Source organism: Schistocerca americana, chromosome 4, assembly GCF_021461395.2.
Source record: "Schistocerca americana isolate TAMUIC-IGC-003095 chromosome 4, iqSchAmer2.1, whole genome shotgun sequence".
In the NCBI taxonomy this organism is placed as follows: domain Eukaryota; kingdom Metazoa; phylum Arthropoda; class Insecta; order Orthoptera; family Acrididae; genus Schistocerca; species Schistocerca americana.
Window position 1 is genome coordinate 424,084,630 of NC_060122.1, and position 566,868 is coordinate 424,651,497.

General features: G+C 41.0%; 3 protein-coding genes across 4 annotated transcripts; 2 read left to right on the forward strand and 1 right to left on the reverse strand.

Annotated features, from left to right (window-relative positions):
- The first annotated feature begins 10,552 nt into the window (after positions 1 to 10,552).
- On the forward strand, positions 10,553 to 277,752 carry LOC124613340 (sodium-dependent nutrient amino acid transporter 1-like). 2 transcript variants are annotated; one of them, XM_047142036.1, is made up of 16 exons: positions 10,553 to 10,667; positions 136,718 to 137,107; positions 174,134 to 174,409; positions 225,289 to 225,400; positions 242,762 to 242,893; positions 243,911 to 244,047; positions 246,569 to 246,606; positions 247,710 to 247,802; positions 247,945 to 248,110; positions 248,601 to 248,704; positions 252,342 to 252,582; positions 254,848 to 254,973; positions 255,966 to 256,069; positions 256,164 to 256,257; positions 266,266 to 266,439; positions 276,162 to 277,752. In XM_047142036.1, the coding sequence occupies exons 1-16, from the start codon at positions 10,620 to 10,622 to the stop codon at positions 276,468 to 276,470; spliced, it is 2,544 nt and encodes an 847-aa protein (XP_046997992.1). In that variant the 5' UTR covers positions 10,553 to 10,619; the 3' UTR covers positions 276,471 to 277,752. The 2 variants fall into 2 exon arrangements, with proteins under 2 accessions (XP_046997992.1, XP_046997991.1); XM_047142035.1 differs by having other exon boundaries at positions 255,966 to 256,065; positions 256,160 to 256,257.
- Positions 277,753 to 300,602: 22,850 nt separating this feature from the next.
- LOC124612396 (probable malonyl-CoA-acyl carrier protein transacylase, mitochondrial) lies at positions 300,603 to 344,091 on the reverse strand. Its single transcript, XM_047140577.1, has 6 exons — positions 343,975 to 344,091; positions 343,055 to 343,503; positions 332,591 to 332,853; positions 309,827 to 310,044; positions 302,131 to 302,469; positions 300,603 to 300,897 (listed from the first exon to the last, which is right to left on the reverse strand). Exons 2-6 carry the CDS (start codon positions 343,396 to 343,398, stop codon positions 300,841 to 300,843), a joined length of 1,221 nt encoding a protein of 406 aa, XP_046996533.1. The 5' UTR covers positions 343,399 to 343,503; positions 343,975 to 344,091; the 3' UTR covers positions 300,603 to 300,840.
- Positions 344,092 to 344,113: 22 nt separating this feature from the next.
- Positions 344,114 to 421,603, forward strand: LOC124612395 (ZZ-type zinc finger-containing protein 3). The gene is made up of 8 exons (XM_047140576.1): positions 344,114 to 344,565; positions 383,460 to 383,576; positions 384,306 to 384,476; positions 385,127 to 385,229; positions 385,467 to 385,591; positions 392,772 to 392,972; positions 410,387 to 410,509; positions 418,946 to 421,603. Exons 1-8 carry the CDS (start codon positions 344,389 to 344,391, stop codon positions 419,192 to 419,194), a joined length of 1,266 nt encoding a protein of 421 aa, XP_046996532.1. The 5' UTR covers positions 344,114 to 344,388; the 3' UTR covers positions 419,195 to 421,603.
- The last annotated feature ends 145,265 nt before the right edge of the window (positions 421,604 to 566,868 follow it).

Here is a 566,868-nt window from a genome sequence, read left to right on the forward strand (position 1 = left end):
AGACACCAGTTTCATATTTGTATCTTACTTCTAGCCTGAGTTATCAATTTATGTAATCAGGGAAAGACTTTTCGGACACCCTGTACAATTATTAAAAAGTCCACCATCAGACATTCTACCATTACTGCCCACATCGAAGTATATAACTCTGTAGTCAGGTCCAATCAGTGCCAATAGCACAATATTGTGGTTCCCTTTACAATTAAAGTACACACTGCCTTCTTTCTTGGGAGCCTGTATGACTATATGTTTTCAATCCATAGCGCCAATACAATTTGGAAAATCCCATCTATTCTCAAAACCAGTAGAGATTTGTAACCATTCTTCTTCTGTTGAAGGTACCCAAAGTTATAGAAAACAAAATTATATCTGAAATTTATCCCTTTGAGGATAAATATTACATTACAATGTTTATTTTAGGGATCAGAAAACGCCAGGGAAGATAATGAGTGTGAGACAGATACAGTCCAGGAAAAAGCACAGGAAAGAAGAATTTTGAAAAGAAAAAAATACCGAGGAAAATTCAGACACTATTCTAAACAAGGGAATAGAAGCGACGCACAAACCTGTTGATGAACATCAGGTGTTTGGAGACTATGTGCCATCGGAATTAAGGTTATTAACACAAATGTCAAGTCGAAAAAAAATTAAGGAGTATAATAATAAAGGCAATATTTGGAGTATCTGAGGAAGATGAAACTATAACTAATTTTTGGATGACAGGTGAAAGCAGTTTCATCTGCACACCATCAGAGAAAGTAATTATTATTTCTGATACTGCCCAAGTTCATCATCCACAAGGTAACTGTTTCGTAAATTTTCTGCCTAAGCGAATTATTTGTGTGAGTTATGAAATATCAAAATTCTAACCTTCAAATAATCTCTTTTCAAACATTCATACAGAGCCACACAGCAGTCCGTAACAACTCGAGAGATTGTGCAAAAGGGTACTCAGAAAAGGTACATCAAAGAGTGAAAGCTATCGCCTAAAAATTAAAAATAAGTAATTCAGTGAAATAAATATAGTTGTACGACTATTGACAATAAATGTTTAATTGACATTTACGTGTTTTGTTCTCTTACCTGTGGCTAAAAATCGAAGAGTAATTAAAAGATGATCTCTTGGTGATACAGCTTGCCCATATTTGTATCCTGTTTCCGAATATTTGATTCCACAATTGACAAGAGGTGTTCAAAACTTGCGAAAGACATTCTCAGAAAGTTAGTAATCTGAGCAAAGTCCACTGATTTGGGTTCGTTCAGTAGTGTTTCTTGGAAACTTAAGCATGAGCGCCTCTCTATCCATTTCTTTACTCAAACACTTCTCTTTTTCTTAACTTTTCGTTTTTAATCACGCTTTTTCTTCAACAATAACAATACAACACTGGCGGCTACTCTGGTTTGTGCACACGACATTGTAATCTACAACTTGCGTGTCTCACAACGCAAACTGTAGTGGATACACTTCCGCAAGTTCTTGCAGCAAGTTCATGAAATTAACTTGCCAAAGCGACTTGCAGAAGTCAACTTGCGCAAGTTTTCGTACTTATGTAAACACCTCAGCAGGTACTTGCAGAAGTTACTTGCGGAAGTTACTTGCTAGTGGACACGCGCCTTTAAAAGAAAGACATTCTTCAGGAAATATATTTAGGTTACTGAGGATTGTAAATAAACCATCCAATCTTGTACCGTTTCATACCTCCCAGGTTCCTTGTGAAATTAAAGAAAGACAATGTTGTCTCTCTCTTTTTAGTTAGTGCTGATATTTATGACACTACATACACCCCCTGTTGTTAAAATAATATTGTAAATCAATATAAACTATACTATTCACACCCGTTCAATATGGTATTCAGAATTGTAGCCTTCTGTCCACTTGGAGCGCCATAGTTGGAGTGTGAACAGAAACGAGCAGGAGTGTCGTGATTGTATGTGTTAGAATGTGAGTCAAGGGTACTTCACTGGTATTCTGGAATTATTTAGACCGTCGAGAAACAAGACTATGCAAGTAACGTAATGGTAGCATTCAGACTGAGCCACAGCAACACCACTACTTCAAATGCGTGCGTGTAGCACTGCTAATGCTAATGCTTTGTCCCTTGCCAAGGTGTTTAAAATAACCTTCTCGTCCCTAGTGCAGTAGCTGCTGTAAAGCAGGAGTGGTTGAATTGCGTTGACGTAGACAGTAGTACTGGATACGGGAACACAAGGCCAAACATCAATACAGAAATTTTGCCACTGCGACTGAAAAGTGGCCTGTCATATGGCATATGAAACATGATGCTTACAGCAGTGAGGCCACAAAGAAGAAATAGGGAGATTCTAAACAGATTTCATTGGTATTTCCACTACAGAGAAAACTTAATCGGCAAGAAAAGTAATGTTTATTTTGATTAAATATCAGTAATACAGGAAATATTGTAGTAGCTAAGTATTTTACAAATTCAGTACCTGCTAAGTTGTATTTGATGCGAATATCTCAGCTGCGTGTTAATCCAGACTTAAGATGTTTTGTATATTTAAGTCATTTCCATTTCTCTTCATTCATGAAGTAATCAGCAAATGCTGTTTGCAGTGCCGTTTTATACTTAGGCAAGACTAGGCGGTCGCCTAGAGTAGCAAAATGTTAGGGGCGGCGAAGGGCGGAAAAAATAAATTTCAAATCAAACAGCGAAAAACTTAAGCAAATTACAAGAAAAAGTGATAAAAGGGAAAAATGAAAACACTGAATTGTTTTCAAAATCACATGGAACAGTTACTTAGTAAGACTTTACTTTTTGATGAAAGTAAACACTTTGCCTCTACGTACCTCAAAATTAAGGCAGCCGCTAGCGAGAACGAAACGGAAACAAACTTTTTTTTGTTTGGGTTTAACGAACGCCGTGAGTAACTCAAAGGGCTATAAGCAGTCGCCCGTCCCTAAATTACGGCCACTGATGCCAGGGAGGGGGACACCCTATAAACATACCCATACTACGACAGGAACGTCTCCATTATCTTGAGGCAGAATGCTATAGTTTAGGAGCAACCGCGCATCCGTGTTGCAACCGTTTGGCCACTGGGATCTCTCCAGTTATTTCCGTACGTACTTTAATTCGACAAGTTGTGCCTCTATATAAAGCTGTAATAGCTTGAACATATAAACGAATCTTTTTGTTCTGTGACAGCGCAGTCCACATTTTACAGACGGGAACACGCGTCCGACCATCCTGATTTAGGTTTGCCATGGTTTCCGTAAAGCGTTTCAGGCAAATGCCGGGTTGGTTTCTTTGAGAGGGCACGGCCTATTTCCTTCCCCAATCTTTCCTAATCCAGGCTTGTGCTCCGTCTCTAATGACCTCGTTATCGACGGGACGTTAAACATTAAACTCCTCTGCCTCCCCTCCTCCAGGGAAGGAAAATTACCAGCACCCTTAGACAAACCGAACATCAATGCCTATCCAGTATTCGAACCTAGACCCATCTCGGAAGAATGACCAGAAACGAATCACTTAGACCACTGCACCATCACAGCGGTTAACAAAAGTTGTAGAATTCTTAACAGAAAATGCAAACAATACGTCGTTTATTTATTTAATCGCTATTTCAATGATTCTGGGAAATTTCAAAAACTCAGGACAACAAATAAGAAATTTAGGACACTTGTTGCCCTCAATCAGTTTTAAAGGAATTGAGGACAAAGGTATGAAAACTGAAGACTGACCGCAGAAAATGTGGATTTCTGGTCACTGTAATTTAACAATTAAATGTGTAATACGAAATCTGCTTTGTTGTGCCGTTGGATGTTAGTGGTGGTGAGTGAGGAGAGATATCGGGGGAAACCGATCGTAGCAAAAAAGAGGGAGCACCATTTTTCAATTCTCGCCAAGGGCTGTAGAACACCTATAACGCCGGCCGCGGTGGCCCAGCGGTTCTAGGCGCTTCAGTCCGGAACCGCGCGACTGCTACGGTCGCAGGTTCGAATCCTGCCTCGGGCATGGATGTGTGATGTCCTAAGGGTAGTTAGGTTTAAGTAGTTCTAAGTTCTTGGGGACTGATGACCTCAGATGTTAAGTCTCATAGTGCTCAGAGCCATTTGAACCATTTTGAACACCTATAACGGGCGTGACTGTTTGGACGCATTTAGCAGCGTTTTCAGGTAGAGAGTAACCTATTGGCATTTCATCATGTGGTCCAACAACACGAAATGTGTCTTCAAACTTATACTCACCTATTTCCTTACGAAGCTATGTACGAGTAGAAGGCAGCAAGTTTCTATCGTAATTTATGAAAAATCTTGTTGAAAATTTAATAAAGTATCCTCGACTTATAGACAGTATTTTACACACGATGAGCAGAGCTTGCAGCGCCACTACCGCACTGGGATGCCACGGCAGCTCCACTGGCAGAGATGCCAAACAGAAGCATGGCACGTGACGGAGCCTGCCGCACCCGACATCTTCCTGAGTGTGGCGTCTCTCACATGGAGGTAGAATAAGGGGAGATGACGCTACAGACTTACGCTGTTAAGTTGTTTTGAAGCCAGTGGGCGGGGCCTGCCGCCATCTTGGATCCACCAAAACATTAGCATACGAGTGTTTACAATTGCTTCTTGTTCGTTATTTCTGTCTTGTGCACGCGATATTTATTTTATATAGTAAATGTTACACTGTGTTAGTGAACAACACAGCATAAGGAACGCAACTTCATACGTTTTTCTGGTCTTAAATGCGTACTCGATACAGTAATACGACACGAAAATCTGACGCTTGTGGCCTCAGTACTGTAATTCCTTTTTGCTTATACACTTCGAATAACCGAGATGATAAGTATATTCTATGAAAAGCGTGCTTTCTTAATACATTTCTATTCACTTTCATTGTGTTTGTGTCGATAATTGATAAAGCAGAACTCCAAAAGAAATGATTGATAGTTTAGAGGCACCGATTTGTATTCGTTGCATTTTCAAGTCAAATACAAATTTTAAATGTTCAAGTTTGCAAGAAACTTGCCTTATTTCCTTTGGTGTCCCATAGATGTGTGGAGGGATGATATGACCAAGACAGCTGTTATGCCAACAAACTGAAAGATTCGTTAAATTATGAAGGAAAAGAACAGAATTTAAGATTGTCAGGCCCTTTGTAGTTAACACATCTGCTTTGTTCATAAATTGTACCTACGAAGTGACATTCAGTGTGGCAAATAACAGCAATTTACAGGGTAACACGACAACACAGTGATTAATGTAATGATCTAAATAGCCTGGACATAGGAACTTTGCTTTGACAAATATGTAACCCTTTAAGTGCTTATAATTTAACCACTGTAACAGGTGTTCCACACATTTTACTGAAGATTTAACTAACTACATGTAGTTACATTACTCTTATATTAAATTATCGCATTTTAAAACATTAGTCCCCATTTCCAGGATATTTCTTGCCAGAACTTTTCAGTTACTTGGAAATAACCAAACACTGAAAACCAAGTGTATTGCTCACCTCCAGAGAGCTCTTCGTGTTGGATTGATAGGGAATGTAAAGTCAAATCACAGAAATAAAACCATACTGTAAAACTTTACAGTGCATCAGAATTTCAAGAATATATAAGAGCATAGCGCTTAAATTAGCACACTGAGAGCTCTTCGTGTTGGACTGATAGTAAATCTAAAGTCAAATCACAGAAATAAAACCATACTGTAAAACTTTACAGTGCATCAGAATTTCAAGTATATATAAATCACATTTCATTCGTAAGTAGAATGAAATGTGATTTGTTTAAACTTTAGACTACAATCAGAACGATTAGTACACACGTAAGCGACGCAAGCCGGTATTTTTTATCAAAACACTTCACAACTACACGGAATCAAACCACCAGAAGCGAATGTCTTGGGGTAGCTAACACGGCGGATCTTCACTTGGGTTGGCTTCAAGTTTGTGACGTCATGACAACTCCTCTTATTTTTACCTCCATGGTCTCTCAGCAGAGCGGCCGACGCGAGGTTCTGCGGGCAGGCCTGCCAATGAAACAGCGCTTCCAGGGGAACATACGCCGGCTTACGGCGCCTCCAGCACCAGGACGCCAGCAGAACTGCCAAGTGCTGCCTTCCCCTCACCCGTACTTAGCTTTTTTCACCCATGTAAGCGCTATGGATAGTTTTGACACCGAATCTTTCATCTTCGAGGTTCATATCAGATCAGTTAAAACTAGGGACACTACAAAATGTGAAAAAAAAAAGAACTGTAAGGAATTATGAGCGTCATAAAAGAAGCCCAGTTGGAGGAATAAGCCCCTCCACATTACAGTGACGTTCAAACTACGCACAATAACCGACTTTTCGTCTCTGGCTTGCTGGAGATCTTAAGCCCGTCTCACACGGAGCAAGATTCGCTAAGTTTCCTTGCTGGCTCGCGCGACGGCTACCTTGTGGGCTCCGTCGTCTGCTAGCGGCTACCTTGCTGGGAACCTTGTAAGATTTCCAGGATAGGTCCGGTGCTATTTTTCTTGTAAGTCATGAGACGTTTCGTTTGTGACATCAGACGCGGAAAGCTTGGGCGGGAAGCCTTTGTCGATAGTCGCTTTCCTGCGCTTGTGAGGTGCGGTAGGAAATTGTTATAATTATTAAATAATGGCACCACAGTGGTCCAAGGAAGCGACTGAAGCATTGATATGTACTTATAGGGAAGAACGGTGTCTGTACGTCGTGAAAAGCGCAAACTATTATAATAAACACTTGCGTGCAGAAGCACTCGAAAGAGTTGCAAGTGCCGTGTGTCTTGTTTGACCATATACGACGAGCAAGGAGTGCTATAGCAAAATGTACAATTTACGTACTCAATTTAAAGTGGAGTACGCCAAAGTAAAATCATCGAAAAGCAGTGGCTCTGGGATGAACGACGTAAGTACAAAACTATGAATTTTGTGTTGAGTGTAGAAACCTACTACTTGCAAAGCCATACAAAGCAGTTCTTCAAATACCAATACATCCATTCGCATAAAATTTGTAAAGGGTGTACGATCTTCTATCCTATAAAATAAAGTCGTATATAACAGTCATTATTGGTATATTTATGAAGTCAAACAGCAATGAAATGGTGATACTTTTCAAACAAAAGTAGGTGTTTTGAGAACTAACCTCAACTCTTTATGAAGCATCGAGGACACACCTTTTCCAGCGTTTCTCCTCTTAATCCAGTTTTTCGTCCATTCTTTCTTTCTTCTTCTCTCATTAGCATGCATTTCTGCATCGTTTAGCACCAAAACAGGTAATAACGACAGTTTGCTCTGAACGTCTGTACCTGCAGCAGCCATCTTCGTTCGATACAATATGCAGCCGATCACAACACAACTAGCTGCAGATCTAGCACCGTGGGAGAGCTTCGGCATGGAAGATAGCCGGCTCCTATCCCTGCAAGCCGGCAGGCATGCACGCCATCTCACAAACTTGCGGCGAACCTTGCTCGGTGTGAGACGGGCTTTAGAAACTATCGATCCTTAATTTCCTCAGAGACTGTTCCTGGTGTTCCACTCTAGTCATAAGAACTTTACACCACAGACAAAACACATTTTACTATATGGGATATGGATTTTTTCCTCACAACATACGGTCAGACCGAAATAGCGCAGCTACATCTCTTCCTGCAGCAAGTGATGCTAATGTGCCCGATACATCAGGCACGGTAGAATTATTTTAAGAAGTAAGATTTGTAAACAAATAAGGCAGGTGGCCTACATTTCGTCTAAAACATTTTTAAACTGAATTACAGTTTATAATAACGTAATTTCCAAATAAAAAGTGAAGAAACACTTCAATGTATGCTTAGCAGTTACATCTAAAACTGCAGGCAACAAATAATTAGCTGTCGATTAGACAGGTCATGAAGATCTTTCCTTCTAGCAGAGGTTACTTTACTTCAGTGTCCTTTTTCGTCAGTCAGTTTTGGGGGATATTCACTAATTCGTCAAACTGTACTGACATTCTCACGAAACTGAAAAATTTAGGATTGTAATTTCTTAAATCATTACACAGCGCGTGAAATAACCTGTTTATTCAACGAAAAGTAATGAAGGGATGTACCCAAGACTTCAAATTTGTACACAAAGCTACTAGCTCTTCTACTAAGAGCAGAATGAAAGCATTCCTCTGGCATTTCCTTCTGGAGTCTTGTGCTGACACGCCTGAGCGCCGCCAGCAGACCTGCAGTGGCGTCCCAGCGCAGTAGAGCCCCGAAGCGCATCTGCAGCGCCACTCACCATCGGTAGCAGCGCCGCTAAAACGTCAGCGGAAGCGCTGCTTGCGAACCATGGTGTAGCGCTGCTAAGTGACTCCGTTTTGGAGCCGGCCAAAACTGCCAAACAAACGTATTATATAGCAGCTGCCTAAACCCATAATGTTGTCTCACTGAGACCAGCCGCGTAGAATTACAACTGGTGAAATGCGTGTGTTGATTGTTGTTGTTGTGGTCTTCAGTCCTGAGACTGATTTGATGCAGCTCTCCATGCTACTCTATCCTGTGCAAGCTGCTTCATCTCCCAGTACCTACTGCAACCTACATCCTTCTGAATCTGCTTAGTGTATTCAACTCTTGGTCTCCCTCTACAATTTTTACCCTCCACGCTGCCATCCAATACTAAATTGGTGATCCCTTGATGCCTCAGAACATGTCGTACCAACCGATCCCTTCTTCTAGTCAAGTTGTGCCACAAATTCCTCTTCTCCCCTATTCTATTCAATACTTCATCATTAGTTATGTGATCTACCCATCTAATCTTCAGCACTCTTCTGTAGCACCACATTTCGAAAGCTTCTATTCTCTTCTTGTCCAAACTATTTATCGTCCATGTTTCACTTCCATACATGGCTACACTCCATACAAATACTTTCAGAAACGACTTCCTACAACTTAAATCAATACTGGATGTTAAAAAATTTCTCTTCTTCAGAAACGCTTTCCTTGCCATTGCCAATCTACATTTTATATACTCTCTACTTCGACCATCATCAGTTATTTTGCTCCCCAAGTAGCAAAACTCCTTTACTACTTTAAGTGTCTCATTTCCTAATCTAATTCCCTCAGCACCATCCGAGTTAACTCGACTACATTCCATTATCGTCGTTTTGCTTTTGTTGGTGGTCATCTTATATCCTCCTTTCAAGACACTGTCCAATCCGTTAAATTGCTCTTCCAAGTCCTTTGCTGTCTCTGACAGAATTACAATGTCATCGGCAAACCTTAAAGTTTTTATTTCTTCTCCATGGATTTTAATATCTACTCCGAATTTCTCTTTTGTTTCCTTTACTGCTTGTTCAATATACAGACTGAATAACATCGGGGATACGCTACAACCCTATCTCACTCCCTTCCCGACCACTGCTTCCCTTTCGTGCCCCTCGACTCTTATAACTGCCATCTGGTTTCTGTACAAATTTTATATAGCTTTTCGCTCTCTGTATTTTACCCCTGTCACCTTCAGAATTTGAAAGAGAGTATTCCAGTCAACATTGTCAAAAGCTTTCTCTAAGTTTACAAATGCTAGAAACGTATATTTGCCTTTTCTTAATCTAGTTCCTAAGATAAGTTGTAGGGTCAGTATTGCCTCACGTGTTCCAACATTTCTATGGAATCCAAACTGATCTTCCCCGATGTCGCCTTCTACCAGTGTTTCCATTCGTCTGTAAAGAATTCGTGTTAGTATTTTGCAGCCGTGACTAATTAAACTGATAGTTCGATAATTTTCACATCTGTCAACACCTGCTTTCTTTGGGATTGGAATTATTATATTCTTCTTGAAGTCTGAGGGTATTTCGCCTGTCTCATATATTTTGCTCACCAGATGGTTGAGTTTTGTCAGGACTGGCTCTCCCAAAGGTGTCAGTAATTCTAATGGAATGTTGTCTACTCCCGGGGCCTTGTTTCGACTCAGGTCTTTCAGTGCTCTGTTAAACTCTTCACGCAGTATCATATCTCCCATTTCATCCTCATCTACATCCTCTTCCATTTCCATAATATTGCCCTCAAGTACATTGCCCTTGCATAGACCCTCTATATACTCCTTCCACCTTTCTGCTTTCCCTTCTTTGCTTAAAACTGGGTTTCCATCTGAGCTCTTGATATTCATATTGATTAAATCACAGGAAATCCCTTCTAGAAGAGCTTTGTACTTCAGATGCAAGATTGGGAGGAATGAAAGTGTCCTCTTTTCCCCTCAAATTGGAGTATACTTTCATTAGTTCAGAATTATATTGTGTATCACTTCATGGCCGTTTCTTCTTTCAATGACCAGCATTAATGTAGCTACTAAGCTTTGTGTAAGGAGATGGCCATATTAAACTGCGGATGAATTACTCATTCGCTAGCTGAAACTGTTGTATCCGGTAACGTACGGGCATCGTCCGTTATTTCCTTTTTGTACGCAGAACAGTGCGGATCGCTTCGGCAGGTAAAGTTTTAGTCTGCTCCCTGGTGGCAGAGTCGTCAACTACCTGGCCGCAGTGCTGCCGCGAGCGGTCAAGTACGTAATCCCTTGCGGCGGCTCCACTTTGAACACCTCAGTTTATATCTGGGAAGCAGTGGAGAAGGTACGTTGAGGCGGTGAGTGTGATCCGTGATTCTTCGCGGTACGCGACGCGTCCAAGAATGCGCTGGAAGCCGGGTAGAAGTGCTGAATGGAACTTGGGGCAACCGGTAAGAACAAAAGCATATTTTTTAGTAACAATAACAATCATTTATTGTCGGTCGATGGTATTGTTCCAGTATGTCAACATTCATATGGCGTTTGTTTACAAAACACTAACGTACGTCGACTACATTAAATGTATAAATCACGTGTCCACATTTTAAGTTATAGTGTTCACTATTTTCCTTTCCTTTGCGGTGTTTGATCTAAAATTACTATCTTTCTGTACGTTGTAACGAAAGAGCATAACGGCTTAGCATCTACAGCTATCGCACACAAATAAAAGCAGCAGAGCTAGTTATAAGTAACATGTAATTGAGCATAGCACAGCCTACATATCGAAAGCAGTTTACCTTCTTAAAGATAACTCATATAGAACTAACAGTCCAGAATCCAGACTGTTATCAAAAAGTGCAGTAACATAATGGTTCTCGGTCATAATGAGACAGGTTTAAAAGATTAAAGTTTTTCATATTTTTCTCATGATGAGCCATTGACGTGACTGAGTGTTAGTAAAAGTTTGGTCCGCAAATGAAAATAAAACTGTGTGTGTGTGTGTGTGTGTGTGTGTGTGTGTAAAACGTTCAACCATTTCCTGGAGCCATTGATTAAACTTGTGATTGGTTAATACATAATCGAAGCACTGCCTCAACCTTTGTAATTACTAGAAAGTTAAAAAAAATTGTGCAGTTACTTCCCACGGCCAGAAATAGTTGTTTGGAAACACTGGGTAGAACTTTTTCGCAGTTTTCGACGATATGTTTATCATATTTGATTAACTAACAAACTGTCGGTCAGAAGGGCGATCTAGTGTAATTCAAATGCTACATGTTTCTGGCTAAAGGCGATAATTCGAGTCAGATGGACTTGTCATTCTGTACACCTACAGCTGTCTAAACAATTATTCCGGCTGTTACGCCAAGTGATTTGCATTTTACTCCATTTCATTAAGTTCTTCAAAGTTGAGATAGCGAACGCAATTACATATTTTAGTGTCGGATGTTCTATCTGTACTCTGTCTTAAAGGCGTTATTGTTTGTCATATGCAAAAATTTTTCGATCTTGATCATTCCAGAACTGCAGTATACATGTTACTGAATAAAGTGCGTCACGCTCAACTCAAGATTGGATGAAAATACCGCGCGATCATTTAGTCTTAAAGTAGTATAAAAAAAGACTAATTTTGTTTAACTAACAACTGATGGTTGGGGTTTGAGGAAAATAGCCATTAGTTGTTGCATCATATGGTATTTACTACTTCCTTCCGAGCTCTGTTTTGACTGTTTGAGCCTAAAGTTTGTAGCGGATAAGTTTTAGCACGCTTGAAGATTTCGTTGCAGTTGCAAATATAGCTGGGGTCGTTCTGGCTACATCGATAGCTTGTGTGCGCTTCAGCATACTGCACGCATTGGACAGTGGCGTGACACTCGGTTTTCAGTTCGCACTCTCGTTGGGAGCAATACATCACGATGTAGATCAATGCTTCATGGTTGAGGCAGAGCATAATTTAGGCACGCACTTCTGATAAACATTATATCTTTGCTCACAGTGCTGGAGAAGTGCTTGCAGGCAATCGCAGCGACATCTCAAGGTTTCGTTTTGTTTGATCTTCTGTGAGCATTGTTAAGAGATGTTAGGACAGTTTGCTAATTTGATGTTGAAATGTAATGTATAGTGCTGATCTATATAGAAAAGTCCCAGGGCTGCCAAAATCGAATCGAAAAGGAGGAAGACATACATAAGATCGACCCTTGGTGCAGGATTTCGCTGTTTTTCCTCTACATAAATAAATTTTTAATTACAGATTGTGCAGGGAGAACTATTTCACACAAATAGGCGCAAAGGTTAGTTATTTGTTGTTGCCGAACAGACATTAAATATCTGAGCGTACGCGTACGGAGCGATTGAAAGCGGAACGACCACATTTTTTAAGTTAATCGTAGAAAAGGTAGAGACAGATTCTACGGCAGCATCCTTTGGGAGTGTAGTCCACCTCCGAAGAAGTTGCCCTGCGAAACATTCGGTCGAACGATAATTCATATTGTTGCTCCTCGGTCTGACATCCGTACCAGATAGAACTGATACAGGAAGTAGACAGTGTCCAACGAACAGGAGCGTGTTTCGTCACCGTGTCGGTTAATTAGCACGAAAGCGTCACTGAGATTGACACATATTCAGTACTATCTGCATGGGACTAGGATAGATTATTTTATACCTTTGTCAGATTGAAATGTGTGATATATTCAAAATTTATTTTTATTTAAATAATTATTTTCTGCTCTTCAGCCTTGTGGGTGTGAAATTTTTCAATAGAGTTCAAACATTTTGATGAAATTGCAACAGATACATGTGGTAAATTTCTGAGACAAGCAGTATATTGCTTCCTCCTAATACCACGCCAAGATGTTTAGAGAGATTCGAGCTTGCACGGAGGCTTACAGGCAATTGTTCTTCCCGCCAACCATTCGCGGCTTGGGACAGGGCAGGGGAGAAATGGAAGAGGTGGTACACAAAGTACCTTCCGCCACATACCAGACTGGAAAGCGAGTTTAATATTGCATTGCCTTATATTTATGGGCTGTGTAGAAAGTTTAAAGTCTCATCGGGAAGTTAGTTTAAAATAAAATAACAAAGTTTGTACCAAATAGACTAGAAAGCGACCTAATAAGAACGTGATAAAATACGTATTCTGTCGAATCAGACGGTCTCACTGTCATGCCGGTTACTGGTGAACTGTAAATCGAGCACAAACATCACGTAGCATTCTAAAGGAAATAACGATAAACTCTTAACATACCATGTCCGCCCCCGGTAGCTGAGTGGACGCCGGCGCGGTAGCTCAGCGTGTTCGGTCAGAGAGCAGCTCGCCCTGGATGTCTTGTGGCGTCCGCCAATACCGAACAAAAATGAAAAAAAAAAAAGTGGTCAGCGCGACAGAATGTCAATCCTAAGGGCCGAGGTTCGATTCCCGATCGAGTCGAAGATTTTCTCCGCTCAGGGACTGGGTGTTGTGTTGTCCTTACCATTTAATCTCCATCGACGCGCAAGTCGCCGAAAGTGGCGTCAAATCGTGCCGGCACGGTAGCTCAGCGAGTTCGGTCAGAGGGTTAGCTGCCCTCTGTAATAAAAAAACTAAGTTAATCGATCAACAACGAACTTAAGCGGGTGTCTTACGACGCTCGCCCCGAGCAGACGCAACGAACGAAAGAGAACAAAAATTCGATTAAAAAAAAATAAACACTTGCACCCGGTGAACGATCTACCAGACGAAAGGCCCTAGTCACAAGGCATTCACATTTTAACCTACCATTTCGAACATTTTCTAGTTCCCTTGACATACGAAACAACAAACCAGCATTTGTGATAATAAGTGAACAATTTCTGTTTTACAACTCGCCCACACTTGAACATTCATCTCGAACATCACTCACAGAAACACATCATTACAGATTAGTGCAAACATGCTTGGGAATTTGGAAAATTGATCTACGTTCGCTCTGACTACATGGTGTGAGAACCGTTGAAGTGGAAGAAACAATCTTGTAATTGTTTAGCAGAAACACATCTGCCTCTACGTTAAGTTCCCTGCATAAGATCGTGGGGCGTATGGCAGAGGGTACTTTCCAAACACTTTGATGTGTCACTGCCAAGTAACATAGCTCGATGAAGTTTGCACCATACATAGAAGCAGCTGCTGTAGTGCAGTACAGAAGGCAACTGAAATAAACACACAATGAGACGAACAGACATGAGACTTATCATTTAAAGACTATAGCTTCACGAAATTCACCGCGATTCGGGATTGTTACCTGGACACGAGAAAAGGTGGGACGTGGTTGTAAACAGGGTACCGGTATGTGATCGCGACGGACGGAAATGCGTGATTTACGACGTGCTCCCACGCTGGCCACAAGATTGGTAAAGGCGTTCTTGTGGTAGGGCTTTCCAGTCCTCCACCAGTGCGGTTGGTAACTGCTGGAAACTCTATGCTGCATGTGGATGTGCTGCAATACTTGTCTTCCCCAGTGCATCTTCAACCTGCTCGATGGGATTAGGTTAAAATGGCTCTGAGCACTATGGGACTTAACTTCTGAGGTCATCAGTCGCCTAGAACTTAGAACTAATTAAATCTAACTAACCTAAGGAAATCACACACATCCATGCCCTCGATGGGATTCAAGTCGGAGGAAAGGGCAGGCCAATGCATTCACCAAATAGTCTCACATTCTGTTGTAGAATTTTAGAACATAATTTTTGCTCGCGTATCATGTCATTTGTGGAAACCCAGAATCTGCTCCGAAGGAATCAACGTGGATTCCGGAAACAGCGATCGTGTGAGACCCACCTCGCTTTATTTGAGCATGAAACCCAGAAAACATTAGATACAGGCTCCCAGGTAGATACCATTTTCCTTGACTTCCGGAAGGCGTTCGATACAGTTCCGCACTGTCGCCTGATAAACAAAGTAAGAGCCTACTGAATATCAGACCAGCTGTGTGGCTGGATTGAAGAGTTTTTAGCAAACAGAACACAGCGTGTTGTTCTCAATGGAGAGACATCTACATACATCAGAGTAACCTCTGGCGTGCCACGGGGGAGTGTTATGGGACCATTGCTTTTCACAATACATATAAATGACCTAGTAGATAGTGTCGGAAGTTCCATGCGGCTTTTCGCGGATGATGCTGTAGTATACAGAGAAGTTGCAGCATTAGAAAATTGCAGCGAAATGCAGGAAGATCTGTAGCGGATAGGCACTTGGTGCAGGGAGTGGCAACTGACCCTTAACATCCTTTATTGTATGATTATATGATAGCGGAACAAACACTGGTAGCAGTTACTTCTGTAAAATATCTGGGAGTATGCATGCGGAACGATTTGAAGTGGAATGATCATATAAAATTAATTGTTGGTAAGGCGGGTGCCAGGTTGAGATTCATTGGGAGAGTCCTTAGAAAATGTAGTCCATCAACAAAGGAGGTGGCTTGCAAAACACACGTTCGACCTATACTTGAGTATTGCTCATCAGTGTGGGACCCGTACCAGATCGGGTTGACAGAGGAGATAGAGAGGATCCAAAGAAGAGCGGAGCGTTTCGTCACAGGGTTATTTGGAAGCGTGAATGCGTTACGGAGATGTTTAGCAAACTCAAGTGGCAGACTCTGCAAGAGAGGCGCTCTGCGTCGCGGTCTTTCGAGAGGGTGCGTTTCCGGATGAGGTATCGAATATATTGCTTCCTCCTACTTATACCTCCCGAGGAGGTCACGAATGTGGAATTAGAGAGATTCGAGCGCGCACGGAGGCTTTCCGGCAGTCGTTTTTCCCGCGAACCATACGCGACTGGAACAGGAAAGGGAGGTAATGATAGTGCCACGTAAAGTGGCCTCCGCCACACACCGTTGGGTGGCTTGCGGAGTATAAATGTAGATTCAAAAAGCTCCTCCACCTGCGCTGTTCGATGCGGTCGCGCATTGTCATCCATTAAAATTAAATAAGGACCGAATGCATCCCTGAAAAGGCGCACATGGGAAGGACTACTGAGCCACAATAACGTTGACCCGTGAGTGTGTCGTGTTCAAAGATTTGTCGGTCAGTAAGCCGATGCAACTTTACGCCTCTTCAAACTATACTACTACACCACCAAAAAGGATCATTAAACTCCCTGGAAGATTAAAACTGTGTGCCGAACCGAGACTCGATCTCGGGACCTATGCCTTCTGCGGGTAAATGGGTAGAGTGCATTCCCGCGAAAAGCAAAGGTCCCGAGTTCGAGTCTCGCTCCGGCACACAGTTTTAATCTGCCAGGAAGTTTCATACCAGCGCACACCCCGCTGCAGGGCGAAAATTTCAGTCTGAATAACGATCACGTTCAATAATGTTCCTAAGTTCATCACGTACTCTCTCCTCTTGTCGTATGAGGGTACGTCCAGAGTCGTTACTCTGACCGAATCTGCTCTCATCCGAGAAGAGCACGCGACCGCACAGCTCGTTGATCCAGTCCCAATGCTCTTGGCACTCGCAAACGGTGACGCCGACGTGCGGTTGCCAATGGAATACAACGTACTGGTCTTCGGGAAAAAGAGACCATCCCCGTGCAATCGCCGTGCCACTGTGGAGCTTGAGGCTGCGTGTCCAATTCCTGTTAAATGTAATTGCAATTTTCGCCTCTAACGTGTGTTCGTTCTTGCCTGTTACACAATGTAGCGGTCATCTGTTGCAGTACCTGACAGAGATCGACTACCTCCTTTTCTTCGGGCAGCAGTGTCTATGGTTGTGGAACGTTTCCCATACACGTCGAACAGTGCTGTGAGCACTCATGGGCTACACACGTCACACTTCGTCCTTCTTCCGGTATGCCGATGATTCTTCCCCGTGTGAAGTCATCCAGATGTCTATGGGCCATGCTGTAAATGATCACGCATCACAGCCACTGCTCCCTGATTGACCCACTGTCCTCCCCGTTCCTTCAACTGTCTCCTATTGGGTGCCGGCCGCGGTAGCCGAGCGGTTCTAGGCGCTTCAGTCGGGAACCGCGCGACTGCTAAGGTCGCAGGTTCGAACCCTGCCTCGGTGATGGATGTGTGTGATGTCCTTGGGTTGGTTAGGTTTAAGTTGTTCTAAGTTCTAGGGGACTGATGACCTCAGATATTAAGTCCCATAGTGCTCAGAGCCATTTTGAACCAGCGCCGTTTGCGCTACAGTCGCTGTGACCTCACGTCATACGACTCCCAACGTCCTGTGTACGATTGGAAGACCTCTGGCAACATGCTCCCGCACTTGAAATCCTCTCGGCCGAGTAGTTGATACGCTATGTTACTTTGTCTCGTCCTTTGCAGAGCATTGTATTATGGTTTTCCGCCGTTTCAACAGCGCGAGGAAAGCAGGGAGGACGACCGTTCAAAGGCCTCTGTGCGCTTGTCTTCGCAGTCCCTACGGTGCGACACGTACTGTATAACTGGATTTTTCTCTTAACGCCCGTTCTTGAAACTTTGAAAGTACGCTTGAGGTTACGGCAACTGTGTTAAAGCGTCTGCAAGTTCAGTGTTTTTAACATTTCTGCGACGCTCTTCGTTGGGCCAAACAAACTATTCGTGCTGCCCTTCTTTGTATAAGCTCCTGTCAGACCGCTGGTACACTTCAGTACACCAGAACATTATTTTAGGATGGGTTGCATGAGCGTTTTGTAAACAGTGTCCTTCGTAGATTGACTGCCTTTTCCCAATGAATCAAAGTTTGCCGTTGCTTTACCTACAACTGAGCGTACGCGATCGTTCGATTTCGTATCCCTGTAGGTTGTTGCACCCTGGGTTTTATGAGCTGTCAGATTGCAATTGCGACTCATTGATATTGTAGTCATAGGATAGGGCGTTTTTTTTTTCCTTTTGTAAAGTTCAAAATTTTGCTTTTCCGAATATTTAAAGAAAATTTTCACTATTTACGCCACTGGAAATACTGTAAAGATTTGACTTTATAACTGTAGGTTCTTTGTTATAGATAACTGTCATCTGCAAAGAGTCTGATGTTACTATTAGTACTATCTGCCAGGCCACTAATTTATAACATGAAGAAAGAATCCCAACATACTTTCCTGTGGCACGTCTGAAGTAACTTTTTCCCGCGCCATCCAAGATTACAGCCATACCGAGAAATTTCCAAACCAGTTGCAAATTTCGTTTGATACCTCATGTGATCGCACTTTCGCCTAAAAGCGTTTATTTTGTTTGCTTCTGAGTCATATGCTCTTTGAAAGTTGAGAAATACAGCATCCGTTTTTTTCTCTTTAAGAAAATGTCATTTGAGAGAAGTGTGAGTTGAGTCTAAATAATGGATGCTACAGACAGTCAGTGTGCTGTTTGAAATAGAGATGATCATATCTTTACACAGTCCAAAAAGTTTCGAGGCTGGATTAATGAAAAGCAGAGAGTCAATTAAGATCGTAGTTTTAATGCTTCAGGTGCTCTAGTTAGTTCCCCCCCCCCCCCCCCTCTCCGCCCCTCTTTTCCCCGCTCCACTTGAATACAACGCACTGAAAGTTCATACAATCATGTGGAACTGTGGGGGAACAAAGCCCTTCTATGGGATGCTGTTAAACGCGTGTGCAGCATTCGCGCCTTAATCAGCCACGGCGAACCATCAAATATCCATTCTGCATTTTGTCGTAGTTTCGTATTAACTCCCGTGATGACTTTGTCCAAAAAGAATTGTTCGTCAGGCGTCCACGCATCGTTTTTGTTCGGGAGTCGAGGTGTGCGGAACAAACTTTGCACACATTTTTTTCTTGTACAACACATTCTGAAGAATGCAATGGAAACTTGATTTAAAGGTGTTCACTTCGTTGCTTCATTGCGATTTGTGAAACGACGTTGACACACACTACTTAACATTGCTTGCTGGCATCTGACTGGTCGGAATGCACGGTTGTTGTTTGCGGTTGTTAGTCCAAACTATCATCTTCGTTACGCCGGAAATAAAATAATCTACATTATCTTTGGACCTGTTTCGTTCTGTTAAGATGAGTCATTTTGTTTGAGCTCAGAATATGTTCAAAGATTCTAAAACAGACTAACTTCATTGTATTGGTAAATAGTGACTAGCGCACCAACATATCGTGACTACTGTTTGTCGCTTTAGAATCGACATACCGACTACAGTTCAGTCTACACGCAGCAATTGCGAATAGTTTTCACTTATACATTCAGTTTAGAGGAGCATCTTCGCTTCTGGCACAACACAGCAGCAACATTTTTATCGTACGATTAGCATAAACAATTTATTCGTCTGCAGTCAAATTTTCGTCTGTATTTTGTATCACTAGAGGGAAAATATTGACACCCACGTGGTACATCCCGAAGGAGGTTGTCGGTTAAAGAAAATCTAGCCTCGAGTGTATCTCGCCATGTGTGTGTGAGCGTTAGCTGGCTGACGCGGGCTTGTCCACCGGGCAGCGCAGGCAGGGGTTTCCTCGCGCACCGCCGCCGAGGTCTTTGTTCGGCCGGACAGCCGCGCCTGCGACGCAAGTTTCCATTTGGAGCGCCTCCACTGTCTGGGCGCAGGCGGCTGCGGCAGCGGGCGGACACGACCGGCCCCAGCAGGCCGGCGGTATGAAGGTCGAACCACGCCGGGCATCGCCTCAAAACAACCCAGAAAGCATGGTGTGCGGTCATCTGCCACGCTGGACATTTGCCCACGATTTTACCTGCTTTGAAGGGTTGGGTCCCTTGTCTCTCTCTCTCTCTCTCTCTCTCTCTCTCTCTCTCTCTCTCTCTCTCTCTCTCTCTCTCCCCCCCCCCCCCCCCCTCCTCATCGCTGTCGCGCAGTAAAGGTACTTACTGAGCCTTTCCGCTGGTTTATTTAACATAGGATCAGAATCTCTTTGGATTTTCCGCCACATTTCTGGAGAGACTTTCGTTGTGGAAACTATTAAATGCATGTCGCATTGAAATCCGCACCAAATTTCGAGCCTCTGTAAAACTTCACCAATCTTGGAGATTTTGCGTTCGTCTAAATTATACGTGCCTTTTTCGGTGCTCCTGCAGCAGCTTTCTGTCGTGTTTTGTGTACCATGGGGATCAGTTACGTCTCTTATTAATTTATTTGGTATGAATCTCTCGAGTGCTGTTGATACTATTTCTTTGAACTGAAGCCACATATGGTCTTCACTAACACAGTTTGGAAGGATTGTAGATTGACTCTTAGAAAGACGTAAAGCGAATTTTTAGCTGCTTTTGTAAATAGATATATTTCGCGTTTAGTTCTGGTGAATTTCTTTGTTACGGAATTGAGCCTCACTCGACTGTGTGTTCACTAATACCTGTATCCGTCGTGATGCTCAGGATTATTTGTGGCTAAGAGGTCAAGTGTGTTTTCGTAACCATTTACAATTTGAATGGCCTCGTGAACTAATTGTTCAGAATAATTTAAAAAAAAGCATTTAGAACAATTACGGAAGTTGTTTTCTATCTACAACAGGGTCTGAAAATGTATTTTCTCAACATACGGACGGTAGATTGGAGTCACGGCCAACTGTAATTATAAGAGTAGCGTACCTATTTGTGATGACTCAAGTTTTCTTTGAACTGTTCAGCAGCTGTTTCATCTGAGACCGGGGGTCGGTAATAGGAGCCAGTTATTAATTTATTCCGGTTGTCGAATATAACCTCTGCCCTACTAAGTCACAGGAACTATCTGCTTAAATGACGCTTGATAACTGAAACACACATTACATTATTTTTCCATAAGTTGTGCTTCTTGTTTCTGTTGTAGTGCAGATCATTACAATTACGGCTTTTCCCTCCAAAACCTAGGATGCTTTCTCTGTGACCCTGTAAATACCAGAGCTAAACAATGTAGAACAACAACAACGTACGTTACAAGCATAGCATTCTGTATTACTTCATTTCCTTATTTCTAACATTTTAAAATTGTACGTCGACTTTAGATGATATGCCAATCATAGATGTTCTTATCTCTATTTAGTGAACGTATTTTGTCATGTTTTGAACATTGTCTCGCTACACTTTATTAACTAATGTTTCGCCGCAAGGCATAACGAATTTTCTTCTTTTCAAACATTCACATTCCCACTTCTTCTTTCCTTATTGTCTTTTGAGCATGCAGTTGTAGTAATTAAAGTAGGCACAAATGCAGTGATTAAAAAGAAATGATTAGCCTACATTCGCATTCTCTTTACAACGTTCCTTTCTTGTTGCTCCCCTGCCGATGGACTGATTCTATCGCGACCAGTAAGCGTGAAAGAGGGACCTATATTTATACTTGGCAGAACTAATTACGTACTGACATAATCGTCGGTATAGCTTTCGTTTCCCAAAAGTTATAAATATTTCGATTTCAGAAAAGAAGCTCTTTATTTCGCCAAGATGTCGAAGAAGAAGGTCCCTTACGCACTGGTCGTATTGAGTAAGATGTGGAGACGGCGCTTTCAAAGCGGACAGAAGTACGAAGAAGGGCGTCCCTTACCTGAGGGATCGCTACCTGGCGAAGGGGCAAGTGTGGCAAATGGCCGGCGTGGCAAATGTCCGGCATTTGAAAGCATACCAACCCAACCCGACGGAACTGTATGAATACTGCAAAAGGATAGTTTGAAGTTGATGGGACATTAGCGTCATGCGATTTAGCTGATCTGGCGGAGCTCTGTCGTGTATCAGCGTCGGCAATAAACCGGTTCTCACCACGCGTACTCACTTTGTAGTAAAAGAATCTGAGCTTTCGTGGGATTTTAATGTGTACTTTTAGTTGCTGGATATGCTTTGCATGTTGTATTGCGGAGGTTACGCGGAGACTAGGCGCTTGTATCACGAATGGTCTCTTGCGCAAGAGATCAAATACCAGAAAGCACATCTTTTAGGTTTTACGACAAGTGTACGAAGCAAAAGCTTATATTGCGCGTAAATAACCATAGACGTCCTGGAAAGCTTTATATGATAAGTTCCATAAATTTACATTAATATACATAATTATACATTCTTACAACATTCAGTACGGCAGTGTCGGACATGTTAGATACATTAAAGAAATAATATTCATACATATTATAAAAATGTATGTACGTACGTACGTACGACACCTTCTCCTAAACCAGTGGGCCAATTTCAACCACACTTCGTACATACACCACTTACTGCCTGGAAAGATTCGCTGTGGGGTTAAGAACCACCTGCCTATCAAACGGATGAGGATGAAAAAGAAGTGCAGCGAACGACGCACGAATACCCGAACGTTTCTCATCTAGTATTTGAGAATGAGAGCACTTAGTTACTTGCAACAAACTTAACCTATAATTTCAATCCTTTACGAAACTTTTTCTTGCTAACAACCCCGACAACATGATCAAAGGAAAAGCATTTATAGCGTATTACGTTTTAGTTGTTCATGCAGTAAAACTCCCACATGAAGCATGACGTTTTAATTTCACAATTTTTACTATTTAACATAACCGTGACATATTTTGCGGACCTATCCACAAATTCTGCCGAACGTACCAGCAAAATCGTCATTGTACGACACATCAGTTTTGGGGATACGTTATAAGCACCGAGGCGCGTGAAAAACTGCCGCATCTTGCAAGACTTCTACATTTATTACTTTGTTGCTGCTATATTCACAACATGTTTCAGAGACAGTAGTCACATACAGGGTGTTACAAAAAGGTACGGCCAAACTGTCAGGAAACATTCCTCACACACAAATAAAGAAAAGATGTTATGTGGACATGTGTCCGGAAACGCTTAATTTCCAGGTTAGAGCTCATTTTAGTTTCTTCCACCTACGCTCAATGGTGCACGTTATCATGATTTCATACGGGATACCCTACCTGTGCTGCTAGAACATGTGCCTTTACAAGTACGACACAACATGAGGTTCATGCACGATGGAGCTCCTGCACATTTCAGTCGAAGTGTTCGTACGCTTCTCAACAACACATTCGGTGACCGATGGATTGGTAGAGGCGGACGAATTCCGTGGCCTCCACGCTCTCCTTACCTCAACCCTATTGACTTTCATTTATGGGGGCATTTGAAAGCTCTTGTCTACGCAACCCCAGTACCAAATGTAGACTCTCTTCGTGCCCGTATTGTGGACGGCTGTGATACAATACGCCATTCTCCAGGGCTGCATCAGCTCATCAGGGATCCCATGCCACGGAGGGTGGATGCATGTATCCTCGCTAACGGAGGACATTTTGAATATTTCCTATAACAAAGTGTTTGAAGTCACGCTGGTACGTTCTGTTGCTGTCTGTTTCCATTCCATGATTAATGTGATTTGAAGAGAAGTAATAAAATGAGCTCTAACATGGAAAGTAAGCGTTTCCGGACACATGTCCACGTAACATCTTTTCTTTGTGTGTGTGTGTGTGTGTTTTGACGTTATTTAGCAACTGTAAAGGGAAAAGAAGTAAGAGATAACTCGAAAGAGCTGTGTGTACTGCCTTCTAAACATTGTTGTTCTGTGGGTATATATTTGATCTGTTAAATAAATGTTAATATTTGCAGGCAGTCCTCCTCAGTCGCTACTTGAGTTCTGTTTACCGTATTGATAAGAATATGTAGTATCCTGTCTTTTGCTCATGAATGTTTCTTTGATTTTCAAACAAACATGTTTCACCTATTCGTGTTGGGCACGATCAACGGCCTGTAAAATGAAAGATGACTGTTTCCTGGCAGCACATTTGGGTTATCATACTATTTACAGTTATAAGATTGTGGTTGATCACTTTTCTGTTTTTTTTCCTGTTAGCAATGGGGACACGAATCAATAATACCTTCGAAGAGTGCTGCTGCAACACGGTACACAGGAAAGCTTTGGCGAAGGTTCGAAATTAGGAGCGCGCTACTGAAGCAAGTGAAATTGTGAGGACCAATTAAAACTACTCCTGGCTCAGTTTGTAATAGTCCGTGAAAGGTAAGGTCCTGGGTTTCAGTGACAGTCCGGCACACTGCTTAGCTTCAGGGTCCTTTGTCAGCTGTGAACAAATCCTTCCTCTTGTGTGAGTGATTAACGGTCCTCACTGTGGGCCAATGGCAACAGACAAACGGCTTTCCGAAAGCTTTCACAAGGCGAAGCAGATGTTACACGAGGATCTGTCTGTCTGAAAGAAGTTGTTTTGCTGGAATGTCCCTTTGTCGCCTTTTACAACCAGGGACAGAAAAGGCTTTCCGAGACGAGATTAGCACGACTGGTCTGAGAGTTTACGGCGTTGCAATATATTCCTCGCACAGTAGTGCACGTGTTGGCAGACGTCTACAGCAGGTATAGGTTGCTGGCTAAGGGCCTAGACATGTTCAGTATTTATAGACAGTACTAGTTTGTCAGACCTTAAATCTGTTGAAGCGCCTTCGCATCACTAATAATATTGCCAAAAATTGTCAGTTGGCAACGCTTATTTTACAAGGTTAAGACGTCGAACGCTCAAAAGAAAGCTATTATATTAGCTGTAACGACAGAAAACAACGAAAATGAAGAAAATGGCTGAAAAAGAGAAGTGACTTGTTGCATGTTAATTGACAGACTGAAGTCAGGAACACGTCCCCGAAAGATTTTATAAACTACCGCTTTCTTGTGATCAGTCCTGCATCTTACACGAGAAATTAATAATGTCAGTACGTAATGAAATAGAGAAAAAAGTAAAATGAGGGATCAGTTGGAGTCGACGAGAGAATAGGAGCGATTTAGAGACTTCGGGTGATAGGCATCTGATTCTAATTCGTGAAGTTTAGTTCTGTAATATCAGCAAACAATTAATAAAATTGTGTGAAAAATCAGATTGTACGTGTTTTTCGAAGTGGAAGCGTTTTTTCAAGCTACTACGTGATTCACTAACCTATACTACATACTTAAATTAATAAAGTGAGCAGTGCCAGAGGCTACTCCGTTGGTATAACAATGACATTCTTGCATAGGCCTATTAAATTTGCTTTGTATTAAGACTATTAATGCATAATATGCACAAATGCGAACTGAAAACATATTCATTGGACTCTAACGCCGTGTGGCTGGCCCATGGAGGTATACCAACCAACCAAAACGTCAATACCCATCCTCAGACCGTCTATATATTGACGGTTTGACTATATCATATTGAGGTCGGAAACTTTTACTTTTGTGCGCTGACAGTATTTAGCTCACTCTGAATAACATAAAAGTATCAGTAAACAAGGAAGGCGAGGAAATATAATTTTCCAGGCCACTCACAGGAGGGAGGGGGGGGGGGGGGAGAGAGAGAGAGAGAGAGAGAGAGAGAGAGAGAGAGAGAGAGAGAGAGAGAGAGAGAGAGAGAGAGAGAGAGGGGGGGGGGGGGGGAAGATTACAATCCGCGCTACGAGGTGAACGTGGGCAGTACCGAGTCGTTTACTTTAAATTCACCGAAGAAAAAGCGACACGTATTTGGGTCTTACCTCAACGCCCGGTAGTTTTTGAGGAAACAGATTAAAGCTTTCAGTTTTGCTCACACCTAATGGGCAAGTGACTGGCGAACTTGTCCGATGGTCTAGGCGACGTACTTCAGATTTTGACGAAGCACTTTCGTCGCGTAAAAAATATTTTCCCACAGAGTACTTAGAGTTACTTCATTTCGTAGTTTAATGTAGGAGAAGACGTAAAATTAGCAAAATCCACATAATTATTTCATTTACAGTTAATGTTTTAACGTATAATTACTGTTAAAACACTGTTGCATTTAACCCACATCTATTACTACAGAGTGCCTCTGGTTTTTTCTCTCCATTATTATCGACCTCTCCTTAACTCTTTAGGAAAATCAGTCTGTCAATATTATGTGGCCACAACCTTTTTTCCGTTTGGTGCCCAGCCCAGTACACGCACTGAAAATCTTTATTCTCGCATCACTTTAACATAACTATGCCATATCAATTATTTCTGCAGAATAAAATCAATAATAGAATGGTTTACATCCGTTCTCATACCATTCCCCAATCTTTTTCTTCTTGATATTCATGCTGAATACCTTCAGAAATGGTTCAAATGGCTCTAAGCACTACGGGACTTAACATCTGAGGTCATCAATCCCCTAGATTTAGAACTACTTAAAGCTGATTAACCTAAGGACATCACACACATCCATGCCCGAGGCAGGATTCGAGCCTGCGACCGCAGCAGCAGCGCGGTTCCGGACTGAAGCGCCTAGAACCGCTCGGTCACAACGGCCGACCTTCAGAAGTCCATCCAGTAATTTTGATTTTAATTATGTCAAAGTCCAAACATATGTGTTTCATTCCGTAATCGTGCTTTACAATAAAAATGGGGGTAAACAGTATTTCTGCAGCAGTACTTGCACCGCAACCGCACAATGAACAATACCGTGTCTGTGGGTGAACACATTTTGCAGCACGCTCTATTGTTGTGTAAATCGAAGAACACATGTGTACTGATGCATCATAACAGAACTATCAGTAAAATGGAATATTTTGCAAAAAGTGTGTTTTAGCCAAGGTGCAAGAGACTTCATTAGAACTATTAGGAAGACATGGGTGGACAGAAAAGTTGCATTTCTATATTCTCAAAAACCTACGTAATATCGAGCGAAAGGTCATAACACATGTCAGATGTTCTTCACTGGAAAAAAACATACGTGCGAAATTTCATCAAAATCCGTGATCCACACAACTGCCTGACACTGCTTGTTAATGGGAGGGCAAAGCGACAGATATCGAAATATAAGAAGTGATAGTGGGACAGGAAAGCAACCAAAATCTCTCCACAGACAAATGGCCACCGGACCTGGTGGGATACCAGTTAGATTCTACAAAGGGTGCGAAGAACAACTTGCCACTCTCGTAGAAGCAGTGTACCGTAGGTCGCTGGCTTAGAGCAGCATTCCTAATGATTAGAGAAAACCGCTGGTCGTTCCCGTTTTCAAGGAGGACCGTCGAACTGACCCACAAAACTGTGGGCCGATAACTCTGATGGTCTGTAGAATTTCGGAATATGTTTTATGCTCGCGTATTTCAGGGGAAAGAAAATTTCCTCTGTAACAATTAACATGGGTTCCGAAAACAATGACATTGTGAAACCCAAATTGCTCTGTTCGTCAACGAGCCCCGTAAAGCAATAGATATGGGCGTCCAGATCCGTGTTCGTTGACTTACGCAAGGCGTTCGATGCAGCCCGACACTGCCACCTAATGAACAAGATGCGAGATTACGGATTATCGGACTGTGTGACCGAATTTCTAGCAAACAGAAAACGGCATGTCATTCCGACCGGAGAGAGATCTTCAGTAGTAAAAGTAACTCAAGGCATGGCTCAGAGAAGTATTAGAGGAATTTTCACAATATGCAGAGTGATCAGAAAGTCTGAAAAGCTACCAAGGGTGTTGCAGGATAGGTTGTGCCGAGAAGTAATTGTTAACAAAAAATAAGATACGTTGTGCCATTTCGTAGTTCATTATCATTGAAGTTAATCAGGGCGTTGCGCACGCAGATTCGAGGTCCGTCAGAGATGGTGTTTCCAAACGTGTTCGTTGTTCGATTTGCTAAAACCGAAGAAGAGAGCGATACACAAGCTGGACATCGGACGGTAGTCAAGATCTAACCCGAGCCAAAGGCTGAGCAGTCTCCTGCGCGATCACCTACGCTATGAGAACAACTGACACTGGCTGGCTGTCTCTGGCGGGACGATTGAATTTGCGCGCGCACGACCTGATTGGCTAACCCCAATGATAGGTAACTCGGAAACTGCACAACGTATTATAATTTTTGTTTAACAATTATTTCTCAGCGCACTCCACTTTGCAAAACCCTTAAAAGCTTCTCAGGCTGTTTCTGGCCACTTCGTACGTAAATGACGTAGTGCATAACGTCGGAAGTTCCATGAGGCTTTTCGCGGATGATGCTGTTGTGTACAGAGGTGTTGCAACGCTGGAGAATTGCAGTGAAATACAGCAAGATAATGTGCAAGAATGACTCTTGTTACGAGAAGTAGCGACTGACTCTCAGGATTAATAAACGTAACGTATTGGATGTACATATGATTACACGATTGACAAACAGTCACTGGAAGCAGTTACTGCCATGAAATATCCAGGAATATGCTTATGGAGCTATTTGAAATGGAACGGCCACATAAAATTAATCGCCAGTAAGGCAGATGCAAGGCCGAGATTCGTCAGAAGAATTCAGGAAGTGTACTTCATCAACGAAGGAAATAGTTTACAAAACACTCGTTAGACCTGTGCTTTAATATCGCTCTCTAATCTAGGATCTGTACCAGATAGGACTGATGGAGGAAATAGAGAAGATCCAAAGAAGAGCAGCGGGTTCATTTAGAAAGCCTGACAGCGCCACGAGAATGTTCAACCAACCACCTCCAGTGAGACTCTGCAAGAGAGGCGGCCTGCGCCACGGTGTGGTTTACTATGCAAGTTCCGAGAGTGTACATTCCTAGAAGTGTCAACCAATCATTATATTGCTTTCTGTTACATATATCTCGTGAAGAGACGATGAAGATAACATAAGGGACTCGAAGCCTCAGGGGGCTTACAAGTAATCTTTCTTCCCGCGAACCATTCGCATGTGGAACAGGGAAAGTGGAAGTGAAACTGGTACACAGAGTACTTGCGGAGTATAGATGCAGGTGTGGAGAGGGAGAAGATGCGAGTGGAATAGAAATATTGAGTAATCGTTGTCAGGAAGGTAAACAATAGTTGATTCTGTAAAAAATATCTTAATAAACTTAACACATACAGAATCTTAGTTGTATAAGTGGAGATATTTGTGCTGATGACAGTGTACTGAGCAACATTACATCAGTATTTTCAGTTACAGACTAACAACCATTGCTGTTACTAGTGGTATGTTTGCAGGTTGGTTAGTACCTCCAAGTAGGTATGGCACAAGCAAGTCATTAATGTTAATTTTCCCCTGGGCAGGAGGTGAGATAATGAAGCGAGGTGTAGCGAAATAAATAAAAAATTAAATTTATTGATTTTTTGAAAAAGAAAAAATTATGGATATTGAACTTTACTTTAGAACTTCTGAAAGGCTCTTTTTTTTTCAGACTGTATTGACCGGACCGGCTTGAATGCGGACAAATTCAGTGCTGCGTGTGAAATTTGCCTGTATTATAATTTACAATTCCGATTAATTACATTTTTGAATTCTACGTCATTGTTGATTTAATCAGCGTTTTCACTTTAGACGTAGAATTAGTCGTCCTGCCACAATACTAATTCATTAATCGCCATCGATGTACTTCTCTGTGTTGATCATGTGTATCTTCCTAAGTCGGCATCGGTTTACTTCACGAAGACGGAGTAAACCAAGGAATACAATGCTACGTCGCTTTAAATAATTCTCGTAAAACTTAGATACTTCTCAATATTTTGTATTCACAAGACAATAAGACTTGCTCTGCTCGTCGCACAAACCATAAGTACTGTAAAGATGGCTGCCTTTCCGCACACACCAAAAATTACGTCCATCCCCTACAAGGTAACAATCGAAAGTGTAGCTTAACTCCTTCTTGGAGTATGAATCAAAGAGAATCCAATATGAACATTGTAGAGATTATATTCTACATTCCTCTCAATTTAATCTTTGGCGCAGACTTTAAGGTATTGTATGTCTCTGCGTCGGAATGTGTCATTACAGTGGACACGTGGATGCAAAATGGTATACACTGAACAGCATAGTCCATTTTGCGGTGCAGTTACCACCGTGCAGAAAACATCAGGTAGTAAATTACATGATGTTTTCACGAGAAAACTGTTAGACGCAGAGAAAACACAAGTAGCAAAGTGAATGGCTCCTTGTTAAGTTACCAATTATCACAATATTTGTGTCTATACCTCTAACACACTATATGCCTTCGTAAAAGACAAGACTTGTGTAAAATTAAGTAATAAATGATACTAAGCACATTTGCGTATTTGGTCCATCCTTCATACACCGCAAAACAGGGAATGCACATTTTGAGGAGCAAGTCCTGAACTGCGGTGTTTCGATGGGAAACAGAGCAGGTCCTTAATATGGATTGCCACGTCTGGGAAGCATCGTGGCGCCTTGGCGGCCGCTGGCGCGAAGGCAAGTAGCTGCGACTGTTGAAACCGCTGTTTGTCGGTGGCTGAGCGAACGGGGTCAGTCAGTGCAGACTGACGTACAGCAGCGAATAGCATTTGTACGTCGCCCGTACTGAGAGCCCTATCAGAAAAAAATTGTGTTAGTGACGCGCTCAAAAAGTGCCATCCAGAACGGCTCTCAGAAAAGGGCCGCCTACAGAGTTGTTAAGCTACATTGTATTTTTTTGTCTGCATTGCTACGTAAGGTAGTGGCGATTCTACGTAGCTTCCACAACTGAATCACCAAGTGAAAGTTTTGTCAAGAAATGAATTCACCAACGTACATTAGTTTTGTGATGCCGGCGGAAACCATATACAAAATGAAAATGTTCTACTCTCGTAATTTTGCAGGTCGAAATAACATTAGAACTATTTTTCAATTTAGATGAAACTAATAAAGTATCTGAGAGTGCCGTGCTTATTCCCCACAAGGAAGACTACAGAAGTAGTCGAAATGAAATAAATTCCTTGTGGGGAATAAACGTGACACTGCTTCTGGAATGAGTAGCTACTTCAATGTATTAACAACAATTTTTGTACAAACAATACTAACAAACCATGCAATCTTGCACTCAGTTACCGGTGATTTTTAAGTACTCCTCGAATAAATTAAGTTGCTTTATTATTTCACGTGTAATGAATGACATGAAACAAGAGAGAGAATAAAAAACCTAAGTACAAGATTGGAAATGGTAACTGTTGCAGCACGTGAGACGAAATTACACTATTAATCTGCAGGCCCTTTTATAATGCGCAGTCGACGGCACTATAGAAAAGTAATCGAACTGAAAAGAGCCAATGTGGTGGTACTGAATTACACCCTTGCAGCTCCTTAAAGGGGTCCTCACACATTTCCGTAATATTGTCAAACGTTTAGTATACCGACCATCTGAGGGCGCGTATTGACATATTGTAGGTACTAGAAATACTGACGAGCAGTATTGATGGCCCTGAAAATAGTCGCAGTATTGTCATTTAATACTTAAGTATTGACGGTTTGACAATAAAAAAATGGCTCTGAGCACTATGGGACTTAACATCCTTGGTCATCAGTCCCCTAGAATTTAGAACTACTTAAACCTAACTAACCTAAGGACATCACACACATCCATGACCGAGGCAGGATTCGAACCTGCGACTGCAGCGGTCGCGCGGCTCCGGACTGAGCGCCTAGAACCGCGAGACCACCACGGCCGGCAGGTTTGACAATATTCTCCATTCAGATGTTGGTAGAACTTCATAAACCAGCCGCACAGTGTTAGTGTGCACCTATACTGTTTGTTTTCGTTTTGCCATTCTGTACATCATACTGCAGATGCAGTTTTTAAGTGTTCTTTTAACCGAAAACAATTTTAGTAGGCCTACGCAAAGTTGGTCAGCGGAGGAGTCTGTCACTGCATCCTTTATTAATTCGAGAATATATTATTGGTTAGTGAATTACATAGCAGTTCGGTAAAACTTTGAAAAATACTTCATAAGTCTGTAATACTACCAAGAGGTCTGTGAAATCTGTGTAAATTTTTACCAAATCATCACAAGTCGTAAAAAGCAGATTTCACGTTGATTTTCTTAACATATCCTTGCCAGGCAGGTGCAATTGTTTTATATGTTTCCATGGAATTTCTTATTCTAATATTGCAGAACGTTCGATACGAGTCGTTGGATTCCACTAGTGACATAGGAAATATGCGGCAAAAGCCTTAAACAATATCGCAAGTGTAACGTGATGTTATTGGCGATTTTTTCCAAACGGTCTATGCTAGAGATCAGTCTGTCACCACAACCAGGTTTTTTAGTATCACATTCGTTGGCTTCGCCAACTAACAACAAAACTGTGAAAAAGTGACGTGACAGCAACCATTAACATTACCATTGGCCAAAGCCAACAACTCGTATCGCACATTCCTCTTGACCCGAACAGAGCTTTAGAAAGACCTGCCAGTCGTCAGAAATAAGTTACTCCTAATCTCTCGTTAGCGACTGATTCCTCATTAACGTACATTCTTGTCCATGTTATCATGTTTCGACATTAATAAATTGTCGTCCGATGCAGGACTGATCCGAAAATAGTCTATGTAATCTTTCAGGGACATAATTCTGATTTGTCAATGAATTAAAAAAGTGCGACAAGTCGCTCCTCTTTTTCAGCCATTTTCTTCTTTCATCACTTAACACTTCCAGGCTGAGATGCCGTGGTCCATACATAAAACTCTCCCCTGACGTATGGGCCACGGCATCTCAGCCCGGAAGTGTTAAGTGATGACACCACCTGCCGTGAGAGCCTTCATTCTATGAGTTTCTTCTTTGTTGTTTTCTGTTGCTTGTAAACTCGTTGTTATTGTTTTTCAATCCAAAGACTGGTTTAATGCAGCTCGCCATGCTACCCTATCCTGTGCAACCCGCACCATCTCCGAATAATTACTGCAATCTAAATCGTTCTGAATCTGCTTGCTGTACTTATCTCTTGGTCATCATCTACGATTTTTACTCCCCGCAGTTCTTTGCAACGCTAAATTGGTGATCCCTTGATGTTTCAGAATGTATCCAATAAACTGACAGAATTGCAAAGTTTTTATTTCGTCTCCCGGGAATTTCGTTCCTACTACAAATATTTCTTTGGTTTCCCTTAACGCTTGCTCAGTTCACAGATTGAATAACATAGGCTAAAAACCTGTTTCACTCCCTTCTCAACCACTGCTTCCCTTTCGTGCGCATTCGGGAGGACGACGGTTCAATCCCGTCTCCGGCCATCCTGATTTAGGTTTTCCGTGATTTCCCTAAATCGCTTCAGGCAAATGCCGGGATGGTTCCTTTGAAAGGGCACGGCCGATTTCCTTCCCAATCCTTCCCTCACCCGAGCTTGCGCTCCGTCTCAAATGACCTCGTTGTCGACGGGACGTTCAACACTAATATCCTCCTCCTCCCTTTCATGCCCGTCGACTTATAACTGCCGTCCGGTTTCTGTAAAAATTGTAAACAGTCTTTCATGCTCCTGTATTTTACCCCTGAATTTAATATTCTACTCAACATTGTCAAAAGCATTCTGGAAGCCTACAAATGCTACGCACGTACCTTTGCTTTTATCTTAACCTGTCTTCTAAGAGACGTCGTAGGGTTAGTATTTCCTCGCGTGTTCCTACATTTCTCCAGAATCCAAAGTGATCTTCCCCGACGTCGGCTTCTACCAGTTTCTGCGTTTTTCTGTAAAGAATTCGTGTTAGTATTTTACAATCAAGACGTATTCGGTAACTTTCAAACCTGTCAGCAACTGCTTTTTTTCGAATTGGAATTATTACATTCTTCTTAAACTCTGAGGGTATTTCGCCTGTCACACACATCTTGTACTCCAGATAGAAGAGCTTTGTCATATCTGGCTCTCCCAAGGCTACACGGAATATCGTCTACTCCCCAGGGCCATGTTTCGACTTACGTCTTCCAGAGCTCTGCCAAAATCTTCTCGCAGATAATATCTTCCGTCTTATTCCATGTAGGTCCACTTCCCTTTTTATAATATAACCTTCAAGCTCATCTCCCTTGTATAGAGCCTCTATATAATCCTTCCACCTTTTCAACTTTCGTTTCTCTGCTTCGCTGATGAACTCGTTGTTGAGCGCCCTATACATACCACGACTACCTTCTTTGCTTATAACTGGTTTTCCATCTGAGGCGCTTGATTTTCTTACAAAATGGTTTAAATGGCTCTGAGCACTATGGAACTTAACATCTGAGGTCATCAGTCCCCTAGAACTTATAACTATTTAAACCTAACTAACCTAAGGACATCACACACATTCATGCCCGAGGCAGGATTCGAACCTGCGACCGTACCGGTCGCGCGGTTCCAGACTGAAGCGCCTAGAATCGCTCGACCACACCGGCCGTCCGATTTTCTAACAAACAGTTGCTTCTGTTTTCCCCAAACGTCTCTTATATTTTCGTGTAGGCGGTATCTATCTTTCCCTTAGTGAACTATGCTTTAAATCCTTAAATTTGTCCTTTGGCCATTCCTACTCATTCATTTGTCACTTCCTGCCAATATGATTTTTTTAAACGTTTGTATTCCCTTTCTCCTGCTTAATTTGCTGCATTTTGAGCTGTAGCTGATATAACTGCCACACACGCTTCGTCGTAGAAGTTGGACATCTTAAATGTTATTGCATTGTCAACTGTAGTTTTTGGCAATATTATTGATAGTATGAGGTCGCGTCAGTGTATTCAGTGGTCGGCAAACTACTATTGTCAATGAATAATGAACTTGTGCACACCCCTTAAGGGGGTTAGGACGTCAAATGGGCCGCCTTGGAGCAGGAGAGACACCACAGGACATTTTAATTTCCACTGTCTATACCTTTACGAATAAATTCATAAAACTTTGTCGGGATGACCAGGAAGGATTCAGGATTCACAATCATAGCAGTGGAAGTTCAAAAACATAACAAAATATTTTTTTTACATGTCAAAGTTCATTTTTTCACTTCTATTGGCTGCATTTGTTGCTATAGGTACACGTTTCTTCATAAGTAAGAGAGATTCTTCGATGAAGTTTGCACAGCATACAAACCATACTTACAGGTGTTGTAATATCTCTGTATATTCGATGAATTATTCTGATACAATTCTCCCCTTGAATGAAGTTTGCTAATTTTATATCTTCATACTCGCAGAATCAATACGTAAAGTAGTTTCATACAATAGCTATGCCATGAGCGCATAAGTATTCTATGTAGTACTCTCTCTGGTGGTTGTTAGAAAAAAGCTTCCGAGATTGTCTTCGTGCCGATTAGCCTGAGCATTGTTTGAAGAATTGTAATCGGAATATTGAGATTTATGACAAAAGAAAACTAATACGAAATTGTACGATTCTCTTTCATACAAAAGGTGTGTAACAACTTACATTATTTGACATTTGAGAATTAATGATATTCATAGATATATTGCGTAGTTGTTAATCAGAAGGGAACTTCCGAAAGACTGGATACGAACCTGCATTTAATGATCCAAGAGCTCCATTACTTCTTCGGAAGGTTAAACTCCATCAAAGCAAAATATCCGCTTGGTCTGAGGTTTCCCGACAGATTATACAACGCTCCCAAAGATACGAGGCATTTTATTGTACAGATTAGCAGACTGCCGCAAAGCACGAGCCTGCAGAGAAGAAGAATCATCGCCTGATTTCATTGTAAGAAGTAAAATTTCTGAATCATTTTGAGTGACTGAATCATGACTGTGTTTCCTATTATGAATGATTGATTGCTCGAACGAATTGAGAAGTACATAACTACATAGATAGGAGGAAAAATTGCAGTGTATGAAACTCTAGGAATTATTTAATTTATAAAAAAATGAATGTGCTGTTATATTTTAAACTTCATGCTCAGAAAAAACTCAAATTTTATAGTTTATTATCTCCATTTTTACCACTAGTTTTAATAGATTTGGAAAATTCTAGAGTTTCATACACCTGTAAGTATGGTTTGTATGCTGTGCAAAATTCATCGAAGAATCTCCCTTACTTATGAAGAAAAGTGTACCTATAGCAACAAATGCAGCCAATGGTAAGTGGAAAAAAAGGTGAAATGCAAATGTCAAAAAAATAAATAGTTTTCTTATATTTTTGAACTTCCACGACTATAAGTGTAAATCCTGAATCCTTTCTGGTCATTCTGACAAAGTTTTACGAATTTATTTTTAAAAGTATAGACAGTGGAAATTAAAATGTCCTGTGGTCTCTCTCCTGCTCGAAGTCGTCCCTTTTGACGTCCTACCCCCCTTAAGAGGCAGCCGGAGTGCTTGCCGAGTAGGAGTGTCCGTCACTGGCTGGCCGAACGCTGTCGTGTCGCAGGAATGGTGTCGGAGCTTCCGGCGGCCCACTGAGGCTTGCCGGCCGCCCAGAAACCGCGAAGGGGGAGGGTCCGGAGCAGTGCGAGGCTTCCGGCCGGAAGCCAGCAGGGAACCGGTCCCTGGGGCACCTGCGTGCGCGACGTGCGTGCCACACCGTCGCACTGGCGCCACCTAGCGGCGACAGCTGGCGCCTCACGCACTGCCATTTGCCCCTTTGTCTCGTCCCTCGCGGCACGGACAGGCGTAAAATTGCCCCTCTCGATGACACGTTGCGCTTAATTCTGAATGCTGATGTCAAATGCTGGGGCGGCACAACACTTGAAACGCTATTTACTTGGCCGACCTTTACTCGTTTTGACTCCTCGTGAAGTACTTCGGACTGCGAATCTCTGTCATTACACTTTCGCGCAGCACACCGTCATGAAGACGAAAAGCAGATTTCCGAATTCTATTTTCGCGCGAATCATTGGGCCTGAAACGATCTTGCTAGCCCGATAAAGCTTCTGTTTTGCACAAGCGGGACCTAACCATTTCAGTGACAGCATACCGTATAAAAATAACCGAATGACCAAATCTCATGTACCAGGGTTTTTTGTGATCCAAGGTATTCGAAAAATCCTTTGGGAGAAATTGAAGGTTTATGGTTTTGAAGGCACACAGAAGTGGTTCTCTTCAAATTTGAGAGTAAGCAATGGGTCATGTTAGTGTCCTACACGTCCAACACTACTCTGCAATTCACAGTGAAATGCCTGGCGAAGGTTCATCGAACCACTTTATTTCTCAACCGTTCACGTTCTAACAGCAGTCTGCAGGTCGTGCTGCAGTGGCTAGCATTGCTGCCTCTGGATCATGGCGTTCGTGTTCGATTCCCGGCTGGGTCGGGGATTTTCTGCACCCGGTGACTGGGTGTTTGCGTTGTCCTCATTATTTCATCATCATTCGGGAAAGTGCGACTGGACTGTGTAAGGATGGGGAATTTCTACTGGCGCTGATAACCACGCAGTTGAGCGCCCGACAAACCCAAGTATCATAATCGTCGAACGCGTGAAAAACGAACTCTTAAATATTTCCGTACGAGCTCTGATTTCTTTATTTTTATTACAGTGATCATTTCTCCCTTTTTGGGTGGATGACAACAAAATATTTTCGCATTCGGAGGAGGAATTCGTGATTGAAAATTCGTGCAAAGATCTCGCCATAACGAAAAACGCCTTTGTTTTAATGATTGCACCGCAAGTCGCTTATCATATCCGTAACCCTTTCTCCCCTATTTCACGAATACAAAACGAGCTACCCTTCTTTGAACCTTTCCGATGTCTTCGATCAATCCAATCTCGTGTTCAGGCTGAATATTCTTCTGTGTAATTATACTCCCATCGTATTTTGATAAAGCAGGAATAGTTCATGATTTAAGTGTGAATTGATGCACCAGTGAAGTACTTTTTCGTGCTTAGTACAGAGCTTTCGAGAATTTATTCTCATTGTCACGTGGATACTTTTAAGTGATTATTACGTGTGATGATTGGCTGTGTGTTTCTCCGCTTCTCTTGTACCGTATACCCTCAAAAGGCGACCCCCCCCCCCCACAACCACACACACACCGCACGTAATAATCGTGTGAGTGTTTGCACTTGAAAAATGAGAATAAAATCTCGAAACGCATTGTGCTAAGCGTGGAAAAAAATGCATAACTGGCGCAGCGTTTCATAGTTTAAATCATAAATGACACAGTTGCACTCTTTCCAAAAACATCGATTATGATTAAATGAAATTAAGCAGGAATAGAGCTGATGAAAACGTGAATATCAAGCTCAATGAAAATGCGGGAATGGAAGGCACAAGAAATAAAATATTCGGGAAAACTACAAAGTTATTTTCGTAAATGATCTGTCACTTAGAATAAAAACCTGGTTCAAACAATTCTTTATAATGCAAGATTTTTAACAATTGCAATAAAATGAGAGAAAAGAAAATATGTAAAGTGTAATGTTGAAAATTCCTGTTTCTTCATATTGTATTTCATGTGCAAAAAAATAGCCAATTTGTTAGATTAGCCTGCGGCTTTTTAAGGTTGGCGTGTTTCTATATATCATTCGGATGGACAAACTGGAACATTGCGCCATCGTAAGCGCTTCTTCGTTTTGAGCAGGTTATCGCGAATAGAAATTCATCCAACTGGATGAAGATTTGAGAGCAATCTGCTCCTTCAATTGCAACAGTAAGTAAGTGTGTGAGCTGCGGCTGCTGCTGTGGTGGTGCTGGGTTCAACCCCGGGTAGGAGCGGGCAATTTACCTCGTTCAAGTCCCTCCAGGAGGGCCCATGGTCCAGCCGGCCTGCTGTCAAACTGAGTACTAGCGTCCGGGGTAGTTAGCCCGACACCCTCTCCTTCCTAGTGCCGTGGCGGTCGAAAGGCTGCACTCTACCTGTAGTCAGGCCACAGACTTTACTTCTAGTATGTGAGCTGCTGAATTTAAACATGGCTATACGTAATTACGTAGGCTTTCCCGGCGTAACAAGTCTTGAAAGTCTCTTCGGGTTTGCTGGCGGATCCTAAAATCAACTTGACTGGATATTTCGGCGATCCAACTGGTCGCCATCTTCGCTGACAAGCGGGACTCATCAGCAGAAGCAGTATTTTCCTGAAGGTGGCGACCAGTTGGATCGCCGAAATATCGAGTCAAGTTGATTTTAGGATCCGCCAGCAAATCCGAAGAGACTTTCATGGCCATACGTAAGAAAACCACCCACGCGACTGTGTCCCGCTCCTGAAAAGACAAACATCTAAGTCTAAGAGTACATGACTGTGATTCACCCTAAAGTGCCTGGCGGAGGTTCACCATCACTTTGAAGCTATTTTTCCACCGTTCACTCTCCAATAGCTCGCGAAAAAAAACAAACTTAAATCTTTCCATGAGAGATCTGATTTTCTTTTCTTTTTTCTTTTTTTTTTTTATGATACTTTCTCCCTTTGTAGTTCGAAGTCAACAAAATATTTTCGCATTCGGAGAAGGAAGTTGGTGACTGAAATTTCGTGAATAGATCTTATCACAACGAAGAACGTCCTTGTTTTAATGATTACTATGCTAATTCGCGCACCATGTTCGTGACACTGTCTCCCCTATTTCGCGATACTACAAAAGGTGTCGCCCTTCTTTGAACTTTCTCGGTATCTCCGTGAATCCTATCTGGTACAGATCTCATACCGCGCAGTAGTACTCCAGAAGAGGACGAACAAGCGTAGCGTAGGCAGTCTTTTCAGTGGATTTGTTGCGTTTTTTAAGTGTTCAGCCAATAATACGCAGTCTTCGGTTAGCTTTCCCCAGAATATTATTGTGTGTGTGATCGTTCCAACTTAAGTTGTTCGTAATTGTAATCTATATGTACTTAATTGAATTGACAGTCTTTATATTTATGTGATTTATCGAATAACTGATATTTAGTGCTTTTTTTTAGTACTCATGTGGAAGCCTTCATATTTCCATTAAGCCTTCATACTTTCCATTATTTACGTCAAACTGCCACTTCACGCATCATACAGATATTTTGTCCAAACGTTATGGGACCATTTCGAGATTGGTTTTGATCTCCTGATGGCTTTGTTAGGTGGTAAATGATATGATCTGCGAACGTTGTAAGAGGGCTACTCAGATTGACTCCTAAATCATAAATACAGATTAGGAACAGTAGAGGACCTATAACACTTCCTTTGGAAAGGCCAGATATCGGTTCTGTTTTACTCAATCACTTTCCGTCAGTTACAACGTACTGTGACCTTTCTGACAGGAAATCACGAAGCCAGTCGCAAAGCTGGGACCATGCTGCATAGGCACGCAGTTTAATTACAAGCCGGTTCTGAGGAACTGTAACAAAACCCTTCTGGAAACCAAGAAATATGTAATCAGTTTGAGACACGCTGTTGACAGCACTCTTTACTTCAGGAGAATAAGGAGCTATTCGTGTTGCACAAGAAGCGCATTTTCTGTATTCCATGCTGACTATTTGCCAATAGATCGTTGTCATAGAGGCAAATGATAATGTTCGGACGCAATATATGTTCCAGAATCCTACTACAAATAGACGTCAGTGATATAGTTCTGTAATTCAGCGGATTATTTGTATTTCCTTTCTTAAGTAATGGTATGTCCTGTCCATCTTTCGTATTTGAGTACGGATCTTTCTCCAGCGAGTGGTTGTATATAATTGCCAAGTATGGAGTTACTGTATCAGCATACTTTGAAAGGAATCTGGTATATATTCTGGACCGGAAGTTGGCCTTTATTAAGCGATTTAAGCTACTTCACTGCACCGAGGATGTCTGCTTGCGAAATACGTATACTGGTAGCAGTTCTTAATTCGAATTATCGAATATTTACTTCGTCGTCTTTGGTCAAGGAATTCCGGGAGACCATATTTAGTAACTTCGCTTTAGTGGCACAGTCATCGGTAACATTACCTTCGCTACTGTGCAGCGTACTGCGGAATATGGTATTGCAATGAAACACGGATGAAATACCCGAATTAATTATGAAAACACTTTGCGTACGCTGAGTGCCGGATTTATTGTGTTAACCAAAAAGTAAATGCGAAAGCGAATATTCGGGTCATTCCAAAAAATGCTCCATCTGTCTTTGTGCGCCCGTGCACGAGACATCCCTTAAGCATATCACGAAAGGAATGAAACGATCTTGGTAGGTAGAATCGTGTATGACTCACGTATTGGAAGAGCAAGTGGGTTGTGTTAGTCCTCATTACACTTTCTAGTTAAGAAGCCATTTTCGTCTAAACTGCTGTGTCGTACAGGAGAAACTCATTAGCGCACACTCACATCTCTACATCCTTGTGCATCAGTACTACCACTGTATTTGTTGCAGCGATGCTCCCTTTTTTCCAGCTACCGTCCTGTATGTTTTCGTTTACTCCTTTCATGAGCTCTAAACAGTGTTTCAGGAATAGGCCGTGCGCTATATTGTTTAATAGCCATACACGTTTATGTTACGTTCTCGCAACGTCTTGATGTATGATCCAAGTAAAAGGTAATCCTTTTCATTAACGTAAATTGTCACAGATTATTTTAGCGTGTCTTTCATGTTCTACCTAAGGTCAGATATTTAATTAGTTCTAAAAATTAAAACTAAAAAATATAGAAAAATTTTCAAGTAACCAAACATCTCCCTTGGTAGGTCAAATTCAGTCTCACTAAGATTGAATTTATTTCTTAAATAAACCAAGGTAGTCAAGCAGAATAAAATACGTGCGGCACCCACAGGCATCAAAAACTGAGTAGTCCTGCTCTTTTCTCTGTACCACACACACCGTGTAATGTCACATCAGCCTACTACAAAGGTGCGTTTACAACCATAAAAAAATCTTAAAATATATCTGTGGCCGCATATTAAACTACTGCTTAACTTTAAATGCGGTCTGTGGCTCATATTGTCCTAACATCTTGACACTATCCAACGGCCAGTGTACATTGCTCTTAACATTACGTACTTGCAGATTTAACTGTTGCAGAAGGAAGAAGGGTTCGGCCGTACCTAGTCGGTGGATTATGATGACTCTGCCCTGTTAGTCATTTATGCCGGAAATGACCAGTGTTAAGAAACGAATCAAATAACCAGCGCTCTTAGTTACGCTCTGTCACTACCACTGCGTAATGAAACGACACGGAAGTTTCTCAGTGTGGTAGCTAAGTGCGTCAAACTTTGCATAAAGAAACAAAAGGCAGTGTAGTGAAGAGAGTGAACTGAGAAGCGTTTTAACGCAGGACCGATAAGGCACGTTAGGATATAATTTGATGACTGCCTTCGTAGTGAATTTCAACCCAGGGTACTACTTTATCGTTTCATCATGTGTAAAATAGTAAAATGCTTGTATGAAAATTAAGCTATTTTATAACACCCATCTTAGTCTATCTGACTTGTTTCCTGAAAATTTAGGTGAAAGCCTGACTGTTTCCCAATAGCGGTTCACTGTCGCTTAATGAATGACGAATAATGTACCAAACTCCATAAAGAATTTGAAAGAGACGGGGGGAAACTAATCACTGCCGAAAAGGCACTTTTAATGTAATTGATATTATTATGAAAAAGTGAAATGAATTAAGATGTCTTAGGAACGTCTCCTAGCACATTCCCATAAAATAAATTGCTGTACGTTGGAATTCGGCAAAACAATTCATAGGTAAAATCTGAAAAAATTTGAAGAGCCGTAGCTCTGGAGTTTTCTGATCAGAAACGACATGTAAGGGACTGGACATCCCCAAACACATTTTGATGGAAAAGCACCCGATTCATAAAAAGTAAAAATTTTTAAAATCCAGGATCCGGTTGCGTAACAAACTATATAGGCTATTCCAAATGAATCTACGGGTTTTTAAGACTTTGTAGCATTTATATCACTCAACTTACAATTAAAAATTATACATAAAATTAAAGAAAAAATAAGTTTTTCCTGAAAGTATTCAAAGTGAGCCATTCATCACACATAGTCGATAGGCAAGTACTTCCTAAACCTTGAGCAGTGAGTATGGAGTAATTTTTTCAACAGTGCTGTTTTTGAAGTCGGGTAGACCAACTGGCTGCGAAGGCACATACGCATGATCCTTTATGAAACCTCAAAGACAAAAAATCGGATGGCATCAGATCTTGTGTGAACGTGAGGTCATGCAAAACAAGATCTGTCATCCGACCTCTTGCGACCGTTCGAGCGGTCGGGTACAATTGGCACGTAAGGTACACAGTGCATCAGAGCCTGTTATTTTACCTGCGACTACGCGGCAGTTAGTATGACCTGTAGTTGGTTAAAAACACTTTCCCTTGCGACGACTCAGTAACGGTCGCTCCGAGTAGGCAGGGCCTTACTGCGCAGGCGCGGGAGGTGCAGCGCATGCGCGGTCGCGGAACGGGAAGGTCGTGAGGCGCGGCACAGACGCTACTCCCACGCCCCAAGGACGCCGGCACTCCCACTGAGAGCAGTCTCGATAGCGAAGTTTGAATCGTGCGCGTTGGCCTTCCGGAATTTTTACCAGGTCGTTTCTGCCGGTCCGTAACAGTCATGCTCTAGCGGACGAAAACTTCGAGTGCAAAAGAGGGCAGTCATCACTCATGGTCAGCGATGTACTAGACTTGGAGCGTTCGAAGTATGTGTCTGCACATAGTGTAATATCGCCTGGTTGTGGGTGGAAATTGAAATTATTGAAAACAAATAACGCACAAAATCATCATGAAACAGTCAGATTTCACAAAGAGTAAGGTGTCAACTTTGCTTCTTCTTCTTCTTCTTCTGCTTTTTTAAATTGCGAACATTCCACGCATCTCACAGGTCGGATGAAAGGTTATACGAATGCTACGAACCAGGTACGGGAAATCGAATTTATCAGTTATTTTGCCGTTTAATGATTGTGGAGTAGACCTACGCCCGTATACGAGGACACTGCTTGAGAAGTTATTTTTTCTAGAATCATTAAAAATTTACGAACCGCTGTTAGTAACAAAACTTAGCTAAAGGCTGCCAACAAACACAAGTGGGGTCTACTTGTGTTTCTATGCCTATTTTTGAGATACAGTCAGCATTGGTATGCTCAAGTATACAAAGTTCAAGCAGCATTACATATACATCTGATGTGTGATACCAGGGCGAGTTAAAACATGCATACAAAAACCTATATTTCGTTCGACCCTACTGCGTTTACATTTGCCCGTCAAGTTGCGTTCATTCCCATACCATGACTTACAAACACATCGCCTTTCCGATTTATTTTAACAGCTGTAGGAGTACTCGATTATTCGCTGCCACTAGTGCCAACAATTTTCAGGCTAGTGTTGCAGCGAGCAAGTCACTCAGAACGATTCCAAGACGCGCTATCAGCCTTTTTAAATTTTTAATTTTTTTGTCATCTGAGTTAGGACTGGTTTGATGCTGCGCGTCACGAATTCCCATCGTATGGAACGTATTCATCTCAGAGTAGCACTTGGCTCCAAAGTCCTGTCATTTTTTTGAATATATTCCAATCTCCGTCTTCCCCATCACTTTTTACCCTCTACAAAGTACAGTGGAAATTATTCTTTGACGTCTTAACACATGTCCTACCATGCTGTTCGTTCTTGTCAGCGTTTCCTTCATGTCCTACTCGAAAATTTTCATCCTACCTACTTTTAAACATCCTTATGTCAACTTGCAGTCCTCGAAACATGCACAGCTCTCAATATACAATAAGTTTTGTGAAGTGCCATGATCACTGTACATTTTAAGTTTCTGTGAGGCCATGATTGGTCCTAGTCTTTCTCGTTGCTGTATTGGTGCAAGTATTGTGGTTGGAGATATCCGTGTACACCGGAATATACTACTTCTGCATAGGTGATCAGCAAGTCCCTGTCCAGTGATTGGCACACTGTCCTTTCACACTGTATTGAGCGAGGGGAAAAAGCACTATCTATGTGCGACTCAACGCGTCCTAATGTCTTTATCTTCTCCTCGTTGTGTCTGCAGGAGGCAAAAGATATTGCCAGCATAATGCTCCCACAGTAACCTTAGAGCGCGGGTCTCTAAATTTACGCAAAAGGTTTCCGCGAAAACTGTCGTCTTTCTTCTGAGGATTCCCGTTTGTTTCCAGATCAGTCCTGATACATGTGTGTACGGGCTATATCGTTCTGCGGGGATCCTAGCGGCGCGTCTCTGTTCGTTCGATATTTGGTCATAGCTGCTTAATACGGACTCCTAATTGTGTGTGTTGTCCTTGGTGTAAGTTAGCTTAAGTTCGATTAAGTAGTGTGTAAGCCAAGGGATCGATGACCTCAGCAGTTGTCCCATAGGAACACACCAGAAATTTTCCTGATGTTGGAACAGTACTCTGGAATTGGTCGCACTGTGGTCTTGTACGTGATTAGCTTTACAGATGCTTTTATTTTCTCAGAACCGTACGGAGATATCTCAGACTTACATTCATCTTCTCTAATAATCATTTTACATTACGATCCTATTTCATATCGTTTATAAGTACTACAGCTAAATACTTACGATGTGACCCGTTCAAGATGTACGTCAGTAATCTTGAAATCTGGTAAAATCGGGTTGCCTCTGTTTTGTACATGTATGTAATATCTTGTACGCGGAGTGTTTCATATTGGTTTACAGCTTGTATATACATCACACACACATATTTGTATCTATACATTAAGCAGCACACACGTGCATGACAGGCATGGTAACTGCTGTAGGCCATCTTCGAAGCAAGCCTGTCGCACCTAGCGCAGAACAATTGCTCACAGTTCCTGTAGGAAGAAGCCTCTGTATGGTCGTCATGTCGCAGACGTTCAGGAACTGCAAGTATCTGCCCTGCGGTGGGAGCGATGACTCAAGGAAAGTGGTTCGGAGAGGGCCTATATAAATTGCCACATTGGTCATGCATGTGTATGCACCGTAATGGAGGAGACTGTGCTGAGAAAGTGCTTAAATCTGCCGAGACAGAGGTTCAGAGAGAGTGAGAGTGAGAGTGAGAGTGAGAGAGAGAGAGAGAGAGAGAGAGAGAGAAATTCTGTATGCGTTGCCGCTGCCATTCATTACAAGTGGACTCTTTTGTCCACCTGAATTTTCTTAACACACTTAACACGTCGTGCCCTATATTTAAGCTGGAAATTGCAGATTGTCTGCCGTTTAGGCGCACTACATGTTTGACCAGCATTTAAAGATAGAAAGAAAGGTGACTGCAGATAATTCAGCTCTTTCGTATAACTCTATGGCGACAATGCTGTTCTGTGAACGACCACTTCAACCGCAGGATCTAAGGCTTAATTTAGTTGACCTAAAGGGGCTTTGGAAATAGAAACGTCCTGTCGACGACGAAATGATTAGTGACAGAGTAAACGGGTTTGACGATGAATGGGGGGCATGAAATTGGCCGTGACATTTCGAATGAAACCTTCAGAGCTTCCGTTACGTGATGTGCGGAAACGATAGAAAATGAAATTTTGGATAGCCAGATGGGGTTTGGAGCCTATTCCGCAAAAATGACAGTCTACAGTTTTAAAGGATTTCCTCCCCCCACCTCCACCCCACCCCGCTTCACGCTCGCTCTGTAGCAGACATTTATGACCGTGTGTGGTATTTGTTACGATCATTTGATAAATTAGACTTTTTTTTCCTTAAAAGGACTCGCCGACAAGGATAATTCCATTTATCGTGGGTACGGTTGGCACGTTTCTGTTCAAATGGCTCTGAGCACTATGGAACTTAACATCTGAGGTCATCAGTCCCCTAGAACTGAGGACTACTTAAACCTAACTAACCTAAGGACATCACACACATCCATGCCCGAGGCAGGATCCGAACCTGCGACCGTAGCAGTCGCGTGGTTCCAGACTCACGTTTCTGTACTCGGCCCTATGCTACAGGGGCACAACACGGTTCGCAAGCTGCATGCAGGTCTTCTCAATCTAGTGTGGCTTTTGTCGACTTGGCAATGCTTTACACGCTCACCCTTACCGTCACCTTGGCAGGTAGTGTCGAGTCAACCTCTCTCGGTGTAACATGGTTGTTGTCCTCTGTGCAACATTACGAAGTAAATTTGTGAATAATGCTGTTGACCTGACAGCTACATTATTGTCTAAGAAACGCAAATATTAAGTGGGAAGAGGAATTCGGTTTCACAGAGAAACACTGTAAACCAATGTTTTGTTTCTGTCAAATGATATTGTCACAGACAAAGAATTAGTAATCTGAAGCGCCATCATGACATCAATTAGTGTTTTTGTCCAGACTTGACTGTTGCTTCTCACTTAAGAAAAACTAAATCCAATCAGTCAAAGTTTGGAAAGGAAGCAGATTTAACAGTCGAAGCTGCCTTAGTCTCGGCAAAAGCAAAGAATTCTTACCCAGAGTAATCGGTTATAAAGAAGAATATTGCATAATTAGTTTATAGACCTCTAATAAGTGCAGAAATGATTGACAAAATGTTCGCTGTTAGACGTACAGTTGACGCGAGTTTATCAGCGGCTTTGTAGTAAGTAATATACTAAACGACAATAAGGAATTTCAACGCCGGTAGCAGACATTATAAAGGATTGATAAAAGACTTGATAATAAGGTCATAACTAGGTAGTGGACCTTGATGTAGCAAAATTTGTCAAATAACCATGAGGTCTAAATGCACTGCTGTGGAACTATGGATGCAAAAATGCAGTCAATAAGCGTCCTGAAGAATTTCTGCGGCCGCGTCAGTCATTCGCAACGCAGCAGGAAATTTCGACAAGGTGTGCCGATAATTCCTATGAGGATATCACTTCGTAGCGATGTTGGAGGCAGCGATAGCCACCATTTACTGTTCAAATGGCCCTGAGCATTACGGAACTTAACATGTGAGGTCATCAGTCCCCTAGAACTTAGAACTACTTAAATATAACTAACCTAAGGACATCAAACACATCCTTTCCCGAGACAGGATTCGAACCTGCGACCGTAGCGGTCGCGCGGTTCCAGACTGTAGCGCCTAGAACTGCTCGTCCACTGCGGCCGGCTACCATTTACTGTAATAAATGTTAAGCGAGAAAAAAGTTGAAAAGGTAACTTCCCAGTTTCCTTCTTCGCCATTGTCCTAGTTCATACTTACTGATCTACTGTACTTGTTACTTTAAAATTTAGTCCATGATGTATGAACATACGCAAAAATTAAAAATGGCATCATTAGATTACATCTTTGATGTATGAGCCACTGTGGACTAAGTTTATTTAATCGCTTTCACCTTTCTTCTTTTACACTTTTCTCGATGTTTCTCTTATTTCTTCTGTCAAAGTGGCTCTATTCTCTTTCTTGGGTGTTCGTGGAAAACCTACGGAATCTTACAATTTCTTGCTGAGTGACAGTCGCATCCCAATATCTTCTGGAGTAATTTAGATTTCGGCTGGGTCCCTTCAAATCCTTTGAACCATATGTCGTCCATTGTTAATTTACCGAAATAAGAGAACAGATTTTTTGAGAGTCTGATGGTATTCATACTTCGGATGTGGTCATAGAAAGCCATTAGCCTTTTCGTAATCATGTTTAATTTTTTCAATATGTGCATAAAGTTCACTGTTATGCAGTCTTCACTATGATGTTTGCTCCTTAACTGGTTCCAAAATTTTCCTTAGTGCTTTCCTTTCCTTGATTTCCATCGCTTCTATGATCGTCTCTTTATTTAGAGTCAAACATTCTGCTGCATAAAGAGCTTTTGGGCGAATTACTGTAGAGTAGCGTCTGAGTATAACATTGAGGGATATTGATTTCCTATTGTACATTTTCTTAGTAAAAGATTACGCTGTTTTTTATCTTATTAACTCTTTCTTTAAAGGCTTCATTCTCCGAAATGTCTTGTCCAGTTACTTCTCCTAGGTACTAGAATGTGTTAGTTATCTCTATTTTCATTATTAACATACCATATGACAGTGCCACATATCGGCCGTCTTACTGCTGCGCACTTTCTGCGGTTCAGCTTGTTGTTGTTGTTGTTGTTGTTGTTGTTGTTGTTTTGGTCTTCAGTCCCGAGACTGGTTTGATGCAGCTCTCCATGCTACTCTATCCTGTGCAAGCTTTTTCATCTCCCAGTACCTACTGCAACCTACATCCTTATGAATCTGCTTAGTGTATTCATCTCTTGGTCTCCCTCTACGATTTTTACCCTCCACGCTGCCCTCCAGTAGTAAATTGGTGATCCCTTGATGCCTCAGAACATGTCCTACCAACCGATCCCTTCTTCTGGTCAAGTTGTGCCACAAGCTCCTTTTCTCCCCAATTCTATTCAATACCAAACTATTTATCGTCCATATTCAGCTTATTACCTTAACAAATTAATGGTATTGCCATACTCTCAGCGTAGTTGATTTAATAATCAAGCTGTACTCAGTAAACATCACACAGTTCTCCGTTAACGTAACCAGCAATGGACTAGAAGTTAAAATTTACCTAACTTTAACTATTCCGCTGAAGCTGCTAACTTTAGCAATTTTAATTAGTAACTATGCCCCCTAGAATAACCGTTAGTTCGAATGCACACACTTCAACGTACTCGTTCCTAATCAGCTATCATTTTAGGCCCTAGTCCCAAATACTGGATTACCGACCCATAGTTATTTGGAACATTTTGCTCGATTCGGCGTCTGCTACCTTGCTGTGCCGTTGTCAATTTGTTTCGCTACCTTTTTACAAATCACGTACACAGTGACGTCGACTGCGGAAGATGTACCTGCGGGTGTACGACTAACCGTGTGTATTGACTGGCGAATTTGGAAAAAAGCCTGGTCTTATTGTTGGGTAAATAAGTTATGTGCTAAACGCCCGCTGGCAGGCGATGGGAGAAACAGGCGCCGAGAACAACACGCAAGCTGTTTTGTATCGCTAGCGAGGGAAGTCGCAGATGTTCCTCTTCCCGTCGCCCTGACAGAGAATACAGTCATTGCAAAAGAGTTGCCGCCTTTCCCGACTGTTACGCTAATTAACGGGCTTCAATTAGAATGGACGGCGGCGGATAGAATCCAGACAGGAAGGCCGCCAGCTGGAAACAGGATCAGAACACGGGTGCAAATTCTAGGAAGTCGGTACACAATGTGCGGAGACATTGCGTCAGCGGCCCAGCAGGTTCAAACTATAGACTGACACCGTGTTTATAAAATGTGGAAGTTTCTTCCCTTACTGATGGATGAATCGTGTCGCCTCAGTTAAAATTAGAATATTTCTGACGTGAAGATTTTTGGGGGAAACGGAGAAAAACTACTAGAGAAATGAGGGCTGGCTCACATTTTCTAATGGGCGTTCCCGTTGTAAGAACAAAATTTACTGCCAGTCTTCCCGCCGTAAGCTGCAATCTGAATCACTATTATTGCTACCACATTCAACTTTCTACCGAACACACACACGAAACTTTCTTCACTTACTAAATGTCTAAAACGCCAAGTGGACCATCTAAATCTATATGCGCATGACTACTCTGGAGTTCACACCGAAAAGCCTGCGCCCGAGAAAATGAGGACTTCTGTACGAGCTCAGATTTCTCTTATTTGGCTCAAATGGCTCTGAGCACTATGGGACTTAACTTCTGAGGTCATCAGTCCCTTAGAACTTAGAACTACTTAGTCCTAACTAACCTAAGGACATCACACACATCCATGCCCGAGGCAGGATTCGAACCTGCGACCGTAGCAGCAGCTCGGGTCCGGACTGTAGCGTCTAGAACCGCTTGGCCTCTCCGGCCGGCTTCTCTTATTTTATTATGATGATAATTTCTCCCTTTGTATGTTTGCGACAATAAAATATTTTCACATTCAGAGGAGAAAGTCAGTGCTTAAAATTTCGTGGAAAGATCTCGCTGCAACGGCGAACACTTTTTTTTTTTTTTTTTAAACGACTGCCATCCTAACTCGCTTATCATATCCATTATACTTTCCTTCTATTTCGCGACAGTACAAACGAGCTGCCCTTCTTTGAACGTTTTTGGTTTTGTCCTCCGTCAATACTATCTGGTAAGGATCCCATAGAGCACAACTATTCTCTAGCAGAGGACGAACAAGCGTAGTGTAAGGAGTCTCTTAAATAGATTTGTTGCATCTTCTAAGTGTCCTGTGAAGGAAACCGGGCTTGGTTTCCCTTGCCCACAACATTATCCCAACTTAAGTAATTCATAACTGTAATTTTTGAGACAACTGCCACTTTTCGCACCATTCAGATAGTGTCTAAATCATTTTGCAGTTGCTTTTGCTTCTCTGATGACTTAGACGGTAAATGGCAGTACACAATCTAAGAGGGCCGATCAGATTCTCCTAAATCGTCCTTGTAGATTAGAAACAGCAGAGGCCTATAACATTTCCTTGGTGAACGCTGGATATAATGTTTGTTTTACTCGATGATTTTACGTCGATTACTACGTACTGTAACCTTTCAAAGAGGAAATAACGGATCCAGTCGCACAACTGACGCGATACCCTTTGGGTACTCAATCTGATTAGAAATCTGTTGGACTATGTCTCTTGACAGACTTAGAATCGTCTGAACAGCATTTAAAGACGACGACGATGACCAATTACGTGAATAGCGCTTTCTAATTGAAAACTGAGCTCTTGCCGTGCTTGTACGATTTGATGAAAGAGGAAGTAGCTGACGCATCAACACGTACTACGCATTCCAGCATCTGACGCACTGCGTCACGAGTCAGCCAAATAATCAGCGGACTGCATGGTGTTAAGCATTCTGATCGCTGACGTCATCGCTGAAAATGTTGCTGTGATCTGTAGCTTTATCCCGCACGTTTCTCACGGAGGATCCCGGATGCTGACGGAATTAATGGTTCAGCGCCTCTTGGAAGGCGAACGCAGATTCGCTGATTCACTCGAAAGGCGCACATGTTTTGAATGAACCCGGACGATATCGGATGCCGTCACGAAATCAAGGGACCCGCCGCTATAATTACAGACAAGGATACAAGAGTGACATGCTGAAAGCGTCTATGACGTAGCCATAACTCATTCCAAAATGAGACTCTAAAGTGACCAGAGGGTTAGAATTCCATCGAAGACTGAACAGTGAGAGATAGCAGTTTCTCGTATTCGCAGTGTACATTATTCATACATTTGAATGCTGTCTTGTACGATGACGTGGCTTAAACGCCCGCTTGTGGTAACGCAACATTTACTATTTTTGTAATAAATTATAACCTTGGTTAAGCGGCAAACCCACTGAAATTAATTAATCGTTAACGGTGCTTTCAGTTTACACTGAAGTGCTATAATTTGGAAAGGTTTCGTTAGCACTAAGATTCCTAAACACAAACAGCAGCTGTGAAGTCCCTCGAAAAGCTGGATATGTACGAATAATAAAGCTTGACTGTTTTTATAGTTTTTTTTCCTCCGGTATTCAAACATAAATAGCTAACGACATATGTTTATCAAACACTCTGGCTGAGAACGTTTAAGGAAAAAAAATACATTCCACCAAATAAAACACTAATTCTAAAATTTAATTCTACAAATAAATTGCCGCCTATTGAGCGATATTTTACAGCAGAGACTCGCCAGTTCGCTGATAAGAGGTACTTTTCTTCTACGGAAGTCTGAAACAATCTATATTAAAATCCTAACAAAACAATATTCGGTACAAAAAGTTGCCCATGTTCTTAGAGTGCCGTTTAACCTCACTATCAGAAAAATTACACAAATTATGAGCCCATTAACCATTCACAATTCACCAAAAAAGTCATTTCGCAAAAGAAATATTGCTATTAGTGAAGCAGCCTATAATATACAGTGAGTCTGGAACCGCGCGACCGCTACGGCCGCAGGTTCGAATCCTGCCTCGGGCATGGATGTGTGTGATGTCCTTAGGTCAGTTAGGTTTAAGTAGTTCTAAGTTGTAGGGGACCGATGACCTCAGAAGTTACGTACCATAGTGCTCAGAGCCATTTGATACAGTGAGACAACAAAGTTATAAGGTGCAGAAATTGTTTTATGTATGTGGCCGCTAAAAGCTATAGCCTAAAGTATTGTAATGAAAAAGATGGTCATTTATCGAGTTGTATTGTGAGTTTTCAAACGCACTTTGATGAGAATTATTCCGGATGCTGTGAAAAGATGAGACGAATGTAGTGACGTAATAGGTGAGCAGTTTACAGTCTTCTCAAGTCTGTCAGTTTTTGTTGGAACGTATTTTTGACAGGATTGGAGCTTTCCACCAGCGTTTTTCCGTAACCTTTCCACCAAGGACGGATGTCCCTGAAAGCAAGCTTCCAGAAGTATTTTACATAACCACCGTCACGGAATGGGTTTCCGGCAGATAACTGCTTAACTGCCCTATGAGAACAGAACAAGGCAGTAATTTATCACAGAAGTCCTTGTCACGGAAATTGGCACTTGAGAATTCGCGAAGTTTTCATTCCTGTCATTTTCTGTATCGGTGGTAGTAAATATTTTGAATTTGAAGTGAGCAGCGTAAAGAATATAACATTTTCGAAAAGTTAATTACAATGGTCAAAATAAACGTTTCATATTGCTGAAACTTTAATATTGAACGTTGTGATCCAGAAATACTTTATGATGTACTAATAAATTGGTTTGTTTGTAATATAATGAAATAGCCCATGTTTCTACCGTGAAGGGGCTCAGTATGTGCAATCTATGGGAACCTTGTCGCTTGTAAACGTTGTAGTATTTCCACTGTGTCATTACCAGAGTTGTGTTGTTACTGTAATGGAACAGGGAATGAGACAGGTGGACGTTATTACAAATATCGCTGAGAGTCGGTGATGGCTCTGGAATTAGGAACAAGTTTCTAGCGACATGATCACGTGAGGATCGTCACATAAGTGGCCGCGAAAGAAAAACAACAGGAGTGCAGGATCAATATCTGCGTATAACAGCAACAGAGACCTTAAACACGAAGTTACACCTCTACGGCGGCAGTTCGAAAACAACTACAAGAGTGCAAGTGTCAACACGAACGATACGAAGCAGGCTACATGACCAAAGATTGCCGCCTCCACTAAATCTGGTTCCAAGAGAGGCTTATTTCGTATGGACGCGAAACCACTCTCTGTGGGCTAGGCGACAGTGGGACATCCGCCTGTTTCCTGCTGAGACACTGACAATACTGATATTCGTGTGTGGAAGTAACAATGACAACCTTTATCCTTAGTAGAGCATAGAATCAGTTAAATGGAATGGCCTCCATATTCTCCAGATCTGAGCTGCACTGAGAATGTATGGACCATGCCAAAACGAGCAATTTGCAATCGTCCTATCCCACCAGAGACATTACAGAGCATCATAGGGGCCGCTGTAGAGGAATGGGTCAATACCGCACAGGCTAATATGAACAATTTAGCAAGGAATATGCTTAAGTGCATTAGGAAGTGTCTCCAATTACTAGGACCAATTATTTCATAAACAATGTGTTATGTATGAAGACAGTGAGAACAAACTGTGGAGTTTGCAGTGGAATCTTTTGTAAGAGCGTTTATCTTGAGGAAATGTGTTCATTATCTTTAACTTTGTTTTCTTATCACTGCATCTTTTGTTTTATATCTTGTCCAGTGTTGACAATAAAACAATATGCAACATTTATTTTGACCACTGTATATCCTTAATACATTAGGCATTTCTTCTCTGTCAAATCTTACAGTATCTTCAGACATTCACAGCTGAATTTAGCGCTTTCTTTAAGTCAGTCAGCCACAACTGAGAGGGAGCTGCGGCACTGTTTACCGTCAGTGTCCTCTTTGTATTGCGAGTATTATGAAGCTAAATCCTTTGTAAGTGCAAGGATTCAATAGAACATGGTAACATTAAAGAGAACAGAAGGTAAATAAAGGAAAGAAAATGTTTTCGTGTAAAAGTGGAGAACATTTTGATGTTAACGATAGCGGTGCTCAGTTTCTGCGTAATATCTTGAATATTTGTCTTCGAAAAAAAAAAAAAAAAAAAAATCCTCCCAATTTTCTTAAGTCTCAGAAATTCAAGATGCTAGTCTTCGCTAATGGTTTAGTAATATTGCAGTGAAAATATCATTCTATAAGATGCTTTTTAAGTTAACCGAATTTTTTACTTTGTAGAACTCAGTTTAGATCCCGCCTGATTTTTATGTACACACTGAAACTCGATCAATTTTATACCCCTCCCCCCTCCCGTTTTGTGCAGCTATCGCGTAGATGGTACGAATAAAAAACCGGAAAAATTGCTGCTACCAATGAATCTAGCTGGTTGCCAGTTGGCTGTCGGCAGTTCGTAACCTTTAGTTAATAAAAGCACATCTTAGATGAAACAACGCTTTCCACGGAGTAATTGCGCGTACCGGTAGCTGTCAAACTCTAAAGTGGTTCGTGTTAAGCAAAGGAATGTAGCACACGTCAGACCTGCCGTATCAGCAGATAAGAACAACGCATCTGTGCTCACCGATCGACGCCAGGCGAAATACTTCTCCGCACGGCGTGGGCACTGAAATCGATTTGTGTGAAAGATAAAATAGATTGCACTGGATACACTTTTCCAACCTGTTTACTTCGCTGTGTGGTCAGTCTTTTAACGTCTGGATCATCCAAATGCGTATCAGGGAGCAACGTAAAGTTTCAGTGAACATACGCTTGCTCCACTCTGAACACTGAGCGACTGTGGCGCAACGGCAAAACGCTTGTCCCACTTAATTGAAAACCCCCAGTCATTCCCGGTTGAGTCTGTAGCCCCGCTAAGAAAAAATTGTGTGGTAGCTCACACAAAGCAACCTGCTATAGTCTTCCACTTCCAGGAAGGCTAAATCTGCAGAATGGGCAGACAGTCTATAGAATATTAAGGAATCAACAGCGGAATATAATGTGAAGTGACTGTTTTGATAATGTTGAGGGTTGAATAACACTTAGCCGGTTTTTTGTTCTACTGATTTTTATTTGTATGAACTAGTTTTCGTCTCATTACGCCATATTCAGATAACTACTGGCTATTGTTTACAAGGTGCTTGTGTTCTTACGAAGCAAACATTCTGCACTAAGATACACCGCACGTACATACCATCTTTAGTTGTGGTATTGTCTTGGAATTGTCAAACGGGTCTTTTGACTTTTTGTTCTGTAAAACTCTTCAACATAATAAATCACATTTTATGGTTTGTCAGTAAAATGTATGACAACAATTAGAATTATTTAGAGTACACATTATTACAAAATTACATTGAAATCCCAAAACTATAAAACATCATTTTATGTAAGAGGCTCTACAGCTTATCTCCTATTCAACAGCAAGGACAGAACAGATAAACTAAGCAACAGTGGGGTCTAAAAGTGTCACCATGCGAACTATTCAACGAAACATCATCGATAGGGGCTATCCGCGCCGAAGTCCCACTCCTGTGCCCTAGATGACTTCACGACACAAAGCTTTACGCCTCGTCTGAGCGCGTCAACATTAACATTGGACTGTTGATGACTGGAAACCTGTTGCCTGGTCGGACGAGTCCCGTTTCAAATTGAAGCGAGCGGATGGACGTGTACGTGTATGGAGACAGCCTCAAGAATCCATGGACCCGGCATGTCAGCAGGGGATTGTTCAAGCTGGTGAAGGCTCTGTAATGGTGTGGGGCGTGTGTAATTGGAGTGATACGGGACTCCGGATGCGTCTAGATACGACTGTGACAAGTGACGCGTACGTAAGCATCCTTTCAGATCACCTGCATCCATTCATGTCCATTGTGCATTCCGACGGACTTGGCCGATTCTAGCAGGACAGTGCGACACTCCACACTTTCAGAATTGCTACAGAGTGGCTCCAAGACCACTCTTCTGAGTTTTAACGCTTCCGCTGGCCACCAAACTCCCCACAATGAACATTATTGAGCATATCTGGAATGCCTTGCAACGTGCTGTTCAAAAGAGATTCCACACCCTCTTACTCTTCCGGATTTATGGACAGCCCTGCAGGATTCATGGTGTCAGTTTCCTCCAGACATTGGTCGAGTCCATGCCACGTCGTGTTGCGGGAACACTACACGATTTTAAGTAGGTGTAGCAGTTTCTTCAGATCTTCAGTGTGCGAATCTGGTGCATTCGTAAAGAAAACAGTGCCTTTAAATGTTGGTTCCAGGAATGCTGTAAAACCCCCTACGTATCGCTCGCGTAGCGATCGTGAGGACAAGATTATGTTGATTACAGTACGGACGGAGGCATGTAAACGCTTCATACGTGAATGGAACGGATACAAAGCCCTTCTCCGCGTCAGCTCTCCAGGGCCTCGCTGGAGTATTTGCTACTACCACCAAGATCTGCATCGACTGCGGCTCCAGGCAGGCTCACGCCCAGACCCTTCTGCGCCCACCGCCGCGAGCCTCCTACTCGTCAGGGCTTCGCGGCCGGCCGCAAGGACCGGCCATGACTGCCAGACTGACAGCAGAGTATGGGCACGACGCTTCAGCGCCATCCATTTTCAGGGCTAGTTGCTTCGGCAGGTGAGATGTTACACACTCCTTAGCGCATTCCGACTTCCATGGCCACCGTCCTGCTGTCTTAACATCCTGCTGACTTTACATCGGTTTGTAGATAACATCGGAATAATCCTTACCAAACTGAGGGTTAGTATTGTCTTCCACCGACACTTCCAATTCTAATTAACAAGACAATGTGATCAAGCTCCACAAAGTCGCAGTTCCATTGCGTCTCGTTTTTTCTGTAAATACGTACGCGTTTTGCTGAAGGCTACAGAAGACCCGCTGGAGCAGAGATGTAAGAGTAGCGGACGGAGCGGAAACCAGAGATGCGGGCGACGTGGCGGAACCGGGGCGGGCGGCGCGCCGTGTATCGATAGTGGGAACGGCGCGGCCGTCGCGTCGTCCGGCGCGCAGGGGGTGACGGTGTCGGGTGTCGCGAAAGCCGAGCCGCCGGACACCAGCCGTCCAGCGGCGCCCGTCACCCGCCTCCCGCCGGGCGTCGAACTCGCGACCCCCCTGGACGAGTCACTTCTCACGGACCAATATCGCTGTCAGGCAAGCGCACTCGTGATTATAACTGAGAAGAGAAAATAGTGCGAAGTTACACCTTTAAGAGATGGCGATAAAAGTTTATAATTACTTAAAGAAAGTGAAACGCGTAAGGTTAAAAATTATTGCAAGAACTTAGGTAATTGATAAACGCGGAAGTTTACAGGGCACGCTTGCGCGTGATGCGAGCGCGACCGAGAGTAGGTGGTGGCGGTCGTTTCTGCTCATTTTTATATGTATATATACATGTATATAGATACATATATACGACGTAGTTTTGGTAATTTTGGTAAAAAAGCAAAAAAAAAGTTTGTTTCGAAAAAATTACCGTACTTCTCGACATAGCCTCATTTGAGGAACACACACTTGGTCGAGCTATCCTCCAGGTTTTTCACTTCGTCGGTAGAATAGATTGTGTCAAACTCTGAAAAATACTCGTCTACTGCAACTATCAGTTCCTCATTTGATAAATTTCTCCCCAGCAAGCCAAAGCTCAAAGTTTTGGGTGGGGTGGGGTGGGGTGGGGTGGGGTGGGGTGGGGTGGGGTGGGGTGGGGTGGGGTGGGGTGGGGTGGGTGGTTGGTTGGTTGGTTGGGACCAAACAGCGAGGTCATCGGTCCCATCAGATCTGGGAAGGGTGGGGAAGGAAGTTGACCGTGTCCTTTCAAAGGAACCACCCCGGCATTTGCCTGAAGCGATTTAGGGAAATCACGGAAAACCTGAATCAGGATGGCTGGACGCGGGTTTGAACCGTCGTCCTCCTGAATGCCAGTCCATTGTGCTAACCACTACGCCACCTCGCTCGGTTTAAGTTCGGGAACAAGAAGAAATCACACACATGGCTAAGAGTGATGAAAAGGGGGAAGAGGAACCAATTCAGAGCCCAGTTCATGCACTTTCACCATTCTTATCGCTGATGCGCCGGGTGTTGCTTAACCTGGAGAAAGAACAGCTTTGCGAGCTAATCTTGATCTTTTATCAGCCAATGCAAGTTTCAAACGATCCAACAATGAAGCATAATCTAAGTAATGTTTGAGGATTGCCGTTGAACAGTGCCCATCACACTACAAGCTGACAAAATGGTCTTCTTCGGTGCACTTTCACCATCTTTTCTACATTGTTTTGACAGCCGCTTTGACTCTGGTGTGTAATGATGGGTCCAGATCTCACCAACAGTCGCAACTCGGCGCCAAAAGTTATGCAAATTGCCATTAAACATAGCCAGAAATGTATTGTAATGTTGTGCCGAATGCACTTTTGGTCGCGGCACCCACCTGACGATTCTTCAAAGCCAATTCTACGTGCAGGATATTATGCACTGGCTCAGTTGAGATACCTACAGCCTCACGATGGGAAAGGAAGCCGGCCGTCCTCTTTCAAAGAAGCCATTCCGGCATTTGCCTGAAGCGACTTAGGATAATCACGGAAAACCTAACTCAGGATGGTCGGATGCGAGTTTGAACCGTCGTCCTCTCGAATGCGAGTCCAGTCTCTTAACCATTGCGCCACCTAGCTTCGTGTGAGTGACAGCACAAAGGGATCTAACATTCCTTCGCTACAAGTGGACATGTGGTCACAGTTACGCTTGAAGGTAGGGCAATAACTGTAAATTGCTAAACTGGAACAGGGCTTTCCGAATGCTGCGCAAGCCAAAGGGTGCTGTTGACGGTAGCAATAAGGCGCCAGAATCACGAGTATGTTTGAGGAATCGTGATTATCTTCCGCAGCCACTTTAAAGAAAAGATCATGGTGCATGTGATGGCTCTACTGTGGCACTGGCGGAAACCTGTTTTACCCACAAATCGTTCCTAAACCAATTCTCCCAAACGAACTATATTGCGGTACTTGCACCTCATTTTTGAGAAAACGTACAGGGAAAGGTACTATAAAAATCCACGAATTTGACAAAATAAAGCTGCCTAGGTGTAAGAAAATAGATTTTATCCTATACTGTGAAGGTGAGAGATTTCGAATGATTTGCGAAATTTTCGATGGACCTTCGTGCAGTGACAGTCGGCTTGTGCTAATACAGAAGATGTGAATGAAAGGTCACCTTGTGTCTCTTATAAATATAACAAGTTATTAGAGATTTTTGGATAGATAACAATGTTGTAAAAAGGTACTGGGACTGCTGCATTAATCGTACAACACTGGCCTAGAGTAGGGAAGGAGTGCGGTTGAAATTCCCGGCCGTTCATCCTGATTCACCATTTCCACGGCTTACATAAATATGTTAGGCCGCTGCAGAATTCTCTCTCCTTTCCTTTAGTAGCTAGTATTAAATCTGTTTATATTGCCCCCCTACGTCGAGTAGGAGTAAAACGTACATGTATTCCATCAATTTTTCATCACGTTTAAGGTATGTCTACATTGATCTAATGTACCAGATTAGCTGTACGTATCCTTAGTACAAAGTCAGTTTACATTTTAGTATCGATCTTGACTAAGTAATTTAATAACAAAGAATCTATAATTTTTCAGTTCGTATTCACGAAACGATACTAAAACATTCCACTCCTCTCGTCTAGTTATAGATCTCGGCGCGTTTCTTGAAGTTTCCTAATTGTCACAACAAATATATCCAAGTGTCATTGCAAATTGCTCTGTTCGCGGATTTTCATAAAAGTATGTAGTAACCATGTAACATCGTTCAAAAAATTTACCTGTAGAACAAATGATGAAATAAAGCTCGATAACGAACAACTGCCCGATCCATAAGATTCCCGGCCGCGGTGGCCTAGCGGTTCTAGGCGCTTCAGTCCGGAACAGCGCGACTGCTGCGGTCGTAGGTTCGAATCTTGCCTCGGGCATGGATGTGTGTGATGTCCTTATATTGGTTAGGTTTAAGTAGTTCTAAGTTCTAGGGGACTGATGCCGTCAGATGTTAAATCCCATAGTGCTTAGAGCCATTTTAACAATTTTTGAACCACCCGTAAGATAGCATCTGCGATGCTCTTAGGTATCTGCTTGTCGTCGACAAGCCATAGCAAGCTGCTATAGTGTTAAGATATATATGTATACAAAGCCAATGAAAAGGAGAATCAAAACGTAGGACAGCATATTGTTTGGATATAGCCTTGTCAATACGCCAATGGTATGCCCACGTATGAATGGCCGGAACAACGGCTGAAAACGCCCTACATGTGCAGGTGTGTGTGTGTGTGTGTGTGTGTGTGTGTGTGTGTGTGTGTGTGTGTGTGTGTGTGTGTGAGACGTGCTTGCGCCTTTTTATACGTAATTATGCACCAGCATGTTTGACGAATTTTTTATTGTTATATTAAACTGCCGTGTCTCATAGAAACAACTAAAAAGAATAATTAGTTTCTGCTGACTTGCGCCCATAGTCGTGCAATATTTTAGAAAGGACATTTGCCGCGTGGACTGTTACTGTGTTTATTCCTCACATCACGATTTCGGGTTGTGTCGGTTGTTAATTGTCACACCTTTGGTGGACGTGCAATGGAAACTGAGCACACATGACATGGGTTCTCTAATAATCATTGCATCTGGGGCTACGTTCTTTTCTGTCAACGACAAAGACTCCTGTCCTGTCATAGACATGGGGTGTAAACATAGTTGACAAGAGGACAGCGCCCTTCTGCAAGGAACGATTTGCACTGACGCACTTCATAGAGAACTATCACTTCAGTGAGAATTGCATAATAGTCCGAAATTGTTATCGTTATTACTTTATTCCAGAAGGGTCCAGACGAAAAATATTCTCTCCAAAAAAAGTTGAAATGCATAGGCGCCCGCGGTCAGCGTCAAGCAGCGTAAAAGGCTTTCGGGCATTAGGTTGCGCCATTCTGTAAAACTATAGAACCATATGTTAAATGACGCCATTTTACCTTTATTTGGCTGTAATTAAGAAGTCTACATGTATCACTCAGACGTCTGGTTTCAGCCTTAATGTTAATTTTCAACTGCCGAATACATGCAGTTAAGTCAAAAACACATGAGATGTCAAAAATTATATTTGCATCTGTACGTAAATGTGTCAACTCTCCGCACAGTTTCTGGAACTGTTTTAGCCATAAACAGTTCATTTCCTTACTCACTTAGGGACACAAATGTTAGCAAGATAGCTCCCCTATAACGTTGTTATTAAAAACATTAAACTTCAAAATGAAAGCCGATACTTCGAATTAACTTCCTGTACTGCTCTTCGTCGCCCTAAAGAAGACCGAAGCAAGTCTGTCGAAACGTCGGATTTGCATTGTGCTCCGCATTTAGTTTCAGAGAATGGCATGCTCTACCACCCAGAAGGGTTTATCTCATTTAAAAACTTCCACAATGAAATGCCAAGTGTAGTAAATAAGTTGGGCATACTTGCGTATGAACCAAAACGGTGGTTAGCAAAATTTATGACAATGATTGACGTGGTCAGGGAGTAACCTTAATCTGGTGGAGATATTGGTCACACGGAATACCGTAGAGTAACGGTCCTCGCAGCAAACAGTGACGAAAGTTCTGCAGTGAACGATGTGTACTGTTTTCGCTCGAACGGGTGCGGGGCGAGGCTCACGAAAATAACTTTGGTAAGCCGCACGCAGGGGTAGCGGAGAAAACGGCATACGCCGAGTGCTGCAACTTTGCTCTTCTCCTGTTACCTCATCCCGCAGTACACACAAAACACCGCATAGCTTCGCATACAAATTCTAAGGAGCAGGCTAATAGTTAATATCGTCGACAAAGTATGAGGAAATATTTTGGGAGGTGGTAGTATGGACTAATACGAACAAACTAGCTTTCATTGGTCACAGAGAAACAGTTAGTTATAGAAATGGCTCTGAGCACTATGGGACTTAGCATCTGAGGTCATCAGTCCCTTAGGACTTTGAACTACTTAAACCTAACTAACCTAAGGACATCACACACATCCATGCCCGAGGCAGGATTCGAACCTGCGACCGTAGCAGTCGCGCGGTTCCGGACTGAATCGCGTTAGTTATAGAAGTTTTGGTTTCACATGTTGATACTCCAGTTGCTTCGCGTTTATTTATTATTTGTCATTTTCTTAAGTTCAAGTTGTGAAGTTATGCCTGAGCTTACATTACTGGATTTTTGAACTGTGATTACGACTTGCTGGCCAGTTCTACTGTATCGATTAAGTAATGTCTTACAAGGCTCCGTTATCTAGACTTCCTCGAAAACGAGCTTCCAGCAGCATCGCAGGAGGTACCCTCGGCTATAAGAATGGGTATGTTCCTCCAGCATGACGGGAAACCTTGCAACGCTAGTCGTCATGTGAAACATCTAGATGCAACATTCCCCGGGAGATGGAGCAAGATAAGTTTTTCCATTTTTTGGCCACTAAAGTCCCCGCACTATACCCCATTAGCTTCTTGATTGGGGAGATGGTCCAAAGGCGGTCTCCAAAGAAATAAGCAAGCATGTGAGACCAACTGCTGCCCTGATGAAACGACCAAAGGCAACTCTAAAGAAACTACGGTGGTATTGCCAAGAAAGTTCGGGAGTGTTCTGAAGTCTGAGGTGGAGTGTATGAAAATAAAGTCTGAACCTAATCGTTTGCTCTTGCTTAATATCTTCTGCATTTGTGTGGGTTGCATTCTGAGAACTGTTTCTCTGCAACCAATGAAAATTGTATATGTACTTCATAAGATGTTTTGTTCGAATTACTTCATACTACCACCTCCTAAAATAATATTTTTATTGGAACATCGCGTGTGTTTCGGTTATATAGTTCTAGGTGGGTTAAGTAAGATGCGAGATTACGTCTTAAACTCGCAAGCGCTGTTACATCTAAAGGATAACATGCTGCAGGTACTCCGCTATCTGTAAAAGTGTTGGTAGTTAGCAACTAAAACCAGTCCTTTGCACAACGCTCTCGGGAACGTGTTGTTGGTGCCAATTAGCCCCCCCCCCCCCCCCTCTCTCTCTCTCTCTCTCTCTCTCTCTCTCTCTCTCTCTCTCTCTCTCTCTCTCTCTCTACACACACACACACACACACACACACACACACACACACACACCACTCCCTCAGTCTTTATGAATGGGACAAATGTCTACATGTGAATGGTTCTAACGAGTGCTTAAGTAGAAACGCAAATTACGAAATCACAAAGCACATAACGTGTGTAGGGCCGGCCAACATCGATAGGGTTAACTAAAAACATTCCTGTTCCTTCTTTAGACACTACGACACAGGAATTATATTATGGAGTCAATCCATTTTAGTATACAGATCTGAAATATATCCATTCACATTATAAGAATGCATGTGTTTCTTCCACATCACCTTCTAAACCAGGGGTCCGATTTCAACCAAACTTGATAAACACATTCCTTACAGTCAAGCAGTTATCGCTGTGGGGGTTATAACCACCTATCATTGTTGAGATCTCACGTCATAAACAAAGAGATGCGTGGAAAATGCCACATCATGCATGACGTTGAGATACATTTATTCTTTACCACTAAGACTCTCTTACCTACGAGTCAACTACCCTGACTCCTGGCAGTGCCTTTCACAGCTTTTAACTGCGAAGGGCAAACGGTTCTACGCGAAAACAATATCCATCTATAGAGGACACACTGATTACCGCGCTGGTAATGCTAGTTAATGCATACGTCAACCTACAGCTTCAATCACTGAGATTTCGCCGGTTAAAAAGACGTAAAACACCTGACACTAAACAAGAATGAATCGTGGGTACAGAACACAGAAATCTTGAGTCACACTAATGTGTAAACTGGGAAAATATTTAATAGGGAAGAGGGGAAGCATGTGTTAGTGGGAGGGCAATGAACCTCGCTTCTGAAAGAGTGGAACGGTGTTCGTAAAGTTGGCGTATGAACAGAAGAGTCAAAAGTGCCGAAACTGAAGTGATTTTGATGGTGGGATGACATCCCTGGTGTTGCCAGTGATAGTAGGAAATCAAACGTGCGGCGAGGAAGGAATATGTCACTGGTTGACATCAATAGAGGAGCTGGTTACGGTTATTCTAGTCCACGACGCCCTTCTTGACAGTGTCGCTATCAAAATTTCTGTAAAATATTATTTCCAACGTTGGAGCAAGTGAACAACAGATTAAACTTTTCATAGTCGGAAAACTTAACGTGTACTGAAACTGTTCAACGCTGCCCCTTTTTTAATTATGATCACTGATTACGATCTGATTGAAAAGTGCTCTTCCAAGAAAGTTAGTTCTCTTATTTTACGGTGTGTCTGTCAGAATTAATTGACTGACAAGTGTAGATGGGCGTTCCGCTGCAGTAGTGCCTCTTCTAAGATTAAAAAGCTTTGTTTATTGTTATCAGCACTTACCGCACATCGGTTTCCATTTAATAATCATGTGTTATCAAATGTCAAACACAGCTTGCCACTCGTTTTTGGCATGTTGGTCCCTGTCATTTTCCAACAGTTTTAAGGTGCTTCTGCGTAGCATGTAGGCGTGACAGGTGTGTGGCGCACGCACTTGCGCGCGGCACACACACACACACACACACACACACACACACACACACACACACAAAATAAAAAAATCGTCCTTTAAATTTGCTTCCGAAATACACTGAGCCAAAACATCACGACCACATTCCTAATAGCGTGTTGGCCCACCATTCGAAAGCAATGCAGCGGAGATTCTGCATGGTACGCGTTCGACAAGTCCTTGAGAGGTTTCCATAGGTATACTGAGGTGACAAGTCACGGGATACCTCCGAATATAGTGTCTGGCCTCCTTTTGCTCGGGGTAGTGCAGTAACTCGATGTTACATCGTCTCAACAAGTCGCTGGAAGTCCCATGCAGAAATTTTGGTCTATGCTGCCTCTACAGCCGTCCATAATTGCGAAAGTATTGCAGGTGAGAGATTTTGTGCACGAAATAACCTCTCGATTATGTCCCATAAATGTTAGATGGGATTCGTATCGGGCGATCTAGGTGGCCAAGTCTTCCGTTTGAATTTTCCAGAATGTTCTTTAAACCAATCGCGAACAGTTGTGGCCCGAGGAAATGGCGCATTGTCATCCATATAAATTCCATCGTAGTTTGACTGCAGATGGTCGCCAAGTACCCGAACTATTTCATCAGTGATGGGCTAAGTTGGACCAGAGGAATCAGTCCGTTCCATGTAAACACAGCCCACACCAGTATGAAGCCACCGCCAGCTTGCACACTGCCTTGTTGACAACTTTGGTCCACGGCTTCGTGGTGTCTGCACCACACTGGAACATTGCCATCAGCTCTTCCCAGCTGAAATCGTTCGCGTGGATGACGGCGTATCTTGACATGACCATCGGCCTGGCTAACAAGAAACATAATTCATCCGACCAGTTGACAGGTTTTCATCGACGCACGGTCCGATCTCAATGATGACGGTCCGATCTCAGTTGCGTCAGCGTGATGGGAACGCTTAAGGGTAGTCTGCTGTGAAGTCTCATGTTCAGCAAAGTGCGCTGGATGGCGTGCTACGAAACACTTGTACGTGCGCCAGCATTGGAGCCTTTCAATGGTGAACTTCCGGGTGTACGACATTAATCACGCCGAGAAAACCTGATACATCAGTGTTCTGTCATCAGACCTGCCACAGGCCGTAGCCTGTGCATCTTTACAGAGCGCGCAAGGCTAAGACGTCTACGTTCTGTGATGAGATGTAAACTTTCAACACATTGCTGCCTAATCGTGGTTTCTGCGTCCTTCCATAGATGCTCATGACAGTAGCACATAATCCATCGACTTGCTTTGGCGATTCCGAGCTGTACCACCCAAAATCTTGGGCCGGAACAGTCTATCTTTGTCAAAGTGGCTCATTGGAGAACATCGTCCGTGTTGAGAGCAGACTTGAACATGAAATGATGTAACACGTTTTTCGTACGCAGTCTTCGGAGAGTACTTTAGAGAAAGAGGAAAAAACATACTTCCGCAGCCGACCGGAGTGGCCCTAGAGGTTCTAGGCGCTACAGTCCGGAACCGCGCGACCGCTACGGTCGCAGGTTCGAATCCTGCCTCGGGCATGGATGTGTGTGATGTCCTTAGGTTAGTTAGGTTTAAGTAGGTCTAAGTTCTAGGGGACTGATGACCTCAGATGTTAAGTCCCGTAGTGCTCAGAGCCATTTGAACAATACTTCCGCATACATATGTGATCCTCCTGGCTGTGCTGTGCTATCAACGTGGCTCTCTCTCTCTCTCTCTGTGTGTGTGTGTGTGTGTGTGTGTGTGTGTGTGTGTGTGTGTGTGTGTGTGTGTGTGTGAGAGAGAGAGAGAGAGAGAGAGAGAGAGAGAGAGAGAGAGAGAGAGAGAGAGAGAGAGAGAGAGAGAGTTCCTTTCAGTTTCCTTAGAATCTGATTCACTGCCCACAGTGAGCTTCCTGCATTGTTTTCAGGCACACTTTGCAGATCTGCGGCGTTTTGAGATCACTAGGCGTCTTCAGATACTGTCCTACAGCTGCTTTATATGATGCATCATAATTAATAGCGGAAACTGGTGCAGGTGGAAACATAATGAGCCGTGCTGCGGCTCGCGTTGCTGCTGTTTGTAGGTTTCCGCCCTCTGTTGGAGGCCAGACGGTATCGTTTAGTTGGCAGGGTTGCAGATGTTTGTCTTCTTCTCATTTTGACTGGCACCACTCGGTTTCGCAAGCGTTGCGTTCGCTAGTGGCAGCAGCGGCGGTTATCGATATGTAGTAACTGTTGCCCTATCTTTGGGGTCGACGTGGTTGTTGTGGTCGGGTCGTCTGAGTGGCGAGTTCGGTTGGGGACTCAAGAGGAGCCAGATCTGCGCAGTGCGGCACGCGTGGACTGCCGGATGGAAGGGCTGTGGTCACGAGGCTGCACGACCTCATCGTAAACCGGATCCAGCAAGCTTTAAGATGAGTGCATTTCAATCCAAGTAGAGCGGAGTCAATCTCCCGTGTGGGCCCTGTAGTACGTATGTGGTGATGTGACAGATTATCATCGCGCCGTCATGTGCAGTTTGGTGGATCTGCGTACCATTTGGTACTTGAAGACCCTACTGTGTTAAAAAAAAGCACTTGGCTCCGTGATTAGACGGCGGGGTTACTCAGCTGTGAATTAATAAAGCAGTGAAGAGATTTGTTTCATTCTGCCAACCGTCGTCAGAGTTGTCACAGTGAGTTAGTTCAGTGTGCGTTTGTGTGCCTCATGAATTTGATGTCACTCATTTGGTACTTGGGTTTGGCTCGCCCTGCGATTGTTTCCACAATGACGTGTGGTTGCTGATTCTGGTTGGTTACGTTTCGGTTTGCGACACACGCAAGTAGAGTGAGGTTTCAGTTACCGTTAGTTTGTCTGGTGTTCTGTACTGTGACTGTGACTTGTTTGTTCAGATTTTTGGGTTTGTGAAATCTGGCGGTGATTTCTTTCTCGTTCTGGGCGCTCCAAACTCAGTATTCTCGGGACGTAGTGCAGACCGCCGGTTCCGGCTTTGACGTATTGTTGCATCGTTGCATTTGGTTTATCGGACGTCGGGTAGCTTCAGCAAGATTATCATTAGTCATTCGTTAGACTGCCACTATTCTGAGTTATCATCTTGTGCAGTGAATGCAACTCTTGGCTTCCTATCTCATCGTTCGCGAAAGAGTTCGTTGACGGACCTTCTCACAGGTCGATTCCTGGAGCACCGTCTCAATCAGTTGCTTGTTTTTAATTAACTTTTGATATTGTTTTTGCTGTTTTACAGCAGGTTTCTAAGTTTTTTTAATACAATTGCCGTCCCTGGCGTGTAAGGCCTTCAGCCGTGATCCCAGTGGCTTTTTTTCTTTTAAACATTATCTGTATCTGTATTTTATGGCGATTTGCTAAATTGTAATGCACTGAAAACACTGTTATTTACACAGTTGTTTATTCCTTCATTAATAACGTGTGGTTTGTATTTATTGTTGAGTCTGGAACTACTTTTAAAAAAATGCGTGTAACTGTAAAAGGCAGCCAATAGTAACTGATTACTGCCCCGGCCACAATCGTAACCGAATCCTGCCTGACCTTGACCACCAGGTTTGATATACAGAAACAAAAGCAGAAACATTCTAATTCACATGGGTTCCCAAACGACCTGTCTGTCGTGGAACATTAAGTCCCCATCTCATTCAGCTGAAATTCCACCCTTGTCCTTTGATTCGGGGATGTGTTGCAGTCATCATTGCGCACCGGCACATTTTGCTGCCGGTGCACGGCCGCATCTGACTCGCCAATACGGTCCAAAACTGATAGGTCGAATGTACCTGACCCCAGTCCTCTGAATTTCTCCATATGGAATCCTCTCAAAAGTGAAGTCTACATTCTCGTTGATACGGTTGAAGTAATAATGAAACAGCGAAATCTACAGTCTCATCAACATTGACGAAATGACCCGGGGTGCTGAAAAAATTCGTGACTGACAGCAGAGACGTCTGCAGCTTTGCAGCCAAATGAGAGGGCGCGACGTGGAACACACACTTCAACATGTATACAGCAAATTGTAGCATGTAACGTGCTGAAGCAGTTTTTCATAGTTTCTTAACGTAGGTAGCCCAGTTAGATGGGGACTAATCGAAAAGTTTAACGATTGTACTAAATAACAGTATTTTGAACTGAAGTCGGCGTCGTCTCGTAACCACACATTTGCAGTTATATCGCGAACGGCCCATTCGCGGATTCATATTTACTGGAAAGTTTTTGCTTACTATCGTCAGTTTTCGCTGTTATTTTTATTTATTTATTTATTTATTTAACCTGATCAGATTAGGGCCATCAGGCCCTCTCTTACATCGGACCAGTGTTCCACACATGCAGCATTTCACACATCAGAGTAACATCATGAACATAGTTTAAATGAGAAAATTAGCTTACTCTAGTGACAATATGAATAAAGACTAGTGACTAAGACCTAATAAAGTAAAGGCGGAAGTATTTTTACAACAGTTGCTATACATACAGATTATGATAAAGGCAATAATAATAACAGTAAAACAAAAAATCAAATAATAATGATAAACATGACTAACACCTAATAAAGTAAATGCTGGCAGTATTTTTACATCAGATGCTATACATACAGATTATGGTGAAAGCAATAATAATAACAGTAAAAAAAATCAAATAATAATGACAAACATGAGAAAGATTGGCAATAGTAATGAAGGTTTGTGCAGATGTACACTAATATTTTGGTATGTTAAGTAGATGTTTACTAGTATAGCGAGTTTTGGGTAAGGGAGGTTTAAGGAGGGGGGGAGAGGGAAGTAATGAGGTGAAGTGCACTCATGTACAGAGGAAGGCATTACTGTTGCTTAAGTAGATACGTCATTAACTGTTTTTTGAAGCTGGTCATGTTTTTAAGTTCTCTAACATAACGAGGGAGGTTATTCCAGAGTCGGGTTCCCGCTACTGTACAGGACATGGAGAAGGTGACTGAGCGATGCAGTGGAACGGAGAGGATTTTATTATGATGGGAACGTGTGTTTGTCATGTTGTTCCGACATGAGTGTTAAGGACGAGGAGAGACATGAGGGACAGTGTACATTTATAAGGCAGTAGATGAGACAGAGTGTATGGAAATCTCTGCGTTTGTCTGCACGCAGCCAGGACAATTTTGCATATGCTGGTGAAATGTGATCAAAAAGTCGAACGTCACAGATATATCGGACGCAGGCATTCGTGACCAGTTCTAGACGTCGGGAATTTTCCTGAGAGAGGCCTTGTAGGATAATATCGCTGTAGTCAATGATTGGGAGTATAAGCGTTTGTACTAATTTCTTTTTCAGATCGAAAGGGAAGAGTTTTTTATATTTTTGTAGGACATGAAGGGATGCTGATGCTTTTTTGCATACATTATGTACAGGATTATGATAATGTTATCAAAATCTTGAACGACTGGGCGCATTCTGTGTGGACTTTCCTTCGCCAAGAATTAGTTGTGTTGTATATTCTTGTACCAACACTAAACTCGATGCAAGCTGCCATTTTTATGCATGAGAAGTTAGATTCGGTGTCCACGAGATGTCACCCCAAACAAGGACATCATCCTACCGCTGTCTTCAATGATACGCATCGGCCATGTCGTACCTCTTTCGATCTCCAGTTTTTTATTTTAGAGGAAATCTGTGGAAAAGGCTGAATGTCACTGCTCGTGGGCTCGAATCTCGTCTTTCCAGACAAATCAACGGTCTGTTTAATACGCTGCTGAGTAGCTATTTTTGATAACACAACTCTTCGGCCACAGAGATCGCAGTCACTGTGTACCATATGCAGATCGAACAGCGGCTGTGGCAATGTCTACACGCAGTTGGTATAACGTGCTACAGGTGTTTCAGTACTCTCGCAATGTAGGCATCATCAAAGGAGAATGTTACACGTGTCTGCATGTACATTTCCACAAGTGTTCTGTGTCACCTACTTCACCATTCCACATGTCTAGAGACACCTGACAACGTTGACCTCTGCCCTTTTCCTACTCTTGCAACTGCACGTCGCAACAATTCGTCGACCTATTATAACATCTCAGCAATTTAGACTGCTTCCGCAAACTCTTTATGATACGATGAGAGAACAGAGTTGTACAGCAGTTTTGAGTATAGCGCCGGGGAGACTCTGACAGCCACGAACATAACTGCTGCTTATGGTTTTCATTAGCTGATCGTCAAATATTTTCATCTGTCCACATTATTTCTCGGTTTATTACGGGATATTTAATCGTGTAATCGATGGAACGTCTCGGAATAATTACTTGCGCTCATGCGGCTCTATTTCCAGGCCCGACTGAGTCGACCAAGAAAGACAAAGATTTTGGAAAGAACTTGTAAACGGCAGTGGAATCTCTCTACTCTTAAAACTCTGCAGCTCTCAGACGAGCTAATGTGTAGTACTATTAAATCTTACTTCTCCTGCATTTACGGTGTCCTGGACTGATAAGGACGGCACACTGATAAACTGGGTCCAGTTTCTACGTGACGGAGTATACAGTCATTATCCTGACTCAGTCGAATGTAATACAGGTTTATTTTTTTTAGCAAGAAAAAAAGCCTTCTACGTTCAGGATGTTACATCGCAGTAGATGGTGATAAAATTAATGATACTGGAATGACTCATTTCATCTTGAGATGTACTTCGCGTAGCTCAGCAAATTTCTAAAACTGCGGTTAATGAAATTTGTGTTGTATTTGTTTCAAGTAAAAGCGTCTATAGTCATGTACCGTGACAATCTGGTTGCCATATGCACTGGTACTCTGGTGTACGGGTTTGTAATGTCATGGGAGGCAAATTTGCCGTCCTGAGTAAAGTGGAAATTTATACTTTTTAAATCGATCGACCATGATCCAAGACTTGCGGAATGATCATACAGATTGCATGTATTTAGATGCATCGTGATAGTTTGGGCATCTACGTGCCATGTCGGGTATTCAGAGACAATAACCTGGATGTACTTACACGCTCTCACTGCTTCTATACACATATTGCACTTGAAAGTCGCCTATTAGACCAAAAATGACCAGTTCGTGTATAAGCGTTGAATAAAAGTTTGCTGACATGAATGCAGCTGTGGTGTAAATCATGAATTTGTGTTTTTTACTGTTTTATAACACAAACCGAAGACTATATTGACGTGCCTGTGTTCAGAATTGCGATGTAGTGTTCCTTCGGACATGCATACATATCCAAAGAAACACACTGCGGTGACTACAACCGTTATGAAATACATGAAATGTCTTGCAGTTGTGAATATGGACAACCATTTCTCGCTTATCATGTGCTGTCGAACATCTGGTTGACGACGTATGGAAGTTTGGGTATGGTCGTGGAGCGTGCTCGTATAGCGTAAGGCGAACGGTTTAGAGTCCCGATCCGGCACAAATTTTCATTGTCGTCATTCCATAAGACTGCTGGTGCTTGCCCATATTCACAACTGCGAATGTATTTCATAAATCGAAGAGTTGTTGTTAGTAAGGGATCTTTAGGAGATGAACAAAATCAGCTGAGACTCGGTGGAGTAAGGATATGACTAAGTCCGGGGCTCGATCCCCGTTTGGTTGCCGGATTTTTTCTGGCACTTACCGCTTCGTTCACTTCTGCCAAGGACTTCTTAATCTGAAAATGCCAAGATGAATCGCGAGTCGGAATCCACAATGAAGTATAGGCCCACCGTTCCCCATACACTACATAGTCAAAAGTATCCGGACGCCCCCCCCAAAACATACTTTTTCACATTAGGTGTATTGTGCTGCCACCTACTGCCAGGTACTCCACGTCAGCGACCTCAGTCATTAGACATCGTGAGAGAGCAGAATGGGGCGCTCTGTGGAACTCGTGGACTTCGAACATGGTCAAGTGATGTGGTATCACTTGTCATACGTCTGTACGCGAGATTTCTACACCCCTAAACATCCCATGTCCACTGTTTCTGATGTGATAGTAAGGTGGAAACGTGAAGGGACACGTACTAGCCGACCTCGTCTGTTGACTGACAGAGACCGCCGACAGTTGAAGAGGGTCGTAATGTGTAACAGGCAGACATCTATCCATATCACCACACAGGGATTCCAAACTGCATCAGGACCCACTGTAAGTACTATTACAGTTAGGCGGGACATAAGACAACTTGGATTTTATGGCCGAGCGGCTGCTCATAAGTCAGACATCACGCCGGTAAAAGCCAAACGACGCCTCGCTTGGTGTAAGGAGCATAAACATTGGACGATTGAACAGTGGATAAACGTTGTTTGGAGTGACGAATCACGGTACACAATGTGATGATCCGATGGCAGTGTGTGGATATGGCGAATGCCCGGTGAACGTAAACTGCCAGCGTTTGTAGTGCGAACAGTAAAATTCAGAGCCGATGGTGTGGTAGTGTTTTTCATGAAGGGGGCTTGCACCTCTTGTTGTTTTGCGTGGCACTACTACAGCACAGGCCTGCATTGATGTTTTTAAGCAGTCTCTTGCTTCCCAATTGGGAGATGGCGATTGCATATTTCAACACGATCGGGCACCTGTTCATGATGCACGGCCTGTGCCGGAGTGGTTATACGACAGTCACACCCCTGTAGTGGACTGACGTGCACAGTCCTGACCCGAATCCTATAGAAAACGTTTGGGATGTTACGGAACGCCGACTTCCTGCCAGGTTTCACCGATCCACATCGATAACTCTTTCAGTACAGCATTCCGTGAAGAATGGCTTCCATTCCCCAAGAAACCACATAGCACCTGATTGAACGTATGCCTGCGAGTGGAAGCTGTCATTAGGGCTAATGGTGGGCCAACACCATATTGAATTCCAGCATTACCGATGGAGGGCGCCACGAACTTGTAAGTCATTTTCAGCCAGGTGTCCGGATACTTTTGATCACGTATTGTACATGGCTGGACAAGGCAGCACGAAGGACCGTGCCTAATGAAGCAATGAAGCACTGCGGTGCTTAAACAATCCTTCAGAATGAGGACAGCTTTACCTTCTTCTTTATCTAGAAGACTGAATTTCTTTGAACCCAGAAGTCCAAGAGTTTCTTCTGATCGTGACTGACACAGTGTCCGCGGTATTTCCACTGATCGTCGAGTTGGGCTGCAGATGCGCTTGGGCAACTACCTGACCACGTACGCCTCGCGACTGGTAAGCAGCGGGAGAATCCAGACAGCCGGCGGCTACGCTCCATACGCGCACAATGGTGAATCACGTGGCACGTACCGCCCGCGTTGCTTGCGCCAGCTGGAAGTAACGGTTGCCTCTCAGACTCAGCTGACTGGGGGGCGCAGTATCGCTCGAACAGACGCTTGTACTACACCGAGATAAGGACTCGGGCCGTTCGTATCGGCCGTGTGATAACGGATGCTCCAACAGTTCCAGCTGCGACTGCACAACGTCCAGACACGTACGATATCACCCCGCCCCGCCCCTCTTTCTCTTTCTGTAAGTCTATATGAGTGAGTACCTGTAGAACACTTTTCAACTATGGGGGAGTGTTAAGGAGCATTTAAAGAGTTAGCCCCCCTCTTTCGAAGTAGGAAAAGTAGGAATAATGCTATGTTATCCGCAGTGTCCCAGTTATCGACTCCGAACTTTAATTCATTCTTTGCGCGATAACTGCTACTATCGTTATCGGCGCTAAAGGTATTCTCAATGACTCTTCCCGCGCTTACTTCTTAAGCCCTTACTTTTGTAACTTGTGTTACGGCAGTACTTCGAATACTAGGTGCACCGACGTCGACATTAGTCATTTGTCATGTTAAACGAAGGTTTTCACCTTCATACATCAGGAATTACAGGGCTTGCTGCATGGAATGAACAGTCTAATGAGTCCAGAATGTGGACTGAGAGTAAATCGAAGGAAGACGAAAGTAATAACATATGTTATTAAACAGAAAGCAGAATAGCACTGACAAAAATGGCATTCCTGGACAAGAGAAGTCTACTACGATCAGACATAGGTCTTAATTTGAGAAAGAAATTTGAGACTACGTTTAGAGCACAGCATCGTATGATAGCGAGACATGCACTGTGGCAAAACCGGAACAGAAGTGAATAGGAGTGTTTGAGATGCGGTGCTACAGTAGGATGTTGAAAATCAGGTGGACTGATAAGGTGAGGAATGAGGTGGTTTTCCGCAGAATTGGGAAAGAAAGAAATATATGGAAAACACTGACACGACGGGACAGGACGATAGAACGTATGTTAAGACATCAGGGTATAACTTCTGTGGATAAAAACTGTAGTGGAAGGCAGAGATCGGAATCCATGCAATAGATGATTCAGGACGTCGGTTGCAAGTGCTACCCTTGAGATGAAAAAGTTGGCACGGGAGAGGAATTCGTGGCGGGGTCGTTAAACAAGAAGACTCGTGACCAAAAAAGAGTAAAAAAGAAATACTGAAATCAGCTGTTAAGTTGATTTGATTAGTCTTTTACTCGAGTTGCACCGCGTTTGTGGGTCCATGTTGAGATTGTAGGTCCCTTTAGAAGTGGTTGGGTGACTCGGTTCAAAAGTCGGAGGAAGACAAAGGCATTCCAGGCCAAGTGAAGTGGTACTGAAACCATTCTTCAGTTTCCTGAAAGTTCTACACGTATCTTGAAGCTAATTATGAGTTAACCTAACCATGGTCTTCTGTGGAGTAAGAGGAGTTATCTAACAGAGTTCCTTAGTTAAATCTTAAACACCAGTACATTATCTACGTGGCATTTGATATGTTCACGCAGGTTGTTGAATGATGCGTACCCAACCGTCTGACTCATTTTTGTGCGAACGTTAAACCCTTCTAGCGCAGTACAGTACAGTACAGTGCGGTGCTGGTGTGATAGGTGTTGTCATGAGATACAGCGATAATTATCCTGTGCAGTCGCTGCTGAATGTAAACTGTAACAGTGTACTATCTTAACCTTTTATTCTACGTACCAGTGCTTAAGTCATCTTTTTTATTTGTATGTGTGTCTTTTTATAACGTCTTCCTGTGCATTACTGCGAAAACTGCTTCTCGCTTCTCACTATACTTTCCGAAAAAGTTCTTTTTTCTCCTACGTGCGAAAGCGTCGAGGAGATGCTCGGCCAGCTCTATTGGCAGGCGCCATAAGAGAGGAGTGCTGCGTCATGGTGCGGTTTATTGTTAAAAGTTCCGAGAGAGTACATTCCTAGAAGATCCAATCAATATATCGTTTCCTATTAGGTATATCCGCGAAAAGATCATGTAGATAAAATAGACCTTACACAGAGCCTTACCAACTGTAGTTCTTACTTCGGGCCATTCACGACTGGAACGGGGAACGTGGGGAGTGACAGTGGTACACAAAGTGCCCTCCGCCACACACCGTAAGGTGATTTGCATTGCCTAGATGTAGATCAACTGATCTTGGATCTAAAACACTTCGTTCAGGATAAAGCTATTTAAATGTGTCGGCTTTGTTGTCGTTTTCTTTCTCACCTGGCAGATACTAAATTAGTAAAAATTGTCTGGAGGCCAGTTGAAGAGCGAGCAGAGTTTCGTTGTGACAAAGTGGAGCAGTGTGACGTTACGTGGCAGGCTCGGCGGTGCGTGGGACGCAAACCACCGCGCGGCTCCTTCTGGGAAGACGTTTCCCCCTGCGTTCACCAACGGCCGGTAGCGGGGCACTTTCTCCACGGATCTGGCCGGCAACAGCGGCCACCGACGCACCATACTGTAATCGGCTGACGCAGTCTGCCGCCAATAAGCGCCTGAGACAAAGCGATTCGGAGGTAGTGTCATTCCATCGTCTACAAGCCGCTATGGAAAAGCATTGTCACCCACTATATTTCCTTTTATACTCGCGTATGGAGCGGGATACAGAAACCAAACGGCAGTTTTAACAGGCGCATTGCACGAAAGGGGAGCGGTGGTTAAGGAAGGTTTATGACAGTGTTGTAGTCGGGCGATATTATTAGATCTGTACATTGACCAGGCAGTTAAGTAAACCAATGAAGAATTTGGGAAGGGGGCCGAAGTTGAGGACGAAGTAATAAAATCTTTGATATTTACCGATGACCTTGTAATCGCCTGAGATAAGACAGAGGACTACGGAGGGGAGGCGAACGAAATCGTTAATGGCTAGAACCTCCTCCTGCAGCGCAGACCGCTGCGAGAGGTGCTGGAAGAGAGCCTTAGTTGACGAATCTAGAGCACATATATTACGGCGACGTAACTGATTTTGGCAAGTAACGGGCAGGGACACGCCGTAAGGATCGGAAACTGCTGTTTAACGTCCAGTGTGCGACGAAGCAGACGACTCGCTTTGTGGCGTAGACGCCAGAACCTCATCTCGAGGCTAACTCAAGGTGCTCGTAAGAAAGCGATCGGCGACGCTGTCACGTACGCAGCGCACGCAGATGGTAAAACAGAGGCAGCCAAGGACGAACGAATGCGAGGCAGGGGCTTCACACTGCGTGTATGTGCTTGCTCAAGTTCGGGTGTCTTACGCTATTTCTGTGAGTAGAAACGTGGCTCTATAGACGTGAGGAACACTGATGCAATAAATATCCATCTTCACGGAACAAACACTCCGGATATCACAGTATCATTATCGTATCTAATCAGTCTATCCCGTTTACGCTGCGGAAATAGCCGAATATGGCAACCTTTTCTCTAGTTCTTTCTTTCTGTTTCGTTCCTTGTCATAACGGACAATGACTGTCGTAAAACCCCTGGCCCTGTTACAGTTGCGATGTCATCAAGACTACAGCGTACTGGGATTGGGACTAGAGACTTCGAATAGGAAATATTTGAGAGAAGACAACCAGTTCCGGGGTTCAGCTTAAAACTGTATGCAGTTTATTGGAATTGTAAACTTCGTTTGCGGCTGCAGAATTCTTTTTTTCCTCCTCAATGCCGAATTAATATCGGACTAATATCTCATCTTAACCGATGTACTTGTCAAAAACATGGTATCCAAACGCCCACATATTTACATAAATCAAGCGCTGTAGTTGCCAATTATGTTGGTTTTATTCAAAACATAATTGGCAAGTGGAGAGTTTGATTATAATAAATACGCAGTGAGTATTTGCGGATCAACACCGGAGATACGGCAACAGCGAACTCAGGCCTTCATGAAAAAGCCCGTATGTTCCATTCCTGATACCTGTTCGATCAGTAGCTTACATTGCAATCGGTTCCAGATAATTCGAAGGAAATAATCACTTCAGGTCTGAGGTAAAAGTGGCATCTACGTATATTTCATGTAGATTTGTACGTAAAGACAGCCCATAAGCAGAGTACATCAGTGCTTTGGTCACACCACTGACGTTGGTGTCCTACTTACCTGTATGTCATCTTGCCGTTGCGGAAGATATTTCAGCTTTACATTATCCGGGCACATGTAACAGGATAAACATCAGCCGCTCTAACATTTATCAACTAGATGAACAAAAGCGTCAGGTTGCGAAACTGGGTAATAGTTGACTCTCCACGTCTGCAGAACGAAGGAGGGTATTAAACATGTTGAGTGAAAGAAAGCACAATCGGAAAGGTACTCATGAAGTTTTAATTATTACCTCGGGAAAATCAACCTGTGACAGCATGAGAGTGAAACTTTGTGTGTGGACTGGGACTCGGTCGCCTTAAATGCTTTGGCTATCGTGCACGACTTACGGCCAGATCTAAACTTCCACATGTCGTCGTTTCAGATGTGCCAGTTGTGACGTAGCAATGACATGTCCACATTATGTACACTACTGGCCATTAAAATTGCTACATCAAGAAGAAATGCAGATGATAAACGGGTATTCATTGGACAAATATATTATACTAGAACTGACATGTGATTAAATTTCCACGCAGTTTGGTGCATAGATCCTGCGAAATCAGTACCCAGAACAACCACCTCTGACCGTAATAACGGCCTTGATACACCTGGGCATTGAGTCAAGCAGAGCTTCGATGGCGTGTACAGGTACAGCTGCCGATGCAGCTTCAACACGATACCACAGTTCATTAAGAGTAGCGACTGGCGTATTGTGACGAGCCAGTTGCTCGGCCACCATTGACCAGACGTTTTCAATTGGGGAGAGATCTGGAGAATGTGCTTGCCAGGGCAGCAGTCGAACATTTTCTGTATCCAGAAAGGCCCATACACGACCTACAACATGTGATCGTGCATTATCCTGCTCTAATGTAGGGTTTCGCAGGGATAGAATGAAGGGTAGAGCCACTGGTCGTAACACATCTGAAATGTAACGTCCACTGTTCAAAGTGCCGTCAATGCGAACAAGAAGTGACAAAGACTTGCAACCAATGGCACCCCATACCATCACGCCGGGTGATACGCCAGTATGGCGATGACGAATACACGCTTCCAATGTGCGTTCACCGCGATGTCGTCAAACACGGACCATCATGATGCTGTAAACGGAACCTGGATTCATCCGAAAAAATGACGTTTTGCCATTCGTGCACCCAGGTTCGTCGTTGAGTACACCATCGCAGGCGCTACTGTCCGTGATGCAGCGCCAAGGGTAACCGCAGCCATGGTCTCAGAGCTGATAGTCCATGCTGCTACAAACGTCGTCGAACTGTTCGTGCAGATGGTTGTCGTCTTGCAAACGCCCCCATCTGTTGACTCAGGGATCGAGACGTGGCTGCACGATCCTTTACAGCCATGCGGGTAAGATGCCTGTCATCTCGACTGCTAGTGATACGAGGCCGTTGGGATCCAGCACGGCGTTCCGTATTACCCTTCTGAACCCAACGATTCCATATTCTGCTGACAGTCATTGGATCTCGACCAACGCGAGATGTCGCGATACGATAAACCGCAATCGCGATAGGCTACAATCCGACCTTTATCAAAGTCGGAAAAGGCATCACAACAACGTTTCACCAGGCAACGCCGGTCAACTGCTGTTAGTGTACGAGAAATGGGTTGGAAACTTTCCTCATGTCAGCACGTTGTAGGTGTCGCCACCGACGCCAACTTTGTGTGAATGCTCTGAAAAGCTAATCATTTGCATATCACAGCATCTTCTTCCTGTCGGTTCAATTTCGCATCTGGAGGACGTCATCTTCGTGATGTAGCAATTTTAATGGCCAGTAGTGTATTACCTCTAGTAAAAGAACCTGCGTCGCCCACGATAGTTATCTTTTACGTACGTTGTCATATTGTTATCGTTCTACGTTTGAGACATACCGTTAGATTAGTTTTGTAAAAAAAAAAAAAAAAAAAAAAAAAAAATAAATAAATAAATTCGAAGTTTCTTTCAAAGTTTCGTTTTACAGTTCCGTCACTTTTCTATATTTACTCCTATCTTCACTATCAAGTTTGCAGGCGTACTTCAAAATTGAATCTGTATTCTTGCTAACATAGCTTATCGCAGAACTACCTAAGCCATACTTATCGGTTAACTTAAGACCAGTTTCTCCAAATTTTAATGAATCAATATTTATTTTAAGTGATAACACCATTCACTTGCGGTCTGACATTTTTAAGCACAGACACGACCACGACGCAGCGAGGTAACGATTGCCAGCCGTCTAAATCAAAAATAATGAAACGCGGGCCGTGTAATTCAAACAATAATGAAACACGCTAGGCAGAGATGGCGGGGGCGCCCCCGTGTAGTGGCAGCGCAACACGTAAGTACTCACACTGACTATAATACAAAGATATATTTTGCTTGCGGTTGACGGTCCGGATAATATCGAACCTGTGTAACTGAGGTCCGACTAATCGAGTCTCCACTGTATTGCGAACCACCTGTTGTGGTGTGGAGTGCCGCGCAGTGAAGCAGCAGACAAACTGGCCAGCTTAGGGATTGCATAAGGCGAACAGTCTTGCGGGATGCGTCCTTCCGTAATTGGGTTTCTCCAAGAGAGCGTCATTACATAAGGCAGTGGCGCGTACTTGCGTGGGAGCGCACCAACAGGTCCTCCTGTCCCACGGCGTCGTTCATGTAACACTCGGCAAGGCCGGCTGCGGAGAAAGCGTTCTGCCCACTGTAGCTTAATCTCGCACGCAAGGGGCTCGTGCGTCTTCTGCTGTAGGAGGCATTCCACTTCTGCTGCCACAGTCTCTCTGCTTAAACCGTCCTCACGTGGATCGTGGACGTGGAGCGTGACGATTTTTGTGACGTCTTACCGCGGTGTATCACGTTGCGGAGCATTTCAGAGAACAGTGGAACAAACACCGTCGGATTTTCTGAACAAGCTGTGGAAGTCTAGCTACGTCACAGGACAATAGAAGCTTAGTTGTACGAATTATTGCTTTTTCTGTTAGATCTCGCGCGTCATGACGAAATGCAGTTTCAAAACTCTTGTGCATTAGACCTGTCAAGGAGACATAGTTTTGAACGCGCGACAGCTACGGTCGCAGGTTCGAATCCTGCCTCGGGCATGGATGTGTGTGATGTTCTTAGGTTAGTTACGTTTAAGTAGTTCTAAGTTCTAGGGGACTGATGACCTCAGAAGTTAAGTCCCATAGTGCTCAGAGCCATTTGAACCATAGTTTTGGTAATGCGTATTGTAACAAAATGTAGTGACGCCGCAGTACGTTTACTCCAGCGGAGTAAACAGGTATGTCCGGAAGTTTTACACAACCATTGTCTGTGTTCTTATCTACCGATTACAGAGGGAAATAAGTGAAGAATACAGACTTAAGTCTTTGCTGAATGTAAGACTGTTTCGAGTAGTACGTTGTTACATGGTGTCTAAAACGATGAACTCAATAGTTTACTGTATACGAAGTGCAGAGATTGTGAAAACAACGATTCAAGTTTTTACTTGCACTTAATAAGTAAAAATCATACGGTGAACATAATCGAAAACGCTAAGATAATTCTATATACCGATACGAAAACGTCAAACCGTGAACGTTTTGGAAGAACTGGAAATTCTTGCACACGCAAATAGATATCCGAATGACATCCTAAACTAACAAACGGACCTCAAACATAAAAATTATTTGGAGAACTTTATTTACCTAATACAAAAAGAACAGGGATAAACAGAACACGATAAACGAAAACCAATGGACAATATTAAGATTGCACATCTATATGATGGACAATACGTCCGACAAAAAGGATCTCTGCCTACAAAAGATATATTTTGCCTGTCAACATAAATCGTCATTCGAACGATGTGTCACTTTTCAACTGTCAAAAGTAGCATTACATTTCACTAATATTCTTTTATAGAAAGTAAATAAGGGACCTATGTTATGAACATAGTACACAAAACAACTTAGGTTCCAAGATGATTCATCAACGTCGCTACATCTAGATGTAAGTATAATATGTGATAAAATATCACAGTACTATTACTCGAACGTAGAACAAAAAGATATATATATATAAATGTAATGTCAACAGCAACATTTGATTATGGCACATACGCCGAAGCAAGCTCGCCCTAATCTTATGTAATCAACAAGAAACAATTTGCAGCTGATTTTGTCAAAAGTATTAAGATGATGCCACAAGTTGGTTGTTTATTTGTATCGTTTGTGATTTGCAGTGCAAAACGGCTAAGCCCATTAGCGCTCAAATCGTGATTTGAAATGGGTCGCTTTCTTGGGAAAGCATTCCATGGTAGATTAATGAACACACAGATACCTAAACGGCATAATTTGGAGAAAACTATTGAGTGACAGTGAACTTGAAACGTTCGTTAAAAAGCAACAGAGTGGACGGTCAATTGAAAAATTACGACGACCCTCCTTTAACAGACCATTCTGTAAGTTTCTAGGACAACCGGGGTCCGCAGTCGTTGATTAAATCCCTTCGCCTTGTTGCTACCGGAGTAAGGAGTACTTTGCAAATAGCGCTCTTCATGCATCCATGTGCTGTGTCTGCTAAAACCTCGAGTAGCTCAAGCCACCGTCCGAAGGCAACAACGCCGTTTGGGATCCGTGCAAAGGAGAGTCTCGAGTCAGTACACCTGGAGGGCATTAAGGTCCTCTACCAGGGATGGAGTAGGGGATCTCCCTGGCTACTACAAAGGCCAAGATTACTTCTTGATCTGGCTGCTTACAAGAAGTATTATACCCCGGACCACCTTTTTAAAATTAAATTTACTGAGATTTTAGACCGCCATTCAGATTTTATTACCGTTTACACGGATGGGTCTAAACAGGGGGATTTTGTGGGCTGCTCTGCTGTGTTTCCCGATACTGTCCGTAGGATAGGGCTTCCAGAGCAGTTCTCAGTTTACTATGCAGAACTATTTGCCATTCTGCAAGCATTAGAGCATATGCGACGACGTCATGGCACGAAATTCATCATCTGCTCCGATTCCCGAAGTGCTCTACACGCTCTTGAACAGATGTACCCCGCGGATCGGATGGTGCAAGAAGTGCAGGACGCACTCTTGCTCTTGCAAAAGCAGGGTAAGGATGTAATTTTCTGCTGGGTTCCAGGGCACATAGGGATTCCTGGAAATGAACTTGCAGACGCGGCTGCCAAGGAGGCTTGCTCCATCCCACCTCCTGCTCACTGTTCCGTCCCCCTGCAGGCAAGAACATCATTCGTGACTCGGAAGGTCATGCGTTGGTGGGAGGCTCAGTGGCTGGAAGTGAGGGATAATAAGTTGCGAGCGGTGAATGATTCTGTCCTACCGTGGCTTACCTCCTTCCGACAACGACGAGCTGAGGAAGTCGCCCTTACACGGCTTAGAATAGGACATTGTCCGTTGACGCATGGTTTTGTTACGCCGTGAGGAGCCACCAACGTGTCAGACATGTGGGACACAGCTGTCGATACGACATATTTTAACTGAGTGTGTTTTATATGCGGGTTTGAGGGAAGATTTCAGTTTACCATCAGACCTGCCCTCTATTTTAACTAATAATGAGGCGAGTGTCGCTATAGTTTTACGTTTGTGTGATGTCTGGACTTCTTCCCAAAATATTGGGATTGAGATCTTAATGTACTCTAAAGTGGTTTGGTCACCCATTATTTGTAAGTGATCACTCAACCACCGTTAATTATTTTTACCTGTTTTGTATTGCTATTTTATTTTTAGATTTATCTACCTGTTTTGATGCGCTGTGTCCAATCTTGAAATTTGAACACTTACAATTTTCGCAAAGATCGGCTCTGAATTGATCCTTGTTTAACAGATCCTGGCTGCACTCGTCAACATTTCTTTTGGGAACGGGCGCTGATAACCTCGTTGTTGTGCGCCCTAAAACACTAATCACCATTATCATCATCATCGGGTGGCTCAAATGATACATACGTACACGGGATAAAGAACTGACAGTGGTTTAGAAGGGGCGTCAGTAATTGGATACCGTGAGTGCAGAGTCGCCGCATTGGAGTTAACTATGGCTGAGAAGATTGTGCCCAGTACGCTGTCTACTTAAATTTCTCTCCTCGCGACGAAATGTAAAAGCCGCCCCCCAAGCCTTAGGGGTGGGCTTAATCGCCCTGAGCTTGTTTCCGCGGGGAGCCAACCAGTGTTGGTGCCAGAGTGATGGAAAGTTCCTGCGTGTAAGAACGCTGACATCGTGTGACGGGACAGTACCATCAGGACCAGCAATCCATACAAACGACACATTGGTGCCAACGTCAGCGAGCGACTGAAGGCATTCCTGGATCTGTTGTGCTAAAGAGTGGTACGTGTATATCTAATTGGCTCTTGAGAGCACAGAGTGAATCAGAGCATACAACAAATTGTTCAAAACATAGTTTGCCACATTTCTTCAAATAACAATGAACTGAAAAGAATTGCTGTAGTAACGTTCGGAAACATGTTACCTGTTTATAAGAGATCCAGGAAGTGGTGCCATGGGCATCCAGGATGCGCTGACTTCTTCTGATGACGTTGAAACATCCCCTTGAAAAATTATGAATGACTGTGCTACGTTATTTGATTTTCAAACAGCTGAACAAAACTCAACTTACTCAAACAGTTTTCTCTTTACTTATTCTAAACATCACTAGACTGACACAATATTTTTTGCGCGACGCAATCAGACTTTCAATAATCCCTACAAAAGAATGGCCGTGACTAACAATAACCTATACCCTTCATGAATCACCTCACAAAAATCTTGGCTATTCGAACTACTGCAATACAGCGAGCGCCAATACTGCCAGCTAAATAAAAGATTCTAAACACTGAAGGCACTGACTACTGATAGGAATAATTAGCAAATGAAAGATTTTGATAGAGAACAATGTATTTACCTTAATAATGTTCAAAAGTCATCATATGTATCAATTCATGACAACCATGTTTACAAATTTCCTTTTTGTGGCGGACACAGGTCCAGATATTCGGCTTATAGTAACCTCTCAAAACTCTGGCATCTCTCTACATCCACCACTGCTGGCGGCTCACCTTCAACTGCCCAACGCTACGCGCTGTTCACACCCAACTGCCCAACACTACAATAGCGAATATTCCAACAATGCCAACCAGCCACAGACTGCACACAGCTCAGTCAGTGATTTTCATACAGAGCGCTATGTTGCGTTACCAACATAAATACCTAAACAGCCTACTTATAACGTTACCAGAAACACGATGTAATTTTGCAGACGAGGTGTTAATTTCTCTAGTAATGATTCGTTGAACATCGTCTGTTGTACGAAGATTGTCAGCATACGGCTCGTTGTTTAGTGTGCCCCATAAATAAAAATTACACGCTGTTAAGTCCGGGGCACCTTGGGGGCCAGAGACCTCTATTGACACGTCTGCCTTTAGAGAACATGTTGTTGGTGTGGGCCGTACTTTGGTTGGATGTGTGAGCGGCTGCTCCATCTTGCTGAAATACTGCGTACAGCTTCTTGCATTTAACTGTCCATAGAAAGAGTCAAAGACCTCTAGATGTCTGGCACTGTTCAAGGTCTGATTGAAAAATATGGGGCCAGTAATGTGCAAGTCGGGTAACGCACACCTGACACCTATCTTCTCTGAGTGGAGAAGCTCTTCATGGAGAATATGTGGATTGTCCTACAACCAGTATCTGCAATTCTGGGAGTTTACATAACCTGACAAATGAAACCATGCGTCATCTGACATAAAGTACAGCAAGGGGTCCAAGTAATTATTAGCAGTTCATGTAAACAGCCTGTCACGATAACGAACTCTGTTTTTCCTGGTCGTCAGTTTTCAACTCTTGCACCACATTCCCACGATAGGGTTTTAATTTCACATCTTTCAGTACTCGATGAGATGATGTACGAGATACACCAACGTGCTGCGATAACTTGCGTACCGGCTTCGGGGACTTCTCGTAGTATCCGTGCGAATCCTGTCTATAGTTTCAGGTCCTCACTGCCAGTCGCCTGTTCCTCCGCACATTGTGAACGGATCCTACAACCCTCCACTTCTTGTACAGATCTTGAATACTGCTGGTCTTGGGGAGTTTCCTACCAGGATACTTCGTTGAAACATTTCTTTACATTCCTTGATGGAGCTTGTCTTTATGTAACACTCAACAAGATCAGTTCACTGTTCTAATTCAAGCTGCCCATTTCTTGGATAACTCAACAATACGAGTTTGTGGCAACAACTGACGCACGAACACACGACTGCACTCAGCTTTCCGATCAAATGCAGTGTAGCGAACTTTGGAGATAGTGTTGCCATTTCATAAGCAATTAGAGATGATTAACTAGTACGTGAAACATACCGATTTTATGTGGGACACCATGTATACGAGGGTGGTTCAATAAGTGATGCAACACTTTTTTTTTTTTTTTTTTTTTTTTCGGCCAGTTTCGGTTGAAAAATGTGGAATTTGTTGTGGGTCGTCGCTGAATGTTCCCGCTTCAGTCTCTATAATTGCACGAGGATCAGATATGTGACGGCGCTAAATGTGACCTTGAAAATGTCGTCTGTAGCAGAGAGATGTGATTGAGCTTCTTTTGGCGGAAAACAAGTGCTTCGCAGATATTCATAGGTGCTCGCAGAATGTCTACAGGGACCTGGCAGTGAACAAACGCACGGTGAGTCGTTGGGCGAGGCGTATGTAACCATTGCAAAAGGTTGCACAAACCTGTCAGATCTCATGCATGCCGGCCGCACATACCTGTGATCACTGCAATGATGGAACGTGCGGACGCACTCATTCGAGGTGATTGCTGTGCGGATTTGCTTTTGCGCTACGGGGCTGATCGTGACAGTTTAGTGTCGAACTCGTCACAAAACTTCATTGCAATGTTCTTCCACATCCACCCTACCACCCGGATCTCGCACCTTCCGACTTCCATCAGTTTGTCCCAGTGAAGGATGCACTCGCGGGAAGCAGTTCATGGATGGTGGGAGGTTATAAATGCAGCAAGACGGTTCCGACGTAGACCAGTAGAGTGGTACCATGCGGGCATTCAGGGCCCACCAAGTAAGGTGGCGTAAGGACATCGGAATAATGAACGGATATTATGTTGAAAAAACATGTTGTAGCCAAAAGAGTGAGGAATAATAGGGTGTGTTGGAATCCTGAATGAAACCAACCTGCTTTCAGAAAAAGTGTTGCATTACTTAGTGAAAGGCCCCCGTAAATCGAAGATCACTCGATACCTGTATTGTTTGTCAGTTTCTGCTATCGGGCGAGCATTAGATTGTGACGATGTAAATACAGACAAGTAAAACATCTGTGATACTACATTAGTTTTTCAGAGCATCACTATGCCTTTTACACTGCACAAACTGCCTTACGATGGAACCAAAACAAAGGTGTATACAATATCACTAAACGTGTACCATGATCCCGGCATTTTCCACTTCCAAGTCATCGTGTAACCCCCCCCCCCCTCCCACCACCCCATAATCTGTTGGTTGCATGGCTGCCTTTTTAAGAACATCTTCAGTTGTCAGGAATTTCATATTTTGAAACAGCGAGCGTGTCTCATTATCCGGGATTGCGCGAATAGGAGAAACTGCGCCGGAGGAGTTTCGCTATCCCTGTTGTGTGTATGCGGTATCTAATCTACAGGCGTGACGCACACCAGCAGCCGTCGCATTGTTCCTCACCTAGTCACCTCCGTCACCTGGTCACCTCCATCACCGTCGCATTCCGCATCTGCTGGCTCAGCAGTTGCGTACTGAGCCGATTCATGAAATGTTACAATGTCCCCTCGGCTTTGTGCAAGAAAGATTGAATCACAGGAAAAGAAGCCTGCATGCGTAGGAAGAGAGAATTCGGGAAGGAAGTGGGTGGGAGCTGCGTCTCTACAATAGCGTCGTGGGACATACCACTGGCTATGGTGGGGGAGTGCCACCAGGGAAGTATCATAGGACTGGACTTCGCTATATACACAAACCATGTTACAGGTAGGGTGGGCAGCTGTCTACGACTGTATTCTGATGTCTCTGGCTGTAGTATACGGGAAAGTGTCGTCGTTCTGGGACTGTAGGAAGATACAGATTGATTTAGTCTACTGGTTACCAACCCTTCTGAGAACATTACCCCTGAGTGTAATCAGATACTAGCTAGTAACCACCGCCACCCCCACCACACACGCACACACAGCATCAACATCAGCGCCTAACTAAACTTTTGAACGATTTTTTTAATGACGAAAGATGAAAGACACTTTATTGAACCACAACGTAATGAGTCAATGAGACAGTTGCTACTGCTTGTTTATATTGACATTTCCTGTAGAATGTTAAGGGATTCCCAGTGCATCGCGACTACTATTAACAGCTCCTTTTGAGAAACGAAAACAAAATATCAACGTAGCGAGAATACGCTTGCTACTAAACATGGCTCCTCTCCCTAGCGACACTTGTTTCAACTATAACCTGCACATTCATTTAATACCACTAAAGTTAAGATGTGTGCACTTACTTACTACTACTCTTCTGTAACTCACTTGATTGCTGGATTCCGTATTTTTTAACTGGTAGAAATTCGAAGACTTTAGGCTGCCAGCGCTTTGTGTCTGACCACCGCCAATAATAATAATAATAATAGTAATAATAATAATGTATACGCCCTACAACAGTGTCGTGGCCATTATGACGCATAAAGCAATTTCTGGTCTGGTATGGGAGTACCTACAACTCGGGGAAGGAATTTTGACGAGATATTTAAGCGCATGTGATGTACAGGGTAATTCCATGATGACGATAAAATCTTTCGGGGATGATAGAGAAGGGTTAATGTATTAGCTTGAAATAAGGCACCATGGTCAGGAAACGACCGAGTTGAAAATCATTAGTGTAAATCGTTCTGATACTTCCGGCAGTGGACCTCTTCCACTGCAAGCTCTTTGCTTTCCATATTTTGAAACGAGATAGTATGCACCAAAACCAGAAAAAATGTCCTGTAAACATTCGCTCTAAACTGCATACCTTAAGAGCTGTGAACACTTGTTCATCTTTGTTACTCTGAGAGACAGCTCTTATGTCAAACAAGTTCTCGCAGTCCGTAAGGAACTCACTTTAGAGCCCATGTTACTAGACATTTTTTTTTCTTGTTTAAGTCCATACAACCTTTCCCCAAAATACCAGAAGCAAAGAGTTTCCAGAAGAAGAAATATGCTGTCAGAGATATGAGAACGATTTTAGTTTACAGCATTCGATTCAGTCATTTCCAGCCAGCGTCCCTCACCTCAAACTGAAAGTTTGTAACATCACGGAATCGCCCCGTATATGTTGCTGTTGGACTATCATAGATACATAGTAAAAAGTGTATATGCAGTGGGAGGACAATGCAAGGAAGATAGTCATTTCGGAAGCTAGCTTTGGAAAAGTTGCGATTATTGGAATTTAAATGATCAGTATTCCTGTCTTACAAAGTAGTGATAATACTAATGATCTTTCAATAATAGTTTCGTGACCAAAGTACAATTTATTGAGCTCTTTTTGTTTTACCCCTCAGAAAACATTTTACCCGTCAGTGGTTCCCAGGTTGGGAATCACTGATTTAGACAAAATTTCTAGTTGTGTGATGAATGGCAGTTTGCTCTAAATGTAGGAAAACGTGATCTGATGCAGATGATGGGAAAAACAATCCCGTGATGTTCGAATGCAGCCATTATTAGTGGACACAGTCAGGTCGATTAAATATTTATGCGTAACGCTGCAAAGCGATATGAAGTGGAATGAGAACGTGAGATTGGTAGAAGGGAAGGCACGTTGTGGACATCGGTTGATTGGGAGAATTCTGGGAAAGCGTAGGTCGGCTGTAAGGGAGAACGCGTATAGAGCACTAGTGCGAACCATTCTTTCGTACTGCCCGAGCGTTTGGGATTCACGCCAGGTCCAATTAAACGAAGACCTGGAAGCAATTGGGAGGCGTACTGCTGGATTTGTTAGCGATAGGTTCAATCAACGTGAAAGTATTAGGGAGATGCTTCGGGAACTCAAATGGGAATCGCTGAGGGAATATGACGTTCTTTTAGGGAAACACTAGTGAAAAAAGTTAGAGAACCGGCATTCGTGGCTAGGCGCAGAACGGGTCTACTGCCACCAACGTACATTACGCTTAACCGCAAAGACAACAGGGAAATACGGCTCGAACGGAGGCGTATAGATTATCATTTTTGCATCTCTCCTGTCAGAGTGGAACTGGAAAGGGAGTCACTGGTAGTTTCCGAAGAATCTTCCGCCATGCACCACACGGTGCCTTGCGGAGTATGTATGTGGATGTAGTTGTAGAAAGAAATGCTCGTCACATAGAGCCAGGAAAATTGTAAGCATTATCTAGAAGTAACATGAGTTAAGAGGCTGAGGGGCTTACAGGAAATGTTTCATTTCATATCAACACTTCAGACTGATATCTGTCCGTGTCTTTGTACTGATTTTAATGCGCAATCGGAGAGATGGGTACCTTCTAAAAACAAAACCACCTTACATGAGAGATAATATCTAAAATGCTTAGATCATAGCGCTAAATGGTCCTGAGCACGACCGTACCGTAGATCAAATATTCATCTGTAGCACCGCATTTCATAAGCTTCTACTTTCTCTTTGCCTGAACGTTTAACTATGCTGTGCTGTTTCTCGTTTAGATATGTATCTTACGTGATATTTAATTATTAAATCACTGCTAGGAATTACAAACATGACAATATATAGTACACAATACTGTATATAAATATACAATGAGAAACAATGTATTTGTATGAAGGTGAGTCTAGGGCATTACTAATTTTATAGGGAGAAAGAAGGGAGAGGGGGTGGGGTGTTGGTACAACTCGCATTAATTGCTTGGAAGGTATATGTACGAGGCCTGTTCAGAAAGTAAGCTCCGATTGATTGCCAAATTGAAACCACAGTGAACATCAGAAATGTTTTACTTGCAACAATTAGCTACACCTTTCAGCTACTTCTCTACGTAGTCGCCGTTCTGACTTAGACTTTTGTCATAGCGTTGTACCAACTTTTCAATAGCCTCATCATAGAAGGCAGCCGCCAGTGCTTTCCGCCAATTCTCCACGCTGGCCTACACCTCGTTGCCTGTGTCAAAATGTTGTCTTCAAAGACAGCGGTTCATGTGACCAGAGATGAAACTCAGGGGGAGACAATTGCGGACTGTATTGTGGGTAATCTCACATTTCCATTTGAAAACGATGCAGGAGCATCGTCATTGCCCCTGCAGAATGCGGCTGAGAATTGTCTTGAAGAAGAAACAGCACGACAGTTATGTAATGTTAGCTGCATAGCTTCAGGCGAAATTTCTCACCAGGCCCTCGTACTTGGCGGCAGACACTATTTTCTAGACATCTTTCCGCACTCACTGCGAGCTCAGAAATGAGAAGAGCGACGTGATGCTAACTGGGGTTATACTAGAGACACTACCCAACACATCTGTGCAAAGCTTTATCGGATTTTCATAGTCGTTTCCATTTCGCGACCGATCGGAGCTTACTTTCTGAACGCCCCTCGTATAAAGGAAACCTGAGCATATTTTCTTACAATGTAAAACTCAAAACTATTGACATTTGTGTTTATCACCAAACACTGCGTACCGAGCTAGGTGGCGTAGAGTGGTTAGCGCACTGGACTCGCATACGGGAGGACGACGGTTCAAACACGTGTCCGGTCATCCTGATTTAGGTTTTCTGTGATTTCACTAAATCACTCCAGGCAAATGCCGGGATGGTTCCTTTGAAAGGCCACGGCCGGCTTCCTTCCCCGTCGTTCCCTATTCGGATGGGACCGATGACCTTGCTGTTTGGTCCCCTCCCACAAACAAAGGCCTGCCTACTATAGCGATGTACTTAACAGAGTAAGTGTAGTTCGGATGAGATACGTACATACTTTGCTGTCACGCAGGTAACTTACAGATACATGTGAATAATTTATGTACTTCCACTTGTGATACTAACTGGAAAACGAGGAAAAACATCGCGAACTGAAGGTGCATCTGGTATTTTCAGTCTTAAGGATAAAATCGGAGAACTGTGAAATAGTTTTGAGACTACACATGAACTCTGGATACCCGTGGTACCAATCCATGTCAGTTACATGCTGTGCTTTTCTTCAAAACGCAGTGTTTTGAACTGAGATGCCTAGATCTACTTCATGGCACACTTAATTGAAGAGCTGTGTGTCTTCGCAAGTTCCGTGAGAGATAAAGCCGTCGCCTGTTGCTGTATTTATCTTGAAATAAATGCTCAGTCAGTTCCTAAAGAATGAGGCATCGCCCATATTCCGCGTAACTTAAGCTCGTGTCTTTTCATTATCACTCCTGGATGACGCTCTCTCAACAGGTAATTCCACTGTCGTAAAGAGGTTCTTTAGAAGGTAGTGCTTTGTTTGCGATAAGTGCGTAGCTGCGCAGCAAAATTCATCCTGGTCCTAGGATGGCCATCACCTTGTCACCAATACTGGATTTTTTCGTTACGGACTCCCAATCTCGTACTGCGGAGGCAGGAAGTTTTGACCAGTCGTGAACTTTGGCTTTAGTCTCTGTTTCCTAAACTAGTTTTATGCGAGTGCTGGCCAAGTTTCCTAAAGTAGTGTGCAAAGATTTGCGCTGAGTGTGAGCGCATAGACTTCTGTCTAAAGAGATGTTTCCTCGGTTCTTCTGTGACAATTTTGGTGAGTTATGCAGTAGGTTATCTGGAGGGTAGGCTGCTAATGCCAAAACGCATTGTTTTCGTTATCTCCGTCTTGACTTAAGAATGAATATCTCTCTCTCCAAATCGACGTCCAGCTGTATCACGTACGCCTCGTATCATTGACTTCTCCCTTTTGGCATGCTGCTGAGTACTTGAAGACTCGACAATAGACTGCCTCTATGCGCGCTACAAAACTAGAGAATTTTCTTCTTTTGTAAACCACATATAACAAGTTTAGGAAACAACTTCAAACAGTTCTGTCTTAAATTGTTGATGTTGTACAGCAACCAGCCAAAAATTGATTTCAGGTTACTTTATTCAAAAAGTACAGTTACCGGTTTAGAATTTTTTTTTTTACAATTCAGCATCAGACGGTTTTTTTCATGCTTTCATCAATCAATACATATTATACTTCGATTTCCTGTGAGTTGCCCTGAAATAAACAATAATTTACAAATTGCAAGCCGGCCGTTGTGGCTGAGCGCTTCTAGAAGCTTCAGTCTGGAACCGCGCGACCGCTACGGTCACAGGTTCGAATCCTGCCTCGGGCATGGATGTGTGTGATGTCCTTACGTTAGTTAGGTTTAAGTAGTCTAGGGGACTGATAACCTCAGATGTTGAGTCCCATAGTGCCATTTGAACAGATTGCAAACCTGTAATCAAAATGGTTGCGCTACATATTTGTGTTGTAATGTAACTTACGTGAAAAGTCTATCTGGCGCATTTCTGTGCCCAATGTAAATATTATTTGTACACCAATCGGCAGATTAAGTAATACATCTTACAAAATTGTATGTACCTACAGTAGTCAGTATTATTAATGGTACTAAATACTAATAAATTCTGAGGTATTGTCATTGACGTTCAAATAGTACATAACAATTCACACACTTCTTGCCCACACTTGTATCTCTATCGTTGTATAAAATAGGTTTGTAGTGATGTAAATCACAAAATTCCATGTTTTTATCGTTTCTGTCTGCATTTAATGCCCTAGATTTAATGTAAGCCATTATTTCAGTCTAACATAACAGTAATTTACGTTTCCTTCCCCCTGAAAAAAAAACACGCATCTTTGTACAATTGCACTGCAGCATCTTTGACACTTACGTCTTTGCAAACTGCTGTGTATTTGTTTTCGTATGTTATAAATCAAAATATGTGGTGCACATTGAAAATTCGTTTATGCGACCGAAAGTAAGTGGGTTACAATGCAGTGGAATTATTTGACTGTGAAAATACAAACATCCTTGAGAACGTCTTCCATTGCAAGGAAAGTGCTAATATAAATGCGCCAGATGGACATTTCACTGAAGTGTTGCATTACTACACTAATATACAGCGCAACCAATTTGGTTAGACGTTTGTAATTTGTAAAATGTTATTTATTCTAGGGCTGCTAATAGAAAATCAATGTGTAATATGTATTGATGAAAGCATAAAAAAAACCGTCAGGTGATGAATTGTAAAAATTCGAAACCGGTGACAGTACTTTTTGAATGAAGTAACCTGAAACCAATTCGGGGCTGGTTGCTGTATACCATCAACAGCTTATTTTAAATGAGAGCCACAGTCTCCAACCATGTCTGTATATGACAAAATTGCATTAATTTGTCTCTCCGGTTGACGAGTGTTTTTCAGATACATTCACAGCGATCAGTCACAGGTCAAAGCAGCCTTACGTACCTCGCAGTTCCTCTTTTCCGCGACTTTTTTTATGCAGTGTCACAGCAGGGGGCCGGCGCAACTCCGAGGCGGGGGATCGGCTGCACGGAGGAAACGTGAAGAGCCTCAAGTGTGGGCAAACGCAAGCCGCCGCCAGCGCAGCGTCCCTCCGTCCGATATCAACGCCGCCTCCATTGCCACTCAGTCAACATGCACGTGCAGCAAAACTCCGCGATCAACACGCGTGTCCCTCTTTTCAAACTACATTAAATAAATTTTCTTCAGCAGTCGATGATGATCATCATTTGTCGGTCCTAAATATCCTGAAGTGACACGTTACACTGTACCAGTAGCTTCCTTACTGCGGCATCGTAGGGCAAAAGAAGCTGCATCTGCTAACAGAAGAAATTGTTTCTTTCGTATGATCAGAACTATCTATCTCGTCTTTTGTTTTCTTGTGGAGAACGTTGTTTGTTACTCTTAAGAGAGGAATCGCTACTGATAACACGTGGGCGATTAGTTGAATACTTTAGTACATGTGCTTCTGAAGGATGATTCAGTCTTTCAAACATTACAACACTCTGTAGCGTCTCACACTATCAGTGTACTACAGTGTATGGAATCTATACATATGAGCGTCACTAACATTATCTGTTCCGCTCAGCTTCCGAATGTAAATTCGTAGGAGGTAGAAGAGTGTTCACACGCTTGTGCTTTACTCCATTTTGTTTCTAGGAATATCCTCAGAAATCGAAGGCCGTAGACTTGCATTTCAGAAAAACCTACACACGCGATAGAGAGAGAGAATACATGATTACATAATCTTTGCCTGACACTGGTTTTATTGCCAGACGTAAGATATAAATAAATCAAAATAAAAACTGAATCTACATTTACTCTCTGTAATGCATAAAAACAGTATAAATCATTTACAGTTCCCTTAGTTACTCAACGTACAATTCAGTGTAACAGTTCTAACCAATAAAGAACATGTTGTATTTCACAGAAATTCAGTGTTTGGAAGCGAAGCGCCCATCACTTTCTCACTTCCACATATCGTCGGGCCGTTATGAATAGAACCGTTTTCGTACAGTGAGAATTCCGAATTGTCTTTGTACTCACCACACAGATCTTCACGCGTCATAGTAACATAGCACTAAGTAGACTCCGAAATGCAGCTTCCTGCAGTACTCAGCATATTGTGAAAAAGTCGTGGATGCAAAACTTAACGAGAAGAAAAACTAAGTAAATATTACAAATTGATATAATATTGGCTGTCAGATTTAGCCTTAGAAGGTTTGGCGTCTCAGCGATGTACTCAGAATGACTTAATTTTCGGTAAATTAAGAAAGTCTTATCCTCTAACCAATTAAAATTCATATGACAGTTTTTGCAAAATAGAACAAATCAGTGACACATCGCGTTCCCCAAGGACATGTTATAGGCCCTCCGTTCCTAATCTATGCAGGTGATTTAGGAGGTACTCTGAGGAGCCATCTTAGATTGTTTGCAGATGATTCTGTCATTTACCGCCTGGTAAAGACATCAGAAGATCAAAATTAGTGGGAAGAGAGAACTGTATCGTGCGAAAAGTGACAAGTGACCCTAAGTAATGAAAGGTTGACCACATGAACTCTAAAAGGACTCCGTTGCATTTCGGATGAACGATAAATCGCACATATCTAAAAGCTGCCAAATCAAATAAATACCTAGGAATTACAATTACGAACAACTTAAATTCGATCACATAGATAATGTTGTGGTGAAGACAAGCTGCATTCTGAGTTTTATTGTCAGAAAATCAATAAGGCAATAATCCACAACTCTTGCCCGTCATTTAGTAAAGTATTGCTTTGCGGTTTGGGATCCTCACCGTAAGGGATACACGGAGGACACTGAAAAAGTTGAAAGAAGGGCAGCTGTTTTTGTATTATCGCGAGACTGTCACGCATATGGTACACGAGCTGGCGTGGCAAGGAAGTTTTGGTTGCGGCTAGATCTCAGTTTCTGCTCTCATTATGAATCATTTTAATTGCCGATCTCATAAAATGGCACCTGTTAGTATCAACTTCTATTCCATGCGAAAACTCGGTACGAAGTAATAAAATAAATATTTCTACTCGAGACGTAATTAAGATTCTGAGCATTTATTAACTGTCTTACTTAAGACAAAAAATGTCCCTAGGTTCGCACGTTGAAAATAATTTAAATCAATATTGGTACATCGACCAGATTTACATTAGAACGCAGTTGCAACAGATCACACAAAAGGTCTATTCGTAATTATTCTGCCTAGTTTCGTGAGTAGTGAAAGAAAGTTTGGATCGCTTAAAGCAGTTGTTTGACTTTTTTGCAGTCGTGGCAGAAGCTTCGCCGCAGTGGTAAAGTTCAGTTATTCTGATTGCACACGTTCACGTATGCTGCTTCAGAGATTGATCTAAGATTGTTGCAGAATCAGTTCTGGTATGATGCCAGTTGACGCCCGACCGCGACGGTCATAATCAGTAGATTCGTCCGTTTTTAATTGCTTATGTTAGTCGTAAGTTTGTGTCTGACCTAGAGCGTTGTCTTCGAAAGCTTGCTTCAACATTTGGTGCTTTCTGCAGCGCTTATCCCAAGCTTAAAACAAAACTTCAAGCTAACATGCTGCTCTTTCAGATCAGCCACTGCAAAATCACACACACATGGAAACACGACAACTTGAAATATGCTTGCCAACAACTAACCTAACAACTCGGATAGCAGCCGGCTAGTTGCCAAAGCGAGCCAGGAAGGATGTGTGGGTTGATACTTAATGGTTATTTAGTGCACTAGTAGAAACTTTAGGATGTCACCTCCTGTTATAGTGTGAAAATCGCGATAATGGATTTACATCTATGAAATTACTGAAATACCTCGAGCCTTCGTAGATGCTCTCTTCCCAGCATAAACGTCCGCAGCTCGTGGTCGTGCGGTAGCGTTCTCGCTTCCCGCGCCCGGGTTCCCGGGTACGATTCTCGGCGGGGTCAGGGATTTTCTCTGCGTCGTGATGACTGGGTGCTGTGTGCTGTCCTTAGGTTAGTTAGGTTTAAGTAGTTCTAAGTGACTGATGACCATAGATGGTAAGTCACATAGTGCTCAGAGCCATTTGAACCAGCATAAACCTATTAAAGAAAAGCAAGACAGTCCTGAATCTGGTGACTCCTTAGGATATAGAAATGCTCCTCTCCTACCTAAATTTCTACTTCCCCAACGTGGATTCCGAGAACAAAGGTAATAAATTGATATGTTCGTTGCTAGCTTAATTATCCGTCCCATACACACGAAGGTCAATAGATGGAGCACCCGATGATATTTTTCAAGGATGTGATTGAACTGGACTCCGTTTCGTTGCAGGAAACTGTAAATCGGGTTGACTGTGCGAGGTTTTGAACATTCTGGTTCTCCCGAATGCTAGCACGGTGCCTTTAATCTCTACTCCACCTCACTGCCGAATACAATTTGAATCTAATTTGGGATGTAACCCAACGATTAGTAATAACGAATAAATACTGGGTGTTTTGGTTTCTCCATTACTGACTCCTCGTTTTGTCGTCTGACCCCGACAATTTAATTCCCGCATGACATACTGCAACTCCCCCCCCCCCCCAAAAACACACACACACACACACACACACACACACACAAGTGGGAGAAAAGTTAATGGTATACATTGTGTCTACATTGGAACATACATACAGGACACAATGCGGAATGCAAACAATCGAATATTTAATTAGATGATTCGATATGTATACAATGGGGAAAAGTAATCCGTTTGCTGAGAGAAAAAGAATTAAAATTTCAGCATTTTTCATTGGCTCCTTTCTCTGCTGTAAAGGCACAACTGTTACCAATGCGAAGTTGGCTTTGGACATCTGAGTGCTGTACAAAGCGTGAATCTACTGGAGGCAGTATGCCGTTCTCTTCCTTCGACCTATAGCCCGCATTAACCAGCCAGTTATAGGTGAACCTACAGTTTGACATGGCCTCCGAACCACAACGTAATTCTGCATTTTTCACTGCAATCAACATTGCCAGAGAAGTGATCAGAGACAGATAAATATCCTGGGACTAACCGGTGATCTAATCTGAGACCTCTGGGTCCCTAGTCTGTCACTGACACACAGTCACACTTACCTTGTAGTTAACTAAAAAGATACCACTTTATAATCTTGTGAATTTTCCTCCTGAAAATGTTTGATCATTTCCGTGAATCACATTTCCGTAACGTCATTAAAACATGCAGGGAAGTAGCGTGAAAGTGACATAGCTATACCAAAAGCTGCGCAAGGCTGTTCTCAAGGTCGGCAATTGAGAGACCAGTGTGACGTAGATGCGAAACTGGTGACGCGGTTCACCGGGTATCTGAAGCCACCTGTTGTTGCCGAAGCTAGAGGTCGGAGGCGACAAGCGGCTGGCGGAGCCGCGACCTGATGTTCGCACGTGATTCACAGGTAGAAACTACGCGTCACTGCAATGACGAAATCGTACTGGCTTTCTGGTGACGTCACGGGGGCCTCCGTAAGGGAGCTCGCACTCCCGTTTGTTACAGTCCCTTCGACCAGAAAAGATCTGTGACACCTGGCTATACAAATTTACAGTAGTTCTCCATCTAAGATAAAAATTATTTCATAATTTTCACTTTTTAGAAACATGTGAATTACAACACTCAAAAGATAAAAGGGTGCAAGTAGTACAACCTGTCCTGTAGATTAAGCCAATCAAACAAACCTACTCCTCAATAAGAGCGAACTTACATTTACATAACATCGAATATTATGGTATACCCTTATAATAAACTAATAAAAATTATCAGAACGTATCAAAACGTTGTGGGACGCGAACCACCAACACATCATACATTCGAGCCAACTATGTGACTCTACTTATTGAGCTAAATCGACCACAAATGTATGAGTGATTGTATCTAGCATCTTAGCGTCTCCTGGACGCACTAATCGTTGCTATATTACTAAATGAAATTTAATTATAACAGATTGTACCAAGAACAATACGTTTTTAATGGATCCTCAACATGCCGTTGCCCTGAAATGGCATACTTCCGTAAGACGCAAGTTACTATAATTCTTTTACTACGAATAATTCTTTCCTCGTAACTTTGTTACAACTAATCATACATTTAATGACGGGTTTTCGAGAGATCCTCAATTGGCTGGTTCTCAGAAACGGAATGCTGCTGCAACTGAAAGCCAATATGGCTCTGTACTGAAGGGAGATGGCGTGCACGTGACGTAGGTGACGTTCTGCCTTCTCATTGGTCAAGGTTCAACCGCCTTTCAGAATATCTGACATGATAGGTATTGTTCTTCACGTTCGGGAAGACTGCCCGACGTAATGTTCCACGCTGTGGTGTCAGAAACTCGGCACCCTCGATGCCCAAGGTTCGGAAGCACGGTAAGCTTTGCTACATTCTTTTTGTACCACAGTTGTACAAAATTTCTGAACTGACAAGATTTCCTTCTTCTGCTGTAATTATATCAGGAGAAACTGGCCAGTAATGGAACGTAATGTCATTGTCAAGCATTAGTTGAAGTGCAATTTGTCAAGCTGTCAAATTGTACTCAGGGCTAGTGGTCTAAGTTTTAATTTTGTTCGCCATGTGCTGGTGGCTGGATATCTCAATGATTTGTCCTCATGCACCTCAACTTCTGTCTGAAAAATGGCACGATCGCTGAAGTTAGCCAGTAGTGAGAAATAATAATTACAGTAGAAGGCATTTCAAAGGTATGTTCAGTGTTAAAACTGTCTGTAGTTTTCTGTTTCTTGTGATCTTTCAGGCCACCTTGGCGATATTGGCAATTCCAAATTTTCACCGGAGTTAATTAGCATTTCATGCATTATCGCAACTTACAGCTTCTCTTAGTGTTCAGAATAGAGATGAGATGATATTACAACATGTACTAGAGTAGTCCAATGACACATTTCATCTGATTGACGAAATAAACACTGCAGTAAAATGCAAGAGACGGGAAAATTGGAACTATCTGCTCAGTTTCGGCAGAAGGCGACAAAATGGACTAAATCAGCGATCGTGAAGTTTCTCCTCTTCTTTAAAAAATCGAACTCTCATGTTTAAAATAGCTTCAAACGTCTTGTGTAATTTACGAGTTAATGTTGTTAAACACATGACGTTGAACACGTAAAACTTTTATGGTTAAAGGCGCAAAACCATAATTATGTTTGTAGTTTTAGTTTCGGAGTAAACACAAAAACTAACGTTTTACCGCTTCGACAATGAACAGTTGTAAATGGTAAACAGTTTTCTTTTCATTACTTAGTTGGGCTGTAAGCGAGGAAAAGTTTAGGAAAGATTTGATATTCCGTTTAAAATTTGTCTGGAAGTCGCTAAATGCTCTCTCTCGAATACTGGATTAATGTAGTCTGAGTAATTTGCGGTCCGTGAACTATGCTGCCTCGAGACGTATTCTTACTTTCTATCTTTCTTACTCGACTTTTGTGCTAAACCTTTAACGTATGATCATACCTGTTAAAGGGCAGAATGTGGGGCAAGGCAGTTTGCAGTAATATATGCGAACTCTATAACATGGAAGGCTTGTTTGGACCGAGTGACGGTACCATTCTGGCTACTGAACATTACTCATAAAGTGTGACATTTTGTTATTAATATTAGATTGTAGTTTTAGATTATATTGTGTTTTAGCGTTGTTTGGACTCGGATAAATAAATAAATAAATAAATGAGCATATTATGACAGCATTTTAAATTCGGTCCATAATTATATGAAATACTGAAAATCAAATTTTTGTCGCTCCTGTAAGCCGTTAGATAGGCAACCTCTAATTGAGACTGTGGGACTGCTTTAGCCGTTCAGTAATATAGATAGCTATTACCAGCTCTATACGGGATAGCCTTGCAGCCCCCCTTCAGGACAGTTGAACCAGAGATCTCTGTAGTTAGATGGCTCACCGAGATGTGTTGGAAACATGGCGAATATGTGCTTGTGGATTTAATTAACACTTCTTGGTGAATACAGTCACAGACGTTCTTGAAGTTTGACTGCTAAGGAAGCCGAGCAAATATCCCGTAAAATGATAAAATTAACAAGACTGCTCATTCAGTTATCTGTTGACTAACCGTTTGGTGATTACCCTTTATTAAAGACTAATGGACAAGCGCGATGCCGAAAAAGGTGATCCAGTGATGAAAACAATAGTTAGTAGACTGGAGGTGGTTTCGTATCCCCTTCCGGCAGCCCATATTTTAGTTTGATTCATTCATCTTGAATCACTCAAAGTGAATGCCTGGTTGGTTACTTCAAAAATGTAGACGAATTCCGGCGTCATTAATGGGTAACCTCGATAACCTCATTGTTGAAGGAGGTTAAACACACAACATCGTTACTTCCTTCTGATGAACTTTAGAAATGAGGATTTTATAGTTAATTTTACCGATGTTGTAAAAAGCCTTTCCAATCTTACGTCATCGCCTTGAAGAATGAGTCTTACTGCCACCTCACCTCACGTGATTTCATACTCCCGGCCTAAAGCTCACTGCCGTATGTTTCCCCTACACGGAGACACTTCAGTCACGTCCTATAGATAAAATGACGGCGAAAATTCCACAAAGTCGTTGCAGCGCCCAAGTAGATTGGAACCAACTACGGATCCCGTCTTTTAACGAATATGTACTGCTAAGATGTAGAATAACAAAGTCTGAACATCACGGACGTGTGTCTCCTTTAAAGTACTCGGGTAGTCACATTTATTTCAGACGATGCTGGCACTCAGTGGGCTTTTATACCTGTCGTGAGATATGGGTGACCCAGTACCACCATTGATAAATGAAAAGAAATCAAATAGTCGTTAAGATGTCATTGATTTTCCGACAACTGTAGAATTCTGTGTGCAGTAGTGTTCACATAGATCACACAGATAAGCCTCAATACGAACTCTGACAGTAATTAATGGCTGTGAGAAAGAGTGTACGCAAGATCTGAGCTAAGGAAAGCGGAGTAGGGTCAGTGATGGAGCAGGGGCCAGTGTGTCTTACTTCGCGGCAAGTGCTTCTTGGTACACTTGGAACTACTCTGCGTCGATTATATTATCTGACAGGTCAGGATACGAATTGTGTTCGGAATGAGCAAATTAAAAATTATGGAGGGAGTGGGGGGGGGGGGGGGTGGTGAGAGGCATGTGGTGTCATGTGTCCCTCGTTGATTACACTCTTAGCAGTGGCTACACAGAGCTTACGGGCACGACGACACAACAGGTTTTTTGCCAAGCGGCTGTCCTTTGCTAAAGCGGAAGCGACTGCCTTTTATTAACGGACCAGGTCACTTGGCAAGGCGAAAACGACAAGATTCGCACGTGGAAGCGAGTGAAGTTCCGCAGAGGACGTCACTACTTGTGTAATCTGGACTAACATTACGTCTCGTTTAAAATTTGGCTCGATTCTCCATATCGCTTTTTTCCCAAAAGCATTTCTTACTTACCGTCCTAACCTAGTCCAGCTTAGTTAAGTGTCGCCCGTAAAGACCATCGTAAGCTGAAAAGGCGGTGCTCAAACCACCTCCTAATTTCATTGTTTCCTGAAGGAACGGGAAGAAGAACTTGTATAAAATTGTAGCGAAATGAAGGAAAACCTGCAGAGCATCGACGCTTGGTGCAGCAACAGACAGATGACTCCCAGCATAAAAAAATGTGACTTACCATGCATAAATAGGCAGAAAGACCCATTATTGTATGATTAAACTATTACAGAACAAACAGTGGACGCAGTCACATCCATAAAACATGCTGGAGTATCCGTGCCGAGCGATTTCAAATTAAACGACCACAAAAAACTAACACCAGTTAATGTAAATGCTAGAGTGAGATTCATTGGAAGAATCCTCAAATTTATGCCAACCACAAATGAGGTAGAAAAACTTCGTTCTACCATTACTTGACTACTGCTCGTCAGCCTGGGATACGTATCACATAGGAGTGATAGAGAAGGTACAAAAAAGAGCAGCGCGTTTCGCCACAGGTTCATTTAGTAAGCGCTATAGTGTCACGGAGGTGCTAGGCCAATTCCAGTGGCAGACGCAGCAAGAGAGACGTTCTGCATCACGGTGTGATTTGTTGTACAAGTTTCGAGAGCGTACGTTCCTCGAAAAGTCAACCAGTATGTTACTTCCTCCTGCGTGTATTTCGCGAAAGCATCATAGACACACACATCCGAGCTCAAAAAATGGTTCAAATGGCTATGAGCACTATGGGACTTACATCTGAGGTCATCAGTCCCCTAGAACTTAGAACTACTGAAACCTAATCAACCTAAGGACATCACACACATCCATGCCCGAGGCAGGATTCGAACCTGCGACCGTAGCGGTCGCTCGGTTCCAGACTGAAGCGCCGAGTACCGCTCGGCCACAGCGGCCGGCATCAGAGCTCAGACGGGGGCTTATGACACCGTTCTTTTCGCGTGCCTTTCGTTATTGGAACAGCAAAATGTGGAAGTGACAGTGGGACACAAAGTAACCTCCGCCACACACACCGTAATGTGACTTGCGGAGTATAGATGTAGACGTAGAGAAGAAAATTCAAAGTTTCTTGGTGAAAGTCTCCCGCTGTTCTTCTAAACCATGTCACGTGAATATACTAAAGCTGACCTCAGCAAGGTCACATCTAGTTGCAAAGGACTGGGGACACCTACTGACCGCCTCTCCTCTCACCACGGAAAAAATTACTGTTTTTGCGACCCAGCTGTGATGCCCTCCCCTGCCACGCAAGAGCGCGCGCACACACACACACACACACACACACACACACACACACACACACACACACGTCAATTCAGTGTCACTCTGTGGTAAGCCAGAACATGTAATGGACGCTGATTAGTAGCATGTGTACAAAAGACTATTAATCTGCAATTTGAAAACAGTTCATACGTTAGCCGCTGTTGTCCTTACAACTGAAAACACAAGATACCTTTCGATTCTAAAAGCTTACAGTAACATTGTACCTGCCTCCAATTCACGATGTGTTACTGATTGATCTCAAAAACTACTGAAAATATGAAACAGAAAATATTCACGTGTATTGGAATGTTACCCGCATGACAACAAAATATAAAAAAAACCTCTTCAAACAATACTCTGTTCATGTATTGTAGGTAGCTGGTACCAATTATAGAGCATTACATTTGTGTCTTTGTCAAATACTTCTTGCCAAGTCCAGTTCACATTACGAATGAGACAGATCCGTTCGTAAGTAGGAATTTTGATAAGTACATACGGAAGTGACTAAATTGTTTAGCATCTGTTGGTTGGTAGCGTAATAAACCACATTAAAAAGATTTCACGAAGCTGAAGAATCCATGTGCTTAATTGCTAATTAAAAATTCCTTTCCAGTAGCTGCGAGATTTCGTTATTCCATAAAGAACAGTGGCACAGATGAACGGAAACTAGAGCCCACTATATAATCATAAACCAACGGAGAACCTTGCCATCGTTGAACATTTACCAAATGGTTCAAATGGCTCTGAGCACTATGGGACTTAACAGCTATGGTCATCAGTCCCCTAGAACTTAGAACTACTTAAACGTAACCAACCTAAGGACATCACACAACACCCAGTCGAGGCAGAGAAAATCTGACTCCGCCGGGAATCGAACCCGGGAACCCGGGCGCGGGAAGCGAGAACGCTACCGCACGACCACGAGCTGCGGACGAACATTTACCGCTGCACATGTTAATAGTGACGACGACGCTGAATGGACATAATTCCGCAGTGCATCTGTCGAGTTAATTTCATCATGCACTTACAGCCACTACATCTGTAAGTTCCACTAAGAGGAGGGAGCGTCTGTGATTATTAATCTGATCAAATGGCTCGCGGTTAGCCAGCTGCCGGATCAGGGCTTGGACTTCCTTCGTTATGCAAACAGTTCGCGTCCTCAACTAACGACAGTCGACGCTTCTCCAGTCTTGAACTTCACTATACACTGACGCAGCGATACATTATTTGTTTGACAAAGAGGCGCACACGGGGGCCTAGGCCAGGGGAAGAAAAAGAAAAACATGAGCCGAACTTGTGAAACTCGTTAAAGCAAACTCCTGTTTTGCGTCAGAGATTACCAGTGTAATTGCTTCATTATAACTTCGTATAACATCTTGTTCCCCGGTATCCGAATTTCGCTTCTCCACTGATTTATCCCACCGAAGAATGGTCGAATTTTGCGTATTAATGGACATAAATAACATTAAACTGTAACTGTCTCGAAAAATGGTGGCTAACTAATCAGTTGTGGATTTAGAACCAATATGACAGTTTGAATACTCGTAGAGTCAAATCCGCCTCGTGAAATTACCTATCCAAAGTTAGAGACAAGAGCGGGACTGAGTAACGTAGGTCATACTACATAGTCATGGCTTGGGAAATGTGACGACAGGTTTCAGCACCTGCTGCGACCAGTTCTAGAGCGCTTAATGTTTCGTCCATAAGGGACGGCATTATGAGGGCTGCGACTGTTGTTCAAGTGAAGAATTATATATGGCTGCTGTCGGTGAAGAGTACAGACGTCTTTTCACAGTCGCAGATCAAGGGCAGTGTAGATTATTTTGCGTCTTTTGCTAATGATCAAAATTGTTGATTCAGAAGAGGCACTTTAGAAGTGTTTTTTGTTTATTTGTGCAATACATAGAATTCAGAGACGCCCTGCGAACTGTACGTACTAGTTGTGACACTTCTGTGTACAACTTTTGCAGCAACATACAACATACTCATTGTGATAATTTTACAGTAATGATACTTCTACTGTTTTATATATGTATGTTCTAAACAAAATCGTAGCTCTGAAAACGTCCCATCTGATTCCTGCCTTTTATACGACCGTTTAACATTTCTTACCAGCAGAAGCTTCACACCTCGTATAATCATATGAAAACGTTAAATTGTCAACAGCAGTTACTGCGAGCGAATGGAACAAATTTGTTTCCTATCAAGACACGCACCACATACTGTCGATTGTCGTGCAGATATTTACAGTGAAATATAGATACAAAGATAGATCCACGAGGATAAGAAATCAAACTAATTGAAATTATTCTGTAACTAGTCATTGGGGACGACGGGTTCCTTATTCCAAAACACTTACCTGCGTGACATACATCGGTAACATTTCAACTGTTCTAAATCTGCCCAAGCCTCCTGTTGGTGATGTGACTGTGAAGCGATAACTCGGAGAAATAGTGACACCTAAAGAAAGACCAGGCAGACCTCATATGCTGACGGATAGCAACCGTCAACCATTACGGAGACTGGCTGTAAACAAATGCACGAAACTGGCGGAAGGAACCACTCGCGAGTTCCAAAGTACTACCAACAGTCTAGTTAAGCTCACTGTATGTAGCGAGTTAAAAAGAATGAGGTAGAGTGGTCGAACAGCTCCTCATAAGACATTTCTGTTGTCAGTGCTAAATGTCGATTGAGGTGATGTAAAGAACGACGCCATTGGCAATGGATGACTGGAAAAGAGTCGCCTGGAGTGATTAATCGTGCTATATCCTGGGATAGCTAGGGTTTGGCGAATTGCCTGGAGAATGTTACTTGCCATCGTGTGTAGTGCTACAGCGAAGTACGGGGGTGATGGTTACACGATATGAGGCCTTTTTTTTGTGGGTATGGAGTGTTCCCTGTATTGCGCTTGAGAAGGTCAGAAACACATTTTACAGCATCATGGATTTCGTACGGTAGAGGAACAATTCGGAGACGGTGATGGTTTGTATCAGTATTGACAACCCACCCTGACATAAAGCAGCATCTGTGAGGCAATGGTTGAAGGACGATAACATTCCAGAAATGAACCTAAACCCAAAGAGACGCCTTTGAGATGACTTTGAACGTAGACTTCGCTCCAGACCACAGCGTCCATCATCGGTAACTTCTCTTGTTTTGATTGTTGAGGAAAGGACTGCCATTCCTCCACAGACATTGAGACACATTGAAACTGTCGCGAGCAGAACTGGAGCCGTCGTAAATCTGAAGGGTGGACACACCCCTATTAATGTCCTCTAGCACGTGTCCAGATACTTTTTATCAGATAGTGTATATTATAGCAAGCGTAACATTGTTAACCTGCGATTTGTGAGGTTAAAGTTTTTATCTAAACTATATTTTACATCTCGAAAGGTTTTTTGTAATACTCATACTACATGCTTCTGGAATGTTGTCGGTTCCATCTAATGTACCTATGGGGTTGCTCCTAAAGCTTAAAGAATTGGCTAAAAATGATAAAACAAATCTACGATAATGAACGAAGCAGACGAAATGAATTAAAATTTGTGCAGCAATGTTGACTATCGTACTGCCGTGGTATAATGGTTAGCATTTCTGCCAGCAAGCAACAAGACCCGGGTTCGAGTCCCGGCCGCAGCACAAATTTTAATTCATTTCGTCTGCTTTCTCTATTATCTACTTAAATGTCTCAGGGAAAAATTTAATTATAAGATAAAGCAAATATCTCAAGTCCATCTCGTTTCTGCTATACACTAGGGGGATTAAATATTCCGATCCCAGGGAACGTGGCGGTGCAGTGGTAAAACTGGTTTCACATTCGAAATGGCGGCGGTTTAAATCGCCGTGCAGCCATCCAGACATGGGTTTTTCAGCGATTTTCCTAAATAACTTAAAGCGAATGCTGGGATGTTTCCTTCGAAAAAGTATCTTCCCTATTCGGAACTTGCGTTCAGTGTCTAATGAGCTCGTCGTCAATGGGACCCAAATGTTCCTTCGTCCCTCGCTTTCTTCGTTTTTGATCTAAGCTTTTTCAAAATACCAGAGTACTAAATTGCGCCCAATTGTATCTGTTTGCACCACCCCTATATTGTTAAGGACTATTTGAACGTTGTTCATGCTGTTGCTGTTTTGTAAATCTAATCGTCGGACGGACGTCTGCTGCCGCCTAAAAACTCGTAAACATCTCAACAACAAAATATTAGCTGACTGTCCATACTTTTTCTGTAGCCATCCTCAATTTCCGCGAAAGTGTCTGCGTTCCACATCATCTACGATAGACAATGACTTCATTCTCTTTTTTCTTTTGTGGCTGACCATGGTTAACTGATGAACATTTCGTCAAGGATACCTCATCTCGGATCGCCTTTACGGACATTCTCTACGGTCTCCCACAATAGCAGCCGTAACGTGACGATCTTTCATTCGTGAAGAGAATGACAGCTAGTACATTGATTCGCAGTGTCTGCTTTATACTTCTCACCAAACTAAATCCAGGGATAGTTGCATAACCTTTAAAAATAGGGCGAAGCTGCGCGCCGTCTCCGTGCTTTGAAGCAGTCTTCAATTTTCCTAGACAGTCTTTCACTAGATTTTTTTTGATATGTAGACGGAAATTTTTAAATTACGTCCTCTATCAGTTTAGTGGAACTTGGCCGCCACCCAGACGTGACTCTGCCGCTGAGTTTTAACATATTCTACATATACGTACCCTAAGTCGCCTTACGGTGTGTGGTGCAGGGTACTTCTGCTACCACTGTCTCTCTCTCCCCAACCAACATCCCCATCGCTTTTTCCTCTGTTCAGTTGCGATGCTGCATTTGGAAGAGCCTGCCGATAAACATCCGTGTAAGGTCTAATATCTCTGAATTTCTTTGTACAGTGTGTTTGATATTTTCACAGACGCAAACACAAGTTTCATACTGTTATGGATGTCGGCCACCATTGCACACGATCAGGAAAACTGAGGCAGTTTCAGGTTGGCTAATGGAGGCCGATTACTATGAATAGTAAAATACTATTTGCGTCATTGAAAATATTGATGTACCAACAAAAATCACTTTCTTTTCCAGCAATACGTTATTTTTCCCAGTACCTGGTTTTCAGTGGAACGTACGTGAGAGGAAGCAACACGTTGCACGACTCTTTCTGGAGTACAGTCTCTCGGATTGAGATTATCCATTATGGATTTCTAGACTCCGTGACTGAAATAAAGATGTGACTTCCTTGTGCCCCCATCTGAAGATGAAACTGTAAAGGATCAACATCTAGTTTATGGCGATAAGCAAATATTTAAAAAGCGACAAGATGCCAATTTCTGCATTCATATTACACAGTATGTATGTTCTTGGAATTTCAGCGGTAAATCTCTTTTCTAACGTCTAGGACCTTATTTTGTTTAGTATCCCCATGAGGAAATGTGCCACTCTTCAATGGCTTTTGCTCCTTCTGTTCTGTTAATCCAATTTGAGAAGGGCCTCAGGCTGATGAGCAATACTAAAAAATAAGTGCTACAAAATATTTTGTAATCCGCTTCGTTCGTGGAGGAGATAAATTTCCTTAAGATTCTCCTAATGAATCTCACACCAGCTTTTATTACTCCCGCGACTTTTAAGTGATCATTCCTTTACAGGTCGCTCCGGATGGTTACTACTGGGTATTTTACCGTAACTACTGTTCCCAGTGAACTGTTGCCAATAGTGTAATCGAAGAATGATGGAGCTCTTCACGTATTTATGTACAGTCAGTAAACCTATTCAATTGAGGGGTTGCCATGCTAAAGGGACTAAGTAACAAAATGTACCTTCTAGGTCACTTAGAATAAACAATGTTGAAATAAACGTGAACATAAATATGCACTAACTCCACATTAACATTTGCTCATTGATTTTATCATTTGGCATGGTCCAAAAATAACTAATAAATTTGCACTGAGATGCTAAACCGGCTAATTCCACCAAACAAGTTTCGTAATATTACTATCCCTACTAATCATTTTACTGTCAATCGTGGCAGATTTCACTGTAAAACCATGTGTGCACCTCATTTAGGTATTCAATCATGTGTCTGAGGTTTATTTTCATCTCTGAAGTCAATCCTTTTGCACCATTGATCTCGTTGAAAGTGACCGAAATTTTCACTTCGCCACCCTTTTTTCTATACTGTAATCTTTTTCCATGCCTTGTTTCACTTTTTTTTATCTGAATTACTCCGGGTGATGTGATTTTAATGCATGAGGCAGAACTTAAATTTAGTTGTGTTAATGATCAAATCAGCGATTTGTCGTAAGGCCATAAAATAACTGTCTTTCATGTGAACCTTTAAGTGGTAGCTTATTGCGAGTCGTTGCTATGGTGTTAATTACATCATCAGGAACAAAATGCTTCCTGACCTTTGCTCTTTTTTAGAGTTACCAGTTTTCTGTTACTTATCCTCGATGAATTATTGATATCTTTTTCACCATCCATTGGACAGCTAATGAAGAGACGCACACAAAATACATGCTTCAAAACGGCAGGAGCAAGCAGAAGTATGTAATATCTACGTCTAGTATAGTTAACTTGTTTAACACGTTCTGCACTTACTTCATTTATCATGAACGAGTCGTAAGTTACCTCTCGTGCCATTTAAGAGTACTGGCCTTCGTAACACATACATCAGTCATAATTGAAGATAGCCCTATTAGTATGTAGTAGTCTGTTCACGTACCATCTAATGGAAATAGGAAAAAACAATTTATGCGAAACCGGCATTTAACCTCTTTAGCATGATAATGCTTCAGTTGCTTAAATTGACATCAGTAGAATTCCAGTTACGTAACATGCTCAGAAAATTTTTACTACGCAGTCACTGTGGTTTGGTCAACAAAGGGAGAGACTTGTAAGAGAGAGAGAGCCATTTCAAGACACCATACAGGGCGCCGATATCCCCCTGAGATTCCAGACCTCTCGACAATCCAGTGTTTCACGGAGTGAAGGCATCCGACACCGATGATCCGTCCGTCGAATGGGAACTTAGGATAGCCGTTGACGTCTCAAAATATAAAGTATTAGTGATATCGCAGCCATTCAAATATCTCAAACAAAATCACTTAGCGTAAAACAAAACTATGCACCCCATCTGCGAATTGAAATCACTACGGAATGTAAACGAGTTGCTTACGGCCAATCAGTTTCTCAAAGTACTTATATGTAAGAGGTGTAATGTAGAAAATAAGCCTGTGGCTTAAAAACTTTCGCACTCCTAAAACTGGTATTAAACAAGTACGCGATAAATGACATGTATAACGTGAATAGTTGAGATCTCCTTAATAAAGTGTTCCAACGCGTCCTTTCCCTCCTTCCTTCCATTCTATGCTTATCCCACAAGTATACTCACCAAGCCACCTTACACTGTGGCAAAGAGAATTTTGTATAAGCAGTGTATAGGATGACTCTTCGGTAGGAACGTACAGTCTCGGAATTTTAACAGTAAACCGCGCCGTGGTGCAGAAAGCTTCTCTTGCTGTCTGTCACTGAGGTTGGTTGGTTCATCTCCGTGACGCTGTCGTGCTTACTGTATGAACTTGTAACGAAACGCGCCGCTCTTCTTTGGATATTCTCTATTTCCACCATCAATCCTATCTGCTACGGATCCTAGGCTGACGACCAGCATTGAAGTATTGGCCGGAGGAGGGCTTTGTAAACTACATCCTTTGTGGTTGAACAAAATTTCCTGAGGATTCATCCACTGAATCTGGCTGGCATCTGAGAACCTACAACTTAATTGCGTAAGCATCACAACCATGCAGAAAGACATTTTCGACACTAGATGAACTTATTAAAGTAAGGCATACGCATCCCATCTCGGCTAGATTGAGTTTATCATTGGCCATGTGGCACACTGAGACAAGGCAAAAACTGTTAGTTAATAGGTTTATAGGGTTATTAAGTGAGGTACATGTCTGATACCGTTGCCAGTCGCTTTTCTAAAATGTAGATACTCTTGTTATCGTTGCACTGTCAGTCGTTCACAACTCCTCAGTTGGCTGATGTGTACGTACTGAAAATGGCTCGGCTCTTGCAACCAACAGCACACTTTATCATACAGATAACGATAATTCAAGACAGACGCTCTAAATCCATTACTGCAGGTAGAAAGAAAGCAAGGGGTTTGTAATCGTCGCTAGCACTACTAATGCCAGTAGAAGGAAGCAGTAAAACAGCACAATAGTTTGGGTACAGATGTTACTGCTTTGGCAGTCCGTATATAGAGCACAAGTATTCATTCCCTGCAGTTCTAAGGACTCGATTTGTGAACGGAGGAGGCATAAATATCCGTTATTGAATGAAAGTCCATAATGGCTCTCTGCATCGAAGCATCGGCTGGGCGCTCTGACGGCGTCTTTGCAGGTACCGCTAGGGCGCAGGTAGCAGGCATCAAACAAAACACCTGCTAGGGTCCCCAGGGAGCTTTCAGCTCACAGAACCGCTCTGCCAGGGTTTTCACGGGGACCTTGAGCCAGATTTCGTTCAAATGGTGTGCGGACATTTGCCACGCCGGACATTTGCCACGATTTTACCTGCTCCGAAGGGTTGAGTCCCTTGTCTCCTCCTCCTCCTCCTCCTCCTCCTCCTCCTCATTCGCCGTCCGACCCGCAGTAGAGGTACTTACTGAGCCTTTCCGCTGGTTTTCTTAACATAGGACCAGAATCTCTATGGATTTTTCGCCACTTTTCTAGAGTGTTTCGTAGTGGAAACTATTAAATGCATCTCGCATTGAAATCCGCACCAAATTTCGAGCCACAGTAAAACTTCGCCAATCTTGGAGATTTTGCGCTCGTCTAAATTATACGTGCCTTATGCGGTGCTCCTGCAGCAGTACCCTCCGCCCCACACCGTCAGGTGGCTTGCGGAGTATGGATGTAGATGTAGATTACTAGGTCACACGAACTACCTGCTTCATTGTCGCTTGTGTGCTGGAACACACATTACATTATTTTTCCTTAAGTTGTGTTTCTTGTTTCTGTTGTAGTGGAGATCATTATAATTACGGTTTTTCCCTCCAAAACCTAGGTTGCCTTCTCTGTGACCCTGTTAATACCAGAGCTAAACAATGTAGAACAACAACGTATGTTACAAGCATAGCATTCTGTATTACTTCATTTGCTTCTTTCTAACATTTTAAAATTGTACGGCGACTTTAGATGACATGTCAATCATAGACGTTCTTATCTCTGTTTATGAACGTACTTTCAGTCATGTTTTGATCATTGTCCCGCTAAACTTTACTAACTAATGTTTCGCCGGAAGGGATATCGGATTTTAGAGAGTAAATTAAAATGGAGTATGTCGTTCTTCTTTTCAAACATTCACATACCCGTTTCTTCTTTCCTTGTTGTCTTTTGGGCGTGCAGTTGTAGTAATGAAAGTAGGCACAAATGCAGCGACCAAAAAGAAATGATTAGCCTATATTCGCATTCTCTTTACAGCATTCCTTTCTTGTTGCTTCCATGGCGATGGACTGTTTCTATCGCAATCAGTAAGCGCGAAAGGAACCTACCATAAAGACAGAGGGATCTGTATTTATACTTGGCAGAACTAATTACATACTGACATAATCGTCGGAATTGCTTTCGTTTCCCAAAAGATATAAACATTTCGATTTCGGTAAAGAAGCTGTGTATTTCGCCAAGATGTCGAAGGAGGAGGTCCCTTACGTACTGGTTGTATCGAGTAAAATGTGGAGACGGCGGTTTGAAAGCGGACAGAAGTAGTATGAGGAAGGGCGTCCCTTACCTGAGGGATCGCTACCTGGCGAAGGGGCAAGTGTGGCTAATGCCCGGTATTCGTTCAAATACACTCCTGCCGCAGAAAGCGAGCCCAATTTCTGTTTTGGATCCAGTAGCAATTAAGAATAAGTACCTTGCCAAAAAACATAGTTATCCTGACTGATAACAGCCGATAGTTAGAGTTTTTGTACTTTATTACAGATTCGCATGGGGTTTGCAGAAACTAATCGAAATGGGGCAACTTTCAATAATTACTACGTTCGGTGTAATTGAGTCGGTCCGTCTGAGAGTGTACCTTGCTCTAACGACTAAATTTGACAGGAAATAAAAAGAAAAACCTAGTTGTATGTCAGTCCATACTCCGGGGAGTGCTTGTGGTACCATTGTAAGTTACCCCCTTTTCCTGTTCCATTCACGAATGGAATTACAGTCGTTGAAGTTTCGCATTATATCTAATTTCTGAAATTTTCTCGTCATGATAATTTCGTGAGACTGAATGAGGGAAGAATTAATAGGATGCCCCACTCTTTCCGGTCTCGAAAAGCGCCGCTCTTGGTTGGATCTTTCCTATTTTGTTTATTACCCTACTTGGTAAGTGTCCTCCAAGTGACGAACAGTAGTCAAGAATTGTTCTGGCGGGTGTCCAGCAAACCACTTTCTTCGTGGATAGATTGCACTTCCTGAAGACACGACTCAGTCTGGCATCTGCTTTTCCTACCACCTGTCTTGTGTGGCCGTTCCTTTTTGGGCCGTTCCGGAGGTAGCTCGTAAGTATTTTATCTACTTGCCGCCAGTCGTACAGTCGAACAGTAGTTGATCTCTACGGCTATTAATGTGCAGTACGTTACGCAGGATGTTTCAAAAGTTACGGTACAACTTTAATGTGTTATAGCGTCCAAACTAATATATTTGGCACACTATCTCACAAAGTTTTTATGCCATTCAATCAATTTCAGCAAGTGCTCCTTTGTTGGCACGCACAAGATCAAGCATGTAACCAGGCTCTATCCACACGTTGACTTTCGGGCTATCAAGTACCTCTTCTGTCACAGTATGCCGACAGCTTACATCACAGATGCAAGAATTCTGTTTGTTTACCTTACCACACACGTGGAATGTTGCTTCGTTAGAAAATGCTGGGTGGTTTAGGTAATTTCTATCCTCCTATAAACGGTGAAGGAGGTCCACGGCGAATTGCATACGTTGTGGCTTGTTGTCTGGTTTCAATTCGTTCAACAGTTGCAACCAGTACGAATACATCTGCAAACGTTTCCGAAGGACCCGATGCACAGTCGCCTTAGGGATCCGCAGATCCTATGACGTCCTCCTAACAGGACTTCTGCGGTGAACATTGAAAAGCCAACCGAGACCGTTCTGTATAAGATTCACATGTTCCACGCCGTCCAGTACGATGGTTCACATCAACGGTTCTCGTCTGCATTAAATTCCTGTATCACCGACGTATCAGTGTCAGCGAGGGTGGTCTCTTCCTAAGTCGTGTTTGGAGGTTTCTTAGGACCTGCGTGCCCCATTTGGTCTGAATAGACCACTCCACACACTAAGCCTTTTCTTGAACCGTTGTCATTATCCTTCACTCAAGGCAGCCTGGAACACACACAAAGAAACCTTTGTGAGACTGTCTGTCACATAACACTTCGTGTGCCATAACACAATGAAGATGTAGCTTGCCTTTTGAGACACCCTGTATTTATTTAACAGTAGGGCGAACTGCCAGTCCCTGCACGAATCGTGGATCCTCTGCAGGTCTTCCCCCATTTCGCTGCGGTCTTCTCGCTCTATAACCTTCCTACAGACAACAGCATCGTCTGCGAATAGCCTCACAAAACATCCAACGTTATGCACTAGACCATTTAAGTTAATTTTAATCTGTAGAGGTCCTATCACACGCTCTTTGGCTATTCCCCAATTTACATTTACAACTGTCGATTTTGTGCATTTAAGAATAAGATGTTGAGTTCTGTGTGCAATCACAGATCTGGTGAATGTGGAAAGCCTTGTGAAACCCCCTTAAAATTGACCGCTAGGATAGAGACAGTCTAAGATTGTAACAAGGCGGTCGTTGTTTCCTACAGTTTGCCACATTCTTGCGCAGCCATACTAACGCGTTTCCCGTCGCGTTCGTTAGTGTTAAAACTGCGGTTTAGTAGAATCGTTGGTAGAAATGCATGGGAATTTAGTAAAAAATAAAAAGCCTAAGTCTCCAAATTCTAAGAAGAATCGGGTGCCACACTTAACTCCCTTGCCACCCCCCCCCCCTCCCCACCACATCCTTTGTCCTCTTGTTTTAGGCTAGAAAACACTTCAGAAGCGATTAGCGTGTAGGTAAAGAATATTTTTTACAATAGTGGCTTGTGCAGGTTTCTTCCGTCGTTTATTGTGTGCTAAAACTTACCGTCAGTAGAACGTAAACTGCACTTGTTTTTAGCCAAGGTAAGATGTTGGTCCATATTAGCAGTTGCGTGCTGTTGTAGCTGAAATCTGTATTATTAAAATGAAACAGAAGACGAAGAAGGAGAAGCAGCAGTTAGCTGTAAAAGTAGGTACACCACAATGGTTAACTTCATATTTCGATTGTAAAAGAAAGCAATGGATATAATTATCACACTGCTTGGGATTCATACATTTTGAGGTTTCAGCTCGGTTTCAACAGAATCCGATCCATGTTAATATATTACGGAGTACGTATATCAGTGTTGCTACTTGCATTAGAATTAGTCATGATAGTGGAGAAATTCTGTATCTGAAACAGGAGTGTGATAGATTTATAACACTAACTTGCACTTCGTTCCTGTCAGATATTCATGTAAAAGAAAACTACACGTTTCACTGGCTCAAATTCATGTTGTCCAAGATCTAATTTTGGTACTAGTGATCACGTTTCTTCATGCTTTCAAAATCGGTCACGTAAACTGACAACGGCCGGGAGTGCGTTGGGCTGACCACATACCTCTCCATATCCGCATCTGGTGACACCTATGGGTTGAGGATGACATGGCGGCTGGTCGGTACCATTGAGCCTTCAAAGTCTGTTCGGAAGGAGATTAATTTCTAGTTCACGCTTTTAAAAAGTCTATGTAGCTAGCTGGGCAAAAAAAAACGTCACCATTGAAATAAATACTTAAATTTATTGCTATTGTTACTGCACTCCAGAACTGCTCAAGCGGAAAGACCACGAGCAGCATGTGCCTGGTCCCGTTCACACACACCAAAATGTCACCCACAAAATACGATCAATATGCAGTTTTCACAGATTCTAAGATTAAATACTAGTACAAATGGTGAATTTAGTAACTTTTTAATGAAATAAATGTTCTGATCTACTCGTAGCGGTAAATTCTTCATAATGTCAGAACGTTCGATGGAGACAACTGACAGGCGCAAGTAGTATCTTAATCTTCAGTGCTTCTAGGGTTTCCGTCTACTAGATGATATTTCCAGCAACCTTGAAGGTAGTATTCAGAGCCAAAAACAGGGAAAACAAGGAAGGAATACTACCTGTTAATGGGATTGACCTGATCCACGTTAGTTTTGCTGGTGACGTAGTACCGTTTGCCTCTACTACAAATGAACTGCTTTTTGTGTTCCATTTTTTTGACAGTAGTTACTCCCAGCATTCGGTTTGGGCGGACCTCTTTAACTTGATCCTCGAATATGTCACGCGTTTTTTTTTTTTTTTTTTCTTACAGCTAGCAGCCAGGTCTCTGGCCGAAACTGTCGGGATGATCATGTCAGGTAGCGGTACAAAGCTACTTTAGGAGTTTAAATGCACCAAAAACTCAGCTATGTTCGTAGCGCAATACTAATATTGGAAAGAGTGTTCATAGAGAAGATTGTTTTCCCAAAACAAATGGTACGCGTGCCGCGTTTTTTGGGAAATTTGTTTTTGGGACATTTTTATATGCATGGATATTTTTGAATAATTGTTATTTGTACGTCGCATGATTTGATTTGTGATATGTTACGCGCAGTGTGGTGGCGTAATTCACTGTATCGTCTGATACAAAGCGTGACTTTCTCACGGGAAAATAACGCGCTACAGCCGACACAGTAGGCACCATCTCATGGGTACGGAATCACCAACGAGGAAATCCTTGGCTTGACTGAACAACCTTGAAGTAGGTCGGTAATTACGGCTTCCCGAAAGAAAACGAGAATTTTATCGTGACGAGAATTGCGCACAGGTTTTCCAGGAAAGCGGGGATCTGCCGACCTCGGGACACTGTCTGGTTCACCGAAGGCCTCCTGCCATGCGTTACTTGCCGGCGGGAGGCAGGGCATCTGAGAGGCCCGGCGAGTGGAGCTCCACATCACGTCTTGTCCGTGTCTGCGTTATTCTTAAGAATTCTGATCTTATCACTCCGCACATTTTAGGTATGATCACAACAAAATTCCGAAGGTTTTAGCCACCTCGAAGGAACGGCGGTGACCACTCCGTGCTAGCATTATGCTGAATTCGCGTACGGTAATTTTGGGAATCACAGTATAGTGCTGCTCTGCCACTGAGGCACAAGTCACCAACGTGGAATTATTATGGCTTGTCTTTGTCTGAAGTGGCATTCTGCCCTTGATACTCGTTGTACTACACGATTTTCATCTGAACGTATTGTACCGTCATTTCTTTTCGTCTGATCGTCTTTGTTTAAGCAGAAATTATTTTTTAATATTATACAGCTTCCGTGTCACAGCTTCCATATATGTACCAGCGTGACAAAGCTTTTTCACTGAAAACTCTCTCTGTTAATTTATATTTTATTTAGTGCCTTTCTTTTACTTTAATGGCTGCAAGGGTATTATTATTTTTTATATAAATTCAGATGAGATGCAATGTTGTATTCGTAGAGTTTGGACCTTTTTCTGTCGCGTGCCTTTATTATATATTTTTTCGGATTTTACAGTTCTCGATTTTAATTTTGTCAACGTACACAGCGTGTATATTCTGAAACCCGAGGTACCGTAATGGACTTATCCCCTTGGTATCATGTTTTTTGCATGGGTAACTACAGGTTCTTTCTCGCCCCTGTTTTTGGATTATCACTTCTCATAAGTATATTGAAGTCTTTGGAATTTGTCACTGATAGGTTGACGTTTCGCTAAAACAGCTATATTGCATATCTGTAGTAATAGACAATGCTACATTTAGGTAGAGTAGTGACGATATCACAGACACATACAGAGCACGGAGGAGCAATATCTTCTAGTGTACAATGGACTTCAGTTACCAAGCAACTGCGTTTCTTCGAATATCAGTTTAGATTTGATAGTTTGTTTGTGTGTTACCACACACACTAAGAGAACTGCAGAAACTTTTTCAGAAAGGAAGGAAAAGTAAGTTTACGGTAGCTGATTACAGATGCAGCACTATTTCGGGCAAACCAAACATTTTGGAAAGAGTCCATTTTGTAGGAACTATCCCAGAATTCGTTTTAAGGAAATAGGGAAACCGAAGAATTTTCAGAACACAAGGATTAGAACAGTTAACAGCATTTTCAGACTGAGTCACAAAAATTATACAACGGCATCTGTAGAAAGCAGTTCTACAGGTCATTAGCTACAGTAACTTATGTCGTGTCAGGCTTCTAAATATTTTGCCGCTCTGTTGTATTTTGGCCATTGTATATTTTCCTAGTTAATTTAGTTACATTACAACCAAGGGAGAGAGCACAAGCTGGGAACAGACGGGGATGGGGATCTCAATAGTTCATAACCAATAGATTGTGGTCAGCGTCCACATCTGCTCCTGGAAATGTCTTACAATTTAAAACCTGGTTGCTAAATCTCTGTCTTACCATTATATAATCTATCTGAAACCTTTCAGTATCTCCAGGGTTCTTCCATGTATACAACCTTCTTTCATGATTCTTGAACCATGTGTTAGCTATGATTAAGTTACACTCGGTGCAAAATTCTACCAGACGGCTTCCTCTTTCATTTCTCTCCCCTAATCCATATTCACCCATTATGTTTCCTTCTCTCCCTTTTCCTACTGTCGTATTCCAGTCACTCATGACTATTAAATTTTCGTCTCCCTTCACTACCTGAATAATTTCTTTTATCTCATCATACATTTCGTCAATTTCTTCATCTGCAGAGCTAGTTGGCATATAAACTTGTACTACTGTAGTAGGCGTGGGCTTCATGTCTATCTTGGCCACAATAATACGTTCACTATGCTGTTGGTAGTAGCTTACCCGCACTCCTATTTTTTTATTCATTATTAAACCTACTCCTGCATTACCCCTATTTGATTTTGTATTTATAACCCTGTATTCACCTGACCAAAAGTCTTGTTCCTCCTGCCACCGAACTTCACTAATTCCCAGTATATCTAGCTTTAACCTATCTATTTCCGTTTTTAAATTTTCTAACCTACCTGCCTGATTAAGGGATCTGACATTCCACGCTCCGATCTGTAGAACGCCAATTTTCTTTCTCCTGATAACGGCGTCCTCTTGAGTAGTTCCCGCCAGGAGATCCGAATGGGGGACTATTTTACCTCCGGAATATTTTACCCAAGAGGACGCCATCATTTAACCGTACAGTAAAGCTGCATGCCCTCGGGAAAAAATACGGCTGTAGTTTCCCCTTGCTTTCAGCCGTTCGCAGTACCAACACAGCAATGCAGTTTTGGTTAGTGTTGCAAGGCCAGATCAGTCAATCATCCCGACTGTTGCCCCTGCAACTACTGAAACGGCTGCTTGCATCTTCAGGAACCACACGTTTGTCTGGCCTCTTAACAGATACCCCTCCGTTGTGGTTGCACCTACGGTACGGCCATTTGTATCGCTGAGGCACGCAAGCCTCCCCACCAACGGCAAGGTCCATGGTTTAATATAATCCATTATGGAGTCGAGGTAGCAGTTGTCGTTATACTGGTTATCACTGCTAGCATTCAACCGCGATTCTTATACATATATTTTTTAACAAACGCGTTGTTAAAAAATATATGTATAAGAATCGCGGTTGAATGCTAGCAGTGATAACCAAGGTCCATGGTTCATGGGGGTAGGTCGTCTGTTAAAATGATAAAGTAACCTTTATCACTGTGCTCACTCACATTACGGTAGTGGTTTTCGTTTTTGCGTCTTCTTAATCTTTACCTTATTGTTTGATTTATTTTCGTGTCAAGTTTTGAAGGTTCTACGAGGACTTGGACTTGTTCCCTACGAATGTTCTTGCAGCTGTTAATGCGGGAATGATGTGGATTTCACAATACCCGGGGAAAGAAAAAGCCTATGTAGTACAAAAATAACATAAAATGATGACAATATTTCACTTAACTTCAACAGTAAACTAAGCCAGCTCTGTTGAAGCAGAGCATGTTATTTTTGACGTTGTTGTGTACTTAAGAGAGAAAGAAAACAAAACTCAAAATGTAAGATGAATAGGCTCCTCTGTATTGCCTTCTAAATATTGTTTGATGTCTTTGTTTGTAAATATTTTGTGGGGGAATAAAATGAAGATGCTTTGAAATGTTTAGACGACCGTTTTCCTGCTTTCGATTCCCTACAGTTCAGTAAATTTTCTATACAGCCTTTCTCAAGAACATCCATTTCACTGTGGGGGTTATTTTGGGTTGCGATACCTTCGTTCGAATAACTGTCAGTCATGATCACGCGAATGCGTTCGGTCGAAACATTCTCGGGGTTTCAGGGGTTCGCGACTGGCAGAAAGCTGTTTGTGCCTGCCTATGGAAAAGTATAGAGTATCAACTGGTCACGAGAATTTCTTTGGCTCTTTCGAAGCGTTTAATAATCTTACTCCAAAGAGATGAGCCCTCGCATGCGCATTGGTTTGTGTTCAGTCTTGTAGGCTTCTCGCTGAAGAATACTACTACTAGGTTCCTGCATAAATTTTAAATGGACGGTACAGCTCAATATTCTGAAAATTTAATACAGTCTAGTGTAATTTTATTCCCTTCAGGGATTTTTCAGCGGATATGTGCTGTGTATAAGAATCCTATGGCACGGAAAGCACGTTTGGGTAATTATTGTAGTTTATCAAAATTTGCTGTACACTGCAAGTAATTAATAGCAATCAGCAACAAAATGGTTTGTTACCAGAATTAATGATATAGTTTTATGTTTTTGCCCAATAACTTGATTAGGACATTGCAGGATACTTGCAGTATACATACCATCACACGAGGAACATCTTCTTAAAGATTATTTTACTTACCTCTTTCAAAATGTAGATCATTCTTAGTAATTATATAAACAAATGTGTGTACTAGTACCAGTTTTCAGTCTTAGAACTCTTGCAACAGTTTCTTAAAATTTGTTTGTATGATACATAGAAACTTTAATTTCACAAAAATTTAAATAAATTTGACAGTAATGCACTTTGAAAATGTTACACTGCAGGAGGCTGCGTTAGTGTGTGTGTAAAGTCTACAAGTACTTTCACATTTATATCTGCGATGGCTCAGCAGTATTTGTTTCTTATACATCGAAAAATAATTGCGGGAAATTCAGAAAGATGGTGTTTTTTGTGTTTTTTTAATTTGTCAGAAGCAAGTACCTTAATGCATACTTGCAATATAAAGTCGGGGCAGGACCAGCAACTTCGATAGCAAATTCTTTATGGTAATTCCGTCAGAGTTGCGTTTTATTAAGGCGGCGACTAATTTCAAGCCACGAAGTTCATTTTCAAGCCAGGCCTATTAAAGTTGCACCAACGGTGTTTGGTTAGGCAACGGTCATTTCACACATATATATTACATCGACGATACATAGTCACATGGAAGGTCAGGTCAATTTCGCAATGTAAATGTATATTCATTAAGTGCAGTTAAACTAGACTATCTACTTAAACTGCACTCCATGAATACATCTGCATTGCGAAATTGGCTGACGTTCCATATGGCTATGTATCGTGGGTGTATTACATATGTGTGAATTGACCGTCGCCTAACGAAACACTGTTAGTACAGCTTTTAATAAGCCTGGCTTGAAAATGAGTTTAGTGGTTCGAAACTAGTCGCCAGCTTAATAAAACGCAACTGTGACGGAATTACGGTAAAGAAGGACCTTAATATTGGCCATAAGCATACATTTGGTCTTCCTTGTCTTCATGTAGATGTTTCCGTCTAGTCTGACCCTTCTGGCATGCCCTTTGAGTGGTATCCTTCACTGATAGTTCAGAACTAGCAATAAGCACATCACCAATCTTCATTAGGTTTTCATTGAAGCAACCTGCACCAAGTCCTAGTCTCACAAGGTCCCTGATTCTTCCAGTGTTATCAATATTGAAAATTAGACAAACGTCATATGAAGATTGTTTAACAATAGTAGATGAGATGTCTTTGGGCGTCTCTTCTAAATGAGGTTATTAAAGCTGTCGTAAGGGATTCGCTTTCTACAATGTGTGCATTTCTTTAATAAATCGTAATTAACCGCGTCACTAATGGGCACACAGCTTTTTATGCTCTGCAGATGCCTTATCTGATGGCAGGAAAAATAAAATATCACAAACAAGGACAGAGTAAGAATGAAAGTGAAGCACATACAGACGTGAAACTTCTTGGCAGATTAAAACTGTATCCCGGTCGGAGACCCGAACTCAGGACCTTTGCCTTAGGCGGACAAGTGGTCTACCGACTGAACTACGCAGGCACAACACACGTCTCGTCCTTACAGTTGTACTTCCGCTAGTAGGCTGTGGCTATGTATCTGCAGTGTCCTTTATTCGAGGAGTGCTTATCCTGTAAGTTTCAAATGGCTGTGAGGACAATGGGACTTAACATCTAAGGTCATCAGTCCCCTAGAACTTAGAACTAGTTAAACCTAACTAACCTAAGGACATCACACACATCCATGCCCGAGGCAGGATTCGATCCTGCGACCGTAGTCGTCTCGCGGTTCCGGACTGCAGCGCCTAGAACCGCACGGCCACATCGGCCGGCTCCTGCAAGTTTCTCAGGGAAACTTTTGTGAAGTTTGGAAGGTAGCAGACGAGTTACTAGAGGAAGTAAAACTGTGAGGACGGGTCGTGAATCGTAACTGGGTAGCTTAGTTGGTGGTTCACTTGACAGCGAAAGGGAAAGGTCCCGAGTTCGAGTCTCGGTCCGGCACACAGTTTTAATCTGGCAGAGTCGTTTAGAAAAGGGGACTCTGCACTCCACATTGGTTGAAACAAGATGGCTTTTACATCATTTGTAGCACTAATTAAACTATGAAAATAGGAGGCAATATTTGTAACATGCTGCAGAATTAGTTGGTGGGTGGCAAAAAATTTCAAAGTTTTCGACCAATTTTCATACATTTCCTTTTCAAATTTTTAATTTCCGACCACAAATTTTTGAAGTAGAAAAACGTGAGCAACGCAAGGAGAGTACAGGTGTCATCCAGCGCTGCAAATGGCCCAAAGAATGACGTGCTGAATATGGGTTAGTGCAACGCTGATCAAGAAGGTTCATATGCGCAGAAGAGTGAATCTGGAAACGGTCGTTGTCGCTCATGATACCTTCAATCGGTTAACCTATAGACCAGGGCTGGGCTTGTCAACTGTCCGTGGACACCGTGAGCATTTGTATCGCCGTGCGGGCACGTTGCGCACGCGTCTTTCACCTCTTACTCGTGAACGGCACCGAAGACCGCCCGCAATACGCGATCGACAGCTGTCACGTTAGTGTTAGAAGTACAGTATTCTTTCCATTGTCCTAAATATTATAGTAGAACAATGAAAATATAACATGTGCATAGTATTTCCGGAAGCTTAGCCTCCCTTGTGCTAACAGAAATATGCCATCGAATGAAAATGTAATAACCTTTAGCTTAGATATAACAATTCTATCGGTTGATAGGACATGTTCTGAGGCATCAAGGGATCACCAGTTTCGTATTGGAGGGCAGCGTGGAGGATAAAAATCGTAGAGGGCGACGAAGAGATGAATACACTAAGGAGATTCAGAAGGATGTAGGCTGCAGTAGGTACTGGCACAGGAAGCAGCTTGCACAGAATAGAGTAGCATGGAGAGCTGCATCAAACCAGTCTCAGGACTGAATACCACATCAACGTGAAGAAAAGCAGATGAATTTACGCCAGTGTGCATCCTTTTATGCACCACCTCTTCACATGAGGCTTTACATGTCAGTTATTAGATTGTAAAATAGTCTTGCTATTTTTCTATCTATGTGATTGAACGAAATATTGTTTTGATATCTCTTTCATTTGCAACCAGCTTGCACGTCACGTTTAGTTTTCCTCTGAGCTCGAATGTGCCGTTCTCGCTTCCTTCGAATAACCTAACGTCACGTTCAGATAACACCAACAGACGAAAGAAAAGGTACTGACCGTCTGCACAGCGACAAAGAAGCAAAGAGTAATCTCACTTCTCAATGCTGTAATGAGCACAGCAGCGCCGTAAAGTAATACACTGTATAGACTGATAGCAGGTACAAGCAGTACGATACGTTACAAATTTCGAAATTCAGTCGTTCCGTTCGGCGGAGATCGGGGCAAGGGGAGGGGGAGAGTTGGGGAGAGCGGTTTAGAGATAAAAATGAGAATAAAGTACTGTATCATTCTGGTCGATTTAAGAGGAGGAGGAGGGGGGGGGGGGGGTAGGACGTCCAACGGGCCGACTTGGAGCAGGAGAGGCACCACAGGACATTTTAATTTACACTGTCTATACTTTTACAAGTAAATTCATAAAACTTTGTCAGCATGACCAGGAAGGATTCAGGATTCACACCCGTAGCAGCGGAAGTTCAAAAACATAACAAAATAATTTTTTTTTACATGTGAAATTTCATCATTTTTTCACTTACTATTGGCTGCATATGTTGCTATAGGCACACTTTTCTTCGTAAGTAAGAGAGACTGTTCCATGAATTTTGCAGAGGATACAAACCATACTTACAGGTGTCTGAAACTCTAGAATCTATTTAATTTATGAAAAAATGAATGAGCTGTTACGTTTTAAACTTTGTTTCGAAAGAAATCAAATTTTGTAGTTGATTATCTCAATTTTTACCACAGTTTTTAATAGATTTGGAAAATTCTAGAGTTTCATACACCTGTAAGTATGGTTTGTATGCTGTGCAAAATCCATCAAAGAATCTTTCTTACTTGTGAAGAGAAATGTACCTATAGCAACAAATGCAGCCAACAGTAAGAGAAAAAATGATAAAATTTCATATCTAAAAAAAATTATTTTTTACGTTTTTGCACTTCCACTGCTATGAGTGTGAATCCTGAATCCTTCCTGGTCATGCTAACAAAGTTTTATGAATTTATTTGTAAAAGTATAGACAGTAGAAAATGAAATGTCCTGTGGTGCCTAACCTGCTCCAAGTCGGCCCGTTTGAAGTCCTACCCCCCCCCCCCCCCCCCCCCTTACTTTCCTGGTCAATTACAACATCTAAAGTAATCAGCAAAGAACACACGCTTTTTCTGTAAAGCGCCTGTTAACTTAATACGTAGAATTCTTACTGGGAAGCGTTAAGTTCAGAGCAGGCACGTCTTGCCTCACCCGCACCGATATCAAACGAGCGATGTTAGCTGAGATTTGGAAGGGGAACTGCTGGCTCACGGCACCCGAGAGCAAGCGAGTGCGCCCGCGTCCGAGTTAGCGCTTTTGCTCGAGCCTGCTACAGGCGTCCAGTGTGGCGCGCTCGGCTGGACAGGCGCGGCTGGCGCCCCGTCGCGCCAGTACGTGGAAGCCGCTGTCTGCAGAGGCGGTGCAGCACCTCGGTCCGCGGCCGTCCTTGGCCGCGTCTGAGGCGGCGGCGGCGGCGGCTGCTGCTGCTGCTGCGTGCAGTAAGCAACCGTCCTGTCACGTCACGTCACGTGACGGGCCGCTTGCAGACGGCTCTCGCCGCACGCATCGCAGCCAGACGCGGCTTCCAGGAGACGGACCGAACTGGAATGCGCATGCGCGACGTTCTTGCCGGCCCTACGGACGTGTCCTGTGGCAGAGTGGCCGCGGCTCGAGCGCGTTCATCGAGCACGAGCGGCCGCTAGCCAAAGATACGCTACACACCTAACCATTCCACGGACGTCCCCGGCGCGTTACAGCAAGTGAATAGATGACGAAAAATGTTTATTTAGCCTGACCTCCATTACAACTAACCAGGAACAACATATACAAAAAATAAAAAAATAAATAAATCCAGAATGAGATTTTCACTCTGCAGCAGTGTGTGTACGCTGATACGAAACTTCCTGGCAGATTAAAACTGTGTGCCGGACCGAGACTCGAACTCGGGACCTTTGGCTTTCGCGGGCAAGTGCTCTACCATCTGAGCTAACCAAGCACGACTCACGCACCGTCCTCACAACTTTACTTCTGCCAGTACCTCGTCTCCTACTTCCCAAATTTTACAGAAGCTCTCCTGTGAACTGTGCAGAACTAGCACTCCTGAAAGAAAGGATGTGGCGGAGACATGGCTTAGCCACAGCCTGGTGCTAGTTCTGCATGGTTCGCAGGAGAGCTTCTGTGAAGTTTGGAAAGTAGCAGACGAGGTACTGGCAGAAGTAAAGCTGTGACGAGGGGGTGTGTGTCGTGCTTGGGTAGGTCAGATGGTAGAGAACTTGCCCGCGAAAGGCAAAGGTCCCGAGTTCGAGTCTCGGTCCGGTACTGTTTATTTATTGCTTATTTAGCCTCACCTCCATTACATCTAACCAGGAAAAACGTGTACAAACAATATTACACAATAATCACAATAATAATAATAATAATAATAATAATAATTTTCACTATTAATAAAAACAATTCGCAGTTATAATAATAATTTTTAATTTGAAATCAGTAATCCGACACAGAATGCTAAATGGCAAAAATATAGTTGTTTCTTCCATTGACTTCGAAAAAGCCTTTGACTCGGTGGATAGAGAGACCCTAGATAGGATCATCAGAGAATTTGGCGTCAAAAACAAACTGGCAAACGTTATCACAGAAACCTTAACAAATGGTTCAAATGGCTCTGAGCACTATGGGACTTAACTAAAGTCATTAGTCCCCTAGAACTTAGAACAACTTAAACCTAACTAACATAAGAACATCACACACATCTATGCCCGAGGTAGGATTCGAACCTGCGACCGGAGCGGTCGCGCGGTTACAGACTGTAGCGCCTAGAACCGCTCGGCCACTCCGGCCGGCTTCTCTTTTTCCCTAGCAGCCATTGTCACTTTCATTCAAATCCTCTCATCTTTCATTACCCATTCCATTTCTTTTAATACCAAGAAGGCTTCTAAAGTGTTACATTAACCAATATCGTTCTTGACGCCTCCATTATTTTATCGTCGTCGTCGTCGTCGTCGTCGCCGCCGCCGCCATTATTATTAAAACAAATTAATTTTTGTTAGTAATGCAAATCATTTTTATTGATCACGACACAAAAGAATTAATGACATTCACGTGGTAGTGGACATTGATTTACATTAATAGGGAAAGTGGAAAATTTGAGCCGGTCTGCGATTCGAACCTGGGTCCCCTGCTCACTATGCAGATGCTCTGACCACGAAGCCATCAGGGCACAGTGGTTATCGCAACTGCCCGGAGTACCCTAGCACGCCTTCCGTCAGACCGAAATTCGTAACTTGTCCACTACTACTGATGTAATGCCCCACACGTTATCCTCATTAGTCGCGGCGTTTCGCCGTATTCCGTAAGAGTTAGAGCTGTCTTTTTAACTATGAAACGATTTTAATTTCGCAAATACTTTGAGGAAGATTGTTTCAAAGTCGGGCTCCTGATACAAAAATAAATAATTAAAAATAGGAATATGGCAGTGTTGTTCAGTGGTATGGAGAAGATTTTACTTTGTTGAGAACGAGGATTTCTGCTGTTTTGCTGAAATAATAGTGCAGCGGTGGAAGATAAATAGGAAGGACTGCAATGATTGAAAAGACGATACAGCAAGTTCAGGAAATGATAATCTCCCCGCTTATCGCCACGTAGTCATTATGATTGTTCATAGGCAGGAGTGATATGGTCGAAATACAAATGTATCGCACACAAGCATTCGTCGCTAGTTCCCGCCGACGTGAGCGCTCTTATGAAAGTCCTTGAAGAACAGTCACCATAATCGAGGATGGGGAATATTAGTGACTCTTCGAGTTTCTTTTTAAGCTGTTGAGGAAGCACTTTATTATATTCCTGTAATGAATGAAATAATGCTGACACTTTCTTAGAGACTGCAGTTGTTTGTCCAGTCCAGATGATGGTCCAGAATTATCCCCACATTCTTTGCAGAAGAAGAAAAGATGATTTCTGTACTCTAGGATTAAGGGTGCAACAAGCTCAAAAAAAAAAAAAAAAAAAAAGAAAGATTCAAATGGCTCTGAGCACTATGGGACTTAACATCTATGGTCATCAGTCCCCTAGAACTTAGAATTACTTAAACCTAACTAACCTAAGGACATCACACAACACCCAGTCATCACAAGGCAGAGAAAATCCCTGATCCCGCCGGGAATCGAACCCGGGCGTGGTAAGCGAGAACGCTACCGCACGTGCAACAATTTCTCTGAACAGTTGGTAATGTCTTTTGTTGCGTTTTAGACTTAAGTTTCAAAACTATGTTCTGTGTCCATTCTGATAAAGTATGTAAATCAGCCTTTATGTTGTGGATGTGCAGATTTGTAGGGCTTGTACTTAGGTATAAATGAAGGTCATCGGCGTGTCAATGATATTTGCAATGGAAGTTAATAATCGATACTTCATTAACTTATAATGAGAAAAGTAATGGGTCCAACCCGAGTTATTTGTAGAACAATGGAAAAAAGTCAGCCGACCTCAGTGAAGATCAATTTGGTTTCCGGAGATATGAAGGAACACGTGAGGCCTATCCTAGAAGACTGGTTGAAGAAAGGCAAAATTACATTTGTAGCGTTTGTAGACTTAGAGAAAGCTTTTGACAGTGTTGACCGGAAGGGAGGCTTCTAAATTGTAAATGTAGCAGCGATAAAACACAGAAAGCGAAGAATTGTTCAGAATTGGTAGAGAAACCAGACTGAAAGGGGTCTAGCATGAAAGGGAAGCAGTATGAGAAGAAAGTCAGGACGGGGTTGCTGCCTTCCCCACAGTACACTGAGCATGCTCTAAAGCTAACCAAGAAGAATTTTTTAAGGGAATAAAGTTCACGGAAAATTAATAAAAAAAAAGCCGAGGTTTGCCGATGAGATAATATTGTCAGAGGCGGCAAAGGACTTGGAAAACCTGGTAAAAGGTATGGAAAGTGTCTTGGAAAGATATAATCCACGTTATAACAAGAGCTGTAGAATGTAGTCGAATTAAATAAAGAGATGCAGCGGGAATTAAATGAGGAAATGATACACTATAGGCCTAAGTAGTAGATGAGTTTTGCTATATGCGCGGAAATATAACCCACGATATCCGAAACAGGTAGGATCTGGTAATAACACAAAAAGCATTTCAGAAAAAAAGGGGCATTTAACATCCAATAGAAGTTTGTTACGAAGTCTCTTCTGGAAGTACTTGTTCGGAGTATAGCCATGTACGGAGTTGAAACGTGGACGATACTGTGTACAAGAAGAGGATAAAAACTTTCAAAATGAGACGCTGGAGAAGAATTCTTATCGGTAGACGAGTAAATGAATGCTGATGGTGGTAGAGTAGATCGAATAAATGGAAATGCCGTGTGGCTAGGGCCTACCGTCGGGTAGACCGTTCGCCTGGTGTTTAGAGTTGACGTCACTTCGGCGACTCGCGTGTCGGTGGGGATGAAATGATGATGATAGGGTAACACAACACCCAGTCCCTCAGCGGAGAAAACCTCCGACCCAGCCGGGAATCGAACCCGGGCCGTTACGTATGACATTCCGTCGCGCTGACCACTCAGCTACCAGGGGCGGACATCGAATAAATAATGAAGAGAGACTGAATAGAACTGCTGAAAAGAGTTTCGTGAAGACCACGGAAACAACAGATGTTACTTTGCGACACGATAAGTAAAATAAACGTCCTTCACCAGACCAGTGTGTAGGAACTCGTATTTTTTCTATTAGTGAGCGTTCACGTGCTAAATGTTATAACTGTTGCAAGAGTGTCACCGACACAACTGGTTAATCGCCCATCCAACTCTCCCTTTTTTCAGATTAAAATTTATTTATTTCATCTTTGGAGCCGCCTATGGGCTGGGATTATTACACAGTTGCTTCATTTCTTTAGCACATTCCACTTTCGCCATTATTGATTTACTCTCTAACTTGCTTTTCTTCCGAGAATATTCTTCCCGTTCTCATTCATTTCGTGTCGAATAGATCCACCACTCTCGTTATTTCTGATTTGAACCTATTAACTTTATTGATTACTTCCTTGGATGACGATATATTTCTTTGACTTACTGATCTTGGGTCTTCTGTTTGTCTGGTTAGGCAATATCTCACCTGCGCTGTTCCTGTTTTTATTTTATCCTTTACTGTGGTTGAAATCTTACCAAAATTTTCAAATGATTTCTTGTTTGATATCTACTTAAATGTAAACTCATCTGCTGGTATTTTTTCGGCCCCCCCCCCCCCCATATATTAAAATTTCCTTTTTTTATCTTTATTTTTTACGCAAATTCATATAAAAAACGACGTGTTTGGATCCTCACATCAATATAATTTGATTTCGAAGAAAGGTTGTTTGTAATGATGCATTTCTACGTAGTTGAACGATCCGGGAGCTTATTATCCATATAGAAAGACTCTTCGAAACCATATGGAAGAAAGAATGTTGTTAGTTCTAGAGATTGGCACCTAGTAAATGCAGTTTCTTTTCAACAATAAAACCAAAGTTCACTGTATCCAAGAGATACAGTGGTATTTGGGGGAACCGGAAACACGGGGAAGACGTTTAAAGCAGGGTAACTTGAAAATGTAAAATTTCCAAGGCAGAATTGCAGCCTGGATGAAAACAACATGGAGAGAATGGCGAAGAATGTTGCAATGTGTTGCGATGAAAGATTAGTGGGAAGGTTGATTTAGTTGCATCCATTACGCCGCATAATGGAAAGCCGGCCGGCGTGGCCGAGCGGTTCTAGGCCTTACAGTCTGGAGCCGCGTGACCGCTACGGTCGCAAGTTCGAATCCTGCCTCGGGCATTGATGTGTGTGATGTCCTTAGGTTAGTTAGGTTTAAGTAGTTCTAAGTTCTAGGGGACGGATGACCTCAGCAGTTAAGTCCCACAGTGCTCAAGGCCATTTGAACCATAATGGAAACTTCAGCTGTAAATTCTTTTGTTTTGGTGCACAAAGGCTATTTTCATACTAGTTTTCTGCTCAGTTGTGCTGGTTGTCTAATTTACTTGCAATAGATTCCGTTGTCATTTTATGGCTTCGTCTTCAGGCACATCTATCGAAATTAAACACGCCCTCAAGTATATCTCGTTGCTGTACCACAGAATCCTGTAACGAAATAAATGTTTTAGATGAACTTGACAGTTTTATATTTACTAAATTAGGGGATGCTGTGGTATAGCAACAAAATATACTTCTGTGTGTGTGTTTCATTTCGATACTGTGCTTGATGATGAAACAATAAAAGGCCTCGAAGTCGATTGCAAATAAACAACAAAGCTGAATTGGAAATTACGACGACAATGCTTTTGCTCTCCAAAACAAAAGGAAATTTTGCTCTCCAAAACAAAACAAAAGGAAAGGTTGAAGCCAATACCAATCTTAACGTCTTTGGCGTCTGCACTTCCTTTTTAACAAAAATCTGCACGTTCATGTTCTCATTTGGTTGCGTAAGCACAGAGCTCTTGTCACATGTTCAGCCACATGTTAGACTTTCTATCAAGCGGCTGTCGCGCGAGAACTGCACTTTTCGAACGACTGAATAGCACGGCTGAAGCGCAGGTGTCGCCTCGCGGCGAGTTTGCCACGCAAGGACACGACAAGTAGCCGGAATGTGGCGTACAGCTGTCCTGGCGGAGTGATAACCGCAGGCCGCGCCCGAGGGCGGGCACGTCCGTACCTCCAGAAAACGTAAGCGCCTCTGTCTGTGGCTCTGTCCGTCAAGGGTGACTCTCGAAGATTTGGTCAACTGTATCCCGAATGCTTGAACGTATGGATAAATAAGAGTTCATTTCATCACGATTCCTAATTATACTTCACCACTAATGTACCGCTATGGATTGTCGTTATCATCATAGTTCCCTTCCGAAGAAAGAGGATTCGTTGTCGCGATGCATGTGTAAAATGTTAGTCTGCTGCGTTAGCCTGTTGTTTCCGCTGCTCCTTGCGCTTTCGTAGAGAGTTCAACAGGCTAGTAACACTTAGAACCTTGAGTTCTGAAAATATTTGATATGGGCGTCGTTCTGGAGAGCAGTTGTTACATCCAAGTACGTGCTACAACCATGTGAGAGGTGACACACTGCGTGTATGCGTCGTTTATTAGTCTGATATAATGGACAGTGAAGCTGGCTAGCGCGGTGGTGCAGCAGTAGTTAACTCCATGCCCGAAGCCTTAAACTACTGTATAGAGATGGCCTTCTGCAGCACACAACACAATGATACTGGGATACAGGCTTGGAAAAGATTCCTTGCAATGCACGGAGAGGCTAGAAGGGAGAGGAAACATTCAGAATAATTAATTGTTATTGAATTTGAAGGAAAGTGGAATTTACATAGAGCTGTACATTTTTTGTCGAGCAAGGCGTTAGAAAGGGTTTATATTTCGTGTGCAAGCTTTGCGATAAACTCGAATATGATTTTGGCTCTTCTTCCCGTTCTCACACTGCATTGTAACGTGTGATTTCTGTGGTCCAATTCGGAATTCCTGTGACCCCATTTTAAAGTTGAGACTCTTCGCATTTTTAACAAGCAGCATACATCAAAAATAGAGAAGTGGGCCAAGCTTCCAAAGTTATTCCGTATGGGGAATTCCGTTGCTAATCTGTATCCATGTCGACTTTCTGTAAGCTCTAGATTTCACAGCGTGGCTTATCCCCACTGCGGCAGAGTGCCGATCCCTTAAGAAAAGCCACTTGTCAAGGCAGCGCTAAATAGACCGTGCCACCTCTAGTGCTCCAGACACGTTTTCATACTTTCAGTGAACGATTTTCCCGTCTATAGATGAAATGGTTTGAGGCTGCTAATGAAAGTTTCACGTCTTCCCCTTCCCCGTTTAACATGTTAAAGAAAACCTGAGCCGCTATAAACGGCATTAAGCATTTTTTCGTAATTTACCCGTGATCTGTAACCCTCACACACTACTTATGCCTGTAGGCTGCTGTGTTCTGAAAATAACGTCGGCGATAATAATTCTAATGTAACTACGTAGTAAGTCGAGTCACATATACAGATTTACGGAGTCATTTGTTAAGTTCTTGAATTAATACTCGTCTTGAGGTTAAAGCTCACTCTTGCGTCCGTGTTTGCTTGCAAATAAATTTGCCTATGAATAGATTTCGCCTTGAGCAAACACATTTTGTTTCTTCTTTTTACCCAGACGTGTTTCGCTGAAGTTATAGCGCCATCAGTGAGTCTATTTTCTTTCTACTAAATAACAGGAAAATTGCTGTGCAGTACCTGTGTACATAGCGGTATAGAAATTTCAGTTTTTAAGAAAAGGAAGTCTTCCCAAGTTTGAAAGCAGTTCTTTATATTACCTTGTTACCACTTGCTGTTGGTTTTGTGGTATTCTGTAGTTTGCGTCAGAGCTGTTTTTGGTCAAATGTTGGAGCGGACGAAAACAGACTTCCAGTAGATTGCACACTGGTATTTTGTCCGCATTTTGCCGGTCGGGGTGGCCGAGCGGTTCTAGGCGCTACGGTCTGGAACCGCGCGACCACTGCGGTCGCAGGTTCGAATCCTACCTCGGGCATGGATGTGTGTGTTGTCCTTAGGTTAGTTAGGTTTAAGTAGTTCTAAGTTCTAAGGGACTGATGACCTTAGCTGTTAAGTCCCATAGTGCTCAGAGCCATTTGAACCATTTGTCCTATAATATTATGAAATAATGGAATAGATGATGATAAAATGTTGAAATGCGTGGCTTTTTAAAATGTATTGAATTAATGAGATTAATTTTTCGGCATGAATGAGAAGCACAATAAGCTGAGCTATGCTTGGAAATAAGTTCGTATTAGTTGATATTATTTTGCAGGGCTAAGTAGTTTCTTTCTCCGCTGTAGATTTGTGCTTACCCTTCTTTATAATGCTACGTTTGGTCGCCGTGTTCACCTTTGAAGTCTTGACCGTGTTCCCATTAAGCTTATCGGATGTTCGTAATTTTCCAAAGTACACAGGTGGGCTTCAGTTCTTGTAATTATTGTACTATTTGAAATAACAACTCATACGACCTTTCTGATAATAAAACAATACTGTATTTTTCTAAACGGTGCACATAAGAAATACATACTCCTCACTTATTCATAGCGACCCCAAAATGGCGGTCTACAATTACTCGCTAAAAATGGCGTGCTTCTCACTCGTTCACTAGCTGAGCGCGAATCCTTCCTTCCTCCTACTGGTACAAGAAAAACTCTTTTTTTAACAACTGAAAATCAAAAATACCTGACGGTAGGCATAGCCTTTATGATGGGCTACCGCTTCATCTTTTCTCTTTGCCTTTAAAGAAAACGAAAACATAAAAGAAATGCGAAAGGTTTATCACAGTCCGCATTTTCTGAGCCAAACTAAAAGTGAGAAATGTACAAGTAGGATATCAAATTGACCACGGTGAGGTCTGGTTATATATAGGACTGAGGTATCCAAGCACGACTCAATACCCGCCCACATAGCCTTACTTCCGCCAGTACCTCATCTCCTACCTTCCAAATTACACTTAAGTTCATCTGCACATCTTGCGGGCTAGCGCTCCTGGTAGAAAGGATACGAGTACGCCAGGCAGGAGGCGACTGCTCGTTTCTTTATTTGCCAATGTACGCCATCCTGAAAATAAGCGAAAGGGCCAGCAACAAATAGAGAAGCAGTTCCGCGTGTGAAGTAAAGCTGTGAGGGCGGGTCGTGAGTCGTGCTCGGATAGCTCAGTCGGTAGAGCACTGCCTGCGGAAGACAAAGGCCCCGAGTTCGAGTCTCGGTATGGCATACAGTTTTAATCAGCCATGAAATTTCAAGTCAGCCCACACTCCACTGCAGAGTGAGAATTTACTCCGGTCTTACGTATCTGCACCCAGAAAAATGCGGTCATTTGAGGTACTCCTCAGTATGAGTTTGTTTTCACACGTAGCAATGTTCATGTGTTGACGCTACGTGGTATAGTGCCACGTTTATACATTTTATGACCTGTGAGGCATTTCTAGTTGTAACTTTGACTGACGTACAGTTGATGGTTCAGTAGCTATCTCCGGACAGTATTGGAGTTTTATTATGGCTTCATTGTTACGTATTGTAACATCTACTGTATATTTTTAATCGGGATGATTTGTTGAGCCGTCCGAAACTAGTCACCAATTAGATAAACTGCCTACGCAACTTAAAACGGTATCTTTAACAGTTATTGTAAAAACGGTTGAGCTTTGCCCACGATTGGCGGCAGCAGCGTCTGAAACTAGACAACAGCAGCACGGCTTCGCTGTTTGCAGGTGTCCCGCGAGTTCTCCTTCTCGTCCACGAGCCGGGGTGAGGCGTCGCCAGTGCAGTCCCCCACGGCCGCCTCGCCGCCAGCCTCCGCCGGCCTGCGGCTGGCCACACCGGTCCGCGGACAGGCGCACGCCGCTTCCGGCGCCGCGTCGTTGCCTCGTCCCACTGCCACTGCCCCTGCCCCTGGCGCGGCCACACTCGCGCACACCTCGACTCCACTGGCGTCGGCGGCGTCGCGAGCACCTGCTGCACCTGTTGCGTCGCGGGGAGCCGCCACACCTTCTCCTATCTCGCGCGACGGCAGTGCCATCCAGAGACATCTGTTGGCGGACGGAGACAACAGCTTGCAGAAAGCCGCGCTGCAGGAGCGCCACCATCACCATTTGCAACAGGTAACGGCCGTCTATCTTAGGCAGTGCATGAATCACCAACTCTCGTGGCAACTCCAATTGGTCTCTCTCGCTCTCTCTCTCTCTCTCTCTCTCTCTCTCGCTGGGCCGACTGCGCCAACGTCGAAAGCAAGATGACAAAGATTTCGTAATCATGGTTAAAGCTTAATGGTGATTTAGTTGTCTCTGTGCTACACCGAAGTTAAAGCCGGTTAACAAAAACGCGCCGGCCGCAGTGGCCGAGAGGTTCTAGGCACTTCAGGTTGGAACCACAGGACCGCTACGGTCGCAGGTTCGAATCCTGCCTCTGGCATGGATATGTGTCATGTCCTTAACGGTTAGTTAGGTTTAAGTAGTTCTAAGTTCTTGAGGACTGATGACCTCATATGTTAAGTCCGATAGTGCTCAGAGCCATTTGAACCATTTTTGAGCTAACCGGGAGTTTGACCGCTTTTATCTCCGTGTGTTACAGAGGAAAGTGCCCATTATACATGCAAAGATAATGATAACATCTGTCTGTCTGTGACACGTAGATTATAATATTGTAACCTCCTTGGTGTATATTACGCGCGCTTTTCAGATTGTATACGTAAAGTGTGTCTTGAGTGCCAAGGAGACAAAAAAGACGCCGAAGTTTTCAAAATTTGAACTTGACATTCTTATGGAGTTGGTTGGCTCCCATGCGTTAACATTAGTGAAGAAGGAAAAAACAAGAGAGAAACTGACGGTTCTACGGTCAGAGAAAAATTTGAATGCCTGGGCAAATATAACGACACAGTTTAATTCCACTCCAGGTAACGTTAAAAACTTTTTATTCATACATTAATAAATTTCTGTTAGTAATGTAAAGCAAAACACCTTTTTTCACGGTGTTTAGGTTCCTATATCAATAACAAGTCTAGATACACAGAGCACAAAGATGGGTTAAAGTGTCCTTACAGTGTCGGTAGCAGTTTCGTGTGTGCTCACGTTGACACCTAACAACATTAATTTACTTTATGGGCAACACAAGAGACCATTGGCCGGCCGAGCGGTTCGTCGCGCTTCAGTGTGGAACCGCGCGACCGCTTCTGTCGCAGGTCCGAATCCTGCCTCGGGCATGGATGTGTGTGATGTCCTTAGGTTAGTTAGGTTTAAGTAATTCTAAGTTCTAGGGGACTGATGACGTCAGATGTTAAGTCCCATTGTGCTCAGAGCCATTTGAACCAAAAGCCTATTCCTCTCACTTTGGTTGGGTTTTACAAAGAATATCGACAATAATTCCCAGCATTCAATGGTCGCTGTCAACATGAGCACACCATGCAAATTCCGCCGACACCGTCAGTATACTTAACCCCAAAATGACACCAGTGACCACAAAATGTATACGACAATACGAAAAGAAGATTCAGGAAGCACTTAGCGGATGAGAAAAAGTGCAAGAGTATAAGATGCGAGGGAGGGAGGGAGGGAGTAAAAAAATAAATTAATTAATTCACATGAGGCAAAACTGCTGGATGTAGTTCGGTCACCACTGAAGCACTTTGAACTGCGAGTCCAAATCGAATGGGTTTTCAACGTCATCATGGATTTGAATGTAGATGTGGTTGAAGAAGCAGTAGTTGAGGATGCCGGCAGTACCCTCATTCGTGGTATTGTAATTAATCCTCAAGAATTGGAAAATCTAAGTCCACTTGAGATTATTCTTGATACTCTTGCTAAACCTCTTCCCTAAGTTTCAAAATATGCAGCAACACTGTCTAGATGGAATCGGCGAAGAATGACCCCAAAACCCAAGGCAACTTCAACTTCACTGGACAGTGTCTTGCGGGAGAGAGCTGAAGTATTCGAGCAACAGCTGGAAATGATGAGAGCGGAGTACCTTGAAGAAATGAGGATAAAAAATTTAAAAGTATTGGCACTCAGAGAGGGAAATATTGGAAGACGAAAAATGCCAATATTTAATTTTTTATATTTTGTCACTTCCATATCACTTTCTTTTTTAAGTTAATAATTTACTTGTACTGTAAATCATTATAAATTAATTTATTGGTTCTGAGAATTTTACGTTGGCATTCAGCGACAACTTCAACATTTTGTTGCTTGCACACAACAGAAACTTTTGATAAAATTAATTATGTACGTTACATGTATTACGTAATAGTTACCTCCGTGAAAATGTTCATTAATTATAGTGCGACGAACTGCTCGCCTTGGCAAATTATCACGATACATTTGTTGACGGGGAGGAATTGGCTCGCTATGTCTGGTCCACTTTCAGTATGTAACAGCCTCAGCAGCTGCACGTAATTTCCACATCTCCTGGTGCCTCTTCCTTGCTAGTGCTCCGTGCAATATTGTGCAAGACTGCCATACGCATTATAATTGGCATTGTTTTTTGTGGACTACACCTCACCTCCACGGATAAAATGGGGAATATCCTCTCCCACAAACCACACTGTTTCTCCACAGTGTTCCTTGTTGCAACGCGAGACCTGTTGTATCTAACTATCGGCGTTCTGCTTCCCTTTGCGGATTTGAAAGTGGCGTCAGTAGGTATGGTCTGCATGCATAGCCACTGTCTCCTGGTAAGTGATCTATTGGTATTTCCCCACATTCAGACTGAGCTCTGCGAGCGCTGTTACGAAATATTTTACTGTCTTGCACAGAACCAGGCCTCTGAGCCACAATATCCCGTATTAATAAATTTTGGCCACTGATGGATTGGCAGTTAAATGAAAAATAGGATTTTCTATTGCGGAAAAACTGCGCATTAAGTCCCCAAGGGGACAGAATCCTTATTTGAGTAAAATCCACTGTACCTATGACTCCAGGAAATCCACCCAGTATGCTGAAACCATCCATCACGGAGTGTAATCCAGCACGAGATAAACTTCGTGTACTGCTGCAAAGATCGCCGATACTTCACTATTAATTCTTTGGCATGTTCTACTATTACACTAGCACTGTCACCAGTTACTATATTAAATGGACCATTTGCATATGCCCCTAATGTCATTAAAAGTCTGTTCATGGTTGGGATAGCGATATTTCGCTAAGTAGGAAATTCTAACGCGTCATAGATATGACTTAATAACCACCACACACTTTCTTTTGAAAGACAGAATCGCTCCTCAAATTTCCTGCTTTCGTAATTTTCGAAAGTATTTCCCCTCCTAAAATCGTTTGGATGTAAAAATCATTTCTTCTTGCATTCAGGCAGCCGTATTCTTGAGTAAACTTAAAAACGAATCAGTCTTGGTGGAAAGAGCATTTGAACGGAATGGATAGTGTCTTGAAAAGAGATTATGAGCTGAACACCAACAACAGTAAAGCAAGGGCAATAGAATCAGGTGATGCTGAGAAAATTAGTAAAAGTAGTAGATGACTTTTACTATTTGGGCAGCATAATAATCGACCCTGACCAAATCCGAAACGATATAATATGCAGACTGACTCTGGCAAGCCATGCACGTGTGAAAATAGTTCACTGACGTCGTACTTTAATTTCAATACAAAATTGTTGAGGCGTTGGTGGCCACTTGTTGAAGTACTGCTAATTGTCTTTCGTCTCGGAATCGTCAGCTGACGTTTGCCATCGCCAGTGGTTGATGTTATCAACGATTCAGCCGCCATTGTAGTTCGCCACTCGCAATGGATTGTGAATCTATGACCACACCAATCACCAGTACGTCAGAAAAAAATCATTAAACGTCGCCGAAGCCAGACAAAAGCTAACAAGCAATCAAATCTTTATGCCAGGAAGACTCTTCTGAAGGCATTTGTCTCGAGAATAGTGCTCCACCTTGTTGCACTCGCTGGACAGCGCGTCTAAGGCGTTCAGCCTGACTGGGTTGCCTCCAAACACGTTTCTGACGATTGTCTTGTTGAAGGCATATGCGACACTCATCGTTGGAGAGAACTTGATGCCAATCCTGAGCGGTCCATTAGGCATGTTGTTGGGCCCATCTGTACCGCGCTGCGTGGTGTCGTGGTTGCAAAGATGGACCTCGCCATGGACGTCGGGAATGGAGTTGCGCTTCATGCAGCCTATTGCGCGCAGTTTGAGTCTTAACACGACGTCCTGTGGCTCCGCAAAAAGCATTATTCAAAATGATAGCGGTCATCCACTGCAGTAGTAGCCCTTGGGCGGCCTGAGCGAGGCATGTCATCGACAGTCTGCCGGCCGCGGTGGTCTCGCGGTTATAGGCGCTCAGTCCGGAACCGCGCGACTGCTACGGTCGCAGGTTCGAATCCTGCCTCGGGCATGGATGTGTGTGATGTCCTTAGGTTAGTTAGGTTTAAGTAGTTCTAAGTTCTAGGGGACTGATGACCGCAGCTGTTAAGTCCCATAGTGCTCAGAGCCATTTGAACCATTTCATCGACAGTCTCTATCTCCTCCGTGTCCGAACAACATCGCTTTGGTTGAGTCCGAGACGCCTGGACACTGCCCTTGTCGAGAGCCCTTCCTGGCACAAAGTACCAATGCGGACGCGATCGAACCGCGGTATTGACCGTCTAGGCATGGTTGAACTACAGAGAACACGAGCCGTGTACCTCCTTCCTGGTGCAATACTGGAACTGATCGGCTGTCGGACCCCCCCTCCGTCTAATAAGCGCTGCTCATGCGTGGTTGTTTACATCCTTCGGCAAATTTAGTGACCCCTCTCAACAGTCAAAGGGACTGTGTCTGTGATAAAATATCCACAGTCAACTTCTGTCTTCCCCGAGTTTTGGGAACGGGGCTGATGCAAAACTTTCTTTGATGTGTGTATTAATTGATAAGAGGCATCCTGAGGCATCAAGGAATCGTCCTTTTGGTAATCGACAATAGTTGTACTTGAGGGAAGGAGAGACGGAACCGCAGACTTGACTACAGTAACGGTGGAAGCAACAATGGTGTGCCACTGAGTTGGACAAATTTTTGCTGGCTGTGTGTAATGTCACGCACGAACCAATAGGGCTGAGTCACTCATTCAAATAACGATTCAGAAGTCCATGGAAGACCCGTTTTCTTCGAAATGTAAACAGTGAGAATGTTGCACCAATGAAAACACAGTTACAGACAAGTTAAGAGTCTATTATGAGCTTCAGATTGCTTTAATAGTATGAATTGAGGCGTTTGTAGTGTTTTAGTGCAGTCCTGCTTTATGCACACTGATCAGCCAGAACATTATGACCACCTACCGACTGTCCATATAAACCCGTCCAGGCGATATCACAGCCACCTGGCGAGGAATGACTGCTAGTCAGACACACGCACGGTGAATGTAAATCGGCGAGCGTGCTGTCCGTGCATGGAATGGGGAAGGCGCGCGACGTCTCAAAGTTTGACTAGGGCAGATTGTGGTGCCCCAGAAGCCCGGCAAGAGCATTTGGCAAACTGCAAGACTTGTCGGGTATTCGAGGAGTGCTGTGATATGTTCAACACGTGGCGCAACCAAGGTGAAACCACGTCCAGATGTCGTGGGGTTGGGCGACCACCCTTCATTACAGGTGTCGGGCCGGCCAGAGTGGCCGTGCGGTTAAAGGCGCTGCAGTCTGGAACCGCAAGACCGCTACGGTCGCAGGTTCGAATCCTGCCTCGGGCATGGATGTTTGTGATGTCCTTAGGTTAGTTAGGTTTAACTAGTTCTAAGTTCTAGGGGACTAATGACCTCAGCAGTTGAGTCCCATAGTGCTCAGAGCCATTTGAACCATTTTGAACAGGTGTCGGACGTCGTAGGATGGGCAGAATGGTAAAACGGGTGGTGAACTGTGGCGGTACTAAATCAGACTTTAATGCTGGGCAGAGTCAAAGTGTGTCTGAACACACAGTGCACCGAACACTCCTAGCGATGGGCCTCTGTAGCTGACGACCCAGGCATCTGCCAGAGTTGGTAACACTTCATCGGCAACTACGACGGAAATGGGCACGTGACGATCGGCATTGGACGTTGGCACCGTGGCAGACCGTTGCGTTGTCTGATGAATCCCGATAACTTTATAATCATTCCGATGGGAGACCAGAAACCGTTGTCTTCCAGGGGAGTAGCTTCTTGGCAGCTGTACTGGGGACTGAGACAAGCTGGCGGCTCCATAAAGCTCTAGCGAACATTGACGTGGGCATATATCGGTCCAGTGGAGCTCGCGCAAGGCACCGTGACGAGCCAAGTAGTATCTTACACTGGTTGCAGACCACTCGTACACCCCTTCATGACGATCATGTTTCTCGATGGCAGCGGCATTTTTCAACAAGATAGTGCGCTATGTCCCAAGGCCAGGAGTGTTATGGAATGGTTCAAGGAATACAGTGGTGAGTTCCAATTGATGTGCTGCCCCCCTCTCCCTCCCTACCCCTCCTTCGTCTCCCTCATCGCTCCCTCCCCTGCCAACGCGCGCGTGCTCTCACAAATGTGGTGCCAATTCCCTCCAGCAACCTACCAAAGTCTTATTACTTCCATGCCACGACGTGTCGCCGCTGTTATCCATGCCAAAGGTGGACATACGGGCAATTAGGCAGGTGGTCATAATGTTCTGGCTGATCAGTGTAAATATCCCATTTGTTGAAATTTGTCAGGGGTCCATTTATTGGATAAAAGATTGTTTGAAAATGACGAATTCGCAAATAAAGACTACCTTTTGAAAACGTTATTTCACGCACAGTGAAGCAATTTGTGTTCAGTGCATAGGACTACCATTTATTCGTGAAACGTAAGTAAAAGGACTAAACTGCCGCACAGCTGTTCTCGCATTCGAATGCGAAAGCTTATCATTACGAGTCTTACGGCGTAACAGTTGGAAATCTACGGCAGACCTTTGGCTTAAGTTCAGTAACTAGTTTGACGTCCTCAGTTCGAGAAAACAGTAAACGTCGAAAAGGGAAAGAATGTTTTCAGACTAAACTTTAATAAGAGAAAATAATAAATGGAATTATTGACGTCGTTGAGGAACTGCGTATACGAGTTTCGAAATGTAAACTTCCCCTTCAAGACGGCGTTAACTGCTGACGCGAGCGTAACCAGGAACTGAACTGGTATTGTGGTAAGGGGATGGGGAGGGACACTCATAGTATCGCGGCGAATGACGAAATAGTTTTGAAATTTAGATACAAGTGGCACTAGTCTGCTGCTTAAAATGGCGCGTAAATTATCCAGAGTGTATTCATCCAGTGATGCATAATGAGAGCACTTGGGACTGCCAACTAGTTTTACGTATATTTTCATGCCTTTTCTAAACATGCTTAACGTAAAATACTTTACAAATAGGTTAATGTGTTAAGTAATTCGGTAATAAGACGTTTGAAGCTATTTGTACATGGAAGTTCGATTGCTCGGTTGTTTAAAGAATTGAGGGGGGAGGGGGGGTTGCTGATGCGATCCGATACTAGATCGCAGAAGCAATCGTCATAGTCATTCAGACGACACAACTGCAAACATTACCCATCTCCATATTTCTATGTGCCATTAGAACACCCATGATAGTGTTAAAGCACACGAATTCGAATATTTGAGTAGACTGTGTTGCTTTTGAACAAATATTGCATAATACTAATAGTTTTTCAAAAGCAACTTATTTCTGTTCTAAATTTAGTACCGTCGCATGCCCTTCAACTGCAAATCCGCTTGCTTCAACGCATCGTAACTTTCTTAGACCTTGAAATTTTGTTTTAGAATTGCGTTTTTAGTTAAAGCTTGCTTTTGGAAAACAAGACGCCTTAGCGTTGCACTAAATTCAGTTGTAAAGCATACAGCATAATCAACTACTGATGATTAAGATGTGAAATGATTGTAAGACAGTAAACGAGGTGGGTCTAGGAATTGCAGATAGAACAGCCTCGGGACAGCATTCAGGGATGAGTCAGTAAGCTACCTTCGCCAGAACTGTTGGCCGATGGCCCACAGGGAGCTCTCTCTCTCTCTCTCTCTCTCTCTCTGACAGACAGACAGAGAGAGAGAGAGAGAGAGAGAGAGAGAGAGAGAGAGAGAGAGAGGCGGGGGGGGGGGGGGGGGGGGGCAGGAAGGGGGGTTGCAGTTTTTTCTCCTCATTTAGTCGGCGCTATTTCTTGCTGGTGTGGGCATTCCTCAGCTGAAGAAGCACTCCTCTTTATTCTACAGTGTTTCCAACTTCTGCAAACTTTCAGCAGACTAATCTAGGACTGCTTAAAAGATTAAGGTCTAGAGATAGTCTGGCTTTGACTCTTATAACCCCAGATTATTCTTGGATATAGGTTCTGAGTATAGCACAATAAACTGTTTGAGTAGTTGCACAGTACTGTGTCAGTGCCTCCAAGAGCTCTGTCATTGGTGACGACCGACATAGCTGTGCATTCTGGTATTCTACGTACTACAATGCGACGCACGTTGATAAGGACTCCGTTCCTTTACTTGCGCAACTTCGGCGTAGTTTGAGATGACTTCGTGGAAGCAGATACACGTTCAACAACTGCATGAACTTGGATAATCAGGTTTTTCGTAGAATCGCGCGACGATTCTGGTAGATAGTGTCGGAAGTCCCATGCGGCTTTTCGCGGATGATGCTGTAGTATACAGAGAAGTTGCAGCATTAGAAAATTGTAGCGAAATGCAGGAAGATCTGCAGCGGATAGGCACTTGGTGCAGGGAGTGACAACTGACCCTTAACATAGACAAATGTAATGTATTGCGAATACATAGAAACAAGGATCCTTTATTGTATGATTATATGATAGCGGAACAAACACTGGTAGCAGTTACTTCTGTAAAATATCTGGGGGCAGGGGTACGGAAAGATTTGAAGTGGAATGATCATATAAAATTAATTGTTGGTAAGGCGGGTACCAGGTTGAGATTCATTGGGAGAGTCCTTAGAAAATGTAGTCCATCAACAAATGAGGTGGCTTACAAAACACTCGTTCGACCTATACTTGAGTATTGCTCATCAGTGTGGGATCCGTACCTGATCGGGTTGACGGAGGAGATAGAGAAGATCCAAAGAATAGCGGCGCGTTTCGTCACAGGGTTATTTGGTAACGGTGATAGCGTTACGGAGATGTTTAACAAACTCAAGTGGAAGACTCTGTAAGAGAGGCGCTCTGCATCGCGGTGTAGCTTGCTCGCCAGGTTTCGAGAGGGTGCGTTTCTGGATGAGGTACCGAATATATTGCTTCCCCCTACTTATACCTCCCGAGGAGATCACGAACGTAAAATTAGAGAGATTAGAGCGCGCACGGAGGCTTTCAGACAGTCGTTCTTCCCGCGAACCATACTCGACTGGAACAGGAAAGGGAGGCAATGACAGTGGCACGTAAAGTGCCCCCCGCCACACACCGTTGGGTGGCTTGCGGAGTATGAATGTAGATGTAGATGTAAATGTCTTCGAGGAATCAGGAGGGGGAGGGGGACAAAATAACATAATGTGCTACGGGCAACATTTTTTAAAGGAAATTTAGACTACATCCGTCGTAAACGTCAAAGTTGGCTCGATCCTCATTAGAGGCGTAGATTTACTATAGGCGATGCATTCTTGGCTTTCTAAGCGCTAACGGACATCACATAGCCACGCGGGATTAGCCGAGCGGTCTCAGGCGCTGCAGTCATGGACTGTGCGGCTCGTCCCGGCAGAGTTGTCTTCCCGCGGGCGTGTGTGTGTGTGTGTGTGTGTGTGTGTGTGTCCTTAGGATAGTTTAGGTTAAGTAGTGTGTAAGCTTAAGGACTGATGACCTTAGCAGTTAAGTCCCATAAGATTTCACACACATTTGAACAATTTTTTTTTTTTGACATCACATAACATGTGACTACCCTTTAAAGTGTCACTAAATCAACGGAGCGACTTACTTCTTAAACACACTGTATTGCTAAACAATGTAAATGTGAAGCTCCAGAAAAGAAAAATCTGTCTGATCAATACTACGCAGAGAAACATTGCCCTCTAATAATTAATCATATAAAAATTTCCTTTCCTTTACTGCCTTATAATATTGCAATTATTGCCTCCGTCCTGCCTACATTCTTTCTCTGATAGTGCTTACTGAAAATTGGGCAACTTTACGTTAGTACGAATCATTTCAAGTCATTGATTCCTCATAGAAATTTCTTAGACTGCCGTAACCTGTATATCACATATATATCCACTACCCATACGGAGTAAGTAGAGGTTAAATTCATTATGAAAATTCTCTTAGTTCTCACATTGATTTTTTCGTACAGTCCTGCCCACAGTTACGCGAGACCTAACTAGTTTCAATCTGTATTTGGGGATACTGTTTACGGTGGGCTGGCGCAGAGCACTAGAGTCATCATAGCGCGTCTGATTGACAGGTGGAACTGGCTGAGCCACTGCGACGTTTAATGAAATATGAATTAATGAGCATTAGTGAGCTTTGTTTTAAGGTCGGTAAAATTCTTTAACACCTCCGTCTGACAACCTTTAAAGCAATAGATCTGTTTTTAGCAGAATATTGTGTTTTATTTGTTGCTTAGTGAATAGGATATCTTTTGCAGATGGTGTGCCTTTGCCATTCTCCAATCATGGAACTAGCTTACGTAGCCAGTTATGGCGAACCTACAGTTTGTCTCGACTCCGAACCATTACGCAATTTGGAATTTGCCAGAGGCGGAAGAAGTGATAAGTGGCAGAAAATTCCTAGAACAGGATCAAAAATCCGTTTATTAAGTCTAATCCCTTCCCACTGATCCAGCAATTCGATACTAACTTCCCTTGACCCGAAGTAGTGACTAATCATTGGATCTTACCTGGATTACGTTCTGAAAAAGACATCTTTTTAAAAGAAGCTAAGTACAAGGCACCGTTGGTGCTTGGTACTAACTAGCGACCCGTCCCGACTTCATACGGGTAGCACTAAACACTTACAGCGGACGACTTGCTTTGCTTAGCGGCAATAAATTACACACACAAGCCTTTCTCTTTGCCAGTGAAAACCGTAACATCTATACAGTAATTCCTGAGGTTAGCCTTCGCATGTAGACATACAAACGTGTCAGGGCCTTTAATTCAGTAATATGTATAGATCAAGACTGGACGTATCTTAATCACCACGATCACTTATGTCTATAAAATTCAAGGCCTTAATCGAATCGAGACGATTGCCTAAAAAATATCGAATGTCAAGAGAAAGCAGTGTTAAATACATGTAAAACGAAGAGCATCTTCTGCTTCGTCGCGTGTGAATAATACAAATATTTGTTGACTCCTTAATGACTTATAAACATTGACATCATTTGATTCCTACTAATGATGAACGCCTTGTTACTCGATATATTGTGAGTTAATGAATGCCCGAAGTCACTCTGTCTTGACGGCAGTTTAAAACAATCCCCATTTCCGTTCTTGGATAAGTCCTAATTGAGATGGTTCGTTTGTTAACTCTCCAACACCTATTATGAGATAAGTGTTTGTGTAGCTACCGTTAGTTTGATTTTGATGTGTGCCATTGGTTAGTAGGGAGAGTGTGTCCCGTTGGGGACGCAGAGGGTTACACTGACAGACGGATTGCTAGAAGTAATATCACATGCCCTTCCCTTTCTCTGCCGATGAAATTAGAGGGATGGAGAAGGCTACCATTACAAAGATTGCAATGGCTCGTTTACGATAACAGCTTTAACAATGCTGTTGAGTTTCACAACAGTGTTAAATGTCATAAAATAAAAGTCGAAGATGGTTTTCTCTTTATACTGCTCCCCACGATACAGTCATCTGTACTAGCAAATTCGGAAGTAGATTAAATCATTGCCTATCCTCTCCAGCGTTGATGCGATGTCACTTAGCAAATGAGACGTTGGTCCTGAAAATTATGAATGGAACGTAAAAGAACTTAGATAAATAATTAAAGTGAAATCAGAGGTGTCGATTTTTGAAGTTCAGAGCGAGTGCTGAGTTAGAGCACTCACATTCACAAATGTTGAAAACTAGCCCTTCTGAAAATCTAGTTTGAGGTGCTTTTGAATGGGTAACACTTGATGAAGGTAAGCAAAGTACTGTTTATTAGATTCTTTTTCCACACTATCTAATTAATATAGAAAGTAATTCACACAACCCACATAGAATTTTTCATTTTCTTCATATCTCCGTGTAATTTCTAATTCTTACTCATAAAGAATATGTTCCAATGAACAGTGGATCGTTTGAAAATGTTCGCCACAATGACAAGTTTAAAATTTCTTGTTTCTTGTTTTCGACACGCATGATAGCGTTGTCGTGCCATTTCTCTTGCGTCATGGTGTTGCCCAGGTAAGTCTTGAGCCTTCTAGGAACATTCCGCTGTACTTGTAGAAACCGGTATAGTTAAAACGATCTTGATGAATTTAAGCACCTCTGGAATCAATTCACCCATTTGCCTGTTTGAGGAAAAGAAACGAACTAATTCTTCTGTACTTTCAATGACATAATTTTTAGATTTACACACATCTAACGTCACATCTCTGTGCAAAGTTAATCTTCTGGGTCAAAGTCATACTCATAAAATTGTGCTACATAACTGCAATCTTTAGTTTTGGATAGAAGAAATGTTTCTATGTCTTTCAAGTGAGTCATATTGGCTTTAGGAGATCGATCATCGAAACACTGAACCACGTTATGTAAAACCTCAATATAAATTCTCTGGTAATTATCCACCGCCGCTGGCAAAAGCCTAGAGTAGAGCGCCGTCATCAAGTTTTCGAACTTTTGGGTGTTCAGGATCTGTGACTTTTTTTTTTTTTTTTTTTCTCAGCTGCAAGCGAGAGCTCCACACTTCTTGGAAACTTCATCAGTTCTCGAACACTATTCATATCGTCCATGGCGTTTTGGAGCTGTAGAGAGGACTTTTGCAGAAAAGCATTCAAAATTTTAAATAGAAGTGTAGTGACAACGATAAATTCAAAAGTACACAGAAAATTTGTTAAATCTTTAACTTTACTACTGACTTTGGATTTTTCGAACTAGTTCCTTGAAGAACAAAATTAACTATTCGTAATTCTGTGAAATAGTTTTGAACGTGCTTATTCTACAGTACTACCTGACAGGGCAGAAAGTCAGAAGAGTTACAGGATGAATAAAGCTAGCACCTTGGGCAGCTTGTAGAGACTCAAATATGGCTAATCGCTTGGGGGACCCGCTACACAATTCGTCATTTCTTTCACATTTGAAAGGTAGTGGTCTCGTTTGCATAGCCTCTTGGGTCCCATGGTTCAAAGAACGGGTCCAACAGTGAACATGCAGAACTCATGTGGCTCAGTTTCTCTGATTTTTGCTTGGAACCCAGAAAAACGCCAGTCATATTGCCGTTCCGTCAGTAGCAATGCCTTCGCATGAGTTGATATATAGAGCAAAGAGAGTACATCGACTGAAATTCTCAACAATACTTAAGCTGTAGTAGATTGAGCATTATAGAAGCCAAAAAATAATTGATTAGTTTGAAAAATATCACCACTGACGCATCGAAGGCAAATCGAAACTTGCTCGTGTTGACAAACGTCGCTAATTTCATCTAAAAGAGTGTTACTCAATAATAAAAAGTAAATTAAAACTTATTGCTCCACAAAGAAGGTACTGACTGAGTGAATATCTATAGGTGCAAAACAAGCTATTTAAATCTCTTCCGGCCGTTGCGCGTTGGGCGTAACATCAAAAACTTCTGAGACGTTCCCGCGCGCGCGAGAGAGGAGATAGAGAGAGAGAGAGAGAGAGAGAGAGAGAGAGAGAGAGAGAGAGAGAGAGAGAGAGAGACGCTAAGCGCCTGCAGTTGTTTCTGGCCGACTGAGAAACGCCAGGCCGGCTTGCGTGGGACAACGCGAGAGTGCAACTTCAAAATTGGCATAACTGACGGCCTTGAGTTTTTTCCCAGTTGTCCTGTATTTGATTTATTCTATTTTTTCTTCCCCGAAAATGTGGGAGGGTTCACGAGCACCGGAGTACCCAAGGAGTCGGCGCCCCTGGTGACATATTAAAATTAAATGTTGCAGGGATATATCATGATAATGATCGTAATCTGACGGGGCAAAATATTATCTTTCCCTTAAAAGACCACACGGTCCTATTTACAGCAGTGTAGATGGTACAGGAATACCTTGTTCATAGACCTGACGCCAGGCAATTATGACACTTTATCACAAACGTAAATCATGACAGTCAAGTGTGTGTGTGTGTGTGTGTGTGTGTGTGTGTGTGTGTGTGTGTGTGTCGGGCCCATGAATAGATTCAACGCGAATGAAAATACCCGGTATGTTGGTGTATTAACGCGGAAAGTACAAAGAGTCTACAAGGAATGGTGTGCAGCTCGTTGCCATGTAATGCAGCCTTAGAACAGCGGTCGTTAAAGGGTTCTAAGCGACAGGGCACTGACAAGAGTATCACGCATTGTCAGTGACAGTCGTTTTCAGACCCGACAGAAATTATTGCTGTCAGGGAACTGCATGCATGGGTCTTTTGTGGTCAGGTAACTCTCAAGATAGAACTGTCCACTGCGGCCCGTAAAGCTGCTCGTCTTCAGCGGGCCAGACGGCAGAGCAACTGGCCAGCACCTGACTAAAGGCATGTGGTCTCGCCCGACTTGTCGCTATATTGCCTCTTTTTCAAAAGATGCTAGAGGTGTTTAACCCACAGTGTGCATAGGACGTAGTTTAAGCAGCAGGCAATTCGTTAACTTTCTGGAGAGTTTCTCGTACCATGACGTGATTCCATTCATTCAGGTTACCGTAAAAATGAAGCACTGTTTATTTTAACATTCTCCATGCCAAAGTGTTACGGTATTCTTCTGCATCGTCTTGCTGTGCCTTCCAAAATGACAACACCCATGTTCACAGTGCGACACACGTAAGTTACTGGTTTGACGAACACACTGGCACCCTATAGCACTATACTGTTCCTCTGAATCAGGGTTCTCCAAACGTTGTAGTCTGCGGGCCACATTGATTCCTCCATGAAGTCATAAGGGCCAAGATCTACCTAGTGGGATAAAAGAACCCTAGCACTCTGTGATCACTGTAATGTAAGGCTAAAGGAAAGATGAAATCGCAAAAATCTAAGGTTGTGGGAATAGCTAGCACTGAAACGAACTACGATTTTTATTTATTTACATAACTTTGATTGGTGGACGTACCTGACCGAATTTCTGGCATATTTTATTCTGGCGAATTTCATCGACAAAAAAGTATGTCACTCCACATTCTTCACGAAAGCGTCCTGCAAAGTTAACGAAATCTCAAAATCATTGTTAGCAACACTATTACTACAAGACGTAACAGAGGTAGAGTATGTCAACGCATTGTTATTTCAAGCAGTGCCACGATAACTTTAGTTATGTAGTCTTCTAGCGAGTAGCAGAGCCAGAGCATATATTTGATAGTTCTGTTGCGTGATTGTGTCTATGTTGCGAGTGTCTCACGAGGTTTTTTTTTGTCTTATGCGCTTTACTAGTAGATGTGGGACAATTCGAAGAGACAAGGAAAATTTGAAAATCGAAATACGTAAAGAAAGTGAAACCTTGCTTACGAATCATCTTCCATAATGATTGATTACTAAGGCTAGTCGCCGAAGTGGCGTCCATTTGATAGACTTGCACCAGACTCGTGAGTAGAATAAAATGCAAAGAATTTTTTTACCTAATGTTTTCGCCAAACTAGTCTGTTAACCGTTTTTTTTCCACTATCGCACGGAGAATGGTCTGTCTGTTTATTGTGGATAGCTACTAGTTTAACCATGACCTTCTGCTTTGTAAAGATAGAGCCCCGACAATGTCGCGGTGTATTGGCCGCGATAGGCCTCGAAACTCAATTGTTGGCAGTATAGGCACCACCGGATGTCCGGCCAGCTAACGCGGGCCGTAGTTTGGAGACCCCTGCTCTAAATCAACCAGTCTCAGTCCAACTGCAAATAGCCGGGAATATTTGGCACAGCTGGTGAAACGCAGGACTCAACATAACACCAGTTGGGCTGCTCTTCGGGATAGAGATGCATCAGTTGGGGGGTGACACATGCGAGAAACTTATTGTCTCTTCTCGACGAATTGAGGTCCTTATCAAGGGTAGAAAATGGTTCAAATCGCTCTGAGCACTATGGGACTTAACTTCTGAGGTCATGAGTCTCCTATAAGAACTACTTAAACCTACCTAACCTAAGGACATCACACACATCAATGCCCGAGGCGGTATTCGAACCTGCGACCGTAGTGGTCTCGCGGTTCCTGACTGTAACGCCTAGAACCGCTCGGCCACTCCGACCGGCATCAAGGGTAGAACTGAGTTTAGTCTGTAATAGCGTGACGTCTCTTGACGGTGTCCGCGCAGTCTTTCGCGGCGACATGTTTCGATAAAATCTTCTCCGTTTACAAGCCGCGTCACGTCTAATAAACATTCGAGCTATCGATAGTCGTCTCTACCATCGTCATCAGGAGTTAAAATCACTGAATGCCGGGGCTGACACGGTGTTCCGTTCAAATAGACGTAATGGCGGGGTCTGGAACCTCCAGAGAGCGCCGCTGTGACGCATGCGTGGGAGGCAAGTTGGGCAGCTCGTAACCGGCGCTGGCCTCTTGCGCCATGTGACGTCACTCGGACTCGCGGAGGGACGGAGATCCTAGGCGCTGCCCAACTTGTCTTCACGCATGCTTCACTCCGGCCTTCTGTGGAAGGTTCCGGACGCTAGCATTGCGTCTATATAAGCAAAACACCGTGCTAGCCCCGCACTGACTGATTTTTAACTCCTGATGACGATAGCGGAGGCAGCTGTCGAAAACTGGAATGTCTTATTCGACGCGACACGACGCGTCTTGTAAACGGAGAAGATTTTATTACTCTTGACGGTGACTCTTTTTTTTCCCTTCTGGCACTATTATTTGTCAGTGATGAATCGCCGTTGTAGACAAAATTCGAAAGCCCGGAGTGAAAGCTGTAGCTGAAGTCCCTAGCACCTACGTGTCGGCAGTTCCGTAGGTTTCGCCGCGCGGACGGATGCGTCAGGCGACTCCTGCCGCCCTCAAAAGGAAACATCGAAGGACAGTGCGTAGGTGTCATTATCTGCGGCAGAATAGCGGCGCAGCGGGCGTGGGAGCGGCGAAAATAAATAACTTCACTGAAGGCTAACGTCGTAACTTCCCACTCAAAGCGGTCTTTTGCTAATAAACCAAAATATCACCGCAGCCTCCCCCCTTCGTAAAACTAAATATTCTCTCTCTCTCTCTCTCTCTCTCTCTCTCTCTCTCTCTCTAACTAAATATTCTCTCTCTCTCTCTCTCTCTCTCTCTCTCTCTCTCTCTCTCTCTCTCTCTCTCTCCCCCTCCCCCCTTCCCTCCCTCCCTCCCTCCCCCTTAGACAGTAAAGGTGAAGCAACGAGAAGACATGGTCGGATGTTAACGTAACTTCATACGCGTGCCCAGCACGTATCAGTACCCGACACAGTTAAGAACGGGCCTGATTGTGGGTTTCCATTTGGCCAGCTGATAGAATCGTGCAGCATCCATATTTGGGGGCTTTCAGATGTCATAGTGGCGCGATGTTGCACTGTAGGGAAAAGTGAGGGTACGCATCCTTTTCGTCAAGGTTCCATTCGACCATGTATGACCACGACAGGGGACGATCGCAGTATTAAGCACCAAGCACATCGTAACATCTTAGCGTCTGCGCCCGCCATCCGTGATAAGTGATGGACTCCCTGCGTCAATGTGTATCATTCCGCACCATTCGTCGGAGACTAGCTGCAGCCATACTACAGAGTTAACGTTCCATACGTAGTTTGCCGTTAACACCAAAAAACAAGCGCCTGTGTTTGGGGTGGTGCTGTGACCAGGAATCGTATGGACACGTGTTGAATGACGTCGTTTTGTGTTCAGTGATGAATTGCTGTTCCCCACTACCCGTCCGCAGCTCGTGGTCTCGCTTCCCGAGCACGGGTCCCGGCTTCAATTCCCGGCGGGGTCAGGGGTTTTCACCTGCCCCGAGATGACTGGGTGTTTGTATTGTCCTCATCATTCATGAAAGTGGCGCGTTTGGACTGAGCAAAGTTTGGGATTTGTACGGGCGCTGATAACCGCGCAGTTGAGCGCCCCACAAACCAATAATAATAATAATAATAATAATAATAATAATAATAATCCATCATCATCCCCATTAGCCCGGATGACCTTCGTCAGCTATTACCACTGCGATCTGGGGAGAGGCCGCATTATTCCAGTGTTATGGAGAGGCACAGCTACATTGCTCCTAGCGTCACGATGTAGGGAGCCATCGAGTTAGAATTCAAGTGACAGTTGGTAGTGACTGAGGGAACTGTGACGGCACAACGCTGAGTGAAGGACGTCCTCCCTCCACGCGTTACCTCTCAGCAACGGTATGGTGGTTACACTTTCGACGGGACAAAGCTGGTCCACACGTCTACCGTGTGTCCGCGTGACGTTCAGGTGCATCCACGATAGCTGTGTCTCCTACAGGACGTGTGTGGGACCAGCCTGCACGTCAACTCAGTTTCTGTGCCAATGCCCGGGGTGTGGAGGACCAGTTGCAACAGGTGTGGGCCAGCTCGCCTCTAGGAGATGATTAAATGGCGTTGACACCCTTCTCAACAAAATCACCGATTGCATCCAGTCCGGGTGGGTGCAGCGTGAAAAGTCGCCTAGTACTGCCAACTCCGCAAATTTGCCTGGATTTCGTAACCGTGAGATAACGTCACATACCCTATCAACAGTGAAGTGTCGTTTCCTACCCCTAGTCTAGGTGCTTCACTTTTTTTTTTGCCCTTCCAAAACAGTGAGAGCGGTTAAAAAGGGTTCCATATTTTTACAGTAGGCAGTACTCGTCAAAACTAAAAGTCCTGTAAACACATTTTGGAAAACATATACTTTTTGAAATTTGGTCGTTTCATTGCGTCTAGAAGGTCAGTAGTTAAAGATGGAGGCTGTTTTTCTGCCGACTTTTACCGCTCATCTCTTTTTGGTTGTGTTGGTATCTGTACTTAATTCTTTGATTGTGATGCCGTTACCTGTCGTAGCAATTGAAACTGTCTGCTGTAGCAAACGAATGAGAAAAATTAAGGTGTAAACATTGAATAATGTATTAACTTGTTATATCTCAAAAAAATTCAGTATCACTCATTCTGTTCGTACAATTTTGAGTTAAACTGTCATCAGATCATCAGTTATGGCGTGGAGAGAAATCAGCATGAACGATGAAGCAGACTCCTATTACTCCACGCGGGAAATGTCACACATGGCACCTTGCTATGATTTACCCAATGGTGTTAATCTATGCATAACGCCATCCTCAACAACTTGAAAATAAAAATCTGCAGTTTGTTCCAGCGACATGCAGAGGGGTCATTCGCAACTAGATCAAGGGATCGCGGTACACCTTGCACAATGTGACACGCGAATGTGGCGGAGATTGCAAGTCACGCAAACAAGGGTGCGAAGAAATCTAGCTGCTGACGTAATGAATCACGATGTCCTGTGGTCAATTCTGTACGAGCAGTTACTTTATACGTATCACGTTCAAAGCGTCCAAGCCCTCAGTCCATAAGATCGCCATACTGTACCAACACTGAAGAACCGAAGAAACTGGTACACCTGCCTAACATCGTATAGGGCCCCGGCGAGCACGGAGAAGTGCCGCAGCACGACGTGGCATGGACTCGACTAATTTCTGAAGTAATGCTGGAGTGAATTAACATCATGAATCCGACAGAGCTGTCCATAAATCGCTAAGGTACGAGGGGATGGAGATCTCTTCTGAACAGCACGTTGCACGGCATCCCAGGTATGCTCAATAATGTTCATGTCTGGGGAATTTGGTGGCCAGCGCAAGTGGCCATCGGAAGTCTCTAAACTCATAAGAGAGTTCCTGGAACCACTCTGTAGCAATTCTGGACGTGTGGGGTGTCGCGTTGTCCTGCTGGGATTGCTCGATTTCGTTGGAATGCACAATGGACACGAACGGATGCGGGTGATCAGACAGGATGCCTATGTACGTGGTACATATCAGAGTCATATCTAGACGTGTCAGGGTCCCGTATCACTCAAACTACACACACCCCACACCAATACAGAGCCTTCACCAGCTTGAACAGTCCACTGCTGACATGCAGGGTCCATGGATTCATGAGGTTGCCTCCATACGCGTATAATACCTTTCGCTCCATACAATTTGAAACGAGACTCGTGCGACCAAGCAACATGTTTCCAGTCATCAACAGTCCATTGTCAGTGTTCACAGGTCCAGGCGAGGCGTAAAGCTTTGTGTTGTGCAGTTATAAAGGGTACACGAGTAGGCTCCAAAAGCCGGTATCGATGATGATTCGTTGAATGGTTCACACTCTGACGCTTGTTGATGGCCCAGCATTGAAATCTGCAGCAATTTGCGGGAAGGTTGCACTTCTGTCACGTTGAACGATTCCCTTCAGTCGTCGGTGGTCCGTCCTTGCAGGATCTTTTTCCAGCCGCAGCGATGACGGAGATTTGATGTTTTACCGGATTCCTGATATTCACGGTACACTCGTGAGATAGTCGTACGGGAAAATGCCCACTGCATCGCTACCTCGGATATGCTGTGTCCCATCGCTCGTGCGCCGACTATAACACCATGTTCAGACTTATTTAAATCTTGATAACCTGCCATTGTAGCAGCAGTAAGCGATCTAACAACTGCGCCAGACACTTGTCGTTTTATGCAAGCGTTGCCGATCGCAGCGCCGCATTCTTCCTGTTTAATTCTCTGTATTTGAATACGCATAGCAGTTTCTTTGGCGCTTCAGTGTACTTCTCTCAATCGTTTCTGAAATGGAACGCTAAAGATAGATAGGTAGGCAAACGTTTTCATTGAATAAATACTGTTTTATCAGCAATTTTTGTGCGACAGATTGTGCGCGTATTGGAGAATATTACTCTACCAGAAAGAAAACGGATGTAGTTTATGCACAGTGAGACACCACCTCTTTTTCTACGCCTCACATGACAGTTCCTAACACACTACTAGTATAGGCTGGTCGGGAGGCTCCAGTAGCATGACCATGGCCTCCCCCGTCCCTTTCTCACCTAATCATAATCCCGTACAATTTTGCTGCAGTTCGGCCCTTTAAATGAAATGTTTAATCATATCACAAAAGTTGGCTTTCTTTATTTCCAATTCAGATGGCTGTCAGCAACGAATTATACGCTGTCCCTGTTGGAATTCTTTATATTAGTTTTGGAATAATCAAGCTTATCAATTATAAAGGTGCAACAAAAATGTTAGTCTTTAACGAAAATTTACCAGACTTTTCAAATCATGTTTGTTTATTGCTCAAGCTGTAAAGGAAACGAAAGACAAATTTGAAAAGGGGATTAAAAGTTCAGGTATATGAAATAAAAACGTGAAAGTTTGCTGATGACATTCTAATTCTGGCAGACGGCAAATGATTTGGAAGAGCAGTTGAACAGACTGGAGAGACACGTCAACTAAAGTACCATACCAACTAAAGTAAAACAAGGGTCATGGAATCTAGTGCAATTAAATTATGTGATGCCGAGAAAATTAGATTAGGGAATGAGACGCTATAGTAGATTACGTTACCATTTGGGAGGAGGTAGCAAGAAAGGTGACGATGGCCGAACTAGAAAGGAGCAATAGCATGAACAACATTTCTGGAGGAGAGGCGTTTAACACTGAATTTAAATTTAAATGCTAGGAATTGGGTTTGATTCCTTACAGAAACGGTTGTGCCCAGCAACTGCATTCATTTCAATTAGTAAAGAGTACAAGAATCAGTGGCAAATGATGTATATTGTATATCTGTATTTCGTTCACTGTGTTACCGTCTTCGGTACTGAAAAATATGTGACACAGCAACAGTATGGAAAAACGCATGTGGGACTATTCATGTCAGGGGTTGAGTTCACACAAGGCCGTTATATACAGTGACAACATAGCTGGACTGAGTATACGTCATACCGATTGACACTGCCCTCCTTACATGTATGATGCATTGACAACATGCATTAACTTTATATTACCTACACAATTCGTATTTTTTCTGTCATTTTATTTTTTATTTTATACTTCGCTTGTACGACACTGACTGTAATTATTATGCTGCATGGTTTTAATAAAATTTTAGTACCTTAGTTATTTGAACAAGATGTTTTGTATTTTTTTAATCGTCAGTTGTAAAATGTGCAGCAGTAACTGACGCCATTGGCTAGTTAATACAGTTATCGCCATATACAGCTGAGTAACAATACTCACAGCTTGTAAGTTACAACAACCTTGTTTGATGTATGTACGCAAGTTTTTAAAAAGTATAAAATGAAAAACATACGAATTGTGTAGGTAAAAAAACGTTAATGCTTGCTGTCAATGCATCATACATATGAGGGTCCTGTGGACTGGTGTGATGTACACGGAGACCAGGTATTGTAAACAGTGGGCTCAGTGTGACCTCAACCTCTGGCATAAAGAGTTCAGTTGGGAGTATGTGCGTATACAAGTGTTTTTAATGTTTTGACTTACATTTACTGGTAAGTATTTTATGACTGATTGAAAGCTAATGCAATAGCACTGAAGATGGCCACACGGGTCCGACATATAGATATGCAATAAGCATAATTTGCGACTGTTTGCTGTACCCTTTACTACTTTAAATATTAGAAAGTCTCTTCTAGAGGTATTTGTCCCGAGTGAAGCTTTATATGAAAATGAAACCTAGGCAACAAAAAGTTCTGGCCAGAAGAAGAAAAAAAGTTCTTGAATTGGGCTAAGGAAGAATGCTTGAAGACTGGATGGGTAGATCGAATAACTAATAAGTACTGGATCTAATTTAGGTGGAAATAAATGTATGGCACAACTTGAAAATGAAATGGCTCTGAGCACTATGGGACTTAACATCTGAGGTCATCAGTCCCTTAGAACTTAGAACTACTTAAACCTAACTAACCTATGGACATCACACACATCCATGCCCGAGGCTGGATTCGAACCTGCGACTGTAACAGTCGCGCGGTTTCAAACTGAAGTGCCTAGAACCGCGCGGCCAATCTGGCCGGCCGGCCGGCCGGCTGGCTGGCCAGCCGGCACAACTTGATTAAAAGAGAGGATCGATTGGTAGGACACACACTGAGACATCGAAGAATCGTGTGCCATTGCAGAGAAATCTGAGTAGTAAAATTTGTTGAGGGAGACAAATGTTTGACTACAGAAAGTACAGTCAAATGGAAGTTTGTTACAGTAGTTAAAGATCAAAGTGCTTTCACAGGATGGACTAGCGGGGGGAAAAGCAGCAGACCACCCTTTGGATTAAAGACGACGGCGACGTCAAGCTAAATACGAAGTCATTTGCCGGCATGTGCAGAGCTGTTCCTTGCGTGAAACGAATGTCGCTTCGGATCCACAAGAAAAATATTACAGTGTCCTCCTGACGCAATGCGTGACACATTGTTTGGCACCAGCAGTCTTACAAGGCTGCTGTAAACAGTAGGGCTTATTTACTCAGTTTTGTTTCTTGTTGTTACGTAATCTATTCCAGCAAACAAATGCTTTACGCAGGTATCCCGTTCCTGTTGTTTGTGTAAGAGAGCAACGTAAGATGGTTTACACCTGATAGCTCTAACTACAGTCATTAGTTATTACTCACGTAGCACACACGTATCAGTGTTACTGGAGTCCACATATTTGCTACTGCTGCTAGTCGACCGACGTTGCTTCTGACAGGTTTCCATAAACAGGTAAAGCACATTAGGACGATCACTTACCCAGAGGTGACACAAGTTACGCTTTAGCGATATGCAAATATAAAGAAGGCAGTAGCATCGCGTACACACGGTATAAAAGGGCAGCGCACTGGCGGAGCTGTCATTTGTACTCAGGTGGTTCATGTGGAAGGGTGCCCGACGTGATTATAGCGGCACGACGGGAATTAAGACTCCGAAAGCGGACTGGTAGTTGGAGCTACACCCACGGGGACATTTCGGAAATAGATATGAAATTCAGTATTCAGAGATACATAGTGCGAAGATGTGCCGAAAATACCAAATTTCGGGCATTACCTCTCGCTACGGACAACACAGTGGCCGACGGTCTTCACTTAACGACCGAGAGCAGCGTCGTTCACGTAGAGGTGTCAGTGATAAGACAAACAACTCTGCGTGAAATAACCGCAGAAATCAGTGTGGGACGTACGACGAACGCAGTGAGTCGAAATGGGGCGTTAATGGACCACGGCAGCAGATGACGGACTCGAGTGCCTTTGCTTAAAAGCACGACATCGCCTGCAGCGCCTCTCCTGGGCTCGTGACCATACTGGGTGAACCCTAGGCGTCTGGAAAACCGTGGCCTGGACGGAGGAATCCCCATCTCAGATAAGACCTGATGGTGTGGTTAGTGTGGCACAGGCTTACGAACCCATAGACAACTTGTCCAACTGAACCGAGCCAGTCATTGACTTCATGTTCCCAAACAACGGTGGAATTGCTATGGATGACAATGCGCCATGGGACTGGGACACAATTGTTCGTGATTAGTTTGAAGAACATTGTGGACAATTCGAACGAATATTTGGCCACTCAGATTGGCCGGCATGAATTCCATCGAAAATTTATGGGGTATAATCGAGAGATCAGTTCGTGTACAAAAAATCCTGCACTGCCAATACATTCGCAATTATGGACGACTGCAAAAGCAGCATCGCTCAGTATTTCTGCAGGTGGAATCCAACGACTTGTCGGGTACATACCACGTACCATTACGCCGGGTATAAGGGGGTCCGACGAGATATTAGGAGGTATCCCATGACTTTTGTCACTTCAGTGTAAGCCATATTATTTCTAAAATAAACGTGCTACGAAGATCATCACTGCGAATATGTATAGAAATGTGCACAATAAAAGACGTCAACTTTCTGCATTTGTGGATTGTTATTACGTGAAAACATTTTACTTTTTTTATCCATCCATATGTATAGCAGTATGGCTAATGTAGTGAGGAGTTTGAACGAGCTGCACAACTTTTTACGCTTTATTCAGACCGCAAATGGTTTTATAGTCCACATTCTAAGTATTTCGGTCTCTCTTCTTTATATCGATTTAATATCTGCACTTTCTGCATGTTCCAACGACGACGCAAAATTTGATCTTTTCTTTTCTCTTCGCTTCAACAATCAAAACTTGGCAGTTGTCCCCAGGCTCTTCTCTCTACTGCTTTTGTGCTGCCCATTCGTTTCTCTCCACGCAGGAGCGTAAATTTCGAATAGCGCAATGAAGTGAAAGTTTTTTCGGTCTGGCGTTGTTGGTGTATTTTAGATGCAGTTATTTTTTTACTTTAGATCACCGCATTTTGTAAAACACGTCTTTAGATATAGTGATAAATGGAAATCAATGGCTGCTAGATTATGTTACAAGACGCATGTGCCAACAGCTTATACGACGACCACAGTGGTCTCCCCCAGTTGGAATTTTTTTTCCTTTTCTTTTTGGCAGATTTTCATTTTGCAATAGTGGCCTCTACTCAAGTTGCTTTTATTTTCATCATTATTTTACTCCACACTAATCATCAGATTGCCAGTTAATTGCATCGCAGAAAAAAGTAGCCTTAACGAGCTGAAATTAACTTGCTTTTTTGTTGTGCAAAATCCCTGCTATCCAACCACGATGATGATGATGATGATGATGATGATGATGATGATGATGATGATGATGATGATACGTTGCTCAGTGAACTGTTGCAATAGTCTTCAAATTACACACCACTTGGGCGAATTGAGTATGCCTAGGGCATCCCTGTTAACAACTTGGGGAAAGGGACTCAGAGTTAAACGCGGAATCCGAACCACGTCTTTATGGCGGATCCTCAAATCACCGAGAGGTTAAAAGCAGACTGAGAAATTATTTATGCAACCAGGATTCGATACCTCGACCTTCAGCTTCCCAGGATACGTGCTTTACCATTTTTTCAAAGTTTGTTATTCCTGTGGTTTTATTACATATTAAATGTTCTTTTGCATATTTTCAGAACGCAATTGTAGTATTTTACGATCATGAAATGTTTGTTTCTCAAAAAATAAAAAATAAATAAAAACGGTGTGTCTTCCTCTCACCCTTCTTTGTCGTATTCAATCATTCTCAAACGCAGTTTATAACATCATCGATGTCAGTCTTCAGATTACTGTATTCTTTTGTTCGCCAAAACTGCTAGACCACCATACCCGATCCATACATTCGTTTGGCTGCTCTTTCCTCCTGGCGTGAAGAGGCAGACTCCCGTCTCAAATGGTGGCACAAAACTACTGTATTAATTTTAAAACCGTCCAAATGTGTCCGAGAAATCGTTTTCACATTTACTTTTGTTCAAAAATAAACAACCGCAGCCCTCATTAGGGACATTAGTATTCGACTAAAAACCTTCTCTCCTAATCTTTCTCGTTTACGTATCGTGGTTTCTCAAAACGCGTACATGGCCTACAAGTCGTAATGGAGCGCAGTGCGCTTGCTGTAGAAAGGAACTTCCTGTTTGCGGTTTGCTCGAATGAGTGATACGCCCGCGTCATATGTATATATACGACAATGAGTTATCCAGTTTTGCGAAGCATCTTTCATAAGGGCGACACGCGTACGTAGTTTCGCTATCCGCTTGTGAGAACGTGTTAGACTCGTTTACAAAAACGACTCCCAAACTGATACATTCATATGTACTTCCAGTCGCTCTACTTCTCACTAAGAAATATAAACAATACACTTTTTCAGCTATGGTCGTTATTGTATTTACTGTTTTTGTCGTAACTATTTCTAAGTGCTATGTTCCTCGCTTAATGTACAACGCTTGTCATAATTAATACACCCATCCCCGTTTCAGTGAAGACCAACTGCTTTACGTTACTTGATCTCAGTTATTGTTTTCTTAATCAGTTCGATTAATACTTGCCGTTGGATTTAATGTAAGTGCCGGTCTTTATTGTTTTGTTAAGAAACGTTTTTCTTACTTAATTTTGTAGAACAAATACTATTTCTATAATGACTTCCTGAAAGCCGTTAAGTTCATAACATTAAGAAATAAATAAATGTTTACAGAATAAATAAAAATTGACCCCCTCTCTAACAAATTTGACCACCTCTTTAACAAAATCATGTGTACGTCCTTTTTCAAGTAAATGTGTTATAACAATATTATGATAGTGGTTCAGGAGTTGTACGTAAACGAAAACACACACACACACACACACACACACACACACACACACACACACACACACACACAAATATATATCTCAAAAAAGTTTTGCGCCACCTCGGTTCCAAGAGTTCCGGAACCTCTACAGAAAATTGGAATAGAGATCAACATAAACATCATTTCCGCTCTTTTTATTGCTCATGAAAACCAGTGATTGCATGTTGTACCATCATACAGCGAGACCTTCAGAGGTAGTGGTCCAGATTGCTGTACACACCGGGACTTTTAATGACCAGTAGCACGTACTCTTACATTGATGCATGCCTGTATTCATCGCGGCATACTATCCACAAGTTCATCAAGGCACTGTTGGTCCAGACCGTCCCACTCCTCAACGGCGATTCGGCGTAGATCCCTCAGAGTGGTTGGTGGATCACGTCGTCCATAAACAGCCTTTTCAATCTATCGCAGGCATGTTCGATAGGGTTCATGTCTGAAGAACATGCTGGCCACACTAGTCGTGCAATGTCGTTATCCTGAAGGAAGTCATTCGGAAGATGTGCACAATGGGGCCGCGAATCGTCGTCCATGAAGACGAATTCCTCGCCAGTATGGTGCCGATATGGTTGCACCATCGGTCGGAGGTGGCATTCATGTATCGTACAGCCGTTACGGCGCCTTCCATGACCACCTAATGCCACCTCAAAACACCAGGGATCTCCACCATGCTGCACTCGCCGGACAGTGTGTCTAAGGTGTTCAGCCTGACTGGGTTGCCTCCCAACACGTCTCCGACGATTGTCTGCTTGAATACATATGCGACACTCATCGGTGAAGGGAACGTTATGCTAATCCTGAACGCTATGTTGTTAGGTCCATCTGTACCACGCTGCTTAGTGTCTAAGGCAACACCTTGAACACCTAAATTTTTAATATGAAAGATAAATATGTAGGGATTTTATTAAACCGTGAACTATTGAGTCAATGGAACAATTGGTAATGCTTATTTCTAACAATATTTTTCTTTTCAGAATGATGCAGTGCATCACGAATGCTACCTACATATCCTTCTCAGAAAAGAAAACTATCTGTCCACATTGATACTTATTGCAAGACACTTGTTACAAAACATAATTCCTTTGAACCAATATTCTTCCTAGCAGCACTTCCTTCACCTGCACCCTGCGCCCATATTTAAAGTCAACTAAATTAGAATGCATGCGCTATACACAAAGACTGTAAATCACTTGACTGCTGAATTCCACACTACTGAACTGACATAAATCGGAAAACTTCAGGCTGCCAATAGTAATAATAATCATACAGTTGCTGGTGTATTGTGTTGTCAATTGGCTCGTTTATTGTTACAAAGCGAACAATGCAGCAATTTTTGGTCTGTTGCGAGAACTACCTAGAAATCGGAGAAGGCAATTTCAAGGGATATTTAAGTATATATGGTATAAAAGGTGTCCCAGAAGAAATGGTCGGTGTTCAGTTATTTGACAGAGACAATCATCTGAAGCAAAAAATTTCAGACGGACATATGTTCTATCCCGAATGGTTTCCGGGATACACATATAATGTACATTGTTATTTATTTTCTGTATTATTCAATACTCTGGCATTTTTTCTGTGTTCGACAACGATGTAGAGGCAGTCGAAACGAACCATTTGATACAGGACACTTGTGGTCTATGAAGTCCGGAAACCACTACAAATTGCCCTACAAAAACTACTAAGCTACGGCGCATGAGCGTCGCGCGAAATTTCGTAATCCTTCTCCCCCCCCCCCCCCTCCCTCTCTCTCTCTCTCTCTCTCTCTCTCTCTCTCTCTCTCTCCCTCCGCGCAAACTACCAGTACTACAGCAAAAGTAAATAACACCTTTTTGTAGGAATTTAATACAGATTAATTTTGTGGTGCGACACGTTTTTTCTAGAGGCCACAGCTTTAGTGTTATTCCAGTAAAACGTACAAAAGTGACATTAAAACTGTTCTATCTAAAAGCATTGTAAGTAGGCACATGTCCACAGGAAGTTTCTTGTTCAAATCAGCGTTCCTGTCGTATCGCTGAGTAGTGACCATTCCTCCTGGGACGCACTGCATGTATGTCACTTTTCCTGTTACAGGCACATGGTACAAACTACACAGTATGAGTAGTGTGTATTTAAAAAGAAAAAAAGTAAAAACTGAAACTTACGTAAGCAGTATTACGGTCTTAGAAAATAGTGATAATAATAGTGATCTTTTAACAATAATTTAGTTTCGTGACCGAAACACAGTCGAACGCTCAGAAAATTTCATTTTACCTTTCGCGGAGTAATTACCCGAGCGTGGGAACCATTGATCTAATGCATGTGTATAAGGACTGATGATACAGTTGATCATCTGTTCTTTGGAGGGTATCAGGCATATAAAGCTTTTTTTAGAGACATATGCTAAGCATGAAATCTTCGCAGTGTTCTACTTTGAAACAATTCAAAGGACAAAATTTGCAATCATGGACTTAATAATAAATAATTTTAAATATCGAAGGATTTATTTGAGACGTTTCGTCAGCAACAGAGTTATCAATAGTATCATTTTCTTCATATGGCAAACCTAATCAATATTTTTAAGACTTTTGAAGCACCTCGGCTGTAAGTATCTTAATGAACACTTTTAGAAACAGTCGGATGAAAAACTTCAAGATGTCTTGTATAAATAGGTTACTTATGATGATGTTCGTCTCTATAATTTTGTCTAGTAAATTACAGTGAGTGCAGAATGGGGACACGGACTCATTCGTCCGAAATCAATGGAATGTCAAGATTCTTTTGTTAGATCGTGTTCTATTCTATCTACAGTAACGATGTCTTATCAGTCACCACGGGTAGCGATTACGAACCGTTGTATTCAAAGTAAGGTTATTAGGGCAGAGCAAAGTGTTCGTACCCCACCATGTGCTTTCGAACATAACAGTAAACAGCGAATATTGCCAGCAAAATGATGGAAGGGACTCTCTGGGTGCTGCCAGTTGACGTAAGACTCCTTCGTTGTAAGCGCTGGGAAACTGAAACCCATTAACGCCGACAGTCCTCTCTGACGTCACGGATAGCTCCTAATGAAATGTAGATTCCAGTGTGTTGCGACACGCACGTAGAGAGATGCTGCCTTACTACGGGAAGCTGGTCCTTATCAAGGAGGAATATAGCGGTGCTACCGTCATGCTGATGTTATCGCCGAGTGGCGTCAGATAACGCATCCTCGAGCTAATCCACAGCGCGGGTTCTCGCTTTAGTCTTGCTCCACATACGGCGCGCATCACAGCTGCAGAACGCCACCTCATGCCGGTCCACTTCTCCGAGGAAACCAAAGAGGTCAGTGAGCACAGCAGTGCACAGCGGCGGGTTAGACACTAAAAGTGCGACACTAATATACAAAACCAAGATTGGTAGGTGCGATGTTTTTTGAATATCTTAGTCTTCGGCAGAGGGCTGCGCTGTCACATAGGAAAAAGGTTCGCTAATGTACGGAGTATCAGACCACGTATGCGAACAGACTGAAGATTTGTGAAAAGGAAAAAAAAGTGCCTTGTTCTTAGTACAATGAGCCTTTCAGAAGTGGGGGTTGCCTCGTATAGTGTGACAGACTCGTTAAAAGTCAAGATACATGCGTACATGATTCGGCCGATGACACATCTCACGAACGACGCAGTTCTAGAGAAGTAGGTCGCAGCAACAGAAATTACTGTGAGAGGCGTGGCGACCTGCACAGCCAAGTAAGAGACTTTTAATCTAAGCAAACATACGTCACGGGCGCAAATAGGCGGAAAGCCCCGATGTGTATTGGTTACATCGTCACCGATCAGTCACTGGAATCAAGACCGTTAAAACTCAAGGGTATTAATCTAGCGTTCTTTAAGGTGCAGATGGCAGGCTGAATTTTCTAGCAATATTTCATAGTAATTGGTTCATTAACGAACGAATTCGCTCACAAAAATCCCACCCACTCTCTTAATGGCTTGTAAATGAGGGGAATTTACAAAGCCGAACTAATAGAAGAAATTCTATAAAGGGCCGCGCTATTAGGCCCAACTTGTCGGTTAAGCGCTGCGCCTTGTGTTCAACCAACTACTGTGGGAATTACTGCTTGAAAGACTGTGTACTCGTATCTGCCAGAAAAAAGTTGATAGAGCTGACGTTGCTAGACGAACTCAGAAATATTTTTTCGTGCCACACATCTCTCGCGCAGGCTCCAGACATTCTTCCCGTGCACCATCCCGCAATCTCGTGTAGTGATTCGGTTCTCCGAAACAGACGAGCGCCTTATCATTTTGGTAGGCTAGTGTTCGCTCAAAACGTTTGATTCAGCAACGAAGTCTACGTGGAATCAAACTTATGTATGTCTCAAGATGGAGCTTAGCCTTGAGCACTTGCTTCAATAACTCATGCATAGACAGCCATTGAAAGGTGGCCAAGAGGAAGGAGTAAGAGCTTCGCAACATTGGTTAATGTTTATCGGCATGACCACAAGCCTTAAAATCTATTTTTCGCTCGTATTTGAGAACTGTTCGGATACGAACGACTTAATCTTACTGCTTCACAAAACTTTATTATTTTCGTACGACAAAGTTTTCCGTTTACATGCCAATATTCATTATAAGACGATTCAAATGTAGAAAAATTCACACTTCACGCTTGAGGCAAAAAGTCTTAACTGTTGTCTCTTTCTATAAAAACCACTTAGCATCAATGTGCTTCTCGTATTCACCAATTCTTGGTGGCAAACGTAAACTTGGCAGGAAGAGTGCCCACTGTCACCGAAAGTAGTTGCTCTTATGCAGTGGGTTTGCTATAGGGAGCAACTACACAGACCTGTCGTAGGGCCAAATAGATTAGGCAACAGCGAAACAAAAATACATGGCAACACAGATTGGCAATAGCTTCTAATAATTTATTTAAAAAAAAAAAAAAAAAAACATGACACCACTTAACTTCAGTACGAAGTTAGGGCATTGGTACTATGCAGTTATCACTTGCACTGATAGTTTTTACTCTGGTCTGTTGCTGGATCCAGTGAACGATATCTACTATCACTTGTAGAATGTCCAGTTCTCTTTGCGGCGACTAAGACACAGTCCTTGTGCAGTCTTCAGGCACTACTGCTACTCCGGATTCTGTGTTGATACTGCAGATATGACTTGAGATGAGCCGCGTGTACTCCTATACTCACTTTCAGTGGATGGATGTAGACATCGCAACTATTTGAGTGACTACAGCGGATGCATAAAATAGTCAGTCTTGTGTGTCCGTGCCCTCTATGACGTCTGCACTTAACTATGTTGCGCCCCTCTGGAGGCTGGCCATGCCGTGTGGCGTCCCCTAAGTGTATGACTACGACTCGTATCTTCTGGAAGTCACAGCAGTACCCAAAATTTATAGAATGTAGCTGAACGATTTACAATGTAATATATGTCCGAAAGCCTGAACATCCAGGTACTAGTTTACGGCTACAAAAGTACCGTAGAGCTTCCTTCTAGTAGAATCTAAATCACAAAAAGCAGAAGAGAGAAGACGGAGCGCACTGTTCGAAAGAAGACTAAGCGTCATTAAAATCTTAGTACAAGCAATTTACTAGATCATCTTGCATCTCTCTGTTTGTCAACTGCAACTGGCTAGATTCCGGAAACTTTAGGTATCTTCACAGTATTTGATTTATAGTACAGTCTCGTATTTTCAATTCCTACTAGGTCATTTGTCAACAATTGACACAAAGAAACCCATTTGCGTTAATTCCTGGTTCTTCCGCAGAGTGGAATAAACTAAGCATCAGATGGACATAAAATGACTGATAGGGATTTTTGCTGATAACTCCTATCTAAGAACCACATGTAATATTAAGCTACTACGACAAAAGGGAGTAGCAGACATGTCATCTACCCCTGGAATATGAGCAATGAGCCCTGATTATAGGAAGACATTAACATCCTCGTCCCGTTCGTACTTACATGTTGTAAAAGAGATTCTAACTAAACAGAGTGACAGGAAACATGACTACAAAATTACACATGTTAGAACAAACTTCTCAAATGTTCATTTGAAGCAGCTCTTCGGTGGGAGCGTAGATTTGAAACCCATCTGCTAAGTTCTGTATATTAAGAAAAGTCTTCTGCCATCATAGTTAGTGTCAAATTTGTTCGTTGTCGGTGGCCCCAATCAACTGTTCACGAAACTGAACATAATCAACAACTGAGAACTGTACCGGCGACTTATTATACTTTATAATTTGAGGAGAAGGTAGTTTAATTAGCAAATAGGTTTTGTGTAAATATATTAAATCTTTCCCAATAAAAATATAGTAAGATTCAACAATAAGTCCTTATATATTGCAGACGTTTTGTATCAAACCGGCTACAAAGAGCTTCTTAGTTTACTTCCACACTGCACATCCATTTTCACTGACATCTCGCTCGTGGCAGGCACACATAAGACGGAATAAAACATGGCTGGCACACACAGACATCGTATTTTTGTCCTGAGCTTGGAATTATTGCTCTAGTAACAGTGTTGAAAAAATAGAGACCCTGCGTTAGTCTGTACAGTTAGATGGAAGATGTCCTGTCGGCATAAGCTCGACACTTGAAGGCGAGAGGTCGGATGCTTGCGGAATGCGCATAAAAAAGCTGTAGAATCATCCGTGAAGGAAGTGCTGACTCTAGTGTTATCTTAAAATGGAAGCCTGGGAACTGGTGCAGCTTTTCCCTATTGAAATCTAAGGCACCTCCTATAGAAAACCATTGCCTTAGTGCTTTCAGCAAATTGCACGTAACACGCGTTGTGTATACATTAAGATCTTATATTGGTCTGGAATGAAGTAGAGAGCTCGTTGCTTTCCTTTTAATGCGATATCGTGACTGCTTGGAATAGTGAGTGCTTGTGCTCTTGCCATTTCTCGCGAGATACCGCATTCTTCTTCTAGATAACTCTAAATGGCGGAATGACTCAGAGCCTCTATATAACTGAGCCAGACAGCTTCATGCACGCGTCTCTCTCACTAGACATAACACAGGGAAATTGATGAGATAAAAAGAAATTGCAGTAATTGCATCAGTAAGATGGCCATCTGTGAAAGATACAAAAAGTTTATCAATCAGATCTTGGCGAAGGATCTATTAGAAAAAACTAGGCAGTTCTATTCGTCTGTAAAGTCAATGAACGGGAACAACGATAAGCAGTTTCCCGTCTCCTGGTATTGCAAACCAATGAGGGCTACTCAGAACGAACATGCTTAAGACGTAATCCTAACAGATTTTACGTGGAATGCATTGCTGAATTAGTCCCTTCCATAGTTGGCATTTATCGCTGGGCTCATAGTCCCAAGCGCCTGGGAAAGTTCGCAGTTCACTTCGGTTCACAAACAGTGATAAAGAACGAATGAAGAAAATTATAGACAAATATCGCTAACGTTCGTCTCTTACATGATCCTAGTACGTATTCCTGACGAAAACTGGATTCTCTCAAGGAATCGGTACAATTTCAGGAGAAGCCTTTCTTATGAAAAGCACCTCGGTGTAGTCAGATACCTTGCAAATAGTGGTTACAAGTGAGCAGGTAAATTACGTCTTCTAAGATTCTCGTAAGGCTTTAGACAGTGTCGACTGATACGATTTCTTTTTCTGTCGGTATATGGTGCTTGGAGCAAAGAGAGAGAAAATGGCATGAAATTAAGAGATTATTGGTAAACGTGGGTTACCTATAACGTCGGAGTTTATAAATATTTTAAGGGCAATGTAAGAAAGAATCAGTAGTAGGGTAGACACATGGGAAGATTGGAGTTGTTGGGGTCTGGTGCAGTTTGAGGCATCTACGGTATAGATCAAAAGCATCCGGACACCCCCATATAAGGCGGAATTGACCAGTAGATGTCACGAGAGGCGAATCGGCCAATAAAGGAGGAAGTGGGGAATATTTTGTTGTCAGTAGAGCAACAGTAACAGTAGAATGGGTACTAAGTGAGGTTAGACTTGAGTCACGGACTGCCATACATTATTCTAATAATTTCCGGGTATGCAGCCGGATCCCGTCGACATTCTGGAACGATATTTCGGCCCAGAGACGTCTGGCCATCATCAAGTGAGTACAAAACTTCTGAAGAGCCCAGGTGCAGTCGCGGTATTTATGCCGAATCTCGCGCATGCGAAATGTACTGGCATCCTACAGCGCATGCGTCAGGTGTTGACGTGCGCGGCATAGCCGAGTTGTACGTGCTGCCCTCGCCGTTGAAAGTAAAAGATAATCAAGTCATTGAATATCAAATGACGCCGTCGATTCCGCTGTGATTGTATAATTTTAATAACAGGATTCCAATTTTTATCCAGCTGAAAGCCGTTGTCACGATTTATAAGATTATCGGTAAGACGTATTTCCACTGATTCTTTGATTACAGAATCCCAAAATCCAGAAACTGCAGCCAAATTTTTTGAATGTCCCAAAGATTAGCTACCACAGGGGACAAAGGGCTCCCCATGGCGACGCCGTCTGTTTGTTCATTGAATGAAAAGTACGTTGAGGAGATATGTTCAAACAAGGCCGTCAGTTCTGCACTGAATAAGTTTTTATGGAGGATTTTGAGGAGAAAGCACCTGAGTCTGCTGTTTTAAGGCCTACAGTCTTCTGGCGGCAAGTAGATGATACTTTTGTTGTATGGCCTCATGGCAGACAGGAACTGGAGAAATTCCTTAATCACTTAAACTCATTACATGAGAACATCAAATTCACGATGGAGATTGAAAAAGATGGCACTTTACCATTTCTAGACGTGCTAGCACGCCGTAAAAATGATGGGTCATTAGGACATTCTGTGTACAGGAAACCGACTCACACAGATCTGTATCTCCAGGCGTCAAGCTGCCATCACCAGCACAAACAGCCGGTGTTCTCAGTACCTTAATACATCGAGCGCATGTAATATCGGATGATGAAAACCTCCACGCAGAATTAAAACACTTGGAGAAGGGTTTTAAAGAGAGTGGCTACACTTCACGCCAAATAAGGAAGACCATGCGCAACTGTCATAAAAAGAAGTAACGCACTGAGGACGCTGATGATGACTATAAATCAACTGCGTTCCTTCCATACGCCGGGAACGTGTCGTCGAAAATAGGCAGATTACTGAAGAAAAATAAAATCGAGGTTATCTTCCGTCCACCAGCAAAGAACCAGGCCCTGGTTGGATCCGTTAAAGGCGATTTACAACTGAAGAAAGCAGGCGCCTACAAAATTCCCTGTAAATGTGGCTCTGCATATATTGGCCAGACGACAAGAATTGTCTATGAACGATGTACAGAACATGAAAGATACACCCGTCTGCAGCAACCGTGAAAATCGGCAGTAGCAGAGCACTGTATTTCTTTGGGACATTCAATGGAAAACAATGCAACAAAAATTTTAGCTCCGGTTTCCGGATTTTGGGGTTCTTTAATCAAAGAATCAGTGGAAATACGTTTTGCCGATAATCTTATAAATCGTGACAACGGCTTTAAGCTGGATAAAAATTGGAATCCTGTTATTAAAATTATACAATCACAGCGGAATCGACGGCGTCATTCTATAATCAATGACTAGATGATCTTTTACTTTCACTACCGAGGGCAGCACGTACAACCCGGCTATGCCGCGCATGTTAACATCTGACGCATGCGCTGTAGGATGAAAGTACCTTTCGCATGCGCGAGATTCGGCATAAATACCGCGACTGCACCTGGGCTCTTCAGTAATTGTGTACTCACCTGATGATGGCCGGACGTCTCTGGGCAGAAATATCGTGGCAGAATGCGACGGGATCCGGCTGCATACCCGGAAATTATTAGAAGAAGAAATACGCCGGGAAAATTTCAGAAGTAAAGTCACACATTAACCTGTCCCGAGTACACAACATATTTTTTGACGTGTAAGTGGATGAGAGTGTGTTAGGTGAGAGATGGTGTTCGGTGTCCAGGCTTCCGGCAGCGACACCGGGAGGTCGTCGCCGTCACAGTCGCAGCCGCAGCAGCTGGAGCTGGCGTCGGTGTGGGTGTCGTCGTCGACGATGACTGCGTCGGAGGGCTCGTCGTCGGCGGGCACGACGGCGACGTCCTCGACGGCGGTGCTGGCGCCGCCCAGCCGGCCGTCGTCGCCGGGCAGCTGGGCCTCCAGCAACCAGCAGCTGGTCGCCGCCGCTGCCGCCGCCTCCGCCGCCGCCCCCGCCACACACCCGCCAGCGCCCTGCTGCCAGGTACTCCTCACTTACTCGAATCAGAAAACAAATTCAATACATGGTATTTACCATTACAAACAGTTGAAGGAATTACTAAGGTACAATACTCTTGACCTGTTGTGAATGACAAAATATTCCGTATTATGCAGTAATTCTTGGCCAGTGGTAGTAGGCTAATGGTTTCAACGCCGGAAGCGGCGAACCAGTATTTGGACTCTGTGGTGTGCGTACTGTAAGACCTTCGGTACACACACCATCAGATTATTTGACTAGTCGTTCTAACGAAGTAGGCGAGTGTCAGTAATATGTCTCGTGGTCTTATCGTGGCGTGTTTATCTTCTGCCGTTAGGTCAGACGATAGAAATGCCACTTGCTCGCTTAGAGTAGCAGATTGACGGTGACCAACTTTAAACAGAACTTGATTAATTTTCACACACATTTATTAAAATAATAAAAAGGCATAGACATTACGTAACTTGGTTCTGGATGCTGTTTACAATTGACAATCTGTATTCCTTTGGTCTTGGTACGTTAATCTTATTCTCACATATCTCTGATACTTGACAAAGTGTCTATTCATTTATCTTCATGGCTATGTACAGGAATATGGTAATCTTATTAGGCGCAGACTGAAACTTGACTATAGACTGGTACAGACTAATGCAAGAAAATGCAGACTGACTAATCGGAGATCTTTACACTCGTTGTAATACCTCGCGCGTTCAGGTATCACTGCGCGAGTGTGATCCGCGAGGAGAAAAAGTTCTACGTTAGCAGCAATCTCATTGGCTGCGTTACGTATTAATACGCGGATCGGCGGAAGCAGATTTTGGTCCGTCTCTAAGACAGCGCCATCTCGTAGTGCGGAGACGGAGGATCCCTGCGCCTGCGCTGTTGTGCTTAGCGGGGCGCGCTCTAGTGGGAAAGTTGTGTACGCGCTGACTATGCGGAACTATGTACACAACAGACTCCATAACGGATGCTGGCTCTGCCGCTCTTGTGGCACGCAACTGCGGTCTACGTGACTAGGTTCCCATAGTTTACAGGGTGGCAACGAGTTGATATTCTAAAACGGCCATTCACAGCACGTCGTCACGGAGCCATTCAGGAGGGCAGTCTGCAAAAGAAGCCGTATAAATAGGGCGCTTCTACCCTCTCTGTGAGAGTGCAGTACCAGCAATGAACCGATGACGCCTTCTCAACGACATTCGTCAGCGGGAACCGGACTTACGCTATTGTACTTACCCTGGCCAATGAGAGACACGTAGCAGACTTAAAAAATGGAGTCAGTCGGTTATAGATGGGAACCAGTGGGGACATTCCACCCTGTTTCTCAAGTAGTCCTACCGAGACCTACTCTGCACCATTCAAAGCTTACTTTTCAGCCGTGGCCAGGGAATCAGCAAGCGGCCCACCACCAGTTAATCCCACCGAATTCATCGACCGAGATAATGTCCCTTGTCGCGTCTCGCTTTTTCTCTTACTCCCTTCCGGGATACGACAGATGAGAGTCTAGCAACTTCGACTGCACGCGGTGTCCTGAGGAGAAGAGTTCCTCCTGTGCAAAATGCGGGGGATAGTTGACAATCCAATAGCTGCTCATGGTCTGTGGCTCTGTGCAGTCACAGGTGGTGGAACCCACAGGAAAGTACCATTTCCGCAGGTTTACTCCAGGATCTACCAACTGTTGAGTGATCTCCACTCAGTCCATCATGCCCAGGCCGGGGGGCTTCCGAAGGGAGGGGCGGGCAGAATTATTCTCAAGTCGAGAGATTCACAACCATTTTCTTGCTGCAGTTGCTACTGTTTGCGTGCCTGAAACAGCCTTGAAGAAACTTCTTCTGGATCTCAACCTTGGAGCTGTTGGAACGTTCGCAGGTAGTGGATGATTTTCTCATAAGCCTGATTTATTCTCCCCGCATTGGGAGCTACTGGAAAACGAATATCTAGTGGTACTATCCCAGCGAGTTGGTAGAGGTTCAAAAGTGGCATAGATCTGAAACAACCTACACGTTTCTTTTAACACCTCGTCCACTAAGTTTGCGGGGGTAGATTTGTATCAGTCTGGGCACCCGTAATCTGCAGCATTGCAACATGTTGTTAGTGCTGTCAGTCCTCGGGTTTGTGGTTAAGAGCCCCACGTGCTACCTCTGGTATTGCGAAGAATATTATTTTTGGCTTCCAACTTCATTCTCGTGTTCTTGCTATACTGCATGTAGGTCAGATTAGGATATAGAGTTACTCCCACGTATTTTCAATGGATCTTATTTACTAAATGTATCCGTTGCCTTGTTATGTCGAGTTTCCGACATTCCCGATTGTGCTAAAAAACGCACACAGTTGTGTTTCAGCTGGGTTTGGACAAAGCTGGTTGTCACAATAATAGGCACTCAGCTGATCAACATTTTTCACTTATTTGCCGGCATTGACTCTTGACCTGCTGCCTACACTGCGAAAGACGAAAGAAGAATCCTGTCAGTTAAAGGGGTAGTTCACTGCTGCCACGCATCTTCACGGAGTTATGGGCAATTCTCCGGCTGTTTTTGTAGCTCGCAACATTTAAATGCTTTTCCTGCTATTTTTCGCTGCTTTTTCCTGGGTGCGTCATCTACGATAGTTTTCTTTATCTAGATGGTCTTGTCGGTGGCAGCTGCATTGCCGCCAGTTGTTGTGACCATCTTTTATGGACGCTACGCTGAATGTTCCCGCCTACTGCCTGAATCTTCGCGTTGTTAGGCCGCCGCGTTCTGTCTTAGTAGATGTGGGCGGCTACTCTAAAACGGCCTGTTAGACGCCCGACTATTATGCATGTCGCACAGCTGGCCTGTCGGTAAGGTCCTTCGTAGGTTGAGAGTTAATCGCAGTGCTCTGTTCCCAATTCTTAGTAACTTCTGTATGTGCATTTCGGCGGATCGACCCAGGACGATGGCATTCCAGTATAGGGCGGAGCAGAGCCCTTCACAACGTGATAAAAAGATGCGGTGGTAGGGAGGAATCCGGACTCATTAATGGCTACAACTTCCCGAGTCGACGGTCGGTATTGTTAGTGATGTCACGTATGTGAGATGGCGGTTGAGTGCGATCTAAGGTCTCACCACACAGAACAGGGATACCTGTGGTGTCGATGCGTGGCTATGCTGAAGGTATGGTTCGGCGATTAACTACCAAAGACTACGTCTTGACGGTCACTTAACGGCCCTAGTGTGCATTTTGTCAGAGGCGAGCAACAATCGATCTTGGAGTATGTTGTCATCTATGCTGTGGCTGAAGATGGCTGCATCGTCAGCGAACACTTAGTTTTACGCGGTCGTTCTTAGATGGTCAGCGGTGTAAATCGTGTAAGGTTCCGTCCAAGGACCGCCCACCGTGGCTCGCCAGCACGGATAGGACGAACTGTGGACGTTATTGATTCAACTCACTAATGGAAGGTTCTGACGCGGGTTGCTTCTCATGGTCTGACACAACCTATTGCGTAAGGCGATTTAGTTTATATTTCTATGGCAACGCACCTCTATAGACGACTATTTTCAGTGTCGAAGCTTTGGTACGGCGAACAGCTATGCAATTGACAGTATGTAGAAAGCCTCTCCGCTTAGTGGTGTAAGCTGACTGTCAATCTAGCACGAAGGTATGTTTTTACTATTGACGTTTGATGAACTCTGACTCCATTAATTTTAAATTGTATTGTAAGTTGCTGTAAATGTATTGGTCCTCGCTAGATGTTACGTCACCTGAGAAAAGCACGTGGGTGCACCGCACCGTTCGGAGGCAGGCGCCTAGGGGAGGGACCGCAGACACCAACACGCGTTGTCAAACTGGAGAAAAGAAAAAGTTTTCCAATGCAGGAGTGGGGGTGACAAATGGCAGAGTCCGCAGGACGGTAGTATTAGTAAAAACACAATTAGTAAAACGGTATTGAAAGCTCTCAAGGAATCATATCTGACTGTCAAGAATAGGATTCCGTAATATTAGCAAACACAATTAGTAAAACTGCATTGAAAGCTCTCAGCAATTACATCTGACTAGCAAGGATACGTTCAGGTAGGTAACGTAATTATTATTATTATTATTATTATTATTATTATTTGTGATTTCGTGATGAGGTGGTGAAATTGAACCGTATTTCCGAGACCTATTACCAGTCATTGCAGATATGTGACGTATTTTTCGAAGTGGAAGCGTTCTTTTCCAATTTATGTAATTCACGAACCTACAGCATATTCTCATATTAATAGAGTAAGCAATGTCACAGAGAACCCTCCGTTGACCATCCTAAAGAGGTATTACAATGATTAACCTGTCATAGACCCCTTTAAAATTGTTTTGAGTTAAAAACTACTACAGAAGCTGCATATGAGACATGATATGCACAAAGGTGAATTGAAAACACGAACAGTGCGCACTAACGCCGTGTGGTTGGTGGTTCATGAAGCTCTGCCAACATCTGAATCGAGAAAATTATCAAGCCGTAAATATTTGACCTCTCACGTTCAGTGTGTATTGACAATACTGAGAATATTTTAAGGGCTTTTAGTACTGCACGTCAACATGGTTTCAAATTATTATTGAACGTCTGAGGGCCGCTTAATACTATACCTGCTGTCTTGCAAATTGACTTCCATTTCTTCTATCACGTCAGCGGACTGTAAGTTCCCCTCGTAGAGACGTGTAGTGTATTATTTCCGCCTACTCATACTCTCCTCTGCATTTAACATTATAATTCCACCATATCGACATCTTTACTTTTAATTTCACTGAAGGTTCTGTCATCCCTACGCGCTGAATCTGCACTTCGAACGACCATTTCTTTTTCGATTTCTTCACAGTGTACTGTAATTCAATATCATCTACGCAGACGAATCCGACAGTACCTTCTCCTGTCTGCTGTCCCCCAGAAGTTAACATTTTAATTTTACCAGGATTTGGCATTATTTCACATATTGTATGTCAAGAAAGAGGGAAGACTGAATGGCCGTCGGCCGGTAGATTTACCGCTATTGCCGCAAGTCAGTCTCGCTAAAAAGGAAGTATATGAAGGAGGTATCCTCGGCTCTCGCTTGGTGCCATGCAACAGACAAAACAAACACTGTTGTGCTGTGTCATTGACTTCTTAGATCGTAATACGTTGAGGATATCACTTAAAAATACACCAAACGTCACTCAACTCTCCAGGAACAGAGTGGGTCGAAAAGTTTGGCCCTTTACAACACGTTTGTTCATTTGATGGAGCGGGACGCGAATTCGATTTGCGAAGATGTTTTAATCTAGAATGGAGGGACGTAACTGGCCTTCCTTGTTCCTGCTGGGTACGCCCTTGGCGTTGCGGCGTCTGGTAAGTCACGGTGCGTTGTCCCCACCTGTACAGAAGGGCAAGGTGTGCGCCCTAGAGCTGCTGGTACCGGTACGTGGCAGGTGCGTGCCACGCACTGCTCGGGGGAGGGCTGGAGCTGGAGCTGACTCACCCACCTGCAGCACGCACGCACGCACTTACTACGCCCACCACTGCGGTGTAAGTCTCTCAATCTGGCGGCACTTGTCAGCGCCTTTCATGGCTCAGTGCACCCGCGGCTATTATTGTCGATCTCGCTGGCGGCTGTTCTTCAGCAAACTCAGTAACAATAGCGGTTCTCGGAAAGGTGACGCTGTTTGTGGCTCTGCTGTGTATGAATGGCGATCGTAAACAGACCCCACGACAGCGGTGACTGATTTCAGCGCGCTGAACGACGAAAGTCGCCGAGGAATACTTGCCGGTCACCGTATGAAGCAAGGGAAATTAGAGTTTAACGTCCCGTCGACAATGCAGTCATTAGAGACGGAGCACAAGCTCGGATTACGAAAGTACGGGGAAGGAAAGCAGGCGTTCCCTTTTCAAACGAACCGTCCCCGCATTAGTCTGGAACTATTTAGGGAAATAACGGGAAACCTAATCATGGGTGGCCGAAGTGGATTGGAACCTTTGTCCTGCCGAATGCGAGTCCTGTGTTCTAACCTCTTCGCCACCTCGCTGGATGGTCACCTTGTCTCGCTATTCTTCTCTGATAATCCGAATTCGTGTGTGTCGAGGTCCAATTTGCGAAAAAAAATCCATATATTCTTTACATCTACATGAATACTCTGCAAATCACATTTAAGTGCCTGGCAGAGGGCTCACCGAACCACCTTCACAATTCTCTATTATTCCAATCTCGTATAGCGCGCGGAAAGAATGAACACCTATATCTTTCCGTACGAACTTTGATTTCCCTTATTTTATCTTGGTGATCGTTCCACCCTATGTAAGTCGGTGTCAATAAAATATTTTCACATTCAGAGGAGAAAGTTGGTGATTGGAATTTCGTGAGGAGATTCCGTCGCAACGAAAAACGCCTTTCTTTTAATGATGTCCATCCCTAATCCTGTATCATTTCTGTGACACTCTCTCCCATATTTCGCGATAATTCAAAACGTGCTGCCTTTCTTTGAAATTTTTCGATGTACTCCGTCAGTCCTATCTGGCAAGGATCCCACACCGCGTAGCAGTATTCTAAAAGAGGACGGACAAGCGTAATGCAGGCGGTCTGCTTACTCCCTATTGAAGCGAAGTCAAACGGCGGGGATTGTGTTTAAGCCGACTCCTAATGACCTCACGCCCAGCGTGTTTGTCTGTCCGACCATCCAGACTTTCGTTATCCTTCGTATCCTTAAATCTGTTTTAAACAACGCTGAGATCGTTCATTCAGCGAAGTCGGGGCTGATGAGTTTCCCGTATTGTTGTCTAGTTGTAGCTTAGGACAGACCTCTAATGAAGCCGACGTGACGCTTAACTCCAACTTTCGTTTCGTCTTACTAAACTGAAGCTAATGACGTTCCAAACGCAGTTTTTCAGGACGACCCGTCGTTCACGACGACTGCATCTCGTCAGAGTCCAATGAAATTCCTGGCTACGTAGTTGTGTTGGTGACAAAAGTTAGTTTCGATCACTGGAGCTCAAATTCAGATGCCCCGATATCTAATGAATGAGAACGCTTTGCCTCATATCAGTACTCTGCAAATTTCAAACAAAACGCGTCGTGACATTCCACCCCGTAGGATTACAGTGGTTCAGCATTCAGAAAGTAAATCACTGCTCGGAATTTGCGTTCTCCAATTCTTGCATCAGGTTTTCCTCACTCCATCACAATCATCGTTTAATCAGTCACGGCAGATACTTCGCATTAGAGTGGTTTTTAGTGAAGTTAATTTGAGATTTCAGGGCTTCATGTTTACTTACTCGCAATACATGTGCGTACGTTTATCTACATTTACGGCGAGCTGTCAGTCACTGAGCCGGTATTAATTATCCTGCAAATCCTCTTGGATTTCAAAAGGTATTTATGATAACAGTATCGTTCGACCAACTGTTAGCGTGATCGTTGAACACTATTACTGAGGTTGTCTGCAATACTACGTGACGAGGGCCTTGACACAAGTGCACGGGAAATTTTCGCCTTCATATGCACGCAAGATGTCTACCTACATCCAACGGAACGGTGGTCATTACAGCATGTATCTTGTAGCTTTTAAACATTGTCCCCTCTAGTCACATTTTGTATTGACGTTTCTAAAATCCCAGTTGTCTCGTCCCAGGCAAAGCCGACCATAAGCCTGCAAAGATCGAACCGTGTGAAGACATTACTTCTCCCCCCACCCCCCCTCTCCCTGCCTCCCTTAAGGTTTGTGAAATCTCTTTATGTTCAAACGAATCAGTTGTCGCATGAAAGCGAAGAACAGAGTGTAAAAATTATCTGGAAACCGAGGAAGCATATTTTGTGAAAGTTTTTTCGTGCTGTGGCAGTTTGAGGAACGTATTTGGGAGTCTATTCGAGAAATGTTGTTTAGCAAGCTGAAAGAACAAATATTGCAGATTGCTATACAATTACTATTATTCTTTCCATTTATCTCCCATAAGAAATATGACAATAAGGTTAAAGGTAATAAAGTAAATTGTCGATTCCCCCGCTCTCCATTCTCGAGAAAAAGAGGAATGGGAATAACACGGTATGAAATACGGTACCCAAAATATGTAGACCTAGATGTAGAAGAACCGTGAGTACATGTTACTAAAGAACTTTAGTATGTTGTTCATGCCGGAGTAGAAACATTGTTTTACAGAATTTTGTTTTGTTAAGGAACTGAAGGATATATTATTTAAGAGCAGCCATAAAATGTTGTTCTCTCTCTCTCTCGAAATTTATTGTTAAGCTGTTAATAAAGTTGAAATAAATGACTGTAGCTCTGTTATAAGTTTAATTGTGAAGGTTTCTTTATTTGTTGATGCTGACTCGTTTCAAACGATCCGTATCGTAAGTGTGATAATACAGGCGCTAGTCTATGTAAAAAAACTTCCCCTGTGGTGGTGGTGGTCAAAGCGGCACTATGGCCAACTCAACAACCTAAACAGACCACGCAGGAAGGACGCAGAGTTATTTAATGTTCGTCCTCTGTGGTCTGGTACTGTTGCTGAGTCGGCCATAGTGGCGCTTTGATCATTACTGCAGGGACAGCTGGTGTAGGCTACATAGGCTATCGCCTGTATTGTCACACGATACGTATGGTTTGAAAATGGACACAGGTATCGGAAACTGATCACTATCAAGATATTTAAAAAAATTACTTCTCAATGTAACTTACGACGGAGCTATAATCATTTATTTAAAGTATAAAAGAAGTTGCTGACCTGTTTCTTACCTGTGGCATGCTGCAAGTTCGTATATATTAATAAAATGCTGGGTTTCAGAGAAATCTCTTCTCGTAAGTTTCAATGCAGGAACCGGAAAAGGCATCGTAAAATACTTCATCGCATTCTGTAAAAGCACGAAAGAGTGAACTATGACGAACATTCTGTTAATTTTATCATTTACGCAAGACGGAATGAGCCTATTGCGCCTGGCTGGGCACCCTACTGGGCGTGCTCATAAGACTCTTCAATCTCAATTAGCACTTTGCGCATTCTGTATACTACCAAAGTGCTGTCTTAACTGGTAACTCGTCCGCTGTTGGTGTAGTACGGGCTTAAGATATGTAAAAAAATCAGATGCTTGCATTGCTGTTAAGAAGTAAAAGACATTGATGTAGTGCTTTCGCTTCGTTCATAAATGTACTGGTAAAGATGAGAAAACAGAGTTCTTAAAAAGCTAGTAATCTTCATACAGTTCACACGCAGCCTAGTACCGCAGTTCCCAACGTATCTCCAAAGTTGTGCGAAGGTTACCATTACATAAGAATCAAGCAAGGTACCCCCTCCAGAAATCTCACAACAGCGGTTACTGTTCACGCAGTGCAGTCTGTCAAAACCATGTCTGCAAAACAGCTTTCTTCGAGCGAGAGTAATATCCGTATCCCATTCTAGCTAGCAGGGAGTAGACCACGCTGCACATGTCATTAATACGCTTCTCACAGTTACTGTGAACTGCTGTTAACTGTACTGTGCGCTGCACTAGATGTACTCTTGCACGTTTCGCCCAGAGTTCACACTTTTTGCATCTTATTGTCTTCAATTACTCAAATATATGGCTTATTGATCATGGTTAACTTTTGTTTTCGTTCGTAAGAAATTGAAAATAATGTGGGAGGAAACAGGGCTGTGCTTGTTGTGATTCATAGATCTTTATCGACTCCCTTATCGCGGAAACACGCTTAAAATGTTGCATGGATACAGGAACTACCGAAGCGTCATCTTCTTCAGGTGAGATTAAGAACGTTGGTGACTCATAAAAGTTCGTCATTAAACATTATCTCGCCCTGTGCTCTGCTTACGACATATCACGGCTGTTACTTCCTGCGTCCGATCGATTATTAGATCACACTCAACACAGCCTCTTTTTGTCACCGCCCCCCCTCCGCCCACTCTGTCCCTTCACAGCTAAACCGCTGTACGACTAAACAGAAATGTTATTTTTTTCATGTAAAAGAATTTTCTTTCGAAAAGACGTGGCACTAGCACCAAAAATGGATGAATTAAAGTTCCAGTAATTCATTGGTACCTTGCCACGTAGACAAGTCTTGCGCCGCGAATGGAATCTTCCCAACAGCAGACTGATTTGCCACAATTCTAGCTTCCAGACGTGTTGCGAGTGACGGCAGGAATATTGTAAACTAAGTCGTCACATCGCTGTATTTCTACTGACAAAACTCAACATACAGCATAATCGCCAAGCTCAGTTAATCATTACCCAGGTTACACTTCAGGTTAGTCCCAGAGGAAAGAGGAGCAGTGTCCAGACTAAGAGGCAGCCGGAAAGCTGGAAAAACAAACAGAACGAAAGGCAGATGATCGGCTCATTGGAGATAACAGGTTCCTTACTTTCAATTCACCAGATGAACATCCCTAAACAACGTCTGAAACACTGTCTGTAGTGTTAATACATACCCTCTATGTCTAAGCCGCGATGTACAACCTTCTAGGTTACCTGTGCCACATTGGAAGTTTGAAACTGAAAATATTCAGTTTATCGTAACTTTATAATAACAAAATCTTATTTTTTTGTTTTGGGGCTCAAAGACAAAACAAAACAAAACCATAAAATTTCGTTATGGATTTATTTTACGTGGCGATGGCAGTGGCCGCATTCCTATTATCGAAGCTTGTAGGGGATTTGAAAATCCTAGTGACCACTGCAACATTTATTTTAAACATTTGTTAGTGATATTCCGATACACTTCTTTGAATGGTTACCTCGATTATCCGTATCCCTGAAACTAGTTTGTCTGTACGAGAATACTCGTTTTGGTGCAACTTGACTGAATCAGATCAAACTATGGACTGGATGTCGTCGGCTGCTTGCGGGCTGCAGGTGAACACACACCCATAACTTTCCAACATGAAGAGGGCTAGAATTCGTTCTCATGAGCATTTATCATAGCGCCTGAAATCTTCCACATTTTCGTAGTGACAGACTAGCGGAGCACGAATCAAAGCGGCGTGATCCTGGAGAGACGGTGAGACTGAATTTCGTCACAGTAATCTCAAAAATTTCATTAATTTTTATAGATCAGAACTGAACGCTCATTTGGAAGTGTTTCATGAACGAAATATGCAGGGGAAACGGGTACTACAGGACACTTAGCATAAATTCTTATGTTTGTCACAAAATGCTATTTGAACTTAATCTAATTGCTGTACGATCGTTCATACCATTAGCTTCAGTTCTTACACACATTTCTTTCATTTTCACTAACAACCTTTGCTTAATCACGCAATGAGGATGAAGCAAAATTAGGGGTAGATAAACTTCCCCTCATAATGACTCACCACAGTTACATAGTCTGACGGCGAACGGACGTTGTATAGAGGTATACAAATCATAGCAAGATATAATCTTGACAGGTATGATACTGAATATTTGTGAGGGGGACCTACAGCAAGTATTAAAAGCCAAATCACTTGCGTGTTAGTTGTCAGGAACGCACATCGCGTGCTATCTTCAATCTCTGATCGTCATTTAGTGACTTCAGAGTCTTAACCTTAGAAACAGCTATTATACCGACAACGCATTTCATTGTGTATTTCTTGACCACGTGATCAGGGATATTTGTATTTTTTCCGTTGTTAACATTCACCTTGGCACCGAGAGAAGTGGCTTTGACGCGAGAGTTCGATTAATAACTAGTTTTGGAGGCAAATTTATTCGTTGCTACCCTGCTAAAATCACTTGATCGTTGCTATGTTTCTACAATGTGCCAAGTATGCAGTTACATCTATTAAGGCGTGTTATTGTCCCAGAAAACAAAAAGTCCAAAATGTCGATTAAACTGTTGACGTGTGCTTGTATAAAGCGAGTATGTTAGTAAGTTTCAGCTGTGGTAATGCTTTCTTTTACTACCAAGACAGTTACAATCTCCGTTACTTTTCTTTCTTTAATTGATTTGCGATACTGCAACAGTTTTCCGTAAATCGACCGCTTGGTCATTGTGCTTAGCGATTCTCTGTTATATACAAGTGAATTTTACTTAGGTATTAAGATACCACCGCCTGCTCTTGTGGGACAGCGAAAATACTTCCTGTTCTGTCTGTCATACAAGTGGTAACTTCAGGACTTTTTTTTATAAAAAAAACTTTTTTCCTGTTGTGATATTTATTTAGATATTGCTGGATGCATCCTTGAAGACACTGATTGGAAAGAGATATCACATTCTCGTTATTTCATAAGAACGAGCCTTTATGGAAACAACGTGGTGTTATTGAACCATTCAGTACACTCTGGGCATGAATGAGCTGGGCTTTGAAGTCGACAACTCACAAACCAGCCCAGTGCGACTTGAGCACACAGTGCATTACTAGGTATAGTCTTACTGCAAGGAACATCCCATAGACAGTATTGCCATCAAATATATTACGCTAGCTCATTTGGATGAAATTAAGGCGTGCCTTAAAAAAAAAAAAATCTCGCACGCATTTCGAAATAATTTAGGGAAACGAAGGAAAAGCAAAATAAAAATGGCTAGACAGAGATTTGAACATTGTTCCTTCAGAAAAAGTGTCTTAGCTGTTGTATCACCAGGCTTGCTGGTCCTGTCTGACGTTAAACAAAAAAGGAAGGAATTCGTAAAGCTACTCGTAGTATAAAATAGAATTCGATAAGAGATGCAACTCGATTTTTCCGATTTTCCTACGTACACAGAACCTTCCAAAAATGAAAGTCGCGAAACACCACAAATTCCTTGGCTCGATCAGACAGAACCATTGGCTGTCATCAGATGCAATACCTTTACATATTACCTTTGCAAAATACTATGAAGTGAAGTACATGACAGAGGGTACACGGTTGCATAAATCACGTGATGTACTGAGGAGTATTTACGATATCTCGACAACTATTGCAGGGGTCGCTTTCAGACATGGTATTTCTTCAGGAAACCTTGTGTACTGCGACTCCATTCCGTATAATTCAGGATCAGCTCCTTCATGATATGACTTTTATTATTTTAAAATAATTTTAGAGAAGTAGCTTGCCTTTCTTAAGTATGGTAAGATCATTAGAGACGGCTGCTTTTCATTAAAAAGGCAAAACCGGTTTGTCCTTGAAGCCTTTTTAGTCAGAGGCTTAGATTACGCGTTGAATCGTAGCCAAACGACTCGAGTAACGGTTGTATTTTCATATTTTGATAAAGTAATCCCGAAAGTAAGTTTCTTCTGCTGATTACTGACTTTGCGATAAGGCGTAAGAGTTCTCCATTATTAAAATGTCATTTTGAGGCATTATGTGGTTCATTTCAGGTTCTTATGAGTAAGAAATCAACAAACTTTAAGCGACCGCTTGTAACGGGCTAAAATTAATTAGTTCTCGAGCCATCTAGCACCCGATCAGTTACCGAGGACGTTAGTGCACTAGAAAACAAGGGGTAAGCTCCGAGATGGGAGAAAAGGCGTGCGTTTCCGTGATCTCCCTAAATCTTTTATTACAAGTTACCAGTCATTGAAGTGCTTGTAACTTCATCCCATGTGCGTATTATAATTACATATGGTTAAATGAGAACGGACAAAACACAACATCAAAATCACACAGAAATGTTACAAAGTTAAGTACTTGCAATAGGTAGAAATCTTCATCTTTCGTCAATTAGGCAACACAAACACTACGATCACCAGACAAATAACATTCTTTCATCACACCTATTTTCATGAGGTAGTGTCATTTGTTAGTAATGTTGAGACGTATATGAAGTGCTGCAGATGTTAAAACATTGGCGTTGTTAGTCAACTATATGTGTGCTTCGTGCATCATAATTGCGACCTCTTACTGTGATACAGAAGGAACCAGTATTATAGTTAACCGTTTCCATGATTACATAATGGTTTTTTTTCTGTGCATCCATACAGTGATTTATACGAGGGTGAGTCAAATGAAAACCTTAAATTTGTAATAACAAATCGAAATTTCGCGCCGTTATCCTGTAAGTTGGTAAGCGCGCTACAAACAGCGTTCAGAATGGCCTGTAGGTGGCAGCATAGTGCAGATGCACACATACGATCGCAGTCTCAGTATAAAGATGGCCGCCCCACCTGCGACTTGCAGCAGGGAAGAACAGCGTTGTGTTATTCGGTTTTTGCATAGTGAAGGTGTGAAACCTATTGAAATTCATCGACGAATGAAGGTTCAGTACGGTGATGCATATTTCTCACAGCAGCAAATCTACGAATGGAGTAGGAAGTGCGCAAATTGCGTGAATTCAGTGGAAGATGCTCGTTGTCCAGGTCAGGCACAACGAGTTGTGACTCCACAGAACACTGCAGCAGTTGAAGCCATAGTGGCGGAAAACCGCCGAGTGACACTGAATGACATTACAGCATGTTTACAGATTAGTCACCACATTGTGCATGATGTGCTCCAGTTTCACAAACTGTCTGCAAGATGGGTGACACGGCAGCTGACTCCTGAAATGAGAGAGCGACGTGTTGATGCTTGTGAAGAACTTCTTCAGTGCTCTAAACGATAAGGTGATGGCTTCCTTGCAAGAATCGTTACTAGAGACGAAACCTGGGTTCACTTCCACCAACCAGAAACGAAGAGAGTGAGCAAGGAATGGCGCCATCCCTCATCACCAAAACCAAAGAAGTTTCGATCAGCAGGGAATGTTATGCTGACACTCTTTTGGGACTAATAAGGCGTCATTTTGGAGCGTTACGTGCCTAGTGGGACCAATGTCACCAGTGCGTCATACACAGATCTCCTAAAAATCATCTGCGGCCTGCAATCAAATCAAAGCGATGTGGATTGCTGTCAGCAGGTGTCCTTTTGCAGCATGACAATGCAAGGCCCCACACTGCCCGTACAACAGTTGCAACAATCACAGGCCTGCATTTTGAGTGTCTTCCTCATCCACCATGCTCACCAGACCTTGCCCCAAGTGATTTCCACATGTTTGGACCACTCAGACACAATGGGAGGAAAGAAGTTCCGTTCTGATGAAGAGGTACGCCACGCGGTGCACGAGTGGTTGCACGGACTACCAAAAGAATTTTTTTCTAAAGGAGTAAGCGCTGGAGGACTTGCATTGAGCGTGGGGGAGATAATGTTGAAAAGTGATACAGCTTTGTACCACTTCTGCACAATAAATAATATTTAAAAAAATATTTAAGGTTTTCATTTGACTCATCCTCGTCTTTGACTATACAGGGTGATTCTTATTGACGTTTAAAAACGACCGAAGTGACGTAGATGACGCTGAGACAAGAGATTCAATATAAGACACTTGGGGTCGAAAACGTCGGGAAATACCCCGAAAGAGAATGACAAGCGTCAAACATGTGACGTCACCAGATGACGCACCTCGCCGCACGTGCAGCGGTTGGGCTCGGCCGTGAAGGGACGATTGATCGTTGCAATGCTTGTATTCGAACAAACGATGAAAATTCAAACACATTTTTAGTGTGATACGCTCTTAACGTAGAAGTTACAAAATTACTGTCCTCGCTGTAACTAAGTAACAGCTGTTTTTACTTTGTGTTTCTTCCCTTTGGCCATTTCTTTTCACAGACTTTACTTAGTAAAGAAAACCTGGGTCATATACTGGTAACTACGCAATTCGGAAGCTTAACTCATTTACCTGTGACGCAATACGGTAGGTTTTAGTTGTACTGTGCTTTGCAGTAGACCAACGGAGACAGTGACACTGGCAAATAAATCTTACCTCATCGTAAATAAAGAATTGTCTAACAATGAAAAAATACGCCGCCCTGAGCCACATCGACCTCAATACTTTATTTCGGTTGGAATGACCAGGTGCGACAGACCGACAGACAACCGTTGCGTATTTCCTGACATTTGCCACCGCATGTGTCGTATATTAAATGACGAGTCTCAGCGTCATGTACATCGCTTTGTGGATTTTAAACATTGATTAGAATCACCCTATACATACACTGCCTGACCAAAAGTGAAGCACCCAGAAGGAATTGTCGGATGATAAAGCAACTTCGTACACGTACATACTACCGGTACATATGTAAAATATTAGAGTTGAAATTCTTTGTGACAGGTAGAACGGCTGCAGAGTGCATTAGTGTTGCTGCCAGGCATGGTAGGGTATATAACAGGGCGTGAACGTCGTTAGATATTGAGTGACCTTTGTGAAGGTCACGGATATGCCCTGTACTTGTGTGGGACAGCGTTATCAGCGTCTGACACAGTTGTAAGGGGCTTCATTATGAATCTTCATTTGGGTGAGTGGTCGAGGCGTGCATTATCCAGATGTGACAGTAGCCCTAATGTTAGCCTGCATGAGAACATAAGGGCAGACATACTGTTCGTTAACGAACTGGTCGACCATGTCTAACCACCTCGACGGAGGATCGCCGTGTTGTGCACCAAGCTCACCATAAAGGGGCTGCATCTGTGCATGGCACCCGGAAACATGCAATGGTCTCCCTACAATACAGTGTCACGCCACACCATTAGTCGGAGACTAGCAGCGATCGGACTACGAAATTACTGTCTCATGACTAGGCTGCCGTTAACACCACAATACAAACGGCTGCGTCGGAGTTGTCCTGTTACCAGGAAGCATCGACTGATACCGAATGGCATCGCATTGTGTTCATCGATGAATCGTGGTTCTGCATGACACCGGATAAAAATGTAAATGTCGTGTGGCTAGGGCCTCCCGTCGGGTAGACCGTTCGCCGGGTGCAGGTCTTTAGAGTTGACGCCACTTCGGTGACCGGCGCGCCGATGGGGATGAAATGATGATAATTAGGACAACACAACAGCCAGTCCCCAGAGCGGAGAAAATCTCGGACCGAGCCGGGAATCGAACCCGGGCCGTTAGGATTGACATTCTGTCGCGCTGACAACTCCAGATGACCATCGCTGGTAAGTATGGTGGCGACATGGGGATAGCTACCATTCTTCCAATATTTTGGGAAGACATTGCGGTGTTAATTCTGGTGCCACTGCGTGAGAGGCCATGGGGTATGACTTCAGGTCACGGTGGCAGTGATTGAGGGAACTCTGATGGCACAACGGTACATGACTGATATCCTGCGTCCTTGTGTTACCTCTCATGCACCGTAGTGTCATTTTTCAACACGACATTTCTCACTCACGCATGGCACTATCAGCGTTATGTTGTTCTCCGGTGGGCAGTCAGATCCTCGAAGCTTTCCCCGATAGAACACGCGTGGGAGCAGAACAGTCGCTAACTCCACCCCAATCTCAGTATCCAGGACATAAAGGACTATCTCCCTTCAGGAGAGGATGCAACAACTTTGACAAACTTCTCAACTGCATTAATGCCTGTATTCGGACCAGAGAGGAGGCAACGTCATATTATAAATGGGCCCGTACTGGAAAGTTCTTACTACATTTGGCATGAGTTTGTAATCACTGAACTAATATGAGACTCTCTCAACCTCTAAACTTTCATTTCGTTATCGCCTCCACGTATACGTACTCTTTTTCTTTTTTTTTTTTTTTTCGGGCAGTATATAAGAGTCCATAATGACGAAAATGTACTTTGAGGAAGTTTTCAGTATATGCAAATACTTGCAGATCTGTCTGCAAGAGGTTCTAAAGAAGACAATAGCCGGCCGGGGTGGCCGAGCGGTTCTAGGCGCTTCAGTCTGGAACCGCGTGACCGATATGGTCGCAGATTCGAATCCTGCCTCGGGCATGGATGTGTGTGATGTCCTTAGATTAGTTAGGTTTAAGTAGTTTTGAGTTCTAGGGCACTGATGACCTCAGAAGTTAATCCCATAGTGCTCAGAGCCATTTGAACCATTTAGAAGACAATACATATTGCCCTCATGACGACAGCAAACACTTTCTCTGTAAATCCATCTTTATACAGACGGTTGCAGGGTCTCGGCTGTTCAGTATAAAATGTCGTATCAAAACACCTTCAGCCGTCTAAATTTCCAGTTGTCATTTTATTTGAGCTACCAGTTTCAGCGCTACATTAGCCATCTGCAGGCTCCCTGACCGACTTGTGGATAGAATCCCACCTCTGGTACAGTCAAAATAGGGGCCAGCAATCAGTGACTGGTATCAGTAAATATCTTAATACATTGATCACTTATATCATCACTTACCTACTATTTGAACAGTCGAAAAGTGATGGTCGAAATGATCGCTGTGTTAGGAAGTAATCTCCTACGAACCTTGCAGAACTAGCACTCCTGAAAGAAAGGATACTGCGGAGACATGGCTTAGCCACAGCCTGGGGGGTTCGCAGGGGAGCTTCTGTATTGGAAGGTAGGAGACGAGATACTGGCAGAAGTAAAGCTGTGAGGACCGGGCGTGAGTCATGCTTCGGTAGCTCAGATGGTAGAGCACTTGCCCGCGAAAGGCAAAGGTCCCGAGTTCGAGTTTCGGTCGGGCACACAGTTTTAATCTGCCAGGAAGTTTCATATCAGCGCACACTCCGCTGCAGAGTGAAAATTTCATTCTAGTCACTGAATGCTTGCCCCCTAGTTTATTGGACCAGACGTGAGATTCTTCCTACACGTCGCTCATAAGGCCTGAAGATGGCGTAACGCAGCGCTGAAATTGGCAACTGCCAATTTAGACGGCTGGAGGAGTTTTTATTCGACATTTTACAAACTCTCTTTTCCCCGCAGTGACGAGGACTACTATTCTGCAAGACTTGCATTAAAGTCTGTCTTTGGTAACTGCCATTTACGTTACGAATTGTATAAATCAACTGAGACCATTTTTCCGGCAAGTCAGCAACTGATTCCAACAGAGCTGGTATGTCACTCGGCCCGCGACATCCACTGTACGCCTTCTTTGCTGCCGAAAAGGGCGTGCGCCAGCCAGTGGGCTACCGAGGCCCGGCCGCCGCCGGCGCTCTCGCCAGCAGAGGGCGTGGCGGAGGTTTCAATGTTGTCCGCCGCAACCAGATCCGCCGTGACGCGGCAAGGACGCAGCCTCCCGATACCCACACCACAGCGCAGCGCAGAGCGCCGCGCCGGCAGCAAGGCGCCGCAACGCTCCGCCGGCTCGCGCGTTGCCTCTTCTGTTTCCTTCCCATAGGCTCCAACTGACCCGTACGAGCTGCCGGCCGGCTGCCTCGCTATAACCGATACCCCCACTTCCGCGACTGCTTAATCTGTAAATAACGTGCGCCACCTTGTCATCGGTTGACAATACTGGACGTACTGTGAAATTAGTTAGCAGACCCACCTGACAAAATACTCAGACAATAAAAAAAGCAGAAGGAAGCAGTTATCTGAATGACTCGGAAATAGGTAGACAAGATGTACGTGTACGTGTAACAATTTCAGAAGAATTGGGCGATTTATTCGAGAGGAAAAACTTCACAAACGGAGCAAGTTCATAACACACGTCTGCCCCGTATGCAAGCAGTTATTCGGTTTGGCATTGATTGACAGAGTTGTCGGACGTCGTACTGAGGGATATCGTGTCAAATTTTGTCCAGCTGGCGCGGCCTTGTTGGCCCAGGTAGGGTTTGGCAAGCACCAAGACAAGCAATAGAAACTCTCGTCTTGTGCGGGCGTGCGTTATCTTGCTGAAATGTGTGCCCAGGAGGGTGCCTCTTCAAATAGACGCGGTGTAGAGTACACCGACAGCCCAATGAGGCGCTCAACCCGAAATGCGTTTACGGTGTGGTTCATGACGGAAGTGGTTCTGTGATGTTTTGGAACCGTTGTTTGTACCATGACTTGGACCAATTCACCGAGATTACTGTGGACGTGAACAAGGATTTTATTTCAAGGCGATTGGAGCTTAGATAGTGTCATTTCGTGTAAATCTTCGTAACTATGCTGTGGACATTACTGTCTCCGAAGAGAACAGCCGCTTCACAGAGCTGCAGGCATAATTTCCTTTGCTTGATTCCTTAGGCGCGATATAACACCATGACAAGCTCACTAAGTCACCCAACCTTAGTCCCGTAGAAAATGTCTGGGACTTCTTGGGCCAATGGGTAAAACGTATTCATGAATATGTCCGAAATTTGGTAGCTCTACGAGGTGTATAAAAAAAAATTAGTAACGAATGACTTCAGCTGGATACGACATACTTGAAGAAACTTGTCGACTCTCTTCATCGTCGAAATGAGACCATTACGACAGCTTCGAGTTTCCTTAACAGAATATTGCTAGAGTATTTGCAGGGGTTGGATAAAAATGTGGAAACACCGCGAAACATGCGTGCTTGAACATAAATACAGAAGCTATACAGCTAAGTCTGCAAGCACTGTTGTTTTTAACCACAAACGGCATCAGTACAATATCCGCAATACGTTGCAAGTGTCAGTCGTGGTGAGAACTGTGTTCCGGGTATTGGTACTATATTGTATGGAACTGGGGACCTAGGAACGACGGAGAGGCTTCGTCCCCGCCGTAACCCGCAGTGTTATACAACAGAATACAGCAGTCCACTCACTCCACCACCACCCCACACCGAATCCAGGATTATTGTGCCGGTCGGCCCCCAGTGGACCCCCCCCCCCCCCCCCCCCTCCCCGGGAACGTCTGCCACCGGACGAGTGTAACCCCAATGTTTGCATGGTAGAGCAGTACGTGGAGGACGTGCGCAGCAATCGCCGAGATAGTGTAACTGAGACGCAATGAGGAGAACCAGCCCGCATTCGCCGAAGCAGACGGAAAACCGCCTTAAAAACCATCCACAGACTGGCTGGCACACCGGACCTCGACACTAATCCGCCGGGCGGATTCGTGCTGGGTTTCAAAATGGTTCAAATGGCTCTTAGCACTATGGGACTTAACTTCTGAGGTCATCAGTCCGCTAGAACTGAGAACTACTTGAACCTAACTAACCTAAGGACATCACACACATCCATGCCCGAGGCAGGATTCGAACCTGCGACCGTAGCGGTCGAGCGGTTCCAGACTGTAGCGCCTAGAACCGCTCGGCCACCGCGGCCAGCTTCGTGCTGCGGACCGGAAAGCAGTGCGTTACACCGCACGGCTAACCGGGCGGGCTGTGTTCCGGGTAGTTGTGAGTGCATTAAGTCGGAGCTAAGTGAATTCGAACGTGGGCAACTTGGTAGTTCTCGTATGGTGAACGATTCCGTAACCAAGGCAGCCGAAACGTTTGGTGTGCCAAAAGGCAACGTATGGAAGAATGATGTCGCATACAGGAAAAGCGGAAAAACGCCATCCGCTAAGTCATAATTCGGATGTTGAGTTATCGGGACAGATTGTAATTGAGAGGACCGTGACGAAAAATAAGGGGTCGACAGGTGCAAAAGTCATTGCGGAATCGAATGTCGCGCCCACGAACCCTGCCAGCAGCAAAACAACGAGAAAGGGAGCTCCATAAGCAGGGAATTGCAGGACGTTCCTGAATTCCAGAACCACACATCGGTGACTCAAATGCCCGTAACAGGAAAACGTGGTACCGAAGTCATAAAAATTGGAACTATGGAGAAATGTAAGAATATCATTTGGTCGAATGAGGCTTTCCGACTTCTAGCCGAATTTACGTCGCAAGAGTATAACATGACGGGGGTTCGGTGATAATTTGGGCAGCTATACCGCCATATTACACAGCCCCCATGTTTCCTCTGCGAGATCGCATTACTGCCAATGGTTATGTAACATTTATGACTGATAAGGCCCATTCCATGGTACGATGTTTGTTCCAAGCGGGGAGGCTGTATTCAGAGGCGACAGGGCCCCTGTTCGCACTACTCACACTGTCGAGAAGTGGTTTCGTGAGGACGACGACGAATTGTCCCCTCTCCCCTGACCACCACAGCCATCAGATACCAATATTACTGAGCCTTTGGGGTCTACTTTGGAGAAAAGGCTATGTGATCGCTGTCCACTTCCATCACCGTTACCTGAACTTGCCACTATTTTCGAGGAACAATGGAATGAGATTTCCTTTAAAACCGTGCAGGGCGTGTATTTATTTGTTCCGAGACGACTGGCTGTTTTGAACGTCCACAATTTTCCTACTCCGCATTAGGCATGGTAATCACACTAAAGTAATAGAGAAGTTTTTTTAATTTAGGCTCCAAGATAACTGACGATGAGATATGGAAAAAGTATTTTAAATGCAAACAGGACACCGGAAGAAGATCTTTTCTGAAAAAGATCTTGTCATCGAATGTAAAACTAAATTTTGTTAAGGTACACCACTGGCCATCAAAATTGCTACACCACGAAGATGACGTGCTACAGACGCGAAATTTAGCCGACAGGAAGAAGATGCTGTGATATGCAAATGATTAGCTTTTCAGAGCATTCACACAAGGTTGGCGCCGTTGGCGACACCTACAACGTGCTGACATGAGGAAAGTTTCCAACCGATTTATCAAACAGAAACAGGATTTGACCGGCGTTGCCTGGTGAAACGTTGTTGTGATGCCTTGTGTAAGGAGAAATGCGTACCATCCCGTTGATAAAGGTCGAATTGTAGCCTATCGCGATTGCGGTTTATCGTGTCACGACATTGCTGCTCGCGTTGGTCGAGGTACAATGATTGTTAGCAGAATATGGAATCGGTGGGTTTAGGAGGGTAATACGGAACGCCGAGCTGGATCCCAACGGCCTCGTATAGCAGCCGAGATGGCAGGCATCTTATCCGCGTGGCTCTAACGGATCGTGCAGCCACGTCTCGAACCCTGAGTCAACAGATGAGGACGTTTGCAAGAAAACAACCATCTGCGCGAACAGTCCGACGACGTTTGCAGCAGCATGGCCTGTCAGCTCGGAGACCATGGCTGCGGTTACAATTGACGCTGCATCACAGACAGGACGACCTGCAATGGTGTACTCAGCGACCAACCTGGGTGCACGAATGGCAAAACGTCATTTTTTCGGATGAATCCAGGTTCTGTTTACAGCATCATGATGGTCGCATCCGAGTTTGGCGACATCGCGGTAAACGCACATTGGAAGCGTTTATTCGTCGTTGCCATACTGGCATACCACCCGGCGTGATGGTATGGGGTGCCATTGGTTACACGTCTCTGTCACCTCTTGTTCGCATTGATGGCACTTTGAACAGTGGACGTTACATTTCATGTGTTACGACCCGTAGCTCTACCCTTCATTCGATCCCTGCGAAACCCTACATTTCAGCAGGATAATGCACGACCGCATGTTGCAAGTCCTGTGCGGGCCTTTCTGGATACAGAAAATGTTCGACTGTTGATCTGGCCAACACATTCTCCAGATCTCTTACCAACTGAAAACGTCTGGTGAATGGTGACCGCGCAACTGGCTCGACACAATACGCCGGTCACTACTCTTGATGAACTGTGGTATCGTGTTGAAGCTGCATGGGCAGCTGTACCTGTACGCGCCATCCAAGCTGTTTGACTCAATGCCCAGGCGTGTCAAGGCCGTTATTACGGCCGGAGGTGGCTGTTCTGGGTACTGATTTCTTAGGATCTATGCACTCAAATTGCTTGAAAATGCAATCACATGTCAGTTCTAGTATAATATATTTGTCCAATGACTATCCGTGTATCATCTGCATTTCTTCTCGGTGTAGCAATTTTAATGGCCAGCAGTGTATTTCTCTGTGGTGCAGCCTTGGATTGAAGTGAAACGTGGTCGATATGCAGTTCACACAAGAAAGGAAAAGTAGCTTTTGAAGTGCGATAGAAAAGAACGGCGCAGATTAGATCGTTAGGTCGTATAACTAATGAGGGGATACTGGATCGAAGACAAAAATTTATGGGACGTCGCCTAAAAGAAGGGGTAGGTTGACAGGACACATCCTGAAGGATTAGAGGTTAATTAATACGGTAACAGCGGGAAGCGTGGGAGGGTAAAAATTTTTGAGGGCGACACCGTCTACGTGGAGGTATGGAGAATCCACAAAAGTTCAATGAGTGTAGGTTGCAGTACTTCTGCAGAGATGAAGAGGCTTGCACACGATGGAGTAGCTTGCAGAGCTTCATTAAACTAGTCTGTGGGATGATTACCACAACAAAAATAATCCTATTGGAACGATTAAATGTTAGTTTGCTTACGATGTCAGTATCGTGCCGAGTCGATGTCTAAACTTTATGCAGCAGTACATATTTCTGCGAAACCTGAAACAGGTGTATGAAACACACGTAGGCTGATGGAACACTGCTGCCAACTGTTTCCCAGTAGTCCCTTCTTAGTAAGCTGCGGCGTCGTACTCGTAAAGATAAGCGACCACGAAGTTTATGCTGCGCTGCGAGCAGTATATGTCTTTTTATAGAGCACACGTGAACAGTTCTGCTGTTAGAAATGAGTACAGTCCCTGTCTCTAGTACTTTCAAGTGGCTCTATATATGCTGTCAGAAAACTTTCGCACAAAATTTACATTTCAAAATTATTAATCATCGTACACAAAACTTTTATAAGTTTCCTGTCGAGTCGCTCCTTAAACAGCACAGAAGGCAAGTAAAGAGCGATTTCTTGTCCTTTTCTGCTTAACCCAACTCTTGGTTTTTGTTGATTTTTTTTTTTCGTTAATATTCTGGATATTTTAAACAGTTTCGGCATATTACTAAATTTCTGACAAATCATTTTAAAAACTGTATTTAAGTATTCTATTATCGAACACACAAAAATCGTTAATTTGTGTTCCTCGTTTAATATTTCTTCCAGCATTTGGCTTAAAGTCGATTTAGTAAAAAAGACAATTTGAACTCGTTTAAGCATGTAAAAGTTGAATCCACCGCATGCAAAAGTGTTATGGAACTGCCACGGAACTTAATCGGAAATATTTGGAAGAAAGGACGGCGTTGTGCATACAAAATTCTCTCGGCTAAATTTTGAGCAACTGTTTCAGATACACTGTAACACAATTCCGCTGTGTCCTTGGCATGTTTTGAGTGAAGACTATGAAGAATATGTAAAGGGTTATAAAGCGTCTTAGAGACAGATAGGCATTCATCTTCGCTTTGTAACAGGAAAAGAAGTGATGATTATGGTTATACGAAATAGCCTCAGCTATTTACTGAAAACGATCTAGCGGACGATCTGTGGAACTTCTACAGCGTTTTAGTCGAAAGCCTGCAACTGCCGTAGTAGATGTTAGTTAGAAGTTGGCTGTATATGAAGGCATGCACTGAAAAGTGCTTCAGTACTTTAAAGCAAAACAGCTCTCATGTTTAAAGCATTAAGACATATTTGTTGTTTTACTAAATCTTTTCCATAGATACATGCGAAAGCAATTTATTTATTGGGCTTGACCCTACCGCAAACATTTAATGTTACCCTCGAATTTGAATGAGTGTTTTCACAGAACAACTCAGATTCGCACGATAACTGTGTATGCAGCAAGCACTGCGTCTTGTTACGTTAGGCTTTTCAGACAAAAGAGCAAGCGGCGTGAACATAAAAGCGTGAGTTGCTACCATGGCTAGCACCGTCAGTAACATCGTTCACGTTGCTTTGTACTCAGCGCACATCCGAAGATTTGCTGCAACACTAAGTGCCTTTCTCAAGCGATCTTCACAAGTTTAAAACAAAAGTTAATGCTGATAGTCTGCTTATTCGCGGCAATTGTTGCGAAATCTCAAATTCGTAGAAACACGTCGGTGGAACTACGTTAATCAGTGACTGAAGCACTCAGATCGGCGTAGTTCTCTTCTGCTCCTTCAGGATGGATTTGTGGGAGCCACCTCTTAAGCTGTTTAGGCTTATTCATTCGTGAGAAAATTCATTTCTCGAAAACGTTTGGATAACGTCTCATAACATCACGGACGACGGCTTGCAAGCCGGCCACTGTGGCCGAGCGGTTCTAGGCGCTTCAGTCTAGAACCGCGCGACCGCTACGGTCGCAGGTTCGAATCCTGCCTCGGGCATGGATGTGGGTGATGTCCTTAGGTTAGTAGGTTTAAGTAGTTCTAAATTATAGGGGACTGATGACCTCAGAAGTTAAGTCCCATAGTGCTCAGAGCCATTTGAACCCTCTTTTCCCCAATAGCTCCTCCACCTGCGCAGTGTCGTCCATAAAAATGGAGTCAGGGCCTAATGGACCCCTGAAAACACTCACATGGAGGAGGAATACAATACTATAATAAAGCTGACCCTTAAGTTTACCGTTCTCAACGTTTTGGAGGTCAGTACTCCCACTCAACATTGCCTACCCATACCATAACACATACACCACGAAAGAGATAATGTTCGACAGTGTTCCTGAGTGCATGCATACCCTCATATGGCGAGAGATGGGAACACGTAATGCACCATTGAGGTTCTCGGAGATCATTCTTTTAGTGGTCCAGGTGTTACAGTGTGAGGAGGCATAATGTGGTATGGGAGTACCGACCTCCAAATCTTTGAATATGGTATCCTCACTGGTTAACGTTATTGTGACATTGGACTCCTTCCCCGTGTGGGTCTTTTCACAGGTGCGTCAGGCCCTGACTTAATTTTTACTGACGGCAATGCCGGACCGTATCGAACAGTACAGGTGGAGGTCAAATGGACTGACCCGCCCTTTTCCCCCGACTTAAATTCCAGCGAGCATGTACGATGCGTTGGGAGGATGCGTTGGGAGATACATTGCAGCACGTCCACATCCACCAACGACCGCCCAACAGTTTTCAATTGCGGTGGTGGAGGAATTGAACGCCTTACCGCAAGAACTCCTTACGAACCTTGTGGCAAGCTCGCGAGCACGTTGCAGCGCATGCACTGCTGTCCCTGGTGATCACACACCTAATTACGAACCCAATCCTGCCTTTTTCAACGTCCTGAAACGTAATGCATCTGGAGACTAGAAATCTAATCTGTAGGAATCAGCATGGGTTTCGAAAAAGACGATCGTGTGAAACCCAGCTCGCGCTATTCGTCCACGAGACTCAGAGGGCCATAGACACGGGTTCCCAGGTAGATGCCGCGTTTCTTGTCTTCCGCAAGGCGTTCGACACAGTTCCCCACAGTCGTTTAATGAACAAAGTAAGAGCATATGGACTATCAGACCAATTGTGTGATTGGATTGAAGAGTTCCTAGATAACAGAACGCAGCATGTCATTCTCAATGGAGAGAAGTCTTCCGAAGTAAGAGTGATTTCAGGTGTGCCGCAGGGGAGTGCCGTAGGACCGTTGCTATTCACAATATACATAAATGACCTTGTGGATGACATCGGAAGTACACTGAGCCTTTTTGCGGATGATGCTGTGGTATATCGAGAGATTGTAACAATGGAAAATTGTACTGAAATGCAGCAGGATCTGCAGCGAATTGACGCATGGTGCAGGGAATGGCAATTGAATCTCAATGTAGAAAAGTTTAATGTGCTGCGAATACATAGAAAGATAGATCCCTTATCATTTAGCTACAAAATAGCAGGTCAGCAACTGGAAGCAGTTAATTCCATAAATTATCTGGGAGTACGCATTAGGAGTGATTTAAAATGGAATGACCATATAACGTTATTCGTCGGTAAAGCAGATGCCAGACTGAGATTCAGTGGAAGAATCCTAAGGCAATGCAATCCGAAAACAAATGAAGTCGGTTACAGTACGCTTGTTCGCCCACTGCTTGAATACTGCTCCGCAGTGTGGGATCCATACCAGCTAGGGTTGATAGAAGAGATAGAGAAGATCCAACGGAGAGCAGCGCGCTTCGTTACAGGATCATTTAGTAATCGTGAAAGCGTTACGGAGATGATAGATAAACTCCAGTGGAAGACTGCAGGAGAGACGCTCAGAAGGTCGGTACGGGCTTTTGTTAAAGTTTCGAGAACATACCTTCACCGAAAGAGTCAAGCAGTATATTGCTCCCTCCTACGTATATCTCGCGAAGAGACCATGAGGATAAAATCAGAGAGATTAGAGCCCACACAGAGGCATACCGAGAATCCTTCTTTCCACGAACAATACGAGACTGGAATAGAAGGGAGAACCGATAGAGGTACTCAAGGTACCTTCCGCCGCACACCGTCAGGTAGCTTGCGGAGTATGGATGTAGATGTAGATAAATCGCGGTGATTTCCGTTTAATTATTGTGTTTGAATAAAAGCATCATTTCTCTTAATCTCATCCCGTATTTCTTTGTTGCCTCCTTTGCTATACTGCAGCAGTTCTATGTGTGGTCTAAGTTTCATCGGGATGTGTAACTTGACAGTGACACATCATGCGATAGTTACTTTCGTCCTTACGGTTTGCACATCAATGTACTTAAGGTCACCGTCTTCTGCAACACGTAGCTGACTGCTTTTTGACACATACAGGCTTCGATACTGTGCTCCCATTATCAGCAGGCCCTTTCATACGTAAATCAATAAAACTTAACCATCCCAAAAAATATCGATGGTTGTACAACATAAATGAAACACACATTCTAACTGATACCTAATAAAGCAGGGAATAATCACTTGTTTGAACTATGCGCATACGATCTTAAACGAACAATTAAACCCTTTCAAAAAATGGCTCTGAGCACTATGGGACTTAACATCTGAGGTCATCAGTCCCCTAGAATTTAGAACTACCTAAACCTAACGATCCTAAGGACATCACACACGTCCATGCCCGAGGCAAGATTCGAACCTGCGACTGTAGCGGTCGCAGACTGAAGCGCCTAGAACCGCGCGGCCACATCGGCAGGCAATTTAACCCTTTAATAATACGTTTGTAACACCATTGATAAAGTGAATAGATTCGTTTATATAACATAGCTATAATTATTTTGGGTTAAGAACTATGGTACTCGCTAGATATAAAAACAAAAACCTTCCCAAGAACGGTTTTCTGAAAATACTTGGTTAACCAAATGCGGATAAATACAAAGTGCATCAAGATGCAGAAGCAGCCAGACACCAACAGGTCGTTGCGTGCTTCTTGGAACTATTGACACAGTCGGGTTTTCTACTTATAGAAATGTAAATGGAGTCAAACATTAATAACAGGTATTTACCTTCTTCATAACAGTGCTAATTTTTGTGCGCGTCGAAGTGTGCAGTTTGAAATCTTAGACTCAAATTTCTTTTGTTGATTGTTACTTTGTTAAATAATGTCACAAATTAAGATCGCATACAAAATACAGAATAAACAACAGTTGGTGGGAACGGTAGAGGAATGCCAGGTTGACGGGCGTGTACAATGACGTCCAATCCTAGTTGATCAGTCAATTTCGGAAGTTGTAGAGCGAAAAAAAAAAATGGCTCTGAGCACTATGCGACTTAACTTCTGAGGTCATTAGTCGCCTAGAACTTAGAACTAATTAAACCTAACTAACCTAAGGACATCACACACATCCATGCCCGAGGCAGGATTCGAACCTGCGACCGTAGCGGTCACGCAGTTCCAGACTGAAGCGCCTTTAACCGCACGGCCACACCGGCCGGCTGTAGAGCGAAAAAAAAATTGAAAGGTTAAGGAAGGGGCATACGCAAATCGAAACCTGTAAAATCCATTATTAAAGACTCGCGTGATATAGGTGTTCAGATACAACTGACTAAGAAATGGGTGACGATTTGAAATCAAGAGAGACGCTGTTTTCTGAACACATGAAGTATATAATCCAAGAATCACACGGAAGGGATGGCGGTTAGTTTGTAACCGACATTCGTCTGTTCAGTGTGAATATTTCGATAGTAATGGTGTATGTTTGCAGAACTTTTGTACATGAGAACTTTCCAGTTGCTGACCACCCAGAAGAACAGGACTTGAATGTGCATGGAGTGTCGCCTTTGGAGACGGTAGAGGAGAACCGCTGGCACCGTATTGTCGCCCTTGGGCCGCTAGCTGGCCGTTACCAACACGTGACGGCCATACTTCACAACGTATCGCCCCCACTTCTGCGTTCGGAGCACGACCGGCACGTTATGTGGGTTGCCTAGCGCTGGGGGAAACGGCCCTCCATATACAGCACACGGCCGGCGCGGCGGCATGATGCCAAGACGAACGGAATTGTCTTTTTTTATCTGGAGATCTGCTGCATACTTATTTTTAGGTTAAATTCTTCGCTTAGTACGAGCTGAAAGTGTATATATATATATATATATATATATATATATATATATATATATATATATATATATAAGCCGTCATCAGCCCGAAGGTCGATTTGAGCACCACAGTGCTTTATTAGGTATGGTGGTGGTAGTGGTGGTCACCTTCGAACTGACACCCATCTAGTTATAGAGGGACCTATAGTTTAACGCAGACCCGAAATCATGGTGCAACTTGGCAGTTTTGACATTAACATTGCCAGCGGTGAAAGAAGTGAAAAGAGACAGGTAATGATCTGTAAAAGTACAGTACGAAACATAGCGGCTATGTTGCACTTACAAATTTCAAATTGTCTTAGCCCCACTGCTTATTAACTGGAACTGCCCTTTGCATTTCGATTATACGTCAGGTTTGCACTTGTCAATTGCTCATAACAGATGACTAGGTACTACGTATGCAGTGTTTTTAATAATGAGGCTTCTGTATGTGCCCTCGAAAATGACGTATAATTGAACCGTAAAGGCAGTTCTCGTCAGCAAACAGTGTGGCTAAGACAATTAGAAAATTCGAAAAAGAGACTGATAAAAATCCTGTGACTGACTGGGAATCCAACTCGATATCTTGTCATCAATTTACCACCGACAAACACCTTTCAAGCATTGATACTGCGAGACGTCAGATTAACATTTTTCTACCATTTTCACTAGCGACGGATAGTTGCTTTGTTTATGTGCTTATGACATGCAAAAACGCTACATATATCGAACATTTAGGTAAAGGATGGTATGTCTGATATAGTTTTTGGTACTGCTGATAACGCCATTAGCTAGTCTAGTACCCACTATAGTTTTACCCAGTGTGGTGTTAGACCACACTCAATAACTAAAGCACGTAGCAACACTGAACAAACGAATTACATATGTTCGTAAAACGCAGAAGATAATAACCAGTGTTAACAGTACAACTCTGCAGCGTGTGGGACCAAATGTCAAGAAAAAAATAAGATGACGCCAAATTTCAAACAAAGAGCGCCGTAGTCAAGGCAGGTTTTTTGAATCATAATGAGGAAGTAATGACTGCCGCAACTTTGTTGCTTTGTTTATTCGGAATGGAAAGGTTGTAGTTTCTGAAATGTATTAAGGGCGGGATATCTTCACTACTATTCTTAGCAGTCTGAGACGACGTATTCAGATTCTTATGCTGGCAATACGTGAACGAATACAGGTTAACGGAATGTATCTGAGCCACACGAGGTTTAAGATAACTTCGTAATCTTTGCCTGTAGCTAAGATGTGAAACACGAATGAAAGTGCTTGGCACAGCTGATTTCAAACTGAACCTCAGAATAAATTGTAGTAAGACCAAAATAATGTACAAATAACACACAGTAAAAAAAATCGTGCAGATTACCAATGACTTTTGTGCCTTCCACTTTCTCCAACAATTGGATGCTGTACCGAGTGGTCTTGGAGCCATCTGACTCAGTTATACGTATGAGTGAATCAAGCAGCCAATCTGAACATTGATTAACCAAGATTATCATGGGGATGTAGGCGAACGCAGAAGCTCGTATTAGTCAAATTAATGGGGGTGCCCAATTTTGACTCATTAATTGAAGTGCATTCTTCATCTAAGATTTAAAAACAGGAAAACTAAAATTAAGCCTTACAATCAGGAGGAAGAAATGCACTGGTATTCAATATAAAATTTCAGCTGTGATAGAGCGCCAATTAAAAATGAATGTAAAAAAATGCTATGACGGAAGTTAAAATAGCATTCAGATAAACGAGAGAGAGAGAGAGAGAGAGAGAGAGAGAGAGAGAGAGAGAGAGAGAGAAAGAGAGAGAGAGAGAGAAATACTATCAATGAGGAGCAGGAGTGGGGCGTGATACCTGGACTGTAGGCCGTAGCATCTCGCTGTGTTGTGCAGGCTGCCGCCGGCTGTTGTCATTCAAAAATGGCTCTGAACACTATGGGACTCAACATCTTAGGTCATAAGTCCCCTAGAACTTAGAACTACTTAAACCTAACTAACCTAAGGACATCACACACATCCATGCCCGAGGCAGGATTCGAACCTGCGACCGTAGCAGTCGCGCGGCTCCGGACTGCGCGCCTACAACCGCGAGACCACCGCGGCCGGCTGTTGTCATTCGATCGCGTGAATCATGTAGATTTTTCATACTCGTTTTTCAGAGGCTCTTGCTACTGCTATAAGTGCGTGAGGCCTTAGAGTAAGAATTTCGCCAAACTGGTGCTTACCGCGAGGTCCTCTTCGATGAACACTAATATGTGGACGCTACGCATTGACAGCTCCACGACACTGATAAAAGTGACGCTGTGTGACCATGCTGCTTTCCATTCAAAAACAACAGAATGTCAGGGTATGCATTATTATCTACTGCCAACCTAAACGGCCGTTCTAACAAGTGATCTGTTAGGGTGCCATTGCCTGCCTGTTCCTAACCGCCAGCTGTCTCCAGAAAGCGTCCTTGCGCTCTTGGCGTCCTTCTGCAAACCAGGGAGTCGCCATCTTGATGACCACAAATAATTACGGTCTCAGAGGCGTCGAATTAAAATTAACGTACCACAAAATTATTCGTGTGCAGATAGAGTAATAGATGTAATTTCTCTCTCTCTCGTCTCGGAAACACACACAAAATCTGAAGGCTATGTTTCTTTTTTTATTTGTAACTAAATTCCCAATTAAAATAAATGTAGTACCATGTGTTAAAAACAACTGGATGGACAGCAAAAGACATAAACAGGTAATTAAAATGGCTTAGAGTTATGCTTTCAAAAAAAACTATTTTCAAAACTAAGCTTTCGACGTAAAGGGAAAGGAAAGTTTACAGCTTGTGTATGATCAGTTTTGCCTTACGGCAGTGAAACATAACTTCCATGCGGAAGCATGTTCAGCGAGCAATGCAATGGGGAGAAGCGTGTCGTAAATTACTAGGAAAGGAAGACGTATTTTTGACTGTGACGAAAATGGAATGGAGGTGGGTGGGTCAGTTAGGCAAACGAGTGGATGGTAGACAAAGGTAAATGTTGATTGATTCGGAGAGAGAAGAAAAGATGTACACGCAATCTAACGGGAGGTGAGCATGTCATAAAACACGCAAGTTACCCCTGAATGCGTGTAGTTGATTAAATGTAATGGAGTGGATGTCATATCGCTACTGATGCTGATGCTGCCGCCGCCAGTGCTTCTCAGAGAACTGACATCTGTGCGCAAAACACCAAGTCTATACATGAGAGCCGGCCGCTGTGGCCGAGCGGTTCTAGGCGCTTCAGTCCGGAACCGCGCTGCTGCTACGGTCGCAGGTTCGAATCATGCCTCGGGCATGGATGGATTTGATGTCCTTAGGTTACATAGATTTAAGCAGTTCTAAGTCTAGGGGACTGATGACCTCAGATGTGGAGTTCCATAGTGCTTAGAGCCATTCGAACCATTTTGTACATGAGAGAGATAGAGAAACGGAAACTATTGCTGATGCCTAGCATGAATAGTCGAAATATGTTCGATTAGAAGCTAAACGTTCAGTTGAAAAATATTTTCCTTATGTACGTGCAAACATAACTGACGTAGCAACTGAAATACGTGCAATGGTTTGGAATAATGCTAAAGAAAGCTTAAGCTACCGTTTAGTGCTACGTGCACTACCTCCACGCATTTCATGCTTATGTACAAATTACAACGCCAAAACTCTTCTTTTTCTACAAAAACAGTACGCCAGTCATGCAAAATAATCCTCTCTGAATATCAGGTTTTGCACTGTGGCTCTAACTGTAGATTGTTGTATCCTTTGTGCCGATTATTAGCATCAAAAAACTATAACGAGGCGCTCATAGGCTGTGCTCTTAGCTCGTTTTATCTACGATTCTCTCCAGCGCAAACGCTTCTTGAGACACTAGCGAATGTTAGTTAACATTAGAGTTCTTTATGAATGCTCGTTCGCTTCGCTTCCATTCGCTCCGGTGTAAATCAGGCTTTAGAAACAGATGTATTCGGAAACTTTTACTGACTACCGCAGGGTAATTCTATGCGATACAGCAGAATTAAAACAGTCCAAATAAAGGCTACCAACATCGCGACCCATTCTGATTTGCGAGACAGTTAAATCTGCCACTAGACTTACAAAGCGGCTGGGCCAAAATCGCCGCGAGAAATGCGTGCTTGAAAATAAATGCGTAAGGCAGCCCAAGCCTAAATTTTGCGCTGTTCTGTGTCACCACAAACGACAGCTGTGCAACGTCGTCAGAACATTACATTGCCAGTTGTGGTCAGAACAGCGTTGTGTGTAGTTGCGAGTGCATTATGTAGGATGTAAGTGATTTCGAACGTGGGCAAGTCGTTGGAGTTCATATGGTGGGTGCCTTCGTATCGAAGGTAGCCAAAGTGTTCGCTATTTCAGGAGTTGCCTATTAGAAGATTTACACCACATACAGTGAGAGCGGAAAACCATCATCCGCTAAGTCATAAAGCGGATGAAATTCTGTTTTGAGTCATAGGCGGTCATAAAGATTTTGACGAAAAATAAGGCGACTTTAGCTGCAAAAGTCACTACAGAGCTGAATGTCGCTCTCGCGACTCCTGTCAGCATCAAAGCAACACGGAGGGAGCTCCACATGCACTAACCCTCAGGTCGGGCTGAAAATTCAAAATCACTCATCAGTGATGGAAATGCTCGTAATAGGAAAACGTGTTGCCGAAGCCATAAAACCTGGACTGTGGAGGAATGGAAGGAAGTCAGTCGGTTGGATGAGCCTTGTTTCATACCACCGTTTCCAACTTCTGGACGAGTCTCTGTCCCAAGTGCGTGTGCGTGTGCACTTTTGGGACATAAACTGATATACGCGCGCGCGTGTCTTAGAAGATCATGAGGGTCCTTCCTCGGTTACAACACCGTATTAAGGGGGCAGCGGCGCAACACATCGTGTCACAGTTCGTCATTTAATTTGGATACCGGCACTCCGTCATCAGTAACTATAGGCTTAAACCAGCAGACAATGACAAGCTGCTCCTAGGAGTAAAAAAAAAAAAAGTCCATATTCCGTCAGTGTTTTGCGCGCGTCAGTGTAGACGATGTCTTGCGTCACGGTGCAGCGAGGTAGGTCTTGGTGATTACAGCTGTACTGACTGCCCTTGCTGATACGAAAACACGTCCTCGTTTTTCTTCTACCAGAGGAAAAACATGTACATTGGACCCGCGCAAACCCACACACACCAACGCGCGCACGTGGCTGCACGCATTGATTTTCATTTGCTATTTCAATTCCTATACTTTCATGTTGTTTCTCGTGTCAGATTTTCTTTGCATGTCCTCGTGTACCCTTCAATACCTTTATGATAAACAGGTTTGTGCAGTTCCGCATATGTTGCAAATTTCCTGTTATCGTTTACTTGAAACTCTGTTCTTCTCTTTAATATTTGTTCCTGTTTTTGAGATTTTATTTTTTGCCCATTTCGTCTATGTATCTTAATTTCGAAAATTCTTTCTGTAACACATGCACGCATCATCGTATCCACGCACTAACTTTTACTATTTCGTAAACTATTAAAAGGATCTGTCATTGTGATGTTACAGAATTACAGTATGCCTAAGCAGTTTCGTGCTAATCAAGGCATTAAAATTACTGGATGGAGGAATTTACCTGTTACGACACTGCATTATAAGAACTGTGCCACTATGCTAAATCGTATCCAAGAAAAGCGCCAGACCTGTCACTGACCAACTACTACCGTTTGCAAAAGATGAAATATCGCCGTTTTGGCTCTTCTGAGGCATCAAATAATCTTTCGACGTGTAGCACTTTATTGCGGTAGTCCTCTTAGCAAAACGAATAAATGTATCACTAATTTATTTTGATAATTACAGTAAACAACGTATTTTGTTCGCAAACTCTGGAGAGTGAAATATTGGGGCTAGAAAGTTTGCTTGTCGTAAAAAACACGCTACTGCCAGGATCATTTTGTCTAATATCAAACTCATTCCAACTTCTAGTTTGTTATTCGTATAGTAAGATTTGTATATTCTATTGAAAGCTGTTAACGTATTGTTTTTATCTAATTGTTATATAATTATTTTTCCTAACCATGCTAGACGTCATCAGTAATTTGCATTTTTCTATCCTTTTCACGTATCCGTGTCTTCTTCTGAAGGCACTAGTGCACACAATACAAATTTCCAGTTGATAGTTCACACGTATACATTGCACTACACACAAACTTTCCTGTTGCACACTCCACATGGTCCTGCTATAGGAATGACTTGACACCTGCATGCCTCTAGCGCCTACAAAACACCACGTGGGTACATGAGAAGGATAGAGAAATGAAAACTACTGCTGATGCCTAGGGTAAATAAGTGAAACGTATTTCGTTAGAAACTAAATTTTCAGTTGAAAAATATGTTACTTATGTAAGTGGCAAACGTAATTGAGGCAGCAACTGGGGAATAAATGTTCATATTTGTGTGAAATCTTATGGGACTTAACTGCTAAGGTCATCAGTCCCTAAGCTTACACATTACTTAACCTAAATTATCCTAAAGACAAACACACACAACCATGCCCGAGGGAGGACTCGAACCTCCGCCGGGACCAGCCGCACAGTCCATGACTGCTGCGCCCTAGACCGCTCGGCTAATCCCGCGCGGCTTTCGAATGGCTGCAAATATGAATAATATAGTCTTCAGATTTGATTTCTGTTGTAATGTTGTCTTGCATCCATTAGTATGCAGGTGATAATCTCATTTGTGAGGGGCGTTATGAGAACATTAGTTAAGACAATGTTAATATGTCTGAAATTATTATTATTATTATTATTATTATTATTATCATCATTATTGTCATTACTATTATTACTATAACCAACTCATGCACTGTGTACATGTCAGCGTTGACTTAGTAAGGCTGTCTGGATGGATACGTGAGGAAGCCCGAAGACCCTAATCTTACCAGGTAAAGTAAATCCATAAACAAATATTTCAACGGTAGGATCCCTTATAACTGTCTCGGGGAGTTGATACACAGGGCGGCGGAGACAGAGCACGCCATGGGTCATTTCCTTCCACCCTCCTGCACTTCCGCTGCTTGCAGGATGTTCGCTCCCCCAACTATTACGCTATTCCAGACGGTCAACCGCCGATCATTCTAAGCCCTTGAAGTGTTCCTCGGATAATATGGCGTATCCTTTCGTGCCCTATTTACGATAGCCGCAGGGTTGAGCTGATTTCCCGAAATAGTTAGTCCTTTTATTACATGAGAGTGACAATTTCGTCCGTCGGGATTACACAGCTAAACAGTTGACATGCGACCCCCATTACGACTACAAAGTTGCAGATGCTACTAAACTCTAAATTCTACTTGATATCATCAGTCTTGTGAGACATTGTGAAAGCATCCCTGTTTCTACAACGTATTAGATTTAAACTGCTCCACAAGAGAGATGAGAGGAGAAAGCTCTCACATCCAGTATGGCTTACTACAATACTGCTCCCCCTCCCACCCCCCTTTCCAGTCATTAAATGAATTCACCCCTAAGTTAACATGGGACACAAAATTGAAAGCTGCTCTTACGATGAAATTTCACGGAAGGTTTAGGACAGAAAGCAGATACTTAGCCAAAGTTTTTGGACCCAAGGTTCTTAAGTTCTCCATTTTTTTAAAAAAAAAAAACATTACATTTCAATATTATTCATTTGAGTAGTCATAAAACTCAACAACAAATATATTAAAATTTATTCCAATAAAATTTAATAATTTCGTGGCAAAGTTTGTAAATAAATCAATAATGACAAAATCTTTTATATCACTGTACGAAGGATTCCTGTCTTAAAACTAACAACTTGCTTTTATGTAGGAATCACTTGTTTGATATAACATAAATTTGACGTATCATAAATATGGATATAGAAAACATCGATGTTTCACTTCCGATGTGTGGTCAACATCATTATCACTAACAAGGAGAACGTGACTACAGTTTCATCCAAATTTGAGGCATGTGCAAGGTTTGTCCAGAAATAAAAGCGACAGGAGTGAGAGCTCCAGATGGCCAAGCAGTGGGGAAAAAAGCAATTTTGGCGTGATTCGGGCGAGGCACAAGCCATTTATGTTAGCTTAGGATTCAGGTAGCGTTGGCGCAGAGGAAAGAAAACTGAATGGTAAGCGGAGTGTCGTGGGGTCGAATCCCTATGCGGAAACTTCTTTTTACCTTGCGTATACTGAAAAAAAAAATCGAAGTAATTGTTAGCATAATGTATTAATGTTTTTATAAAGGGCATGCAAAGGAAAGGCAGTGGAAAATTTGGGACTGCAAATTTCCGGGAAGGAATCGTAAGGCCTATACCTAGAACTTCGTGTATACTATTAGGAACTTACATTAATTTACAGTTAATTTACACGTGTTAGGATGATACCGCAAAAACAGGGGAAGCAGTAATTTTATCTGTATCATACACACGTCATAAACACCATATTTTTACAATTACATGGCTGTTTTAAAGCTGCTGTAGGAAAACAAACTTGGTTTATATTCATAAAAGGGCCTCTCTAATTGCACAGTTTGGCAGCGAACCACTGGGTATGCATCATTTCGCCAAATTTTGGCGAGGGTACCTGGTGACGTACAGTGGTACGTGTTTGGAATCAAGCTTCTCGGGATGTCACCTTTTTCGCTCTCGGTGAGATAAGAGCAGTTTTGAAGCTTTTTGAACGAATTATTTATCGGGCTGTAAAAATAGACGTGGGGAACTGCGTTAATACTACATGGTGGTAATTATTCATCACCTTGAAAAATAATAAAAATACCTAATTTTATTCATAAAGTAATCATGTATGTCTTACAATTTTTTTGGATATTTATTTTTAATCTCATGTTTTCCTTTCCCTTTCCTTTTCGTGAATTTTGTGAAAATATTAACAAACACAAAATACTGTGCATTACTTTGGTTTATTCTCAGCGAAAGTAACGTAAAAATTGAAAACAAGTTTCCGCATAGGGACCCGACCCCACGCCCATAGAATACTGTTTCGCACTCCTTTTCGCTGCGCCAACGGCCCATGCCACGCCTGATCCACACAAGAAATGCATTTTTCTTAGGGTTCCGTACTTGAATCGGTAAAAACGGAACCCTTGTAGGATCATTCTGTTGTGCGTCTGTTTAAAGCCCCTTTTCTCAGGAGCGGGTAGACGTATCAGTATGAAATTTATGTCCCTTGTGGGTGGAAATTGAAGCTTATTTGACAGTCGCAAACTTACTCGTTAAAACATACAGGATGCCTCCATTTCACCTATAACCATGAAATTTGGCAAGTAGCAAGGTTTCACAGCAAAAGTACAGGAAGAAATTAGAAAATCGTTAATCTGTAATTAGATGACACAAAACAATATACTTCTTTTGTCATTTGTTATCCAACTTCCAAACATACACTACTAGGCATTAAAATTGCTACACCAAGAAGAAATGCAGATGATAAACGTGTATTCATTGGACAAATATATTATACTAGAACACACACGTGACTACATTTTCTCGCAATTTGGGTGCATAATCCTGAGAAACGGCCTTGATACGCCTGGGCATTGAGTCACAGAGCTTGGATGACGTGTACAGGTACAGCTGCCCATGCAGCTTCAACATGATACCACAGTTCATCAAGAGCAGTGACTGGTGTATTGTGACGAGCCAGTTGCTCGGTCACCATTGACCAGACGTTTCCAGTTGGTGAAAGATCTGGAGAATGTGCTGGCCAGGTCAGCAGTCGAACATTTTCTGTATCCAGAAAGGCCCATACAGGACCTACAACATGCGATCGTGCATTATCCTGCTGAAATGTAGGGTTTCGCAGGGATCGAATGAAGGGTAGAGCCACGGGTCGTAACACATCTGAAATGTAACGTCCCCTGTTCAAAGTGCCGTCAATGCGAACAAGAGGTGACCGAGACGTGTAACCAATGGCACCTCATACCATCCCGCCGGATGCTACGCCAGTATGGCGATGCGAATACACGCTTCCAACGTGCGTTCACCGCGATGACGACAAACACGGATGCGACCATCATGATGCTGTAAACAGACCCGGATTCGTCCGAAAAACTGACTTTTGCCATTCGTGCACCCATGTTCGTCGTTGAGTACATCATCGCAGGCGCTCCTGTCTGTGATGCAGCGTCAAGGGTAACCGCAGCCATGGTCTCCGAGCTGATAGTCCATGCTGCTGCAAACGTCGTTGAACTGTTCGTACAGATGGTTGTTGTCTTGCAAACGTCCCTATCTGTTGACTCAGGGATCGAGACGTGGCTGCATGATCCGTTACAGCCATGCGGATAAGATGCCTGTCATCTCGACTGCTAGTGTTACGAGGCCGTTGGGATCCAGCGCGGCGTTCCGTGTTACCCTCCTGAACCCACCGATTCCATATACTGCTAACAGTCATTGGACTCGACCAACGCGAGCAGCAATGTCACGATACGATAAACCGTAATCGCGATAGGCTAGAATCCGACCTTTATCAAAGTCGGAAACGTGATGGTACGCATTTCCTTGTGTGAATGCTCTGAAAAGCTAATCATTTGCATATCACAGCATCTTCTTCCTGTCGGTTAAATTTCGCGTCTGTAGCACGTCATCTTCGTGGTGTAGCAATTTTAATGGCCAGTAGTGTAAAACATTCACGAAAGTCTTGGAATTCCTGGGACCGATATCTAGCAAAATATCGATCTTCGGCAGGACATCGGTCATTGCCAGTATCAATGTTGACAACATGCGATAATTCGTCGAGATTCTTGATTCCCGGGATGGATGGACTGTGTGTATACGATTACATAATAAAGTTTGTACGAACCCTCAGAGCGCGTGTCCTATTCGCAACTGGCGCTGCCACTTCGGTCACTTTTATTTATGGTCAAGCCGTGCATATTCCATAAATCTGGGTGAAATTGGTGACTGCGAGTAGGCACGGTCGCATTGCAAGACTATTTAACGAAAAGTCAAGAAGTCCATACCTCAGACACTATTGTGCCATCTCTAATAGTGATAGTAGTCTAACTACATCCCACTAGTGTGACACAACGAAATTTTCCTTTCTCCATTGCGACGAGATCGTTCTCACGCTCTGACACAGCAGTTATTGAGTGATGCAACTGAAATGAATCGAGAAGCCATAGTTAGGAGACATATCATCGCATGAGAGCTAACGATAAGAGTGGAGCATTTTGCAGTATTTGAGGTTGAGCAGTGAGAGACGCAGGACGACCTTGACCAGAGCGGCGGTCCCGAGCTTTAGTTGGCACGGCACGTTCCCTGCGGTGACACGGCGGACGCAACGGACAGCGAGCCGTCCGCTGGAGGCCGTCCAAGGTCTGTACCGCTCCCGTGCTGTCGGGCCTGCATGCTGAAACCCACTGGCCGTGGAACAACACACGTCGATTGTGGGGTTGGTAATGATAAACGTGAAGGCTGAAGAGGCGAGCTCGTGCTGACATGAAAGAAATGGCTTCCTCACACGGGACTTCAACGCGGACGTGGACGTGCTGCCGGACCCGTTTTAAAGCGTCAAAACGTGGGATTTCGCATTGCATAGCATTCCCATGAAACATGTCAGATTGTCGCTTCGTGGAGAGGAAGTTCGCCACTGAAATGAAACATCGCCTTCTGTGTCTCAAGCGGAACTGAGGAGACATCATAATTGATTACGTCATTCGCCGTCCGCCTTGGTAGCTGAGTGGTCAGCGCGATGGAATGCCAGGCAAAGGGGTCCGGGTTCGATTCAGGCTGGTTTGGAGACTTTCTCCGCTCGGGGACTGGGTGTTGTCTTGTCTCCGTCATCATCATATCGTCGCCATCGACAAGCAAGTCGCCGAAGTGGCCCCAGCCACACATTTCGTTTCACGTCATTTGCAGTTGAACCTTGTATTGGGTGGTTTTTATAACTTACGTGCAATGAATATACCAGTAAACCCACATCCGACCCTTCAAAGAATCGAACTCGCAAACATAAATCCTCGTATCACCCGAACCGTGTGTCGTTCAATGATACAATTTTGCGGCCACATTAAGTGGTATATGTATAGACTGTCTGTGCAGTAAACTGCGAATAGACTCATTAATAGAGAAGTAATAAATTGAAGCATCATGCCTGGCACTGCAGTTTTACTCCGTGAGCAGCGAAAATGAAGTAAGCGATAAACTTTTTTCCTTTTATGATTTTCTGTCGGAATATCTGTAAGATAAAAGGTTCGTAAAGGTTTGAAATTAGGTGTAAAGTTTGTTGGTGATTGCTAAATGCGCTGAACATAACCTGGGTACGATTACGATAATGATATACCAGTTATACTGCTCTTTATATGAGTTTTATTGCGTAAATCACAACGAGCTCATATCGGTATATTGCCATCGTCATGTGTTCTGCAAATACATTAATAGATGATAGTCCTGATACTGCAAACTGCAAGTGTCATCGTAAGGGTACTATACATTTGATTGTTTGTTGTTACCTTAAGTGTAATGCCGATACGACCAAATGCTGTCTTCGTTGGAATATCCTGGAACCTATGAAAGTAATCAAAACGTAAACGAATTTCCACAGATCACGTACTTTTGTGGTAACTATGTAAACATGTGATATCACTGACCCACTGTCATCCAACCTGTCAAAAGGGAGAATAACGCACAAAACTAATCTGTAGCTAAAAATCGGATATAACGGTGCGTCTACAACGAGCGTCCAAGTGAAGTCTGAATACAAATTCCAATAAAGACAGCATATGGCAGCATCGATATTACACTTGAAGTAAAAACACCGGTCGAATGTGTATACCTTTGCGGTAACAATTACAGTTTTCAGTATCAGTATTTGCAGAACACCTGACGATGGCGATATGACGAAGTGAGCTCATTGTGATTTGCGCAATAAAACTCATAAAGAGCACTGTAACTGGTATATCATAATCCTAATCATGTCACTGCAAGACGTTTTTCAGTGTTCTCCTCCGTCCCCCGTCCCCCCCCCCCCCCCCCCCACTCCCTGAAAAAAAAAAACTGGATAATATGGGTGCTGCCTCAAAATATGTACAGTTTCTAGCTGTAGGAATATTTTTTTTTTTTTTTTTTTTTTTTTTTTACCGCGTTGAACCTTTAATACAAGATTATAGCTTTTATTGAATAGATATGACAGCATTTTAAATTCGGTCGACAACTATATCCAATATTGAAAATCAAATTATTGTTGCAGGATATGGGGAAGGGGGAGGAGGAGGAGGAGGAGGAGGAGGAGGAGGAGGAGGAGGAGGAGGAGGAGGAGGAAGCGACAGTAACAAGTTACTATCTACGCCCTTAGAACTGAATCCTGGATTCGCGCCTAGTTGCATATTCATTTTTTTTAGCGCGAAGTTGGGTACTGCAGGCTGCTTCTGCATGACAAGAAAATAGGGTGCACTTTAATGTATCGCACTGTCAGTTTTATGCGAAGTTGTATCTAAAAATTAATTTCCTTACCAATGGCGACTAGGTTTTGTGACTGGAAGATAAATTCCAGTAAAGAGTTTATGACAACGGTAGGTAATGTTTTGCAGATATAATAATATCCCGTTGCGTGGATGGAATCTGATCACTGGGAAAACGTTTAAGTGCTTCCGTCTAAGAGACTGTCGCACCAACGGAACTGTTTACTGGAACAGTCTGTCACCTTCAGGCTGAGAAATTTTCTCCTCGCCCTAGTGCAACAGCTGATAGTCACAGACCACGTACTCTTTCTTTCTGGCTGATAGTAAGGAAGATTTAGGACAACGGTTCTGTGGAATGGGCAGACTGCTTGGCGCGAAATTGGGGTCAAGGTAAACAAAGCCACTTCTCCAGAACGGGGAAGAGGAACATAAGAAGTAGTTGGCATCTAAAATACAATGCAACAGAAGCGGCGGCGGCACAGCGAGGTCATCGGTCCCATCGGATTAGGGACGGATGGGGAGAAAGTCGATCGTGCCCTTTCAAAGGAACCATCCCGGCATTCACGTGAAGCGATTTAGGCACATCACGGAAATCCTAAATCAGGATGATCGGACGCGGGTTTGAACCGTCGTCCTCCCGAATGAGAGTCCAATGCGCCACCTCGCTCGGTACGAAGTATATCAATCGCAAATTGCTGGAAACGTTGATGCGAGCATACGATCGCCAGCCTTGTTTCAGGGGTATCAGATCGAAAAACTGTCACGGCAATGAAGAGTGTTGTATACATTAAGCATTTAACAAAAAACAAAGCATTTCGTCACAGATGAATGCGCCCAGAACGAACTACAGGAGTAAAAAGGGGGAAAAAAGGTGAAGCCTATAGTATTTTCAGCTTGCGAGAAATTAGGTTATTACTCGGTCTTTCGTGTTGTGTGGTCCTCCGCAAGAGGGGTGGGGGGTGGGGGGTGCTTATAATAGGATCTGCCATAGCCTCCTACCCCCTCCCCCCCCCCCCCCCACCTGGAGTACATACTTCTCTCAGTTCTAAACAGGTTTGCCTATGATTCAGCTGAACCGCAGTTTTAGGGATTCTGCACTTTCTGAACGACTGCAATAAGAAATACTATGGCTTTCGCAGCTGCTGCATAACCGTTTGGTTGCCACACTGTTCATGAAAATGGCATAACTGCGTTTTTCGGCTAGCTAAATCCAAGGTAGATGCGAACCTTTATAGAACAGTGCTGAAACAGAGACCCCAGTCACTTTTCTGTTGATTCCCATTACCCGTTGTTTTTCGGTACAGGCGCAGCGCATGTAGACTATTCAGTTTCACTCGGCAGATTGCTGGACTGGCTCCAGATGAACGGCGTCATTTTAGATAGTAAACGTGCTTTTTTTTCAACTGTAGCAAGATCTTAGAGCAAAACTGTAAGGTGTTCAGAAAGGTAAGAAACTTTTTCTGAAACATAAATACACAGGTTTTTATTTTGCCCACCGTCCATAGTAGGGACGACGTTGTCGATTATGTAAGAAAACTAACTTTTCTAGGGTTTTCAGATAAATCTGTAGGTCAAAACTTTTTTTACAGTTTTCTAAATGTTGTAACTTTTTCCAATAGCACAAACAGCTATTTTTATGCATTATGTAGCCATTTATACAGGGTGAAAGCCAGGACGTGGCTCGAGATATGTCTCATCGTGCCCTACTCACACGACTACGAAAAATGCTGCATATGTTCGGTACTTTTTTGAACGCCTGGAAATGAGGCAAAAGAAACTGTGTTTTATTACGTAGTATGTCATTTGAGAATAACGGTAGTATACACGTATTGTAAAAATATTCTCGGCAAAGAGACTGGTGGGGGATAATGCGAAGACTGAAATCGAACGCCGATAATATTTTTTGATTTCCTTCGATTGCTATCAACTTAAGGCAGCAGACAATAGTGTGCGTAATGAATCCGAAATATCATTGAATAAAATGATTCCAAAATCAAATACATGTAACATTTCCGCGATCGTTAAATCGCCATGTCACTGCTCTTCTCGTAGATGAAGACGCAGTAAACAGCGTTGTCCGCTGGATCACGTTAGCCATGCTTTAGCAGATGACGCAAGGTCCTTGTGCCAAGCTGTGCCTTCCTCTGGAGTTCCAAAATTTAAAAGATATGAGAAGTCGTGTTTGTTGGCTGCAGTTCTACTAGTTAAAAACGTAGACGCTATTTATTCACACAAATGGCACCGTTACCTGTTTGGAACCAACAAGCTTATCTTCAAATGGCTGTTCACATTTATATTACATCTGTTGTTGTTTACATTAGTTAAGAAAAACAGGCAGCCTCCTTATAATGAACCTGTCGGTTTCAAACTGTTACCGGAGATATTTGTGTAAATAAATAGCACTATAATATTAACAGTGGCTGGTTGCTGTTGCCTTCGTTGCATGATAATATACACTTGGTCTAAGGGTAGCGTCTTTGAGAAGTATTCAAAACGTCATCGGTCCCGGGTTCGAACCTCGTCATTGCTTGAATTCTGAATAAAAGACAGCAATGGTGGCCGAAGACTACCGACATAAGACCTCAGCATAAGACGTCACCCTCGTTCTCCCAACAGCCTTGTCAAAGAAGGCGGAGGAGCGAACAGAGGTTCAGGGCATTTTCTTGACTTTGGGGTGGGAAGCTGCCCGTAAAAGGCGGAAGAATCAGCAATGATCAATGGCATGAATATACAGAAAGCAGTGGAAACAACTGCATTAAAGACACCTAATGTGTATCCACTGGTCATGTGGCCTGTAACTGGAATTCGTGGTGGGCCACATAATACCAGTCAGAAGACTGCGGAAATTCTTATTGGCACTTAGAACAAGTCAGCTTCCTAGTACGGCACTTCAAAAGTTATTTGTCTCTTTTTTGCTGTCCAGCAGCAAATTTTGTGATATCAGACTACTTTCTCAATTTTTTTTGGCTACATATGAGCTATGTATGAAAGCGATACATCTTTCTTTTTCATTCTCTCGACAAATATCTGATTTCACACTTTTAACGTTTTCCATTTTCACTCTTAACTATGGTTTCTGCCGATTGAAGGAGTATCTTCAGCCAACTTGCCGAGTCTTCTTGGACTGCGCGGTTAACAAGTACTTTTGAATATAATGCAAGACCTGCACTATATTCCATAGTATACGTTGCCGATGTACAATACGGGGAATACCCAAACAGTCTAGTTAGTCCTTAGTAAAGATTGGATGTTAATAATAGTAGCTTGCTCTAAATGTAGAAAAATGTAAGTTAATACAGATGAGTAGGGAAAACAATCCCGTAACGCTCGAATACAGTATTAGTGCTTCTTGCCACGGTTACGTCGATTACATATCTGGGCGCAACATTACAAAGTGATATCAATTGGAACGAACCCGTAAGGCCGTTAGTAGGGACTGCAAATGGTAGACATGGGTTTATTAGGAGAAATTTAGGAAAGTATAGGTTTCCTGTAAAGAAGACCTCGTGTAGAACATTAGTGGGACCCATTATTGAATACTGTCCGGGTGTTTGGGATCCTCTCCAGGTTTAATTAAAGGAAGAGAGTATTACGAAAATGCACCATAAACTCAAATGGGAATCCCTGAAGGGAAGAAGTCGTTCTTTTCGCAACACACACGAGATAACCGGCGACAGACTGCAAACCGATTCTACTGCCACCAACGTGAACCTCGCAGCAGGACGGTGCAGACAAAATCAGAGAAATCAGGGCTCGTACGGCGGCGCATAGAGTCGTTTTTCCCGTGTTCCATTTGTGAGTAGTGTGTGGAAGAGAGTGACAAGCTGTAGTACGGTCCGCAGCTCGTGGTCTCGCGGTCGCGTTCTCGCTTCCCGAGCACGGGGTCCCGGGCTCGATTCCCGGCGGGGTGTTTGTGTTGTCCTCATAGTTTCATCATAATTCATGAAAATGGAGAGATTGGACTGAGGTTGGGAATTTGTACAGGCGCTGATAACCACGCACTTGAGCGCCCCACAAACCAAACACCAAACAAAAAAAAAACTGTAGTACGGCGTACCCTCCGCCATCCACCGTGTGATGGTTGCTGAGTATGTGTGTAGATGTAGACAAAACTCGGCTTTCTTACTCTCACACTTTAAAAAAAGTCTAGTGAATACGCGATGTCCGGGCTCCTTGGAGGCTCTGGGGGTAGATATTAATTTTCTGGGATGCGATAAATTTTCTGCATCACCTGTAAAATTTAGTTCTTGGGGTATGACACGCTTCCAACAATTTTTAATATTGTCCCTCCCCCTGGGTAAATTTCTGCGGACACTCGTGGTGAGGTGTTACAGCTTTTCTCACGACTGTAACGTAATCGTCATTCAAAGGTGTTAGGAGTGACAGCAGGTTTTAATGCGTCTCTCCATTGACCCAGGAATTATTATACCAGTCATAGGATTTGTCTTCAACTCGGACAGTAACTAATATGTTCCATTAACCAGACTGACTAGTACAGATCTAATTTTTTTTTTTTTTTACGTTACAGAGTAAGTTCGAACTAAACTAGCAAATACTCGTCTTCAGAGCTCACCATATTCGAAGCGCAGGCTGGTGCTTGTTGCGGTGTAACTGCCTTGCTGGAAACACTCATTGTCAAATAAAAGTAAATCAAAGTAAAAGTCTTTACGAATGTTAATCTTGAAGTTGGACGGGTGTAACTCAGATTCTTTAAAAAAAAAAGTTGGCGTTAACTAGTTTTTGTTGATCTGCTACTGTTGAATCTACCTGTAAATTTCTTAAGTGGTAATGGGCCAGAGTAGTCAATGAAAGATTCAGGTATACGTAAATCTGACATTACGTTACACAGCGTAGCTCAAAATCTCTCACTGAGTCTTTATACACTCTCGCTAACAATTCGGTCTTTTTTGCATATAGTAATTTCGTTAGTTACAATTACAGAAATTGTTCAGAATTACAGAAAATGTTATCATTCAGAGATTACAATTGAAACAGGATACAATGTCAAATACATATCTGTTGTTTTCGCAGAAAAATAAGTGAAATAATTCAAATAAACAATATAGATTACATTTTTGTTAACTGCACTGAAACTTCATTATCCCAAGTATTCCTATCATGCTTCCTGCTTAATAAAACTTGAGTACAGTACTTTTTAGTGCAGACGGAATTTCAATAAACAGTGCAGAATCAATACCTAAATAAACACTGTTTGCACTGTCAATTAGTTTCGTGTTGTGAGTCACAGTAATAAAGAACTAATTTAGATGTAGTTATACTAAACAGTTGTTTATCCAATAGTTTGTAAATGAAGACTCTCAGTTGCAAGTAAACGAATTGACGATACTTGTTACTACCAACGCCGGCAGCGGTGGTCTTGCGGTTCTAGGCGCTGCAGTCCGGAACGGCGGGACTGCTACGGTCGCAGGTTCGAATCCTGCCTCGGGCATGGATGTGTGTGATGTCTTTAGGTTAGTTAGGTTTAAGTAGTTCTAAGTTCTAGGGGACTGATGACCTCAGCTGTTAAGTCCCATAGTGCTCAGAGCCATTTGAACCATTTTTGTTCCTACCGACGGATGGATTTAATGTTAGCAGTACCTCGCCATAAGTGTTGAAAATTACATTGCGGAGCTCAAACGGCTAAATTATATATATATATATATATAATGTTCTACCTAATGACTTGACAATTCACTCCAAATTAGCTTCGAAGTCTCATGAAAAGCGGGTTATTAAGTTTCATTGTACAAGAACGCGCGGTCGCTATGGATTCGAATGGAATTTGTGCGTACTTTTGCTTGTCAAGCTCGCAGTTAGGTGCTTAGCTATCTTACGGGATGCCAGTTTACGATTGAATCGAGCTGATGCGTGCGCCACGAACTGCTTACGAGGCGTGTCGTTTCGCTGAGCTGGTACAGCAGGTGTGCCGCGGGAAGCGCCAGCTGACGGCGTGTGCCACTCTGCCGCTGCTGCGCTTCGCTCGGCTGCTCGTAGCCCCTGAAGCTCCGGGGGCGTTCCGCCAAGCGCAGGGTACGCGCGCCCGCAGTCCAGAGTTGTCGCCCGCTGCCAGAGTGCTGGGGTTACGGCCGACCCCGACTTCGCCATGGGCGCTGGCCATGAGCGATAGGGTGTTCACATACACCCACACGACACTGCCCATCTCTCTCAAATATAAGGTACAATATTTTACACTCCACGTTAGCGGTGTCATTCTGCAGCAGCTTTGTTCATTTTTCTTGTTGATATTGCGCACGTCTGAGAAGGTAGTTCACACAGTGCTGCTTATGCCTCCTATGTTGCCTACTGCCGCCGCAGCGCTTTTTTTCCCCAGTTGGTAATATAAGTGCAGATGGTTGGAGTCAGTTGTCAGAGTGCTAACCCAAAGATTCAGAACTCATAGCCCAAAGTTTGCGTTATTTTGTAGTTGAGTGAGGGTCCTCACTATTGACACTACCTATATGCAGTACCTCTTAGACTGTGTTAGAAGTTTGCCAGGTTGCCAAAAAGCTAAGTCGTGTCCCTTTTAGTGGGGAGTCAAGAGGACAAACTAACTGGAATTGATCATTATGCAACCTACTGATGCAGAGAGTACATAATTAAAATTAAAAATGAATGATGACATTTGAAGAATGTAAAGAATAATCACTTTTAAATAACTCGCCAGAACAGTTTCCTGGCATCTTAACTGTGTTGTTGTATCTGAAAGTAAAACAACCAATACTTCTGTATTCGGGTTTGTATTACACACATTATATTATCAAACTAGATGCTGATAATTGTTAACTAATACATTCTATAAATGTATATTTATCGTTTGTGTGTGTGTGTGTGTGTGTGTGTGTGTGTGTGTGTGTGTGTGTGTGTGTGTGTCACTAAAAGATGACTAAGCAAACTGTAACATCTCCCTCCCATTTTCTGTTCTATAACTCAATTCTTTGTTACATTAATAGCTTCGATTTGAAGGTGGGCAACTATCTATTAGGACCTAGTTCAGCACTCTACTTAAAGTACTTTCATGGTCTGCAGATATGCAGTCTCCCAGAAGGAATGGTCAGTTTTGTAACAGGTGGTAAATTTTTATAGAAGCAGAAAAAAAAGGATCATACTCTATCTTTTGAGTGGTTCGCGAGACAGATGATCATAAATCTGTGCACAGGAAAAATCCAAATGATTTTTCTAAACATTTGGCTTCATTACTTTCCTGTTTTGTGTGTCATTTGTCAGCATTAAGTTTACAATAATGCATAGTGACAAGCCTTTAGCAATAAGTTTTTCTGAAGTTCACTGTAAACTTTGGAGTACTTTTGCAAATACAGGGCAACATGTTAAGTCTTGTAACACCTCTGTGTTACAGTACAGTGGCAGCAATGTACACAATTTAGGCTAGCAGTTTTGGTGTTACCTCATGTTGTAACAGAATGTGATAGTATGTTAGACGTACATTCTGCATGACCAGTAGAATGGCCTCTATTCTTTCAATTCACCTGCTTTCCAAAATGCACATAACTTTGTTCTGTTTCATTCCTCCCAAAGTAACTTGTGAAAGAACTGTTTTTCTTTTGTTCTGTAACTAAAGCTGACGTTGGTTTTCTTTTGTTTCAGAAATCCTGTCAATGTCTTTCTGCTGTGGTCAACACATTGACAGCACTTTCCTTTGCTGCAAGCTTTGGAAACATCGCAAGACTGCCACGTATTGCCATACTTTATGGAGGTGGTAAGTTGCCTCTTAGACATCCTCTCCATATTTCTTCCAACTGAGTGGGTGCCATAGACTTAGTAAATTCAAAGGAAGATATTTCCACCAGGTTGTTGAATTAAAATAAGTACTTCATTTAGCACTACTTCCCAGTTTCAAGTTCACTCATTTTAAAATAAGCAAATGGATATGTACACTGCCTGCTTGTAAAGAAAAGTCACATGCCGTGCACAATTACACCTTATATGGTCATCAACAGTCAGGTCACACAGGGGTGAGTGGAATGTTTCAGAAAAAGTAAAGATATAAAAAAAAAACCATTAAGTTTTTTCATACTAGAGGAAAGAATAATGAAGTAAGTAAAGTATGCATGAGAGAAACTTTTGGACCTAGAATATATAATGATTAAGGAAAAATAAGATACTGAAGCAGCTCAAAGGAATTGTGATAGATTGTGTCATAGGAAATATTTCAATACAGTACCTCCTTCTCATGTTGCTGTTGGCTGTGGCAGTAGATGGAAGTTGCCAATTGTTGTTGTTGTGGTCTTCAGTCCTGAGACTGGTTTGATGCAGCTCTCCATGCTACTCTATCCTGTGCAAGCTTTTTCATCTCCCAGTACCTACTGCAACCTACATCCTTCTGAATCTGCTTAGTGTATTCATCTCTTGGTCTCCCTCTACGATTTTTACCCTCCACGCTGCCCTCCAATACTAAATTGGTGATCCCTTGATGCCTCAGAACATGTCCTACCAACCGATCCCTTCTTCTGGTCAAGTTGTGCCACAAACTTCTCTTCTTCCCAATCCTATTCAATACTTCCTCATTAGTTATGTGATCTACCCATCTAATCTTCAGCATTCTTCTGTAGCACCACATTTCGAAAGCTTCTATTCTCTTCTTGTCCAAACTATTTATCGTCCATGTTTCACTTCCATACATGGCTACACTCCATACAAATACTTTCAGAAATGACTTCCTGACACTAAAATCAATACTGGATGTTAACAAATTTCTCTTCTTCAGAAACGCTTTCCTTGCCATTGCCAGCCTACATTTTATATCCTCTCTACTTTGACCATCATCAGTTATTTTGCTCCCCAAATAGCAAAACTCCTTTACTACTTTAAGTGTCTCATTTCCTAATCTAATTCCCTCAGCATCACCCGACTTAATTAGACTACATTCCATTATCTTTGTTTTGCTTTTGTTGATGTTCATCTTATATCCTCCTTTCAAGACACTGTCCACTCCATTCAACTGCTCTTCCAAGTCCTTTGCTGTCTCTGACAGAATTACAATGTCATCGGCGAACCTCAAAGTTTTTATTTCTTCTCCATGAATTTTAATTCCTACTCCGAATTTTTCTTTTGTTTCCTTTACTGCTTGCTCAATATACAGATTGAACAACATCGGGGAGAGGCTACAACCCTGTCTCACTCCCTTCCCAACCACTGCTTCCCTTTCATGTCCCTCGACTCTTATAACTGCCATCTGGTTTCTGTACAAATTGTAAATAGCCTTTCGCTCCCTGTATTTTACCCCTGCCACCTTTAGAATTTGAAAGAGAGTATTCCAGTCAACATTGTCAAAAGCTTTCTCTAAGTCTACAAATGCTAGAAATGTAGGTTTGCCTTTCCTTAATCTTTCTTCTAAGATAAGTCGTAAGGTCAGTATTGCCTCATGTGTTCCAGTGTTTCTACGGAATCCAAACTGATCTTCCCCGAGGTTGGCTTCTACTAGTTTTTCCATTCGTCTGTAAAGAATTCGTGTTAGTATTTTGCAGCTGTGACTTGTTAAATTGATAGTTCGGTAATTTTCACATCTGTAAACACCTGCTTTCTTTGGGATTGGAATTATTATATTCTTCTTGAAGTCTGAGGGTATTTCACCTGTTTCATACATCTTGCTCACCAGATGGTAGAGTTTTGTCAGGACTGGCTCTCCCAAGGCCGTCAGTAGCTCCAATGGAATGTTGTCTACTCCGGGGGCCTTGTTTCGACTCAGGTCTCTCAGTGCTCTGTCAAACTCTTCACGCAGTATCATATCTTCCATTTCATCTTCATCTACATCCTCTTCCATTTCCATAATATTGACCTCAAGTACATCGCCCTTGTATAGACCCTCTATATACTCCTTCCACCTTTCTGCTTTCCCTTCTTTGCTTAGAACTGGGTTTCCATCTGAGCTCTTGATATTCATACAAGTCGTTCTCTTATCTCCAAAGGTCTCTTTAATTTTCCTGTAGGCAGTATCTATCTTACCCCTAGTGAGATAGGCCTCTACATCCTTACATTTGTCCTCTAGCCATCCCTGCTTAGCCATTTTGCACTTCCTGTCGATCTCATTTTTGAGACGTTTGTATTCCTTTTTGCCTGCTTCATTTACTGCATTTTTATATTTTCTCCTTTCATCAATTAAATTCAATATTTCTTCTGTTACCCAAGGATTTCTACTAGCCCTCGTCTTTTTACCTACTTGATCCTCTGCTGCCTTCGCTACTTCATCCCTCAAAGCTACCCATTCTTCTTCTACTGTATTTCTTTCCCACATTCCTGTCAATTGTTCCCTTTATGCTCTCCCTGAAACTCTGTACAACCTCTGGTTCTTTGTTTATCCAGGTCCCATCTCCTTAAATTCCCACCTTTTTGCAGTTTCTTCAGTTTTAATGTACAGGTCATAACCAATAGATTGTGGTCAGCGTCCACATCTGCCCCTGTAAATGTCTTACAATTTAAAACCTGGTTCCTAAATCTCTGTCTTACCATTATATAATCTATCTGATACCTTTTAGTATCTCCAGGGTTCTTCCATGTATACAGCCTTCTTTCATGATTCTTAAACCAAGTGTTAGTTATGATTATGTTGTGCTCTGTGCAAAATTCTACCAGGCGGCTTCCTCTTTCATTTCTTAGCAGCAATCCATATTCACCTACTATGTTTCCTTCTCTCACTTTTCCTACACTCGAATTCCAGTCACCCATGACTATTAAATTTTCGTCTCCCTTCACAATCTGAATAATTTCTTTTATTTCATCATACATTTCTTCAATTTCTTCGTCATCTGCAGAGCTAGTTGGCATATAAACTTGTACTACTGTAGTAGGTGTGGGCTTCGTATCTATCTTGGCCACAATAATGTGTTCACTTTGCTGTTTGTAGTAGCTTACCCGCATTCCTATTTTCCTATTCATTATTAAACCTACTCCTGCATTACCCCTATTTGATTTTGTGTTTATAACCCTGTAGTCACCTGACCAGAAGTCTTGTTCCTGCTGCCACCGAACTTCACTAATTCCCACTATATCTAACTTCAACCTATCCATTTCCCTTTTTAAATTTTCTAACCTACCTGCCCGATTAAGGGATCTGACATTCCACGCTCCGATCCGTAGAATGCCAGTTTTCTTTCTCCTGATAACGACATCCTTTTGAGTAGTCCCCGCCCGGAGATCCGAATGGGGGACTATTTTACCTCCAGAATATTTTACCCAAGAGGACGCCATCATCATTTAATCATACAGTAAAGCTGCATGCCCTCGGGAAAAATTACGGCTGTAGTTTCCCCTTGCTTTCAGCCGTTCGCAGTACCAGCACAGCAAGGCCGTTTTGGTTATTGTTACAAGGCCAGATCAGTCAATCATCCAGACTGTTGCCCTTGCAACTACTGAAAAGGCTGCTGCCCCTCTTCAGGAACCACACGTTTGTCTGGCCTCCCAACAGATACCCCTCCGTTGTGGTTGCACCTACGGTACGGCTATCTGTATCGCTGAGGCACGCAAGCCTCCCCACCAACGGCAAGGTCCATGGCCAAAACAGTATTATTTGTCACAGTCAAACGCAGATTTTACAGACAGCAACTTCAGAGTAGGCATGAAGCAATTGTATTAAGTACAAACACTGAGATGATAAACTGTTACCCAGATAACCATTGCTTTGAATTTCAAAACTTTTTTTCAGAAAAACGATCTATCAGTATTATAACGAACATAATAAACACAATCGTGATTGCTTGTAAATTGTTAATTTTTATTTTTTAGATAATTGATTACAATCCTTTGAGAGATCATCAGATCTACATTTCTTGATGACAGTAGGAATCACAGGTGTGGAGCAGGTCCATCTATACTGGTGTGTAAAACACTGCAGTGTTCTTCACTCCAGCACAACTGGACCTGTTCTACACCAGAAATTGCTACTATCATCAAGCAATGTGGAGCTGATGATGTCCTCTTAGAAAATTGAAACCAGTCATCTAAAAAATAAGAATTAATAACTTAAAAGTGAGGCAAACTTTGTTTATTAAATAAGCTTTGCATTTTCTTTACTAGTAGGTAAATATGTTCTTTAAAGCACAGATTTACAAGTTACGTTGAACTGTGCAATTCATTTCAATAATTTTCATGAATTTATTATGGTTATTTTTAACTATCTTACTTATGCTCTCTCTTCTAGCCATTTACAATAGGCATCAACTGTGAGTAAGACTATACTTGCAGCTGATCCTGTGTAATCTGTATTTATCTACTTCCATGTTCCTGTGTTATTTGCAATTATGGCCTTGACATTTTGGAGGGAAATGTGTGCACATAGTCCACTCACTGCAAGATACCATGACTTGTTGAATAGTTACATCAATATTAGGTCAGTAAATGATGGAACAAGCAGTATCCTTCATTTTAATGATTTCTACGTGGTCTACAAGTAAATTATACAGAACTGCTTTTCATAGTGGAATTGGGATACTGACGAGATCTTTGAACATGTCAGCTATTGATGTTTACTTACTGTATGTATCCAGCACATGCCAAGTTCTTTTCTGCCCGCCAACAAGTGTACAGTGCTCCCAGATCCCTCTCTTTGAGTCTCCCGAGCCACATACTCCACTTGTACCTGCAGCTACACACAATGCAAATTGACCAAATTTATCATGAGCTTTTTCTTCTTGAGGTGGAAACATTGTAACAGGCTCTGTTGTTTTTGATAAGAGATTGATAGTCTGCAGTTGCATTGCACTCTGTCAATTTGATTAAAATATCAAACTGGGAATGAGAGTTGCCCCAAGCTGCATGCATCCCAAAACAACTATCAGTGTGGCCCAGGGAGTGAACATCTATCACTCAGTTGGTTAAAAAAAAGATATAAACACAAAATTCCATTTATTTAGTTATGATAAATTGAATATCATCAATTTTAAACTCCTGCCACATGATGCTATTCTCTCATTGACCATCCCATGTCCTCCCCCTCCCGTAACAGTTTGTGGTTATTGTTAGCATTAAGTACAGTATGTGTGGTTCTAACTGTTCATCTTCCTCCATTGTGGCCCAGGTAGGCTAAAAGGCTGGGCACATCTGGTTTAAGAGTACCATCCTTGATTAGTAATCAGCACATCCTGGTTTGCAGATTAGAACCCAGTCACTACTTAAATTTTGAATAAAATTAATTAGCAAAGGCAACAAAGGACTTTCTCTATAAGGAGCCACCCTCTGTTTGCCAACGGGCTTGTCAGAAACAATGTAGGAGTGGACAGAGCTCAGACCACTCTGTAGTCTATGGGGTGGGAAACTGCCTCCAAATGCAGAAGAATCATCAGTGATCAGTGGTATGGGATGCAGAAGGTAATAGAAACAACCAAATTAGAGAGCTAATGTGTATCCACAGAACATATGGCCTGTAATTGAAAAAGTGGCATGTGATCTCTCCATTGGCAAAAGGCTGTGGGTTGTCTCCTCATTCAGATCTCCATGAGGAGATTGCCAAAGTGTAGGTAACCACAAGAAAAAGATTGAAAAATGAACAGAAAAATGACATCCTACAAACTGGAGTGTGGAATGTCAGATGTTTGAACAGGGTAGGGAAGCTAGACAATCTGAAAAGGGAAATGCAAAAAGCCAGTCTAGATACCATGAGAGTTAGTGAAGTGAAATGAAATGGAGGGAAGATTGGGGTATCTGATCAGACAAATATAGGGTAATATCAGTGATGGTAGGGTTAGCTGTGAATAGGAATGTAGGACAGATTGAGATGTCGTAAACAGTTCGGTAATAAATTTGTTCCCATCAGAATTGACAGGAAACCACCATCAATAAAAATAATCTGGCATATGTGCCAGTGTCACAAATAGGTGGTGATGAAGTAGAAAAATTATGTGGGGATGTAGAACAGATAATTCAGGGTGTAAAGAGAGGTGATAATCTAATAATCGTGGTGGGTTGGAAAGCAGTAGTAAGAGAGATAGAAGAGAGGTACGGGAGAATATGAGCTTGAGAGTGGGAATGAGAGAGAAGAGACCGAGTTTGACAATAAATGCTGCTGGTGATAGGAAATGTACTGTTCAAGAAGCACAACAGGAGGAGATATACATGGGAGATACCAGCTGGATTATGCCATGATGAGACAAATTCCAAAATCGGATACTGGATGTAAGACTCACTCAGAAGCAGTTACATACTCAGATCACAATTTAGTAATGTTGAAGAGCAGGCTGAAGTGTAAGAGAATCGCCCAGAAGAATCAGTGTCAGTGGTAATGAATTTTGCAGTAGGCAATGTTACCAGTGTCAACATTATAACTACACTTGCTTGTCCTGTTAATACATGACCGGCTGTGTTCCTTGTCGTCGAGTGCTCAAGAGGGCAATTGGCCTCCATTGTCGTCTTCACTGTATCAGTTTTAATGGACCATGCCACCTCATCCTGTGAATGTCTCGTATATCTTAATGAGCAGGCCATCCAGGAGATCAGGGTGAAGGAAAAAGTACCCTAACCTGTCGTTTGCAAGTTGTTGTCTGGTCAAAAGCCCTGCAATTTATCATCCAACACTTACAGTACCATTCTTGCTATGCCTTGTTCCACAAATAACATGGCCATGGAGGCTTAAGACTTCCAATTCAGTACTGCAGTTGTGAAATCACTCAGTGTCATGGTAGCACTCCATCCTCTCCTCCTACTGCTGCATAACAAGCCACAACCAACAGGCAGGAAGAACAAAAGGAATACTCCCTCAGACTTTTTACATCCCTCCAGTCAACAGACATCTGAGTCTTCATCTGTCAACCATAAAGACTAAAAAATTGAATAAAGGCAAATGGTCTTCTCCTTCCCCAATTCGGAGCTCTTCTTCAACAGTGTCACTGCATGACACCTTCACCTGGCTGATCTTCATCTGCCATTGTGCACTGCCTACTGTTTTTCTACCCTGCCTCTGCAGCCTGTAGCATTGAGTCTTCGAAGGCTGGCACTCATTTGCTTCTGAGGTGACTACCCTTCATTTGTTCCCTCTCCCCCGTTCCCCATTATGACTCTTCTGCAATGGAACATTTGTGGAATTAGACCCAACTAGGAGGAATTATGAGTGATGTAGGATTCACAGCGTGCAGTTGTTCTCTACAAAAAAAAAAAAGTGTCAAGTCAGTTTTGACCTCTCATTTCTTTGGGTCCACTATTACCTTCCTCCCCAATGACATCATTTTGTCTCATGGGGGAGTCATGCTGTTCATCTGGGTTGACATCCATAGCCAACCATCTCTTTGAACTCCCAGCTACAAACTGTTGCAGCCCACATTTTCCTTTCTCATTTTGCCTTGTCTCATTGTAATGCCTACATTAGGGATCGGCCGTTCATGAACTAATGGGTCCAAAGGAACAGTTCACTAAGATGAATGGAACGAGCGAGGAACGAATTATAAGGAATGGTCTTTCATAGTTCACTGTGGTCACAACTTTCTGCTTATAGTTCCCGGGAATGGTAAATGGTCTGTCTCATTCCCACAACAGCATGTCAGCTGGTCTCGGTCTCCCTTGGCCGGACTTGTCCTTCTTCGTGTGGCCACTCGTTGCAGATCCAATGTGATTGCTCCTAGTTAGCTCAGTATCAAGTTGTTGTTCATTTCATTTGCTGCTCAGGCCCATTCTAGGTCTGTTTTAAACCTTTTTTGAACTCTGGACTTCTGGCCCTTTTTCGTATTCTATTCAGCGTCCACAACTGGTAATTAAAATGTATTTTATAATTATTTAAATTACATAAAAATTATGTGGTATGTAATACATACATATTTTCAGGTAACAAAAGGGCATATCAGCTGACTTAACTAGTTTGATAAACAGTGGAAGACATACTTGTAAAAAGACAAGCTTTTTGTTATTACACATGCAAAGGAAGTTGGCTCAGCTATTTTCTGTCTTTTTTTTATCCAAGATAAAACAGCATGTTCATTGCTGTGGAAGGTAGACCAACTTGCAATCGAATGAAGCCCATGCTCCATAATCAAGTGTCTGGTATCACATTTTGTAAAGAGAATGTGATAACTTCTACAATATTATTTTAATGGTACAGGGTGGTGCACGAAAAATCGGCCATGAGTACTAGACTGTTAATTGTAGCCTACCAATCATCATATATTGTTTCAAAGTTGTTGTTTGCATTAGCTGATTTATTTCATTACTGCTTAATTATTACATGTTTATCTATTTTGCTCGTAGCGGTCAACAAACCATGCATAATTGGCAAGCAGTCTACTTGGGGTTGGTTTTTCGTGCACTACCTTATATTATTTCACTGTGATCAGCCACATAATGCTACAGTTGGCTAAACAAGAGATTTTGCAGAATCACAAAAATTACTTAAAGTGTGTGAGATATCTGTAATGAATAAAAACTCTGAACTCCAGAGGGGAGGCAAGTGCCCCCTCTTGTCACCTTCTGTCTTTAGTCACCTATGCTATGAGTTTTAAATTTTTCCTTAAGAATCATATACTATGCACAAATGAACAATGAATGAGTAAAAATGAATGTTTCTGAAAAAAAGGGCAATCACCAGTGAGCTAGTTCCCAAGGGTAACGAGTTTGCCCATTTCTAGTCTACATCGCTCCATCATTCGCTGCACCAGGGCAGACTTCTCCATCTTATTGGTCAGCCCCGTCACCTCTTTTTGCTACTAGGTGACTTTAATGCCCACCGTCCCCTTTGGGGCTCTTTGAGAACCTATCAGAGGGATTCCCTCTTTGCGGACTTTCTCAGTCAATCAACATCTGTCTTCACACTGGAGCACCCATATTCCTTTCGGGCTCCATGCCTATTCCAATTTGGACCTCTTGTTCTCCACTGCCAAGCTTGCCCATCATCTCGATTGGTGCATTCTCTCTGACACATTCTCAAACAACTATTTTCCTTGTGCTATCCGTTTGGTGACTCCTACTCCACCTGCGTGTAAACCCAGTTGGCAGCATTCTAAAGGTGACTGAATGGTATATTCTTCCATGGCCACCTTTGGTGAACAACATTTTCCCATTTGTGATGACCTGGTAGAGTTCCTTATGAACATTATCCTTACTGCCACAAAATGTCCCATACTTCACACTTCATCTTTATTGGAAGTGGCTTGGGTGATATCCTTCTCCTCCTGGAATTGAATGCTACGATTCTGCCTTTACTATGAAGAAGTTAGACCATGCTCTAACTTCTGCCCATGGGCCAGACTATGTTCACATTCAGATGTTGAATCACTTTTCTCTTGTGAACAAGCACCTTCTCCTTTGCACCTACAGTCACATTTGGTCAGATGGCATGTTTCCTAGACACTGTCATGAAGTCGCTTTCATACCCATATCTAAGCCCCATAAGGATAAATACCTTCCTTTAGCTACTGCCCCCATTTCTCTCACCAGCTGTCTTTGCAACATGATGGAATATATGATTCATTGTCTGCTGGCATGGTGGCTTGAATCTCGGAATCTACTAACCACTGCACAATGTGGATTTAGAGTATGCCATTCTGCAGTTGACCACCCCATCACTGTCAACCCATGTCGTGAATGGTTTTCTGTGGGAATATCAGACTGTGGCTGCTGGAGAACTGGTACCCTCTTTACTCTACGCACTTGAGGCTTCCGAGGCAGCCTGCCCCATTTCCTTCAGGAATTTTAAGAGGACCAAGTTTTCAAGGCATGTGTGCATATGGCCTTATTGAACACCTTTATCTAGGATAACGGGGTGCCTCAAGGCTCCGTCCTGAGAGTCATCCTCTTTGCTATACCCATTAACCCTGTTATGGACTTTTCCTGCTGGGCATCTCCGCCCCCCCCCCCCCCCTCCCCCCCCAATGCTTTTGCAAACTATTGCAGTTCTTCATGGACTTGAGCAATGTCTATGTCTCAATGTCTCAATCATCTTTACTCTTGGAGCATCAACAATGACTTTCACTTTTCCACTGACAAAACCATTTGTTTTAATTTCTGGTGGCACAATGGGTTTCTTCCAGTCTTTACATCTTTAGCCTGTTGCTCTTCCATTCACTGAAACTACAAAATTCCTGGAGCTCATGCCTGATAAGAAACTTTCTCGGTTGTCCCTCATGTTTTACCTAGGTGCACTCTGTGCATAGTTTCTCAACATCCTACATGTCCTGAGTGGTACTTTCTGGGGAGGACATCAGACCACCTTCCTCCATTTTTACTGATCCCATGTCCATTCAGAACAAGACTGAGTGTTTCGTTGATTCCTCTGCACATCCATCCATCCATCCATCAATCCATCCATCCATCTTATGCTGTCCAAACACAATCCACCAATGTGAAATTCATTTGGCCACTGGTGCCTTTTAGACTAGCCTGGCTGACAGTCCCTAGGCATAAGCTGCTGAACTACCACTGTCACCCTGGCATGATTTCCTCCTCAGTGGATACACACATTGTCTGCCATGCCCAGCCACCTGTCCGGTGCCCCTTTTTTTTCAATGACTTCAGTATGGGGTGCGCCCTTCTTCTGTTACCTCCTAGAGTTTGTTTCTGGTTACTGCTCCAGCAGCTTGACTTCATGCTGCCTGCCACATTCCCAATGGTTGTGAACCCTTCACTGCCTTGGCTTCATGCAGCAGCCTGTATTAATGTTGGACTTCATTTGCTTCCTAAGGACACTACTCCAAATTTGATCTATTCCTTCTGGTTTCTCAACTTTCTCACGCAACTTATTAATAGCTCCTTCATAGACTGATGGCTCTAAGACTGACCTTGGTGTTATGCATGCCTTCATCAGTGGCACAATGCGTTTTTGGTATTGGCTCCCAGAACAGTGCTCAATTTTTACAGTGGAGCCATTCGCCCTCTATCAGGCCACCCAGTATGTGGAGGGACACAGGCTTTTTAATTGTCATAGGCTCTGATTCTCTCTGTGCCCATCAGGGCTTCTGTGTGCTATACACGATCCATCCCTTAGTGCAAGGGCTATCTCAGCCTGCTAGCTCTTCCATTGCTTTGGATGATCTCTGCATTCCTGTCTGTCAGCAGTTGGTGTCAGTTTGGCATCATCATCAGTCTTCTTTTCACAGGAACAAGCTCCAGGGAATTAAACCTCTCCCAGCAGCTTCACAGACCTTCTCCTGGCTCTCTCATCACAGAGAGATCATTTTAGCTAGGTTGCATATTTGGCACTGTGGTTTTTTAGCCCTTGCCATTTAAGCGGTGGTCGCCCACCACTTTGTGCTTATTGTCATCAGCCTTTGACAGTTTACTATTGCCTGACAGACTAACCTTTTTTAATCACTTATGATCCAGTGTCTGCTTGCTGTCAGAGTTATTGGCTGTTTTAGAGAATTATGCATGGGCTGTTAACCACATTTTACTCTTTATTCATTGTAGCAACATAGCAAAAAACACTTAATCTTTGGTTTGGGACCTCTGCTGTATCTACGGCATATTTTGTGGGCCTCTTTCCAAGGGGAAGTCCTTGTTTGTAGCTCTTTCCTTCTGTCACTTGGGCTTAATGTGTAGTCATCTTTAACCTTTTCTACCTATTCTTGTTCGAAGGTTCTGACATGAGGGCTTATGACCTCAGTTGTTTTTGTGCCCTAAAACAAAAAAGAAAAGAACATTAGGTAGTTCAGCAGAAGAGGAGGAGTGGACATTTCTAAAAAAAAAGAGTAATCACATATGCTGGACACACAAACATAGTTACAAAGAAGTTAACTGCAAATGGAAGAAATACGTGAACTGATCAACAAAAAAAATTGTTCAAATGGCTCTGAGCACTATGGGACTTAACATCTGTGGTCATCAGTCCCCTAGAACTTAGAACTACTTAAACCTAACTAACCTAAGGACATCACACACATCCATGCCCGAAGCAGGATTCGAACCTTCGACCGTAGCAGTCGCGCGGTTCCGGACTGCGTGCCTAGAACCGCTGGACCACTGCGGCCGGCGGAGATGTAATAGAAATGAGATCAGTAAAAATAAGATTAGCAATAAACTGATAAACTTAACATCAGAATTTATGACTATGAAGTAGACAAAGTGAAGAAATTCTGTTACCTTGGAAGCAAAATACCTATGACGGATAAAGCAAGAGGTACATAAAAGTAAACTGCACAGACAAATAGGGCTATCATTAAATATTGGTGTAAATTTGAGGAAAAAATTTCTGCGAATGTGTGTTTGGAGCACAGCACAGCATTGCATTTTACACTGGAAGAGAAGAGAATAGAAGCACTTGAAATGTGTTACGATACAAGGATGTTGAAAATTATATGGACTGATAAAGAATGACCAAATTCTCTGCTGAAATGGCAATAAAAGGAACATAGAGAGGACACTGACAAGAATAAATATGGGTAATTCATTTGCTGAAAAATCAGGGAATAACTACCATGGTACGAGAGGGAGCTCTATAGTGTAAAAAATGGAGGGGGATTGGAATACATCCAGCAGGTATATTAGGTCACTGGGTGCAAGTGCTACTCTGAGATCGAAGGTGACACAAGCAAAATTCATGGTGGGCTGCATAAAACCAATCGTAAGGCTGATGAATCAGTGACTCAAAAGAAAGGGAGACTATGTTAAACAGTTTCCATGTGAGATAACTCATATCAGTACCTCCTACGAGAGTGAATGAATGAATGAATGCTTAACCTTTCATACATTTATCAGTGCAATATATTAACACAAATTTTGGGATCGGTCAAACAATGAGATTACTGAAGATAAAAGAAACTAAAATTCAAATTTTGGCTAATGGATGAAACAAATCGGTAGGTTCAAAATGAGTCATTTCGTAACTTGCTGTACCAGGAACAGACTACATGCATATTGTGTGCGGCAACAACAAAAAATTGTACCAAATTGGTACTTGAAATCAGAAACTTGCCTTTCAAGGACAGTGCACTATGAATTATGCTACCAAAGCATGCCACACAGGTCAATTTAAAAACACAATTTGCCACAAAGTCTTCATTCCTTCCAAATTCAATTATGCCCGTAGCATTGTGCAAGAGCATCCATAGACTTTATATGAAACTGGAAGATGCTTGTGACAAGTTGACACTACTATTGTTCTGTATGCTCATGCAGTTCAATTGGCAACAACATATCAGTGAAATTGTATAATTTGCTAAAGTGTAGAATGATCTTATACTAGTCTAGGTGTAATTTATACAGTATGGTAATTGTATACTTCATATTACTAAGACTTTAAAGTATGATTGGTACTAAATAAATAAAGATCATTGGGCAGAACTAAGATTCTGTATGTGCAGTGACATATTGGATTAGGATAACACTCCTATCACCATTGCAAGAGGAGCAGTTCAATATGTTACACAACTGGGATTTCATCAGGCCTTGTACCGGTCACCAGCAACACAGTCAAGTTGAGAATAAGTGATAACAGCATACTGGATAGTGACCACATCATGAGTAACTGACACATAATACACTCCATCTCAGGGGTCATGAAAGCAGGGTTTTTTCACACACTATTATGTCAAGATTAACATTATAGTATAACAATTTGAGAAAAAACCATCACTGCCACCAGAGTTCAATTTTAATGGTGAATAGATGGGCCACATTACAGGAAATAATCTGCCAGTACAATGCCTTGCAACAATGATGACCATTCCCCAAGCAGGCAGCCATATCATCTAGAACCTCTGCCTTGCTGTGGAGACTGCCATCAATGAAGGCTTGAAGTATCAGAAGAGGTCGCCTGGACTGACAAATTACAGTATCCATTACATACCAACAGCAGCATACATGCACACTGAACATCACACAAGATGCACTGTTCAGGCAAGGAGGTATTCTCAAGATAAGTTTTATCATTGTGACTGCTAAGGACATAGTTCTCTCTGAACTGTTGTATGGAATGGAAAGCATTCCCTACAATGCTTGTAACTGCACTTCAAACACCAATGGCTACTGCATGTGAGAAATTGAGTCCATGACAGTTCAACCAAGACCTCCAACTTTCTCTGTGGCAAAATACCACTTACTGGACGAGAAAAGTGAAGGACTGCTTCACACACTTCAGCTAGGTATTCAGAAAAGGAACAGCATGTTAATTATGCTTGTGTTGTTATAGATGCACAGAGTTAAACCACGCACTCAAATTTCTCAATTAGTTCTGGGCATCATGCAGAGTGCTGCCCATTGTGAACATGGCAGATATTAAATCAAATGCTAATTTAACGGTTTCTAATGTAGTTGGATTTTTGAGAGATGTGTGAAGAAATTATTGCGAAGAAGCCAATCAAATTAGCAGAAACATGCCAAATTGTGAACGTACATGAAACAATGAACTTTACAACTACCAGAGTCAAAATAGCTGAAATTCAAAAGTCCATGGAAAATATGCATCAATTAGACTTCATTTCATCAAAACATAAATACAATAATTATTGAACAACTTGCGTTAGATCACTCCTACATAGGTGAAACCAACCATGTAGCCCTGTCACTACGAGAAACACAAGTGAACAAAATTAACAGCAGTGATCTCCGTATGTGATACAGGCTTTGGAGAACAACACACACAACAAATGTTTATTTTGTGAAGTCATCTACCACAAATGCAGTGAAAAGGGGCACATTGCAAAAGTATGTGAGGAAAAATGGCTCAAGCAAACCAGGGTATAGTTCTTGTACTGATGACAAAAGTCAGAGATTTGAATTTTACAAGAATTCAGCAAAACTGATGAAATCAGTCATGTCATTCTACTTACATTCAAGATAAACAGATTAGTTTTTAAATGTAGATAGATATATGTAGCCCCATGTATCATGGTCATTGTGGCAACATTACACTTGGTATCACCTAGTTTCACATTACAAATCACCGATTGAAAATTTGCTTCTTATTCTGCTTATCAATCCACTGCACTGGATGTTTTCCAGTAAATGCCACTATCAGTGAGACTACATGCAAACTTTTACAGCATGTGATGAAAGTGCACTTAAACACACTCCTAGGCCAAAAGTGAAGGTCAAAAGTTATGAAAAATATCCATTTTGTTCAATTATTTTTTGGTAATAATAAGTCATTCTTGTTGAGCTGTAATCAAAAACGGTGACAGAAAAATTACTTGCTCGTTATGAGGATTTTAAGTGATGCAGCAAGCAAAGTTATCATTGGGATTCTATGTAAAGTGTAATACTCTGAATGGGCTTCTACGACACAGTCTTGAATAATAATAGTAGTAGTAGTGGTGGTGGTGGTGGTGGTGGTGGTGGTGTAATGGAAAATTACTCATTACTGGTAACTAAAAGTCAACTTTTAATCCACTTGTTGGTCCTGATGAACTTCGTACTCCATAACATGAATGTCTTTCTGTTCAGTCAGATAGGAAAAGCAAACATCTTTTGCAATCTTGATAGTACTGATACCTAAACCCACTTACCAATGGGTGAAGAATTTGGGCATGTGCCAACACTGAATATAACAATATAGCTGTTAATCCCAAATGAGATATGTGGTGCAGCAAACATACTTGCTCTTTGGAAAAGCCCCTGCACACATGGCAAAGCATATCTTAATAGGTGCTTACATGAGTTCTCATTCTTATAGAGTGTGTAATTGGAAATCCCTGTGAGTATTATAAAAAGTGACAGTGTTAGTTGTCAAAAACAATTGCCCAAATGTCGCAGGCCTATTTTTAGGGCCAACTGTTGACAGTTTATCAAGGAGATGTAGATTAAATAAAATAACAACTAATAGTAAATAAAGCTGGAAAAATAATTTGCGTTAGATGTTTATTTACAGTACATTTAACATCATCAAATTGCGTTCCATTAGGAAAGTGGAATGTGCTCCATGACAGTGATGTTAACTGTGGCAGTAAGTCAGTACAGCGACAACAGTAGCCATGTGTATTGTGTATTGAACCGGGGACCTAGAAATGACAGAGGCTTCATCCCGTCGTAGCCACATTGGCTCACAACCCCACAACAGACCACAGCAGTCCACCCACCCCGCCGCACCCCACACCGAACCCAGGGTTAATGTGTGGTTCGGCCCCCAGTGGACCCCCACCTGGGAACGTCTCATACCAGATGAGTGTAACCCCAAATGTTTGCATGGTAGAGTAATTATGGTGTACGCATACATGGAGACAATGTTTGCGCAGCAGTTGCTGACATAGTGTAACTGAGGTGGAAGAAGGGGAACCACCCCGCATTTGTCAATGCAGATGGAAAATTGCCTTAAAAACCATCCACAGGCTGGCCGGCACACTGGATCTCGACACACATCCCCCGGGCAGATTCATGCCAGGGACCGGCATGCCCTCCCACTTGGGAAGCAGCACGTTAGACCGCACGGCTAGACAGGCGGGCTACAGTAACCTTACTTGTATTTTATTTTTTCCTACACAACTTTTAAATTTTATTAGAGACCATAACTAATTTAGTATGAAGTTTATGTATTACATAACTGCTTTAGTATGAAGTTTATGTATTACATAGTTTATATAGAGGGCACCACACAGCCAACCAATGTGTTCTCTACAAAGCTTACCATCATTACACTACAGTCTCAAAATACTGCTATGTAATTTAATTTGCAAGGGGTATAGGTTATGTCATAAGTTGTAATTTTTGTATACTATGCTCTATGTACATCTTGTATTTTTAGCATTGATAATGGCTAGTCTCTAGCTGAAGTTTGGATCTGCCATTTTGAAATTTAATTACAAGTTGGCTACAGCAGGCTAATGGTAGTTAATTCTTGATACATCATACAGTAGTAGTTTGTAATGTGCTGTAATCTCTTAAGATATATTTTGCTATTTCACCTTATTGAATATCCTTCTATTGTAACTTAGGTGAAACAGTTAACAAATTTAAAACTTCAAACCTGCTAGTATATTTGAAGTTTAAGGAGAGAGGGAGGAGGGAGAGGGGGAAAATCGGATTTTAAGTGAAATGTGGAGAATGTGTTTTTCATAGCAAGAGTTATTTGTGCCTAAAAGGAAAGAGAGTCCCTTCACATATAAACTGCAAGGAAATTTAAGATTTAAATCCATTTTTTATTTAGTACATTGACAAAAATATAATGTTTTAATTACAAATTACAGGTAACTTAAACCATATCTTTTCTATTTTTTTCTAGTGCCTTTTCTAGTGGCATATGCAATTGTGATGTTGGTTCTGGGAATACCATTATCTTTCTTGGAAATTGGAATTGGACAGTTCTGTCATGAGGGACCCATCAAACTTTGGAGAGCTGTTCCACTTTTCAGAGGTATGTTTAACATTAGTTATTTATAAGTCACTAATAATACATATACATACACACCCTTTATGAAGCTGTAGAGAACTCTGAAAACTATAGTTTGAAATAAAACACTTCTGGTAACCCTTATAAGGTAACACTTTAAAATTCGTCAAGGAGAAATAGGCCTTGTTTATAAGCACATAGAGTTGGATTATAGAACTGTTGAAGAGTTGTTTTACTTAACCTTTTTTTTTTATTCCAACACAAAAAAGCAGCAAGTTGAATTATCTACACAGAAAATTGAAGACAATCATAAAATGGAATGATCAAAACATTGATCATTAACAATCTTGGATAGTGCGAAAAAATTGCTCATGCTAGTATGGTCGCTAATACGTGTTGTTTGAGTTATAGGAGGCCGAGTAACTGTTATGCTACATAAATTAACTTTTTTATAATAGCTTATCGAAGGTGAATTGGTACTCTAATGACAAATATTTTTACAATTTTGTTTCATGATATATGCCTATATCATATGTGACTGGCTTTATTTTAGACATGATTATTTTAATCAAATAAGTGATTTCAATAGGTACATTATTAACATTGTCATATATTCTATTGACTTTCACATGTTTGATTAGATTAGCTAGTGTAAGTAAGTGGCACAAATTGTGAACCTACGTCGGCCAGCCAGAACACATTATTATTATTATTATTATTATTATTATTATTATTATTATTATTATTATTATTATTATTATTATTATTATTACTATTGGTTGCCTTTTATGTGCACAGTTATTGGAACAAAACTTGTTTGTTAAGCTCTAGAAAATGTAGTCTGAGTGTACACCTGACAATTAAGATGAAATAATTAAACAAACAATGAAAAACTCTTTCAGTTATTGTAATTATTTTGTGGTCTGAGGTTTGTCATGATGATATCAGAAAAACTTACTGCAGTAAGCAGTTACGAGGAGTATTCACCCATTTTGGCCCTCTTTATTAATTGTTATTTAGTCATGTTTTGCTTTGTTACAGGTGTTGGTTATGCAAAACTCTTCCTTTGTGTATTGACTGGACTGTATTATTCACTCAGTGCAGCAATTGCTCTATTTTATGCAGTGTGGAGTGCAAAGGGCCCATTTCCATTTTCAGAATGTGTGTCAGCTGACAATGTAAGTAATATTTTATTGTAATCAAATAAATCAAGTCATTTGATTTTATTTCCAGTATACATTAAGAACTAAAAGCTCCCTTACGAACTTAAATTTATTATGTTGTGGATAGTTACAAAATAACTTAAGCCACATGATAAAGATATGTGACAGATTCACTGACGAAAGCATTGTGAACTTACAATGAAATATGAGGCAGGAGGAATAAGGCAGACAATAAAAGCACTGCAGGTCACTGTATATCAGTAATTTGTTGTATCTGATTAGCACCGTACTACTGGCAGTCTAACAATGTCAACTGGATAAATCTCTACTGCAAGTAAGCTTCCATTAACCTGGAAGTCTGTTTAAATGTGACAGTTCTTTGCTATGTGTTAGCCTTCTGGGAAGTGATGTATACCTCATCTTTTCTGCCCAGTCAGCACCCTTAATTATCCAGTTAAAGGGCAGGTGTTGCAGTTTAACATGGCTTCCAAACCCTCATGTAGTATGGTATTTTTCATATGCATAAATGATTGTCAAGACTACAAGTTACAATAAGTGCTGGATTGACCAGCAGGTAAACCATAAACATTTGGTTTTAGGATTATAAACATACAGATATTAAGCAACATTGCTAGATCTTTGTTATATTTCATGTCTCCGAAAAAGATCTAACATCCAGATAGTCTTAGATGACTTACTGACTACAGAACTGAAAGATTTAGTAAGAAACTAGGCTTCACTTTGCCTTGTTCCAGTTCTGCTGGTTATAATTTTTCTTTCTTCTTCCCTAGTGATTTTTCACATTTACTATTGAGAGCTGCTGCCATACATATCCTTATCAACAGCTTGCCTAATCCCAGACAGTGGACTTTGTTCATAATTATTTTAATACAATATATTACTGCAAAAACTATTCCATATATGAGGAACAGACAAATACACACATTTTGGTAACTCCTTCTCAATCATGTTAATGAATTCTTCTTTTGGATTAGATTCTCTGTTGATAGTTCAGCTACCCAAACTTTTGGTAAGCATTTAAGTTTCGTCAAATTTAGTTAAATTCAACCTTCTCAAAAATGTACTTTTTGATAATATCCTTATGACCTCATATTGATATGTGAGGCTTCTGTATATTTTAATTGAAAGATGTTGCCTACCTGTTGATGGATGCTTGAAACAGCTTTAGCATCAAAGCACGGTGAAAAATTCTGTGAGAGGGTAGAATAGATAAGTCAGCTGTTGTGTTGGTGTATTAAAACATGTTTGGCTAATGTAACAGTAGTGACCTTGTCATTTAATGAAATTTGCAGTCTGCATCTTCCAAAATGTGTGCTCTGTGCTCATAACAATTTGCTTTGTACAGCATTTAAAAAATTATTTACATTTACTTTACAATGCTGTTTCAGAATCACAAATTTGTCATATAGTTCTGCAAACTGCTTAACGTTTTCATGAACTTTCCATTTGTTTTAATGATATTGTCCTTCTGTATTTGTAACATTCTTAGAATTGTTTCCCCATTCTTAATTAAAGTGGAGACTGGCAGTTATATTGGCACAGAAAACATGTATTTTGTGTTTGTCCTTCAGAAAAAAATGCCATTAAAACTTCAGTAGTTGAAGATAACAATAATAAAGACAAAGATGCATAGAGTTCTGTGAAAGCATTTATAAAGCATAAATTAAGAAAAACCAGAATCAGTAATTTTTCATAATGTAAATCCTCATTTAAGACATCTATATTTGTAAGAAAAAAATATTTTTACTATGATGCTTTCTTTCCTCCTTGACATATCCCAACTGTTCTCCTTCTGCGCAGTAGTGAACCACTGCCTCTGTTACACTGTAAACTATTAATGGTCTTCTTATCTGTTTCTATTTCTGTTGTCCTTCCATGACATCTGCTGACTTTTTCCCCTATTCTCTCTCTCTCTCTCTCTCTCTCTCTCTCTCTCTCCCTCCCTCCCTCCCCCCTCCCCCCTCCAACCAGTCAACGTCTTCTACACATTGGTTCCTTCTTTGTTGCTACCACACATTTTTGTTAGGCACCATTCCTTACATTCAGTACCAACACAGTGAGAACAATGAATAATACAATAAGGCTGTACTTTTCCAAATATCATATAATCATTATTATTATTATTATTATTATTATTATTATTATTATTATTTTGTGTTGTTCATGTTCTGTACATATTGTAATACACAATAAACACCATAGGCTGAACCTCTTTTCAAGAATGTATGCCATGAAGTTCTGGTTAGGATTAGGCAAGCATTCCTGGATTGGCATGGGTAAGAGGGACAAGAATCGTTAAGTTTTGGAATACCTTTCCAGATGATCACTGAAGTGTACATTCTTTCATTACACATATATATGTCAGCACTAAACTGGCTGTGTGAATTTTTTTTACTGTCACTATTGAGGTTTTTTTTTCAAGTGAAATGCATCCACCTTCACAATTTACATAAAGTAGGTTTAGGATTCACTTTCCATGGTGTATTAAACCTGGCATTTTCTTTTATTTTTGCAGAATAGCGAAATTGGATTTCCTGCTGAGGACTGCTTACAGTAAGTTTGTTTGGTTTTTTTTTTCCCTCCCCCTTTCAAACTAAATGAAAAGATACAAGTTTTTATTCTGTGTTACAACATTACACCTGTGGATAGAAATTCACTTAATTTGTAAACTTATAAGAATTGTAAAGTGTGATGGGATGGATAAATTGTCATTATACTAAACTGTTATTCATAAAATGTAGCGTCCTTGAATACAGTATCTTAAATTTGGATTATAGTACATCACTGAGAGGTAGCATTCAAAACATGTAATATGTACTGATCTTAAAGCTTGCACCAGCAATTAAAATTTAAGAACAAAGCAGTTTTTGGGATAATAAAATAGTTAAAATGTCTTTAGAGACACCTGATATTTGTAGAATTTTTAAGTGTGAACGAGTGTGTGGTTAGTGACAAACAGCGTATGCTGCCTATCTTTGATGGCAGTTATAAATACACATCTCACAAACAGTTAATTGTAGCTGTATTTACTTGACAGACTAAAACTAGATTAAATCCTCATTTCTGGAAGTTTTCCATTAGATAGCACTTATAAATGAGTAAATAAGTAAATAAACTTAAATGTCTTTGATAGTACGTAACCAAAATCTGAAATTGCCTTCATTAATACTGTGAACTTCATTGGAGAAGCTTAGTACTTTTGCAAAAACTATCATATTGTCCGCTTCAGAAAACAGCGTATGGAAAATTGTGCATCCACCCAAATGTTATCCATGCTGTCTGTCTCCAAGTGAACCAGGATTGTAAATAAGAGTAATAGTCCACTCCTCTTAGCATACCTTAAACACTTCCGAAAACTATTAAGATAAAATATAATATCTATGTATTGACGGTAAAATCTTTAGAGTTGTAGTTGTTTGACTGTCATATTTCTATTAAAACTAAAGTACTTGAAATGTAGAGAATTGAAGTAGTTTGAAGAGGTGTATGATGTGGCTTAATGATTCAGAAGATATTTTACCAGCAATGTCAATGCTTATGGAAGTCTATAGACTTACATAATTTTGAGCTAGACATCTGTGCAAAAGTATTTTTGGTCTGAGCCCATAAAATGAGCTGCTCAGAAAAATACAATAAAGCATTTTTCCTCATTGTAGGGATACTTTCCTCACACCAGTGCAGATGGATCCACTCTGGTTTGGGATCTTAGCTGCTTTGTTGTTCTTGTTCTGGATAATCCGCACAGTGTGGTAAGTAAAACTGTCACTAAACTGGCCTAAGGTAGTGTGAGATACTTCCCTTTTTTACAGGTTAAGTTGATGACTTAACTAATTTAATTAAATTACTTTTAAATGTTATTTGAATGATATTGACTCATATTTCTCTTTCTAGCATATGTGGATCAAAGCAGTCATACAGGGTAGCAGCATCAGTACTCTTCTTGTTTATTATTTCTGTCCTGGCTGCACTCCTATTTGAATCATTTCTTAGAGACACAGATATTGCTGGTCTCAAAGAATTCCTAAAAGTTGACTGGAATAGCCTATTGGACTTTAGGGTAAGTGGAATTTCAAATATTTCAAGTTTTTAAATAGCTTTGTCAGTTACCATTTTGCAAATTTTTGAGAGAAGGCTCTCTCAGATTTTGAGATTTGTTTGAGAATACAGATCTTATTTTTATTGTTTACTAATGGGAGACTGTATGAAATCATTTACATATAACTGCGTATCTCTAAGTTATACCTTAGACAATCTTATTTTTATAAGAAACCATAAAATTTCTCTGAAAATGATGGTAGAAAGCCGTGATAGATGTGGTTCTGATGGAAATGATATACTTCTGGCTTAGTCTGATGTGAGGACCGGTAATTTACTGAAAGATTAACATTAGAAATGTAGCATTTGATGTATGGCGTGACATGGCAATGAGTATTGTTGATGTTGCAGTATGAAAGAAGACAGTTATATTTTTGTTGTGACTTTTTTTATGATCTGAGAACCAAATTTATGATGATCTACAGGCCAATAAATTTATTTCTACTTTTCAGGTGTGGTACATGGCCCTTGTACAGATGTTCTTCTCTTCCCACCTTGGATTTGCAAGCATCAGCACACAGGCTGGCATAATATACCCCAAGCACAGTGCTCTATGGTAATTAACATTCACCCTACCAGTTCTGTTACCAGTGTTCAGTGGTTTGATCCTGTTTATTATTTTGGATACATATGGCCCAAAAATGGAATACTCATCTTTTAAAAATGGAAAATCCAGAATGGAATGTAACAATACTAAGAAAAAGATAGTTCATACCACACAGCGGAGATGCTGAGTTACAGTTGCAGATAGGCACAACGAAAGGACTGTCAAACAAGTAAGCTTTCAGCCCAGAAAGGCCTTCATTGGAATAATCCCCCCCCCCCCCCCCCCTCCTCTCTCTCTCTCTCTCTCTCTCTCTCTCTCTCTCTCTCTCGGCTAGTCTGGTCTCGGCAACCAGACACAGCGGCCATATGTCTGTGATTTGCACTTCTGTGCATGTATTGTGTTGTCTGATTATGATGAAGGCCTTCTTGGCAGAAAGCTTACTTGTTTGAGAGACATTTTGTTGTGCGTATCTGCAACTCAACATCTGCTCTGTACAGTGAGGAGCAAATTATATTTTTCATGACATTGTTGGTATTCTGTCCTGGATCTACCATTGTTTGACATCTAGTTATGTGGTACTTATAGGTACATAAACACAAATTTAACATTACTTAAGAAAATTAGTGACAAATTTCAATTACAACACACACATTTTTAATAATTAGGTATTTAATCATTATCTTTCATGTAAAACAGATGATGGTTTAGTGCTATACCTATCTAATCTTCGATCAATAATCTTATTTTATATGACATGGATAGTGTAGGAAAATAATACTTTCATTTCATTGTACTGCATCAAATTATTTCTAGTTAAATAATTTGCCTGTTGCTATCATGTAAAGGTAATGAATATAGATGATGATCACATAATGATTACGTGACTGAAGCATGGGTAAATGATTGAATATTGTTTGTTATTCAAATTAATGGAAAGCTCTGTACCAAAGAGGCAGTGTTGAAGTAATTGAAGTAGCCAACCACAACAACGCAAGTCCTAAAGGAAACCAAGGCGAAATTTATGAAGAGGGGCAAGATGAGTTTGCCAATGATGACTGGTTATGACTAATTGACGGCCACATAGATAATGATATCTACAAGGCTAAGGCTGAAGTCATACAGTGAGACGAGAGTGGTATGGGTTGCGTGAACTTGGGAGAAGAATTAGAGGCAGAAACAGAGTACAACTCTCCAAGAGAATTTGAAAGATGATAGCCATTTTTCCGAAGAAAATTTACCTGACTTGACATATAGCGAATTCTTGTTTACACAAGGTATGTTAATCGAAGAAACTGATAAAAAATGTTTCAGTGTTGGTGTAGTGTCTGGGAAGCCTAAATACTCGGTTCCCTAGACAAACAATCAAACAAGTCATATTAATAAGTTTTATTAAAAAATTAAATTACAATACACTACTGGCCATTAAAATTGCTACACAAATAAGAAATGCAGATGATAAACAGGTATTCATTGGATAAATATTACATTTTCACACAATTTGAGTGCATAGATCCTGAGAAATCAGTACCCAGAACAACCACCTCTGACCGTAATAACAGCCTTGATATGCCTGGGCATTGAGTCAAACAGAGCTTGGATGGTGTGTACAGGTACAGCTGCCCATGCAGCTTCAACACGACACCACAGTTCATAAAGAGCAGTGACTGGCGTATTGTGACGAGCCAGTTGGTCGGCCACCATGGACCAGACGTTTTCAATTTGTGAGAGATCTGGAGAATATACTGGCCCGGCCAGTGGGTTGGGTCTCTCCAGATGGACACACCCAAAACCAAATTGATCATGTTCTTGTAGATCAAAGATGGCACACTAGTATAGAAAATGTTAGGGCTTTCAGGGGAGCAGACTGCGATTCTGATCATTTTCTTGTAGTTGCCAAAGTTCACCAATGGCTATCTACAGCAACATCAAGGTGTCACAATGCAGAACTTGTTAGGCTTGGCACTGACAAGCTAAATTATGAAAACTTTAGAAGAAGGTACATGATAGAAATTTCAAATAGGTTTGATGCTCTCAGGACACATGAAGATCAAAACGAGGATGTAAATAAACAGTGGATCACTGTGAGGAATAATATCAAAGAGGTAGTGAAGGTCAAAATAGGTACAATTAAGAACAACAGGAGGAAACCGTGGTTTGATGAGGAATGCAAGAAATTGGTAGAGGAAAGCAGAAAAGCACGATTAGATTGGGATAGAATGGGAGACAGAAAACGAGAGGAGTTCTTGAACATGGGAAAGGAAGTTGGTCGTAGGCTATGGGCAAAGAAGAGGGATTATTTGAACAATCAAATTAAAATCAATGGAAACAAACAGTAAAACAAAAAACATTAGGGAACTTTACCTAGACATAAATGGGTATAGGAAGGGGTTCAAGGCTAGGACAAATGCACTTCAAGGGGATGCCGGGGGAATACTGACAGACCCCAGTGCTATATTAAGTAAATGGAGGGCGTATTTTGAGCATCTATTAAATGTACATCAGGAAGCAGGAAATGAGCAGGTGTATGAAATACATACAGCAGAACCCCAGATACCCGAGCCAATGTTAAAGAAGTAAGAGATGCAATCAACAAATTGAAAAACCATAAAGCACCAGGATCAGATTGCTTAACTGCAGAATTAGTTAAAAATGGGGGGCCAGAAGTTGGTGGAAGTACTTCACAAAGTGATAACTAAAGTATGGAACTCGGAGATGATACCTGAAGAGTGGCCAATTTTTAAGAAGGGCAACAAAATGGGTTATAGTAATATAATATAGAGGAATATCACTATTACCAGTAGGTTCCAAAATTTTCTCGAATATTCTGCTAAGCAGGCTTACACCATATGCAGATGAAATTGTGGGGGATTACCAAGCTGGCTTTCGGAGGAACAGTGCCTGTTACTGATTGACAGTGACAGTGTGTTGGTTGACGGGAAGAAATGGTGTGAAATGTGTGTTTCTGGACTAACCAGACATAATATTCTTGCTAAAAAGATTCTATTACAGTTATCAGTGTATTTCAATAGCTCCTGTTTTCCACAGGAGGCACTATACCCGAGTGTAATCATGAGCATAGGGGACAGACTTCATGATGTAGAATAGATGACATCTGTCGTAATGGAGGTACTGTTTATAGTTACTAAATCTGATTTGTACAGGGATTCTGTGGAACCATCAGATACTGCAACACTTGGGGACTCTGTCATGATACTGCAACACTTGGGGACTCTGTCATGACACAGATTTCATTTCCACTTTGTGTGTCCCTCAGTAGTTTGGACAGGAATTTCTTAAGCGGGGTGCATTATAAATAAGTCAAAAGCACACATTTCTCTTCTCTAATAGGTTTTTACTGTACTCCAACAGGTTATTGCTATCCTGGACACTTTTAAGACAAAAATATTTCCATTCATGACTAAAAAAAATGTAAGGTTTGGAGAAAACTCATCTACAGGCAGCTATAATTCATTAGCATAATTACATTCTGTTGTGATCAAACTGGAATGTATTTATAGCTTAGATAAATGCACTTATAATAAAGCTAATTGTATCCACAAAGTGCAGTGGCATGTGATGCAATCATTTTTTCAAAAGAGTGAATGTTGCATATTGTTTTGTGTAACAGCACCTTTTTCTTTTACAGGTTGTCTTTCTCACAGATTTTGCTGTCACTGATTGTGGGATTGGCAAGTGTAGTCATAGCAGTATTGTGGCAGGGGCAGTTGACTACATCTGCTAACATACAAACTAATGAACCATTTTTCTCTGAAGTGTGGTTCTTGACACTTGCATATACTGCATCAACAAATGTGATGAGTGCTTCAGAGCAGATATGGGCCGTGTTTATTTTCCTTGCCATTGTTGCTTCGGGGCTTCTGTCTGTGGTAAGGTTTCTTAGTATAGTATTTACTATAGTTGAAATTGATCTGTTGAAGTGACTGGACTGCTTTTTGTTAATATTTGTGGACATAGTTTCATTTTGTTTCTTGCAATGTGTGTGGTGTTTTTGTGGTATTGAGCAGGTTGTAACAAAGCAAGTGGATTTCCTCTCTCCCACCCCCCTCCCCCCAAAACAGTTTTTATTTATTTTCAAGTATCTTGGAGATTATCACAGCATATGCACAATATTGAAAATCTCGTGGCTTTGCCATCTTTATCATTCATTACATGCTTTTGATTAACTGAAATTCAAATGTGTGATTAGATTACCTAAAAACTGTGCTAATTTCAAATTACTGGTAATATAAAACTTTATCATTGTTCAGTGTAAACATATACCCAGTTACTAACCTTTGGGTAGAGTAGAGGAAAAAGACAGATGAATAATTACAGCAACTATACGGCTAAAGTTGGAAATGTGGTAATGACTTTTGCCCTCATTTAATTTGAGTAGTTTGCATTATAGTATAAAAAAACTGTTACTGAAGTAGAAACCCACAGTTTGGCACATCAGGTAGCATGCAGTTATTGTTGTATGTAAAATTTCACATTAAGAAGAATCTCTCTACAATATTCACTTTATCAGGAATGTAAATGTCTAATTGTAACTTGTAAAAGGACACTGGACAACAATATCTGAGAGTAGTATTAATTATTGTAAGCTGACAAATGGAACTTTTCTGGAGTCATTTTAGTCGGTATGAGGAAGTTTGTGAGCAAGATCTGTACCCTTTGCTCTGTATACTGCAGATGAGTTAACACAAATTACAACTTGCACATGGTGCTGAATTTGATCCAAAATCCATGTCAGAATCTATACAATGACTGTTTCCTATGATCAACTGTGAACTTGTAATTAACTTCATAAAATGTGGTAATCTTTTAAAAATACTGTCTGCAAACTTTGACAATAGTGTTCAACTGTGAATTGTGTTACTTTCAAATTATGGTTTCTGGATGCATTGTTTTCATTTCAATGAGTAGCTACTTGAGAGGACAGAGTAATTTGTGAATGTGTTAATTACTTCCTTGCCACACACTAATTTTTGTGAATCTGTGTATGTATGTTGGGTTACTGCACTTAAACAATTGCCATTATTATAGGACATCAGTTGAATATAGTAATTGGCTTACCCGTTATCTGTGGATAGATAATAGTAAACAGGACTCAAGCTGGCCATGAACAGTATGTTGTTTAATTAAATTGTTTTGGACTATAAACCTGGTGTAGACATAATCATTTAAAATAGCCTACTTTACGCAATAACTTTTCAGCCAGATTCGATGGAAGCACAGTTACTGACAGCACATTTGTACAGGTAAAAAGGGCAAGGTTTCCTGTGATTTCTCCAAATTAGGAAAGTTAATGTGCAAACTATTAGAACTCCCCTTCCTTTTTTTCTTTTCTTTTTGAGATTTACGTCCTCTGCCCTGCATTGCTCTATAGAAGGGCCACCAATCTATCATTGTTGAAGCACCCAGCAGGAATATGATTTTTATTTTTTTATATTGTATATATTAAGAACTATTAAAGGTCATCACATTAGACTTCCTTTGCAAAAAGTCCCATTGCCTTGCATATCAGTATTCTAGGACATGTATCTTCTGAGTTATGGACTACTATTTTAGAAAGTTGAGAATGCCTAGCTGTAAAGTTATGGGACATAACAACCAAATGTACTTCATCACCAAATGACATAAAAATGTGTTGTGGTTAGGACTTTTTCCCAAAGAAAATACTCGTCTAGCTGCTTGAATGGTATTATAGCTCGATGCGTACACTTTCCTTTTCATTATCTTGAAGCAGACAGAACCTACAGGGACCTGGATGAGTCACTAAACAGTTACATACAGAAGCAACCGTTGCAGGATAGATTTGTACAGGATAGTAACAGCCAATTGAAACTAATGCTGATCTACTCAATATCTTACTCATGAGAATTACTTTGTCTTCTTCCACATATAGTTTTGAAAATTTCAAATTTTTATTTAATCTAGAATTTCAGGTTGTTATATTACAGAGCTTAATCTGCAGAACAAACTTAATTTATGATCTTTCACAGTGTATATAGCATTTTACTTTATTTAGTTTTGTAAGCAATTTTATTGCAATTCATTATGGTGAATTCGGTCACTTATTTTGATTTATTTTTCATTGTCATTTGAAAGAGAGAAGTTTTGGTGTATTCTAATTTGAAATTTTGTTCTAGTGTTCATTTTCCATTGCCGTGACACTGGGCATATGTGGTGAAATGAGTAAGCGTTGTAGATGGTGGCAGACAGTCATTTTAACATGTTTCATTATGGGAGCTATTGGAATACCGTGCTTCCTATTGGTATGTATGCATATAGATTACAAAAGTTCTCTCTCTCTCTCTCTCTCTCTCTCTCTCTCTCTCTCTCTCTGTGTGTGTGTGTGTGTGTGTGTGTGTGTGTGTGTGTGTGTGTGTGTGTGTGTGTGTGTGTGTGTTACACTAATTAGTGGTCTCAAAATGCATAATTTGAAGAAACCTTAACCTCAGGTCAAATTCTAACATAATTCTGTGAAATATTATGTAAAAATATATTATTTCTATAATGTACTTTAACGGGAATGTTGCGGTATATTCCCTCAGATGCTTGGTCATTCTTGCCAAATGGTGCACTTGAGATAATTCAGCAGACATATCCAACCAAGAAAATATTCCAAAACATCAATAAACAGTTAACAGCAACAATGGAACATGTAACAGTTTCCTGGGTACAAAAAATTGTGGAATATATGGCTTTTGTGTTCATTGTAGTTCTCTCAACATAAAACTATCACTACGCCACTTGTCAGCAGCCTGCACTTTTTCTGTCAAATGGGCTACTCAAAACATAAATTTAGAAGGTTTGGATGGCAGGGAGAGGGTGCACAGGTACCCTCTAGGTTAGCTAAAGATGAGATGTGAGCAAATCGCCTTTCAAAACTGCCTGATATCTTATTCATCAGTAAGGTGTTTAGTAAAATGTTCTAATCCATTAGATTTGCCTAACATGCTCTTTTGTCTAATGTTCATTAAGTCAAAGGCATTTTACTTTTTTTATGGAAATATATTAAAGAATAGCACACAGTACATTGTTTTTTTGGTGTTGGACAAGGCAGAGAGGGAGCAAAAAATCACTATAGGCTTTTCTGAGTGAAGAATGCTGCATATTGAGAATGAAATGTTGATGGTCACCATAAGTACAGGTTAAATTGTTGTTTTATCTTTCAATCATACACGTTTCTCTCTTCTGGTAAAATATGTTGCTTTGACAAACTTTTAACTGAAGATAATTAATTAAATATTTTTCAATCTTGCAGAATGAGCTTGAAATTGTGCATATCCTTGATCACTATGTTACTGGAAGAGCTGTCATAGCACTGACTGCACTGGAACTAATAGGGCTAGTATGGATATACGGTGGGTACAAATAATGTAGGCAGAATAGTATCAAGTATTTTTTAAGTTTGTGTTGTCCATGAGTAAGATATTTTCTTTATTTTTTTTTTTTCAGGTAGCACAAATGTCTACAATGATTTTGAGTTTCTTCAGGGTAACAGATTAAACCCACTTTGGAAGCTTATGTGGTACATCATTCCAGTCTTACTAATAGTGAGTATGAGCAGATAATAATTACAAAGAAACTAAAGCATAACTAACTGTGCACTGATTGTAGCTGAGCTGGTAGATAATATGCCTGCTTTCATAGATGGTAGGATCAGTGGTGGATACATATGGGGGACACGCGGAAGGCCCGCATTGCCCCTCACGCCACCATGCCGCTATTCGTTCATTTCTTTTGTCAGTTGATTTGAGTGAATCAAGTTTTTGTACTTTCCTATCTAGCACATAATGATTGTGATTCTGTTGTGAAAGTGTTGGCTGTCTGTCCTAGATCTGACTATCCTATTTTGCACATGCTGTACAAAATATGTGCTTGTCTACCTGCATCTATTGCTACAGTAGAAAGTAGTTTTTCAACATTGCGGCGTACAAAGACATGGCTGAGATCAACAGTGGAGGAGGAATGACTGAATGACTTAGCTTTGTTGAACACTCACCCTGACATTGATTGTCCTATTGATGATGTAATTTACCGATTTTCCAGGAAGAATAAGCACATGGAATTCATTGTCTTGTATATTTGTATAATAAGTTTAAATAAAACTTTCTTATATCAAGAGCTCAGATGGCAACCCAGTCCTAAGCAAAGAAGGGAAAGCAGAAAGGTGGAAGGAGTATATAGAGGGTCTATACAAGGGCAATGTACTTGAGGACAACATTATGGAAATGGAAGAGGATGTAGAAGAAGATGAAATGGGAGATATGATACTGCGTGAAGAGTTTGAAAGAGCACTGAAAGACCTGGGTTGAAACAAGGCCCCGGGAGTAGACAACATTCCATTAGAACTACTGACGGCCTTGGGAGAGCCAGTCATGACTAAACTCTACCATATGGTGAGCAAGATGTATGATAGGCAAAATACCCTCAGACTTCAAGAAGAATATAATAATTCCAATCCCAAAGAAAGCAGGTGTTGACAGATGTGAGAATTACCGAACTATCAGTTTAATAAGTCACAGCTGCAAAATACTAACGCGAATTCTTTACAGACAAATGGAAAAACTGGTAGAAGCTGACCTCGGGGAAGATCAGTTTGGATTCCGTAGAAATGTTGGAACACGTGAGGCAATACTGCCCCTATGACTTATCTTAGAAGAAAGATTAAGGAAAGGCAAACCTATGTTTCTAGCATTTGTAGACTTAGAGAAAGCTTTTGACAATGTTGACTGGAATACTCTCTTTCAAATTCTAAAAGTGGCAGGGGTAAAATACAGGGAGTGAAATGCTATTTACAATTTGTGCAGAAACCAGATAGCAGTTATAAGAGTAGAGGGACATGAAAGGGAAGCAGTGGTTGGGAAGGGAGTGAGACAGGGTTGTAGTCTCTCCACGATGTTATTCAATCTGTATATTGAGCAAGCAGTGAAGGAAACAAAATAAAAATTCAGAGTAGGTATTAAAATCCATGGAGAAGAATTAAAAACTTTGAGGTTCGCCGATGACATTGTAATTGTCAGAGACAGCAAAGGACTTGGAAGAGCAGTTGAATGGAATGGACAGTGTCTTGAAAGAAGGATATAATATTAACATCTACAAAAGCAAAACGAGGATAATGGAATGTAGTCAAATTAAGTCTGGGTGATGCTGAGGGAATTAGATTAGGAAATGAGACGCTTAAAGAAGTAAAGGAATTTTGCTATTTGGGGAGCAAAATAACTGATGATGGTTGAAGTAGAGAGGATATAAAATGTAGACTGGCAATGGCAAGGAAAGTGTTTCTGAAGAAGAAAAATTTGTTAACATCTAGTATAGATTTAAATTTCAGGAAGTAGTTTCTGAAAGTATTTGTATGGAGTGTAGCCATGTATGGAAGTGAAACATGGACAATAAATAGTTTGGACAAGAAGAGAATAGAAGATTTCAAAATTTGGTGCTACAGAAGAATGCTGAAGATTCGATGGGTAGATCACATAACTAATGTGGAGGTACTGAATAGAATTGGGGAGAAGAGGAGTTTATGGCACAACTTGACAAGAAGAAGGGACCGGTTGGTAGGACATGTTCCGAGGTATCAGGGGATCACAAATTTAGCATTGGAGAGCAGCGTGGAGGGTAAAAATCGTAGAGGGAGACCAAGAGATGAATACACTAAGCAGATTCAGAAGGATGTAGGTTGCAGTAGGTACAGGGAGATGAAGCAGCTTGCACAGGATAGGGTAGCTAGGCGAGCTGCATCAAACCAGTCTCAGGACTGAAGATCACAACAACAACAACAACAACAATGACAACAACAACAATATACTTTCCGTGTGACTTGATTATTTTTTATTACGGTAAAAGTAAAAGTAGCTCAAGATATCTTTAGCGCTCCCTCCTTGAGGTTTTTCTGTATCTGCCACTGCGTAGGATAAGCCTCTGACAGGACTGAAGTAGAAAGTGCTGGGTGAGTTGATTGGGCAAGTCTTGCACTTGGGTCTTCCAAGGGATATGACCCCTGTGGCAAGGGGTGGGGAGTGGTATTGGCCATTTTAGTGCTCTCTCTCTCTCTCTCTCTCTCTCTCTCTCTCTCTCTCTCTCTCTCTCTATATATATATATATATATATATATATATATATATATATATATATATATATATATATATATATAGCGCTGGCAGGTCGATACACACACAAATATACACACAAAATTCAAGCTTTCGCAACAAACTGTTGCCTCATCAGGAAAGAGGGAGGGAGAGGGGAAGACGAAAGGAAGTGGGTTTTAAGCGAAAACCCACTTCCTTCCCTTCCTTCCTTTCGTCTTCCCCTCTCCCTCCCTCTTTCCTGATGAGGCAACAGTTTGTTGCGAAAGCTTGAATTTTGTGTGTATATTTGTGTGTCTATCGACCTGCCAGCGCTTTTGTTCGGTAAGTCACCTCATCTTTGTTTTTATATATAATTTTTCCCACGTGGAATGTTTCCTTCCATTATTTTTATATATATATATAAAAAAAGGACGAATTCCTTTTCATCACTCATCATACTTACTTCACTCATCATACTTACTGCACTGCTTCAAATTGAATGCAGCACTGCAGAGGTAAAAATGAACTACAAAAACTTTTCATGCGATTGAGGTTTAGCTCATACATTACAGTAAGCAAAATGTAGATAAGATATTGAAATTTTATTTAAAATTTAGAGCTGAAGGATATCTCATTTTGTTCTCAAGCTATTGGATTTTATATCTGAAGAATGATCAAAAGGGATGCACATATTAATGTACTTTCGTATTACAAATCATCTGGTTATAACAACTGTTAAATCTCAGAATCAATTCAAGATATCAAAATGAAGTTTTCTGCAAATGATAGTGCACAACATTGAAAGAGCAGTTGTGGTTGAAAATTCTCTGTCGGGGCACTTGAAAGTTGCTCAAACATGTAAGGACATATTCCACTGTTCACTGCATTTCTTTCAAAGAAGAGTGGTCTAATGAACATATCTTTCGTCAACCATAAATCAGTGCATCTGAAACTCTACACTTATCAATAATTTCATGGTGTTGGAATGGTAAATTTCACTTCCACAAAGAAGTAGCATGGAGTCTATATGAAACCACACTTCTGTTTTTCTCATGTGATGCCATGCAAACCATGGATCAAGGCAGTCAGATAGATGCAGTATTCTTAGTCTTCCAAGAAGCATTTAACTCTGTACTGTAGGAATATTGTGTATAAAATAAAATTTGTGACTGGCTTGACGATTTGTTGGTAGGAAGAATGCAGCTTATCTTGAATGGAGTCATTAACAGATATAGAATTAACTTTGGATGTGTCCCAAAAAGCTGTAAAAATATTTAGTCAGGATTTCATAAGATTTCAAAGTAGTGGAAAGTTCACAGATTGCTTTAAATATTCATAAATGTATAATTGTGCACTTCACAAAATGAGGAAGGAAAAAAAAGGATAGCACCCCATGACTATAACACCAATGGGTCTCAACTGGAATCGGTTAACTCTTACAATTATCAGGGTGTTAAAACTTGTATGGAACTGGACTTACCACATAGGCTATGTCATAGGTAAAACTGAGGGCAGACTTCGGTTCATTGGTGGGATACTGGCAAAATGCAATCAGTCTGACCATATCATAGAATATGCCTCATGTATATCATCCACATCAGATAGGATTACCAAGAGATATTGAATATATACAAAGGAAGTCAACATGGATAGTCCTAGGTTTGACTTGAAGATGGCTGAAAAATTTTAAACTGGAATATGACTGGAAATGGACACAAATTACTACACAAAAGCCTACTTGCAAAGTTTGAAGAACCAGCTTTAAGTGAGAAATCCAGGAATAAAATCACTCCCATAGGGACCATAGAGCTATTGTAGACTAATTATAGGATGCCCAGAAGAATGTAAGAAGTTGTTCATACTGCACTGGATATACAAGTGGGTTGGGAAGAAGACCTAATACATGGTAACATGGGAAACACCATGCACTTCATAGAGGTTTACAGAGTGTAGATGTAGAAGTAACATTTCACAGATTTCTATGAAGTACAGTTTTTTCACATGACTGCAAAGTTACCTGACAATAAATGCAAAATTTTGCCATTTTGGCAAATCTAAGCCTGCTGGTCTGATTATCACTGTAATAGTAAAGTTAGTAAACACAATTTTAATCAGATTTGACTAGTGTTGATTGTTTTGCAATTCAGTTTTGACAGCAAAAAATATAACTAAGACAAGAGTAGACATCAGCACTGCACATACTGGAAGTAAGAGCATACCATGTAAAAAAGTATTGTGATATTTTCAGACTGGAAATGGAGACTAAATTTGTCTTGGGAAAAGAACTGATTAGTTTAACCAAAAATGATGATGATACAATTTTTAGTACAATGAACATTGTTACATAAAAAGTTCAGTATATGTGGGGAAAAAATGGAAAAGATGTAAATTTATCTTATACTTAGTCTTAATTTCAGATACATGTTATTTTGGCAACAACAATGATATTCTTTTGCTACCGAGCGAGGTGGCGCAGTGGTTAGCACACTGGACTCGCATTCGGGAGGACGACGGTTCAATCCCGTCTCCGGCCATCCTGATTTAGGTTTTCCATGATTTTCCTAAATCGTTTCAGGCAAATGCGGGGATGGTTCCTTTGAAAGGGCACGGCCGATTTCCTTCCCAATCCTTCCCTAACCCGAGCTTGCGCTCCGTCTCTAATGACCTCGTTGTCGACGGGACGTTATACACTAACCACCACCACCATATTCTTTTGCTTGACGTCGCTGGAAAGACTAAGAAATCATTAATTGGAGTTAGCAATCTCTGACATTCCCGTCAATAGTTTTGAAAGAAAATGTTATCAATCATTAATGAAAAACAGCATTTTGATGAGTGTCAGTATTACAAAGCACTGTCACATTTCTGGAGAATTTTTACTGTTATAATGCCAGCCCCAACACAAATGAGACAAGACTAAGAAACTGTCAGTCATGGCACATTAGTGTCTGTGTTTATGTCATGAAAAGTGTCTTTACTGCATGTCTAATTTCATCCAGACCATTAATTTCATTGGAAATGGATGAGCAGTTTACTTCAGATGTGAGAGAGAAGAAAGAAAGTATGATGATGCAAATTTGTGTACTTACAAAATTTATTTAATAAATGGTGGTTGTCATCAAAGTAGGATCCACCTGCAAACACACATCCATTCATGATGATGCTCAGACCACTTCTGCCTGTTGACGTCCGTGAGACTGTGTAGTAGGAATGCGCAAATTTTTAAAAATATTGATATTTTTAAAAGATATCAATATTATCAACACAAAAATATTGATATTTTGACATATAGGTTGACATTTCCAACATTAACAGGAATTTAAAAAAGATCAAAAGTTGCAGAAATGATTAACAAATGTTTAAAAATTGATAAATACTTTATTATAGCCAAGATTAAACAATGAAAGACATACAATGCAGTACAAAATCACCTATTTACAAAAGAATTAATTAATGAAACCAATAATTATCACCAGTAGACATTAACATACTCTTAGTTTAGTGTGCCAATGGCCTTGCCGCAGTGGAAACACTAGTTCCATCGGATCACCGAAGTTAAGCACTGTCAGGCATGGCTAGCATTTCGATGGGTTACTGTTCAGGTCTGCCGGGTGCTGTTGGCAAGCAGGGTGCACTCAGCCCTTGAGGCCAATTGAGAAGCTACTTGACTGAGAAGTAGCAACACCAGTCACGAAAACTGACAATGGCTGGGTGTGCTGACCACACTCCCCTCCGTATCCACATCCAGTGATGCCTAAGGGCTGAGGATGACTTTGCGATGAGTTGGTACCACTGGGCCTTAAAAGCCTGTTCGGACTGTGTTTCTTGTCTTGCTCCTTGTTCACTGTGTTCCCTGTTACCTGGAACAATGAAGTTTACTAAGGAAGCCACTCTTTTGGACAAAACAGAAGAGGCTTGGCATACTAAATATTTTTGAGCCATTTCTGACAAAACAGGTGTGAAATGACTGCTATCAATCCAGACCTTTACAGGATCACAGATCTGTCCAATGTGCTTGATCAATATACTGTTGTAGTTCATTTAGCAGAAAATCAGAGCTTGGAATTTCTTGTGTGATTGAGCTTTCTGACAACAGTTTCTCATGCTGTGACCAAATTCAAGGCTTGTAGGAATCTTCTTGAGTTACTCTGAAGCTCTTTGTTCAGGTGACAATTGACCAATCTGCCTATTCTTGGAATGAGTTTCCTTAGTTATTTCCAGTATTGCAGCTGATACTGCAAGGGGAGAATCAAAGTGAGGATCCGAAATTGTAGCTATGGCAAGAAAAATATTTCTTGCCAAAGGAAGTATAGTCTAATACTCCTGCAAGTACACTATTTTTACAGACACTCCTAAATCAGTAGGAAGAGTTGCTTGCTCCATTTCTTTTCAAAGTAGGTTTGTTATAGGAATGCATAAGCTTGCAGTCACATAGTTAGTGCCACTAACCTCTTCAGTGGCTTGTTTAAAAGGGGCAAGAAAGTCATCAAGATCTCTTATCACATTAAGCTATGATGTTGCAACCATATCAGGTATACTCCTATTTGACTGACTTTTTGTAGCTAAGATTTTAGTTACAGTCGCTGATAATCTTATTAATCTTTCTAGCATGTCAAAGCAAGAGTTCCATCTTGTGCTGACGGCTTGTTTTAAAGTCAACACATAGCCTTCTTTTTTTCCACTTACTGGTCAGCTCCAGTCCATGCAAGTCCATAGCATTAATCATTGTTCAAAATATCTCACAATGGTTTTGGCCTAATCTCTAAGCACTGAAAATGTATTACTCTCCTTTAGTGCACCATCGACTACTAAATTTTAAGTAGGTGCACCATACAAGGAATCCTCTCATCTCCCAAAAATAATCTTACCATTGCCACTACATTTGTGCTATCATCAATAGTAATAGACATAATTTAGTTTTTGTCTCTGCCAAAGTCTTTAATTTCCTCCCAGCAATCTTTATTGTACTGTCCTGTGTGCGCCTGAAACATAATGCCCATCGTGAAAGAGTATTCAGTTCAGTTAAGATGTAAATATTGTTTTTATTCAAAACCTAGTTGTCTTGATATGCTTGCTATAATAATTTAGAAAGTAAATGTTTATTAAACAAAACTTGCCTAAGACAGTCTGTCCACAGATTTATATTTTGAAGCACAGAAGAACCACTAATGTTGTCAAGCAAGTGAACTGTCAATACCAAGAAACTCCTTGTGCAGTTGGTGAATCAATATAACACCTGTAAAAGAAAAAAAATTTGCTTAAATCGTTTTTTTTTTTTTTTTTTTTTTTTTAAAGATTGGCCTTTGTTGCGTTATAGCTCTGTTCTAACGAGTCATCGACAATTTAGAAGTAAATGTTTATATTAATTACAAAATAGTTACATACATTATTGTACATTATAATATGCTTCTCAGTAAAATGAAAATATAACTTGCAGATCTCTTCTGGAAGGCATTTTATAATGGACACAAGCTGTGTGCACAAATTTTTTCATTCCAAATTTTTCCATGCATGAAAATTGCAAATTATCTTTACAAATAATGTAGATCAAGGCTTGTGTAAGGTCACAATGCTTTTGGCCACCTTCTGAAAAATAATCAGTACTGATTAATAAAAACCAGAAACATAAACTAGTAATATTTAAACTGTCAATATTATTAAAGCTTTGCACAGGCCTCATTAAATTTAGTATTTGTCACTATGATTTGTTAATTTTAGTGCAATGATTATAAAATAAAAATATAAACTTTATCACCCTAACTAATTCAGATAATTTTTTGTTACAGTTAAATTTTAATTATGAATAAAGGATAAATATCTTCAACAAATCCAGGTTTAAAATCAAAGTATGGCACTCTCAATTTACCTTCAAAGCTTGTACGTCTTTCAAACCAATATCTTACAGTCGGTTGCTTTCTTTTCTTTGCATCAGAACCTTGTACAAAAGAGATCTCTGCCCCAGAATTGGCTGTGACTTGTGAATCATTATTACTGCACAATGTAGCCAAAAAACAGAAAATCTGGGCTATTAGTGTAAATAATCTATTAACATGAATATTGTGCGAGCATTCCATAATGCTTACATTGTCAACAGTAGAATCATCAATGTGAAGCATCACTGAAACATCTGAAGTTGCATCATCATCACCACCACCAGAAGTCATTCACCTGTTTGCAGATATTGATGGAATTGGCACTGACTACAACAATTTTGCTTTTTTTGCCTTTTGCAAGTAGCCGAAATGATGTTTGTTTCAGATGAGTAGCAAAGTTGGTTGTGTTAAGTTTTATCACACAGGTTGCCAGAAACAGATTCGTTGTTGCCTTGTTTTGAAAAAAATTTCCAGACTGCTGACATAGATTTTCTGGAAACTCAAATCAGCTTGAAGCCAAACCAGATGCTGTTATTAAAATGTTAACACTTTTTGCATGAGTGACAGGCAAACATGTAATAATGTGGGGACCCTGTCTCACTCTGCACTGCCACTGTCTTCAGTTCAACAACATACAGTGTGTCACATGACAATAACTAGTTAACAATAGCAGAGCACCCCAACAAATAAAGACATAGCTGGTAGGAGGATGTCGGGTGGATGTTCTAGGTACTGCGTGAATGGCTTCGCTGTATCGTCTATAGATGGCATGTACCGTGTGATATACTACAGAGTTGTGCTGTTTTTAGTTCTTGAGAATATTATTCGTGTCACATGTGCCTGATAAATGATGAGCCAGTAGAAAGGAAATGGCTGACAATAGAGAAGTCTTGGCTGATGAGGACTATGGTGCCTATGAATCACGAAAAGACACACACAAAAATATCACTTTTAATATTAAGTATTAAATATCGATTAATCGATGACTTCAATATTGACAATATATATTGATATAATTTTGGAGTAGTATTGATATTTTTGCCCATCCCTACTGTATAGGAGCATTCGAATTTTAGTCTTCTGATGGTATTCAAGAACTCTGCTGTAGTAACCTACTTGTTTATAACTGTCAAGTTGGTCAAATTTGATGAAACTTAGTCACTGACACTGAACATGTGTTTTGTGCAAAAACAAGATACAGCTCTTTATCCATAATTAACATCATACATAACTTATCGATAGAGAAACATTTGTAGCTTCAATGGCAATATGTTTTAAATGATTTTCACCCTCCTCCAATTTGGTTTTAAATGCGAAGATACTCATTGTGGTGGGAAAAAGTCTTATTTCTTTTATTGTCAGTATTAAAGGGTATTTCAGTCCATGCAGCCCTAGCCTGTAGCCCTGTTTCATTGGTCTGAATATATGGGCATATCATTTCTCCACTTAATTGTCAATGGGCATTTTCAATTCTAAACAGATGACTGTTATGTTCTTCAGTCTGAGAAAGTTGTAGTTTTATGTATGTTATACTGATTCTGTCACTGCATAAATATTTTGTCTAAAAAGCAGTAGTTTTAATTTTTTTAAATTTTATTTATTTATTTTTATTTTTCAGGCTATGGAAGTAGCATCCTTCGTCTTAATGCCTCTTACAGGACCCAAGGAAATGGTTCCAGACCAAATTTGGATTTACTGCACTGGATGGGCTGTTTATGCCATTGTGTGGGTTGTAATAATAGCTATGGCTGTACGCCAAGTGGCAGTTCAGGTTGACTACAATCTGAAGCAAGTAAGTTATCTTAGTCCTTTGCAAAGAGTGGACAGAGACTTAGTGAAAATTGTATTGGGCTTAATTCATTTGTCTGCCAACACACTGGTGATATTTTGTCACAAGACATTGTCTGTCTCATCTAACATCTATGTTTGAATAAAGCTTTCTCAAAATTTGTTTCATTTTCTTCTTCCAAGCACATATTGCTGTAAACATTTGATACAGTGTATCTTCATGTTTCATCTATTGGGCTTGGTGGTCTAATGGTAATGTTATGGGATTTAATCCCTGTGGCACCAGAGCATTTCAGTCTTAACCTGACACTCTTATCGATGTGATAATTTGCCAGGAACAACATATTGTTTGGATTCTGTGTTTAAATGTCTCTCTCCTTTCCACAGTAGGATTACTGGGGTGGTTTAGGGAAATGCAAGTTGCCACATTGGCATCCAGCTGGAAAACTTCCAGCAGGCCATTATGCTGTTGAGAGATGAGAGAAGTGTGTAATCTTAGAGCTAATTCCTTTCTGCTCTCTCTATCCAGGGCTGTTGCTCTGACAACTGTATCAATGGTATTTTGTCATCCATGTAAATGCCTGTGGCCCCCTCCTTTCCCACTTTGAGGTATTTTCTATTGGCTCTGTCAGTTTTCCCATTCCATCCCTGTTAGGGTGAAGGCATGTGTAGTGTAATTAAACCACCTGAGAAATATCAACAGGAATTACATAAACCTGTGACCCTCCACCTGAATTAAGCAGCTGTTAGAATTCTAAATTAACTCTCCTGATTAACTTCAACCATGGCTGCTCACATATTTAAACTCATCACTGGTATTGTTTGAGGCAGATGCTATCTTTACCAGGTAACACTGTGCAGCAGGCTGTCTTAGCTCAAGTGCCTATCTGCAGGCTGCTAGGCATGCACGAGAGGCAAGTGAGTCGCACATGTGCCGACTAGTGCCATAGGGTCACCTGGCGAATGTTCTGTACTAACTGTGCTTGCCTTCAGATGAGCTGATGGGCACTTATGGAAGCTTTTGTCCCATGGTGCAGTGTTGGAATAGCCTGATCTACAGTGTACTTAGGAATGACAGTACTGATCTTGGGCACACCAACTACAACTGTTTTCTCCTATCTGGTTTGCACCAGGACTGGTGGGGATATTTTCACCAATACCAAACCTTTTTTTTTGTGGAACACATTGAAGACAAGTGTGGCGAAGTGGACTCCTAAGTAAGATGCGGTCAGGTTCATTGTTCATCAAAACTGCTTCAGCTCCCCAGTCTGCACCTTCGTGCCTGTAACCATCTTGGTGCAATACCTGTATCCATTACCCCCCCCCCCCCCCCCCACCAGTCTTTGAATATGGTTCAAGGTGTGACTTTTCACAGGAATCTCATCCTTTAAACTGATGAGGAACTTAGGGACAATCTCGGACAGCGGAGTGTTCACTTTGTTCGGCGTGTTCAGAAGGGTCCGAAGAACAATCGCATTGATATTGGTGCCTTTATCCTAGTCTTTGAAGGGGATACCCTCCCTGAGAAGGTCAAGATTATTGTTTATCGATGTGGCGTGAAGCGGTACATCCCACCACCTACGAGATGTTTTAGGTGTTTGCGTTTTGGACATGTCTTCCCGCTGTTCGCAGGCCTCTCTCTGTGGTGACTGTGGACGTCCACTCCATGAGGGGAGTTCCTGTGTTCCCCCTCCTGTGGTGTTAATTGTCATGGCAATCATTCTCCACATTCACCAGATTGCCCAGTTTATAAGAAGGAAAAGAAGATACAGGAGTATAAGTCCCTTTACCGTCTAACCTACATTGAGGCTCGTAAGAAGTATGCACGTCTTCATCCTGTGTCCATGACGTCTAGCTATGCTTTAGTTGCATCTTCACCCCTTCCTTACTCCAGTCCCGAACCCCTCTCCTCCCCCCCTCCCCTGCAGCTCCCACACCCTCCCCTCTGGGTACCGCTCCCCCTCCCCAGCCGGAGAAGTGTCCCACTTCTTCAGCGTCTGCCGGTCAAGGGCCAGGCCAAAGGTCTACTGCCACATGACGGCCACAAGAGCCACGGTCTGTGGGCTCCCAGGTCATCCGATCTCTTTCTGTTCCAGATCTTGTTGCAGTTGGGTCCTTTTTGCCATACAGCCCTGCTCCATCTCAAACAGAAAAGAAGAAGAAGAAGAAGAAGAAACAAGTCCCAGGACAAGGAGCCTCTGGTGTCGCTAGAGGTCCCATCCCCACCTTCGCAACCTGATTCTGACCTGTTGTGCATGGATGTCGCCCCCTTCTTGTCAGTGACGGGTGGTGACCTGGTGGCATGACTGGCTTTAGCCTGTTCACCCCCATTTGCATCATCGTTCTGTGGTTATCCAATGGAAATGTAATGGATATTACTGTCACCTACCAGAGTTGAAATCCCTTATTTTGTTTTACTCTGCAGCCTATGTGGTTCTACAGGAATCTCATTTTACTGATGATCACTCACTGACCCTCCACAGGATCCGTGTTTTCTGTCTAAATCGGGTCGGCCCGCAGCGAGCCTCTGGTGGCATTTGTATGTTGGTCCATATGGACGTTGCTAGCACGTGGATTCCTCTTCAAACTACATTGGAAGTGGTTGTTGTTAGGGTCCACCTGGACTCTGAGGTCACGGTTTGCAATCTTTATCTCCATCCTGAGAGGACTCTTAGACCTGCTGCTTTAACTGCCATTCATCAGCAACTTCCTCCTCCCTTCCTCCTTCTTGGGGATTTTAATGCTCATTATCCCTTCTGGGGCAGTGCATTCCCATCTAGTCGGGGTCTTCTCATAGACCAGTTTCTTGCTGACCACGACTTGGGCCTTCTTAATGATGGCTCCCCTACTCATTTCAGTGCCTCTCATGGTACCTTTTCTGCCATTGATCTTTCTTTCTCTTCCTTCTTCTCCCTCCCTCCCTCCCCCCTCCCTTCCTTACACTGGTCGCCACACGACAACCTTTGTGATAGTGACCATTTCCCATTGATTCTCTCGCTCCCTTCCCGCTCCCCGATGGACAGGTTACCTTATTGGTCTTTCCAACTTGCTGATTGGCCTCTATATACTGCACGGGTCGTTTTTTCTCCCTCTTTGTTGGGTTGTATTGATGACATCCTACGTGACGTGTCTGATGCAATTGTTCGTGCTGCTAGCTTTGCTATCCTGTGCTTATCTGGACCATTTTGCCGCCGGCAAGTCCCATGGTGGAGTACAGCCATTGCCATTGCCATCCGTGATTGCTGTTGAGCTTTGCAACACCTTAAGAGGCAACCATCCATTGCCAACCTTATTACCTTTAAACGCTTTCATGTTAAAGCCTGTTACTTAGTAAAACAGAGCAAACGGATGTGTTGGGAATGCTTTGTTTCTTCCCTCGGTTCTACTGTCCCTATGTCACAGGTATGGGCTACACTTCGCTCTCTCCAAGGTTGCCATCAGCAGTCTACCCTCCCGGGCCGTCACCTCCCGGATGGCCTTTGCACGAACCTGTTGATTCTTGCGGAACATCTTGTTATCCATTTTGCATCAGCCTCCTATCTGGCTGCTTTCATTCACCAGAAACAGTGGACCAAAGCTTCTGCCTTATGTTTTACCCCTTGTCAGTCAGAATCTTTCAAGAAACCTTTTACTGAATGGGAACTTCTTTCCGCACCTTCTTCTTCTTATGATACGGCCCCTGGCCCAGACTCCATTCATAACGAACTGCTTCAGCATCTCAGTGCTCCACAACAGCAACATCTTCTCCAGGTGTTTAACCGTATTTGGCTCCAGGATGACTTCCCTTCTCAGTGTAGGTATAGCATCGTGGTTCCTGTCCTTAAGCCTGGTAAGAAACCCCTGTTTGTCGAACGCTATCGGTCTATTAGTCTGACAAACTTTTTTTGCAAGTTACTTGAACAGCTCAATTGTGTCCTCGAAACTCTGGATATATTGTCCCCTTACCAGTGTGGCTTCAGAGAGGGACAGTCTCCGATCGATCATTTACTTCGCTTGGAATCCACAGTTCGGCATGCTTTTTCCCAGCGCCGCCATTTGGTTGCAGTATTTTTCGTTCTTCACAAGGCCTATGACACAGCTTGGCAACATCACATCTTTCTTACACTTCATGAGTGGGGTCTTTGGGGCCCGCTCCCGATTTTTATCCACCAGTTCCTGTTCCATCAGTTGTTCAGGGTTCGGGTTGGTACTGTTTTTAGTTCTCCATGGACCCAGGAGAATGGCATTCCACAGAGTTCCGTACTGAGTGTACTTCTTTTCCTCATTGCTATAGATGGACTTGGGGCCACCGTCAGTCCTTTGGTCACCCCTGCTGTGTATGTGGATGATTTCTGTATTTGGGTTGATTCCTCTTCGATGGCCTCTGCAGAGCAGCACCTCCAGGGAGCTATATGGTGTGCCTCTGCATGGACCCTCTCACATGGGTTTCAATTCAATTCTCTCCTTTAAAATTGCGGGTGGTCCACTTGTCACCATACTATGGTCCACCCTGATCCGGAGCTCTACCTCGATGCACAATGATTACCTGTGGTCCCACAGTTTCGTTCCCTGGGTCTTCTTTTTGACAACAAGCTCACTTGGCTGCCTCATATCAGACTTCTGAAGGTAGGATGTTTCCTTAAACTCAATGTCCTTCGCTTCCTTGCCCACACCTCTTGGGGTGCAAACTGCTCCATCCGTCTCTGCCTTTATCGGGCTTTAGTGCTGTCTTGCTTGGACTATGGTTGTCAAGTTTACGGTTCAGCTTCTCCTTCCACACTGTGCCTCCTGGATCCGGTGCACCATCGTGGTATCCATTTGGCCACCGGTACCTTCCTTACTAGCCCTGTTGATAGTCTCCTGGTTGAAGCTGGGATCCCCTCCTTTCAGTTTGGCAGTCCCAAATTCTGGTTTCTTATGCAATCTCTGTCCATTCCTCTCCCACTTATCCTTTCTATTCTAACCTGTTCCCACACCAAGGATGTTGCCCTCCTAATTCCCGCCCTCAGGCGAGTTTACCGGTTGGGCTCCACCTTGCGCCTCTTCTCCGTGATTTTCAGCTTCCTTCTTTGTCCTGTATCCCACGTTCCGTCCCCAACACCTCCCCATCGTTAGTTCCTCGGCCCCGGATTCAGACGGATCTCCGCTGAGGTCCGAAAGATTCCTTTCCTCCATGGTGTTCCGTTGTTTTTTCCACTGAATTTTATGGAAGTTTTGGGATGCTATTGTTTTTTACACCAGTGTCTCTAAATCTGCTGATTGTGTGGGATATGCCTTCACATCCTCTGTTTGCACGGAAAATCGTCTCCTGCCAACTACGTGTGGAGTGTTTACTGTGGAATTGATGGCAATTTCCCAGGCCTTTACTTTTATTAAACAGACCTAACTACACCGTGTTTTGCTATGTACAGACTCAATGAGTGGCTTTCAGGCTATTGACCGGTATTTTTCCTGCCATCCCTTGGTCTCGGCCATCCATGACCATCTCGCTGATCTTCACCATACTGCTTGTTCCGTTGACTTCCTTTGGGTCCTTGGCCATGTGGGTATCCCAGGTAATGAGCATGCTGATCATTTGGCTCTGTAACCCCTCCTACAGCAGATTTACGCCTTCACATCAGATACCACTTCGCACAATGATGGGCCAACTCTTGGGAGGCTACCTTCCTGTCTAATAAACTTCGTGCGATTGAGGTGACACACGTCCTGTGGTGTTCTTCCTTCCGCCTCTCGCAAAAGGACCCTACCACCCTGTCATCTCCGCATCGGCCATACCAGGCTGATCCATGGTTTTCTTTTGCTTAATCAGCCACTCCCACTGTGGTTGTTGAGCCTTTCAGTCAGTAGCCCACATTTTGGTGAAATTCCCCATTCTTTTGGCTCTGCGTACTAAGTACAGACTTCCCCGAACTTTACCTTTAATATTGGCAGACGATTCTCAGATGGTTGAACTGGTTCTCAGTTTCCTCTGTGAAAGAGGTTTTTATTCTCAGTTTTAAGGTTTTTAATCTCACTCTGGAGTAGGGGCAGGGCGGTGAGGGTTGGGGTCTTTCCCACTGTAAGCTGTGTTTGGAGATTCCTGACTCCCCTCCCTGGCCAAGATCCTCTTTTCTTTCCCTTTTACTCTGTTTTTATCACTTTTTAGAATTGGTTAGTCTCCTTTTACAATATGCACTTCTACATTCTAGCAGTTGTATGCTTTTGAATAGCAAGTGGTCTTGCCTGTACTGCATCAGAGGTGGAATATTTCCTGTCTCTAGTATAGCCTTCGGGTTGCTCACTTGCTGACTTCCCTCATTTTGTTTTTACCATGACACCACGACTGCACTTTTATGTTTTTTAGCTTTTTACCTTTTTTCGTTCTGACTTTTCTGAGATGTCAATCTGTCTGAAGGGACCGCATTTGTAACAAGGGACTGATGACCTTGCTGTTTGGTCCCTTCAACCCCAATCAACCAATCCTTTTGTGACCTTAGACTCTCTATGACCTGACCCACACCAGAACTATGTCAATAAATAAATGTAGGTGACATAGTATTCCGATTCTAGTTCATGCTAAGATTATTGTGGTTTTCCTGATGAGATTAAAACAACTGCCAGGATGGTTGACAGTTGATTGATTTCCTCATCCAATCTTAACTTGCGTACATTTCTAATGATTGCTTTGTCGATGGAGTATTAAATATTACTGTTTTTTTTATTTATTTATTGTTCCGTGGGACCACATTTAGGAGAAGTCTCCATGGTCATGGAACGAGTCAATACATGAAATTATAACACGATATTAGAAACAGATAAAATGAAATATAAAAAAAACATATTCAGGTGACAAGTCGTAAGTTTAAATGAAGAAAATCAAGAATGTAACACTGGAATTTGCTTAATTTTTTAGCTCTTCCAAGAGCTCCTCGACAGAATAGAAGGAGTGAGCCATGAGGAAACTCTTCAGTTTGGACTTAAAAGAGTTTGGGCTACTGCTAAGATTTTTGAGCTCTTGTGGTAGCTTATTGAAAATGGCTGCAGCAGAATACTGCACTCCTTTCTGCACAAGAGTCAAGGAAGTGCATTCTACATGCAGATTTGATTTCTGCCTAGTATTAACTGAGTGAAAGCTGCTAACTCTTGGGAATAGGCTAATATTGCTAACAACAAACGACATTAAAGAAAATATATACTGTGAGGGCAATGTCAGAATTCCCAGATTTTTGAATAGGGGTCGACAAGACGTTCTTGAACTTACACCACATATAGCTCGAACAGCCCGTTTTTGAGCCAAAAATACCCTTTTTGAATCAGCAGAATTACCCCAAAAAATAATACCATACGACATAAGCATATGAAAATATGCGAAGTAGACTACTTTTTGTGTTGAAGTGTCACTTATTTCAGATACTGTTCTAATGGTAAATAAAGCAGCAGTTAGCTTCTGAACAAGATCCTGGACATGGGCTTTCCACAACAGCTTACTATCTATCCGAACGCCTAGGAACTTGAACTGTTCGGTCTCGCTTATAATATGCCTATTCTGTCTGATCAAAATATCGGTTCTTGTTGAATTGTGAGTTAGAAACTGTAAAAACTGAGTCTTACTGTGATTTAGCATCAAATTATTTTCCACAAGCCACGAACTTATTTCATGAACTACATTATTTGTTACTGTTTCAATATTACACACAAAATCCTTCACTATCAAGCTGGTGTCATCAGCAAACAGAAATATTTTTGAATCACCTGTAATACTAGAAGGCATATCATTTATATAAATAAGAAACAGCAGTGGCCCCAGCACCGACCCTTGGGGAATGCCCCACTCAACAGTGCCCCATTGGGACTGAACACCACTACCACTCTCAATATTGCGGAGAATTATCCTCTGCTTTCTGTTCTTAAAGTAAGAGGCGAACCAATTGTAAGCTACTCCCCTTACTCCATAATGGTCCAACTTCTGCAGTAATATTTCGTGGTCAACACAGTCAAAAGCCTTCGTTAAATCAAAGAAAACACCTAGCGTTCGCAACCTTTTATTTAATCCGTCCAAAACCTCACAGAGAAAAGAGAATATAACATTTTCGGTTGTTAAGCCATTTCTAAAACCAAACTGAACATTTGACAGCAAATTATGTGAATTTAAATGCTCCAGTAACCTTGTATATACAACCCTCTCGATAACTTTAGCAAACACCGATGGCATAGAAATAGGTCTAGAATTGTCAACATTATCCCTGTCTCCCTTTTTATAAAGTGGCTTCACTACCGAGTACTTTAATCGGCCAGGAAACCGACCACTCCTAAAGGAAAAGTTACAGATATGGCTAAGTACTGAGCTAACATACGTGGAACAATATCAGTATTCTGCTAGATACCCCATCATATCCGTGAGAGTTCTTTGTCTTTAGTGATTTAATTATTAACTCAATCTCCCTCTTGTCAGTATCATGGAGGAGCATTTCAGGTAACAGTCTCGGAACACTTTTTTCTAAGAGTGCTATATGATTCCCTGTTGGGACTAGGTTTCTATTTAGTTCACCTGCTATATTCAGAAAATGATTATTAAGTACTGTACATATTTGCGACTTATCAGTAACACGGGACATCCCCACTACGCACTGATTCTATATTCTCGACCTGTCTCTGCAGACCAGCCACTTCCTTTACGACTGACCATATGGTTTTAATTTTATCCTGAGACTTAGCTATTCTATCTGCATACCACATACTTTTTGCCTTCCTAATAACTTTTTTAAGCACCTTACAATACTGTTTGTAATGGGCTGCTGCATTTAGATTTTGACTGTTTCTAACGTTTTGATATAATTGCCACTTTGTTCTACAAGATATTCTTATCCCTTTAGTCAGCCACCCAGGCTGCCTGTTTGTGCTAGTACCCTGTTTTTAACGTTCTAACGGAAAGCAACTTTCAAAGAGCACGAGAAAAGTCTTGAGGAAAGCGTTATATTTATCGTCTACTGTATCAGCACTATAAACATCTTGCCACTCTTGTTCCTTGATAAGGTTTACAAAAGTCTGTACAGCAACTGGATCAGCTTTCCTAAAAAGTTGGTAACTATATTTAACATGTGTTGCAGCACAAAAATCTTTTAGACTTAAAATTTGTGCATCATGATCTGAAAGGCCATTCACCTTTTTGCTAACAGAATGCCCTTCTAATAATGACGAATGAACAAAAATATTGTCTATGGTTGTTCTACTGTTCCCTTGCACTCTCGTTGGAAAGAATACGGTTTGCATAAGATGAATTAAGGAGGTCTACCAGCATCCTTTTCCTTGCACAATCACTTATACTTTTTTTTCCTCTGTATGGTACTTCACTGGAGAATGCAGTCTTAATGCTCATCGCAGTTTCAATGCACTGCAGATTTTCCCAGCATCTATTAATTCTGTTGTTATATTCATTTGTGTTTATGGCTTCACAAGCAATAGTTTTGCTGTCTCATGTGTGTTCTTTATTTTTGAGCATCTCATTTCTCCCTTGAGAAATTTGTGAAGAAAAGTCAGAACTGCTGAAAGCAAAAGGCATATTTTATTTTCTCAACTCAATCTTGTCTGATTTATGATGAAAATGATTACATATAGGCCTACTGTATCCTTTCATTTTTCTTAATTTTATCTTTCTTCATCATTAACATAAAAAATTCCTGCAAATAGTCTGTAACCAGCATTTTTACTCCTGTGATTCACCATATAATACAATGTAGATGTGTAAGCAAAGACTTGCTCTCTTTGCAGAAATTATGCAGCACACTGAAGCCTTCCCGTAACTGGGGCCCTGCAGACACACTTTACCGACACCAGTGGCTGAGATGGCGTGAATGGAGCAGCAAACCTGGACAGCCAAAGGACTTCTCATTAAAGCGCCAGGGTACCAAGGACTATACACATTCTGTTGTCCGAAATGGTTCATCATTACATGTTCGTCCTGTACAAAGGCCATCAATGAATGGAGAGAGGACAGTCATGCGCGAACCATATAAATTGGAAACCAATGGACAAGAACATGTGTGCTGGCGAGGTACAGCTAGTAGTAATGCAACTTGAGTGTTATAGTTGTGATATACATTCACAACCAAGTAAAGTCTGTGATACTAGTTCCTTATCAGATCAACATACTGTGTATCAAGCAGTATGTCACATTTGAGACATTCACAAGGTGTGAATTTATACTTCCGATCATTGAAATATATTATCCAAAATTCAACTGGATGAAAGCCAGTTGTGCTAAGGAGAAGAAAGATTAATTACATAATTAATTAATCTCATAATATACCAATGCTCAATCGTTATAAACTATATTCTCAGTTTATTCCAATGAAAGACTATTTATATAATTCTGTTGGACTGGGTACTGATGTGGCAATTCTTATGGACATTTTTGAACCAGTTAAATGAAGATAATTAAGACATGCAGTTTTATGCAAGTCTATACTAGATTCATCGATTGTCATTGACGTGAATGGCAACTATTGTACTTTATGTAAATTAAGTTTTGTGTAAAAAGTTACTCATATTATTCATCAGATTTAAATATCTAGTCACAACTGTTCTGCATGGAAAACATACTTATTTAAGTTCATCACTACAGCTGAAAATTTGTCTATTTGATGGCAAAATATGTAAAAGTGGAATTAAATATCACAGCCACAAAATGAGAAAGATTAATAGTTATAACTTGTGTAACTATACTTGTAAGCAATAGCACTGATGCAACATGGCAAAGAATGTAAGACTTCTTTGCTCTCCTGTTTCCTTTTTTTGTATTAAACTACTGCAAATTATTTTTAGTTACAAAGATGCACAGGAAAAGTATTCATATATGTGAATTAACAGAAGAAATGTGGTGGTGCATTCTGAAACATGATGTTTTGTGTGTTAATGAAATATGCAAGCAATATGTTAAAGCTGTCTGAAACAGCAGTGTAGACGACTTAACATGTTTCTGTTTTGTTAAATTGCTCTTAAGAAAAAGCAATAATTAATTAGTAACTTTGCGCAGCTGCTATTCATTAACACTTGTACAAATTTGGAAGTGTTCTTAGGAAAATGTTCTAAGGAAAGTGAGACAATAAGGAGGTATAATAGTAATGCAATTCCAGAAAATTTTACACATATAGCCTTACTACAAAGACATGCAAATAGTTCCAAGCTGGAGAACAGAACCAAGAAATGTTAAGTGTGAGGAGTGAATATTAATCAGTGTGAACGCATACAGCTTTTGGTCTTTGTGATATTAAACTGTGATATCAACAGATAGCTGTAGAAAATTGTGTAGCACAGTGAACTTTGTAAGATATGAAAGTGTGTATTTATAAATAATTTATATGAAATTGATTGTTTCTTTTTTACTGCATCAAATTGCTAGATGCAAGACACTAATAAACCATACCTTAAGTTGGGAAATCCCATTCTATCAGTTAGTGATTACTTTAATAGTAACTGGATAAAAACATGTTTTTACGTCAAGCCTAAGTATCTGTCTTGAAAATGTAACAGTGGAGAATAAAGGAAGAAATAATTGCAATATTACGAAAAGGATAAATTGCTACTGACCATATAGAGGAGTCAACATCTCTATATGCTGAGTAGCAATCAATCCTTTTCATAATATTATCTTTAAATGTAGTATTAGTGCTTTCAGAGTTTTAAGATAGCATTTCCTGCATTACATGCAAATGAATTACAAATTTTAATATAATGATGCAATAACATGGTTCATAACAGGTAAGACCATGATAGAAAAGCTTCATGAATAGTTTTGGGCTTTGTTAACAAGACATTAAAAATGCACACACAGAAAGCAAGGAAAAATGATAACTTCCAATGGTATATTTCTAAAAAAAAGAAAAGTCATTTATTGCAATCTTACAAAACTGTCTTAGAATGACAATTACAACTTTGCTAATGGCAAATCGTTATCAAGTAAAATAATCTATATTCTAATAACTTCGCCTTCAATTATCCAATTGTCAGTAGCATATAAATCCCTAACGGTCATTACATTTCTGAATGACTGACTTCATTCAAAGATTTCACCATGGATGAGGACCCAGTCTTCACCAAAATGTTCTTGAATTACAACTAGCTTAGCGTCCGCTGCTTTGCTCAAATAGACTGTATGGTCTGCACAGATTTTTGTTTTTTTTTCTTTAATCAAATTTTTATGTTGTTCACGAATTGCAACACCTTCTAAACTTTCCATGCTAATTAAGGCCATAGAAGCATGGTCTTCTCCAAATGTTTTTCTGACCAAAAACAGTGTCTGGTAGTTCTTCTGGTGATATTTCCATAGAAACTTACATCCCCTGCACATATTTCTTTATACCTAACCAAAGAAGTGGAATAACAATTTTCATAGATTTGGCTTTTTATTAAAACAAAATATTTTCTTAAAAATTTTCATCCTCTTATTTCTCCTCCTCTGGGGTTGAATTTCCAAAAACACTGAAGTATGTACTACTTTATTTGGAACCAAGAAGTCAAATATCAATTTTCATACATTTTAAAAACACTTTAGTAGTTGTGGCATTTACGCCACATCCCTGCCCAATATTATTATTTTATTTTATTTTATTTTTTTTTTTTTTTGCTATGTTTTAATACACAGTAGAGGAGAGGTTATGGAAGATAGGATCACAAAGCAGACTCATCAAATAACACGTCAGATGGTCACATAGCCTGAGAATGACCGGGCGAGCAAGAGCCACATGGTATTGGAACAAAGAGGCAGTGGGGATTCACCTATAATAGTGGGCACCAAGTAGCGAATCTTTTATTATTTATATTTACTATTGAAATATTAATATACCTCTCCAACCACGCTGATGATATTACTTGAACAGAGTAGTTGTTAATAATTACAGTATCACTCAGCTCATTGAGAAATGATAATTGCAAATTTTAGTTACCGTCAGAGGAAAGGATGGACTAATCACAAGTGCACCTTGAGAGGGTAGGCACCAAACTTCTAAGATAGCTCATGACCAGTCTACGAGCATTTTCAGAGGAGGGAATATGTGAATTTGTGTGTAAAATGTGATCTCGCATGAAGACGAAGTAATTTGTTAGAGCTGCCTTGGATGACATTCTTGTGCCAGCTTGTGTTAATCTCATGTGAATTCTAAGGTCCAGTGCAGATTTTTATTGTGTCTTTTGTGGTGCTCTAGGAATAATTATCAACTGCAAACTTTCCCATAAATAATGATACACTGGCTCTCTCTCTCTCTCTCTCTCTCTCTCTCTCTCTCTCTCTCTCTCTCTCCCCCCCCCCCCCCCCTTCTATAAATAGAAATAAAACCAGGGCATCCCAATAATCTGTAATTGCATTTTTAATAGCACTGAATTATTTCTCAATAGCCACTTCATTATGCAATGTTTATTGCACGTATGTGACAGTTTGCCACCAACAGAGTAGTCAATCGGGATGACAGCTACATCTATAAAAGATGAGAGGCAAGCAAGTTTCTTCCAATTATGATAGGGGTAGTGATTGTGGACATTATGTACTGAAATCCACCATGTCTGTTAATCCTGGCACATCTTTACGTGGGAAGTGTTATATTCAGGAATCCACTGTGTATTATATGAGGGTAACAATTTGGATCTTTTGGGCATCCTTATGAATACTTTATAAGTTCTCTAATGATGATGTATTTTCTAAAACAACTGTCACCCACCCACCCACTTTCAAAAATGCTGAAACATAATTTCTTTCTGACCAAGAAACCAAATACCAATTATGTTGGTCTAGCCTCAAAAGTGACATATTTTTAAAAAACGTCCTTCCATTGCCTGTTTCACCCACTTAACGATTGAATTTAAAAAAAAAAAAAAAAATCCCTTCTTAAACAACACCTATAGAATAAGATCAACACCACCTGCAAATTTATATTCATAGTTGTTTGGGCTAGGCGATGAGTCGGTGAATGAATCAGTCAGGACATTGCCTTTTATATATGAGACTGGCTTAACGCCTGCTGCTTTGCTTGCATTGTCTGTATGGCCTGCACAATTTTTTCTTTTTGTTGTTCGCAAACTGCAACCGCTTCTAAATTTTATATGCTAATTAAGGTCTTAGAAACATGATCGTTTTTGAATGTACTTCTGACTAAAAGAGCAATTCTGGTAGCTGGAGGCCAAGGTTTTCGTTAATCATGTATTTTGTGCTCTTATAGCGATATTTCATTAGGAATCTTTTTTTCTTTTGACTGAGAAATCAAATACCAATTTTTGTAGTTCAATCCTCAAAATTGTTGTAATAGTGACATATTTTCAAAAATCCTATCATCCCCTATTTCACCTCCTAGGAGTGGAGTTTCGAACAATCTCTTCTTAAACGATCCCTAACGTATAAGATCCACACCCGATAGCAACAATGCATTGAGCCACTGTCTTACTAGTTATAACAGCATTAGTTTTAACTATTTGACTTCTACACACACCCTGAATACTGTGAAGCAGATTTACTTTTGATAATCTTGTCTCTTAATTTAAGAGGGAAATCTTTATATGGATAACAGCTTCCCATATTTCTTGTTGACAGTTATCTGGTATTGGGCATCATTCCTAAACAACACATGTTTTTTATCTGAAGTGCTCTTTACTGGAAGTGAGAAGTGAATGCCTCACCCCACCAGTATATAGGGTTAACCGGAAAGCCAGCAAAAAAATTTCGGACATTGTAATTATTCCGTTAAAGGGATTGTGCAAATATTGATTAGCATGATCATCACAGTGTGTACAGTGATGCACCACACTCTCTGCCACATTCTCAAGAACCCACAATGAAAATGTTAAGATTTTTTGTTTGCCAGAGTACCTATTGTGTCAGTGTTGTTGTTAAGTGCTGGTCAAATATTGTCTCTGCTATAATTAATTTATTCCATAATTCTGATCAAAAAGTAAAGGATTCTTAAGGATCCACTCTGGTCTTTAGAACATCGTAGTAACACATACTTTAATTAGACACAAAAAACACTATTTTGTATATACACATTTCATGTATTGGTGGATTTAATTATTCAAGAGCGATAATAGACTATCATATGGTGAGAATAGATATACATAATTGTTTGTAGTGTAGGGAAACATGTTTTGAAAGACCTTTGATGTCCAGCAACATGTACGCTACATATTTTCATATCACAAAGGTATAAATTTGAATTCCACCAAACACCGCATGTCACTTTCTGAAACATTGAAATCGAGATTGCGATGCGCTTTTGTAAACCAGCCACAGCTCATGTCACGCGATCTCACCAGCTGATGACAGCATAGGACATGTGATGCAGTCAGCCTATAGCAAGATCACTCTTAAGTTGTGCGAACATACAAAGAAGAAAAGTTAATGGTTTAAATTAATATACATGGCATTCTTATATAATATTGGTCTCGAAGATAATAAGCTGGAAGAGAAGCTAAACTTCTACATATAACGTTGATCATTTTTGCGTGTGTTACACTTTAAGATACATCACATAAATGTGTCGGTATAATTTTTAATAACGACGTAAATGTCTGATCTTCTGGGCTCAAAATTCTTCTAAATGGTCATCCTCAGAGAGTTGATTTTTAAATGAGAGTCAAACGCTTTGTGATTTAAGAAATTCATCGTACGTTCTTGCCCATAGTTCATCTTGCGTAAAATGAAATCTACTTTGAATGTAACGCTTTTCAAACCACTATTCACAATATTTTCCGCAACCCATTAGAAATAGGTTCGTTTGAGCTGTTGCAAGAGAGCGCCAGATAATAAAAGCCAAATCTCTTTAGCAAACCGGCAAAAATAACTTCATTGTTTTGTAAGGGATTAATGCTTGACTGTCAGAAAGGTGGAAATAAAATCTGAAACTAATAACTTATTTTAGGCTTACGTAATTATGCGAACGTATTTTAATTCATTTGATAGCTCCGGCCACAAAAATCCATTTTGTTATCATTTAACATGAGAGCAATAAACGAAGAGAAAACAACAAAATTACAGAACGTACACACAGGTCACGTGGAGACGATCCACCTCCCCAGCACAACTCAGACTGCTCTGTGCATCAGTCCCAGATTTACTATATTCCCGAATTGGGGCAATACTAAGTAGCAACACCCAGCCACTCTTCTGTAACCAGAAGCGGGAGAAGGTACTACTCATACGCGACTCAACTAAGCATGCGCAAGAGCCCACTAGCGTATTGATTCTTACCAGTCAAAATCTCACAAATTTAACTGAAAACTAAAACAATGAAAAATTCCCGGAATTCTAAACAATTCCTGGTTTTCTCCCAGATGAAAATATTCCCGGGTTTTTCCTGGATGTCCCGGGTCGTATACACCCTGTAGTATCTCTTGAAATCTGTTGGTGTTTTGTTTATGTAACAATAAGATACACACATCAAGTTTTTGTTTCGTTTTTATAAGTATTTGTGCCCTTTCATCATGGCAGATGAAAGAGACGATACCATTATTTACAATGAATGTGCGGACGTCTTGACCTAAAGACATTGGATATAAAAAAAAGAGGGTGAAGCAGAAGTGTCTCGGAAGATAGTGAAATACGTCCAAGAATAATTCGGCGAATGCTACTGTTGCCAATTAATTTGGATGAATCAGATGAAGAAGACAGGGCACAGTGGTCAGACTTTGATTTACAGAGGACCAATAATAAATTTGAAGGCTCTCCGGGTCCAAACATACTTCCCAAAGATACACAGAGCGTCAAAGATATCGTTGAATTACATACTGGGAACGATCTATTTGAATATATTAGCAACGAAACCAACAAGTACTACAGTTAAAATTGCAATAGAAGAAAACTGGATTGAAAAAAATGCCAAATTTGTAGACACACTGATATTTCACAAAACGGTGTCCCGCAAGTGGTTCAGACAAATATTTATCATTTTTACATTTTTCTGATAACAAAAATAAACCAGATAACGCCAGCCATCTTTTAAAAAAAAATTCGTAATTGTTTTTCCAAAAAGTTTAAATAAAGAAATATTTGAAACAAACAAATTTTGTATTTATATCTAAAAACAAAGATGATGTGACTTACCGAACGAAAGCGCTGGCAGGTCGATAGACGCACAAACATACACACAAAATTCTAGCTTTCGCAACAAACGGTTGCTTCGTCAGGAAAGAGGGAAGGAGAGGGAAAGACGAAAGACGAAAGGAAGTGGGTTTTAAGGGAGAGGGTAAGGAGTCATTCCAATCCCGGGAGCGGGAAGACTTACCGTAGGGGGAAAAAAGGACGGGTATACACTCGCACGCGCGTGCTCGCACACACACACACACACACACACACACACACACACACACACACACACACACACACATTTACAGACACAAGCAGACATATTTAATTGACATTGTCTTTAAATATGTCTGCTTGTGTCTGTAAATGTGTGTGTGTGTGTGTGTGTGTGTGTGTGTGTGTGTGCGCGCGAGCACGAGCGAGTGTATACCCGTCCTTTTTTCCCCCTAAGGTAAGTCTTTCCGCTCCCGGGATTGGAATGACTCCTTACCCTCTCCCTTAAAACCCACTTCCTTTCGTCTTTCCCTCCCCTTCCCTCTTTCCTGACGAAGCAACCGTTTGTTGCGAAAGCTAGAATTTTGTGCGTATGTTTGTGTTTGTTTGTGTGTCTATCGACCTGCCAGCACTTTCGTTCGGTAAGTCACATCATCTTTGTTTTTAGATATATTTTTCCCACGTGGAATGTTTCCCTCTATTATATAAATTTTGTATTTATTTACATATGTATATCTTCGAAATTCCACAAACGTAGGGGAACAGGGTTGAGAACTTATGAGAACTAACGATGAGATTAGTAACAGTTAGCGATTTATAATCTCCTGATAACGTCAAGAATGGCTGGCGACAAGCCAAATAATCCAAATTAGCGCTGCCGGCGCCAGGTGAATCAATTTGTACAAGACGCTTGGACGGCAAAGTGTTAATACCCTTGTTTCCTAAACAGGACTCGCTTGAGTTTACACCACTAATAATTCTTATTACACATTTCTGGACCTGGAAAATTTAAGCTTGGGTTGAATTGCCCCACAAAATAATCACAAATGACACTAAGGAATGAAAGTACAGTACACCACACCAGATTTTTCTTTTTTATACCATATGTCTGAATGATCGCACTGCAAATAGTTTGTTGAAGCACTTTATTAGTTCTGTAGTGTGCTCCTCCCAGTTGAATTTATCAAGTTGTAATTCCAAAAATATAACACAGTCCACTTCTGATTGTCATTATATTTTAGGCATATACTGATGGGAAACCTCTTAAAAGTTCTGAACTGCATGTAGTGTAACCCCCCCCCCCCCTTTGTAGTTTAGTGACGGAGAACTGGATAGGAACCAATTATTAATGCTCATGAAAATTTAATTATCAATCTTACTAAGAATACATTTGATTCACTATTTATTGCAATGTTTACATCAACTCCAAACAAAACAAACTCCGCCTCTGGTAATGTAACTGATGATAGGCCGTATACAAAAGAAAAGATAAAGGCACTAAGATGGAACCTTGGGGCTCACCACATGTAATTAGGTCTCAGGTGGATGATACCTGACAGCTTAACACATCTTTCCTAATAGCACCTTTGGTGTATTATCATCCCGGATACTAATCCTTTGCTCCTTAAAGAGAATTATTGTGTGGTATGGTGGTTATTGTGTTGGCTCATGGTGAGCTGTATTAGAGCCTACATTCTGCAAATGATTTAAATTCATTAATTGCTACTCACTATGTAGAAACTACAAATATCAGCCATTAGCAAATCAACTGAGCACTCACTGCACTACATGTAGAGAACAATAAAGACAGATTACCTCTTTGGTGATGGTGGTAGTGCTGCCTTTGTCAAAAATAACACACACACACACACACACACACACACCCCCCGCGCGCGCGCGCGCGACCAGTGTCTCTGGCAGCTGAGGCCAGATATTGTTACAGTCCATCCTGAATTTTCAGTTGTTTAATAACAGTATAAATTCGCTAAAAAAGAAATATTTGAAGACCCAGGTGAGCATTAATTGGAGTCTTGTAAACTAACATCTTCATATGGCCCCAGTAGTAGTAATATTTTGGTGTCACGTCCATTCAATTCTACGGCCTTATGCAACCTCAGAGGAGAGAGTGCTCAATCACTTCCTCACCATTGCTGTAGTGCTTTTCGTGGAGTCCATCTTTGGTGGATAAAGTAGATGGAAATCAGAAAGTGCAAAATCCAGGCTGTAAGTAACAAAATGTTGTGTAAATTTTTGACAACAACTTTTAAATGTTATCATTTGGTGATAAGATACAGTGCAGTAAACCTTGTGTAGTTGTCTCTAACTGAAAGCAGAATGTATATACAGGGTGGAGAAAAATTGTCATGAAATTTTAACACTGGATAGCTGATGCCAGTAGGAACCAAAATAACTAATGTTGTGTAGGTCAACAACGCACAATTTTTAAACTACGGAAACTTGGCACCACGTGCTCTGACTGGCTGGGGGATTGCCCTATTGCTGGATGCTCTGCCTGTCGGAGATCACGATGTATCCGAGGTGGCCCACATGCTTGTTGGTGGCGTGCCAGCCTTCCACTCTTGTGGTTTCATTATAAGGTGTACTGGGAACAAATCCGTTAACAGCTGTTAGTTTGCGTACAGAAAGTCTTTTACAAATTGTGTCAGCCCTGTAAAGGGCCCTTTTCTGCAGCTAGAACATTGTTTACTTAAAGCAGGTGCTCGAACTGGCACCCCTCTGGCGTGACCCAAGCTTGGTAACGTCAAACGGTGTTTTCCCCCCGAACTCTTTCAAACATTCCTTGCATTGCCCTCATGTGATTGACGGCATGTTGAATGCGATCCATTAATTCCTCATCGTTTCAAGGTGGTTCGTGTCCAGGTGGATGGACTAGAACCTTGAAGAATCCCTACAGGAAAAAGTCCCGTGGCATGAGGTCGATTGATTGTGGGGGACATGTCCCATGAACACTTCTGCCAATTACCTGGCCGTTGAAGAGTTCATTTAAATATCCGTGCACAGCACGACTGTTATGTGCGGGCCCCCCATCTTGCTGCAATCACATGCGTAGCCGTATGTCCATGGGAACATCTTCCAGCAGGCCGGGTAGAGTTTCTTGAACAAAGTGAAGGTAATTTGCCCTCATAAGTTAAGGACCTGACCAAATGTGGAGTGAAAATTGTTTCCGTGGACGTACGTGACGTAATGATTTCCCCTTGTCTAGTAATAAACGTTTTGAGTGTTGTAAAGGCCATCCTGATGGAAGGTGCACTTGTTGGTATATAACACAACAGTGGGGAAGCCGTCGCGCAACATGTCACAAACCACCGGCAAAACCATAGCCTTGTTCATAGTCCACCACAGGATTTAGGTCATGGACAGGGTGGAAACTAAATCAGGGTGTATACGCGGACAAGGAGAAAAAAATTCCCGGAGTTTTCCCGGATCTCCTGGTTAAAAATTGATTTTGTTCCGGGTGAAAATACGCTTTTGCCATGTTAAGTGACAGTATACTTTCCCTCGGAACTGTAAAACTTATCCTTTGATAGGATATGGTTTTATACAGCAGCGTAGAATTTCCCGGCACTTTAGAAAACGATACTCGGGGGAGAAAACACGTTTTGTAAAGATCTTTGGTGTGCACCAACATGTACACTGCATATTTTCGTATTACGAAAGTATAAATTCTAATTCCACCAACAGGAAAAGATAACAGTTTAAATTAATATACATAGTGTTGCTACAAGAAAAGCAAAGCTTTTACAAATAATATTTGTCTCGAAGATTAATAAGCTACAAGAGAAGCTAAGCTTTCACTTATAATGTTGATCTGTTTAGCGCATGTTACACTTTAAGATACATCACACAAATACGCCAGCGAAATTTTTAATACCGACATAAGTCTCTGATCTTCTGGGCTTGAAATTCTTCTAAATGGCTCGTCATCAAAGAGTTGATGTTTAAAAGAGACCAAACACTCCGTGGTTTAAGAAATCCATCGTACATTCTCGCACATAGTTCATCTTGCGTAAAAGGAAATTTACTTTGCAAATAACGCTTTCCGAACAACAATTCGCAATATTTTCCCGTGACCTGTTAGAAATAGACTCATTTCGTCAGTTGCCAGAGAGGGCCAGATAAGAGACGTCACCGCGCTTGCGCAGCTACGGTGATGTAGGAAGCCCGTATGTTCGTACGTGTGAAACATTAAAAGATCTTACATTATGTCATAAAAGAAACAATACACTAGAGGATACTCAAAGAGCGTCAGCATTTCGTAAACCATACTAAAATGCATAGTTCGCCTTACAGTGCACATTTGTATCTCCAGATTCTCAATGACGTAGGCCTCAACCAGATATGAAGCTTTTCAGTGTGGTTTTCAGGACGTAAATTTTCTTGGAGTACCAATACTGTATTATCTCATGTTTGGTTCTTTATTAAGGCATAATGCCATACGTGCTAGAAGATGAAAACGTGCACCTGAAATGTAGCGAACAGTTGAAACTAGTCAATAGTGTGGAATAAATTGACTGCCTCAGTAGGAAAGCTTAATAAAATCCAAATTTATTTATCAAACCAACAAAAATAACTTCATTGTTCTGCAAGGCGATTAATGCTTGACTGTCAGAAAGGTGGAAAAAAAATAAAATCTGAAACTAGTAAAGCAGTGTACCCTTCTGTAATTATGTGAATGTATTTTAATTCACTTGATAGCTCCCAGCCACAGAAATCTGTCTTGTTTTCATTTGACGTGAGAGCAGTAAACGAAGAGGAAACAGAAAAATCATTAAATGTAAAAATGGGTCATGTGGATACAAACCTCTGCCTCCTCCCCCCCCCCCCCCTCCCCCCCCCCCCCCCCCCCCCCCCCCCCGCCCCAAAACTATAACCCAGACTGCTCTGCACAAACGAACATCAAAAATTAAAAAAAAAAAAAAAAAAAAAGACTTTTCAAAAATAAGTTCATTTTGTAGCGCACATCTTTCTGAAGAGTCTGATACATAAAAGATATATCTTCGAGGAAATGTAAGACACCTTATTTGGTCTTCAAACTATTTCAGGACAGTGGAAATTAATAGTCCTGTAGTGCCTTTCCTACTCCCAGTCGGACGGTCTGACATCCTGCCCCCCCCCCCCCCCCCCCCCCCCTTTTTATTTTTTTAAAACCCCCTTGCAATTGACACTGGATAGGATTATTTGTAACCAGGAGAACAAGAACTCTTCAGTAAAACTGGACTCTTTATTGCCTATTAGCTAATAACTTGCTCTTCTGTGTGACATAAAATTAAATATAGGACACCTAAAACCAGTAAAGACAAGAGACAGGCAAGACAGTACATATTTCTTCAGTCCTTAGGTCCTACTGATTTTTCTCTCTAATCTTGCTACAACTTTACATGGTGTGCTTTCCTTTCTGCGAAAGGACTATTACCTTATCAAAGTTTGTCAAACGTTTTGCTACATGAAAAATAGAAATTTTGTTGTCTAATACAGAAAAAGCTGTTAATACAAATAGTACCCAAGACTGGTGTGGTTTTTCGATCTGATTATGTCTATTTTGTCACTGTGTGCTGGAGAAAACCAAATAGGCCTTTCTAATATTTTAGCAATTGTAACACACACACACACACACACACACACACACACACACACACACACACACCAAATAAGCGAGAATGTTTTGGCAATAATGATCATTTTTATAATACGTCAGAATATAATTCAAGAAGTACCTAAACGAAATACCTATTTGGCCTACTACTAGCAAAAAGCTTTACCTTAGGAAAGAGTTTCACATTTCATTCATACTCTCCAGTTTCTCATGCACGAGACCAAAAAGTAGTAGAACGAAATTTTTGTATAAATTTGGAATCGTCATATTCTTCCATAATTTGTGTGATGTCCCTGTTTCTTCTCCTTCCTCATTCTAACAAACTGTCTTGTCATCACTAATTCTGTAACTATTCCTACCATTGTCAAAACTCATTCTCCGCTTAACTTCACTAACCCTGTCACAATCACCAGTTTAGTTATCCAGCGATTATTCTCCACCGGCCGGAGTGGCCGAGCGGTTCTAGGCGCTACAGTCTGGAACCGCGCGACCGCTATGCTCACAGGTTCGAATCCTGCCTCGGGCATGGATGTGTGTGATGTCCTTAGGTTATTTAGGTTTAAGTAGTTCTAAGTTCTAGGGGACTGATGACCTCAGATGTTAAGTCCCATAGTGCTCAGATCCATTTGAGACATTTGTGATTATTCTCCGGTTAGGCATTATTACGTGTTCATACAATGCGTTTTCTGCGCTGCTCCCAGAATGGAACTTAAGCGGCTGCTAGCTGGGGACTACAACTGGCCCTGTCTCATGTAGTGATCTGACCAAAAACTTTCTGTCAAAATTTCACTTTCTTGGATACACCGAGAAGATAGTACATAATCTTTCTGACCTGTTAGTCGTTTATTTCCACTCTGGTAGTCTGAATCTATGGATTTGCATAGTAATTATAACAACGCTGAACATTCGCAAACTGAATCAACCACATAAACAAGCACCAGTTGGCATTCACCGGTTTGGCTTTATTCCACTCAGCTCGTATAGCCCCGTCCCGTTTTGTCTGCAGGAAAGTTTATTTCTAGATGTGACGAGGATTCCCCTGGCGGAGACATCATGTACACTATGCATGCGTTCAAAAATCAACTTAGAATGTTTCAAAAACCAGCAGGGGTGCGTTTCAAAATCATATGAATAATCGATAGACTGACGTGCGCTGGATGCTAGGTGCTTTGTGAAACAAGGTTTTTTTCCTCAAGAATATGAATTTGCCCCCTCCCCCCCCCCCCCACCCCAAAATTGCCGCCCGGTTCAGATACCACGGTTTGCCCTCACTCCCCACTAGATCCGGGCCTGCTGCACACTTGTGAATCTGGCAGTTTGGGCGCGTCAGTAATATTTTTTGGGTATCATGTGGCTGGTTGCTGCTACTACTGCTTACACAGCCAACAGCCACATTTCTGTAGCCAGAAGTGGGAGAAGGTACTACTCATACACGACTCAACTGCATGTGTGCATGAGCCCGCTCGTAACTGATTAAAGGAGTCTAATGTAAACAATTGTGATGTCACGCTCATCGAAGGCAGTTTGTTGTTATGAAGCATTGCATAGTCTTCTGAAAGCCTTTGACACATTTTGCTGTTGGCAGACGCTTGTACGAGCACAGTGTTATTTTATATGGTGCATTTCCTTTGCAATTTAAGTTTTATTTTCGTTTTTTCCTCTCATTTATGTTTTAATGCTGCAATATTATTCTGCAGTAGCGGGATACAGTAATATCCTTTGTCAGAGTAACTGTTCTTACCAGTCAAAATTACAAAAATTTAACTGAAAACTAAAACAACGAAAAATTCCCAGAATTCTAAAAAATTCCCGGATTTTTCCCAGATGAAAAAATTCCCAGGTTTTTCCCATATCTCCCGGTTGTCCCAGATCATATACACCCTGTAAATGGATGATGCTGGCTGTCATCCCTCAAAACCTCCCAGACTAATCAATGAGACCCCCATGTCGTGTCCAACCGCTTGAGTACTTGTCGTAAGTGCTTCCTCAAAGCACTCGAGAACAGTCTCTGCAAATGCAGCATTCTGTTATATTCAAGGTCTTCCAGCGTCACCATGATATCCCGCTAATGAGCCTGTTTTGCCAAGTCGCCCGTGAATTGCTGTAAAAGTTTGCAGGTGTGGGTGGCGTCTTGCTGGGTACAATTCCTCATACAACCATCAAGCTTCATGCACATTACCGTCAACTAGTTCATAAACAAAAACCATATCTCATTGTTCTTCAAACGAATACTGTGCCACCATGCTTACTGTCCGACTAAATCACAGGTGGCGTGTGTGTGTGTGTGTGTGTGTGTGTGTGTGTGTGTCCAAACAAGTCATTTACACTAGGACAACATGGAGATATGGGCTCATATCTCTTCTGTGATAGATCTCCTTACATACAATGAGTTTCCATAAAGGAGCCTGTGCGCGCGCGCACACTGAAGTGAAGCTTATGTGTGAGTCCCTCTGATGTGAGGTGGAGACAAACAGCAAGACCTATTTGACACGTATGTGTACCACGTTGGGGCAGTGATGGGGCGAGGGATGTCTGTACGTGTCGACAACCACAATGCCGCAAGTCAACCAACAAATGGCAACAGGGAAATCCCACAGCTAATTGGAGCATGTAGTGCCAAGTTTCTGTAGTTTAAAAATGGTGCATTGTCGACCTACACAACATTAGTAATTTGGTTCCAACTGACATCAGCTATCCAGGGTTAAAATTTTGTCACACAATTCTTCTCCACTCTGCATAAAGCACCCAGTTTTGGTATAAATCAATATATCACCGGGAGCATCCTATATGCATGTGGTTGGGGTAGACAGGTTGCCTGGTGCATGTCTTTTCAATTGATGCCACTTCGGCAACTACCTTGTCGAATATGAAAATAATGACATAAAGTAAAACATTTTCTAACATAATAAACTAGGATGAATCTTATAAACAGTCGTGGCCTCACTTGGGAGCACACAGAACTGTCCATTCTTTCATAACAGGTGTCACCACACCACCTTACGGATTCCATTTAGTGTTACTGGTAATACGTCCTTGATTCCATAGTGTTCAAAGTGTGTCAAAGATAATCAAGTAAAGATGGATCCCAGCTGAGGAAAGAGTTCTGACAATTCCTGTGTCCAAACAAGTCATTTACACTAGGACAACATGGAGATATGGGCTCATATCTCTTCTGTGATAGATTTCCTTACATACAATGAGTTTCCATAAAGGAGTCTGTGAAAAAGACTGGTAAATATATGGCTGGTTAGTGACTGAAGGAATGCTAATATATTATGAGACCTACATGGCTTATTTTTTTCCTCTGGATCTCATCCCACATGCAGCAATTATCAAATGGTAATGCTACTCACACCTAGAATCCACTGCAACTGTGGTACAACAATCTATTGATCAGTGAATGTCCAACCTCACTCTACATCAATCAACTTCTTTTTAGCAGTTTGATGAGTCTTTGTTGGAGATACAAGTGACAGTGACAGTGGAGGCCGCTGAATATCTGTGCAATCAAAATCAAATTCCTCTGGGGGGAAGGGGTAAAAAAATCAACAGTAGTAATGTTGTTGTTGTTGTTGTCTTCAGTCCTGAGACTGGTTTGATGCAGCTCTCCATGCTACTCTATCCTGTGCAAGCTTCATCATCTCCCAGTACTTACTGCAACCTAAATCCTTCTGAATCTGCTTAGTGTATTCATCTCTTGGTCTCCCTCTACGATTTTTACCCTCCACGCTGCCCTTCAACGCTAAATGTGAGATCCCTTGATGCCTCAGAACATGTCGTACCAACCGGTCCCTTCTTCTTGTCAAGTTGTGCCACAAACTCCTCTTCTCCCCAATTCTATACAATACCTCCTCATTAGTTATGTGATCTACCCATCTAATCTTCAGCATTCTTCGGTAGCACCACATTTCGAAAGCTTCTATTCTCTTCTTGTCTAAACTACACTCCTGGAAATTGAAATAAGAACACCGTGAATTCATTGTCCCAGGAAGGGGAAACTTTATTGACACATTACTGGGGTCAGATACATCACATGATCACACTGACAGAGCATGCACAATGTCGGCACTAGTACAGTGTATATCCACCTTTCGCAGCAATGCAGGCTGCTATTCTCCCATGGAGACGATCGTAGAGATGCTGGATGTAGTCCTGTGGAACGGCTTGCCATGCCATTTCCACCTGGCGCCTCAGTTGGACCAGCGTTCGTGCTGGACGTGCAGACCGCGTGAGACGACGCTTCATCCAGTCCCAAACATGCTCAATGGGGGACAGATCCGGAGATCTTGCTGGCCAGGGTAGTTGACTTACACCTTCTAGAGCACGTTGGGTGGCACGGGATACATGCGGACGTGCATTGTCCTGTTGGAACAGCAAGTTCCCTTGCCGGTCTAGGAATGGTAGAACGATGGGTTCGATGACGGTTTGGATGTACCATGCACTATTCAGTGTCCCCTCGACGATCACCAGTGGTGTACGGCCAGTGTAGGAGATCGCTCCCGACACCATGATGCCGGGTGTTGGCCCTGTGTGCCTCGGTCGTATGCAGTCCTGATTGTGGCGCTCACCTGCACGGCGCCAAACACGCATACGACCATCATTGGCACCAAGGCAGAAGCGACTCTCATCGCTGAAGACGACACGTCTCCATTCGTCCCTCCATTCACGCCTGTCGCGACACCACTGGAGGCGGGCTGCACGATGTTGGGGCGTGAGTGGAAGATGGCCAAACGGTGTGCGGGACCGTAGCCCAGCTTCATGGAGACGGTTGCGAATGGTCCTCGCTGATACCCCAGGAGCAACAGTGTCCCTAATTTGCTGGGAAGTGGCGGTGCGGTCCCCTACGGCACTGCGTAGGATCCTACGGTCTTGGCGTGCATCCGTGCGTCGCTGCGGTCCGGTCCCAGGTCGACGGGCACGTGCACCTTCCGCCGACCACTGGCGACAACATCGATGTACTGTGGAGACCTCACGCCACCCGGCCTCCCGCATGCCCACTATACGCCCTCGCTCAAAGTCCGTCAACTGCACATACGGTTCACCTCCACGCTGTCGCGGCATGCTACCAGTGTTAAAGACTGCGATGGAGCTCCGCATGCCACGGAAAACTGGCTAACACTGACGGCGGCGGTGCACAAATGCTGCGCCGCTAGCGCCATTCAACGGCCAACACTGCGGTTCCTGGTGTGTCCGCTGTGCCGTGCGTGTGATCATTGCTTGTACAGCTCTCTCGCAGTGTCTGGAGCAAGTATGGTGGGTCTGACACACCGGTGTCAATGTGTTCTTTTTTCCATTTCCAGGAGTGTATTAATTGTCCATGTTTCACTTCCATATATGGCTACACTCCATACAAATACTTTCAGAAACGACTTCCTGACACTTAAATCTATACTCGATGTTAACAAATATCTCTTCCTCAGAAACGCTTTCCTTTCCTTGCCATTGCCAATCTACATTTTATATCCTCTCTACTTCGGCCATCATCAGTTATTTTGCTCCCCAAACAGCAAAACTCCTTTACTACATTAAGTGTCTCATTTCCTAATCTAATTCTCTCAGCATCACCCGACTTAATTTGACTACATTCCATTATCCTCGTTTTGCTTTTGTTGATGTTCATCTCATATCCTCCTTTCAAGACACTGTCCATTCCGTTCAACTGCTCTTCCAAGTCCTTTGCTGTCTCTGACAGAATTACAATGTCATCGGCAAACCTCAAAGTTTTTATTTCTTTTCCATGGACTTTAATACCTACTCCGAATTTTTCTTTTGTTTCCTTTACTGCTTGCTCAATATACAGATTGAATAACATCGGGGAGAGGCTACACCCCTGTCTCACTCCCTTCCCAACCACTGCTTCCCTCGACTCTTATAACTGCCATCTGCTTTCTGTACAAATTGTAAATAGCCCTTCGCTCCCTGTATTTTACCCCTGCCACCTTTAGAATTTGAAAAAGAGTATTCCAGTCAACATTGTCAAAAGCTTTTTCTAAGTCTACAAATGCTAGAAATGTAGGTTTGCCTTTCCTTAATCTATTTTCTAGGATAAGTCGTAGGGTCAGTATTGCCTCACGTGTTCCAACATTTCTGCGGAATCCAAACTGATCTTCGCCGAGGTTGGCTTCTACCAGTTTTTCCATTCATCTGTAAAGAACTCGCGTTAGTATTTTGCAGCTGTGACTTATTAAACTGATAGTTCGGAAATTTTCACATCTGTCAACACCTGCTTTCTTTGGGATTGTAATTATTATTTTCTTCTTGAAGTCTGAGGGTACTTCGCCTGTCTCACACATCTTGCTCACCAGATGGTAGAGTTTTGTCAGGACTGGCTCTCCCAAGGCCGTCAGTAGTTCCAATGGAATGTTGTCTACTCCCGGGGCCTTGTTTCGACTCAGGTCTGTCAGTGCTTTGTCAAACTCTTCACGCAGTATCCTATCTCCCATTTCATCTTCATCTACATCCTCTTCCATTTCCATAATATTGTCCTCAAGTACATCGCCCTTGTATAGACCCTCTATATAGTCCTTCCACCTTTCTGCTTTCCCTTCTTTGCTTAGAACTGGGTTTCTACCTGATATTCAGACAAGTGGCTCTCTCTTCCCCAAAGGGCTCTTTAATTTTCCTGTAGGCAGTATCTATCTTACCCCTTGTGAGATAAGCCTCAACATCCTTACATTTGTCCTCTATCCCTGCTTAGCCATTTTGTACTTCCTGTCGATCTCATTTTTGAGGCGTTTGTATTCCCTTTTGCCTGCTTCATTTACTGCGTTTTTATATTTTCTCCTTTCATCAATTAAATTCAATATTTCTTGTGTTACCCAAGGATTTCTACTAGCCATCGTCTTTTTACCTACTTGATCCTCTGCTGCCTTCACTACTTCATCCCTCAGAGATACCCATTTTTCTTCTACTATATTTCTTTCCCCCATTCCTGTCAATTGTTCCCTTATGCTCTCCCTGAAACTCTGTACAACCTCTGGTTTTGTCAGTTTATCCAGGTCCCATCTCCTTAAATTCCCACCTTTTTGCAGTTTCTTCAGTTTTAATCTACAGGTCATAACCAATAGATTGTGGTCAGAGTCCACATCTGCCCCTGTAAATGTCTTACAATTTAAAACCTGGTTCCTAAATTTATGTCTTACCATTATATAATCTATCTGATACCTTCTAGTATCTCCAGGATTCTTCCATGTATACAACCTTCTTTTATGATTCTTGAACCAAGTGTTAGCTATGATTAAGTTATGCTCTGTGCAAAATTCTACCAGACGGCTTCCTCTTTCATTTCTCTCCCCCAATCCATATTCACCCACTATGTTTCCTTCTCTCCCTTTTCCTACTCTCGAATTCGTCACCCATGACTATTAAATTTTCGTCTCCCTTCACTACCTGAATAATTTCTTTTATCTCATCATACATTTCATCAATTTCTTCATCATTTGCAGAGCTAGTTGGCACATAAACTTGTACTACTGTAGTAGGCATGGGCGTCATGTCTATCTCGGCCATAATAATGCGTCCACTGTGCTGTTGGTAGTAGCTTACCCGCACTCCTATTTTTTTATTCATTATTAAACCTACTCCTGCATTACCCCTATTTGATTTTGTATTTATAACCCTGTATTCACCTGACCAAAAGTCTTGTTCCTGCTGCCACCGAACTTCACTAATTCCCACTATATCTAACTTCAACCTATCCATTTCCCTTTTTAAATTTTCTAACCTACCTGCCCGATTAAGGGATCTAACATTCCACACTCCGATCCGTAGAACACCATTTTTCTTTCTCCTGATAACGACGTCCTCTTGAGTAGTCCCCGCCCGGAGATCCAAATGGGGGACTATTTTACCTCCGGAATATTTACCCAAGAGGACGCCATCATCATTTAACCATACAGTAAAGCTGCATGCCCTGGGGAAAAATTATGGCTGTAGTTTCCCCTTGTTTTCAGCCGTTCACAGTACCAGCACAGCAAGGCCGTTTTGGTTAGTGTTGCAAGGCCAGATCAGTCAATCATCCAGACTGTTACCCTTGCAACTACTGAAAAGGCTGCTGCCCCTCTTCAGGATCCACACGTTTGTCTGGCCTCTCAACAGATACCCCTCCGTTGTGGTTGCACCTACAGTACGGACATCTGTATCGCTGAGGCACGCAAGCCTCCCCACCAACGGCAATGTCCATGGGGGTTTTTCTATCAAAACATAAAAAGCTTGTTAAACAAGAAAAGTAAGGTTCTCATGTCACTGGAGGAAACTGAAAAATCTACAGTTATTTTGCACATATGTGCTCTGCATAAAAGTGCATGATCAGGACATCACAGAAATTAAACAGCTGCATCCAGAAGGAACAGTTAGTTTCACATTACTATAGGTGTAATATGAGGTAAGGACAAGGGGGCTATATATAGAAAAAGTGGAATAAAGTCTCAGGCCATAGACCTCAATGAGTATTGTATTCAACAGTTCTTTGATTGTTGTAGTTTAGTAGTAGACTTGGAAAGACATAAGATAGCACTTTTAACAGTCTACAAGCCCTCATTAAATGTAATTAAGCACTTAGTGAAAGTACTAATTAGACTTCATAAACTTAACAGGAAAGTGATTGTATGTGATTTCACTCCATCTCTGATAGTTCTACAGTTCTGAATGAGGATACCTAAAATTAATGATGTACAGCTTCAGTTTGACCCCCACATTAACATTCCCAACAGCAGTAGAAGAGCACTGTGCAACATCAACCGATGATTTATTTCTATATCAGTCTGTCCTTAATGAAAGAGAGGCGAGCTCCATCATACCTGGTTTACCTGGCCACAATGGTCAGATGGTAGCAATAAAGTACCCCCATCAATCAGATTTAACTGAGAAAGGGAAAGTAAAATCTCACAGTAGTAATATCAATAAAAATAGCCAGACAGCAACATACATGATCTTCTTTGAACTGTTCACACACAGACATTCATCCCTTTAATCCAGTCCCCAATTTCCAGCCTGACAATAGCAGACAAAGACATTGAGGCCCCTATTGCAATCTCCAACACCCTGGACCATCATTTTACATAAATTTTGAGCTCTTCCCGCTATCGCCCTGCCTTCCTCCATCGGAAATGAGTGGAGGAGGCTTGGGCAATACCTTTCTCTTCTCCGAATCATGAGTGCTACAATGCCGTCTTTACTATGAGGGAGCTAGATCACGCTCTCAGTTTATCCCGATCCTCCGCCCCAGGGCCAGGTGCCGTCCACATTCAGATGTTGCAGCACCTTTCTCTTGCAGGCAAGCACTTTCTGCTTAACATGTACAACTGAATCTGGGCAAAGGGCACATTTCTTGGACATTGGCATGAAGCCGCTGTCCTACCCATACCTAAACCCGGTAAGGACAAAAACCTTATTTATAGCTACTGCCCCACCTCTCTTACCAGCTGCGTTCGCAAGGTGACTGAACGTATGATTCATGCTCGGCTGGTATGGTGGCTCAAGTCTCGCAATTTACTACCGAATGCACAGTGTGGTTAGAGTGTGGTGTTCTGCAGTTGACCATCTCATCACTTTGCCCACCCATGTCGTGAATGGTTTTCTCCAGAAATCCCATACTGTGGTCATGTTTTTCGATTTGGAGAAGGCCTACGACACCTGCTGGAGAACAGGTATCCTCCATACTCTTTACACACGGGGCTTCCGTGGCCGCCTGCTCTGTTTCCTTCAGGAATTTTTAGAAGACTGAATTTTCAAGGTGTGTGTGCGTTCTGCCTTATCGGACACCTTTATCAAGGAAAATGGTGTGCCTCAGGGTTCTGTCCTGCCGTTTGCCTGCCACGTGCGGCCACCCATCCTCTGCCTCTTTCTTCAATGATTCCTTTGATCACCAGTATGTGACATGTCCCTCTTCTCAGTTATCTCCTGGAGTCCGCTTTCAGCACTTGCTATGGCAGCTTAACTTCACACTACCTGCAACTTTCCTGGTGGGTGTGAACCCTTCACCACCTTGGATTCATGAAGCGGCCCATGTTAACCTTGGCCTTCATTCACTTCCTAAGGGCACTACTCCAGCCTTGCTCTATCGCCTTCAGTTTCATGACCTTCGCATGGAACTTCGCGATAGTACCTTTGTATACAGTAATGGCTCTCGGACTGACGGTGGGGTCGGGTGTGCCTTCGTCACTGGCACCTGTGCCTTTTGATATAGGCTTCCAGTGCACTGCTCAGTATTTACAGCTGAGCTCTTGGCCCTGTATCAGGCCAGGGAGTACATCCGGGGACACAGACTATTCAACTGTTTCCTCTGCTCAGACTCACTCAGCACCCTTCAAAATCTATGTGCACAGTAAACCACCCATCCCTTAGTGTAGCGGGTCCAGGAAAACTGTCATTTGCTCAGTGTTGGTAGAGCCAGTGTAATGTTTAATTGGGTTCCTGGTCATGTTGGTCTGTCAGGAAACAAAGCTGATGCTGCTGCTGGCAACACTGCAGTCCTCGTACTGCAGTTCACTAGTTCCCATATTCCCTCTGGTGATCTCTGTGTTGCCATCTGTCAAGAGGTGAGGTCCCCCCATGGGAATAAGCTCTGGCTTGTCCACACATCTGGGAGGGGCTTAATGACCTCCTCTTGGCCCTCCCACCTGGAGGAGGTCATTTTAACTAGGCTGCATATTGGGCACTGCCTTTTTAGCCATCGTCATTTGATAAGTGGCACTACCCCACCATTTTGTACACATTGCACTCACGTTTTAACTGTCTGCCACTTCCTGACGGACTGTCCATTTTTTAACTGTTTATGTTCCCGCTTGGGTTTGCCATCTGAGTTATCAGCCATTTTGTCAAATGATGCGCGGTCTATCAACTGAGTTTTACTTTTTCTCCGCCAAAGCAATATGGCGAAGCAATTTAATTTTTAGTTTTGGATCTCTGTTTCTGTATGATGTCTTTTTTTTAGCCCTTTCTCCACATCCATGTTTTTAGCTGTCTTCTCTTATGTCAATTGGGACTGACGTATAGTCATTTCTTAACTCCTCTCTGTCTTTGTGTTCTATAGTTTTGACTTGTGAACTGGAAATGGTTTTGACTTGGGCGCGTATGACCCCCAGTTGTTTTTTGCGTCCTAAAGCAAAACAAAGCCAAACCTTTTATCCAGAATCAGGCTTCTTCAAACTCATCACACACAGACATTCATCTCTTTAATCATCCAGAATCAGTCTTTCCTCTATAGTATCCAAAATATCCTGCTCACTCGACAAACATGGGATATCTATGAGAATAATTAGAAGAAATGTTGGAGACTAGTGAGTATGTGTACAAAACTGATAGATATACAATCTTGCAATGTCTGCTGTTATGCATCCACTACTGTTTCTCTCAAAGTAATTCTAAAAAATAAACACAAAGCAGTACCAGCCACCTTCAACTTTTTCTTTCTAGCTACTCAATGCTACTACTATTTGATGAGTTGTCTCCTTTACTTCTAAAGAATTTATATTATACACATTCTATTTAATCACATGAAGTTATATGTATGTAAAGTTCATCACCAGACAACACAAGATACAAAAAATTATACTTTTATTGAGTTTCAGTTAAAATGGTGAAAATGAAAAACACAAAATGTACATCAGATGCAAATAACATGGTAAACAACCACCTATCTGCAAAATACAGGGCTCTCAGTCATTTTAACTTAACAATGAACTGTGTGAACAGTTTACACACACTGAGGTTTCTTCATCAATGTTGTTCCTGATATATTCTTCTGCTGATCATAAAAATTTACTATTGGTGAAATGCTAAATAGTTACTGTCCAGCTTGTGTTCCAGGCCTTGCCATTCACCTTTTTTAATACCTGCAACAGATTTCAGTTTTCAGTACTTTTTTTAATCCTCTTATCTAACTGATAAAGTTCACTTATTAACATGATTTAACATTGCAGCAATGTCTCAAAATCATTTAGAATTTGTGGATTAATTTTTGGTTCACTGGTATCCTAGCATTGCCAAACAATGTTGACAGTTAAAATTGCAAAACTGAGAAGACAGTACAGTACACACTAATTGTCAAATTGTTATTAAATGAAGGTCTTCTACATGCTACAATATGCTCACAATTAGCATATCAGTGCAGCCACACAAAGTGGGCAGGGGAATATCATCAACTTCTGTATATAACAAGGACAAACTTCTACTTGCATGTTTCAGAATCCAATACAGTAGGATTGTGGCTTATCAAGACTGTAGTGAATATGGGACATTGAGTTAATGCATTCAGAAGGGCCACAAAGGTCGGAAAATGTGCTTGCAACAGCGCAAAAATGTCTGGAGCATCTGACATCGTCAGATGGGTAGATCACATAACTAATGAGGAGGTATTGAATATAATTGGGAAGAAGAGAAATTTGTGGCACTACTTGACTAGGAGAAGGGACCGCTTGGTAAGACATATTCTGATGCATCACAGGGTCACCAATTTAGTATTGGAGAGCAGTGTGGAGGGTAAAAATCGTAAAGGGAGACCAAGAGATGAATACACTAAACAGATTCAGAAGGATGTAGGTTTCAGTAGGACTGGGAGATGAAGAAGCTTGTTGGATATTTCAAGGAAAATTCAGTAGCCATCAATTCAGGCACTGTGTTTATAACACAGTTGTTTACTATGCATTGCTCTATTGCACACTGATTTGACAAAACTAACCAGTAAAGGGGTTCATGGGATGGAAGAGTAAAGACAAACAGTTTACAAGATGAGAGGTGAAAATGATAAATCTTTGTATATTACACAACAAACTAGAACTTCACTTCCTCGTTCAACTTGCATATTTTAAAGGTTTACACTGAATTCATGTTATGTTATCTTTACTCAAAACCAATGATTCAAATGAATCATGTAATTTGACTTAACAATAATACCAATCGCACAAAGCAAATGCAAATGACAGAAGGCAGTTATCATTTCTGAAAACATATTACAAAAATGAACTTATTATAAGGTTCCAGTTAAAGCTCTTAATTACAAAATGTGTCATTTCCTATGCAAAACACATTAATTTACCAATAAAAACAGAGCACTTTGTCTCCCTTACCTGTCGCAACGAGTCACCCGGACCACACTCAAATGTTCGAGGAAAAGAATCTCCAACTGGACGTTCATACAGAGCGTGCAGGCTCTGTTCCCAATGAACAGCTTGATAAATCTGTTTTGGAAGCTGACGTTTAACATGGTCTCCATTCAAGTAACGTTTTCCATTGACGTTGGAAACCACTGTTATAGCTGGGTCATCAACCATAGTACGGCGGAGAGCTGCACGAAATGCTTCTGCTGCGGGCCGCATCAGAGATGTGTGGAATGCACCCGATACCTGTAGACGCTTACATGCCTTCAGACGGAACTGCCGTATATTAGTCTCAATGTACCGTAGAGCCTGAAAATTAATCAATCGATCATTTCAGTAACACGTATGTTAACTTCTAAGATTTGTTAACCTATTATTTGCATCCTTCCTATCTTACAATTGGCAACAAACATTAAAAGATATCCACAGACACTGGGAACAATTTAACTAATAAATATTGAACTTCGTTAGTAACAGTAATCTGACAGAAACAAAATTATTTGACTGATTTTTGCAAAAGCAATCCTATTAGCAAAAGAAAATTATCTGCCTCATAACAGAAATCTGGATCATCATTAATAAAACTCCCATTAGAAGCAAGGTGCTACCGGTTCTGTTGGAACACGGTGTTCTGTGAAGTGTACCACTGAAAATAACTATTTCTTGTAATTTTTTATTATAACGGACAGTCAAATGAAAACAAGACAGATGGGGAAAAAAAGTGAACTATTTATTATGTCAAAAGTAATCGGCATAACAGTTAATACATTTATCACAGTGTGAGACAAGATTGTCAATGCCTGAATGGCACAATATTTTCGGTTGCCTATGGAACTAGAATTGTACCCTGCTGTGCACCTCTTCATCTGGAGCAAATTGACAGGCATGAATATCTTTCTTCAGGGTTTCAAAAATATGGAAATCGCTTAGGGAGAAAGTGGCACAGTATGGAGGATGAGTGAGGGATTCCCAGTGAAAATTCTACAGCATACTCGAAACAACCTTAGCAACATGTGGTCAAAACAAACCAAATGTTGCCCAGGTCATTTCACGCACACTGCAGAAGTTTCGCTGCAAGCCCTTATACATCCTATATACAGACTTGACCTCTATCCTTGTGATTTCCATGTTTTTGAAGCCTTGAAGAAAGACATTTGTGGCCGATTTGCTATTGATAAAGAGGTGAACACCTGAGTACAATCACAGATCTGTACACAACAGCAGACTTTTTTCCATGTAGTTATTGACCGTCTTGCCTCGCAGTGGGAAAAATGAATTAAAAGTTATGGAATTACTTTTAAAATAATAAACCGTTTTAAAATCTGCTTTGTTTTCATTTGACTGCCGCCTATAATATAAAAACAGCAGTTACAGGCGGGTCAAGCAACAGTACAAGAATGATACTGAATGAGAAGTGATCAAAAGAGTCAGATCAGCTTTCACCTACAGCTTCCTTGATGGATTGATGTCTACCCCAAGTACATTCTACATGAGTGAAGTTTTGAATAAGACAGTGCCTTATCCACATCATTTACATGGCAATAATGTTAAGTATTGTTGGTCCTGATTGTATTAAAAGTGCCACAAAATAGATTTAATGTAGTAGTAGTAGTAGTAGTAGTAGTAGTATGGTCTGAGTACGACATTATTTTTGTTTAAAATGTACAGCTTCAGAAATGAGTGAGAAGCTAAGGTGAACTGCCAATAACTTACACTGCAGTATTTAGCATATATAAATAAAGAATTAAAGTGACAAGTGCACTAACCGTGATTAATCCTTCAGTATTTAGGACTCTGAAGAGCGACGACTGTGCACAGTTAAGTGTCTACCTCTGCCATCATGGTAGGCAACCACAAAATAGTTGCTGTAATTGATTGTGATGAGTAGTAGGTAACATTTAATTACATACAGGAGTGTTTTCACAGTTAAGCATGGTCACAAGAGTGAGTTCCTGCCCATTATGTGTAACTTCTGTTCACTTGGAAACATGATGCCCTGCTATGAGAGATACATATGAAGTAGTAGTTCTCTCTCTCTCTCTCTCCGCTGAAGGAAGGGATGTTATATCGCAACTGTTTACCATTTGTGATCATTCATCATAGCTTTGTCATTATGATCCTGAAGGAAAGCAAACCAATATGATGTCTGATTCATCCAGAAACTCTAAGATCAAGATGTATGATTAGCAGGGAAGGAAATTATTTACAAGCATGGAGTTCCCTCTCATATGAGTATGACCACAAAAGAACTTAAACAGGATGGGTAGTGACTTCGTCATGGACATGGAATGATTCAAAATCTATACTAATAATAAATCTATAAAACTGCTGTCTCTGTCTAAACATGCCACGCTAAAACTACCAGACAAATTTTCATGAGGTTTTTGCAACTTGAGCATAGTTTGAAGCACTGTGTAGGCTTTAGTTAATCAAAATTGGATCACAGAAAAAACAGATATTGTGATTTAAAGGTTTTGTATGGCTGTTTGTCTCTTTCAACACACTATTATTTTTCATGGGGTTTTCACAGGTAACTTGAGCAGCTTGGGCACCATATGGGCTTCATTTCCTGGGAAAAGAGATATCATAATTGAAAATTTTATCCACACTAATATTATAAATGCAAAAGTAACTTGATCTGTTATGGAGATAGCTCAACCCTGAGGAAGAAAGCTGGCTACTTCAGAAAGTATACAGTACAAGATACTTAGTCTTTTGAAAAATATTATGTGAATAAGAGAAAATATTTATTCACTGGAGAAGCCATTTACTCTTTGAATTTTAATCTTTATTAAATTTTTGAAAGTACTTTCATTGGTTGATATGTCCTACATTATATGATTTGAAGTAATGAATACAATGCTTATATAATCTTCAATGTGTTTAATCCATGATACGTGCTATTTGTTGGATAATGTATAGCTACTTTAATGGCACACTGCATAGATGCATGCTCTTGCTGATGCATTGTGTGTGGGGGAACAGGGCACACACCACAAGCTACGGTTACCCAAGTGGGCAGACACATGAGGGCAGCTGACGTTATTGCACACAAATTAGCTTACTTATTCACCGTAACAGAACTACTAACATGTGACTGCAGCCACAAGTGACAGCTAGTCATAAATAAAACTGTTAACGAGTTTGGTAAAAATCTACACAATTTGAGGACGGAATTACCTAAAATGCTCAAGCTCAACTGTAACCCCCCCCTTTTTTTTACATATCTTCATCCACATCTGACCCATTCTGAAGAGAATGGCAGGGTATATTTCCAAATTCTTTGCTTAATACTAGTTCTTAAAACTTACTATTAATGAAGATAATAAAATCAATTTGAAAAATGGAAAACTACTCAAAAAAGGTCAGCAGATTCTGAAGGTTGTGGCAAAGATTAGTTTGTGTTGTATGTTAATGAAGCTGCAAAAAGTGCACTACACAGAAGTGCCTAACAGAGAAACTACTACGTAACTAAAGCAGAGTATTAAGGAAGATTGTAGTTTAAAGTCTCTTTGATAATCAAGTCATTAGGTTTGGGGAGGGACAAGGAAGAAAATCCAATGTGCCCTCAAGGCAACCACCCTGACATTTGCCTTATGCAATTCAGGAAAGTCAAGGAAAAACTAAATCTGAATGACTGGATAGGACGTTGAACTGCTGTCCCTCTGAATGCAAGTCCTACATCTACATCTACATTGATACTCCGCAAGCCACCCAACGGTGTGTGGCGGAGGGCACTTTACGTGCCACTGTCATTACCTCCCTTTCCTGTTCCAGTCGCGTATGGTTCGCGGGAAGAACGACTGTCTGAAAGCCTCCGCGCGCGCTCTAATCTCTCTAATTTTACATTCGTGATCTCCTCGGGAGGTATAAGTAGGGGGAAGCAATATATTCGATACCTCATCCAGAAACGCACCCTCTCGAAACCTGGCGAGCAAGCTACACCGCGATGCAGAGCGCCTCTCTTGCAGAGTCTGCCACTTGAGTTTATTAAACATCTCCGTAACGCTATCACGGTTACCAAATAACCCTGTGACGAAACGCGCCGCTCTTCTTTGGATCTTCTCTATCTCCTCCGTCAGACCGATCTGGTACGGATCCCACACTGATGAGCAATACTCAAGTATAGGTCGAACGAGTGTTTTGTAAGCCACCTCCTTTGTTGATGGACTACATTTTCTAAGCACTCTCCCAATGAATCTCAACCTGGTACCCGCCTTACCAACAATTAATTTTATATGATCATTCCACTTCAAATCGTTCCGCACGCATACTCCCAGATATTTTACAGAAGTAACTGCTACCAGTGTTTGTTCCGCTATCATATAATCATACAATAAAGGATCCTTCTTTCTATGTATTCGCAATACATTACATTTGTCTATGTTAAGGGTCAGTTGCCACTCCCTGCACCAAGTGCCTATCCGCTGCAGATCTTCCTGCATTTCGCTACAATTTTCTAATGCTGCAACTTCTCTGTATACTACAGCATCATCCGCAAAAAGCCGCATGGAACTTCCAATGTTTTAACCACTGTAACACCTCACTCTACATCTACGTCTACCTCTATATCTTTACACTGAAACCACCATGAGGTGCATGGCAGAGGGTACACCCCACTGTACCAATTATTAGGGTTTCTTTCTGCTCCATTTGCATATGGAGTACGGGATGAATGATTGTGTGAACGCCTCTGTGCATGCAGTAATTATTCTAATCTTATCCTCATGATCCTTATGTGAGCAATACGGGGGGGATTGTAGTATATTCATAAAACCACAATTTAAAGGCAGTTCTTGGAATTTTGTTAACAGACTTTCTCGGGATAGTTTACCTCTATCTTCAAGGGTCTTCCAGTTCAGTTTCGTCAGTATCCCTTGGCACTCTCCCACAAATTAAACAACTATGTGACCATTTGTGCTGCCCTTCTCTGTATACATTCAATATCCCATGTTATTCCTATTTGGCGTGGGTCCCACACACTTGAGCAATATTCTATAACCAATTGCACAAGTGACTTGTAAGCAATCTCATGTCCCACACTTTTGAAAAATATTCTAGAACCTGTTGCACAAGTGATTTGTTTGCACTCTCCTTTGTAGACTGATTGTACTTCCCCAGTATTCTACCAATAAACTGAAGTCTACCACCTGCTTTATGCATGACTGAGCCTATGTGATCATTCCATTTTGTATCCTTACAGAGTGTTACACCCAGGTATTTATATGTTTATATGAGATGGCCGATATCAACAGTGATTCATTGATATTATAGTCATACAATACAGGTTGTTTTTGTTTGTTTTGTGAAATGTACTATATTACATTTCTGAACATTTAAAGCAAGTAGGCAATGCTTGCACCTCTATGAAATCTTATCAAGACCTGACTGAATACTTAAGCAGCCTCTTTCGGACAGACTTCATTATAGATAATGCATCATCTGCAAAAGCCTGATGTTACTATTGATATTGTTTGCAAGGTCATTAATATACAACACATTTTCCTGAGGTACACCTGAAGTTACTTCTATACCTGACGATGACTTTCCATCCAGATAACATATTGTGTCCTCCCTACTAAAAATTCTCAGTCCAGTCACAAATTTAATTTGATACCTCATACACTATGTGATCAAAGGTATCCGGATACCTGGCTGAAAATGACTTACAAGTTTGTGGCACCCTCCATCGATAATGCTGGAATTCAATATGGTGTTGATCCACCCTTAGCCTTGATGACAGCTTCCACTCATGCATTCATATGTTCACTCAGGTGCTGGAAGGTTTCTTGGGGAAAAGGCAGCCCATTCTTCACGGAGTGTTGCACTGAGGAGAGGTATTGATGTTGGTCGGTGAGGCCTGGCACGAAGTCAGTGTTCCAAAACATCCCAAAGGTGTTCTATAGGATTCAGGTCAGGACTCTGTGATAGCAAGTCCATTACAGGCATGTTATTGTCGTGTAACCACTCTGCCACAGGCCGTGCATTATGAACAAGTGCTCGATTGTGTTGAAAGGCGCAATCACCATCCCTGAATTGCTTTTCAACATTGGGAAGCAAGAAAGTGCTTAAAACATCAATGTATGCCTGTGCTGTGATAGTGCCATGCAAAACAGCAAGGGTGGAAGCAAGACCACAACATAACACCATCGCCTCTGAATATTACTGTTGGAATTACACAAGCTGGGAGATGATGTTCAACGGGCATTTGCCATACCCACACACTGCCATCGAATCACCACATTTTGTATCATGATTTGTCACTCCATTCAACATTTTTCCACAGTTCAATTTTCCAATGTTTATGCTCCTTACAACAAGCGAGGCATCATTAGGCATTTACTGGCATCATGTGTGGTTTATGAGCAGCCGCTCGACCATGAAATACAGGTTTTCTCACCTCCCACCTAACTGTCATAGTACTTGCAGTGGATCCTGATGCAGTTTGAATTCCTGTGCGATGGTCTGGATAGATATCTGCCTATTACACATTACGAACCTCTTCAACTGTCGGTGATCTCTGTCAGTCAACAGATGAGGTCGGCCTGTACGCTTTTGTACTGTATGTGTCTCTTCACATTTCCACTTCACTGTCACATCGGAAACAGTGGACCTAGGGGTGTTTAGGAATGTGTAAATCTCGCATACAGACTGTGGTGTCACCGCCAGACACCACACTTGCTAGGTGGTAGCTTTTAAATCGGCCGCGGTCTGCTAGTATACGACGGACCCGCGTGTCGCCGCTATCAGTGAATCCGGACCGAGCGCCGCCACACGGCAGGTCTATAGAGACGTAGTGGCACTCGCCCCAGTTGTACAGCCGATGTTGCTAGCCATGGTTCACTGAGAATTACGCTCTCATTTGCCGAGACGATAGTTTGCATAGCCTTCAGCTAAGTAAATTGGTATGACCTAGCAAGGCGCCATTTATCCTTTGCTATGTATCTAATGAAGCATGTACAGTAACAAGACCAATGTTCACCAATTGTGGGTTAAAGTTAAGTATTCCAGAAGCTACGTACTTTTCTTTATAGCATTCATTACGTATCCTGTTTCAGACCTCACGCCATCCTGCGTGAGCTTATAGCGTGCATTTCGGCTTCCTCAAACAACACGGTGTTGGCACTTCTGCCGACACTTCACAGACATATGACACAAGTGACACCCAATCACCTGACCACTTTCGAAGTCCGTGAGTTCCGCAGAGCACCCCACTCTGCTTTTTCACGATGTCTAATGACTACTGAGGTCGCTGATGGAGTACCTGGCAGTAGGTGGCAGCACACTGCACCTAATTTGTAAAACGTATGTCTTTAGGGGTGTCCGGATACTTTTGATCACAAAGTGTACGATCGACCTTTTGACGATAATGTGGTACTGAGTCAAATGCTTTTTGGAAATTGAGAAAACCTTCATCTACTTGATTGCCTTGATCCAAAGCTTTCAGTATGTCATGTGAGATAAGTGTGAGTTGGGTTTCACATGATCAATGTTTTCGAAATCTGTGCTGGTTGGCATTGAGGAACTCATTCAGAGTATTAAATATTTATTGGAAAAATAATCTCAATCATATCTGACTAATCTTCAAAGACTTGAAAACCCATTAAGTAAAGAAATGTAAAATACTGTCTTAGACTGTATGATAATATTCAATAGTAATATTTACCTCTGAGTGGCCAGCAATAACCTTGCAGTGTGGAAACAGGTAAGTGGCTACACAGCATTCTGGGTTCTCAATGCCTTGTGCTATACTCCATTCTTTAGCACTTGCCATTGCTTTATTCAATTCAGAATCAGGTCCGTAAAGCACTGTCATCATTCCACTGTCTTCTGCATCAGACGCTAACTGCATAGCTTCAGCTCGCACCTTCACCAGTTTCAATGCTGTCAGCAGTCATTTCAGATAAAGAAAAAATTTATTGGAAAGTACAGGTTGGTTACAATTAAACTTATGCTACTTGAGTCAGTGTAGATGGGTACCAACATTATAGGAATGTGTTCAAACTGTGTGCTGCAGGACTTGGGGTGTTAGCATGTCATGACTTGCCACTGGGCACCAGTACTGGTACTGTGATATAGGGTTTAAACGCAAGCATTAGTGTGCATTACTGTTGCAGAAAGTCAACATGGGTCTGGAAAAGGTGAGCAGGGCTTTAATCGTAAAGCTGTTTTATCAAAACAATAGCAACAATGCTGCTACTCTTTGCGAGTATCGACACATTAAAGGAATATGGAGAGATCCTCTTTCTTCACTGGGTTTGAAAAACATGATTTGGAAGTTCAAATTAACTGGTGATTTGGGAATTGCTCCTGGGAGAGGTCAACACATAAATGCACTGCAAATTGTGGAAGAACTTCATGTTGCCATGGCTAAGAATGCTGGATTAAATGTGTGATCTTCAAGCAGTGCACGAGCTGAGTCAAGACAGCTGAACATTCTGTTGCGAACAACTGTGAAATGGTATCCATATGAACTTCACATTCCTCACCAACTTTTGCCATGTGATACAGACATTCAAGTAGACTTTGGTTTTGCGTTCCTTGCAATGGTTTAAGTTGACAACACGTGGCCTTAGAATATTTTGTGGAATGATGAAGCACAGTTTACGCTCACTGGGATAGTGAACACTCACAACTGTTGTATTTGGGGATTGTCACCACCAACAAATATAATGAAATTCCTCTGCATGGTGAACGCATCACTGTGTGGTGTGGCTTCATGGCACGGTTCACGATTGGTCCATTTCTTATTGAGGAACTTGGGCACCAAGGATCAAGGACATGCAGTGTGAACAGCGCACACTAACATGATCAGCTTCGTCAACATGCCATACCTGCTCTATGGTAGAGAGGTGCTGTTTTGATGCATGATGGAGCTCCACCTCACATTGCTTGGAAGGTCACTTGGTTACTCCATAACACATCTGGAGAAAACCGAATCGTCGGATGAATGTTCCAAACAGCACAGCCACCAAGATCACCAGATTTGAACTGGTGTGATTTTGATGTGGGGCTATCTGAAGGACAGGATTTACCAATGGGACATTAACACGCATTGGAGGATGAAGATGAGCATAGCGAGGGAGGTAGCCAGCATCCCACCTGAGATGTTTTGGGCAGCAATAGAACAATCTGTAGTGTGGTTCCAGGCTATCGTGGATACAGATGGTCATCACACACTGAACAAGGGACATAAACATGGTATCCAGTTGACAAATGTTACCCTCTCACATGGAAATTGTCTTTCTTCCAATGGTTTATTTATTATTTCTCTTCCATATGTCCTTACAAAATTTTCCACAATGTCTCATTGTCCTACGATTGGGGGCCCTCGCAAGCAGTAGAAGTTTAATTGTAACCACCTTGTACTTCAACATATATTTAAAGCTATCAGATTTTCATACTCAGCCTTACTGCATTTTGGCAAATTGTTATTGTCTAAATTTTTCCTTTCCTCTTTATTTTCAGCATCTGCCATTTTCCTCCATTGATGGTGAAAACTTACGAAACTATAGTTCTCTCCAAATATGAATAAAAATAATGTAAAGTGCCTATAAACTCTGGTGATCAAATTTTCAGAAGAGACATTTTTACTTTAGAAGCTGAAAATAAAATAAACACTTGTGAAAAGACAGCATGTAGTAGGAGATATGGTACAGAAAACTAAATCAAATGGAATCTCTTCTCATTAAAAACAAATGCCATCAAGATGTAAATTTATTTGCACAAAAGTGTCAAAACCCTAAAGGCTCCAAAAATGCTTCACCAAGTTTTTTGGTTGTAGTCTTTGTGATTACATTCTCTAGCACTTGTCCTATCTTCATTTAGTTCCCATATATAGAGTAAAAGAGGTGAAGGCAAAGTAAAAACAAGCCAGTCCACTGGCTAATATTTCATACTAGTACACAGTGACTAAAGGAAGGAAGGAAGGAAGGAAGGAAGGAAGGAAGGTTGTCGACAATGAGAACATTAGAGATGATGGAGAAGGAAATCAGCAATGTCCTTTTTGAAGGAACCATTCTGGAATTTGCATGGAGTGATTTAGGGAAATCATAGACAATCTAAATCTGGATGGGCAGACAGGGATTTGAACTGTTGCTCTCCAGAATGTGATTCTGGTGTGCTAACAACCGCAATACCTCACTTGGTCAAACATGACTGTAAAGAAAGGGAAGTGTGATTGACAGTTTGGATGGAGGTGCAGCAAGTAGGTGGGATAGGAATGTGGCCCATGTGTGCCCACCCACTTACTCATACAGGCAGGAGTAATAGCATGTGACACACCGTGAAGTGGAAAAGTGGAGGAGGGGAAAACAGAGCAGAGGAAGATGGACAGTGCTGAGAGAAAGTGATTGTAGAAAGTGGGGGACGTAGGGACAGGAGTGGAGGTGCGTGTGGGTCATGGGCTAGTGGAGTGTGAAGTCGGGAGTGTTACAGAATCAAAGAATATGTTGTAAGGACAATTTCCATCTATGTAATTTAGAGAAGCTAGTATTGGGAGGAGAGCAATGGTGATTCAGATGGCCACAACTGGGCAGTTGCTATTAATGGATTATGAAGCTGTCATTCACTGAAGTAGAGCACATTGTGCTCAGCAGTGTGTTCTGCCACTGAATGGTCAACATTGCTGTTGGCCACAGTTTGGCAGTTGCTATTAATTTAGCTGGACAATTGATTGTTGGTGATAAATGTGCAGAAGGCTGCACAAAAGTTACAGCGGAGAAGGTGTATGATGACTGCTTTTACAACTGACCCTGCCTCTGATAGAGTAGGACACACCTGGAACAGAACTGAAATAGGATGTAAATAATGGGTGCATAGAACAAGTCTCACACCTGGGTCTTCCACAAGGATATGACCTATATGGTAAGGGACAGGGAGTTGTGACATAAGGATGGACTAGATGTTTTGTAGAATGGGTGGGCAGTAGAACACCACTTTGAGAAAGGCGGTGGTTAGAACGTTTATTTCCAGACAGAAGAAACAGCAGAATCCACGGCAATGTATATGGTTAAGTTGTTCCACATTGGGGTGAAAGTGGGTTATAGGGTGGGACAGAGTGTTTCAGCTCGTCTTTAGGGTGGTTGGAGGATTAAGTGCATAGGTAGATATAGTTCAAGAGGTCAGTCTACAGACTCTGTTTGGAGGGCAGTGCTGACTGTGAAGGTCATGTCATATTGTGAAAGACAACACTTGTTCCTGTAGATGTGTCTTTTGAGGACTTGATATGGGCAGAGTTTCCTTATGGAGCCATAGGAGAAATGGATACCAATGTACAGGAATATAGCTTACTGGGGTCTGGTCCCTTTAATCCCCCAAACCAACCAACCAACCAGCTTACTGGGCTGAGGAGGACCAGTTGAAGAGATAGGAGAGAAAATGTTAAGACTATGGAAGATAATGGTATGGATCAAAATGGGAAAATACACTGACATAAGCAACTTTGATAAAGGGCAAATTTTGTGGTCTGGCATCTGGAACAAGCATGTTTGAAACAACAAAGTTGGTTGATTGTTCACATGTTACTGCTGTGAGCATCAGTGGAATGTGGTTGAAGGATGGTGAAACCACAACAGGCAACAAGGTGTAGCGTGTCCATGTTCTAACGCTTTCTTGGACGACTAGAGACAATGCAGTTTTGGGTTGCACGACTCACATGTATCTTGCAGTTGACTTACACATTGTGCTTGCAGCCGATCCTCTTCTTTGGGTTATCAGCTATGTTGCTCTCACTGTTTAATTCATCTCTGAAGACTGTTTCAGGTTAAGGGAAATATTATTAACGAGCTCTACATTCTTGAAATAAATTATATACTCGTAAGCTTTTGTCAGTTCAACAACAATATGTTTTCAACTCTCATCCCAAAGTAACAATTCTTCTGTACAAACTCCAGCAAGTCAACTGGTTCCAAGATAAATGTCAGAATCTACTAAACATTCATACTGTTACATATGTTCTGCCTCATGCAAAGCCAAGGCATGAAGTAAAAGTCTCCATATAACAAACGCTTCATCTGTCTCTTTAACAATCCTCATGACACCACACACCATGGAACATTATCCAAATACTCTCCGACTTTTTGATATAACTTCTAGGGCACTGCTTTAACCACCTGTTGGGGCTGCTCGCCTGACACAGCTCCTGGCTCCTCCTGACAGCTGTCCTTCCTGCACACACAGGCATGTGTGGTGCAGTAAAAAGGCTCTCTCACCCTTGTCATTAAAATATTGGGTGTTCAAGACGGTGGGGAGCCAAATGTTTCTAGAATTTACCCCGAAATTCTCGAAGCACTACAATGTCTCATCACAGAACACAGAGGTGGAAGCTTGCCTGCTCCATAAATCAGGATTGGCTGCAACTGTGGCAGATCTGAAGATAGATTACAATCCTGGTGGAGGCAAAAAAGTTTCAGAACACATTGTTCAGTGCACACCGCTGAACATATGCCCTACAGCAGATGAACCCCACGGGTTCTCATATCAATGTAACAACACTGTCAATTACAATTTCAGTGGTTGTGAGATCATCAGGATTGGACTGCTGGGGACCAATGGAAGCATGATGTCTGGTCAGCTGAACCATGTTTCTTGCTATAAAAATCTGACTGTCACATCCAGATATGCCATCATTCAGATGAATGGCTGGTTGAAATATGCACTGCACCATGAACACAGGCTGATGGGGGATATTCACCGGGGCTTCCTTGTGACTGTCAATAGTAATCAAAGGCATCATTACAGCTGTGGACTATGGGAACATTATTGGAAACCATCTGAACGCCTTTATACCTGATGTCTTCCCCATCAGAGATGTCATATTCGCACAAGACTTTCCTTGTAACAGTCAAATTGTTCCTACAGAGATTTTAGGAGTGTTGTAGTGAACTCACATTGATGTCTTCGTTACTAAATTCACCTGAGCTGAGCCCCACAGAACACACCTGCTGGCCGGAGTAGCCGAGCAGTTCTAGGCGCTTCAGTCTGGAACCGCGTGACCACTACGGTCGCAGGTTCGAATCCTGCCTCGGGTGTGGATGTGTGTGATGTCCTTAGGTTAGTTAGGTTTAAGTAGTTCTAAGTTCTAGCGGACTGATGACCTCAGATGTTAAGTCCCGTAGTGCTCAGAGTCATTTTTTGAACACACCTGAGACACCGTCAGGTGCCACCTCTGCTCCCACAAACTGCCAGCCTATAATTTATGGGACTTATGTGACCTGTGTGTAGACATCTGGTACTGCATATCTCTGGAAATCTACCAAAGACTTGTCGAATCCATGGCATGTAGAAATTCCGCCGTATTATTTTCCTAATGTGGACCAACATGCTGCTAATCAGGTGATCATAATATTTGTCTCATTGTTGTAGTCAGTCAGGTTTACTAAGAAATGAAGCAGTGAGTTTGGGTCAATGGAATGTGTGGGGATTAGTGTTCAACAATGGCAATGTCATGGTCATGGGGATTTTGCTGTATAGGAAGGTGAGTCAACAGTGATGAGTCTGGATCCAATGGTAATGGGGTGTGGGTAGTTGGAAGGGCGATGAAGGAAGAGACGCGTACCTGATAGCTCGGCTACAGGCAATGGGTTGGAGGTGTTGGTTGACGAGCAAAATTTTTCTTATTAGAGTACACATTTGGTTTTGCTAAGATTTATAGGTTTTGGGAAGCATTTAGAAGGTGGATGTGCAGGAGGGGGGAGGTGTAGATGGGTTGAGAAGGAAGAAGTATTTGACAGAGAGGGTCTGTGATGGGCCTAGAGATACAGAAAGGGATAGGAGGTTGTACTGGATTTCTGGCATGGGATTACTGAGGTAGGGTTTGTAGGAAGAAGAGTCACACAGCTGGCAAAGACATCTAATGTTAGGTAATCAAAGTGGTTCATCAACTCACTGGTAGAGGTTTTGTCTGCAGGGAGGGTGACCAAATCAGGGTATGTCTTAAAGCTGTGGATGGCAGTTCTTCCCTCCACTGAGAGGTTTGCAGTTTTGGGAATGGGCCTGAGAAATGAGGCCAGACTGGAGGTAAGGTATTCTTGGAAGGTAACTCAAGTGGTGGAAGTCTGAAAGGCAAGGTTCACTTTTGCTTGGCAGGTTTGGTGGCAAAAAAATGTTTCCACTGAAGGGATCAGGAGAAAGACAATAGATCTTTGGGCAATCCAGCATGACTGAATTTGGGTATGGGGCTGAAGATGGTGCCTTTTGATATGACTATAACTTTTGTGACATCAAGGTTTTTGGCAGATACTCTGCCTGACAAAACAAAGTGCAGCACACAGAAGACAAGGTCAGATGTCAGTGTAACTTCGTACATGCAAACACCAACAGCGAGTATGCAAATGATTAGAGTCACAAATCTCTGTGACAGGTAGAATGGCCAACAGAATGCATTAGTGTTGTTCCCGTTTCATCTTGATACCATACATTTATGTATGTCTATCTGTGTAGTTGTGTGTGGAGAAACTAGAAAAAGAGCAAAAGCTAGTGTTAACTGTTTTCTATTATGTGTTTCTGTGTGCCACGCAACACTCCTCTATAGATAAGGGGCCGCCTTTCCCTTATTTTACATATTTCAGCTGACTATAAAATTCTTCTACTTCTTTTAGCTGTGTTTTGTATTTTATTAATCACTGTTGCAGCAATTTTGTCATGGCAATGATATCAGTTTCTATGTGGGCATCCTCAAATGTATCAGGCCTATTTGTTTCCATTAGATCCAATATATTTCCATCATCAGTTGGCTTCTGAACAATCTGTTCAGGGTAGTTCTCAGCAGACACATTTAGTAATGGTTTGCAGGACATCTTGTCATGCCTACCACTTACAAAAATGTAATGATCCCAATCGATTGTTGAGTAATTTAAGTCTCCTGCAATGATGACAGTATCGCTGGTAGACATTCGTAGTAGCAAACTGTTTTCACTAAGTTTTTGGCTACATGAGGGGGTGACTTTGGTGATCAACAAATTGATCCAATCACTAGTTTATGCCCACCACCGCTACAGTGTCTTGCCCAGACAAACTTGCAAGCAGCTTCAGTTTCTATCTCAGCTTTTTGATAAATTACCAGATGAAATAAAATGTCTGACAGACAGCAGTAATAGTTTCAAAAACAAATTGAAATCATACCTCCTTGACAACTCCTTCTATACCACAGATGAATTCTTGAATATGAGTAAATAAATCTGGAGATATAATATATGCATTTATGTCATTTAAGGGAATGGGACAGATAATAGAAATATTTAGGTATAACACTATAATAAAAAAAAAAAAATAATAAAACTAAACTTTTTTCCTGTGCGCATTTCTTGTGCATTTGACTTGTTCCACATCATAATGGTTTTTCTGTGCTTCTGATCAATGTAACGCATAACTAACTAGCTCAGCTGATTTGAGTTTCTTTCCTACTGTGACAAATACACCACCTCAATTTCCCATTAACCTATCCTTTTGATATACACTTAGATTTACCTAAAAAAAATCTCACTGTGGACAATTTTGAGTTTTAGCCTTCTTTTTATATCTAGTGTTATACGACCTCAATTGCTTTTCAATACTGCTTCAAAACTATTGGATTTTTTTGCAAAAGCAACTGATTGCAACTCCATGTATTTTAATTTTTCCATTTGTGGGGGCATCTCTTTTTGTTCTACAGCTAACACCTTTATTCAAACGTGATGGCAAAACAGCTAAGCTAAAAAAAAAAAAAAAAAAAAAAACTGTGAACACTCCATGTTGTATGGGTAGCAGCTCTACTGCCTAGCACATGCATGACCCATTTAGAGGGGTCCTGAAGTTTTCAAGCCTATGTGTAAGCCCAGAAAGACACAGTCTAGCATTGCATTCTCTTTCATACATTTCACCAGTCTCAGAACCAAATGGTCCCAATGATTTCTGGGCATAATGCTGCAAATTGTGAGTTTGTTGGAACTTCATGAGCAAGCCTGGTCTCCTCATCTCTCTCTGCCAGTCATTGGAACAATCCTAGGACAATCCTGGACCTCAGATGAAAGGCATTGTTCATTTTTTTGTGCACCACAAAACGTTGTTGGTTGCACCATGTTCCATCAATGGCTGCTGGAACGTCCTGTTCGACTTGTTGCCTGATGACTCCCCATGTAAACACATGGTGCACATAGTGATCCTTCCCATTCCTTGCTGCCATTTCCCTAAGGGGTACCATTATTTGATGCACATTGGTACTGCTGACAATTAACAGACACCTACCCTTTTGCGTTTGCTTCCCCTTGACAGGGGGCTGGTGAATCATGCAATGTATAGTTATGACAAAAGTTCAAAACTCTAGATTTCAATCAATGGAAAGTCCAGGTTGAATATCGACAATTATGAAAAGCACAGATTGCTACTCACTGTAAAGATGACACGATGAGTCACAGACAGGCACAATGAGGAAAATGTTACACACTAACCTTTTGGTCAAAGACTTCTTCAGAAAAGAAACAAAAACACAAGCATACACACAGGCAGACACACATTAGGCACAAATCACTGCTATGTGCAGCCAAATTAGCCAGACTGCAGCTGTTGCGTTGAACAAAAGCAGCAGTCGGAAGTGGGGCAAGGAAGGCAGATGGACAGCAACGTATGGGTGGAGGAAGGAAAGAGTGCTGTCTGGCAGAGCATGCAGGGACTAGAAGGAAGTTGGACAAAGCTGCCAGGTGCAGCATGGGAGGGGGTGGGGTGTGTGCATAAAATGAGGGGAAAAGACTGGTGGGTGCATTGGCGCAGAGGTAACCCAATGAGTGTGAGGGGAAATGAATTTGGAGATGGTTGTAGGACAGAGGGGGTGGAAACTGTTGGGTGGAAGGTGTGGGGTCAGCACATCATCATAGGTTGACGCCAGGATAATTCTGTGTGTGGAGAATCTGTTGTAAGGATAACTCCCATCAGCACAGTTCAGTAAAGCTGGTGGTGGAGTTCGGAAGGTGGGAAATGAAGTACTGGTGGAAGCAAAGCTGTGAGGATGGGTTGTGAGTTGTGCTTGGGTAGCTCAGTCGATAGAGCACTTGCCTGAGGAAGGCAACGGTCCCGAGTTCGAATCTTGGTCTGGCACATGGTTTTAATCTGTCAGGAAGTTTTGCAGCAGAGCTTGTATATGAAATGGCTGCATACAGAGGTTGCCAAGTCTCTCATGGGCAAGCAGTCAAGCATGGAATAGGAAGTGCTGGGTGAGAGGATTGGGGGCAGGTCTTGCACCTGGGTCTTCCACACGGGTATGATTCCTGTGACAAGGGGCTGCTATTGGGAGTGGCATGGGGATGGACACACTGACAGGTAAAAAAACCTCTGGCACACGCAAGGTACAATGTTCTGAGAGCATGGCATGCACATTCAATGACTTGAAGACAGCTCTTACTAATGCCATCACTCTTGCACATCCAAATGCAGACATTCGCATCTGCATCATTATGGATATGAGCGAAGCTTCGAATGGCAATATTCTGCAACAACATGTTGGTAACACCTATAAAACATGCTGTTTCTCTTCCTAAAAACTTTCTTCCCCACAATGCAAATTGTCAACCTTTGGTGGAGAACTGTTAGCAATCTGCAAGGCTGTCTGTTACTTATGTGAGTGACAGAGGAATAAGAGGTCACAGTTTTTACCGAGCATTGGGATCGGCATGGGGATGGACTAGGATGTTGTCGAGCTGGGTGGATGATGGAACACCACTTTCAGGGCATGAGGACATATAAGCCACAGTTTTTACCGCTCGCAGATGCCAGCCATACCCCACCGACCATCCTCCCTCCCCCTTCTGTTTCCAGCACAAGACCCTTATCTGCCCAAATACCACTGACGTCTGCTACATCAGATGCGCCAACAACATGGTGGATGACTATCTGTCACCTGTGGAATTGGCTCACCAGCAAATGCAGGACCATGACATCGAAGACTTATTACACGATACCCCTTCCTCTTTGACCATTGAGCCACATCATGTCCCCAGTCCTATGGAATGTGGGGGCAGGCCTTGTGGCAACTATCGGTAGCCACACTGTCAATAGCTGTTCATTCTTCGAGCTAGCTTCTTTGACAACTTAGTCGGTGACCCAATTACTTACTGTATGTTCCCCCTTTATGAGTTATGTGTAATAAAAGTGTACTTCAATCATAAGTGTGGATTCATTCTACTCTCCAGTGAATGTAGTGCGTGAATTTCCACATGTGAAACTCAGATCGCTCTGTTCATGCATGAGACCCACAAGGCAGCCCTCTACTGGCACCCAGGTTGATACCGTGTTCCTTGACTTCCAGAAGGCTTTTGTCCACACTGTTACATAAATAAACAAAATACAAGTATGCAGAATATCAGACCAACTTGTTCGTATTGAAGACTTCCTTGCAACTAGAAAACAGTATGTCATTCATATTGGAAAGAAATCTTCAGGCATACTCTAAGGGAGGGCTGCAGCACCATTATTCTTCACAATATCTATAAATGACATAATGAATAACAACTTGAGTTCTGTGGGGCTGTTTCCAGATGAAGCTATTGTATACAAAGATGGTGCAATGCAAGGAAATTGTAGTGAAATGAAGTAAGACTTGCAGAGGATTGATGCCTGATATACAGATTGGCATCAGACCTTCAACATAAACAAATGTACCATACAGTTATGTATAAATAAGCAGAAAGATTACACGACTGCTGAACAATCATTGGAGGCAGTGACTTCTATTATACATCTAGGAGCATGCATGCATACATACTGATTTAGCGTGGAAGAAATAGATAAAACGAACTGTAGGAAAGGCAGATGCCAAACTGTGTGTGATTCATCTGAAAACCCCTCAGGAACTGTATTCCAACTATGAAAGAGTGGATTGTAACATGATTTATTATTGAGAATGACCTATGTTCCACTGAAAACACTCATGCTGGCAAAAGACGGTCTTGTCTTTTCAAATATTTTACGTAGTGTGAAAAAATGTAATGTGCAAGCACTGATCTGTGCAGGTGGTGCAAATGCAGTAATGTAACACACCAGTGCCAAGGCGCTGGGTGATGAGCGTGGTAACTCTTGCTGGACATGGGCACTATTCCTTGATAATATGCCTTTAAGATGTCATGAACACCTCAGAGAAAATGCACACGACAAATGAATGCTGAAGACAAATGAAAACTGTAAATCTTCCAAGGAGATATACCCGGTGGTGGGATCAAGTTTTTGAAATCAAATATACGGTGATGTAGGTTAAGACCCCACGTATCACACCCTGCAATCATTCACATTCACCCTGGTGGGCTCTCATTTACGAGTAACATGCAACAACATGGATCATGCCACACAATTCATATAATTCTGGACTTAAGTTAACAGACAACTTACTGTACCTGGCATACTTATGGGATGAATACGAGAAAATAACTCGTCATCACAAATACAGGCTTACATACATGAATTTTCTCACAATTCCAATATTTGCAGCTTGTGATAGTATTTTGACATGAAACCTCACGACAGAAAAAAAAGGGAATGTAATGTGAATTCTACAAATGCATCATCTAAGTAATAGGTCAATGGACAATTTGCTAAGGATTTCCGTACAAAAGACTGAAATGTGAAAGAGTTGTAAAATGTACACTAGGTGATCAAGAGTATCCGGACACCCCCAAAAACATATGTTTTTCATATTAGGTGCATTGTGCCGCCACCTACCGCCAGGTACTCCATATCAGCAACCTCAGTAGCCATTAGACATCGTGAGAGAGAAGAATGGGGCGCTCCACAGAACTCACAGACTTCGAATGTGGTCAGGTGATTGGGTGCCACTTGTGTCATACGTCTGTATGCGAGATTTCCACACTGCTAAACATCCCTTGGTCCAATGTGTCCAATGTGATAGTGAAGTGGAAATGTGAAAGGACACATACAGCACAAAAGCGTACAGGTCGACCTCATCTGTTGACTGACAGAGACTGCCGACAGTTGAAGAGAGTTGTAATGTATAATGTGTAATGTGTAATAGGCAGACATCTATCCAGACCATCACACAGGAATTCCAAACTGCATTACGATCCACTGAAAGTACTATGACAGTCATGTGGGAGGTGAGAAAACTTGGATTGCATGGTCGGGCAGTGGCTCATAAGCCACACATCACGCTGGTAAATGCCAAACAACACCTCGCTTGGTGTAAGGAGTGTAGGCAGTGGACGATTGAACAGTGGAAAAACATTGCATGGAGTGACGAATCACGGTACACAATGTGGCGATCCGATGGCAGGGAACGGGTATGGCGAATGCCCAGTGAACATCATCTGTCAGTATGTGCAGTGCCAACAGTTAAATTCGGAGGTGGTAGTGTTATGGTGTGGTTGTGTTTTTCATGGAGGGGGCTTGCAGCCGTTGTTGTTTTGCATGGCACTATCACAGCACAGGACTACCTTGATATTTTAAGCATCTTCTCACTTCCCACTGTTGAAGAGCAATTCGGGGATGGCGATTGCATCTTTCAACATGATTGAGCACCTGCTCATAATGCACAGCCTGTGGTGGAGTGGTTACATGATAATGACATCCCTGTAATGGACTGGCCTGCACCGAGTCCTGACCTGAATCCTACAGAACACCTTTGGGATGTTTTGGAATGCCAACTTCGTGTCATGCCTCACCGACCGACATCAATACCTCTCCTCATTGCAGCATTTCATGAAGAATGGGCTGCCTTTTCCCCAAGAAACCTTTCAGCACCTGATTGAATGTATGCCTGCAAGAGTGGAAACTGTCATCAAGGCTAAGGGTGGATCAACACCATATTGAATTCCAGCATTACCGATGGAGGATGCCACGAACTTTTAAGTCATTTTCAGCCAGGTGTATGGATAGTTTTGATCACATAGTGCATAATTATTTTTCAGATGAGTTTCTTTTCTGTCATTATGTGAAATCGTTAAATGCTCCATAACTATCATTTTAAAAAAAGTGTGTAGTTTTTTTCTTATTTTTAAATCTTTATTGAAAGGACTCTGATCATTATTTTTGTTCAATTAATTGTTTTATATGTAATTTTTATTTCTATTCCTTTGTCACATCATTTTAATGACTGTACAAACTTTTTCATTTGTTTCACTTTTTTATATCATTCCTTTCCCAATCAGAAGTTTAGTGAATATGAATTTAATTATGTTTATCAATTATAATACTCAGTTAATTGAAGACTCCACTCCATCAGTTAAAAAAAAACACAAAATAATCTAGGCCTATTAATATTGACTGCGCAATGGTGTGAAAAATGTATTTTTTGTTAGTAGATTTGCAATTTTTCATTGTACAGTAATCATCATACAAACATTTAAAACATAACCTAAATACCTATTGCACTATGGACAAAATAACCAGAAGAAGATCTAAATGAAAGAAGGATTTATAAGTAAAACAAAATTCAAGCAAAATGAGAAATAGATATAATGAACACAATAATGTGCATGAAAAAGCAGGGTAATAAAACAAAAGAAATAAAATCAAAATTAATACATATGAGTAATAAAAATACATGAACAAAGATTTCAAGTGGAAAAAGAATAATAGGAAGAAAAATGAGAGCAGAAGTTGATATTATCTGCATCTATATTCTGCAAACCACCATGAGGTGCAATGTCCCGTTGTACCAGTTATTAGGGTTTCTTCCTGTTCCATTCCTGTATGGAGCATAGGGATAATGATTGTTTGAATGCCTCTGTTCATGCGGTGATTATTCTAATCTTATCCTCACAGTCCCTATGTGAGCAGTATGTAGGCAGTTGTAGCATATCCCTAGAGTAATCACTTAAAGCCAGTTCTTGAAACTTTATTAATACACTTTCTCGGGATAGTTTACGTTTGTCTTCAAGTCTGCCATTTCAGTTCCTTCAGTATCTCTGACACACACTACCACGGATTAAACAAACCTGTGACTATTCATGATGCCTTTCTCTGCATACATTCAATATCCCATTAGTCCTACCTGGTACACAAACTTGGTCAATATTCAAGAACTGGTGGGACAAGTGATTTGTAAGCAATCTTTTTTATAGACTGATTGCACTTCCCCAGTATACTACCAATATAGTGAAGTCTACCACTTCCTTTACCAACGACTGAACCTATGTGATCATTCCATTTCATATCCCTACTAAGTGTTACACCTAGGTATTTGTACGTGTTGGCAGATTCTAACAGTGACTCATTGATATTATAGTCATATGATACCGTACTATGTTTTTTCCATTTTGTGAAGTGCAAAATTTTACATTTCTGAACATTTAAAGCAAGTTGCCAATCTCTGCACCACGTTGAAATCTTATCAATGTCTCACTGAATATTTATGCAGTTTCTCTAAGATCCTACTTTATTATAGATAACTGCATCATCTGCAAAGAGCCTGACTTTACTATTAACTGGCATGATTTTTTGTTCGCAGTATCTACAACAGAGTATAGTCAGAAGAGCGGCTCACTCAGCCACAAATTCAGTATAGAATCCGACAGAGACTCCATCAGGGCCTGGAGCTTTGTTCAGTTTTAATGATTTCAGCTGTTTCTCGATACCACTGACACTAATACTTATTTCATTCATCTTTTCAGTGGTAGGCTACAAGGATTAAATTGGGACAATTCTCCTGGGTTTCCTTTGTAACGGAACATTTTAAAACAGAGTTAAGCATTTCAGCTTTTGCTTTGCTTCCCTCTGTTTCAGTTCCTATCTCATTTGCTATGGACCGGACACTAACTTTGCTGCCACTAACAGCCTTTCACATGATCAGAATTTCTTTGGATTTCGTGAAATCTCATTTGACAATATTCTGCTACGATAGTCATTGAAGGCATCATGCATTGCTCTCTTCACAGCCAAATGGGTTTCATTCAGCATCCCCCCCCCCCCCCCCCTCTCTGTTTTACATCTATTACGAAGTGATCTTTGTTTCTTTAGAAGTTTCTTTACAGTGACTACATATCACCGATGTGCCCTCCCTTTATGAATTGTTCTACTGGATACATATCTATCCAAAGCATGGGCAACTATTCTCTTAAACTTGAGCCAGAGTTCCTCTATATGCTCCTGATCCGTGCTGAAAGTTTCAAATTCGTCACTGAGATATGAAACTACTGATTTTTTTATCTAGTTGACTGAACATATGTATCTTTCTGCTTGTTTTGGTCATCCTTTATATTTTGGCAGTCACTGTTGCCAAAATCACATCTAGGTCACTTGACAAAATTCGAACCCACAGCCTACTGCATGTGACACTATTATCCTACCCAGTATACCACACAACCCGGCTAGATAAAACAGCTTTTTTTTAATGCTATTGAGTATCACACACAATTCCCAACTTTTTTTTGTCAATTACTCGCAAATGAGGACCCAACAGGGTGAATGGCAGCAACGTGTGATACCTGGGATGTTAACCCACATAACCATATTGATGGTTTCAAATGTCGATTCCACTGCTGGAGAAATTTCCTTGTTGGATCTAAGTTGAGTTCAGTGTGGGTAGACACAATGAATGATGATGTATCTGAAGTTATGAGTTAATGACAACTGGATCTGTCTTCACAATTGATGTAATTAGTTGATGCAATGCAGTATATTATCATTGAGGATGTGTTCGGCATTCAGTGGCTGGAAATAGTGAGGCACTCTCTTCCAGCATCACTCTGCCTAGAGATGAAGTCGAGAAGAACAAGTTTGCACACAGCTGTGGTATCAAAACAAAAAGGCAACTGTATTTGAAGAAAAACTGTAAAACGTAACTTACACCACATCAGACTGACAGATCTGCCATGCAGTGTTCCCTACTCATAGGGGTACAGTCAAGTCACCATTTACATGCATGAACGGGAAACAACACAGTCCTTGCTGACATTAGAGTATTGCTCATTGTGGGCTACTTAGCAGATGAGACCGATAGAATAAATAGAGAAGATCCTAAAACAAACAGCGTTTTTCATCACACGTTTGTTTAGCTTGGTAGAAATCATGATGAAGATACTAATTCAACTCCAATAGCAAACATTACAAGAGAGGCATTGTGCATTACAATATGGTTTACTATTAATTCTGAGAGTGTATGTTCCTAGAAGAGTCAGACAATATAGTGCTTCCTGCAACTTACATAAAGTTCATGAAGGCAAAATTACAGAGATTCAAGCTCAAATGAAGGCTTACCACCAATTGTCCTTCCCACACACCAGTCGTGACTGGAACAGGAAAGAGGGGAGGTGATAGTGGTAAACAAAGTACTGAATGCCACACATCATAAGATGGTCTGCAGAGTGGGGAAAGAGATTTAGGTCTGCCACTAGATAAACTAGCCTTGTATGCTATCTCGCAGTACATTGACCAGTACACTGACCAATGGGTGAGATGGCTCACTGCTCTTCCAGTTGCTCTAGTCTGTTGCTCTGTTTACCTTAGAAGATTCCATGCTGTCGATCAGCCCCAATGAATGGTCCTAGCCTACAATGTATTTAATAAAATCTTCTTGAGTGATCATCCGAATGGTCATAACAATGAGTTTTGTACCCATCCTCCTCAGGTGGCGTGACAGGATGCTGTGCTCTGCACAGCCTTATAGCCACTGGACCGCTGACCTCTTTGGTTTGCAGACCAATCATGCGCTTCCAGAAGAGGGTGCTGTGCCAATGCAGGGGGAATCCAGCACAGGCACTGCTGAGGAAACACAGTGTGGCCCTTGCGCAAGGTGTCAAGTCCCAGAATCTGTCCACTCTCCCTGCAGATGCCACTACCTTCAGAATAGATTATTGCTGTTAAATTGTAGCAACTGCAGAACCCCGCACTGTGTACAGTTGAAATCTGCTAGGTCAGTTTAGCCTATTTGTACTGCGTAGCTTCTTCATGTGTTCCAAATCAAAGGTGTGTTCCTCATTGATGCTATGCTCGGCCACTTCGGACTTGTCAGTCTGCCTCAGTCGAATGTTTCTGTGTGTTCCGTATGGCTGTGAGATGCATCACACATTCTCATTCAATGCTGCAAACATCTGACATCTGCAGTCCCAGCCGGTCTCCGCGTTGCATGGAAAACAGTTTTTATTTGACATTTCTCTATTATTCTCATGATCTTGGCTGTCGGCGGCCTTTCATATGGCAGGAATGCCACACCTTTGGCTTCTTCTTCTGGTTTGTCATCCCCCCTCTTATCTGCTTTATATGCATCTTGTTGTAACCATTTTTTCAGAAAGTATCCCGTGGAAGCTATAACTCATTTGTAACCTCATCCTGTCACAGATGGACCTGGCTCTATGTACTAAGGTCTAAGGTGGTTAGTACCGAGTTGTGAAATGCTGGATGGTGACAACTCCTAGCATTAAGGTAAAGGTCCGTGTACATCTTCTTCCTGTAGACCGAGAGTCCCGACGTGCCGCCAGGACTTCTTTTGATCAAAATGTACAAGAAAGATAGGCTTCCACACTCTTCTATTTCCATGGTAAATTTGAAGCTATATGATGTAGGAACTCTTGTCGATTTTCTCCACCATGTGGCCACATGACAAATGTGTCATCTACAGACCTAAGAAATCTTCCAGTGGCACCCAGATGAATAGTGACATGATGCCAAAGCTGACCAGTATTTCCTTCTTGGCCATGCATTATCCTTTGATTACCTTCACAAATGCTGTGGAGTTCTTGACATGGTGTGGGCAATGACCTATGATAGGTTTTAGCACCTGTGCCATATGTCTGGCTATCCCGTAAATCAGCGAGTTTATGGAGTTCAGTACAGGCTGCAGTGGAACTCCCTCCTTGAGTATTTTCGGGAGGCCATACGGTTATCAAGAATGGTAATACAAAGTAACATCTCCTTGTACAACTATATATTTAGTTAAGACACCAGAAAGTTTGCACCAAACATTTAACTTCTCATTTGCATTAATCGTCCTGCGATTCCTTGTGTAGAGTGAAAATGGCTTGTCTGTTGTAACCAGACCCTTCCAGAGGATCGCGCTTAGTTAAAACTATAGCGCGATCCCCCCACCAACTTCCCCTCCAGTGGCTGGCGTGCCTCCCCGACGTCGTTACGTAGCTGCAGCGGCTAAGTCAACACAGCCATGGGTCTTCCAATGGTGTTCCTGCTTATTCCTGAGCAGCTGAGTAGATTGATGGTCTTACATGTCACAGATGTTATCACTTCCTTCCACACTTGTATGCTGGGTCTTGCAATAAAGTTTCAATCTTCTGCCAGTAATCTTCCAATTTCAGTAGCCCTGTCACATTGCCTTTATCTGCTGCTAAGACCACTATATCCTTGTCATCACATAGGGCCAGTAGATGTAAAATCATTTACTTAACCCGTTATTTTTGTATCTAAAATCACTCAGTAACCAGCATACTTTATCATTAGACCTACAGATGGTAAATAAACCAGGAAACCAACAATACCAGATGTTAATAACGGACTCACATTTCACACATGTCAGCTCTTGTTGTTCTCAAAACTGTAACTGGCAACTGTTCATCAACAATCAGCCCTCTCTGTGGTTGAAAGCTGGTCAGTCTGTCCTTCAAAGTAAACAACAAGGCAGAATCTTCATTGGTTGGAGCATTAAACACAATTGTAGTGGGTTGTTTAGTGAATTTTTATTCCATTTGTTGCAAGTTGTCACTGCTGATGGTGGTGGTAAGTGAATAATTTTCCATAAACAAATGAGATACATAATTTGCAAGATACATGCTTACTTCAACCACAGAGCACATGTATGCGTGTGCCGCAACTGTCACTTGGAACTGGCAACATTGCAATCCCTGTATATGCCTCAACCTGTCCAAACCACCAAAGTTTGTGAATTAGACTTGACATATACGACCATGCTCTGCAAACCACTGAGATGTACATGGCATGGGGTACCTCCTATTATACCGGTTATTATGACTTCTTCACATTCTATTTACATTTCTCACAACAAGATCAGTTTGTGGATACCATCACCATAGAATGTTTGAATTTGCTGATGGAGCCACAACCTCACCTCTGCTTGCACCACTCCATCACTAGCAAAGTGAAGTTCTTTACGTTTTGGAAACAGATGAAAATTGGTTGGGATGAAGTTGGCACTGTAGGGAGGGTGATCGGTGACAGTGCATCCTAGGCATCGGATTGTTGAAGATGTCGCAGCACTTGTGTATAGTGTGGCATTGTCATGCTGAAGGAGAAGGCACTCCATGTGCAGACGAATTCTTTGAGTTCAAAACTCAATTACAGCAAGCTGTTTGTCACACACGGACATAGTTACACTACACACTGCCATGTCACACATTAAAATATGGAGCCCTTCATGGCAAAGGGCTGTAAGTTTGTAGACATGACGAATAAAGATGTATAATTTTAACAATGTTTGTTTTATTTAAAAAGCTTTGAAAGTTTTCACATAGTGAATTCGGAGGCATTACTTTTCAGCATGCCCTCATATAACCTAGATTCATCACTTAAAGTTGGTTCCTAAAAATTTTCTAAGTATGTTTTCATGGTATGGTTTGCACATATCTTCAAGTGTTTTGTCAGTTCAATTTGTTCACCATCTACGTGACTCTCTCCCATGAGTCAAACAAATCTATGAACATTTGTGCTGTCATTCTCTGTATATGTTCAATATCCTCTGGTATGAGTGATTTGTAAGCAATCACCTTTGAAGACTGATTGCATCTCCCTAGCATTCTACGAACACACCGAAGTCTCCCACACATGACTGAGCTTAGGTGATCATTCTATCTCATACGCTCACAAAATATTACATAGTGTTATTTGTACAAGCTGACTAATTCCGACTGTGATCCATTGATATTATAGTCATAGGATAGTACTTTTTTTTGGCAAAGTCACAATTTTAGATTTCGGAACATTTAAAGCAAGATGCCAATATCTGCACCAGCTTATCAATATTAACAGTACATTTGTGCAGCTTTTTTCAGGCAGTACTTCATTATCGATAACTGACTCATCTGTCAAAAGTCTGAGGTTACTACTAATACTCTCTGCAAGGTCATTAACATAGAACATGAAAAACAAGGGTTCCAACACACTTCCCTGGGACAGACCAGAAATTACTTCGACATATGTCAATGACTTCCCACCCAAAATAATGTCCTGTGTCCTCCCTAGCAATAAATCTGTAACCCTGTCACAATTTTTACTTGATAAACCATAAAGTAGAGCTTTTAATGATAAGAGTAGGTGGGTTACTGAGTAAAACATTTTTCGGAGATTGAGAAATATTATATCTACCTGACTGCCTTGATCAATGGCTTTCAGGATGTCATGTACGAAAAGTGTGAGATGCATTTCACACCAATGTTGTCAGAGTCCATGCTGCTTGCAGTGAATCAGATCCTTATATTCGAGGTACCGAATTATGTTTGAGCTCAGAATACGTTCTAAGTTCTATGACAAATGGGTGTCAAGCATATTGGATGGTAGTTCCGTGGGTCAATTCTGCTGCCTTTCTTGTACTCGTAAATGGATGTGACTTATGCTTTCTTCGAACTATTGGGCATGGTTTTTTGTTAGAGAGTTCTACAGCAGATTATAGTTAATAGAAGAGCTAACTAGAAGACAAATCTGGTGTAGAATCTGAAAGGGTTTCCATTAGGCCCTGTAGCTTTGTCCAATTTTACAATTTCTGGTGTTTCTCAACACCACCTACATTAACATCCACATCACTCATCTTTACAGCAGTGTGAGAATTAAACTGGGGGCAATGCCCATATATTTTCATTCTTAAAGGAATATTTTGAAAACTAAGGTCAGTGTTTCTACTTTTGCTTTGCTACACTCAGTTTCAGTCCCTGTCCCATCCATAGTGTCTGGGTACTAGATTTGGTACCACCAACTGACTTAGATATGACCAGAATGTCTTTCGATTTTGAGAGAGATCATCTGATAATATTCTGCTATGGCAGTTGTTAAAGGCTTCATATATTGCCCTCTTGACACTCAAATGCATTTCATTTAGCATCTCCCTATCTATAACCCCATGCTTTGTTAACACCTATTATGCAGTAGTCTCTGTTTCATTGTAAGTTTGTTAACAGTGATAGTATACTATGAAGGGATCCATCTCATCATGATTTGTTCTACTAAGTACATATCTATGAAGCACATGGTCAACTATTCCTTTAAATATGAGCCACAGTTTTTCTACATCCTCTTCTGCAGAGCTACATGTTTTGAGTTCCTTACTGAGATACAACACTACTACCTCTTTATCTGGTTTGCTCAAAGTATAAACCCTTCTCATTTTAGTTGCCCCTTTTACTTATGTAATCATCGTTGCTACATCTGCCTCATGGTCACTGAAACTAGTTTCTATGAGGGCATCCTCACAGAGGCCAGGTCTACTTATTGCTACTACAAGGGGTAGCCAAATGAAAATGAGACAGACAGGAAAAAGTAACTAAACTGTATAAATTTCAAGTACATTTATCCCACTATGAGACAACACGTCGAAGCCTTCATGAAGGAAAATGTTTGCAGTTGCCGAAGGAACCGTGATTGTACCCAGATGTGAACCTCTATGATCAAAGCAAATTGACAGCCATGAAAGTCTTTCTTGGGGGCTTAAAAAATATGGAAATCACATGGTGAGAGATAGGGACTGCTTACTCATGTGTTGCCGAAATTGTTTTGACTACACTGAAAAAGTTTCGCTGGGAAGCCCTTACATATTCTCCATACTGTTCCAATCTCTCCCCATGTGATTCTATATTTTTGGAGTCTAACTTGATTTGGATGAAGAGGTGCACGCCTGGGTACAATCATGGTTCCATAGGCAACTGCAAACATTTTCCCATGAAAGCACTGACTGTACTGTCACACAATAGGCTAAATGTAATAACAGTTATGGTGATTACTTTTGAAGTAATACATAGTTTACTCAGTATTTTCCATCTGTCTCATTTTCATTTGACTGATTTGGATTCAATATATTTCCATGACGAGTGGACTTCTGAACAATCCATTCTATGCAGTTCTCTGAAAACTCATATAGTAATGTTTCATGGGATGATTTGCCACACCCACCACTTACAAAACTAATTTTCCCAATTGATTGGTGGATGATGAAGACTCCTCCAATGAGAGTATGACCGGAAACTTACGTGTCGGTGAACTTTAGTTTTTTCTATAGTTTGTGGTTACATCTGGAGGCGAATCTTTGGTCCATAGAAGGATCTAATCAGTTTATGCCCCCCCCCCCCCCCCCCTTGATACTGTATCTTGTCCGGACATTAATTTCCATCTGGAAGAGAGGAAGTTGGAAGTCCAAACTCTCTTGACTATCTGACATGCCTGTTCTCCATGACAAACCCAAATGATTGGAAGAAGAGTTACCAAAATTAGTGGAGGATATATATAAAACTCAGCAAGCGAGCTAGAGAGAGAGAGAGAGAGAGTTTACTCAACATTTTCTTACCCCTGTCAAAGCGCAGAGCTCCTGCAAAAGTGAGTGCTGTTATTTCTCCAAGGCTGAAACCAGCTGTTGCAACACAACTTTCAACAGCCTGTGGTCGTTCTTCATGTAGACGCTCAACAGCTGCAAGGGAACAAGTGAAAATAGCTGGCTGACAATGAATTGTACGATTTAGTTCTTCTTTGGGTCCTTCTAGGCAGAGCTTCAAAATGTCATAACCTAGAACTTCATTAGCTGCTTCAAAAACGTCACGTGCAGATGGGAACCTGTAAGAATTATACACATTCTATCACATTCACCTATAATTTACACTTCATATGTTCATATTAACTTATACAGTAGTTGTAATTATTCATCCTGCTGTTAGATAAATAACTGTGCCATATGAATTGCGTACCTTTTTTATATTAAATTCCACACAAAATAGAGTAAGTGCTAAAACTGTGAGAACAATAATAGGAAATTCAGAGTGAGGTGGAAGCTAATGTGAAAAGAAAATCTGCATATGTGTAATAGGAGCACTGGAAAGACACAGACACAAAAAATGATGACATAATAACATCAAACAACTGAGGATGGTCATTCAGGAATCAAAATGCATCACATAGTTCAAACAACCTGCTACCACAACTTTTTGTACCACTGGGGTCATACAGAAACACGATATATTGGTAGTATTTTAATGAATTAATACAAAAACATGCATTAAAATTGTTAGAAGTAACAGCCATCATTCTATTTTCATAAATATTACATTCAAGAAACAAACAGAAATTTAGATTGGGCGTGGGGGAGGTGGGGAGCAGACCCATGAATAAATTCTATCTTGTTGTAAATATAGAACTGAACAGAACATCATTGGTTACAATTGATTCAGAGGGCAAAAGTCACATATATTGAAAATAATTGCTTTCAAAAACAAGAGATATAATTTTCCTACAATGCTTATGGGGTATTAGGAAGAGTGCAACAACAGCTGATGCAAGAAATCCTAACAATGGTGAAAAAATACATGGGAAATAATATTTTCATTGTTGCATGTGTTTTGGGTAACATCTTTCCAATGTAACGTTCATAATTATATTTTCATAAAGGTCACATTCAGGCTACAAAATAAACCACAGTGGACAAGACTGAGTTCAATTAATTAATAACTTTGTGGTGTATGTATCAGGCTGCAACATACATGAAGATTTTAGTGTTAAATGACAAACTGTGGTTGCAAGGTTAGATTATGAACAACAGATCATAAAATTACCTGGAAACAAGAAATTCTTCCAGGATGAACTTTCACTCTGCAGCGGAGTGTGTGCTGATTTGAAACTGCCTGGTACATTAAAACAGTGTGCTACACTGAGAGCCGAATAGGGACTTTTTGTCTTTTTTGGACAAGTGTTCTACTGACTGAGCTACCCAAGCACGACTTACAGCTTGCCCTCACAGCTTTACTTCATCCAGTACCTTCAGCCTTACCTACATCTACATCTACATTTATACTCCGCAAGCCACCCAAAGGTGTGTGGCGGAGGGCACTTAACGTGCCTTCCACACTAATGAGGAGTTCTCTTTATTTTGCAGGACTAGCTCATCAGATTTTGAGTTGTTCTTGGATAGTCCAGTCAGTAGAGTACTTGCCCACAAAAGCAAACATTCCAGATTCGAGTCATGCTCTGGTATACAGTTTTAATCTATCAGGAGGTTTCACACGAAACTCTGGGTCTTATGAAAGTATTTGTCTGGAGATTCCCTTCTGTGAACATATCTGTGTAGAAAGCACATTCATGCTGAGGAGCTATCACTGGAATAAACATGTGTCCACTCCTCACTCAACAATGACTGCAAGGGCAAGTGGACAGATGAAAATATCAAAGGCCAAAAACATTAGTAAAACTGTGTCATAATCTCTCTTCAGAAGCAATCATAAAATATAGCAGATTAACATTTGTTAGTTTTCAGGCCTGTCCTGAAGCCAACTGTGTTATATCAGCTGTTTATTAGTGATTTCTTGGGGTGAGAATATTATCTATTCTACACTTATGTATATGTCCTAAAGCCAACTGCATTTCTCCGTGTTATAGAAGCCATTTATTATTGCAGATTTTTTTTCTTAGTTTCTCGCTACTGTAGTGACATGCTCCAGATATTATAGGGAGAGTGAGTGGGCATATGTATTGTACAATACAGACATCAACATCCACAACTTTGTCTTTGCCACTGGGTTTTGTGTTCAGGGGTACACTAGGTTGTAGGATACCATTTGACCCATGACGTGTTGTGCATCATCATCAAGCTGTGATGCGTCTCTTTTGGAATGGAAGTGAAATATTGTTGTAGAGGGCATGGTGTATGAATACATGGCACGATCTAGTGGTTTAATCATGTGGTGGCGATGTGTTTGGGAGGAATGTTATTGTGTCATTTAGTGTGCTATAGTTGTCATGATGTTGAGTTATGAAATTATGTGATGGCACAATAGAATATGCTGTGCAGAATGTTGTCATATAAAACAGAATATGTCTGCTTGTGCCTGTATATGTGTGGATGGATATGTGTGTGTGTGCGAGCGTATACCCGTCCTTTTTCCCCCTAAGGTAAGTCTTTCCGCTCCCGGGATTGGAATGACTCCTTACCCTCTCCCTTAAAACCCACATCCTTTCGTCTTTCCCTCTCCTTCACTCTTTCCTGATGAGGCAACAGTTTGTTGCGAAAGCTTGAATTTTGTGTGTATGTTTGTGTTTGTTTGTGTGTCTTTCGACCTGCCAATGCTTTCGTTTGGTAAGTCACATCATCTTTGTTTTTTGATAAATTTTTCCCACGTGGAATGTTTCCCTCTATTATATTAAAACAGAATATATGTTTGAAATGTAAACTGTACTCTTAGGTGCCTGTGTAACAACTGAGTAAGTGGATTAATGTGCCGGCCAGGGTGGCCGAGCGGTTCTAGGCGCTACAGTCTGGAACCGTGCGACCACTACAGTCGAAGCAGGTTTGAATCCTGCCTCGGGCATGGATGTGTGTGATGTCCTTAGGCTAGTTAGGTTTAAGTAGTTCTAAGTTCTAGGGGACTGATGACCTCAGAAGTTAAGTCCCATAGTGCTCAGAGCCATTTGAACCATTTGGATTAATGTTTTTAATTGAATCATGGAAGGAGGTGGGTAGATCAATGTTTATTAATATATCAAGGATGTTACACTATTATTAATAAACATTCATTCACCTACCTTCTCCCACGATTTAATTACAAAAAATTGATCCACTCTTTATTACAGTTTTATTGCAGTTGAAAAACTGGAAACAAAGGGAATGAATAATAGCTTCAAAATTGGTGTTGATTTCGATCTAAAACATAAAATTATGTACAACAGTATATGGCTGAAGAACATTGTGATAAAACATTTTTTAATCCGGACGATGCCCAGTGGACCAGTGCGATAAACTCCCAAAACCAAGAACATTCCAGTGAAAAAGGAAATGATATCATTGAAGAAAATGTTGTCTTAATTACAGCGAGTGTACATCTGCAGTGCCTCAGAACAAAACTTGATACATTATCACTGTTTGTTGACGAAGTGAGACCTGATGTATTATGTATAAGTGAACACTGGCTAGCCCAACTAGAAACAGAATACTACAGAAACATTGAATATTTAGAAATGGTGAATGCATGGTGTAGAGAAACTACTATCCATGGTGGTGTGGCTGTGTATGTAAATAGTAAACTCTGTGTCAATAAAACTGACTTAAGTAAATTTTGTGTAGATCTAGACCTGGAATTAGCTACTTTGGGACTGTCAGATGCCAACTTAATTGTTGTTTCTGTGTTTCGTTCCCCAGATGGAAATTTTGAAAATTTCCTCAACCGGTTGGAAAGCTGTCTGTCACCTAGTGCACTTACGGGTAAAAATTGCTTTATGTCGAGAAGGTAATGATAAAGAAAGAGCTTTCATGAAATTAGTAAGCAGCTATGGGCTATTCGTAGGAAACTCTCTACCAACAAGAGGAGCTATTTCTCTTGACACAATTGTGACAAACCTAAATAGTTGGAACTACAAAGCGTGGTGGACCCTATACTAGCAGATCACTATGCAGTAATCATGAAGTTATGGACAAACTCGGTAAGTACACAACAAATTCCCAGCTGGCATTCAAATTATGTATTCAGAAATAGAGTTATTCCAAAGAAAAGCTTAGATGATTACAAAACTACAGTGTCTTCTATAGATTGGCACCAAATAATTGATGAACTGCCACCAAAATCTGCATTCAATCACATGTTTCAGACCCTTAAAGTGAAATCTGATAAACATTTTCCATTTAAACCCAAGAGATATTCAAATGCTAAATCAAAATGTAGGCGAAAAACTAACAAAGTAAAGAGGTCGTATACTCCTAGACTAGCCAAAATCAAATGTATTGTCCAAATACTAAATGACAAGGTCAAAACTGCTAAAGATATAGATATTAAGGATAGACTGTACTCTAGTTATTTACAGACCAAAAGGATCTACAGCTTATGAGCTCTGCTACATCCATGTACTAATTTTATTTATATGACAAACCCTATTTCCAGGGCTATATTTTATTTTGGACTAATGGATCTATGCAGATATTTGTAAAAAAGACAATGATACATCATTCCATATTAATGTAATACTGCCGCCTTCTGAAGAAGACAGGTTTAAATCTGTTGAAACCTAGGTAAAGATTACTTTATCCATTGCAACTGGTCGGCTGTTTTTAGTCTTACTACAGAAAGGAAGTAGAAAAAGCAAAGAAGGAAAACAATGCCAGATTTATTGAAGAAGCTCACAATCCTTGTGAAGCAGCATGGGATCTGGTTAATGAGCACAGGAAAAAGCCCACCTCTTGCTCTAATTCTTGCAGTCCAGATGAGTTTAATGACTATTTTATAAGAATTGTGGAAAACACAGTACATGAAATTCCTGACTCTGGAATAGATCCTGCAGCTGCTGTGAAATTTGAGAATAAATGCAGCATGGTAATGTGGAAGAGAGTGTATCCAAAAGAAATAATAAAAATTGTACAAAGCTACAAATCTTCAGGGAGCCTTGATATTTACGTCATGTCCTGTACTATGTTAAAAGCTATACTCAGTGAAATTCCACAGCCATTAACAGTAGTAATAAATAAAAGCCTCCGTGCAGAGGAATTTCCAGACTTCCTGAAAGTAGCATGCACAGTGCCTGTTTACAAAAAAGGCAGTCCACAAGAAGAGTCGAGCTGCAGGCCCATATCTATAACAGCAGTACTAGCGAAGGTGATGGAGTCAATAATGAAAGAACAACTATTAAGTTACTTTGAAGGAAATAGTCTCTTTTATGATGAACAACATGGCTTTCGGAATAAGTCACTTTGAAGGAAATAGTCTCTTTTATGATGAGCAACATGGCTTTCGGAAGGGCAAGTCAATAACAACAGCTGTACATGATTTAGTTACAAACATAAGTCAGGGTTTTGAAGACAAAAGAGTCTATAGCACTAGTACTATGTGACCTTAATATGGCATTTGACTGCATCCCACATAAGGCCCTGCTCAGAAAGCTAAAAACATATGGTATAAAGGGATCTGTCCTGCAAACTCTTGAATCCTACCTGAGAAACAGACGACAGATTTTCTCCGTGCAAGGAGCTGATTCAGGTGAGAAGCAGCTACAGCATGGTGTGCCACAGGGGTCAGTAACAGAGCCCCTGCTGTTCCTTATCTATGTAAATGACATAGGCTCCAATGGGCACACCTTGCAGTTTGCGGATGATACACCTTGATCTCAAAAGGAGAGAATGTTGTACAGGCAGTCTAACAAGCAGAAAATTAATTAAGGAAAAACTCAGAGGATGATATGCAGCCTCAGAAATACTGGAGCACTGGGTAATGCAGTAGATGTTAAAGTTCTGGGCTTTCTCACTGATACCAAATTAACCCGGCAACAGCACACCAAACATGTATGTTCCAAACTTTCACGGGTCCTGTACCTCTTGAGGAAACTGAAAAGTATAGTAACAGAATAGTACCTGCTAACTGTGTACTATGCAATGTTCCACAGCCACATCAGTTATGGGCTGTTGTTTTGGAGCCACTCTGCAGGCTGCAAGAATGTGCTTTTACTGCAAAAGAAAGCAATGAGGATCATTACTTCAAGCAAAAAAACAGACCACTGTAAACCAATTTTCACCAGGTTAGGAGTTCTGACTGTTTACAGCCAGTATATATTGAACTGCCTCTTCCACATAAAGAGAAACCATGATATCTACAGAAAGAGAAATGAACTTCACAAATACAGCACTCGCAACAAAGACAGTACCGACATGCCAAGGTGTCGATTATCAGACACAAAACAGATTCCCAATGGTGGCCCTAAAATTGTTTAGTGCTCTACCTGATGGCATTCAGTCTTTATCATGGAAGCAGTTTAAAACTACTATTTTGTGTAAACTAAAAGAGCAACCCTTCTACAATATTGAAGAATTCTTCTCTAGTAATAGCACAGTGTTTACTTGAGCTGCAGCTCAATTCCATGACTCCAACAGCAACCATTATATTTAATTTCATTATATACTTGTATCTATTTTATTCCTGAAGAGGGGCAGCAGCCTTTTCAGTAGTTGCAGGGGGCAACAGTCTGGATGATTGACTGATCTGGCCTTGTAAGATTAACCAAAACGGCCTTGCTGTGCTGGTACTGCGAACGGCTGAAAGCAAGGGGAAACTACGGCCGTAATTTTTCCCGAGGGCATGCAGCTTTACTGTATGGATAAATGATGATGCGGTCCTTGTGGGTAAAATATTCCGGAGGTAAAATAGTCCCCCATTCGGATCTCCGGGCGGGGACTACTCAGGAGGACGTTGTTATCAGGAGAAAGAAAACTGGCGTTCTATGGAATTGAGTGTGGAATGTCAGATCCCTTAATCGGGCAGGTAGGTTAGAATATTTAAAAAGGGAAATGGATAGGTTAAAGTTAGATATAGTGGGAATTAGTGAAATTCGGTGGCAGGAGGATCAAGATTTTTGGTCAGGCAAATACAGGATCATAAATACAAAATCAAATAGGGGTAATGCAGGAGTAGGTTTAATAATGAATAAAAAAATAGGAGTTCGGGTAAGCTACTACAAACAACATAGTGAACACATTATTGTGGCCAAGATAGACACGAAGCTCACGCCTACAACAGTAGTACAAGTTTATATGCCAACTAGCTCTGCAGATGATGAAGAAATTGATGAAATGTATGATGAGATAAAAGAAATTATTCAGGTAGTGAAGGGAGATGAAAATTTAATAGTCATGGGCGATTGAAGTATAGATTTAAGTGTCAGGAAGTCATTTCTGAAAGTATTTGTATGGAGTGTAGCCATGTATAGAAGTGAAACATGGACGATAAATAGTTTGGACAAGAAGAGAATAGAAGCTTTCGAAATGTGGTGCTACAGAAGAATGCTGAAGATTAGATGGGTAGATCACATAACTAATGAGGAAGTATTGAATAGGATTGGGGAGAGGAGGAGTTCGTGGCACAACTTGACAAGAAGAAGGGATCGGTTGGTAGGACATGTTATGAGGCATCAAGGGATCACCAATTTAGTAATGGAGGGCAGCGTGGAGGGTAAAAATCGTAGAGGGAGACCAAGAGATGAATACACTAAACAGATTCAGAAGGATGTAGGCTGCAGTACGTATTGGGAGATGAAGAAGCTTGCACAGGATAGAGTAGCATGGAGAGCTGCATCAAACCAGTCTCAGGACTGAAGACCACAACAACAACAACATCTATTTTATTGTTGTGATATTATTGTAATCTAATTTATAACTTAAATATGTCTTGCAGTATTAAATTACTATCATAGTAGAGCTGTATTCATGTATTTTGATAATGTTGTATCTTGACACTGTCTGTCCAGCTGTGGCTGGTGAATGACATGGAATTGGTAATAAAGGTAATGTTTTCTTACAGGTTCTGCTGTCTTGTCCTAGGTGACTCAACATTCGTATGTTTACTTCCCATAATTCACCACACATTCAGTTACCAACTGCAACACACAACAGAGAAGCTACCAACAAAATAAGTGCACTTTTACTCTAGGTTTGAACTATATAAGTGAACTGTTGGTTGGGATATCGGCTTCTGCAGTTGTGGGTGGGGTTTATTGGTATCTTTGTCTAGAGTTGAGCTATATAAGTGAACTGGCAATTAGCATACCAGATTTTGTAGTTGTGGGGGAGGGGATTGGTGGTGATAGGGGTGGTTATGGTATCCTGGTCTAGGGTTGAGGTGTATAGGTGAACTGGAGACTGGGATACCGGCTTTTGCAATTGTGGGGTGATTTATTGGTACCAGGTGAATTGGAGATTGGGAAACCGCCTTTTGTAGTTGTGAGGGTATATTGGTTTATAGTTGAGCTATATAAAACTGGATAATGGGGTATTGGTTTTTGTAGTTTGGGTGAGGTGGGGTGGGGTGGGATACTGTGATCTTGTGCTGTGTCTTGTGTGGTTTTGTGGAATGTTATTCTTTGGAAGTTTTGAGTGTTCTGTTACTTTCACAGTTGCGCCTTAAAAAAGGTTTTTTTATTCTTCAGGTTTAGTTTGTCCCCACCCAAAACCTCCTTTTTCCCCGCAGTTGTACTACTAATTTCAGTGGGTTCAATCAATATATGGCAGACACGGTATTCGTATTTTTATGGGTGTTATCATCAATGTTTTGGTTGCCATGTTAGATATGCTCAAAATAGAAGTTTTCGGAATAGTGATGATATCATCAGCCAAAGCAGACAGTGGTATCCCAGTTTCTAGTACCCCGTGTTTAGTTATTTGGAGGATGTACCACAATTACCTTGAAAATTTTGGTAGTTATGCAGAGAGAACGCTTCTACTTGGATGACTGTTTTTCACTCACTATCAGCTGCGATCTCAATAGTAGCTTCCTCACTGGAGATGCAGATTATTTGTAACTAGTTTTGTGATTTGCATTTGTGCTGGTACTGGTGTTGCACTTTTGGGGCAGCTGCAGCAAAAGGGTAAGCAATTTGCCTCATCACAAAAGAGCTTCTGAATCATCTTCAACTACTGACCGTTTGTCTTTTTTACAATAATTATTGCAAATACTTGCTCTCAATTATACTACTGCTCGAATAAGTAACAAATTCAATATAGAATGTGGTCTAATCATAGGTTTATGGACTCTATGGACTCCCTTGATAATGAGTCCCTTCAAAACAATCATGCATGTAGCTTAAATTTCTACCTCACTGGATCCTAGTTTCTTGTCTACTGTGACAAGCATCCCACCTCCATTCTCCATTGGCCTATCCTTTCAATAAACACTTAGATTAATCCCAAATATGATGTCTATTTCGAGTTTTAACCATTTTTATGTAGGCCTATTTAGTGTTATTTGAACACCACTGCTTTTCGGGAATGCTTCAAACTCTGAGACTTTGTGTGAATGCTTCTGCAGCTGACCACTAAGATTTTGGTCACTTCATCTCTGGGGGACATTTCTTTGGATGTTCCACTAACACTTTGGGGTATCTTATGGCTATCACCATCTGGTCTGAATGGAGAGTCACCTCTACTAAAAAAAACAACCTTTGCATGCATTCCGCATATAGCGATCTCAATGGTGGCCTCCAATGTGTGGTGCACTTGCTGGGAACTCCCCTGAACTTTTAATTAAATATGTACAAGTAATGGTGGAACATGACCTAGTAAATCCCACCTAGACGGTGGGTAATTAGATCTTAATCTACACAGAGAATTATTTGAAAGCATAATATATCTGCAAAAGAGAACATATACAACATTCCTGTTAGTCATTTTCGAGGTCTAGTCACATGCTTTGAAATTCTGCTAAGTGGCCTGATGAAGGAGATCAAAAGCATTCATATAAAAAGTTGTATCTCTCCACTTTAGCGCACACAAGAATGTTAGTATGATGATTAGAAGGCATTAAAAGGTAATTACCTTCAGAGTGCAATCCTCTCTTCCATACATGTCATTTTCTCCATCACAATTTTTACGTAAAGGCTACAGAAACAAGTGAATGAAATTTAGTGTGCTGGAGAAGGGGAAGAGAGTTTATACAGGTATGGGATAAAAACATTCCCTCTTTGTTCTATTAACTCCACATACAGACTGTATACAAAATGAATATGTACACTCAAGTAGTGAAGTATTTAATAGAGTGGCATGACTGAATTGACTGGGTGTTCTATCAGTTCTTGGTAGAATAACAGTGTACAGTATGACACCAGTGTTGTGTGTTTTTCATTCATGTGAGTGGTATAAGCTATGATGAGAAATTAACTGTTTATATTTAATAACATTAGCTCAAAAAGAATGCTCAGAAAGTAGGCAGCAAGACTGGTTTTCTTGGCTGCCTGAGAAAACAATATATTGTAATTAAAATTTAAATACACAGATACCATACTGAGCTGCAACAAATTTTCACACCTGAGTAGTTCTCGGCCCATGCCGACATACTGTGTACCCTGTCCTGGAAACAGAATGATGGATGTCTCACGAGGGTCAATTGCTGGATCACGCTTAAGGGCCTGGTGACGTTCACGACCAACAAATGCCCCTTTTGGATATGGAGATGTCAGCCAGTTCTCATCTTGGTCTGTTGCTGAACTGTTCCCAAGCGCTGCTTCTTCCAGCTGCCTTGTAATGTTTTCTACATCCTCTTCTTTCTCCCCAGTTTTCGATTTACAGCCACGTATGTTTGCGGCTAAAGGACCAAAGCGAACTTCAGCGCAGTGTCTTAACAATGGGGCAAATCTAGCTTGTACATACATTGTTACAGTGATGACTTCTGTTGGCACCAGTTCCTCTCCGTTTACAACAGTACTCGAAAACCAACTTTTCACCGATATGTGTCTTAAATGCAGGTTCCGACAAGGCTGAAACGACAGTCATTTGGCAAAATTTCAATGATTCTAAATGACGGACTTAACAGCTGAACATAACTAACGAAGTAGAGTATAAAAAAAGGTGGTAGTTGTACGGTACGGTGCAGTAATGCTGGAAAGAAAATAAATAAAAATGGAGTGCGATCAACTGTAAACGATGGCTAATCGGAAAAGTCAAATCCCTGGCAAAGAGCAGAAATTTTTGGTAAAGCTACTGCGAGAGTAAGAACACACGCGTCCCCACACACCTACATTAAATACATATAGCTACTCCCGTATCAATTCGTACATAAACTGCAAATCAGATTTGTTATAAATGGAATTCGTTAATAATAAAAGGAACTCTGCATTCTCATCCCCAAAAAAATATATGTTTCCCAATTCTTTTTCCGCGCTCCTTTTCCACTGTTTCAGAGGTAATCGTTCAACTCATGTGCGTAAACATTAATGTTTATTTATTACCAACTATCAAGGATGTTCAGTGCTGCCTCTCGACGGAGAAATATGCAATTCCTTCCCTGCAAAGTGGAAAACTACTGTATTATTTTTAATGCCAACGTTCATACTACCGCTTCTTCTGAAACCGAATAAATAAATAAATATTTTAACTTCGCAGCTCCTTGGGTTGAAAACATTGTGTATTTAACATCGAAATGTAAAGCTGGAAGTGTGACACATTTTTGTGACGGGCTTCCAATCGCAAAGTTTTCAGTTTCGTAAAGTAGTAGTCAGGTGTAAACAAAAGAACAGTGATGTGTATGGATGATGCAGCCGGTAGATACAGAAATTTTGCATTGTTTACTACTGCAAATAGTAGTGATTTAGGGCAGACACATTATTTTGAGGTTCTTATGGAGTTAATACTGACATAAAAGGATGGCGCAGTGCAAAACATACGACAATACTAATAATGAACTGACAGAAGACGGAGATGAAGAAATAGGAGAATTCTATTTTGAGTCTGATGCTGTTGCTCTTAAAGGGAATCAAGATTATATGAACCTTCTCAGGTCCTTGGCAATACTAGAAGCCCAGCGAACGAAGTTAATTAAGGTATGAATTCTCATTAATGATCCAGGGATCATGCGGCAGTGTGTTTCATGTTGTTCAAAATATTTTGAAATCTGACAGTGCTATTGAGATTCAGAAATCTTAGCACCGCAGACGTACGTAAAGTTTCATAACTGTGAACCTGAAATAGAACTTCAGAAACTGGCTGTCCACTCCTATCAGAGAAACCGCTGGATTCGTTGAACCAGAAAGATATTACGATAGAGAGGTATGTGATTTTTCGATGTTGCCTGGTAAAACTGTGCATTTCAGCAAGAACAGTGCATGTTAATTTGTCAGGAATGTGTTAGTGCTACGAATCAGGACGCCAATATTAGGATGCTTACTAAAATATGCAGACAGCGTAAAACAATTGCTAATTTTTTGTTGCACAACGTCATTTTTGTTTACGTGCACCAAGCCTTTTCCATATTTTAACAGTGCTGTCATTCAGTTAGTACAGTACTTCAGGAAAAACAGGAGTAGCTTTGACATTCTTATGTATTGATTTGGTTGTTTTTTTCGAAACCTCCATTGTTGGTTTACTGGCTGTACGTTTTGAGTTGTTGAATCTTGCAATGTCGAATTAACTTCACGCCTATAATATGTATAAATCCAACTTTCCATGTTTCCAGCAGCTCCTGTTTAGACTGTTAGTAATTTTATTTCTAAATTTGAGTAATAATATTCCAAAATAGCATGCTGCAATTCTTTTCTCCTATATTGTATAGTAAACTGTGTACTAAGTATCTATCTGTTGTCCCAGCAGTCGATATTCTTCCAACATTTCTTCTTGGTTGCCAAGAGCACTCTTTCGATATGGGAGAAACTGCTGATGCGATGATAAATTAAATTTTTCTATGTGATCTGTATTAATGGCACACTACTGTACTCTCCATGAATATATAGTTCACAGGATACTTAATTTAATTGTAAGGTCTGGCAATAACATCAAGTAGTTGATTAAATTATAAATGAAACTGGTTTCCTAAGTGGTACCTGTAGTGGTAGTAATGTTGTACATATGTGTTGTTGAGCCATAGTAAACAAAGTTGAACATTGTATGCATAGCCCTGCATGATATTTGTCATTGGATCACAACATAAACATACTGCACAAATAGTCTGTAATTATGTTCTGATTTAAAATGTGGCAAGTTACTAGAGAGGGCATATGTGGATCCATGAAAAGTGACAATTTTGTTATAACTGTAACACTTCTTGTTCCTTGGCATAATGCCAAATTAGCACAGCTCACATAATCAAACCTTTGCTGTATATAGGGTTATCTATCTGTTTTTATACATATATTTCAATGTAACTTGTACAAATGTTATGCCTGTAACCAAGGAATGACTCCACTGTGCTTTCTGAAAATCTACAGTTAAGTGACTAGTTTCAAAATTTTAGCTTAAACTGTGTAGACCACAGTAGCCAAAGTGGTCTGTAATTTATTTTTAAATACTGCTGTCCCATTTCTGTGCTTTTTTTGCTGCAATTATTTATAGACAAAGGATGTTCGGAAAGTAAGTTCCAATCAACTATGAAATGGAAACCACTGTGAAAATCAAAAATGTTTTATTTGTAACAGTTCACTACAATTTCCAGCTACTTATCTGCATAGTCGCTTCTTTGACTTAGGTGTTTGTCATTGCATTGTACTAACTTTCCAGTACCTTTGTCATAGAAGGCAGCTGCCAGCGCTTTCTGCCAATTCTCGTCGCTGGTCTGCAGCTACACACACTGTAGATTTCCCCTCAGCAGAACAGTTTTGCTATACGCAAGTAATGATAACCAGGTAATATCCTGAGTGGATTGTAGAATAGTGGGAAGGGCAGCCATGCAGAGGGACAGATATGCTTCCTTCGTGCACTGTCACCACTTAAGCTTCAAACCACACTTCTGCTCTCACTATGCTTAGTGAGCCTTCCATTGTGAAAACAAGTTGTAGGTAGTGCCCAGAATTGACTGAAAACTGCTTTATCCCCTAGAACAAACAGCAAGTGAAATGAAACAGCTTTCAGCAAAGGCTACCACCTTGCTGCAGAACACAAATTTTTGAGTTGTTAAAGTTGACACTGACAGACCAAAAGCACAAGCGGTCAAAAGTCTTCATCCTCTTACTGCTTCAGAACTAGAAAATGCATACTTTCGTACAAGCCTTGATTTATTTTGCCTTCTAAGTCTTTACACAAGATATATTTCATTGGCTGTAGGATCATTCGGCAGTCTGTTGCAAGTGCCAGTTCTCTCAACTTCCTCAGTGGCATTTTTTAAAAACATATCTTCTTCCCTCCAGTAATTCCCGTTTGAGTTCACTCAGTGTTTCTGTAATACTCATGTGTCGATCAAAACTACCAGTAACATATCTAGCAGCATGCCTATTGAGCTGCTTTGATCTCCCTTAAATTGGACCTGATGAGGATCCCAAATATTCTAGCAGCACTCAAGAAAGGATCACCCAAGTGTTCTATGTGTGGTCTCCTCTGTAGATGACCTACAGCCTTCTAGAATTCTTCCAATAAAACAAAGTCAACCATTCGCCTTCCTCTCGGTGGACCTTAAGTGTTCATTTCACTTTCACTGTTATGCCTAGATATGTAATCAAGGTAGCTGTGTCAAGCAGCCCACAACTATTACTGTAATCAAACATACAGGATTGTTTTCCCACTCATTTGCATTAATTTACATTTTTCCATGTGTGGAGAAAGTCACATAACACCAAACAGAAATTGAGTCCAGGTCATCTTACATCCTCTTACAGTAACTAAGATGACCCTGGGGCATAACTGAGCACACTGGACCCACATTTGGGAAGACAAAGGTTTAGACCCGCATCTGCCATCCAGATGTAGGTTTTCCATGATTTCCCTAAATTGCTTCAGCCAAATGCCAGGATGATTCATTTGAAAGGGCAGGGCCAGTGCCCTTCCCCATTGTAGACACAATCCGAGCTTGTGCTCAGTCTCTAATAACCTCCATGTCTATGGGACATTAAACCCAAACTTACTTACTTCCTGCCCTATACAAGGCAGCATCTTAAAGTAACAGATATAGATTGCTGCTCAACCTGTCCATCAGATGGTTTATGCATATAGAGAAAAAGTTCTGGCCTATCACACTTCTCCAGGGCACTCCTGATGGTACCTTTATCTTCAGTGAATATTTACCAACCAGGACAAGTTGAATGGTTCCAGCATTTTACATAAAATGGAAACAGTATATTGTAACTAATTTTGCGAAATATGGCTTTATTTTTTTATTTGGTGTAGGTATGCAGTTTACTTTTTCTAGGTATAAAGACGTATTGTTGTCATGTTTACATTTGAGATGTAGTTAGTACGGTAGGTATTATTTTTTACAGTGCTGTAGTGTATGGTAAGCAAGCTATCTTTTCATAACTTCCGAAATTGTAAGTCCATTGTGTCACTGTTCACACAGTGTAGGTAAGTCTCTCATCACCAGTAAACTTTTTAGCAAGGTAGTATCAGAAGAGACTGTTTGGAAATTGCAGCAACATGGCTGCGAGTGGATGGACCACTGGAGGTAGCAGTGAAACCATAAACAGGAAAGTTCCAATTGGTGTAGCTACTAGTGAGTTCATGACTGGCGTAGGCAGTTCCAAGAACAATGTATTGATTCATAAAAAGCAATAACACATGAATTGGAAACCAACGTGATGCACAAGTTGTTATCAGGCAAGCTTAAGTTATCCAAAGAGCAAGTAAAAAGCGAGATAGCGAGACGTAGCCCCCTTGCAGGATACTGAATTGTGTATGATGTATAACTTCATACAATACTGTGACTGTCAGTCTGCTGGGTGTGTGTGTCATGCTTGGGAAGAATCATATGATGTCGACTAGGAAACCTGTAGATTCTCTGATTTATTGTCTGGGTCAACGCCTGCATCATACGATACTAAATGAACAAAGGTGCATTTTGAAATGTTCGTAATAATAAATCATTGCTTGCCCTGAGTATTTCATGACAGCATGTCTGAATAAAATCTTCTCGCTTTTCAAGCCACATTAATTTGAGTAAAATTGTCGAGATTTTCATGGATGTCTCTGCTGTTGTTGCCAGGAGTTAAAACTGCTGGGGCTGGCTTGGTTTTCCGTTTTGTTGGCGCCATTGTAACCTCTGGCACCAATCAGAGAGGGCTGAAATGTTAAATGCATGGCAGGTGAGTTGGGCAGTTCATAGCAGCTTCAACCCGATGCAGGTGGACCAGTGCCATGTTTGAAACTGCTGCTCCTGCCGCCCTACAAGCATCAAGCTTTGGTTCCTTTCAATATCCAAAGCCTGCCTCCATGCCCTACTAAGTGTGTACCCCTTGTCTCTGTTGCTGTTTTTTTCTGATCTCATCCACCTCCTTTTTAATGGAATCCCAATATATTGAAATATATTGTGAAATGGTGGATGGCACAGCAATGGGATCAGCATGGTCTCTCGCAATCGCAAATTTCGTCATGGAGCACTTTGGGGAGCAGGCTCTGAACTCTCCGATATTCTGACTGCTGTCTTGCTTCCTAAGGGACATTGATGAACCTTCCTGATATGGCCCCATGGTGAAAATGCACTGCATCAGTTTGTTTATAATTTGAACAGTGTCCATCCCAATATTAAATTTACTATCGAGATGGAGAAGGATGACAAGCTGCCATTCTTGAGTGGTTTAGTTGAGTGCATGGCAGAAGGCCAGCTTGGTCGTTCAGTGTACAGGAAACCGAAGCACACTGCTCGATACTTGAACGGTGATTATTGTCACCACCCTGTATGCAAGAATGCAGTCTGAACATGTTAGTATACAGAGTAACATTTATTTCTGATGACGACCACCTACAGTCTGAATGGTAGCGCTTGAGACACGTGTTCAGAGAGAATGGTTATAGCAAGAGAGACATTGATAATGCTTTCAGATGCCACCGGAAGGATGCATTGTGAATTGGCAAAAGAGGCCAAGCCAACTGTTTTCCTGCCATACCGTGGAATGATGAGCAGCAAGTTAGGAAGTGTGCTGCTGAGGCATTGCCTGAGACTAATGTTCTGACCCGCTTCCAAGATATGAAACATGCTGTACCCTGTTAAAGATGACGTAGCTCTTTGTGTGCCCAGGCAGTAGGTACACGGTCTACAAAATTAAAGCAACATGTAGCTATTTCTCCTTCTTGTGTCTAATTCATGGTGTAATCATACACACTGTCAACAGATGTCCATACAGTCGTGTTCTGCTTGGGAGGTTGTATACCATTCAACAGACAACCACGCCAATGACGACGTCAGGGCACCTGTCAAAAGGGGTAGTCTGTGCCGGGTAGTCCCATATCCCAATCGCTATGTATACAGTCACAGATAGGGCGATATGGCACAAAGAAGATGCCTGCCAGTCTCTCTGCAGTGGAGGGCCACAAGGAGAATGGAAGCAAGACAGTCTCAATTGATGTGGTCCAATGGCTTAATGTGAATCGTTCTGTTGTTTCTGATGTGGCGACAATTTATAGAGACTGAAAAAATATCCTGATGGCTAAGGCAGGCCGATGACATTCGACATCAGAAAGAGAGGAGTGTTATTTGGCTATAAGGTCATGATGGTACCACCTTAGTACTGCACGGCAACTTGCATTTGACCTTTTTGTATCAAGATAAACAGTGACAGAAGACTTTGACAGAGTGACCTTTATTGTTAGAGACCTGCTGTGTGTGTACCTCTGATGTATCTCCACAGAAGGGAACGTCTAGAATGGAGTCGTCAGCAAAGCACCTGGACATCAAACAGTCTCTTTTCATAGAAGAGTCCTGGTTTGGTCTGGAGAGCGATTCTCCAAGCATTCACTTCCGGAAGGAATGTGGTATACGATTTTGGGACCCAAGCATTGTGGAAAGAGACTGATATTGAGGAGGATCCCTAATGGTGTGTGCAGGGATTATGTGGACCACATGAACTCCTCTTCATGAAATTGTACCAGTGAATCTGTAGGTTTAACTGCTGTCAGGTATTGCAATCAGATCTTGGGACCTTGAGTGCGGTTGTTGTGAGGTGGGTACACAACCCAGACTTTTTATTGATGATTATGATACTCAACCTCATAGAGAACGGGTGGTTGATGTTCTGCTCACTCTCCCAATTTGGATCCCATGAGGCATGTCTGGCATGCACTAGGGAGACAGGTTACATCACATCAGCATCCACCAACTGCTCTTCAAGACTTGCAAGCAGCTCTGCAGGAAGGATGGGCGTTATTACCTCAACATGAGATTGAGGACATCATTCGCAGCATGCCTCATCATTGTTGGGCATATATTGCTGCCAGAAGTGATCACACCCCCATACTGAGCACATTAACCAGTTGTTAGAATGTATGTGCAAATCAGTTAAGTTGGAAAAAATGAAGAACATTTTTGTGTCAACGTTATTCATAGAGCAGTTGTGTTCTTTGTTCTTTACATTGTTTCTACTTAACTATCACCTGTTTGTACTCTTTTGTGGCAAAATAATTGCAACCTTGCAAAATTTCCATTTCTTGCCTTAATTTTGGGCACCAGTGTGTATAGTTAAGACTGCTCTCACAGTTGCAGAGCATTGTACCAAGCACACGTGACATTAAACAAAGGGAGCTTGACAAGTGAGCCATAACTTAGCATTGCCTATAAAACGGGCACAGAATACGGTTTGAAAACGTGAGAGTCTTGGTTCTCGCATTAACGTATTGGGATTCTACTATAAAGGACCTGGCTGAGGTCAGAACAAACAACAACAATTGTAAAAGAGACCAGGAGTACACACTTAGTAGTGCAACGGGGCGGGTTTTCGATATTGAAAGGAAGCGAAGATGGATGCTTGACATTTGTAGGGAGGCAGGAGCAGCAAATTGAAATGTGGTGCTGGCCTCTGGTACCACCTGATGTTACTCGATTCCGCAGCAGGTTTGAGCTACTATGAACTGTCCAATTCACTTTTTGCACACGTGTAATTTTGTCTATTCTGCCAGGTGCCAGAGGCTGCAATCGTGCCTATATAAGTGGAAAACCAAAACGGCCCCAGTAGTCAGTGGTTTTTACTCCTGACGACGATGTCGGAGATAACCATCGAAAGCTCAAGAATTTTATACGAATTGATGCGCATTAACAACTGAGAAGATTTTATTCAAATCATTGCTTGGCCAGTAAGGGAATTAGTGAAGCTAACAACTCATCAAATTGATGAAGATTGAGTGCATTGTCCCTTCTGACTACTTTGTTGTGGCACAGGTCCTCGATCGGGGTGACGGGCTATACTGGATGGAGTGGCGGAGAGAAGAAAGTTGGTAGGGGGGGTTGTAGGGAAGTGTGCCTGACAACTTAGACGAAGCAAGTGCACAGGATAGAAATGTGGCACTGGTGGGTCACTCTGGTGCAGGCTTGTGTGTCGTTTATTGGGAGGAGGGTATAAGTGTAGAATGAATATAGTGGCATAAAGGAAATTGGTATGTGGGGAAGCTATATTTCTGTCCAGGCAGTTTATATGTGGCTGTCTCCAGACATAACAGCAAATAAAATAACTGTAACTAAGCAGAACTGAAATACTATCATAAGGAATTTACCTAAATAGTCCCATTGTGCTTTTCTTACATGACTTCTGTTCCATTCTGCGATCAACAACCTCTGCTCACATACTCACCAAACATCCTGTCACTGCTAACTAGGCCATTAGATTTGGATGTCTTTTCCCATATGTGTTGATCATTGTAAATTTCTGGAGATAAATAATCGGAGTAACTTTTGAAAAGACAATAAGTCCACAAATAAAAATTTTATAGGAGAGACCAGAAACTACTTCTGAGTAAAGCTTTATAATAGTTAATAATTTGAATATTAGAACTTGTTAATGGTCCTAAAAAAAAAGGGATAAGTAGGAAAAATCTCACTCTTTATCTTAAGACTCAATTTCTACTCAGATTTTTGGAGTCTGTGCATTTATTTCATTTCGTTTTTTGAACCAAATTTACAAACGAAAAATTTAATAACTTATTCTTTAACTTTTATTTTGAGCAGTAATAAATGATACAGAGAAACAAGACTGTGTGTCCAAGTGCAGTGTAAAGAAAAATAGTAAAAATTAATGATTTTGGTTTAATGGTAACACACTGTTTGCAAAAGAAATTTCCATTTATTCTGTAAGTACTCATTCAGAATTGTAATTAGGCAGTAAATTTTTAAACACTCTTAAAAGTATACAACTGAAATTGTAAGTAAACTTGTTATTTTAATTATATATTTTTTTGTTTGTGGAAAAAGGCTTTCTAATTCTCTTCAAAGCATTTGATTTCCACATTCCTCATTCAAGCAGTCACATCCTTCATCCTATACTTGTCCTTCTACATTGTTTGCCAAGCCATCTCTCCCAAGAAGTTGAACATAAAATTGCAGGCTTTCGTCTTCACTCCAGTTGTCACAAAAGTGCTGTTTCAGAAGGTTGACTAAGTCTTTCTTTCTTCTGATTTCATGGGGTGTATCAATCTCGCAATGTTTGGATCAGGTATGTGATTGGTTACTACATGTGCTTTTAGCAAGGTTGTGTAACTTATCAGTGTGTCATCCAAGCTGTATGAAGTTTTGATTTTAAAAGTTCTCTTTTCTCCTTCAGTTCCTTTTTGGTATTATGTCTCTTATTCCCACTGGCTTCTTCAGATAATGGCAGAGGTCTTAAAAGTGTAAAATATTCTAGTCTATTCCTACCCTTCGAACACATCTCCCATTATCTGATACAATATGTTGTTGAGAAGTTAATATTTTAGCGTGTTTCTTAAAACTCTTCTCAATTATATAGAAAAATGATCTGCAAGCAAGTGTGAGTGACCACACACTGGAAATGAGGCGTGTTTCTTTCATCGAGTCCGCAGATTAATTTAGAAGCCGCCACGTGGGCATTTCTGTTCTGTCCCGAGCAGCCATCAGAAAGTCATTATTTACTTTTAGCATATTTTTTGTTTCTGTGCTTCCAGCAGCTACTAAGGCTGATGTTACTTCATTTCATCTACAACCAGTGTAGTCTTCAGTCCTGCAGTAGAAATTTGGAGACTTATTTTCAATGTTGGCAATGCAGTTGCCGTGTGTAATATGCTTCACCTACAGCAAATTTTGTGTAGGTGTTGCATTTGTTGTAGATTGACACAGAGAGACAGACTGTTGAGCAATTTTTGTTTCATAATTTTATAAAACTCGTTTTCCTCTTGTTTTATGAGCAGCAAGGTCTGCTTGAACACTTTGGCTTTTGACAAGTGAGCTTACATTTTAATGAGATTCATTTTATATTTCATTCTACGGAAATAGCTGCAGAAATGTACTGTAAGATCACCAAACCGCATATTAGAAGTTTTAAAGAAAATGTTATCTTTGTAAGGGTCTACGAGTTGCACGCAGCTGTGCGGTATGTCAACACGTGCTTGCCAGCCGGCCTATCTGGAATGCTGATGATTCGCTTGGTCAGTAGACGTGCGTCCAGCTGCACTGCGACGGAGAGTATGCGACTGGCCGCCGTCCGCAGCGGGCAGTATTAACTAGCGCAGCCTCGGGCGCGAATATGTCTCTTTCCTTAGCTCACCATGGAGCCTTTTGATACGACTGTAATTAGCCGGTGTTACGGTGTCAGACATAGTGATGATGGGTGCGCATAGCATGTGTGTTTTATAATCCGCCTTCGTTAATAAAACGGTTTAAACTTACTTCTCGTGTTCGCATATTGCTGTACCTCAAGGACCCACCGCTTACAAATCCTGACATAATATTCGTGTAATTATCATCCGGGGCAACAACACAGACTAACCCCCTTATATCTTTAAAGAATTAGGAATGCTCTCATTGTACGTGGATAAGGACTTTGTGATATATGATTTGAAGGAAGGTACAGCCTTTCACTTTCTTGCCTTCTATAATGAATTTCCCTAATCTTCAAATTTGAGATGAATTCTTTGGAATGTTTTATTTTGTATTGCAGTCACCACCTTGTTTTTCATGAATGACATTATCAGTAAGTATTGAGGAAGCAATACTGCTAAGTCTGGTTGTTCTTATCTTTAAAAAACTTGGAAGGTATAGGAACTTGTTCATCGTTTATTGTGAAACGAAACTTTGTAACCAGAAAATTAATTTTTTCAGTCTTTGCAAGGGCACTGTTGTTTTGTGCAGGACACAGCTATAAATGAAGACAAAATCCTGTCCTGTTGCTGTTTGTTGAAGTGTCTGTGTACCTCCTTCCTATTCCTAATGAGAAAGTAGACAGGGATGGTATTGCATTTGAATGTCCACAGGGTGGTTCAAACTCCAACATTTTAGGGTCCTTGTCGTGGCATCTAGAGTGGTTAATGAATAACCAGGAGTTTCAATCCAGAAAATAGTGAAGGAATACATAGCTAGTAAATGTAACAAAATCTACTGATGGTATTTCTGCAACCATTCTGAACTAAACCTTGTTGATTCTGTACGGAATATTTAATGCTTCAGTTGCTGCATTTAAACGATTTATTTGGTCCATGTGACATGTTTCTGAATGATTCATCTCATTCTCAAGTCACTTAAAAGTGTAAGCTGTAAAGCACATTACACTTATTGTCATTTGATAATATCATGCATTCAGTGTGTCATCTCACATAAGTGCACTTTCAGTTTCAGCCGGAATGTTTTGAAAACTAACATATGTAATACGTAATTAAAATGGAAAATTAATTCTGTTCTGGTGGTCAGTTGTCGAAACATTCTGACTGCAATCGAAAGAGCGCTTGTGACTGATGAACATTTCTTTTACATTTGATAATAATTAGTTTAATTTTAACCATGAATGTATAATCAAATGGTGACGCCTTATAGCTTAAATGATTTTATTGTGCTCTTGTGTGATGATGCTATATAGCTTATGCTTTTAAGTGACATTAAAATGGGATACAGCATCCCAAAACATGTCATAAGGACCAAATTAATACTTCAAAAGTAGCAACTGGAGCCTTTCATATTCAAGAAAGAAAATCCATTGAGTAGTCAACTTCATAACAAAATTTTCTTTTGTAATAACTTGCCTTTCTGTCTGCTTCTTTTCTTTTTGCTGCCTAGATGCAGGAGACTAGGCCACTATACATACAATTTCTTCCATATCTGTCATAGTTCACATAAACTGCAAGCTCACACTAAAACACAATTCTAGACAACAAACACTGTATAGTACAGTGTGATGATCACAACAGTAACAGTGTACAACTGAAACAGTGTTGTGAACTTTGGAAGTGCTTCTTGTCTTGATGTCACAGATTTTATTGGACTTTAGGTATAATTCACAGTAGCAGTTGGGGAAAAAATGGACCCATCGCGATTTGAATCAAATTTGCTGCTGGACATACAGTGTTTTGAACAAAAGGCCAAACTTTGCACTTGTTTGAAATGGTTAAAAATTGTGATTTGAATGAAAACAACACCGTAGGTCAACGCAGCCCATCATCTAGAGTAGAAATCCGCTACAGACTAATTTACGATTGTGAGTGGACTTAAGTGTTTCGAAGCATCAGTCCTCATATATTACAGCTTCTTACTCTTAAGTTATATTGCTATTTATTTAGAAAAAAGAGTATAAATTCTTTGCTGTTTTCTGTGATGGGTAGGAGGCTAGAATATTCTTTGTGACTTCACTGTAAGTGTCATTAGCATCAGATGCACCTTGGGTGATTTCATCTCAAATCATACAGGCCATGTCAACTCGTGCTCATCAGTTTCTCTGGAAAAAAATATACATATTAACCCTCTGTATCATAAGTGTTAAGAAATAAAGTATTTTCCTTTTATCTTAATTTTTGTAAGTGGTGCGGCCCTTTGGAATTGTATATTTTGTAAATAACTCTCAAAACAGTAGAGAAAAAAAATTATAACTAATAAACCAAAAGTACTGGAGACCGGGCTGTTTTGCGTTAAAGCTTCTCTTAATGTGTTGAAATTTATTTGACACTTGCACACTTATGGGCTTCCTGTAACTTACAAATTTAAGATGAAAATATGAAATTTAAGTTATTTTTTCCACTTAAAACCTTTTTTTTCTAATTTGGAAAGTCAAAGAATGCTGTCTTTTCTGTCATGTTACCAGATACTACAGACATATATAAACAGTATCTTCTCTGCTCCAACTATCTGTATTATATAAATATTTAATACTAAAAGTGCAAAAAATTGCATTTTTGTGAGTTTTTATGAATTATTTACTCAAAAAACCCCATCTGGAAACTTTTGAGAATTACACAAAATATTGTTTGGTTAATTAAATGAAACAAGAAGTTCACTGTTACCAGTCACCGTTTTATTTATTTCCACGACGCGTTTCGAAGGTTTAAACCTCCATCATCGGGTGGATTTACATTAGTAAGTATTACATTTGTGTGTGTGTTGTGTTACGATTTTTGGAGGAACTTGTGGCACTGCCTAATGGAGAAACGAGACACTATTTCAGAATATGGTTTAGGATTACTTTTGATGAAAAATTAAACTGATATCTAATGGTAAACATTAAATAAATAAACTACAGTACCTTCAGTGATCACAGGTTCCTTTTGCTGTCGTAACACATCACATGTATACTGCCACATTTGTAAACAAATATGGCGTCTGGAATCAGCTGGGTGCAAGGTTCGTATAGCAGAAGTGAAGACATAATCACAAAATGCAAAGAATATACATCATAACAATATTATTATAGAATAATTGCTATTAAGCATTTGGCGGTGTTTGTTTTGAGGTGTCAAATATATGTGTGTGTACTTCAGGTGGTATATAAATCCAATTCTGACAAGTTAAAACAGCAAACATTCATACTCGTTTATACAATGAGGTGAAATGTTAAAATGGGTTAAACTTCATACTTATTGATAACAATTAGGTGAAATGTTACAGACTATAATTACAATGATCATGTTGGCTACAACAGTAAAATCATACATATATTACACTCTTTGTTTGGGGTTAACAAACAGATGTGAAGTGAGGGGCTGGAGGCAGAAGGAGAGGTAGAGAGAGAGAAAAAGTGTGTGTGTGTGTGTGTGTGTGTGTGTGTGTGTGTGTGTGTGTGAAAGGGAAAGGGAGAGGGGGAGAGAGAGAGAGAGAGAGAGAGAGAGAGAGAGAGAGAGAGAGAGAGGGAGAGAGGAAAGAGTGATTATATGAGAGGAAACATTTACATGGCAAGGAGTCTTAAGATTGCATGTTGCATATACAGGGTGTTTCAAAAATGACCGGTATATTTGAAACGGCAATAAAAACTAAACGAGCAGCGATAGAAATACACCGTTTGTTGCAATATGCTTGGGACAACAGTACATTTTCAGGCGGACAAACTTTCGAAATTACAGTAGTTACAATTTTCAACAACAGATGGCGCTGCAAGTGATGTGAAAGATATAGAAGACAACGCAGTCTGTGGGTGCACCATTCTGTACGTCGTCTTTCTGCTGTAAGCGTGTGCTGTTCACAACGTGCAAGTGTGCTGTAGACAACAAGGTTTATTCCTTAGAACAGAAGATTTTTCTGGTGTTGAAATTCCACCGCCTAGAACACAGTGTTGTTGCAACAAGATGAAGTTTTCAACGGAGGTTTAATGTAACCAAAGGACCGAAAAGCGATACAATAAAGGATCTGTTTGAAAAATTTCAACGGACTGGGAACGTGACGGATGAAAGTGCTGGAAAGGTAGGGCGACCGCGTACGGCAACCACAGAGGGCAACGCGCAGCTAGTGCAGCAGGTGATCCAACAGCGGCCTCAGGTTTCCGTTCGCCGTGTTGCAGCTGCGGTCCAAATGACGCCAACGTCCACATATCGTCTCATGCGCCAGAGTTTACACCTCTATCCATACAAAATTCAAACGCGGCAACCCCTCAGCGCCGCTACCATTGCTGCACGAGAGACATTCGCTAACGATATAGTGCACAGGATTGATGACGGCAATATGCATGTGGGCAGCATTTGGTTTACTGACGAAGCTTATTTTTACCTGGACGGCTTCGTCAATAAACAGAACTGGTGCATATGGGGAACCGAAAAGCCCCATGTTGCAGTCCCATCGTCCCTGCATCCTCAAAAAGTACTGGTCTGGGCCGCCATTTCTTCCAAAGGAATCATTGGCCCATTTTTCAGATCCGAAACGATTACTGCATCACGCTATCTGGACATTCTTCGTGAATTTGTGGCGCTACAAACTGCCTTAGACGACACTGCGAACACCTCGTGGTTTATGCAAGATGGTGCCCGGCCACATCGCACGGCCGACGTCTTTAATTTCCTGAATGAATATTTCGATGATCGTGTGATTGCTTTGGGCTATCCGAAACATACAGGAGGCGGCGTGGATTGGCCTCCCTATTCGCCAGACATGAACCCCTGTGACTTTTTTCTGTGGGGACACTTGAAAGACCAGGTGTACCGCCAGAATCCAGAAACAATTGAACAGCTGAAGGAGTACATCTCATCTGCATGTGAAGCCATTCCGCCAGACACGTTGTCAAAGGTTTCGGGTAATTTCATTCAGAGACTACGCCATATTATTGCTACGCATGGTGGATATGTGAAAAATATCGTAGTATAGAGTTTCCCAGACCGCAGCGCCATCTGTTGTTGAAAATTGTAACTACTGTAATTTCGAAAGTTTGTCTGCCTGAAAATGTACTGTTGTCCCAAGCATATTGCAACAAACGGTGTATTTCTATCGCTGCTCGTTTAGTTTTTATTGCCGTTTCAAATATACCGGTCATTTTTGAAACACCCTGTATTAGCTGCCTAAAGGTTGGGGTAAGACATTGGTTAATGCTACAAAATATGCAGATAGAAATACATTTGTGCCAGTAGTTGATGTACATACAGTTTTAAGCTGACATGGGGTACAAACTGTTGGTGTGATGAATTATCTGTGAGTGAGGTCAATCTCTTGTATTCTTGGCAGCTGTCAATATTTATGGTAAATATTAGGGTGTGTGTGTGTTTGTGTGTGTGTGTGTGTGTGTGTGTGTGTGTGTGTGTGTGTGTGTGTGTGTGTGTGTGTGTGTGCATTTTTAAGAGTGTAGGCAGTTGCTGAAAACGGAGATGATACTATTGTAAATATTGTCATTTAATATAGATTCTGGTTGTTTCATTTGATGTTTGTATATTTGGAGTGTTTCAAGGATGTCTAGTTTTCTGCCTTTTGGTTGGATGTGTAGGATGCTAAAACTTGTGTTGTTAACATGGTGTTTTGTTTCATGCAGGTGGGTAGCTATTGCTGATGTGTGATATTTTTTGTTTTTTAGTGCTGCCATGTGTTCCTTGAACCTAATCGCAAGTGATCTGCCTGTCTGGCCTATGTAGAAGCAGTCACAGTCCAAACATTCAGTTTTGTACACACCTGTGTGATGAAGTGGGTTTCGTGTGCCGATGTTGTGGGGTAACTTCTGTCCAATCTTGTTGTCTGTTGTAAAGGATATGCTTATGCCTTTCCGTTTGAAGACATTGGCAATCTGGTATGAAATGTTACCCAGAAAGGGGATTGTATGGAAGATGTTATTTTCTTTTTGTTTTTTGTGTTGTGATTCCTTTGCCATTATTGAGTGTTTTATGGTGTCTACTATGGAGCTGTTATAACCATTTTCAATAGCTGTTTGTTTTATTATTTCAATTTCTTGATCACATTTATCTTCTGAGAGTGGTAGTTGGATAGCTCTATTAATCATGTACTGGAATGCTGCCATTTTGTGTGCTGCGGGGTGGCAAGAGGAGTTGTGGATTGTGGTATGTGTTGTGGTAGGCTTCCGATAAATTTCAAACTTATGCCTGTTATTCTTTATTCTAATGGTGACTGAAAAACTGATTCAACTCACTGCTGTCATCTGTAGTGCCTTTGATTAAAATTATGGTATCATCTACATATCTGTAGTAGTAGATGATATTTTTGAGGAGGTGGTGATTGGAATTCAGGATTTTGTCTTCTAGGTTACTTATTGATATTTCTGCTAGCAATCCGGAAAGATTTGAGCCCATTGCCAGACCATCTGTTTGTTAAATTTAAAATAGTTGTGTGAAAGTGTGAATTTAAGCAGGTCAATTAGTTCATTAATGTGAGTTGAATGGATTTTTTTTGTGTTTATGTAGGTTGGCATTAATTATCTGTAGTGTGGGATCTATTGGCACAGGGGAATATAGGTTTTGTATGTAAAATGAGGCAAGTGTGGCTCCATCAGGTACTTGTATGTTTTTGACATATTGTGTAAATTCTGTTGTGTTTTTAAGTGTTCTCTCATTATTGAATGTGTATGCTTGTTTGAGGATTCTGAAGAGTATTTTATTGAGCTTGAATGTTGGGCTGTTCCTACAGTTCAGTATGGGCCTGATGGGGGTCCCCTTTTTGTGGATCTTTGGTTGTGGTCTAAGGCAAGGTGCTTGTGGGCTCATTGTTACAATGTTTCTTGCTTCTTGGATGGTGAGTAGAAAGTTAATGTTGTTTGAAATGTGTTTAATCTCCTTTTGTATTCTGGCTGTTGGATCTTTATGTATTTCAGTTATGTTGCTGGTTTGGAAGAAGTCTAAAGTTTTTTCTATGTATGTTGTTCTGTCCATTACAACAGTTGTGTTGCCCTTGTCAGCTTTTACAATTATTGCATTATTCACGTTTAATTTAGTCTTAATGGTGTTAGTGCAAACACAGTGGGCAATATTTTCCTGTGTAAAGTGTTGCAAATTTTACAACGTTTTGCACATTTCTCATCACTGAATTTCTAGTGTAAAATATGTGTATTGGTAATACTATTTCCAGCACTCTTCTGTTTATAATAAACTTGTGAGAAATTGCACATAAACCCATCGGCATTGAGTTTTGTGTTTGGGTTGAACTTCTTGTTGGATACAGTATGAAAGAGCGAGGTGTGTAGTCTATGAAAAAAGGCACAAGAATGTGGTGTTGGAAATCTGTCAGAGGCATTGCACAAATATTGCGGTCCTCAAGTAATGGTATTAGCATCACATCCATTGTGCAGGAATTGCTACACTCACTGCAAGAAGAAATTCAGTGACAACCAATTTGAACAATCACCATTACCCGAATGTGAAACTGAAGAAGACAGTGCAGATGCTTATATTCCTGGGTGTGAAGTTGTTGACACATTGAATGTTAGCATTTCTGGTGTAGCCCTTACTGTATCTCCCTTTAAACATCCAAGAAAGGTAAGAAGCACAAGAATAAAACAGTATGTAAAAAGAAAAGAGGAAGAAATTGACGCAAGTTTTACCCAAGCAACATCCTCAAACTTTGTGAAGTGTATAATGTAGATTCACTTGGTGCAGAATCTGAGGATAATCATAAAGGCAGAAAATCTGATGTGTCGTTTCAAAACCTAAATATTGCCGTCTCAACAGCCATCTATATTGAGAAGGTACAGTTACTGACACTGACACCAGTTAACTACTCTGAGCAGCAGATACTGAAATACATACCCACTTCATTGTATTATTTGATTTCAAAAGCTCATAAAATAAAGAATGAGAAAGGTACTTGTGCATGCCCAGATTCTTACTGTGGGCATCCTTTGCAAGATGATATGCTTATTATTGCTCTGGAATATTAGCTAAGTGATGACAAAGATTTCAGCAGGCAAAGTCTAACCAGGCTCATGTTATCTCTGTTAGTGAAAATGGTGAAAAAGTTATAAAGGTAAAAAGACATGACGAGATGAATAAGAGAAGCATATCTCCAATTGAAAAAGGAGAACCTGAATTTAAAAATTGGTTTCCCTAAATTCTGCTCCTTACAACCAAAATGGGTACAATGCCAGCCAGTGAAGTAAGTATGCACATGTATGTACTGCACCAATTTGAAACTTTTTTGTTTTGCCGTAAGTAGTGTCACAGCAATGAGGTACACAGAGATGAACCTGATGTTTTTGTGTGTGTCAAGAGCCTCAAGATAAATGTTGGTTGCAGGAGTGTGCAATGTGTCCTGGTACTCATATGATGACTGTTGCAGCATTACACCTTCAGGATAGTGACAATGATGTAACCTATGCATTGTGGGAGGGAGGAGAGTTGGTGAGGAAGACAGTAAGCCAGAGAAGTTTGTTACAGAGGCTAGGCATTGGGTCGTGAAAGGAGTAGCTCACTATCATATCTGGAGGATTCAGAGACAGGCCATAGCAGAAGGAAAACCAGCCACATCCCAAAATACTGACACATTAGTTCTTTATTTTGAGTTTGCTGAGAACCAGTCTGTTGCTTTGCAGAATGAAATACAAAGCTACCACTGGCACATGTCACAGGTATCAACATTCATATGTGTTGCTCACTTCCTTGGAACATCACATTGTTTTGTTGTTGCCAGAGATGATCTCATTCATGACAGTGCACATGTATGCTTTGCTGTCAGAATGATAATTGATGACATAGCATCTAGAGGCCATGCATTTCCTAAATATTTGTACGTAACTGATGGTGCAAGTTGGTACTTTCAGCAACAGAGGTCATAGAAATAGTGCACGTGATGGGATAGGAGGTCTTTGTAAACATCTTACAACAAAATTTAATCTCCAACATGAAGCTGCTGCTGCTATAGGAGATGCTACTGGATGTTTACACACCATATCAACGTTAGTAACAAACATAAAACTCTTAATACTAAATGAAATTACATTAAGGGAGTTCCATTTAAAAAAGAGAGAAATGTGGTGTGCTATGAAGTCTGTGGTAAGAATTCAATCAAGTCACTGCATCCTGGAGTGGCACATACATTGCAAGAATGCTTCTGCATGAAATGCAGCCTGTGACTGTGTGTGAAATGCAGAGACCACAGTATACATTAGAAGACTTTGTAGTGAGCCGTTTCATTCCTTGTGTGTATGACACAGATAACACAGGCCAACGACAATTTTTTTTTAACTTTGAAAGCTGATCTTTATAGATTTTTTATGAGCTGAATCCAAATCTAACCTTAGTTTTTTTTTGTATCACCCATGGTTTTCGAGCAATGTGCTTTTTATTATATAGTATAAAAATCCCATGCTATACGGTAAATGGGGAAATTAATGAAACACTTTGTTACAACATAAGCATGGTTTGTATTTACAGTAAGCTACTTAAAACGATGATATGTGTTAATAGAGTTTTCACTTGTCAGCTGGAATTGGTTTGTATTTTCTTTCTCTTTTTTTCTGTGATGAGTCGCTTGCTGAACTTCTCGGCGAAGTGACCAACAGTAGTCCCCCATCAGTTGGTGTTCCAGCGGTCTTGTTAGCAGTTTACCATCACTTTAATGTCCTGGTGAAAACGCTCTCCTTGCTCCTCACTCACATCTCCAACATTTTCTGGGAAGTAATCTAGGTGACTGTTCAGAAAGTGAACTTTCAGGCCCATTAAACATCCTGAAGTTTCAAACTTCATTAATATTGTAGCTATAATAGAAACATATTCTGGGTCTTTTTCATGCCCTAAGAGCTTTGCAATGATTTGCTTGGATTATACCCATGGTTTTTTCTCATTTAAGGTCATTGTGGATTCAAAGTTAACATCAAACATCAATTTTCTAATGTCAGGTCCGACAAAGGTGCCTTCTTTTAGTTTAGCTTCTGAAAGGTGTGTAAACTTTGGGCAGAGATACTTAAAACATGCTCCATCTTTAGGCAATGCCTTTACAAACTGTTTCATTGGGCCTAACTTTATGTGTTGAGGTGGTAGGAGTACGTATTTTGTATCTATAAGGTTTTTGCGTAGAATGTTCTTCTCACCAGGTTTTAAAGACTCCCTCACAGGCCAGTTCTTTCTGCACCAGTGTTGATCCCTAGCACTACTGTCCCATTCACACAAGAAACATGGAAATTTGATAAAGCCACCTTGCTGACCAAGGAGGATGCATGTTGCTTTTAGATCACCACATATCATCCAACCATGATCAGAATAGTCTATTTTATTTAACACTGTTTCTAGGTTTTCATAGCTTTCTTTCTTATGCACAGAATGTACAACAGGTATACATGCATACATGTTACCATTGTGTAATAAAACAGCCTTTAAACTAGTTTTGGATGAATCAATAAACAGCCTCCAGTCTTCCTTTTTGTATTCCATACCAAACTGATTCATCAGACTGGGTATGTCTGAGCAGTACACTAAATCACCTTCTTGTTGAAAAAACTTGGAAAATTTTGCTCTCTCTTTCTATACATGTGTATGCTGGTTCCAACTGCCAGTAAGTTCTTTTCTTTTAATCTAGAGCCAAGCAATTCAGCTTTTTCTTTTGTTAAGCTCAGATCCCTAACCAATTCGTTAAGCTCGGTCTGAGTAAACAATTTGGGCTCTAGACTTCCTGTATTACAGTGGAATTAATCATCATCTGATACATCTAAATGACATTGTACATCAGAAAATACTTGTGTTGGAATAGAATTTCAATCATCTGGTGCTTCAGGAACTGGCAAATCTGCACCATGCTCTGTTGGTCAGATGGTGGATGGAAGATTAGGGTAGCTTATTACCTTCTTGTTTTTTGAATTATGACCAGTGATATCAACACTGCAAAAGTAGCAATCATTGGAATGATTTCTTGGCTCCCTCCATATCATAGGAAGAGAAATCTAAAGGCTTTTTTCTCCTTTTTGGACCATTTTCTCAGAGCTTCAACACACACATAACATACCTTATGTGGCACCCAAGATTTCTCTTGATAACGAAGTTTAGACCCAAAGTATGATAGATAAACTTTTTCACAAAGTCTGTAATGTTTCTTTGGTGTTTTTTAATCACAAATTCACCACAAATATAACAAAAACTGTCAGTAGAGTTTCTACAACCACAATTAGACATTGTACTGAGCACATGTACAGGAAACTGGAAAGTGGGATTAGGTTAACAGTAAACAAAACACCATCTGTCAACACAAAAATACAGTCGACCTTTTTTTTTGCCAGCAAATGTTTTTCAGCAGCGCTACCAATGTCATCTGCATTCATTACACCTTTAATTCTTTTAACTATATAAAAGCTGTTAAATGCTTTAAACAGTCGTGTAATTTAATAAATTTAACTGTAAAATGTGAAGAAATGGTGAGTGATACAGTTTTTTAAGTATCACATTTGGATTTCCCAACCTAAAAAACGTAAGAATAAGGTATTTTCAGCAAAAAAGTTTTTCCATCATTGGCCTGTGGAATAAGTGTCTCTCGTGAGCTGCAGGATATAAGAGGGTTGCTCAGAAAGTAACGCACAGCATTTTTTTTCTTCATCAATTCGTTATTGAACATAATGAGAATTACACACACAAAAGAATGGTGTTTTATCTACACACCCTATTTTTCCACAAAATCTCCAGCCTTCTCTACAGCCTTCCTCCATTGCGAAACAACGGCCCCATGGATACCAATACTTGTCCTGGTGGTGAAGCTAATGCTTCACTATGTGAATCACCTCCTCATTATCCTCAAAATGTCTTCCACGAGTGGCATCCTTTATTGGCCCAAACAGGAGGAAGTCTGAGGGGGCTAGGTCAGGTGTGACAGCCATGGAGGGTCTTCCCGACCGCTGCAAATCGTGGAGCTCCGCTGAACCACGTTCTGATGACCTCACCCTTCGTGCACAGCGACGGACTGTACTTCTGTCGGCAGCAGATGCTCCATAGACTGCACAAGCATTTGTGAATATTCCCCACAGTTTCTTTCTCTGCAGTGAGAAATTCAATGACGGCACATTGCTTGTAAAGTACATCACCTACAGACACTATTTCGAAACTGTCCTGCACCTACATTATCTGTTGGAAGTGACGGAAACTTGGTGTGCTCACTCAGGAGACTTCAAATAATACGTATGTGCTGTTTCTCATTTGTGGCATTCGGCGGAGAAAAAAATGCAGCGCTTTATGGGCAACCCTTGCAACTATTTCCTTTGACACCTCATAGTTCTGCCAATGCTTTCAGATAGTCATCATCAAAAGTTCAGTGTGCAGTTCTGATTTTCCAAGTACTGCTCTTGTTGGTTCACCATTGTCTGTGTGCAAATTTAAACTTGGCTATACAAGTTCAATGAGATGGAAAAAAAAGACCCTTTTCAGCAGTGCAGTGTTGGTTGTTACATTGCAGGCAACTTTAATTCACAGAAAGTCATGAAGAAGTAAAATCATAACAGAAGACAATAATATTTTATATATCTCATTTTTGTCATAAAACAAACAGAATTATGAATTGTTTTCTCGCTCACTTACAGTGTTGTAAAATAATTATTTTGATTCAAGAATACCAGTTTTGCATGACATTTACTTAAAATCAGCAATCAATTTTAATATTTAAGTGTCCATGTTTTTTTGACCTTGAGAGTAGAACTAGGTTTACGAAAAAAATTTCTCACATTTTGGACAGACAAGTATTGCCCACTCTGACTTTACATTCCCTAAGTGACCAACTAATATACCATGAAATTTTTAGAACATTAAGGATGAGGTTTATGGAGAAAGTAATTTCTAAATAACCAAAAAATTTCAGATTGTTTCATCTGTATGTACAAATATTTTGACACTTTAAGCATTTCTAGCATTAATGTTATAGCTGACCACTAGATTAGCTTTACTTTCATTCCATTTGATCTGTAGTGAGGTGGTCCTCCAGGATGTTCAACATGTCAGAAAACAATAATACATGACAAATATTTACAACTAAAACAAATAAGCTAATGTAAATTCCACAGGTACCAAGTGGAATGATTTTAAGTGAACGCTATATGAAAAGATCATTTTACAACGTGTGTTTACTAAGATCTCATTAATGCACTGAATTTAAAATTAAAAAGAAAATGTTTTTTTATTTGTAAGTTAATAAACATGTAATAGAACTACTACAATACTTATTTACAATGAACACATTAGCAGCCCTTCCACTGTATTAATTCTCAAGACAGTTAACACCCTGTAACTATTAATATTTGCAAAACATAATTTTGAAATTCGCAAAAAGTTACAAATTTTCGTAGCTTAAAAAAAAGAGCTGAGAAGTGTGTATGTATTAATCATGTCTCATAGTATTGGGAATAAAGTATTTATTTAAAATAAATTCAGATCTCTGTCACTTTTGGTTTCTTTATTACAATTTTTCAATTTTCTCTGTTATGACATTTTCAGAAATACTGTCATTTAAAGAGGTCTGTAGTGTTTTTAACAAATCATCAGAAAATCAAAATATTGTCGTTTTGGAGGGGTATCATGTGGAAATTCAACATATACGAGGGTGAGTCATATGAAAACCTTAAATTTTTTTAAAAAAATATTGTTTATTGTGCAGAAGTGGTACAAAGCTGTATCACTTTTCAACATAATCTTCCCCACCCTCAATGCAAGTTCTCCAGCACTTGCAAAGTGCATAAATTCCTTTAGAAAAAAAGTCTTTTGGTAGTCCGTGCAACCACTCGTACACTGCGTGGCATACCTATTTATCAGAACGGAACTTCTTTCCTCCCATTGTGTCTTTGAGTGGTCCAAACATATGGAAATCACTTGGGGCAAGGTCTGGTGGGCATGGTGGATGAGGAAGACACTCAAAATGTAGGCCTGTGATTGTTGCAACTGTTGTACGGGCAGTGTGGGGCCCTACATTGTCATGTTGCAAAAGGACACCTGCTGACAGCAATCCATGTCGCTTTGATTTGATTGCAGGCTGCAGATGATTTTTTTTTTAGGAGATCTGTGTATGATGCACTGGTGACAGTGGTCCCTCTAGGCATGTAATGGTCCAAAATGACGCCTTTTTCGTCCCAAAAGAGAGTCAGTATAACCTTCCCTGCTAATGGTTCTGTTCGAAACTTCTTTGGTTTTGGTGATGAGGAATGTTGCCATTCCTTGCTCACTCTCTTCATTTCCGGTTGGTGGAAGTGAACAGAGGCTTCGTTCCCAGCAACGATTCTTGCAAGGAAGCCATCACCTTATTGTTTAGAGCACTGAAGAAGTTCTTCACAAGCATCAACATGTTGTTCTCTGCCGTGGCACCCATCTTGCAGACACTTTGTGAAACTGGAGCACATCATGCACTATGTGGTGTTCTGGCCCATGACTAATCTGTTAATATGCTGCAATGTCATTCAGTGTTACTCGGCGGTTTTCCTTCACTATGGCTTGAACTGCTGCAATGTTGTGTGGAGTCACAACTCGTTGTGCCTGACTTGGATGAGGAGCATCTTCCACTGAAGTCACACCATTTGTGAACTTCCTACTCCATTCATAGACTTGCTGCTGTGACAAACATGCATCACCGTACTGAACCTTCGATGAATTTCAATAGGTTTCACACCTTCACTACGCAAAAACCAAATAACAGAACGCTGTTCTTCCGTGGTGCAAGTCGCAAGTGGGGCAGCCATCTTTATACTGATACTGCGACGGTATGTGTGCAACTGCACTATACTGCCACCTATAGACCATTCTGCACGCTGTTTGTAGCATGCTTACCAACTTACAGGATAACGGAGCGAAATTTCGATTTGTTATTGCAAATTTAAGATTTTCATTTGACTCGCCCTCATATTTTTTTCAGCAAACTTTGAAATAGTGACATGACACATTCACTTTTGACCTGTATGTTTTGAGATGAAATCACCCCTTAGACATTTGTAGAAGATATTTATTCATATCACAAATTAATGCCAAAGACAGTAATTACTGTGTGGAATGTTATTTTGCTCAGTGTGTTTGAAAGGGAGGTTGCTGCTTCTCTCTCCTCTCTCTCCTCTCTCTCTCTCTCTCTCTCTCTCTCTCTCTCTCTCTCTCTCTCTCTGTCTGTCTGTCTGGTTTTTTTGTGATGGGCACATTGCTCACCATGTTTGTAGCATTTAGCAAGTTACATGTGTGTCCCTTTGGTGGTGTTGAATAGTGACCATTTCAGTGCAGATAAAAGAATCTACTCCGAATCAGCCATGCAAAATTTTACTGTACAGTTACTGAAGGGCCATGCAAAGTCACTTGCGCAGCTACATGGTTCTTTGTTCTAACAGCAATATGATCAATAGCTTTTGCACTGTCAGGTGCGAAGGCCTTTTCCTCCTATAGTAACGCGGCATCCCTGTAGGTCGTTCAATGCTGCTGCAAGTGCAGCTGCTCAAGGACCGATGCCGTCTTTCTAGATACGTTACTTGTATAACACTTCCTTATCTAACTGCAACTTCCGCTGTTGGCACCTTATCAACTTCCGGTTGGAGGGTAATAGTGCGTGCGATGCCTAGTAAAACTAGAGGCATCGCGCCCGTCCGACCAACCTCCCCTATCGCCCCTCCTTTTATACAGCTCAGTGTTGCTCAAGGTGCCTCACACAGAAAGCATCCCAGGATGCCCCTGAGAGCTACAACACCAAAAACAATCGCTTCTTGGCTTTTGGCAAGGTCAATGTGTAGTCTTTTAAAGTTAACAGTCGAGAAATTATTGCTTATCGGGCATTTCAGATTTGTGAGGTGTACAACAGAGATAGGGGCACATTGCCTTTGGTTCTTAGGACAAGGAATCATCGCAAAATAAATGAGTCAGTCTCTGTGTCTGTATGGGTTAAAGGAGCTCTTAATTGCAGCAAGATTAAAGTCATTGGTGGTGTCACACATTATTATAGAAATTGAAAAAAAGTGCAGCAAGTTGAATTATTGAAATTGAAATAAAGTTCCCTTCCTTCTACCTGTCCTTTATCCTTATGTATATTACATAAAAAAGACTACACATTGATCTTGCCAAAAGCTGAGAAGTGATTCTTTTTGGTGTTGTAGCTCTCAGGGGCACCTTGGGATGCTCTCTGTGTGAGGCACCTCTGTGAATCGCGGCTCATGATTTGTTGCGCAACACTGAGCCGTATGAAAAGAGGGGCGATAGGGGAGGTTGGTGGAACCAGCGTGATGCTCCTAGGTTTACCAGGTATCACGCGTGCTATTGCTCTCGGACCGGAAGTTGATACGGTGCCAGCAGTGGAAGTAGCGGTTAGATAAGGAAGTGCTATGTGAGTTATGTATGTGGAAAGACAGCGTAGTCGTCGAGCAGCCGCACTTGGAGCAGCATTGAACAACTTACAGGGATGCCGCATTATTATAGGAGGGCAGGAGGTTTAAAAAAAAAAGAGGCAGTACAATCAGTGATCAAAACGAGCTGGCTAACTTCATAAAATCGTATTTCACCAGTATTGCAAAAGACCTGCAGAGCAAATTTCCAAAAAGATCTGATATTCCAGTGCAAAATTACATTAAAAAATTCAATGGTTTCGCTCCCCACTACTGAGAGAAAAGTAAACAGTATCGTAAAACAATTAAAAAGAAATCCTCAACAGGACTGGATGAAGTCCCAGTTTCTGTGTTAGAGTGCATAGACAGCATTAAACCCCTTTTAACTGACATCATTAACCAGTCTTTTAAGACTGGCTGCTTCCCAGACTACCTGAAACTAGCTAAAATTATACCTCCTCACAAAAAAGGTGATGTTGAAAACAGGAAATTACAGGCCAGATGGTGACAGCCTCGACGTGGCCTACCCCCCCAGTATCGTGCCGCACAACGATCGCATTGCGAGAAGAAAATCGAAATGCTCAGAACGAGCTGCGACACGAGAAGCAAATGTCACCACCAAACGGCGGCCGGACGTAGTAATACCTCCCGGCCCTCACAGGCGAAGTTACGCAAGAGAGCGAGACAAATGCCTCAGTTTCCCCCCCGGAGCCAAGTGCGTGGACGAATACGTATATGCCAAGTTAACATAGAAGGATACACGAGGACAAAAGGAGACATCCTCACAAAGCCACTAACAGAAGAAAAAATTGATGTGCTGACCTTGCAGGAAACACATCTATCAGAAGAAAATATCTCGAGACTTCTAATACCAGGCTATGAAATTGTGGGCTATAAAGCCCATAATAAACACGGTATTGCAACACTGATCAAGAAAGAACTGGTTGATAATATTGAGGAAACTATGCACCACGAATTTGCCGTGGTAATCAAACTAAACGATATGACTGTGTATAACGTGTACAAGCCACCTTCAGAAAAATGGGAACAACCTGTTTTACCTAACCCACAACACCCTGCAGTCATGATTGGCGATTTTAACTCCCACCACCCCAGATGGGGCTATCAGTCTTGCGACAAAGAAGGACTCATGCTGGCAGACTGGGCAGGTATAAATAATTATACATTAATATACGATGCAAAAGATACCCCCACCTTCTGTTCAGGAGCGTGGGGCACAACATCAACGCCCGATCTTTGTTTTGTCTCATCTGGAGAAACTGGAATAGCACTTCCGTCCAAGAGAACTGTACTGAGCCGTATTCCTCGGAGCCAACACAGACCAGTTATTATAGACCTTGGGATCCAAATACCAGTAATAAAGAGCCCCCCTATAGCCCGCTGGAACCTCAGGAAGGCTAACTGGGTTAAGTTTAAAGATACCATTGAAAATAATGTAAACAGAATTCCCCCAATTCCAGAAAATTACGACAGATTTACGAAGTTAATTATCAAAGCGGCACATAACTCAATACCAAGAGGAGCACGGAAAGAATACATCCCATGCTGGACAAAGGAGTGCGAACAACTACTCGATGAATTTAACAAAACAGAGAATCCAGAACTAGGAGAACAGCTCATAAGAGCTATGGACGAGGAACGCAAACAGAGATGGCAAAAGCGGATGGAACAAATGGACTTTACGCACTCCTCACAGAAGAGCTGGAGTCTACTGAGGAAACTTGGCGGAGCACAATTCAAGGGACGGAACATCAATAATAAAATGACCCCTAACAAGATATGCTCTTCTATACTACAAACATCCAGAATCCATGCCTCCGCCTCGAAGAAAAAAGAACTGCACCAACTGATGAACGAAGAGCTAGATGCAAGCGAGGAGGAAGCAGGTTTAGCGAACTGGGTAACACAAGAAGAGATAAATATAGCACTAAAGAAAATGTCACCTGGTAAAGCAGCTGGCTGTGACGGCCTTCTTCCAGAATTCTTGAAGAACCTCGGGCCAAAGGGAAGAGTATGGCTGTCTTCTCTTTTCTCTAATATCATAGATACCAGCCGGTTACCAAAGCAATGGAAAAACGCACAAGTCATAGCCATCCAGAAACCAGGGAAAACAGGAGAGAATGCTAAAGATTATAGACCGATATCTTTACTGTGCACCACTTACAAGCTGTTTGAACGAGTCATCCTAGGCAGAATAGAAAGTAAAATAGAAGCTGCTCTTCCCCCAGAGCAAGGCGGTTTTCGAAAAGGAAGAGACTGTTGCGACCAAGTTCTCGCCCTAACCACTTTCATTGAAAGAGGTTACCAAAACAAAAAGAAAACGGGCATGGTATTATTAGATCTCACCTCAGCATACGACACCGTGTGGACAAAAGGGATACTGTATAAACTGTCAAAAGTCGTGAAATGCAAGAAGATCATAGATCCAGTCAGAAATATGTTGATAAACAGGAGATTCAAGGTATCTCTGAATGGGAAAACAAGCAGCTACAGGACACTACAAAATGGTCTCCCCCAAGGGTCTGTGCTGGCTCCATGCCTTTTCAATTTATACATAGCGGACATCCCAAACCTGGAATCTCGTTCTTTTATGTATGCAGATGACATCGCTATCGCGGCTCACGCCAACACTTTCGAAGAACTGGAAGAAATTTTAAACAGGGATCTGGAACGACTACAACAATATTATGACAACTGGCACCTCAAAGTAAATCCGACTAAATCCGTGGCATCAATAATGCACTTGTGTAACAAAGATGCAAATCGTGAGCTAAAAGTGCAAATAAAAGGTAAATTGTTGAAAAACGATAGAACGCCAAAATATCTGGGTGTTAAGCTAGATCGCACTCTCACATATAAGAGCCACCTGTACGAAGTCGCCCAAAAAATGAAAACAAGAAACAACATCATAATGAAACTGGCAGGAACAACCTGGGGATGTTCCACTGAAACTCTACGCACATCAGCACTGGCACTTCTGTATAGTGTAGCGGAATATTGCGCACCCGTCTGGGCCCGCAGTAGGCATGTCAGATATATTGATGTGCAACTTAACGAGACAATGAGGCTCATAACAGGAACAGTAAGACCCACCCCGAAACCTTGGCTGCCCGTCCTTGCCAATATCGAACCACCCTCGATTAGACGTGAAAGAGCAATCCAGAGGTACAAAGAAAAGCTCAGGGACCTACCTCCTCCCCCTGACAGATTGATGTCAAGAAATCCCTTCTGGAAAGAACTCAAACAACAGATTGATATCGATAACCTGTGGAAACAGCAATGGCAGGAAAGCAAAGTGAATAACAGTTTCCTTATTGAGGACCCATCTCAACGAGTTCCAGGCTTCCAACTCCAACGTAGAGTGTGGGTAACTCTAAATCGTCTGCGGACAGGTGTTGGTCGGTGCGGATATTTGTTGAAAAAGTGGGGTTTCTCCCAGGACCCCAATTGTGAGTGCGGAGAGAGTCAAACCATGCAGCATATAGTTGAGTGCGACATACACGGACTTAAGGGAGGAAATCTGATGCACATACATGTGATAAGTGACCAAGCACTTTTGTGGCTGGAAACCCTGAAAATTTTATTGTAAATCATTGATAATGTTAATTTAAATTTTTATGTTGATGTTTGTAAGTGTATCACGCTTTGCCTGTAGCTGAACAAGAAATAAAAAACAGGCCAATTGCTTTACTTAAAGTATTTTCCAAAATAGTAGAGACTTTAATGAAAGACAGACTTATGAGATACTTAAATAAATATAATCTTCTCTGCAATGAACAGCATGGCTTCAGACTGGGCAGAAGCACTGAAACCGTAATAACTCAGTTTACAGAAATTGTTCTTGAATCACTAGGCAAGGACGGTTATGTAACTGGATTTTTCCTAGATCTATTGAAGGTCTTTGATACTGTTGATCAGGACATTCTTCTACACAAGTTGGAGTCTCTGGGAATCAGGGGAGTGGTAAATAAATGGTTCCGATTGTACCTAAACAGAGTGCAGAGATTAGAAATTTCGCATAGCACATCTAAATATGTGGTAAATCACTTATCTGACCAACAGTATGTTAATATAGGAGTCCCACAAGGAAGTGTTATGGGGCCAATATTGTTCTTAATTTATGTTAATGATTTTCCACAATGTGTGGAGCCTGGAGAAAAAGTACTTTTTGCTGATGACCGTAATATACTGATTACCAGCAAGACACCTGAGCTGCTATTGGAAAAAGCCAATGAAGCACTAGCATATGTTTACAAATGGTCTACAGAGAACAGAGTAACTCTCAAAATTAAGAAAATAAACAGCATGTACTTTAGAATAAACAAGAAGCACAAGAAAATAAACAGCATGTACTTTAGAATAAACAAGAAGCACACAACACTTCAGTAACAGATGTAACTAACATTAAATTCTAGGACTGCACATCGACAGCCAGCTAAAATGGAATGAACATGTCATGATTATCTCAAAGAGGGTCTCCACAGCATGCTACACGCTTAGAATTCTTGCATCAGTATGCAATGCCGTCTGTGTTAGGTCAGATTACTTTGGTTATGTGCATGCCATCCTTAGCTACGGAATAATCTTTTGGGGAAATAGCTTTCAGATTAAAAAAGAGAGCTGTAAGAATAATGACAAAAAGCAATAGATGGGCTCATTCCAGAGAATTATTTAAAAACCTGGGCATTCTGACTATTCCTTGCGAGTTTAGTTTTCAGACTGTAATGTATATCAGAAAAAATCTCGTCAATTATAGCTTGAATAACATTATCTGTGATCCTAACACAAGGTTGAGTCATTGCCTCCATTTAGCTCTCTGCTAAAAGCAGAGAACAGTCTCATTTATCGAGGCATGATAATCTATAATAAGCTGCCACAGAATATAAAAGAAATTAGCAGTATGTATTCTTTTAAAAAAACTGTGAAGCTGTTTTTGCAAGAGCATTGTTTCTACACTATGGATGAAATGAAAACTGAAGAATTGTTGGTAACACCTAAAATAAGTTATACCTAACATCATTCTTTTTTTATTCACGTATTATGTATTTATGTCTGCTAGTTCCATATCAACACACCTATATATTTATTTAAACAATATAAATTATCTTTTGTCATTTATGTAATATGTGTGCAGGGCTTTGTATTTATGTATTTTAGTTCTACATCAAAATAACTATGCTTATTAAACAATGTAAATGGCATTTGTTAAGAAAATATTTAGACTTCATACCATAATTTGTACATTCACTGATGACATCCATACAATGTATGTTGTCTAAGGATGGATACATAAGTAAATAAATAAAGTGAGCCCAGTTGGTGAGACCTGAGATCAGGTTAGTGAACCCAGGCTTCTTGAGGTGGGAATTTGTCAGCACTGTCAGTCTTACTAGCCATAAACTGTGGACATGCTTAGACAGCCCACCATTTACTGTGAGTTAGTTAGTTACATGTTCCACAGATCATTTTGCACAATAGATCATAACGATGTGAAACAAGTCATTTTATATTCACATTGCAGATTAATTTGTGAGTTAGTAATTTTTACCCATCACCTTTTACACATTACAGTATGGAATAGAAAGAGTTTTAAGGGGAAATGTTCTCAGTTTGTTTGCAAATTTTACTTTGCTGTCAGTCATTTTATATCACTAAATAAGTTACCAAACATTTTCGTTGCTGCTTTTATACACACCCTGTGGTAAAGACAACCTTAATGTGAAGTAATGAATGTCATTTTTCTTTCTGGCGCCGTAATTATGTACAACATTGTTCCTTTTGAACTGTAGTGAATTATTTACAACAAACTTCATGAGCAAATAAATTTGCAGCGAAGCATTAGCCAGAATGTCAAACTCCTTAAGCGGATGTCTACAAGATGACCATGGATGAGTGAGTGATAGTGGAATTTGTGTGCAACCCATAACTTGAATTTTTGTTTGAAAACTTATTTTAATATGGTATTATAAATCAAATAATTATCAACCTCAAGATGAACTACATGCCGCTGGGGTAATGGCTGTTGAGGTGAAACAGTCAATAGCAAGCAAGCTCTGAGGCCCTTGCCACATCCTAGTTGTATTAAGGTTACTTTGACTGCAACTGTCTGTCTAATTACCCTCTGTTCATGTAGGTGCACATGTGAATTTACTGGAGCCCCTTTATTCAGTTTAAAAACACTCTCAGTGGATTTGGAGTTCCTTTGCACAGTACTGACCTTTAGTAACCTACCAACTCCGCTTAGAACCTCCGGACTTGGTGTCTGCGGAACACAAGTTGAAAACACATAACAGGACACACTCAAGGTGTAAATGTGTTAAGATTTTGTGATAATGCAAATAATTGAGAGAGCATAAAAAAATCCCTCATATTACATTCAAAATAATTGTATGAACAGACAGAAAACGTAAAGTAAATGAAAAGTTCAATTATCAAGGGCTTCTTGCAAAATCCTCTACTCAGATTTGTGAGTCAAGCAGCTATGCTCCTTAGAAGTAAGGAGCTTGAGGACCACTTACTGTGAAACTGTACAGTGCCCTAAATTACAGTAAGTGTGTGTAGCATGCAGAGATATAACAACAATGAGTACTTCAGATCTACAGAAGGAACGGAAGAAATGAAGTTATGCAGAAGATTGTAATATTATTAGGAGGATTATTGGCAGACTTAAGAAGACTACAGCTTTTGTACTAATCTTTCATTCCTCTGTTTTGGCCTCAGCTATTTAAACAGAATGACTTTACCATTAAGTATGCTCTTTAATCCAAATCCATGAAAGGTTTTGTAAGTGCCATAAACTGCTTTGGGGAGGAAAAATAAAGCTTCCTGTAGGAATTATCTCCAAGGCTGCTCATGAAGCAGGTAACACATTAATATTGGTAATGAGCGTATCACTTATTCTGAAGTAGAAGTGTTAAAGTTCTCCATGAAGTCAAGGTGACTTTGGACAGTCCGGTTCTTATCCCTATGCTTGGATTTCACATTTTGCTTTGTCTGCTCATATGTGTCAGCTGTAGCAGCAGTCCCATTGACCAATCCTTGGTTTCCCATCTCAATATCCATGGAGGAATATGTGATTATCCATAATAAACACCATTGGATTTTCATCTATGGAAGCTGTGAACTGTTACCAGAATCGAGGCCATGCTCACATGTCACCTAAGAAAAGATGGTGGTAAGCAACTTGATGTCTGCATAGGTGTGTTGGCAGGTTGCTGAGGTTGACAAATATATATCAACTGTATTTCTATCCCATAAACATGCTGGTCCTGAAAGCCCTTTTGCCTTTTGGATAGTATGTTTGCATTTTGTCAGCATTGTCTTCATAAGCTTCTTTGTCTGACTTGTTCTCTGTGTCATCTAGCAAATCCTGTAATGTCATAGTGTGGTCAACTGTTCTAGGGTTTCTTGCAGGTTGCCCTGCCAATGTTAAGTTTCCTGTAGGTTTCTAGGGGGCTGTCCTGACAGTGTTCAGTTTCCTCTGCTGGCACAGAAACAACAAATGCTGTTATGTGGCTCAGAAAGTGCATTGTGTTAGAGTGCAGAATTGTTTGCTTGTCTTACACTTTGGTGATAGTTAGTTGTACTTGTGTCCTTCATGTTTTTGCTTATTACCACAAGGGTGCATTTTTACTTGCTAACTTCCATCAGGTGGTTGCTGTTATTAAGAGATGGCACTGCTCCAGTATTCACTGTTAGCAACCCTTAGGAATGGTCACTGTTTGCTAAAAGAAGGTGCTGTTGCCTGCTTGTATGAGCAGCCTCCTTTGTAATAGACAATAATACACCAACTGTGCGGTATTGTTCTGCCACCAGTATGCATGCACTAAAAAAAAAGAATCGTTAATGTTCTTGAGAGTGCAGTATAGCATTGCCGCACACTTACCTGCTTGTGCTGAAACTCATGTGGCTTTATTTCATTTTGAGTCACTCAGAACCTTGTCTGTTGATATTGCATCTTCCTGGATCTGTGCAGCACTTAATCTGTTCATATACTCCCGTGTTTTGTCACCAAACTATTGCTATTCTTTGGTTGCTGTCACAGAATCCATTACAGTTACAGTAATTACATCGCACAAACACGCTGCAGAAGGCAGCACAGTCTACGTTTTCTTTGCGGCACCAACAGAAGGGGTAAGAGTCTCTTACTCCCCAACAGTGGCATATCAAGTCTGAAACAAACACTTACTAGTGATGAATATTTCTAAGTCTTTGTGTTTTTTTCTGAATCGCAAATTTAAATATTTCTTGTGTAGTGTGTGTGTGTGTGTGTGTGTGTGTGTGTGTGTGTGTGTGTGTGTGTGTGTGTGTGTAAAGTAACGTGTGTTTGTATGCCCAGCATCCTCCCAAACCACTGGATTGATTTTGACCAAACACTTCACGAGTAACTCACACTGTGGGGGTTAGAACCACTTAGTTCCCACAGGAGCAGAGATGCAGGCAAAAAATGTTTTTAAAGCACCTGTCATGTAGGATTCCAGGTGTGTTGGGTGAGGATATTATCAGCTTGCCTTATTGACTTGCTTTGCTGGGCAACCAACACAGCGGGGGTCAACTGCAAATAGGCATTGCAGAGCAGAAGGGTGGGGTGCTGGAAAGAAAGAGAGAGAGAGAGAGAGAGAGAGAGAGAGAGAGAGAGAGAGAGAGAGAGAGGGGGGGGGGGGGGGGAGTGTTCTGCAAGTAGTATCGGCCTGCCTTGCAGGGGCTTCACTTGCAAATGGGTGCAGCTGAATAGAGATAGTGGAGAGGAAATAGATGATGATAGAGGGGAGAAGATACGATGGACAGAGAAAAGGGCAAAAGGAGATGGACAGACAGTGAGTGCAAGGGGGGAGAGGCGATGGGGAGAGAGAGAGAGAGAGAGAGAGAGAGAGAGAGAGAGAGAGAGGGAGGAGCAGGACACTGACAGATACATTGGGTTTAGGAGATCAACAAAGGAAAAGGGAGGAGGAGAAGGTCGACGGAGAGGGGAAGATGGAGATGGACAGAGAGAGGGAGATGTACTGAAGGAGGGGGGAGGGGGGGGGGGCGGGGGTTGGTCAGAGGAGATGCGTGCAATACAAATAAATGCAACATCTAAGCTCATTAGGTTCTGCTATTAAAATTAATACTTTCTTTCTGCTGGGCATGTTCCATTATTATTATGTGTTCTTACCATCCTTATTTATTCATTTTATTTTTAGAGACATCTGGCTTGTCACATCCATTGTCCAACCTTTTTATTTTTGTACATGTACTTTGGCCAATGGTTATGTTTCTTTCTTGTGCTTTTAGTCTGCCACAACTTCATATTGCCAAATGTCAGTGCCACTAACTACCAGTTTACTAGTATATGTGTCTACAATGTTAAAATGATTACTACCATCAATGTTTTTCTCTCATTGGGGCAGTTGCAGTCATGAAGAGAATTGTTCTGTGGGTTAAAACACCCTCCCTCCAGTTTCATATTTACCCATTTGTGTGTCAACTTATTCCAGTATGACTTACTTTCATCACTCTCAATAAAAGTGCCATTTACCTTTCAGATATCGGAGAGTTACACTTTCATTTACAGTTTCAGAATACACGTCACACTGAACACTATAATGGTATCTCCATTCTCACCAAATGGTTTCCATTCTACACTACAATAGATGTCCTTTCCGACAAAATCGTTACTAGTAACAGATGATTCAGAGATACACACATCAAAAAAAGTTTTGCGTCAGCCCGGTTTCCAGAACTCCTAAAGATAGATGTTGACTGTAGGTATTGTATCACAGACACTGTCCCTTTGACCGTTCAGTGATGTCACTAAACCCACCCAAAGATGTAAACAACCATGCATGAGCAGCTCCTATTAGATGGAGGGGGTCCGACAGCTGATTAGTTAAGAGTCATTCCACCAGGAAGGAGGTACACGGCTTATCTGTAGTTCAACCATGCCTGGACCGTCAATAGCGTGGTTCGATTGCGAATGCATTGTTACTTTGTGCCATGAAGTGGTCTCAACAAGGGAAGTGTCCTGACGTCTCGGAGTGAACCAAAGCGATGTTGTTTCGGACATGGTGGAGATATAGAGAATCAGGAACTGTCAATGACATGCCTCGCTCAGGCCGTCCAAGGGCTACTACAGCAGTGGATGACCGCTACCTACGGATTATGGCTCGAGGAACCCTGACAGCAATGCCACCATGTTGAATAATCCTTTTTGTGCAGCCACAGGACGTTGTGTTAAGACTCAAACTGTGCACAATAGGCTGCACAATGCGGAACTTCACTCCCGACGTCCATGGCGAGGTCCATCTTTGCAACCACTACACCATGCAGCGCACTACAGATGGGCCTAACAACATACTGAATGGACCACTCAGGATTGGCATCATATTCTCTTCGCCGATGAGTGTCACATACGCCTTTAGGCAGACAATTGTTGGAGACGACGTGTTTGGAGGCAACCCGGTCAGGCTGAACACCTTGGACACGCTGTCCAGCGAGTGCAGTGAGGTGGAGGTTCCCTGATGTTTTGGGGTGGCATTATGTGGAGCTGATGTATGCCGCTGATGGTCATGGAAGGCACCGTAATGGCTGCACGATACGTGAACGCCATCCTCCGACCGATGGTGCAACCGTATCGGCAGCATATTGGTGAGGCATTCATCTTCATGGATTTAAATTCGCGCCCCATCGTGCACATCTTGTGAATGACTTTCTTCAGGATAATGATATCGCTCAACTAGAGTGGCCAACATGTTCTCCAGACAATGAACCTTATCGAACATGCCTGGGATGGATTGAAAAGGACTGTTTATGGATGACTTGACCCACCAACCACTCTGAGGGATCCAGACCGAATCGCCGTTGAGGAGTGGGACAATCTGGACCAACATTGCTTTGATGAACTTGTGGATAGTATGCCACGATGAATACAAGCATGCATCAATGCAAGAGGACGCATCTACTGGGTATTAGAGGTACCGGTGTGTACAGCAACCTGGGCCACAACCTCTGAAGATCTCACTGTATGGTGGTACTACATGCAGTGTATGGTTTTCATGAGCAATAAAAAGGGTGTAAATGATGCTTATGTTGATCTCTATTCCAATTTTCTGTGCAGATTCCAAAATTCTTGGAACCGAGGTGATGCAAAACTTTTTTGATGTGTGTATTATCATGGCATTAAGTTTCCCAAGTTCATATTTCTCTCTCTCTCTCTCTCTCTCTCTCTCTCTCTCACTCACACACACACACACACACACACACACACACACACACACACACACACAAAACTGTGTCTCTAGGCTTTTGTGTGCAACAGCGAAGTGGTGATTCTAAATATGGCTGTTCATAAGGTGCTGTCCAGCACTGAATTGGCAAGTGATCAGCTGCACTATATTCTGTCTCTCCATTGTAACAATCTGTTGTCATCAACATTTTATCGGCCACAATAGTTGACTGGTGATGATGGTGGTGGAGGTGGAGATGGAGATGGAGGGGGAGGCAGTTTTTCCTGAACTGAGGTAATCACAGAACTACCTCGACATTGTGTAAAATGAAAATCCCAATGTCTACATGGTCTTATAGTGAAGAATGTATCACAGCGACACCCACAATGTGGTCATGATCAATGACCTCAACTGCCACAGCAGGAATCAGTACGAAGTCTGACAGCATTCCATTAATGGTGTCCATTAACTTCTTGAGGAATGGCCCACAGACTGCAGAAATTGATTGAAAGATGTAATGTGTGCTTTTCTCTCTATATATTTTACTGCGTTCAGTTGCCATTTCGACACTGTTGTTTTCAAGCACACTCAGTTTCTGCCATTGCGCTATATAAACCAAATTATAAGTGGTGAAAACTTTGATGTATTACATCCCACTTGACAAAATCTCAAGAAGCAGATGGTGATATGTTCTTCCATCTGCATACAAGCGACAAAGAGTAGTGTAATTAGGTCTGTTATGTGATTTCACCTGTTGCTGCTTCTGATTTTGTGAAGTGGGATTAATAAATAATATTTCCCATCACTTATATTTTTATTTATGATATGCTATTGCACCAACTGATTGTGCTTGAAACTGAGATAGAGCTGAAATTGCAACAGCACACTCTGGTATTTATTGTCAACAGTCTTTTGACTGGTTTGATGTGGCCTGCCATAACTTCCTCACCCATACCAATCTATTCATCTCAGAGTAGCACTTAAATCCAACATGCTCAGTTGTTTGTTGAATATATTCCAACATCTGTCGTCCCGTACAGTTCTGTCTTCCCTTACAGTTTTTACTGTCGACAGCTTCCTCTAGTACCATGGAAGTTATTCCCCTATGTCATCTTAATACATGTCCTCTCTTCCTGTCCATTATTCTTGTCAGTGTTTTCCATATACATTTCTTTCCTTACCATTTCTGTGGAGATCCCCCTTATTTCTTATCTTATCAGTTTACCTTATTTATAGACAGCAATATGCAGAAATGATCAATTTCAAACTTTTAACTTTGAATCAGGAGCACATTCAGTTCCTTTCTCCAGCACAGAAGCTGTATCTAATTCAGTTGCTCTGAAGTGTATTATATAACAACAGCTACACTTTGATACCAGTTCTTAAACAAATAGTACAATCTTTGGTGTATTAGCAAGTGTCAGTATGACATTGGACAGTATAAGTCGTGTCTTTGTGCTGAGGTGTTAATTTAAGAAAGACAATTTTAGCTACCACAAGCATCAAGTTTTTAATGTTTCAGGTGATGTTTTCAAAATGAGACATAATATTAAGATCATTATCATTGTACTAAGTTTCTCAACCAAAGCTTTTACACTGTGTTAGACTGAATTACCAGAAATCTGGTGCCGGTAATTCCAGTTGCAATATCCAAAGCTTGTATGCTGAAAACTTTAGTGCCTGACCTCAATTATAATAATAAAATATTATTACATATTGCAGGATTACGATAAAATATTGTTACTAAAAGAAGCAGTCTTGAAAGATCCATTGACATTTGTTGAGAAACTTCAAGCTGGATGGATACCACCACTTCCTGATAGAATGTTCGTTGATGAGGTATGTAGTATATCTGATTTGCTTAAAAATGACTTACAGTGAAAAAATAGTACCAAATGTAGTAAGAAAAAATTCACGAGAAAATGTAAGCACTCACCCTATAAAGGTAGAGGAGGTATTGGACAGACAGATATACTCTCTCATTCTTCAGCACTGCACACGGAGTTCCTGTTTTCTGACACTACAGTCTGATCACAGTGTCCGGGAAGAGATTTATATTGTATGATGTAATGATTATAAGTTTGATAGGTGAGCTCTGTTAATTAACAAACTTTATTATGTGCCTATCTCATGCTCTTCTGTAGGGTGAATGATTTACCTTTCTCATGCCATTTGAATTGCGTGTTTCAAGAATTTCTTAACTGTTTGTTTTACTCTAATGTGTCCATCCCGGTCGAGTTGTTTGCAAAACTGATATTTTTTAGGTGCTGTGCTGTTGAAAATCATGAATCAATATTCTCAGCCAGATTAAAAATTAAAATTAAGTCTTTTGATGCATATTTGCTACATTAAACTTTAATGTGTGTGATTCTGTTACTGAGTAAGTTGACTTCGGATAAAGACAATGGTGGCTGTTGTCAAAAGCTTTGAGAGAGAGAGAGAGAGAGAGAGAGAGAGAGAGAGAGAGAGAGAGAGAGAATTAATGCAACAAGTGCACCAAGAACATTTAATATAAGATTAACATTTAATGTAAGATTCAAAGTTGTGTTTTCATTTCTCATATCACAGGTTCCAAATATTGATTGGAGTAAATACGGTATAGCACCTGATAGTGAACTGCTAAAACCTCAAGATAGTAACCTTTGTGACGTATCTCAGAATGACATAGAAGATGAAAATGAGAAAATACGTGTAAGAGGGAGAATATTTGATGAAACAAAGCCTGAGACTTTCAACAAGGTATTAGGAGTTCTTTTGGAAGTAATAGTTCAATCATTGTTTGCATATGAATTAGATGACAGAGTTGTATACATGTATTAAATGATTATTTTATTTGTTGTTTATTAATTTAAGTGGTCAGTGGGCATCTCTTCTTGTTGAAGGTTAACAGAGTTGTTCCCACCAAAGTTGTTACTTTAAATACAAAATTCTGTTTAATGCACCAACATGACTGGGCATATTTGGTATAGTAGAAGCCATTTTCATCATTAGCTGGTGTATTCTTAATCTGAAAGCTACATGGTGCAGAGGCCAGGGTCACTTCTGTTGGACTTCCACTGACAAATATCTTGTTCTAGCGAGGATTTAGGTTTAATGTTAGGATCACTTTCAGTGGCATGCTCCTTGTAAATATGCATAGAAGGTTGCTTTGCTCAAACACAGCTGTTTAGTGGCATGTGATATGGAAATATGTAAGAAATAGCTTGTTCCGACATGATTTGGATGTCCAGACATTTCCCAGGGGTGGAAGTGGTGTATACAATCAGTGAAAATTGAGAAGAACTGTAATCAGGCTTCTATTTTTCAGCCTGTCACATTAATGAAATTAACACAATGAGGCATTTAATTAAACTTTGTTTAAAAAAATAATTTTTTTCTTTGTTGGATAGCTTTGGTCGCATGAGGAACAGCATCGTTTGGAAGAACTTCTAGTTAAATATCCATCTGAGGAGAATGAAACTAATAGATGGAGAAAAATTGCAGCTGAATTGGGTAATATTTAGTAATACATAAATTATTGTACAATACACAATAGGTGTAAATTGTCCAAGTAGCGATACCTCACTGATTTGCAGCCAAGTAAGACACCTTGAAATTTGTCATCTGATAGCCCAAAATAAGGTTAACATGGGTTGTATACAGTCAATTGCAACTGATAATGTTTATGACTGTAACTTACTAGTTTCTGCTTGTGAATTTGATGTATCAGTGTTTGTGTTAATTTTTCAGGCACCCGTACCCCAAAGCAAGTGTGCAGCCGTGTGCAAAAGTATTTTCTGAAGCTTCAGCGTGCGGGACTGCCTATTCCTGGGAGAATACCGAAGACACCTTTACAGTATGAACTACTGAAGAAGGCAAGAACACACACTGTAATAGTTTTTTACCATTTTGCTTGTCGAGGCTGTTGATGGACAACATCCATTATCAAGCTAACAGAATGAATGCTGATAAAAAAACTGTCTGCAACAACTATATTCAGTATTCTGCTGCTGATACTGCTGCATGTGAAAGTAACTGTGCAAGTATCCCTCTAGGGAATGTTGCACAGACATTACTGTTCATGTTTTATGCAAGCACTTCAGTGGATAATGTTGGAAGCTACATGAGGATGTTTGTGGGTAATGCAGTTATATAGAGAAGGTCTTTTATTGCAGGGAGTGACAGTTGTCACTGAGAGAATATAGGGGTTATAAGGCTTTGTGGTATTTGTTACATTCAACTTGCAACTATAAATAATATGTCAGTTGTTCAATGTGAGCAGCGAGTGAGTTTGTCCCAAACTGTGAGCAGTGTGTCTGGAGTAAATTGTTGCAACAGTGTTGTGTCTAAAGTAGGTAGATCAGCTGGTAGTGGAGGCACATACACATGAACCTCCAAATGTAAGAATCACATGGCATCAGATCATGTGTGAACATGGAGATCATGCAGAACTAGCTCGACATCTGGTTCCTTGTAGCCAGTCCAGTGATTGTGTACAGTGTTATTTAACAAATTGTGTACTGAGTTATGCCAGTGAGGTGATGCACCATCTTGCTGTCAAGTAAAGATTTGTGGTTCAGCTTCGTCCAATGAAGGAAAGAGACATAGTTCTAGGGCATCGAGATAAGAAACACCAGTTACAGTTGCTTCACTGAAAAAGAAAGGCCCATAAGCTTTCTGCCCGGATATGACACAAAAATCATTCAATTTAGGGGAGTCTTTATGCAACTGTACTATGTTGTTGGATTTGCTGACCTCCAGATATCACTTCATGAGTGTTCAGTTTCCATCTTTGGTCAAATGTCAATTCATCAATGATGATGACACAATGCAGAAAATCTTCATCATGCAGCAACATTTTGTTCACAAAGTTGGCATGTAAACTATAGTCTTAGGTTTTGGAGCTTGTAACAACAGCAAATGATAAGAACATAGTTGTAAGTGTATCCCTATGTCTCCACATAGACATCACTGGAATTGCTAGTAACGACTAGCCTTTCAAACTAATTTCTTGAGGCTATCCATGAAAGATTCTCACTCATTCAACACATTCTTCAGTCATTGTTGGTCATTTGATACTCTTCCCTTTGCACACAAGTAAATTGCTTATTATTTATAATTGTAAGTTGAATGTAATAAATACTGTTGTGATGTAGCAATGCAGTGGTGGCGCTGCGGTGTACAGGCATATATAATGACATCCAATGAATGTCAATTTTGAAACACACTGTAGTTAAGAAAGACCAATTGTCATTTAATTACAAAAAGACTATAAATAAGTGGAAACAGTAACAACCATAAAATATCTAGGGAAAATCGACAAAAATTGAGACTTAGTGCCAGTCACGCTTTTATTACACGCATATATTTAAACCACAATGCTTTCTATAGGTGAACCCCCAATTAGCTTTTCAAGAGAATTGATAAAACGATTTTATCACAGTTAGGTTTTTTTTTTTTAATACAACATTTAAGATCAAAGAACAGGGAAAATTTCAATTTAAACTTTCATTCCTCTTTTACCTTTAAGCACAACTAATATTAAGATAGCAGCTATGAACCAGCATAACGTAAGCATACTTGGAATCAACCAAAACAACTTTCAAATTATGTTCTGCGTTCATCTGCCTGCATTTAGAATAAAAAATTTTAAAAGGACCCACAGATAATCTTTACATAAAAAAACAAATCCCATCAACTAACCTGACAGACAGAAATCACACAGATCTCATTAGCAATTAACAAGAAAAGATTTAAATATATGCACTGATTGCACCATCCTGCATTTCAGAATAAAGAATATTGAAATGACCACAGGTAATCCTTACACAAAACACACATCCATTACTACATTGAATTTATAGCTCACACGTTAACATTACCCATATACAACCCTCCTTCCAAAATGACATCTTTTCCAACAATAATCAAATGAATAACAGGATACACAGTACTCAGCTGCGTAACACGTACTGTAATAAATATAATTCTGGTCAAGGCAAGCACACCCATCCAAAACCACGTGGTCTCAACAAGTAACCTCGATGCGCACTGATACCATACTTCTCTACAACCAACTAAATTATTTAATCATTTGAGCAGTAAATATGCCAATACACATAGGCTGAACAGTTGCAAATGGCAATCTCGACCAGCATCACCTTTCTTTATGTGGCTGTTTAACATCATACGGAATCCACTATTCAGTGAATGGCGGTATACAGCAGTTCCAGTGGGCCCCTTCATAAACTCTTCATGCTCACTCGATCCAACAACAGCTTGGAACCTCCGATTGACTGATCTTGTGCCCTGACAGTGCAATGGAACACCAGGGAAAAGACTGCAGCTACTCTTCATCAGCCCTCTCTGTTGCAGTAAGAAGTTTATGACATCCACCTCTGGAGGGTTCTGGCCACATGGTGACAGCAGCGCAGGCACGACTGATACTGAAATGCCCCCTCAGTCATGGCGTCTGCCTTAGGGAACACTTGGCGGGAATTCAAAGGAGACTACAAAGAGTGAGAAACAGGCTGGGTGTAGAAGGCGGAATCAGTGTTAAGGCACTTGGAGAAGGAGATATAAAAACATGTCCAGAGTATGACCGTGAGGGTACATGTGCTTGTAAAGGTAAATTATGGTACCTTGAGGGCAGGAATGAGTGTATGAGCATGGGAAGAGAGACTTTTTGGACCTAGAGGGAAAAAGAGTGCAAAAACCTGTGAGATGGAGAAGGATGGAGCTGGGAATATAGTGGAGGATGTGGTAGCATCAGAGATGTGAAATCTTTTGGCCTAGAGGGCAGAGATTGGTGTGGGAACATTTGGGAAGGAAAGTTATTGTGCCCAGAGGGCATAGATGGCTGTGGTAACAGTGGAGAAGACAGTACAGAAACCATGCTGTTATTAGGCACAGAAAAAAATATTCAGAGTTATTGTGCATTGATGAGACCTGGGAAGAACATTCGTAAGACAAGTACGCACAGATGAGGCACAGTAAAATGATTCGGAAAGTGCGTGCATAGATTAGGCATGGGCTGGGACAGGCAGCAGGGAATTATGGAAGTGTGCAGGTGTGTGTCACTGTGAGAACCATTTGTGAGGAAATATTGGGGGTGCAGGTTCCAGTGCTGTGGCAAAAGGAGGGCACTGCATAAGTGCTGCTTAGGACCCTGGAGGAGCACTGGGTACTGTGGCTGGAGTTGTCTGGTGTCGTGATGACGTGAATCTGCCAAGAGGAACCAACCATAGAGCCAAGGAACTCTGACCAGCGGCCCACATAGGTTGTCCCAAGCAACAACTGTGGGCAACCTGAGGGAAACAAGGCGACCCTGGAGATAGTCATATTGTCATCCAGTGAAGGACTTGTGGTGTAGAAACCAAATAAATGCGGACTGCGGGCCGTTGGACTGCATTGCTCTGAGTCTTCTGCCTGAAAGAAATGGACTTATTAAAGTCAGGAAATAGTGGGCAACTACATCTGAGATAGGATGAGGTGGCTTAGGAAGGAAAAGGTAAGGGCACAAAACAGGGCTGCGGCCAACATTAGAGTCCACATCAGTCCGTGGAGCAGAGGCACAGTCTTAGTAAAGCCGGCAGCACCCTACAACTGTAGGTGTCCACTGACCTACGGATTGTGCCTTGTGAATCTCTGAGGGAGGAACAGCAGTTGGCACCAGCCTGAGAACTCACCCTATTGTGCATGGAGAGTTGTCAGCAGGAACTAGATCTGGAGTCTGCAGAAGGAAGTCCGCAGAAAGATGAGCCACAGTGCTAAGTCAGGGACACATTGTTCGTGGCTTCTCTGGTAGGTAGCAGGTGATAGCGCAAGAGGGGGCACATGGTCCTGTGCTGCTGCCTTGGCTGGAGGACTTGCTACCCCATTCAAAGAACCTACCGTACCAACGGCAGGCTGATTGCTTGCAGGAGTGGGACCAGAACTGGAGCATCACTGAGAAGGAGCAGTAGTGACATTATGTATCACAGAAACTGACATCGTCTTGTGTGGCACATAAAGGAGAAATGCAGCCCGTGACTGAAGTGGGGCCAGACATGGTGTGTGTGTGTGCACATCAGGGACAAGAAGCCAAGCAGCAAAGGCATAAATCTTTGGGGGGCAAGAATCTGTGAAGAACAGGATTGGGGGCCATAAACGGTACTACCACAGAGCGACATAATGCTCAAGAAGTATCGCAAGAACACCTTGTTGTGAAATGTGGAATCATCTCGCCTACAGGTGTGGAGTAGTGCGAAAGCACCCACAGGGTTGCCACAAGTTCTGGAAATCGGGGAATATCGGGGAAATTTCAAAAAAGTCAGGAAAATTTGAAAAATGCTGGAAAAATCTCGTTTTTCTCTCTGTAGATGAAATGGTTTGTTTACTGAGACGTTGTGCATTGTCACTGGCTGGGCGCAGCCGAGAATGTGTGCCGCTCCCCTACTCCCCCACCCATACTGCTTCTCCCCTTCCTACCACTCCCCTCAGCTTGCTGTCAGTGCTGCCACCACTTCTTGCTGCTAGCCTAGCAGCTGCCGACAATAGGTAGGGAGGTGTGAGAAGCGGTTTCTTTGGATCTGATTCAGAGAGGTTGTTGACACAGTAGCCAGAGACTGCATTCGTGTATGCATGAGTTGTGTTTGAGTGATTGTATAAATATGTGTGTGCTCTCATTTTCTGACAAAGATACAGACGAAAATTTAGTTGTGAGAGAATGTCTGAAGATGCACAAATGACACTAGAAATGTAAAAGATAGTCACATTATATTGTCACCATGGCAGTGGAATCCACCCAGATTGTAGCACATGCGTGAGACACTGACTTGAAAAGAAATCTTGTTTCTAACTGATATGTACACTGAAGGGGTAAAGAAAAAAGACAACAGTTTCAACTAAATGTCAAGGGATCGCAATTACGAACAACCTGCAATTGGAACCGTCACCGAAAAAATGCTATGGGAAAGGCGAACCAAAGACTGTTGACAAATCACTACGAACTGCGACAAACCTACTAAAGAGAATGCCTGCACTACACTTCTCTGGCCTCTTCCAAATGTTTTGCTTTGTAGTATGGGATCCTTGCGAGATAGGGATGACAGAGGACACTGAAAAAGTTGAAGTAAATTAAACTTGTTTTACATTACTGCAAAATAGAAAAAAGAGTCACAGATGTGATACACAAGCTGGGGGCAGTAATCATTAAAATAAAAGTGTTTCACATTGTGTTGATTTCTTTTCACAAAATTTCAGTCACCTTCTTTCTTCTCCAAATGCAAAGATATTTTGTTGAATTCAAGTTATATAGGGAGAAATGACCATTGTATTAAAATAAGAGGAATCAGAACTGAAACAGAAATATTTCAGTGTTCATTTTTTGTCCACATGCTGTTTGATAATGGATTGGGTTAAAATAGTCGGAAAGTGGTTGTGTGAACCCTCTGTCAAGCACTTAACCGTGAATTGCAGAGTAGTGATGTAGATACCAAACATTTTTGAATATATCATGACAGATGAACATGTGTGCCAAACAGGTACCTGAATCTGGATCTCTAGGATTGGCACAATGTTTCAGTCAGTCATGTTTCCTTCCGTATTATTTCTGAACACTGTCGACAGAGATGCCTTATGGACTATATGGTACTAGCACCACTGAAGGGAACAAATTTGGTGGAGGGATGTGACTTACCGTACTGTAGGAATATACACAGTGAGCTGTCAAAAGTCATGGGATATCTCCCAATATTGTGTAGGACCTCGTTTTGCCTGGTGTGGTGCAGCAACTCTATGTGGCTTGGACTCAATAATACATCGGAAATTCCCTGCAGAAATATTGAGGCATGCTGCCTCTGTAGCCGTCCATAGTTACAAAAATATTTCTGGTGCAGTATTTTGAGCGTGAACTGGCCTTTTCATTATATTCCATAAATGTTTGATGGGATTGATGTTGAGCAATCCAGGCGGCCAAATCATTTGCTCTAGTTGTTCAGAATGTTCTTCAAACCAGTCGTGAACAATAATTGTGTTCCGGTGACATGGTACATTGTCATCCATAAAAATTGCGTCATTGTTTGGCAACATGAAGTCCATGAATGGCTGCAAGTGGTCTCCAAGTAGCCGAACATAACCATTTCCAGTCAGTGATCTGTTCAGTTGGAACAGAAGACCCAATCCATTCCATGTTAACACAACCCACACCTTTATGGAGCCACCACCAGGTTGCACAGTACCTTCTGACAACTTGGGTCCATGTCTTTGTGGTGTCTGTGCGACACTCAAATCCTACCATCAGCTCTTAACACCTGAAATTAGGACCTATCTGACCAGTCCACGGTTTTCCAGCCGTCTAGGCTCCAACTAATACAGTCACGAGCCCAGGGGAGGCACTGCAAGTGATGTTGTACTGCTAGTAAAGGTGTTCCCATCGGTCATCTGCTGCCATAGCCCATTACTGCCATATTCCACTGCACTGTCCTAATGGATACATTTGTTGTACACCCCACATTGATTTCTGTGGCTGTTTCATGCAGCATTGCTTGTGCGTTAGCACTGACAACTCTACGTTTTCACTCGTTAAGTGACAGCTGTCGACCAGTGCACTGCACATGGTGAGAGATAATGCATGAAATTTGGTATTCTCAGCACACTCTTGACATTGTGGATCTCCGAATACTAAATTCCCTAACGATTTCCGAAATGGGATGTCCCTTGTGTCTAGCTCCAACTACCATTCCGTGTTCAAAGTCTGTTAATTTCCATCATGAGTTCATAATCACCTGAGTACAAATGACAGCTCTGCCAGTGCACTACCCTTCTATACCTTGTATAAGCGATACTGCTGCCATCTGTATATGCGTGTATCACTACCCAATGACTTTTGTCACGTCAGTTTATTAGTTGCGTTAAATTCACTGAAGTGTAATTAAGAGTGGAATCTGTTCAGAATTGCTGAACTTACGGTGTTATGAATATGTTATGACAAATGAAAATTTAGCAAATATATGTCTTGAGTAGGTAATTGGTTTTCTTATAATGTTGCAAATGACATTACATTATTTTCTGCAGCCATCTCACAAACATCAGAGGCATAATCATATGTCATTGAGACCAACAACATTTTTCCCTTTGTGGAACCCACCTGTCTACATGACAGATACAAATGAAGACAGTTGTAGTGTGATACCAAGTCCCGCTGAACCGACCACAGCTTCTCCTTCTGTTACACATAGCAGCGAAGACAACAGCAGTAGCAGTAAATCTGATTTGGTGAGTATATTTACTCACAACCGACTTTCTGTTTTTTGTGACTTCTATTACTGACTTTTCTAAAAAAGACATGAATTTCTGTGTAAAATAGTGATATGTGTAACATGAATAAGTATACAGTTCCACTATTTTAATGAAATGATAGAAAGAGATATCAAAATTCTTTTAACTGAAAGTAAAAATTAATATACACGTGTGTTCTTGGAGTGCTTTCATTTGTACATAGTTCCTCAACATACATTAAAATTTCTCTCTAAATGTAGCAATGCATTCATTTTATGGTTATTATACTTCAAATAGCTAGACACTTCATTTACTTAAAACACGTCCATTTAACTGCAGGAAGGAATTTAATTTTTATGATAGTAAGTGTAATAAAAATGTGTGGCCAACAGTTACTAGAGGAATTTTTTGGAACATTTTTCCAGAAAAAATAGCGATCTTTATAATATTATAACTTATTTCAATACACAAAGTCATGAGTACATTTAGGTTGTTTATTTTTAGATGACCAGTTTCGATTTTTAAAGAGATAATCTTCAGATCTAACTTTCTGTGAAGAGGAATAAAATGCAGTGCTTAAGTTACAATTGAAACGGAAACTAAAATAAAATAATGTAGTAAAAAGGAGCAGCTGCTGTATCCTTCATGATGGTAGGAACTTTGGCATGGAGCTGGTGCAGGCATGGGGAATGCTGCTACATACAGCTCGGCTACCAGAAGTTAAATAGCAGAAACCCCTCACAAAGTCTCTGGCATAACCACATTGACAGTCAATGGCCATGAGATTTGATTAAGTTGTGCTAATGGGGGGTGGTGGCACTAAATTCAGATTCTTGAGGAAAAAGACCTTGTTTCACAAAGCGCCTAGCATCCATTGCACGTTGGCCTATCAGTTACTCATATGATTTCCTGTTGGTTTTTGAACACATTCTAAGTTGATTTCTGAATGAATCATAAATTGATTTTTGAATGTGTGCATAGTGTATGTGATGTCTCCGCCAGATGAATCCCCATTGCATCTAGAAATAAACTTTTCTGAAGACAAAAAGGGGACATGGGTATACGAGCTGAGCGGAATAAAGATGAATGGGTGAATGCCAATCGCTGTCCATGTGGTTGATGGGTTTGCAAATGATCAGTGTTGTTATAATTACTAGCTAAATCCATAGGTTCCGACTACCAGAGTGGAAATAAATGACTAACAGGAATAACAGGTAAGAAAGATTACATATTAGCTGTTTGGTGTATCCAAGAAAATGAAATTTAGACAAAAAATTTTTGGCCAGACTGCTACACTAGTAAGGGCCAGTTGTAGTCTCTGTCTAGCAACCACTAAAGTTCTATTCTGAGAGTAGCGCGGAAAACTCAAACACGTAATAACGCCTAACCGGAGAATAAACATAGGATAATTAAACCGGTGATTGTGGCAGTGTTAGTGAAGTTAACCGTAGAATAAATTTTGACACTGTCAGGAATAGTTACAGAATTAGTGATGACAAGATTGTTTGTTAGAATGAGGAAGGAGAAGAAACAGGGACATCACACAAATAATGGAAGAATATGACGATTCCAAATTTATATAAAAATTTTCAATCTCGTGCTTCAGAAGCTAGAGCGTGTGAATGAAATGTGAAATTATTTCCTAATGTAAACGTTTCTGCTTGTAGTAGGCCTAATAGGCATTTGATATTAGTACTTCATGAATTATGCGATTCAGTTGTGTTATAAAAATGACCATTTGTGCCAAAAGAGTGTCGCTTATTTGGTGTGTGTTAAAATTGCTGCTATATTAGCCAGTCCTATTTCATTTTATCTGGCAGACAGTGACAAAATACACGTAATGAGATTGAGAAACCACACTAGTCTTGGGTAATACTTGTCTTAACAGCTTTTTCAGTATTAGACAATGACATTTCGTTTTTTCATGTAACAAAACGTTTGATGAACTTTGATGAGATAATAGATCCTTTCCCAGAAAGGAAAGCACACCATGTAAAGCTGTAACAAGATTAGAGACAAAAAAAAAACTACGACTTAAGGATTGAAGAAATGGGTACTGTCTTGCTTATCTCTTGTCTTTACTAGTTTTGTGTATCCAATATTTAATTTTATGTCACACAAAGCAGTAAGTTATTAGCTTATGCGCAAATTTTCTGAAGAGTTCTTGTTCTCCTGGTTACAAGTAATCGCATCCAGTATTTTTAAAAAAAAAGAGAGGCAGGATGTCAAACCGGCCTGGGAGCAGGAGAGGCACCGCAGGACGTTTAATTTCCACTGTCCTGAATACAGTTTGATGGCACCCATTACAAAATACAACATGTTTGAATTCCACAGAGCGAAATACAGTGACGTGCGCATCTTGCCTCAAATTCTCGAGGGAGGGGCACAGCCACTATATAGTATTGCCCCTGTTCGGAAATATCATAGATCCGGGGCTGATGACAGAGCAGTCTGAGTTGTAGTGGGGAGGTTGGTAGTCTCCACATGACCCGTGTTTACGTTTAGTGAGTTTGCTGTTTCATCTTCGTTTATTGCTCTCACATCAAATGAAAACAAAGTGGATTTCTGTGGCTGGGAGCTATCATTCGTGTAATTACGGAAGACTAAAATATGTTACTAGTTTCAGATTTTATTTTATTTCCACCTTTCTGACAGTCATTAATCGCCTTCAGAACAATGAAGTTATTTTTCTCGGTTTGCTAAAGAAATTTGACCTTTATTAATCTTTTCCGCTGAGGCAGTCAATTTATTTGAAATGAAGTGTTTAATTCCACACTATTGGCTAGTTTCAACTGTCCACTGCATTTCAAGTGTACGTTTTCATCTTCTAGCACTTATGGTATTATGCCACAATAATGAGCTAAACATGAGATAATACAGTATTGGTACTCCAAGAAAATTTACATCCAATTCTGGACATACAAATGTGCACTTTAAGCCGAATTATGCATTTTAGTATGGTTCACGAAATTCCGGTGCTCTTGGAATACACACTAATGTCTTGTTTCTTTTATGAGATAATATAAGATCTTTTAATGTTTTACACATACGAACATACGGGCTTCCTGCATCATTGTAGATGCGCTCTGTGACAACTGCTGAAACGAATCTTTTTCTAACAGGTCACGGGAAATTATTGCGAATGGTTGTTTGAAAAGTGTTACTTTCAAAGTAAATTTACTTTTACGCAAAATGAACTATGTGTGCAAATGAATGATGAGTTTCTTAAATCACAGAGCGTTTTACTCTCATTTAAAAATCAACTCTATGAGGATGACCATTTAGAATAATTTCGAGCCCAGTAGATCAGACATTTATGTAGTTGTTAAAAATTTTATTGGCACTTTTGTGTGATGTATTTTAAAGTGTAACACCCGCAGAAAAATCAACAATATGTGTGAATGCTTAGCTTCTCTTGCAGCTTATTCATCTTGGAGACCAATATTATATGTGAAAGCTTTTCTTTTCTTGTAGCAACACAATGTATACTAATTTAAACCATTAACTTTTCCTATTTGTGTATTCTTGCTACTTAACAGTGATGCTGCTATTAGCCGACTACATCACGAGTTCTATGCTCTGAATATCCGCTGTCATCTGCTGGCGAGATCACGTGACATGAGCTATGATTGGCATACAAAAGCACATCACAATCTTGATTTCAATGGTTTGGAAAGTAACATGTGGTTATTGGTGGAATTCGAATTTGTACTTTCTTAATACGAAAATATGCAGTGTGCATGTTGCTGCATATCAGACATCTTTCCAAAACGTGTTTTTTTCCCCTGAGTTTCAATTTCTAAAGTGCCGAAAAATTTTATGCCGGTGCATAAAACTATAACCATTCAAAGGATTGATAAGTGTTACAGTTCCGAGGTAAAGTATAATTTCACTTAATGCGGAAAAGGTGTATTTTCATCTGGGAGAAAGTGTATTTCTAAGCGGGAAATGCGGCAATATTTTTTCCTTGTCCACGTATACACCCTGGGTATATCTTACACTTGGTAAAAAGTGGATTTATGTCTTGTAATTCAGACTTTACATCTGTGTTTTCCTTGTAAGCTGTGACTCGGCCATTTAAACAAAAAACAGTTACATTTGGACAAATGTAACAACATGACAAACAGCTAATTTGCATGAAATGCACTTTACATAAGTGTGTTGCACTAGCTACACATATGTGTCAGATGATGGTACTTACCGATTCCACTTTGTTTCCATGGTTACTAGCTGGTGTCCCTCTTGCCAGTGGTAATTCATAACATTCTTGACTAGTGGTGGAACGTATATCATCTCCTTGGTTACCAAGTTGGTGCCCTACTGACTGTCTTTGCTACCTTTACACTTACCGGAAGGCTGTGCAGAGGACAAGTCACTTTTAAATGCACTCTGTCTTTGGGTAGTGACTGTTTCTTTAGTCTGACACTTTGTATAACCTTATATTCTTCTTTACAACATCAAAATATTATTTATTTTTCCTCAAGAACCAAACTCCTAATAATATATATATATAAAATCTAAAAACAAAGATGATGAGACTAACCAAACAAAAGCGCTGGCAGGTCGATAGACACACAAACATACACACAAAATTCTAGCTTTCGCAACCAACGGTTGCATCGTCAGGAAAGAGGGAAGGAGAGGGAAAGACGAAAGGATGTGGGTTTTAAGGGAGAGGTTAAGGAGTCATTCCAATCCCGGGAGCGGAAAGACTTACGTTAGGGGGAAAAAAGGATGGGTATACAAAGAATGGAGGTCTCTGCACCAGAATAATTTTTTCACAGAGATCACTCTGTGTTTTTCTAGCTGTCAGATACTTTCCACTGCCCTAATAATGAAGTACAGTTCTGCGCACAAACTTTTTTAGAAATTCTGTAGATTTCTGTTCTCATTTATATCCCTTCCTTGGAGAATCGAGACACATGCTTACATCTGGAGATTCTTCCAATGTTATAACACGGTTAGTACTCCATACAGTTGATTCTGAAATATCACAAGTTTTTGCTGTCAGTTTATTTGCACAAAATTTGTATTATTCCTGGTTTCTTTACTGTTTGCCAGGCAAGGAAAAAACCTGTTTCAGCCCATTCAACATTCCATTTGTTTTTGAATGTTTTGTTGCACTTTATGGACACTGACCGGTGTAGCACTATATGTATGCCCTTGCTCCTGCTCACTACAAAACACAAGTCATTGCACTTTTTTGTGGAAGAATGAAACCACACGTGGATACATAATACAGGGCGGCAGTGTTGTGTATTACAAGCTGGAGGAGCTAACCCCCATCATTGCTACAGTGTATATGGCAACAAAACTGTCAACCATACAAATCACAGCACTTCGCACCTGTAGACATCACACAGTGGATGTGACCTTGAGTTGCCTACTCTGGTTACAGCCATTTTAGCAAGTAACTTCTGCAAGCACTTGCCGAGTTGTTGATATTAGAAGAAAAACTTGTGCAAGTTTACTTCTGCAAGTCCCTTGGACTAGTTAATTTCAGCAAATTGCTGCAAGTGTTTGCAGAAGTATTTCCACTAGAGATGTGTCGTGTGATCGGTAAGTGAATATTTACAGCTAAAAACCAGAGCAGTTGCCATCGTTATTGCATTATTATTATTATTATTGGAGAAAAATCTTGACAAAAATAAATAAGTTAAGGTAAAAAAGAGCTGTTTTGGTGGGAAAAAATGGGTATAGAAGTGCACTTATTTATCCAGCAACACTGTTGAATGATTAAAGTGAAGGAGTTTCCTCAAATTAAAAACTTTATGAGAATGTTGTAGGTGTTGTATACAGTTTTCAAAAATCTCTTTTGTATTGTACAATAAAATATCCAAAACTAGGATACAGAAGTTCTGCAAGCTGTATCAACAAGAGATCACTTTTAATTATTCTTAGACTTTCACCAACAGTATTTATTATTTTTATTACAAATGTAATACTTTAAAAAACAGGAAACAAAAATTCTGCAAGCTAGATCACCCAGAGATTGTCTTTTAGACGCTATTAGATTTTTGCAAAGATTATTTTTTACTAACGTGATGCACTTTCGTTTCTGCATTAACATGTGCATCTACATATATACTCTGCAAACCAGTGTGAGGGTATGTCCCATTTTACCAGTTGCTAGAGTTTCTTTCCGTTCCATTCGCGTTTGGAGCACGGGAAGAATGATTGTTTGAATGCCTCTGTGCATGCAGTAACTATTCTAATGTTATCCTCATGATCCCCATGTGAGCGATATTTACGGGGTTGTAGTATATTCCTAGAGTAATCATTTAAATATGGTTCTTGAAACTTTGTTAATAGACTTTCTCGGGATAGTTTAGGTCTATGTTCAAGAATCTTGCAGTTCAGTTCCCTCAGTATCTCTGTGACACTCTCCTACAGATTAAACAAGCCCGTGACCATTCGTGCTGCTCTTCTCTGTGTATGCTCAATATCCCCTGTCCTTGAGCAATATTCTAGAACTAATTGCACAAGTGATCTGTGAGCAGTCTCCTGTGTAGATTGATTGCACTTTCCCGGTATTCTACCAATAAACCAATCTCTACCACCTGGTTTACCCACGACTGAACTTTTGTGGTCATTCCATTTCATATCCTTACAAAGTGTTACATCCAGGTATTTGTATGAGTATGCCGATTCCAACAGTGACTCATTGATATTGTAGTCATAGGATACTATGTTTTTTTCATTTTGTGAAGTGAAAAATTTTACATTTCTGAACATTTAGAGGAAGTTGCCAATCTCTGCACCATGTTGAAATCTCTCGAGATCTGACTGAATATTTATACAGCTGCTTTCAGATAGTACTTCATTATAAGTAAATGCATTGTTTGCATAAATGTGATTTTACTATTAATATTGTCTGCAAGGTCATTAATATACAACAAAAACAGCAATGGTCCCAACACACTTCTCAGGGGCACACCCAAAGTTACTTCTACATCTGATGATGACTCACGATCTAAGATAACATTTTGTGTCCTCCCCAACAAAAAGTCCTCAATCCAGTCACAAATTTCACTTGATACCCCATATGATCACACTTTTGGTAATAAGTGTAGGTGTGATACTGAGTCAGATGATTTTCAGAAATCATGCCGTGATCCAAAGCTTTCAGTGTCATGTGAGAAAGGGTGGGTTTCACGTGATTGATGTTTTCAAAATCTGCACTGGTTGGCGTTGAGGAGGTCATTCTGTTCAAGATACTTCATCATGTTTTGCACTGAGAATATGATCTAAGATTCTATAATAAATCAATCTCAAGGATATGTTTATGTTAAGATTAAAAATTAACTGAAATTGAAAGACATTTCTACTGCTATTCTGCTTTCTCTTGTGGTGAAACAAAGAAATCGGTTAAATTTTTTGCACTTCCTTGGCTGGCAATGACCAAGTATATACACTATGTGATAAAAAGTATCCAGACATCTGACTGAAAATGACTTAAAATTTGTGGCGCCCTCCGTTGATAATGCTGGAGTTCAATATAATGTTGGTCCACCCTTAGCCTTGATGACAGCTTCCACTCTCGCAGTCATATGTTCAATCAGGTGCCATTTTGGGGAATGGCAGCCCATTCTTCAAGGGGTGCTGCGCTGAGGAGAGGTATCGATGTTGGTCGGTGAGGCATGGTACGAAGTTGGCGTTCCAAAACATCCCAAAGGTGTTCTATAAGGCTCGGGTCAGGATTGTGTGCAGGCTCGTCCATTACAGGCATGTTATTGTCGTGTGTCCACTTCGCCACAGGCTGTGCATTATGAACAGGTGCTCGATCATGTTGAAAGATGCAGTTACCATCTCTGAATTGCTCTTCAATAGTGGGAAGTAGAAGGTGCTTAAAACATCAATGTAGGCCTGTGCTGTGATAGTACCATGCAAAACAACAGGGTGCAAGTCCTCTCCATGAAAAACATGACCACACCACACCATAACACCGCTGCCTCTGAATTTTACTGTTGGCACTACACACGCTGGCAGATGGACGTTAACCAGGCGTTCACAATCAGATCGCCACATTGTGTACCGTGATTCATCACTCCACACAACATTTTTCCACTGTTCAATTCTCCAAAGTTTAAGCTCCTTACATCAAGCAAGGCGTTGTTTGGCATTTACCGGCATGATGTGTGGCTTATGAGCAGCTGCTCAACCATGAAATCCAAGTTTTCTCACCTCCCACCTAACTGTCACAGTGCTTGCAGTGTATCATGATGCAGTTTGGAATTCCTGTGTGGGGTCAGGATAGATGTCTGCCTATTACATATTATGACCTTCGCCTATTACATATTATGACCCTCTTCAACTGTCAGCGGTCTCTGTCAGTCAGCAGACAAGGTCAGCCTGTACGATTTGTGCTGTACGTATCCCTTCACTTTTCCACTTCACTATGGCATCAGAAACAGTGGACCTATGGATGTTTAGGAGTGTGGAAATCTCACCTTCAGACGTACGACATTAGTGACACTCAATCACCTGACCATGTTCGAAGTCTGTGAGTTCCGCAGAGCCTACTGATGTCGCTGATATGGAGTACCTGGCAGTAGGTGGCAGCACAATGCACCTAATATGAAAAACATATGTTTTTGGTGTGGTATCTGGATACTTTTATCACATAGTGTTTGTTTATGGGTTCCCGTGGTACCATACACTTGTTTCAGTTCATCTTTCTTTGTGCCACTGTTCTTTTCACATTGTTGTACTGGTATTGAACACACAAAACTTCTGCAAGTTTGAGAAAAACTTCCAGCAAGTGGTAAGTTTGTCAAGTACTTGCAACAAGACACAAGAAACTGGAAGTTGATGGTACTTGCGGAAGTCGACTTGCTGAATGTGTTTTCAAGTCAGATAACTTGCAGAAGTAGATTCAGCAAGCAACTTATGGAAGTTTACTGGCTAGTAGACATGTGCCTTTAGTAGAGTTTTCGGAAACCTGCAGTTTTGTGTTAGGTACTTCTAAGGAGATTCAGGACCCTGTATTAAATTTAGTTATATGTTTAGGACTGGTTGTGGTTGCGGTAGTGTTGAATGGAGAGAGGGCGAGGGAGGCATGAGGTAGGGAGGCAGAGTGAGGGCCTATGGGTGAGTGGCTAGCATCTCAGAGGGGTAGCAGGTATATGGGGTCAGCACGAAATGCACGATTGTAGGGGTTGATGGGAAGCTGTGCATGCTGAAAGCAGGATGGGAACATGAATTTGGAGGGGGTGACAGAATGGAGGAAGGGGAAGTGTCAAGTGAAGGATTCAGGAACAGTGGGTTACCTGAGGTTGAGGCCAGAATGATTGCAGGAGTGGAGGATGTGTCGTAAGTATAACTCCCGCCATTGTACTTATAGTTCAGTGAAGCTGATGGTGGAGGGATGGATCCAGATAGTCAAAGTTGTGAAGCAGCCATTGAAATTGAGAATGTTTTGCCCACCTGCATGTTGTGCCACTGGCTGGTCAACTTGGTTGTTGGCAACAGTTTGCCGGTGGCCAGTCTTCGTGGTGGACAGCTAGTTTGTAGCCATATTGTCGTTAAAAGCTGTGCAGTATTTACATCAGAGTTGGTATAGGATGGGGTGGAATCAGAGGTGCTGGTTCGGTGGATTGGGCAGGTCTTGTGTCTTTGTCTGCAAAAGTTACTATGGGACGAAACTGCTGAGGTCATTGGTCCCTAGGCTTACACACTACTTAATCTAATTTATACTAATTTATTCTAAGGACAACACACACACACACACACACACACACACACACACACACACACACACCTAAGGGAGGACTCGAACCTCTGACGGGGGTAAAGCCACTCGAACTGTGGCAAGGCACCTCAGACTGCGCAGCCCTTTGTCTGCCTTAGGGATACGGGGTGAAGGATATGGTTCAGCTGTTCCAGTCCAGGGTGATATTGAATGGTGACGGGACTTCTCCTTTTTTAGGTGATTTTTGGATTGGTGGGAAGATTAACAGTGTGTTAGGATATGGCTTGGGAAATATGTTTTTGGTCTTCCCCAGGGCCCTTCCTAAGAACACTAATCTTTTAGCAGAAGAAAGGACAGCTGTACACAATGTGAAAACAGATCTTATGCTAATAATCCTCATTGCACACAAGTGATCCACTGCTGTTGTGATGAGTCATAGTGGCTACTTGAAGGAAGATCTCTGCTAACACCTACAAGCTCTGCCAGTGATCACATCCCAGAAGTCCAACATGACTTCTAGTCCTTACTGAAATCCATAGGCCCTTCCCAGAACCTCTCCTCTGAGTATGTCTCCCTCCTCAAACCTGCAACACAACACACACCTACACCTGCCTTTTACATGCTTTCCAAAATCCACAAACCCAACAATCCTGGATGCCCCATTGTAGGTGGCTGTTGTACTCCCACTGAAAGAGTTTCCACTTTTGTTGATCAACACCTCCAACCAGTTACCCGGAACCTAGCCCCCTGCATCAAAGCTGCTATCTAATTCGTTCACTGTGTTTCCAACATCCCCACCCCTTTACTGCCTGGATCCCTTCTTGTAAGTGTTGATGCCACCTTGCTATACTCGAACATCCCTCATGCTCATGGCCTTGCTACCATTGAACACTACCACTCCCAACATAATCCAGATTCCAAACACCTTACCAACTACTTTGACTTTGAAGGGGAGGTATACAAGTAAATTCACAGCATAGCCATTGGCACCTGCATGTCAACTTCCTATGCCAACCTGTCGCTAGAGGAAACCTTCCTAGTCTTGCAAAATCCAAATTCATAGTCTGATTGAGAGTCGTTGGTGATATCTTCATGATCTGGACTCAGAACCGATACACCCATCCACATTACTTCAAAATCTCAACACCTCAACATCTGCTTCACTTGGTTGTCCTGTATCCAACGTGCTGCCTTCCTGGATGCTGACCTCCACCTCTCTGATGGTTCTGTCCACACCTCTATCCACGTTAGACCCACTAACCACCAACAGCACCTGCATTTTAACAGCCGCCATCCCTTCCACACCAAAAAATTCCACCCATGCTGCCTAGTCACTCATGGATGGTGTGCCTGCAGTGATGAGAACTTCCTTGCCCAGTATGCTTAGGGTCTCATGATGACCTACACAGACAGGTAAGAGCCCTTCCTAACCTAGTCTACAAGCAGATTTCTTGTGCCATTCCCACCAACCCCAAGAATCAGCTACAAAGAAGTGACTCCTTGTCACCCAGTATTACTGTACACCGGAACAGAGTTTTGATTATCTCTCATCCTGGCCTGAAGTGCAGGACATTCTACCCATGATCCTTCCTACCTCTCCTAAAGGGGTGTTCTGTTGCCCACCCAACCTATACATCATCCTAGTCCATCCCAATGTCGCTCCCATTCCCAATCCCTTTCCACCAGTATCATACCCCTGTACTCCATCAGAGACCAGTCTATCTGTGAAAGCAGCCGTGTCACATACCAACTCTGCTGCAAAGACTACAATACAATTACCAACCAGCTATCCACCTTTATGAATGGCCACTGCCAAGTCGTTGCCAATAATAAAGTTGACCACCTGGTGGCACAACATGATGCTGAGCGTAACAAGCTCAGTTTCAATAGATGCTTCACCACCTGGGCCATCTTGATCCTTCCCGCCACCCTCAGCTTCTTTGACCTATGTAGATAAGAGTTACCCTAACAACACATCCCTCTGTTCCTGTAATTACCCTAGTCTCAATCTCAGCTAACCCACTGTCCCTGCACCCTCCACCCGACAGTTTCCCCTTCCTCCATCCTGTCACCCCTTCCCAGTTCATGTCCCCATCCTGCCTTTAGTGTGCACCACTCCCCACCAGCCCCTACTGTTGTACATTTACATGCGGGGCCCATATACCTGCCACCACTCCCTTCCTACGTTCCTGGCCAGCAAAGCAGCTGCCTTCCTCAGAGCCACAGTTCTTCTCCCTGACTCTCACCTTCCTCTCCCTGTATGCCTTTACCCATCCATTCGTCACTACCCCCACCACAACCATTCCAACTCCGGAAGCTAGAAAGTTGTATTCTGTTTGCATGTGCCTACTAACAACTCAGCACTTCCGCTTTATACTGCATATGTATAGTAAAACTTGAGATTGAGAAAAAGAGATAAGTGATCTTCAGTATTAAAATAATATTGATGATGATGATAACTTTATGCGAAAATTTTTATTTGTCGAGGTTGCAAATAGTATAAAAAATTAAATTTGGAAACTAGTTTTGGTTTTTCATGCAACCATCCTCAGATCTGGAGAATCAAGCAGAAGCAGAAAATTTATTTAGGTAATATATTTCAGGGTAAAGTAATGTACAAAAAGTAATGACATATAAACATGATAAAGACATAGTGTCAACTTAAATAGTAGGGTTAGACTGCATCGTATGCATATGTTAGTGGCTTTTCCCTCCTTACATAGTACTATCTGATGAATGTGAACCGCAGTCAGTTTTACGAGATTGCAAAAATTGGGAAGTAATAAATAAGAAAGACACGCCATTCTCATATGAGAGACAACTTCAATGAAGTGCTGTCTATATACCAAAGAAGAGTGAGCGTAAACATACCAGTAAATACTCTATTCTTTAAAGAAACAAACCCTTGTATAAAGCAGCTACAAATGTCTGATAACTTAACAAATGAATTAATGTGTTAAATATTTGCCTTTAAGCATGTAAGTGAGAAAAAGTTTAGGAAAGGTTTGAAATTGTGCTTAAAATTGGTTGGAACTCTGTAAGTGCTGTCATTATGAAACATTCAATAAATATAAACTGGGAAATTCGGGCTCCAAATTAAGCTAAAGCTAGTTTCGCACACATTTAATTGTTTGACATCATATCTCGTGAACTTTTTGTTGTATAATGATATAATTTGGCAGGTACATTCAGTGGTATATGTCAATACTGTCTGCAAAGAGTGGTGCAAGTGGAATATTTAATAAAGAAGTAATAAATTAAAATGTTATGTGTGATGCTGAAGTTTGACTATATGAACATTGAAGCATTGACTATATGAACATTGAAAATGTAGTAAAGAAATAAATTTTTTCCTTTCATCACTTTGTGGAGGATTTCAGTGAGAGAAATGTTTTTAAAGGTTTGAAATTACGTGTAATCTTTATCAGAAGTTGCTGAGTGTTCTCACTCTCAGATAATGTCAGAATAAAGTCAGTGTATTTGAACATTGTTGGTTAGATTGCCTCATATAACACACACTTGCCTTGTGGTGTTGAACTTTTAATGTAAGATTATACCTCTTAATGAGTAGATTACAACAGTCTGCTGTTTGCTTCATATTGATGACAAACAAATTTGGCCTGTTTCATAACGATAAAGTGTAAAAACTTTGCACTCAAGTGTTTTTTTAGAAAGCGTAATATGTTGTCTGCTTATTGTAACTTGTTTCTTTGCTAGTGTCTCATTTCGTTATTTGTAATCAAATTGTTTGGTTCTTTTATCCCTGTAAGTTTAGAATCACTCTTTTTAATCTTGTTGTTATAGCCAGCACTTTATTGAAGTTATCTCTTAAATGAGAATGGTACATCTTTCATGTTTATTACTTCCTTATTTTTTGTAATTCCGTAAAAGTGCTTATGTTTCGTGTTCGTTTGTTAGCGGCTTTTCCCTAGATATGTAGTATCAAGATATAAAGACAATGTGGCCTAGACCTATTAATGTTTCATATTGTTTGCAATCAAAAGAACTAAAAAATGTACATAAAAGTTTTTTTTTTTTTAAATGTTTTGTTATGTGTTTGCTATAGTTCTGGACTGACTTAGCATTCAAGGAGTTGACAGATGAACCAATAAAATTTGCTTTCTGTTGGAGAATTTTCCGGAGAAGAAAATAATGACTGTGATTTTGTACAAATAAAATTCTTTCGTAACATTTGGAAAACCATTGTTTCATTTCTAGAAAAAATGTTTTTTAATCAACCTAGAGAAAATCAAAATTTGTGTAGATTATTGAAGATAAATCTGTTGTAGACAGAGTAGCAGACTTTAACAAAATACATCAGACCAACCACTTCATCTGGCTATAATAAAGTACGTAAAAATAAGTAATGAAACTTGAAGACAAGACTTTCGTTCTGTAATAGATGTAGGTTTGGTAGACTAAGTCTCCTATAGGTTGGCAGACTTTTTACATGTAGGATATATAAACAATGCCACAGTAAATTTTAGTGATTATTAAGTACTGTGTAAACAAAATACAAATATCAACAGTTTTGCAGGGAGAAGTATCTTGGTGCAATGAGCTATTGTACTGCTTGGATTTTATTGTTTTTACCGAAATATATTCTATATAAAATGAAATTTTATGGAATTAAATGTAAACTTTGTCTTCAAGACAAGAAAAATGAGTATCAGATTAGGTTCTTTGCATTACTTGAGTGTACCTTGTTCTTATGGTGAAAATTTCATTAGAGAATGTTGCTGATGCATGCATAAAATAGAAATAAATATTCTTAATTTTTGGATACTTGAAAGTTGTAAGTTGTAAAAAAAATACTTTTTTTTTCTCCATCAGAGATATTAGTTCAAAATGAAATTACAAGTAAATAAAAATAAAAAAAAAATTGTCTTATCAGTCAGTTAGTATCAGATTTATATGCACAATTAGAAGTCCTTTCATCCACTGAGTTGTAAATTGGCCTCTGTTCTTGCTAACATATAATCCCTGAGATGAGCAATATCCCCATGGACAGATTAGGAAACTTAGAGTAAAAAAAAATTCTAAACTTGGGAGAAAAAGAGGGAAAGCAGCAAATTGGGTATTTTAAGACTTGCATTCTGGAGAAGCAACGTTCAAATAGCCTTATAGCTATAGTGATATTAAAAAAAAAAAAAAGGTGGGGGGAGGGGCAAAGGGCAACCATTACCTCGAAGCTGATGAGCAGGTAGTCCAGTTTTGTTTATTGTTTTTGACTCTGGAATTCTTATCATCATAACATTGATCTGTGATTTTCATGGTTTCTCTGAACTACTACTTACAAATATTAGGAGAGTTCCATAATTATGACAAAATTATTTCTTTTCTCCACCGAATGAGTTAGTGTTCCCTCTCCAGTTACTAGAATTGCAACGGGATACTAGACCTTAAAAATGATATAAAGTAACATGCAAGGCTTGCTTCACTGGAAGTGTTCCATGGATCATTTGCGTGATAAATCGTAATGATGTGGAACATTAACATTGCAAATTTATTTGTAAAAATTGCTAAAAATAAAGCTACTGATGTGAGTTAGTACTTTGTATCTTCCACCTTTTACACATTACAATAACAGAAATTCGCCTCCAGAATAGAAGGAGTTGTCAAAGAGAGAATTTTTCGATTTGTCTTTAAATTTTAATTTGCTGTCTGTTTGACATTTTACATCACTGGGTAAATTTTGGCATTGTGCACACCTTTTCATGCTAAGGACAACCTTAATATGGAGTAATGAATGTCATTTATTCCTTCTGTTGTAATTATATACATCATTGTTCCTTTAGAACTGCAGTGGATTACTTACAACAAACTTAAGGAGGGATTAACTATACTGTGAAGCTGCCTTGTAGTATGCCACACAGATCATGCTGTTGCTTGAAAGTCTTGCCCCAACATAAACTTTTGTAGAGTTACCATGAGTTGCCATATTTTGTGCTGAGAAACGCTAATGCAAACAGGTTCTGGTACATTTATAGATCAGCTAAACATATGTAAAGAAAGATAGGAACATAGAATAAATTTCCATTCACTGTAGGGAAGTTTTTGTGATGTAATGGTTAATGTAAATTCCATCAATTCAGAAGAAGACTGCTTTTTCTGTGTTGGTGTAGTAAGGAGTTGATAGGATTCACTCAGTTTAATGATAGCAGATGAAGAGTAGCAGTAGACAGAGACTGTGGACATTTGATGCACATGATTATTGTTTTGAATGAAGATGAGCATGCAGATTGCTTGTAATTTTGAAATTGCCTTAGGCAACAGTCTACCAGTTGGAATGGTGTACAAGGTAAATATTTCAGTTGCGAATGAAATACATGTTAATATCAGCACATTGCTTCTAAGTTTTGACCTTTTTCTGATTTCTGAGAGGGATATGCAGAAAGCAAAGATTTCAAACTAGAAATGACCTTTAAACATTCATGTGTTTACGTGGTTTTAAAAGATGCAAACAAAAGATAAGATAAGCAAATTTCATACAACTTCCATACAACAGTAGCAGCTACATGTTTCTTCCTGCAACATACAGTGTCATATGGGATCAGAGCAAATTTTTGTGGGTAGTAAGTACAGTACTTATTTTTCTATATTTACATGTTGTGTAGTGTAGAAGTACCACTGTATACAATATCAGTTTCTGGGAACAACCAAATCCCCATAACTAATTCTAGCTCTCATTCCATCAACAGTAGTTCTATTTTACAACTGGGGTTTTCTGGTGTGTGAGAAAACAAAAAGGACTACTGACTTCACTGGTGTCACTTACTTTCCCAAAACCTGATTTATCTCTCAAGGAACCTCTGAGTATATTAGACATGTTAAGAACTTATAAATTATGGTAATCTCCGCTAAATTGTAGTATATTATGACTATAATGAGTACTTAGCTAGCGTTCTCTGGGTCCAAAAAGCATGTAATATGATTCATTTGTGTTGTGAATTCAAGAATATCCTGTAGAAGCCTGTTCAAAGAACTGGATACACTGTCTGGTGCTTCTCAGTATATTTATTCATTAATGAAATTTGTTGTTAGTGATATATCTCTTTTTCAATCCAACAGCTTAGTTTACATAAACGAATACCAGGGATAAAAACAATATTCACAGAGTCACTTTCATTGGTCCAGATAGATGTTAGTTATTCAGGTACACACACTGTCAATAGTTTGCCATCCATTACAAAAAGTGTAGCTACTAATGAAGTGCAGTTTGAGAAGCTTAACTGATTTATTAGTGGCCAACACTTTCTACTCCATTATTGAATTTCTTTGCAGCATCAATTGACATATATATTATTAACTAAATCATGTAACATAAGTACTATGAAAACAGTTTATCTAATTATAACTTAACTTCAAATCCTAAATTAAAAATTTAAAGAGCTATGATTATTTTGTCTCAGTATTGCTTTTGTCTGTGCAATAAATCACCACAATGGAGTTTTCATCTTTGAATAATGTTCAATGAGTCAAAATATGGGTAAAAGAAACTGTTACTGATGAAAGTAAATATTCGAATTGCCTGGTATAAATAGGTGTTTGCAGAAGCCAGCGATTTGAGAAAGGTGAAGCCTGTAAAAATTACATCTCTCTCTTGCATTTCTGTAGAAATAAATAAATGGCAGACATCTATTTGAAGGTCATAAATGGATAATTTGTGGTCAAACAATGTTTGTAAATAGTTTTAATACTTTGTTTTTCCCAAATTTAGGGTATGGAGAAACCTCAACAGGATGTGGCAAATAATGAAGAATATAGCAGTTTACAGTTGCTGATACGGGTCAGACAGGAGAAAGCATTACAGGATGTCAGTGTAATGCATCAAGGTTACAAGGTAATGACATAGTAAAAATTATTTGTAATCATCCTTACTGTTTTAAATATGTAAGCTTTAATCATTCACTATGAGGAGGAAAAAAAAGACACTCCCCAAAGGAGTTATGCAAATTGGTCTCTAATTGATATTCATCTATGGAAAATACAAAATTGTAAACTGTGGCAGCTGCGGGTTTAATGTGAGACACTGCAGCACAGTTTCACCACACAGCTGGCAAGGATAGTAAACAGGGGACATGTCAATACCAAGGCATAAAGTTTTACAAATTTCATTCTGTGTACTCTGTTGGACAGCTACTATGCCAAACAGTATATGCAGATGTGAGCATTTGAGAGGGGACATATAGTTGGGCTCAAAGAAGCTGGTAGGAGTAATTGGTGAATCGCTTGACACTTGAATAGAAGCGATGCCACTATTTGACCATGCTGGAACAGGTGAACCATGGCTGAACACAGTGTCAGGACAGAATCGACTGACCCAAAGAGACAACAGAATGTGAGGATTGAGTAATTGTCAGAGAGGCACTCAGATCCCTAGATTTATCATTATTGTCAATCTGACATGCAACTGGTGGTTCAGTGACCACAAGGACCATTAATAGTTGGCTTACAGAAAGTGGGCTTGGCATGACACCCCTTGCACTGACAGCCATTAACCTCTGTACAATAAGACTGCATTGGTATCGGGCACATTTGGCATGGAATCTCATTGACTGGAGTAGAATTGCCCTATGTGATGAGTACCACTTTGAATTGATCTCCCAGTGTCCATTGAAGGTGTGTCGGAGATACATCGAACAGCCGTGGGATACCAAACTTGACTGTTGCCTGCCAAATGGCTCGATAACCAGAGTGTTGGTTTCAGGTGACATTTCATTTTATAGGAAGACCCCTTTGGTTGTCATCCGTGGCACCCTTACAACACAGCAGAACGTCGACAATGTTCTGTGCCCGTTTTGTTGCCATTCATGGCAAGCCATCCCGGGCTTACATTTCAGCAAGATTATGCCTGCTTGTATATGTTGATAGTCTCTACTGCTTGTCTTCATGCATGCCAAACCCTACCTTGGCCGGCAAGGTCTCCGGATCTCACCCCACACCAGGCAGGTCTGCTGGGCCGGTTGCAGCCTCATGGTAGTGAACATATTAATGCTCACATTAAGTACAGACTTATGAACAGCAGATGTTTACTTACATGTGCTTACATAAAGAGAAGAAAAAAGAATTCAATAACTGTGGGCTGTTGATCCAACTCCTCTGGAGCAGTGTGAGCCTCTGTCCCCTTCCTCATTTTCTTCCTTTTTTTTTAGCTTCTTTACAAGAGTCACTTTGAAAGTTTTGTGAATGTGATGAAACTTTGTGGAAATTTACCTGTATGTGTCTTCTCAGGATACTCTTTTTCAAGTTATGTGCACAAGTATATCCTCTTGAATAATTCACTTAGGACTCAACAGTTTACCTCTTTGGGAAGATAGTTGGGGAATGATTCATTGGCGGATATAGCTGCCCGTTGACCAGTGGAAAGATGGGCCAGAAGTTGAGGCTCCTAAACATGTGTCTTTGTTTTTGCAACATGACATGGTCATAGTTCATATGTGTGGAATGAAGCTTCACAAATCCAGTGGCTGCTTTTACTGGATTCTTTCAAAGAGCTTATGAAAGGATATTGCTTCTCAGCAACATGCCTTTACTATCTTACCTCCTTCAGGTGGGATTGTGATAGTTTCCACGTGGAGTAAAAAATAAATTTGCAGCCCATTCTTTTGGCCATAATCCTTGCCCTGTCCCGTGTGCCTGTCCACACTACACTGTCTCTCCTGCTGCTACCATTTCCTGCTGGAGCACTGGTGGTTCTTATAGTTTTGCTGTCCCTATTGACACTTATTACAGAACATAGAGGGTGCTTATATGATAAGGGCCCCCCTCCCCAAACACAGAGTGTTTCAAAAATACTGTTACAACTTTGGGGTCATGTTTCTTACATGAGAACAAAGAAGAAAGTTTGTATAAACGTACATCCGAAAAGCCTTTTTACTCGAGTTGTTAATGAAAGTGATTGAAGTTAATCAACACACAAACTTCTAGTAGATGCTCAAAATGCCCTCCTTTTGCTTTTAAACTTGTTTGTACTCATTGAATCATGGACTGGCCTACTCTTTCAAATACTCCCTGATGGTTTCAAATGGATTTTCAGGCTTCAGTGGCATGTCAATAAAGAGTTTTTTGCATCCAGGTGGTCTGCTGCATAGACTAGTTGTTTTATATGCCGCCGGAGGTAATAATCCAGAGGATTAAGGTCGGGGGGATGTACAGGCCATGGAATTCGTCCTCCTCTACCTATCCATCCATCAAGGAAGATACCAGCCAGTGCCTCTCTAACACTGAGGGTGGAATGTGCTGGAGCTCCTTCATGTGTAAACCAAGTGTTTCTTCTTATTTGCAGGGGTAAGTCTCCGAAGACAGCACCTGTGGGATGTGTTGGGTGAACATATAGCCTCTCGTGCTGTCACCTATAGTTCCAACCTACACATTAATCTTAAACTCTTATGCTGATGTCTAGCCTGTATTGTAACATGAAGATTCCAATCAGCCCACATGTGTTAGTAGTGGAAATGTGTTATTCCATCTCTCCCAAATTATGCCTTGTCTGTAAACGAAACTCAAGAGACAATCAATGGATTGGCAGTTTGTGCAACAAAGTCGGTAAAAGTTCTCCTGTGGTAGGCTATCAGCAGTGTGAGGTCCTACGCATGTTGAAGATAAGAGTTGCTCGTGAAGTACCCTCCATATTGAACTCGGAGATGTACAGTATGCCAGGGCCACTTGACTTGCACTGATATCTGATGGCTGTCTGCATTCCAAGCATCACCCAGGACTGGGTGGACCACATCACACATGTGTTGCACCATGTTGTTGAGTCCTCCATTCTCTCATCCTATAAGAAAAGCCGTCCACTGGTGGAATGAGGATTGTCATTTAGCAGTAAGGGCCAGACATGCTGTATTATGTTGGTTTAGAAACAGACCTAGTGGAGACAGCATCACAGCCTTTCGGCAGGCAAGAGTTAAAGATGGCAAATCATGAAAGAGAGAAAACAGAGTGTGTGGAGAGAATTTTTAGCATCCATGAACCCTTCCGCACCTGCAACGGAGGTATGGGAGTCAATTTGGAAGATATCAGGGAATAACGTTTCAGGCCCAATATCTGCCATAATAATTCTTTGACTGCCAGTCTTGGCAGTTGATGAGACCCAAAAATTTCAGTAGAGTACTGATCACTCCATTTGACACAATCTGCTTTCTCCTGCTTTTAAACATGAAATCACGTTTATTCGTGGGCTCAGTCTATCTGCATTGGCTTGCTTGATAAAGTTAGTGTCCAAAACAGCTGACAGATCGTGTAAATTTACTTTCTAAAATGGCCAATAAATCGCATTCGTTGAATGAAACCATGCAGATAGAAAGTAGCTTCAGCTCGTTCATTAATTAAATAAATAGACATGGCTTCCTTCTCTCTTATGGGTGATGAAATTTTGCACGAATAGAAGAAAGTGATGATGATCCAGACTTTGTGCAAGAAGAATTGCATCAAATTTCTATTGAGTATTTAGAGTTTTGGTTTTGTATAAAGAAATGTTGAACCAATTGTTTACGTTGTTTTCTTGTGTTCCTTTATTTTCTGAACACTGAATTTTTTTCTTAGTTTTAGGTTCAGAAAATGAAGATAGTGATTCTATGATGAATGTAGAACCATAAAATATCTGTTCTGACAATACTGAAAGGAGGCCAAGACAAAGGGCAGAATAGCAAAAAGTCATACTGATTCTACAGTGGGGTGAGCTGAAATGGACTGTTTGCCAAGTGTAGACATTTTTAGTGGGGCCAGGGTGCCACAGATTTATGTGAGTTAGATGCAGACTGTTCAGTTCTGGATTTATTTTCATGTTTCACGGAAAGGGACCTTCTTGCTCATTCCAAAGAGCAGGCAAATGTTTATGACAGACAGAAAATGAGGAAACAGACAAGTGCAGGTCGGCTCACTCCTGCATGCAGAATGTCTAGTTGGACAGGTTTTACTTTGGTGGAAATAAAAAAATTCTTGACTATAATTTTCTATGTGAGCATCATCTAAAAGCCCTTATTCAAGATCATTGGAGCCAAGATTCTTTTATGTCCTGTGACTAGTGCCCAAATCTGTTGAGCAGAAATAGCATCCTACCGATTATGTCAAACTTCCATTTGAATGATAATTCATTGGAAATCAAGTGAGACGAACTTGGGGTATGTCCTTTTACAGAACGTCTGCCCTCTAGTTGAAACTGTCCATTTACAGTTGCAGTAGGCATGTGTTACTGCATGGATGTGTTATTTCAAGCAAGATATGCCACAGAAACCAAGCAAATATGGCATGAAATTATTATATGTGCTGTCAGAGTCTAACCCTGGTTATATCTGGAATTTTCTGTGGCCAAAGCAGTGTTGTGGTTGACACTGTGAAAAACCTGCTTGGTACCCTAGCAGGTAAGGGGTACACATTATTCACTGATCATTTTAATACATGACTTCTTGCAAGAGAGCTAGGAAAGCAGAAGATGGACCTTGTTGGAACTGTAATGAGGACCAGGAGGGGAATGCCTCGGGCACTGATATCACGTAACATAGTGAGTAGATTTTCCGTAGGAATGGGAACCTTTCAGCTGTATGCTGGAAAGATAAAAGAAATGTGTGCATGCTAAGCCCCAGACATCAAGCAGGAACGATAAGTTACAAAGACAGAAGGGGTAAGGCAAAAATGAAACCTGCTTGTGTTGTGGAGTACAATAAAAGAAAAAAGATTAGGGTTGATCTGTCTGATCAGATGATGTCATATGAGGCTTTTGAACTCAGAACTGTGAAATGGTGGAGGAAACTTGTGTTTCATTGTTTTCTTACATGATTGGTAAATGCATGCATTCTGCATAATAAGGTAAAAAACAAGAAGATACGTTTGTTTAAATTTATAAAGGTATTATATGTAGAACTGCCAATGTGTGAAGACACTCCCAGACCAAGTTCTGTTGGGGGCATCTAAGTTGGACTATCTATGGAAAAGCATTTCCTGGAAAAAATACCACATCCACTAGGTAAAGGAAGAATCCAGAGAATGTGCAAACTATGCTCAGCAAAAGGAAAACAGCAAACGGGGAACTCTACAAGAAGGGATATGATATACCAGTGCAGCGAGTGCAAAATCACAAAGCGTTAAGAACCGTTTTTCAGAATATGTCGCTTGAAAAAATGATACAATGTCAATCTTTTATATAACAATTTATAATTATGGACTTAAGATACCAGTTTTCAGTTATTGAATATAAAACTGTAGATTATGAGGACTAAAATATCAGTAAAACATGTTTTTCATTTCCGTGAACTTTATTTTTTGGAAAACCTTACAATCCTTAAAAATATAATGGGGAAAAAAATAAATGACCAAAGGAGCTGTAAATGTATTTTCCAGAAGAAGATGATATAGGCACTCATAAATGACTAGTGTTATAACCAAATGAACATTAGTTTTCTGTAAAACACATACAGAAAATTAATAAAAAATATTGGCATTGTAAGAAATGGCGTGGTTACATGGCCAGCAGTGAAAGTGTTAAACAGTGATGTCTGCCAAACAGCACTCAGGCAAATAGCATAGACACAAATAGTATCTATTATACCAATCCTCGATTCTGCCAACATAGGAAACACACAGAGAAACAGCAACTAGATTTTTCGTCTGACAACTTGGAGCCATATAACTGCCCTTTCTCCTTGCGAAAGCTACAGCCAGCACTAACTGCTGCATATGACAGTGCTTCAGGACCTGATAGAGTTAAATACATCATGTTACGATACTTAAGAATGGAGATGAAAGAAGTCCTCCTGTGCCTCTTCAGTCAAATAGGGCTTGAGGCTATTTTCTGGATCCATGATAGGAGGTGACTCTGATACTGCTTCTAAAGCCAGGGAAGAATAGATTATCTCCAGGAAGCGACAAGAGTGCTCTCTAGCTGTATAGGACTTGAGTGGATGATAAACCGAAGCCTAATGTGGACTCTTGAAACCAAGGGATTGTGCAGCTATTTCCAGTAAGAGTTTCTAAGATAGCAGTCCATTCTTGGCAATCTCCTCCAATTAGCGGGTGTGATAAAAGAGTCATTCCTACTCAAACAGCAGTTTTTTGATCTGGAGAAAGCCTACGGTACCTGGAAACCCAAGATCTTCCGTCAGCTGCATGGACAGGGTTTTTGTGAGTGTCTTTCCATCTTGCTGCCCTCCTTCCTTGGTGAACGATATTTCCGGTATCGAGTCAGTGCTATATGCTCCAATTCATTCCATCAACAGTATGATGTTCCTCTGGGTAGTGTTCTGAAAGCCACCCTTTTTATTATAGCAATCGACACTATCTCTTCCACAATAAGCAACCCAGACCATTATTCCTCATTTGTGGATGACTTTGTGATATTCTTCTATTCCTCCAGTCTGACGACTGCTTCATGTTAACTAGAGCTGACATTTAAGAGGCTGGAGGATTGGGCTGATATCACTGGTTTTAAATTCTCTGCAGAAAACATGGTATTTGTATATTTTAACTGTTTGCATAAATGCCTTCCCTACCTGGAACTCCGGCTGCAGAGAACCATCTTGGGTCTTAAGACCTCAGTTACATTTTTGGACCTCATCTTTGTTCACAGGTTAACATAGCTGCCACCCCTCCATGAAAATGTAGATTTCTCAGGGCACTAATCATTTAAAATGTCTTAGTGGTAAGAATTGGCGCATGGATCTTTCCAACTTGCTTACATTCTATAGAACCCTTGTCCACACATCATTTGACTGTGGCAGCATAGTGTGTGGTTCAGCCAGACCTACTTATTTAAAGATGTTGGACCTGTCAACCATAAAGGCTTTAGGCTGGCCACAGCTCCTACTATTCCTAGCCCTTGTGCAGAGACTGGCGAGCCACCTCTTACCAAGCAGTGAGAACTCCTCATGGTGCGATGTTATGCTAAATGTAGTCCGTCTCCGACCATCCTATTGTTGGTGTTGGTGCTGAACAACCCTGCAATGCAGGTTACCTGTCACCAGGCTACTGAGCCTTTTTCTGTTCATGCAGAGGAATTTGTTGAGCAACTTGGTGTAGCAGACATACCCATTTTTAAACAGTGATGCAACAAATCTCCTCCTCGAATGATTGACAGGCCCGTTCTTAGCTTGGACATTACGGAGTACAAAAAGCTCACCACTCTGCCTTTAGTGATAAAACGGGTTTTTAATGGCATTTTATCTGAGTATACAGAGAATGTGATAATTTTTACTGGTGGATCAAAGCAAGGTGACAATCTTGGGTGTTTGGTTATCTTCCCACATTTTGTCATTAAACTCCCGCTACCAAGCCACTCAGTGTACTGTGCAGAGCTGTGGGTGGTTAGGAAGGCACTGAAGTACATGAGACTTCTCTCTTAGTGCTCTGCTGGCAGCTCAGCAAATTTTCCCTGCAGTTCAGATGGTCCATATTGTACTAAGAACTTTCCAGTTTTACTGAGTGTTACATAAAACATTTTTGTGATGAGATGTTTGGGTGACTATCTACACATTGCAGAAATGGAAAAGTCACTAGTCATATTTTTTGTGATGTGTTGGTAGGTATTTGCAGAGAGAGTGTGTGTTCTGCAATTCACTGAACTAGTTCGTGTGATTTTTAATTTATTCGTGATAGAATATGAGGTTGTGGCTGTACTCAACTTGCTAGCTAAAATGGACACTCAGCCATGCACAATGGAAAAGTGCTAATGTAAACTGTTTAAAAATATTAGAAATATCTACACACAAAGCTCTTCATTGTATGTAATACGTTTACATATGTTCGTTCTTGCAGTAGTTTTCATTAATGTATAGAAGATTAAAGTTTTTGTGGAATTGTTTAATTTTTGTGCCACTTGAATTAGATACCTTAAATGCATCCCATATTAACGATATGGGTATCTTTAGGATCTTTTCCGTGTGTTGTAGAAAACATATAGTTGTGGGATTCAACCCATTTTTCTGAAACGCTGACCTCCAAGTATTCTAAGCTGTACTAGACCACATTTATTTTTTATGTTGGTTCATTAAACTTGTTACTGAATCCTGGCGATATTATTTTTCTGTTCTTGCAGTAAACATTAATCTTTTAGTAAATGGGAATATTTTTATATCTTTTTCCTATTATTGTTTTTTAATTAGTATCATGTTGTCTTGTTCAGTGTGATACACAAATTCTCAGGATGGTGTCCTCACTTGTATTTCAACAGCTTCACTTCATGATTAAGAAACCTTTAATTACATGACCTTTCTTTCTACTCTCTCCTCTCATTACTAACACGGTCTACACATGTTTGAAAAATGGCTTCAATTTTATATTGCAGTGTCGAGAATGTGGTGAAATACCAATCTGTGGAACACGTTGGCACTGTACAGACTGCCCAACGGACCTATGTACAGACTGTGTTGCTGCTCCTTTGGTGGACCCTCGGATTCCTCTGAGACATTCATTAAGCCATACACTTGTGACTGTGAAAACTGCTGTCCCTTCGCCGTGTGCCCAAGATGAAGACAGCAATTCTCAAACATTTGTCCCACAAGCTTATCTCGATCCTAACTTTTTACCACAATAGGCAGTCGAGTTGTTTGTGTCTGTTGGTGTGCAAATGTAATGGTTGCATGCTATTATTATTTATTTGCTCATATATAAATTGCTAGCTGCAGTTTTGAAAAACTGCAATTTTTTTAGATATTATGTAATGACTGGTTAGAATTCTCTTTGGTGTGTGTGTGTGTGTGTGTGTGTGTGTGTGTGTGTGTGTGTGTGTGTGTGTGTTTTACTAATATCAGTATTTTATAGTTCTTGTGAACTGATAGCTTAACAGTTGGTGGTAACATCCATTAATAAGGTCAACTGCTGTTTACAGGGTACATTATTAGGTCTCAAGATTTCATATTAATTTGTTATTGTGTGTTTGCAATGTTATTGTGCTTATAGTACTATTTTACTTATATTTGTAGTGGTGTAGTTCAATCTTAAAATCCATATTCTTGTGATAAAAGGTAAAAGATATCATTTATTTTTCATTAAAGAGCATTAGTATATATTGAACAGAAAAATATTGTGTATGTTAGAAAATTTAATTGTAACATCTTATATGCAAAAGGAAAAGCTACACTCTTGAATGCCCCAAGTTTCGCAAGTACGTTTCGTTTATTGATATGTATATTTTCGAGCTGCAGTTTTGACTGTAATTCTTAAAAAGTTGAGATTATTTGTTTCTTCTCTTTACTGAAGTAAATGCAATGATGGCCATTTATCACAAGCTCAAAATGTTTGCTGTATTGGGGCTTGATCTGCGTTTTAGTATTGGTTCAGATAACAGCTTACTTAATGCTGAAGAGGAACATCAATGAAGGTCTCACATCTAAGTAACATTGATTACTAGGACATGCAGGTTATCTTCAACATTGTAACTGCCTAGTTTACTTGTAGTCCTTTCATTACAAAGCCTGACAGCAGATGTCATCACAAAAAAAATCCACTGTCTGTTCTAACAAATGTGACCCATCTGTTCCAAAAAATGTGACCCACAGGCAACTAAACTAAAGAGTCTCATGGCTACGCGTATACACCCGATCAGCTCCTGTTGCTAACACTCCAGCAATCTCTGACTGGATCCACCCACTGCCTGCCTGGGGCTTCTGCCTACTACAGCTTCTGTCCTGTCACACTTGCCCACAGAGTGCATTCTCCCGAATTTTTTAAATTTTACCCTTTGACCCTGTCTGTGCCCAGCATGATCTACTGTTGAGGGGCACTCGCCACTTTATTGACTGTATTTTTGCACTATTGTTCAGTAGTTCTTCAGAGGATGCATGGAGGGGTAGAGACATTTCTCTCAATATGGTCACACACTGCATCCTAAGCCCATCATTGGCTTTAGGTGATGCGGTGCTGTCACCACCAGAAGACTCTCTTTTTCCCTCTCATCCCACACTCTCCCATTATTTTTAATTGTGGTCTGTGTCAATGGCTCCATCGTCAGAATACACAAGGCTCCCTTTAATGTGTTTATATCTTATAGATCTTTAGCTCATTAACACACAGCTGTCCATTTGCCTGGCACATGTCTGGCGGCTTCCAGTGTTGTGGTTACGCCTTTATACTTTCGCTGCTGCTCAAGTTATTAATATTTTCCCTGATTTTTTCTTAACATATTATTGTCAGGCTTGGCTTGCCTCATGGATGTAATAATGAGTCAGTTGCATGACCAGTGAGAGGTATGTAAACTCTTCTCGGTGGGGCTGTATGGAGGCTGCTGACCAAGTCAGAATCAAGTGCTCATCTGAGTTTGTCTTTTACATTTCCTGCCCTATCCAGGTATGCCCTATGGATTGACTCCAAAGCTTCAGCTCGCTTCGATCTTCCATGTATGATCTCTTGCTGCCCTGCTGAACTGGCACTATGGGGGCAGGCATGTAGTGGTGGGAAGTTAATCACATTATCTGAGGTGTTAGTGTGATGACATTTTTGAGCTCTTCACCTGAATGTATGCTGCGATGAAGTCTCAATTCACTGATGTATCATTCCTCTCAGAGGTGCTGGTTCAGCAGTACTGCATGCGAGCCTCTGTCTTCGAAGGTGTGGATTAACTCTTATGGTGGGTTGAAGTTTTGAGTTAGTCAGTGATGCAGACTTGGATAGCATAATTGGTAGCTGACTGCCCATAAGAGGCAGGGATCTAAATTTGTGTTCTGGTCCAGCCTGCAGTAAACTTTGGATACCATCACATTGTTCATAATCTTATTTGTCTCTTCAGTTGCATAGCCTCCAACCTTTGCATGATATTATTTATTTCCTGCATCAGTGAAAATATTCCTTCTGTGTTGAGAAATAACAGTAATCATTGTTACAATATAATTTCTGAAATATTCAGAATTATATTTTTTAAAACATTACAAAACTGCAAATGTTAGGGACAACATTGTTGTATCACTGGCCCAGCCTGAATCAATAGATTACACATTTTTTATCATCAGAATTTGTTATTTTCATGTAAACTCCTTCCATCTAGAAACCCATGCAGAATTGGACCATTTAAACTACTTTTATTGTGGATAATTCAAGTAGCCTATTCATGAAATTAGTAAAGCATTTCTTTCAAACAATGGAAAATCCAGGATAGAATGTAACAATATGAGAGAAAGAAAGTTGCTGCTCACCATATAGTGGAGATGCTGAGTCGCGATAGGCACAATAAAAAGATTCACACAATCATAGCTTTCAGCCATTAAGGTCTTTGTCAGCAGTAGACACACATGCGCACACACACACTCACGCAAGCGCAACTTGCACACACATCTGCAGTCTCTGAGAGCTGAAACTACACTCAAATGTAGTTTCAGCTCTCTGAGACTGCAGATGTGTGTGCAAGTTGCGCTTGCGTGAGTGTGTGTGTGCATGTGTGTATGTGTGTCTACTGCTGACAAAGACCTTAATGGTCGAAAGCTATGATTGTGTGAATCTTTTTATTGTGCCTATCACGGCTCAGCATCTCCGATGTATGGTGAGTAGCAACTTTCCTTCTCTCGTATTATTAAAGCATTTCTTTTTATCATTTAAATAACATTCAGTCTAGTTATTCTGTACTACTAGCTACATTTTTTAAAATTGTTGGAAAGGAAATTCATGATAGTCTTGTCAAATAAACCTTCCTAGTTTTTGGCAATGAAGATGGACACTGTGGAAAATATAAATCACTTCAGAATTTCCCAACATTTTACTGCTTGTTTCTGTATTCTTTAGTTTTATTGTACTTGTGACAAAAAGTGACGGTGTTATCGATGCACTACAATGATTAACTGTAAGTATAACTTTGTAAACATGCTGTCATTAGAAATATGTGGCTCAACTGCCCTAGCAAGCACTTACTTCTCGTTTATAAATCGGATTGGTCGTTACTCTGTGTGAATTTTTCCACCATATACGATTCTGGTAAGTTCACAGAATGTATCTCTTTCTCAAAGGAGATTATACGTAGTTTTACTGTTGCCCATTAATTTCTTTTAATCCTCATCTGGTTTCTAGTTAACGGTTTATTAGCCATCCATGCTTAAAGCCAGACCATTTTCCACACTCTCAAAGACTGCACCACTTGACAATCTTGCAGGCTTCGAGGTCTTCAAATTTATTTAACTCTGTCAATGAGTCTAATATCAATGATCAGTTGACTGTGACCTGCTCAGCTCAGATTATTTTCTGGCACCATCTGTTGGACTCATAACCATCCTGCTAGAAAAAGCTTCTAGTGGAAAGGTAGAGCATCTCACATTATCAACAAATAATGTGTAGTATATGTTTATTTGATATAATCTGCTTGTTTCATTTCAACATTTTTAAAGATACTTCAGTATTGGCCATGCCGAATGTAATTATGTGACCTAGTTTGAGTTTAAATTAAGTTCCAGAACTGAAGTAGTGTGATTTTGTTTGGAAGTAAATCAGTCAGTAAAATAATCATATCTTCACTCAGTAATGCAGTGGCCTTTGATATTATTATTATTTTACTTTATTCTACTGAAGACGTCTTTCCCCCACCTTTTTTTCCTTTTTTTTTATATAAAAGAAAAGATAGCTATTTGAAGATGTATATGAATGTTGGTTATTTGGTTCTCTCAACGACGCATTTTGAGTAAAAATAATCAAATATTCCTTTTAAATGAAAATAAACTCTTTCTTCTTCTATTTCATAATAATATTAGTTATTATTATTAATTATTCACATAAATCACATACATAACTAGAGTCATGCCCTCCTGGTCTCTGGCTGCTGACTGTGCACTTAATGACGGCAGCACCAAATCGGGTACTCTGCAATAACTTGTGGCTCTGTAACTGGCAAATGTACATAAAATAAAACATTTATATATCTTAATATTATTAAATGTGACCAAAGTCATTTACGAGTAAAAAGTGAGGCCATTGTCAACCCAGATTTGTTGGGCTTTTGTAGGCATGGTTCTGTTGGAGTTGATATGATCTTGCCTTTCTCCAACCACCAAACAGGTTTAATTAACCAGTTTTTCAATGCCAGATAAACTTGTATTTACAATTTAAAATACATTGTGTTGTAACAAGAAAACGCAGTACTATAGCAAAACATTTTTATTTTTTCAACGCCATTGTGGGTTATCAAAGTTCATTTTTCAGTGTCTTGGAAATTTTCAGCATCTCGGAAATTTTCAGTATTCTAGTTATTTCTTAATGTGTATTCAGTTATCTCCTTGTAAAAGTCATTACTAGATTAAAGAAACACATTTTAAAACATATTAGATAAAACAAGGTTTAAGAGTACGGCTTTAGGTCACTCATGACCCATTGGAGAAGTTACTTTTCCGGTGTACGAAAGGAACATCTACTTTAGAATGATGAGATATGCAAGGAAAACAGTAAATAAATAAGTAATAAAGTTAAGTAAATAAAAGTTAAGCTGGTATTATGTACTTATGTAAGATTTAAAGGACATATTGATTATGTTGAGGGGGGGGGGGGTACACAATGGGGAATATGTTCTTGAAGACAGTGTCCAGGAAGATTTGTAAGTAGTTGTTCCAGGTCTCTTATTGTTCTTGTTCCAGTTTGTCCTCGTGTGCACACCCTAGAAACTGTTAAAATGCTTAATCATGTGCTTTTGGTGTTTCTCAATGATTGCATGCACTAGCATGATAGAAAATCCTCATTGTAGCTGTTTTTTTGGCTGGAGAAATGGGTTAGCATTTGACAAGGCCAGAGCAGTAATTGTGGTGGCTCCTTCATCTGCTTTATTTATCTAAACTAATATTCTTTTACACGTTCCCCATATGTCACTGCTTTCTTTGCATATGATGTGATGCTTCCTCACTTCACCGCTTTCTCAGTTCCCTAATTAAGGTTGATTCGCACCAATTTTTTATGTGTAAGGGCAGTTCAGGGACTATTTTGTACAATGTGTCTTTGGCATACACTAGCTCAATTATTTTCTGAAATATTTTCCAGACTTGTAGCCAGTCATGGTCTGGAAATATCATTTCTATTTTGCTTTTCCCTGTTTTCTCAAGGTGGTATGCTACATTCATGTAAGCCTTCCTATTGATAGGACTGATCACAGTGGCCAGTGTGTAAGTGTGTAGCTTCTACCTAGACACAGTTGCTGATGTGCCACGACTTGAAGGGAACATGCCTGGTGTTGAATGCTTATCTTCAGAGTCCAATCGACACCTCTGCTGTAGAACAGCAGTGTTACTTTCTGCATTTCTGTCTTTCATTACAAGATCTGTGTTGCAACAATGAGTGCATTTTGTCTTCATGACCAACAAACCGAGCCCTCCCTCTTCTGTCATTAGAAAACACATTACTTTCAAGACTTGGAATATTTCTCACTGCCACAGCAAGAAATGCACAGTGTCTGTTGTTGCATGTTCTCTAACTTCCAGGGACTTTTAAGTTCTGCACAACCTACCAAGCTTTTGACAAAATCATTGCACTGATTAGTTTTATCTTTTGTGAAAATTTCAGGTTCTAATTGGCAAGCATGCATTCTGCAAGTTGTAGTTATAGATAAATTGTGTGGTATTTGGGTTGAGCCGGTGCCACTAGCCTTCTAATCTCATGACATAATGGTAACTACACACATAGATTGCATATTGAGATTTGATCTTCATGTACGGCCATGGAATTGATGTCTCCTCCCAGCACAATATTGCCGTTGTTGTATAAGCAGATGTCTGAGACAGTAATTTTCTATCATATACCACCCATAAATGTTCTTAAGTAGTGGTAGTGTGTCTTCAGTATTACTGCTTTGAAGCCGTTTGGCATCAACAGCATGCCACATGTTTAGATTCCCTGCATAACCAATATTTCCATCTCAGACTTATATCTTGTGTCTCTGTCGCAAGAGAGGTTATATCTTGGTGTCCGTTCCATTTGTGATTCAACACTTTCATTGCAGTGCAACATTGCATTGATGTTGCAGGCAAGTACTTAGTACTTTATATTGGTGTTTCTGTGAATCTTACACAGTTTGTGGTCTTCCATTTTTCTTAACTTGTTATGTACCTTTGGACGCTTGGAGCCATTCATTTTCGTTTTGTTCGACTGTTACTCTTCATCATAGCTATCACAGCATTCTTCTCCATATTTTTTTATAACCTGCTTGACGTTGCTGCCAGTTTTTGGTACGTCGCCATCGTATCTTGTTATGGTTGATATGAGCTGTCATTCTTGGACCTTGCAGTTTGGCAGAGTTTTTCAGTGTCCTGAACAGGTGGATTGGTTCTGTATTTTCACTCGCCAGCTAGCAGACATATTGCTGAAAATGCCCTTGCTTTCTTTTGTTTGCTCACTGCTGGAGTGGTCAGAGTTTAGCTACATTTTCTCCCCTACACTGCCTGTGGGTTTCTTATGTGTTTTGTCTGTCTGCGGGGTTGCCATGGACTTCCGTTTGTTACAGCACCAATGTAGGTTAATGCCATTTGCACAGTGTTTCAACCGTCACACACTGTAAGTACAAAGTCCAGCAGAATTTGAAATATAGGTAACACAACAATGCAAATCAACATTCACAAATGTGATGTGCAGTTGGGAAGAGTAGTGTTTGTCATTAACATCACATACACATTCACACTAGGTTTTGAAAATATCACCCAAATGATGACCGTCCTCTTCTACACACGTTGTAAGTCCCTCCCAGTTGTTCTGCATGACCCTCCTGGTCAAGTCTTGTGGCATTACTCTGATTTTGTGGCAGATGGGAGGTTTCAGGTCAAGTAGTGTTCACAAATTCGGACAGAAGACACATGGCTTGAGGAACCCCCTGAGAAATAAATTGTGAGGGATGAGATCGGGAGAATGGGCTGGGCATGAAACATCACCCTGTAAGAGGATCAGGCGCCCTGGAAACATTTATCTGAGGAGGCCAATTGATGTCTTGGCTATGTGTGTAGTGATACTGTCTTACTGGAACCACACAGCAGGATTCTGTAGGTCATTGAGTGTCAGCTGCAGGAAGTTGCGTAGCAGTTATACACAATGATCAGATGTTACTGCCACTGTTACATCCTCTTCTTACTGGCAGTAGACTGGTGTCAGCTGTAAAATCTTCCAGGATAGTCTAACAACATGCTCTGCGATTTGCCCAATCACAATCACTGAGTTCCTGCACATTCACCATTTTGTAAATTTCTCCTTTGGGTGCAGTGTGAGAGTCCCATAGCAATTGCATGTCTACAGGTCGAATGTTGAGGACATTGCATGAAGGCATGTTTCACAGAACTGATGTTCTCTGGTGTTCAGACACTAAAGAGGCCTACCAGGCAGCTTTGTTTTAACACTCAAACCCATTCTTCTCAAATTACTGACCCACAATGGAGTTTGGAACTTTCGCATGTTGACCTAGTTTAAAGTGCCTGTGATATAAACGCGGTGTTACAGTAAAAGTCAACATTTTTAAAGTGAGTCTCAATTAGAAAACCTCAATGTTCTCTACTCTGTACCGTGCAAGTGACTGACGCTGTCTGATGAGGCAGTGCATGTGTGCTCCAAGGCCTCTCTTCTTGTTGTGCACAGCTGTGCCACAACACTGTATGTGATGTTAATGGCTCACACTACTTTTTCAAATTGTGCATTAAATTTGTGAATGTTATTTTCCATTGCTGTGTCATTTTCATTTAAAATTTGAGAGTTATTTCTGCTGCACCCTGCAGCTGAGCTTGATGATAATTTTTTGGGCACAACTCGAACACAGGTGGATCTGCTGCCCTGCGTATGAAATATGTTTGTGGCGGACCATTGTAGGACATGGGGTTTCTACGTCCACCTATTATTAGAAAGCAGAATTCTTTTTTTTTTTTTTTTTTTTTGTAAGTTTGATTTAACATTCCTTATCCCAGAATCAACTTTATATCTGTAGTCGTCAGGCCATTTATTCCCACTAACAGATAATGTACCACAGATAATTTCGAGCACTGTGCAACTTACGTATAAATATATTCAGGTGGCAAGTTATAGACATTCATAGTTCTCGTGATATATTCAGGAGACAATATTGTTTTGTCTAATTTTTCTGATGTCATCCACCAGATTTTACAAGCAATGTTTGCCAGGGCAATTTTTTGTGATGCTGGCAGTTCAGAATTGTTGAGACAGCCAACATAAACAAGCAAAATCTCAGTTTTGTTGAGATTCTGTACTATGATCTAGAAGAAGCAAAACCCACACCATTGTCTAGTCATCCTGTCTTATGTTTTTCATTGATTCTATAAATTGTGTCAGAAAAATTCCAACATAGTTCCATCAAAAATGCTGTCATTGTTTTCATCCTTATTCAACTGACTTTTAAAGCCTGATTCATTTGATTTAAATCCTTAAAAACAGCTCTAATTTTCGTGGAATATTGTTCTGCATGGAAAGGTCATTTGAGTGTTATTAAATTTGAATTGTGTCTGCATATCAGACACAAAGTAATGGGCTGTGAAACTAGCTTTCATTGTGTTGTATAATTGGGAAATATACTGCCATGTTGAAAAATGGACAAATTTGTTGACAGCTTGAAAAGTTTGTTGTGGAATTTGTGTTACGGTATTATGGGGAAAATTGATGTTATTGGCTTATGGAAAATGTATTAAACTGTGTGTGTGTGTGTGTGTGTGTGTGTGGTGTGTGTGTGTGTGAGAGAGAGAGAGAGAGAGAGAGAGAGAGAGAGAGAGAGAGAGAGACTTGAGTGTTTGCAGGTACCCCCTCACAATGAACTCCATATGCAAAAAATTTGTTGGCACATTGATTGTAACATGTACTTTGCGCAAGAAGATATTAATATGGTGATGATGAGTCACAAAAATGTAAATGTTGTCTCGTTAATTGTTTGTATAATGGTTTCCTTGTGTAGAAGCTAATGTTTTCATTGTATGATAATCTGACATTTGCCAGTACTGATATTATTGCTGTAGTGTTAAGTTTGATATTGGTCTTTCACAATAAGAATAATGGTGATAATAATAAACAATAATTAAAGATCTGACCAATGTATATATTTGTAAGAGGTGGGTGAACTCTGTAGGACATAACTGGAGCAGGATAAGAATTTTCACACTTATGTGTTTAATAATATCCATTGTTACTGTTTATATGATAGTAAATATTATACCAAAACAGGGTTTATGCTGTGAAAATTTGGAGTTGTATCTGTTTAATATCAAATAAATATTTTTTTCTAATAACAATTTGATATAGTGCTCTTGGTTAATTTCCACCATACTTGCAACATTAAGAGTATGGTAATTTTTTTGTGCTAATTGTGACAGCATGACAATACTTAACAGTGGTTAAACAACAGTGTTGACAGTTCCAATGTTGCTTATTTTATTGACTTAAGTTCCTTGTCACTATTTGTGGCCGTATTTCCTCTCAGACACACATCAGTCTGTGATGCACAATTTCCACAAAATTCTCAATAGACGGTATAACAGCTTTGTGAAATAACATACAAGGTGTGATCAAAAAGTAACAGGAATTTTTTAATTTTGTGGGCTTTGTACATCTGATTTTCAATTTTTTAAAGTAATTGATACACATGATTCTGATGAACATTAGCATTTTCAGCTGTTTTGAATATTTAGTTTATTGTGCCAGTTGAAAAGATTATACGTGCTTCCGAGTGCTCGGCGAATTTTGCTTTTAAAAAGGATGGAACAAAGAATTTACATTAAATTTTGCCTGAGAAATGGAATGAAGTGCAGCACCACATCCGAAATATTGCTGTAAGATGTTGGAGATGATGACCTCCCTCAGTGCACTAGCACATCAGTTAATGATGATAGTGTTCAAGACGTAAAGAGAATGGTCCTCGAAAATTGCCAAATAACCATCAGAGAGGTTGCTGTTGATGTTGGCATATCCTTTGGCTCATGTTCTGGGCAAAACGTGTAGCAGCAAGTTTGTTCTGAAATTGTTTAACCTTGACCAAAACCGACACCACGTAGACATTGCTCAGGTATTGCTGAATGAAGTTGACAACAATACAGAACTGCTAAAGAAGGCTATACAGGTATGATATTGAAACCAAGGCCCAGTCGTCCAAATGGAAACTGCCTGAAGAGCCAAAACTGATAAAAAGTTGATAAGTTCAATCACATGTGAATGTTCTCACTGTTTTCTTTGATAATGGTGTAGTGCACCATGAATTCGTGCCTTATGGTAGTATGGTCAGTAAGGAATACTACCTGGAAGTTATGCGCCGTTTGCATGAAGCAATCCAAAGCAAATGACCAGTATTGTGGCAGAACCACTTATGAAAATTGCATCATTATAATGATCCTACTAGTTCATTATTTTTTGTCTCGGCTACCGTATTCACTGGACACAGCCTCCTATGACTTTTTTCTGCTCCCAAGGCTGATGAGAACCATGAAAGGATGTCATGTTGCCTTCACTGATTAGATGAAAACAGAATTGCTGAAGAAGCTGAACACCATAACGAAAAGTGAGTTTCAGATGTGCTTCCAAGATTGGAAAAAGCGCTGGCTCAAGTGTATTATATCTAGGGTTGACTGCTTTGAGGGGGACAAAGTTGATGTTGATGAATAAATACAGATTCTCCCAGAAAAAATTTCCTCTTACTTCTTGATCATGTGGACCATATGTAACCTATTCACAGGCAATCTATAATAATCCTACCTAACAACACAGGAATCCAAACTTCTCACCTGGTTCGGTTTCCTTGATGACATCTTCATGATTCGGATCACGGGTGATTGGCACACTATATATATTCCTCCAGAGCCTCATTACCTTCTAACCCATTCTCTTCACCTGGTTCCCCTCGGCCCAACAAGCCGCATCTTTAATGTCAACTTCACCCTTCCCCCTTATGGATGAAGTTATCAGTAGCTCTGTGTGCATCAAACCTACCAACCACCAACAGTATCTCTCCATTTCTGCGGGTGCCACCCATTCATTCCATACAGCCTAGCTACTTGTGTTCGCCACGTGATTCATATAAAAAGTGTCAGGCCACAAGATGGACAGTAACAGACTTTGGATACAGAACGGCACTTGGAGCTAGGCGCTTGGGACATTCCGTTTCAGGAATCATTAGAGAATTCACCCGAGGTCCACATTGTCAAGAGTGTTCTGAGAACTTTCAGGCATTACCTCTCATTGTGGACAAGACAGTGGCTACTGGCCTCCTCTTAATCATCAAGAGCAGCAGCATTTGCACAGAGTTGTCAGTGCTAACAGACAAGCAACACTGCATGAAATAACCATAGAAATCAATGTTGGATGTAGATCAGATGTATCCCTTAGGTCAGTACATCAAAATTTAGTGTTAATGGGCTATTGTGGGAGATGCCTAAAGCAAGTGCCCTCTAGAGCAGCAAGACATTGCCTGCAGCCCTTCTCCTGGATCCTAAATGGCTGGAACACCATGGCCAGGTCAGATAAGACCCAATTTCATATGGTAAGAGCTTATGGTAGGCACTGAGTGTGATGCAGAGTCCACAAACCCACGGGTCCAAGTTGTCAATGTGCAAGCTGGTGATGGTTCCATAATGGTGTGGGCCGTGTTTGAAAGAAACGGACTGGGTCTTCTGGTCCAGCTAAACCGATCAATGACTGGAAATGGTTGTTTGAGTACTTGGAGAGCATTTTCAACCATTTGTGGGCTTCATGCTCCCAAACAACAATGGAATTTTTATGGATGACAATGTGCCATATCACTGGGCCACAGTTATTGTTTGCAATTGGTTTGAAGAACATTCTGGATAATTTGAGTGAATGATTTCGCCACACAGGTTGCCTGATGTGAATTCCATCGAACATTTATGGGACATAAACAAGAGGTCAGTTTGTGCCCATAATCCTGCACCGGCAACACTTCTGCGATTATGGATGGTTATAGAGGCAGGGGACTTCCAACGATATGTTGAGTCCATGCCATGTCAAGTCGCTCCACTATGTCAGGCAATAGGAGGTCCGACACAATATTGGGAAGTATCCCATGAGTTTCATCACCTCAGAGTATATCTGTCTACATGAATGGGCACTGCCATACTGGTGCCAGCCAGTTACCAAGCATGTCACCCACCATGGTGTGCTTGACTTCAGTGGTTGCTTCAAAGCCTGTGGCATCTGAATTCCACCAAAACCAGCGTTACTGATTTGCGCAGATGGGAACTCTTCCAACACCATGTCCTGCATCCCTGTTACCCCCTGGCCTCATCCTTTGCTATTGCTGAGTCGACATAAGTTGATCCCTGACAATTGCTGTTGGTGGGGCGCAACAGCTTTGTGGGCCTGCCTCAACCAATAATGTAACACAATTTTGTAAACATCTCTATGGCAACACCTTGGTGTTGTCACAGTTTCTCAATGGCTATTGTTTTCACCTGCAGCTAATAGCACCTCACAGTTGAAAGCTGGCAACAGTGCTACGAACCGTCGGGGGATCTATTTTTGCCATTTCAGTGCAGTAATGTGTTCATTGTAAATAAGTGTGTGTGTGTAAGTACAATCTAACTTCCGCATCAGTTCAGTGCAGTAATGTGTTCATTGTAAATAAGTATTTAGTGATTGTATTACACATTTATTATCTTATAAATAAATAAAAAAACTTTCTTATTTTAAATTCAGTGCATCAGTATTTTTAAAATGATTCTTTCATATAGCGCTCATTAAAAAATGACGACCATGCCAATTGGGACCTGTGGAATGGTACATTAGCTTATTTGTTTGAGTTGTAAATATTTGTCATGTATTGTTGTTTTTCTGACGTGTTCTACATCCTGGAGGGCCTCCTCACTACGGATCAATTGGAATGAAAGTAAATCTAATCTAATCATCTCGACTATAGTCCCTGTTCCCATCTACCTCAGTCCTCTTCCTTGCTGCCACTCCAGCCACACCCACACCTGCTATCATCCCAAGACACGTGTATAGTCGTTTCACCTTCTACGTTTCCACTCCTCTTTGTCATTCCCTGCTCTCCCAGAACACCCTCCTAATAGGACATCTAGCAGCCAATTATCCTGTTCCACAGGCAGCACTATAGTGTTTCTCCCCATCCTCCCCGACTCACATTTCTTATCCCTTTTATGCACCGCAGCTGAGATCAATGCATATTGCATTCGGGCCTTAGGACCAAAGCACGTGGAGACAACAGGAGGTGTGTGTGTGTGTGTGTGTGTGTGTGTGTGTGTGTGTGAAGGAGGACTTTATACGATAGTTTTGACTTTAACACATTGACTGCCATTGTATAGTTGGGTTACCGACCTATTGGGGTCATTTACTTTTTTTCAATATCCTGCTTTAGTTTGCTCCAAATAAACTTGTTAAGTGCAAATAACGTGAAAATATGGCATTTTAGTACCTTCTTTTAATTTTTTTTTGTTTGAGTTACATATGATTCACATGGTCCCAGAGTAAAGGTACCAGGTGTGTCATTTGCTATACACTGAATACACTGAATAAAGATTGTAGCAACAATGCAGGAAAGCAATAATGGAACTGTACACAAATAATGCTGTGGAATGAAAAAATTACAGAATACAAACCTAATAATTTTGCTAATAATTTTAGGTTTGTACTCTGTCATTTTTTCATTCCACAGCATTATTTGTGTACAGTTCCATTATTGCTTTCCTGCATTGTTGCTACAATCTTTATTCAGTGTTGTTTGGTCCGTAACAAAGTGATATTGTGGTAGAAGAAAATTTCTCGTTGAAGTTATGAAGATGAACAAAGGCATGTACAGCAGCTTTTAGATGAAGTTATGGACATAACTGATGAAGATTCTGTGTCTTTATTTGGTGATATCTCAGACGAATTTTTAGCAGAGGAGACTGGAAGCGAAACTGTAAGTTCTGATGATGGAATCACATCAGTGAAGGTAGGAAGAAGAGTTTTATGTCCACATTCAAACAAAGAACCAGACTTCACAGCTGTAAAACTAGGCAACAAAGCGCCTCTAACCGTGTTATTGCCATAAATACTGCAGTTGATTCAGGTTCAATTGAAGTAAGTGTAATAGGAGAAAGTTCTGAAGATGAAGATGACACACCTAGAACAGTTACAGGTAAAAATATGAAAAACTTTACATTTATTCATTCCAGTTCTGGTGTAAATGCTTCTGTTGCACTAACTCTCAGAGGCAGGACACCATACAATTTCTTCAAATATTTTATAGCTGATGAAATTTTAGAATATATGACCCAACAAACTAATTAGTACGCAAAACAAGTCTTAGAAAGTCATTCAGTAACTGTTAATTCACGACTGAAAAAAGTGGACTGATTTCAGCAAAACTGAAAAATAACAATTTTTAGGATTTTTGTTATGGATGTCACTAAATGTAAACTGACGATTCCAAATTATTGGTCAAGAAATGTGCTCTATCACAACAATGTAAAAAAATGTTATGTCATGCAACCATTTTGAACTGCTTTTACGTATGTAGCATTTTTCGGATAACAACCAGTGCCCACCGGGAAACCGCTTATTCAAAATTAAACCTCTTATTGATAAATTACTACGGAGATTTCAAAGTGCAGTTTGCAGGAGAAAGGAGTTTGCATTGACAAAACACCTGTGCCATTTCGAGGAAGACTGAGTATATAAAGAACAAGTGCCATAAATTCAGAATTAAATTGTTCAAACTTTGTCTAAAGGGTGGCTACACCTGGAATATGAAAGTTTACTGTGGGAATAATGCAAATTATAGTGTTCCTCTTGCCACTTCTGTTGTTATGAGCCTTATGAGCGGATTACTAAATGAGGGCAGAATCTTATATACAGAAAATTGTTACACAAGTGTTCATCTAGCACACCAGCTTCTTGAACAATCAACACATTTAGTTGGTACTCTAAGATCAAACAGAAAACTGAATCCTCAAGATGTTGTACAGGCAAAACTGAAGAAGGGGGAGTACAAAGCAAAGGAAAGTACCACAGGTGTAGTAGGACTGAAATAGATAAGAGGTATGTTCTGATGCTGAATACTGTTCATGGACAAGAAGAAGCAGACGTATAAACCAGGAAGGGCACAAAGAAAAAACCAGCAATGATAATTGACTATAATCAGTTAGTCTTTTGTAGATCTTTCTGACCAAATGAAATTGTACTCGCATTGTCTAAGGCGGGGTGTGAAATGGTACAGGAAGCTCGCAGTTGAATTGTTGAAAGGTTCAGCACTGGTAAATGCTCATTTGATTTACTGATACATGAATAACAAGAAGATCTCAATCACAAAATTCAAAGAGGAAGTGAGTTTGAGACTACTCCATACAGAAGACGTTGATGAGCCTGAGACATCTCTTACCAAAGCCACCGTGTTACCTGCAGATTGTGCACTTGTGAACATGGGAGCAGCCAGACAGGTGTACAGTGTGCTACGAAAAAATGAAGAATGAATTTGGATGAGAGCAGGCTGTCAAGAAATGCAAACAAACCGCATTGAAATGTAAGAATTGTGACTCATACTTTTACGTATAGTGTTTTTTCAAAAGCACAGTGCATACAGGTGTTGTGGAATGACCCAGATTTTTCAGTTTCATTGTTGTCGCAATTAGAGTTGAAGAATGTAAATAAAACTGTATGTGATTTGTAATCCACTGTGTAAGTAATATGTCAAACTAAATAATAAATAAATAATAAAAAGAAGAAAAGTCCAATACGACTGAGCCATGTGAGTTATATATAACTCATGAATTCAAATGTCAATAACTATTCTTGAGCTCTTGAAAACTGTAGGCCATGAACATGATTTGTTACTTGGGCCACAACCTACTATGACACCAAGTCACAGCACGCTCCTGGGAGCTTTAAATGGAAAAATGTCCGTGAGTTGTATTTTCTTCACGTGGCAGTCAAATGTGTTAAAATGTACTGTAAATGTGCCTGTCTGCCACTCAGTGCCTCTTGTATGCGATGAGTAGCAGTCTATCCTATTTACGTAAAATAAAGGGAAGGCAGCCACTCAGTTATAACTGACTGACGTGTGGCACATAGAAACACTTGCTACAGTATGCAGTATTTGCACTAGCTTTTGAGCCCTTGGTCTTTCTCTAGCCAAAATACACCAATTCAACGCAGACATCCGACGCTCAAACCTGCAACCATGGCAAGACTTAACTGTTGATTATATTTTATTGAAGACAATTGCCTAGGCAGATGGAGGTGGAGTTGGGGAGCGGGTAAGGATGGATGCACAACGCGAGGAGAGGGTAGTGGGATAGTATGAGGCAAGTCTTTCGACAGATGAATTAGTGGCTGCACAGCAAGACAAAAGGAGGGTAGGGGATGTAAGAGGTAGAGAGAGAGAGAGGGGGGGGGGGGGGGGAGGTAGGAAGGAAGGGGGGGAGAGGATATGCCCTCATGGGTGGGTGGGGGAAAGGGGGGGAAGAGTGGTAGGAGAAGGCAGGAAGGCAGTACATGATCTCGACGGGGAAGGAGTGACTGGGATAGGTTAGCGGAGGTTTAGGCCAGGAATACTGCGAGAGTTGAGGATATGTTGAAGAGACAATTGCCACCTGCAGAGTTCAGAGAGATTAGTGCTGGAAAGGAGTATCCAAATGGCTCGCTTTGGGAAGCAACTGTTGTCGATTGTTGTGTGGTGTGCAGTAGAACCGGTTAATGTTTATAAAAATATCAGGAATCTTATATATCAGTGTTTAAAAAAAATTCATTATCGGCTCTTGATGTATAAAAAAAAAATTACTGATATATCGACGGGAAAAATATTGATGTTCCAGCCAAAAAAACAAAAAAAACAAAAATATGTTGGCTGCACATTGTAAATATACTGCCAGTTTTAGAGCTGTATATTGAAGTATTGATTTATTATTAAATATTCTGTACATCAACAAGCTAGCAACCTGCATATCCTCCTCAAGCAAGAACTGAAAGGAAAATTATGCATGTTCTCGGTTGTCGATAACAACTTCGCTAACAATGGGAACTGCATGTAAGTGGCACAATAAAAGGTGTCCGATGGGTCTGTCTTTCTGTTTTGTCACATATCGGATTTGTCTCGAACACTTCATGTTGACTTCCCTGTTTTTTCATTTCTGCAGATGCAAGCAGCCTAGCAGTTGTAGTGTCAAAATTGCATGGTGAAGTTAAATGTTGTAGCTCCTGTTGGTAGTGCCAAATGCTGATTATGTCAGCATTTCCCCCTCGCACGTCTCCGCCCATCGCAAAGACCAATCTTGCCACTTAGATTTTTGTATATCAGTTTCAGCAACTGTTTTCAGAGATGTCCAATGTGAAGAAATAGCACAACTAGTATGCTGTTTCTTCACATCGGACATCTTGTTACTCCATTCACTCTGCCACCCACCAGAGCAAATGGACTACTTCTTTGTGCTATCTATATTTGTTTCACATAGTCAAAGAGAAAGACTGGACGTGGTAAAAGCTCAAAAAGTAGTAAGACTCCACACAGTGAAAGTAAAATTACGTTCAACGACAATTTCAAAAGAAAAAACTTCAAATATTTATCGAAAATTGTGAACAAAATATAATATAATATAAAATAAAAATATTTGCACTCAATACTGCTATTTCAGTATCAGTATAATGATGAAAAAATATCACCAATATATATGAATATTTTCTGGAAAAAATATCGATAAATCGATATTTTATCAACAGCCTTGGTGTGCAGCATGTTCGGCACCTGGATGGTCAAGTTTGCAATTTGGCGCTGCTCATTCATGAGGGTACATAGCTGATTGCTTGTCATGCCCATGCAGAATGCTACAAAGTAACTGCAGCAAGCTGATATAAGTGTGGCTGCTTTCACACATGGCCCTGCCTTTTATACGGTAGTAAATGCCTGTAACTTGACTGTGGTAGGAGATGGTGGGTGGATGTGTGGGACAGGTCTTGCCCCTGGGTTGAAAACAAGGAAATGGCACATGGGTCGCGGGATTGGGGTATGAATGAACAAGGATATTCTGTAAGTTGGGTGTGCAGCAGATCACTATTTTGGATGATGTGGGTAGGATTTTGCACAGGATACAATTTGGGTAGGATATTCCCCATGTCAGGGCATGAAGAGAGAGAGTAGAAGCCATGGGGAAGCAAATGGTTTAGCTTTTCAAGACCAGGGTGATACTGAATGATCAAAGGAGTGCTGGTAACGATTACCGGTGTCCGAGGAGGAGGTGGCATTGGGAGATCTGTGGATGAACTGTATAGGATACTATCAGTCAATAAAGGCTCTGGTAAGGTTACTGGTGTGTTTTGACAGCTCCTGATTTCCACTGCAGATGCAGCATTGATGGGTGGTGAGGCTATAAGCACGAGACTTGTTGACACAGAATGGATAACAGTTGTCAAATTGGAGGTAAAGTTGGTGGTTGGTGCATTTAATATGAACAGACATATTTTTGGAACCATATGAGAGTTGGGGGTTGACATCTAGGAGGGTGGATCATCGAGTTGAGAAGGACCTGGTCAAGTGGATTTGGGAGTAGGTGTTGAGGTCATTGAAGAAAGAACAAAGATTGTTCCTACCATGAGTTCAGATCATGAAAATGTCATCAATGATTGTGAAGCAGACAAGATGTTTTATGTGTTGACTGTATAGGAAGGGTTCCTCCAGATGGCACACAAATAAGTTGGCATTGGATGTTGCCACCCAAGGCAGTACCATGGATTTGTTTATAGATTTGGCTTTTGGAAGTTAAATAAATGTGGGTCAGGTTGTGTTTGGTTTGGAATTTTAGGAAGGAGTTTGTGGGTTTGGTTTCAGGAGGAGATGGGGAAAACGTATTTTTCCATGGTCGCATAGCTGGATAGGATTATTGGTGTATAAGGATGTCTTAAGCAGCCCATTCACAGCCCGACCGGTCCGCCAAACCGCTCGCTAAACGGTACCCCTGACAAGTCGGGCTGTGTGTGGCCACCCCCGACCGCTGGGCGGCCTCTACCTGCGAGCGCACAGTCATGTGGCAGCGCTCACCATGCCAAAACAAAAAGGAAAACTTACTGTGGCTGCAGCAGTGATGTTATGTGTAGATGAAGACAAGAAAAAGAAACGTTTATGGATGAAAGAATGGTTGAGAGATAAATCCAAGTTTTCTCACATAAATCTGTTACGTACCCTCCAAGTTCAAGAGCCTACAGACTATAAAAACTTCTTACGTATGGATGACAATACTTTTTGTGAATTACTGGATCTCATACGGCCTAAAATCGAGAGGAAAGAAACGCATATAAGAGCTACCATCAGTGCTGAGGAATGACTAGTAGCAACATTGCGATTTCTGGCTACAGGCAGAAACTATGAAGACCCGAAATACAGCTGTGCTATTTCATCTCAGCTGCTTGGAAAAATCATCCCCGAAACGTGTTGGCCCATCTTTGACACACTGCAGCCAATATATTTAAGAGTAAGTGGATCACACTTTAATCAAATTACAAATAATGTTTTCAATATTTGCAGCCACTTTCCCTAGTTGCTACTTCAGTTATGCCTCATCATATAGATAAGAAAAAACTTATTTCGCCATTGAATGTTTCATTTGCATGTACAAACATGTTTCGCCTATTCACGTTAAGAATTTTCAGTGGTCTTACTGGTCTCCATCGTTTTTGAGGTCGTTGTTTTATAGGCTGATTCTTAATATTTCAGGCATGCTGAAATCAAAAATTAAACCCGTTTTGTTGAGTCAGGTCAGGTTTTATTGTTATTTCATTTTTTAAATAAGGCATTTAAGAAATTTTTCAACATAAGCGTGTGGATTATGGTTTGAAAACTGTCTTACATTTGGATGAAGTCTAAATCATGTATACGAGATCATACATTAACATCATTTTATGGAAGAAATGCTCTATTCAAAGACTTTTGTAAGTGTTTTGTAACTGGAATGTTTCTCTTGAGGCACCAAGAATAGTCCACAAGCATGTTCTCATCCTAGCGAACCTGGTAACTTTCCTCCAGGACTCTGATACACTTTATGAAGCTCGCCGTGCCCCTGTCTATAGTCTCCACAGTTGTGTCAACGAAGTAATCTGATGTGAGCTGAGAAAGTGCATTTTTATTGACGTATGAACACCATGTATTTTGAAGTTTTGCCGAAATTTCTAGACTGTATTTTCATGTTTTGGGCTCATACAGATGCCAAGAAAGATTTTTTATTATAGATTTCAATACCAGACAGGCATTTATCACTGTATCCTCCACACTCTCATTGAATTGTGAGTCTTTCATAAGCTCACTGGTCTGAGGGCCAGCAAAAATACCTGCATTAAATTTAGTATCAATGAAACATGGAAATTTGTTTTAACAAAGTAAAAACTCTAGTTTCTTTGTTCATCATATAGAACCTCATCAAACCAACTTTAATGTGCAGCAGTGAAAGTGGAATTTTCTGAAGATTCGGGAGGGCTTGTGACTTAATGTTGTGCAAACCAGATGAAAGGGAAGGTCTTGCCTATTAGATACTTTAGCTCCAAAGAATTCAAGATAAATTTTCGTCACAAAAGGAGTGGTGTTTAACTTCTAGTGTGGCTTAATGACTTATCCAATATGCAGCAAAATCGGTCAGGACAATTCTGCACTTTCGATTTGTTTTGTAACAATATTGCTTTCACTCAGGAAACTTAAGTCAATCTACTTTCCAGCTTACTGCAATATGACATGGAAATAATTCTGCCTTGTGACAAACCTAAAAATTTTGAACACTTGAATCGCCTATTACCTAATAGGCCACTACCTGAAAATTGAGGTAGGGAAGAAACCTGACCTGATTGAGCAAAATGAGTTACATTTTTTAATTCAGCGTGCACTAAATATACAAGATCACCTAAAAATAACCGTGAACTCAGAAAAGAAGTTTTGAAATACAAACTAGTGTAATAGAAAGAAAATAATTTTCTTTTCAGAATATTTATAATTAATTAATTTTCTTTTGGTTATTGAGCACTCAGAATGCCTAGCATGAATAAGCAAAACGTGTTTGGTACACACAAATGAAATATTTAGTTGGTAAAGTCAGAATTGACATATAAATTTGACTAAAACGTATAGGGTTGCTTATGAGAAAATTGTTATTGAAAACATGCTGTTTCGTAGTGAAATTCATTTTTATTGTTGAAAAAAAAATCAGTAATACAGTTAATGTTGTTGGTTATCACTTGTCGATGGCTTACATGTGCCTCCATCAAATGTTCTTCCATGGGGTTGCAGTTGTGTAGCTTGTTGATACGCGCCTGTTTCATATATTCTGCTATGGTGCTGCAATTGTGTTGCATCGTATGGGAGTGGAAACTGTGGTGGAGATTGCATTACATGCATATACGGATTTTAGTGAGGCGTAAAAATTTGGGAATCACAACTTAATTTCCTCCTCTTTGCCAAAAAGAGTGCATCCGAAATAATTTTTTTTTGCTATGTCCTTTTGCTCGTTATCAGTAACTGCCTGAATCTCGAGACCCACGCTTTTACCCAAGGCAGTGGCATCATTGTCAGGGGTAGAGTCATCAGCCTGCAGGTACTGGGACACAATATCTGCTAACTGAGATCTCTTTACCGTCCATGATGTTCTCTCCTGAGTTCGACCACATCTCTTTTTCCCTGTAGTGGGCATTGCAGCGGGTGGGCTTCCAGATGAAGGTAGCTCCTGTGACAGGTTCACCTGGAAAGCACAATGTCTGCATCAAAAATATACAGTGTTTTCACTGTTTGTACAACTTTGCCACTTAATCGTGGATTTCGGTAATTGTATCAATTTTAATTTCAGACTCCTTCATCTCAAGAAGACTGGAGAAACATTGCTCGTCAGTTTAAAGAACTATGGAATTTTGAAAACTGTTTAGGGGCATTGTATGGTAAGCATTTCCTGATTAAAAAGCCTGCGGGTAGTGGCTCCTATTACTATAATTACAAAGGTACTTTCAGTGTTGTCCTTTTCGCTGTTGTAAATGCAAACTATGAGTTTATATATGTTCACACCGGTACGAATGGTCGAGTGTCAGATGGTGGTATTCTAAAGCTTACTGACTTCTACACTTCACTAGTATCTGGAACTCTAAATTTACCAGATCCCATTTATCTGGGAGTGGATATTACAGTGCCATTTGTGTTCGTAGGTGATGAAGCTTTCCCTTTGATGCCGAATTTAATGAAACCGTATCCTCAAAGGAACTTAACAAGGGAGAAAATGATCTTCAATTACAGGCTTAGCAGAGCTCGGCGGGTAGTTGAGAATGCTTTTGGAATAATGGCAAACAGATTTAGAGTGTTATTAACGCCAATAGCGGTTGACGTAAAAATTGTTGATGGAATCATTCTTGCATGTACAGTTTTGCACAACTTTTTAAGGAAGAAAAGCCCTAATTACATTCATACTGCCACTGATTGCAATAACTCACAAATTGAAAACCTTACTGATAAAAACTTGCAGTCAGGTAGTCAACAAATGTTAAGACTCGATACGACACGACAAACCAGCACAGTTGCTGCAGAGGACGTGCGAGGAAAATACAAGAAATATTTCAGTGACGTGAATGAATTAGAATTTCAAGAAACTGATCATTTAGAGTTTATGTCCAGAGCAACATTTATTTATACTTTGTATACTTAATAAATAAAAGCGTTTGTATACTTACAATATCAATATCTGACTCATCATTTACTTCCTCAGTCTGTTCACCCTCCAGAGTCCTCCCCTGTGTTAGTGAAGATATCCCACATCACACCTCTTCTTGATCCAGGGTGAACTGCAGGAGATCGTAGTACCAAGGGTCGGTTCTGGCACGTTTTCAGCAGTGCTTCCAGTTGCTTATTTAGTGTCCTGTATTTTTCTGAACTGTCGCCGGAAAGACGCTCTTAGAGAACTAATTTTTTTAATAACAAACACCTTGTCTGCTGCACGATTTATCTCTTTGCACTTAGCTATAAGAACTTCGTAGGCTTTGTTCCTCATATTCCTATTGGAGTAGTCCTTCGATTTTATCTCCCACAAACATGGCCATTCTCTGTACATATTAATGAAACACGCCCAAAAATCTTTGTTTTCCTTGAACGACATTATCATGAAAGCAGCGAAAAGCAGTGACAACGAAAGAAGTTGTGAATAACACAGAGTCGGACACCATACTGACGGAACGAGGGCTCGGAGGAAGCAGACGGCCTGAGCTGTGGCCGCAGCCCAGCAGGTGGCGGTCAGGGAGGCAGGTAGCGGCTCGCTGGTGCAGGCGACGCACCCGAACTTCGGACACAAGCGTGAGTCCATCGCCCACACACAGGCGAGCCGGTCAGGGCCAACCCTCTCAACTGGTCGGTCGGCAGACCGGTCCGGCTGTGAATGGGCTGCTTTACCCACAGTGACCAACAAGGTGTCAGGAGGTAACAGGGCCTGGAACTGTGGAAAGGGAATGAATGATGTGAGCAGTGTCTTGAATGTATGATGGGAAGTTACAAACAATAGTTTGCAGGTGTTGGCCAACAAGGACAGAGATTAACTCTGTGAGAGTGTTGTACCCAGCCACAATGGAACGACTGGTAGGAAGACCTATGGGATTGGGTATGTGGAGTTTGGAGAGCAGCTAAAAGGTAGGAGTGTGTGGGGTTACTGGTGTGAGATGGGAGATGGAATCAAGTTCTGGGATTGACCTAAGGCCATTACAAGTTGCTGGAGGTCCTGCTGGACTTCTGGGATGGGATTGTGGCTGCATGCAGAGGTGTCAAAGTTGACAGCGACTCTCAACCAAGTAGTCACTATGATTCATGACCACTGTGGTGACACCTCCATTTGTGGTGGTGGTGGTGTGGGGGAGGGGGGGGGATGATAAGGTCTGGATTGGTTTTCAAGTTATGGTTAGTTGTGTGTTCCGTAGAAATCATGCTGGAGTCAAGGGGAAGAGATTTAGGAATGGAAGAAGAGGCCAAGTTACTTGTGAGTAATTCGTGAAAGGTTACCAGGAGATGACTGGATGGAAAGGAAGGAGGATCATGAGGAAGGCTGGAACTGTTTTAAAGGGTGTTGTATATGTGGCTTCCATTCGCTGTTGGCAATGGGGTGTGTGCAAGGAAATTTTTCCACCAGAAAGAGTGGGTAGGAAAAGGAGGCCCTTTAAAATTCCAGCATGGTTGAACCACATTTTTGGGCTAAAGGTAAGGCATTTAGAAACACTGAGACTTCTGGAGGGGTCAGAGTTTTGGCAGAAAGGTTGACAATAGTGTCCTGAGATGGCTGTTCAGGAGCAGTGTGTTTCATGGAGGATGTGGAAGGTGAAAGAGGTCAGCAATTTGTGGTTACAGAGTTATGAGAAGTTGACAGTGAGGTTGGACCAGAGTGGTAGGCCCTTTCTTGGATGTAGGTAATTTCATGCTGGTATAGGACAGGAGTAGCTGGGAGAGCTTCCTCAGATGGTGTTGGGAACACCGTCCTGACTGTTAAAGGGCAACAGTTTCTATTGTAGTGACAGCACTCAGGAAGATGTGGTCCCATACTAAAATAATTTTGTGAAATGAATAGAGTCTGTCAAGTATGGTTTGAGCTTAGAGTGTAGAATTATGAAGGATTGATGAGGGTGAGGGATTGATGAAATTAGAAAATGTGAAGCTTCTTGCAGTAGGATGGGTGGCAGACCAAAATGCCAATTTTAATGGTAAGCCCATTAGGTTCAGTACCACATGCAAGCTACGCCTATTTTGTATTTTTGTCATTCCATCTCACTTTTCATTGTCTGACAGTAGGCAGACTGTAGTTTTCATATGTTTTAGGTTGGTTCTAAAGGTTTTGCATTTTCTCAATGGAGTTAGTAGCGTCTTCATAGACATTTGGTGATTGATTTACAGTCAGTCAACTGCAAAAAATTGTGATTAGAAGTGAAGATGGTTCATATGACTGTATTTTTACTTACACTGAACTTAAAAATATGATCTTACCACCATCTCAGAAAGGGAAATTTGCTTTTTTTCCTTTTTTTGTACTTATCATAGATGTACATGTTATCTAATATGAAAAATATACTGTTGGAAGTACCAATGTCACTAACTCCACTCACTCACATCTGGTTTGATGATTTTGTTGTCTGTAGTACTTCACATGTTGACTTATGGCCAGGCCACATTTGTTCTTAACTGAATCCCATTGGAACAGTTACATAATATGTTCGCTGAAAGAACCAATGAATGAGGCAGCCTGCCACTGAAGCTGTAGTCTATGGCTACAATTGAATTGGCAGGTGTAAACTGAGGTACCTCAGGTGCTCTGTTTCACCATATCTTGTCGAAAAATGAACCATGGCCCTTCCACCATGTGTTGTGGCATTAACCACTGTACCAGCATCTGAGAAATAACAAGAAACACCTTCCCCAATTTTCATACCTTTGTGATGAAATCATTTGTAATGCCATGGATTGAGATCCCAGGAGGAGAACAGCGTCCAAGTTTCTATTTAAATTCCTCCTGAACTGCAGCAACTGTGGATCCATTCAAACATTCAAGCACACTCTAGTTAAGCTTGGTTAGTAACTGTGCCACGTTCTTCAACAACAATGTGTGTAATCAAAGGCCAAAGATTTTTAATCATCTTGTACGTTTCTGTGATGTACAGAATCAAAGATCATGGGAAGATAACAGAATTTTCCTTTTAAGTTCAATTAAACTTCATTAGTTAGGTAGATGTGACTTCCTCTATTGGATAACATTTATGGAAACAAGTGAAGTGAGGTAGTGAGAAGCCTTGGCTTGACAGAACTGCACAGCTAGTTAAGTGAGGAGGTATTAGTATTATAAAAATGATCATTGCTACTCACTGTATAGCGGAGATGCTGAGTCGCAGATAGGCACAACAAAAATATTTTGATCAACGAGGCCTTCATCAAAAATAGGCAACATACGCACACTCACACAAACATAACCCGCCCCCCCCCCCCCCCTCCCACACACACACATACACATGACCACAGTCTCTGGCTGCTGAAGCCAGACTGGCGTTGAAGGAACTGTGTTTGCGTGAGTGTGTGCGTGTGTATCTTGTCTATTTTTGGCAAAGGCCTTGTTAGCCCAAAGCTCATTTTATTAAAGTTTTTTTGTTGTGCCTGTCTGTGACTCAGCCCACTGTAAGATGAGTAGCAATGATCCTTTTCATAATATTGTTACATTCCATCCTGAATTTTCCATTGTTTGATTTTAATTGAGTAGGTATGTATGCTGGCTTTGGAAAGAGAGAGAGAGAGAGAGAGAGAGAGAGAGAGAGAGAGCATGTAGGAATTGTGCCAGTTGGTTGCCTATTGGAAGATGGGAATACTCAAAGCTTGGCCTACACCTTAACAGGAAGTTTAATGACAGGTGAAAATGCACGGCTGAGAAAAATAAAGGAGGCACTATTGCACACCAAATGTTCCTTTAGTGTCAACTTGTAATATGGAGTTCTTTTTTTGCTTAAATGAATTTTGAAGTGAATAACTGGCTGATATACTGTGCTTGTCTGAGCACCATTGGATTACAGGAACAAAAATGTTAAATTTTCGGGATCATACTCAAAATTTGCTGCTTCCTACTGCAGAAGCAATATGAAGAAGAGAGGAGTATTCATGTGAGTGAAAAGTAATCATAAACTGTTTAACTATAGATACAAGTAGTTTTTGCACAGAACAAAACAGGGAAGTATGTGAATGTTAAGTGATATTACCCAACAGCATGCCTGGAGTTATTACACATTATAAATTCCCATTGGGGAAATATTACAAATTTTAGAAAAATGTGAAACTCGATTGTATCACCAATCAGACAAAAGGATGCCAATAATTATTTATGTGGTTCCAATATTAAGTTTTTATAAGAATAGCCGGCCGGCGTGGCCGAGCGGTTCTAGACACTACAGTCTGGAACCGCGCGACCGTTACGGTCGCAGGTTCGAATCCTGCCTCGGGCATGGATGTGTGTGCTGTCCTTAGGTTAGTTAGGTTTAAGTAGTTCTAAGTTCTAGGGGACTGATGACCTCAGCTGTTAAGTCCCATAGTGCTCAGAGCCATTTTTATAAGAATATGAATAAAAACATGATACAGAAACACTATTTAAAACATACAGCATAGTTTCAGTTGTAAACTTTCCCACCAGAATTGTGCTGGGCAGTAGCATCTTAATAACGAACGTGTTTGTATGTGAGAATGTAGTCAACAAAGTTAATGTTCATCCAAATGGCTTCATTGACCATATGCATCTACATTCATATTCATACTTTGCAAACCAATGTGAAGTGCATAGCAAATGGTAAATCCCACTTTACAACATATTACAGTTTCTTCCTAATCCATTTACATAGTGTGGCTGGGAAGAACAACTGCATGTTCTAATTTTTCTAATCTTGTCTTCATGATCCTTATGGGAGTGATACATAGCAGCAATGAGACTATAATATATGCTTATATTTCAAACTGGTTCTAGAACTTTGTAACCAGTGTAGCTTACATCTATATTCAAGGACGTATCGTTTCATGTTCCTCAGCATTTCCATGATATGAGCCATGGGCCAAACAAACTTGTTTCACTTGTACTGCCCTGACTGTGCAAACATCCAATATCCCCTATTAGTTCTGTTTGGTATGGGTCCCACACACTTGGGCAATATTTAGAAATGGCTCACATGAGTAGTTTGCAAGAAATGTCCGTTCAAGGCTTACTGCATTTTCCCAATATCCTATCACTGTTCTGAAGTATACCACTGGTTCTACCTACATTTGAGCCTATGTGGTCAATCCATTTCATGTCCTCATACGGTGTTACACCCAATTATTTGTATGAATTGACTAATTACAATTGTGACTCACTGATATTTGCAATAATATGAAACTACATTATACTCTTGCTCTTTAAATAGACTGCCAACATTCAAAGCACACATTACAACAGAAACTAACGTGTAACAAGGGTCCATACTAGTTTTGTAAAATCACATATTTTTACAGTCTTCTTTAGTAATGATAAATAGCATTACTATTGATTTCTGAAATCTTGCTTTGGCCTGAGAGTAATTACAATGTACCATGTTAAGTCAATCAAACCATAGAGTAACAACAATGGTAAATACAAACATCACATGAAACTTAAGATTTATAGGTACCACCATCAACAACATATATGGATTGCTTCTGTTAGGTTTTACACTTGAGTAGATTATGTTAAATTAAACAATGGAAAATCCAAGATGGAAAGTAAGAATATTATGAGAAGGAAAGCTGCTACTCACCATATAATGAAGATGCTGAGTCACAGATAGACACAACAAAAAGACACTAACAATTGTAGCTTTCGACCATTAAGGCCTTTGTCATGTCTGTCTGTTGTTGACAAAGGCCCTAACAGCCGAAAGCTATGAGTGTGAGAGTGTTTTTGCTGTTCCTATCTGTGACTCAGCATCTCCTCTATATGGTGAGTAGCAACTTTCCTTCTTATAATATTGCTATGTTAAATTGAGTTTATTTTTCACATGAACTTCTTCCTTCATGCTTCTTGTTGCACTGCTCATATTTTTCTTTGCTTCAGTGAGTGCTAAGTGAACAGTCATACTTTGTTTCAAGTTATGTTACAAATTCTAACTATAATTCAGATATAGCACACACTCATTTTGCCAAGTTGTACTGCCTTAATTCTACAAACAGATTAAGGATTTGTGTAGGACACTGTTTAAAATAAAGGGGAAAATATTTAATTCATATTCTCTTCTTCCTGTTAAATAATTCAGAATTGTTCTGTGTATGGCAGAAGTTATGCACATGTAAAATAGTGTGAGTAGTGAGTACTTGACCTAACTAAGAAAAATGTACTGTAAACTGGGGTTACTTTGACCAAATTTTTTTCTCATATATATATATATATATATATATATATATATATATTAATAGAGGCAAACATTCCACATGGGAAAAATATATCTAAAAACAAAGATGATGTGACTTACCAAACTAAAGCGCTGGCATGTCGATAGACACACAAACAAACCCAAACATACACACAAAATTCTAGTTTTCACAACCAATGGTTGCTTCATCAAGAAAGAGGGAAGGAGAGGGAAAGACAAAAGGATTTGGGTTTTAAGGGAGAGGGTAAGGAGCCATTCCAATCCCGGGAGCGGAAAGACTTACCTTAGGGGGAAAAAAGGACGGGCACACACACACACACACACACACACACACACACACACACACACACATATCCATTCACACACATACAGACGCAAGCAGACATATACAGAGGCAAAGAGTTTGGGCAGAGATATAGGTCGGCGGAAGTGCAGAGGCAAAGATGTTGTTGAATGACAGGTGAGGTATGAGTGGCGGCAACTTGAAATTAGCGGAGATTGAGGCCTGGTGGATAATGGGAAGAGAGGATACATTGAAGAGCAAGTTCCCATCTCCGGAGTTCGGATAGGTTGGTGTTAGTGGGAAGTATCCAGATAACCCGGACAGTGCAACACTGTGCCAAGATGTGCTGGCCGTGCACCAAGGCATGTTTAGCCACAGGGTGATCCTCATTACCAACAAACACTGTCTGCCTGTGTCCATTCATGCGAATGGACAGTTTGTTGCTGTTCATTCCCACATAGTATGCGTCACAGTGTAGGCAGGTCAGTTGGTAAATCACGTGGGTGCTTTCACACGTGGCTCTGCCTTTGATCGTGTACACCTTCCGGGTTACAGGACTGGAGTAGGTGGTGGTGGGAGGGAGCATGGGACAGGTTTTACACCGGGGGCGGTTACAAGGGTAGGAGCCAGAGGGTAGGGAAGGTGGTTTGGGGATTTCATAGGGATGAACTAAGAGGTTACGAAGGTTAGGTGGACGGCAGAAAGACACTCTTGGTGGAGTGGGGAGGATTTCATGAAGGATGGATCTCATTTCAGGGCAGGATTTGAGGAAGTCGTATCCCTGCTGGAGAGCCACAGTCAGAGACTGATCCAGTCCCGGAAAGTATCCTGTCACAAGTGGGGCACTTTTGTATTTCTTCTGTGGGAGGTTCTGGGTTTGAGAGGATGAGGAAGTGGCTCTGGTTATTTGCTTCTGTACCAGGTCAGGAGGGTAGTTGCGGGATGCAAAAGCTGTTGTCAGGTTGTTGGTGTAATGGTTCAGGGATTCCGGACTGGAGCAGATTCGTTTGCCACGAAGACCTAGGCTGTAGGGAAGGGACCGTTAGTTGTGGAATGGGTGGCAGCTGTCATAATGGAGGTTTTGTTTTTAGATATATTTTTCCCATGTGGAATGTTTCCCTCTATTAATTCATATCATTAATTTGAACCCAACAATTACGTTTGTTATTGTCACTGTTGCATTTCGAAATCTTTTCTGTCGTATTATTTTCTCTTTTTGTTTTTGCCAGTAGTTTCACTTTATATTCACCTTCACCTTTTTACCGTAATCTACTATACAATTTTATCCCGCCTACATATACTCAATAATACGTCACCCACTTCCAAACCATAACCAAAAAATTTTTTTCCGCTTTCAACACTACCACTGCTATAAAATCCACCGTTTCTAGTCCACAAACAGTTCCTTTCACCTATTAAACAACCATTTCATCTAGTTCTGATAACTTTCACTTTATTTCCATTTCCGTTTTTCCCACACCACTGATAATTTTTAGCCGCTTCCCACAGGTTTTAACGTCATTATTTCTTCGCCAGACAATTGTTAGCCTCATTTTCATAATCTGCCACCACAAAACCACTCTTTTTAATACATTTACACGCCGTTTTTTCGAAATTTTCCCGAATCTCTCCATCCTTTAACGTGTTTTTTGCGGCAACACAACCACCTAACCTTTGTGCACATCGTTGTTTACCAACCCAAGTTCACCACAGGATCAACATAGCCCAGCTTTATCCAACACTTTTTTGCCTTTTTTCACAACAGATCTCCAATTACTTTCTCCAGTTATTTTCATTTTCATTTCAACCTCATGTTACACTTTCCACCTTGTAATACCATGTCAACCTCACAACACCCCCACAACGACCCCATTAAGTTTTATTTACATTCCCTCTGCAAACATGCCTTCACCCTAGCCAGATTACGCTCGCATATTTTATTTTCTCAGGCTTGTCTGACATTTGGTATTACCCCCAAAGGCCTCACACTTAAAGTTCCCATCTCTGGCTGCAACCCTTCTTTCCATCAGTCCCTATACCAGTTCCAAACTGAACAATCCATTGCCCTCACCCACCTAATCCTTCACCTACACATCAACTCAGCCAGTGAACACACCCGTCAACTCCTGTCCTTAATAAAAGTCCTCAATCTTTCCTCTCCCACATCCACACCGGCTGTTCAGAGCATCCTCCTACCGGCCAGCCACAAATTAGAACAGCATGCCACCCTTCACCTCAAAAAACTATCCAATCTCCTGGTTTCCCACCTCCGGAAAGGCAACTCACTCACCCTTCACAACCTTTCCAGCAAACCTCAACCTCCTCTCATTGCACACAAACCCAGTCTCTCCCATCTACTCAATCTCCCACTTCCAGCTCCACTCCCTCCAAAACCTCAAAATTCCAATCAACACAATCTGGAACCACAACACCCTAATTCAGTAGTTAACCTTTCCTCCAAACCTCTCTCCCAATCTGAAACATCTGTCCTATCCAAAGGCCTCACCTTCAGCCCCACTCCCAGATTCAACCAAACAGCCCTCGTCAAAGATTTACTGTCCTACACTCGTACTCTCTGCTGGAAGTATCACTTTGCCATGAAGAAAAATGATCCTAATCCTGCTCCTAATGATCCAACTCCCCAAGACACTATCCAAATTGAACCCTGCCTGGAACAGTTCCGCCCTCCGTCACAGCGGGACCCACCTCCTCTTCCTCAAAATCACCCTCTCCAAACCTTCCAGGAATTTCTGACTTCCAGCCTTGCCTCTCAATCCTTCTTAAAAAATCTTAATCCTACTCCCAACATCACCACTGCTGAAGCCCAGGCTATCCGTGATCTGAAGGCTGACCGATCCATCGTCATCCTTCCGGCGGACAAGGGTTCCACGACCGTGGTACTTGATCATCGGGAGTATGTGGCTGAGGGACTGCGTCAGCTTTCAGACAACACCACATACAAAGTTTGCCAAGGTAATCCCATTCCTGATGTCCAGGCGGAGCTTCAAGGAATGCTCAGAACCTTAGGCCCCCTACAAAACCTTTCACCTGACTCCATCAACCTCCTGACCCCACCGACACCCCGCACCCCTACCTTCTACCTTCTTCCTAAAATTCACAAACCCTATCATCCCGGCCGCCCCATTGTAGCTGGTTACCAAGCCCCCACAGAACGTATCTCTGCCTATGTAGATCAACACCTTCAACCTATTACCTGCAGTCTCCCATCCTTCATCAAAGACAACAAACACTTTCTCGAACGCCTGGAATCCTTACCCAATCCGTTACCCCCGGAAACCATCCTTGTAACCATTGATACCATTTCCTTATACACAAATATCCCGCACGTCCAGGGCCTCGCTGCGATGGAGCACTTCCTTTCACGCCGATCACCTGCCACCCTACCTAAAACCTCTTTCCTCATTACCTTAGCCAGCTTCATCCTGACCCACAACTTCTTCACTTTTGAAGGCCAGACATACCAACAATTAATGGGAACAGCCATGGGTACCAGGATGGCCCCCTCGTACGCCAATCTATTCATGGGTCGCTTAGAGGAAGCCTTCTTGGTTACCCAAGCCTGCCAACCCAAAGTTTGGTACAGATTTATTGATGACATCTTCATGATCTGGACTCACAGTGAAGAAGAACTCCAGAATTTCCTCTCCAACCTCAACTCCTTTGGTTCCATCAGATTCACCTGGTCCTACTCCAAATCCCATGCCACTTTCCTTGATGTTGACCTCCACCTGTCCAATGACCAGCTTCACACGTCCGTTCACATCAAACCCACCAACAAGCAACAGTACCTCCATTATGACAGCTGCCACCCATTCCACATCAAACGGTCCCTTCCCTACAGCCTAGGTCTTCGTGGCAAACGAATCTGCTCCAGTCCGGAATCCCTGAACCATTACACCAACAACCTGACAACAGCTTTCGCATCCTGCAACTACCCTCCTGACCTGGTACAGAAGCAAATAACCAGAGCCACTTCCTCATCCTCTCAAACCTAGAACCTCCCACAGAAGAAACTCAAAAGTGCCCCACTTGTGACAGGATACTTTCCGGGACTGGATCAGACTGTGAATGTGGCTCTCCAGCAGGGATACGACTTCCTCAAATTCTGCCCTGAAATGAGATCCATCCTTCATGAAACCCTCCCCACTCCACCAAGATTGTCTTTCCGCCGTCCACCTAACCTTCGTAACCTCTTAGTTCATCCCTATGAAATCCCCAAACCACCTTCCCTACCCTCTGGCTCCTACCCTTGTAACCGCCCCCGGTGTAAAACCTGTCCCATGCTCCCTCCCACCACCACCTACTCCAGTCCTGTAACCCGGAGGGTGTACACGATCAAAGGCAGAGCCACGTGTGAAAGGCACCCACGTGACTTACCAACTGACCTGCCTACACTGTGACACATTCTATGTGGGAATGACCAGCAACAAACTGTCCATTCGCATGAATGGACACAGGCAGACAGTGTTTGTTGGTAATGAGAATCACCCTGTGGCTAAACATGCCTTGGTGCACGGCCAGCACATCTTGGCACAGTGTTGCACCGTCCGGGTTATCTGGATACTTCCCACTAACACCAACCTATCCGAACTCCGGAGATGGGAACTTGCTCTTCAATATATCCTCTCTTCCCATTATCCACCAGGCCTCAATCTCCGCTAATTTCAAGTTGCCGCCACTCATACCTCACCTGTCATTCAACAACATCTTTGCCTCTGCACTTCCGCCGACCGACATCTCTGCCCAAACTCTTTGCCTCTATATATGTCTGCTTATGTCTGTATATGTGTGAATGGATATATATGTGTGTGTGTGTGTGTGTGTGTGTGTGTGTGTGTGTGTGTGTGTGTGTGTGTGAGTGAGTGTATACCCATCCTCTTTTCCCCCTAAGGTAAGTCTTTCCGCTCCCGGGATTGGAATGGCTCCTTACCCTCTCCCTTAAAACCCAAATCCTTTCGTCTTTCCCTCTCCTTCCCTCTTTCCTGATGAAGCAACCGTTGGTTGCGAAAGCTAGAATTTTGTGTGTATGTTTGTGTTTGTTTGTGTGTCTATCGATGTACCAGCGCTTTCGTTTGGTAAGTCACATCATCTTTGTTTTTTATATATATATATATATATATATATATATATATATATATATATATATATATATATATGTGTGTGTGTGTGGCGAGAAAATAAAGGATAGTTTCAAAGCAAAAATTCCAAATACATTTTAGTGTTGTCAATGACTTTTACCATCAAGTAAGTAAGTTATTAAACAAAAGACATCACATCTGTTGCAATTGTAAAAAAAAAAAAAAAAAAAAAAAAAATACGTTGTACATGACCCACACTCTTTGCTACTTTGAGTAACCCAGTCATTTCTTCTTGAGAAAGTGGTAATACAATGTTGGGAAAAAGTAAACTCAACAGATGTCTCTAGAGTAGACATTCAGGAGCATGATAAACAAATAAAACACTATTTTGAAGTTAAGAACAAGGAATACTGAACTTTATTCAGAAATGATACCGTAAATGTACAAGTGCACTATATTTCATCAGTTGACTAATTAATTTTCAAGTTACATGTTACACCATGGTAAGTATTTGCAAACAGAATGTATCATATGCTAATAATATTGTTCAGTATGCAGATGAGCCTTATTACACAAATTACGTATGCTCTGGTACTTGAAAGCCACATTTTGTTAGTCATGCTGGACTAATAAGAATTATCAGATCCTCCCAACATCTGCAATAAGACTTTGTCTTTCCCATACATTTCACTTTAGTGTCCTTATCACACATCTCATTCCCATTCCAGAATGTTTTTCTGTCTTGTATAAACTGTAGCATATTGCCCAACTGCTATTTTAACTTTCAACATTTTGTGTTGCTGGTCATTGTCTTGCACGTCAGAAAAGCTTTCAGGATCACCATCAGATTCTAGCACCACACCCCAGGCTAAAGTAACACCATATTATGCATAAATATGCACCATTTTACAGAAGTTAAGTGTATTACCTAAACTGAATTTCACTCAAATGAACCTTTCTTGCATTATTATCTGATAACAGAATGCAAAATTACACTCATCATATTGTTAATTTAATTGATGTGAACCCTCGGCAGAAGTTATCAGGGTGCAAAGCTGTTAAAATATTTACAATCAACACTGAGTCCAGCTCTGCCAACACAATAGTAATTCATGGAACTCACAACCTTCTAGATCATTATTCACACACTATAAATGCATAATGCCTTTTTTACTCCATGCTAATGATGTAATTTTAGTGGAAAAAAATAATTTAAAACTTTTTCAAACCAATGGGCCAAAGTTACTCGCAAAGGGCCAAAGTGACCCCAGCTTACAGTAAAGTAATTGGAGTTCTTCATGTTACCTTGCAGGTTGAGATGATGACACTTCTACAAGACTTTCAAGAGAATGCCATTGAAGACTTTGCATATGTAGACTCACTCAACAGGTTATAAATTTAGAATAAATTGAGCATAATTTACCATTTATCCTAAACAGGATAGCTGAAAAGCATTAAAATTAGTTACAGGCAGTGTGATAGGTGATGTGAACATAGTTGTAGCCCTATAACACTAATTTATATCTTTGTGTGATCAGTGGCCAAGAAATAGAGTAATATAATTTCAAACAATGGAAAGTCCAGGATGGAATGTAACAGTATTATGAAAAGGAAAGTTGCTACTCCCTGTAAAGCGGAGACGCTGAATCGTAGATTACCTGCGACTCAGCATCTCTGCTATATGGTGAGCAGCAGCTTCCCTTTTCATAATACTGAATAAAATAATTTTGTTTGCAAGACATTAACCATGCTTCCCTAAGTCAGTATACCTAATTTGTTTGAATTTAATTACTTACTACAAAGATGAGTGTAGCTTACAACAGAATTTCCCAAACTGTGTTCCATGGAACACTGATACTGGGAAGTCCTTAAGAACCTCACAAGAAAACTATTAATAAAGTGGTATATTTTCTGACATTTTAATGAGACTTATTATTTTTTTATTTCATTACTTTTCTGTCTTATGATTTAAAATTGAAGTAATCATTGAATAAAACAAGTGTTTGTCATTTTTAAATATTTTAATAACCTTTAAAACAAACAAGGCATTCCATCAAAGTACCAGATGCTCAAAGTGTTCTGTTAGAAGAAAAGTTTGGGAACCCCTGATTCAGAAAAAGTTGACTACCTGGGATAAAGATAGCTCTCTCTGTCTCTGTCACACACACACACACACACACGCACACACACACATACTGAAAATGCTGCAACTGACAGTCACCACTGATGTGCAGGGAACCTGTGCTCCATATGTTTTGAAATTACATATTTAATTTTGTGCCTTTTGTCAGCTGAAGATTAATCAGGATTCAATCATGTGATGGGATTGGAAGGCTGGATATTAATGCTGATGACGTTAATTTGATTCTGATTTATTAAATTAAGGCTTGGACAGAAATAACTGAAGCTCTGTAGGATGACTGACCGATGAGTGCCCCCTGTTGCTCTGGATGCGGAAGGAACCATCACCAGGCTGGTTGCAGCAGATTGGGCACAGCAGTATCTCCAACTTACTGTTCTGGAAGTCTGAAACTATCACCATAAATCACTACCAAAGTGAAACAAGACCCTGATGCCCATTGTGACAATAAGAAAAATCACAAATGGCAATTTTACAAGCTCAATATAGTTAACAGAAACCTTGCCTGAGGCAAAACATTTAGCACATGTATCTAACGAGACTGTGCAACCCACCTAAAACAAAACCAAGCAAGGTGGCGCAATGGTTAGACACTGGACCTGCATTCGGGAGGACGATGGTTCAATCCCGTGTCCGGCCGTCCCGATTTAGGTTTTCCGTGATTCCCTAAAACACTCCAGGCAAATGCCGGGATGATTCCTCTGAAAGGGCATGGCTGACTTCCTTCCCCATCCTTCCATAATCCGATGAGACCGATGACCTCACTGTCTGGTCTCCTTCCCCAAACAACTCAACCCACCTAAAACAACAACCACTACATATATGAGAACATTTAAAGAGTGGTCTCCAAAAATTTCAAATGTGATGGTTCCAACATAATCAAGTTTGATAAAACAAGTTAGCCAAATTAAAGCTGCAATAATAGCTTTATCAAACAAATTTTAAAAGAATAACTTGACTGGTAATAATAAAATAACTTCTAAGATTCCCCAGGCACCATTGGGAGCTGTTAACAAGTTTCCTTCAGCTGTTGTGTGCTGTCAACTAATCAGAACATGTCTGTGTTGCAGGTTTCAAACACCCTCATTGTGAATGTAACCAGAATAATAATCACAGCTAACCAATAACTTAGATTTAACATCTAACTAATGTGGTTCACTGCTACTTAGTTAGCCAAAGGTAAGATAACCACACAAAATAACCACCACAGAAAACAGAACACCTGTACAACACTAGATTTTAAAGTCAAACAAACAAGGCAGATGCCATTCAATCACAAATGGACCCAACTCTTTTAAAAACATGATTCCCCTCCCAGAATTGTTAGACCATTTGGCAAGTTAATTCAGACTCCGAGCAAACCTTCCACTCTACAAGGGCCACTGGATCATAACCAAACCAAGCTCAAGTGATTACATTCTGTCAGACTTGCTTAAGTAACCAATTGTGGAATCATCAAATCAAGCGCATAGAAAGCACCAAGTAAGTGTTCACAATGCCATAACACTTGGTTCCATAGGTCAACTACGTGAGCAAAGCATTAATCCACCCTTGGTTGCAAGCACACCAACTAATCACCAACTAACTTCGTCATTCCAATCAGATCATAATGTAACTCACAACAAGGCAAAGCCAATTATTCTTCATGGCAGTGTGCCCTCTCATGCTTATCTTCTTGTAAATGGATGCAAACAGTGATTGAGCTGTAACTCAATAATATAACACACACGACTAACAGCTCCATGAGCAGTGGTGTGATGAGCTGCAAAAAAGCCAGTGGACACTCACAACAACAGCACCACTCAACAACAGATTGAATTGGCTTATAGCATTAAATGTGGCCTGGCAACTAACCAATCAAGCAATGGCAGATAAGCAGTACACACAAGTAAACCTTTTACCAAACTACCAAACTGCAATCAAGTCTTCAGGAACCAAACAAACTACATGTCTACCGCAAATGCCAAACTCAACATCACCACCCCTCAACCCAAGACAAAGCTGTTACAGCAGTCACTGCCAGCAAGCTACTGAGACACTCCTCAGCAGCACTTCATGCCTTGAGACCTTTCTGGATGTTGACAGCATCACCCAATAGCAGCATACAAAACACTGCTGACAGAAGGATGGCAAAGAATGCAAAAAACTATTTCAATCAATGGCTATGGTGCAAATTCAAAAGTGCCAGAGAGAAACCAAATGGGACAAGGAAAACATGCTGTCTGTCCACTTACTGCTATGTTTGGGAATACAGCCCATCAACATAGAACAACATGGTGGACATTATAGATGCATGAGGTCTTAGGGATCAAGGAAACGAGAGCCAAAACAATTATAGTTATGCACACCAACAACAACCATGATGTGTTGTCAAGAGCAACTCAGGATACTACCACTGTGACTCAGCGTGCTCGCCTCAACAACAGGCACAGCTAATATGGGACTATTTGATTCTACAGTATCATGTGGTCACAAGTAATCCATGACAGATCTATCTGCTGGCATTGTATTTAGGGTGTCGCATGGTCATTGTTTGGCTCACCAGCCTGAAAATGCCACCAGTGAAGCCTGCCAAGAGCCCTCAGGCATTCACTTCCACACTACACTGCAACTTGGCAACATGAAGCCCTAGCACCCTTGACGGCAGTATCTCACAGCCTGTTACTGTGTTTTGTTCTTGAACAGCCAACCTTAAGTCTATGTCCTTTCTCGACATAGACTTTTGCCTGTTGGAGTCAGTGAACTTGTCTGCCACAACAAATAATTACTTTCCTTGATTAGACTACTTAAGTGCTTGAACAGATGGTTATCTTAAACAGCAAAATTGGTTGTTACTGTTTCTTGTACACTGACAGAAGAAAATTGCAACACCAAGAAGAAGTTGTGTGATAAAAACAGAAGTTGGTAGGTATGTTTCTACATCTGAAAGATGATGACTGTTCAAATTTTACACCAGTCAAATAAAAGTGGTGCTAGTAGTGCCGCTGTGAGTATGCTAATCAGGTTTGGTTTAAATATATGCTGTAGTTGTCATGAGCCTTAGTTACCTTTGAGATTAGTCATGGTGAACTGATGTTTGTCAAGAATGTCTATAAGGTGATAAAGATGCCTTTATCAACAACTTACTGTGTTGAACAAGTTCTTGTAATAGGGCTATGAGAAGATAGATGTCTGGGGATTTGACCTGTTGTGCTGCCTTTCCAGGAGATGTTTACCAAAAGGATAATGCTCCCTCTGTAGTGCTGTTGTAATACAACGTGCTCTGCAGACATTTGATGTGTTGCCTTGGCCTGCTTAATCACCAGATCTGTCCCCAACTGAGCAGATATGGGACATCATTGGATGACAGCTCCAGCATCATCTGCAAACAGCCTTAACTGGTCCTGTATTGACTAACAAAGCACAGCAGACATGGAACTCCATCCCACAATGTGATATCTGGCACCTGTACAACACAATATATGCAAATTTGCATGCTTACATTAAACATTCTAGCGACTGTACCAGATGTTAATATACCAGCATTTCACTTTTGCAATGGCTTTTTTCCTTGTTTACTTTAACATGTGATCTAGCAATGTTAATCATTTAAATACAGTATCTACAGAAAAGTATTCCAGAAATTTCATTACTCTGCATTAATTATTTTTTGGTGTTTCAATTTTTTACATCATGTGTGATAGAACTGTTAATTGAAAGTGTAATATGATTAAATAGATACCACATGGAATGAGGAGGAATGACTGATGTCCAGTAAGTCTCCTATGACCCAGGTTTTTGGGCAACTTTTCCATAACTATCCCCATTTCTTAAACCTTGCCAGTATTTTCCTTCATCCCTCTTCCATTCTCTTCAACCCTCCGTCCAGAAACAGGAGCTCTGAAAGCTTGTGCATTTCCACATCCTTCTCCTGCTGCTGCTTTGTGAAAAGATTTTTATCTATCCAGTTTATGTTATATTTCCAAACACTGGTTATTTTTGTAGGCATGTTTGTTCTGGCATAACCATAAGCACTGGAATGAAGATGAATATCACAAGAGCAAAGAAGGCAGTGAGGAAACATCAGCCAATAGCCCACTTGCAAGGACTGCACCATGATAAAAGCGACACCTGCAAGAAGTGAATGTAAGTGCCCCCCCCCCCCCCCCCCCCTGCTCAGATTGGCTCAGATGCAGACATTAGTGCTCAGACTGGCACTCACAGAACAGATTGTAGTGATCTGTATCAAGTGCTTACTTGGGCTTTGTCTACAGCGAAGATAATATTACTGTTCGCTTGTCACTTGCAAAATCAATGTAACTCCAAAGTTAAGTATTGTCAAATCTGCTTTACAGAAATAAAACTGTTAATGTTATTTGTCTGAATTGTATAGCATTCTGAGAATGCAGCAGCCCTTAGACACCCTATAGGGGCTGAGCGGGTGAGGTCCAGCACTATTAAAACTGATAATTGTGATTTTATGTGGTTATTAATAAATGTTTTGTTCTCCCTTTACCTGGATGTAAGGTCTTGCATACTGAACTCTGTGGGGGCCACTTCAGTTATTGGCAACAAAGTTTTTTCTAGATTTGCACTGAACTCTTGTACTGTACTCCAGGCAGACAGTGTTTCTATGTGCTCTTTTCACATTATTGGTGGTCTTATGTGTGGTTCTCATTTCAGTATGTCCACTGTCAACACAGGCATGACCATTCAAGTGTTATTACTCTTGCAAAACATGTAGCAGGTGCAAGAACTGGTGTTGGAATAGATGGCTGCTGTCACCATATTGCCTGAGGTGTCCAATTGACTGTCTGCCATTCACAACATGGTGAAGGGCTTCAGTGTGTCACTGCCTCCTTTCTCAGCATTTGACACAAAAAATGTCACCATGGCCAGTTACTCTGCCTGCCTGGAACAGCACTTATTAATATATGGAGCCTCAGGTGATATGTAGCAGAATTCTTTTTTCTTAGCTTACACTGGGGCTGGTGTCTATTACCTCCTTCAGCAATTGAATCTGAAAGTAGAACAACATGACTTGTCCTATGAATGGCTTGCATATTGGTTGTCACCATGCAGGGTGCCATCAGCATCTTAGGACTGGATTTTTTTAAGGCACTTTGTATGGAAGTACCTGATTCTATGAACAACATCCAACCTTTGGCATCTAGCACCCATCTTCAGGAATTGTTACTGAAGCACACCTCACTGTTCTCTCATCAGATTATGTGTGTCGCTAACTTCGAAGCATATGTTACTTTGAAGCCTTTGGAAACTCCCAAGTTCATCAAAGTGCAAAATGTACCTTTAATGTTGAGGGAAAAACTTTGTGTAGATCTCCAAAGGTTGCAAGATGAAGGAATCCTGACACTAGTCTCAAGTAGTCAGTGGGCTGCTCCTATTGATTTGGTCAAAAAACCTAATGATCTTTGAGAATTTTTTGGTAATTTTAAGACAAGAATGAATTACCAATCTATAATTGTCACTTATTCTATTACAAAGGTAGAAGATATCATTGCAAAACTTTATGCGGGCATGCTGTTTGCAAAGACTGACCTTAGGGAGACCTATTTACACCTGACATCTTGATGTCCTGGAGGCTGGCGTCACTGTTGCTGTTATGCAGAGGAAGAGACAATTCAGAGCTGTTGTTGCTGATGTCTATGGAAATGGGAGCTGTTGAATAAGTTCACTTGGGTCTCAGTGCATAAGTTCTGGAACAGGAATAGTAGAAAAGTCTTCTGTCGAGGAACCCTGTATCCTGCGAGGCACACTTGATTTAAATACTTGTGACACAGAGGCTGATCCAGCAGCTGGATCTCAACCATGTCTGTGCTGAGGAGGTGAGTTACACATACCAGAACCCAATGTGATCTACCACAGGAGAACACCATTGCTGACACACCCTCCTTTAGCTTATAGCAATGTCTGTGAGGCCCTTGGGATGGAGGAGTATGAAGTAATGGATAACTGCGGTTGCTGTGGTTGATCGTGTAGATTATCCATTGGGCTTTTCCCATATTGTGGTGTAGAATGATAGGAGGCAAGGAATAATTTGAGGGCATTGTCAGCACTATGATGCTGATGTAATATTTCCATTTGGGTTTTAAATGTTCTGGCAAAACATTCCACATGTCCATTTGATGCCAGGTAGAACGGTGCTGCATGGACTAACTGGATACCATTCTCCTCACAAAATTGGCAAAATTTGGCAGATGTAAACTGTGGTCTATTGTCAGTCACAATAGTTTCAAGCAATCCTACAACAGAAAAAAAATTTCCTGTAATGAACGTATGGTCTTGGCTGTCATTGTCGATTGCATCTGTGTGACACAAGGGAATTGGCTCCCAGCATCCACCTGTATTGACCAAGATGAACCTAGAAAAGGACCAGCAAAATCAAAATGAATTATTGACCAAGGGAATGTTGCTGAAGGCAACGGGAAATATCCTCATGCCTGCTTGCTTGCGCTGACTTGGCTGGCAAGATGTAAGCATTCTTTGTCAATGCCTTTCCAAAAAACATGTTTGCAAGCCAATCTTTATGTGATAACAGCCTCCCAATGACCTTGATGGAACCACACTAACACCTGGCACTATAAACCTTCAATGGAGAAACAGAGCTCTATTATGCATTGATAGTTTGTAGTATGGGAAAATGTGCAACAACAGCATCAGACTTTGTGTCTGTGTGAAGGCTGACCTCTGGTGCAGTATTGAATTTTGGGTCTTGGCCACTGGGAGATAGGAAAGTACACCAGCATTCACATGCTGCATTGTCAAGCAGTCATAGATGTCATAAGAGTATTCCAAAAGGAACAATTCCCAATGCTCTTGGTGCCTTTCTTTCTTCGTAGTATTTTGAAATAATGGAAACCTATGGCTTTTTTTTGTCACAGTAAAGGAAGACCCAACTGAGGGCAGACAGAGATGCTATAGGAAAATTATAGGTAGCCATCTAAATTTTAGTGTAAGAGTAGTAGAAAAAAAATAAAGATAAGAAAAACAGTATTATGTAAACTTGAGTCATGTTCAGAGTGGAAAAAAGCAATAAGAAAATATGTAGTTCATTATGAAAATTCATGCACATGTAATTCTGTATATAATAGTCCATGATTGTAATCAAGAAAGTGGATAATAGTAAATAAATAAGTGTATAAATAAATAATTTCTTGGTAGGTATATTTGTGTGAGCAATGGCAGAAGAGTTTGTCTTCTGTTAAACAACAGAATATTGACCATGCACATAATCATGAAACTTTTTGAGTGCAGACATAGTGACCAAAACTTCCTTTTTAATTTGGTTATAACTGCAATGAGATGGCATCAGAGTCTTTGATACAAAAGCAATCAGGCAGTCCACACCATTAACCATTAACTTTATGAGAGAAAACTGCTCCAAGACCATAATCTGATGCATCTGCAGTTACAATGAGTGATTTGGTAAGATCATAAGCCATCAAGTACATTGTGTGGAGTGCACACTTTAAGTACTGAAATGCCTTCTTACAACTGGGAGACCAGTTCCATTCAATATTTTTTATGAAGTAGGTTATGGTAGAGGTTCAGTGCTAGCAGCTGCATGTGGTATGATCTTGTGGTAGTAGCTAAACTGTCCTAAAACTAATTTGAACTGTTTGGCTTCCTTTGGTGCTGGCTGTATTTATATAGCTTCCACATATTGTGGGGTTGGGCAGATTCCAGAAAACATGGCTTAAGTATTCCATCTGGAGCACAAACAAGATGCATTTTTCCAAGTTCACTTTCTGTAAAACGAAAAAAAATGAAAAAAAAAAACCATGATCAGGCCCTGGAGACCATGTGACAGTTGACTGACATCTGTGTCAGTCTCAGTCATTCATCATCATGTGCGGTATGGATAGACATGGGGTCAGCACACCACACTTCCGGCCATTACTGATGTTATTACCCTGGAGGTGCTACCTCTCAATCAGGTAGCTTATCAGTTGGCATCACGAGGCTGAGTGTACCCCAGTCCAGTCTTCACACCAAGAGAAAATCCCTGGTATTACCAGGAATTGAACACGGTCCTCCACATTAGAGTTGTAACTGAGGCTTCCCAAGTATGTAGCTCTAAATGTTATTGCAAAATAGCTGCCACACTGTATGTGATAGGAAGACATGCTGTGTCTGGGCAATCCCCCCCCCCCCCCCCCCCCCCAAAGAGCCTTCTGACTGGTTCATTTCAGAGTAGCAATTGCACCCTATGTCCTCAATTATTTGCTGCATGTATTCCAATCTCTGTTTTCCTCTACAGTTTTATCCTCTACAGCTCCTTCTAATACCGTGGAAGTTATCCCCTGATGCCTTAAGAAATGTCCTGTCATCCTGTTCTTCCTCTTATCAGTGTTTTCCATATGTTCCTTTCCTCGCTTATTCTGTGGTGAACCTCCTCATTCCTTACATTATCAGTCCACCCAATTTTCCACGTTCTCCTGTAGCACCACATCTCAAACACTTCAATTATCTGCTGCTCTGGTTTTCCCACTGTTCATGCCTCACTACCATACAATGGTGTGTTCAGAATGCACATTCTCAGAAATTTCTGCCTCAAGTTAAGATCTATGTTTGATACTAGCACACATCTCGTGGCCGGGAATGCCTTTATCACCAGTGCCAATCTGTTTTTTATGTCCTTCTTGCTCATTCCATCAAAGGTTATTTTGCTGTCAATGTAGCAGAATTCCTTAACTTCATCTACTTTGTGATCCCCAATTGTAATGTTATGTTTCTTGCTGTTCTCATGTCTGCTGCTTCTCATTACTTTGGTCTCTCTTTGATTTCCTCTTGATTTATTTTCTGTGCTCATTAGACTGTTCATTCCCCTCAACACATCTGGAAATTATTCTTCTCTTTGACTGAGGATAGCAATGTGATCAGCAAATCTTATCATTGATATCCTTTCTACCCGATTTTTAGTCCCACTCCTGAACATTTCTTTTATTTCTCTCATTGCTTCTTTGATGCATAGATTGAACAGTAGGGTTGAAAGACTACATCCCTGTCTTACACCCTTATTAATCTGAGTTCTTTGTTCTTGGTCTTCCATCTTATTGTTCCCTCTTGGTTCTTGTACATATTGTACTTTACCCAACTTTCCCTATAGTTCACCCATATTTTTCTGACATCTGAAAATCTTACACAATTTTACACTGCTTCAGGTCAACAAATCCTATAAATGGGTCTTGATTTTTCTTCAATCTAGCTTTCATTATCAACTGCAACATCAGAACTGCCTCTCTGGTGCCTTTACCTTTTCTAAAGCCAAACTGATCGTTATCTAACAGATCCTCAATTTTCTTTTCTATTTTTCTGTATGTTATTTCAGTCACCAACATGTATGCTGAGCTGTTAAACTGATTGTGCAATAATTCTTGAACTTTTCAACTCTTGCTATCTTCAGAATTGTATGCGTGATGATTTTCTGAAAGTCAAATGGTATATCACCAGTCTCATACACACTACACGCCAATGTCAATAGTTGTTTTGCTGCCAGTTCCTCCAATGATTTTAGAAATTTTGTTGGAATGTTATCTATCCCTTTTGTCTTCTTTGGTCTTAAGTATTTGAAAGCTCTTTTATATTCTGATTCTAATACTGGATCCACTGTCTCTTCCATATCAAATTATGTTTCTTCTTCTATCATGTCATCAGACAAGTCTGCCCCCTCACAGAAGCCTTCAATGTGCTCTTTCCACCTATCCACTCTCTCCTCTGCATTTTACAGTGGATTCACCACTGAACTTTTAATGTAACCTCCCTTAGATTAGATTAGAGTAGGTTAGATTAGTACTTGTTGCATAGATCATGAATACCACACTTCGTAATGATTTTGCTTTTAATTTCACTGGAGGTTGTTTTGACTTTGCTGTATGCTGAATCTGTCCTTCCAACAATCATTTCTTTTTTGATTTCTTCACATTTTTCAGGTAGCCATTTTGCCTTAGCTACGTATTTATTTCATTCCTAAGTGACTTGTATTTCTGTATTCCTGAATTTCCCTGAGCATTTTTGGATTTCCTTCTTTCATCGCTCAGCCGAAGTATTTCATCTGTTATCCATTGTTTCTTTGCAACTGCCTTCCTTGGAGATACAGTTTTCTTTCCAACTGTGATGCCTTCTTTAGAGTTGTCCATTGCTTCTCAACTGTACTGCCTACTGAGCCATACATTATCACAGTATCTATAGCCTCAGAGAACTTCAAGTGCATCTCTTCATTCCTTAGTTCTTCTTTATCCCATTTCTTTGCACGCTTATTCTTCCTAACTAGACAATTAAAATTCAGCCTCTTCTTTGTCATTACTAAATTGTGATCTGAGTCTGTATCTCAATATGCCTTAGAATTCAATGTCTGATTTCAGAATCTCTGCCTGATCATAATGCAATCTCATTGAAATCTTCCCACATCTCCCAGCCGTTTTTCTCTTTTCTACTACCAAACCCATATTCTCCATAACCCTTTCTTCTATTCCCTCACCTACAACTGCATTCCAATCCTCCATGACTATTAGATTTTCATCTTCCTTTACATACTGAATTACCCATTCAGTATCTTCGTATACTTTCTCTCTCTCTTCATCCTCTGCTTGCGATGTTGGCATGTATACCTGAAATATTGTTATCACTGTCGATCTGCTGTCGATGCTGATTGAGAACAGCCCTGTTCACTAACTCACTCTCTGCCCTACCTTCCTATTCATAATGAATCCTAGTCCTGTTATACCATTTTCTGCATCTGTTGATATCATGCTATACACCTCTGATCAGAAATCCTTGTCTTCCTACCATTTCACTTCATTGACCCCCACTATACCTAGATTGAGCCTTAGCATTTTCCTTTTTAGATTTTCTAGCTTCCCTATCATTTTCAAACTTCTGACATTCCATGACCTACTCAGAACTGTATCTTTTCATTGGTTATTCAATATTTTTCTCTCAGTCTCCTCCCCATTGGCAATCCTCTCCCAGAAATCCAAATGAGGGCCTAGTCCAGAATCTTTTGCCAATGGAGAGATCATCATGACACTTTTTCAATTACGGCCATGTGTTCTGTGGATAGACACTATGTGTCTTTAATAGAGTGGTTTCCATTTCCTTCTGCATCCTCATACCATTGATCATTGCAGATTCTTTTGCCTTTAGGGGGACTTTCTCATCCCAAGGGGAAGAGTGGACCTTAAGATTCTATCTGCTCCTCTGCCCTTTTTGACAAGGCCATTGGGGTGACTTCTTATGCGAGAAGCCTTCAGCCACCATTGCTGATGATCTTTATTCAAAATATAAACAGTGGCAAGGTTCAGACCCAAGACTGAGGATATTTTGATTAGTAATCGAAGATGCAACCCTAGACTGTGGCAGCATATACGTCATCAACATAGCAGTGCAGCACTGTGGATAGCCAACTCAAGGGCTCTTGAGAGGCAAGAAAATGAGAACCAAATCAGCATGAGTTCCACATGACAACAACAGCCATAGAATATTGTCAAGGACAGCTCAGGGCACCACTGCTGCTACTTGAGTGCTCAGCTTACCGAAAGGTGGCAGCCCCATCAACCCTAGGAGGCGCAACTAACGTAGGCCTATTTGCTTCCACAAATAGTCTGCATCAGGTTTTTCTACTGGCATGGTACTTAGGGCACCATATACTCAGTGTCTGGCAGATGAATCCTGCTCAACTGCCTGGGAATGTTACCAGCCATCCATGTCTATGCTATGCTGTGACTTGGCCTCATGGAGCCCTGGCAACCTGTGGTATCTTGTGGCCTGCTACGTGTTTTGTTCTCAGACGGTCATCCTTAACTGTGGTCCTCCCAAACACAGACTTCTGCCTGTTAGAATCAGTGAACTTGTCTGCCATGGCAAACAGTTAATTTTTTCTTTTATATCTTTCAAGTGCAACAGAACTGATAACTGCAGTTTTATGTGGTTATTAATAAATATTTTTAAAAACAAAGATGATGTGACTTACCATACGAAAGCGCTGGCAGGTCGATAGAAACACAAACAGACACATACATACACACAAAATTCTAGCTTTCGCAACCAACGGTTGCCTCATCAGGAAAGAGGGAAGGAGAGGGAAAGACGAAAGGATTTGGGTTTTAAGGGAGAGGGTAAGGAGTCATTCCAATCCCGAGAGCAGAAAGACTTACCTTAGGGGGAAAAAAGGACGGGTATACACTCGCGCACACACACACACATATCCATCCACACATATACAGACACAAGCAGACATATTTAAAGACAAAGAGTTTGGGCAGAGATGTCAGTCGAGGCGGAAGTGCAGAGGCAAAGATGATGTTGAATGACAGGCGAGGTATGAGTGGCGGCAACTTGAAATTAGCAGAGATTGAGGCCTGGTGGGTAACGGGAAGATAAATATTTTGTTATGTAACTTCTTCACCCTTGGCATCCAGATTTCAGTTTCCTCTCATTTCTATAAATTAATTCCAATTGTGGTATAGTTTCTATGAAAAGGACAGGATCAGCTTCTGTCACCATTGTTGTCCAATATGAGCTCATGTTATGTCTCTGACAACTCTGCAACCTTCTTTACCTTCAGAGCTAGAATGGAGTTGGGGTGAATATGGATGAGAGTGTCCCTTGATTGTTTTCCAAACAAAGATAATACTTAGAAAAATTGTAAGAAATCCAACCGAGAAAAGAATTTCCATTTGTTATGTGACTACTGGTTCACTTTAAATGCAGTAATTACCAACAATATACTTAAATGAAAAATTCAGCACCGGCTATATCATCAGAGGTATGCTACTGGACGCATGCTAATTACTAAATTATGCAGCTGTGCCAGAATAAAATTGTAGTGTGAAACAGAATGAAATCACAGAATCAGTTGTGAGGCAAGCTGGTGCCAGCTCTAGTTCTCACATGATTCTGGGAAGTTTAGATAATTTGTAAGGTATTTCATTATAAAAAAGACTATTTTAAATAGCTTGCAAATGCTGTTCAGGTGTGTAAAATTTCTGCCACGTATATTCGTTGTGTAGCATCCAGATTGTAATTCAAATTCATACTTTTTCCTGAACTTTAGGGTGAATTTTACAACAATTTACCATGAATCCAAATACTGTAATATAAAAAAAATATATTTTTATTGTGCATATAAAGTCATATTTACAACTTTTTTAATAATAGGTCATCATTCACCAAACTTTTGTCATAATAGGTCATATTTCAGCCAACTTTTGCCAAAAAGGCATAAATTTGTTATATCTTTAAGGATACGAGAATAAAAATGTGAAAGTGTTACTCATATGAAAACATTTCAGGTGATACTGTCACAAATAAGTAATAATTACAGCTTTATTTGGAAATGAAGAACACATATCATACAACATGATTGCAGTATAGAAACTTTTATTGTTCCGAGGTGACTGGTTTCAACAGTCTTATGCTGCCGTCATCTGATCTTGTGGAACTTGCTATAAAGGTGTCATGTCACATTACATACATCTTGATAAAAAAACACACAGTTGATAAGATGCACACAGTTGATAACACCCTCATACCATCCATGCATATTGGTGTCGGACCTGATTTTCCCAAGCTTGCTGTACTGCACTGTGCTACAGGTGGAGAGTTTACATAGAGGTGGCAGATCTGTTCTCTGTAGTACAATAAAAGTTGCTATACTGTGATTGCAACATACAAAATGTGTTCATCCCTTCCAACCATACAGATCGTGCCACAGTGCAAAATATGTATCTTACAACAAAGCTTTTATTTATGTGGACTATTGTAGGCAAGCAGTGTTATGCACTAGACAGTTTGTTGACATAAAACATTTTTACATGGCATCAACAAAACACTCCCCAAGCCAACAAAAGTGGTGTCTGATGTAATAAACATTGCACACATGGTAACAGTATTCGGTTTGAATACAAACTCAATCTAGTTAAAAATGCCAAAAGTAAAGCATAGAATGAAACTGTGAAGTTTTGTTCATGATTTTGAAGAGAAGTTCTTCAACACTGAGGTGGAAATCTTGTATTGTAAACTATGTGAAATTAAAGTTAGTGCATAAAAGAGCTATAATGTGCAACAATGTTGTAATACTGCCAGACACAGCAGCTGTGTGAAGAGAAGTGCAGCAAATGTTGACAAAAAGATGCAGTTATTTGAGCAACCAGACCCATCATGAACCATGCAATCATTCTTCAAGGACTTGTTTCAGATGATGATGACTTGCAACATCCCATTGGAGAAGCTGAAGAACCCACACTTCAGACAGTTCTTGGAGAAGTACACAAAACATCCAGTTCCAGATGAATCTAAACTGAAAAAGACCTATTTATCTGTGTGCTAAGAGGAGGTTCTCAACAAAACATGAATTAATATTGCTGACCATATGTCTGGGTGTCCATAGATGAAACCAGCAATGTGGGTGGGGCATTATGTTGCAAATGTTGTTATTGGTGTTCTAAAAGTTGACAGGCCTGGAGAAATGTTCCTCATAATGTGTGAAGCTCTCAAGAGAGTTAACAACATAGCAATTGTCATTTTATTGGACAACTTTATGAAGCTACTGTGACCAGATTGTTTGAACAGTGACTATGAATTGCTACTAGTAACAGTGGTGCTTCATATGTAATGAAAGCACCTAAGGAACTTCAGATTCTCTAACCCGGTAAGGTGTACATAAGTTGCCTCGCACATATGTTACATAGAGTTGCAGAACAGGTGCAATCAAATTACCCTGATGTAAACAAAGTAATTTCCTGTGTCAATGAAATCTATGTAAAATATCCACTACGGGTGCAGAAATGGAAGGAACAGGTACCTCCACTACCCCTCTCCCCTCTGCCTCTTCTTGCACAATGGAGTTCTTGGCTTAATGCTGCTGGGTATTACAACACCAAAATAAAGACAGTACTTCATGAGATTGATAGCTATGAATCAACCCAAGCACGACTCACGGCCCATTCTCACAGCTTTACTTCTACCAGTGTCTCATCTCCTACCTTCCAAACTTGCTTAGGTAGCTCAGATGGTAGAGCGCTTGCCCGCAAAAGGCAAAGGTCCCGAGTTCGAGTCTCGGTCCGTCACACAGTTTTAATGTGCTAGGATGTTTCATTCAGCGCACACTCCACTGCAGAACAAAAATATTCTAGTTTGGAATACTTTAAATAAGTGGTGCGCAGTAGTAAAAACATTGTTTTATTGTTTGGGTGGGTGTTGTTGTTGTTACTGTTGATCATGTTTATTTTCAGACTCATGCAGACATTTCAAAAATTAACGAAATTTATATTACGTGGTACATAAAAAAAAATCAATAATAATGTTTTAAATTAACTTATACAAAGTAATGTGCCTTCTAGGAATGAAAATTATTGACATCACTAGTTAAAAATTAGTGAATGTTGAATCACTGCGGATAATACTTAAAGTTAAATATTTGTTTGCACTTTCCACTTACATATGGTGCAAATTCTTTAGTTTCTTCACTTGTGCAGAGTTGCCTATCATTATTCACTATACTAAAGTGCTCACACAACACAGTGACGTTATTCGTATTTGTTAATTCCACACACAATGAAATAATCTTCTGTCTTGACAAACTTGTGTCCCACCAACCAATCCCTTCTTCTAGTCAGGTTGTACCTCAGATTTCTCTTTTCCAGTTCTATTCAGTACCTCCTCATTAGTTAAGTGATCTACCCATCTAATCTTCAGCATTCTTCTGTAGCAGCACATTTCAAATGCTTCTATTCTCATCCCCCCCTTGCCATTGATGGGGAGGCTTGCGTGCCTCAGCGATACAGATAGCCGTACCGTAGGTGCAACCACAATGGAGGGGTATCTCTTGAGAGGCCAGACAAACACGTAGTTCCTGAAGAGGGACAGCAGCCTTTTCAGTAGTTGCAGGGGCAATAGTCTGGATAATTGACTGATCTGGCCGTGTAACACTAACCAAAATGGCCTTGCTGTTCTGGTACTGCGAACGGCTGAAAGCAAGGGGAAACTACAGCGTTAATTTTTCCCGAGGGCATGCGGCTTTACTGTATGGTTAATGATGATGGCGTCCTCTTGGGTAAAATATTCCGGAGGTAAAATAGTCCCCTATTCAGATCTCTGGGCGGGGACTACTCAAGAGGACATCGTTATCAGGAGAAAGAAAACTGGAGTTCTACGGATCGGAGCGTGGAATGTCAGATCCCTTATCGGGCAGGTAGGTTAGAAAATTTAAATTGGGAAATGAATAAGTTAAAGTTAAATAAAATAGAAAGAAACATTCCACATGGGAAAAATGGATGTGTGGATGGATATGTGTGTGTGTGCGCGAGTGTATACCTGTCCTTTTTTCCCCCTAAGGTAAGTCTTTCTGCTCCCAGGATTGGAATGACTCCTTACCCTCTCCCTTAAAACCCACATCCTTTCATCTTTCCCTCTCCTTCCCTCTTTCCTGATAAAGCAACCGTGGGTTGCGAAAGCTTGAAATTTTGTGTGTGTGTTTGTGTGTTTTTTTATTGTGCCTATCTACTAGCGCTTTCCCGTTTGGTAAGTCATGGAATCTACATATATAAGTTAAAGTTAGATATACTGGGAATTAGTGAAGTTCAGTGGCAGGAGGAGCAAGACTGTTGGTCAGGCAAATACAGGGTTATAAATACAAAGTCAAATAGGGGTAATGCAGGAGTAGGTTTAATAATGAATAAAAAAATACGAATGCGGGTAAGATACTACAAACAGCAGAGTGAACGCATTATTGTGGCCATGATAGACATGAAGCCCACACCTACTACAGTAGTACAAGTTTATATGCCAACTAGCTCTGCAGATGACGCAGAAATTGAAGAAATGTATGACAAAATAAAAGAAATTATTCAGATAGTGAAGGGAGATGAAAATTTAATAGTCACGGGTAACTGGAATTCGGTAGTAGGAAAAGGGAGAGAAGGAAACATAGTAGGTGAATATGGATTGGGGGTAAGAAATGAAAGAGGAATACGCCTGGTAGAATTTTGCACAGAACACAACTTAATCATAGCTAACACTTGGTTCAAGAATCATAAAAGAAGGTTGTATACATGAAAGTACCCTGGAGATACTGACAGATTTAAGATAGATTATATAATGGTAAGACAGAGATTTAGGAACCAGGTTTTAAATTGTAAGACATTTCCAAGGGCAGATGTGAACTCTGACCACAATCTATTGCTTATGAACTGTAGATTAAAACTGAAGAAACTGCAAAAAGGTGGGAATTTAAGGAGATGGGACCTGGATAAACTGACTAAATCAGAGATTGTACAGAGTTTCAGGGAGAGTGTAAGGGAACAAATGACAGGAATGGGGGGAAGAAATACAGTAGAAGAAGAATGGGTAGCGTTGAGGGATGAAGTAGTGAAGGCAGCAGAGGATCAAGTAGGTAAAAAGATGAGGGCTAGTAGAAATCCTTGGGTAACAGAAGAAATATTGAATTTAATTGATGAAAGGAGAAAATATAAAAATGTAGTAAATGATGGAGGCAAAAAGGAATACAAACGTCTCAAAAATGAGATTGACAGGAAGTGCAAAATGGCTAAGCAGGGATGGCTAGAGGATAAATGTAAGGATGTAGCGGCTTGTCTCACTAGGGGTAAGATAGATACTGCCTACAGGAAAATTAAAGAGACCTTTGGAGAAAAGAGAACCACTTGTATGAATATCAAGAGCTCAGATGGAAACCCAGTTCTAAGCAAAGAAGGGAAAGCAGAAAGGTGGAAGGAGTATATAGAGGGTCTATACAAGGGCGATGCACATGAGGACAATATTATGGAAATGGAAGAGGATGTAGATGAAGATGAAATGGGAGATATGATACTGCATGAAGAGTTTGACAGAGCACTGAAAGACCTGAGTCGAAACAAGGCCCCGGGAGTAGACAACATTCCATTAGAACTACTGACGGCCTTGGGAGAGCCAGTCCTGACAAAACTCTACCATCTGGTGAACTAGATGTATGAGACAGGCGAAATACCCTCAGACTTCAAGAAGAATGTAATAGTTCCAATCCCAAAGGAAGCAGGTGTTGACAAATGTGAAAATTATCGAACTAACAGTTTAATAAGTCACGGCTGCAAAATACTATTGCGAATTCTTTACAGACGAATGGAAAAACTAGTAGAAGCCGACCTCGGAGAAGATCAGTTCGGATTCCGTAGAAATATTGGAACACGTGAGGCAATACTGATCCTACGACTTATCTTAGAAGCTAGATTAAGGAAAGGCAAACCTGCATTTCTAGCATTTGTAGACTTAGAGAAAGCTTTTGACAATTGTGACTGGAATACTCTCTTTCAAATTCTGAAGGTTGCAGGGGTAAAATATAGGGAGCAAAAGGCTATTTACAATTTGTATAGAAGCCAGATGACAGTTATAAGAGTGGAGGGGCATGAAAGGGAAGCAGTGGTTGGGAAGGGAGAGAGACATGGTTGTAGCCTCTCCCTGATGTTATTCAATCCGTATATTGAGCAAGCAGTGAAGGAAACAAAAGAAAAATTCAGAGTAGGTATTAAAATCCATGGAGATGAAATAAAAACTTTGAGGTTCGCCGATGACATTGTAATTCTGTCAGAGACAGCAAAGGACTTGGAAGAGCAGTTGAACGGAATGAACAGTGTCTTGAAAGGAGGATATAAGATGAACATCAACAAAGCAAAGCGAGGATAATAGAATGTAGTCGAATTAAGTCGGGTGATGCTGAGGGGATTAGATTAGGAAATGAGACACTTAAAGTAGTGAAGGACTTTTGCTATTTGGGGAGCAAAATAACTGATGGTGGTCGAAGCAGAGAGGATATAAAATGTAGACTGGCAATGGGAAGGAAAGCTTATCTGAAGAAGAGAAATTTGTTAACGTCGAGTATAGATTTAAGTGTCAGGAAGTCGTTTTTGAAAGTATTTGTAAGGAGTGTAGCCATGTATGGAAGTGAAACATGGATGATAAATAGTTTAGACAAGAAGAGAATAGAAGCTTTCAAAATGTGGTCCTACAGAAGAATGCTGAAGATTAGATGGGTAGATCACATAACTAATGAGGAGGTGTTGAATAGGATTGGGGAGAAGAGAAGTTTGTGGCACAACTTGACTAGAAGAAGGGATCGGTTGGTAGGACATGTTCTGAGGCATCAAGGGATCACCAATTTAGTATTGGAGGGTAGCGTGGAGGGTAAAAATCATAGAGGGAGACCAAGAGATGAATACACCAAGCAGATTCAGAAGGATGTAGGTTGCAGTAGGTACTGGGAGATGAAGAAGCTTGCACAGGATAGAGTAGCATGGAGAGCTGCATCAAACCAGTCTCAGGTCTGAAGACCACAACAACTATTCTCTTCTTGTCTAAACTGTTAATTGTCTATGTTTCACTTCCATACGTAGCTATACTCCATACAAACACTTTCAGAAAGGACTTCCTGTTACTTAAATCTATACTCAATGTTAATAAATTTCTGTTCTTCATAAATTATTTTCTTGCCACTGCCAGTGTGAATGTTATATCTTCTCAACTTCAACTGCCATTAGTTATTTTGCTTCCCAAATAACAAAACTCATCTACAGCTTTAAGTGTCTCATTTTATAATCTAATTCCCTTAGCATCACCTGATTTAATTACGCTACAGTCCATTATCCTTGTTTTGCTTTTGGTGATGTTCATCTTGTATCCTCCTCTCAAGATACTGTCCATTTTGTTCAACTGCTCTTCCATGTCCTTTGCTGCCTCTGACAGAATTACAAAGTAATCAGCAAACTTCAAAGTTTTTATTTCTTCTGTCTGGACTTTAATACCTACTCCAAATTATTCTTTTGTTTCCTTTACTGCTTGCTCAATATACAGACTGAATTGTTTGAATTACATCGGGGAGAGGCTACAACCCTGTCTCACTCCATTCTGAACTACTGCTTCCCTTTTGTGCCCCTTGACTCATAACTGCCATCTGGTTTCTGTACAAATTGTAAATAGCCTTTTGCTCCCTGTATTTTACCCCTGCCACTTTTAGAATTTTGAAAGAGAGTCTTCCAGTCAACATAGACAAAAGCTTTCTCCAAGCCTACAGATGCTACAAACATAGGTTTGCCTTCCCTTAACCTATCTTCTACGAGAAGTCGTAGGGTCAGTACTGCCTCATGTGTTCCTACATTTCTCCAGTATAGAAACTGATCTTCCCTGAGGTTGGCTTCTACCAGTTTTTCCATTTGTCTGTAAAAGATTTGTGTTAGTATTTTGTAACCGGGAGTTATTAAACTGATAGTTCAGTAATTTCATACCTGTCAGCACCTGCTTTCTTTGGAATTGGAATTATTATATTCTTCTTGAAGTCTGATAGTATTCTGTCTGTTTCATACATCTTGCTCATGAGATGGAAGAACTTTGTCATGGCTTGCTCTTTCAAGGCTATCAGTAGCTCTAACAGAATGGCATCTACTCCTGTGGCCTTGTTTTGACTTAAACCTTTCAGTGCATTGTCAAATTCTCCAGGCAGTATTATATCTACCTTCTCATTTTCATCTAGATCCTCTTCCATTTCCATAATACTGCCCTCAAGTACATCTCCTTTGTATAGACACTCTATATACTCCTTCCTCCTTTCTGCTTACCTCTCTTTGCTTAGGACCGGTTTTCCATCTCAACTCTTGATATTCAGACAGATGGTTTCTCTTTTCTCCAAAAGTCTCTTTAATTTTCCTGTAGGCAGTATCTATCTTATCCCTAGTCATATATGCTTCTACATCCTTGCATTTGTCTTCAAGCTATTCCTTGCTGGCCATTTTGCACTTCCTGTCAGTCTCACTTTTTAGAAATTTGTATTCCCTTTTGCCTGCTTCATTTATTGCATTTTTATATTTGTTTCTTTCATTGATTAATTTCAATATCTCTTGTGTTACCCAAGGATTTCTACTAGCCCTTGTCTTTTTAGCTACTTGATCCTCTGCTACCTTCACAATTTCATCTCTTAAAGCTACCCATTTGCCTTCAACTGTATTCAATTTCATCTCTCAAAGCTACCCATTTGCCTTCAACTGTATTCCTTGCCGGCCAGAGTGGCCGTGCGGTTCTAGGCGCTGCAGTCTGGAGCCGAGTGACCGCTACGGTCGCAGGTTTGAATCCTGCCTCGGGCATGGCTGAGTGTGATGTCCTTAGGTTGGTTAGGTTTAATTAGTTCTAAGTTCTAGGCGACTGATGACCTCAGAAGTTAAGTCGCATAGTGCTCAGAGCCATTTTTGTATTCCTTTCCCCTGTTCTTGTCAATCATTCCCTGCTCCCCCTGAAACTCTCTAGAACCTCTGGTTCTTTCAGTTTATCCAAGTCCCACCTCCTTAAATTCCTGCCTTTTTGCAGTTTCTTCAGTTTTAATCTGCAGCTCATAACCAATAAATTTTGGTCAAAGTCCATGTCTGCTCCTGGGAATGTCTTACAGTTTAAAACCTAGTTCTGAAATGTCTGTCTTACAATAATATACAGCCTTCTTTCATGATTCTTAAACCAAGTGCTAGTTATGATTAAATTATGCTCTGTGCGGAATTCTACCAGTCGGCTTATATTTTCATTTCTTTCTCCTAGTCCAATTCACCTACTGCTTTTCCAACTATTGTATTCCAGTCCCCCATGGATACTAAATTTTGATCTCCCTTAACTACCTGAATAATTTCTTTCATCTTGCCATACATTTCCTCTATCTCCTCCTCATCTGTGGAGCTAGATAGCATATAAACTTGTACTACTGTGGCAGGTGTGGGCTTCATGTCTTGGCTACAATAATGCTTTCACTATGCTGTTCATAGTAGCTTATCTGTGTTCATATTTTTTTACTCATTATTAAACCTACTCCTGCATTACCCCTGTTTGATTTTGTATTTATAACCCTGTATTCACCAGACCAGAAGTCCTGTTCCTCCTGCCACCAAAATTCAGTATATGTATATATATGTAACTTTCACCTATCCATTTCCCTTTTTAAATTTTCTAACCTACCTGCCTGATTAAGGGATCTGACATTCCATGCTCCAATACATAGAATGCATGATGATGTTCTCCTGAGTATTCCCTGCCCGGAGATTTGAATGGGGGACTATTTTACCTCCAGAATATTTTACCCAAGAGGATGTCATCATCGTTTAACCATACAGTAGAGCTGCATGCCCTCAGGAAAAATTAAAGCTGTAGTTTCCCCTTGCATTCAGCCATTCACAGTACCAGCACAGGAAGATTGTTTTGGTTTATGTTACAAGACCAGATCAGTCAGTCATCCAGATTGTGGCCCCCTGCAACTACTGAAAAAGGTGCTGTCGCTTTCGGGAACCACATGTTTGTATGACCTCTCAACAGATACCCCTCCATTATGGTTGCACCTACGGTATGGTTGTCTGAATAGCTGAGGCATGAAAGCCTCCCCACCAATGGCAAGGTCCATGGTTCATGACTCAAAGGGGAAGATCCCCGAATTTAACAAAAAAAAAAATCTGTACCCTCACACAGTCAAATATTAGCACTAATGCTGCAAAAAGCATTCAGTGTTGAGGGTAATAATGTTGCAACAAAAAGATACTATAATTGATGTGATCCCTGAAGATATGGTCTGATATTTTATGGTCATTCTTGTCTAATCACCGCTTCAGATATTGAGTAGATAAGTCCAGTGCAATAAATCTGAATAGAAGAATGAAGTTCATGAGGAACTGTTGTCAGTGCCAGTTTCTTATCTGTCATCACCATAGTGTAACATCTAGAATAAGGACCTGTACAGTGCTCCTTATTAGTGGATAATGTTTTTAGATTATGCTGCCATACTTGAAACACAATGCAGCATATGTAAATTAAGTTATAGAAGTTAAGGGATTGTACATTAAGTAGTGCCTTAAAGGTTCTGTCAGAGAAAACTAGGAGCTGCGTCTACTGTACATTGTGAGTAATTGCATGTATGAGCTCTGTTCAAAAAATTCGGAGCTTTGGCCACAAAATTTTTTTGTGCTTACCTTTTGCTTATTGAGCATGATCTCCTTCGAAATATTCTCCTCCGCAATTGATACACCACTTTCAACACTATTTCCAATTCTGGAAGCAATCTATGTACACCTCTTTTCACGCACCAACAGGAATGAATGTTCGGGAGCATTATCAAGACGCATGAACCAGAATTGTCTCACCATATTTCAGGCTGTTTCCTTCCCACATTTTCTTTCAGTCATTGCAATACGTGCTGATAGGCATTTTAACACATCCTGATAGTACAACTGATTAACAGTTTGTCCCTGTGGCATGAATTCATGATGAACTAGCCCTTCCAAGTCAAAGAAAACCATCAGCATGGCCTTGACATTTGACCTGTCCTGATGAGCTTTTTTTGGTCTTGGAGAACCTTTCCCAACTCATTGTGAAGACTGAACCTTGGTCTGAACATTATGACCATAGACCCACATCTCATCACCAGTTGTGATTCACTTAAGAAACATCTTGTTCTCATTTGCATGATACAAAAGCTCTTCACATGTTGCTAGGTGAAGGTCTTTCTGGTCTTGACTAATGAGCTGTAGGACGATACATTACAAGATGCTGTGTCAGAATTTTGTGACATGGTCCAACTGAAATGTTATATTCTTCAGAAATCTCTTGGAGAGTCATACTTCTATTGGCATGCAAAATTCCATTGACTTTCCTGATATGAGCATCAACAGTAGACATCAAAGGGGGTCCTGCATGAGGGTCATCTTTAACTTCCGTCTAGCCATTTCTAAACCCTGAAAACCATTTGTAACACTGAGTATGGCTTAAACACTAATCAGTGTAGGCTTCCTGCATCATTTGGTGTGTCTCTGTAAAGGCTGTCTTGAGTTTCACACAAAATTTAATGCAGGCATGTTGCTTCTCTAACTCTACCACCTTGAAAGTCATAAACTGTGTGACACAATCTCTGTTCAGTAAAGCACTGAACAATAACTAACAGACATACAACAATGAAGCTTCTAGCACTTACATACTAAACACAGGTGTGTCCAGGGATGCCATTCGCATTTTACTCCAACACACGGTTGGTGCGAAATTACGAATGTTCTGGAATTTCTTGAACAGACCTCATAATTCACCTGTGTTTGTAACCATGTTCATCATTCTGAGCATGAAATATTCAACAAGATTGTTTGGTTTCTTATGTGATTACACAATGATATTGTTTCCACATGTAAAGAACATAAAATAAGAGCTAACCTGTAATATTGTGTAATTAAATTATTTATTGTGCTTAATACTGTCCATTGAGAAAAATGTAATTTCAACAGTAAGAATGAAGTTTGATGCACATCACTCTCTGAAAGTGGACTGTATCTTTGTGTATAATGTTTGTTTACCTAAGAACTGGTATCCATTTCAGATGCTTATCAGTTGTTTCCAGAAGATGGCCCAATAAGCCAAAAACTGGTTTGTAATAAACAAAAATCAGTAGAACAAAAACAGTGTACTTGTTATTCAACCTTAAATATGGTCTTGTTCTACCAAGAAGTAATGAAAGAATCCATAAATAAAATAAGATACTTTAAGGCACTTAACATCCAGAAGTACATTAGCCACAAGTTCAGCTATGAATGGAAGACCCATCTGGTCCATTTTTGTGTAGTCCCTTTTAGATTATGAGTGCAAGTTGTGTGAGTAGTAAAATTTAATCATTTCAAAATCTTTCATGCTATGCATCATGAGGAGATTAAGATAGCCATACCAAATGAAGAGATGCAATGGTTAGCACACTGGATTGGTATTCAAGAGGATGATGGTTCAAATACATATCTGGTCATCCAGATTTAGGTTTTCCATGATTTTTGTAAATTGGGCCAGGCAAATGCCGAGATGGTCCCTTTTAAAGGACACGGCCAATTTCCTTCCTCATCAAGCTTCTGTTCTGTCTCTAATGATCTCAGTGTTGATTGGATGTCAAACACTAACCTTCCTTTAAAGTGGCCACAGAGGCTTATGGAAGCAGCTCCATAGACCATCTCTGTGCAGAGACTGAGGAGTTTTACATTTGGCTTTAGTAATTGCCATATGGCAGGTTGCACATCTTGGCTCCTAACTGGGAACAGTGTACAGAAGGGCCCACCAAAAGGATTTGCAAAATTGCTAGTGAGTCTCATATTAGGTTTGTTGGTGACTTCACTGTGGGGAACAATCTGAGATTGCAGAATTTGTGCTATTCAGCGTCAAAAAGGGAAGACTGAAAAAAACTGGAAGCCTCGGTCCACAGTGAGACTTGGATTAGAGATGTGCTCATTCTCAAACAGCACCAATACAAAGCAGACTGCATAGTCTCAAGATACTGCTACTGGCAGCCTTGAAGCAATGTCATATGGTCAGCTGGGAATAATCTTGATTGGTGATGTCTACCATGGTTTCATGCTATTGTGGTACATATCTGAGCCTGGTAAACAGTAGATTATATTCCGCAACCTTAAAAGAGGCATATGTTCCAGGCTGAAAAGCACTGGAAATTTTTAGAATTGAAAGATCAAAAATTTGGTTTAACAAACTGTCAGACTTTCTGACTGACCTGAACTGAGCTAAAATTACCCTCGAGTGGCAACTCCTCATATTTCTTTAAATATGCAGTTTCATGTCCAATCCAAAGTTACTGACATTCAATTTGACTGTTCATTCTATCATGCAAGTGACTTCTGTGAGTTGTTTCACTCCATGAAGCCATTTGAGAACTATGAGAGGTAAGACCTTGTGGCACTTGCCAAGAATCGTATTGCAGTCCTTAACCAGAAGTGCAATCAAACTGCCTCTCTGAATGTTCGAGAAGGCTAAATATGTTTACAAATTAAGATTACATGTATAGTGCAGCTGTAAGCCAATATACACTCCTGGGTCTAAACAGAGGAACAACATAGGCTGCTATGCGGAATGCAATGTTCATATCTTAAAATTCACTTGCTGGATTGTTTCCCTATTATGTCAAGGTACATGTGATCTCTGAAGTAGAAAAGGATGGAAGGAAGATTAGGGTTCAGAATCCTATTGATGATGGGAACATTAGAGACAGAGAACAAGTTTGGATTGAAGAAGGAATGGCATGAAAATCGTCCATGCCCTTTCCAGTTTTGGCTTTTGCCTTAAGTGATTTTACGGGCATGGATGTGTGTGATGTCCTTAGGTTAGTTAGGTTTAAGTAGTTCTAAGTCAAGAGGACTGGTGACCTCAGATGTTAAGTCCCATAGTGCTTCAAGCCATTTGAACCTTAAGTGATTTTAGTAAATCAACTATCTCAGGATGGCTGGACAGGGATTCTAGTTGTCATCCTCTCAAATGTAAATTCATTGTCTTACTGCTGCACTACTTTGTTTGGTTTGTAGAAGGTGAGACATACTTAGCCTTTGAAAATCCTCTCACTTCCAGTGTAACCTGAAAACTGTCAAGTCTGTGCTGACGAGAGAAACAAGTCGGTGTACAGTAGTAGCTCCTATGACTACAAAGGCCAGGAAATGACATTTTATTTTGCTGGATATCCAAACATGTAGGAATTTGGCTTAGTTAGCTTTTAGATGTTGCAGTCCTGGAGCTCACAAAATCCCAGTGGCACACTATGCCATCCCCTTACATGCAATGACTTTTTGGTTGAGGCATAGACCATGCATCATCAGTGTATGCTACATTTTGAAACAGTGCATCTAGCTTGCAGAATGTTGAGAAATAGAATTCCCTTATTCAAAAAGCTAACTCTAACAGCTACATTTGAAATAATTCACTTTTGTGTCCCACTGACTTATTTTGATCACCATTTTGTGCAATTATTTTTCAAAATTTTGCTATTTCGTTATTTATTGTACTTTTAAATTAGTTTTATGTCATTGTGCATTTAACTGGATGAATATTTGAGCATGAGATCATACTTTTAGATTCCATATAGCCAGATAATAAACACAACAACAACAAAACTATGAATATGAACAAAGGGTATGCTAGAGCCTTATTGAATTTTACTGTATTTTGTAAGAAATAAGTGGGTTTTCAAGAGCTGAACAAAAATTTCCTAGACCTGTATTATTTTCATTCTGGTTACTAATGTCCACTTCTGAGTAGTTGAGTGATATCTCTCTCTCTCTCTCTCTCTCTCTCTCTCTCTCTCTCTCACACACACACACACACACACACACACACACACACACACATATATATATATATATATATATATATATATATATATATATATATATATATATAATGTAATTGTCCTACAATTAAGAGACAATGGACCATAAGGTACTAAATAGGATCCTTCACTTAATACAAGAATTTCGGCCAAATGTACAGTAGGAAATGCCAAAACTTCACGTGATGTAAAACTTTCCAAGCCAGTCCTTGAAGCGTCATGACACACAACAACAGCAAAGGTAATCCAACCATTACCTATAGAACTTGATTCAGATGCTTTTGAAATGGAAAAATTCAATTTAAGTCCTAAAAAGTAATTAGGACCTGACAATATCGGTAAAGAAGCAATCTTCTTCAGATTTGTTATCTTCTTACTCGTACCTGGTGCTGGAACAGTACCATAGGTGCCAGCAATATTGACCAATTGTATATTTTAGACCAAATATAAATTTTTTCATCGGAATTGACCTTACGCCTTGTCCTACAATTAAGAGACAATGGACCATAAGGTACTAAATAGGATCCTTCACTTAATACAAGAATTTCGGCCAAATGTACAGCACGAAATGCCAAAACTTCACGTGATGTAAAACTTTCCAAGCCATATATATGGTGCTCCACCGCACTTCCATCATGATGTTCGGCATTTCTTAAACAGGAGATCGGAAAACCGATGGATCGGTCGTAGTGGAGATCATGATCAGCAATTCATGTCATGGCCTCCACGCTCTCCTGACTTAACCCCATGTGATTTCTTTCTGTGGGGTTATGTGAAAGATTCAGTGTTTAAACATGCCAGAACTGGGAGCTCGCATCAACAATGCTTTCGAACTCATTGATGGGGACTTGCTGCGCCGAGTGTGGGCGGAACTTGATTATGGGCTTGATGTCTGCCGAATCACTAAAGGGGCACATATCGAACATTTGTGAATGCCTAAAAAAACTTTTTGAGTTTTTGTATGTGTGTGCAAAGCATTGTGAAAATATCTCAAATAATAAAGCTATTGTAGAGCTGTGAAATTGCTTCAGTCATTTGTAATAACTCTGTATATATACATTTGACATGTCTGCTTGTGTCTGTGTATGTGCGGATGGATATGTGTGTGTGTGTGCGAGTGTATACCTGTCCTTTTTTCCCCCCTAAGGTAAGTCTTTCTGCTCCCGGGATTGGAATGACTCCTTACCCTCTCCCTTTAAAACCTACATCCTTTCGTCTTTCACTCTCCTTCCCTCTTTCCTGATGAAGCAACCGTGGGTTGCGAAAGCTTGAATTTTGTGTGTATGTATGTGTTTGTTAGTGTTTCTATCGACCTGCCAGCACTTTCGTATGGTAAGTCACATCATCTTTGTTTTTTTTATATTATATATATATAGAGGGAAACATTCCCCACGTGGGAAAAATATATTTAAAAACAAAGATTATGTGACTTACCATACAAAAGCGCTGGCAGGTCGATAGAAACACAAACAAACACATACATACACACAAAATTCAAGCTTTTGCAACCCACGGTTGCTTCATCAGGAAAGAGGGAAGGAGAGTGAAAGATGAAAGGATGTAGGTTTTAAAGGGAGAGGGTAAGGAGTCATTCCAATTCCGGGAGCGGGAAGACTTACCTTAGGGGGAAAAAAGGGACAGGTATACACTCGCACACACACACACACACACACACACACACACACACACACACACACCCATCCGCACATATACAGCCACAAGCAGACATATGTAAAGGTAAAGAGTTTGGGCAGAAATGTCAGTCGAGGTGGAAGCACAGAGGAAAAGATGTTGTAGAATGACAGGTGAGGTATGAGCGGTGGCAACTTGAAATTAGCTGAGGTTGAGGCCTGGTGGGTAACAGCAAGAAAGGATATATTGAAGGGCAAGTTCCCATCTGGGAAGTATCCAGATAACCCGGACGGTGTAACACTGTGCCAAGATGTGCTGGCCGTGCACCAAGGCATGTTTAGCCACAGGGTGATCCTCATTACCAACAAATATTGTCTGCCTGTGTCTGTTCATGTGAATGGACAGTTTGTTGATGGTCATTCCCACGTAGAAAGCTTCACAGTGTTGGCAGGTCAGTTGGTAAATCACGTGGGGGCTTTCACACTTGGCTCTACCTTTGATCGTGTACACCTTCCGGGTTACAGGACTGGTGTAGGTGGTGGTGGGAGGGTGCATGGGATAGGTTTTACACTGGGGGCAGTTACAAGGGTATGAGGGTAGGGAAGGTGGTTTGGGGATTTCATAGGGATAAACCAAGAGATTATGAAGGTTAGGTGGACGGCGGAAAGACACTCTTCGTGGTGTGGGGAGGATTTCATGAAGGATGGATCTCATTTCAGAGCAGGATTTGAGGAAGTCGTATCCCTGCTGGAGAGCCACATTCAGAGTCTGATCCAGTCCCGGAAAGTATCCTGTCACAAGTGGGGCACTTTTGTGTTTCTTCTGTGGGAGGTTCTGGGTTTGAGGGGATGAGGAAGTGGCTCTCATTGTTTGCTTCTGTACCAGGTTGGGAGGGTAGGCGCGGGATGCAAAAGCTATTTTCAGGTTGTTGGTGTAATGGTTCAGGGATTCAGGACTGGAGCAGATTCGTTTGCCATGAAGACCTAGGTTGCAGGGAAGGGACCGTTTGATATGGAATGGGTGGTAGCTGTCATAATGGAGGTACTGTTGCTTGTTGGTGGGTTTGATGTGGACGGATGTGTGAAGCTGGCCATTGGACAGATGGAGGTCAACGTCAAGGAAAGTGGCATGGGATTTGGAGTAGGACCAGGTGAATCTGATGGAACCAAAGGAGTTGAGGTTGGAGAGGAAATTCTGGAGTTCTTCTCCACTGTGAGTCCAGATCATGAAGATGTCATCAATAAATCTGTACCAAACTTTGGGTTGGCAGGCCTGGGTAACCAAGAACGTTTCCCCTAAGCGACCCATAAATGGGTTGGCATATGAGGGGGCCATCCTGGTACCCATGGCTGTTCCCTTTAATTGTTGGTATGTCTGGCCTTCGAAAGTGAAGAAGTTGTGAGTCAGGATGAAGCTGGCTAAGGTAATGAGGAAAGAGGTTTTAGGTAGGGTGTGCAGGTGATCAGCATGAAAGGAAGTGCTCCATCACAGCGAGGCCCTGGGCATGCGAAATATTTGTGTATAAGGAAGTGGCATCAATGGTTACAAGGATGGTTTCCGGGGTAACAGATTGGGTAAGGATTCCAGGCGTTCGAGAAAGTGGTTGGTGTCTTTGATGAAAGATGGGAGACTGCAGGTAATGGGTTGAAGGTGTTGATCTACGTAGGCAGAGATACATCCTGTGGGGGCTTGGTATCCAGCTACAATGGGGGGGCCGGGATGATTGGGTTTGTGAATTTTAGAAAGTAGGTAGAAGATAGGGGTGTGGGGTGTCGGTGGAGTCAGGAGGTTGATGGAGTCAGGTGAAAGGTTTTTGTATGTAGTGTTGTCTGAAAGCTGACACAGACCCTCAGCCATATACTCATGACGATCAAGTACCACAGTCGTGGAACCCTTGTCTGCCGGAAGAATGACGATGGATCGGTCACCCTTCAGATCACGGATAGCCTGGGCTTCAGCTGTGGTGATGTTGGGAGTAGGATTAAGATTTACAAGAAGGATTGAGAGGCAAGGCTGGGAGTGAGAAATTCCTGGAAGGTTTGGAGAGGGTGATTTTGAGGAAGAGGGGGTGGGTCCCACTGTGACGTCCTCCGACACTATCCAAATTGAACCCTGCCTGGAACAGTTCCGTCCTCCGTCACATTGGGACCCACCTCCTCTTGCCACCGCTCATACCTCACCTGTCATTCTACAACATCTTTGCCTCTGTACTTCTGCCTTGACTGACATCTCTGCCCAAACTCTTTACCTTTACATATGTCTGCTTTTGGCTGTACACGTGCAGATGGGTCCTTTTTTCCCCCTAAGGTAAGTCTTTCTGCTTTCTGTACTGGAGTGACTCCTTACCCTCTCCCTTAAAACCCACACCCTTTCGTCTTTCCCTCTCCTTCCCTCTTTCCTGATGAAGCAACCGTGGGTTGCAAAAGCTTGAATTTTGTGTGTGTGTTTGTGTTTGTCAATGTCTCTATCAACATACCAACGCTTTCGTTTGGTAAGTTATATCATCTGTGTTTTTGTAAACCACGAAGAAGGGGAGGAGGAAATGACTTGAAACTTCATGGGTTGGGAGTGTATGTGATGCTATTTCAGAGATTGCAAAATTGTGTCAAATTTTCAAACAACTTGGCTATATGAGACCACTTATCAGTACAGTGTTGCATCACCTCTGCTCTGGATGTGTAGCCTGATTCAGCTCAGAAAGGTGTCATAAAGCCATTGTATCCTCTTCTGAGGCAAACTGACCCACAACTATTGTTAATGGTCTTTCACGTCTTAGATACTGGCTCTGAAATGGAGTTAGTGTCTGAGCTGTTTCCGCATATATTTTATACGAGAAATATTCAGAATCTTGTGGCCTTAGGTGTATCTCAACATCAGGCAGATGGTTGATAGATGCACATTCCATGTGTGGGCAAGCATTGCCTTGTTGAAAAATGGCCCCATGATATTGTCACATGAGAAGTAACACATGGGAATGCGGGATGTCAGTGATGTACCTTTGTGCTGTCAGAGTGACTTCAGTTATTACCAGCTGTGACTGAAGTCATACCTAATGGCTCCACACACCATTACACCATGAGTAACAACATTGTGCCTCTTCAAAACATTCAATAAATGGGGCATCTTCCCATGTTCCTGTCATACTCATTGATGATGGATCTAGGGTAGTGCAAGACTGTGCTTCATTGCTGTGAAATATAGCAGGGTGTAACAATTAATTAGCAAATACTCATCTACATTTCTAACCAATCTCTGGTGCTGCGTTAGCTGTAAAAGAATTTGCAAGTTATCTGCTTCCAATAAAATTTGCTGAAACCTGCTGAGTTCTTGACAGTGTAGCTATTGATCTGGTAGTGCTAAGAGAAATTTCAAGAAATTCAGGTTGACATGATGTCCTCTTCAAAATCATATGTTTATTGTGCAATACTGTAACAGAACTGGCTCCCTGGCTCACAAAAACTGCCAGAAAACTGACACCCTTTTAACTGTTTTGCCACTCCTCACAAATGTTTGCAACAATTACTGCCTATATCATGCATTATTAGAAACAGAAAATTTATAGATTCCAATCAAAATCTTGCTAGTGTGCACAGACTGTTGTCATTCAGTTATGGATTAATTCATTCCTCTCACATTGCAACATAAAGTTTTACACGGCTTTTGGATTTTAGTATTGCAATTCACAAAATATGTTCACTAACAATATTTTTTATGAAGTTACTTATATCATGAAGAATGTTAGATGGAAGATATTCCTAACATATCAGTGAGTTTATTACACAAATACAAACAGAATCCTAATTTCAATCTTTACAAAAATTATCCTGTGTTTACAAAATGAGGATTGTTTATGTTTTATGTTCAAGTATCAATTAGTAACAGTCAAACCAACATAGAGAGATATGTATGCTTGCTAAAGTTAGAATGAAATTAATGACAAAATATGAATCAGGATAATAAACTGAATTCTAAATGACCAGATAATTGAAATACAAAATTGATATAAGCCCATAAATGTGGCAGCCTGACACCCGGGGTCAACACTTCATCTTATATTTATCCTAAAGATCATATATTGATAAGTTTCAATGCCCCCTCCGCCTCCAGAATATCGTAGATGAGAATCAGGTACAATGCTCTGCCAAAAATAAAATTTCAATCAATTGGCAGAAACATAGTAAAAAATTCCTCCAAAATTGCCAGACCACTCAACATGAAGTTGATTTTGGTGAACATAAAAGGTGACAGAGAGTGTAGTAGATCAAATATGCAAAAATTATCTCATTGCTTGAGAAGTTTCAGGTCCATTTGTGGTAACTCCTGCTTCCAGTCTCTTTATATTCCTCTGGTGCTCCCAGGCACACAATCTGTGTTCAATAATTTCTGCAAATGCATACAATTTAGCTTTAGTTACTATTCACCCCATTAACATACACAGCACAGTGTACAAAGAAATACAACAGGAAGCAGTTATACTTGGTTGATGCTCAGATATCCAGATATGGTGGTTGTATTAAAATCTCAAATTTCATTATCATCACACAAATATTGTTTCATAGACAGTAGCTTTCTTGCAAGATAAGTCTCGGTCAATTCTACCAATATGGGCACATGACTTCCTCCGACTGCATTTGTGGGTAATTGAACATTCTCAAATATCACCTCCAAGACAGAATAAAAGTTAAAACACTGTGTAAACAGTAAGATAATCAGCTTGTGTTTTCACTGATATAAGTTATATTCAGTTTCTTTGCATGTTTGTATGTTAATTTTTATATAAACCTTGCTCTCTCTGCAAAGTAATCCACAACTCAGAAAACATTACATTATTGAGTAATACCTTTTGTCAGAAGAAGGAAACAGTGTACAGGCACATGCCTTTCTGCTAGTGTTCCTCTCATGTCAGCAAAGTAATGTGTACATTCATAAAGTAATACAATTAGCAATTAATAATTTCCTTCATTAGGTTTCTCAATATTGTACAATTGTCATCATCTAAGGTAAGGAATACTGTGGAGGCACATGCTTTTGTGCAAGTATTCCTCATATTGATAAGTAAAAATATTTTCTTATAAAGACAAACCAATATATTCAGCTGGCAAATGATATGATTAACAATTATTAATCTAGTCATATGTGTCACTACAAGTGATAGCTTATATGCAAATTGTATTCAGCTAACTACTTTTCTGAGCCAACAAAGTTACAGTACAGTAAGGTAACAACTGTCCTTAACATCTCCATCTACATCTATACTCTGCAAATGACCATGATGAGCAGAGGGTACGTCCCATTGTACCAGTTATTAGGGCTTCTTTATCTTCCATTCGCGTATGGAGTGTGGGGTGATTGATTGTTTGAATGGCTCTGTGTGTGCAGTAATTATTCTAATCTTATCCTCATGATCCCTATGTGAGTGATATATAGGAGGTTGTAATATATCCCTAGAGCAACCATTTAAATCTGGTTCTTGAAACTTGGTTAATAAACTTCCTTGGGATAGTTTACATCAATCTTTAAGAGTCTGCCAGTACAGTTCCTTCAGTATCTCTGTGACACTCTCCCATGGATTAAACAAACATGTGACTGTGCTGCACTTCTCTGTATATGTTCAATATCCCTTGTTAGTCCTATCTGGTACAGGTCCCATACACGTGAGCAATATTCTAGAACCAGTCACATGGGTGATTTGTAAGCAATCTCTTTTGTAGACTGATTGAACTTCCCCAGTATTCTAACAATAAACTGAAGTCAACCACTTGCTTTACCCACGACTGAGCCTATGTGACCATTCCATTTCATATCCCTAAAAAGTGTTACACCCAGGTATTTGTGTGAGTTAGCCGATTCCAATGGTGACTTATTGATATTATAGTCATAGGATACTACATTTTTTTGATTTTGTGAAGTGCAAAATTTTACATATCTGAACATTCAGAGCAAGTGGCCAGTCTCTGCACCATGTTGAAATCTTATCAAGATTTGACTGAATATTTATGCAGCTTCTCTCAGATAGTACTTCAGTACATATAACTGCTTGATCTGCAAAAGGTCTGATTTTACTGTTAATATTATCTGCAAGGTCATTAATAAACAATGTGAGCAGCAAGGGGTCCCAACAGAAATTTGTTTCTACATCTGATGATGTCTCTCCATCCAAGATAACATGCTGTGTCCTCACCACCATAAAGTCCTCAATCCAGTCACAAATTTCACTTGATACCCGATATGATCATACTTTTAACAATAATCATAGGTGTGGTGCTGATTCAAATCAAGAAACTCTGCATCTACCTGGTTGCCTTGATCTAAAGCTTTCAGTATATCATGTAAGAAAAGTGCGAGTTGGATAACACATGATCGACGTTTTAAAAATCCATGCTAGTTGACATTGAGGAGGTCATTCTGTTCAAGATACCTCATTACATTTGAGCTGAGAATGTATTCTAAAATTCTACAGCAAATCAGTGTCAAGGATATTGGATGTACTTCTACTACACTTCTTGCAGACAGGTATGACCTTTGCCTTTTCCCAAGAACTGGTCAGGTTTTGTTTGTTTGAGGCATATAAAATAGATTATAATTAGAAGAGGGGCTAACTCAGCTGCAGGTTCAGTACAGAACCTGCAGGGATTCTATTGGGGCCTGGAGCTGTGATCAATTCTAACAATTTTAATTTTAACAATTTCAACTGTTTCTCAACACCACTGACACTAATACTTATTTCATTCATCCTTCCAGTGGTTCACAGATTGAATTGGGGCAATTCTCATGGGTTTGCTTTGTAAAGGAACATTTGAATTAAGCATTTCAGCTTTTACTTTGCTACCCTCAATTTCAGTTTCTGTCTCATTTGCTAGGGACTGGACACTAACTTTGGTGCCACTAACAGCCTTTGCATACAACCAGAACATCTTTGAATTTTGTGAAATCTCATTTGACAATATTCTGCTATGGTAACCATTGAAGGCATCATGCATTGCTCTCCTGACAGCCAAATGTGTTTCAGTCAGCGTCTCTCTGTCTGTGGCCCTACACTTTGTTTTACACCCATTATGAAGTAACCTCTGTTTTTTTAGAAGTTTCTTTACAGTGACTGTATACCATGGAGGTTCCTTTCCATTATGAACTGTTCTGCTGGGTACATATCTATCCAGTGCTTGGTCAACTATTCTTTGAAACTTGTGCCAGAGTTCCTCTGCATGCTTCGGCCCTGTGCTGAATGTTTCAAGTTCCTCATTGAGGTATGACACTATTGATTTTTTATCTAGGTTACTGAACGTATATATCTGTGTGCTTGTTTTAGTTGCCCTTTGTACTTTGGTATGTGCTTGTTTTAGTTGTCCTTTGTATTTTGGTAATCATTGTTGCCTCAACAACGTCATGGTCCCGGATACCAGTTTCAATGTGGACATCCTCAAAGATGTCAGGTCTGTTCACTGCCATTAGATCCAATCTATTTCCATCATGAGGGGGGTTCCTAGCTATCTGTTCTATATAGATTTCAGAGAAGACATTTAGTAATCTTTTGCAGGATGTCTTATCGTGCACACCACTAAGAAAACTGTAATTTTCCCAATTAATTGTTGGATGATTAAAGTCTCCACTGACGATTACAGTATGGTTGGGGAACTTACATAAAAAGTGAACTGAGGTTTTCCCTAAAGTTTTCAACTACATCAAGAGATGAGACTAGTGGGTACTAAAGGATCCAATTATCATTGTATGCCCACCCCTGGTACTGAATCTTGCCAAAACAATCTCACATGCAGCTTCAATTTCTATCTCAGTGGATTTGAGTTTCTTGTTTACTGCAACAAATACACCACCTCCATTTACCATTTGCCTATCCTTTCAATATACACTCAAATTTTGCTCAAAAATCTTACTATCAGTTTCAAGTTTCAACCAACTCAGCCATAACTCATACAAAGTAACACTCGTTTCAAATTCCCTTAAATGTCTGTGTAAGTAGTATTTATTGTGTCTAACAATGGAAACTCAAGGTATGAATATCAACAGTGTAGGAAAAGGTAGACTGCTACCTACCATAAGGAAGACATGATAAGTTGCAGACAGATGCAATTAAAAGACACTTATACAAAGCTGTTGGCCACAGTCATCATCAACAAAAGAGAAACATACACCATTCACACACACAGGCAAGCACATCTCACAAACACATGACCACCAACTCTGGTAGCCTGGGCCAGAGTGCAACTGTCACATGGGCTGGAAGCAGCAATTTGGAAGGAGGGTGGGGAAGGGGGGAGGGGAAAGGGATAGTAGTGTATGGGTGGGCAGAGAGGAACATTGTCTGACTGAGCGTCCAGGGACTAGAATGCTAGCAGGTGCAGCATCAGCAGGTTGTGAGGCAGGGAGGTGGGGAAAAAAGGAGAGGAGTAGGGAAAGATGGGCAGGTGTACTGGCAGAGGGTGGCAAACAAAGAGGAAGAGATATGGGACTGGGGAGGAAATGGTAGGACTGCTGGGTGGAGAGTATGAGGACAGTATGTTACCATACATTGTGGCCAAAATAGTTGTGGGAGCAGAGAATGTTTTTGCTGTAATGATAACTTCCATCTGTGCAGTACAGAAAAGCTGATGGTGGAGGGAAGGATTTAGGTGGTTTTGGTAGTGAAGCAGCCATTGGGATCAAGCATGTTATGTACAGCTGGATGTTGTTCCACAGCCGCATGTGGTGGCACTTCATTCTTGGCCACAGTTTGGCGGTGGCCATTCATCCTGATGGACAGCAGGTTGATCATTATACCAATAGAAAAAGCTGTGCAATGGTTGCGGCAGAGCTGGTAAGTGATGTGGCTGCTTTAACAGGTGGTCCGGCTCCTGATGGGTAGGATGGGAATAGGAAGTGCTGGGTGTGTGGATTGGACAAGCCTTGTGCCTGGGTCTTCCACAGGGATATGATCCTTGTAGCAAGAGGCTGGTATTGAGAGTGGCATAGGGATGGACAAGGATGTTGTGGAGGTTGGCTGCACAATGGAACATCACTTTAGGAGGGATAGGAATGGTCTCAGGTAGGATGTCCTTCATTTCAGGACATAATGATAGATAATCAAAACCCTGGTGAAGGATACGGTTCAGTTGTTGCACTCCGGGGTGGCACTTGGTGACAAGGGAGCCAATCCTTTGTGGCTAGTTCTTGGTGGTGGTGGGAGATTTTGGGTGTGAGGGGAAATGGCATGGGAGATCCATTTGCAGACTACGTCTGGTGGACAGTGCCTGTCTGTAAAGGCCTTGGTGAGACACTCTGCATACTGAGCAAGGGAGTTCTCGTCACTGCAGACACACCATTCCTAGGTGGCCAGGCTGTATGGGAGGAATTTTTTGGCGTGAAAGGGATGACACCTGTCAGAATCCAGGTACTGTTGGTGGATGGTGGGTTTAATGTGGGCAAAGGTTTGGATGGTACCATCAGAGAGGAGGAGGCCAACATCTAGGAAGGTGGCACATTGGGTTTAGGAGGACAAGGCAAAGTGGACGGGAGAGAAGCCATGGGAGGTTATGAAGAAACAGACATAGGGTGTCTTGGCCCTAGGTCCATCATGAAGATATTGTCAGTGAACCTGAACCAGACTAGGTGTTTCACATTTTGGGAGGCTAAGAAGATCTCCTCTGGATGGCCCATAAACAGGTTGGCATAGAAGAGTGCCAATCAGGTGCCCATGGTTGTGCTGCAGTTTTGTTTCTATATCTTCCTTTCAGAGGAGAAATAGTTGTGGGTTGGGATAAAGTTAGTAAGGTGTGTGAGGAATGAGGTAGTGAGTTTCTGTTGGGAAAGGTAGTGTTCAATAGCAGTAAGACCATGGGCATGACAGATGGTGATATATAGGGAGCTGGCATCAACAGTGATAAGTAGGGATCTAGGACATAAAGGAGAGGTAATGGTGGAGCATCGGTGAAGGACGTGGTTGGTGTCTTTGATGTGGGAGGCTAGACTATGGGCAATTGGTTGGAGATGCTGGTCAATGAGGGCTGAAATCCTTTCAATTAGGCATCAGGTATTGTTGGATTTGTGGGTTTTTGGGAGCATGTAGAAGTTGGTTGTGTGTGTGGTGTCATAGGGGTGAGGAGAGAGCAAGATTTGGGGGAGTGGTTATGAGAAGGGCCTAAGTCTTTAAGCAGGGATTGGAGGTTGTGCTGGACTTATGGGATGGAATCACTCTGGCAGAGTTTATAGATGGAGGAGTCAGATAATTGTCATAGGTCTTTTCTGCCAGGCAGTAATTTCGATTCATAACAACACTGGTGGGAACTTTGTCTGCATGTAGGATGACTGGGTCAGGGTTTGTTTTGAGGTTGTGTATGGCTATTCTTTTTTCTGCTGAAAGGTTATTGTTCTGAGGAAGGGATTTAATTGAGGCTAAGTTGGAGGTAAGGAATCCCTGGAAGATGACCAGTGGGTTGGTAGGAGGGAAGAGGGAAGGATCAGAATTGAATGGTGGTATGAACCAGGAGAGGCAGGATTCAAAGTTGAAATTAGGTTGGTTTTGTTGGAGGGATTGGAAGTGAAGAAGTGCTTCCATTGCAGGGATAAGGAGAAGGATCATAGATCTTTGGCATGTCCAGCATGATAAAATTTGGGTGTAAGGCTAAAGGTGAGGCCTTTGGATGGGGGATGGGACTGAAACTTCTGTGGAGCTGAGGGTGTTTGTGGAAAGGTTAACAACAATTTTATCAGCATGTTTTGGTTCTGTATTTGGTGAAGTGTTGGTAGGCAAATTTGGGGGATGAGGCAAGTTGTAAATTTCAGCTAGGCAGGGTTTAAGTCTATGAAGAGTGGACGACGAGGAACACTGTTGATAGGAAAAGGGTTGAATAGTGGTGGCCTGAGGTGGCATTAGGGCATCAGCTTGTTGCGTAACTTATGGTGGTGGTGTCTGGAATGCTCCTCCAGATGCTAGAGAGTAATAACTTCAGTTTTAGAGATGTGATATTTGAAGCAGGACTGCACAGTAGTAGTATCTATCAGAGGGAGTAGATGTGATTGTAGGATGGCTCTGACATGGAGATGCGTTTTTGCGGTACCAGATTTGTGAGGGTCTGGGGCTGGCAGAACTTGAATTGGTGAAGGTCATTATGAAAGGTAGGGTGGGATCTATAGAAAGGCATTTTTATGGTTAAGCCAACTGGGGGAATTCCATGGATTAGCTTTTAAAAAATAGGATGTGAGACTGGCTTTTAGCTAACGTAAGGGATACTTTTCTGAACTGGTGCAGAAATATAGAGCAGGGGCCCATTGTGGCAGGAATGATGTAAAGGAAATGGGAATGATGCAGAAATGGGCAAAATAGGTGTTGATGTTTGTGAGAAGAACTGGATAAAAGAAAAGACTTGTAAAAGTATGTAAAGACACATTGAAACACGCACAGGTACGCAAAAATATGCACAAAAATATGAAAATACACAAACAAGCGCGTAACTCCGCAAAACAACATGAAAATAAGTACAAATATAAGTAAAAATCCTCCCCCCCATGAACCATGGACCTTGCCGTTGGTGGGGAGGCTTGCGTGCCTCAGCAATACAGATAGCCGTACTGTAGGTGCAACCACAACGGAGGGGTATCTGTTGAGAGGCCAGACAAACGTGTGGTTCCTGAAGAGGGGCAGCAGCCTTTTCAGTAGTTGCAAGGGCAACAGTCTGGATAATTGACTGATCTCGCCTTGTAACACTAACCAAAACGGCCTTGCTGTGCTGGTACTGCGAACGGCTGAAAGCAAGGGGAAACTACGGCCATAATTTTTCCCGGGAGCATGCAGCTTTACTGTATGGTTAAATGATGATGGCATCCTCTTGGGTAAAATATTCCGGAGGTAAAATAATCCCCCATTCAGATCTCCGGGCGGGGACTACTCAAGAGGATGTTGTTATCAGGAGATAGAAAACTGGCGTTCTACGGATCGGAGTGTGGAATGTCAGATCCCTTCATCGGGCAGGTAGGTTAGAAAATTTAAAAAGGGAAATGGATTGGTTAAAGTTAGATATAGTGGGAATTAGTGAAGTTTGGTGGCAGGAGGAACAAGACTTCTGGTCAGGTGACTACAGGGTTATAAACACAAAATCAAATAGGGGTAATGCAGGAGTAGGTTTAATAACGAACAGGAAAATAGGAATGCGGGTAAGCTACTACAAACAGCATAGTGAACACATTATTGAGGCAAAGATAGATACGAAGCCCACGCCTACTACAGTAGTACAAGTTTATATGCCAACTAGCTCTGCAGATGATGAAGAAATTGAAGAAATGTATGATGAAATAAAAGAAATTATTCAGATAGTGAAGCGTGACGAAAATTTAATAGTCATGGGTGACTAGAATTTGAGAGTAGGAAAAGGGAGAGAAGGAAATGTAGTAGGTGAATATGGATTGTGGCTAAGAAATGAAAGAGGAAGCTGCCTGGTAGAATTTTGCACAGAGCATAACTTAATCATAGCTAACACTTGGTTCAAGAATCATGAAAGAAGGTTGTATACACGGAAGAACCCTGGAGATACTAAAAGGTTTCAGATAGACTATATAATGGTAAGACAGAGATTTAGGAACCAGGTTTTAAATTGTAAGACATTTCCAGGGGCAGATGTGGACTCTGACCATAATCTGTTGGTTATGATCTGTAGATTAAAACTGAAGAAACTGCAAAAAGGTGGGAATTTAAGGAGATGGGACCTGAATAAACTGACTAAACCAGAGGTTGTACAAAGTTTCAGGGAGAGTATAGGGGAACAATTGGCAGGAATGGGGGAAAGAAATACAGTAGAAGAAGAATGGGCAACTCTGAGGGATGAAGTAGTGAAGGCAGCAGAGGGTCAAGTAGGTAAAACAACGAGGGCTAATAGAAATCCCTGGGTACCAAAAGATATATTGAATTTAATTGATGAAAGGAGAAAATATAAAAATGCAGTAAATGAAACAGGCAAAAAGGAATACAAACGTCTCAAAAATGAGATGGACGGGAAGTGCAAAATGGCTAAGCAGGGATGGCTAGAGGACAAATATAAGGATGTAGAGGCTTATCTCACTAGGGGTAAGATAGGTAATGCCTACAGGAAAATTAAAGATACCTTTGGAGATAAGAGAACCACTTGCATGAACATCAGATGGTAACCCGGTTCTAAGCAAAGAAGGGAAAGCAGAAAGGTGGAAGGAGTATATAGAGGGTCTATACAAGGGCGAAGTACTTGAGGACAATATTATGGAAATGGAAGAGGATGTAGATGAAGATGAAATGGGAGATACAATACTGCGTGAAGAGTTTGACAGAGCACTGAAAGACCTGAGTCAAAACAAGGCCCCTGGATTAGACAACATTCCATTAAAACTACTGACGGCCTTGGGAGAGCCAGTCCTGACAAAACTCTACCATCTGGTGAGCAAGATGTATGAGACAGGCGAAATACCGTCAGACTTCAAGAAGAATATAATAATTCCAATCCCAAAGAAAGTAGGCGTTGACAGATGTGAAAATTACCAAACTATCAGTTTGATAAGTCACAGCTGCAAAATACTAACGTGAATTCTTTACAGACGAATGGAAAAACTAGTAGAAGCCGACCTCAGGGAAGATCAGTTTGGATTCCGTAGAAATGTTGGAACACGTAAGGCAATACAGACCCTGTGACTTATCATAGAAGCTAGATTAAGGAAGGGCAAACCTACGTTTCTAGCATTTGTAGACTTAGAGAAAGCTTTTGACAATGTTGACTGGAATACTCTCTTTCAAATTCTAAAGGTGGCAGGGGCAAAATACAGGGAGCGAAAGGATATTTACAATTTGTACAGAAACCAGATGGCAGTTATAAGAGTAGAGGGACATGAAAGGGAAGCAGTGGTTGGGAAGGGCGTGAGACAGGGTTGTAGTCTCTCCACGATGTTATTCAATCTGTATATTGAGCAAGCAGTGAAGGAAACAAAAGAAAAATTCGGAGTAGGTATTAAAATCCATGGAGAAGAATTAAAAACTTTGTGGTTCGCCGATGACATTGTAATTCTGTCAGAGACAGCAGAGGACTTGGAAGAGCAGTTGAACGGAATGGATATTGTCTTGAAAGGAGGATATAAGATGAACGTCAACAAAAGCAAAACGAGGATAATGGAATGTAGTTGAATTAAGTCGGGTGATGATGAGAGAATTAGATTAGGAAATGAGACACTTAAAGTAGTAAAGGAGTTTTGCTATTTGGGGAGCAAAATAACTGATGATGGTTGAAGTAGAGACGATATAAAATGTAGACTGGCAATGGCAAGGAAAGCGTTTCTCAAGAACAGAAATTTGTTAACATCGAGTATAGATTTAAGTGTCAGGAAATCATTTCTGAAAGTATTTGTATGGAGTGTAGCCATGTATGGAAGTGGAACATGGACGATAAATAGTTTGGACAAGAAGAGAATAGAAGCTTTTGAAATGTGGTGCTACAGAAGAACGCTGAAGATTAGATGGGTAGATCACATAACTAATGAGGAAGTATTGAAAAGGATTGGGGAGAAGAGAAGTTTGTGGCACAACTTGACTAGAAGAAGGGATCGGTTGGTAGGACACATTCTGAGGGATCACCAATTTAGTATTAGAGGGTAGCGTGGAGGGTAAAAATCGTAGAGGGAGACCAAGAGATGAATACCCTAAGCAGATTCGGAAGGATGTAGGTTGCGGTAGGTACTGGGAGATGAAGCAGCTTGCACAGGATAGAGTAGCATGGAGAGCTACATCAAACCAGTCTCAGGACTGAAGACCACAACAACAACAATAAGTAAAAATAAGCAGTTTCACGCATTTTTGCGTATTTTTATGTATTTGTGCATATTAGATCTCCCTCAAGCACAACATGCAGTTGAACATAATGTGCTTGATTTCAATGGCGGCTTCACTACCCAAACCATCTGGGTCTTCCCCTCCACTACTAGATTTTTTGAACTGTGCTGATGGAAGTTATGCTTATAATATATTCTCCACTCCCATAATTATTCTGGCTTCAATCTACGATAAGATACCGTCCCCACATCCTCCACTCAAAAGTTTGAACCCCCACCTGTTGTCCTGCCTTCTCCTTTCCATTCTCGTCTCCCACCCTCTCTGTTTGCCACTATCTGCCAACATGTCCCCCCATCTTTCCCCATTTTTGCTCCTTTTTCCCCACCTCCCTGCCCCAGAACCTCCTGACTGTGTGCTCATTGGCATTCTAGTCCCTGCACATTCAGCCAGAGAGCATTTTTCTCCCCCCACTTGTAGACTACTATCCCTTCCCCTTTGCCTCCCCCCTCCTGTCTGTCTGCTGCTTCCATCCCACATGTCACTTGCATTCTGGTCTGAGCTGCCAGAGTTGGTGGTCATGCAGGCGTGAGATGTGCTTGCATGTATGAATTGTGTGTGCCATTCATTTGCTGATGAAGACTGTGGCCAAAAGCTTTGTGTTAGTGTCTTTTAATTGTGTATGTTTGCAACTTATCAGGTCTTCTTTATGATAGGTAGCATTTTATCTTTCCCTACCTAGTCAATATTCAATGTGTCTGTCCTACAAATATTTTTTTCACTTAATTTACTGGAAATGTACACAACATGGCTCAAAAGTAGACTTGCATTTCAACACCTCTGAATCTCCCATAAATTATTCACAAAAATTTTGCAATTAAACACCTCTCAAATTGGAATAAAAATGAGACATGTGTTTACAAATGCGTCTATTGATGAACAGGTGAACTTAAGTATTAGTTTACAGGTGTGTCACTGAGGCTAGGTGCCTTTACCATTGTAAAATACACTGAAGAGCTGAAGAAACTGATATGGCTGCCTGACATCGTGTAGGGTCCCCACGAGCCTGCAGAAATGCTGCAACATGACGAGGCATGGACTTGACTAATGTCTGAAGTAGTGCTGGAGGGAACTAGCACCATGAATCCTGCAGAGTTGTCCATAAATCCGCAAGAGTATGACGGGGTGGAGGTCTCTTCTGAACAGCACGTTGCAAGGCATACCAGATATGCTCAGTAATGTTCATGACAGGAGTTTGGTGGCATGCAGAAGTGTTTAAACTCAGAAGAGTGTTCCTGGAGACACTCTATTGCAATTCTGAACATGTGGGATGTCGCATTGTTCTACTGGAGTTCCCCAAGTCTGTTGGAATGCACAATAGACATGACTGGATGCAGGTGATCAGACAGGATGCTTACATACGTGTCACCTGTCAGAGTCATATCTAGATATATCATGGGTCTCATATCACTCCAACTGCACATGCCCCACACCATTACAGAGCCCCCACCAGCTTTATTATTATCACATTCATTATTGGAAAATGGTCGCAAAGCTCCTATAGGCATTTTATGTCTTTCTAAATTACCTCTTTTTGCTCTTTTCACCAGACAGGGTGTAATCCATTGTAAATTTTCTCAACAACATTAACATTACTATCCACATTTCTGTAATGATCCCAAGAATCTCATCATCAATGAAATTACCCTTTCCTCCTCTTTACTATCAGTGCTCCCTACATTTCAGACATCCACCTGCAACATCTGATTCTCTTGTGCTGCCCTGTCATATGCATCCCTCCCCAGTGAATCATCATCTCTACTTACATTGTTATCTCCCTTTAGAACATCTTGTTTAGTCTCCACATAAATCATCCCATCAACCCATCATTAAAAATAATCCTACTTCTCAAATCATCATCAGTGCCATCCACAAGATAATCACTTATTTTCACAGATCACGGAAATCTCATCAATCTCCTCAGCCTCTCAAATCATAGAATCATTATCAGCTTCCACAGCATCACAAATCATAGAATTATTATCAACCTCTTCAGCCTCAGTGCTACAATTAACATTTTGTTTTTCCCCTGTTGGCATAAGATCACCAGACTCACTAGTTTCAACATCAGAACAAACAGATCCATTAACACTTTCCATAACTTCATTACTCATCAGATTATTTACATCATAAAGATCAAAGTTGCCATCATCATCAATACTTTCACCTCTCCCCTCCACATTCTAACTATTCTCTTGACTATAGAAATTATGAAAAGTTTTTGAATCCAATCTACATTCATGTCTTTCCCAGGTTCTAAATCTCTCCTTTGGTATACATCAATCTTCATTGCACTTCAAAATTTTCTGTTAGAACATAATCAGCCCATCTGATGAGTCCCCTTACTATCAAATCTGTGGGTGCCTTCTCCGGTACTATAGTGTTTTGCCTGATTCCAATGATTTTTTCTTGCTGCAGACTGACACACACCTATTGAGGCATCATTCAGTTTCTGTGACCATTGCCTCTTCTGTAGTTTTAACCCAGGTTATGATTTTTCTGTTCCCCCTCCCCCCCCCCCCCCCCCATTCCCATGGTCAATTCCTGCTATCTATTTCTTTGTTTCTATACTTATGTTTGTTACTCCATTGATTATCTCTTCTGTTTCCTCCACCACGATAATCATTTCTGAAGTTGTTCCGACTCTGTCTCTCCTCACATGCTGCTGTTGTGCTCTTCAGTCCTGAGACTGGTTTGATGCAGCTCTCCATGTTACTCTGTCCTGGGCAAGCTTCTTCATCTCCCAGTACTTACTGCAACCTACATCCTTCTGAATCTGCTTAGTGTATTCATCTCTTGGTCTCCCTCTACGATATTTACCCTCCATGCTGCCCTCTAATGCTAAATTTGTGCTCCCTTGATGCCTCAGTACATGTCCTACCAACTGGTCCCTTCTTCTTGTCAAGTTGTGCCACAAACTCCTCTTCTCCCCAATTCTATTCAATACCTCCTCATTAGTTATGTGATCTACCCATCTAATCTTCAGGATTCTTCTGTAGCACCACATTTCAAAAGCTTCTATTCTCTTCTTGTCCAAACTATTTATCGTCCATGTTCCACTTCCATACATGGCTACACTCCATACAAATACTTTCAGAAACGACTTCCTGACACTTAAATCTATAATCGATGTTAACGAATTTCTCCTCTTGAGAAACGCTTTCCTTGCCATTGCCAGTCTACATTTTATATCCTCTTTACATCGACCATCATCAGTTATTTTGCTCCAAATAGCAAATCTTCTTTACTACTTTAAGTGTCTCATTTCCTAATCTAATTCTCTCATCATCACCCGACTTAATTCAACTACATTCCATTATCCTTGTTTTGCTTTTGTTGATGTTCATCTTATATCCTCCTTTCAAGACACTGTCCATTCCGTTCAACTGCTCTTCCAAGTACTTTGCTGTCTCTGACAGAATTACAATGTCATCGGCGAACCACAAAGTTTTTATTTCTTCTCCATGGATTTTAATACCTGCTTCAAATTTTTCTTTTGTTTCCCTTACTGCTTGCTCAATATACAGATTGAATAACATTGGGGACAGGCTACAACCCTGTCTCACTCCCTTCCAAACCCCTGCTTTCCTTTCGTGCCCCTCGACTCTTATAACTGCCATTTGGTTTCTGTACAAATTGTAAATATCCTTTTGCTCCCTGTATTTTACTCCTGCCATTTGGAAGAGAGTATTCCAGTCAACATTGTCAAAAGCTTTCTCTAAGTCTACAAATGCTAGAAATGCAGGTTTGCCTTTCCTTAATCTATTTTCTACGATAAGTCGTAAGGTCAGTATTGCCTCATGTGTTGCAACATTTCTACGGAATCCAAACTGATCTACCCCGAGGTTGGCTTCTACCAGTTTTTCCATTCGTCTGTAAAGAATATGCATTAGTATTTTGCAGCTGTGACTTATTAAACTGATAGTTCAGTAATTTTCACATCTGTCAACACCTGCATTCTTTGGGATTGGAACTATTACATTCTTCTTGAAGTCTGAGGGTATTTCGCCTGTCTCATACATCTAGTTCACCAGATGGTGGAGTTTTGTCAGGACTGGCTCTCCCAAGGCCGTCAGTAGTTCTAATGGATGTTGTCTACTCCTGGGGCCTTGTTTCGACTCAGGTCTTTCAGTGCTCTGTCAAACTCTTCACAAAGTCTCATATCTCCCATTTCATCTTCATCTACATGCTCTTCCATTTCCATAATATTTTCCTCAAGTACATCGCCCTTGTATAGACCCTATATATACTCCTTCCACCTTTCTGCTTTCCCTTCATTGCTTAGAACTGGGTTTCCATCTGAGCTCTTGATATTCATACAAGTGGCTCTCTTTTCTCTGAAGGTCTCTTTAATTTTCCTGTAGGCAGTATCTATCTTACCCCTAGTGAGATAAGCCTCTACATCCTTACATTTGTCCTCTAGCCATCCCTGCTTAGCCAATTTGCACTTCCCATCCATCTCATTTTTGAGACATTTGTGTTCCTTTTTGCCTGCTTCATTTACTGCCTTTTTTATATTTTCTCCTTTCATCAATCAAATTCAATATATCTTTTGGTACCCAGGGATTTCTATTAGCCCTTGTCGTTTTACCTACTTGACCCTCTGCTGCCTTCACTACTTCATCCCTCAGAGCTGCCCATTCTTCTTCTACTGTATTTCTTTCCCCCATTCCTGTCAATTGTTCCCCTATACTCTCCCTGAAACTTTGTACAACCTCTGGTTTAGTCAGTTTATTCAGGTCCCATCTCCATAAATTCCCACCTTTTTGCAGTTTCTTCAGTTTTAATCTACAGATCATAACCAACAGATTGTGGTCAGAGTCCACATCTGCCCCTGGAAATTTCTTACAATTTAAAACCTGGTTCCTAAATCTCTGTCTTACCATTATATAATCTCTCTGATACCTTCTAGTATCTCCAGGATTCTTCCATGTATACAACCTTCTTTTATGATTCTTGAGCCAAGTGTTAGCTATGATCAAGTTATGCTCTTTGGAAAATTCTACCAGATGGCTTCCTCTTTCATTTCTCACCTCCAATCCATATTCACCCATTATGTTTCCTTCTCTCCCTTTTCCTACTCTCAAATTCCAGTCACCCATGACTGTTAAATTTTCGTTTCCCTTCACTACCTGAATAATTTCTTTTATCTCATCATACATTTCATCAATTTCTTCGTCATCTGCAGAGCTAGTTGGTATAATAACTTTTACTACTGTAGTAGGCATGGGCTTCATGTCTATCTTGGCCACAATAATGCGTTCACTATGCTGTTTTTAGTAGCTTACCCGCACTCATATTTTTTTATTCATTATTAAACCTACTCTTGCATTAGCCCTATTTGATTTTGTATTTATAACCCTGTATTCACCTGACCAAAAGTCTTGTTCCTCCTGCCACCGAACTTCAATAATTCCAACTATATCTAACTTTAACCTATCCATTTCCCTTTTTAAATTTTCTAACCTACCTGCCCAATTAAGGGATCTGACATTCCACACTCCGATCCATAGAACGCCAGTTTTCTTTCTCCTGATAACGACGTCCTCTTGAGTAGTCCCAGCCTGGAGATCCGAATGGGGGACTATTTTACCTTCGGAATATTTTACCCAAGAGGACGCCATCATCATTTAACCATACAGTAAAGCTGTATGCTCTCGGGAAAAACTATGGCTGTAGTTTCCCCTTGCTTTCAGCTGTTCACAGTACCAGCACAGCAAGGCCGTTTTGGGTTGCGTTATAAGGCCAGATCAGTCAATCATCCAGACTGTTGCCTCTGCAACTACTGGAAAGGCTGTTGCCCCTCTTCAGGAACCACACATTTGTCTGGCCTCCGTTGTGGTTGCTCCTACAGTACGGCCATCTGTATCGCTGAGGCATGCAAGCTCCCCACCAATGGCAAGGTCCATGGTTTATGGGAGTAGGCTCTCCTCACATAGTTATCTCAATTATTGCTCTGATTCTATCCATTTGGTTGACGTCTGTTATTCTTACTGAAGCTACTGTCTTGGTTTCCATTTCATTCTAAGGCTCTCTTAAGTTTGTCCACATATTTTAGGAATTCCTTTGCAGATTCATGCAGTCTGTACACAAGTCACCACCGAACTCTACTCAAAAGTCTCCTTTTCAAAATGTCAATCTGAGTGAGCTCATCAAATTATTTGTTTAAGTGAATTAGCCTTCTAAGTTGCTTTTCACAAAATACTTTCATTCTTTTCTCCCTCTCCCTATAGACTGACCCATTCAAAACTCCACTATTTAACCTTGCCTGCTCTGTTCTATACCAAAATTTATTTAAAAAAATAAAAAAAATTATAAAACACCTCTCAAATTCATTGTATTTTGATTTTACCATGATAGCACCACCCCATCCAATAACTTCTTGACAAATCTGATTTTTAGATAATCAATCATACCACTTACAAAGCTGTCCCTATGTTGGTGTAAAAAACCAACAGATTGAATTTCACTGTCACCTGGAAATTGCTTAATTGGAATGTGACCCCTACAAGCCAGCACAATTATTGCTAAATCTTTTAGCCACAAGACTTTCCTGCAATTCAGTTAATTTCTTATTCATTTCACTACTACTTGCGTTGATATTGGTTGTTACAAACTTTTCTACATTAGTGACTTTGGAGTCTAACTCCAGTAATATGTTATCACAATGGTCATCTAATTATTTGAATTTAAATTCCAATATTGATAAAAGAACACAGTTCTAAACCCTTTGAATGAAAATTCTGAATTCTAATCTTCACACGGGATTTACCTCAATTGTCTGAACTATGTAGTTCCATGCCACAAATGTCATTTCCTTCTTTGTTTTCACTTTTTAGTTATTGTCACTTTCATCTCTCTCTTTTTTGTACATATATGATCTGTTTCAGATCTCCACACCAGTACTTTCTTTTATCAGCACCCACTATTGCATAATTCAAACTAAAACTCAAAATTAAGTTAGCAAAACCTCTTTAGCAGTACGACTATAACCCCAGGATTCTCAACCACAACTGAAATATACCAAGGTGTAACTCATGCGAGTTAAGTTCTATCTTAAGTTATTTGTGTAATCAATCCCTTATCAGTGTAACATTTCCAGACTGGCTAAAATATGCTGAAGTTAAGACTCTTTACAAGAAGGGGGATAAAGAGATACCATCAAACTATCGACCAATATCACTTTTGCCAGCTTTCTCAAAAATATTTGAAAAGGTTGTGTTCAAGCATCTCCTTAAGCATCTGACTCAAATAGTATATTGTCCAAGTCACATTTTGGATTTCTGAAGCGTTCTGATATAGGGAAAGCTATTTATACTTAAGTGAGAATGCACTTAATTCATTAGATAATAAATTATAGGCTACTGGCATTTTCTGTGACCTGTCAAAACCTTTGACTGTGTGAACCACAGCATTCTCCTAAGTAAATTAGAGTATTATGGAGTCACCAGCAATGCTTCAAAATGGTTCAAATGGCTCTGAGCACTATGGGACTTAACATCTGTGGTCATCAGTCCCCTAGAACTTAGAACTACATAAACCTAACTGACCTAAGGACATCACACACATCCATGCCCGAGGCAGGACTCGAACCTGTGACCGTAGCGGTCACACGGTTCCAGACTGAAGTGCCTAGAACCGCATGGCCACACCGGCCGGCCCAGCAATGCTGCAAAATGGTTTGAGTCTTATCTATCTAACAGGAAACAAAGGGTGTCAATGTGAAATACCTGTGCAGTAAGCAGTCAGTCTTCATCTGACTGGGAATTAATTACATGTGGTGTTTCTTGTGTATGTTAATGACCTCTCATCTGTTACATTACCAGATTCTAAGTTTGTTTTGTTTGCAGATGATTCAAACACTGCAATAAGTAGCAAGTTAAGTACAGATTTAGAAATAGCTGCTAATCAAATTTTCACTGACATTAATAAGTGGTTTAAAGCTAATTCTTTGTCATTAAACTTTGAGAAGACCCACTATATGCAGTTCAGAACCTGTAAGAGATTTCCTTCCAGCATGAGTATAACATATGAAGTCATGCAAATCGAAGAGGGTGACAGTGTTAAATTTCTGGGATTACAGCTCGATAATAAATTCAGTTGGGAAGGGCATACCACAGACTGAAGTGCCTAGAACCGCATGGCCACACCGGCCGGCCCAGCAATGCTGCAAAATGGTTTGAGTCTTATCTATCTAACAGGAAACAAAGGGTGTCAATGTGAAATACCTGTGCAGTAAGCAGTCAGTCTTCATCTGACTGGGAATTAATTACATGTGGTGTTTCTTGTGTATGTTAATGACCTCTCATCTGTTACATTACCAGATTCTAAGTTTGTTTTGTTTGCAGATGATTCAAACACTGCAATAAGTAGCAAGTTAAGTACAGATTTAGAAATAGCTGCTAATCAAATTTTCACTGACATTAATAAGTGGTTTAAAGCTAATTCTTTGTCATTAAACTTTGAGAAGACCCACTATATGCAGTTCAGAACCTGTAAGAGATTTCCTTCCAGCATGAGTATAACATATGAAGTCATGCAAATCGAAGAGGGTGACAGTGTTAAATTTCTGGGATTACAGCTCGATAATAAATTCAGTTGGGAAGGGCATACCACAGAATTGCTTAAGTGCCTAAACAAGTCTGTATTTGCTTTGAGAATGATGTCAGATGTAGGAGATATAAATATAAAAAAAAAAAAAAACAGCTTACTTTCATTCTATTGTGTCATACGGGATCATATTCTGGGGCAACTTATCAAACTGGCAAAAGTTTTTAGGGTGCAAAAGTGTGTGATAAGAATCACTTGTGATGTAAGTTCGAGAACATTCTGTAGTAACCTGATCAAGGAGCCTTGTGTTCTAACCACTGCTTCTCAGTATATTTATTCCTTAATGAAATTTGTTGCAAGTAATATGGTACATCTCTATTTCCAATCAATAGCTCAGTACACAGTATCAATACTAGGAATAAGAAGAATGTACATAAAGGCCTAAAATCATTTACCTTGGTCCAAAAAGGGGTCCAGTATTCAGGAACACACATTTTTAATAAATTGCCAGCAACCGTTAAAGACTTGGTTTCAGATAAAACACAGTTTAAACAGAGTTTGAAAGACTTTTTGATAGGCAACACCTTCTTCTCCATAGACGAATATCTTATCAGAGACTGTTAAGTCAGGTTAAGTAAAAATATCCGTTAGATTTCAGTTTTGACAACACTTGGTCACAGCAGTCAAGATTCGGTATTTTGCATATGATAAATTTATTAATAATTCATAACAGTGTTTCATTCTGACAGTATGTTAATTCTGTAAATATTAGCTGTCCCAGTTTACTGCATTGTATTAACTTATCTTCGACTATCTCCTGACAAATGATCAGGGTAGTAAGTATTACATTCAAATGTTTTGTGTTTTTATGTCATACTTTCTGACATGCTCCACACCCATGAGAATCATCTCATTTTTTTGGGTCTATGGAATGAAAACTGAATCTAATCTAATCTAATCTAATCTAATCATCAGCAAATACTCATCTTCATTTCTCAGGCTCTCTGATTCTGTAGTAGCTGGTAAAAGAATTTGCAAGTTATCTGCTCTGACAAAATTTGCTGCAGTTTGCTGAATTCTTGACAGTGTAGCCACTGATCTGGTAATTCTAAGGGAAATTTCAAGAAATTCGGGTCGACACAATGTCCTCTTTCAAAATCACTTGTTTATTGTGTAGTACTGTAACAAAATTGGCTCACATAAACTGTCAGAAACTGATAGCCCCATGACAGGTTTGCCACTCCTTATATATATTTGTTACAATTATTGCCTATATCATCCATTATTAGAAACAGAAAGTTTATGGATTATGATCAAAATCTTGCTATTGAGACAGGCTGTTGTCATTCAGTTAAGCATTAATTCATTCCTCTCACATTGCAACATAAAGTTTTACACAGCTTTTAGCTTTTAGTATTGGAATTAGCAAAATATGTTCACTAACGGGGTTTTTTATGAAGTTGCTTATCTCATGAAGATTATTAGTTGGAAAATGTTGCTAACATTTATCTAAGTTTATTACACAAATACAAACAGAATCCTAATTTTAATCCTTGGAAAAACTATACTGTACATACAAAATGAGAATTGTTCATGTCTTATGTTCAAATATTGATTACTGACAGTCAAACCAGGACAGAGATATATGTATGCTTGCTAAAGTCGGAATGAGATTAATTACAGAACATGAATCAGTATAATTAATTGAATTCTAAAAGACCAGATAAATGAAATAAGATTGTTACAAAATGTATATAAGTATGTAAATGTGGCAGCCTGACACATGAGGTCAACACTCGATGTCATACTTATCCTAATGATGATATATTGGTACAATTCAGGTGAACACTATGTGATGACATTCATCGACTGTCCGTGCTCTACTCCAAACATAGCTATTTGTGTTGTAGTGTTAATGGCAGTTTATGCATGGGATGGTTATTTTGTAGTTTGGCTTCTGTTAGTCTCTACCAATAGTGCAGGATGACACAGAATGTTACAAGAGGTTAATTACTTGGTTATCGGATAGCAGGTTCAGATGTGAGGGGTTACAATGTACTTAGTGCACAGTACAGTAATCCTCCCTTGGGCTGGTCAGGTGTGGTCTACCAGAACCTTGGTGATGAGTGTGCCTGCCTCATGTTCTCATGCAATCCAACACTAGACCACTGCAGCATCCAAATGCCTCACAAATCTGGATATTATATGATGTGACCAGTCGGCCAAGTGGTGATCCACAATGAGGACCCTTTCAGAATCTGTCAGATGCTGATAAATTGGTGCCCCCATATCCTTCACAGTGATTGCTCAACATAACACTTCCTATGTACCCTATCAGGCCTGGTTAACAACACTAAATGTGAACCACGCTAATGCACTCTAGTGGCTGTTCTGCCTGTCACAAAGAACTGCAACTGTAATCATTACATACCTAGTGATGGTGTGTACTTGTATGAAATTGTGCTGGCATCTGACCATGGTTACCAGGTACTTTACATTTTTTTGTCATGCTATGTATTTTCAGTTAAGAGGTAATAACCAGCTTGTCACAAAATATGTAAATGTACAGTACACTGAGGCACATATGATAACTCATAGGGTATTACAACCAGCTATAATTAAACAGAATATCAGTTAGCAACATTTGTTGACATTGGTTATATTAGTGCACTGAATATCTGCAGAAAGCAAATTTTATGTAAATCCCACATTATTCTGTCACTTTTAAAAATATATATGAATCAGTCAGTTCTATTAAGAAACTCATCAGTAGAATAGAAGGAGCAGGCCACTAATAAATTCTTTAGACTCCTCTTAAACTGAATTTTGTTCATAGTTAAACTTTTTGTGGCTGCTAGTGAGTTATTCAGAAAGTGAGTTCCTGAACAATGGACACATATCTGTACCAAATTAAGTGGCTTTAAATGTTTGAGAAGATTATTCTTATTTGAGAAACAACTAAATTATTTATGATACATTTCCTGAAGGAATAACTATTAAGTATTCCCATTCCATGAACAAGCCTTGGCAGGATATATTTGAGTTCACACCACAAATGATTCATAGTAGATACTTTATCTCGAACTGATGAATTGCCCCAAAAAATGATTCTATATGAAGTGTGAAATAAAAGTAAGTGAAGTAGGCAAACTTTATTTTTTATCTTTATATCACTTATGTCTGACAATATGAGCTTTGGCAGTTCTGTTGTGTGCTTCTCTCAGTTCAAATTATTCAGTTTGTAATCCACAGAATTTAACATTGTGAATATTTTCTACCTGATTTTTGTCATATACTTATACTGAAAGGAAGCCTCTTACAAGTTCTGACTTGGAATAGTGTGTCTTTTCTGAGTTTTGTGACAAAGAATATCTACGAAAATTTCATTAACCAATCATTCTAAAACCATACTTTTAAAATATGAGACATAATTTCTGGGCAGTACTTACCTTCAGGAGAAGAAATGTGTAGTGCTGCTAAGAGACATACATAAAATTATAAGTGACACAGTACCCAGCTTTCAGAAGTAACAGTTTCTGTCTCAGGAAGTGGAGAGGGAGAGACTGAGGTAGGTTAAAAATGAAGGGCAGGTCATTCAGACCCCAAGATGAGAGGACCTGCCAGTAGTGAGGACAAGGGTACACAAAGAGCTTTGCTGTCTGGTAATGTTACTGATGAAATGTCATTAATACACACAAGAAAAAGTAATGCAATAATGGTCATACACTAGCAGTATTCGAAACACAGTGTGTGATATTCCCTGGAACTACAGTCACGTAGCAAGCTACAATGGAGTCAACACACAGGTAAATTAATTAAGAAGTTCTGTTCATCATACTTTTCCCTTCAAAGTTTCTTATTGTGTTGATTGTAAAGGGACACCTTCCTCTGGCATTACCTTTCCTCGGCAGACGTAATCAATACCAAAAATATTTTTTCGAACTTTGAATAGGTTAATAATATCTCAGCTGTTTTTTTAAAAGAATGTCATATGATTTTTGTACATGATGTGTTGTAATTCAGGCTAAAATCCACAAAAAGAAATTACTTAATTTTTGTTCTTACATTCAATATGTACTAAGTCTGTATCTATAGTTACAATTACTTTTCATTTAGGAACATTTGAAATTACAAAATGTTTAGCACACTTTAAATTGCTTTATTAATTACACCATTTAGTGCAATTTATTAAATTTATTCTTGGATTTATTTATAAAATAATAATGGAAATTAATAGACAGTCATTTGCTAAGAAAATTTGTAAACTCTTTGGAATATTGTTAGTACGGCAGAGTGGATTATTAGTGAGCATGCCCCTGATGTGATTGGACATATTGGCAATAACAAGTAATTTTTTGTTTTGTTGAAGTGGAAATTATACATACAGTATGATACAGAAAAATGTAAGAGAATACAATTAACATGAAAACAGAAATTACTGTGATTCTTCAGAAGTTATTACATCAGTTGGAACCATGAGAACTTATAATGTCAAAAATTTCAGCTTCAAGAGTTAGCCCCTAGACCCGAAGAACTGGAGCCAATTACGAGAAAAGAAGATAAATAAAAAGTTTTTTGTAAATCTTACTCCTCTCAAAGCTTATTAAAAGAATTAACCATAAAGACAGAAGCAATCGACAAATGATGTGAGGGAGGGGTAGACTACATGAGTCAAAGCAAGGATGTTGACTGATTTTGTATAATTTCACTCCATGCTGTTTCTGCAAGAGTTCAACTAAATTAAATATTGATTCACCACACGGGAACAGTAAATTTTTTGTAGATCCTCTTCAATGATCTTGGAATATTTTGACCCATTTCCCAGTACATTTACTCCTTAATGAGTTCTGTTGTTGATATAAACAATTGTATGGAATTTTTGGCCAGGAGACCCCATTTAGTGTTGTTTGGCCACCTAGTGCAAGTCTTCATATTTGACACCACTACAGTGAGTTGTGCATCTATGATGATGAAATGATGATGAGGACAACACAATGCCCAGTCCCTGAGTGGATAAAATCTCTGACAGGGGAATCAAACCCGGGCCCCCTGCATGCTAGTCAGCCACACTGACCTCTCAGCTATTGCCGATAATGAAATATCATGAACTGCAGGCTTTCAGGGCTGGTATTTTTGTTATTACTGATACATATTAAATGGACATAAGGCTGTGGAGCAAGGTATAATGCCAATACTGACTGTGAAAGCCTGTATCCTACTATTAAATGCCTTTATGAGGAGGACATGTCAAGAAAAGTTAAGCTTTTGGAAGGCACACTGAAGAGGAGATGTTACTTACTTAGTTGTCTCACCTTTTCACTGTGTTGTGGTGACACCTCAACAGCACTGTATTTTCTGAGGATTAAGAGAAACTTCATTTCAGCAGCTGCATGTTGGATCCACTCTGAGTCATTTAAGCCTCTGATGATGTGTCCAGAATTGGAAGACAAAATGTTTGGCAGGGAATTATGTTTTATGCACATAAAACAAATATCAGGAATAATAAAATATGTTTCTACTTAACTGTTTTCCACACAATGACAGTACAAGACAAAAACAATTATGATGTAGAATTTGCCTTGTCAAATATGATTGAGACTGGAGTTATTATGTACTGCGATCCAAAGGCATTCAACAAACTCCAGTCTCATATAATGTAAGAAATTTGAAATGTCAACCAATTCAAAAGAAAATTAAAAAATACCTCACTAGCCACTTTTAGAAATAATTTCATGATCTAGATTCATGGACTGAAAATTTATGTTAGGACCATGGAAGCTGTGGAAGAAATAATATAAGAACACAGGACTGTTATGCTGCTCTAAAAGAGGAGGTTAATGCTGCACTTTCAATTGATAGGAGTGCTATGATGAGAGAGTACTGCGGAAGTTCAGCCCACATGATTACCACCTTCAGAATGCGCAACCTCTAAGAACACCAGATTTCACTTATTATTTGAAAGTTGTATAGTGGTTTTTTCATCAAAATGCTAATGATGCTTCCTTCCAGTCACTTGCACTATTCACTGATAATGCCTAATTTAGGCAGGTTGTTATTTTAAAAATCAAAATAGTCACATCTTGAGACTTAAGTATTGAAATGTGTTTGCTTTACAATCTCGTAAACAATGAATTCCTTTGAACATTTTGGCTAGTATGGTATTTAAACATCTGGTTGGAGATATACTTCTGCTCACTTGGTAACTCAGTACTGAAGTCAAGTTGCAGCAGTGGTCAAGAGTGGACAAGCAGTGCTGGAATGGCTTGTTGAGACTGGCTGTTTACTTGAATCAACATTCTTTGGGCCACTGTCTAACTGAGCAGCAGATTTTTATTGTGATCATGAAATGCTCATATTACAGTACATGTTTCATTTTGAATTTCATTATCCATGGGAAAGACTTTTGATTGTGAGTATAGGTGATTGGTGCTCAAAAAGGGGAGAGCTGAACTAAAACATGATGCTTGGTTAGCAAAATGACTTATTCCCAAATGCTGCTTATGTATAGCTCATTGGTCATGATATTTGAGAACAGATTGTCAACATATTCAGCATCACAGTAAATGTTCAAATTTTAGTGGGAGTATAAGCAAAGTAACTATCAGTTATGAAGGTATGTAATTATGAAGAGTCAGAGAGGATGACTTCCCTTTAGAAATACAAAACAGAATAACTATGGAATTGTTTTACAAGTCCAGCAGGGAAAGTCAGTAAATAAGTAACTGCCATTTTACGGTGCTTCAGATTTGTGTGTTGATCTGAATAGCCATCTACTGCCATATATTACCATTCATGTGTATAGGGAATTGATAATCTGTGATAGTCAGCTAAGCACTTGTGGGACATGGAGTGCGACAGACTATTTACAGTGCTTCAAATTCAGCTTCCCACAAAATGTAATTAAATCTCAAATCAATGAACATACAGCGTCTATGCAAACCACACATGCTCAAATGTAGATAGTTGCTGAGGTTACACAAAACTCTCATGCAATGATGACCCATTACCAGATATTTCAATCTGCACCCTGATTCTGCCCATTATAGAGTAACAGGACAGACTGGATCAGAGCACCTTATCAGTGTCATGTAGAATGGCACGTGCAACACCGGTGTTGCAAACAATTTTAGGACCACCCAGCAGGATTAACAGGAAGCCTCATCAAAAAAAATCATGTATCATAAACAACGTACTTTATTACTGACAAGATCTTCACCACGGACATAGCAAAACTCAACTTGCAATAAATCAAGTAAAATAGAATATTGTTGTGCTCAGGACATAGAACCAGAGGTTGTAGAGTGTTTCAGAGAGGGCATTATGGAATGATTGACAAAAATGGGGGAAAGAAATACAGTAGAAGAAGAAAGGGTAGCTTTGTGAGATGTGGATCAAGTCAGCAGAGGATCAAGTCAGTAAAGAGACAAGGGCTAGCAGAAATCCTTGGGTAACAGAAGAGATACTGAATTTAATTGATGAAAGGAGAAAATATAAAAATGCAGTAAATGAAGCAGGTGAAACGGAATACAAACACCTCAACAGGAAGTGCAAAACGGCGAAGTGGGAATGGCTAGAGGACAAATATAAGAATGTAGAGGCATATATCACTATGGGTAAGATAGATACTGCCTACAGGAAAATTAAAGAGACCTTCAGAGAAAAGAGAGCCACTTGTATGAATATCAAGAGCTCAGATGGAAACCCAGTTCTAAGCAAAGAAGGGAAAGCAGAAAGGTGGAAGGAGTATATATAGGGTCTATACAAGGGTGATGTACTTGAGGACAATATTATGGAAATGGAAGAGCATGTAGATGAAGATGAAATGGGAGATATGAGACTTTGTGAAGAGTTTGACAGAGCACTGAAAGACCTGAGTCGAAACAAGACCCCAGTAGTAGACAACATCCATTAGAACTACTCACAGCCTTGGGAGAGCCATTCCTGACAAAACTCTACCATCTGGTGAACTAGATGTATGAGACAGGCAAAATACCCTCAGACTTCAAGAAGAATGTAATAGTTCCAATCCCAAAGAAAGCAGGTGTTGACAGATGTGAAAATTACTGAACTATCAGTTTAATAAGTCACAATTGTAAAATACTAACACAAATTCTTTAAAGACAAATGGAAAATCTGGTAGAAGCCGACCTTGGGGAAGATCAGTCTGGATTTTGTAGAATTGTTGGAACATGTGAGGCAATACTGACCATACGACTTATCATAGAAGATAGATTAAGGAAATGCTAATCTACATTTCGAGCATTTGTAGACTTAGAGAAAGCTTTCGACATTGATGGCTGGAATAGTCTCTTTCAAATTCTGAAGGTGGCGGGGATCAAATACAGGGAGTGAAAGGCTATTTGCAATTTGTACAGATACCAGATGGCAGTTGTAAAAGTTCAGGGGCATGAAAAGAAAGCAGTGGTTGGGAAGAGAGTGAGACAGTGTTGTAGCCTATCCCCAATGTTATTCAATTTGTATATTGAGCAAGCAGTAAAGGAAAAAAAAAGAAAATTTTGGACTAGAAATTAAAATCCAAGGAGAAGAAATAAAAACTTTGAGGTTTGTTGATGACATTGTAATTCCGGTAGAGACAGCAAAGCACTTGGAAGAGCAGTTGAATGGGATGGGCAGTGTCTTGACAGGAGGATATAAGATGAATATCAACAAAAGCAAAATGAGGATAATGGGGTGTGGTTGATTAAATCAGGTGATGTTGAGGGAATTAGATTAGGAAATAAGACCCTTAAAGTAGCAGATGAGTTTTGCTATTTGGAGCAAAATAACTGATGATGGTTGAAGCAGAGAGGATATAAAATGTAGACTGGCAATGAGCGTTTCTGAAGAAGAGAAAACTGTTGACCTTGAGTATAGATTTAAGGGTCAGGAAGTTTTTTCTGGAAGTATTTGTATGGAGTTTAGCCATGTATGGAAGTGAAACATGGACAATAAATAGTTTAGACAAGAAGAGATTAGAAGCTTTAAAATGTGATGCTACAGAAGAATGCTGAAGATTAGACAGGTAGATTACATAACTAATAACGGTCAATGAAGAGAAAGACATACTGGATGCAGAGTCCAAACATTATGAGGGATAGCGTCATCATACAATACAGTTGCACATACAATGCCACTAAAAAGCAATACATCTACAGAAACTGTGGATACCACTATCACAAATGCACATGATTCTCATATGCCTTGGTCAGACAGTAAGGAGTATGGAGAGCTGCAGTATGATTTTGAAAACTTATAACCTTGCCATACTCAATTCAAATTGAATAATGCAACTTTCTCACCTTTTGATAGTTTAATGAGCCACAGACATAGATATCATTATGCTTCAAGAGTCCATCATTCCAAAGCTATCATAAATTCTTGCCCATGACTTTGCAACTAGCACACACAGTTATGCACATCCAATAATATTCTACAAACAACATTCCATGCAGCCCACAAGCTACTCTTCCTGCTGCACTTTGCCTCACAGAGTAGCTACGGGACTTCATGCCTCTCTAGCTTTCAGAGTGAAGAATCATAAATTCTTTGTAGGTAACATGTTGGAATTATCCAGTGACATTTGTATTTGGTGGATGTTTTAATTGTATCATCTCAAGAGAAGGCTAGATATCTATCTACAGCTACTCCGGTCTACTTCACACTCTTTCACAGAAACTAAACCTACTGCATACATTGGGAGAAACTATGAACACTGTAGCTTGTATTGATGCAATATCAACCTCTGCTAGTAGAACAGACTGAAATTATGCATAGCAAAATATTATATCAAATGTCAGTATCACTTAGTGCTGGCCAGTCAGCTTCTCTTACTATGTAACCTACCATATTTTGATGGTACACACCCCATAAAAGATACTTAGCTGTCAAGGGTTGTGGCACTTAAACAGATGGATGAATGCTCCAAGACATTCACTTAGAAAAAGAAATCCACGAGACTTCACAAAATTCAGTGATAGCTCTTTCATGATTTCAGTCAGATATCCTTTGGTGAATACAACACTCAAGAAAAGCCTTATAAACACTGAAATTTCGCATGAAGAATCAAGCACAATGGAAATACCAGCTGAAGGAATTTTATTGTATAGTTTTATGACAGTAGTACAGTGACCCATCAGAGTAAATATTAGATGTTCCCATGGTCAAGTGCCTCATAAGAAAAATCATCAGTGCATAAGCAGGTCATCAGCCAGACATCAAATTCATGTCCATGATTTTATAGATCCCATATCTCCATCCTCATGTGTCCACCCATATATACCCCAGGACCTTTCTGCCAACCACACTGATATATGAAACCATACCACCAAATATTTCATAGAGTTTTATTCTGAAACCAATACCAACATGTCATATGTAGAAATATACTTCAAAAGCCCATTGTAATGATAAATTAAGAGCTAATGGTGGCCTTCACTATGGATTAACTTAATCGAATCCTTCAACAGTTCATCTGGTGCAGATAGCATCGCATCTGAATTCTACATATGATATTAGCACATCTTTGGAAAACAACTAATTGCGATGTACAATGATCTTATTCATGAAGACCTGCTCCAAGGCACTTTACAGAGGAGATCACTGTTTTAAGCATGAAAAATAACTAAATTTTAATCCAAAGTATTTAAAACCTAATACATTATTGGAACACATTTTAAACTTCCCACTCAGACCACAAACAGCAGTTTTGCCCTAGTTATACCATAAAATATTGCCACATATCTGGCACATGCCATGATAGATCACTCGGTTTCAAATTCTCTATCTTATTATAGAGACATTTCTAATAAGACATGGACATATTGTACTTATATGGATATTGACTTTTTAGACTTTTCTAACGTATGAAATAGACCTGAATATGATTCCCTGCCACACAACATTGGATCCTTATCTTTCTGTTGGCTGATTTCTCAAACAAGGATGTTCCCTTTCAGTGAGCTTATATGCACAGGGTATAGAACAGTTCCCAGTACACCCTTATCAGACTTTCACTTTTTGGGTTTAAAACAGTAGCACAGGATAAGCTGATAATATCAGTTTCTTAATTATCAATGATCAATATAGAGATTTGTAATGTTTTTCAGGAAGACAGTGGATCACACCATAACTTACGAAGTTCCCAAGACTTCCAGTTGGATAGACGGGTATATGTTTCTCAAGACCTCTGGTTACCTCAATTACATGTAAGGAAAAATCTAAGAATGTAGATCTTGCCTGTCCAGAGGAACTGATTTTCATTAAGTGACAAAATGAAGTATGCACAGTAAAAAATGTGCTCTGAGAAACTGAGACAAGAATTTCTGTTGAATACAAAATGGCTTCTTCATCAACAATTAAATATGCATGAAGATACAATAAATTGTGGTAGTGTTTCATAGGGCATCAGCTGCTCATCAACTTTTAGCAGCTGTACCTTGTGCATTGTGAATTGTGTTTTATTCATCTCATGATGTACATTTGAAATCCATTTGGTTTGCATACAGGAGACATGTCAAAAATTTGTAATACAGTTACAATGATTTTTACATTAATAAATAATAGCACTACAATAAATAATAACACTATAAGGATATTTCTTGGAATATGTAACACATTGTATCCAGCTCAAAATTCCAGTTTGTCCTGCATGAATTTATCCACTGAGTAATAACACTTCAGTGTCAGTACCTCATATAGCTTTCTTTTAAGTGAACCTAAAGTCATCTGCATCAACTTGTTCCCTTTTAATTTATTACAAATTTTCATTCCCATGTATTGAGGTCTCTGGGCATACAGTCTGAGGTGGTGGATGGGGAGCACAATATTTTCTTTGTTTCTAGTATCATGTGAATAGACAAAATGGTTTCCCTCAAATAATACATGTCTGGTGTACAAAAGTATAATAATTTCATATATGTATAAGGATAGCAGAGTTAATATTTTTAGTTTTCTAAATAATGGTTGACATGGTTCTTTGTGATTTGCAGTGCACATATTTTGAATGATTTTTGCTGTATTTTTAGTATCCACACTATGTTTGTCAAGTTACCCCAAAAAACAATACTACACCTTATAATAGATTTGAAGTAGCTTGCACGTGCTACTTTTTGCGTGTCCGTGTCAGTTGCAGTTGGTAGTATTTGCACTGCAAATGCAAAGCTGCTCAGTTTGTTTTCTAGGTATTCAGTGTGTGCCTGCCAGCTCAAATTTTTATCTACATTTAAACCTAAGAATCTGACTGAGTCAACTTCTTCTATATTGTGGTTGTTGTGTACAATCTTTATCTGCTCATATTTTGACTGTTTGGTTTTGAACTGCATCATGTGAGTCTTAGATATGTTTAGATTCAACCCATTTAGCTGAAACCAGATTTGGGATTTTTTTCCGAATCCTGATCTTCAGCTAAGACAGAAGTATCATCTGCAAACAGAACTGATGAGGAGCTGATATTTAATGGTAAGTCATTAACATAGAAGAGAAATAGGACTGGGCCTAATATGGAGCCTTGTGGAATGCCCTGAGATATTTTTTTCCAGTCACAAAAATAATATGCGCCATTTGAAGAGATGCTAACTCTTTGCTTTCTGTTTTATAAGTACGATTTAAGTCATTGTAGAGCACTGCCGCTAATTTATTTATTTATTTATTTATTTATTTAATTAAATTAGTGGCAGTACCCTACAGTGACTTAGATCCTACTTATCAATGCCATACATTTCAAGTTTGAAAAAACAAGAAATGTTTGGTTTACAGAATCAAATGCCATTGTGAGGATGCATAAAATTCCTGCCACCTTATTTCTCTTGTCTAATGATGTACTTAATTTCTCATTGAAACTGTTTACTGCATCTATGATGTTTATCCCTGGCTGAAAACAAAATTGATTGTTTAGAATAACAGAATATTTTGCAAAGAAGTTTTGAATTTGTGCAACAACAAGTTTATCAAATATTTTAGATAGGACTGGGAGAATCAGAGAAGATGGTAATTTCCCATGATCTCTCTTGATCCCTTCTTGAAGGGTGGTTTGACTTCAGCATATTTCATTACCTCTGGGAAACAGCCCTCTTTAAAACATTGATTTATTATTTGAGGTAGTGGGTTTGCAATTCAATTGTGTACCACATTGATAACTTTGGTGGGTATTCCATCCCAACCACCAGACTTTTTGTTTCTTAATGTTAGAATAGCATTTTCTGCATCCTCCACATAAACTTTTAAGAATTTTGTAAAGTTTTCAGGGTTTTCACCTGGGCCAAAGCAATTTACGTTGTTGTAATAATCTGTTACATCTACATCAGACTTTGCTACATTTATAAAGAATTCATTAAAGTACTCTAGGATTTGAGTTGGACTTACAATAGTATTTCCTTCAATGTCAATTTTTGAAATTTCTTGATTAGAAGCTTTAACATCTAACTCAGATTTAATGACTGACCACACATCTTTTATCTTATTTTTATGATTTAAAATTAGCCAGTTATTTGCCAGTTGTTTTGCTGCCCTGACAACTCTTTTAAATATGGTTTTATAGAGTCTAACATATTTAATAAAATCAATATATTTATTATATTTAATTTCTCTGTGCAGTTGCCTTTTCCTTACAGTGGAAATTTTTATGGTCCTGGGTAATCCTCTTTAATTTATTTGTTATTTTATTTCTGCAGAGGCTAGGTGGAAATGTTTCATTAAAGACGCAAAGAAAACTATTTACAAATTTCACAAAATTTTCATCACTTGAGTTACAGTGATCGAAAGGCCATTTTTTTCTCTTTTAGTTTCTTACTAAATGTTAGCAGGTTTTCTTTGCTTGAGTTCCTGCTCATAAGGGTTCTTATATGTGAAATGTTCCTGTTTGTTTGAGGCAGCTCAATGAACAATGCGCAATGATCTGAAAGACCTAGAGCTAGACAATATTTATACCCATCTTCATATGCATAATTAGTTAGAACATTAAATGTGAACATTTTAGGGTAGGCTTTACCATGACTGTTATTGATATTAAATGAAACAACGAGTTTACTGTTACCAGTCACTGTTTATTTATATCCACGATGTGTTTCAAAGGTTTAAACCTCCATCATCAGGTGGATTTACATTTGTTAATATGACATTTGTGTGTGTGTTGTATTACAATTTTTTGGAGGAACTTGTGGCACCGTCTAGTGGAGAAACAATACACTATTTCAGAACATGGTTTTGGGTTTCTTTCGACAAAAAAAATTAAGTTTGTATCTAATGATAAACAGAAAATAAGTTAAATAAAGTACCTCCAGTGGTCACAGGTTTCTTTGTTTACAAAATATGATTTATTTATTTATTTTATTTATCCATCCGTTGACAATAAATATTGTATGGATGTTGTCAAGGGTACATGTAAGCCATTTCAAAGAAATGGGACACAAACAATATATACATAAAAAAGTACAAAACAAAATAATACAATGAAGTTAATAATAATACAGTGAAATTAATATAGCCTATATACATCCCTGCTTGTTGATTTAAATGCGTAGTCTGTTTTACATAAGGTTTTAGTTTTGTCTTCCCTAAACACAACGCTGCTTAAGTATATATTTACATCACACAACAGCTGTCTTTTAAGTATGTAAATGTAATGAATGATTAGGTAATGAATGATTAGGTACAGATAGAGTATTTGCCATTTTTCCTTTATAAATATTATCAGAAAAAATTTATTGACCTACATAGTCATTTACAGAATAAAAACATTGTTCTACTAGAAATTTTTTAAATTCTGTTTTAAATTTGTTATCATCTTCTAACTGCCTGATGTTGACTGGTAGTGCATTGTACAGTTTTGCACCGATATGGCTCACATGCCTTTGTGTATTCATTCTTTTTGTTCGCTGAGTATGGAGTGCTGCGCTATTACAGGTATTGTAGTTATGAAAGTCGGCATTTGTCTGAAAATCTGCAATGTGGGTCCTGACATACAATACACATTTGTATATATATAATGGTGGTATAGTAAGTATTCTAAGCTTTTTGAATATGGGTTTGCAGTGTGTCTGTGGATGACTGTGAGTTATTATTCAGATGGCCCTCTTCTGCAACAAAAAGATTTGTTTTAGCCGCCCTGTTGTGGAACCCCAAAATATTATTCCGTATGTGGGAAGAGACTGAAAATAGCTGAAATATGCCATTCTGGCACCCTCTGAGGTACAAACATTTGCAATAATTCTGAGGGCAAAACAGGCTGAATTAAGTTTCTGTGCAAGTTTTATTATGTGGTCATTAAAATTTAAGTTTTCTTCCATATGAATCCCCAGCAATTTTGTGGATGTCACTCTGTCTAAGGCTTTGTCACTCCACACCAGATCGAGATTTACATTTTGACATCTTTTCCCAAAGAGCATATAATTTGTTTTATTTACATTCAATGTCAACCTGTTTGCATTGAACCAAGAGCGGATCTAATTTAGTACTTTATCAGCAGTTGTTGATAGCAATTGCTTTGGTGCACTTATTATCACACTAGTATCATCTGCAAATATTATTGCTTTGGCTGCATCATCTGAGGTGTGAAAATCATTTATATAGAGAAGAAACAATATGGGCCCTAGGATGCTGCCTTGTGGTACTCCTATTTCTACATTTTTTGCCTCTGATACTGAATTTATTTTGTGGTTGGAGTAAGTTGATGTCAGTCCTACAACCTGTGTTCTGTTTTTTAAGTATGATTCAAACCATTTTTTTCCTATCCCATGTATACCCAATGCTTCCAATTTTTCTAAAAGAATGTCCTGGTTCACAGTGTCAAAAGCTTTGGAGAGGTCTAAATTTACTCGTACTACACTATAATCTTTTTCTAGATTTTTGATTATTTGTTCAGTGTAGCACATTACTGCTGTTTCGGTATTTTTACGTGCTTGGAAGCCATGCTGATTTCTATTAACTAAATTATGGTCATTTAGATATTTGTTGATTCGGTGCTTCATCAGTTTTTCTAATATTTTTGAAACTGCTTGGAGGAGAGATATTGGGCAATAGTTTTTTACCTTATACCTGTCGCCGTTTTTAAATAATGGCTTCACTTTTGAAATTTTCAGCCTTTCTGGAAAAGCTCCTTCACTGAATGATAAATGGCCTATGTGTGCAAAGGGCTTTGAAATTTGTGTTGCTGTCCTTGTTATGGTTGACACAGGCACCTCATCTATGCCAGCTGACCTTTTGTGTTTCAAGCTTTGTATCACTTTCAACACTTCGCCCTCATTTGTTGGCTCTACCCTCATCCTACAAGCTGTTTTTGGATATTCAGGTTTTTCTTCATTTGTACGACTGTGAAAGGAACCTGTGACCACTGGAGGCACTTTATTTTACATATTTTATGTGTACTGTTAGATACACATTTAATTTTTTGTCAAAAGAAAACCGAAACCATGTTCTGAAATAGTGTTTGTTTCTCCACTAGACAGTGCCACAAGTTCCTCCAAAAAACTGTAATACAACACACACACAAATTTCATAGTAACAAATGTAAATCCACCTGACGATGGAGGTTTAAACCTTTGAAACACGTCATGGAGATAAATAAACAGTGACTGGTAACAGTAAACTTGTTGTTTCATTTAATAGTAAGAACATATTGCTGATTGCCCATTGTCTATAGATTCAAAGACATTCAATTTGAAACCATATTTCTTTACTAAGTCAGTGAATCTTGAAGCATAGCTACTATCGCATGTGATATCAATATTAAAATCAGCAGCTATTACAATTTTTTTCTTTTTTTCTCTATAAAGGTCCTCTAGCATAATTTGAAGCTTAGATAAGAATAGTTCTGTTGTTGATGTCCCTGGAATTCTGTATATTGAGATTATTATAACATTTGCTAGTGACTCCACTATTTCCACACAACAGCTCTCAAACACACAGTCTTCATTTATATAATTAAAACAGTTTCCGGTCTCATGATTTATGTCACTATGTAGAAGCATACATGAGCCTCCAAGTGACTTGTTTCTTCCGCAAAAGCTACTTGCTAATTTGAAATTCCCTATTTTGTTTGGATTTTTAATTATGTCCTCAATAAACTAGTGCTCATTTAAACAAACAGCTCTAATATTTTCACATTCTGACAGAATGATTTGCAATTTGTCTATTTTGGAGCTTTTATTGCTTGAAGCATCAGTGGTTAAACCATTTATATTCCAGTGGATAACATATCTATTTTGACTATTAGCTATGGGCTTTAGCACATTTGGAACCTCAACATTTTCAAAGTCCTCTTTATCAATAAACCAGTTCCATATAATCAGCATGATGATTATCAGAAACCAATACATACATGTAAGGCAATTTGTGTAAAGTGGATGCACAACATTATTACAGGACCTAGAGCCAGTATGATTAACATGTATTTTGATCTTATCAATTGCTGAGTACAATTCCACCAATTGATCTCAGAATTGAATCCGCAAACCCAAATATATAGACTTATACCACATTGAACAAACTTACACAGGTGAAGAAATTCTTCTACGCACCATGACACTGTAATGCTGCAACATCCAAAATATTCAGTGATACTCAGCTGGAATGCTATCTGGGATGCCGTTCACAATGAAATGCTCCTGACTCTTAGACAAAAATAGTAACAAATTAACAGTGAGGTTTCCTTTGATGAATTAGTCTTGTTTATGGCTGTTGAAAACAAACACCAGGTTGCACTAGAAAGAGAAATAAATGGCAAGGTTTTGCTGTGGTGCCCTTACACATCCTCTGTACAGTCCCCATCTCTACCCATCTGATTTCTATATTTTTGGAGACCTGAAGAAAGACATTTGCATTTATTGATTTACTTTGGAAGAAGAGGTGTATTCCTGGGTACAATCAAGGTTCTGCAGGCAACTACAGACATTTTTCCATGAAGGCACTGGCCCTGTTGTCTCATAGGCAGAGTCATACAGAGGTGATCCCACATCCACGACAGAAATATCAAAGCTGCACCTTCCCTCCTCTCCCCAGAAAACCTACCTTTCTGTAATTTTTTATACAGACTTAGGAAATTTTAAGGCAAATTTAACAAAAATTAAACAGTATTGAAAAATAAAATTTAAATGAGCCATATACAAGCTGTTTCACAATTCATGTTACACACTTATAGAGGTTTCAGAAGGGACTTAGTAGATCAAGTTTTACATAGGGACTCAAGTCCAGAAAACATCATCCAATGATGCTACAGGGCATCAAAATTATAGGCACTGTCACCTGTAAAAGTATGTACGTGCAGGGTGATGCTGTGATGATGCTATAAACTTTCTAGAATGATGGAGATGAATAAATGTATCAACTTGAGGTAAGGATCCCTGTATCAGAAATGAACAAGTCGAAAGTTGTAAGCAAAAACTGATCTGATACCTCTGACAGTGGAATACATGTACTGGCACTGTTGTTGCTAATATTGTAGGATAGGCAACATTCAGAGGTGGCAGTATGGACCAAAACAAGGAAAAAATGTCCAATAAACGTGGGCTCTAAAATGCATACCTGAGGAGCTATGACACATGTTCATCTTTGCTACTATGAACAAGTGCTCATAGCTCTTAAGGTATACATTTTAGAGCCTATATTTACTACACTTTTTTGGCCCATACCACCACCTCTGAAAGTTACCATCCTACAATCTTAGCAACAACAGTGCCAGTAGATGTATTCCACTGTCAGAGGTATCAGAACAGTTTCCATTTATAATTTTTGATTTGTTTGTTTGCAGTACAGGAACCCTTACCTCAAATTGATACATTTATCCTTCTCAGTCATCCTAGAAAGTCTGCAACATCGTCACAGAATCACACTGTATGTACATACTTTGACAGGTGCTGCACCTATAACTTTGACACTCTGTAGCATCATTGGATGACATTTTCTGATTGAGTCCTATGTAAAACTTGATCTACTAAGTCCCATCTACAGAAGTGTGTAATATGAACTGTGAAACACTCTGTAATGAGAAATATTTCACGTAATGGATGAGATGTATTATAGTAGTAAATAAATTAGAGAGTGTGCAATCTTTCTAAAAGAACTGAAAGTAAAAGAAGTCTATTTTTTATTATTTGTGGTACTATTGTATTTTAGTATGACTTATAATAATAACAGATTTCACTTACCATTTCCTATCATAGAGTGAAGAAAACTCATTGGGTATGTCATTGATGTCAAATTTAGGGGCTGTGTCTTATACTGTACCAAAAAGATGGCAGAATTTGACAGTCTGCTTCATCTATAGTTGACATTAAGTAGCTTTTTATCATCTTTAATTTTCTGAAGTCGTGTTAAACAGAAGCTAAAGTCACTATAATTGTCATAATTATTCTTAAAGTTATTTTGTTGTTTACATAAGAATCTCATAACCCACATTTTGAAAAAAAAAAAAAAAAAAATTGAAAGGAAACCTTCAAAATATCCAAATGAAAGGGTGCTCTTCATTAGATTTCTCTACTGGAATTTGAAAGCCCCTGTTTTGATAATAAGCTCAGCTTTATCAACATTTCTGCTGTATTTGGCATCAAAATCTGCTGTATATTCTTTAAAATAAAACAAAAAGCTCCCATTTAAGGCATCCCTGACAGCAAATTAAATGGGGATGAAATGGTACAATTTGTGAGATTGGTTTCCCATTTCACTTACTATACTGTCAAATACTTTGAAGGATTCTAGCTTAAGCAGTTTCACTCTAATCTTACATTGCCAGAAATGGGCTAAAGTCAGAATCCCTTGCTCAAATACCATACACATTTGTTTCAGCACTCGGTCACCAACCTCTGTGACCTCACAATTCTCTAGTGAAGAACTATGTTGTTGAACATGAGCTAGCTGTTTAGGTGACAGCTGTGTAAACCAAGCCCACTGTTGACATATAATCCATGTGACTGCTGTTTGGTAGCAGTCATTTATTCATGATACTCCTTAGATTAGTTGACACTGGAACAACAGGATGCATTTAGTCTCAGCCCAAGGAAATGGCTTCATCTCACAGGCAGAAGATAGGAACAAGAATGATGGAAGAAATCATGTCTATTTCTTTGTTAATCTTAAATTGTATTTTTTTGTCAGGTTTTGTGTCGCTTGTGCGCCTGCCTGCACTCTTGGTGGGGGCCTGTTTCAACATGGCCTTAGGTATGGCCCTGCTCTCATTGGGATAAATATATGAACTGTTATGGTGATTACTTTGAAATAATAAATAGTTTATTTAATTTTTCCCAACTGTTTGATTTTTGTTTGACTGCCTCTTATACAGCAAAGATTTTGGTATGGTTTTCACCAAGAGATAGACGGTTATGAGGAAGGCTTTTGCGTATAATTTATTACCACTACACCAGACAAGTCATCTGGCCATAGAGACTTAGTGCTACCTGTGCAAAGTGGGGAATATTGATAATTATAACTGCAATGAAAGTGAAATAGAGGTAAGAAGGGTATGGGGGCAATAAATGGATGGTAAATGATCAAGGAAGTTTTTCTGGATCTGAGGGAGAAACGTTAGGGGGTTGTAATATCATCAACATAAACACCAAACAAATCAATACAATTAAAACTGCTAGTAGGAAGTTTATATTTTAAACTGAAAATCATTTGTTATGTTTTGTGTTCATTAAGTGAAAATCCTCTCACTATACTGAGAAATATAACTAAGAAAACAATATTTTTTGCTGTGGATAACATTACTACAGTGAAAGAAGGTTATGTCTTCAACATCCAATGCTGCATGGGATATTACAAACGAGGACAGATTACCAGCAGCAAAAAATATCCCAAAACACAGATCTCTGTGGAACATCTAACTTGACCTGTTTTACACTCTGCTCTACCACTGCATGCAACATTCTAAGAGGTCTCCAGTTAAGACTTTAAATAAATTACTTCTGTCTGATACCATCTGACTCATGCTTGTTTAGAAGCTGTAGGCTACATATTATAAACAATCAAAAACCTTGGTTAGCCCACACTTGGTGAATGGACTAGAACCAAGTACTTAAATTGTCAACTAAAAAAATGTTCTAAAGGCACATTGTGCTTCAGTAATTATTCAAAAAATTACAGAATAAATAGTTAAACTATCATAAACCATAGCTTTCAAAATTTTAGAAAAAACTTAGAACTGTAGATAACGATCCACAGTTTGAAAGAGAGCATCTTCATTTTTCTGTAATGCGTCTGTCCTGGACAGTTCATGAGGAAATTAGCCCTGAGACTTACTTATGCAATACGCTAAAATATGATCAACACTGTCAATTATCCTCTTAATCAAGATTAGTCATGTGCCACATGTATCCACAACTTTGGAGGAAGTAACCGTATTTTGTGTACGTTGGTGATCTGTAACACATTTGACACAACAGCCCTGATGAACTGACGTCCGACTTGATGATAGCACAGCTCATCTCCTCAGTCATTTTCTTAAGAAATCATTTCGTGTTTTGGAATGACATTAATTATGTTATTTCTCTAATATCTGACAACACTATTTACTACCGGTAGCTTTCAGGTAGATTTACCTATTGATAACGGTTCACAGAAACCTGAAACCATGTAAATATGATTAAGTCTTCAATCAAACTACATAGCCTGTAGAGTTTTTATACTGCGCGAGGACTGAAACTCCTGTGACGTGTATGTTATGTATCCTATTATTGAAAGGGAGCGACTTCATTGAGAACGAGACATGCAGTTTTGTTGTGCACGTTGCATACGCAGTAGGCGCCTCTCAGGATTCTGACGTGCTGAAGACAGAGTAGCCAGTTTAAGAATAATTGTGATTTATTGCGGTACAGTTGATTTGTAATAACTTCATATAGTGGTGAAATTTAGAAATGTATGTGATCACCGACAGCAATAATAATTTCAAGAATTCTAATAACTTTCAAGGAAGGCTGACAAGCTGTCGAGGAAAAGAGATCTTTTCTTTATAGAATTTATCGAATAAAAATCCGCTTCAGTTGCCAGTAATTTTCTTAATTTATTCCACGACCGATTTCGAAGCTTAAAGCTTCATCTTCAGTTGCTACCATATGATATAGTAATATAGTTTCTGATGACGCCAGTTCTGTGCTGCAGCATACACGACACCTTTCGTCTATATCATTCGGGCTGCACCAGTAACTTCAGGTAAAATGCATTCTGTTTGAAAAGCACGAAGATTTTCGTGAAACTGTGGACCTGTTGTCACCTTCCGAAACAACGTCACTCTTATTCGTAGAGAAGTGTACTTACAACCTTTTTGGTGGTTCAAAAGGATTAAATATGTGAATTAGGTAAGATTTCTAGTGGATTTTTACAGTGACCATCCGTGTGATATTCCTTGGGGCAACAGAGAGATGGCATTATTATCCACAAACTGTTTGTTAAGGTGATAATCTAGGTTGCGATCAAAATAACTATTGTTTGTCTATAGATTTTAGAGGGAAGAGTTCGGTTAGTTTCGCAAAGGATCACTACAATAGACAGAACGAGAAGTAGTACTCTAAACTCCGCCCGAATAGGCCTCGGACCGCCCAATGGGACCGACCGACCGCCGTGTCATCCCACAGATGCCATCGGACGCGGATATGGAGGGTTGTGGGGTCGGCACACCGCTCTCCCGACCAGGCTCGCTACTTCACAGTCAAGTAGCTCCTCAGTTTGCCTCACTTGGATTAAGTGCACCCCAGTGGCAGCAACACTCGGCAGACCCGGACAGTCACTCAGTCCGACGATACTTAACTTCGGTGATCTGACGGGATCCGATTCATCGAGCGAGTCAAGGCAGGCAGAAGTAGTAGAAAATGACACAAGTTAATAAGAGGCCAAGGGCTGGATACAGTCTGTACAAGATAATAAGCAGGACGTTCAGCTGAAGAGGAGAAATAGAGTGGCAGTCAGACAAGCTTCATCACCCCAACTTTATTTCTATTTACATTGGTAATTTCGTCTCAATAGGCCAATTCGACTTACATCATATTAACTAACATGTAGTCCGCACCCAGTAGCTGAGTGATGCCGGCACGGTAGCTCAGCGTATTCGGTCAGAGGGTTTAGCTACCCTCTGTAATAAAAAAACTGAGTAAACGGGTCAACGAACAACCTGAGCGAGTGACTTCGCACGTTCGCCAAGAACAAATTCAACGACCAATATAGAGAAAAATGAGAATTAAAAAAAAAAAAAAAGGTGGTCAGCGCGACAGAATGTCAATCCTAAGGGCCGGGGTTCGATTCCCGGCTGGGTCGAAGATTTTTTTCCGCTCAGGGACTGGGTGTTGTGTTGTCCTAATCATCATCATTTCATCCCCATCGACGCGCAAGTCGCCGAAGTGGCGTCAGATCGAAAGACTTGCACCCGACGAACGGTCTGTCCGGCGGGAGGCCCTAGTCACACGACATTTACATTTAATCAACATGTGTAGCAAGACGAAGGTATTCATGTATAAATACAATGGGGGAAAAATAATTTATTTAGAGTAATGAAATTTCGAGGATACTTTCTCTAGGTAACATATCTATGTGATTAACACTGCAAGATCATAGGTTAATGTACGCGCGAGATAAGCCATTGCAGATGTGAAATGTTGGTACGTTAATAACTGGTGTAGCTGCCAGAATGTTGAATGCAAGTATGCATATGTGCGTGTATTGTGTTGTACCGGCGCCAGACGTCAGTTTGGGCGCTGGAATTACACGCTTGTTGCACTTGGTCGGTTAATACAGCGACGGTTAATACTGACTGTGGATGACGCTGCAGTTGTCGTCCGATGATGTCCCATAGGTGCTCGATTGGTAGCAGATCTGGTGATTGAACAGGCCAAAGCAACATGTTGATACTCTTTAGAGCGATACGTGGGCGAGCGTTATCCCGTTGGTAAACACCCTCTGGAATGCAGTTCATGAATGGCAGCACAACAGGTCGAAACACAAAATGACGTACGATTTTGTAGTCTGTGTGCGTGGGATAACCACGAAACTGCTCCTGCTGTCATACGAAATCGCATCCCAGACCATAACTCCAGGTGTAAAAAAATGGTTCAAATGGCTCTGAGCACTATGGGACTTAACATCTATGGTCATCAGTCCCCTAGAACTTAGAACTACTTAAACCTAACTAACCTAAGGACAGCACACAACACCCAGTCATCACGAGGCAGAGAAAATCCCTGACCCCGCCGCGAATCGAACCCGGGAACCCGGGCGCGGGAAGCGAGAACGCTACCGCACCACCACGAGCTGCGGACAAACTCCAGGTGTAGATCCAGTGTGTCCAGCACGCAGACATATTAGTTACAGGTCCTTAACTGGCCTCCTTCTTACCAATAAATGGTTCAAATGGCTCTGAGCACTACGGGACTCAACCTCTGAGGTCATCAGTCCCCTAGAACTTAGAACTACTTAAACCTAATTAACCTAAGGACATCACACACATCCATGCCCGAGGCAGGCTTCGAACCTGCGACCGTAGCGGTCGCGCGGTTCCAGACTGTAGCGCCTAGAACCGCTCGGCCACCACGACCGGCCGTCTAACCAACACACGGCTGTCTCTGGCACCGTGGAAGAACCAACTTTCATCAGAAAACGCAACAGCCTCCATCCTGCCCTTCACTGAGCTCTCGCTGAAGTCGCAAATGACGTTGGTTTTGGGACAGTGGAATGCACGCTACAGGGCGTCGGACTCGGAGCAATCCTTGAAGTAACCGATTTGTAACAGTTCGTTGTGTCACTGAGGTGCCAACTGCTGCTCCAGATGCAGTACGATGCACCAGAGCCGTATGCTGAACAGGATGGTTTTCCCTATTGGTAGTACCACATGGCCGTCTGGAGCCCTGCCTTCTTGCGACCGAACATTCTCGTGACTACCGCTGCCGATAATCACATATAGTGACATCCCTGTCAAGTCTTTCTACAATGTCGCAGATTCCTGCCAAGTCTTTCTGCAATATCGTAGAAGGAACATCCAGTTTCTCGTAGCCCTATGACTCGACTAGGTTCAAACTCTGTGAGGTGTTGATAATGGCGTGTTTGTCGCCTTCAATTCATTCTTGACTAACATCAACTCACCACGTCCAGTCTCAAAGGTTACTAACTCTCATGACCTTTACAGGGTGCATTTAAAGCAAACCTTATCTCCATCCCCATAGTGGCGCTGCTCGCGCCACCCTTATGCGACTGGTGCGAAATGTGTATAGATATCAGCTTTCAGATGTAGAAACACGCCTATTAACTTTCGTTTACACGTAAACGAAAGTTGGTAGGCGTGTTTCTACATCTCCTTCTTGGTGTTGCGGTTTTATTCCGTCAGTGTATATAAAAATATTTGCACAGTATAAAGTACTTGAAACAATAGAGAAGAATAAAACTTAGGCAAATGTATAACATACACTATGTGATCAGAAGTATACGGACAGCTGGCTGAAAATGATTTACAAGTTCGTGGCGCCCTCCATCGGTAATTTTGCAATTCAATACGGTGTTGGCCCACCCTTAGCTTTGATGACAGCTTCCACTCTCGCAGGCATATGTTCAATCAGGTGCTGGAAGCTTTCTTCGGGAATGACAGTCCATTCTTCACGGGGTGCTGCACTGAGGAGAGGTATCGATGTCGGACGGTGAGGCCTCGCACGAAGCCGGCGTTCCAAAACATCCAAGAGATGTTCTATCGGATTCAAGTCAGGACTCACCGCAAGCCAGTCCATTACACAGATGTTATTGTCGTGTAACCATTCCACCACAGTCCGTGCATTATGAACAGCTGCTCGACCGTGTTGAAAGATGCAATCACCATCCCCAAATTGCTCACCATCCCCAAATTGCTGTGACAGTGCCCTGCAAAACAACAAGGGGTGCAAGCCTACTCCATGAAAAACACGACCACATCATAACGCCAACGCCACCGAATTTTACTGTTGGCACTACACATGCTGGCAGATGTCGTTCACCGGGCACTCGTCATACCCACACCCTGCCATCGGATCGCCACATTGTGTACCGTGATTAGTCACTCCACACAACGTTTTTCCACTGTTCAATCGTCCAATGTCTACGCTCCTTACACCAAGCGAGGCGTCGTTTGGCATTTATCGGAGTTATGTCTGGCTTATGAGCAGCTGCTCGACCATGAAATCCAAGTTTTCTCTCCTCCCGCGTAACTGTCATAGTACTTTCAGTGGATCCTGCTGCAGTTTGGTATTCCTGTGTGATGGTCTGGATAGACCCTCTTCAACAGCCAGTGGTCTCTGTCAGTCAACAGACGGGGTCGGCCTGTACGCTTTTGTGCTGTACGTGTCCCTTCACGTTTCCACCTCACTATCAGATCGGAAACAGTGGACCTATGGATGCTTAGGAGTCTATATATCTCGCGTACAGACGTATGACACAAGTGACACCCAATCACTTGACCACATTCGAAGTCTGCGAGTTCCGCGGAGCGTCCCATTCTGCTTTCTCACGATGTCTTAATGCCTACCGAGGTCCTCGCTTCCCACGCCCGGGTTCCCGGGTTCGATTCCCGGCGGGGTCAGGGATTTTCTCTGCCTCGTGATGACTGGGTGTTGTGTGATGTCCTTAGGTTAGTTAGGTTTAAGTAGTTCTAAGTTCTAGGGGAGTGATGACCATAGATGTTAAGTCCCATAGTGCTCAGAGCCATTTGAAGCATTTGAACCTACCGAGGTCGCTGATATGGAGTACCTGGCAGTAGATGGCAGCACAATGTACCTGATATGAAAAACGTATGTTTTTGGGGGTGTCCGGATACTTTTGATCACGTAGTGTATAAGCTGCTGGCCATTAAAACTGCCATTGAAGACGACATACGATAAACGACAAATCGGCATGAAGTGTACTGCACCCTTTGATGAGCAACTGAGCAGCCACACAATGTAGTTTACAGTAATTCCATCTTCAGAAATTGATTGTTATGAGACGATCATGTTAAGCCTCGTGTGTAAAGCAGATATGTCTACCACCACGTTTCGGAATTTGATACGGCAGGATCGCCGTCTATTCACTTATCGACGCTGCGGTTAACTGTTCCAGGGTACTGCTGTCGCAACGGTCGGCATCCCACGGCTGTCGTGTAAATATGCAATTGATGGGTTCAGGGCGGCCGTACTCAACTTCATGCAGGATCTCCGCGGCTACACGTGACTAGCGCCCGAGAGAATAGATATAGTTTTCGCTCTGCAGGCCGGGATGGTACAGCCACATTATATACTTTGAGTCAGAAAATGAGCTTGTTTGCATGAAGACAAGTTCTAGCTGGACAGTGCGGCAACGTCTTGACCACCACAACTGTCAACGGTCGAGCATTGCTGCGTTTTCCCTTGACGCGGTCGCAGAGAGATGTGTCAAGAGTGGTACATCCAACAACGACTTTGGACGCAGGAATGGCGTTACGTCGTTTATTAAAGACAAATTGTGGTTCTTCGCACATCACGTTGAACTTATTGGTGCGAGGAGGCTCTGTAGAGAGCGAAAGTTACCAGATTTCATTCGTCACCGTCATACTAGCCTAACCTATTGCGTCACGATACGGGATGTCGCCGGCTACAAAACACATTCACCTCTGGCTCACATAGCCGGTAATTTGGATACCAGATGTTAAATTTATGACATGTTAAGGCCGGTAGGTGTGCCCTGTCTTCGAAGCCTCCGTGACAAAACATTACAACAAAATAACGGAATACCGCATGTTGCCTTTGCCGTCCTGACCAACCTCGAAAAACAATGAGTTCAACTGCCGTCCTGGTCTGCCCTTTCTCCGAATCTCTTACCGAAGGGAAACGTCTGGTCACGTGTTTCCGAGAGACTGACACGTTTCTGTTCTCTGGCCACAACAGCTGATGAACTCTGGCATAGAAATGGAGCAGCATGGGGTGACACATCTATCATCGAAGCTCAGTTCAACTCGATGCCCAGCTGGATTACATACATTGTTTGTAGCATAGGCGCTAAACTTAGCAACCTAAATTTCTCGCCAAGTGCAACGCATCACGTCCGGCACCATAAAGTCACAATGGAGGTAGGGAATATCAGACGTCCCCCAGGGTTCCGTATTAGGTTCTATACTCTTTTCATTATATATCAATGATGTGTCATCAGTTTTGTCCTACTACGAATACCACAATACCACATGTACGCTGATGACGCGCAGTTGCAGGTAATGCAAAACCAATAAAGCTGAGGACAGATATCGAAAATCTAAATGGCGACCTCCGTGCACGATCAAAATGGGCGCAGGATATAGCTTTAAAGCTCAACCCATCCAAAACTCAAGAGGTACTGGTTGGTCATTCTAGCCTCATCAGACCGAAATATCGGGAATTCCTACCATCTATCAACTTATTTCCTTCAGCCAAGAGTTTAGGAGTACTAATGGAGGAAAATATAAATTGGACAGAGGACGTAACTGCAATGTGCAAGAAAGCATCAGCATCTTTCCATGCCCTACAAAAATATAAAGAAGGTCTTCCCTTTTGACCTGAAAAAGAAACTTGTATAAACACTTACACTTCCAATTATTGATTACAGTGATGTTATCCTGCAACGCCTTTCTTAGGGAAGCTCATGGCGCCTGGAACTGATTATGAATGCCTGTGTTCGTTATATCTGTGATGTTTGACTCTTCTGATCATATTCCACCATGATATGCAGTGCTATCCAGGCTGAAAGCAGACAAGCGCAGAGATTCCATACCCTCTACCATCTGTACTGTCCGATCAACGTACACTATTCCCTCATATCTCTCTTCGATCTTAACGCTATTGTCTGTACAACACTGCAGAAACACTCGCGCCCATCAGCGCAAAATCATTTGTGTCCTGCTCTTCCATTCGGCCACTTTCTCGAAGTCCTTCTCAGCAGCAGGAATGCGACTCTGGAATAACCTCCCACATTATATTGAAAAATTGAATAACATCTCCAGTTTCAGAAGACTGTTAATGTCATATTTATTAAAGCAACAATAAGGATTACCATCATCCCTGTACACACTTGTTACACTTGTACATCCCTCTTCCCAACCTGATCTTCCTCATTCCCCAGTATTCTTAGCCGATACAGTCTTCTTGAATTTCTTTTCCCATATCGAAAAACATTTATTTTGTGGGTGTATAAATTCTTTTTATAACTGCCACTATCATTATTGTTATTATTGTCATTATCATTATTATTATTATCACTGTTAGTGGCAGGAGTAGCAGTAGAACAAGTACTGTCAGTATTAACTTCATTATTTCATAGTCAGTCTTATTTACCCACATGTCACTATAGGCGCTCAAATCATTTTAATGCTATTTCACACTAAAATTGTTATTTTTTAGGTAACTATGACGTAAGAAAAGCACAGTATGTTCGAAACCTGGTCCGATGTAAGAGTGGGCCTGATAGCCCTAATCATATCAGGTTAAATAAATAAAATTTTGCGATCCATATACTTTCAGACCACCTACAAATGCAAACTTGTGTTCCTTTTCTGCACTGCATGCACATAATCCGTAAAATTTAGTTATTTGCTATCCTTCCCAGTGTTGCAGTTTTAACGTCAAGCAGTGTAATAGGGAAAGGCATTTCCAGTTCTTGCACTTGTCTTGTGACGAAAGGAGACGTGATAAAGGCTTGGACAGTCTCTTAAAAACTGCTCTATTTTATTTCATTTTTGTTTATTAGTTACTTACATTCCATCTGCTAGAAGTGGGCTGCCAGAGGCCTAGATTCTGCCATTACCTGTCTGCTTCTAACCGCCAGCTACCTCATAAGAATATATCTCTCAGGGCCTCGCGTTCTTCTTCAAACCGAGGAGCTTCTCAATAGGTCATCGTTATGTTGGTGACCACCAGCAATTACAATTTGAAAGACGTTGCCTTAAAATTAAGCTGACCCAAAATTACTCCTGTACAGAGGGAATAATGTTAAGTCTCGGAGACGCACAGAAATTTGGGGGACAGGATTCTTTTTTTTCTTAATTTATTGCTTAAATCCCTAAAATAAACAAAATAAAATGAAAAATTATACTAGGAAAAGAAAAATTGAACAAATTAACAATGAAGTCAGAATTCATATTTAGGGCAGTTGAAGACAGAATGTACATCAAAAGAAATACTGCAAATAGTCGAATAAAAGTGAACGTGAGTTCCTTTGATGAACTGAGTATGAGTTTCCAAAGAAACCTTTCGAAACGTCTTGAAAGTCTGCAGTCGGAGTGTACTAACAGTTCTGAAGGTTTGAACTCTGGAAGTAATCCTTTGAACGGTTTTCGCATTAAAAGACTGACAGTTTTTCAGCGAATAATGGAGAAATGCATGTTGGAAGTTACTAGGAGAGAGAGGAAAACAACCAAATTGAACAGATTGAAGTTGTAATTTTGGTTATAATCAAAAGGAAATGAAAGTATCAAAAAATGTAATGGGGCAAATGGATGGTGGAAGGGACTCTAAATAGATGAATGACAACAGAAAAACACGCAGGCAATGTGGAAGCGCTTAGCTGAGGACATAATACAGGTAAAAGTTTAGAGCAGAACTTTATCCAGCAGTGGATGTCAAATCGCTCGACATATACTCGATTGTTAACTGCGTCTCTTAGAGTTTCTTGAATCGTAAAATCGCAGTCGTTTCGCTTGACCGGGAAAGGTGTGCCCTCTTTATCTGCTGGAAGAAAAGGATACAGTGATCCAGAGCAACTCAGTAAACACTCTGGACAGCGGAAAGTCCTTTTTATTACCTCGTTTCCGGCCATAATTTCGACTTTTGCCGCAGATAACAGCACGTAGTGCTGGCGCTTGCTCGCGCTTCCAGTTTATTCCGTCCAGCAGGCATCCGGTTTGCCAGTAAATAGTCTTCGATGTGTTCCCGTGCGTTCTAATTCGGGCCAGTGAGGGCCATAGGGCTGTGCGGCAGCATCTTACAGTGCAACTGCTCAATAACTATCCTGCTTTTGGAGCTAGGAGTTGCCCTCTCGCTGAGTACGACAGCTGTGCTGGATAACTCTGTCCTTTTCTTCAGAATAGAACGCTCCTATATTTGTCGCTAGACGCATTGTAAAGTCCCTCGTCGAGTTTTTCTGTCTGTCTGTGAAGGTTAATCTCAGGAACTAAAGTAGTAGTTTTGATACGGTTTTCGATAATAGACTGATTTGTGTGTATAATTTATGGCCACTACGCCAGACAAGTTGTCCGGCCGTACATACTCATCGCTGATAACATCGCCTTTCAGGGCCGCTAAATCGCGTATGCTAGCGAGCCCCCGCTTGTTGATACTTAGTTCTGCCTATTCGCCGGCCACGGTGGCCGTGCGGGTCTAGGCGCTGCAGTCCGGAACCGTGGGACTGCTACGGTCGCAGGTTCGAATCCTGCCTCGGGCATGGATGTGTGTGATGACCTTAGGTTAGTTAGGTTTAAGTAGTTCTAAGTTCTAGGGGACTGATGACCTGAGATGTTAAGTCCCATAGTGCTCAGAGCCATTTGAACCATTTTTTCTACCTATTCGAAACAGGGGCTGATTTGCAGGATGTCTCTCTTAAGAGTCGTCAGGCGTATTTCTTTGGTGTTTCGGCAGAAATTTACGGTTTAGTTTTCTCGATTTTCAGCTGGAGTCAGCCCAGACAAACGCTGCTCATCATGTGTTTCATGCGACGACCAGTGCGGACGGAAAGCGTCGGTTTGTTTCCCGTTAAAAACAAAATTATTTTTAAAGTGGAATTTTACGTGTCGGTTCGATAGAGCGGTCCCAGATTAGTCTAATGCAATATTCGTGTTACCGATACGTATTAACGGGGACAGTAAAACACGAGGAATAACCAGTGACTGAGCAGCAATGGTACTGCATAGCGGTAGCAGTCAGCGCCGGCAAGGTCAGTGCCGTCGCTGCTGGAGTACTGGCCATTTACTGTCTCTCTCAATACAGATCGATAACAGTAATATCGCACTAGACTCATTTGGGACCAGTCTATCGATTGAGGACGTGAAATTACGCTTTAAAACTCATTTTATATGTAATGGGAAACAAATCGATCCTTTCTGTCGACACTGGGAGTCGCATGAAAGAAATGATGAGCAGTATTTGTTTGGAATGACTCCAGCTACACACAGAAAAAAACGAAACTGCAGATATCAGCGGAAACAGCAGAGAAAATGCGCCTGATGACCCTTAGGAGCAGGTTGAACATTAATAAAACCGACAAACTGCAGGAACGGTTTCCTGACTGGAAATCGACGAAAGAAGGTCATGTGAACATGCGTCCGGAAATGCATCGTTGCCATGGTAGGTGGGCCGGCCGGAGTGGCCGTGCGGTTCTAGGCGCTACAGTCTGGAGCCGAGCGGCCGCTACGGTCGCAGGTTCGAATCCTGCCTCGGGCATGGATGTGTGTGATGTCCTAAGGTTAGTTAGGTTTAAGTAGTTCTAAGTTCTAGGCGACTGATGACCTCAGAAGTTAAGTCGTATAGTGCTCAGAGCCACTTGAACCATTTGAGCCATGGTAGGTGGCGCTGACGAATGACAATTCCTCTGACCACATGGCGTGTGTTCCCTGTGTGTGCAGACTGTGTGACTGATGCAGCGTACTGTAAGCAGCAGTATGGTCCGGTAGTCACGTCGGGAAGAAACCGAGATGCTGTTTGCATAAGGCCAAGCAGATGGAAACGGTCGAGAGGCAGCACGACTATACCAAGACAAGTACCCTCACAGGCACCAACCACTACACACAACAATTCAAGCTATTTTTGGACGTTTGTTTGATCACAGGTTCTTTCAGAGACACGAATGTGCAGGGAGGCGGCGGACTGTGCGTACACCAGGTTTGGAGGACCGGGTTCTACGGGATATTGAGACGAACCCTACCACAAGTTTCAGGCAAGTGGACCGCCAACATGATGTAAGTACGATTATGTGTATCCTGCATGACAACCGTTACTATCTCTGTCACCTGCAAACCCCTGCAGGTCACTTCGAACATGCGTTGTGATGTGGATGCGCTGCGCTCTGTACTGTGTTCTGGGACGCTCGTTGTCGTTGCACGCACACCGTCCACTTCCGGACGTATGTTCATAGGACCCTTTTTCCACAATGTTCACTCAGGAATCCGTCCCTGCAGTTTGTCGGTTTTATTAATGTTCACCTTGTATATATATATTCTCGCTTAAGAGACGAGAAATTCGTAAGAACGTAACCCGCTAATACACACATCAAAAATAGTTTTGCATCATCTTGGTTCCCAGAACTACTGAAGATATACGTTGACTGTGGCTATTGTATCACAGACACAGTCCCTTTGACCGTTCAGACTGTAAGTAGGCTGTTTAGGTTTTTATGTTGGTAACGCCATGTAGCGCTTTATATGAAAATCACTGACTGTGCTGTGTGCAGTCTGTGGCTGGTTGGCATTGTTGTAATATTTGCTATTGTAATGTTGGGCAGTTGGCTGTTAACAGCGCGTAGCGTTGCGCAGTTGGAGGTGAGCCGCCAGCAGTGGTTGATGTGGGGAGAGAGATGGCAGGATTTTAAGAGCGGACGATCTGGACGTGTGTGCGCCAGAAAGAGTAAATTTGTAATACTGGATATCACGAACTGAGATATATATATATATATATATATATAGACTTTTAAACACTATTAAGGTAAACACATTGTTTGTTCTTTATCAAAATCTTTCATTTGCTAACTATGCCTATCAGTAGTTAGAATCTTTTATTCAGCTGGCAGTATTGGCGCGCGCTGTATTGCAGTAGTTTTGAGTAACGAAGATTCTTGTGAGGTAAGTCATTCATGAAAGGTATAGGTTATTCTTTGTTAGGGCCATTCTTTTGTAGGCATTATTGAAAGTCAGATTGTGTTGCGCTAAAAATATTGTGTGTCAGTTTAAGCACAGTCATTTATAATTTTTCTAAGGGGACGTTTCAAGACTTGTCACTAACCCCCCCAAAGATGTAAACAACCATGCATGAGCAGCGCCTATTAGACGGAGGGGGTCCGACAGGCGATCAGTTCCAGTCATTCCACCAGGAAAGAGGTACACGGCTCGTGTCGTGTGTAGTTCAACCATGCCTAGACGGTCAATACCGCGGTTCAATCGCGTCCGCAATGTTACTTTGTGCCAGGAAGGGCTCTCAACAAGGGCACTGCCCAGGTGTCTCGGAGTGAACCAAAACGATGTTGTTACGACATGGAGGAGATACAGAGAGAAGGAACTGTCGATGACATGCCTCACTCAGGCCGCCCAATCGTTACTACTGCAGTGGATGACCACTACCTACGGATTATAGCTCGGAGGAACACTGACAGCAACGCCATCATGTTGAATAATGCTTTTCGTGCAGCTAAAGGACATTGTGTTACGACTCAAACTGTGCGCAATAGGCTGTATGATACGCATCTTCACTCCCGACGTCCATAGCGAGGCCCATCTTTGCAACCACGACACCATGCAGTGCGGTACAGTTGGGCCCAACAACATGCCGCATGGACCGCTCAGGATTAGCATCACGTTCTCTTCACCGATGAGTGTCGCATATGCCTTCAAGCAGAAATCGTCGGAGATGTGTTTGGAGGCAACCCAGTCAGGCTGAACGCCTTAGACACACAGTCCAGCGAGTGCAGCAAGGTGGAGGTTCCCCACTGTTTTGAGGTGGCGTTATGTGGGGCCGACGTATGCCTCTGGTGGTGATGGAAGGCGCCATAACGGTTGTACGATACGTGAATGCCATCCTCCGACTGATAGTGCAACCATATCGGCAGCATATTGGCGAGCGATTCGTCTTCAAGGACGACAATTCGCGCCCCCATCGTGCACATCTGGTGAATGACTTCGTCCAGGACAACGACCAGGACAACGACATCGCTTGACTAGAGTGGCCAGCATGTTCTCCACACATAAACCCTATCGAACACGCCTGGGATAGATTGAAAAGGGCTGTTTATGGACAACGTGACCCACCAACCACTCCAACCACTCTGAGGGATCTTCGCCGAATCGCCGTTGACGAGTGGGACAATCTGGACCAACAGTGCCTTGATGAACTTGTGGATAGTATGCCAGGACGAATACAGCCATGTGCCAAAGCAAGAGAACGTGCTACTGGGTATTAGAGGTACCGGAGTGTACAGCAATCTGGACCACCACCTCTGAAGGTCTCGCTGTATGGTGGTACAACATGCAATGTGTGGTTTTCATGAGCAAAAAAAAGGGCGGAAATGATGTTTATGTTGATCTCTATTCCAATTCTCTGTACAGGTTCCGGAACTGTCGGAACCGATTTGATGCAAAACTTATTTGATGTGTGTACTTTTGTGAGAGATGTTAAGTGAGTGGAAGTAGCCATTTCTGAGAACAAGAAATTATTACTTTCCAAATTACATAAGCTAAGCGACTGGTCCTCATGCATGTCTGCTTTTTGTTTTAATTCGTAAACTCGAACCAATAATGTTATAGCACTCTTAGCCGACCGACAAGGACGGGATATTTCGTATTCCGCCATCAAATAAAAGGGAAAGGTTTGTTTGAGTCGACAGACAGTTGTTAAAACTGATGAATGTGTGAAAACACCCATTAAAGGATCTGTTATGGATGAAAAAGTTACCAGCGTTGACTGAAGAGTAGATTTAGGAAGCACTTTGTATTGGGCTAGACTGCTTTAAAACTGATAGTTTGATGCGTTAGTTTATAGGGTTTTTACTTTGTACAAATACGATGACTTGCTAGTACATAATTTACCGACTGCCGTGTAATGTTTTAGTTGTAGCTGCGAGTTGTAGTGAGCATATTTAGCAGAGTTACTGTTATTTTCAAGCTAAAGTTGACAGAATATTCAGTACAATCTCAAAAAAATTCGCTTGCAACATATTATTTTTTCTCAGTTTTAAAAAATAGGAGTTTTAAAACTTCTGAGCAGCGCGCGTAGAGAATGTATTACTAGAAAAGTATTTTGCCATTTAAAAGAGGGTCACTTTGGTATGAGTCAGTTCCAAGTTCAGGGAGACCACAGGGATTTGATGATAACTTCCTGAATACTTAAATCAGCCATGATCAATGACAGATAGCGCTATTGTCGATGCATGACGAACTTCCATTGGTCAGTCATAGGACGACATTTTCACTCCGCAAACACAGTTAATGGTCTAGAGATATGGGTATTTCATACTCTGAAAGGACAACGACGCAAATAAATGTGCAATCATTTTTGTGCTGTTGCTTGCTTGTTGTAGGTTCGTATGTGGGTAACATACATCAATATATCAAAGACGAAATGTGAGCCAGTGTTGCCAAATACCGTGAAGGAGTGATCGAGGAATCCTTGAGTACTAAAATTTTTGTTGATAAGCGGATGATGAATGTACAGGGGATAGGCAAAATAATGTGAACTGTGGTAGTAATTGGATGTTTGTGTTTCATGGTCAACAACGCAGGTAAGGCACGTGTCGCGCTGGACGGTGCGTGTTCAGTACGGAGTAGGCATCAGTGCAGGTTGTTTAGGAGTACTGCACACTTCGTATCTGCATTCAGAGGCCGAGATCGACGCGCAATGAGAGACGTAACAGAGTTCCAAAGGGGGCAGATTGTGGATGCCCGATTGGTTGGAGCATCAGTAGGCAAGACAACTAACTTATTGAATGTTTCAAGAGCAACTGTTCCAACAGTTATGACAGCCTACACAAAACACGGAAAGACATTATCGTGTAAACGTAATAGCAGGCGCAAATCAAAATTAAATGACAGTGACTGCAGAGCTCAGTAGCCATCTTCGAGACCCCGTATGTATCTACACTGTCCGCCGAGAAGTCCATAAAGCGAATATTCATGAACGAGCTGCGATACCGAAAACATTAGTGACGAGAACCAACGCAAAGAAGCGTAAAACATGGTGTCAGGAGCATAAGTCCTGGACGGCTGATCAGCGGAAACACGTCATATGGTGGGACGAGTCAACGTTTCCCTTATTTCCAACATAGCGTCGGGTTTGCGTCTTGTGAACGCCAAAAGAAACGTACAATTCTGATTGCTTGATTCCAACGGTTAAGCATGGATGTGGAAGTGTGTTGGTGTGGGCAGCCGTATCACAGTGTCCTGCTGGTCCCATCGTTACTCTCAAAGGTCGTATTATAGCCAACGATTAAGTGCACTTTTAGGTGATCAGGTGCATCCCATCACTCAAATGTTGTTCCCCGACAATGTTGCTATATTTCAGGACGGTAATGTACACATTCACACACCCAAGACAGTACAACCGTGGTATAAGGAGCGTGCAACTGAACTGTAGCGTCTTCCTTGGCCAGTACAGTCTCCGTACTTAGCATTATCGAACCCTTGTGGGCGGTATTGTAGCGCAGACTCTGGAGCAGATTTCCGCCTCCCTCGTCACTAGAACAACTAGAAGAGGTTCGGATCGAAGAGTGGCATAACATTCCACTGGAGAATACACAATCATAATATGCCAGTATTCCTAGAAGAATCGCAGCTGTATTACGGGCAAATGGGGTTCCAACCCCTTATTAATAAACGATTCCCAAGTAAGTACAGGTGTTCACATCATTTTGCCGATCCTCTGTAGTACGAAATGCTTCTCAGAAATGTAATCTTACACGCCGATATTTATTGCTATTAAGACTGGCGCCTTGTAATTTTTAAAAAAGGAGAGAGAGAGGGAGAGAGAGAAAGCAGAAACGAAAGTGGATGTAACATAGGAGCATATCATGCTCATGACAGCATTTATTTGTTGTTTTGTTTACATCTTTTTATTAATTAGTTTAATTACTCATGTACGCCCTTTAACGTTGCGCAGGCAGAATATTCCACAGGAGCAGCAAGCCAGCGAAACCAGTAGTCGCTGCTTACAATATGAACTCCTTGTACTAATAATGCTGGCTGAGCAGGGCGTGCGCTAGCGCAGAACTGGAAAGTGCTTGTTGGTGTCAAACCAACGCGTCTAGCTCGGCTAGGATCGCTCTCACACACGGGGAAGATTTTTGGATATTAAACTGATCAAACTTGTATTTTACATCTTATTTTAGTCATGGAGATTGAACAGTTACAGGTCCAGTCGCATTAATGTGAGCACCGCCCATGTTCTGCGTCAACGTGCAATGACCACTCACGGGCGGCAGGTAGCAGCACTATCAGTGGAGGGAATATAAAGTGTGTTAGGGTGACGCGGATAAGAGCGCAGTCGCTGTTGTAATGCAGAAACGGAGCGATTTATCAGACGTCCAAAAGGGCATGATCATTGGCTTTCGGACCAAGGGTGGAAACATTTCCGACAGTGCCAAGTTTGTAAGATATTCGCATGCCGCCGTGGTTAAAGTATGTCGTACATGGCAAAATGACGCTATACAAAACCGGCGCCGATGCAGCTATGATCCAACACGGATCATAGGTGAAGGGGTGAACGACGGCTGTGGAGATGTGTACCGGCGAGTAGACGTGCAACTGTTGAGCAACTGACCGCCCATATGAATCAAGAGGCTACCAACAGTGTTTGCCCAAGACCATTCAGCGAACGTTTCTGCCTATGGGCCTATGCAGCAGGCTCCTGGTTCTTGCACCTGTACTGACTGCTGTTCATAGGCGACGAAGACTGGAAACTGCTCGCTAGTACCTCAAGTGGGCGTCCACTGAATGGCGACAAGTGGCTTTTTCAGACGAGTCGCGTTTTATGCTCCATCGGACAGATGGCCATTGGCGTGTGTGATACATCTGACGGCAAACACTTTGCAACAATCGTCGGAGGGATCCAGGGGACGGAGACCAATCCCAGCGTGATCTTATCGTTCTGGAAGACACAGTGGATCAACACAAGTACGCGTCTCTTCTTGGGGATCGTGTTTACACCTCCATGCAGTTCGGTTTCCCCGACACGATGGGATCTATCAGCAGGACAATGCAACTTGTCACACGACTCGCAGTGTACGTGCGTGATTCGAAGAGCGCCAGGATGAGTTTAGCGTACTTCCCTGGCCACCACACTCCCCGGATTTCAATGCAGTCGATAATCTTTGGGGCCACCTCGATCGGGTTTCTCGCGCCATGGATCCTCAACCGAGAAGCCTAGTGCAGCTGGCTACGGTACTGAATCGGCATGGCTTAACAACTCTCTCCGTACCTTCCACAACCTCATTGACTCCCTTCCTGCACGTCTCGTGCTGCAAAGGGTGGTTATTCAGGCTTTTGACAGGTGGTCACATTAACGTGGCTGGACAGTCCAGTATGGCCACAATATCCTCATTTGTGTATATGTGTGTGTGTGTGTGTGTGTGTGTGTGTGCTTTTTTCTGTCGAAGTGAATTTTATTGAAGTTCGTCGTTTTATAAATCGTCATGCCTAAGCTAAAATTGTGTTCTCCTTTGAAGTAGGTAGCTATAGTAACCACAATCCAGGTCATCAAGGACCAATTACTATTGATTAACATGATTATTTAATGATTTTGTTATAACAGTAACCCTAGCGGCGCTTACTACGACACCAGAAAATAGACAGTCGATCAGGAGCGTAATAAACACAATGACGCATGCGCTATTAACATGACGAAAGCAACTCTCAATGAATTGGCTTAGCGGGTGATTTCATATAATATAAAATCTCCTGATCTTTCTTCCTTATAAATTTCCTTTTTCTAGTCCATTATCTATGACGGAAAGCCTGCGATAAAGTGGATTCATTTTAGGCAGAACTTGACAGCTTCTTCAATTCCCAAACAGTCGGACTTTTGATGCATAGAGTCGGTGAACGTCACTAGACTTGGGACTGAGACGTAGATAATGTGCTGTTTATTAATTTTGGTATATTATTCTCTTCAAAGGACAAAAATTTTTAGCACAACCAATATACCTTTACGAATTTATGTTTCAGTTTAATAATACAGTAGAGTCTCGATTATCCGATCTTCGGCTATCCGACTTTCTGTGTTATCCGCCCCTTTCACCGCGCCGGCCGTGCGCCAGCCGACGACAGGTCAGTGACCAGCGTGTTGTTTGTTGATACTCTGTTCATTGTCGCCGTCTGCTACTCCTCACTCCTCAGTGCTAACTTAGATCTGAAGTGGAGTGGACGTGTTGCACTTCGTTTATTGTAAGAATTTGTGGTGATGGCTTCAAAACGGAAAAAAGATGGTCGTTTCAATGGAAGAAAAACTTAAAGCTTTAAAAAAGAATAGACAATGGTGAAACTTTACTAAAAGTGGCGCAAGATTATAACGTCGGGAAAACAACAGTTGGAGACTGGAAAAGGAACCGCAATGAAATTGAGATGTGGTGTTCTCAGCGAGCAACCTCGGTTGTTTTGGAAGATCGGAAAACCATGAAAAAATGTGATTATGAAAAAGTAAGTGAAGCTTTGTTCCTATGGTTTACTCAACATAGAGATAAAGGTGTATCCATGTCGGGATCTATTTTGCAGCAAAAAGCCTTAAAGTTTCGTAACGAACTAAACGAAGGTGAATCAGATTTCACAGCTAGCGTAGGCTGGTTCGATAGATGGAAGGAAAGATACGGAATTCGGCAACTTAATGTCTGTGGTGAAAAGCTTTCACCAAATTTTAAAGCTGTTCAATTGTTTAGAAATAAACTTCACAAGATACTGGACAAGGAAAACTTAACAGGTGATCAAATTTTTAACTGCGACGAGACTGGTCTCAATTACAAAATGTTACCGGAAAAAAAACATTAGCGTCAAAGGCCGAAAAGTAAGCGCCAGGCTAAAAACGCAGCAAAGAAAGAGTTACAATTCTTGGATGCAGTAGCGTTACATCAAATTTGAAAATTAAACAGTCTACGATAGGTAAGCCAAAAAAACCGAGAACATTTAAAAATGTGTCTAAAAATGCTTTACCGGTGAAATATTACAACCAAAAAATGCTTGGATGAGCTCAGACATTTTTAAAGAATGGTTTTTTAACGAGTTCGTGCCACAAACTGAAAAGTTTTTGAAAGCCAACAACTTGCCCGGCAAAGTACTGTTGCTTCTAGACAATGCCACTTGTCATCCTAATGAAGATGAACTTCAAGATCAAAATATAAAGGCCATGTTTTTGCCTCCAAATGTCACATCCTTATGTCAGCCTATGGACAAAGGGACCTTAGAGACACCGAAGAGAAACTACAGCAGAAACTTGCTTTCCTCTTAAATTAATGCTATGGACAAGGGAGAAGACATGCTAGAGCAGCTGCGGCGTATTAATTTGAAAGACGCAGCTTATGACGTGGCCCAATCTTGGGAGAGTGTTGGAGCAAATACAATTGCAAAATCCTGGAAAATTTTGCTACAGGAAAATCAAGAAAATTCTCCAGATGATGAAAATCTACGGCAGCAGACCGAATCAGAAAATACTACCATGCTTTCATTGTTACGAAAAGTTACGGGATGTGCAGACGCCACAGAAGATGACATAAATGAATGGATTGTCCAAGATGAAGAATTTGAAGTGACAGATGAAGAAATAGTCAACATGGTAAACGAAAAAGAAGAAGACGAAGAAGCGTATGTAGCGGAGGAAAGTGCGCCCAAGATTTCTCACAACGAAGGACACAAGGCCTTTAGAAACTGCTTTAAAATATGTAGAGCAACTGGAGGAAACATCGTCTACCGAGGTTTTACTTCTTAAGAGACTACGTGATTTAGCAACAAAAAACAAAAGACAATTACTAACTTCTTCACACAGTAAATATCTAATCAGTCTATTTGATTTGTATTGTATTAAATGTTTAACTCATTTGGCCTACTTTAGTTTAATTTTTGTGTTTTTTTGTATTATTTTCCGTGTTATCCGACCTTCCTGCTTATCCGACGTTGCCGCGGCCGGTTTAGGTCGGATAATCGAGACTCTACTGTACATTATAAACTTAGAAATACTTTAGAAATTTATTTCAGAAACAAAGAAGATTTATGAATAAATCCATACAGAGAGGCCAAACAGCTGAAGATACTAGTAATCAGCCACACTCAGAGTAGCAAGAAAAATTGTCTGTTTAGAAACGAATGTACCTTTTCAGAGATGACGTTGGGATGTAGGATGAGGGGCAGGGAGGGGGAAGGGTGTAGTAAGGCAGGGTGGGGAGGGCAGTACTGGACTAAGCAATACGTAGTGAAAGAAGCCGAAACGGGTAAGACTATTACTCCCACTACTGTGTGAGTCGTGCAAACAATTCCTTCCCCGCGTCCAAGAATATTATTTTCGTGGACTCCGGTCAGAAAATCGTCTGCATGAATTGCACAATACTTCTTACACCGATTTTCGGTGGTGTGCTCCATCCACTGGCAGTATTACTTGTGCTACGTGAGCGTGTACCCCATTTTTTTGACCTTAGTTTTAGTACTTTGGGACTGCTGAACAGCTTGTACATACGAACTGTACAATTTTGTGTTTACACCACAAGCCACAAACAAAGAAACTAGTCTATCTGTAATAACCTCATCATCGACGCAATATTAAACCCAAATTTCCCTTTCCCAAATGTTCCTTTAAAGAAATTAGTTATATACTAGTAATAATAATAGTACTGTAATATTCGTATCGACAAGCTTGTTCTGCATTTACCAAATAGTAAAGGAAACACTTCATTTAACGACGTGCAAAATAGGCTCGTGCTTATGAACTAATAACAACAATTAATTACTACGAGATGATGAAATATGAAGAGCACATAAAAGGGACTTACAACGGGCTTGTACTGCGTGTACAATTTATGTGCTGTCACAGGTCCGGCTAAAGCAATATGGTGTATTTTAAGAATACTTAACGCCCGCCTAGCTTCGTAGGCGAAACAGTTTTCCTCTTATATAAGGCAGCAAACCCAAGTCATCGAAGTTAATTAGCGCACTCTTTGTGTGAAACTTGCATTTGTTATGTAAATTCAGAACCACCGGCTTCAATCCAGTTATGGGACTCTGGGCAATAACTTAACGTCCCACCGTTGAAATGTACGGTACATCTGTAAGTACATAGAGAGTCCAGTTGAAATTGCTGATTTCTACTCTGTCTGATCAAAAGTATGCGGACGTCCTCATGTAATGCGAAACTGACTTATAGATGTCACGAGGGGCGCAATAGTCGGTATGTGTTAACGTTAGATAAGGAGTAACAGCTGAATGGATCGATTGGGAGAGCTCCATGAATTACAACGTGGACTAGTCATTAGATGTCTCCTGAGAAACAAACACATCGATGATACTTAAATCGCTCGAAAGCTGCCGAAGTCGACTGTTGGTGATGTGATTGTGAATGCAAATGCGAAGGAACAACCATAGCTAAACCAGGACCAGGTGGTCCTCGTGACGAAGCAAGCTGTGATCTCTTTACTTCATCTCTTGTTTTGCCATCTGTCTCCTTAAATTCATTTTATTTTCATTTTTGTCTAATTACAATTAACATATATGAGTATAATCTGCATTTCCGTAAAAGAGAAAGGTTGGCCCTCAGTCTTAGCACCAGGTTAATTTTCTGCTTGGTTTTGTGTATGTACGAGAGTTGGAACTTTTATAGTGGCAACTATTTATTTACTGCTCGTACAAAATAGATACGCCTTTCAAAGTTTTACTGACCTTCAAAGTAGTCACCTGCATTGTGTGTAACCCGTTGCCAGCGATGTGGAAGTCGTAGGATACTCTTAGCAGCGCCAGTTGTGTTGACAGTTCGAGCGGCGCGGTTTATTGCCCGACGAATTTGTAGCAGTTCTGAAGCGAATGCTGTAAAGTGTTCTCTTCAGGTTAGAAGTAGAGTTGAACTTACGAGGGCTTAAGTCAAGACAGTGCAGTAGGTGGTATAGAACTTAGCAACCCCATCAGTCAAACAAATCAGTAACAGCTTGCACTGTACGTGCTCGAGCATTGTCCTGCAAAATGATGATCAGATACTGCAGAAATTTCATCATTTCTGTCTCTATGCTGTTCATTTTTGGAACACAACCTACGACCAGCTTAATTGTTTGAGGAGCTCAGTAACACGTTTTTTTCAGTTCAAGTTTTCATCAGTGTGCACACCCAAAAATTGGAGCAGTCTGCCCTATTTACTGACTCCTGTCCATGCACCCCATCAGTTGTTGGTATGATTATTTGTTGTACAGCATTGAATGTAGTGCGTTTTTTTCAAAATTGAGGAGGCGTCTATTTTCAGAGAACCACTTAATAATTCTTTTGAAAATATTATTTATCAACTCTTCTATTGCTTTCTCTGTAACGAGATTTATTATAACATCAGTATTGTACCAATTTTGGCTGTTGAATGTTAAATGGAAAGTCATTCACATATATGAGGAATACGAATGGACCAAAAATTGAACCCTCTGGGGCTATCTTTGTGACCTTTCCCCAGTCACCTCAATTCTCTACTTTTTCGACAGTGTGTAAATTATTCAGCAGGACCTTTTTTTATTAAGGTTGTTAAGTATGATCAAAACAGCTATGTGTAAAATTTTGAGTTCGATAAAACTTTAGTTTTTCTTAGAGAGTAACGTGATATACCTAACCAAACGCCTTGGAAAGATCACGAAAAATACCAACTTGCGATACATTATTATTTGAGGCGTTTATTATTTGGCGAGTCGATGCATAAATAGCATTCTCAGCAACCGTTCTGAAATCCAAATTGTGATATACTAAGTAAATTGTTTCCACTTAAAGTGTGCGGTTACTCTTGCCCACACTACTTTTTCGAATATTTTGGAAAGAGATGTCAGTGAGGAAGCTGGATAATAATTCTATTGAGTCTAAAATTGACATGGTGAGGGCGTGGCTGTGTACAATTAATGTAGTTTGATTCTTACAAAGAAGAAGACAGCAACCAACCACTATTAATAATGCTATTTATTAAAGTAAATAGTGGCGTAACCAGTTTCGAACTGACAAGTTCATCATCAGAGGGCTGTTCACAAGAGTCGCAAGATGCACTTTGTATAATCGTCAGTTTTCGATTTTTATTCTCCCACTGTAGCGAAATATTCTTGGTGTGTTGGTGCCATCGAAAATTCCGCAAAATTTGGCAAATCACCACATTGTGCAACGCACCACACACACACACACACACACACACACACACACACACACACACACACACACGCCAAAAAATATTTGCCACATGTGAAGCTGACAGTCTTTGTAAAGATGTAAATCTTATAGGAGCTGTATATACTTTGCAGTATTTCAAAAACACAATCCTGCAACTCCGCAACAAAATTTCGCGGAATTTTCGATGGCACCAACACACCAAGAATATTTCGCTACAGTGGGAGAATAAAAATCAAAAACTGATGATTATGTAAAGAGCATCTTGTGAACAGCCGTCTGATGATCAATTTGTCAGTTCGAAACCTGTTACGGTGCTATTTACTTTAATAAATAACATTTTTAATTGTGGTTGGTTGCTATCTTCTTCTTTGTAAGAATCAGCCTACACTGGATAATAAATGTTTGAGTCTGTCTTGTCACCTTTGTTATGAAGGCGTTTAACAATTTCATATTTTAACCTTCCTGGAAAAAATGCCTGTGCCAGTGAAGCATTACATATATCATTAAGGACATTGCTTATTAAGTTGGAACAACTTCTCAGAATTCTCTTTGAAATTCCATAGACCCCACATGAGTTTTTATGTTCTAAAATTTTGTAATACTTTTGTAAATGATAGTTGGAATTTATGGACACCCTACATGTGGAACACAGGTGACTGATAATTTAGAGATGAAAGTTTCCTTTAAAAATTTTTGGTTTGCTTTGATTTTGAACTCGTTCTGGTTTGGTTGGTTGGTTGTAACTCTGCAGTTGTTTAGCTTTGAGTGATTTTATGCATTTCCAACTGCGAAAGAAACGAAATATATCTGCCTGCGAGAATAGACCATGAATTTGGACCTGCTTTATAATATTTCTAAAAAAATGTGCAAACTGATTAAATCCTGACATTACCATCAATCTCTTTAATTAAAGAAAGTGGACCCTGTGCAGTAATGATTTGCCTAATAATGCTGTTCATGAAATGGTCCCTGTGCGTTGATAATATGACGTCCCATGGCCCAGATTAGTCAAACCATAAATTCTTAAATATTTTTCCACGATACTGAGCAATTACATTTGTTATATGTAAAAGAAATACTACTGAAAGTCAAGGAATAATGCGTTTACAAAGAAAAACTATTATCTGTAACATAAGTATTATTATCTTTGTTCTTTTTGGTATTGGCGTGAAATAAAAAGCGCCAGACACTCTCTTGCTTGTTCGTGTTCGGACAGGGCGCCATTGTGCGCAATCTATGTGATAAGGTGTGTAAATATTTTATTATTTGAGCAGTGAGCTCCAATATAGTCTAAAGTGTTGCTGTTGTTAATTTTAACTGTAACCTGCACCACATATGCCGTTTGCTTGTTCCATCATTTTTAAAAGAATTTCAGCTTTCATCCATGATCTGTAGGAAACTGACATGTGCAAAGTACTTGACGATTTAGTCAGACGATTTATGTTACGTGCAATAGGACACAGACTTGGCCTGCACTTAGACGTAATTATATCACACGTAGGTCCTTACTTATTGAAAATGGTGAAATACTTTTGTGTGTGCGTATATAGCCTATAATGATTAACTGTTTTTGAGCACGAATTCGTCCAAGTAACTTCAATAATTATTCAGGATCCCACGCAACATTTTTGTGTCAGTAAAATCTAAGAACGATCCGTGCCTTCGCATATCTTTGCAGTGGAACCCAAAATCAAATAAAAATAAAAATAAAATATAACTAAAATAAAATAATGAAACACACACATTAATAGGCTATATATGCAGATACACTACAATAATTTTCGTATCAAACTGATCCTGAAATGAAAATCCTACCTCGTAACGTAATTGCTAGGAAATGCGGTGCTTGCTGCTCCCTGTGCGTCAGGTGCAAATGCTCCCGACAACAAGTAAACTACTTTGTACATATCGCTCAGTGAGACCCTCTTTAAATAAAATTGGCTTGGATCGAGGATGTGGACAATGCTCTTAGGTGAAATATTTCTTTAACAAACTGTTTTTAAATTATCTGATATACAAGGTGTACAACTTTGCTTCCGCCATTTTCCCACCAACATTTGAGGCTTTAATGAAACAAATTGGTTACACATGTATCATTCGTAGTATTTTCCATCACTGGCCACTACTTTCTCCGATCTTTCGGTCAGTGTACGAATACCGCATCGAAAAAACTGTTCATCTTTTGAAGCAATCCACGAATCGATTTAATTTGTGACTTCTTCATGAGATCGGAAGTGCTGGTCAGCCAGGCCATGCGCCTTTGATCTAAACAGGTGATAGTCAGAGGGAGCAATGTCTGGAGAATACGGCGGGTGGGGTAGGACTTCCCATTTTAACGTTTCCAAGTACGTTTTGACCTATTTTGCAACGTGGGGTCGAGTGTTGTCGTGCTGTCGCTGTATTGCGGACGTTTGTCTTTTAATGCTCTGCTCAAACACATTAATTGCGTTCAATAACGAGCACCTGCGATTGTTTCACTTGGTTTTAACACCTCATAGTACACGACGCCAAGCTGGTCCTACCAAATGCAGGCCATGATCTTGGAGCCGTGAATATTCGGTTTGGCCGTCGACGTGTAAGCATGGCCGAGATATCCCCATGATTTTTTGCGTTTAGGTCTATCGTAATCAACCGTTTTTTCGTCCTTGGTCACAATGCGATGCAGATATCCCTTCCGTTTTTGCCCCTTGTGATATTCGCTATTTTTGACTTCATTAAAACAGCAAATACGAGTAGTTAATACTTTCAGCCAGAAGGCAAATACTTGTTTGTAAATAATGATTAATGTATAATGAGGCGTCGCATAGCGACGGTGGAATTTTCTAGTGATGTAATTTGTCGTCTTTGGGCGGCAATAAAAACAGAAAAATACGGATAGATATACGATCCTTCACTATTTTGTTCGCGGGAGAACAAATGAAGCCTGGAGCGCTAAGAAGACTTGTACTGTTTTTCTGAAGTAAGACGGACGCAGATTTGTGGCAGTCTGATCTAATTTTTACTAAATGTATAAAAACGTGTATGTCTGAGTTGAGTGAAGTGTAAAGAACTGTTATAACTTACCGTGACGACGCACGAGCGACTCAAAGAAGACAATGGCTATATAAAAGAGCGCTAAATGGACATGATACGGACATAAAAATCTACCGTCATTGTTGTATTAAGCTTAAGGTACGATATATGTTTTAGTTATAATAAATATTTGTTCTGGGAATACTGAATCATTTAGCAGTGCTCATTCCTATTATCTCCTCAGTATTATTTTCATTTTAATTATGCATTTTGCTAATATTACAGACACCAAGATCAGCAGTCTAATGTGCGTGTTACATTGATAAAAAGAAAACTGTTTTATCGTCTTCTTGCATCAGCTTTAATATCGAATTTCCCTTTTGTGTGATGTTACAGTTGTTTTTGCGCCCTTAAGAACTTTCTGGTCCCTTAGGAAATTGTTTTGTCATAACAATAACTTCACAACCGGGTATGACCGTATCTACGATCATGAAGTAATTAGAAAGACGATAACGCAATTTCTTAATCAATACCACGCTACTTGAGACTGCCTCAAGCCACGCGAAACTGCAAGTAAAAACTAATCACATCTCAATATGCAATATTTTATGACAATGGTCAATCCATGATTCTTACGCCAATTGTGATTGATAAAACAGTAAGCTGAATCTTAATTTCCAACTTTCCATTGAATAACAACATCACTTTTATATTGTAACATCACACTTGGCGCCCGAACAGGGACTTGACCAAAAATTAGTTCAAATTCTTGGAAAATTTTCTATGCGCTTGTGTTAATAAATGTTCTGTCGTTTCATGTACACATCATCTCTCTGTGAGTAAGACAGAAAATACGCGGGTCAGTAACGCAGTTTAATTACCGAGAGAAAAGAAAAGAGACGTGAATTTGCTGAGACAACATAGCGGTATTCAAGCCATCAAAAAGTAAGTCAGAATTTTGCATACGCAGTGTAGTGCTTCAGTAGCAACGTTGCTTTTCCAAGTCGATCCACATCCTTTCTATCTCCTTCCCGCTATAGAAAATCTGCTTTATTTTATCTTTCAAAGTAAAATTCTTCGTAGTCTGATAATAGAAATTATTTCTCCCCATTGTTAGTATAGCTGCATTACATTTTCAACATGGTGGATAGTGTGTGCAATTTGCAGTGAAGAGCATCTTCATTCATTTGTTTGAAACGTTTAGGTTCCATCTTGTCTTCTCGCAAGATAGAATTTCATTTGTTGCTCACGCGAGAGTGGTGCTCTTAGCGGACTCACCACGTCACTGACAAACGACGAAAGCCTTGCGTAGCACCTGATTTACTGACGAAAATGGCAGATAGTAAACAGAGACAGGTGACAACAGGAGACGGGAGTGAAGACGTTAATAGTATTCCACACCCTTTACGATCGCAAACGGTAGGTTCCCGTGTGGAAACTGAACTAACCATGTCTGTAACAGGGGAAAGTGACCCTAAAGTCCAAATTCTTCCCGCTGCAGCTACAAATGACCTCGGTGCGTTAATGGAAATGCTGAAACAACAGTTTGACGCAGTAAATGAGACTATAAAAACACAAAATGAGACTGTTAACGCCCGATTAGATGCTGTAAGCGAATCAGTAAAAACACAAAATGAGACTATAAAAACACAAAATGAGACTGTTAACGCCCGATTAGATGCTGTAAGCGAATCATTAAAAACACAGCTAGGCACAATCAAAACAGATCTGCATAAAGAAATTACGGCTGAATTAAATACCCATTTGGGTGAGGTGCAAACTAAGATCAGTGATCAAATTCAGAAAATGCAGAAACAGGTGAAAAGTGAAATAGCTGAAGTATCTGGAACATTAAACACAAAAATTCAGGCAGCTACCAAAGAAATAAACTCAGTTAGAAATGCAGTATCTGACATTGAAGGTGTAGTAGAGGATCTGTCGAGGCAGATAGACTCAATCAATATTGAAGAACAGGTTAAGAGCACCGTGAAAGCACACACGGAGGCATTGTCGGAACACTACGGTGAATGGATAAAGGGTAAAGACATTTTTATCGAAAAGAAGGTCAGGGAGGAGCTTAGGGAGACTGTCAAGGATGTAACTTATGAAATCTTAGCTGCTCCTGGTAAGTCTGGAGACACAGTGGTTTCTGAACTGGGACAGATTCGGAGGACACTTACACGGGATCTTCCCGAGTGGAAGCAGCAAGTAGTGGACGAAGTCAGAAAGCTGAGAAACTGTGTAGAAAATCCGCACACGCATACGCAAACTATAGGGAACAACTCTTTAGACGGTGACGAATGTCAGTCAACTCCTTATCGTTCACCGCCTGATTACATGCAAAACAACAGTCCTGTTGAGTCCCGAGTAGGGAAAATAAATGATCCGCCCACAATTGTGAGTTTAATGCAAGAGGAAAGTGTGATTAAGCATCGCACTTTTCCTGTTTTTCATCCGCAGAAGCGAGAAATACACCCCATCGTGTTCCTAAAGAATTTTTCCGGCATATTTCCCAGGAGCTGGACAGACAGACAGCGTATTCAGTTCGTCACTGGCTTTATTTCTGGTGATGCAGCATTATGGGGAACGGAAATGGTAGACACGTGTAGGAATTATGAAGAGTTTGAGAAAATGTTCTTGGCAAAATTTTGGAGTAATGGGGTACAGCAAAGATTAAGGAAGGAGGTGTATGGTGCGGAAATTTTCAATGAGAAGCATGGAAGTCTCCGGCGATACTTTGAGAAGTATCTAGCAAAAATTAAATTCTGGGATTCTCCGATTTCTTCCAAGGACGTAATTATGATTCTCAAAAGCAAACTCCCTGTGTCTATTAGAGAGAAATTAGTAAATGTGTCCGAAGAAGACACGGATGTATTCCTTTCTGTGCTGGATTCCTTAGATTTAATTAGCGAGGATGTGCGCTCCAAGGTTGGCAGCGGCAAATTCTTCCCTGGCAGCCAGCAGAATGCATCGCACGCGGACAACAATGCGCCCAAGGAGAGAGCGAGCTACTGCGACCGCTGTTACCAACCTGCCAGCGGTTATCAAAACGCAAACGGCAATAACTTTAAACGGAAGCAGAAAACCAATTACAGTAATCAGCAGAGATACCACCCAATTTACAACCACCAGGTACAACATCAGTACGGAAACCCACCCTTTAAATCTGCGCCTGAGCAGTATGGAAATTCTCCACAAACGATTGGTAATTTTTCAAATGGACCAGTGTACAATCAAAGTTATAGGTCGAAATATAGCAAGTGGCATGGGCAAGGCGGAGGCCACCCAGCACAACATAAGAACAACTATTCACAGGATAGAGGACCGCGGAACAATTTTCAAATGGCACCAAATGCGAACTTTCCTTCACAAGGAAATGGTTTTGCCGGCAACCAAAAGATCGGGCGACACCAGCCGTCTCAAGTATTTTATTCACAAGTGAATGCACCCAGTGGATTTTACCCCTTTACATCGGCATTTGTACCACATAACCAGCACCAATATGAAACGGAAGAAACACTTAAGGCCATGAATGACAAACAGGTTAAACATCCTGCGGAAAATTAGAGGCAGCGCCTTTCAGCCTCCAAGAGGTCGCTGCGGATTTTGAGTGGGGGTACTAACGAATACTCTGATTCTGAGTATGTTAATGCGATACGGTACGACCATGAGACCGACTTACGAGATGACCTTGCACCTGACCTAGAAGCTCAAGACATTAATGACATTTATGATGAACAGGTCCAGGCTTCGATTAAGATTTCTATTGCCAACATTCCTTTCACAGCCGTTGTTGATACAGGAGCAAACATCAATGTGATGTCATCATGTCTTTTCAGACAGGTGTTTTCTGTTTCAAAAGTTTTATCATTGCCGATTCAGGGCTGCTCCATATCGGGAGCGATTGGTCCATTGAAACAGAGAGGTAGTTTACAGACACAGCCTCAACTGCAGATAGCATCTGTTTTCGTTTCTTACCTCTTGCTTACTGGAAATTTCCTTGTGTGAACTGTTAATGATAAGTATTGTGTTGAACAGCGCACTGACTACATGGTAACGGCTATTACATGTAAACTTTAAGTATTAAATGCTATGTATGAAAAAATTGTTTATAGTGATGGACATGAACCGATATTTCTTCAACAAGCTGAAGCAGGAAATTGGGGTTACACCAAGAATTTCAATTTAATTTTAAGTTAGTATTAAGGAAAAAAAAAAAAGTGCTTGCGAGGCGATTGCCCGGAGCTATATAAATATGTAAAGGTGAGAAATGGAGAAGGATGCGTAAATAAGCACTTCTCTCAAGGTAAAAGAAGATTTATAGATTTATTTTTAGTAATGTAAGTACTTGAAGTTCTGTTGTAAAAGCCCAAATTACCTGCTTAAAAAAAAAAAAAAAAGGGTACATGTTCAAACACTCCAGACAGTGGACAGGAGTAGAAGAAATAGCTTCAAGTTCAGTTAAAGCGTGCTGTTAAATGGAAAAACAAGTGGTAACCCACATGTGTTCACGCAAGGAGACAATAAGCTGTAGTAAACTAAGTAAGGTGAAATACAGTACAAATGGAGGCAAACCATGAAGCATCAATAATGTAGCGTAAGTACTCCACGAGGACATTAATTGCTATGAAAGTAAACTATTTCCCTGTGATCTGAGCCCAATGTAAAGAGTATATGAGGAATGTTAGCTGACGAATTGATTTCAGTAGAATCAAGTTACTAAATAACCACACAGCAAGCCCCCTGTATCATAAATAAGTCCAAGTAAAGATCTTCAGAAGATTTGTAGTGTAATCTAGCGACCATTCAATACCCTAATTGAAGGCTAATCTAAAGAACATGCAATGCAGTGATATTTAAACTTAATATTGACTATAACCTGAGTAAGACGTAGAAGTAGCAAAGTATGCTGTAATGAAAGAGGTTGAAATTTATATATGTGCCTATGTTTATTATGATAATTTAATTTACATGCAGATTTTATTGCAAAAATGTCTCCTAAGACACTCCTCTTATGAAATCCATTTTCCTTGTGCCCGTTCCTTTTGATCCTGGTTCATTAACCCAGACCAAGGGTCGACTTGTAAAAGGCACGTGTGCTTCGGGGCAAAGCAGTGCTTATGAGAAATGAGACACGTAGCGTGATGAACTTCGCTAGCTTTGGTAATGTTTGTTATGGACCGGTTGCGTAGACCCAGTGAACTGTCGGTAATTCCATTCATGCAAAAAAAATAGTAGACACGCGTTACCCTATTTTTTTTAACAGAGAACGATTGCTGAGTACATGAAGCGAAGAGGGAGACCTATTGTTATCCAGTCTGCCCTCAAATTTATAAAAAAAAAAAAAAAAAAAAAAAAAAAAGATTCAGCGTTAAATGCGTACTCGTTATGTAGTAGATATGCTGCGTGGCAGTAGAAAATGATCTTGGGTGCACTAAAGAATAAATGCAACGAGTGTTGCGAAGCCTGTAGTTCTCATAATGAGGAGATGAGCACTTAAAAGAAAGTTTGAAAGAATATTTTTAGGTTCACTAGTGAAAGCAAATCTTGAGATATAAAGAGTCCATTCATAAAGCAGTTGTTCACTGGACTTAACAAAAGGAGTGACCATTAATTGTAAATATTAGCTCGTAAGTGATCTTTTGTAAATAGTAGAATATAAGTCTTTCTGTACCAATGGAGGAAACCTGCAAAATTAATTGTTTTGTAAATGAACTCCATCGGCGAAGGAACTAAGCACGAATGCTGTGTGAAGATGCACACTAAAGTGCGACGTGCATAATAAAAGTAACTGTTCACTGTATATTAGTGGTAGTGTTGTACTGCAAGTGTAAAAAGAAGTCAAGGCTACGACAACAGGTGCAACGCAAAGTTCAGTGTTGTTCTAAGTGCAGCGACAGCTAAAACATTCGTCGTCACTTACCTGTGAGCCTCATGGGAGGCAGTTGACAGAGAAGTATGGAGGCAGCGTCAGTGTCCAGCTCCTCCGATGGGAAACGCGCGCGAGGTGTTTGTATCGACGCACTCGTGTGATACGAAGTTCACAAAAAGAAGGAGCAATCTACGACCAGCAGCTCTGTTACAGCCTGAGCGCGAACGGATACTAAGTATTGGAGCTCACGCAACACTGTGCAGCCGCTGTGAGTGGCTGACGTGTGGGTGACGAAACAATCCAAACTTTAAACTGCTAACCGCCATGACCTCCATCGTACATGCTGGAGGAAAGACATTTGTACACTTGTGTGACTACATTTTCATATGTAAATTAAGCAATTTTCTTGAGTTGAAGTTAAGATGAGTGAGAAGTAGATTGTTAGATTACTCAGGCCTTAAAGCCATTAATACCGGCACTCCTGAACACTGCTAAAATGAGTTATAACACTGTCTCTTGATGGACAAAGAAAATGAATGTGCACTATAGGAAGACCCTAAACTCCAGACCAGTCCCGATCATTAACAAATGTATCCAATAGGTTGTAAGTCATACTAATAATTTTCCACTTCTTCTGTTTCATATTGTAAATAAAAACCCGGGAAGCCACTTGAATTCCTGGCACCACAGTGGAAAGGACAGATGTACTGCATGATGAACGCCGTAGACAGCTAACACAGAAAGTGAAAGCATCACGAAGTGTAGTACTACGTTATTAAACTGTAATTGAACCACAAGGAGTCAACAGATGCTCGAACATTGTCCACTCTAGTTTAGTGAAAATAAGCACTCACTGTACTCATGTATTAGTTGTTAAGCTCAAGAGAAAGTAATTTCTGAATTCTATCCCCTGAAGAGCGAAATGAACGTTCACTTATTGTTATAAGCAAATATGGACCAAACTTAAAAATGCACATAAATGTTAGTCTTGGTATTATGGAATGAAGTGACTGATGAACAAAGAATGAAAAACTTTATTTTGAAAAATGATAAATATCTGATATATGTTTATAAATGTAATTTCAATTTAAGTACATGGTACGCCAGTAACATTATGTAAATGTCACACCAAAAATCACGAATATCTCATGAGGACATGAGGATCGAGGTAATCCTTCGGCATTCCCTCTCTCCTCATGGGAGGCAATGTGATATTCGCTATTTTTGACTTCATTAAAACAGCAAATACGAGTAGTTAATACTTTCAGCCAGAAGGCAAATACTTGTTTGTAAATAATGATTAATGTATAATGAGGCGTCGCATAGCGACGGTGGAATTTTCTAGTGATGTAATTTGTCGTCTTTGGGCGGCAATAAAAACAGAAAAATACGGATAGATATACGATCCTTCACTATTTTGTTCGCGGGAGAACAAATGAAGCCTGGAGCGCTAAGAAGACTTGTACTGTTTTTCTGAAGTAAGACGGACGCAGATTTGTGGCAGTCTGATCTAATTTTTACTAAATGTATAAAAACGTGTATGTCTGAGTTGAGTGAAGTGTAAAGAACTGTTATAACTTACCGTGACGACGCACGAGCGACTCAAAGAAGACAATGGCTATATAAAAGAGCGCTAAATGGACATGATACGGACATAAAAATCTACCGTCATTGTTGTATTAAGCTTAAGGTACGATATATGTTTTAGTTATAATAAATATTTGTTCTGGGAATACTGAATCATTTAGCAGTGCTCATTCCTATTATCTCCTCAGTATTATTTTCATTTTAATTATGCATTTTGCTAATATTACAGACACCAAGATCAGCAGTCTAATGTGCGTGTTACATTGATAAAAAGAAAACTGTTTTATCGTCTTCTTGCATCAGCTTTAATATCGAATTTCCCTTTTGTGTGATGTTACAGTTGTTTTTGCGCCCTTAAGAACTTTCTGGTCCCTTAGGAAATTGTTTTGTCATAACAATAACTTCACAACCGGGTATGACCGTATCTACGATCATGAAGTAATTAGAAAGACGATAACGCAATTTCTTAATCAATACCACGCTAGTTGAGACTGCCTCAAGCCACGCGAAACTGCAAGTAAAAACTAATCACATCTCAATATGCAATATTTTATGACAATGGTCAATCCATGATTCTTACGCCAATTGTGATTGATAAAACAGTAAGCTAAATCTTAATTTCCAACTTTCCATTGAATAACAACATCACTTTTATATTGTAACATCACACCCTGAAGCAACTGTTCACAGCCGGCCGCGGTGGCCGAGCGGTTCTAGGCGCTACAGTCACCGTTCTTGAAGCGTTGAAACCACTCATGACACGTTGTTTCACTAATAGCGTTCTTACCCTACGTACTTGAGAGCATTCGATAAGACTCAGCTGCTGTTTTCAAACAAACAAATGTGTGTTAAATCTTATGGGACTTAACTGCTAAGGTCATCAGTCCCTAACCTTACACACTACTTAACCTAAAGTATCCTAAGGACAAACACACACATCCATGCACGAGGGAGGAGTCGAACCTCCGCCGGGACCAGCCGCACAGTCCATGACTGCAGCGCCTTAGATCGCTCGGCTAATCCCGCGCGGCTGCTGTTTTCTTCATATTGAAACAAAACAGTAACATTTCTCACAAATGACGAGAATCAAGCTCTTAAACTGCCATTTTCAATCAGGAGCACCTTTATGATGCAGACACAAATCGACCAATGTTTGAATGAGGTTATGCGGACCGAGGTCCAAGCTATCTGCCTGACGTCTGCGATCTGTTTCTTTTGAACGCTACTTACCGCTGTCGCCACCTATCGGCAAACTGCAGAAGCAAAGTTGTACACCTTATATTATTACTTGTATGCAATTCATGTTACAACACTCATTAACATTGACAAAGGGTAACATTGGTACCAAAGTCTCTCGCAAACGTTAGACGAATCATCAATAAACATGAAAAATACCTCACAGTGAAAATTACTGAATCTTTAATGAAAAATCTAAAGTTCCCTGATATGGATGTTCATTCAACAATGATTCTAAACTACGCGCGACTGCAGTGCCACTAAATAAAATTATTGCCTTCATTCCTCTTCATACATTTTTCTAATCTCATTACATCTCATTTCATTCTAAATCACTAATCAAATCTTTCTCTTTCGTTACACAATATTCAAACACAAATAATTTTACTTAAAGACAGATGCACTTAACTTTACGTCTACATTGTCACGAGTCCTCTGCTCGGCGTTTGTTTCGCTACCCTTCTGACGATAGAACTCGCACGCTCCTCGCTGCCAAGCAGCAATGACAAAAACACACACATTTTCCATCGACACAGCTATTCTGACCAAAGACTGCGCGCGAATGATAAGCGATTCAAAATCATTGCTTAGCGTTTGAGTCATCTAAAGAAAGTACAAATTCCAGAAATGCAAATAACAAACTCTCAATAGATCCGTTTTCAAAGTGTTTGCATACTGTAGTCGACATAATAGTCTTGAAAGATTCGGCAACAGTTTAGATAATTAAGATAATTCTCATTTATTGTTCAGTTTCAGTTGCACATTTTTAATTAGATTACATGTTTCGATCACTCGGGATCATCTTTAGATATATATGCAATTGTATCAGCAACCTGTCTTGTCTACTTGGAACCACATAATAGAGTACAAATCGTTCTGTTCGTTCAAGAGACCCAGAATGCAAATGATCTTCAGATCTAAGTAGTTGCTTCAGCAGTCCGTCTAATCTACTGAGAACCACATAACACTGAATTCTGTTGTGTGGTTCTGAGCCGACAAAACGGGTTGCTGAAGCAACTACTTAGAACCGAAGATGAGCCACAGTGATCGAAACATCTAATTAAAAATGTGCAACTGACAAGGGGAGGCCACGACGTTTGGAATGCGGATTTATTGCAGTCTTTGTACACTCGTAGCACTCCATTAGGACAACAAAATGTGTAAGCAGTAGCGCGTACTTCTCAAGCGTTATTGAGAAAATCGCAAGATATCATGTACCGGCAGCAGCCGACTGGTTAGCGCTCAAGCCCCGTAACCATTGGCTCGCCGGATCGAGTCCCGTTCGTCAGGTTTCTTTTTTATTTTAAACACAGTCGTTTTCTTTACTATTTATATTATAGTTAATATAATGGGAAAAATATATGTAATTGGATGAACTTTTATTAAATTTACAGCGTTATTTGGCAGTCTACAAATTTTTATTATCACAAATAATACAATTTACTATCGTCTAGCAAACGACCAAACGCATAAAGTGATACTGAAAATGTATGCTTGTGCGTGTCTTCAAAATTGTTCGTATTTAATCTAAAGAGAATGAGAAACTGCTTCTCGTGAAGACTCTATTAATATACAGTCGATACTGCATGACCAATTAGCAGCGCCGATATTTAAGGAAATGCTCCGTTATGCGTGGTTTGATTCTAAATTATCGTCTGAAAGAGAGGTTTTTGAAAATGTTAACGAGGTTTGTTTCCCCACGGAAAACCCCAAAAGACCTTGCGTATGAGAAAACATAGCACTTATTCAATGCAGCTGGTGCCGTTTAACTTAATGTTTTCCATGTTTTTACGAAAAATACCGTCCTGCAACTTGTACTCGTAATGTCGAAAGCGACGATTAATTGCACATCTTTCGAAAGCCGTCTGTGCCGCTCATAAACTTGGAGGTAACAAGTCGCTACGGGCTCCTTCCAGGTATGAGGGATTTCTCAAATCACGGACAAGCATACATTTTCAGTATCACTTTATGCGTTTGGTCGTTTACTAGTCGACAGTTATGAATATTAAATTATTTGTGATAATAAAAATGTGTAGACTGCCAAATAACATTGTAAATTTAATAAAAGTTCATCCGATTACACATATTTTTCCCATTATATCAGCTGTAA

What these genes read in the sequence shown, in the direction of transcription:
- LOC124612395 (XM_047140576.1), top strand. Translation starts at nt 344,389, where the DNA reads ATGGCGCAGTGCAAAACATACGACAATACTAATAATGAACTGACAGAA. An exon ending in GTAGCAGTAAATCTGATTTG is followed by an intron (nt 392,973 to 410,386) that starts GTGAGTATATTT and finishes TCCCAAATTTAG; the next exon opens with GGTATGGAGAAACCTCAACA. An exon ending in TAATGCATCAAGGTTACAAG is followed by an intron (nt 410,510 to 418,945) that starts GTAATGACATAG and finishes TTTATATTGCAG; the next exon opens with TGTCGAGAATGTGGTGAAAT.
- LOC124612396 (XM_047140577.1), bottom strand. Translation starts at nt 343,398, where the DNA reads ATGTATGTACAAGCTAGATTTGCCCCATTGTTAAGACACTGCGCTGAA. An exon ending in TTATTGCTGGCCACTCAGAG is followed by an intron (nt 302,470 to 309,826) that starts GTAAATATTACT and finishes ATTAATTTTCAG; the next exon opens with GCTCTACGGTACATTGAGAC. An exon ending in CGGGTGACTCGTTGCGACAG is followed by an intron (nt 300,898 to 302,130) that starts GTAAGGGAGACA and finishes AATCTGTTGCAG; the next exon opens with GTATTAAAAAAGGTGAATGG.
- LOC124613340 (XM_047142036.1), top strand. Translation starts at nt 10,620, where the DNA reads ATGCGCTGGAAGCCGGGTAGAAGTGCTGAATGGAACTTGGGGCAACCG. An exon ending in TGGATAATCCGCACAGTGTG is followed by an intron (nt 247,803 to 247,944) that starts GTAAGTAAAACT and finishes TTCTCTTTCTAG; the next exon opens with CATATGTGGATCAAAGCAGT. An exon ending in ATAGCCTATTGGACTTTAGG is followed by an intron (nt 248,111 to 248,600) that starts GTAAGTGGAATT and finishes TCTACTTTTCAG; the next exon opens with GTGTGGTACATGGCCCTTGT.